This window comes from Pogona vitticeps, chromosome 4, assembly GCF_051106095.1.
Source record: "Pogona vitticeps strain Pit_001003342236 chromosome 4, PviZW2.1, whole genome shotgun sequence".
In the NCBI taxonomy this organism is placed as follows: Eukaryota; Metazoa; Chordata; class Lepidosauria; order Squamata; family Agamidae; genus Pogona; species Pogona vitticeps.
The window spans coordinates 170,446,677-170,942,500 of NC_135786.1; the positions used below are offsets into that span (position 1 = coordinate 170,446,677).

General features: G+C 40.4%; 3 protein-coding genes and 1 long non-coding RNA gene across 10 annotated transcripts; 1 reads left to right on the forward strand and 3 right to left on the reverse strand.

Annotated features, from left to right (window-relative positions):
- Positions 1-42,977: 42,977 nt before the first annotated feature.
- LOC140706384 (uncharacterized) lies at positions 42,978-47,400 on the reverse strand. The gene is made up of 3 exons (XR_012086023.2): positions 47,230-47,400; positions 46,806-46,877; positions 42,978-44,592 (listed from the first exon to the last, which is right to left on the reverse strand). It is a non-coding gene; the product is annotated as an uncharacterized LOC140706384 (long non-coding RNA).
- A 55,322-nt stretch (positions 47,401-102,722) lies between these two features.
- GALR1 (galanin receptor 1) lies at positions 102,723-143,191 on the reverse strand. Its single transcript, XM_020781651.3, has 3 exons — positions 142,183-143,191; positions 112,171-112,236; positions 102,723-104,837 (listed from the first exon to the last, which is right to left on the reverse strand). Exons 1-3 carry the CDS (start codon positions 142,894-142,896, stop codon positions 104,520-104,522), a joined length of 1,098 nt encoding a protein of 365 aa, XP_020637310.2. The 5' UTR covers positions 142,897-143,191; the 3' UTR covers positions 102,723-104,519.
- Positions 143,192-238,573: 95,382 nt separating this feature from the next.
- On the forward strand, positions 238,574-387,431 carry MBP (myelin basic protein). Of its 7 annotated transcripts, XM_072998733.2 has the most exons (11): positions 238,574-238,976; positions 281,753-281,825; positions 304,263-304,356; positions 357,613-358,040; positions 371,542-371,580; positions 372,479-372,616; positions 375,049-375,159; positions 378,158-378,193; positions 379,130-379,162; positions 382,053-382,175; positions 385,689-387,431. In XM_072998733.2, exons 2-11 carry the CDS (start codon positions 281,778-281,780, stop codon positions 385,743-385,745), a joined length of 1,107 nt encoding a protein of 368 aa, XP_072854834.2. In that variant the 5' UTR covers positions 238,574-238,976; positions 281,753-281,777; the 3' UTR covers positions 385,746-387,431. The 7 variants fall into 7 exon arrangements, with proteins under 7 accessions (XP_072854834.2, XP_072854836.2, XP_072854837.1 ...); XM_072998735.2 differs by lacking the exon at positions 382,053-382,175; XM_072998736.2 differs by lacking the exon at positions 372,479-372,616.
- Positions 387,432-398,997: 11,566 nt separating this feature from the next.
- On the reverse strand, positions 398,998-482,300 carry ZNF236 (zinc finger protein 236). The gene is made up of 33 exons (XM_072998728.2): positions 482,190-482,300; positions 477,793-477,933; positions 476,867-477,031; positions 470,575-470,753; positions 467,770-467,894; positions 463,988-464,160; positions 462,644-462,787; positions 460,259-460,330; positions 459,557-459,721; positions 457,817-458,042; positions 454,705-454,977; positions 452,975-453,178; positions 449,215-449,359; positions 446,888-447,148; positions 445,942-446,192; positions 445,199-445,300; positions 439,747-439,898; positions 438,143-438,243; positions 437,322-437,473; positions 435,237-435,449; positions 434,663-434,933; positions 427,704-427,807; positions 425,532-425,897; positions 425,107-425,252; positions 420,127-420,370; positions 419,136-419,315; positions 417,548-417,706; positions 416,765-416,943; positions 414,157-414,288; positions 407,843-408,040; positions 405,217-405,346; positions 402,329-402,505; positions 398,998-400,810 (listed from the first exon to the last, which is right to left on the reverse strand). The coding sequence occupies exons 2-33, from the start codon at positions 477,817-477,819 to the stop codon at positions 400,686-400,688; spliced, it is 5,541 nt and encodes a 1,846-aa protein (XP_072854829.2). The 5' UTR covers positions 477,820-477,933; positions 482,190-482,300; the 3' UTR covers positions 398,998-400,685.
- Between the last annotated feature and the right edge of the window lie 13,524 nt (positions 482,301-495,824).

The following is a 495,824-nucleotide window of genomic DNA, read 5'->3' on the forward strand; positions in this document are numbered from 1 at the left end:
AAGCGTTTGGTCTCAAGCAGCTAAGCTTTACCTTATCCCCACCTTTCTTCCATAACATGACTTGGCATTTTCAATAAAGCAGCATCTGCTCAGACGTATGTTGATCCTGGGAGGTTCACATTGCAATGTTTTTCACATCTGGAGTAACTGAGAGAAAATAATGATCCTGAAAAGCCAAAATGAGCAATGCTTTTGGGATGGAAATGGTATGCAAACCATCAGCTAAAGACAAAAACCACTGGTTCAGAACCCCAGTAGCTTGTATGCTTCCATCTCTCTTAATATGAAGATTGAATCAGAATGGAAAAGTCTTTCTTTTAAAAAATAAATATATATGAATGTATAAGAAGAAGAACTTATATGGAATGCAAATGGGATCAGAAGTTATGCTATGAATATCTCTTTGGGAAATGGTTTCTGGAGTCCTTTGTAGCTCTAAACCAAAGCTTGGCTAAGTTACAGTTTGGACCCAAACTCCCAGAATACCCCAGTTGTTTTACAGGTGTTAAAAGGCATTGGGGACTCAATCAAATTGATCAATTTCCATGATATAATTGGTGTCATCATCATCATCTTAGAACTGCAGAGCTGGAAGGAGCCCTATGGATCATCACGTCCAGCCCCTGTCAAGGAGGCACAGTTTTGAATCGAAACACCAACCTGTAACTCTGCAATCAGATACCTAAACCACTGAGGGAGGGGTCATGCACTGCTGTCTTCTGATTCTAGTTGGACCAGATTGACACCTTGGACTAGACACCCACACACAATCACAACTGTTATTTGTGAGTATGGTGTCAGACTTCCCAAAAGAAATTGGATAGCCATCAGTGTATCAAAGCCTGCTGAGAAGCAGGCCTGCCACCAGAACTGTTCCAATGAGATGGCTTGAGTTTAATTAGGAAGATGACATTACATAAAATGGTTAAATAAAGAGTAGATGAGGCATGATACTTTTGAATAGGTTACATCCAGTCAACACAGGCGCTCCATCTTCCACTAAGAAATCAGTATGAATGCACTCAAGCAAGCACAGCACAAGAAATCAGGGGCCAGTCTATCCTTATTCTGGGAACGTGTCTAATCAATGAGATTTCTATCTATGTCCAGCATGTAACTGCTGGAATGGGGTGCTGAGGGATTCAAACTATTTGCCCATACGTACCTGTTATCATCAGAGCAATGCAGGCCATATCCATTCACAAGTCCAGGATGAACTCTCATTTGCATGGCTCAGTAACATGTTCTTCTGCACATAGGAGTGTACCAAGCTCTGAGATCCTGCTGCCATCAGAATTTAATTCTAAATTTGCCTTACCATGAATAGATATGAGTGGTGTTTAGCTTTCATGAGCTTCCATTCAGTTGAGGTGTGCTTTGCTGAGATCTTAAAACTCTACAGCTGAGAAGAGAGACAAAGGGCATCCTAAGGGCCCAAACTTTGCCAGTAATGGGTAACATTTAATCCAGGCCTGAAAAGTCATGGTGGCACGTACAACCATCTACATTTATTCAAATATAGTCCTGTCATCTTCTTCTGGTTGCTGCACAATAGTGGAGGGCGGGGTTTCACTTAACTGGGGCTTATTTTTGGGGTAGGGCTTATATTGCAAGCATCTTGAAAAATCATACTAGGGCTTATTTTCAGGTTAGGTCTTATTTTCAGGGAAACAGAGTACCAAACCAGCAGTTCATGCCCATCCCCAGTGGCAAAGCAAGTGTCTGGTAAATATTGATAGGGAAAGAGACGTGTTCTACTGTAACAGAGGCAGGCAACTTCCAAGCTTGCAGGCCACCTCAACCTGCAAGTCCAGGCTGAACTCTGATCCATATGGGTCAAGTTCAGTAACATGTTTCTCTGCACACGAATGTTCATCAGCTTCTCTTCAGCCCATCCCCAGGACTCGGAACAGCCATCTATACCGTGCATCTGGCATTTTTTCCTGGATTCATGTGATTTGCATCTTAGATTTCAAAAGCACCTTTCAAAATCCCAGGAGATTTTGACTATTTAATTTACTGATTGATTGTTTATCCTTCGAATATAGCTCAGTCTAAAATAGAGAGACTTGGGCCTAAATGAACAGCAGAGGGTGATGCTAAGTTGATGAATATTTCAAATGCACGTGGCTGCGGGGCATATCTATAAATCTTTCTTTGTGTGCAAAATTGATATAGCAATAATTCATTGCTATGAAAAAAATTACTAAATTGTTCCAGTGCTCACCTTGCATCCAATCTTTATTTATAGTGTTATTGTTCAGTTCTTTAGCTGAAATCTTAGAAGAATGGGATGGCGAAGAAAACTAAGGAAGAAGTGGGTAGCAATTAGTTGAAGGATACCAGAGAGAGGTATGTGAATGGTAACAGAGAGTGAAAAATCAAAAATGATCTAATTCCTGGCACATTCACAAAATGTGTGTAGGCGTTTTGTCTGCAAATGTGAAGTCTGTGGAAAAAAATAATCTAGCCTCCTGCAGAGAAAATGACTTAGTAAAAGCTAAGCAACATTCAGTGACAAAATACTGCTTTCTAGAAAGAGAGGTGGCAGTCTGAAATGTTGAAAACACATCAGTTATTGTTTTATGTTTTAAAGGGGTGTGTAGTATTGCTTGTGTAGCACTGAAAGTTAACAGCACTGAAGGCTACATATTTGTTTGCTCGCTTTCTTGCTTGCATGCTTGCTTCAGTTTATATACTACCCAATAGTGCCATGCACTTTCTTGGTGGTGTACAATAAAACATACAATCAGAAAAAGAATATGAAGAATATACAAATACAAACTAACTGATAAATTAGTCAATATACTACTTCACTTTCAGTGTGCTTGAATACTAGAATGGGGTTTAGTATATGAATTAACCTCCTAGATTTAAAAAAAAAGGCTGGAAGACTTCTTAGTGGCTCTGCTCCCTGAAAACCTAAGGTGATGATATAACAAGGAGAATGGCGGAAATGCCAATGGAATGACAGTGAAGAAAGACAAAATAAACTAAAGCTCAAGCTCATTGTAGGACCTACTTCTTGGAAGAATAGGGAGCACTTATATTTCCATTATCATGTCCTTAACAGAATTGGCCAGAAGACCAATGATAATCAGTGGTGCTAGATATTTGCATCACATCCCAGACAGAGTGTGGAAGTCTTCAAGAAATGAAGAAACAAGATGAGACAGCCAGGAGACCTTCTCTTTTTCAATGAGGTATAGGATGGTAGTCTGTTATGAAACAGCCATGATAGAAATAGTTGCGGCTGCTTGGCAAAGCGTGACCAGTTATGTGGTCAGACATTCAACTGGTATGTCTCAGGCACAGCACCAAAGACCTGCAGTCCCTTTCACAACTTCCATTACACACATGGTAATCCCAAAAGGATAATGGGCCTTGGGGTCTGCCCTAAGTAAGAGTAGAATATTTCTGACTTTCAGTATGGGATAGTAATGAATTTTTAGAAGATACAGTACCTCCAGTAATGAATTTCAGGAGGATGAAAACCTCACCTCAAAGGCAAAGCTCCAGTGCTATCACAGCTTGAACCAGAATTTGAGAGGTCCTACCTCACTTCCCATCTATCTCTCCCCACTGCCCCCACTTGTTCCTACAAAGCCTTCCTGTAACCTCTCAACCTTGAAACACACTGCCCCCTTCCCCATACTTTGATTAGTGTGAATTTCCCCATCTAAACGCCTTGTAAGGCTGGAGATGCCACTGTATAGAGTGATGGCATCTGCCCAAATCAATCTTCAGAAGACCATCCTGCATGGTTGCAGATTTTATGCAACTACCACATGGTACAGTAATCTTGTGGGGGGGGGGGACACCTCCAACTTTATCCTTACATACAACTAACCTGCGTAGTGTCTTTAATCCTTCCCTTCTTTCCCAATACCTTACACATGCTAATCATTATTAATGTTTTTCCCCCAAAAAGTGATTGACTCCTTCATTAAACTCTTTAAAAAGTGGGTGCAGCTAAGTGCCCTCTATGAAAAAGGTTTTCTGTTCTGGTGCTCTTCATTTCGCAGTTTAACTACTGAAAGTCTCTCTTTCTTTTAAAGCTTTTGTCCCGTCAGTGTCATTATAAATGCCTAGCTATTGATACAAGTGACCCACATGAAGACAATACATTCATCAACAAAGAGAGCATCTCTTGGCCGTTTTTGTACTTTGTTCACCTAGCACAGATTTTGCAAACAGGAAGATGGCTTGCTTTCTGCCTGCTTGTTACCTGCTTTTCAGCAAGCGCTCGCTGTACTTTTTATTACCATTATTGGCTATTATCTGAAAAAGACCAGCACCAACTGAGTGCAGCTGTGCCTCTCATTCCTCTCCCCAAGGACAAAGCACGACATGCTGTTTTAGGAGCACATTTCCCTTAGCATTGGCACACAGTTTTTTGGTGTAAGGATAAATTGGACAATTAGGGCTGCATGTGACCTTTTCTCAATTTTCACCTTACACTTCCAACCAACTAATTGGTGGTCTCTCCATCCTTTCTGCTTTCCTTGAATTTCAGCCAGGGATTAGGATGGTCTGATGTGTATTTTTTTTCCCCCATTGAACACATGATGTAAAAGCAAATGTGAACCAGCCTGGACTTCCTTTATCTGTAGCTTTTTTCGTCCACCACCATGGCTTTTAATTTTTTTCACAATAGATCCATTCATACCAGGCAGGCTGCTTATTTGAACTAATGTAGAAAAGCTTTACTGCTTCAAGCACCTTCCCCTTTGCCTCTTGCCTCATAAGAGAGGGCAAGCTATAGCCAATTCCACCCCTTCACTCAGTCTCCACTGCTCAGCCTGGATACAATCCCCATTCTTTTATGCTTATTTTTCAAAGAGAAAGAGAAAGAGAGGGGAGGAGGAAATTGCTATTTGGTCCTTATTTACAGTTTATTAAGGTAGTTCTCCTGTAGCTGTGCCTCCTGTAAATCAGGAAGGCTACAGGAGGTCTATGTTAACAAGCTGCAAACAAGGCTGTTTGTCAATTTCCTCCTCTTTCACTACTTAGCCAATTAACACCAATCTATCCAGGGGAATTCAAATTCCCAGGTGTGAATTCACAGCAAACAAATTTATTTATTTATTTTAAAAAATATTTTTACCCTGCCTTTCCCCTTGAAAAGGAACCAAGGCAGCTTACAAACAATGAAAGGCAATATTTAAAGTTAAAAAGAATTAGTTTCAATTTATTCTCCCTCATCCAGTTCATTACTGATGCCAAACACTGATCTAGAGCCGAAGTAGCTTCCTCAGATTTAGGCAGCAAGGAGAGGTAGAGTTGGGTGTCATCCGCATACTAGTGAATCTCTCCTCCAGGAAGGACTGGAGCCACTGTAAAACACTGCCCTCAAGTCCCATTCCAGAGAGATGGGTCAGGAGGATACTGTGGTCAATAGTATCAAAAGCCACTGAGAAGTCCAGGAAAAAGAAGGACACAGTTCCCTTATCCAGTTCCCATCATAAATCATCTACGAAGGTGACCAAAGCCATCTCTGTCCCAGAACCAGGTCTGAAGCCAGACTGAAATGGATCTAAATACTCTGTCTCATCCTGGAACCTCTGGAGCTGAGAGGCCACAACGCACTCCAATTCCTCAGGAATGAGATATTAGATACTAGTTGGTAATTATTCAGTAATATAGGGTCCAAAGAGGGTTTTATAATAATGGTCTTACTATTGCCTGATGGAATCCTACCCTGTTGCAAGGAGGTGTTCACCACTCCTCCCACCCAATCAACTAGTCCCTTTCTCGTGGCTTATGAGCCAAGAATGGCAAGGATCCAATAGGCATGTGGTAGCCCTCAACTCCCAAATGATCTTGACCACATCATCAGGCTGCAGCAAGTGAAACTCAGGGGAATAGCAGACATAGTTTAATTCACAGGACCTTAAAAAGCTGCAATATCCAAGTCAGAGTGGATCTGAGCAATTTTGCCTGCAAAGTGTTGTGCAAATTTTTTCACAGCAAGCTACAGTATGGTCTGCATTGTCTGGGAGCTAGCATGTAGCAGGCCCCTGACTATTCAAGAAAGCTCTGCTGGGCAATTCTGTGGAGATGCAATAGTGACAGAGAAGAATGACTTCTTTGCTGCTATCACTGCCATGGAATAAGCCTTTCAAAGGGCCCTAGGTTTTTAAAAAAATCAGATTCATTCCAAGTTTTCCACCATTGTTGCTCAAATCTATGGCCCACTCGTTTCATCTCCATCAGCTCCCCAGTGAACCAGGAGGCCAGTTTGTCTCAACTTTGAGGGAGCAGACATTGAGGAGAAATCACGTCAATGGCTTTTGTCATTTCTGTATTCCAGAGATCAATCAGGGATTCAACAGAGTCACCTGTCAAGGTGACAGGAAACTCCCTCAGGGAGCCACAAAACCATCTGGGTCCATTAACCTTCTGGGGTGGACTTTCTCAGTCTGATTCCCTCCCCGGCAAATACTTTGAGTTCTCCATCCTCTGAGTCCAAATTGCACCAGATAGTGGTCTGTCCATGACAACAGGATTACAGAAAGCTCATCTATAACCAGGTCACCGACATCTACACTGGTACAGAAGACCAGGTCTAAAGTGTGCTCTGCAACATGGGTGGGGGCAGATACCATTTGTGACAGACCCATGGTGGTCATGGAGGTCATGAAGTGTTGGCACACTCCTGACAGAGTTGCCTCAGTATGGATGTTAAAGTCCCCCCGCCTTACAAGCAAAGGGGACTCCAACACCACCCCTGATACCAGCTCAGATAGTTCTGAAAGAGAGGTTGTTGTGCCACAGAGTGAGTGGTACACCATGAGAATGCCTAATTTGTACCAGGCTCCTACTTTCAGACACATACATTCAAATCCAGAAAACTGGGGAATGTGATATCTGGTGAGGGGGGTGCAATTATGATAAATGACTGCTACTCCACCTCCGTTCCCCCCCCCCCGGTCTTGCCTGCTATTGCACAGAGAACCCTGGTGGACAAAGCTGAGTGAGATTAACACCCCCAGCCTCATCCAACCAACTCTCTGTAATGCAAGTGAGGTCAACATATTAATGCAGGATCAGGTCCTGGATGGCTGTTGCTTTTCCATTCACTGACCTAGCGTTTAATAGCAGTACAATCATGCCCCGCTTAACAATTACCCTACATTACGACAAATCTGCTTCACGGTGATGTTTTTGCAATCGCAATTGCAATCACAAAACAATGTTTTAAATGGGTTTTTTTCGCCTTGCGAAGATCGGTTCCCTGCTTCGGGAACCGATTCTTCACATTACAACAAACAAAACAGCTGATCAACGGGTTTTCAAAATGGCCGCCGGGTGCTCAAAATGGCTCCCCGCTGTGCTTAGGGATTGATTCCTCGCTATACAGGCACCGAAAATGGCCACCGTATGGAGGATCTTCGCTGGACGGTGAGTTTTTAGCCCATTGGAATGCATTAACCAGGTTTTAATGCGTTTCAATGAGTTTTTTATTTTCGCTTTACGACGTTTTCGCTCTACAGCGATTTCGCTGGAACGAATTAACATCGTTAAGTGAGGCACCATTGTATTTTCAACCCAGGGGTCTTGTCATCAAGGCTACCCAAACAAACTAGGTTTGGGGACAGCTTAGGGACAACCAATACCCTGTTGTCCTTCCCTCTTATATACTGCTGAGGCTGCTTATGCCTGCCAAATCTTCCCCTGCCATGAACAATTCCAATTGATACTCGTTCATTGTCTCAATTACTCTCCCTCCCATAAAAGCACATCCTTCCACAAGTGGCCCAAGACCCAGTTACAAGTTTGTATACTTTTACCTGCTGCTCCTCCTGCAGAAAAAAAATCACATTTTTCTTGCTATGTTCTTGCACCTTAAGATTTGTGTTTGTAACAACTGATTGTGCTTTGTAGTAAAGATAAAATAATAAAGAGTGAAGTGGCATCTTAAAGACTGACAGAGTTATTATGCCAGGAGCATTCACAGACTACAACTCACTTCCTCAAGTCAAAGCTCACTTCCTCAAGAAGCAAGTTTTAGAACACTAGAAGTTCAGAAGGTAACAAATATGATAGTCTTAAAAGTGTTGTGTTGTTTTATTGTGGCAGCCTAAAACTATAATGATTTTAAGAATTGTGATGGCAAAGACAATAGATATTGCAACAAACACAAGTTCAGAGGAGGGCAACAAGGATGATTGGGGGCTGGAAACCAAGTGCTATGAGGAAAGAGTGAAAGAACTGGGCATGTTTAGCCTTGAGAAGAGAAAGAGGGAAGATGTGATAACACTTCTCAAATACTTGAAAGACTCATACAGAGGAGGGGCATGATCTGTTCTCAATCATTCCAAAATGCAGGACAGGCAACAATGGGCTGATGTTACAGGAAGCCAGATTTCGATTGAATATCAGGAAAAACTTCCTGACTGTTAGAGCAGTACGACAGTGGAACCTTGAGAGGTGGTGAGTGCTCCAACACTGGAGGCATTCAAGAGAAACGTAGACAATCACCTGGTAGATATCCTTTGATCTGTATCCCTGCATCAAGCAGGGGGTTGGATCTGATGGCTTTGTAGGCCCTCCCAACTTCATTATTCTAGGATTCTATGATATAATATAACTACTGATTCTTGTGGTACATTTGAAGTTGAAGAAGATTTATTTGGCATATATTTTTGAAGACTATAGTTCATTTCTTCAGATGCAGTCCACAAGGGCCTATGACAATAAAAATTAGTAGTCTTACAGGATTCATTATACTCTCTGTTGTTTTTGATGCTAAGACTAGCATAACTAGTCTGACAAAAGGAAACGGGTATGCCTCAAGCTTTGCACCAGACATCATGACAGCTTACGGAAGCTACTCTAAGATCTCCCTATAGACAAGCTTCCTTTAGAAGAGAAACAAATCTCTGAGAATGAGCACCTATTTATTTATTTATTTTATTAGACTTATATACTGCCCATCTAGAACATGTCTACTCTGGGTGGTTTACACACACAAAAAAACTATAAAAATACAAATGTACTAAAAATACGACCCAAATTAACAACAGAATCCAAGATAGAAAAGAGAAAAGGAAAAGAAAAATAGGGTAGGTGATGGCTGTATGGAAGGCCTGCCTATATAGCCATGTCTTCAAATTGGTCTTAAAGGACCTCAGCGAGGGGCCCTCACTTATGTACACAGAAAGGCCTATAGATGGAAGTCATCTTTCAGACCCTCTTCATCCCATGCAAAAGGCCAAGTGTGGGGCCAGTGGGGTTAGAAGCCGAGGTCCACAGATTTTACCTGGACATGGAAAGATTTTGTGAATGGAACGTCACCCAGCAATTTGTCAAATTAGATCACTTTGCTCTTTATTTCCCCAAAGCCTGATTCTCTTTTATTCCATTTGTAGATGAAACTCATTCTTCTACTTTGAAACATGCACACAAGTTTCATTGTACCTATTAAATGAAACAATTACAGAGTTCACTTTGGAACACGATCATAATTTGTCATCTTCATGAAGTTCTTTCTCTGTCCTCAGTGTTACAGTAAGTTCCCTTTTCACTGTAGTATATTTATCTCGTTAGATTCCTCCATATTTTTTTTGTAAAAATCCTTACAATATTCCCCAGATTCCTTTAACTGAATTAAATGAAACATATTTCTTTCTTCCTAGGACAGGTCAAAACATTTTGCTCTCTGAGGTAAAGCACAAAAGGGCACACCCTCACATTCCATATCCAAAAGCTGACTGGACAGCTGTTAGCCACTTCATCCTCCACTGGACTTCAAATCAGGGCAGTCCACGTGATGACCCAAAGCCCTATTCTTCTACACCTCGATGCTACCTCCAGCATCAGCCATATGACACAGCCTCTCCCTTTTCCAGTCCTGGCATGACTGACTGCTTCCTGACATTGTTTTAGCCATGTTTCATGATTCCATTAAAGTCCTTTAAAAATAAACTAACTTTTTTTAAAAAAGCAAAGATTAATCTCATTGGCCACAACTGCATCCTCTCTAGCCACATCTCCTCAGCAGGAGGCCCTTTGGTGGCTGGCAAATAAGAAAAATGGGCGGGTAGTGAGGATTCAAAGGCATTGGATATTGGTTTCCTGGGTAATGGCACCAAATTCCAGCACATCTGAACTGGCAGCACGCCCAGGCAGGCAATCGTGGTGCTGGGAAATAAAGATGTGCTGAGGACACTCCCAGACCCCCAGAAGGCACAGGGAGAAGGAAGGGGTCCGGGGAAATTGGGAAGCCGTTGGTTATCCCAGGGTAATAACGAAGGGAATAACCGAGGCCTGAGCCCAGCCTCGCATCGGGGCAAGGGCCAACCTAATACCCAACAAGGAATTTGAATCCGCATTACAGCAGGACCCCCCTTTTCCAAAAGATTGGCATATTCATGAAATGGAATAGATTTTAATAAAGTGTGGCCCATGTTTAATCCATTTACCTGGTCTCATGTGGTTATTCCGGGATAAGTGGGCAATGATCTTTGGCCTCTTTGAGCCCTCCCGTCTCTCTCTTAAAGTCACCTCACACACAAATGCCAAGTGTTCTCCTCCTCCAGGGTGGCTCACCCTTAGATTTGTTCTGTAGAAGCTTTGCATTCCCTGAGGCATCTCAAGACCTGGCAATCTTGCTAAAGAGACACATTTTGTCTTTCGCTTTGGGAGACCACTGCACTTTGATCCCCAGGCTCTACCGAGGACCAAGAGGCACATTACACACACCCACGTGCTTCATTTAAAACCCCTACAAGCAAAAGCCAGAGAAAATCCCCACAAGTCAGTGATGTTTATACAACAATGGCATCTCAGAAACTCATTTCCAATCCAGTGTCATATTGTTCCTAGCACCCACCTGTTAAGAGCAATCCAATGAGACCTGGCCTCTTTTTTTCTCCCCTTACATAACTGTTCTACCAAGCCTCTGCCCTTTTTGCCTTGTTTATTGGAAACTGCTGTAGCCACCTGTTAAATATGCAATGTGTTCATCAGTGATGGTAATAGGATTAAGGGACAGGAATTTAGAATAGTACAGTTTTGTACTGCATAAATTAAAGAAGGAAAACAAATTCTTTTCATGTTGCAGTAAATGGTAAAACCTTTGAGCTTACTACAAAAAAAAAAGATAAATTAGAAGAGATGAGGAAACTTCGGAGAGACTCTTGTGCACATTTTACCAAAATCAGTGGGAGCATCTTTCCAATTCTAGTCTTCCTTTTTTTGCTATTTCTGTCTTATCAGAGATTTGGCATCATCATGGCTATCAAGGCATCAAATGCAAGAACTTTCAACTGTAATATTATGTTGCATCCGAATAATTCATCCATATTCTTCAGCCAATAAACTCTTCATACTGCACTTTCACTCTCCTTTACTTCACCTTGAATGATCTAATGTAGTGATTTATAATTTCATTTCTCATTATGTGACCAAAATATTCTAGCTGTCTGCATTTTATCTGTTTTATGATTTCTCAGTCTTTCTTCATTTGCTTTAGTACCTCTTCATTGATCAGCCTCTTCATTCATGACATCCCTAGCGTGCTGTTACACATCCAAATATCAGATGCTTTTTTATTTTTTAGGAACAGCCTCTGTTAAAGATCACAATTCCATGCTATGCAGTAGAATGGAGAATACAAAGCACCATGCTGTGCTGATTTTCAAAGCCATTTAAAGTTTCCTTGCCTATATTCTCACCTTATGTTCCTTCAAGCCATTTCTATTTTGATTTTTTAATATTACATGGTTGAGATACGTCTGTTCATTCCAAAATATTCATATTTGTGAATTCACTCAAATTTTCATTTGGTATGATTAACTGCATTTCTTGGGCTAGTTGCTGTTTATTGTTACTCTGAATTGTTTGCTTAACATTCATTTCCAGATTATGTTCAATAATTACTTCAATCACTTTACTGAGTAACCTTAGCAGACCATCTATATTGTCACATAGTAATAATGTATCATTTGCATATCAAACACTGATAACCTTGCCACTGACAATAATACCATCATTTAAATCAGCAGGTGCTTCTGTAAAGACGTTTTAGGAACCAACTGAAAAGCTAAAAGTGTACTGTGGGTTTGCTTATCTCCTCCCCTAGTGGCAGAAGGATTCAAAACACTGAGAATGGCCATAATAACAGGACTCTAGCAAGCGACATTTGGGGGCCCTGAGGAGGAGAAAGAGGCAGGACCTAATGACTGCACAGGAAAGGAAGGGGAAGGGGAGCAAAAGGCAGAGAAGTTGTGAGGTATAAAGGAGAAGGGGGAATACAAGGAGAAGGAGAAAGAGGAGAAGAGAAGTAAGAGAAGTGAAACAGAAGAGGAAGGGAAAAGATAGAGGAAGGAAAAGAGTAGGGGGGGAAATAACTACAGTTATCCCAAAATGTGGAAGAAGACAGGAGAGAGGTACTGCCAGAGGATTGGAGGTGGATTATCAAGACTGATCCCCCAACCAGACATGAGCTTAGGTTGATAGCTTAGGGAAAAGCAGCCCCTAATGGACTCATCATCCTTCTAGAAAGGCATATTTCTGGGGAGAATGAGGAACAAATTAAAAAAAAAAAGTAGGAGGGAGAGAGCAGCCAGGCACTTAGTTGAAGAGGCTTCCGGTGTAACCAGATGGAAGCTTGGAGATATGCCACCAACAAAGAAAGCACCTTGTCTACCTTCCAGGATCCCCCCAAGAAAACTCATCGGGAGTGGGCTCAACAGCACCCATGTTGTGAGAGTCAATGTCAAGGACACCAGGAAACACCCAGCCACTGAAGGGTAAGACCAGCCTGTGGGACAGTTCTACTTTGTTGAGCCCTCTCCTCTGGGGATGGGGGAGAAGACCTTGATGGGGATGTTGGAAGAAACTGGAAAGTGAGAGCATTTGAAGGTATAGTTGAGTTGAATAAAGGCATTCTGTTGAAGCAAGAAGCCTGTCCTCAGACTAGAATTAGGCCTTGAGCTACCAGTAAAGGATGAACCCATTCACATATACACTCATTTCTCTTTGATTACGTACTGTATGTCCCCTGTAATCTGATGTTTGACTTTCATAGGTTTCCCAATATGTGAGTCATCTCTATCAACATGACATATTAAATGTTGTGAAATATTTTCTTAGAGTCAATAAAGTGAACATATATCCATGTTCATGCTCCTAGCACTTTCTGGTTCCAATCCCAGTTCTGAATTCAAGCTTCATGACTCCTGTCCTTACTGCATACCTCTTGTAAATTCTATCATCTATTAGTTTAAAAGAACACTTAAGCAAATTTCTCATTAAGCTTAACAGGCTTTTTGTTCTGTATTTTATTTTAATGGGTCCTACATAAAAGTAGCTTGTGGGTTGTTTCCAATGTCCCACTTCAGTTATAAACCTTACAAATTCAGAATTAATGCCAGTGGCAGAGTTTAGATCTGATTCTGAGCAACTGGAGAGTTTGGGATATAGTTTGATTAAGCTTTTACTAATTAAAGTGGGAATAAGCTTTGCCTGCACTCATGCATCATCCGAAGCCCTTCAGTCACAATAGGAGCATGATTACAATGGCTGTTTACTAATAGGCATCAGAATGGGAGGCAAGAGTAATAGCTGTTGCCATTTGGCATGAATTTCAGCATTTTCAGATTGATGAGGCTACCGAAATCCCAGGCTGTAAAGAGAAAGTATTTACCATTAGGTTCTGCAAAACTTAATGTAAGGAGTTGGGGATAGAATTTGTTGGCATTGAGTGATCAATAGCCTTTTATTTATTTTTAGGCATTTTTGTAGCATGCCTTGTTTTTTAGAGTAAAAAGAGAAAAAAAAGCATGCTTCCATTACTAATCAAATTGAATACAATACAATGGGAGAATTTTATTTGGTAAGAATGTGCCAAATACCATAACCAGCATGCAGAGTTGTTTTTGTCTTTTTTGGGGGGGGGGTGTCATTTGTATTTTGTTATTTGCAGTTCTCCAATTTTGGGGGGGAAAGTGCAGTTATTAGAGAAAAGTGAAAGTGAAAACTGAATTCATTAATGAAAGAAATATGCCAAATGTATTATAGAAAAAGAGACTGCTACTAAAACAAACCCACAAACTGATGCAGAGAGAATGAAACTAAACTAAAACTTGGAAAATGAGAAACCAAGAGAAATTGAAATGACAGATTCAGCCGTTGGCTCATGGCACTTTAGGGTGAAGGAACCACATCTTAGTGCTGGAATGGGAACCTCACAGCTGTTGCTTTCAGAGGAAAACCAAGGGGGGGGGAAATCCTCTTCTCACAGTGAGATTTTTCTACACAATATTTTTTTTCCCCTGAGAAATTTTACAGGAAATATCATGGGCTTTTTCTGACAGTTAATGCTCTTTTTTAGAAGAAGAAGAAGAAGAAGAAGAAGAAGAAGAAGAAGAAGAAGAAGAAGAAGAAGAAGAAGAAGAAGAAGAAGAAGAAGAAGAAGAAGAAGAAGAAGAAGAACTACCATACTGCAGAATTATTACACTTCCTAGACAAAGTGGCATCTTTTGTGTGCAGAATTCACCACAAAGGGTATGAAGCTGAGCAGAATCTGGCAGTTTCCTGAGTAACAGAACAATGAAAGATGAACCAAATAAAGAAGAATAGCAAGACTGGGGCCTTGTTGGGAAATCTTACTGCTACCAGGCAGAGGAGATCTTGACAGAATGAAACTGAGAAAATCACAAAGAACAAGAATTGTTTCGCGTAATCATTGCATGCTTACTTAGTGCTAGAGCCAAACCTTGCTTTCAGATGGTCCCCAGTTCTTTCTCATCATGACCAGTGTAAAAGATTACGTACCAGGTGAAGTGGAAGACGTCTGCCTATAAATTTAGAATTTGTGGATTGTGAAATGACCTAACTGCAAAAGCTAGAATTCTGAAATGGTCTAATTGTGTGAGTGGACTGAGAGCACACACATAAGCACCTTTAGGCTCCGGTTCAAAGCACCATGCTAAACAAATGATTTATGAGTGGGTTAGGGACATAGGACCAGGACTTAGGGATATCTTTTATTTTCCCCATCCCATTTAGTCCTTGATGCTTCCAGGCAATGCTTAATAGGGCTAATAAGGATTGAGTTAGAAAGACAGAGCATAAAACAGCACATCTTATGTTCCTTTTCAAAGAGAGAGGCTCAAATACTATGCTACCTGCCTTTCTGTAGTTGCAGTAGTCACAAAGGGACACATTTGAAGGGCTTGTTCTAGTGACCACGCCAGGTTAACCATAATTTCAGCAGAAAGCAGGTCTGTCATGCAGTATGCAACCTGAGATGATATGTATGGCAGGCAGAGATGCCGCTTTCTAAAAGATAGAGGAATCAACACTGAAGGAATCCAGAGGAGGACTAGAATGCTGCTGATAGACACACAGCAATCAGACATACTGCTAGATGTTTCACCGAATGAATGATGAAAGGCTTATTCCAGCACATAATATCCATGAGATTCTGTAAGGACATGCTGGTTTTCTAGCTTGCAGCAGCAGCAGCAACAGCAACAACAACAACAACAACAACAACAGATGAGACCATAATTTAAAAAGGAATTGAGGTTTTGTGACCAAAATAATGAAGGGGGTGTCCCTTCATTCCATTATGACTGAATTTCTCATTAAGCCTTTGCATTTCTGGTGTCCACCCCACCTCAAAGGGTTGAAAGGGGAATTAAAATATGAGAAGGTACAACACTGAATAGACTATAGTATGATAAAGAATATTGCCTGCATTCCACCATTGAAAGAACAATGGAATTCATGGGGTCTAAGACTGGTAAGGCTGCTGAACTTTGTATCAGCAGGACAATCATTACATAGTATTTCCCAAGTAAGCACTAGACTGATATTTATCTCTGAAATAGATGTCATGTAGGGACTGTGATGAAAAAACAGGCAGCATGACCTTTCAATTGACATTTCTTCTTTTCACTTAGCTTGAACTGACCTCTCAACCATTTATTTCATACTACAGAAATCTTTACAGAAATCTAAGAGCCACCACAGACATGATAATAAACTTATCTTTCCATTTAAAGTTCAGGGTTTTCTTTGGCTGTTTTGAAAACAAGCTAGAGTGTCTGATAATTACTGAGCCGCTCCAAGGTTGCTAACCCATCTACTGTATCACACTGGGTACAGTATTATCTTTCCTGCTTCTCCTGCCATTGTTTTACGACCTTTCAGCTGCCTTGTTTAGTTTTCTGAGATCCTTCTGAATTCTCAAGGGTCTCAAAGTCTCCTACCTTTCCTCTAGAAGTGGAATACAACATGCAGCTAGGAAGGCAGTGACAGATGCTGTAAAAATGTAGGTACGTTTACCTTGGCAGGAACCATCTCTTTTGGAATGCCTGGAGGGAGAGAGAATTAAACACAACTCAACACAGCAATAGGGATTTCATAATATATGGGGTTTATTGAAGAAAGATAGGATCTGCAGAAACGGAGAGGGCAGAAGCCGTAGTTAGTTCAGATCATGTCATCTCAATAGTAGGAAAAGAGTACTGTACATTACTTTTATAGGTCATAAACCATAACAAGATCTTAAAGCAGGACCAAGCGGTTCTTTTGATCTTGCATATTAACCTGTGATGGTCAGAGGCACATACTGTATGTGTATGAAGCATTTGGTTACTTGAGGTGCCTTCTCATAGCCTTGTAAAAACCATTGTATACAAAGAATCAAGATTGTTCTCAGGAAAGCATTAAGAGGGACCATTTTGTTGTTATCAGCCTAGCACTCTAAGTTTTGAAGTTTACTTCCTTCTTCAATCTCTTATCTGCCTTCTTCCCAGGCACAGCAGAGACAGATTTATATTCTGTACTTCCCCTTTTGTAAGAAACCAGTTATTGTACTGCTGTAGCAGGTGGACAGAATTTGTTTGGTCATCTCTTTTCTCTTGAGCAAGGCTTTTGTTATATTTGACCTTTGAATACAGAAGCTTTAGCAGTTAGAGTATAAAGTATATGTGTTTAATAGGTATATGTATTTAATAGAAAAAGGAGAATTTGATTTTTTTTTTCCTTCAATGGTGCCAAGGAGGCCAATGTAGATTAATGCCAAAATCCACAACAGGTGGTGCCAAATGGTGTTGGTTTTGTTCCTTTCCTCCTCCCCTGTAGTAATACTGCAGTGCAGCACCTTCACATTTAATACCTAACTGAACTGAAGAGTAGTCCCTCATGCCAATTCCGAAGGCCTCCCCACTTAATTCTGCAATGCAGTCCACTGTTCCCCTTTTTAGACATTCATCCTTATTCTCCAATTCAGGCTCTGCTGGAGGATGAGAAATGGCAGCCTGGAGAAAAAGGCAGGCAGGAATAAGATGGCTGGCAGTCGTCTTGGCTGGAGCGGGGGCAGAACTGCATTTACTCAAAAGGACCAGCATCTTCTAATGGCAAGTCCTTTTCTCTTTTCCCTCCTGCTTTTGAGCAGTCGGGCCTTTCCCTCCTTTTAATTCCATGTTCCTAATCATATATACATGTTCACATATACATGTACAGATAATGACATGTTCCTACATATATATTTCAGGCTGTAAAATTATTGCAAAGCAGCATAAAATATTGATAATTGTTTCTGGTTAAAGTAAATGACCTAATTAATGTACTACAGAAATTATAGCTCAGTAGTGTTGGTATCTGGCTGCAGAACCAGAGGTTCAATACTCCACTGTGCCTCCTAGGAAAACAGCCTGCCTATGTGGCCTTGGGAAAGTTGTACCGTTCCAAGAAGAAGGGAATGATAAATCACGTATGAGTATTCTCTACCTCGAAGACTCTGAAAAGTGTTGCTATAAGTCAGAACTGACTTGATGACACACAATTATTGTATGGGTGTGTGTGACACAAATATTTAGTTCTAGAAATCCATGTCTTGCATTCTTCATTTGTCTCTTTGAGAGTGAGACTACCTCAAGCAATTCTAAAGATTTCATCACCTGGGAAGGCTTCCGTGGGAAAAAGTCCAATGATGTGCCAAAAGGTTCATCATGTCTGACTCATCACCGTCCTCTTCATCATCTCCCGGAATTATGTTGTTTGCCTTTCATCTATGAAGATTTTTAGATGTCATAAGAAAACATTTCCACAAATAGAAATGTCTTTGATCTATAGCTAGTGTTTGATGACAAATCCATTGTACCCATTTTGTCTAGTACTAAAATCTCAAACAAACAGAAAATCACAGACGGATCATAAACAAAAGCTAGGTGTTGGTGAACTTTTATGGGGGGGCGGATAACAAAACTTTCAATGTTAAGTCTCTCAAGGAGGATGAATAAAGAGGATAGTGGCAAACCTCTTTAATTCCTTGTTCCCTAAGATGCAAAACCCATGGTGCACAATCCAGCACTTGCCCTCCAGAAAAAGGAGGAGTGAAATCATGTAATGCCCAATTCTGGTTGTTGCAGTAGCAATAGGAAATTCCCTATTGTGAATACAGGAGAGAAATGTTATTTCTTGAAAATATAATTGCTGATCATTTTCTGTGATGAATAAAACATACCATTATTCTTCCTTCTGTGTGTAACAGTGGAGCCATCAGGGACAGAATGGAAATGTATAATACAGTACGTGGTTGTTATTTGGCAGATTATGCAAAATGAATTCCTCAGAGTCTATAGATCACATCTGAATGATATTTCAGATAGTTTAATCCAGGGTTGAAATCGAACCCCCCTGAAATTGTATTCCAGCCTAAAGATGCCATTTTTAAAATGATCTCCTAGTTTTATTTGTGTGCACTTTTCGCTTCCAGACGGAAAGGTTCAAATCCTCGCATAAAGTTTCATTGCTGGAGCTTGAATCTTCAATATGCTGTTATTTTTGGTCCTACACTTTTGTCTTTGGTCATGTTCACCACTAGGATGCAGCCCTGGGTAACTTTTCTGAAACTGAATTTGCCCCATGGACTGAAATAGAATTCCACCATTTAGTTAATTATTGCCATAGATACAATATCCCTCATCTGTCTGGCTTAGAGATGTACACAAACTAGTTCATGCCAGTTCATCCTTGGGCTGAACAGGCGTTTGGCATTTCCCAATCATGGCTCCTCCATCAGGTGCACAGCCCAGAGGAGATGGGGCAGGGAAGCTTGGGTGCTGACTGTGAGTGGGCACCCACTGGAGGAGAGAAAGCACTGAACACCTGTTCGGCTGAAGGACAAACTGGTGCAAACCTCTGGTTTGGGCCATTTCTTCCAGTCCCTAATCTGACAACGACTAAGACCACTTAGTCTAAATCAACTCGGAACATAAAAAAATACTTGTTTAATTCTTTTCATTGATTTAGGCTGTCTCAGCTCATGAAGGCACCTTGAAAAGGAAGTCCTTTGCCGTTCTTTGAGATTTCTCACCTCTGGATGAAAGCAGGAAAATGCTATTTTTTTCCCTCAGCAAGGTTTCTGTAATTTGTACAAAGCATTTCTGCACAAAAGTACCATCCTTTTCCTTTGAGAACCAAAGCATACATATGCATCAGAAGCACACAATAACTGGTGGGTTGTGTACCACCATCTTGGAAAACTTTTGTTTAGAACTAATTAGTATAAATGCATTTTATATGTTTTTTAACTTGTTTTAACTGATGTAAGCCGCCCCGAGTAGACGTTGTCTAGAGGGGTGGGGTGAAAATTGAATAAATAAATAAATAATAAATAAATAAATAAATAAAACAAACAAAAAAGACAAACAAGACAAAGAGTCCTTCCAATGCTTCTAATGTGAGGTGGGTCATGATCAGGGCAAAAGGCCTTCCCATGAAATTTTGGGATGTGGCTTCATCTTTGAGCATCCCTGTTCTAATCCTTAGAAGTCCATGTAGCAAAGTAGCAGTCAGTCTCATTGTACTCCGTTTGCTTTAAAGCTTTGTTTGCATAGATTTGTGACTTTTGAGCAAAGGACCGGTATCTTCTCTTGTTGATTTTACCGCAAAATACTTTCCTCTCTCGCAGAGCACACAGAACAATCCTGAAGTTCCTCATACTTGCACATGAGGAGAAGAAAAGCAAGGATATACATCCTTAAAATCAACAAGCAGAAGTAAATGGTAAGTTTTTACCACAAATATGCTGTCTTACAGCATTGATTCTGTAGTAAATAAGTAGCACCGAGCTCAAGGTCTGATGGTATTATTGTAATTAGATAAAGCTGTCTCTTCTGAGATGTGTGGGCCAAATTAATTAAAAGCTCAAGAGCTTATCATTTCAGCTTTGACAAGTTGAGGATGGGCGGCATTTAGCAAATCACAGCTGGAAGAAGAATAGGCACTGGTAGGAAATTCTTCATAGGCAACCTGAAGCCCATAGCAGATACCAGTGGGGAAAAGGCAAAGCAATTCAACATGAAAGTTACATGCTGTATTCTGACATGTGGAGTGGGAAAACGTGACATTTCTAATGAGTTATCCTGGTGTGAATACTTGCAATTAAGGAATTAGGACACTCTGTCTATTAATATTTCTCAATAATGCTGCTTAGGATTTAACCTTGCCATGAACATTGCCGAGACCACATTACTTTGTATTCATGCAAAGCTAAATAATCATTTACTTTTGTACCTTTGATAATCACATTAATATGCTTTAGGCCTGTGTGTTAGCATGTGTGTGTGTGCACGTGCGCACACATGTATGCGCCAATGTGCAAAAATTTAATTAGCTCTGATTAATTAAGCAAGGCTCATGGGCTTATTGACAGTCAAAGTGCATCAGCATAAAAGCACTACTGGGTTTTGTGCTGTTGATACGGTCTTTTTCTGTAGCTGAACTAATGATCCAACTTGAAAGAACAGGTTTTTTTTGCAGGCAGGCAAAATGAAAAGGTGTATGACTTATGAAAGCAATCTCTCTTTATCCTTGGACTTTCCACTGAGAGTGCTTTCATTCTTTTCAAACTCAGCAAATCATCCAAAAGTTATGTCCGCTATCCCAGGTGTAGTTATGGTTCACTTGTACTTGCTCTCATGGATGCCATTATAACTGAGACATGTATTAACATGGGCATCCACCACATTATGATCATAACTGTTATGGAAGGAATTACCAAAAGCACCATCCTGAAGGGGGAAAAGAAATCTTCCAGTCCATCTCCAGCCAAAGAAAAAGAGAAGTGACCACACAGTGTTTCCCAGAGAAACTAGTTTATTCTATCTACAGAAGATATCAGATACAATACAATCACATTATGACCTGATATGATTTTTCCTCACCTTTCATTTGGCTCTTATACCATTCTGGTGACTGGAAAAGAAACGTTGCTTCTTCTAGCTCACTGGTTACACTTGTCCCTCTGACCAAATATAGTGACTTCCTCTATTATATAGGAGGCATTTCAATGTTATACAATAGACAATTTCATTCTTAGTTTTGTCAACATGATTGCCTAGAAGGAGGGTATTGATAGGGAAATTTCATTTTGAGGTTTTATGGTTCAACTTTTGAGAGGTCTTACATACAATAGGTCATGTCTTTGGGCTATTCAAAGCAATTCAAAGCATTGCCTATGTTTAAGAGACCATAAGCATGGTCAAACCTTTCTGACAAGTCTTGGTCTCCCCAGAAACAGGGTCTGGTCAAGTTATTTTTCTGACAAAATCAAAGGTCTCAAAGAGATCAGCCAGCAAAAGAGGGTTATGCCAACAAAAGGAGATTTCTGGGGACAGAAGAGACTTGTGCCTAATCCTAACCCCTACATCTGATGCATCACTAAATTAGAACCTGCCTCTCCTTATATGGGGGGCAGGTTGTATGAAACTGCTTGGAAAATATGAATGATCATCAAGTGCTATGATGAAACCTCTGCTTTGTGGGTGTGGCAATTGACAGGAGCTTGTACACTCAGATGATCAATCACATTTACAGGTGAACTGGTCTTTAAACTAGTTGTAGGCATGTATGTAGTAAGTAAAGTAAAAGAGGTGGCTTTGACTTCACATTTCAAATCTTGGATTTTGCTGATTTCTTTTTCTTCTCATCTGCATTAGGAACCTTCCTTTTCTTTGCTGAAGCTGAAACTGAACTTGATCTTTGCTGCTGTGATGATTTGTGTTTTTATGTGTAGTAGAATGGGATATGTAGTCCTAAAATTGTCCCAATAGCATCCATCTTAATTTAAAGTCTGCTCTGTAGTAGGAAAGTTTTTCATGCTGTTTCAGAGAAGCCTCGCTCTCTGGTTATCTCGTTGCTAGGATGAGTAGAGAGCAGAGACTTTCGTAGTCAAAATAATTCTGCCACAAAACTTGATAACAGCTCTCAAGCTCTCATGAGAAAGTTAGGCGGGACAACAAGACCCAGGAGGGGGTGTTCCTTATGAAGAATTCTGGGAAGAAGAAGGAAGTTGAGAAGGAGTTGAAAAAAGATGGAGTTGGACTGAGAAAGGTCAGACACGTGCTTTTTCCCATAATGGATTATAATTTTGCTAAGGACTATTTTTCCTACCATGGACTGATGGAAGTCAACTGGATTTTATCTAGCGTCAGCCTATGAAGACACAAGACACGTGAGATGGACTGTGTTATGCTTTTTATTAGTTAGCATAATTCTATTTCTTTATTTTTATAGCTGGAGTGGGGAGGGGAGTATTCCGTTTGTCTTGATATGAAAATGTACCTACTGAACTATTTTACCATCAACTAAAACCTTTTCTAAAGCAATTCTTTTCAATAAAGCAGTAATGATTTGATCTGCATGCATTGGTTCTTGTACAGACTAGCTGAATGTCTAATTGGCCATGTGTGTTTGCTACCAAAGATTTAGAGCCAGATTATTCTGAGTATAACTCATGGATTTGTCTGTGTGTGTTGCTTTCTTAATAAAGGAGATTGGCTTTTGAGGAAGAAGTTTAGACAGGACCTTGCTGAGACCTAAGGGCTCTGCTCAGCAGTCAGAGGTTTGTCTGGATTTCGGACTCATCCCAGTCTCCGGCACCCCCGTAAATCTCTTTGGAGATAAGGTTTTTGAATACGGATGTTGCCAATATTTCAAACACAAAGTGATGATTCAAAATTCTGGTATTAAGTAGGAGGCTGAAATAGCAATTGATAATATTTACTGCTCCATTCATCTTTATGAAGAATAGCAAATCAGCAAATACAGAACGTTGAAGGTTGTTGAACTTGATTTAACATAAAATTTTCAATCCCAAATTGAATAGGAGGGAAGGATGCTTGGTGTGTCAACTTTGGATTGGAGGCAAAACCTCTCAAATGGTTTGGAGAATCTTCCACAAGTTGTCTCACGTCAAGATGGCCTGCTTCCACTACAATCAAACAAATTACAAGATTTTTGTACTGATATAGCACCCATTTTTCATTTACTCAATTTACGTGGAAAATGGTTTTGGTGGGTCTAATGATTTGTGCCACAATACAGTACTGATAAATCATATTTTACTCTTCTGGTTCTGTTTGTAAAGGACTGGCCCTTGGAGAGTCATGACGATGTTTGAAGGAAATGTCTTTGAAATCCCTACAACTCTTATTTTATTTCCCCTGCATAAGCGAGCTCAGTAAGATCAATCCCTTTAGCAATATTGTGTCTCCTTCCAGGATCAGCATGGTAATAAGGCTGAAATACAGCCTTGGCTTGGATAATAAAATATTCTTAGTGAGATTACAGCACAACATCAGTAATTCTGGCTGCCTGTCATTTTTCAGGAAAATGCCTGATTTTTTTCCCCAGTGCATTTCATCCAAAAGAAGGATTTCATTTTCATCAATTGGCAAAATGTTTTTTTTTCTTTTAAAGGCAGCAGGGAGAGTTAAGTTATATGTTCTGTAGAACTCTTCCTGCTGTTATTATAGTATTGACTATCCCAGTATTTGCAATAAAATAGGAAAACATAACTTGTTGCCTTCCTTAGTCCCAAATGCCCTTACAGAATGTGGAGGAAAGTAAATACAGAAATAAAAAAGCACCCACGTCATGTGCATTTACAGAATTGACAATATGCATAAGGATAGATAGTAGACAGACAGACAGACACATGGGTAGGCTGTGCACCAAATTCCATATAAACGCCAAAACACTGACCAAATCAGGGCTATCCATGCCAACCTATGCCCTGCCACAGATTGGAGCCAAGAGCCCTGGTCTAGTCATGATGCAGGACAGCAATGTTACAAGCCAATCTGGTAGAATCTAGGATTTAGAAGTTTAAAATATGTTTATTAAAAGTATATGAAGTGATGAGAAGCAGGGAAAAGAAAAGAGAAAGATTAAATTGCCTTAAAAAGAAGATGTGGAAAAGAGGACAATAGAGAAGGTGATCAAGTGCTTCACCCTCCACTGAGGGTGTTTGTGTTCTGATTTGCTTTTATGACTTACTCTTATGCATTGTTTGTGTTCAATGTTGTCTTATACATTCTTTATATGTTCTTTTGTAAGCCTCCCATAGTAGTGGTTCACTGCATTCCCAACATTCATGGCCCAGGATATATAGTTATTCTTGTTTTTCCTTTCAAACAAATGGGAATTCCATGATATTAAAAAATGAACAAGTATCAGAACACGCAGGGACATAAAATGGACCAGATGATCTCATAGAAGTCCTGGGAGATCATCTGGGAATTAGCTCCAGTTAGTGTGGCATCATTTGGACATGGTTCAGATCAAGGGTTACTGCTGCCCTTAATAAATAGATAACAGCTTGGAATATTAAATTTCAGCATTCATTTCAGATAAAGCATAATCCTGTAACAAAACACTGTGGGGCACCTTTAAATTTAACAGATCCATTATTGCATCAACCTCCTGGGACGCACTTCACAGACCACCTTCTCAGATGCCTGGAGCATAGTTCTGGAGTTTCAGCTCCGTGTACAGTACCTGTGTTTGTGTGTGGAAAGTAGACTGTGGGGTAAGAATGAATGTAGGTAAAGCATTAATAGCACATAATTACATTTTGTTCCACAGTATGATACAATTTATTAAGGTCAACAGAGCAAAATTAAAACATTTTTCTGCATTGCAAGGCGGCAGAGGTCAGGTACACAACATTTAATATTAACACAGCCTCTGGAGGGACCCTCCTACAATACCAACATTTTGTCTTCTCACTCCTCTGCAACTGACAAAAAAAATTAGCACTACATTATGGGTTGGTACTACCGACTAACATAGATATCTGTTTGAGAATAGCATAATCCTACATGTCTCTCCCACTGTGCTCCATTTAGTTTACTCTCAGGGTCACACATTCAGAACATTTATTTTTCAGAGAAACATAATACTTTATTTTTTCCTCCCAGTGCTAATGCAGGCTGTACAATCCCCCATTATGACCAGTAGAAGCATTCTCATTGAGTTTATAGATTCCCCGGTTCAAAATGGCAAACATAAGTGGGCCATAATTGGACTCATTTACACTTTTTCCAGGAGCATTCTTTGTTTATTCCTCTGTGCTGCAGACATTTTGGCTGAGATATTTCTCAACACATGTATTGTAACAGGATTGTGACATGGGAAGGACTTCATTGTTACCTGAAAGCACACCCAGAATCCACTAAAATGTACCAAGGCTTCAGTCAAAAGTGTAAATTGAATGCAGCATCTAATTCTCACCTAAATTCAGTTGTTATATTTACTGTCTGTGTTCTATTTGCACCTTGGAATAAAATATTCCATGGTTCTTTTAAAAAAATCTTCATGATTGCACAGCTGGATTTAAAAACACTCCAGGGAAACGAGACTGCATTTCCCCAATTTTTATGCTGTGATGTGGCTTCACTTTGCAGTAGTTTAGCCTTACTCAGATGAAGTATTACAGTTGCTTGCAAAGACCTAAGGTTCAAGTTCCCTGTTATGGTATAGTTACAGACCCATTCAAAAAATCTATCATAACATCAAGACATACATTGTAATGCATAAGATTAAGTTAAAATATAATTGTCTGTATAAAACATGAAACAAAACTGATAAATACAATTAAGGTAAAAGAAAAGGGGGGGAAAAGCATAAAAAATAAGCTCAAGATTCATTTGACAGCACTTCCTGAAAGATTCCAAGTGAATCCATGTGTCCCAGCACCTACTTTTACCAGTTCGAGAGCCAGGTAAAAATGGCTTTTGTATGAAGACTTGTGCAGGAATTTCAGTTCAGTGAATGATGTGACATTGATGTCTTCAGAGCAGAAATTTTTACTTGGAATGTTTTATTTGCTGCTCTGACATTTTTGGTCTAGCTTTCTATTGTGTCTTGCTTGTTATTTACTAGATTGCATGATTTTCTGTTTATTTGTACATGTAAGCCAGATCAAAGATTTTCTTAAAGAAACAAGACATGATATTGTTGGATAAATATGATACAATAATGCTACCATTCACTCCTGTCAATAAACAGCCCTGACAATTGCTTTGTGCTTGGGCGAGAAGTGGAGAATTGGTGGAAAAAAGAAGAAGAATCAGCTTTGTTCAGAGTTGTGAGAATTTGCCTAAATCTCAAATAAAATGTGCAACAGAACCCCTGCTATTGAAGGGGTTAATTAGCTATTAATTAGCTAAAGACGTTTCCTTCTACACTTCCACTGAAATTGCACCCCTCTTCCTAAGCCAGCACGCTATAGAAATAACAATCAGGAGGCTATCATTAGGTATGAAAAGGGGGGAAATGTGTGGATACAACAGGCATATAGAAGTTCCAAAGTTATGAGAAGAAAAATTGGAGATTAAAAGTATCAAAGAGGTGGCATGAAAAGGTTTGCAGGCTGCAGAGTGGCAGCCTATCCTAGAAGATAATGGAGCAAACATGTAGAACAGTGGTCAGGGAACAGGGGTAAATTACCCCAAATGGGGTAAAAATGAAAATCCTGGGGGTAATGAGGATGAGCAGAGCCCCAATACTGATGCTCTCATATCCAAGATAAAGCAACATTATTTCTCCAAAACCTGAGGTTTTCAAGCAAGTTGAAGCTTTCAAAGTAATTTTGAATAGATTCAATAAGATTTCGAATTCAAATAATGTATGATTTCCTTCCTTTCAAATCAAGGGGGTACTGTCGGCGTATATAAAATTTTTTTTTGGGGGGGGGTAAAAGGTAAAAAAGTTCCCTGACTCCTGATACAGAACATGAAAGGACAAACTTGTTTTGTTTCCTTTCTCGCTGTCAATGTTTAAATTTGAACTGTAATGTTTAAGTTGGAGTATATGTGCATGGCCCGCTTTACCAGCTTGAATTAACACTCACTTGGTTTTGGAAGATAAACAAGGTCAGGGCCAGTTAGCACATAGATGGTAGACTATAGGTTAAGAGCAGGCCAATCTTCAGTTAGGGATAGAAAAATATCCCACCTGAAATCCTGAACATCCCTTACTACCAGACAGAGTTGGGGATCCTGGGGAAGATAGACAAACCATCTAACTCAGGAGGAGAGAGGACATTCTTCAAAAGCCAGCTGTGCAACTACATGTGCCACTCGAGATTATGCTGACAGTAATGGCAGCAATGCTCAGTCAGAAGTGCTATCCACAAAGCACTTCTGTGAGCACACTGCACGGTAGGTCCCACCAGGGATTTGAAGCTAATTATGCAGTTGAATTCCTTGTTGCCAGGCATCATGCCCAGCAAATTTAGGCTGGCATAACTTTGCACGATGCCAGAATGAACTGGATTTTGCCCAGTGTGATGCAAGTCAAGAAGTGAAATAACACACATAGATGTTCCTTTGATTATATAAAATGTGTCCAGCAATTCTGTTTCATTCACTGTGTTCACCTTATTAAAAACTGTGTTTTGGGGGGGAAAATAGGGAGCATTAGAGCATTTTCCAACAGAGGTCATAGAAATATTGCCAGTGATGTCACCGGCCGTGGTAATTATCCAATTAAAAAAATCTAGTTTAGTTCTTTCCTAACATACACTGGGTTCCTGCCCCCAACTTTTCTTCACGTGGGTTAGTAAGGGATACAGAGGCTGGGTGATCTGAGGGCATGGAGGCAAAAGGATGGCAATGGACATCCTTTACTTGACCACGGTAGGCAAGGAAGCCTATATATGTAGCAGGGACAGCCATTTAGTCATATGACAAGGAGAAGACTGGAAGCTGGAAGTTATCAGAGAACCACTGAAATCCTGCTTTACTTAAATATTCATGATCGAGCACAGCATGAAGTTGTACAACAGTACCCTCCCCCACTACACACATACTGTACTTCCTTGAGCTGATTTTCTTTAAAGATTTGTGCAGCAAAATCTGATGGATATATTTCAGTGTGAGCTTTCATAGATTACATTCCACTTCCTCAGATGCATGAGCTGGTCATTCACAAACACAATCGATAACTGGCATGTATGGAGACACAATGTCCTTCCCCACCCGCCACTGTTATACCTCTTACATAGAAGTCATGCACAGTAGGGGGAGGGGTTATAGTGGATTGGAGTGGTGGGACATTCCAAGCAAAATAACAGTCCCTTTGTTTTCACCCAGCAGTCATTCATCCTAACGTTTCACAAAAACATACCAAGAGTTTTGTGGAACCAGGTCAAAGACCAGGCCAATCCAATCTCCTAATTCCCACAGTAGCCAACCAGATTCCTTTGGGAAAATTATAAACAAGATTTCCCCTTAAACTATCCAAACTTACTGAAACCAAGTTGTGGGGGAGGGGAACTAACTGATAGATACTGTACTTGGTTTTACTGTGATATTTTTAACGGTGCTTTCTAAATTACTGTTAATTTATACTTTGGTTTTAATTGTGGTTTAATTTTTAAAAATATAAACAATGTATGTTTTTTCTCAAAATGTTGTTTTTGTTTTTAACCTTGCTTACTGTTGCAAGCTGCCTCAGGTTCTTTTCTTTCTTCTTTTTTGCAGAAATGTTGGAAATAAATTGCATAAGTAGGGCAATAGTAAACAAATGTGTGGTGCAATATCACCATTAGATGCATCCTGAAAATTGCCTTCTCTTTGGAAAGAACAAACAGAGTATTCTAACACTTTCTCCTGGCCCTAATACAGAGAACACTTTTCTCACACAAAACATCCGTAATTGCTTTACTCTCTGACTCTCCGGCACCATGGTAAAGCTGAGAAAGACCTCTACAGGCGACCATAGAAAGCTGTTGACTGTGGTTTGGCTGGAACTGGCAACATGCAATGTCCCTTGTGACAGGAAAATTCACAGTGGCTTTTATTTTGCATGCATAAAATGGAAAGCCGCTTCAGATGTTTGAAGGCTGTCCATTGTTCTGAGACTGTGATAAACCCCCAGTATCAAGGTAGCCAGTCCAGCCAGCCCTCCACTCTAAACCTGGTACTGTTGAATGCCAGGTCTGTATCCAACAAACCCCAGGTGATCTACGACCTCATCTTGGAGGAGGATACAGACCTGGCATGCATAACCGAGACCTGGATTAATGGGGAGGGGGGTCCTCCCCGGCTCTCATCTGACCGCCCGGTTATGCTATCCAGCACCAGGGTAGACTGGAGGGGCGGGGGGGAGTAGCCATTGTCTACAAATCCAACTTAGAAGTTACTAGGCGTTCCTCGGTGGTAAAGCCAGGTCTAGAGGCACTCCACGTGTAGATAGGGGCTTAGGGATGGTACTGGGATTTTGCTGGGTTACCGCGCTTCCCGCAACCCAGCCACTTCCCTACTAGAGCTGGCCGACTTTGTCTCAGCGGCATTGTTGGGATCCCCGAGGCTTTTGTTCCTGGGTGATTTCAATGTGCAAGCAGGGGTAGAGACCACAGGGCCAGCTCTTGAGTTCTTGGAAACCATGGCTTCCTTGAACATGTCCCAGCATGCCATCGGCCCCACCCACGTGGGTGGCCATACGTTAGACCTGTTTTTTTCCACTAATTGGAGTGAGTGTGGTCTGATGGTGACTGACCTTGTGTCGGTCCCCTTGTCATGGTCAGATCACCACCTAATAAAATGTAACCTCTCAGTGGCACTCCCCCCTCGCAGGGAGCAAGGACCTATTTCTATGGTCCAACCTCGAAGGCTACTGGATCCTGTTGGATTCCAGGAGGCCATGAGAGGTGTTTCGGCTGACCTGGCTGGTGCTCCTATCGAGGCTCTGGTTGACAGCTGGTCTACCGCTGCCACTAGGGCTATAGACACGATCGCGCCTAAATGCCCTCTCCAGCTCAGAGCTTGGCCTGCACCCTGGTTTAACCAGGAGCTCCGAGTGATGAAGCGACATAGGAGAAGGCTAGAGCGTAGGTGGAGGAAGAACCCAACGGATTATAACTGGATTGCTGTCATGGTCGCAACTAACCTTTACCTGATTAAGGTAAAGGCTGCATGTAGATCTTTCTTCGCTAACTGGATAAGCGAAGCATCCAATCAGCAGGCGGAGTTATTCCATATAGTACGCGACCTATCCGGAACTAGTTCAGGTGATAGGCCTCCCCCTAGTTTTTCCCCTGACCAGTTTGCAGCCTTTTTAAAATCTAAAATGGAGGCCATCCGCTGGGAGCTCTCTCCGTTTTTAAAAACAGTGAGTTGAGCAGAGATGTCCAGCGCTCCGTCTTGCCCGGTGACTTTCAATTCTTTTCAGCCTGTAACGCCTGACTCTGTCACCAGGGTGCTTGATCGCTGTCGAGCCACCACCTCCTCCTTGGACCCTTGCCCGGCCTGGCTAATCAAAGCAGCCAAGCCGATAACAACAGAATGGGCCACAGTAATAATAAATGAGTCTTTCCTTGAGGGTAGACTTCCATCTGCCCTCAAGGAGACACTCATTAGGCCCATAAGAAAGAAGCCTAGTTTGGCGGCGGACAAAATTGGCAATTATAGGCCCATTGCCAGTGTTTCTTTCATCAGCAAAGTGGTTGAGAAGGTGGTGGCCAATCAGCTACAGGCTCACCTGGATGAAACAGATGCCCTGGATCCATTTCAGTCGGGCTTCAGGCCGTGCCACAGTACTGAGACGGCATTGGTCGCCCTGTACGATGACCTGTTGAGGGAGGCCGACAGGGGCAAAATCTCTCTGCTGGTCCTCCTCGACATCTTGGTGGCCTTCGATACTGTTGACCACAGTGTCCTCCTGGGGAGGCTCTCTGAGTTGGGAATTGGTGGGTCGGCACTCGCCTGGCTCCGTTCCTTCTTGGGGGACCATCCCCAGAGAGTACAGCTTGGGGAGAGTGTCTCGGCCCCGTGGAGTCTCAATTGTGGGGTTCCACAGGGGTCAATTATCTCCCCAATGCTGTTTAACATCTATATGAGGCCGCTGAGCGGGGTCATTAGGGGATGTGGGGCTTCGTGTCATCAATATGCCAACGACACCCAGCTCTACATCTCCTTTCACCAACTGCAGGTGATGCTGTCCTTTCCCTTCAGCACTGCCTGCGGGCCGTACTGCAATGGATGCAGGAGGACAGGCTAAGGCTGAACCCGGACAAGATGGAAGTTCTGAGGGTGGGTGCCCCCATGGTAGGTGGCTTGGGTGACTCTCTCATGTTTGGGGGGGGCACCTTGGCCGCAAAGAGTGGGGTCCGCAGCCTGGGCATATATTTGGACCCGATGCTCACCATGGAAACCCAGGTGGCGTCGGTAGTCTGCACCGCATTTTTCCATCTCTGGCGGATTGACACGGGGGTCCTCACTACCTTGGTGCATGCGCTCGTAATCTCCAGATTAGATCACTGTAACACGCTCTACGTGGGGCTGCGTTTGAGGTTGACACGGAAACTTCAGGTGGTGCAGAATGCGGCAGCCAGGCTCCTTACAGGAGTGAGGAAATACCAACACATCTCTCCAATGCTGGCTGCATTGCATTGGCTGCCCATCTGTTTCCATGTCAGCTTCAAAGTTTTAATGCTTACTTATAAGGCCCTAACCGGTTTAGGACCTCGATATTTGGCGGAACGCGTCCTCTCACCAAGGTTTATCCGGATCACCCACACGAGTCGGGAGGTGAGGCTGAGGAGCCTGACATCGAGAGAGGCCCGGAAAGAGAAAACACGAAACCGGGCCTTCTCGGTGGTGGCTCCTCGCCTCTGGAACAATCTCCCTTCGGAGATTCACGCGGCCCCCACACTGGGCATCTTTAAAACCCAACTAAAAACATGGCTGTTTATCCAGGCCTTCCCTCCAGCCAATTCTTGATTTCTCTCTTACTTTTCCTTCTTTATGTTACTGCTGTTGTTGTATGATTATTATGTATTTGCCTATGTTTTTATTATCTGATTTTATATTGGAAGCCGCCTAGAGTGGCCCGCTGGGCCAGATAGGTGGGGTATAAGTCAAATAAATAAATAAATAAATAAATAAATAAATATGTGTGTAATGCTTAGTATCATCTAATGTTATCTCTTACTTTCTCGCTCTTATATATATATAAAAGTAGATATGCATCCTTTGATGGCAATATTAGACTCCAGACCAAAATATAGTATACAACTAACTCGTCATTCTCCTTAATGGTTTTCTACAGCAAGCCTTAAAAGATATGGGAAAAACAGGGGGACTGAAAGATAAATGTGACTGCCTGTCCCAAAAATTAGTGAATGAGGCAGGGCAGTTGCACAACTGAAACTTCATGTGGAAGCTCCAGATTTTATTTCATTGGGGTTTTTGCAATCTCTTTGACGAAATCAACCACTTAATTCCAGTGAAGGAAGCCTGAGATGGATAGGGGCAATGCATTCAGCTTCTCTCATTCAGAGCTAATGATAGCAAAAATATTTGCATCTCCAAATGACTGGATTTAAAAAAAAAAAAACATCCTTTCCATATTGCATTCATCTAGAAAATAATTAGGAGAAAATAATTTAGAAAATAAATGGGAAGAAAGATTATAAAAATTCAAGAGGTCTCAAACCTTTCTCCTTGAATTTCCCTTCAAAGGGGATATTTTAATTATACTGCAGGTACTATGTTGTTCCACTATAATTAACTGTGAAGCTAATGAAGTGAGAAGATTACTGGCCAATGAATATATTCTTCTTGTTTTAATTGGCTGTAAATCTTACACAAAATCAAAATGCCTTTAGACAAATGGAAGACTAACAAAATTAAATTGAGTGCATATTACTGTGGTGGTGCTGGAGAAGGCAGCCCACTATTTAACTGCACAAAAACTGCCATAGAAAGGCCTTTATCTTCTATCGCTCAATTAGCAGACACTTCCACAATAATGTTTGTCATCTAAACACCTTGATGAGATTAATAATAATATGACATTCTTCAACAGGCATATATTCTCTACATTAAAACTAACCTTTCCATAATTTACTGCACCAACTGCCCCTCCCCAAATATCCCACAGAACATCTCAACAGGCTGTGTTTCTAACAAAGGTGTGATGGTGTTTAAAAATCTGGAACATTCATAATCTTAGAATAGTTAAATTTAATTCCTTCCTATATTTAGTGACCTTCTGGAATGAAGAACAAAATAAGATGAGTGCAGGATATGCTATTATGTCCCCTTTCCTTTTTTTATAAGTTTCCATGAGTTATTTCAAAAAATGTGTCAGATGGTAACTCCCAGAATCCTCCAGGCAGCTGAGCTGTTAGCACTGTACAAAAACGGAAGCCTAAATATGTAACTTTTCCAAATTCTGGTTCTCATTGGTCATTTATGATAGCAAAATGCCTCCCCAGACATTCCATTCACTTAAGAAGATATACACTAGTGGGGGAGCAAGGAACCATGATGATGGCATAACAGTCATGTAGAACGCACATTAACTGCTACTTTTTAAAGAGGGGGAGTTATTAGAAAACATCCTGAAAGCAAATCCATTTCTCCTCTCTCTCTCTCTCTCTCTCACACACACACACACACACACTCACACACACACATGCACACACACACGCACACACACTCATTCACTCACTCACTCACCTGTGGAAGAAACAGGCAGGAGGGAGTCAACTGTCAACTACTCACTCAAGCCCAGTTAACTTAATAAGCCAAACTGAAGGTAGCAACTTACTTCTCTCTTACATTTTTAGGTGTCAGCTAAAGTCCTACTAATATCTGTGGAGGTGAGGGTCCTAAATACCTTTGTTTTTGTTTTTTGGGGGGTAGGATTAGGGGTGAAGGGATTTAGGGCTGAAGAAATAGATATGGGAAGGGAAAAGGTGAAGTTCCAGACAGCGAGAGAGTACTTTTACATCCACTTATACCAGGGGTGTCCAACCTTTCACCTTCCCTGGGCCACATTAGAAGATGAAAATTTGGTTTGGGCCGCATGGGGGGGGCAGCCCTAGCCGTCCTCTGCAGCCCCGCTCCAAGCGCGTTTACCAGCAGCTGCGATCTCAGACAGCAGAGGCTGCCAGCTTTGACTCCGGCGGCTTTATGGAGCCAGGAGGGGGTCCACCTATTGACGGGGACAGCGCAATGCAGTCACGCAACCCCCCTCTCCCCTCCCCTCCTACTCCTTCCTTCCTTCCCTCTCCCCCCCTACCATTGTGACATGCCCCAGCCGCATTCCAGCCGCAAGCGCCGGCAGTGTAACTTGAAACTTTGGAATTTCTTTAAAAATAAAAAATTGCACTGGGCCGCATTATGAGCCAACCTGGGCCGCATGCGGCCCTTGGGCCGCAGGTTGGACAAGCCTGACTTATACTATTATACTAAAAGCAGAAGATTACAAAAAAGAACAGTTTAACGGGTTTTACCAGAATTGCTGTAGTTACTAATCTCTCATTGCATAATTGGACCTTCACATTCTTCTTTTATCTATGCTTAACAATCCATATTTTGAGTCCAGCTGTAAAATCATTCCCAGTTTTTGAGTCCTTTTTGAGATTTTTGCTTCTGTTAGTACATCCATCTCTGTGACTTCCAGTATCTTTTCTGTCAGTTCTTCTAGGGACGGTATTTCTGCTTTCTTCCAATAGTTACCATATAGTATCCTAGCTGCAGTGTACATTTATTATCAACAATCTCATTTCTTTATATACAATCTCAGGCATAATATTCAATAAAAACAATTCCAGCATCACACAAAATACATTTTTTTTCAAAGTTTCTTGTACTAATCTTCAGGTACTAAGTTCTTGCTTCCCTACATGTCCACCAAACATGATAGAAAGCACTGTACCCTCCTATATTCTACATTCCCAACACATGTTAGAAACTTTTTCATACATTTTAAAAGTTTTGTTGGAGTCATATGCCATCTATAAATTATATATATTTTATTTGAAATTTACTGATTTTGTAAGCTTCCCAACATCCTGAATCCCCCAGCTAGAAAAGCAACAGTACTGGGTTTTCCTTTGCAACTGTCCTACATACACAAGCTCCCCATTGAAGTTCTAATGACTTGTACAATTGTGAGCAGGAATGTCACTGCATTTTAAGGTCCTGACCTTGAAATGCAGAAAAGAAAAATACTATTTTCAGAGTAATTTCTTTAATCTCTACAAGATATAACATGAACATATAAGGACATATATTTATTTCAAAATGGCAACATGTCTTCATGAAATAAAATATATGAAATAAAAGTATAGGATTTTGGCTGGGGAGGGGGACAAATAACCCTTATTGCATTCTTGTCCAGCACTATTAGGAGGCTACAGAGACAGATGATGTAAATTTGTCAGGAAAATAGTATTGAAATTAAAGGGGGAGTCTTCTGGGAAACAGTAATTATATACAACCCAAGTACCTTGGATTTCTAGCTAGCCAGCAATTCAGGCTATACCCTAGAAGCCACTACATCAAACTGCTTAGTATGATGAAGACAGCTTAATTTTTCAGGTTGCAAATTGTACATGTACCTGGGGAGAAAGATCTGTGGAATGCTGAAGGACAGCCAATCGTCATAGACTGTGATGTGGAACTGAGCATTCCAAACACCAAGAGGAGTACATTGTTTTTATCCATGCAGCTATGTGAGACTTTGCTTATTTTCTAAATCAGAGGGTTTCAGGTGTTTTAGCTACATATGCCATTGCATTCAGTTGGGTGTGCCACATCATGCAGATCAGAGGTGGGCAAACTGTGATCTGTGGTGGCGTGCAAAAATACCCCTGTGTAGCTTTTAAACATTCTTTAGGTAGCTTATAATTTAATTCTGCAGGTTACACACTGCCTCACCCCCAATGAGTTCAGAAAAATGGAAGGCTGGGTCAGTCTTGAGCCAGTTAGCTGAGCCTGTTGGGATTAAACTCAGGTTGTGAACAGAGTCTTGAATGGAGTACTGCAGTTTAACCACTGCAGCATGGGGCTCACGCAGTACCCTGGCACCCACACATGCCTCTTCAGATTAAGAATAAAGATGGCTCAGAGGTTTTTCCTTGTGCCTTCTAGAGGGCATGGGTGGAGGCAACAGAGCCATGTTTTGGGGTTTCCTCGGCTGTTTTTGACTTTTCTTCACAATCAAATGCCATCGATAGCAACACAGAAGCAGCCCGAAAATAAGGCAAAATTGCAGCCACGCGAGGGTGTGCTTTTTATATGGCATGTAGTTTCTTATGCCAGCCCTAATAGGATGTTCAAGCTAAGTAAGATATTTACGGAATGCTTTTACCACTGTCACCACCCCCAGTGGATTTCCATTATCAATCGGCAATTTGAAGCCAAGTATCCTGAGTCCTAGTCCATCAGTGTCCACTACACCAGTGGTTCCCCAACCTTGGGCCTCCAGATGTTCTTGGACTACAACTCCCAGAAGCCTTCACCACCACCTCTGCTGGCCAGGATTTCTGGGAGTTGAAGTCCAAGAACATCTGGAGGCCCAAAGTTGGGGGGCCACTGCACTACACCACAGTGGGCCCTCTCCCAGAGGATTTGGGCACTCTTTTCCAATGTCGAAAAAGTCAAGAAAAATATTTCGATCTAGGGCACAGGAGTGGGTGCAATATCTCATGCTCCAGAGGTAGGCAACCTAAGCTGCTCATCCATTAATTAGATATTAGAATGGCAACATAAATTAATATCTAACCAACTACGGAGACTGTCTGTATGAGCGATTGCATATACACAAAAGGCCACAGCAATATGTCCGTGATATTATCTGTTTATTAATGGATTTGTTTTATTTGGAGGATTTATAAGATATCATTCATTATAAAACTTCCAGGGTGGAACTATTATTAAAATAGCAATGCAAATAAAACTGAGCATGACAGGACTGAAGACTGTGCTAAAGCAATTTAATCAAACAGGACAGTGGATTAGAGATGGGCACAAACCACCGTTTCAGCAGTTCATGCCAGTTTATCCTTTGGATGAACAAGTGTTTGCCAGCTCCCATCCCCATCTCCTCTGACAGGCATTCAGGTCAGAGGCAGAGCCCTGGCTTCCCTGCCCCACTTCCTCAGGGCGCTCCCTTGGAGTGGGCACTCACCAGATGAGGCAGGGGTGGAAAGTGTCAAACAACTGATGCAAACTGCCAAACAGGCAGTTCATGCCCATCTCTAAAACAGACTCCAATCCAAATACAGTACAGAACTGAAAGGCTAATAACAACAACTAATAACTAATAACAAAGCATTTGGCTGGAGCCATAAAGACAGATATTAGAGCTGATTCATGCAAAGTTGGTGGCATCCTAAAGAGAGGGTGCCAGTGAGAGACCCCCACTGCCCAACTGGAAACAGACACATCTGTCAAAGACATTTTCTCCCACTTTTGATTTTTTTAAAAAAATCCTGTACTAATTGCTGAAGGAATTCACTAATTCTGTTAAGTTCTTGCCATGAATGAAATGAACAAAATGAAATTGGCCAAATTTGATAGGTACCACTCTTCTTAGCATGGGAAGGATAAAATTGTGCCTGTCCTGCTGTAGATAAAGGTAGCAAGTCTGTCCCCCAAAAATTGGACAGAAAATCCTGATTCAGTGCCACAAATATGGTTGAAAAGTTAGGAATTCAAACCCATATTTTTAAGAGCTATGCACTCAAGGTCCTATGCCTTGATGATATGAATGTCTCTTCTGTGGGGCAGCACCATTGTTTACTGAAAAACAGCATGGAACATTCCCCTCACAATACTGGATGCGACAAATAAAATGTGCTAGTAGCGAAATGCCATACGACTTTCATCCTATCGTGTTTGCTACTGTAAAAAAAAAATGACATTGCCAGTGGCTGAATCTTGGAGAAACTGTTGATAACTTCTTCAGGTGACAATATCATAGAATGCATACCTTGAGGGTCCGGATCTATGTTGATTCTATGTTGACAAAATGCCATCCGACTCTGTGAGGGATTGAAATGTCCCATCCTGTTGTATAAGGTTTAAGTGATAACGACCCAAGCTATATAAGTGGATTTCTCAGCTTCCAGTCTGAGCACAGGATGACAAGCTTTATATTTGTATAGGAGAAAGTATTATTTTTCCCACCTAGCTGGGCAGAGCATGTTGAGCTGAGCGTGTCTTTGAAGTAACAAAATGACACAGTGCAATACATAGTAACTGTTTGTTTGTTTGTTTTTTAAGATCTGTAAACACTTAATTTTTAATGTCAGAAAATAAAACCAGAGGGTAGAAATGCATTATTCATCATTTGTATCTGGGGAAGAAAACGGGCCAGAATGAGATTTAATGCAGTGCACGGAACCAAAAAATAGAAAGGTTTTCTGTGCTTTAGTTGATTAGTGGTGCAATGAAAAGAACAAATCACTAGAGGAACAACCAAGACAGAACAGGCTTCCAGTGAGATGCCTCTGAATGGCCTGTTCTGCTTTTTTTCCAAGAGAGGCAAATAAAGCAAAGAAGACAGCACAAGCCTGGCTGAATTGTGAAACCCTGTACTACATTCAGAAGTTTGCTGTGTCCTCCTCTGTCTCCCCCTAGCTTTTGTCCTTTGTGGTTTAAAGCAGAAGGTCAGATAGGCTACTTTTTAACATGGACCTCCTCTTTAGTTCTTCTGCACCAAAGTTTTACCACAGCAGGTTAAGGGAGGATTTCAACTGATCTTTTTGGAAAATTGGAGTCCACTTCAACAGAATGGCATTCCAGAACTACAGTTCCTGCATTATATTCTTCATGTAAGAAGTGGTTAGGCAACAGCAACCAGATGAGAATGGTGGCTCCAGGATCTATTCTCTTATGTAAGTACGCACACCTCATGTGCTTGTTAAAGCCACTTACCAGGTAGGCCATTGTGATCACCAGCAATGGTGGAGTGTTGGTGGTGGGCTGCAAAAGAGTAATCCAGGATATGTTTTTTTCAGAATAGAAGCAACAATAGCTTCTGAGAGGGAATTCAGAAGATAAGCATCAAGGTATCTGAGGTGATAATGAGGCTTTCAGGTTTAACGTTGTTTGTGATAAGACATTCGGTTGGATTAACATGAATATATGGAGCACATTCTAGACACTGGCTTTGGATATGAACATTGTACAAATGCTATGTATTCTTTATTCTAGTGAACAAATTAGAATCTTGAACTTTAACACAAGTTGCTGAAAAAAGCAAAGCATATGAAACAGGTATTTGTCACAGGATGCTAAGAAGTTCTTCGATAAAAAGCATGACTAGTGGAAAATTATTAAGGACAATGAATGAAGAGCAAATTACAAAACATTTAAAATGCAGAAAGCTAAAGTACTTTGGTCATGTAAAGAGAAATCGTAAGTATGTTACAGATGATCATTCAAGGTTATATAAATGGAGTTGGGTGGGGAATGAAAGAAGGAGAATGTATTGGTTCAAATGTGGGAAATTAGCTTGAACGCAACACAACATCATTGTGAAGAGCTGCCACATCCAAAGTCAGAATAGGCTTGATGATGTCCATGCTCTGTAGTAGAAGGAGAAGAAGGAGGAAGACTGAAAACTATATATTAGAGGTTGGATATTTTTATTTTTCTCTGATGGAGTTCCTTCTTCAGTATAGTTTAAATATGTACACTATTTTGCAAGATTGCATGCACTTCTGATTAAAAGTTAAAGGCTCCATTTGAACCAGTCAAATACATTCTGTCGATACAGTCAAAAATAAACACCATTGAGTCCAATGCAGGTTATTCTCATATAGATATACATAAGATTACATTTTTGACCCACCAAAATAAAGTGATATTTTATTAATATCTATTAAGTATGCTTCAGACACCTGTGCTTTCTGATGTCACTTTTAATGTTAATTGCATAAAATATAAATAACCAGAACAGCAAGAGAGAACTGTGGATTCTCAATGGAGATGTGGCCATGGTATGGAGGATATCGCTGATGAACTCCTATACAGTGATGCCTCGCTAGACAGTTACCCCGCATGACAGTTTTTTCGCTAGACATTTTTTTGGAATCGCTATAGCGATTCGCAAAACAGTGATTCCTATGGGGGAATTTCGCTGGACAATGTTTGGTCCCTGCTTCGCAAACCAATTTTCGCTAGACAATGATTTTGACAGCTCCCTCCGCACTCGCAAAACAGGTGTTTTCGGGACCTAAGCTTCAAAAGACAGCTATTTAAACAGCTGATTGGCGGTTTGCAAAGCGGCTTTCCTATGGCTGATCTTTGCTAGACGACGACGATTCTTCCCCATTGGAACGCATTAAACAGGTTTCAATGCATTCCAATAGGGAAATGCTTTTCGCTAGACAATGATTCCGCTGAACAGCGATTTCAGTGGAACAGATTATCATCATCTAGTGAGGCACCACTGTATTGCCAGATTTTACCACCATACCATGACATACTCAGAGTCACAGTGCAAATGTGAGCAGCTAACAGGAATGTAGCAGTGTGTGGAGGATGTACAGGCAGCCCAGAAAACAAAATAAAGAACATAAATATTGCTACACTCAGAAGAAAAAGCTCCTGTAGAAATTTCCGACTTCATTTAGCTGTCATCTGGCTTACCCCTGCAAGGATAATCAATGGAACATTCATACCTAATTATATACCATAACAAATGTAACAGCTACTGATTCACAACATTTTTGGATGTAAATCCTCAAAGCAGTGTAGTGCATTGTAAACTCCTCTTTAAAAATGCAATTACTTTGACATTACCTTCCTTTGCACACCACTGAATTGAGGAAAAGAAATTTATTCCTTCCATTCTTTGGAGGAAGACTGCATATTTCCAAATAAGTATAGATTTTGCACTACTACAGCACACTGATGCTCAGTCTCATCATCTCTCTGTCTATTTTAACAAATTCATAAAAACAACACTTGTAGATTTCAGTAGATGTTGGATATATGATCCAGAGTGAATCACTTTTGTATTCTAGACTTGCACAGTCTCTTCTCATAGTGTCTCCAATGTTTGCTATGACCTTATTCAAAATGTTAATTTCTCTCATTTGCTTACATGCATTATGAATCAAGAAACTATTTCATCAGAAGTCTACAGAAAGACAGAGACATGGTGCCCCTAGTGGAGACTTTTATGGTACAATCACTACACCTCATACACATAATCTGTCTGTGGTCTACATCGTGGTGGAGATGGCCATGAGATCAAGCATGAGGATGATAGAGATGGGGCCAGGGAAATGGCAATTGCATATTAACTCTTGGTAATGAGCTTCTAAAATGACAATGGCATTAATAACAGAGGTGGGGAACATTCAGGATGTTCATCTTGCACTCCATGTGTCTGAAGAAGGAGACGTCAATCCATAAATGCTGGTACCTACACAAATTTGTTAGTCTGAAAGTTCACAATATAATTATGTGGGTTAATCAGACTAGATCCTTTGGAAGAAGAGATTAGCGCAATTGCCTGTGTCATAGCAAGCTAGGTCTGGCGAGCTGAGTGGAGCGGGGAGGCATGAGGGCAGCAAATTTGCCATTTACCCCCAAGGCTTAACCACCTGAGTGCATTATTGCCCTTATGGTTAATCATAGAGGCAGCACTACTTAAAGCAGTTGGGGGTAGGGCTTGTTATGATCTTCCATTTTCTAGCTCATTTTAGAATATAATTTCACATACGGGGGGGGGCTGAATTTGGCCCACAAGCATGCCTTTTAAATTGTTTTTAATTAGGTTAAGTGATTCTTGTTCCATACAAAATAAGTTTGTTTCAGTAAGCATGATGCCATGCACAGCAACACACTTTCAAAAATTACTCAAGGTAACAATATATGTAATCTTGAATTTAATTCAGGCAATGCCTTGTTACCTATCAGGCACAGTTCCTCCAGCTTTTGTCAGTAGATGAACTTTAACTGGATAACATCACTTAAATCATTCATGAACACACCTAACAACACTCCCCATTTCCTTTTAAGTGGCTGTCGGCTATGTTACCTGGACAAAATCAATAAGAGATAGGACAATTGCATAATCTCATTTCCCCATAATTCAGTTCTCTACTTCCATTAATATACCTAAACACAATATAGGTCCCTAAAATAACAAGAGGAAAGGCTTCTGATAGGAATAAGAGTCATTAACTCTTTCCTTCTCCCTGATATTTAAGAGAGGTCTGCATTGCCTGGATAATAAGTTACTGGGGACTGTTACCACCACTCTCCTTTAGGTCAGGAGTGAACAAACGTAACCCATGGTTTTCATTTGCCTCTCAGCATCTCAGGCCTGATTGCTCCAAAAGTCCCCTTATACATTGTTGGCGGTGTGGAGGAGACCTATTTTACTATGTTCTCTTTCTGTGGTTTTGACATTAAAAGCGAAGGGGGCTACACCTCATTTCAAAGGCACATTCTCCTCTTACTCTTTTTCCACCTCAGAAAGACTTACAGAACAGGGGATGATGTGGGAAGACTTGGCATGCTTTGTGTTTAGCATATATTTCTTTGGGGATAAATATCCCCCTGAATGTCTAGTTGGGCCCTATAAAATATAAATGAAAAGATGCCTTGGCAAACTCATGTTCAGAGTCTGCCACTGAGGTTGTTTATCAATGCTCTCATCACCTGCAGTAATTATCTTGAAGAACATTGTGCTGCAAGGCCGAGGCCTCAGGGTGTGAGAACCCCCTTAAGTGCTGTTGGCCAGGCCCTTGCAATTCTCATCCTTTGAAGTATGAACATGCAGAATACCAGCATTTTCTGGAGCACTGTCACTTCTGTGCTGTGCGGAAGGCCTGTTCTGGAAAACCACTTTAATTTGATCTTGGCTTGCCTCAGTTATTAACAGTAGAAAATGACTCAAAACTGTTTTGTTTTTGTTTTAAATCTAGTCAAGTTTAGTAAATGCCTAGGAAGATACTGACGAGGCATTGATGAAGGTCAATTGAGGGGTGGGGAGAGGAATGTTCATGTTTCATTCTTGTAGACTTAATGTGAATTGGGATGAAGGGATTCCTAACTTTTCCCCAGCAAAACATAAAATCCCAGTTGTGTAATACAGAAAGCTTTTAGGTAATGAACTGTAATGACTATGGACATTAAATGTTTAAAATGTTGGAACTCATGATGGAATTGACGGTTGCATAATTATCAGTATGGGTAAATGATTTCTCAGGAAATAGAATATGCAGTTGTTGTTTTCTACCACCTTTCCAAAAGCCTATAATTAAAGAACATTAGTAAATGAAATTATGGATTTTGCTGCACAGTTACAAGCTCTTCTTGTTTTCATGTTGGCAGTATATCTCTTGTGGTGATGGGGGATACCATTGGTTTTAAAAATGTACAAACTCCTGAGAATAGAGTAACACAAACAGAGATTAGTTTGTTTCCAAGATTAACTTGGGTATGGCCTAATGTAAAACAGACCAGTTATCACACTACATGGTCTAGTGATTTGTGCATCACACAAGGTAGCATGGTGCTTAGTTCACAGAGATGCTGTCTAAAACTTAAGTTGGGCTGGGATATGTCAATGAATAGGAAGTTGACATTGAAAGGCAGCCTCCTGTCAAGCTGTACCAGTACCCTTCCTTGCTGTAGTTATTGGGACATAATTATTCTCTGCCCTTTCCCACTCTGACATTATTCTCACTCACCTTATTTGCTACATCTGAAGTAGGAAACTACATGATGTACTAATGTCTTCTTACACATTTCAGTGACTAACTTTACGGGTGACAGGAAGAAAACACTGGATCTGATCTGCATTTAATTAAAAGAATAGGAAAGCCCTCTAATGAGTCATATAGCTAAACCATTTTCAATTTACCAGAAAGTAAACACAGGAAGCTAATTTCGTTAAGGCAGGTAAATGGGCCAGTATCATCCCTGCTACGTTTTAGCATACTTTTTCATTTCTTTCCTCTCTACATGGGGAAGCTATGTCATCCAGGTGTTGTTCGACTGCAGCCCCTAGTGTCACTTTCCATTGGCTATGGTAGTTAGGGCCATTGGGAGTTGCAGTCCATCTGGAGAACCACATTTTGTCCAGCACTGAAACAGTGTTGCAGGTCAACAACATCTGTAGCGCTTCAAAAATGTACCCATCCACGATATATACCACAGCAACATTCCTTTTGCAGGAATAGAGCATTTCACACTTTTACCAAAGTTTTGATTACTCATTTCCCCCCTTGGCACCTGTGCATTTCAAATGTACATGTACACCATCCCCTACATACTTATACATTCACAGAGCCCCCCCCTTTTTTAAAGGAAAGTGACATTAAACCACAACAGATAGGAAAACACCAAAGAGAAATGACAGAAAAAGAGGCCTCGAAGGTATACATGGAGTTTATGTAAATGCTGTTGAAAAATACTTCATTTTCTGGCAGTAGTCAAATTTTGCTTGCTCTGAAAAATGTCACCACTGCACCAGTTCTCATTGGCTTCACCTGGCATGATGCTGTAACTCTAGCTACGTTAGGAAAAAAAACATAATTAGAGAAAGGTTATGTGTGCTTAGAAATTGAGTAGAAATCTGGGATGGAAAATTTGTGAAGAGGCAAGAAATCACATTAATGCAGGAGAGACAAAAGAGATGATGAATTCGGATGGGGGAGGTGAGTGAATATTTGGAGTCATTTGAAAGTCTTCTTGCCCTGGATCCCATTGCAAATAAAGTATTGATTTTAAAAACCACAATAAAAAAGCCTCTTGGATTTTCTATGGGAAGGGGAGAACTCATGATTTAGTCTTGAAACATTGGCTAAAGTTCTGTTGTTTAACACAGTAAATCACTCTAGAGTAGGCCCATTGAATCAATGGGGCTTACAGAGGAATTGATTCACTAAAACCCCATTGCTTCAATAGACTTCAAATTGCACTACTGTAGTGCAATTTACTACACTAAACAAAGAGTTTTTCGCCACTGTATAAAACTAAATTGCACAGCAAATTGGCATTTCCATATATATAAATATATTATCAGGCAGCCAGGTTGCACGTCTTAAGGGCTTGGTTTAAGAAAGCCAACATGACTAACTGATCAAGCTCAAAATTAAATTATAGGTAAAGCAAATCCCAAAACGTTATTTTATTTTAAAAGATCAGTGTTTAAATTTCATCAAGATTAAACATTCGGCATGCCTAGGAGAGTTAAGGAAATGTCAGTCCCAGCAACTGTCTCACCAAAATAGCTTGCAAGAGAATATTATTCTATTTTGAGCATGGCAAGAGGGAATCTCCTGCATTAAGTAGATTTATATACGTATCATATGGCTATACATCTTCTCAGAACAGCTAGTAATACAAAAATTGGTAAAATAAAAACACAATAAAGAAACTAGGAAAAACTCTTGTAAAGAGGAAGCTTCATTAGAGTCTTGCCACCATTCTGAAACCTCACACTTACACTACTCCTTTTAGCCAAAGAGTCTAGACAAGATTTTGTTTGATGGTCATGCCCAGCAAAACCAGGAGCAAGAGGTTTGATGACCATGCCCATGTCATGTTCCCATCTGTCCCCGGTTGTTTCACCAATCAAAGAGCACAAGTCATGTGTCGTGTCGCTGCCACCAGTTGATTACATCAACAGTGTTTATTATTAATGACAGAGGTCAAGACAACGTGTCATTTTAAAAAGAACCAAATAGAAATTGTTTATCATTACAGGTGATGAAGGTGTAATCAATGTTGTTAACTCTTAACAAAACATCCTTTTTCATACACCATCAACCGCCAACCCTCTCTCTCCGCTCCAGACTCCAAAACCACAAATCCTCTTAATCTTCAGTCTCCCATCTCCCTCTCTCCTCCTCCTGCAGAGACTCCTATATCTCATGATTCCGCCTCTCCAGCACTCTCACTGGTCCATGCAGATTAACACATTAATATTCATGACCTGGGCAGACGCCACAGCCCGTTTTATTCCCATTTTACAATCAGACAGAAGTTAAGGCTTCTCATTTTTATTTTTCTGCACTGAGACCAGCACTTTCTGTCTGGAAACAAATTCAATCAGCCAGCAACAATCTTAGTGGAGAATTGCTTCAAAATAATAAGTCAGTGTAGGCAATCAGAACTGTGGGTGGGGCCATACAATTTGGTGCACAGCAACAATTGCCTATGCATCAGGAACACACCCAGCATTTGCAGTTGAGATCAACACTGGGTGTGTTAAGCTACTGTAAAAACACAATAGGGTTTTGGCACTTGATCATTCTTTGTACAATCTTTGCATATTTCCATTTATAGAAAGACTGAAACCGCAAAACTGAAAATCTTTGCGTTGCTTTGTGGATTGTTGAAAAGCAGTGATTTGGGATCAACCGATTGCCCCTTTTTCATCCAACAAGCTATCTTTTTGTGCTTGCCATGTTTGTGTTTACCTGCACAGACAGAAGACCTGCTAGTTCTGCTAGTTCAGTTTTTTGGTGCCGTTTCAAAAAATGTGACCAAAACTAGTACCCTGTGTGTCGGTCATGCACTAGTGTTTCACAGTCAAAAGCTTTCCAATTGCAAGCCCTCCCCACATCTCTTACTCCTCACATATTGGTTCTGAATAGTAGTTACATGAAACCAAAGCATCTTAGCATCAAGTTTGAAATGGCTTTGGGACAGATCTGTCAGTAATAAGCTGTGCTAAAAATAACAAATATTTATACAGCTTATGTTTAATTTTCTACTTACCTTTTGTTCTGATCTTTCTTTCTTTCCCCGTTATCCCTGTTAAGAAGACTCTTGTGGCAGTTTTCTGTTTTTCTAAGATCAAGACACAACAAAAATATAAAAAGCATATGTGTTGATTGTTTTAGGTTTCAGCAGGAAGTCAGGCTGCTACAAAGATTCTGCTGGGTATTCATTAACATCATTATTAGTGATAGACGCCAACTCCACAATGTTATCAATGCAATTCATAGGTCAAGCAATTGTTGAAAGTTAATTGCTAAGAATGGGTTTCTGCTAAATTATATCAGCTCATAGCTTCTGAATTACACCCCATGTAAAGAAAGTGCAAGATTTAATAATCTTAGTGAGTAGGGGTTTCTGCAGCTTTATCATTTATGTTTTTCCACTTAATTAAATGAGATAATGGCACAAATGTTTGACTTACCTGAAAAAAATAATGGAAGTCAGTTCCCACAGCAACCAGGACCTCTTTGGCATACACTTAGCCATTAAGACTCTCAGTGACATTTACCAGAAGGAGGTGAACTTCCAGATTAGTCACTGGAAAAGATGAAAACAATTTTTCAAGAGCAGCGATGGGGGGGGGGGGGGCATAGTTTCCTTTTCTTTAAAATTTTTTTTTAAAAAATAAATTCCCTGAGAAGCACTTTTCAGGCTTAAGGGGGCAAGAAGAACATCATCATTTTCTCTTTAATTGCAAGTCTGAGGAAAATTTGATTGAAGCATGCTACTGTAGAAGTAGATCAAATGCACCAGTTAAAACACATCAACCAAACAGAAATAAAGTAGCCAAGCAGTTAAAAATCCCTTCAGTAGCAACCTAGCGTGACTAGCAGAATTAAAATATCTGAGGGACAGTCAGCCTAACTTCCCTTGGCAAGGCAGTTCCAAAGCCTAGAAGTGGAGATAGGGAAAATGTTTTTCTTTTTTAAAACTGGTTCAAGTTAAGATAGTAACAGTGATCAAAGCTGTATTTGACAATTATGGATTCTGGGTCTATATTGAATAAGAGAAAGGTGAAATTGGTAATGCTGGGAAAGGATCTTGTGGTTTATTTTTAAGAGTCTACGAGGGAGAGTTAACACTGTTCAGGATAACTAAATGTAATGACAATTACATCACTCAAATTATGCTTGGCATGCTGTCTAAATGGAGTCTGGTAACAATTAACAAAGATTCTTAAAAGGGCTAGGCAAACACATGTTGCTATTGTGTCTGAGGTTGTGTTTCACCAGCAGAGGACTGCAGAATAGCAAATACAAATGACAACACTAAGAAATTCAAAATTGGGAATGCAAATGCAGTAAGGCTGCCCAGAAGCCACTGGCAATGGTGCGGCTAAAAAATATTGTAAATAAATAAATAAATAAATAAAATACAGTGACTGTCTCACAGTTACCTAGGTGGCTTTTACATCTCAGTGGAGACTGGAACTTGGGGTTTTCAACACACAATCCAGTATACGTCCCACTCCACCACACTGGCATTTGGTTTAATGACTCCTTCTGGTTTAATATTTGTAGTTTAAGATAAGCCATTATTTATTTTTCTCCAGGTCATTAATTATTTTAGTCTTGTTTTATATTTGGCTGCATCAGTTGTTGCACATCCTCCTTTGCCAGTTCTTCACCAATGAGATAAATACAGTGGTGTCTCACAAGACAAATGCCTCGCAGGACAAAAAACTCACAAGACAAATGGTTTTGGCAATGGGGTTGATGATTCGCAAGACAAATGTTTCTATGGCCGTGCTTCGCAAGAAGAACGTTTTCCGTTTTTTTCCCCTGCCTCATGTTTGCTGATTTTTAAATGTTTTTCTATGATGTTTAAAAAGTTAGTTTTTTTATTGAAATTTTTTTAAATCATATGCACAATATGTATGGCTTTAAAGAGCAGTTAATAAACCCTTTGTAAACCAAATTTGACTTTGTTCTGACTTTTTTTTGCCCATAGGAACACATTAATTAGATTTCAATGCATTCCTATGGGAAAACGAGTTTTGCAAGAAGAATTTTTCGCAAGACAACATTAACCGCGGAACATATTAAATGGCGTCTTGTGAGGCACCACTGTAGTTTGTGTTGCTATGGTGGTCATCTGCTGAGGAGGCTGTGGCAGAATTAAACTAAGAAAAGTGTACTGATCCCCTCTAGCTCTTGCTGAGGGCTTATTAGATATGACTATGAAACATCTAGGATGTCTTCCTCAGTGAGGAGGAAATATTCTCCAAATGCAGAGAAATTATTCCTGATGGATAGCTGCTGAAATAGTCTGTGTTCCATCAACTGCAGATCTTGTGCCACACTTTTTCCCTGTCACTTCATTTCCAGTAATTGCAACATACTGATCTCCTGTCTCACAGCCATGTCCTCCTTCTTCCTTTGGGCCTGGTTATATAGGCTGGCAACCATCTTTATCAACCACAGGTACCTCTATAGATGTTCAATGGTCCACTGGGATAGATGTTGAAGTGAAATGTGGTTAGCCAGAATGGACGGGGGGGGGCAGCTCATAGGAAGAGGCTTAGACTGCTGAACTTCTCCCAGCTGCTGAATTATAATTTCTAAAAGCTTCAGTGGCTGGGTCATCACTGTTCTTTGACTACCCAAACGTGATGAATCTCTTCATAATGAAATACAGTTCTCAGCACTGATTGAAGCTGAGGGAGCAAACCTGGAGGCAGTGGTGCAGTGGTAAATTTGGAAGTGCAGGGACTCATAAGGTCAATCCCGATAGCCACCCACACCCACACCCACAACAAAGAGTGGCCCAAAATGCTGCCTTGGTCCATATTAAGAAATGAAGAGCAGGTCTTTGTAAACTAACAACACTTACCCATCCAAGATCAATCCACCATTAAATACTTTTCATTATTTATTTTATTATTTTACTACTATTCAATATACAACATCCAAGATCTATTCAGTATTTTACTACTATAAAGTTGCTCTTCTACCCAGAACCTATTGACATGATGGCCCCTTCTTATCCCTGCTTCTTCCTAATCTTTTACCTACCCTTCCAATCTATCTAGGTCTAGCTACCAAATTAGCTAAATATATCAAAATAATAAAGCTTTTAGGGTAACTCTCCAGCTATAATCTTAGCTTAATTATCTTCCTTATATCAACTAATCCTCTATTATTCAATCTTTTCTCGACTTATTACTACTATTTAACTATACCTCACTAGCTAGCTTTAGGAGATACTTCCAACCTTACATTAATATTCCTCTAAAATAACATATTTCCTCTACCTTCCTTACTTAAAATGACTTCTTTTTATAGATAGTAGACTAAAGCTTGTGAAGAACTTTAGTTTGCCAGCTCTTGCCTCCTGCCCTCTGGTCAGTAAACAAGAATGCCCCATTGCCAATACTGTACTGGAATAAAACACGGTTGCCAGTCCAGTTAGCAAGTGCCTGTTGAATGGGAAGGGAAACTCTTTTGTCTTTGCCTCAGGCTGCAAAATGTGTTGCGCCAATCCTTGTCCTTAGAAGACAACTGATTTGAAAAATAAAATCTATCAAAACTGTGGTTACACTTTTTCTTGCCTCAGCAATGGTATGTTATTTTTATTTTGAATATTACATTTATGTCTCTGATTCTTATTTTCAGCTTTCTCACTGGATGGAGAGGAAGCTGCCTATGCAGCTGTGGCTTCCTGGTTAAGACACCAACATGATATACTTTATATCCACTTCATATACATTTATATATGCATACATAAGCACCAGACATGCAAGAATGATTCATTTGTATGCACACATATACAAATGTGATGTATATACATAAATAAACTCACAAACTGATTTGTTCCCTCATCTCCAATGATGTACCCCAGTCCTTGATCTGAAAATAAGCTTGGGAGTTGGATCCTGGGAAGCAAAGCGACAAATTAACCTAAGCATTCAACTACTCGTGCCATATGAAAAGTTTTTGCATTGTATACTGCACTTCATAGTACACAGAAGTAATTGGATTACTGATGGGATGAATATGTGAATTCATTCGTGTGTGTATGAATGAATGAATCAATATTTAATATTTTAATTAATCCTAGCAGATCAAGCAAATGAAATGATCATCTTGGTAGCAAAGGTCTGTACAAATATCAGCACCAGTTTACACAGAAGTGAGCAAAGCCCTCAAAGCAGCAGGACTTATTAATATTAATGTTTTAAGAATTGTTTTAATATAGGATATTTTATACTGTCTTTTTAATGTTTTAATGTTTTTAAGTTTTAATGTTGTATACTGTCCAGAAGCCACTGGTAATGGTGCGACTAAAAATATTGTAAATAAATAAAGTAATAAAGTAATAAAGTAATAAAGTAATTAATGAAATCAGAGCCAACACAGAGACATAAACAAACTGACCTAATATCCCATCAGAGGTAATGAACTCCTGTGGTGTCTGTCCAGGTCATGAATATTAATGAGCTATCTGCATGTACCAATGAGAGTGCTGGAGAGGCGGAGTCACCAGATATAAGTCTCTGCAGGAGGAGTTGAAGAGGAAGGACTGGGGAATTTGGAGTTGTGGAGTAGAGAGAGAGGGTTGGCGGCTGAGGGTGGATGAAGTAGGATGCTTTGTTAAGAGTTCACAACATTGACTATACCTTCATCGTCTGTAATAATAAACAACTTCTACTTGGTTGTTTTAAAAATGTCACATTGCCTGGACCTCTATCATTGATAATAAATAGACATGGGGAAGAATAAAAAATGAATAATGATATTCGTGAAAAATCGCTGATCACTTAAATATTTGTCCCTTCATATTCATCCAGAGACCCCCCCACAAATACAAATGGATGAATATTTCCCCATTTTATTTGTCCCTTCATAATTAAAAAAAACTAAACCATTCTGCCTATGAGCTACTGATCACCTGATTGGCAGCCGATAGGCAGCCATCCACCCCCACAGCCTACCGCCCAAACCTTCCTCTTCCTACCTTAGCCCCATCCCCGCTGACACCCCCTTACCATAATCGTTGCAGCCGCTGCTGAGGTCTTAGGCAGGCTAAGGGAATCCAGGCTGCCTTTTGCAAAGATGACAGCTGTAGCTTCCATACCCTAAATGAAGCTGCAGCTGCTATCTTTGCAAAGGGCAGCCAGTTTCCCTTTTTATGCACTGTGGCTGTGGAGGAGTCAATAGAAGATCTGATGGAGACGTTGAAAAACTTTGGAGAAATGGCAAGAATGAGAATAAATCAAAAGAAAACAAAAATACTTGTTCAAAACATGAAAGAACAAGATCGACAGGAGTTAGCTGAGAAGACAAATTTTCAAGAGGAAAAGAGAATTAGATATCTAGGGATTCAAATTACAAGGAAGACGAGCACGCTATTTAAAGATAACTATTTGAAACTAATAAAGGAGATACAGAGCAATTTGGAGAGATGGTAAATTACAACTATCATTCCTGGGAAGAATTGCGACAATTAAAATGAATATCTTGCCAAAAATCCTATTTTTATTTCAGACAATCCCTATAATACTAAAACAGTCCTTTTTTCAAGAATTTAATAAGATAATCATGAGATTCATATGGCAAGGAAAAAAACCAAGAATTAAAATAAAAGCAATGCAAGATGCAAAACAGAGGGCCGGTCTTAGGCTTCCAGATTGGGCATTGTATTATCAGTCTTATGTATTAGTTTGGATAAGGGAGTGGCTAATTTTGGAAAATGATAGATTACTCAATCTGGAGGGGCATGATCTGCAATCTGGCTATCATGCTTTTTTATGGTATAAAAAGGATAAAGAGCAAAAATATTTTAACTCACATATGATAAGAAGAGCTTTATTGGGAACTTGGAAAAAGATCGCACAACAAATCTACCCAAAAACACCAGTATGCGTATCACCTATAGAGGCTTATACACACTCTAATCTTATGATGAAAGAAAAACTCTTAAGATATCAAGAGTTGCTAAAAAAGGATCATGTGTTAAGATAAAAAAAAGTTAGACACATAGAACATTCACATAGACAGGTGGTCTAGAGCACAGCTAGAATCTAGATATAGGAAGGATAAAATAGAAGGTATATATTTAGAACAAACAATATTTGATAAACTCTTATTAGGTTCAAAAGATAAAATAATCAAGAAAATGTATAATTACCTACTAGAAATTAAAATGCAAGATGAAATGGTTAAAGAGTGTATGATCAAGTGGGCACAAAACATAGGTCATAGTATTGATATTGATCAATGGTTACAAATATGGCAAAAGAATATAAAGCTTACAAAATCAGTTAACTTTAAAGAGAATATTTGCAAGATGTTTTATAGATGGCACATGACCCCCAGGATGATAGAGGGCCTGTCCACACTGTAAAATTTGGTGTAAGCCAGCAGGTGCTTTAAAGGCCCTTACCTAATATACAACCATTTTAACATTTGATACCTATCTACAAAGACAGAACAAAGAGCCATTTTGGATCTCAATGAATCATCCCAAAAAGATTGCATGCCCCAGCCTTGTGCCAGAAAGATATAGGCCAGCTCTTAAAGGATGGATCATTTTAAATAGAAACAAAAGCAGAAAATGTCTTTTTCCATGTGAAAATGTCTTTTTCCATGTGAAACAAGAAATTGAATTGACTTGAGGTAACATAATGGCTAGGGATGGACATTGTCTCATATCAAATCAATTCAAGAAATATTCTAAACTGTGGATACAATTCCTTGTGGTGCATCCCAGCAGAGTATATTTGGTTTAAATCCATTATTTTCTTGAAACCATGGATGATGGGTAAAGTACCAGATGATTGGAGGAGAGCTAACATTGTCCCTATCTTCAAAAAGGGCAAAAGGAGCAACCAGGGAACTATAGACCAGTCAGCCTGACGTCAATCTGAGGGGAAATTCTGCAGCAGATCGTAAAGCAGTCACTCTGTAAACACCTTGAAAACAGTGCAGTAATAACTAAAAGCCTATGAACTTGTAAAGAACAAATCCTGCTAGACTTATCTTATCTTATTTTTTGATTCGGTAGACTAATGAAAAAAAGCATTCCCCCTGGTAGACAGTGGGAATGCTGTAGATGCAATATATTTTTACTTCAGCAAAGCCTTTGACAAAGTGCCTCATGATATTCTGATTAGCAAGCTAACTAGGTGTGAGCTGGATAGAAAGTGTCAGGTGGATACACAGTTGGGTACAGAATTGTACTCAGAAAGTGCTTATCAATGTCTCCTTCTCAAATTGGGAGGAGGGAACAAGTGGGTGCCACAAGGCTCAGTCCTGGGCCCAGTGCTCTTCAACATATTTATTAAAGATTTGGATGAGGGAGAGTAGGGAATACTTATCAGATTTGTGGATGACACAAAATTAAGTGGAATAGTTTATACCTTGGATGACAGGAACAAACTTCAAAAAGATCTACAGGGCTTAAGCACTGGGCTGAGGAAACAGAATAAAGTTTAACAGGACTAAGTGCAAAGTTCTACCCCTATGGGGAAAAACACACATGCAGATTTAAAAGAAAGGGGATACTTGGCTCAGTAATACTACAAGTGATAATCTTGGAATTGTTTTAGATCAAAAGCTGAATATGAGTCAACAGTGCAACATGACTGCAAAACAGGCAAATACGATCTTAGAATAGTCCCCTCTATTCAGCACTGGTGAGGCCTCATCTAGAGTACTATGTCCAATTCTGGACACCACATTTTAAGGAGGATGGCAACAAACTGGAGCAAGTACAGAGGAGGGCAAAAAAGATAATCAGGAGACTGGAAACCAAGCTCTATAAGGAAATACTGAAAGAACTGGGAATGATTAGCCTTGAGAAAAGAAGACTATGGGGAGATATAACACTTTCCAAATGCCGTTTTTTCCGTCTATAAAACGCCCCCGTGTATAAGATGCCCCCGCCTTTTCTACCCCAATATTAAGAAAACTTAGCTTTGAGTATTCAGCCTCTGGGCTCTGAACACTCGGACATTACGAGTCCCTGTTGAATCTGAGCACTGCCTACAGGCCCCACCTCCAATGAGGTGTGTTCCAATTGGTTTATTCAACATCTGGTGACATCAGTTACATGAGACTCATGATTGGAGGCAGCTAAGACTCGTGACTGGAGGCAGCCTGCTTGCAGAGGCAAGGTATGTGCCATTTTGTTCTCTCCTCAGCTTATTTCCATGTATAAGACAACCCTGAATTTTTAGTCTAAAGATTTTAGACAAAAGTATCATTTTATGCACGAAAAAATATGGTACTTGAAAGGTAGTCATGCAGATTAAAGGCAAGATCTGTTCTTGATCATCCCAGAGTGCAGGACAGGTAATAATGGGATCAAGCTACAGGGAGCCAGATTTAGGCTGAATATCAAGAAAAACATGTTAACTGTTAGAACAGTATGGCAATGGAACCAATTACCTCAGAAGGTGGCGAGTGTTTCAGTGCTAGAAGCATTCAAGATAACATTTAACAGCCATCTGTCAGATCTGTTTTGATTTGAATTCCTGCATCGAGCAGGGGGTTGGATTCAAAGGGCTCCTTCCAACTCAATTATTCTATGAGTCTATTCTTTAAAATTTTTAAACTGGATTTTTTCATTATTTGAATTTTTAAAAATTGAAATTGAAATAAGCAAAACGTAACCAGTATGGATGGAGCCTACCAGGAACTTATAATTTCCTTGCTATAAAGAACATGAGCTAGCACAACAATCTTAATTCTGGCCTTAAATTGGTTATGTACGAAAATGTGAAATGGCCTTCAAACATGAAGCACAGTCACCTCTTGTACAGCTTTACTTATGAACATTATTCAGTTTAAAGCTTCACATTTTTTGTTTGTCTCTGGAATATATTCAGATTTTAAAAACTGTAACTGTGGCTATAAAATCACTATATACTGTAAGAGTAGCTTCATTCCCACCTGATACTTTATAGATCCAGTCATGCAAGGAAGCGAATGTTAATAAGAGATTAAGAGGGACATTTTTTTTCTTTTTAGGCTAGTAAAAGTTCTGGACTTTCTTTATATAGTGTCTCTTCAAATCCCAGCTCTTCCTTCCTCATTTCCACCCAGCTCCTGACACAGCAATTATAACAGGTGTGCGGATTTTACAGTAAATTTCATCCTCCCACCCCAGTCAAATTGCCATGTGGAAGTGGAATTTTGGAAGTTGGCAATGGAAGGCTTACCCTTCTGCTTATTTGTCTGTGTTTTTTTAAATCTAATTCATATGCCAATCTATGTCAGAAAATGCTGTTAAATTTTGTATGAAAAGATTATAAGAACCCTCTCTGAACTAAGCTATGCAATTTTGAAAAGAAGAAACCTCATACTTACAAAAAAAACTTACAAGAGAAATTACCATTTGTAATGTGGATTTCTTCCCAGCATATTTTTACTGTATTGCACAAGATGAAGCTTTGGAGAGGAACATTATAGTTCGGTACTACAGATAATTTCACTTCATTGGATTAAAAGATAAATCAAAATGATATTTTTCTTCTCATTTAAAAGCATTGCACTTGCAAAAAAAAAGGCGGAAGCAAAAAATCGCAGAAATGAAAAAAGTGAAGACTCTTTTTCACTGTTACATTCCTTTACATAATCAGGTACATGAATATACAACCACACAGAGCAAAACGAATGTGAACCATGCTAGACTGGGAAAAGTGACTATTATTTGCATGGTTGTGATAGTGGGAGGGATGTGCAGCTGTGACCAAATTGTTGCTGAAGGTGAGAGACCAAGCCAGAACTTTGGCCTGTTGGCAGCTTCACCCACTCCCTTTCCTTTCCAACAAGGAAACCAGAACGGGTTTCTGTACCTTTAGTGGCAGTATGGAAAAGAGAACTTCCATAGATATCACTCATATAAGGCCTGTAACTTGCAAGACATTGAACAGGTCTGTTTATGATAGGATTGGAAGTCATTAATTCATAGGATCACCATAAATCAGAAGCGACTTGGCAAAACTCGACAACAAAGATGTCATACAAACTGTGCCTGGTGAAATCTTGAGGGACAAAACAGATGCTATAGTTAGGGCATCATCATAATCAATAATTTCTTATTGTTTCAGCAACTCAGTTTCCTTCAGGATTAATATCTGAGCAATCAAAATTCAAACAAATCCTTTGCTCATGTCTTGCTGATCAATCTCAAAGAGAATAATGTGCAAGCCACAGGTTTTCATACATTTATGCAATTCCGGGAGGCAGTGGAAGATAGGAGGGCCTGGCGTGCTCTGGTCCATGGGGTCACGAAGAGTCAGACACGACTAAATGACTAAACGATGCTATGACTGAAAAGTTTTAGCATTTGAGGATTTCATGTCCCCAGCCATAAACTGTCTGCAGTGTCTAGCTTGACCCTTACAGAATTATTAACAGTGTGGGGGCCCTGTCCTCTTTTCCATTTGGTAACTTTAGTCCTCATGACACAATTGTCATTATGCATGTGAATTCTGCTTTCATGCTTCCTTTTTCTCTCTCCCTTGGCTGGCAGCAGGTCACATTTTTCAATCTGAAATTACTGATGGTGGTCTAGATATCCCAGTGGTGAGAAACCTGGTGTGACTTAGGATCACTACAGGGGAACACGAGCATGAAGAGAATAATCCCCCATTTTCTTTCCTGTGATCTCTTGCCTCTTTAGTCAATTCTGATTGCCTCTCCTAACTCATTTTTCTCTCCAGTTGTCATGCATTATCCCTTGCCTTGATTTCTTTGTGCTGGTTCCCTGTTGCTTACCACATCAACTTCAATTTTGCTGTTCGCTTAAAAACAACTGAGTTATAACCTACCTCTGCTAGATTTGAGAGTGCATCCCCATATTTCTGATACCTGTGGGAGGTCTGGCAACGAAAATGAAAAGCTTTAAACACGGTATAGATTAAGCTTGTCAGAACTGGTTCCTTACACAACAGAATAAGAAAACAGATATTCATTCATAAGAAAAATGACAATGGCAATTAGATCCACATTAAGGGAATGGGGTAAGAAAGGAAGAGTTATAATTTGATTATGTGACTAGAAGTGAAATAGAAAAAGGATTTCCTGGTACCTGGTGTATTTTATTTGATCTTAAGAGAGAATGGGAGGTCAGGGTGAGGGGATCTTGAGAATGCCATAGGAATGAATCTGTCTTTGAACCTGCAAATAATTAATTTTATTTATAAGCTTATTCTTCATTTCTTTCAAGGACAGCTGGTGGTGTATCAAATTCTCTCTATCCTCCCCATAAACACATAGGAAAAGTGATTCTAATGTGGCAAGGATCATGCCATACCTTCCTAACAGATAGGTGTTAAAGATGAGGGAGCCTATCAGGAAAAAGATGAGGTGGTAAGCCAGATTCCACTCCACAAACAAGGCTGAATGCACAAAGATTCAAAGTAAAGGTTCTGAGTGCTAACCATTCAAATCCCTCTACCTAAACAGATCAATTTGATTAATTTCACTTTCCCCTGTGTTTGCATCTTTAAAGTCTCATGTCTTATCTGTGAGGGACAGGTCAGTTGTCCATCCACCTGAAAGCCTTTTAGCCAATCACAACAGAAAAAAAAGCCACAACAAATCAGAAGGGAGTAGAAGGTTTAAAAGGAAAAAGCTGAGCTGGCATTTTAGCTGTCAGCTTGGGAAACAACAAAAATGAGGCTGTGTTCACATATGCATGTAAAACCAGAAGGAGCTTAGCTAGAGAAACAAATGGTTAGCTTCAGCTGAGAGATGTTTGGTCAGGAAGGGCTAGCCTTCTGCAGGCTGAGGAAATGTACTAGAAAGAGCTAAGAGCTTTTAAAGTTTTAATAACATTTTCTGTTTCTAAAGGCTTCCTTAATGCCTTAGGAATGGGACTAAACAGATGGGAAACCTTGACATCTGAGCATTCAGCCTTGAGGCAGGTGGTGCATCATGGCCTCCTCCAATTTGAAGATACCCTTGTCCAGCAGGCCGAGGCAAAGAGGCAGTCCCAAAAGCAGCAACTTCAGGGAGCTGGACAGGGGACAGATTGTATTTGTCTTCAGTGTGGAAGGGATTGTCACTCTTGAATTGGCCTTCTCAGCTACACTAGACGCTGTTCCAAGTCTTCCATACAGAGCACGTTACCGTAGCCACTCGAGACTGAAGGATGTCTAATCTAATCTAAAGGCTTCCTAGCCCAAAAGATGAAATGACATCTTCCTAGTTTGATCTTGAATATTATATTCCTACTACCCTTCTGCTCTTTTCCCAGTTGCACCCTGTGATGGAGTGATACAAGGAATCAATGATGGATGTGATTCAAAGAATCAGAGCACCAGGACTTTCTGATTAGTAGGGACTATGATATCACCTGCTCCACCCAGGGTTCCTTGTTCTCTTTGAACTTAGCCTCACAGAGCAGGGAGTGAAATAGTTCTACAGTATATTGCAGCAAGTTAGACCTGCTGTAATCCAAGAATTTCAAATTGGCTTGCTCTTGAATGGGCAGTTAAGAGTCATTAACTTTACAATGTGCTTTCTCCTAATTTGGAGATACAGACTTACCTGCATTTATGGATTCCTCTTGGAGTACAGGGGTAGCTATGGAGATTGTTATGATGATGAGCAATGCACTTTCAAATTTATCACTGGTTGTAGTGGTAAACCATGATCTAGGGCAAATATTTGCTCACTAAACCACAGCTTTAGCATGGTGAAGGTCTGAAGGTCAGTCCTCTGAATCTGCAGGCAAGTTTGGTGTAGACTCTCCTCTGAAACCCTGGACAGCTGCTGCCACTCAGTGCATACAGAACTGAGCTACATGAGCCAATGCTCTGTTTTAGTATAAGGTCGTTTCTGATGTATACTATCCTGTTGATAAAAGAAAGAAAGAGGTCAAGGGAAAGTGCAGAAGGTTAAAAGGAGGGATGCTCTCATTCCTGGAAGCTTTTTAAAATCCTTCTACTGCTTAACTGTCTGGAATTGCTGGGAAAGTCAAAATTTTCATCATTCTTCCAAAAGCAACACTTTCATCTCATTATATGTCCAACAATTATGTCTCCCAGCTGGTATTTGTTCGTTTGTATTTTTTGTCCAACAGAAAATTGGATGAAATTTTAAAGCAGTTTTTTTAGTCTAATTTATATTGCACATTGATGTTAACATTGTTTGTTTGTTTCTATAGACATCCATTGTGGCTAGCAATGGTCAGCTGGCTGTTAGCCTTGGAGAGCGGGATTCCTTTCCTCTCCTTTAAGAACCAGGAGTGGGGAGTGCAGGAGTGGCACAGCCAGAACTAAATAGCCCTCAATCCAGGTGCAGCAGGCTGCCAGCATCAGCTCCACTGACTCTTCACACCAAAAACATGTTTCTGCATAACGCTGGCTGTAGCATTCTCCACCTCCAACAGCACCTCCCAGTGCCTAAGGACTGGAATCCTCTCATTCCAGGGCCATCCAAAAATATTGTCCTGCCTGAGTCCAAGGATACAATAACTTGACATTGCTGTATATTTATTCACTAGTGGTGACTAGGTGGCATCCTCTACCATACTTGGAGGAAGCAGGCTGCCTTATGACCCACCTCAAGTTAGCCCAGTCTTGCCTGCTTCCTTACTAGAAGTGGGTTTGGATCCTACTTGTGTTCTCTTCTGAACTCCCAGCCCCACATTTGTGCAAATGGGGGAAGTGAAGAGAGAAAGAAAATAAGAGAAACAATGTGAGTTGGATGAGCTAGCTTTCCAGCTTTGAAACCATACAGAGATAGGAGGCAGGCACCGAGAGGGATTGGGAGAAGGATGTATTGCTATGTTCTTCAGCTGAATTGTGGAGAATTGAGGGAGGGAAACTGACTGTGCATGCATGCATGTGTGTACATGTACATATACCCACTTTTGTATGTATATACCCTCTCCAAAATCAATGGGCATCTGATTCCACTGGGCCCATGGCAAGTTATGTGACACTCACAGTAACTCTCACCCCTACGCATGATGCCACCAGTGCAATTCCCTTCTATCAACATACGGTAGCAGTGGTTCTGTCTAGCGAGCCACCCCAGCAGCTGCCCATGCCAGAGATGCTTGTAACCAGTTCCAAACAGAATTGCAGCATGTAAATTCACCCTTCACTGTATAGGATGCAACACACTCCATTCCCTTGCTGGCCACATAGCCCTGAAAGAGATTCACCCTGGGCAACCTTCTTTCTTGAATTCTCCCTGAAGAGTCTCTCACTAGCAGAAAACAAAACAATAACCTTATTTTAGAAATTTAAAGCCTACAGCTTCTTGGCTATGCTACAAATGAAACATCATTTGCCATCTGCTCCAGCCCTGTTGAGTTCTACATTATGAATGAAGATGTTTGGTAGCTAAATTGATAGAAATGAAATCAACTGCTATAAGTGATGTTGTAGCTCACACTGTATTCTGTTCGTGTAATTCTGGTTGTAATAGCTTTTCAATAATATTTCATAAATTGTCACAGAAAATGGTCAACATTTGTTTTATTTTTTTATTTTTTATTTTTTGAAGGAAGCATACAAATGTAGCAGCTTGGATCTTAACTTTTCTCTCTCTCTCAGTAAATGGGATCTCCATCCAAGAGAGAAAAAAAGTTAGAATATCACCCCATTTGTTGTTCATTTACAACAGGGCTCGGAACTTTTTTAAGTTTTACCCCCTAAAAAATTTATATACGCTGACATTACCCCTTTGATTTGAAAGGAAGGATCTTGGTCAAACATGGCCAGTCGAGTGCTGCCGCCGAAGCCTTGCCACCCGGGCTGCCGCCTCCTCCTCCTCCTCCGCTGCCACCTGGCAGGGCCACGCTCAGTCCTTGGCCCTGCAGGGCCAATCCCTTTCTCCACCAGCGGGTGGCTCCTGGGCGGCCGTCAAAGAGCAGCAAGTTGCTTGCCCCCCGGGGCCACCAGATGCTGCCTTCTGCTCCGGCACCATGTGCCTCACCATCAAAGCACCACAACAGCTGCCGCACAGAGGGCAAAAGCCTCCTCCAGGCCCAGCCAGCCAGCATGGAGTTGCGTGGCAGGGCGAGCGCTGCTGCTACCCAACGGGCTCCTCCGGGGAAGGGGCATGGGATGGTGGCCCAGCACCAGGAGGCTGAGCCTGGCCCAGGCCGCCGTCATGGCCACGCCCTTCCCCCTCTGCCATGATCCACCTCTCCAGACACTGGAAGGAGAGGCTCCTCCTGGCTGGGTCGCTCCAGCCACTCGTTCCAGCCTTGCCCTCTGCCATGGCTGGCCCCACCGCCGCCTCAGCTGCCGTACACCACTGGCCAGGCACTAGCCGCCATCTGCAGTGGTTCGGTTGCAGCCGTGCCAGAGAAGGGGGTGGGAAGGGGAGCGATTGGGCTACCGGGGACTCCCCTCCAGGCAGAAGAGGAGGAGGAGGGAAGGGGGTTAGGGTCGTGTCCTCATTACCCCCAGGATTTTCATTTTTACTCCATTTGGGGTAATTTACCCCTGTTCCCTGACCACTGATTTACAATCTATACTAAAGGAAACTGTCAGTAAAGCAAAATCTCAAAAACTGCAAAATATCCCAACAGTTGACTGTAACTGGACAGTTTGAGGGTACTGATTGAATTTATATATATATATATAAAGAGAGAATTCCTTTGGGTTCAGGACACAGTGTGGGCTTGGATCCTGAAAAGGAGTGGGCACTCCATGGGCTTTTTTGAGATCACCCTGCATAAAAATGGGATCTAAATTTCTGTGTCATCTCAAGTTCAGTATTCGAAAGGTGCACTCCATGCCACAAACATCTGTTTTTGCCCTTATGGCAACAAGGTGACAAATCTATTTTGCAGTGCTATTTATCTAATTATATTTAACTAGGATGGCAATTTGATCATTTCCACTGTTTACATTTTGCAAAAGAGCCACTTCCTTCCCTCTTCTTCCTAGCTGAAAGCATAATATTTGTTTTAGGTTCTAATTTGCACACATGACCTGGCTAATGTTACTGAGCATTTGATACATGAGATACTTTCCTTGCTTTCAGATGTAAACAAATATAGAGAAAAGTGATTCTTTATAGCTTCAGTAGGCAGCAGAAATAGTGAGTGCCTGGTCTGCAGCATCTTTAATTTGTTTACATTGGTGGAAATACATTTGGCTTCTCCTATTCCTAAATCAGAGTTTAGCAATCTTATTTTTAGACTATAGATCCCAGAATCCTCCCTCAGTAAGCCATCTTGGCTGAGGGATAATGGGAACAATCATCCAAAAAGGTAAGGATTCCAAAGTTTGCAGTGCAGTAATCCGAACAGTAGAAGGGCTCAGCCTGATTTGTGTGTTTCAGATTTGATCCTCAATAAAATATGTTGTTAGAAACTGATCTACAGTATATAAGTCTGGGTGACAGACAGAGTATTTTATGTCTGGTGTTAAATGAGGTGATCAGTCATGAAGTAAAAAAGACTCTGCATCCTCTGTGATGAAACCTGATGTCAACACATCTACGGCTGATTTGACAAGTTTATAACTCTTTTACACTTTCCTCTGTCCTCAGTTATCTATTCACCAAGCTCTGTAATGTCCAGCAAGATCAACAGAACTGCAGAATTCAAAAAATTTTGATAGCAGGGAACCGGTCGTCAGGAAGCGAATTTTGCCCATTACAACATTGTTTTGCGATCACAAAAGCAATCACAAAAACCTCGTCAAGCGGATTTGTCGTTTAACAAGGTAATCATTAAGCACTACTGTATTTTGTCTCCCAGGATACCAACCCTGGGGAACAAAAGATATAACCGATGACACTCCCTGACCAACTAGGATATTATGTGCCATCTGATGTGTGGTGACTTTATGAATTAATAGCCCCCCAAAATGTTCTACCAGAGCTCTACCCAGATCGTACAAACCAAACTCATGTTAGGTTGTTCTCTCTTTCTACTGCCTCCCTTTCCTAGTGATATTGTCTTTTCCAATAAGTTCTTGCAAACTAACAGCTGTGGGTTTCTTTGTTGAGTCAACGCACCACATGCTAGGTTTTCCTCTTTCCCTACTCCCCCTACCACACCACTTTTCCCAGCAATACGGTTTTTGCTGGTCAGTTCTATATTCTCATTATGTGTACAAGGCAAGATAGCCTCGATTTACTTCTTTTTGCTCTCATGAGGGTTCAGACTTGTGCTCCCACATTTCTCCTTCTGGTGGACTGTGGTATCTATAAGGCTTCCCTGTAACACCACAATTCAGATGAGTTCAGTGTCCATCTTTTACATAGCACTGATTATTATTATTTGGTTTCAAGTGACAATTTTTGTTGACACCCAGCCCCCACTTTTTTAAATTTCAAAAGGCCAGAGGACATCTTGTGAAAAACATGCAGGCACCATTTTGTAGAGCAAGAGTTTGGAAATTGGCAAATAGCATTCTAGTCTGCACTCTGCAGGGCAGGCATGGCAACATTCATTTACCTTAGAGGTTAAAGGGTATATATGTTTCTCTGTGGTATGTGTGACATTCACTCACACTTTTCCTTCACCATTTTATTAAGTTCAAAGGAACCTATCATATATTTGGCACAGATGGACAGCAGCCATACGTATATAAGTTGTTCTTGGTTCTGTCCTCTCTCAGCAACCCTAGTACAGATCATGTGCTTGTCTTCTAGGATCCTTTGGCACTGGGGAATTCTAAATGAGGAAAGCTGGTTTTGGAATTTAAGCATCCATGCAAAAAAAAAAAAAAAAGCCAGAAAATTCAATTCTTTAAAAAAAAAAAAAAGAAAGAAAGAAAGAACAACATCCTCTGGTTTATGAATGTGAAATATTGTGATTTTCTATCCATGATGCAAAATGCCAGTGCTACACAATATTGTGCTACATTGCCAGCAGGAAAAAAAGGATTCCACATTTACATAGCAAAGGGCAGACTCAATGTTGATGACAGCAAAGTCAGCAATCAATATGGTCTGCAGGATACCCGCTCGTGTCATTTACAAAGAGATACCAAGCAGGGGAAAGTCCCAGAACGTGGCTCCATTTTTATCAGTTAACCATTTCTCACTCAAACACAAAGCAATTGTGGGGGTGTTTTTCCAACAAGTTCTCTAGGCATCTAATGTTTGGAGAAGACAACCCTCTGTCTCAGAGGCAGAATCTTTTATTTGATCAACCTAGTTCAATTCTGATTTAAATGTAAGGAAGGATATTACTCATCCACATTTAATGTGTGGACAGCTGATTGGGTGGGTATTTAGGTCACTAGTTCACCATCTCCTAGTATGATAAGTTACTTTGTAGGTAAAGGTAAAGATTCCCCTTGACATTTAGTCCAGTCGTGTCTGACTCTAGGGCACGGTGCTCATCCCTGTCTCCAAGCCATAGAGCCAGCATTTTTCTGTAGACAGTTTCCGTGGTCACGTGGCCAGGGCAACTAGACATGGAATGTCATTACCTTCCCACCATGGTAGTACTTATTTATCTAGTCACATTTACATGCTTTCGAACTGCTAGGTTGGCAGGAGCTGGGAGAAGCGACGGGAGCTCACTCCATCGCGTGGATTCGATCTTACAACTGCTGGTCTTCTGACCTTGTAGAACAGATGCTTCTGCAGTTTAATTAATAAATAATAATAATAATAATAATAATAATAATAATAATAATAATAATAATAATAATAATAATAATAATAATTTATTGTCATTGTAAGTATATACACAGTATACCATACAACGAAATAACCCGCAGCACCACCATGTCTCAGTTAAGTTACTTTGTAGTTCTAGTTAAATCATTAGAATTGGTTCAGTTGTTCTATAAATATAAAATAGCTGGCTGGATAGTTCAGTGACTTGGAGCATCAGCCTGTGGAGTCAAGGATTAGAAATTTGATTCCCCACACTGCCATCTGGGAGAAAACCCAACCTGTCTAGCCTTGGGTAAGCTGTGCAGTTCCAGAATGCCATCAGAAGAAGGGAATAGTAAACCACTTCTGAGTACTATCTAACTAGAAAACTCTGGAAAGGGTCGGCATAAGTTGAAACTAACTTGAGAGTGTGTAAATGTTTATATTTTTAAATATAAAATAACATTGAAATCTATGTGCTCCTTTTTCCCCCAAGATTTCATGTTCTGTCTAGAGATAGTGAAATGGACAGAACACTGAAAGAAAACAAAGAAGTTTAGGGGAATGAAATTGCCTATTTGCTTCATTTGCCATTAATGAGATCTGCTTCCACTAAGCAAGCATATTTGGAAGGGACCCACATGGAGTGGTGAGTGAGTGAGAGGACACCCACTTAGCCAGCCGGACCAATCCTGGCAATCAATGAGATAACAGGTGTCACAGCCAGTGTAGTCTCTGGGACTCACAATTTTTTTTAGTCCTTTAGTTTTCACCCAGCTGTTTCTAACAAGAAAGAAGATAAATATCTAGCATCATAGCCCTATATTTTGACTAAAAACTAGACTTGTTACCATCTACCCACATTGCTGCCTGTGACAAACATGGCAGTGTGAAGTTGTGTTTTATCATTCTCAGTTTTCAGTAAGTCCAAGTGTTTGTGGAGGAAGAGGTTTTGTTTTCCTCCCCCACCCCTCTTCACTCCACAGGGACAAGTTTTGTGAACATTTGTTTTAGAGGAAGGGACATACTTATAATTCAAGGCTCCTTCCAGTTAAGTGTGGATATATCACCCTTTTCAAGCTGACTTGAGGCATTTAACATTTGGGGAAAACATCTCCCTACAATGTAATTTCTCTGATTCAGACTCTCTGTTGCTGGCTTATGTATTAGACAGGAGAACACACTGTACTGTTTGCTCAACTTTGTGAGGATGTTTTATAGGGAAAATGAACATGGACCTATACTTTCACAGCTTTTGTCCATTCTGAAAAGTAATAGCCCTATGTGTTGTCAATTTAACCTGAAGGTTTATTTCCATGCAGGGATACTAGTGTTTCCTTAGGTGCAGTGAGGAAAACATTCCTATATTATCTAATGCTGGTAGAGGGCTAGACTGTACATTGACCAAAATGAAGCAGCCACTGGGGTGGCAGAATGCTAGGAAGGGGCTACAATTCCAGTTTTCAATTAGAAAGAGCAGGAGTGCTGGAAGGGAGGAGCAGCTGTTCCCATGAAGGATGATGAGGCTCTTGCCACCTTGATTTAGGCAGTAGAATTTAACACATTTATGCAGGAGGGGCACTGGAAGGGTGAAACCATATAATAATCTTAAGTATTTGCATTTTATTTAGGGCCCTAGAGCATCCATTCTCGTATTGCCCCCTGGGGAACCCTGGTACATTTGAACTGTGCTACAGACTGGAAACATATTTTCACACATGACCATATAAGGTTTGTTATGCGATTTATACAACCCTGATTCGGCTTATATTTTTTCACTTTGTGTTTATGGCTGTAGCAAAAAAAAAATGGTTGACAATCGTTGCTCTGTAGATTATATTTGAAGCTGATTCCTTTGTGTTTATTTATTTCATAAATTTCTATATCACTGATTTGGTGCTGAGCAGTACGCTAAGCAACTAACAGAGTTTAAAAAAAAAAAGAAACAGTATGTAACAAATCATAAACCCATTCAACCCACACCAGCATTGAACATCAGTGAGTAAAACAAAAATAATAAATTAGCAATGTTGTGGATGTCTCAATCAATAAATATATCTGGGAGTCTATTTTTATTTGACTTCAAAGAGACATTTGCATCCTTCCTTGAATACAATGCTTTGACTACTTTCAGAAGGACATTTTGATGTATTCTGCCATCTACCAAGATGGCATGGCTTCTTTTCCACCTCAGTGAGTAAGAGAAATTGGGCTACCACTGTGCTACAAGATACATGATTAACATTAAATATTAAAACACTAATTTCACATTATTTCCCCCTCTGTTCTAGATGTGTCAAACATATCTCACTTTCATCTCACTTACTAGTAGCCATCTTCTTATTTTCCATCCCATTACTACACCCCAAGTCAATTCTCTGCCTCTAATCCACCACAGGACTTTTAAATGAAAAATAAGGAAGGCCACCAGAGATATACGGTAGCCTTCACAAGTTTCTTCACAAAGCAATAACCAGCCCATAAAATTTAAGTTGGTCAATACTATGTAGTGGCTATAGTGCTTGTCCCAATTTTATCTGGTTATGCATGTTACCTCAACTTTGAAAGTGTCCCCATCTATTCCTCCCAGATTATGTGCTTGCATTGAGGTCTTCTCAGCTGTCATCTAAATGAAGCTTTATACACATTCTCCCTTCCCTTTGCATGTCTTTCATTGACCAATGTTGCCAATATTAAAGAGTGAACACATTGTCTCACATAAGCTATGTTGACCTGTGCTGGCTGAAGTTCATCTGAACTTTTCCAGCAGGGCTCATGTGCATATGTCTGTTAAACCTCTTTCCCTCATGTTTTGTATATGATATCTGACTGGAAAGCATTGACTCACAACCCCTTCCTGCCATATTCTCTGCATTCTGTCTTCTGGAACACATGGTATGCTTGCATTGTTTGATCACTCTAATTAAGTTTTAGATTCCATAACCATTCAATTACACATTTCCCTCACATGCTATTTCTTCTTCCGTGTATATATGTGTGGTGAGAGAATTTTCCAAACTGTGGAATTTTGTGAGGAGCTGACTTTTATGCAGAGAAGGTGAATCAGTCCATAAGCTGCTTATAAGAGGCAAGTAACTGCATAATACAGTTCTATCCTAAAAATTGCAGGCCTGTATTTTTTTCCTCTGTTCAAACTTATCCCATTGTCTAGTTAAGGGCCCCAAGGAAAGAGTTGATTTTAACTCATGCAGAAATTAAACTACATAATTTTCAACCAGTTTTGACTACAGCTGCTTGAAAATTAAAATAAGAACAGAAAAAGACTGAGCTGAAGCATTCCAGCATAAAATTGATTTGGTTAAGAATGTGTCTTTATCAAGCATGTGATATCTAACTGATACATTAAAAGCTTACACAAAACAGATTCAAATCAGCATACCAGTAAGAATGGTTTAAAGTATAAAATTATAATACTACGAAACGACAGAAACAAAAGCAACACTGAAAACACATTCAAAGCAGTAAGGGGCAACCACCCATTTAAAAAAAAACAGTCAGGAAGGAAAGCTTGCTTGAAGAGAAAGGTCTCTGCTTGGTTGTGGAAGGACAGCAAAGACGGGGCAGCCTGGCCTCCTGTGGGAAGGAGTTCCAAAGGCTCTCACTCATTCCCCACCAAACACACCTGTGAGGATGGTGGGACCGAGAGAAAGTCCTCTCCTGATGATCTTTATAGTAGGGCAGGCTCATAAAGGGATGTGTAGTCCTTAAGATAAGTTGGACCCAAGCTGTTTAGAGTTCTATAAATTAAAAACAGAACTTGAATTGTGCCCAGAAACAGATTAGTAGCCAGTGGAGCTGCTGTAACAGGTGTTATGTGATCCCTCTGACCAGTCCCAGTTAGCAATCTGGCTACCACATTTTGGACCCACTGAAGTCTCTGAACATTTTCCAAAGGCAGTCCCACATAGGGCACACCACAGTAATCCCGCTGTGATGTAGTTAAGGCATGTGTCACAGTGGCCAGATCAGACCTCTCTCTCCACAAATAGGGCCACCACTGAAACCTGGGAATCCAGGCTCAAAGACAAATCCAGGACACTTCCAAATTGTGTTTCTAGAGGAAGTGCAGAGGCTGCATCTATATTCCTTGAGTTGCCTTTCAACTGACCAGGACCACCTCTGTCTTATATAGACTAAGTTTCAGTTTATTCAGAAATAAACTCAACGAACATTTTATATTTTATGCATTCTGTTCAGTCTGTTTCTTTAAAATATGTATTTTATTTTATTAGAATACAGCACTGCTGTCTTTTGTCCAATGGATTCCTGGGCTATCAACAGCAAATATATCAGCAACCGTAACATTTAAGATAAAAATCAGGCAGCAACTAAAAATACACTGTGAATGAAGGTTTTTCCCATATTTAGCAGCAAAATGTCTCATAGTGCTTTAAAGACTAACAAGTTTATTTGGCCTAAACTTTCATGAACTGTAGGCTCACTTCAACAGCTGTTTCTGAAGAAGTAAAAGAGCAATTAGAGATGGGCACGAATCATAAAAATTGTGATTCATTTTGATTAATGATTCATCCAGGCTGATGAAACACAATTTACAAATTTAAGATTTTTTTCTAAAAATCAACCAGTTGATTTATTAATTCCTTTTTGGACTTTAAAAACCCTATAAAATGACACACACAAACAGAAGCACCTAAAGACACCAAGTTCATGTAGATGCTTTCCCTGGCTCTCCTCTACAAGCCCATACAAATCTGGTGAAGTTTGGGTTTTGGACATCTGAGTTATATGCTCACAAAAAGGACCCCCCAGGGAAATTTCCCCCTGTCACCTAGAGACACCAAAATCACAGGGAAGCTCCTCATGCCTGTCTTCTACAATCCCTCCACATTTGGTGAAGATTGGGTTTCAAACATCCAAGTTATATATACATTAAGTGGGTCCCCCTCCCCAGAAAAGTGGCCTTTAGTAGCTGGCTTGGGAAAACCCAATTTTCACCAAACTGGGAGATATTGTACAGGAAAGTCATGAGAAGCTTCTCTGTGATTTTGCCAACTCTAGGTGTTGTGGGGGGGTTATAGCCCAACAAACTGATGAATCAAAAATCATTAAAATTTCATTGATTTATACTCATTGGGGGCATTGATTTGTACAAATATGAATTGACAAATTAGTGATTTTTGAACAAAATTGGTGATTCATTTTTGCTTTATGCCCATCTCTACTAGCAGTCCACAAAAGCTTAGTGTCCAGTAAAACATGTTAGTTTTAAAAGTGTCACAAGACTCCTTGTTCTTTTCACTCCTACACACACCTCACTTCCCTGGAAACTGCTGAAATCAAAATATGTAAGCAAATAAAAATATGTTAATGTGGTGCTAGAAAGATTGTGTTACAGGTATCAGACTTCATTGTTTAAGAAGAGTGTTCTACAATTAGGATGGCATCATTAGAACACCTGTCTCCTTTGCTACTGCCTAACACATTTCTAAAGAGAAATTATGAATGCTTCTTCTTCTGCCGCCTCTGCACTGATGTTTACTTTTGTTCTCATCCCGGTTGAAAATCCGTATTAGATTTAAAATCTACTATTGCGGCATATGTTTTCCACTAAAGGAAACAATTAGATTCCTGATTAAAAAACAACTACAGTTTCCACCTATCAGGATGGTATGAATTTCTGTAGTGTGCATTATACTTCATTTGATACGGCAATGCGCATGGTGCACAACTGTGGGGTGGGGGCAGAGTTGGCAAAGTGTGACATTAAACTGGCATTCTGCCTTCTCCGTGTACACTCTGCAGACTTTAGCTTGCTAGGCTTTGCTTTCAAGGGTCAATTTTATGTGGACAGAGCATTGCCAATGGATTCTCGATTTCCTGCACTGCATTTGAGTGATTCAGCTCCTTCATGGAGTGAGCGCTTAGGTGACGATTGGACTTGCAGCAGGCTGGCATTATTTAGATGATTATTTTTTCCTGTGTGAAGAGGGGAACAGGGCACTGTAAGCAGCTCATGGAGGATTTTAAGGTGTTGGCAATGGAGTTAGGTGTTCCATTGGCTGAGGAAAAGGTGGAGGGGCCATCTTGTGTGCTTACCTACTTAGATATCAAGGTTGACACTTTGCAGCAGTGCAGCAGGCTGCTAGAGAATAAACTGGAGGAGCTCAAACATAGATTAAGGGAGCTACTGCCCAAGAAAAAGGTTTCATTAAAGAAGTTACAAGAGGTCGTGGGCCACCTTAACTTTGTGTGCAAGGTGGCTGCACCTGGCCATACATTCCTCCATAGGCTGTGCGATGCTATGAATGGCCCCCCCAGACCGCACCATTGGAGATGCCATTCTGCGGGAATGAGGGAGGATTTGAGTCTATGGTTGCGTTTTTTGGACAGTTTAATGGGATATCATTTTGGAGGGACAATGTATGCCTGGGAGCAGACTTCCAGGTCCAAAGAGATGCAGCAGGATCCCTGGTATATAGTTTCAGGGTAGATGGTGTGCACGGGCCTAGCTGTGGGATTGGACCCAGCTAAGAATTACTAGGGATATGGCATTTTTGGATTTTTTTCAATTGTAGGGGCATTGTGGTTATGGGCTGAACTTTGGTGGAATTCTACAGTCACATTCTGGTATGATAACCAGGCAGTGGTATATGTAGACAATTCACTTACCTCAAGGTCTCAGAGGGTCATGTGTTTGGTCAGGGCCTTTACATTGCACTGCTTGCAATATAATATGTTTTTTTAAGACTCATCACGTTCCAGAATGTCTTAGCTGACACTCTGTCCCATCAACAGATCAAACGATTCAGGGCGTTGGCCCCATGGGCACAGGTGTACCCAGATGTGTTACCAGTGGAGATCTGGAGCCTTGGAGGGTGGAGGTCAACTGGGCCATAGCCCTGCCCATGGCCCCCAGTACGAGGCACAGTTACACAATAGCATGTGAGGAATTCTTTTCATTCTGAAAGAGGGAAGGTTTAGGCCAAAACTGGCTTGCACCTGTTGATGACTTTTTACAATTTGAAATTTATTTGCATAACAAAGGGCTGGTCCCACATTCATTAGAGGTAAGATATCAGTCCTGGCATTTTATGCCAAGGCTCAGGGCTATCCTGATTTTTTGTTGGACCTCCGTATTCGGAAAATGATGGAAGGGTGGTCTAAAGAGCAGATTGCAGTAGCAGACCAGCGAAGCCCAGTTTCTCCAGCTATGCTGCAGAGGCTGGTGACTTGTTGGCCTGTAGTTTGCAAGAATGCATATGAGGCTAGCCTGTTTAAGGCAGCTAACTTGAACCTTTTTTAAAAAAACATTCAGAGTTACTGAACTAGCGGCTGCTTCAAGGGAGGATGCTTTGAGGTCTGCTTTACAGCTGTCTGAGGCCATGGTCTTTGAAGATTAGGTGGGCCTACATTTGCAGAAGTCTAAGACAGATCAGCTCCTGCCAACCTAGCAGTTCGAAAGCATGCAAATGCAAGTAGATAAATAGGGACCACCTCAGTGGGAAGGTAACAGCGTTCCATGTCTAAGTCGCACTGGCCATGTGACCACAGAAGATTGTCTTTGGAAAAATGCTGGCTCTATGGCTTGGAAACGGGGATCAGCACCGCTCCCTAGAGTTGAACACGACTGGACAAAAATTGTCAAGGGGAACCTTTACCTTAACCTTCACCTTTACCTAAGACAGATCAATGAGGTAAGGGGCAAGTGCTTTCTCTAGGGAAGTGTGGACTAGTAGAGTTATGCCCAGTGGGCACAATGAAAGAATACCTCTCATTGCAAGGGGAGAGTTGTTCAGGCATGAGGATGGGTCACCTTTAACAAAATTTCAGTTTTGGAAGTTGATGGCTGGGGCAAAAGGCTGGATCACAGGGGTGGAAGTTTGGAACACATTCGTTCCACATAGGTGCAGCCTCTACAGCAGCAGTTCGGGGATATGGAGTTGAAGGGATTAAGAGGGTAGGCAGATGGTCATCTCATCCATATCGATCTTATGTACACCCTTTGCTACAGTCCTAGGTTGCTGATATTTGCTTTTTTCTTATTTTTCAGTTCTGACACCCCTGTTAACCCAGATGAGGGTCCTGTTGGTCGGCCACAGTTTCATGTTTTGGGCCACTAAGTTTGCCTCAAGTTCCAGTTGGGGGGGGGGGAGAGACCTGTGCCTGGTACTTGGGCCATGCTGGAATGGAAGGGAAGACCTGATTTGCTGTGGGATGGGTTTATACAATTGGTTATCTATGGCGGGGTGGAGTTACCTTTTCATATACTACTGGTTCACCCTGGCAGAAATGACTTAGCTCATAAGATGGGCAAGCTCCTTACATTACAGGTGATAGCAGATCTGCTGTCCTAGGTGGCTAATTTTCCTTGTGAGTGGTTTGGTCAGCAATGCTGCCATGGCAAGTTTGGAGGGCCAATTGTGACCCCAGGCTTGTTGATAAAGTCTGAAGGGGGGTGAACCATTAAGTTAGCAGGGCGGTGTTAGTCGACCTGGGGTCTGTAGTGACACACCCGGATATCAGGGTGGAGCACACAGAGTTGTACAGGAGTGAAAGAGTGCACTTACCAGATGCCGGTTTGCATAGCTTCTTAAGAGATCTGCATGGGGGCCTGAAGAGTGAAAATTTCAGTCTGTTGGGGGGACATGGGTCATATGGGGTAACCCTTACGCCATGGCGGGTAATGCAGAAGGCATGAGTTTTTATGTGAGTTACAAGGGGCACCCGAACGGGGTGTAAGCTGTTCCACCTCCCAGCTTTGAAGATCAGAAGGTTTTGGGCTGGGATGGGAAGGAGCAAAGGAAGCCACAGGGCCCAGACCATTTAGATTCAGGAGCCTTGGATGGCCTGGGCTCTGGGAATACCCTGACATTATGGGAACTCAGCATAATGTGATCTGGGTCTGGGGTACGGCCAGCCCCAGATTCAGATCATGATTCCTCACTACCGTAGGCCACTTTTATAAGGGCATGTTGGCTTCCAGTTAATTAATAAAGTGTGGCCCAGTTTTCAACCCACTTCTTGTGTTTTGCCTTATTATTCCAGGCTGGCTGGGCAACTGTCATCTGAAAAAAAATTTTTTGTAAGGTTATGATCCTGAGCATAATTCTAACCAGCCTAAAACATTCTCCTGCACTGATTTCCCCCCAAGTGTAAACCAAAGTCATTGCCAACAACTACTATAGGTGACAAATTTTAGTTTTTAATTAAAATCTGATAACTTACAACATTCAAAATAAAGTGTAATAAAATTGCCTTGATTTATTTTGTCCCACCTAAAGTGGGGCAACCTCTGCCAACCTTTTCCACAGAGATGCAATTTAAGATATACATATTAAAAATAGATGTATGTGATTAATTTCCATACACACTTTCTTTACCTCAGGCAATCTCACATTTAAAAAAAACAGCGTGTGAACAAATGTGGGATGAAAGCTAAAAAGCATTGAAATGAATAAATGAAGATAATGGCATTGTTCTCGTTAAATTTAGATTTGCAAAACTGCCTAGATGTGAGGCATGAGCTGATGATTATATCTATTTACTTCTAATTCCTCTGATATTTAAACGTTATATGGTTGCTCCTCTTTTGATGGAGTTCACTCTCAACAACATACTTGATAAGAATAGGTCTCCTAATAGCAGCATTTTGAGTTATCAGCCCTGACAACCATCTCTTATATTGCTGCGGCAAATGACTTTAAAGAGGCCAATCAAGAGTTTATAAAGTACTCACAAGTTGGGTTGGTCACATTAGTTTTCTGGGGGCATTTTGATCAGATTCAGACTTGGTTTTTGGACCAGGAACAACCTTGGTCACCCTGAACAATAACCTATATATCCTATATATTCTCTAGCTTGATATTCCACCCCATATTATATTATTTTTCATCTGCATGGAAACACTGAATGGAGTCATTTTTGAACTTCACTGTCATCAATGCACCAATGACACACAATTCGACTTTTCTTCCTTTTCAGCAGAGGAGGTGTTGTGATATCCTGGACGAGAGCTAATAAACTGAAGTTCAGCTGAGAAAAAAGTGAAGTGCTGTTAGTGGCTATGAGTGACCTACATTTGGCAGAATCTTGTTTGCTTATACAGTTGCCTAAGGCCAAATCGACAAGCGTATTGCTCCCTGGCAGAATCTCCTTCATGCGACTAGTTGAACACTGGCTTCAAAACTGGGCATGCAACCAGTCATGTGACAGCTCAGTGAAGGAGAACACTATTGTGAAATTGCACTTATGTGCATAGTTTTTCTCTATTAAGCCACTGATCTAAAAATATTCCCGACATGTTTCAGTGGGATGTATTTCTGAGTAGAGATCGGTACCATCAGTTGCTTTTTTTGCTAATAACTCCAAGCACAGTTTAGTTCTTCTGTGTTCCTTGAAACATGACATCCCATTCTTTTCTAAGACTGTTCTTATGAGAAAGATGATATTTTCAGTTCACAATATTATTTTATCATTTGTCCCCTGCTCAATGAATTGTAAAGGTGTGCATAATGTTATATTTTGAGCCATAACTAGGAAATGCCTTCTTGCCAAATTAAACTTCTAATGGCCAAAATCCTTTTTCAGACAGAGATGTCTACCTATGCAGAAATCTTTCTACTCTCTTGAAGTCTGAAAAAAAAAGACATTCTGATCTTGCATGTGCAGCCGTAAGCACACAAATCTGATGTCAGCAGAGGTCATCTTGGAAGTTGTGATCACCTGCCACCTTTCTCCCCTACCCCTGCTTCCCAGAAGGAGGGAAAGCATGTAACAGCTGGAAGTTACACAACCTTGGAAAGTTTCTTTTAAAACTTTTTTTCCTTTTACTATAACTTGTAAAGGAGCCCTATCATAGTACCTTGTGGTCATTATTGTTACACATTGCTTATAATAATAATATAATTTATTGTCATTGTAAGTATATACACAGTATACCCATACAACGAAATTCACAAAGGGGAGGAGAGTAAGGCAATGTGTCATTATTCCCTACTTTTAGTTGCTCTTTGAGGTGGGTGGAGAGATCTAAAACAGTTTTTTTTTTTTAAAAAAAATGTTTTTTAAAAAGTCCTTTCCTTTCCTGAAAGTAAGCAGCAAACAAAATGCATTAACATTACTGGTTATGTAAAATACTAATCATGTCACCAAACATAAGGTCACTTTTTAAAGGATAGCCTTATCCACCCACTGTCCCCTGAATATTTTATATGGGCTCTTAGGCTCAGGTTACTAATATTGGAAACATATAACATATAATGGCTTAACATCAGTTGTCAGTCCCTAGCATGGGCGATCCATTGAATGAATGGGAAATAGGCAAGGATTTCTGATTATTCTGACATTTGCTCTATATCCTCTCCTACCGTTCAATGGATAGTGAACCCATTGGCTTTACATACATTCATTGTACTCTCAGAACATACCGTATTTTTCGCTCCATAAGACGCAACTTTCCATAAGACGCACCAATTTTTTAGGAGAAGAAAACAGGAAAATATAATCTGTTTTCTTCGCTCCATAAGACGCACAGACTTTCCACCCCCCTGTTTTGTGGGAAAAAAGTGTGTCTTATGGTGCGAAAAATACGGTACTTACCACTGTCATCCATATACAAATTTAATACACAGAGACGAACAAAAGCCTAATTCTTCTTGTAGCTGATGTACATCTCATGTAGCTAAAGAACAATCCTGACAACTCCTTTTCTCACACACTGTACTTAAGAATAGCAAATAAACCTATTGGTACCAGTTGTGTTTTTTTGCATCAGAGGGTGATTTCCATCAGGAATGCAAACAGAGAGGTGAAGGAGCGTATACACATGCCTATAGATTTTATAGTATGCAGCATGAAAGTCAAATTGATATCATAAGCAATGGGTGGATTCTAAGCAGCCCACTTTTTACGGCAGTGGCTGAAGATGTCTGAAAATAACATCTACATCTATGTTTGGAAAAATTTTGGTGATTTGGAACCATTGCCTGGGAGTTCTCAACAAAGTCTGCGTGTTTTCCTATGGATTTTCAGTCTCTATGAATGGCACTCAAAAAAGAGGTGGGATATTTTTCCCCTCCTCAAAACTACACTTACAAATCAAAATAATATTCCCAAAAACACACACATTGGTTTTGCCTTTTAAAGCAATCCACTGGTGTTACAAAAAAAATTCAAACACTGTGTAGTGCAATTTGTTGCATTTTTATTTGTTTTTGCGAATATATTCATGTGCTCTTGATGAGCACTGGTCTATTTTGTTTTTCCACTAGAATTTGCTGGAGGCACAGATGCTTCCTGAGTAGGTGTTTTCTGCAACATAATAGTAGAAAATACCATCCTAATTGAATTTGTAAATAGCTTTGATTGTCGCTCACCTGGGCCCATGCTCATTTTTTCAAATTATAACTAATGAAATGGAATTATGGGAAAGGGCTTGGGTGTTGATTTCATGTATCATAACATATTTTAGTCTAATAGAAAGCCAAGTCTTGAAGTATTTTCTCTAAATTAGCAAAGTGAGCTTTCCCCTTATAAAACTGTAGCTATCCAGTGGCACACTTGCAATCCATTGCTCCCTGGTGAGAAACTGAATGTAAACAGAACAAATTGAATTTCACTTTGTCATTTTCATATCAGAGGGTGCTACAGGAGAAGAAATGGTTGTTTCTCAGAGCTGCTCAGCAATAAGAATTATTAAAACTTGAACTCCCTCTGTGCAAAGCATTTGCCTGCTGCTGACTTACTCCGCTTGAAGCCACTACCCAAAGAGATATTCACAATTTGATGGGAGCCCTGCTTATTAAATCATATTTCATTCACATCAACACACACTAGCCAAACAGCCCATTTCTCAGAGAGATCAAATTAGCAGTTTTTGGCTGGGAATAGAAGAACCTTTCCTACTACATTTTACCTCTCCTTGGCGTCAGTGTGCTTCTACTCTAGAACTGCAGCAAGAATGGGAAATATATTACTGGAACCAAAAAGTAAAACCATCTTCCACATACCATGTAACTGAACAGCAGAATACTCCACCAATAAGAAGTGATGGCTGTAGAGCCTAGCAGTAGATTTACAAAGGAAATGGATAAACCGATGGAGCATATGCCAATATGATTAAATGGAATTCATTGCGGTAATTCTAATGTAAGTGGTTCTGTAATCTGAAGTCCCCGTGATATAGAGCAGGCTCAAATGTTTTAAACAAGCAAACAAGCAAGCATATGTTTAACAGTATACTTCTAAATCCCAATTGCTGGGGATAAACAGCTGGAAAGAACTGCTACTGTATGTTCCTATCCTGCCTCTGGGTTGCCAGGTTGGCTACTGCTAGGAACACCATTTCCTTCTTGGCTTATCCATCTCCAGATGCTCTGGGAGAATGAGGTGGGGAAAGCAGATACAAGGAAAGGGCTCTTTTGGTAGTAGGACCATGATAATAGAATGTTCTCACGGGAAAGGCTCATCTGTTATGCATAGTCTGGTCTATTCAGGACCAAGTAGAGATCTTTTCATTTCTCCACTGGTTTTAAGATATTTCTTTGTTTTATGGGTGTAATTTTTTTCATGAACTGCCCAGAGAATTTTCTGAAGTGATAGTATATAAATGATCAAGCTAACAAACAATGTCAAATTATATAGAACTCATTTTGGCCTGGAGAGAGAGACAGAGAGAGAGAGAGACCACAGTAGGATCACAGGCTTCTGATATATTGAAAATCCCACATCTGCTAGACAGCAGAATGGAAACGGTTGAAAGACATGCTCAATTAAAGTTGACTCCTTCCCTAGGAAACCAGAGGTCCCAATATTTCAGCCTGCCAGCTACAATCTCTGGCTTCATTGTACAATGATTAAAACAAGAGCTGGGGAACAGAAATGAAGATGCAAAATTAAGCAATAGTTCAAGTGAGAGGATCAGACTTGGGGCTTTATTTATTTTACTGAGAATGAGTTTATTTGAATTCATTATGACAGAAGCCAGAGAAGATTGATTCTGTGGTGGAGAGGAGGGAGAATGACGGGGAATGTGATGTTTAATTTCACCAATGGCTACCACAAAAAAGAGCTAAGTGTAATAATACAGTAGGCACAAACATGGTGTAATGGGATAATGGTGGCGATGTTCTTTTATTGCATTTGTCCATCTAAGCTAGTTCCATTGTACTGCAAGAGAAAAATTTTGAAATGGCTTCCGACACATCATTTAGAAATTACAGAATTTCTGTGGCCAATCAAAATTACCAGATCACCACACTGAGTTGGACATGGCTTAATGACTAAGCAACAAAAACAACAGTAGGTGATTTCTGATATTACACATTGTTCATGTATTTGTACCGCCGGGGATGAGGATGGATGGCACCTTCTGGCTTCACTGACAAGATGGCTTTACTGGTTTTGAAGTTGTTGCATCTTGAAATGTGAGGGTTGCCTTTTGCTCTTCCACTGGCACAACAAAATACTGTATACCGATGGTTACTGGAGGACGGAGGCTTTTTAAAAACACACATACACAACTTGCTATTCAACCTTCAAAATCCCAAACTTCAGAAAACATAAATGTTCACAGAGGAAACCTTTCTATAGGTACAGTGTTCTCTGTTTATTTCTGTTTATTCTCCCCAGATGCACTAGCTTGTTAATTGGCCTCCCACGCAGAAGCAAAGTCTAGTGCCCCAGAGGATCATGTCACAGAAGAGAATAGATAATTGCAGGACTGTCAAACACTCAGATATAAACCAGGTCATTCACTTCACTGGAATCATACAGTATAAAGGTCAGAAATAACAAGCCATTTTAATGTATTCTGCTTTCATGACAGGTGAAACTTAAAGAAGTCATTCAGTCATGGGCACTCAGACTTCAGTAGCTTTGTGTGTGTTATGTGCCATCAAGTAATAGCTAACTTATAGTGACCCTTGTAGGGCTTTCAATGTAACTGAGATATTTAAGGAGTAGTTTTACCAGTTTCGCCTCTCCATCACCCCCACCCCCCACTGAGTTTCCATTTCTGATTCGAGATTTGAACCCAAATCTCATTAACCCTAGTCTGTCACGTCTAAAGCCACTCTGAGTGACTTCAGATGTTACGAAAACACTTTCGTTTTAAGGTATGCAGAAGAACACCCAAAAAGAACTTACCGAGGTTGCATGCACCTGAAATGTTACAATTAGATGCCTCTTTCAGGGCTTCTTGTCATAAGACTATGACATCCTGTGAATCACAGGATCAATCTCAACATGTACCATCTTAGGTAGAGCTAGAAAAGAATCCAGGCTGCATCTCTACTGTCCAGTTTCTTGCAGGTTCATTGTGATTATGAATGGAAGTAGTTTCTTGCCACATATTGATTGGAATCCTGTTGGTGTAATTTTGTTGTTGTTGCTTAGTCATTAAGTTGTGTCCGACTCTTCGTGACCCCCTTGGTGTAATTACACAGGAACAAATAGCTATAATGTCATCAACCTGCAATCTTTAATTTAATTTAATTTAATTTAAATCTTCATGTCCCCCCCATCATGTTCTGAGGCCCCCTCAGGCTCTTTAATGAACTCTTCCACTTGAGGAAGTCTTTTAATATCCAAAAATCACCACAGGATCACCACCAGTGATCATGATGATTCTGGCAGCAGCAATCTGGCAGCATTTTTCATATATTAAAGGCTCTCACCCCGCTGCCCCTTCCTGAGACTCCCAAAGGTTTCCCCAAGTCAAAAGACATCCCTACTGAGTTTCAGAACCTAGGGGGGATGCTTTTAATTCAGTATAATTCAATTCAGTGTCTGAGATTGATTACATCATCACCATGTGCTCCCATGTAATTACAGCAAAAGGGTTTCAATCATTGTAACATGAATCATTCAAACCCATATCAGGGTAAAACAAAAGAAATGTGGGTCTTGTATGGGCTAGCTTAGGGCCTCTCTATAGGCAGTGGTGGTACTTTTACTACACTCAGCATTCATTTTATAAAGCCAAGAAAGGACAAAAAAAATGGAAATACAAAAATATATTTTCTGGCCTTGGTTAGGGCTATGGAATTGCTTCATTCCTGGAAGGCTAAGAAGGAAGGGGCTCAAAGAGTGGTGTCCTTCATCCTCAGAACATACACAGAGTCAAACAGGACATTAAGGAGAATGTGTGCTCCCAACAATCAACCTCTTTCCCTAGCCACAATAGTAATAGTGTGCCTCAGGGTGGAAATCAACCCTGTGTTTACTTCCCAGTGTTCGATCCCATAACAAAGCACACTAAATACAAGGTACATAGGTAGGCAAATTACTTATTTCACCGCTTGAAGAAGCATTTGTTCTAAAAACATGCTCAGCACACCTTCAAGTTTGACTCTCACATTCCTATGGCTTGTCACTCCAACCTGAGCTACTGTTCTCTTTCTCTTGTAAGTCTGTCCTTTGCAAACCTTCCTCTCTTTGTGTGAGGAGGATAGAGAAGATTCAAGTCTGCCAAATTCATCCAACTTCCTCAGGAATCCCTGCCTTAGACCTCATGTTTTACCTACTTTTGAGCAGTCCACACATATCTGCCAAGGCTGATATGTGTTAGAGCAGTGGTTCTTAACCTTTGTTACTCGGATGCTTTTGAACTGCAACTCCCAGAAACCCCAGTCAGGACAGCTGGTGGTGAAGGCTTCTGGGAGTTGCAGTCCAAAACTCTTGAGTAAGCTAAGGTTAAGAACCAGTGTGTTAGAGTATCCAAGAGATGTGGAGCAGCAGCCATGAAGGTAAAATAAAGCAATAAGAAGGTGATGGTTGAATGGTCGTAATGTACTCCACTTGGACATCTGACAAAAATAAAAAGCTTTTTTTCACCAGAAGGCACCCGTCGGAAGACATATATACAGTCCGTGTAACCTTGGAAAAAGTTATACTTCAGTGCTTTAAAATACGATGGAGAAAACTTAATATTCAAGGCTTTCCTTTATCAGTAGTGATGTTAAAGAGGAAGATAACAGCATGTGAGTTAAAATGCACAATGCGGAGGTTATTTACTGACTCACTGAAGAGACGAAATTTAAACATTTATACCACGTACTGTATATATCACACACAGATGAGTTATTTGCTGATCTGTCTTCTTCTGGATTTCAAGTCAGTCCTTTCTATGTACTTAATCACAATCTCTGTCTTTTTTTAAAAAATTGTACACTTTGCTTATACACTGAAAAAGGAGGAGGCTTAATATCTTAAAATTGTAATTGGAAAAGCCCTCCCATGTTATATGTGGGCACCTTGAAATTGTAAAGCAAAATAATAAATTTAAAAAGGATGTCGTAGGTGGTCCTAGAATAGTAGGGTGCCTTCAAAACATGGCAAGATTGTTTCCCATATTCTCTAGAAGGCAGAAGTGAAGTTTAATTAATTAACACATTGGACACTAGAGTCTGAAAAAAATATTCCTGATGGCCTCACGCTGCTCTTAGGCCACATTTTCCCTACCCTGATATACAGAGTACAGAATGAATAAAAGAAAAAAAGGAGAAGAAAGAATGAACATGAATGAAATTTTTTACTTATGCTTCCTTTTTATTTGACAACAACTGAAGACTAAACTCCACTGAGCTTCTTCCTTTCAAAAAGCATTGTTTTAATAAGGGGTTGCAAGAAGACAAAATTGTTTTCCCCTGGTTTTTCTTTAACTTGTCCCCAAATAATGCTCATGGAGGACAGAATCCTTTGAGATGCCAATAGCAGTGCTAGGATTTTCAAACCTGCTACAGCACCCAATTCATGCTGCAGAGCAGGGAAAGACAAAATGGAGAACTTATACGGTACCAGTCTCTTTTTCTATTCTTGCTACCACTAGCTCTCTCCTGACCATCTCTCTCTCTCTCTCTCTCTCTCTCCAGTATATATATATAGCAGCTTCTAGATGTATCCATAAGTGATGATTCATATTTTAAATAGAGGACAGGAAATATCCTCTGCACATTAAAACATACTTTAAAATAGAAAAAAAATGTCCCAAACTCCCAGCAAATGACTCCCTTCAATATTTTATAACTATTGCATGAATGTTCTCAAAAAACATGCCATTTTCCATGTGCATTCATGGAAATCATTTGCGGTCAATAATGAGAATTCAGAGTTTAACAAAAGATATGTCTGGAATATTGATTGCTTTGAACACTCAGGGCTCTGGCTAACGTTTCAAAATGGTCATGTTACTGTATAAGTTATGCAGATCCTTCAAAGTCAACACCTATACGTATCCTTCTCTTATATCAACCATACTGATTTCAGCAGAGCCACAGCAGAAAACTTCACCTTCTCTCACAGGAATAACTTAGACCAGTCTTTTGAGAAATAAGTTCCACAGAGTTCAACAGAGCATTCTTCTAGGTATGTGAGTGCAGAACTACACCTTTAACAAGCACATTCGTATAACAGCCATTTTGTGATTGGAAGAACCAGTAATCCACCCAACTAGTTCTGTCATATAATGAACATAACTTGCTTACTGGCTAATATATGAAAAATATGATACATGAAAATAGTTTGTGAAAGTATGCATCTGTGTGAGGGCCTCAAAATAATTTTTGAGATTAAAAAAATTCACAAGACACAATACTGTATACCCACTAGCACACACATCAATGGGATTTATATGGAGAAGCTAGCGTGTTCTTCTGATGACAGACAAAGGCCTTTTTATTTATCCATACTTTTGGCCACTGACTGACTGCAGAGAAAGCGTCTTTTCATGGATGGGAAGTGTGTTTTTAAGGTTTGTTCAATAAAGTCAGTGAAGTAAGCAATGAACAGTGTCTATAAATGTATGCTAAGGCAAACAACATCATGGTAACTAGAAAAAGCATGCAACTCAAAAAACATGCAGATTAGGATCTGAAATGAAAATCTTGACTGTATTGACTAATATAAGTAGATGAGAAGCACACCCATGCAACGAAAGTCAGAATAAAGATTGTCTGGAGCAATGTCCTTAAGATGATGAATGTAATTGATTCATTACTTTAAAAAAATCTGAATCTGATTAAATGAGATTGACCATAAATAGCAAAATGAATGCTGAACATCATGATATATAGACAGGCAGACAGGAAAGTAGATAGGTAGGTTATTATTCTGCTTCACTCATTCCCTCTCCCACATTTGGAAATTCCCCAGTATCAGATTTAGATCTATTTTATTAGTTCAATAAAATGACAGAAGAGGTGAAAAAGGATAGATTGCTATTCACTTTTTCCCATCTTCCAAGAATAGCTCTGAGCATTATATTCTTGTTAATAAGATGCATCTATATTTCCCTTTTGCACCACTGATACATACTGAAGGGAGTCACAAATCATTGCACTATAGCAACCTTCTGTGCTTCATAATAAGAAGCTGAAATTTTAGGAATAATCATTGCTTCAGTCTCTAGAATAAAATTTCATAAATCATTCTTGAACATTTGCCACTCTTTACTCATGTTTATAAGCTTATTTTCCCAAATGGCTAATATTTTTATTAATACTTGAAGGGGGGGGGAGTAAAACAACTACAGCACAAAGCTACTGGAAAGCAGCACACACTTATTCCAGTCTAGAGGAAGGCACAAATTTATTGAAATCAATTAATTTACCCCTTAAGCTGGACAATGACTTGCATAAATTGGCAATTTAATTAACTGAATTTCTAAACTGAAAGTGATTGAGATAAACTGAAATATTGCATTGGTATTAGGTTTAGTCACAGAAACAAAACTGTGTGATTCCTGAGGCAAATCCAAAAACAGAGATCGGGTTTAATGCTCCCTCTATTGGAGCATTAAAAATACTTCTAAAAATGTGGCTTTCCACTCTTCCAGAAATGTGGCTGGTCTTTACAAATCAAGATGAAACAATAAGAAAATGATTGTGCCCAAATGCTGAAGCTAGAAAATCTGAAAAACAGGATGGATTTAATCTCCATCTTTTCCTATATAGGGATTGCCACATTTCTGTACTAATAAAGTACAGAGACTTGGCAATCAAAACAACTTACCTCTGGAAGAAACACACTTCAGTGGTCCCCATAGTCATTGGGGCTTTGGGAACAATATCAAGAAGTTTTACACAGTACTATAAGCAGTTGCAGATCTCAGAAAGCAAACCATCAGAGCTACAAAAAAGGGCAATATTAGGAACAGCATACACCCCGTGCCGATATTTAACAGATACTTAGGTTTTTGGTTAAAACCTTTATCTGCTATATAATACCAGCCAATGTTTTTATAATTTTGACTGTGTCTGGTGTTTTTCAACAACAACAACAACAAGAAACCTGGCTTCCTGACTTGGATGGGGAACCATGCACACGAAGTGCCAGTAAATGTGCAAATGTGGCAGCTGGGTGGGTCAGAGATAGAGGGCGTATAGTCTTTTTCTACAATTCTGAATCCTTCTTATAAACTACTATGGAGGCAAGCCTGGATTTACTCATGCTCTCAAGCTAGGAAAGATAGCAAACCAATTCCTATTTCTAATTCATGCATATATTAAAGAAGCAAGAAGAAATAATCATTTCTTTTTGAAATAAAATGGAAAAATAAAGCACAAGTGAGCTCATCTTATCCAGATTTGGGGAATAACTCTGTGAAGATGCCTTTGGAGAAAAGAGAATCCTGGATTTACTAGCATAGCTTTTTGAATGATTCTGTAAAGAGGAAGGATACATAATATATATATATAAATGAATGAACAGTGGGAGCTTTTCAATGCATGACATTTCAAATTCAAATTCATAAATAATTTTTCTTCTGAAAGATAAGATGCAGCATTCATTAATGTTGTGAAGCAGGAGTGGGCAACTTGCAATCTTATATGCGGCCATTAGCCTGATCTTACTACGCAGCTCACTCCATAATTTCAAAAGGTCATTCACTCCAGTACAAGAGTCAATCCATGTTATTAGTATTTTCCTATAACATAAACAAAATAATACAAAACCATCATAGCTACCCTCCAACATCAGTCTGTGCAATAAATCGTGAAGTGAGCTTTAGATACAGCTGACATCCTGTCCATTCACAAGTAGCATCAGTTTTAGACAGCCATTGTTCTCATTGTTTTGCTATTTTCCTGCATAGATGTTACCCTCTAATTGAGGGGACTAGTGTTTGCTTTCTGTTAAAATCATTTCAGAGGGAAGTTAGCCTCTGGGTAATAATCTGTGTTGGAGTTGAATTTTATGAACAGCATCATGTACTGTAAATTGCAGGAAGATAGGTTAGAAAAGACAGGATAAATCTAGGTTTATCCAGTAGAGGTTGCAGGCAAGGGATGGCCAAAGAGTTATTGCTCCTGCTGACCCTTAAGAATGTCATTTGGATGAGTAAAGAGTAGCTATGATCTTACCTGCTTCACAGTTCTGTAGCAGAACTTGAAGAAGTTATTTTTTGGCCAATGACTTTCACAATCCCATGTTGTGACCATGCTGGCTGGGGAACTCTAAGAGCTGTAATCCAAAACAAGTAACTATCCCTCATTCTGATCCTGAACATATGCTACCATCAACAAATCCCACACTTGAAAAAGATTCAAAAGAAAGGCAAAGCCAGTTTTTCAGATTCAAGCCATGATTTTTTTTGACCAGAAGAACCTGAAGAATTTTATTGTGAAATTGTGGTCAAAATTCTGATACATAGAGTAGTAAATTGTACTAAAGAAGGCTCATTGAATCATGGGGATTTCTCTGCAAGTTTCTTTGATTGAAATGGCCCTAACTTTAACTGCAACTTACTTTAGCATAGAATGTTGTGGTTAGAGTATGCCTGTTTAAATCAATGTAACCTATGGCAGAGTTGACTTTCTAAATCCCCATTGATTCAATGGGCCTACTCTAGTACAATTTACTCAGCTAAGAAGCAGAATTTCACCCATCATGTTTTAATGTGTGTGTTTTTCTTTGCTGTTTACAAGCTCATGCATGTAAAACATTGGTGGTATTGCTTTGCTTTGCTTGAAATTTAACTGCAACAGGGAATATCTAGATTCTTTAAACCATGTAAGGATTGGTTCATTGTCTTTTCTCCATCATTGCTGAAAGCTACATAACAGCAGCAAACTCTTTTAAACTGTAAAGGAAAACAGTGCTATATGTGTTGTTAAGTTACTAGAAACTGAAATAAAATAATGATCATCACTAAAAGGAAGAAAGGGTAAATGGTGGCCTTGCTGGAGGAAGATGATGAAATGGTAGACATTGCATCAGATATCATCATACCTATATGAGGATACCTATACAAGAAGAATAATATTTTGGAATTCTGAAGATTGTAGATGCCATCATCATATAATTATCTTCTAGACAGAAGTCAAACATGTGCTTGATATATTTACCGGTTTAATTCGTTAAAAACCCTCTGGTTTATGAATGTGGGACCCTTGCCCGGCCTGGCTAATCAAAGCAGTCAGGCCTGTAACAACAGCAATAATTAATGGGTCTTTCTGTGAGGGCAGGGTTCCCCCTGCCCTCAAGGAGACACTCATTAGGCCCATAAGAAAGAAACTGAATTTGGCGGCGGATGATATTGGCAACTATAGGCCCGTCGCCAATGTTTCTTTCATTAGTAAAGTGGTCGAGAGGGTGGTGGCCGATCAGCTTCAGGCACATTTGGATGAAACAAACGCCCTGGATCCATTCCAGTCGGGCTTCAGGCCGCGTCATGGTACAGAAACGGCATTGGTCGTCCTGTTACATGACCTATTGAGGGAGGCCAACAGAGGGAAAATGTCTCTGTTGGTCCTCCTCAATATCTCAGCTGCCTTTGATACCGGCAACTACGATATCCTCCTGGGGAGGCTCTCCAAGCTGGGAATCAGTGGACTGACATTGGCCTGGCTCCGATCCTTCTTGGAGAATCGTCTTCAGAGAGTCCAGCTTGGGGAGGGGGACACGGCCCTGTGGAGCCTCAATTGTTGAGTTCCACAGGGCTCGACCCTCTCCCCAATGCTGTTTAACATCTATATGAGGCCGCTGGCTGGGGTTATCAGGGGGTGTGGAGCATCATGCCATCAGTATGCTGATGACACTCAGCTCTACATCTCCTTCTTTCCAACTGCAGAGGATGCTGTACTGTCCCTGCAGCGCTGTCTGGGGTCTGTACTGCAATAGATGCAGGAAAATGGGCTGAGGGTGAACCTGGATGAGACAGAGGTCCTGAGGGTGGGTGGACCCACTGTCAGTGGTTTGGGAAACTCCCTCTCTTTTGGGGGTGACTCTCACTGCTAAGAATGAGGTTTGCAGCTTGGGGTACATCTGGACCCGACGCTCACCATGGAAACTCAGGTGGCGTCAGTGGTCCGCACCACCTATTCCCATCTTTGGTGGATTGCTCGACTGCGTCCCTTTCTTGACGTTGGTGCACTCACCACTTTGGTCCATGCGCTCGTAATCTCGAGATTAGACCACTGTAATGCACTCTACGTGGGGCTACCTTTGAGATTAATGCGGAAACTACAAATGGTGCAGAATGCAGCGGCCAGACTCCTTAGTGGGGTGAAGAAACATCAACATATTACTCCCACTCTGGCCGCATTGCATTGGCTGCCCATTCGATTCCGCGTTGATTTCAAAGTCTTAATGATCAAATACAAAACCCTAAATGGTTTAGGACCTCAATACTTGGCGGAACACCTCCGCCCACCTAGATCTACTCGTATCACCCGATCTAGCCAGGAGGGGCAACTGAGGAGCCTAACGCTGAGGGAGGCCTGGAAAGAAAAAAACAAGACACTGGGCCTTCTCGGCAGTGGCTCCCAGGCTTTGGGACACGCTCCCCCTCCGAGATTCGTCTGGCCCCCTTGCTGGGCATTTTCAAAAAACAACTCAAGACCTGGTTATATAGACAGGCCTTCCCTCCAGACTCTATGTAATTCTCTCTCTTTCTTTATCTATTCTGTTTTGTGTTAATGTAAGAAACTGTTACTTTATATTAATTGTTTTTATTATGTGTTTGTGAGCCACCCAGAGTAGACTATGTCTAAATGGGCGGCATATAAGCTCAATAAATAAATAAATAAATAAACAAACAAACAAACAAACAAACAAACAAACAGTGCTTCTGTACCCACTATTCAAAAAGCCTGGAAATGGTCCAGTATTGCTGCACAATATTGTGCCTGTGTTGCCAGCAGGAAAAGGGATGCCAAGCTTTACATAGCAAAGGGCACCCTGAGTGTTGACAACACCAATGACAGCATTCAAGATGGTTTACAATGGTTTACAGGATACACCCTTTTTCTCACCACCATTCATAAAATGATATCTCACAAAGGAAAATCACAGAAGCTGACTCCTGAGCAAAAGATGATATCCTGTGTAGATCATCTTGACTCAAAAACCATTTGCCCAAGCATCTCCAAATTTGTCACAGGGCAAGACCTGATGGTCTGCTACATCCATTCCAAATGTGCTGCTGACTTGAGGTCCGGTTTCAAAGTTATAATTTTTTGGTTGTTGTGGGTTTTTCGAACTCTTTGGCCGTGTTCTGAAGGTTGTTCTTCCTAACGTTTCGCCAGTCTCTGTGGCCAGCATCTTCAGAGGAGCCCAAAAAACCCACAACAACCATTAGATCCCAGCCGTGAAAGCCTTCACGAATACATTATAATTTTTTTGTTTGGGGTGCCTCTTTTAAGTTGCCTTATGGAATGTTGACTTCCACTGTTGCACAATATCTATTGGTGCACTCTCATGCAGCAAAATAATTTTGTCATCTGCTAAGAGCAAATGGAATGCTTGGTAATCATTATTTCATTGCAGTGGAAAAGCTTCACTCAGCACTGTTTCACATATAATAAAGACTATTTTGATTGAACATGATTTCACTACCTTTTGTGCAGGCTGATAAGAAACCCAGCAGTCCAACAGCTAATTTGCACTCTTGATATTTCCTACAAGGAGTTTTTTCTGGTGATATTTTCTTAGCCAGATACTACAGTTTTATTGATGTGGCCATCATATTGCAGAATGTTCAAAGCTATTCTATAATTTTAGCTGGTTCTGAGATTTTTCAAATTATTTGCTCCCTCTGCCCCAAGGAAAGTTTCTTCCTTCCTCTCCACAAATAGCTTTGTATCAAACTTTTCTAAAGCTCAAAATTAAAATCTAGACTCTGGTTCACTTGGCAACCATCTCAGAGGCCCTGGACTTAGCTGCTTTAGTACTTCTATTGAGGGATGTGTGCTCATGAATGAAGCGGTATAAATTAGTGGTATTAATTCCACTGGAAGGACAGGAAAGAGAACACTCATTTATGATGAAACTCAAGCCTTGAATACCCCATAGCTGCCCCAGGAACTTGGCATCATCTGCTCTGTTTAATTACATGTGCACTTTAGGTATCACGAGAAATTCACATAAGTGCAATCTCTGGTTCTAACAGATCCTTCAGTATAATTTGGTTTATTCTACCCACCTCTTGAGGGCTGGGAAAAACAAGATAGCCATGTGGTAATTGGACTTGGCAGTTTTGTGTTTGCTTGCGCTCATGTTCGTATCATGTTATCACCACCTCTCCGCAAATCAGTTCTCATGCCGTCACCAGTTCCTTCTAGTGCTAAAGTCTCCAGGGTTGTGTTAAGAGAAAAGAGTGCCCAAGAATAGCATACTATACATAAGAATGGTTCTAAATGGACACCAATGGAGCTTTCATTTGATACTATTGACTACCTATGTGAATATGTGTATCTTATGTGACTATATTTGTTGGCATGTTGGAAACACACAGTAGATAAGTCAGGACATGTTATTCTGACTTTTAAATGTATTCATGAGCACTTCAAGTGGGCTGAAATGGACAGAGTAAAAAGAATTCCCCCATGAATCAAACTAAGAGCCCATCTAGTTCAACTTTTGGTTTCTCACAATGGCCAACGAGGTGCCTTCAGGAATGAAAAGGCTATCAGAGCAACAGTTATACCTGAAACATGTCTCCAGCATCTGCTCTTGACAGAGGCTGAATAATACACAGCTGTATCATCCTGGGAAAGTGTTGAGAATGTAGAAGTCCCTTTTGGGGACAATGACCCGCAGTGGCTAATCTGGCTGGAAAATTCTGGGAGTTATAATCCAAACAATTGTTTTAAGGTCTACCAATTACTGACATATGCAGTGCTAAGAATATGCAAGGATTAAGGATGGAGATGGATTCTGGGATACTCCAATAGATGTAAGCAGCAATCTCCTAACACAGATGCAGATATATCAGCAGACTTGTCACAATGATGTTATAATCCAGACAACAGACACAAGATCCTTCCATTGTTTGATTTCTGTATTGTATCAGTCAAGACATACACTGCAAAAACCAATCACTGTACCACTGCAAATTGCTCTTATTTATCCAATAGCAGAGTTAGTAAATGTGGGGCCCTTCGATTTATTTTTTTTAACAGCTAAACCTTATCAAATTGCTTTCTTTTAAAGAAGGAAGAAAGAGGTGGGTTTAGTCCCTCTCCCACACATTCCCCTCTGGTTCTCTTGGGGTAAACTATACTTAAACTTTTACTGAGCAGAGCTAAGAGAGGCTTGATAATCTGAAACAACAGACTAATCTGCAAAATGATGACTTTTGTGGATTAATTAATAATTGTGTGCTGTCAAATTAATTCAGATTTATGGCCACCATTTTCAGGGTTTTCAGGTACAGAGTACTCAAGGCCTTCTTTTGGGGGCGGGGTGCCCTGGGATTGTGCAACTTGTCCAGGGCCATACAGGCTGGCTCTTCTGAGATGCACAGTGGGAAACTGAACTTCCATTCTCTGGTTCCAAAAATAAGATGCCTGACTCACTGGATTACAGCTCCCAAAATTCCATGATAATACAAGCTATGGAAATCCTAGGGTTTTAGCCCATAAAGAAACTTCTGCACGCTTTGCAAATACTAGTTTAAATCTAGCAGGCAAAGCAGAAACTGTGGCATGAAGTGGGATCTCAAATATGAGTTCATGCCCAATGAGACTTAGAGTTTGACTACACAGGGAAAAAAAGTGGGAAATACTTTTTTCCCTTTCCTGTTTGGGGCAGCCTGATCTGCATTTTTTTCTTCCCTAAATACTTGATGCAATGGGAAATGTTAATACTCCACCCCAATCTGTAGTTTTTTATCCCCACTAGAAGTTTGTTTGTTGCAGTTTAAGGAATCTCAGCTGTCAGCAAAATAAAATGAGGAAACAGAGTCACTGAAGCAGGAAAGCCTTTTTAAGGCAGTTCCATTAACTTGCATAATAAAAATAAAATAAAACAACAAGGTTTTTCCTCCTCTGCCTGTGTGGCAATTTAAATCGAAGAGAACTGAATCCTTCAGTGCAGCTTCACAGTGAAAGAAGGCATGTGAATTCACATGTCCCTCACTGTGCATTCACATCCTTAGTATGATAACTGAACTGAATTGCTTCTGGATCGTCTTCTCTTATAGATCTTGCTTTTAATTGATTGTCTATATAGGATAAATCGTTGCTTGTTTACTTAATTGATATATGGCTACTTCACATTGCAGTCTATGAGAATGTATTTGACCATGTGGATAAGATTGTTTAATTAATTAATTACATGTTTTATTCATTGTTGAAAATTGTAAGTTCTTTGATTACATATTTTTCTGTTTTTATCTATGTAAATTGTTTATGTTTTAATTGTTTTCTATTTGTTTGTTGTGAGCCGCCCAGAGTAGACCATGTCTAGATGGGCGGCAAATAAATAAATAAATAAATAAATAAATAAATAAATATTGTCCCTGGAATAAGCTGTAGGAAGCTTATGTTATATTGAGGCAGAACAGCAAATATTCGTCGGTTATATATTCTTCCCTCAAACTGATAAAAGATCTATTCTGAATCTTTCTTAATTCACTCTCATTATTTTCTGTTTCTCCATCAGAGGCAAAACCAAAACATAATTTATGGCTAAATTAGGCAAAATACTTTCCTTAGTAACATGTCTGCAGGCTGATGATCTAATGGACAATAGCTATCTAACCTGATACACTGGCAAAAAAACAGAGCCTTTTTCAAAGTCCTTGGCATTTACTGAGAACACACAGGAAACATTGGGTATCTTCTTTCCATAATATATCACAGTATGTAACTCTCCCTTTTCAAATTACTGACCTAAAAGGTTGCCTCTTATATAATAATTGCTTGCCAATATGGATGGGCTTTCTTGTCCTGTTCTTACAAGAAGGTGTTTTGATTTTAGCACTAATAAAAATAAAGCAAACAGACAATCTAGGCAAGATAATTAATAAAAATTGTCTCCACCATCCTTTCATTGTGGCACTTCTCCAGCTGTTTCAGCCAAATTTGATCCATCACCTGAGTTCTCAGCCACCCCTTGTGAGCGTAAGCTAATTGCAAGACATGATTCATTATTTTGCCCTTCTCCTAATGTTTTAATTTGCTCATCCAAATAGGAAAAAACATGCTCTGCATATCTGTTTCAGATGAAGTCTTGCCTCACTCTTGGTTTAGCATGTCTGGGCTGAATCAGATGTGTGGATAGGAAACAGATGCCTGGGGGAAGAAAGTGATTGTTGTTATTGTTGTTTGTGACTTGGCTTCCTTTCTGCAAACAGCACACACTGCATCCACAGTTCTTTACGGCAGCAGAGGCAGCTTGCGAGAGAGGAGGCAGTGAGATAACTTGGCAGAGATACGAGGAACACGCTAGAGAAAATTACCAAACATCATCCCTTGGGCCAGCCCTGCTTCCTCTACCAGACAAGGCATCTCTGCAAGTCACTGCATATGCGCTTTTAGCCTCTATGTAAAAGAAGCCTGTGAAAAAAACTTCAAATTCAGTAAAGAGACTTCAGGAAGAAGGCAAATCTGGATTCCATGAATGTGACTGTTTCATTTCTTCCTACATCTGAACTTCTTTCACTTCCATGTTTGTTCTATCCCAAAGGGTAACAATGGGAAGAAGTCTAAAAATAATTATAAATTTTTTTGAATAATTTGAAAAAAAAAAGAATTAAAATGAATTTTCCCTCCATTCACAACAGCCACATTCAACAGATGTGGCTATTGTCAGCACAGGGAAGGCCATGTTGTACCTGTTACGTAGGTACTTCAAATGAGACCCTTAGACAAAAAAATAAAAATAAGAGAGGTGGAATGGGCCACCCTAATTCTCCACTACCATGACTGTAGCAACCTAGACTTTAAAGAGACTTTGTCAAGAGTCTTGGGCCTGGGTGGACAAACCTGCCAGTCCCAGTTTCTCCCATGTACTTTAAAGGACATACCCTTTGAAAATGACTTTGAAAGTCATTTCCATCCTGTAAATGAGGGTATGGGAGGGTACATTTGGAGGAAGTTGGTATAACAAGTGAATTGAAATGACAGCCACTTCTCTCCCTGTTTTGATCCATTGTTGGGTCTCTGGGCAATTTGCAATAGATCATCCACAATTTCTGACCCATCATTTTATGAAACTCCACAGAAGGAACAGATGCTGCATCTGGTGTCAGATTAATTATCTGTGGTCAACCCGAGCATTTGGATCAGACTACTCTCCTTACTTTTCTAACCTTCATGCAGAAAGGTTGATTTTATATTTTCAATAATGATCAAAAGATGACTCTTTTTCTTCCTTCCTTCCTCTTCTTCTCTCTTTCTCTCTCTCGCTGTGAACTCACATGTGCATTCATGCTAGGTAAAGGTAAAGGTTCCCCTTGACACTTTTTGTCCAGTCGTGTTCGACTCTAGGGGGCGGTGCTCATCCCCGGTTCCAAGCCATAGAGCCAGCATTTGTCCGAAGACAATCTTCCGTGGTCACATGGCCAGTGCGACTTAGACACGGAACGCTGTTACTTTCCCACCGAGGTGGTCCCTATTTATCTACTCGCATTTGCATGCCTTTGAACCACTAGGTTGGCAGGAGCTGGGACAAGCGACAGGCGCTCACTCCGTCATGTGGATTCAATCTTACAGCTGAAGATCTGCAGACCTTACAGCACAGAGGCTTCTGCAGTTTAACCCGCAGCGCCACCACGTCCCTCAGCAGCGCCAGCATTCATGCTAGTGGTGCCAAAATATTCCCAGGAAGATGATTTTAACAGAATACTTTCTGAGACATGAGTCTCAATGTCTTATTAGTAATCCTTTTATGGCGAGAGCAAATGAAATATATGAGAGAACAAAACAAAACACCAGACATTCTAATTGTGGAAAGGAGTGTACCCAATACAGGCATTTTCAAAAAGAAAGCACAAATGTACCAAATGACAGATAATCATATATTATGTATTGTGCTGTCACAGACTGTTTTTATTAACATTTCTATTAAATTACACAGTGTTATTCAGCATAGAAACACTCTAGTTTACATTGGTTTTGCTCCCATGAACTTTAAAACTACTTCTATTTTTGTAAATCAAAAGTATGCTGTGAAAAGAATGAAGTGTTGTCTATACATCTGTGTTCTTTGCATAATTTAGCAATTAAGCTTCAATCTTGAAGTATGGGGTAATCTGCAGAGCACAGGAAGGTGTATGTTACACATGCCTTTATTTTGTCCAATGCAGATGAAAAACAGCCAGATATTTATGGTAAATATCAAACAGTCCAATTAATGGAAGACACTAAGAGAGTACTTGTTCTTTCTTGGTGGCACCTTTGTTCAGGGACTGGATCACACCCTGACCCCAAAACCTATTCTGGTTATACAACTGCTTCTTTCCAATACATCCAAACCAAATGTGACAGTGCACCCATATATCCTATTCATGTGTCTGTGTTATTCCTAAAAATCGGATTAATTGTTGCGAGAAATGAAAAATTCAAGACAACTGAGGAAGACTGAAGCTCCCTTTCCTCCAAGACCAACCTTACCTTTAGAGATAGTGAGGTGAATCTGTCAGCTGGCAGATGCTGAAAGGTTGCAGCAAGCTTCAATGATGAAGTTGTTGCATAATGTGTGTCCCCCTAAGTTAGTGAGAGATTAGAGAAGTTGAATTTTGGACTACAACACCCATCATGACCACTGGGAGCTGTTGGTCAAAAAAGTTACTTTCCCATCCTTTAGGCTCCTTTCGCTGCAGGAGCTTTTAGCCCGCTCAGGCGAGGTGTGCGCAGGATGGCGCACAAAGTGGTGTGATGGGGTGGGGATTAAAGCAAGCCCTTAAAAGGCTGCTTGCCCCTGCCATCTTATCTTTTCAATGGAACATTGGTCAGCAGCAATCTGACAAGGAGGCCTTTGGGGATTGCGCAGTAGCCACACTCCAACAGTTTAGTATTCAGGGTGGGGGTGGTGGGCTGAGTAATGTAAGAAGATGATACAGAAGACAAAGAAGGACTTTGAGGAATGTATGGCCAGCAATATAAAGGGGAATAATAAAAGTTTCTTTAAATATGTTAGAAGCAGGAAACCTGCCAAAGAAGCAGCTGGCCCTCTGGATGGTGAGGGAGGGAAAAGGGAGGGAAAGGAGGAATTGGAGATTGCAGAGAAATTCAATGAGTTCTTTGCATCTGTCTTCATGACAGTCTTTGGGCAGATTCTGCTGCCTGAATGGCCCCTCCTGACTAATGAATTAAATCAGATACAGCTTAAAAGAGAGGATGCTTTAGACCAAATTGATAACTTGAAGATCTGTAAGTCATCGGGCCCAAGTGGCATCCACCCAAGGGTTATTAAGGAACTGAGAAATAAAGTTGCTGATCTCTTAACTAAAATATACAGCTGGTCCCTTAAAACAGCCACAGTGCCAGAGGCCTGGAGGATAGCACATGTCATGCCAATCTTTAAAAAGGGAAAGAGAGGGGACCCAGGAAACTACAGGCCAGTTAGACTAACGTCTGTTCCAGGGAAGATGGTGGAAAGCCTCATCCAAGATAAAATCTTAAAACACATAGGAGAACAAGCCTTGCTGAGGGGAAACAGCATAGCTTCTATAGGGGTAAGTCTTGCCTCATAAGGATCAACAATCATATGGATGCAAGCAAGCCAGTGAATATTGTCTATCTGGATTTTCAGAAGGCATTTGATACGGTCCCTCACCAAAGGCTGCTGAAAAAACAATGTATACAATGTATAATCTCCAGGCTTAGAAGGAAGGTACCTCAAAATGCCAGGTGCAGGGGAAGGGTATCAGGAGACAGATACCTAGTTGTCTCGTATGTTCCCAGAGGCATCTGGTGAAGCCACTGTGAGATACAGGAAGCTGGACTAGATGGGCCCTTGGCCTGATCCAGCTGGGCTCTTCTTATGTACTTGTGTTCTTAAGCATCCCTATGTTTGGCTTTAAGAAGAGAGAGAGAGAGAGAGAGAGAGAGGAGGAGGAGGGGAAAGAGCAGGGAAGCTGAGCGGGCTTTGAGACTCAATGAGCCTCGGGGGGGGGGAAGGACCGGCTTCCCCATAGGAAAGTGGGGAGACAGAAAAGAAGGGGCTGCGGCCCAGTTGGGGGGGGCAGTGGTCTGCATCTCTAACTACCTTTTCTCCATGCCACAGTTCTAGATGCTGGCTTGTTGATTTCCATTCATGTTTTCCAGGTCTGGAAGTCTCATTCGGCTGAATCTGGCTTTTATTGGTTGGCCACAGTTTCATAGTTTTTGGCAGCCAAGTTTGGACATCATTCCAGTTGGAGGCAGAACTTGGGCCTTGGTCACCCAAGGGTGCATGGAGCTGCCTTTTGATATAGTTGTTGTGCACCAAAGTGGGAACGATTAGGCTAAGTGGAAAGTCAAGTTTCTTATATTACAGGTCACCACTGATCTGCAGGCCTTGTTGGCCAGGTTCTCTGCATTGTATATTGTATGGTCAGCGATGCTGCCACAGAGAGTTTAGAAGGTCGATTATGACCCAAGATGCATTGACAGAGCACAGCATGATGTCAACCATGAGGTTGCTAGAGTGTTCACAGGTGGACTTGAGTCTGTGGTGGTACACCCGGACATTGGTATGCAGCACCCTGAGCTATATTGTAGCAACGGTACCCATTTATCAGATCTGGGCCTAGAGTTATTTTTGTGTGGCATTCAAGGGGGCCTTGAGTCCAAAATTTTGGCAGTGGGGGGGATGGGGCATACTGAGTAGCCTCTGTGCTGTTGTGGGTAGTGGCAGAAGTCATGAGTTTAAAGGGGAGTTGAAGCGGGCACCCAATAGGGGTTTGAGCCATCAACTAAACCAACCCAGTTCAGTGTACATGATACTCTTTCCTTTTCTTGGTTACGGAAGCAGGACAACTGAAATATAAATAATAAAGAAATACTGCTTTTGACTGTTGTTGAATTTAAGCAAGAAGTCTAAAAAATTGGGATTTCAGCCTGTATACTAAGACGGCCCACCATTTTCATCCAGTAATCTCCTGGCAGCTGTAGAGACTGTCCATACAGGATTGTGTCTTCCATTGATATGAGCAGAAAGTCCACTTGAAGATCCAAGGTTATCCAGAGCCTTGTCTCCCTTGGAATCACAGATTTATATGTTTAATAAAGGAAATCTGACTAACATTGGCCTTCTCTATAAATAAGGTCCCTCAGTTGATGGTTACTTGATATTTCCTATGTACTAGTTTAGCATTGTGGAGGACCATGGGTTTCAGCCAATTACAAGTTTTTTTTTCATCTGTTTTGATGTAAACATACACACACATCCAGACATTTTAAAGTACTATAATGAATTGGTGTGATTTAATTAGGCTCTAAATCAATGGAAAGCTGCCCGACAGCTGAGAGTTGAGCATTCCTAGGTTTAATGAAACTAAAAACTCGGGGAGGGGGGGGAGTGTTTCTAGAATTCTAAATATAATATTGAGACAGAAACACAGTATCAAGGAGCCTTTATATTTTGTCTTACACAGTTATGTTGGAAATACACACTATAGAAGTGTTACATTCAGATTTCAAAATATGAGCAACATACAAGGCAATGAAATGCATATTAATTTCAAGCAATCAAATATCATTACATATTTCACATCCCAGTCTCGCTCTTACCAAGTAGGTGTTTTCAGCTTCATTTGTCCATTTACTTTTAAACACGGATAAAAAGAAAAGAGTCTCGAGCAACTGCCTCTCTTGGGGGGAAAATAAAGAATAGAAGAATTGATTCGGTAGAACAGTGAAAACCACAGACGATGCCATGCTCAGGGAACAATATGCACACACAGCCCTAGCAAGGAATGGAGGGTCTACTTGTATATACAGGAAAAGAATACTCAACTCTTAGTAAAGATGGTGCCCAAGAACAACGCTCGGCATTCAGCTACAGGGAGGCAGGAAGAGAAGGGAGGCAGCTCCACGCATTATTGTTTGGTTTTGCATCTGTAAACGCATTGGTAGTAATGGGAAATATTCTGATGCATGCCACATGAAATTTTGCACATCAAGAACACAACAGGACATTTCTTTTTCTTACAAAGAGTTTAGCACAATCTGTGGAACATTTTAAGACATGGCCCTGAAAAGAATTCCCCTTTCACAGCATTCCTTCCCCTTTGGCTTATTTTTTCTGTACTTGATTATAGTGTCTTCCTTTGCAAAATGTATGAGATTCAGAAATATGAATATAGCTTTCTAAAATAGCAAGATGTTCATAGAGCAGTTTCACTTATTTGAATTGCTTGACTTGCCGATCAGTTACTGGGCACAATTTAAAGTGCAAGTTTTAAGCTATAAAGTCCTAAATGGCCTGGTCCAAGCTATCTCAAAGACTGTATTTCCCATTATGAGCTGGCTCGGGTATTAAGATAACCAGGAGAGACCTTTCTCTCAATCCCATCACCTTCACAGATGTGTATGATGGGGACACAGGAGTTGTCTGTCCTCATCATACACATCTCTGTTGCTGCTCCTAGACTTTGGAACTTCTTCCCACTGGAAGCCAGGCTGGCCCTGTCTGCTTTCTCTTCAGTCAAGCCTTCCCTCAGTAAACCAGTGACTTGTGTGTCATTTTTAGATAAATTGTTTGACTTGATTTTTAGTTCTACTTGTGTTTTCCATTTTTGTGTTTTCCATTTCTCAGAGTGACCTTTTTGTATACTGATTGATCTTTGCTTTAATATTGCCTGTTAATGTTGCAAGATGCCTCCTTATTTGTTGTTCATAGTTTTAAATATTGTCTTTTAATGATGTTGACCACTGTTCAATTACTCATTGTTTTCAACTTTAAATATTGTCTTTCATTGTTTGTAAGCTGCCTTGGGTCCTTTATCAAGGTGAAAGGCAGGGTAAAAATATTTTAAATAAATATATATATAATTCAGGAGGGCAAATAATGATGTGGTCATGAGGATATTAGTCACATAAAATCTGTATGGAATGTTGGCAATGATAATTCTCATAATGACATAAATAGTCACTAAGGACTTAATATGGTACATATTCTTTTTAATGACTAAGACAGGGTACTTGGGGTTCCCTTTCAAAACAAGCTCTGCTTTGTGCCTGCCATTTTCTCATGTGAGCAATCTATTCCACACGTGTTCCTGCAGAGAATTCAATTTATTCTTGTATGCAGCTTGCAGACAGACAGACAGACAGTGCAGGGATTCGAGGGGCTTTTAGCAGAGTTATATACTCCCCCCCACCCCACATGTTCCCAAATCTCCCAAAGCCCTAGCTTTCATCTTCTATTAGTACTGATTTACTGGTTTGGTGACAGCTTGATTTCATTCACCAAAAGACCCAGTTAGAACTGAACTATCAACACATATTCGAAATAGCACAGACGTTTCTGAAATGGCTATAGAGCAGGCGAATGAGTTTTCTGAAGAATGCCATGTACATATATTAAGGGATAAAATCTGCTCTTTGGGCAGATCAAAATGTCAACCACTTGCAAAAATTGAAGCCGGCCTTCTGCAGCCGCTCTGCTTGTTTTGGCTTCCAAAAGCAGAAAATCTGCAGAAAATCCATATGTCTCTCCAAATGCCAACCAGATCTGTTTGTACCTCCATTATTGTCAATTGTTCAGTTAAAGCTTTCACAGGTTTTTGACCATTTTTTGATTTGTGGTTGCACTGAGCTTAATTTATCAAACTGTGAAAATAATAGAAAATAACTTATGTGATGTGCCATCTATAGCCCAGAACCTTGTAAAATCTACTGTGGATTACAAACCTTCATTTGGAATCAATTTACTACATGGGCTAACAACACTATCCTACTTTAGCTAAATGCATCAGTGAACTGGTAGCAATGAATATGTTTTATCGCACAGAGAGAGAGAGAGAGAGAGAGCAAATTGCTGCCCCCAAACAGACCTTGTTGTCTGTGGAGTATATATAGCCTTTAGGACAGAAATAAGTGTGCATGGAATTAATGTGCAAATATTAGAGCTAAACTTAGAATTTGGAATATGCCTCTCTCTAGTATTGCCCTCATCACACACTCTCTCTGCCCTAATGTATTTTTGCTCTCTCTCTTCCCTAATGTATTTTTCCCTACCTTTGAATATTCATTCTGTAACCACTATACCACATCTGTTGAAACACATTCTGCATTACACTCAGAACAGGTGGGGCAGGATAGTGGATATGAATAGGGAAGCAGGACCAATTGATGAGGACCAATCCCACCTACTCAACTCCATAAAAAGTATTTGAATCCTTTCTGTAGGACTTGATAGGACTTCCATAAGAAGTTCCACATGGCAACAGTTGTTCTCAAATCCCCAACCCATCCTGGAATGCTTAACGTGTACCTGTGCTTCATCAACTATTTTGGCAATGGGGAATGCCTGGTGAATGCCAAAAGAATTCCATTGTCCATTACATCAGCTCAGTCCTGGTTGAATCCAATCATCTGCAGAAGCTAGCATAGTGAGTAGGATTGCTCCATTTATTTAGATTTTCTGATATCAAAAACCTACATATTGGAGATTTCTGTTTGCTTTATGCACTTTTGCCCATAAAGAGAGAGGTAAATCATCTTAATATTTTACAGGTATAGGAAGGCCGGGACCCAACGCATATATTTAGTTCCATGAGCTCACTCCTATTTGTTATTTGCAGATTTATCCTCCCACCTCCTTCCAGTATTATACAGCAAACTGTTCAGAAGAGTTAGAACTGTCCCCTATCATATTTGGGCCAACCCTCTACATGATATTGGGAAGAAAGATCGCACTGATGCCGTTGGGAGCCTTCTGCCCATTCCAAAGCCTGTCTGGAGGAAGAATGTATGGTAGTACATGATGTTGGTTCTCCTATAAACCATAGTCCCAATCTGGCTGAGCAAGATTTAAAATGAAAACAAACAGCTAGTTTAAAAAACAGTAAGGGTGTGAATCTCATTCTTGGGCAGAAATGGCAAGGGGGATTCTTTTTTTTTTTTTTTAACCAACTGCACAAAGATTCCCTTCTCCTGAAAATCTTGTGGGAAATCTCACAGGATTTCTTGGAAGTCTTGTCATTTTTTTTAAAATGGAAGGAATGGCTCTTGTGCAGGATGTCTACAATTCCTGCAAAGAATGGCATCTTTTCCACCTAGAATTTGCCCAGAAAGGACTGAAGAAACACCAAATGGCACAGGGTTGCTGCAATTCCTGCACAGAATGGCATTTTTCCAGCACAGGAGTAACTAGAAATGGCATCAAACTGTGCAGAACAATACATGGCTTTTTTTTTAAAGGGGGAGATGAGATTGGCTTTTCATTTTTGTGTGGAAAGCTGGGACAGGGGAAGTTTAGCTAGTGATTCTTGACATGGCAAGACTCCAAGATCACTAAGAGCAAGATATTTTCCCATCACATCCCTAGTCCTCAGTCACCAAGGGGAGGGGGGTGGTGGATAACCTTGGCTTTTTGATATCTTTTTCACTTGGATCACAATTACAGCTAATCATCTGAGAACACTTGCTCAATTTGTATTTCCATCATCATACAGTTTATGCAAAAAGGCACATGAAGAAGAAATCAATTTTTGTATAAATTCGGCTCATCAAAAATACAGATAAGCTTGAGCGTAAACCAAAAGACAGAGTATACTTTTAGTAAATAAACAACTTCTCTTTTGCTCATGAAACTGTATAAAATCCCCAGTGGTGAAATGTTACGTGGAAGTCCTCCTCATAACGGCACCCTTAAGAAGAATCCGCCACCGCTCACAAGGACTGTAGAAGTGCTCAGAGGGAAAAGTAAAGCCTGTGGGGCAGTGGCAGATGATATCATTATCCTTAATAATCAAAATGTCTTGACAATGTGACTCTGTGATCCCTGGAAAATCTTTTACCGTGGAGGATCCCATTTTCTGCTAGATAGAAGAATGAAAAGATGCATTTAATTTGAAATCAACTCTTTAAAATCTAAAATTTAGGAGGTACACCTGTGTTTAAAATAAGTATTCTACTGTGCATTGTACTTTAATGTGGCCAAGAAAAATACAGAATCAAAATGTGGAAAGACATTTAATGCTGCCTTGCTTGACATTGCTTAACAGCCAGACTAGCAAAGCATTGGATATTTGCACTGGGTCACCACTGTGAATTTCCCACAGATCCTCCCTGCACATCTGGAATAAGGTAGACCGTCCAAATTGCCTGACATTCTTTTATTCGCAAACAAGAAAACCCACACAAATGTTCTTGCACAGAATTGTACAGTGATAAAACTTTATCAAATTTAATAGCCACAGCATGACATGGCAAGTGGTCCCATATATCTTTACACTAGATGATCTCTGCATTGGGACAATTATGTAACTGTGGGATTAATTACATTGTGTCATTACATGGTCTGGAGTCTCTGGACAGTACTCCAAATCTATTCTTTGTATGACTGTGATTTAATTTGTATGCCATTTCTCTGAAAATTGAAGTAGGAAGCAGTATGAGAAATAATGGCTTACTGATTTTGTTTCAGCTAATTTATTTGTATTTATTTATTTGTATAGGAGAAAAAGTATTATTCTGGCTGGGAACTGAAAACCTTTCCTTCTACAAAAGAGTCCAACCTAAGTTTTGTTTACTTTTCTGTCCTAGTTTTCAAAGAACTGAGATCTACTTTTTTTCAAAAATTCTTTCAGAGAAGTGCCTTCGATTTGAAACCAGATGTTCATATATGCACATTTCTTATTTGCATCAGCTGTCATAACAAACAGAGCTTCAATAAAATAAAACACCAGTTGCCAATGTGAACCTCAAAACGCTTGCTCTATTTGGGAGCCACTTGTGCTTATATTTTTTTCCCTCAGAACAAGTCCATTCACATGAAAAAAAACAGCATTGCAGTTAAAGACATCTATTGTTTTCCTTCACACGTGTGTAGAGTTAGTAAATGGTGGTGTGTCAATATTAGTCTTATTCTCTTTAACTTCATTTAGAGGGGAGCTGTTACCAATCTGGCATCGGAACACTTGCTTGTAGGCTTTCCTAAAATTTTCAGATAGGAATGCGTATATAATAGGATTCACAGAGGAATTGCTATAAGCCAAACAATGAGCTGTCACTCGGAAGAGAAATGATGCTTGAGTGAGGGGGAAATCTCCAAATTCAGCCCAGAGGTGTACGATATGATGCGGCAGCCAGGATATCCCAAAAACCACTACAACAACCAGGACTGTTTGCGCTGTCTGGAAGGAAAAAGAGAGTTTATTTATTTATTTATTCCATTTCCATTTTTATTTGGTTTATAGAGTTTATTTGTTACTGATATATTGCTGGTTAAGAAGTCAACAAACTACTCCATGATATAGGTCTGAAAATCATTCCTGATACTTGTAAAAGGCAATGAAAAGAAAAAGAGCTAAGTGTTATTTATTTTCTTATATGCTGTTCAAGTACACTAAGCAGTCGTAGGAAACAAAACTAAGCCAAGGCATTACTTTTAAGTTAGAATGCACCTTTCAGTCCCATCAGTGACTAAACCCATAATCTTAAATGGACTCACTATGACTTCTGGGTAAACATGTTAGGCATGTGCTGCAGATTATTCTGAGTTGTGCTCATTTGTCAGTGTTTCAAGGCTGGATACCTCAACAGACTATCATACCTCAGCATATTAGAGAAGCCTTCAGACTAGAGGTGACAACCACAAAGAAAGAAATAGGCTCTCCACCTGGGCAGGACATATGACTGTGTTCCCTATCTGTAGCTCCCCAGTGGACTGGGGTGGCAACAAGGAGGAGGTGTGGCCATGGTGAGGCTCCTACTTAAGGAGAAGTGAGAAATGGCAGATGAGCATCTCTCCAATGCTGTTTAACATCTACATGAGGCCGCTGGGTGGGGTCATCAGGGGGTGTGGGGCATCGTGTCAGTATGCTGACGACACACAGTATGCTGATGACACACAGCTCTACATCTCCTTTTCACCTACTTCAGTGGATGCTGTTCCATCACTCCAGCGCTGCCTGGAGACTGTACTGGAATGGATGCAGTCAAATGGGTGGAGGCTGAACCTGGACAAGACGGAGGTCTTGAGGGGGTGGGTGGTCCTTCCATCAGGGGTTTGAGTGACTCCCTTTCTTTTGAGGGGTTGACCCTCACCACAAAGAGCGAGGTTCGCAGCTTGGGGATACATCTGGACCTGGCATTTACCATGGAAACCCAGATAGCGTCCATGGTCCATTCCACCTATTTTCACCTAAGGTGGATTGCCCAGCTGCAACCATATCTTGATGGGGGGGGGGCTCACTACTCTTGTCCATGCGCTCGTAATCTCGAGATTAGACCATCGTAAAGCATTCTACATGGGGCTGCCTTTGGGATTGATGCGGAAACTTCAAATGGTGCAAAATGCAGCAGCCAGGGTCCTTAGTGGGGTGAGGAAATATCAGCATATCTCCCCCACCTGGGCTGCTTTGCACTGGCTGCCCATTCGTTTCCGCACTGATTTCTAAGTTTTAATGATGACGTATAAAGCCCTAAATGGTTTGGGACCTTGATACCTGGCAGATTGCCTTCTCCCACCCAGGTCTACCCGAATCACTCGACAAAGCCAGCAGGGACGGCTGAGGGGCCTTACGCCGAGAGAGGCCCGGAAGGAAAGAACAAGAAACTGGGCCTTATTGGCAGTGGGCCCTCAGTTGTGGAACACTCTCCTAACGGAAATCCACCTGGCTCCCTCACTGGGCATTTTTAAAAGCCATTTAAAAACTTGGCTCTTTAGGCAGGCCTTCCCTCCAGTCAATTAATTGATCTTTGTTTCTCATTTATCTCATCTTGATAATCTATATATGCATCTGTTAGTAGGTTTTATTATTATGTATGTTATTGTATTTTATTGTATTTTATCACTCATGTAAGCTGCCCCGAGTAGACTTTGTCTAGAGGAGTGGGGTATAAGTCCAAATAAAGTAAAGTACAGTAAAAGGACTGCTGGGCTGATGCTGTGGACTGGGAGGTGTGTGAGGGTCAGGAGGTGCTGCCAGTGAGAAGTGGTCTATTGCTGCAACCCAGACCCAGGTGACTGGGTAAACTTGCTGTTGCTACCTGAGGAAGCTGCCTGAGTACACTGCGATGAGGCATGCCATCAAGAGGCTTGCAGGGTGGAGAACCAGTGCTCCACCCAATGCTGCCAGAAGAAGCACCAGGGGCAGCTGCCCCAGTCAGAGGATCATAACACTGCCTCCAGCTCAGCCCCAGAAAAGGTCCTCACCCCACGCCATCTCACCCAGCACCACGCTATCTTGAAGCAGTCAGTTGGGTCTGCTTGGACTTTGGAAGAGTGTCCACTGAAAGCTACCAGACTTGCAGCTCAATTGAGGCTCTCAGAGGACAAGGGGGCTTGGCTGGAAGGGGTGCATAGCCCATTCATCTACAGGGCAACTGAACAGCCTGCATACAGCATCCCTGCTGTGTCACCCTTTGTCTGGTCCACCTGAGAAGAGTTCCAGGTTTAACGGAGGTGAAGGGATTCTGCTCCTACACATAGAGGCTAATATTCAAAGTTTCGCAAAGGACTGAGAGTGGAGTTAACTCTCTGGTGCCCATTGATATTTGTTCTTGTTTGGCCCTGTTAGCTCTTTAAGTTTCTGTTTGCCGCAATAAAGAGCCTACTTCTGCAGCAACTTATGGACGCAGTGGCTACTCACACATAGAAATCTTGAAATTGGCAACAGATTGTCAACAAAATACTGGATAAAAAAATAAACTAATCCTAATCTAAAAGACTGTGGTTGTCATATACCTATATATTTTCAGGAGAGGGAAGAGATCAGGCTTTCATTATATACCTTTAGCAGCTTTTATTGCCGATAAATCTAATTCTTTCATATGTATTAAAAGTTAATTCCTATCCTTGCTTCGTCTGGTTTTCTCTGTTAAGAACTATGCAATATGCTCATGGAACCTTGAACAAAGCTAATGGCACGATTTGACCCTCTGTCTCCTAAAATCTATCATACTCAAGACAGATAGTTCTTTGGCAAGGGTAATTGTACATAATAGCCTGAAAAATCTATTGCAACACTTTCTTCCATTATAATTCCAAACTCTTTATAGTAGCATTGGAATAATTTGCAACCAAGGAGACACCACTTTTAAGCTGAACCCTGAGGGGAAGGTGATAGGAACTGGTTTGGGTTGAATCATCCATAAAAGATAGATGTGAAGATGTTTCTGATTGCCCAAAGGGGGTGGGATACAATTATTCACAAATAGACGTCTGAGGCCCTAAGTGGAAAATGTGTGCACTAGCAATGTCTACTCTAGGTATAAATGTTTCTGGGCTAATTCTATAAGCCCCCAAGGTAAAATGGGGAATATATATATAGTGGGTTTAACAGGAATCTGGTGGAACAGAGAGAATCAGTCAGATGGTCATCTCTGGATAACTTTTTAGAAATGTGATGGGAGGGCATACTGGACATACTATATATGTTAGGGAAGGCACTGTGTCAAGCAACCTAGAAATGTTATAAGGGGCTGAGTCCTCCATAGAATTGTTTTAAGTGACCCCAGACATACTGCAGTACTAGGAACATGTCATCATGCCCCAACCAAAGTGCTCAGGATGATTTTGAGATGAAGACTGAAATCCAGGGGAGATAATGGTGAAATAAGATGTAATCTTAAATACCCTGATACTTGATTGGATAAATCTGAAAATGACTGAATAAATGTATGCTCTAGCCAAAGCATGTAGGTAACATTTCTAGAATTCCCAAATGAATGTGTCTTAGAACAAACTGCTTATGGAGTCAAATGCCTTAGTGGTACTGCTATTGCAATTGAAAAGGTAACAAAAATAAAACTTCCAATATATATTATTATCATACAAATTCATAGTGTAAATAAAGCTAAAATACTATGTGCCGCTCTGATCACTACAGCTGAAAAGGGGAAAAAAGTCAAGCAAAATTATCAAACGCCTGAAGCTTTTTAATGAACAGTTTACAATGTTGGTTGTTCAGCTTGGAATAATTCGGTTCTTCAAAAAAAAAAAACCCTCTGGTTTATGAATGCGGCATAATGTGCTTCTGTATTCATGATTCAAAAAAGGGGGGGAAAGAAAAGAAAACAAAAGAAAGAAATTACAATATCACGCCCATGTTGCCAGCAGGAAAAAGGATGACTGAGAGAAGGGCCTCCTGGAATATCTTAAAAAGCATGTGGAGCTGGGTGTTATCAGCACACTGGTGGCACATGACCACAAAGTTCTGGACAGTCTCTTTCAAGTTTTTCAGGTATATGTGAAACAGCCTGAGGAATCATGGAGCCCTGAGGCACTCCACAGGCAAATGGTCAAGGTGTTGAACGGGAGTCCTCCAGCACCACCACTATCATCCACAAAGTGACACCACACAAAGGGAAATCCCTTCTGACTCCCTAACCTTCACCTTAATGTTCTCCCCTCACACTGCAGCTGTCCTTGACTGCTGTTGCTGCTGTCTCCTTACTTGCAAGTAAACCAGGTAAAAAATGCTTTGAGATCATCACCAGTCACAAAGCAAAAATAAAAAAACAAAAAAACAAAAACCCAGTAGTTCATTTATTTAAAATATTTTAACTCAGGGTGGCTTACAACAATTAAAAGAGAATGAGTGTATAATTCTAAAAGGATCAATTAATACAATACCAAAAAAAACATAAACAGCCCGCTTGACAAAGGACAGTAAAAGCCTAAGGCTAACTATGGTGGAAGGGGAATTCTGGGAGTTTTAGGTCAAAGAAGCAATTTTCCCCAATAACATCCCATAACATCCCATAATGGGAGACTCACCACATCTTTCTTTCACATTGAAGGCCATAGCAGGGTTAAAAGTGAGGGACACATGACTGAAGACACATTCTAATTAGCCAGAATGTGGTGCTATGTAAATATCAGAATTCTCAGAAGTTATTTTTCTTCACAGGGCTAAAACAGTGTTATTGTTGTTTTTAAAAAAATCACAACAAAATCCTTTGCCCAACACCCCGAAATTTAGCACAGAGCAAGAGTAGAGTTTCTGATACATCTATACCTCGGGGTAGAGTGGGTGGCATATAAATAAAATAAAATAAAATAAAATAAAATAAAATAAAATAAATAAATAAATAAATAAATAAATAAATAAATAAATAAATAAATAAATAAATAAATAAATAAATAAATAAATAAATTTGGTACTGATCTGAGGTGCAGTTTCATAGTTATAATTTTTTTGGGAGACATTAACACAAGGGCAGGACATAGTTGATGATGATAGAGCAAAAGCTGAGTCTGGTTTGAGCGTAAGAGAGAAAAGTTCCATATTGTTCAATGATGTTTCTGTTCCTTAGTTGACTCCAAGTTTAATAAACCCTGTTGTTATAAAGAAAGCTGTGACCCACGTCATGGACCAAAATGTGGAAGAGTGTAAGCTAGGAGGTCCTTGCGCAGCTGTGGGGAGTTACAACTTAAAACAGTGGGCATCAATAATAGGATTTGGGCTCATGTTTTTACATATTAGGGCTATTCTTGTATATTTTTTGTAGTCAATCTTAAGGATTCTGCTTAAAAATAAAACTACATGTAATATAATTCCACAAAACATTAACTGCATGAACATCACTAATAAGACATTAGAAATGCATCCTGAATGAATTCTCCCAAATCGGCTTTTTTCCAGGCTTTGCCATGAGTAAATAACAAAATCTTATGAGTAAGCATGTCAGTCTGCTACTTGAAGTGGAATCATAAGAGGCTTTAAGAGTAGTTTTGCTCATTAGTAACTACCTCAGCCTGCTATTTCAAGGAGAAAATTAATGATCCAGTGCCACAAAAGTACCTGAAAACAGACTCTGAACTGGCAGTACAAGTGATTAGGCACAGAACTTATGCAGAAGCCAATCTACTCCTAAAATAAGGGGGCTACTGGGATGTTTAAACAGGGAAAGATCATCAGTTTCTTTAAATTCTTTGACTGCAGTATCATTGCTCTGCATTACTTTGTTAGAATAAATAAAACACCCGATATTTGTGCTTTAAGGCACTGGCAATGGTGCGGCTAAAAATATTGTAAATAAATAAATAAATAATAAAATAAATAAATAATCATAATAATTTATAGGAAAGAGGTCTAAAACATTTAATATTTTAATAATCCTTAATCCTTCCCTTGGTATTTTGCAAAATATTAATGTTTAATTATTTAATATTAAAATTTCTGCTGGTTCTTGACGGATGTTAGTATATGTCATAAATGACTATCTCATTAATTTCACGTTTGAATTTTTACCTAATACCCCACTGAGAATTATCATCATCTTTGTTAATTAAAAAGATGTGTAGTTTGTCTCTGGTTCTGCCTTCCAGAGATATATACATAGTGGTGCCCCAACGTATGAACATCCCGATATATGACCATTTCGAGTTACGACCAGCTCCAGCCGCAAAATTTTGCTTCTACTTGCGACCGGAACTTTGAGTTACAATCTGAAAAAGGCAGGGAAAAAAGGCAGGGAATTCAAATTGCTAAGCATTGGTGGCAAAGAGGCTGCTTCTTTGTAGCTCTTTCATCTCAACAGTTAGAGACTGTGTGATCAGAGGAGGCTTTGGACTGCCTGGTAAGGTAAGGTGCTGCTTTCTACTTTTTAAAAACTGTTCTGGGTGAGTTTTGCAGCATGGTTTTTGGCTGGGATGTGGGATTATGTTTCCATGCTGTGATGGGTCTTGCGGAGTTTGGTTTTTTTTTGGGGGGGGGTCCCATTTCCAATTGGTCTTGCAGGGTTTGTTTGCTTTCTGCTTTGCTTTTTTTGCATTTCTGAAGGGTCTTGCACGGTTTGTTTGCTTTTCTTTTTTTCCCCCCTTCGGCCGGAATGGATTAATCATGTTTCTGATGGGTCTTGCATGATTTGTTTGTTTTCTGCTTTGCTTTTTTTGCATTTCCAAAGGGTCTTGCATGGTTTGTTTGCTTTTTTTCCCCTTCGGCCCGAATGGATTAATCACGTTTCTAATCGGTCTTGCAGTGGGTTGTGGGTTTTTTTAGTGATTTTTTTCTTCAGCCAGAACAGATTAATTCCATTTCAATGCATTCCTATGAGAAATGGTGCTTCGACTTACAACCATTTAGAGTTACAACCGGAGATCTGGAACCAATTACATTTGTAAATCGAGGCACCACTGTAATCTACTGGAGATTAAGCTTGGCTTTGTTTCTTCTTCTATACAGTCCTAGATGCAACCTGAGGCCATCAGAGCACTTTCTACAGTACTTTCCAATTTGAATGTCTGCTACCTCTGACTTGTCAACCCTGCTGTTGTCTGTTGCTTCCTCCCACCTTCCATTTTTGTAAGAGGATGACGCAGTTTCCATCATTTCAATGTCAGACATTTCTTTCCTGCCCCTCAATTTTTGTAAGCCATCTTGCCAGATGAAGTGTTGCATGCTACTACAACTCTATTCATAGACTAGCTTTCACCTGCATATTATTTTGGGGACATTTTGGTTGGCCTTATAAATCTATTATCTCAGTATAGACACTGGTTGAAGAAATGCTGTTTACCTTTTTCTTGGATGCTTCTGACTTCTTTGATATATTTCTCAACTTTTTATGGAGATGATTGAGGACCTGCAAAGATAAATTTATGCTTTCATTTGATTATGTTCAGAGCAGTATAGCTGATTTTCACGAACAAGAAATCTCTAACACATTTCATTAGTTTAAATTCTAAACTGGTAAGCATATTATTTTTCTATATATGTGCAGGGGGAAAAACTCTTGACTAGAATCCTGTTGCTTAGTGTAGTAAGTACCCTGTTTCCCTGAAAATAAGACCGAACCTGAAAATAAGGCCTAGTATGATTTTTCTTTGAAGGAAATCGACCCTGAGTGCTCACTGGAAGGAGAGATTCTGAAGCTGAGGCTGCAATACTTTGGCCATCTCATGAGAAGAGAAGACTCCCTGGAAAAGACCCTGATTTTGGGAAAGTGTGAAGGCAAGAGGAGAAGGTGACGACACAGGACAAGGTGGATGGACAGTATCATCGAAGCTACCATCATGAATTTGACCCGACTCCGGGAGGCAGTTGAAGACAGGAGGGCCTGGCATGCTCTGGTCCACAGAGTCACGAAGAGTTGGACATGACTAAATGATTAAACAACAACAAAATGATTTTTCAGGATGCTTGTAATATTAGCCCTAACCCAAAAATAAGCCCTAGTTAAGTGAAAGCCCGCCCTACACCAATGTGCACCAACCAGAAGAAGATGACATGACTGTATTTGAGTAAACATAGATTGTACATGAAAAAAATAAAACATCCCCTGAAAATAAGCCCTAATGCATTTTTGGAGCAAAAATTAATATAAGACCCTATCTTATTTTCCAGGAAACAGGATAGCTCTAGAATAGGCCCATTGAATTAGTGAAGATTTGGTGAGTCAAATCCTCCATAAATTCCATTGATTCAAATGGACCTACTCTAGTTCCAACTTATTACATTACAGTGAGTCACAATTAGAGTAGGCTCATTTGAATCAAAGGAACTTATGAAGCGGTTGACTCACCAAATTCACACTGATTTAATAGCCCCACTGTAGTGCAGTTTAGTACACTAAACAGCAGGCTTTCAGCCATTATCAAGGACAGAAACTTCAATACTCAGCTCACTCCTTTGGAGACACTGAATTTCTACTGAAATTTATGCATATTTTCTTTTGCCGTATTAAAGAGCAGGCCGGGTAGGTGGGGCTCGTCAGCCATGGAAGGCAGCCCATCTAGGAGAAGGAAAACTCCGATTTCAAACCTCCACTGCCTTGTGGCTATATCCACCAATGGAAAAGGCTTCAGGAGTTAACCTCGAGGCAAAATCCGGAGCTGGAGTCCCGAAGGCAGCTCGTGTCGTTCTGCCAACTCCTGCGACGTTGCTGGAACCAGTCGTATTGGCTCTTGCCTTTCCATTGGACCATTTCAGCAATGTGGAGAGGGGGGATCTGCTGCTTGGGTAACAGCCTATCCTCCATATTACCTTACCCGGGCTTCATGCTCTGGAGAGGACACTCCTCGATTCAGAGCATGTTACCATAGTCTCTCGAGACTGAAGGATGCCTATGATTAATGCTCAAAGCAAATAAGCCACATTATAAGTACCGGTACTTACTATTGCAGGTGCCAAGCACTCTTTATTGCAATGGCAGCATATAGTACTGTAGCTGGAATACATCCTAATTTTTCACTGGATAGCTTGCCTTGATCAGAAAAACTCTTACAAAGGATTTCTACACACTACTGCTGGCAGTCAGTTATGATGTAATCTTAATAGCACAATCCTAATCCGTCTATTTAGCCATAAACCCCAAGGGTTTGATGGGATTTCCTCTCAAGTATCATGTTTCCCCAAAAATAAGACAGGGTGTTATATTAATTTTTGCTCCAAAAATGAATTAGGGCTTATTTTCCGGGGATGGTTTTTTCCCCATGTACAACAATCTACATTTATTCAAATACAGTCATGTCATCTTCTTCTGGTTGCTGCACAAGGGTGGAGGGTGGGGTTTCACTTAACCAGGGCTTATTTTTGGGGTGGGGCTTATGTTACGAGCATCCTGAAAAATCCTACTAGGGCTTATTTTTGGAGAAACAAGGTAGGTGCATTAGCATTGCAGCCTTATTTTTGCAATCACAAAAGGCCATGGCAGTGAGCCAATACCATACACAAGCCTTTTTACACTTACCTCTAAATTATGCTTCTAAATGAAGTACATGCCTAGGAAAGCAGACTGCAGTTTAGGTGCATTTGTATAGTATCATCATCATCAAAGTTAATTGTGAAATGCAGAGTGATTGCAATCATGTGCAGGGAAGTACAAATAAAGTAGCTTAAAAGCTTCTCAAACATGCAACAAAGCTAACATAAGAAGTAAAAAAAGCCTACAGGTCTTCAAGGAGATGAAAATTATAGAAAGGGGTGCTGCATCGGCTGCATTGCTGTAATTTTGCCAGACATCCAGGAGGAACTCAAGCAGCGAGTTCCAGACCATTTCCATGGTTCACTCTGCTTCAAATGACATATTTTCCCATAACGTTAACATGGCAGACTCTCTGTCTCCAAGTATTATACAAATGTACCAACCAACGGGGTTTTGTGAGTCATTTTACCAGCCTTGAAATGAGAGCTGGTATCTCAGTGAAAGCGGTTCTCCACATTCTGTCTAGCAATAGGCACACAGATAATCTGTTAGATGACTTCTGACAACGCACTATTTCACTCTTGGCAGCTCCCCACAGATACTTAACTCCCTATGAAGTAAATTCTCATTATCTTTTGAAAAAAAAATAGCATAATAACAAGCACTTCATATTTTTATATACTACTGTGTAGAAATGATTTTAACTGGGAGGGGTGTACTCATATCCATTTATACGACCATAAGAATAGCCCTGCTGGGTCAACCCATCCAGTCCAGATTCCTGTATCTCACAGTAGCCCCACCAGATTCCTCTGGGATAGGGTTGCCAGATGTCTGGCAAAAGGAGGACATGTCCTCCTTTTCAAGCTAAAGTCCTCTGTCTGGCAGGCAAAGCTAAAAAGCTTTAAAATGTCGGGCTTTTCTATCTTCACCCTCATCCCCTGCAGCCAAACCTTAAAATGTAAACCACCTCTCCCTCCTTCCTTGGTTGCGGCACTTGTAAGGCACTTGTAAATCCTCCGCAGTTGTAAATCCTCCGTTCTTTTAGAGACCGGATATAAGCCTGCTTGATTGGTTACAGCTGTACAACAAAGTCAATGACTTCTTCCGCCAGAGGTGACTGAGAGCAGGAGGGAAAACTTCAGTTAAGGAGGGAAGAAAGGTGTGAGGGAGTGACTGGTGGCTTCATAGAGCTTGTTTAAAGGTAAGATTGTAGAAAATTTAGGGAGGAAGGGAAACCTTGGAAGTTTTGAAAGGCAGACTAAAGGAGACATTTATTTCACTAAAAGTCAGGGAGATGTTGAGAAGACTTAAGGAAAGTGGTCAAGAAGAAAAGTATAATAGTTTTATGGCAGATGTTGGATTGGTGTATGAAGCATGCATTAGTTACTTAGAAAAGTGGATGAAACCTTTTGATGAATTTCAGTGCTTTGGTTAGATGTACTTAAATAAAATCAAAGACTGAACATTTGATGACCTTTGGGCATGCATATCATGCCTGAAAGAGAAGGATATTATTATGGATGATGTGCAGTTGTTTGACCAATACTGCAATCTTAAATCATTTGTGCAAGACAAAAATGAACTGTTTTTGAAAGACTCTTGCATAAACAGTGGAGTTTATTTTTCCAAAGTTGCCCAAATGCAAGTTGCCTTTCAGAGTTACTTAAATTTTGTGAATTATTCTTCTGTATTCCTGGAAACAATGGCAATGTGTAAAGATTGTACTCCTTGATTAATGCTCAGTGGACAAAGGAAAGGAACAGACTCTTAGTTGACTCTGTAAAAGGCATCATTCTCACAAAGTACAATTTGAAGAATATTACTTGTGGACAGTTTTATGCATATGTGATTGCTAATGAAGATCTTCTGCAAAAAGTTGGCTCCTCTGAGAAATAGGTTGTGTAATTAATAAAGATTAAAAGATAATAATTGTATAATTAGCTGTTTAATGTTCTTTGGTATTTTGAAAAAAGCCTCCATTGAATTTATTTTAATTTTTTAACATGACTGTTTCTTGGTCAGTTCACTAAGATTCGTTTATTGGCAGCAATTGTAATAAAACTGTATTGATTGCGAGTTTAATCTGGAATGATTCAAATGAAACATTCAATATGTCCTCCTTTGTCCTCCTTTTTGTCTTTCTATGTCCTCCTTTTGGTACCAATGTATCTGGCAACCCTACTCTGGGAGCACACGAGGCAACAAGATACCTGTCTCCTGATACCCTTCCCCTGCATCTGGTATTTTGAAGTACCTTCCTTTTAAACCTGGATCATGGCTTGGATCATAAGCCTGGATTATGCAATACTCCAAGTTGCTTGTTTCTGTGTACGAAAGAAACCCAACATAACTTTACTCCAACCTACAAGTTATCAAGAAGCATATAGGTAAGCATTATTTACATACATTGCAAACACGGCCTTAGTGGAAACAGTTTTTCTTCTTTAACTGTATCAGAGCATTGCACAATTTAATAATGATGCATATGAAATATAGATAAAGCCGAAAGAAATTTAAAATGATAAAATGATTTATTTAGACTATTTTTGACCAGAAGTGAACAGGTGGAAAAAGTAGGAGTAACACATACATTTTCATAAACAGTTAAGGAACAGAGTGATTTCTCATTTTTGTGAGAACAAAAATTAATCTATCTGATCAGTATATCAATAACTAAACTAAACTCTATGCTAGGCCTGATATAAATGTATTTCTTACTAAGTTATTTTAATATGACCTCTGAGCCTGTAAAAGTGTGTGGTTTTCCAGTAAAGGTTAAAGAAGCATGACAGTGAACCTGGCAAGAATCAAAAAGAGGAATAGATGTTTGATGACTGTGATTGGGACCAGAAACTGCAAGGTGTAGTTTAGAAAGAAGGAGTATTAGTCATGTATCAGAGAGCGATCATGTATATGATTGGCTGGCTTGTGTACGCCTGTTGCCTTTGAGCTGGGGACTTTCCTGTGCCCCCAAATGCATTGCACCATTCCATGATATGGTCTTAAATAAACCTGTTGAAGAACAACTTTGTACCTGATACTTTAACAGTTTTCTAGCAGTTTTGGTGCCCTGTGACCATGTCTTCTGCTGCATTTGTTGGGATGCCAGCTTGTTTAGATTCAGGATTCCTTTTCCAAATGGGCCTTGGACCCCCTTGGGCAATCTTGCCCTACTGCAGGCCCCTTCATGGAGAAATCTTTGTCTGCTGCTTGCTAATACAACTACTGCCAGAACATCAAGGGTCTGTGGTCTTCTCCACAGGTTGGGGTGATTTTTGTCATGCTTGCTTTTCCTCTCTTGCTTTCCTTGGGAGAATTGGTCATTTTAAATTGTTTTGTTTATATAGGAGTTTCTATCTTTTCTTGCTTTGCACCTGTAGGGAATAATATTTTTTTTGCTTATGTGAAACTTGGTGTTCTAATTTGACTGAGTTTGAAAAAAATGGCCCCCATTTGCTTTTGAATTTGTGAAAAGATGTATTGCACTGTTGCGATGATGCTGATCCCTCCTACACTGGAGTGAAGCATCCCTGCTGAATTAAGAGGACGATCAGCGGTTATAGCCACATATTTGAATTTTAAGTCATTGCGTCTACATTGATGTCCCTGCCTTTGCTGTGTTCTGTTGTTGTTGTTGTTGTTGTTGTTGTTGTTGTTGTTGTTGTTGTTGTTGTTGTTGTTGTTGTTGGGAGGGAATGTTTGTGCTGTGAAATCTTTCTGTGGCAAACCTTGCTGTTTAGCAAGGGTGTGGACTGAGCTGCCAACTTATACAGCAAGAGAAGCGCTGTATGAAATATTTTTGTGTTTGTGTGGTTCTCTTTCTGGACAATCTTTGCCCCTTTTACTTGGTTCTTTTGACACTAACTGTTGCTCTAAATTATCTTCTTTAAAATACCTTAAAATAATTCATGTAACAGCTTGTTTTCTCTACTGTTTGCCTGTCTGTATGAATATTGTGTGTTTGCTGTGACTAATTCAATCTGGATGCTGTGTCCCCTTTATGATCAACTCTTGTCTAGCTGACAGTGTGAGTTCAAATTTTGAGATTGCAAAGGTGTCTGTCAGCTATTTTTCCATGATAAATTCTGAATTAAGAGAAAAAGCAGGGGAAAGATATTGGCAGAAATCTTGGACAAATTTGGTGCATGTGGATGATTATTGCTGACTGTAAATTTGTGAGGTTCAAACCAAGACAAAATCTGACTGCTGAATGTAACCAGATTCCTTGACTAATTGACTGAATATTGTGAGTGTGGTGTGAATAAGTTTACCTGGGAAATAGACTCATTCTATGATCATACTCCCAAAATAATGGAGTGATTGTGAGTTTGCAAAAAGACCTTGAGCAGATTCTGTGCAGAGCGAGTGATTGTTGGGTGCATGTGCTTTTCTTTCTTTCTTTCTTTCTTTCTTTCTTTCTTTCTTTCTTTCTTTCTTTCTTTCTTTCTTTCTTTCTTTCTTTCTTGGCTCATCTTTATTTGTGTTGCACAGACACACAGACATATCCTTAGCTATGAGTCCTTAGTAAACTTTCAGCCAGAAAGCTTTCAAGCTACAGTGGGGTCTTGACTTGAGAACTTAATCCGTATTGGAAGGCGGTTCTCAAGTCAAAAAGTCTGTAAGTCAAGTCTCCATTGACCTACAGTGCACTGAAAACCGATTAATCCCGTAACAGGCCGTTTTTGTTCCATTTTGGTTTTTTTCTGGTCTGTAAGTCAAATCTCAGTCTGCAAGTCAAACCTAAATTTTGCGGCCAGAGAAGTCTGTAACTCAAAAAGTCTGTAAGTCAAGCCGTCTGTAAGTCAAGGGTCCACTGTATTAAATCCCTGCTTGGTTCTTGATCCTTCAGAACTGAGCTCACCTCTGCCATTTTGTTGTGTGATGAGAACATGATACCGCACTGCTGGTCACAGCTACTGGACAGGACTTCCCTTGGTGTTAGATTTATGAGACAAGAGCTGTAGCTCCTTAATAAATTGTTAAAACAAACAGCACATAATTAGGTTACAAATGTTTACTTCTTCTTTCTTTAGTCTGCATTTTCAGTAAAGATTATCACATAAGATAGTTCCTCATTTTTTATCCTAACTTTGTCAATAGTAATTTCCTCATTTCTATCTGGTTTGAGATTTATGAGATGGAAGCATATGTACTGGACAGATTTTCACATTGATTATTACAAATACTTCTCTTCCTTTTTATTTGTAATCCTCTAATATTGCTGTTGTTTTGTTTCTGTTTTCTTTATAATATATGTGAATTGAACTGGTTAAATTGATTAAGTTAAACCAAGTCTACTAATTAAATTGATGAAATTAAATGCAGTTGAGATAAGGAAGAATCACCCAACAGTTATAAAGGAACCTGACAGAAAAGTACTGAAAGTCTGCATAACAATAAGACCATGCAACTAGCAACGTAATGGACATGTGCATGATACATTAAAGTTGAGTGCTTGTACAGTACATTTAAATTCTGACCCACTTTCAGTTATTACAGATACACCAGGTGATAAGAGTTGAGGAGAACGTGGTGACAGGCAAGGTCCATATTTTAACTGTGGACAAATGAGGCATGTGTGAGCCATGAGTCCCTCTCAATCTGGCCAGTCAAATGGATCATCAGCCTACACAGAATATTCTGTTTCAGTCACATCTACCTGTCAGCGTCCAACTCAATCCCAGTCACCAGTACATCTCCCACACATTCTCCAGTACCATCTGTGAGGTCTTAAGGATCAGTCACCAGACTGCACTAAACGTGATTTGGTTCCGAATAAAATTTTTGACAATAAGGTCATCATCCCTAGGCAAAATTCATCTGAAAGTTCAGAAGCTGAAGGAGAACAACTGAAAGAAAAGAGAGTGACTCAGATGTAAATCTTATGTTAAAAAATGACAACATTATGGATATTATCATTTTCATGATTGGGAAATGTTTTAATTGTGAATTTCATGGAGGGTTCCAGGTCTGTAGTTGGGAGCATTATTTGATTTTGAAGTGAATATTGGATGGCCTGGAAGCCCGGGAGTCCACACAAGGACTGAGGAGATTGGGAATGGATGGATCGGATTTGCATCTAATCGATTGGTGTGTTTCTCCACTTGGTTTGGAGGCATATGTTGGTCTGAGGAAAGAGAGATAAGGTAGATGTATGTAAAGATATCAAGGAAAGGATTTATTTTGAAGGTTGTTTTGTAAGGATATCTACCAGTACATAGCAGATTGAAAGAAGGCTTAAGTATGTTGAATGAAGGTTTGAGGAGGTAGTTATAGGAAAATGCTTCATAATTGTTCCAGCATGAGTTTTCTCATGTTGGAGTGAAAGGGAAAATATTTTAGTTAATGCATTATTTAGAGATCCATTCAAGTCAAACTGTTTTCCTACAACTGACATTCATTTAAATTTTATTTCAATCAAAGAAGTTATAGATACCTAGTTAGGGACGTGGTGGTGCTGTAGGCTAAACCACAGAAGCCTGTGCTGCAGGGTCAGAAGACCAGCAGTGGTAAGATTGAATCCACACGATGGAGTGGGCTCCCGTCGCTTGTCCCAGCTCCCGCCAACCTAGCGGTTCAAAAGCATGCAAATGCAAGTAGATCAATAGGGACCACCTTGGTGGGAAGGTAACAGCGTTCCGTGTCTAAGTCGCACTGGCCATGTGACCACGGAAGATTGTCTTTCGACAAAACACTGGCTCTATGGCTTGGAAACGGGGATGAGCACCGCCCCATAGAGTCAAACACAACTGGACAAAAATTGTCAAGGGGAACCTTTACCTTTACCTATAAACTATAGTTACCTGGTTAGATCTGTATTTGCTCTGGTTACTGATTTTTAATTTAATACAGTTCAGAGAAAGCTGCTGTGGCAATGAATAAGGAGTTACGGTGATTTTATTAGCATACAACGAGAAGAAGACTGAAACTACTGAAATTAACCTAAGCTAAAATGAACTGTACCTAAGACTGAACTATTTCTATATGAAATTCTTATAACACCAATATGAACTCTTGATTTTTGCCGTACCAAAGACATGAATAGTTCAACTTTCCGAAGCACTTATGAACTGTGTGATAGTTTTTCATCTTTCAGATGTCAAGATCTTTCCAGTCGGATTGTGCTGTAGAGGTCCATTCCAACAACCTGGCATATAGTCACCAAGAGAGCACTTTTCATGTGCAAAATTAGTTTTGCCAGTCCTACACTGCTTATGCTTGAAATATTTATTCTCTGCAGGATTTTTATAGCTTTTCATGGCTTTTATCAATTTCAGGGTCTTACACTGATAAATTTCAAGTGGCTGTGTTAGTCAATCATGTAGTATAGGAGGATATACAACCTTTTGAAACTGATTAGGGTAAGAGCCTGAAATGGTAAGTATAAGTAGTAGACACAAGGATTTCAAGAAAGTGCGGGCAATGCAGAATTGCCAACCTTAGGAAACCAGGGAGAAGGGCAGAAATGCTTCTGTTCTGAAGCTGAGAGGACAGGTTAGACAGATAACATAATCATACAGGTACTTTGAAAACTCTATGTGATTGATATAACAATATAACAACAAACTGAATCTCAGAATCTTACAATACAGGAAAACCCATGACTCCCAATTGTTACCTGGGTCGGCTTGCCTCTACAGTATGAGAGTCATCAAACCCTTCATTGCTTTATATTCTGTATTTTATGATCAAGTAATAGTCTATAATGACCAATATGCAGAGACAATCTGATTGGCATTCATTGTTTACTTGTATAGCAGTAGGTAGATGGTGGTAGGGCACCCTGGGGAGCATGGCCTCAGTTCCTTCACTGTATCTAAGAAACTGCATGCAGGATTTTGTGGGAAGAAACCGAGAACATTTTGATATCTAGTCCTGCCACACCAACAATCTACTAGACATCCAAAGACCATCAAATAAAACAGAGCAGTAAGTGACTCACAAAAGAGAAAATATAATTGTAGTACAAAAGATAGGTGAAAGAAGTTGGTTTGGCTAACTATCAATCTTTTCATGTATATGCGGGGGAGGGAGGGAAGAACTCATGCTTTGATATTCCCTTCCTTCCCTTCCTTTCATTACTGTATGTTGGGTCCTATTGGCAGTCCATAATTTAAGCTTAACCACTTTCTTCTTAAAGGACTGGACTGCCACTTAAAAAAATACCCAAATTCAGTATGATTCTGAGCATCTAACATGCCAGTGGAAAAAAACCAAATTCCTCCACTTACTTTTAGCCTCTAGGGACTGTGTTATATATCTCTGTCCATCTATAATATGGATTACACTGCAACATCACATACTCCAAGGCCACTGTTGTTGACGATCTACTGTCCCCAGCATTCCGCCAAAATAATCCTTGTAAGCTGACCTAGTGTTACTGCAAAGGAAAAACTATTTATGCAAGGGCAAACACTGGCTCACATGAGCACAGACATAAATTTTGTTATAAAAGAGGGGAGAGAATTTCTAATGTCCAGTCATGGATAAAAGGGAAACAATCTTTGTATATTTATCTTTTCCAACAGCTCATTGATATCTGCACCCAGAATATGTTGTCTCATTAGATTTATTTATTTATTTATTTATTTATTTATTTATTTATTTATTTATTTATTTATTTATTTATTTATTTATTTATTTATTTATTTATTTGTTACATTTATAGCCCGACTACTCGTACCGACTACTCTGGGCGGGTAACAACAGATCAGATCTAATACAATTTAAAATCATAACAACATTTCACTAAAAAAAAGAAAACCACAATAATCAGATGGGAAAAAGGCACAGAGAACAATAATCAGATGGGGAAAAGGGCCACTTTCTTAAAACTCACTGCCTTACCACTCCGTTCCCTGTCTGAATATTCCCACACTCCCCCACCCCAATGGTCTTCTCTTCCTTTCCATCCCAGTAGATCTTTCTTCAGCCCATCAAGAAGTTGCAGCATGATACGACACAGAAGGGATGAGGCTTAATGGCTTTCTCCTCCCCTCGCAATGTTAGAACTTTGGGTAAGACTTCAGTTTTAGCTACCAGGGAATTGACTTGATCTGTGTATTATCCAGGTACCAGTCAATGCTAATTTGGAAAGGTTGTGTTCCCTTCCATAAAGTAACTTAATCCAATATGCTATCATCCTACTGTTTATCAGTTAACTTAATTTTGGCCTATTGGTTCCAGCTCAGAGTAAGGAAAATCATATACGATTCAATAGATGAAACATTATTTTCTTAGCTCATCGTTTTGTATAGATTCTCTTTTTTACAGATCTTTATTGCATGACCAGTCAATACAGCATTCTGCAAGGTATTACTAATAAATTACACTGCAATACAGTGCAGTCCAAACAAAAAGTTACAACTTTTGAACTTTAATTCAGTCTTTAAGTGGCACAGTAGTAGTACATAGTCTCAGCTTGCTCTGTGTCAACCTTCAAAGAGATTTTGATAAATGCAACAGCCCACTGCTCACCTTAAGTGATGTACCTGGAAGATCTCTGCCATGAGTATTTTGGGACTTTCATAATTTTTCTACCCTCTGCCTGAGGAAGTGAATTTTATTCACAAAAGCATTCAGTAAATGTTTGATTTTTAGTGATCTAAATTAAGATTTAGACCACTAAATGTTGCCATCTGGTAGAAGATATAGAACAATTAAGACTCAGACCACACGTTTTCTGAATAGTTTTTATCACAGAGCTATAATTGCGCTTAATAATGAGCTTAAAGACCATCAGTAGTGAATAGTTGGACAGTGTTACTTAGTCTGTGGTGTAGATGTTTATATTCTTAGTGGGGGATTTTTAGTGGGTGGGGGGTGTCTGGGGATTTTGTGTGTGTGTGTCCATGAGGGTCTGGTCTCTGGGTGTCTGTGTGAATTTCGTTGTATGGGTATACTATGCATATACTTACAATGACAATAAATTTATTGGATTTGATTTGATTTGAAGATATCACCTGTCTACTTTTGGATTGATAAACACAAGCACCTATGACATTCAGTCTATCGATAGATAAAGGAACATTGAATAGACTCCTTGGCATGCTGGTCAGCATAGTCTCTTAAACTGTGCCTGACATCTCCATACTCTTAGTATGACCTTTTGTTGGGGTCTTCATGGGTAGACCTGGCAGGAAATTATGTTGATTCATGGTAGGTTCATGTCCTTTGGACATGAATCAGAGTGTTGCTTTGGAGAGTGCTGAGTTCAGCCTGGGAAGGGTCACAAATTGCAGGGAGTCTGGCAGAGTAGGCATAGACCAGTGGACTCTCACCCCTTTCCTCAGCTTCACTCTCTACTTCTGCTTCTGTTGAACTCTCAATCTCAGTCCTCAGTCCTTCCCACTCTCTCCCTCTGTTTTAGTTTTCTCTCCATCTGCCTTGTAGTCTTCCCTTGCTCTTCAGTAGTTTCCTTTTCTATAGTCCCAGCTGGGCAGGAGGTTTCTTGTGAAGGAACTTTCCCACTCTTTTTCTCTTCCCATCTTCAGATACCCTTTGCCATAATGGCAGAGGCCAATGACACCATCCCAGATAATGATGTGAAGAAGTAAGCCATTCATAAGCTTCCATCAACCTTCAGATGGGACCTCAGAGAGGGAGGGCAGGTGCCAAGATCAACCCCAGTTGATGTTTATCTGCTCTCAGAGCACAATACCTAGAGAATCTATTGAAAAACAGCTATGACAATTGCTTTATGTTTCAGTGTGAAGTAGTTAGCTAAGTCAGATTCTAGGATTTCCCTTGCTTGGTGTCTCTTTTTAAATGGCAACGCATACAAGGGATATCCTATAGGCCAGTGGTTCGAAAGCTTGGGTCCCCAGGTGTTTAGTTTTTTTTATTTATTAAAAATATTTTTAACCTGCCTTTCTCCTTAAAAGGATCCAAGGCAGCTTACCTCATTAAAAGACAATATAGGCCAGAATTCCTCACCATTAGCTCTGCTGACTAGGGTTTCTGGGAGTTGTAGTCTAAGGGACTACAGTAGTCCTGGGGACCCAAAGTTGGGAATGAATGCTATATGTTATCCAGAGTGCCAACACTGATGCCGTCAACACTCAACCTAGCATTTGCTCTTTTCCTGCTGGCAATATGATATGATATTGCAATGCAAGGTCAAGTCATTTTTTTTGGCATTTTCAACTCAGATGCATGCAATATCCCATATTCATAAACATTAAACTTTTTGAAGAACAGGTGCCCTTCTTGGGAATTTATCTACGGGGGTTAACATTGGATTATTTTTCACAACTTGCGTTGAATGTTTTCCCAAGTTCCACTTAGAATGTTATTCCCCAACTTAACTTTACACTGATTACTCCTGTTTGCTATTAATTTCCAGATGGTCTGGGTATCCACTTTCTGTGATGCCAGCATAAGGTCTGCTCATGGCTGCCTAATGACTGCCTTCTTTTGTTGTATTTTCTCAAGTCTTCTTTATAAATCTAAGATCTATAGATCTTTTTTTTTTTCAGGATTCTCTCATTCTAGTGAAAGCCCTCCTTAACTGATGCTTTATAATCCAATTCGCTTTACAGCTATGGTTTTTGACATTGTAGCCATGTAAGTCTGTGCAAGCATATCAGCAAGAAAGATGAAACAGACAAAAGCATAAAAGAAAAAGATATTAATCTAACCAATACAGTATTTTAATGTAAGCTTTTGTGGAACAAGCCCACTTCTTCAGACATAAGAGTGAAAATATAGAGACTGCAGGTCAAAACATTCATGCAAGCCTTGAAGATAAAGAGACAATAGTGTTTAGTTGCATTTCACATCTGGTCATTATTTAAGACTGCTATTTGGTATTATAACCCAACATTGCCTACCAAATCATGTTTCACTCTGCTTTCATGAGTACCTTGCCTTGTTCACCCTCTTAGGCCATGTCTACACTGGCCGTTTTGGTGCAGGGTAGTATGGTCTAAACGTTGCTTGAGGGGGGAGGAGCAATATGCTATTTGGCACAATCCTGACATCCAAGTGGCATATCAACCTCAAGTGACTCTCTGGCTTGTTCTGCTGTAAATTGAACACTTCTCCTGCTCCTCTGTCAAGGGTCAGGGGAAGTGAAATTATTATTTTTGCTTGTGCTGGACCATCCTTAATATGCTGAATCATTTTGATTAAATGTTTTCCCCCTTGCTTTATGTGTAGTGCCAATTCAGAAAACTGCCCTCAGCCATGGTTACAATTGGTACTTCACATAAAGGCAAAATAAAAATATTTGAATGTAATTTAATTTAAGCAATTCAGGGCATCAGTGATGGCTTAGGAGATGGAAAATAATAATAACAATTTCACTTCCCCTGCCCCTCCACAGAGGAGCAGGGAAAGTGTTCAATTTGCCAATATCCTGATATGCTTATTTTATTTAGCTGCTCCACAATGCTAGAAATCACACTGAATGCAGCCTTGACAGCTTTAACAGCTGCAAGGCTCAATTGTAGTCCATTCACAGCAATCACACACTTTGGGAACAGACTGCAACACACCGAATACCAGGACTATCTGAACAAGCCCTTATGCCTTAATTTTTTTCTCAAAATATGACAAAAACACCGATATAACTGACCACATTTGCCCCCTTATTATTGAAAAATGTGAATTCCCGACTCATCCACTATTTTACATTTGTTTAATAAATAAAGTATTCTCCAGCCTTTTTAGTTGTGGGCTCTTTTAAACTTCTGGCTAACCCAATCTTCACAGCAAGTCTCAATTCCTCTTCATGTAGGCTTATGTTTTTTTCTTTTGCAGTTCTTGCATTGAAATTATCTGTTAATAAAACTGAGGTGTTGGAATAATTATCCCCTGGTGATACTTTGTACCATCTGTCTTGAAATGTACAAGGTGGAATGGGTGGATGAATATTCACATGAATTACAATTATGCATTAATTCATTCTCTTTACCAGCTAGATAGCCACAGAGTTATCTACTTTATCAACTTGACCTTATTGATATTGAAGGCTAATCCACTGCTACAGCAGCCTCTGGTTTCATCAGACTTTGCTGGAAGTGATAAAATCTCTTAATAAGGGAAATCAGTATTCTTTTAAACCCAGGTTTCTTGCAGTAAAACTGTATGTTGCCTAACAATGTACAATCCTTGTTTCTCCTGGGAAAATGAATTTCAAAAACAACCCTCAGAAAATTCCCCAATGATAGTTCTACCTCCCTTGTTCCCCACCCTCCTATATTCCATGATAGATTTATTGATCGATAATTGATTTCTCTATCCTATTCCATTTCATTTCTAGGTTTCCCTACTCCTGGTAAGGGGACTCAGAGAGGCTCACAATGATTTAAAAAACCAGGCTAAAATAGAATAAAAACATAATAAGTTAGAAAGTTTAAAAAATAATTAAACTAATAACAATAGCAACAATAATAAACCGAAGGCTTAATTTTTGCTGCACAAGAACAAACACCCCAAAAGCTAAGATTTAAGGAATTAGTGTTAACAGCAAATGTCGACTCTTCCGAGAAATAGATGAAACTGTGTCACACCTCATATGTGAATGTCCAAAGACTACACAGACAGATCACAGAGTGCCAAAATTAATGCGCTGGCCATTATGCAAAAAATATAACTTGCCAGCCTCCAAAAACCTTTGTGAACATCAGGTAGAGAAGGTGTCAGAAAATGAGGAAGTCAAGATCTTGTGGGACTTCTGGATCCAAGCTGATAGACATAGTAGTAATAGAATGAAGAAATGTCTGAATAATCAACATTGCAATTCCAGGGGATGCCAGAGATGAACATAAAGAATTGGAAAAACTAACAAAATGCAGAGACCAGGCAATTGAAATATCTCGCATGTGGATGAAACATACCTCTGCGGTCCCCATCGTCTTTAACTGAATTGAAAGCATAAAGGAAGGGAGTAAACTTAGCTTCCAGAAGGGGAGCATTCCACAAGATGGGAGGATCCACAGAAGTGGAGCATTCCACAAGATGGGAGGATCCATAGAGATACAATCCACCCAGTCATGGGAGAGGCCTAACTTCCTCCACAGTCAACCAGTAGAGCCAATCTCAAGCAGCAGTACTGCCTCAAATGTAGAAAAGGTATTAATTAGAAACACACTAAAAGGAAATGTGTACCTGTCAATAGAATTGCCTCTGGAATGTAAACAATATGCATGTTAAACTGTATTTTCATAAATATGCATTAAAAAGAGATTGATTTGCCAGCAAGAAAATATGATATGAAGCCATAAGTATCTGGATTGCTCCTGTTGATACAGTTCTTGTCCCATAATGTTTATTCACAATTCATGCTAACTGAAAAAGTGCCAATGTTTATTAGCATTTGAATTAAAAGGAGGAACAGTAGTTGGACCTGTTAGGAAAAGGATTGGCTGGGGCTGAGGCAGCAGCCTAGGTATGGCCAATAAAGTAAAACCACACAGTTGTGTTCCTTTTTCCTCTGGAAAGACATTCACCAAGCAGGGAGTGACCCTTCTGAAATGTTGGGGTGAGGTGCTCCTCCTGCTCATCCCACAAGCCACTAGGAATTCTTACTAATATGTACTGTATTCATAAGTTTAACAGTGCAGATCTAACTCAAAGAGTACATCAGCTTTAGCAGGTTAGGAAAGACAATAGCCTCTTCATCTGAGAGCAGTTCTCATCTACTGACAGATGTGTTCATGTGCCAGCAGAAGGACATGAACTAAGAACCTACTAAGGCCTACTGGCAAACAGCCCAAGATGACGTGGAAAAGTGGTGGAGTAAAGGAAGAGCTGAGTTCTGCTGGAGCTAAACTTCCTCCAGTCCAAAGGATACAGTTGCTGTGCTTGTAAAAACTTAAGCAAAGGTGACAGTAGGTGGTAAGTGTTGTTGTTGTTTAGTCGTTTAGTCATGTCCGACTCTTCGTGACCCCATGGACCAGAACACGCCAGGCCCTCCTGTCTTCCACTGCCTCACGGAGCTGGGCTAAGTTTATGTTGGTCGCTTCGATGACACTGTCCAACTATCTCATCCTCTGTCGTCCCCTTCTCCTCTTGCCCTCACACTTTCCTAACATCAGGGGCTTTTCCAGGGAGTCTTCTCTTCTCATGAGATGGCCAAAGTACTGGAGCCTCAGCTTCAGGATCTGTCCTTCCAGGGAGCATTCAGGCTTGATTTGCTTTAGAATGGATAGGTTTGTTCTCCTTGCAGTCCAGGGGACTCTCAAGAGCCTCCTCCAGCACCACAATTCAAAAGCATCAATTCTTCGGCGGTCAGCTTTCTTTATGGTCCAGCTCTCACTTCCGTACATCACTACAGGGAAAACCATAGCTTTGACTATTCGGACTTTTGTCGGCAAGGTGATGTCTCTGCTTTTTAAGATGCTGTCGAGGTTTGTCATTGCTTTCCTCCCAAGAAGCAGGCGTCTTTTAATTTCGGGGCTGCTGTCCCCATCTGCAGTGATCATGGAGCCCAAGAAAGTAAAATCTGTCACTACCTCCATATCCTCCCCTTCTATTTGCCAGGACGTGATGGGACCAGTGGCCATGATCTTAGTTTTTTGGTAAGTAATTCCCAACAACCCTAGGGTGGGAGGAATCTGGATTCAGCAAAGCTTCAAGTGGCTTTGGATTCAGCAAAGCTTCACCTGGTGTACTGCCAACTCATCTGGCTCTTAACTATCTTGTCTAATTAGGATTTTATCCTAAAGCTGCCACTTGTAGCACACACACTTATCTGAGGGTAAATCCCACTGAATTCCAAATGACATGCATCCATGTAGACTTGCATGGGATTGTGCTGGTAGAGAAGCAGAGAAACTGAACACTTATATATATGAAGGATCCATTTATCAAACTGTCTTACTATTATAAAAATGCACTGAATGATAGGCAATCAAGACTATTAAGGAAGCATGCATTAAAACAGTCTCAAGAAGATTAATAGAATTATTGAATTAAATTTCCACATCTCATGTCTCACCAGTATCCATTTATTTTTTTGTTCAGAAGCTGTATTTCAATATGTTAAAAGCATTACTTTCTAGTCTGAGGAAAAAGAAGATCCTACGTCAAAGTACAGTAATCAGGGAAGCCAAACTGCATACATTTTTGTTTAGAGATACAGTACATTTCTTTTCTACCTGAGATCAAAAATAATAGATGAACTTCACTGACCACAGATTAACATGAGCATCTGAAATGCTCAAGGATAGAAGAAATGTACCAAAATTATTGCTAGAGTACCACAACAATAGAAGGCTGTAGTTTGCATCTTGAAGAACTATACGAAAGAGAAGCAAGAGTAACAGAATCCTTTGAAGAATAATCATGTGATAAATAACCTGCAAATTGAGAAGGTGAAGCAAAAGCTGCTCTTGAAGCAAGTAGAAGAAGTAAATCATCAGAAGTTGACAAGAGACCAATAGAACTAGTTCAAGCTAAAACACTGAGTCTATCAAAACTGCAATAATAATGTGGCAACAAATAGGGAAAACAAAACAATGATCCAGACTGGTAATGTTCAATTTACATTCCAAGCCCAAAGAAATGAGACATGAGAGAATGCAGTAATTGTAAGAACAGTGCATTAATTTCCCACACGAGTGATAAATTACTAGAAAAACAAATTAATAAATCCTAGGTCAAAACAAGCCTGAATGCTCTTCTAAAAGCAAAAAAAAAAATGACTAAAGTGAGACCATCATAATTGCAGCATATCATAAGGGAAGACTCGCTGGAAAAGACAACGAAAATGAAAAGTGGAGGGCAGCAAAAAAAAGAGAGGAAGGGATAAATATGAGCTAAATTAACTGAAAGGAAAAGAAAATCCATGGCCTTTGGTTTCTAAGACATGAGCAGGTCTACTAATGATAGAACCTTTTGGAAGTTACTAATTCATAAGAGTCCCATAAAGTCAGAAACAACCTGGTGGCACAATATAATATTTCTCATTATAAGAAGGCAATTATTATGCTTACAGAACTTTCCCGAATTTGTTCTTGTAACTAAAACCTGCTAAATCTCCATCAAAATTAATCAAGCAAAAGACAAAAGAAAAATACAAAAATGTGACACCTTAAAGACTATCTGTTATATTTTAATGTGAGCTTTCATCGATCGAATTCATCTCCTCAAGACATAAGAGTGAGATTACACTGCAGATTTGTATACATTTATACATGAAACCAAAATAAAGATACAGTGTTTGGTTGGTTAGTGAATTTCAAATTGTGTGAGTCACTGTGGTATTTTAAACTTAGTTTCAACATCCATTTGATATTCAGTTCTTTTCCACTCAGGCTTTGTACTGTAAAAGGCGACAGTGGTTAGTGAGTGAAGGAACCCCCAGAATTTCAATTTTCAATGGAATTTTGTCTGAGGAAGTGGATTTGATCCATGAAAGCTTACATTAAAATTAAGTTGACACAACATTTTTGTTTTTCTTTTGTTTTTGCCTGATAAGATTGCAGACTAACATGGCTAACTCTTCTAAATCTAAATTAATATATCAACAAAGTTCATTGAAGGGAGTGATAGATTAACTCAGTTTGAATATATCCATTGAGACAAGCATATAAACCATAATACTCAGAAACTTGGCCTTTTACATGCATTTGTTTACTCATATCTGAATCTTATGAAAGCAGTACAGTACATAGATATGGTAGTGTCAGGGTGTACAATAATGGCAAGAAATTTTAAATGACATGGTACATAAGATTATGCATACGTGTGAGAAAAAGACAGAGTATGAATGACAACTCTACGTTAAATTACTTCCAACCTATGGTGACCCTTACAAATTAATAATGTTCAAAAAGTAATAATTCTGCTTATGTATTGTAATACTACAAATACAAATCTCCTTCCTTCCTTCCTTCCTTCCTTCCTTCCTTCCTTCCTTCCTTCCTTCCTTCCTTCCTTCCTTCCTTCCTTCCTTCCTTCCTTCCTTCCTTCCTTCTTGCATTTTTACAAATGCAAAAAGAAATAAAGTATTTGTACTTCCTTCACATCCTTGTTTGTACTGATTTTCAAGACTGGGTTTTTTCATCCCAGACTGCAATTCGTACACATTTTTCTACATTTTCCCTAATGTGTGTGTTTATCTAATTCATGCCATTTCTGCATAGACTAAAGTATTTTGTGTGTTACCTTTCAGTCTTCACGTTCTAGTTACTGAGATTTTAAAATTGTTTTGTTCACACTTTATTTCTCTGAAACACCCTATAACTTTCACAAATGTGTTCATTCTACAGGGGATAACTGTATATTTTTTCTTATCTCAGTGAACCTTAGCAAGTTTCAAAAGCACTACTTTTGTCAATAGTATCCATTCCAACAAATCTCTTTTCATTGCTATATAAGACTACTTGAAATCCTGTTATGCAGCTCCGCCTGCACAATGAGAATGATGTCATTAGCAGCATCAAATTGTCATTGGATAGAAAACAAGTAAGTTCTGTGCAACCTGAGACTGCCAAAAGAAGCCTTCAATCAACAGTGATTTGTCACTGCATCTGCTGTCATTCCCACTGCATATACGGAGCTATGCCAATGACAGCTGGGAACTCTCCAAGAGTTCTCCATCAGTCTCCTAGGGTGGACCATTTTAATTAGCCCCAACCCCTGCAGAGGTTGGGGGCCAGATATCTTTAAGTAGGGCCAGATATCTTTTGAGACAGCCCTGTGGCCATCATGGCGGACATGAAGTCCTGTCCCTTGCCATGGATGTTGAAGTTCCTCAGTACAACACCACACCTGAGACCAACTCAGGCAGGGAGACTGCCGTGCAGGGAGGTGGGTGTTACACCAAGAGAATCCCTTTTCTTCCTCTTTTGTTTATTGATGGTTTGGGTTAGCAAGTAAAAAGGGCAGCTAGTTTGCTCTGTCACAGCTTTGTTAGAGGCAGTTTGAAGCATGATAATAGATCACGTCAGATGGGATGGTAGGATCAGGAAGTTGCTTGTCGCTTCTTTCCCATTAAGAGTTAATCAGGCAAGTTTATTTCACTTAAGCCATGCTTGATTGCAAAGTTACTTAGGGTGCTCTTACATTGACATAAAATGTGGAAAATCCCACAAGATTTGGATGGTCCATTTCATTTTTCCTCCTTTGACCACACAGCATAAAAACAAATGTGAATCAGCCAAGAGTCCCTCTCCCCATCCACAGTTTTTTTCCTCAACTGCTGGGGCTCCTACTTCTTTCCACAGTGTATCCATTCACATCAGTTTAGATGGTGTGGATGCCTGAACAGATGCAGAAAAGTGTGATCCTTCATAGGCTTCATTTCCTGCTGATCCTCTTCAGGCAGAATAATGTCACTTCTTTTAAAAAAGTTTAGTGCCACTGATGTTATGCTAGGGCACCTGTACAGTAATAAAAATAATAATAAAAGAATGAGAGGAAGAGATGAGAGGAGGAAATTGCCATTTGGCTCTTGTTTGGAGCTTATTAAGGCATTACTCCTGTAGTCGTGCCTCCTGGAAATCAGGATAGCTATGTTAACAAACTGCAAACAAGGCTATTTAGCCCATTTCCTTCTCTGTCCCTCTGTAGTCACTTAACTCAAAGTTAGTTGTGGAACCCCAAATTCCCAGGTGCAACTTCACAGTGAGTGAATATGCACTTTTCTCACTGTCCAATCATATGCTTAATCATAATATGATTTAGCTGGATGAGAGCCATATCATGCGAACTCAATCTTACTGAAATGTATAGCATTAGAAACTTGACAGGAATATGTTCAGTTTGTGGATAGCAATAAAAATAGTAGATCAAATGTATTGCGTTTCACTATACTGTATAGGATTGTTTTTTCTAAAAAGCAAAACTCCAGTGTCAACAAAAACAAAACAGAAACAAAGGCACTGTGGCATCTTTAAATCCAACAAATTTATTTCAGTGTCTCTTTCATGGATATAATCCCCTTGTTCATACACATAACATACCTAAAAAGGTAGACTGCAGCCATAAAAGCTCACAATGAAATAAGTAAGTTGTAATAAGTGAAATAAGTGTTGTCTCTGAAACAGACTAACACAGCAACTTCTCTGAAATATCACAGTATGTTTCTTCAGATTGCTTTATAATACTGCTATAAAGTAATATAGAAAGCTAAAGCTGAGGAAACACATACATATTCTGTTTCCTAAACAGTTAAGCTTGGCCACTTAACACATATACTGTCTTGATTTATGTTTCTTAAAGGGATATATGTCAGCAAACTAGCCTATATATATTACATCCTCTTTTTTTCTCATCTCTTCTTCAATTCTGTGGTTAAAATGCCCAGAGAGAATACCGCAGAAATACTGGATTGCAGGAGACAATAAAAAAGTGTTGAGATGGGGCCAGGTGCTACTCTCCCCCAGCTCAGAAAAACTGATGTTGGTGAGACTAGGCCAGCTTCTTCCAAATTGAAGCCTGACTCCTTTTGACACCTCTGCTAGTGTCAAAAAGTAGTCTTGCCATCTATTTCTACTCCCCCAAATTATTTATTAATTTTTATTTATATTATTACTTTATTTGGGGTACTTACATGTATCATCCCAACTTAGTGATTAGCACACACAATAACCTCTCATCATCAACATTGATAAAAATTAAGCCAAAGACAAAAAACCCAAATGATGGCGGAACAGGCAACCCAAATCCGTAGCTAGCATGGGGAGAGAATGTCTTTAAATGTTTCTTTAAACAGTTCTGTCTTTAACATCTCCTTGAAGACTGGGGATGAGAAAAATTGTACCAAACAATGAAGGTAACACCGTATATAACATCAGGAAAAGACCTCTCTGGAAGGTCAGGTAATAGCAGAGTCAAAACACAAAGAGTGAAAACATACTAAGAATTTGAAATGCCCTGCAGATCCCACATTCTCTTTCACCTAGGATGCTGCCATCCAGCATGCTGGTGTCAGAAGGAAGACTTTGCATAGAAGACTCCAGATAAACCTTGACACTTCCACCTTCCTGTTGCACTGCCTCCCAGGCAGGCACGTCTGGACAAAAAGGAGTGGAGTAACATGCTTTTCTAAAACAAAAAGGAAAAAAAGATACTGTGCAGTCAGACAAATAAACTGAAAGATTCACTATAAAATTTTAATTTTGCTTCTCCTGTAGAGTAATTCAGTGTTTGTAAACAGGAATTGTTCTTCCTAAGAGAGAGGATCATGAAGTTGGAAGGGGACCTATAAGGTCATCAAGTCCAACCCCCTTGCTCAAGGCAGGAATCCAAATCAAAGCAGATCTTACAGATGCTTGCCAAATTTTCTGTTGAATGCCTCCAGCGTTGGAGCACTTACTACCTTCCAAGGTAATTGGCTTCTCTGTCATACATGATGAAAACATGGTACTTCAATGACATACAGAATGCAAACATCTGTTTTACAGTAGATATTCACAAAGATTATCTGTGAGGGTGCCAAAGACATTTTCCTGCCTTGGATAAATTTAAAAAGAAAACCCACAAAATGGCCCTCCTTTCATTCCAAGGGCTGACAGTTTAAACTTCCTGGCCTGCCTCATGCTCTCGGCCCCAGAAACTCCTGGGGCTGCCCTTTTGAAAGGAGGGGCTTCCTCTTGCTTCCCTCCTGCCTCCCCTGGAACTGCTCTCCCAGACAGCGCAGATGAAGCACCTTCCCTGGACAGGAGCTTTGGGTGGTGCCTCTCCAGATGTTGGCAGAGGGTGGTGGAGGACAGATGCCTGGGGTCTGACCCCCTCTGGACCACCCCAAGGCAGGTATTGCAGCGTGCCAGCTGTGGGTCCTCACTGAGCGCCGTGAAATGATCCCACAGGGCCCCTCTGCCATGTTTGCCCAAACAAGGACCCACTGCCTGCCCCTGACTGCTGGCCTGGGAAGAACTCTGTGTCCCAGGGGTGCTGCTGGTCTGGGAGGAGGGAGCAGATGACTCTGGGGACAGGGTGGTGGTGGGGTCTGTGAAGCCTGCCCTGTCATTACTGGTTCTAATTCAGACTGGGGGTCTTCGGAAACCAGTAACTCCTCAGATTCCTCTAGGAAGAGGAGCAACAGTTCTTTTGGCACCTCTGGAAGCTTTGGTTCCCTGCCTGCCTGCAAGGCCACCGGAGGAGGGACAGTGGCACTGGTCATCATAGACATGGTTGTGCATATGGTGGCTGTGATGACGGTGCTGCTACCTAGCCTGCATAGCTTCATAGCCTTCTTCCCCTTGGACTGTCCCTGAAGAAATCCCTTCATTTTCTACTGCCTGCCTAACAAACCAACTAAACAAATAAATCAATGGCTAACAAATAGAGGGTCAGAGAGTATGTGTGAACTTTATTTTTAGAATGATGGTGGTGTAATTATTTTACTAGAATGTGACCTGCCTGCCTAAACAAAGCCCCCCTTCAGTATAATATAATTAGGAAAATCCCCCCCCGACCCACTGTGGCAGAGAAGCCAAAAAAGTCCAAAAAGAAAAGCCCTGCCAGCTAAGTCCCAGTCAGAGAGAGACACACACACACACACACACACAGAGAAATAAGCTTTAGAAGGGAACGATGGATCCAGCCACCCACCAAATTCTCTGAGAGACACAAGCCTCCCTAAAGTGAACACACACACACACACACACACACACACACACACACACACACACACACACACACACACACACACACACACACACACACACACACACACACACACATACATACACACACACACAAGCCTCCAGGGGGAAAAAGGTTTGAATAATTTGAATTTGAAATTAAATTAAGCCCTTCCAAAGAAGTAGCCAAAGCTACCTGAAATCCCTTCCCAAGTTCACAGTAAAGTTGATGATGATTGATGAATGATGATGAAAAAAAATATAAGTCTGTGCTTTGGTGCGCAAAAGTGAAACTGCAAGAGCACCAGCAAGCCAGCAAGTAGCAACTGTTCTCACTCCATGAACATGAACAGAAGTGGGGAACAGCCAGACGGGAAAAGCTTATATGAAGCGTCTGTAAAAGTAGATACACCTTTCAGCAGTGCTATTGGTTGCCGGACATGCCAATCCAGGATCTCTATCCTGATTGTCCAGAGGTTCTAATTAGCACCAGCAAACTCAGAGAGGCCACCAAAAGGGGTAACAAATATAGACAAATATGAACAAGTCGATGAATAAAACCAAGGAAATATTCATCAAGCCATATTCATCCTGATTTACAATTTTACAAATACAGATTGATGAATATATGACAAATTGGCTATATTCATCAGAAAAATTGATCCATTTTTATATTTGTTCCCCATCTCTAGTAAAAACTATGAGTACCTGAATAATATTTTATATCCTCTCTACCACTACCACTTCCGTAACCTAGGTTTGGTTGAGAGACACCAGTGGTCAAGGGACACTGAGTAATCTTTGTGACTAAGCGGGAAATTGAATCAAGGTTAAATTGCTGAGTCCAGCATTCTTTCCCATTAACACTGTTCTCTGTTATCTTATAGCCGTAGTCCAGGTTCACTGGGTGCTACCTAAAATGATATAAAGGCTGAAATATGTTGATAGAGAACAAAAACAATGCAATAAATAATTTGCTTTATTTGGATATTGTGCAGATATCCAAATTAAGCTGCAAAATTTACACAGCATACAAATTAAACAACTTGGATTTGGAGAACTAGAATACTGCAAGCCTAACTGATTAGGAAGACCCCATGGTTCAAGTGTTGTTAATTTAACTTACTATTGAGAAACAGGAAAGTGAACAATCACTTTTGAACTGTTGGGTTAATTTAACATTTAATATAACCAGAGGCATCGTCTTTACTTCAGGATTATAGCTGAAGACAACCCCCATTTCTTGTGGATCCACTCCATATATAAGGCAATGAGATGGAAGTGCCTGAAGCATTTTCTTATGGGAACTTTGCAGTGTGTGGGTCCAGAGATTTTTTTAAAAAATGCTGCTTGCCAACATAAAGAAAATGTAGTGATGTGACCAGGTGGGTGGTGTTCTACACATGTCTGTCATTTTAATATACCTTGAATTGTTCTAATGATAAATGACTGTTTTAATGATGTTTTCAGTAACCATTGGGTTTATTGCTATAAATGAATTACTAGTACAGTAAATACATAATTTATCTGGCTGTCTATGGCAAGTAATAATTAATCCCAAGTATGCAGGCTTTCCATGAGTTGGGGTTTGAAGGAGGGATGATTAAGCCACAAATGACTAAGAGAGATGCATCAGGGGAGGCAGGCTAGGGAGAAAATCTTTGTGGCCATGTAACACTCAATGGGCTTAATTGCACAGCTGTGTTATAGGTAATTATACTTATGGCCCAATTCTAGGATACCGTATGCTAGCAATTAAATGTAGAATAGACATAACCACTGCACTGGAGCATTACAGCCCATTATCCTTTAATAATGTTGTAGGCAGTGCCAAGGTTATGTAAAACGAATACAGCAGCTGTAATAGCGATCTTCTGTAAGATTTTTTCCCCTACTTAGATAAGCATTTTGTGGATGAGATGAGAGCAGGGGGTTGCTTTTAAGGGTTTCTGAATAAGAACCAAGGCAACACGATTCTACTATGTATCTTTGGTTCTCGTTTATAGTGGTATTTGTTATTTATTGTGAGTGGAGCCAACCCATTTCAATGGGAATGGAGACTATATGGCCCTTCAGGTATTCCTGGACTGCAACTTCCATCAACCCCAACTGGCCCAGTTAGGGATTAGGATTTGGTTGGAGCAACAATGCAGCCATGCTTGGAGGACTACCCATTCCCCATCTCTGCATTCAACAAAGTACAACAAAGCAGCAGTCCCCCCTCACCCCCAGTTGACCCGGGCTCCCCAGGTATTTCCACCTGTTGGAGAAGAGAGCATCATGAACCATATGGCATGTCCTAAAACTAGCCACCTGCCTAAGCTATGGAGAGGATACTCTCTTATTCATTGCTAGCCCAATTGGTTTCCGATGAGGAATGGAAGGAGGCTGCCATTTTGTTCAAAATGTCTTGTTTCAGCTCCAATGGTGTGCTTTGGAGATAATAATGAGCTGGAAATTTAAACAACCAGCAGTGGCCAATGGTCAGTGAAGCAGTTTGCATAGCAAAATTGTCAGCAGCCACTAGGTGGTAGCTAAATTGCAAACACATTTAAGTACCAATATTTTAAACATTAGATTGAGTGATATGTTGGGTACTTCCTGCCAGAATTGCAACTTACTGTGGGTTTGCAGTAGGTTAAGCAGTGTAATTAGCATTAGGGTTTGGTTTTCATGTACATGTCATCCATTTTTCGAACCCACTAAGAATACTAACATTGCCGTTCTAAAGAGTCCAACCTATAGACAATCTGAGTATATCACTTCTGCTTCTTAGCATCCTGGTTCTCTAACCACCTGAAAAAAATGGGGGGGGGGAGAAGAAAAGAAGGACATTTTCTGTCCCAACGCATTATATTGGTTGGAACAAATAAAGGTGGGGGCACACACAAAAGAAATAAGTTTACAAAATAAATTTTCTTCCATCAGTTTTTCCTGTCTTTTTAAAAACAAAAACTATATATGGCAATTTGCTGAAACTGGAGGAAATAGTTTTCAAATCTTCAAATGACAATGTCACAGAATAGATCTAGTCCTGTGTGAATTTTGAAACAAGGTGCCCCTTTCTGGTACAGGAAGATTTAACTATTGTTAGACTGTACCAGAGGCGAAGCATGGGCTCCGTCCCTCCCACATCAGCAGCATTTAACAGTGCTAACTGTCCACTGCAGGCAGCCATTCCATCACCAACCATATGTTTGCTAATGCTAATTAAGACACCCATTCCTTATAGTACTTAAAGTTACGAGTGAGACCTCCTGTCTCCCATCAGTTACTGCACAATAGACACTGGTAGCCTTGAGTGAACTGCTTCGTGTGTGTGTGTTTTTTTTTAAAGTGTTCAAAATATACAGTAGTATGGAGTATTACAAGGGCTAGTGTGATATAGTGGATAGAGTGCCAGACCTGGGAAATCTGCAGTCATGTCCTTGCTCAGCCATGGAAATTAACTATGATGTAGCAAAAAAATGTATTAGGATCACCATACACTTGACAGCACATTACTGTACAAGGAAACAGAGCATTCCAGCATAGAAAAATGTGAACAGGATCAGAAATAGCACACATCCTTAATCCAATTCAGGCATTCTCTAAGTGCAAAACCTTTCCATAGAAAATTGAGCAATGCGATCATGCCATGAGTAAGACACTCTATGCTCTGAGCAATATTGGCCATTTGCCCCCTTGATGTCTACATATTGGTACTGAACTTGGAGAAACTACCTCTTTGTACTACATTCCCAGAATCTCCCAACCAGTTCAAAATTCATTGTCCTTAACGCTACAGGCTCTGATGACATTTTGGCTGCTGATAATGACCAAATGTAGATCTTAGGAGGAAGGAACTATTCCAATATGTATCGTGTTAACTTATGTGCAGGCAAGCAACGAAACAGCTGTGTGCATTATTCTGAGCTGGAGGGTGCAATCAAAGACAGTACAAAAACTGGCAAACTAGTAAAGAATGTGTGGTGATTCAGTGCTTTCAACTCCTAGGATCTTTATAAATTTTCTCTGCTTCAATCAGATAATCAAAAGAAGTTCCTCGGTAGTCACCACTACTACCCTGAGCATCTACTGAGCAAAGTGATGCAGCCTTGACAACACAGTGCTACTCAAGGTTTTTATGCTGCTTTTTGTTGTTTGTTTGTTTGTTTCTACAATTCATATTCTGCTAAAGCAGTGGCAAAGCTTCCTTTGATAGTAGTCATGCCGGACTGAACTCATTTCCCATCTATCAAAAGGCATAAGCTAGTTTGTTTTCTCAGAGGGGGTCCTTTGAGATGTAACTGTTCCCTGTGAAATATTCATGTCACAGAAAGAAATTTCAGGAAATCTACTTTCTCCCAGTAGCCATTCCTACACTGTCAGACACCCAAGTTGTTGGGAGAGTTAATAATGCAAAGCAGCATTCACAAAGACAAGGCCCACTGCTGCTTGCCCAGCTATTTTAACCAAAGCCTATATTATATGACCATGTAGTAAGGGGCTGAGCTAGAACATGAAAACATGTCTCTTCATCAAAACAGCTATATTAGGAACATTCATAACTAAGCTTTGAGTAATTTGATAACCACATGGTTGGGTACTGTTTGACTAGAATGGGAATATTGTAACATCTGAATTAGACTTCTAATATGCAACCCATAAAGTGTGTTATATGAAAGGAACTCTGCATCAATGTTTATAGTTAAATACATTGAGCCTTTTTCTTCATGTCTCTCATACAATCACATCTACACCCCATCTACTATATTTTAGCTTCTTCAGTACTTCCACATATTTTTCCATCTAAGCCAGTGGTCCCAATTTTGGGTCTCCAGATGTTCTTGTACTGCAACTCTCAGAAATCCTGGCCAGCACAGGTACTGGTGAAGGGATTCTGGAAGTTTTAGTCTAAGAACATCTGGGGAACCAACATTGGGAACCACTGAATTCTAAGCCATGATCCAAACTACCCAATATAAAAACTCACTTACACCCAAACTGCTGTATATTCCACACAATCCTTGCCAGTATGACCATAAAATTTCATTGCATGGTTAACAATGTGCAGTTATATCTGTACCAAATACAGATTATTGCAGCAGAATCTGTCACACCGAACACTCATCACACACTCTGTCACAGCCAATTCATACCTGTCATGCTGCGTACAAAAATGAGAGAGAAAATGAGAGAGAGAAGTAGTGCCCATACAGTGTAACTTGCATGTGTCCATGCTGATCTGTCACTTTACATTTATTGCGTAAATAGCTTTCCTATGGAGCTGTAGCCCTTTTCTGTACACATGTCATACACACTGATATGATAAATCCTCAGCAACTAATTAATCTGTACTCACCTTAGCGTAACAGAACGAGATAAGCAGCAGAGGTAACAGGTACCCAAAGACAAAAGTGCAGATCACGTAGATTTTTTTCTGCTGGAGATTGGGCCACACTTCCCAGCAGAAGGTCTGATTAATAGTTGCCTGGTGGACAATGCGCTGGTGGTGAGCCACAGGTGAGGCCATGGCAATAGAGAGCAGCCAGATGACCCCTACACCCAACAGTGCGTTACGGGACACCCGGAGGGATGAGGAGCGTCGAGAATGCACAATGGCCACATAGCGGTCCACAGACATTGCCGAAAGGGTGAAGATGCTGACCAACATGGAGACAGTGAAGAAGTAGTGGATAAACTTGCAGATGAATGTGCCCAGCGCCCAACTGGGCAACATATACACGGTCGACTGGAAAGGGATACAGAAGACCAGATAGGCCAAGTCGGCGATGCTCAGGTTGAGAACAAAAATGTTGGTGGTGCTGCGGGGCTTTCCGGGCTTGTTGCGGGCAAGCACGGTGATGACCAAGGAGTTACCCAGGACGCCCAGGGTGAAAATGAGAACAAAAACCACCAAGGTGATGAAGTTCTCAATGCCAATTTCAGAGAGGAAGGTGCCGTTCTCTTCCATCGGGTGATGCTCAAGGGATGACCTGGAGGCGTTGGAGCCTAGCCAGGGTAAGCCCCAGGTCTGGTTCATGTAGCTGGAGGTGGCAGACGCCTCGGTGTCCATAATGCTGCCACAGCTGGGGGGGGGGGGAGAAAACTTGACCGAATCGCTCTGGAACAGCCCAACTCGCTTCCTTGTTCTTTCACAGAAACCTGTGAAATGGGGGCTCCGCCGCCCCCCCCGCAACTGCCCAAACCTTCAGAGAGAAGGAACACCCTGGAGGAATGAGCTAGTAGTCCTTGCATTCAAAGGGTCCCACGAAACCCCTGGAGAGCGGCGCGCAGGGGGGGCTCATGGTCTGTCATGAGTTTTTCAGGGTCGCCCTTTCCGGCTCCTTACTAAAGAAGGGAACACTTCCCCACCGCCTGAGCCCGGCCAAGGGAGGAGGGCAGGAGGCTGAGTTTCCAGCGGCTCTTGCCCTCTCTGGGTCTCGCTGCCAGCGTGCAGAAGCCGCCCATGGGCAGAGTCGGACGGGCAGGAGAAGAGACGGCCGCCCGCTCTGGCTGGCGGCGGCGGTCGCGGCGGCTCCTCTTCGCGGCTCCCCTTTCCCTCCTCGGTCGCCTCCCGGGAGCCGAGCGCGGGCGAAGAGGCGAGCGCTCCCGACCCGCGCGGGCGCCGCCAACCGCTGCTCGCCTGTGCGCCGCCCGCCGCTCGCCCGCTGCCTTTTCAGTCCTCATTCCTCCCGCCTCCGCGCTCCTCCCTCAGCCTGCCCTGTGCCTGACGCGCCACGCTCGCTCGGGCAGCAACATCTGGCGGCGAGCTGGGTCGGATCCTAGCCTTGCCCGCCACCGGCAGCACCGCCTGCTTTGCCTGCCTACACAATCTACTCCGGGCGGCATCCTCGCTGCCTCCCCCGAGCCTGTGGCTTCTCTCTCCCTGGACCTGGAAGTGGAAATGAGACCTCAAGACACCGAAGGTGGAACGCCCTGTGATGATTATTTATTTATTTATTTATTTATTTATTTATTTATTTATTTATTTATTTATTTATTTTATTTTATTTTATTTTATTTTATTTTATTTTATTTTATTTTATTTTATTTTATTTCTATACCGCCCACTCTACTCAGAGGTCTCTGGGCGGCTTACAACAATTATAATGTGCTGTAATCCTGTTCTTCCCCCTTACGGAGGTGGCAAGGAGGGCACCCCAATGTAGTTAAATCGGCCAGGACACAATCCACCCACAGTGTGTAATTTCATTTTTTCTTCCTCCTCCCCACAGACATCAGAGCGCCAAAGAGGTTGCCATTCCTAACGTCAGATTTGTATCCATGAAAATACACATTGTAAAATACCAGTTAGTCTTTAAGATGCTGCTATGTTTTTGGCTTGGTTTGGTTTTTGCTTGGATCACCCACCCAGTTATTGTTATGTATTTCTGATATATCTCGCTTTTCTTCAATGTGGCACATATAGTCCTGTTTCTCATTTTTGTCTTCACAACATTAGGACATTTGGTATGGTTTAGAGGGAGAGAGTGGCTGGCCCAAGGTCATGCCAGTGAACATGACAGCTGAGTGGGGATTGGAACCTGGATCTTTTAAGCCCTAGACTCAAAGTCACCCATAGTCTGAAGTGGGCAAGGGACAAAAATTATAGATCACAGATGCTTAGTCCAACTTCGCTCTGATTGCTATACAATGCTATTATTTGCACAGAAATCCCTGAGAAGGTATATTAGGGAGAGAGAGGATGCTAGCAGAAAATACCTTCCCTTCCTCCATGGTTCAGTATCTTAGCCTGTGTAGCCATCTTTATTTATCTCTGCCCAGATCTCTACTGGTCTCTTTCTGACATCCCCTGCTCCATAGAGCTACTTCCTTCCAGAAAGAGTAACTCCATTTTTCCTAATCACTCTGCCTCCCTATTATACAAAAGACCAGCATTGCCAGGGGTCCTGTTTGCAACCTGACACATCCCGGGGCACTGCAAGTTAGGGCCACCATCTGTGGAGCCCCATCTCCTTTCCAGGGGACTTTGAGCGAGCATCATAGCCTCCCTCCATGCTCTCTGGTGGTTGGCCAATGGGCACATTACAGCTGGAGGGAGTAGGAGTGGCCCCTTGCTTGTTAGACCAGAGAGGAGAGATTTTTCAGTCTGCTCCACCATGCAAGCATATAAAAGGCAGACCAGGTCTTTCTCCAGCAGTATGTTTCCGGACATCACCCAGCACCCTTTCCTTGTAGTTCTAATGTGTACGCCGTTTTATAATGTATTCTTTGTCCTTCTAAATATTTGGTGTTATGGTCACGTGGCAAGACCAAGCAGATGACCCTGTCATAGGGATATCAGATTGGAGGACTGACAGGGACATGCTCTGCTCAGGAAGGCAGCCACAGTCCCCTGTAAAACCTGCCAAAACTGGTTCCCCCTGTGGCCTTGTGGCCTCCTTGAAGATATGGAGGAAGTGACAGATTTTACTTTCTTGGGCTCCATGATCACTGCAGATGGAGACAGCAGCCATGAAATTAAAAGACACCTGCTTCTTGGGATGAAAGCAATGACAAACCTTGACAGCATCCTAAAAAGCAGAGACATCACCTTGCCAACAAAGGTCCGCATAGTCAAAGCTATGGTTTTTCCTGTAGTGATGTATGGACGTGAGAGCTGGACCATAAAGAAAGCTGACCGCCGAAGAATTGATGGTTTTGAATTGTGGTGCTGGCGGAGTCTCTTGAGAGTCCCCTGGACTGCAAGGAGAACAAACCTATCAATTCTAAAGGAAATCAAACCTGAGTGCTCACTGGAAGGACAGATCCTGAAGCTGAGGCTCCAATACTTTGGCCATCTCATGAGAAGACTCCTTGGAAAAGACCTTGATGTTAGGAAAGTGTGAAGGCAAGAGGAGAAGGGGATGACAGAGGACGAGCTGGTTGGAGAGTGTCATCGAAGCGACCATAATGAATTTGACCCAACTCCAGGAGGCAGTGGAAGATAGGAGGGCCTGGCGTGCTCTGGTCCATGGGGGTCACGAAGAGTCGGACACAACAAAACGACTAAACGACGACATGGCCTTGTACCTGAGAGTGGTACCTGTAGGCACATGCCAATTCATGGCTGTCCAGAAGGGGGCTGGGGTGGTGGGCACTAGTTGACAGGCAGGTCATCTGATGCTTGGATTCTGTCCCTCTGTTACCAAAACAGCTTGGCCTTTTTCCATGCCTATCCTTTGACATAGATAGATTGGCACTGTCAGACGGTGTGTTTTCTTCTGCAGGGACAGCAGAGTGGGAAATCTTGTCAGGATATGCAGTGGAGATTCAACTGAAGTCTAGAACCCAACTCTTAATATTTCAAATGTTACAAGGTGGAAAGGGAAGTTTAGCAGATGCTGCGCTCCTGAGTTGCATACATGTCTTGTTTTCTTGGAAATTTCACTGTGCAACTATACAAACAGTGTTGGCATTTATTTTTTTCCCCTCTGAATTCCCTCCTCCTTTGGCAGCATTTATATGGTAAGGCAAAGACCAAGTAAGATGGGCCAAGTGTGTCCTAATGTTGTACACAAGAACACCTTGGTAAATATTACAAGGAGTGGAAGACAAGCGTGTCTAACAAAACCAGTCACTCGCTGTGCAGGCTGATTAATTGGAGTCTGTTTTCCTCCTCACAGTTAATCGTTATTTGGACTAACCTTTTTAACTGAAAGGATCTTCCTGAGCCTTCAGTAGCAACCTTGCATACAGAAACAAAGCAGAGGGGAAAAAATCTCGTAATCATAGCTGTAGTCTTGGAAAAGACTCACTTTTTGTTTATTGTTTAAAAGGTGAGGAATCCACTCCTGTCGATAACACAAGGGCAGATCTAAGGAAAGGGGAGAGAAAGAGAGAGGAATAGTCCAACTCTATTAGTTTCACCCATTTAAAAGAAAAGCATTACTGTGAGATTTTTCTAAATCAATCCATTTTCTACTGATAGGGTGCTAATCTGCAAAGACACAAATGCTCTCCATACTCTTCAAAAGGCTACTAGGACTTGTTACCTAAAACCTTTTTCTGTGTCTTGCAATAAAATAAAATATATACAAAGCATCTGTCCTGCTCACTGTGATCTTTTAAAACATAAGCCTTTCTAAGGGTTGGCTGTCTACAAGGGAACAAAGTGGGGGAGGGTGTGGGCTGGTCTGAACATAATGGAATCCCTCCCAAACCCAAAGTTATATTTTTCCCTTTATTTTAAATAACAAGCCCCAATAGTTACATGCTTTTTCTAATTCTGAACAAAACATAAGGTGTTTAAAACAGATAAGCTCTTACCTATTTGCTCATAACTTGAAGACCTATGGATCTGGGGTTTAGTGACCATTTTCTGTAAAAGAGGGGAGATAGTAAGAGCCATCATGCCTATAACAGATAGCCCATGCATAAAAAAGTAAGGTTGGTACTTTTCAAAAGTATTATTTTTAAACAAATTTTACAGGCTTGACAGAGAAAAGTTTTATAATGATAGCCTTTAAGCCTGGTTAACACAGTCTCTAGGAAACTCTGATCTGATTTTCTCAGTAACTTTTTTTTTTTTAAAAAAAAGGTATTATTAGAATTTGTTACATTTTTAAAAAGCTCAGACATATAATCCACAGTTCTCCTAGTGATGTAGACAACATGATGCAGGTAAGCAACCAATGTAAGAACATAAAAAGCAGTCTTAAAGCAGATTTTTCCACATAACATTCGCAGCATTCTTGAAAGGCTGTGTGCATCCCAGGACATTGTTGACCAGACATTTCTAGGTGGCATCCCTCGCATGTATCTTTCATATAGCCAGTCAGACAGTGCTTCCATAAAGGCTTGCCTTTACAATGGGTCTCATGCCTTTTTTCAGGGGCGTTCCACTTACTTGTAAATGGGATGGTTCCTGAAAAATCAAAGAGGGGTTTTAACAAACACATACACAGAGTAATCATATATAGCAACCCTCTGGCGCCACCCTTCCACAAATGATTACATACCGGTGTTTCAGAAGATTTCTCTCTACAAAAGGAAGCTTCCATATTATGCCATCTTTCAGGTTCTTCCAGGCATTGTAGTGATGCAGGTGGCATATTCTCATTGTCAGAATCTGTACTCATGTACCGCTTTCTGGGGTTGGCTGGGGTTTTGGCATCCAGGTCCTTTTGGCTTTCCACCTTTGGGGGCCCCTGGGTACCAGGGAGCTGGTTTTCCTTGTCCTCCATCTTTTCCAAGCTGCACCGGTCTCTACAAAGAGCGGCAAGCATGCGCAGAAGACCCCAAAAATCACAGCTGTGGCGTTTCAGCAACTGCTGTGGAGTTTCAGCGCCAGGCAGCCCTATGGCCACCCCTTTTCTAGCCAAACCCCTCCAACCTCTCCCAATTGGCCCACAGGGCCATGTGGGCAACACGTCACTTTGGGGCCAATCCTGAGGCCACACTCTGGTCATGGGGGACCCCAGCATCTATGAACCCCTCCTATAGGCCCACAGTGGGTTCAACAATCCCCTACGTCACCCTAAAGCCCCACCCACCCAGGAGGAGGGCCCTGGGTTGATTCTTTGTCCCACCTCACAGGGGCGGCACATCTGTCAAAAGTTATTTTGATGAATGCTAGGTATTCTAACTACTTACATGTCAGAATCAACTTGACGGCACATGATGATGATGATGATGATGATGATGATGATGATGATGATGATGATTAGGCATTTCAGATCCCATGTCATTGTACTATGTTCTTTCTTTAAATGCCCCCAACAACCAATACAGGGCAATCATCATCCATTAGCTCTCCTCTGCACATTATTCTTGTGCTGGAGTTTACCTTTTTGCATAAAATAATTTCACCCATATCCCAATATGCCGAGTAGGTGGGGCTCGTCAGCCATGGAAGGCAGCCCATCTAGGAGAAGGAAAACTCCGATTTCAAACCTCCACTGCCTTGTGGCTATATCCACTCATGGAAAAGGCTTCAGGAGTTAACCTCGAGGCAAAATCCGGAACTGGAGTCCCGAAGGCAGCATGTGTCGTTCTGCCAACTCCTGCGACAGCGCTGGAACCAGTTGTATTGGCTCTTGCCTTTCCATTGGATCATTTCAGCAATGTGGAGAGGGGGGATCTGCTGCTTGGGTAACAGCCTATCCTCCACATTACCTTACCCGGGCTTCATGTTCTGGAGAGGACACTCCTCGATTCAGAGCATGTTACCATAGTCTCTTGAGACTGAAGGATGCCTATGATCCCAATATAGTGTGGTCATGTTATCCTTTGAGCAATTGTTTGAATTGCTGAAAGTAATGAACATTGCACATGCCCTGGAACATTTTATTCAAGTAGGTAATGTGTCACTACCTAATTTAGATGGTTTTTATTTGGAATTCTGTGTGCACAATTCCTATCTTCTCTTGTTATCCCCTTCCTCGTCCAAATATATATATTTGGATGTTTGGCTGACCTGCTTTAACAGATAGAGTTCTCACTAAATTCTTCTCCACATGTGGGATGGAATAGTTGCTAACTTACCCCTTGTTTTCTTAGTATATTTCACAAGTGCTTGTTACCTTCTTGGTATCATGGGATTTGAGCAAGTGAATCCAAACCACCTTCGTTTTTATCAGTTTTTTAGCAGTGGGCCTGTGGCAGAAGCCTTTGTACTAGTCTTAGAACTCCATGTAGCTCAACAGCCTGTGCTAGGATGGCAAGCTGTCAGTATTCGGTTGCGAAAACCTTAAATGTTTTTTTAGAAGAGGTAGCCATATTAGTCTGTTGAAGTATATCAGGCAAAAAAAGAGAAAAATATATTGTAACAGCTTAAAGACTAACTGTTATTCAGTGGTGCCTCGCTTAACGACGATAATCCATTCCAGGACACTTGCCGTTAAGCGAAAACATCGTAAAGTGAAATTAAAAACCGCATTGAAACGCATTGAAACCTGTTCAGTGCATTCCAGTGGGGTAAAAACTCACCGTCCAGCGAAGATCCTCCATACGGTGGCCATTTTCACTGCCTGTATAGCGAGGAATCCATCCCTAAGCACAGCAGGGAGCCATTTTAAGCAGCCGGTAGCCATTTTGAAAACCCGACGATCAGCTGTTTTTGATCATCATAAAGCAAAATCGGTACCCGAAGCAGGGAACCGATCGGCGCTAAGCGAAATTCCCCCAGTTAGACCATTGTTTTGCAATCACAATTGTGATTGCAAAAAGATCATCGTAAAGCAGATTTGTCGTAATGCTGGGCAATCGTTAAGCAAGGCACCACTGTATTTTAAAGCTCACATTACAATATAACATCTGTGAAGATTCTAAGTATTCCAGGTGATGTTATCTGGAAGCTGAGTCATGGCTACTGGACTTCTTCCTTATTAGGTTGAAACATTTCACTAGTCATCCAAGTAGCTTCTCCAGTCTGAGGAGAGTTGGTAGGAGACCCCTGGTATAACCTCCACATTGGTTTCACTTCCCCTTGGTCTGAATAGACTCTTAGAAGGACAAAGGACTGGGGTGAGTGAAAATCTCACTTCTGCAGTCCTTCTCCACCGATTATCATGGGTTGTTGACGGTCATTAACAGTGATATTTCTGGTGTATGTGGTCCTGATCTTCTTGGGGACCAATGAAAGGGCAGCATGATAAATAGGAGACAGATTGTATCTAACGCCCCCATCCCTGCTGAGTGAGGTATTTTCTATATGTACATGTATAGCCTCTCTGACCCCTCTCTCAAACCACCTATCTTCTTGGTCCAAAATGAGTACATCTTCAGACAAAGCTCAAAAGGATTTCTGGTAAACACCACACACCCATGTGCTTCAAACCCACAAACACACTAAGGCAGAGACTCATCCACCCAAAAGACGACACCAAAACAAAACAGGAGCAATATAGTATATGCGGTCAAATGCAAAGAGGAGTGAGAAACAAAACAGCTACTAAACAGGAGAATGGCCCAGCACAGGAGGGGCAACGGCTCAGGACCCCAATCAGCTGTGTTCCTTCATTTGAAGAACAAAGGGTACTCTTTTGATGACCAGGATGTACTCATTTTTGGACCAAGAAGAGAGGTGGCTTGAGAGAGGGATCAGATTTTAAAGCAGTTTTTGGTTCAGCTGATTTATACAAAAGCCTGGATGTTCATTTGGATTACAAATACATTTTTCTCTCCCTCCCCATATCTCAAGATTCTCAAAAGTGACTAATGTAAAGGCATAAAGGCAAAAATGTTTTATTTCATCCTTATTGTCGGGGTTGCTGCTCACTAGCAACCCCTGCTGACCAAACTTTGAAATAAGCTGAGTTTTCAACATCAAAAGCAACAGGGTGTGGTTTTTTTACTTCTGATTCCTCGGCCTTACCAACATTCATAAACAGACTTATTATTACCCTACTAGAAGAAAGCCAAGAGGTCCTGAGTTGAAGCTGTGAACACATAAAATAATTATGCAATTCAATTTCCCTCTTATGGGAGGTAGAGCCATATATGGTGCCTCCAGCAAACTGGAGGGAGGGCTGAATATAAATACATACCTCTTTAAGCCACAACCCTTGCACATTTGAGTGGGAATTAAATGCCACTGAGCGTAACATCCAGCTTAATGTAAGCTTGCACACTATTTTATGACACTCTCAATAATCATCATCATTCACCATCAAATCAGTTCTGACTTAAGGAGACCCTTTACAGGGCTTTCTAGGTAGAGAATATACAGAAGTGGTTTACTATTCACTCCTTTGGGGGATGGGCATCCTGGAACTGTGGAGCTTGGCCATAGGCAAACAGGCTGGCTTTATCCATCAGAGGTACACTCAGGAATTGAACTCCCAAACCTCTGGCTACACAACCTGATACCTAAGCCACTGTATAGTGGCTTATAGAGACTAAGCCTAATATCCAGCCAGCTGTGACACTCTTAGTGGCCCTAAAAAAAGAGACATCATGCTGCAGATTGACCACCAGACACCAGGTCTGAGTTAACCCAAGGAATTGTAGCATGCATTACTGACACACACTAAAAAAACTTTTTAAGGTAGAAGAATTATTATGATGGACATTCCACCAATCAGTATTCATGCAAATAGTGAAGTCTTATAGCTGGAAGTCTTATACTTGGTTCTGTATAATAGATTTTGAAAAGAATGGAGTCTCATTTTGAAAATTATGACAGGATGGATTATGAAGAACATTACACACTGCTGTGAGGCTTTTATGTCCAGAGACACACAAGATGAGAAAGGAATTCATTCAAACAGTAAAAATGAATAATATGTTAATCAAATAGGAGATAGCATATGTAAAATCTTTCAGGAGGAGAACCCATCATTCTGGAATAGGATGTTCAAAGCCACTGTAGGTTTTAGATGCAGGACAGAATACTGAGAAGACATTGGTAGGCCTGGCCATTCTCAGGGAGAACAATTCCTTGAATTTAACCACATTATATGAGAGAGAGAGAGAGAGAGAGAGAGAATGAGTGTTTGTGTGTGTGTGTTTCTGCATGTGATTATACCAGTCAGTCTATGTTTGGGAAAAAAAACAGTACAAATATCCTGTGTTATTTTATCAATGGGTGAAAAATAGAGCAAAAAGCAACATTTTGTCTTTATAAAATGAAAATTTAGGTAAATGGACCATATTGTACTAAAGGCAATACTGCCGAAGATATGTGTGCATAGTGGTTCAAATAAATAACAGGAAACACATCATAACGTTTTTGGTGAGGGTTGCTGACGTCCGGTGGAGAACATAGTATAAGAAAAAAAACAAAATATGCATATATTTCACCCATCCCTCTTCAGATAAGGCAGGCAAGGGAGTGAAGGAGTGCCTATACCACTTTAGACAACCATATTTTATACTCCAGCTGCAATAGTCAGCATTAGACAAGGGAAAAGAAAGACATTTCTCCAGATGTAAGAAGAGTGAATACTGGGGAAATGGCTAATACTCACAACAGGAATACAACCTTGAGGAAAATGTCCGAAGACTGTGTTTGCCTAATAGCTAACAGTCGTTCATTTAAATGTGCAGTGGACTGCCAGGAAAGCTCCTAAGAATTTCTGCACAAAATTCACATAATTATAGAGAATAACAAGTGAAGTGCTTTAGAAACTATCACAGTGTATGCACTGCATGAAGGTGTGATTTCTCGAGAGCAATTGCCATACATATGAAGTGGCATTCAGAATCTAATTTATGCACAAATTTCATTCCTCTGTCATCTTTGTATTGTATTACATTGTCTACATTTTGGGATAAGAATCTTTCTCTTTTATGCTTGATTTTACTGTCATTCCATATGTGCTTTATTCTATTTTTCTTGCCTGCTCACGGATAATCCAGAAAATGATTTCAAATATGCTCATATTTCATCCAGTTCTTTTCTCATTTCTATAGTTTTTTTCCTGTCATATCTCCTGAAACCCCTGTATCATCTTCTTCTTAGAGCAGGTGTGACACATATGTCCTCTCCAAAGGTACATTAGCTACAATATTTTACTGGGTTAAGCTTTGTCAGATGAAAAACACAAAGCTTTTTGAGACTGCCCACTGGAAAAGCTAAAGCAGTACGTCTACAAGGAATGGATTGTCAAGCTATAGCTTGGAGCCATTCATTTTGAAAAGTATGGTTTTCAAAAGCATACACCTGACTGAGACATTTTTTAAAAAGCACACTCTCTTAGCATCCACTTGTAAGATTCTCCATATCTTAACATGAAACAGATGCATAAATTAAAAGTCACATTCATGGTTTTGTATTCGAAGCAAAATTCTAAGTATGTTTACCTAAAAATGTTCAATGGAGTTTATTCATTAAAACACAGGAGGCTGCCTTATATTGAGTCTATCCATCCTCACATTACTGACATCCTCATTGGCAGCAGCTCTTCATTATTTCACCACACCTTGGAAACATTAGTTTTCTGAATACAATCCCCAGAAGCACAGCAACCATGCTGTCTAGAGATTATAGACCCAACTAAACTAAACTAAACCAAAAATAGAAAATCCCAAATTCTTGATTACAGGCATGAGTTTTTCCAGTTCTGCTAAAAGATAGCAGGCATGAAAACTGGGACCTTTTGCAAGCACTCTGTTGCTTTACTATCACCATTAGGATGTTTACAGGGTTTTGTCCTTAATCCTTTTTTTTCCCTTTAGGTTTCAAATCATGGGTTAACTGCTCTAGTTTAGAAAGCATTTGTTGATTAAGAGTGAAAACTACTGAGGTCTGAGAGAGTGATTTGTCATTACTTCTCATTATCCAGCGTATATTTCCCTAGAGGTTTCTTTAAAGGGATTAGCAGCAGAGATCCCCTTCTAAATGACCTCCTGATTAAGGAGGACAAACTGAACAAGGGCTCATCAGCAAGTGACCATCTACAGCGCAGCTTCTGGGCACCACTACACAACAAAACTAGGCTACATGAAGAATGATGGATTCCCATGTAATATAACCTATATTTTCAGTTCAAACTCAGGAAAGTAATAACAATAAGCTGCAAATTCTTTCTGGCCAATGTTAATTTTTCACTGTGCGCTCTTCCATCTACTGTTGTCTGGAAAATATAACTTTCTAGTGCAGTGGTCTCAAACTCAATTTACCTGGGGGCCATTGGAGGCAGAGTCTGGGTGAGGCTGGGCCGCATCAGATTTTCCACCAGAAAAGCTTTGTTTAAAAAAATTCCAGTCTTCTCAAATCTCATTATTTTTTAACACAAAATAAGATGAAAAAATAAACAATTAATAATTAATAAGAAAATAAACAAAACAATCTGATTATTATTATTATTATTATTATTATTATTATTATTATTATTATTATTATTATTATTATTATTATTATTATTATTATTATTATTATTATTATTATTATTATTATTATTATTATTATTATTATTATTCTCGAGTGAGCAACTATATGTGGTTTCTTCAGTCTTCTATATCTGCTGTATTCAGATTCAAATGTCTGCATTAGCAGTTCTTTAACCTTTAATCTTCTAAACATGAATTGTCCTGAACATGAATGGAACATTGAAGGACATGAACTGTTCTTCTGAACATGACTTCTCTTGCCTACTCCTTGCTACTAGAGACCTGGCAGTGCTTCCTCTTGCATAGCCACATTTGGCTTGAGAGAGGAAGCAGTTGAGACCCTCAGTATGGCTTGAAGATGGTCACTAGTCAGTCTGGACCTGTGTAGCATTCCCCTTTATTAGGTCAATGGTTCATGTTTTGTTATGTAATTGTTCATGCATATTCATGTTGCTGAGAGGCAGAGCCAAGAAAGAGGATAAGAGGCAGAGCATGAGAGAGATGGTCAGAGAGAGAGAGATGAGTAGAGTGAGAGGGTGGATAAGGGAACAGAGTGTGGAGTTTGGGGAAATCTGAGAGGTGATTAGAGTTAGGAGTGTATTATCAAATAAAAGATTGTTGTTAATAATAAATTTACCTAAAGAAGATATTAATGAATCACTATCAATTTCTGTAATCAATAAACAAAAGTTATATTTCAAAGATTTTTAAGTGTGGACCTGAATCTTCATCTTCCTGAAGTAATGGTGATTTAGAGATCACCTGGTAGCAGCAGTGTAAAAGAGGGGATTGTTTGCCTTTGAGTACTCTGAGGCTTGACGGTCAAACAAGAGGCACGAGGGTGAACGCCACAACCTGTACTTGGACTTATTGAAGTTCAAGGTGGAGAAGAACTTTTCGCACAGGCATGTGCTCCCAAAAAGGCACATGGTCCGCTTGAACATTCAGGAAAACTCAGGGAAGCTGGGGGTCAATTCTCTCAAAAATTGTCCAAGCTTATCTGCTTTTCCACTCACCTCCCTGAACTTCACTTTGAGTTCAAAGTTGCACTGCAGGTCAATGAGCTCCATTTGAAGCACAGGAGTGGCATCTTGCACATCAAAGGAGAAGGGATCCGCAAAAAATTGAAATGTGGCTCTGTGCGTCCAGAAGGTGGGCCTTCCCTTTGCCCGGCAGTCTTCTCCCTCAGGGGTTTGGCGCCACTGAGGCTTCTGCTTTTAGGTCTCTCTCTCCCCCCTGGCTCTTCGTGGGTCACCTGGTGAGGCAGCTGCTGCTGTCGCCTCCTCCTCTCTGCGCTTCTCCTTCCCTCCGCCTGGTGCTCCTCCACTCCCTGTGCACACACACACCCCTAGCAGCTGCACGCACCCCTTCTGCGAGGCTGGCCCCATCAGCAGAGTAATCTGTCCCCCCTACCCAAGGGCTAATGGGGCTTCCTGGGGCTTCTTGACTTCCACTCTGGCAAGATGCTGTGGTCTTGCCCAGTGTGGCTCAGGGAGATGGTGGGGAGCGGAGAGAAGGCTGTTCTCTCAGCAGCAGCCCCTCCCGCGAAACTGATGTTATTGAAATTGTTATTTTGTATGATGTACGCCACCCAGAGTAGTCGAATGACTAGATGGGTGGGATATAAATATAATAAGTAAATAAATAAATAAATCTGGGCAGGCAGCGGAGGAGCGCCAGGTGGGGGGAAGGAGAAGTGCAGAGAGGATGAGGCAGCAGCAGCCTTCGCAGGTGACCTGCAAAGAGTGGGGGGGAGGGGAGAGAGAGACCTAAAAGCAGAAGCCCCAGTGGCGCCAAACCCCTGAGGGAGAACAGCAAGCCCCACAGTCACGCCGTCACTGTTCCCGCTCCTTAAACTTTCCTATTAAGGCAGGGGCTACAAACTATTGTCCCGCGGGCTGCAGTTGTCCCCCGGGCTGCATGTTTGAGACCCCTGTTCTAGTGCTTCTAATATTTGTCTGTGGATCAGCTGGAATTAAGGCACAGCCAACACTGAAGACCTAGACATTTATTTTAATTATTTATTGCACCCTGAGTTGTGTTTCCCACATCAGTTCATTCCTTGAGAATAGCAAACTTAAAATGTAAATAATAAAACTGGCAAATTAGTAGTGGATGGCTTTGTCTTCCTTAGAGTTGCCACCATTTAACTGGACTTTACTTGGATTTTAGTGGTGTCATCCAGTGCCCATTTGGACCATCATCTGGCCTAGATTCCATTTTTCCTTTTTTTCTTTTCTTTTCTTAAAAGTTATAAGTTTCTAGCACTTGTGGAACCTGAGATATAAGGCAAAATAGGCAGCTGCTGTTTGCAAGAAGAAATTCTTGGGGCAGAGTACGTGAGGAAACTGAGTATGACTTTAAAAATAAAATAAACGTCATCTAATTATGCAGCAGATAAAATGGTTCAGGCAGGAATCTACAGAGTAAATTGGCTTCAAGTCTCCTTTAGCAGACTAGCCCTTATTTGTTACTTTATTTCAAGTGGCACATACTGTCTCAACACATTTACTCAGAGACTCTGATAATGAGAAAGAATAAATGTTTCTGTTTACTTACAATTCTTTATAGATTAAAAAAACCAAACATCATATAGTGTAAAAATTATTAATTTGTTACATTAGTTACTGAACTTATCTAGTTTCCTAGCTTCATTACTGACTAACTTGTCTGACAGAACATTTCACTCTAATTGTCCACTTTTGACAGATAGATCACTAACACTGAAAGACCCCTGACTGGAAAATAGCAGGGGAAAAGAAGGCAGAGAGGGAACAAGTGGCTGCTACTATGATTGACATTCAACCCTAGTCCAGAAAAGTCCCTCCCAGCTAAAATGTCCTAAAGGCAACATATATACTATAGCAGTGGTCCCCAACCTTGGGCCTCCAGATGTTCTTGGACTACAACTCCCAGAAGCCTTCACCACTGCCTCTACTGGTCAGGATTTCTGGGAGTTAAAGTCCATGAACAGCTGTAGGCCCAAGGTTGGAGACCACTGATATATAGGTTGTAATATATCCAACGGAAACAAGCCTTTCTTTAGAAGAGGTAGCCATGTTAGTCTATGCTATCATAAAATGATTGTGGCATGTTAAAGACTAGCTGCTACATTTTAATTTGAGCTTTTATGAACAAATTCACTTCCTCAGCCACAACATTTTCTTCTTCTTTAGTTTTTAATTTATTTTGTTTTTTGCCTGTTAAACCTTTCTTTGTGATTAGCCAATGAGTGAAGCCGACCAGTGAGTGTTACAGGAACTCAAAACTATGTGAATCAAACATGTAAGGGTAAAGGTTGCTGCATCCAGATAAAGCAGATAACCCAGAGAAAGGAATGCAGACTAGGTTATTACAGGAGCTGTAGTCCATTAAAAAACATCTCCAAGTGCTGATATTATGTCTCTTTTTGCATGTTCTCCATTAGCAAGAAGTGGACAATTCTACAGGTTTATGGGTTCCCAGAATCATGACGTTCCAGTTTAATTCCCCTAATGCTTCTTCAGGCTTTGGTGGATACTATCCTGAGAGAAGGCAGTACTTTGGCACTTTGTCAGTGAATACATGAATGAATAAATAAACTTTTAAAAAGGAGGGGGGTTATAAAAAATTAGAAGATGGTGCTTGTTATTTTTGTTGTTGCAGATAATATATCCCGTTTCTCGCCATCTTTGGGGAAAAAAATTTTTTTTTATTCTATCTTAATTAATGTAAATTATTATTTGTGATGTGGTTTGTTATATATTTCTTTTTTTAAATGCATGTTGTAAGCCGCCTAGAGTGGTCACAATTGACTAGATAGGCGGGGTATAAATGAAATAAATAAATAAATAAATAAATAAATATAGTTGCTGTGAAAGAGGTTCAGAGACTGAGTCAGAGCTAATTCTACATGTATATGTCTTGCCATGGCTCTGATACTGAGACATATCTCCTTCTAAATTAAATGAGTCTTACACCTCCCTAAATGTGTCCAGGAAATTGATACATCTGGACTGCTAAGGAAACAAAGAATGGCAGAATTACTTTGTTAGACTACAACTCCAAGGAGGCTGGACTCAATGAGCTACATAAGGTCACTTCCAGCTCTATAGTTCTAAGATGATGATGATGATGATGATGATGATGATGATGATGATGATGATGATGATGATGATGATGATGATGATGTTGTTGTTGTTGTTGTTGTTGTTGTTGTTGTTATTTAGGCAACATGGTCAGTAACTGTTCCCACTGAAAGATTCTGGGTGATGTAATTTATTTATTGGCAATAGCTCTGCTATGAATCTTTTCCAGTATAGCATAGCAATGAAACAAAACCATCATTAATGGGAGTGGAGTCTAGAAAGCGGGAGGCATGTTGGATTGGTCTGTGTGTGAGAGAGAGCGAGTGAATGTGTGTGTGTGTGTGTGTGTGTGTGTGTGTGTGTGTGTGTGTGAGAGAGAGAGAGAGAGAGAGAGAGAGAGAGAGAGAGGCCAAACTATAGCCAAAAAAAGGTAAGATATTTTCTAGTTATAATGATGTGTTGTCAAGTCAGTCCTGATTTATGAGAACCCTTTCCGGGGGTTTTGAGGTGCAGAATACCACTCCCTTCTTCTGGGTGCATCCTGGGACTGTGTGGCTTTCCCAAGGCCACACAGGCCAGCTTTTCTCCTGTAAGACACAGTGGAGAATCAAATTTGCAGCCTCTGGCTCTGCAGCCAGACACCTATTTTATCTTGCCAGTTATAATAAAATTTTCAAACTGAATTTATGCAGAAAATGATACCTTGTCCCCCTCCCCTGATTTCTGCAGCTTGCTTCACTTTTCCCTGCACACACACCCTCCAAATCAGATGACAGTGTGCCACTTCTGGCAGATGTATGACAATTATCTTATGAGAATTGTAATTCATGTAATAAAATGCCTTCATTCATTCATTCATTCATTCATTCATTCATTCATTCATTCATTTATTTGGACGGGTGGGCGGATGGATGGATGGACTAGCAATGAAGAGGGTTGTTTATGTGGTTCCTCTCTCCCTGTTTTATTCTAGAAAGGATCCTGCAATGTAGGAATGGCAGAAAAGTACTAACTGGCCCAAGGATAAGAAGCAGTCTATCTAACCAATTTCTGTATTCTAACCATATTACTATGCTCTAGCTCCCTCAGATCAGTTTATAAAAGATCATTGTTTCTCTATTGATAGAGAAACAATGCAGCAATTAATGTGTTTACTGTGCATAATATGGGGTGGAAAATGCCATATTAATTAAAATATTATGGAAATGTGTGTATTATGGAAATTGGATTATCTAATTCAAGAGATATGCAAATTAGGCTGCCTGGATTTGGAGAATCTATATTGCCTTGAACAGAGGTGGCATCTCTAGAAGCAAATTCACTATTCTCATTGTATCCATTTTATTTAAGAGTACTATAAAGTCTTCCTAAAATATTCTCTCAAAGAAGACTGCTGCCTTCAAACAATAAAGTTCCAATATAATTTTAATAAAATTATGCACCAATTTTGACCATCTAGGAACCTTTCAGTTCTGTATCTAATCCCATAACTTTTATGTTACAAAATAGAGCAAACAGTATGCACATTTTTTCTCAATACTAGCTTTAATCCTACTTTTTACATTTAAAATTAATCTGTCCCACATTTCACTTTCTTTCTCTACATTCTCTCATTTTCCATTTCAGCACCCTTTTCTCAAACACCTTATTTATATTTATTTGAAATATTGTTTCATGACACTTCAAGATACTGCCTTTTGAGGTGAGGACTCATCAGACCAATTTGACAAGATAACACTTTAAAGCAATGTAACATCAACATAAACAGCAACATAAACAGCAGCAGTAACAACTCAATTTTATAAAATAAAAGATGAGCAACTATCCATATAACAAGAGACAGGAATATCTAGACTCTAAAGGCTAGGGCCATCTAAAAACAGAAGAGGACCCACAAGTACATTGTATGAGAAGGTATTCCATAGTGACAGGCCACCAAAAACTGTGTGTCTCTTGTGTCCATTGACCTATCAGATCTCAACAGCAAGCATGATGTGTGCAGACTTTTTTCTGTGCCCTTCTCTTTCAGCCCAGAGACTTTTAAATTGAGTTGAAATGACCCATTCCCCTTCCTGATCTCTTTAAACACCTTCTTCTCCTAACCACACTCTATGCATGTTTATTCAGAAGTCAATTGCCCTAGACTCTGTGGAATTTATTGCCAAGAAAGTATGTATAAAATGGTAACTTAACCTTTCTTTGTTCTGCAATTTTAAGTGAAAGTGTTTTGTTCAGACCAGGGCACTGGCTGTTGCAGCTGTGTATCTGTGTCTGTTGGTGGAGAACAAGTATATGGGAAGCTGCCATAAACTGATTCAGACCACTGGTTCACTTAGCCACATGCTGTGAACACTGACTGGCCAGTTATCTCTGGGTTACCAAGCAGGGTTCCTTTCTAGCTCCGCCTTGAGATCCTCCATCCAAGTAGCCCTGCTAAGCACCCAAAATTAGACAAGACTAGTGAGTCCAGGGTGGTATAGTGTGATGGAAGCTTATGGGGAATGTGAACTATTTCATAACCTCCAAAGTTTCACTTTCACACACACACACACACACACACACACACACACACACACACACACACACACACACACACACACACACACACACACACACACACAGATAGAGAGAGAGAGAGAGAGAGAGAGTCCTCTACTTGCTACGCATATACCGTTACCCTGAAACTGTATGCTCTTCACTGCCATGCCTTTTAGTAAAATAACCATTTATTTTAATTTTGTTTATACTTAATCATTATAGGGAATATGTGAGGAAAGTACTACAGGTACGTGTTGAACTTTTAGCAGCGTGTGTACAGCTTGGTGATGGGATTATGAGAACTGTAGTCCCCCTGAGCTTGAGTCCCGAAGGCAGTTCGTGTCGTTCTGCCAACTCCTGAGACATTGCTGGAACCAGTTGTACTGGCTCTTGCCTTTCCATTGGGCCATTTCAGCAACGTGGAGAAGGGGGATCTGCTGCTTGAGCAACAGCCTATCCTCCATATTACTTTAACCAGGCTTCATGCTCTGGAGAGGACACTCCTCGATTCAGAGCATGTCACCATAGTCTCTCAAGACTGAAGGATGCCTATGCTAGTCCCCCTGAAGTAACTTTCCAAGTTCTTCATGGGGGTTATACCTGTACTACAGATGTGTCAAATTGCCCCAAAGGTCAAAGCTTAGTCCACACTGGGGCCAATATTGTAGGAATTCAAGAGGTTTGAAACCAAACTCTCTTTTCTCTCTTTCACAGTTTTTGAGCTTGGGGGGGGCATGTTTCGGAGTTTGTGAGGAAGAGTGCAATTTAGCAAGCTTCATCAGCATTGCATAGAATCGGCACTAAAGAAAAGGATTTTGGTCACAATTCTTAAAAACATGTACACTTAAATGAGTTTTGCTGTTCATGCTACTTCTGTCCTCTCACTATTCCTCTAGTATTGGTGTCTCCTTCACAGAGACCCAATCCTTTAGTTTACCGTTTGAAAAAGTGCACCAAATAAAAGCACTGTAAGTTAAAGAACTAAGAGTTAAGAGGATGGGCTAAAGTGCTGGGCTGAAAGACAATACAGTAGGCATTGGTCAGGTGGGTGGGCAGGACAGGCAGCACCTTTACAAAGGGAGGTGGGCAGAGACAGACTAAGTCAAAGATAATTTTTCCAACTGGCCAGATGCACCATGCTAGAACCCTATAGAACATCTTTACCATTCAGACTTCCAAGTTAATGCATCTCAGCCCTAAACAATGTAATAAAAACCAACTGTGATGGTCAGCGTATTTCACTAAAAGGCAGAAAAAGAAAGACAAATCTTCTGCAGAAGTAGACACCAAATCACTAGGTCCAATGGGGTACATAAGACGATGGAGAATGGCCAGAGTCTTAATTGGTTACACTGTTATACTGTAAATAAAGGTAAAGGTAAATGTTCCCCTTGACAATTTTTGTCCAGTCATGTTCGACTCTAGGGGGCGGTGCTCATCCCCGTTTCCAAGCCATAGAGCCAGTGTTTTTGTCCGAAGACAATCTTCTGTGGTCACATGGCCAGTGCGACTTAGACACGGAACGCTGTTACCTTCCCACAAATGGCCACTAGTTAACAACTTGCATATCTTGTCACTCATCAGTCATGTGAGCTGGGGTGTGACGAAGAATTAAAGTGGCAGATTGTTTATTATTGGCAGTTTGCTCAATTTACACCGTTGCACTTATGCTGTCTTATAGCTACCTAACAGAATTCTGGCCAATAAAACACAGAGAGACCCACACAAAATAACCAGCATTTACCTCTTAAATAAATAGATTAGAAAAGCACAGAGAGGATTCGAAAAAAGAAAGTGATGTCACGAGTAAGACAAGAGGCAGGGATACTCAGATTAAGATAGGACTACAGTCAATACAACTTGGTGTTCACAGGTCTTTCACTCCCGCCACCCACACTGCTGAACCTGAGGAAAAATGAAGGATATACGAGATAGTTCAAAACCTGTTTTGGCGGCCTCATAGAGTCACTCTTCAGAAGCGCTATTACTATTGATTGGCCATGAGCTTTTAGCTTCAGATTGCTTGTTACAACTGGTAAGGAGCAATGCTCTCTCCTTACAATCGTGCCACCTTGTTGGAGAATTGTTTTCTGGCTTTTTAAGATTCACTTTAGATGACTGAATTTCCATGTCCGTTCAAAGCAGACCTTTTTGCCTTGCCTCGGAATTGAATTAGGTCATTCCATTTAAAATTGGACATCCTATAAATCAGGCCAAATCAAGGCAAGTTAATTCATAGTTTGGGAAAGTTGTATTTTGTACTACAAAAGTGGTCACAATGACCAGATAAGCGGGGTAGAAATGGAAATAAATAAATAGATAAATAAATAAATAAATAAATAAATAAATAAATAAATAAATAAATAAATAAATAAATAAATAAATAAATAAATAAATACAACTCCTAAAATCCCCCATGTTTGCTGGATGATTCTGGGAGATCCCAGCAATTTTTCTAAGTTCTGGTTACATATAGGCAGTTTCACAGACCTCAGCTAACAGCAAGGCTACAGTAGCCTTAGGCTACAATTTACAGAAGCAAAGCATGTGCAGACCCAGTTATTGAAGCAATTAAATACTAGCTTTAGAGGTCCTGTTCCAGACTAGGACTGTAGTTCACAGGAGAGAGCCCTAATAAGAATCTCTCCCTGTTCCCAACGTTATTAACCCATTGCTTCCATTGATCACATGCCTGCTTTGGTGCATCCCTGCTGCTACTTAAAAATAAACAACCCCCCCAGTTAATTACCTGCATTCATGCAATTAACATAACATGTAACTTATATCTTAAATATTATTAATTTTGTGTTGGGTTATTATAATGCAAAGTTTTAGTATTCCCAATGCACGTGAGGCACTAGCCAGCAGGGACTTGCAGACATTTTTTATGGCATGCAATATACAACTAAGAAACAACTGTCTTTTGTTTCTAACTCATAGAACACTTTTATCACTCAGAAACTTACAGACACTTCTGCATGAACAGATGTTGGACCATAAAGATTCCACTAAACATATCTTGTTTCTGACATATTCATTTAGTGTAACTGAGGCTTAGAAGACTTTGATAGGATGCAGATCCATAAACACAAGCAAACCATATATAAACATGTTGCCTAGACAACTGGATGAAATGTTGACTTACTGAGAAACGGGAGATAACTGGAGAAAACGCCTACCTGCATACAAATCCCCAAATTTTCAATTTTCACAAACATTCTCGAGAATGTTAGAGATTTTAATTTGTTGTATCTGACACTACCTCTGTTTAAATTGATTCTGCTGATTTTGCTCAGCAAATGAGAAGGAAGAATGTCGGACAAGTTGAAGTGAGTTCTTGTGGTGGGATTCAGTATGGTCACCCTAGATGTTTTTATGTTTCGTCCACATGTGCATGTTCTTGTCTTTGAGTTAACATCTCCAAGTTATAAGAGCTAGAGCAGTGGTCCCCAACCTTGGGCCTCTAGATGTTCTTGGACTGCAACTCCCAGAAATCCTGGCCAGCAGAGGTGGTGGTGAAGGCTTCTGGGAGTTGAAGTCCAAGAACATCTGGAGGCCCAAGGCTGGAGACCACTGAGCTAGAGGACACGGGACAACATGTTGTGACTTAGAAATGAAAAACAATCCTGTGTTTTCCTCAAAAGTACGACTCAGGCTTTATCGATATTTCCATTTAATGCTTGTAGATAACAAACAAATCTGGAAGGCTTAAATTTATCATTTTCAAAAGAATTTGAAAGTCTACTTCCATTGGATGGTAGATCCAAGAATTTTTTTCTTTAAAATGATGATGCTGTATTAATACATTCATGAAATAGGATGCCTAGTAAAAGCATCCTCCTTGATTTAATTGAATTTATTCAGGGTTTACTCACAAAATTCTCAGTGGTTCACTGTGCATACTCCTACTCTGATGCAATTTTCTATACTAAGCAATAATATTTTAGCCAATAAAATCCATGAACGTAGATCCCAGTACAAAAAGAGGGGTAGAGAGGTTATTTTAGTTAGATTTTTTAAAATTGCCAGATAAAAGTTTTATTTCATGTCCTCAGCTGCTCTCAATAAAAAGTCTGGTGTTTCTGTTTTATGTTAGACAAGGAAAAAAAAGGCATGGCATTTTGATGATTGTCCTCAAGGTACCCAGTGGATTAATAAATGTATGGTGGAAATCTAGACACAAATTAAGGCAGAGAAAAATATAACTCAGAAGACCTCTTCATTCACTAGGAGTCCAGATGGGTGATCTCATGAGCCCTGTTCTCATCTACAATAATGTGTTGGCTGCTTTTCAGATGCAAAGGGAAGCCTTCTGAAGAGGACCAGTTTCCTTCCCCATGAACACTCTCCGTGTGACCAGAAATGCCAATCTTCACTTGATTGATAACAAAACTTTTACAATTACTTCAACAATAGATGATTAACTTAGGAGACGAAATGCTTAACCAAAGAAGAAGGATGAACAGGCATTAAAGCAAATAGGGAGAAAGAAATGATATAGATGAGATGAAATGGGAATATGATGCCACACTTTATAAAAAGAATATTAGGCTACAATGTAGGCTGGCAGTAGACAGCCAGGCTAGGGTGAGGGTTATTTTCCTACTAATACAAATCCAGTCCAAACACAGGTATGAAAACATCCCAGATACAAACAATCAAGTATGATAACACAGTCAGACCTGATTGATTGCTACAAGATCTATTGTGAATAGTTCTTATTGCAAAGCCAAAGAGGAAACTACAATTAAGAAGGTCCAATTGAAAGAGATCAATAACTAAAATATGTTAAAATTGCAATATCTCTTATTTAAGGAGTTAAAAAAATGAAACTTAGCAGTGCAATCCTATTGAATGCCTACTGAGAACTAAGCCCCGATGAATTCAGTGGGTCAGCTAACTGTGAAATATATGTAAGGTTAAAGCTTGAAGCACTGTATATCATGTTAAATGGGTCTTACTTCTGAGTAAACAGGTAGGATTGCACCTTTAATCTGGAATCCTGTAAATAATAATGGTGCAATTCTATGTATGCTTAATCAGAAAGACAGGAGTACATACCAGAAATAACAGGATTTTTACTTTTTGATAGCACCAATTGCTTGTGGTGTTGATGCATTGCTATCCCTAAATATAGGCTGATATTTTTCTCTCTTGTGAGTACAGGGAAGTATTTTCTATGCTAATATTACCTTAATATGCTTGTTGAAAAGAGATTTACATTTTATAAATTTTTGACCAGGCTTTGCAATGAAATTTATTTCCACATTTCATAGAGAAAATATAAACAAATAAAAATGGAATTTGTTAAGAAAATAAGATGGCTATACTTGAAACCATAACTAAATTGTACTGTTCCTGAACTCCATCTCATTTCACTTCATTTGATTTGTTACTGCAAGCCGCTTGCTGACACTGTGAAAACATACCAAGGAAAGATGGCCAGCTCTATTCTACACCAAGAAGATATAGTATTCCCCCAACAAACCATATAATTTGCATTCTATTTTTGCATTAACAGCACAGAAGGTCTGGGGTGATCAGTTTTAATGGGACTGGGGGCCTGTTACAAACCCAAAGATCTTCTCACAAGCAGCATCCTTCACAGTGACATTTATACTTTACTGGATTCCAGTGGGAATCAGAAGTGGGAAAGACTTCCAAATTGCAGAAAACTGGGTTAAAATACTACTTTTTTAAAAAAGCACCAAGGGAGCAACAACATAGTTTAGAGTGCAATCACATTTTCTGAAGACTTTGGGAACACAAATATACTGTAAAACAAGGAATACTCTCTCTAAGTAGGTACCCTATTATAATTAAGTAGTAGTATACTTTATTACGATCAAAGATCAGTAAAACCAAATCAATATAAAATAGATACATATAATTATTGTTAAGTAAAGATGGGCAAGGTAATAAAATTCCATTAAAACAACCCCTTCTTTCCAATTAACAACATAATATATCCTTAATATAGGTAAAACCTCAGGCAATGTTATATTAAAAACATTATATTGTCTATCTAAAATCACCTACCCAAACATCTGTTTACAAATAACCATTGCTGCAGCACAGAATTTGACCACTTGTCTTGTAATATAAAGGGTATTGTCAGAGAGTAGCCACCCTATTATAATTAAATTTGAATTGGTAACACAAGGATTTCCAGATCAGCATTCCATTCCTGATATATCAGGTTCAAAACCTGAGACCAAGGGGGTAAGGTCATATGCTGTCAAAGGAATGCAGCTGACAGCAGTTGGGAGGGCAACCAGAAATTGAGGAACCCAGGATGATCCTGGCAAATGGGGACAACAACCATTACCTGGTGATAAAGTAACTCAGGGCCATGAAAAAAGAAATAGAGCAGGTATTCAAGCAAGTGGCAAAATGGCAGCTACAGTGGGTTGTTTTTATATATTGAGGCAATTCTACCACTACTCTTAACAGCATATATACTGTAGGTTGAATGACTGTACTTTCCTATTTTCCTGTATAGTATGTATGTCATTAACAAGGCTTTTAGCCATTCTGATTACATGTATCTCAATGATGTATAAACTAACTCCTCAAATCCTGGTTCTGATATTGTTCAATATATGCAACCCAATCTAGCATCCTTTGTATATTTGTCAGACAGACCTTATTAAAGGAGTGAATGAGACAAACAAGCAAAAAACAGGAAATGAGTCACAGCAGAAATTCACACACACAGTGCACCAATTGGAATATAACAGCATGAATAAACTGGAAATACAAAGTAAAAATATGATCCTATGTCCTCCTTTACATCTATTTACATGAAACAAAATAGCACACAAATACACACAATGAAACAGGACACAAACTGTACATGTATGTAGTCAAATTGAAAACACCAGTTGTACATTCCTGGTGCATTATGACCCTTGTTTTACTCAGTGATATTTCCAAAAGAAAAAATGGAGCTATTTAAAAATTAACTAAAAATTAGGTTAGATAATAAGCTTAATAACAGTTAAATGGGACACTTTTAGATAGTGGTTGTTGTGGGTTTTTCAGGCTTCTTGGCCGTGTTCTAAAGGTGTTTTTTCCTAACGTTTTGCCAGTCTCTGTGGCCAGCATCTTCAGAGGACAGCAAACTGTGCTGTCCTCTGAAGATGCCGGCCACAGAGACTGGCGAAACGTTAGGAAAAACCACCTTCAGAACATGACCAAGAAGCCCGAAAAACCCACAACAACCATTAAATCCCTGCCGTGAAAGCCTTCGTGAATACACTTTTAGATAGTCTGACTACTGGGAAAACTACTGAATGGGCTCATAGTAGAGAGCAGAGCCACAGAATCGAATATACAGTATTAGCATTAGTTTTCTGGCTTGTAATATAACAATTGCCAAAGAAGTTGCTATCTATCATGTTACCATCATGTTAGTTGGTTTCAACATATTGGCAAAAATAAAATGGTAGTTGTGGGAGGGGGGTGGGGAAGGACAATGACAGTGGATTTCATTACCCATGAAGGTTCATGCCGAAATATATGTATTTGTCTTCAAAGTGGTGCAGTATTTTACCTTTCTCTCCATCCTTCAATCCAGACCTTTGGGAGATTTTATCTTCTTTTCACTGCATGACTTGCATTAGAGCATCTGGTATGCAATTGATTGTTTGGAGGTTGATGATTTATCTGTGTCACACCTTTTTAAAAAAAATGCTGCTGAGGAAAACAAAGGTCAAAATGTGTCTGGCATTTTCAATTGTTATTTTCAATGTGACTGAATATATTTACAATATACATTCTGTTTTATGGTGTATAGTTAATGTGTTATTTTATTTTGTATAAATAAATTTGGGGGAGGTGTATTGGATTAAATTCCTACTTTGTGTTTATTTGGGTTATTATATCCCATGTTGCTCATTGTTTGAATAAATGAGATGCTTTTAATTTTTTTCCCAAAGGCAGATATTTCCTCTTTTAAAGTAAGTGGGGAAATCTTTATAGCCAAAGCCCCATGAGGTATAGAAAAAAAATGCATATCTCACATCTTAAAGGATATGTTTGTTACAAATGTTGTACAGAAAACCAAGAGGAGAAAATTGCTAATGCTGTTAAAAATAGATTATTGATTTAGAATTCATTCAATAAATCAGTCTTCTGGCCTGAATTGAAGGAGTGATTCCTGTCAGACATGTTTGATTGCATGAAAATGCCCCCCCAAAAATCTCTATAATTTCCAAACAATGCTAATGTTGATGGACATTTTTCATGTAAGAGTTTTTTAAAAAAAATCTGTAAGGTCAAAGGAAACTGACTTTATATGATCACCAAAATGCAAAACTCCATTTCTTCCCAAAGTTTATTATAGAATTAAGGCCAGAGCCCACATCCATTGTTAGCTAAGTGCAGGCTGTCACAAAAATCAGTGTTCTAGAACATCTTAAGGTACAGACAACTGAATACAGGGAACCAAGGATACCAGTCACAGTAAAGGAGGGAAAATATTTATTTAAAATATGTTTACCCTGCCTTTCTCCATAAAAGGACTCAAGGAAATAAATCTGCACAGAAAGAAAACTGTGGTATTTCTTTAAGAAGGAAAAGAGAATAAGCCAAGAAACTTGATAAATCCTGGCTGCCAAATTATAAGCATCTAGGCCTCCAAATTATTCCTGCCATAACTAGGTGACAGACTTAATCCTGGACAGTAAATCAAATTATGTTTTCTGTTCTGTCTTCAAGTGGAATAAGAGCTAAGGCCGCCTGGATACTTAATAATTATATGTTCCCAAGTCAATTCTGACTTCTGGCAAGTCTTCCCAGGATTTCCTAGATAAAAAGTACTCCCACCTGGGCACTTTACCAATCTCTCCTTCTGGTAGCACTTTGGGATCATGCTGCTTGCCCAAAGCCATACACGTTGGCTGTTACCACAGAAGGCCTGGTGAACAATGAAGCTCACAAAACTCCAACCCAATGACCTATCCAGCCAGCAGGCTAAATAGGGTTGCCATATTCCAGTCCCCCAAAGCCAGGTGGCCCAATCTGCAGGCTATGCAAATTAAATATGTTATTGACATTTTACATATTCTACACCTTACATGCCTTAAATGTTGCATTGTTTTTCTACCACTGTTTCAGTTTTGACACTATTTATGTACTAAGCACTAATCTGAAAGGGCCAGGGTAGCAGGTGTTAGGGTACTGAACTTAGAACAGGGAGAACCACGTTCAAATCACTAGTCTACTATGAAGCTCACTGGTTGATCTCAAGCCAGCAACCACTACTACACAGCTGAATGACCATAGGCTTTACAAGATAGTTGTGGATGTCATATGGGGAGATATTCATTTATTAGAGAATGCATTATATTGTTCTCCGTGCCTATTGGGATTAGTAGTAGCACGGGTATTTTCATGGGTATTACTACCCTGTTTTCCCAAAAATAAGACCTAACTTGAAAATAAGTCCTAGTATGATTTTTCAGGATGCTCATAATACAAGCCATACCCCCAAATAAGCCCCAGTTAAGTGAAACCCCACCTTCCACCAATGTGCAGCAACCAGAAAAAGATGACATGACTATATTTGAATCAATGTAGATTGTTGTACAGTGGTGCCCCGCAAGATGATGTTAATTCGGTCTGCGAAAATCGCTGTTTTGCGAAAACATAGTCTTGCGAAATGCAGTTCCCCATTGGAATGCACTGAAATCCAATTAATGCATTCTAATGGGGAAAAATCATCGTTGTTTTGCAAAAATCGCCCATAGGAAAATCGTTCTGCGAAGCACGGATCAGCTGTCAAAATTGCTGTCTTGCGAAAAACGGTCCTGAAAACACCCGTTTGCGAGTCGCGGACTAGCTATCAAAACTGTCGTCTTGCAAAAGCGCCCCCCCCAAAAAACCCATCTTGCGAAGTATGGACCGAAACATCGTCCAGCGAAAATCGCCCATAGGAAACTCCGTCTTGCGAAGCACTATAGTGATCGCAAAAACTCATCGTCAAATTAACCGTTTTGCAAGGTAATCATCTAGCGGGGCACCACTGTACATGGAAAAAATAAAACTTACCCTGAAAATAAGCCTTAGTGTGTTTTTGGAGCAAAAATTAATATAAGACCCTGTCTTATTTTCAGGGAAACATGGTAGTAGCATGCTATTATGGTAGTGGTATTTCATTGCATCACTGTAGTGTTGGCAAAGCTGATAACAAAACATGACAGATTTGGGAAGGTTCTGCACAGATTACTGATGGCAAAACATTATAGATTTTTTAAAATATCACAGACAAACTCCACAAGTAACATATCATCTCACCTTCATGAAAAATGTGGAGAAAATGAGGGTGAATGGCAAGAACTGTGGGGGTACAAAGTCTGTGTCCTGCCAGATGTTTTGGACTATAATTCCCATAAGTCCATGTCATTGGCCACTCTGGATGGGAATAATGGATGATGTAGGACAAGTTATCTAGTACAGTGGTTCTTAACCTTTTTGAAAGAAACACCCCCTTGAGCCATTGAGGAAGTTATCATCGCCCCCCTCCCTGCGGTGATGTTATCTTATTTATTTATTTATTTATTTATTTATTTATTTATTTATTTATTTATTTATTTATTTAAGACACTTAAATCCAATGACCCCTGAAAACAAAATTTAATTCCAAGAAAATGAAATGCCCCCCAAAAAGTAACATTTAATGATTTAGTTGCAAGGGAATTTTAAGACACAAAAAGAAATATAAAAAGGGCATAAAAACAAATTCAGGAACTAAAAATTTCAAGACAAAAAGTCTGAAACTAAATTAAAATTGGAGGAAAATATATATTCATGCACAATGTAAAAAGGCTGCAGCCATCTTCACAGGTTTGGCTTGCTCCAGCGCCCCCCTACTGCCCCCTTCTGCTCCAGCGCCCCCACGCCGCCCCTTTTCGTTCTACCGCCCCCCTGAAAAATGAAATCGCCCCCTGGGGGGCATTATCGCCCACGTTAAGAACCTAGGATCTAGTAGACCAAAGGTTTCTCTTTTTTTTCTGGCCTTATATAAAGACTGTTTTATACTCTATTTTATCTATATTGAGATATTGGTAATTTATTTGAATGTAATTGATTTCAAAACACATTCACAGTTACAAGACAGGTGATTAATCAACTAATTTTTAAGCACCTGACAACCCAAATTATAATAACTATTTACATTTCTGCAAAGGAGCCAGAATAGAAATCTTCCGTGGAGGAGATTTTGTGACTATAATCCTGAATGTCCTTACATGAAATAAAACAGATTGAACATGGTGGAACATGTGTGAGCACACTACACATCAATTCAGAAACAGCTAGCTATTGTCATTGTGACCACCTGTGGGGGATTTTACTTATTACCATATGTTAGGCCAACAGTTCTCAGGTAGGAAAATTGGTCCCATATGGAAATGTATCTATAATAGCAGACCAGCAGAACATACCAAGGACATTGCAGATCAAGAGGCTGTTACGATATTTCTTTGACTCCATACATCAATAATAGATACAAAAATCCACTAATGGTTCCCAGTGGAAAGACACTGGAGCATTTTATTTGCAGAGAAGAAAATGTGTTCTTCAGCATCAAAAGGTCATGTTAAAGAATGTAACTAAAAATGGTGGGAAATATTTTGCTTTCTCTGTATTTGTTTGTTGTACTCTCTGGAGAATCATAACCCACTTGCTCAATATGGTGATTTTACAGCCTGTAAATAAGTCTACACACTCCAGCATGAATAAGAATCATGCCTTCGGGCCCCTTACTCATTCTCTTAAAAATACGAGTTGAGAAAAATATCACTGGAACCAGACATCTGGATAGCAAGATAGCCCATTGGCCATTTTGTTATTTAATTTAAGACGATGGGATGATTAGTCTTAAAAACTGTCACAGATTATTATATTAGAAGCCATTATAGGGTAAAATATGAAATATCTCAGAGGGTTTGTAGGAATGGGCAACAATCCACAAATGCTTATGCCACATTAAACACAAGACTCTTCATTGCTTCTGCTGAGCCGTAACAGGAAAGTGAATGTGTAACAATTCCCAAGAGTCTCATCCCTACTCTTTTCAAGCTAACCCCCATAGCATATCTAGGTCATTGAATACAAAACTGTGTGTGGAACTAATAATGATAAGAGCAGAACATCAACCGTCTTTTGCTTCCCAGCCTGCTCTCGTCAACAAAGCTGTGTAGGTCACTTCTTACACAGTATGTAGCTACCTCCTGTGGTACACATTCACTCAGTAATCTTAGAATTTGATTGCAGAGCTCGAAAGGACCCTACGAGTTATCAAATCCAGCCCCTGTCAGGGAAGCAGAGAGGAGAATCCGGCTCCCAACCTCTGGCTCCACAATCAGATACCTAAAACTCTGGGCTGTCCAGCAGTTATCACAGTGGCAGCCAGACACACTGCTATTATTACCCATGAGTTGAGCTACCATTGCACCATCCCCATTTCAAGATGTTCCTACAGACCTGCTCTCTGGTGGAATTCAGTATGCTCATTAAATATGCATGTAGCTAGCATTACATTGAGCAATATTTACAATGTTTTTTCTTCTACATTCATGCATATGAGATATTTCTACATTCGTTCATATGAGCGTGATCCATGAACACACAGAGAGACACCTGCCAGATGGGGATAGTGCCACACACGCAGTGAAACATACCATAGTCCACAAAACTCTCAGTGTAGATGAGCAGCAGTTTAAGGAGGATTTGCCACTTGACTTTTAACACACTCTTTATTACTTATTTCTTTTATTTATTTAAAATATTTTTATATTTTTACCCCATTTGAAGGTACACCAGGATTTCTCCAAGATCAATAAGGGGGAGGGGAGAGAATATGCTTGTGATCGTGCAAAGGCAAAAGCTGCTTTTCTGCAAATTTAGTGAAGAAATCCCAAGGAAAAGAACAAGCAGATTCCATTGCTTTTTATAAAGCGTGTGTGTGTGTGTGTGTTTGCACCAACAAAACAAACCAACAAACCACCCCTAGAAACCATTGCTCTAGGATATAAACTATTAGCACAAAGAACATCTCTCCCCTGGCAGCAAACAGAATAATTCTGGAGAGATATTTCATGTCATAAAGACCCACTGTGTCATACGCAATGAAGAATTTTTGGCTGAGGGTGAAAGAAATGCTGGCTTTGAGGAATATCCGAATAGGCCTTTCCTGGCATTTGTCACGTCCAGCCTCATCAAGGAAATGCTTCCTTCTTCAAATCAGACAAATTGGAACCAGAAGTTCTCTTTTTTTTTTTTCTAAGTTTATGCTCGTTACTGTTCAGGCTTTCAGCCTTGGGATGGAGAAATTCCTGATTATCATTTTCAGTCCTTTTGGTGCCTGATCAGAATCCATCGAAAGGAATTGTGCCCTGCATGATTTAGAGCCCTACCACTTAGGGGAACAAAGGTAATCAGTTTAGTTAATCTGGAGCTAAAGGCAGGGGTATGCTTACCCCTGAAATTTGGAAGGGAGGCATCCGCCACCCCAGTTCATGTTGGACTTGAAATTTCACATGCTACCTCTAGTAGGTGTGGCTATGAGGGACCTTTCTTGGATGGGGCAACTATCAATCTACCCAGCATTAACCAATCATTCCTTCCCTGCTTCCAAATTCAAAGAGACCCCCCCTCTCATTTTGAACTTTTTCTCTGTGTGTTGTCTGTAGTCTGTCTATAATCTGTTGAGACCTGTAGTTCAAAGCAGTCATGTTTTTAGTTTGCTGTTCTATGTTTACTGTAAGTAAAAGAAACATTTCTATTATTTCTACTTCAAATAGTTCAGTTATTGAGACTGTGTCAGTTGATGAGAAAAAGTGGTGGTCTAATCCTGGGAAATTGAAGCTATTTTGCTCTTTGAATCCTGCACTTCTGCTGTGCAGCTAAAGGAATTTAACCAAAATTCAGAACTCTGCAAGCATTCACAAGCTGTCCATCTTTGGAGCCAAACCACAAATTACTTAAAACAATGTGTATTTGCATTTAATGTGCATGTGCTTTTAAATACAAACAACAGCTGCTGCTGGAGAATGATACTAAGTTATCTCAGGATCACAGTAGATGGAAAAGAATATTTTAATGTTTTATTTGTTTGTTTATTAGATTTCTGTCCTGTCTAGGCGGTTTACAAATTTAAAAACAATAAAACCAATAAGCATATATTATAAACCCAAGATGACAAAAGTATAAGAAATTAAGATATGGCAGGAGGGAAAGCCTGCCCAAATAGTCAGGTTTTTTTCCTTCCGGATCTCCCTCTGTTTTCTTTCCCTTCTTTGGTCCTGATGAAAACTGCTCCTTTTAAGTTGTTAATTGCATGGGAAGATATTCCCTATTTGCATTTTGTTTTAAAGCTGTATATTTTAAGTGCACAGATTCATCTAGTCTGGCCCTCAGGCATAATCAAAGGGGAGATATCAAGAAAAACATCGGAGTTGAATTCTCCAGGGTTGGTAAAAATGGCAGAAGCACTCAATGGCATGGCTTGGGATGTTATTGTTGGGCAGGGCTGTCCCATTCATTATGCTTGTGTGTGTGTGTGCATGTGTGTGTGTGTTGGTTTGCGGTTGTTTTTATTTTGTCTGTTTGTTTGTTTTGGTCTCTTAACTAACAGGATTCTTCTAGAATTCTCTGGGCAGAATTCTGATAGTACCAGTCCACAAAGCTGCACCTGTAGATACCTTTATTTCACCCACCCAGAAAAAGCCAAGGCTGGAAAGCACTCTAGACATTATTTCCAGTTGCAGTGTTTTTTGGGCACTCTCTATATAGCCTAAAGGTACTGCAAGACTTCAGTAAGTCACACTAGATATAATTTATCCGATACTGGCTGTACTGATAAACAGGGTTTAGTTTAAAAACAGTAGCTAAATCTTCCTGTCTTCCTCTTGCAGCAGTACCATAAGGAAGGCCATGGATTCAAGTCTGGCTTGGCCAATTCATCTGACAGTAAACCGGACTTTATGGCTCTAATGTCCAAATGAAACCAATGTCTCCAAGCCAACAGGGAAGGCCCCATATTGTGCTTCAAAGCTGCTCAGGCACAGGTTATTTCCTTGAAGCTGATGGAGGTAACATATGGAGCTCTGTAGTCAGAGATAGTCAAATTCCTGGCACCAAGATAATATACAAAGGTTACTTCAGTATTTCTTAAATTCTGCACTCACAGTCTGGGATTGATTTATATTGAAGTTAATGCCTTTCTAAAGCACAGTTTTGAAGAGACAATGGTGATGATTATCATGATGAATATGATGAAACAACAAACCCCAAATTGGATGTTGTGGGTTTTTCGAGTTCTTAGGCCGTGTTCTGAAAGTTGTTCTTCCGAACGTTTTGCCAGTCTCTGTGGCCGGCATCGTCAGAGGACAGCTCTCTGTACTCTGGTGCAGAGCACAGAGTGCTGTCCTCTGGAAATGCCGGCCACAGAGACTGGCGAAACGTTAGGAAGAACAACTTTCAGAACACAGCCTAAGAGCCCAAAAAACCCACAACCATTAGATCCCAGCCGTGAAAGCCTTCGCATATACATTAAACCCCAAATTACCTGCATCTCTTTTACATTAATGCTTGCCCAGATAATTTCTTGCCTAGTTAAGGTCACCTATACAAGTCACGAGGAGCAGCTTCTAGACGTATAAATGAGAAGGTAGTCAGCCAGCCTATTATTAAAAGTAAAAATTTGCTTAGCTTAGTCCTAAACATCAGAGGTGGGCAACATTCAGATGTTCTTGTACTACAGCTCTGATCATCCCTAATCAATGCAGCCAAGGGTGAGGGACTGTAGCAGTTAAACTGCAAGAGCTTCTGTGGGCCAAGTCTACCCTGTCCTTCTGTAGTGACTTTTATGGAGGAATGGCTAAAGTTACTGGTAGCTGGAAAAGAGGGCAAATCTGGAGTGAGACAGAAACCCCATTCAGTAATTCTGAAAGCCTATATTCTCTGCACATAATGGAGTATATGAACAGAGTCCGCTCCACTGCACCTTTGATCACACAAAAGTTAATCTTACACAGAGACTGCTGTACCTTTGTAGACTGTCCATATGAGTCAGAACACTGATTTTTGAAGTGTTCTAGTTTGTATGGGTAGCCCACATAGATAGAACTGCCTTCCCATCTTCAGACTGTTGTTTTCACATGATTACGTGGTGATCAAGACCAGCACACTCCCCTTATGGTGTATGGTCACCTGCTTTTAGAGCAAGACTAGAGAGAACTCTGATAATGATTTACAGGCTTCCTTTTAGTGAAAACATCATCCTACATATTGGGCAAGCAGAAGGCTTTAAAAGTGGCACAATAACTTTTTAGACACTGGATGTTGCTACTCCCTGTTCTGGGCATGTTGGCGCCTTCATGGATGTCTAGCCTCTTTAAGACTGTTACTGCTCATGAGGAAATTAATTTTTAATTGGAACTTAATGGATTCCAGTCTGTTTAAAAATTGGCTGCTTATCTGGATATAATAGCTCTCTTTGCTACATGTCCCACTTAGGCCCATTAAAAGTATTATTTGCTGCACAGCGAGCTCAGTCATAAAAATGTTAGAGAAGTCAATGTTTTGAAACAACCATTTATTTCCACCTCATTTATCAATCAGACTTTAGGAAGCAATCCTATTACTAGTAACAGTATTATTAGTCACTGTGCCTATTAATTTCAAAGCACACACACATAAAGAAATATAGTCAGAACATGAAGTTGAGCTTGATCCTGTTATTGCAAATCTCTGTCTGCTGCGAAGTTTTTCCATTAATTTTAGTTAGAAGAGCTAGCATTAGAAAAACTGTTACTATTGTTTTTTACAGTCAAAGATGCTGAAATCAAGAGCCATGAGCAGTGCCACAAGCTGGCATCTGTTGCTGACATACCCATGACAGTATTAATCAGCAACAAAAAAATAAAAATAAAGGGTAAATCTTAATCTGAGAAAATTTTAAATATTTAGCAATGTAAAAGGGTGACCATAAGTCAGAATTGACTTGACAGCACATGATCATTATTACAGTGGTACCTCCACTTATGAACACCCCTACTTATGACCAATTTGACTTATGACCAGCTCTGGCAGCAAAATTTTGCATCTACTTGAGACTGGAGCTTCCACTTATGAACAGAAAAAGACAGGGAAAAAGGTGAGAAATTCAAATTGCCAACTGTAGGTGGTGAAAGAGGCTGCTTCTTTGTAGCTCTTTCGCCCCCACAGTTAGAGAGTGTGCAATGCGAGGAGGCTGCCTGCTAAGGTCTGGTGCTGCTTTATGCTTTTTAAAAACTGTTCTTGGTATTTTTGCAGCATGGTTTTCGGCTGGGGGGTTATGTTTCTGTGCTGTGATGGGTCTTGGGGGTTGTTTGTTTTTTGGTTTCCCACCCATTTTTGATGGGTGTGGGTTGGCTGCTTTTTGGAGTGTTTTTCCCATTTCTGATGGGTCTTACGGGGTTTGGCTGCTTTTTAGGGGGGGTTTCCTCATTTTTGATGTGTCTTGCATGCTTCCGTTGCTTTTGCCTTTGTTCTCTTTGCATTTCTGATCTGCTCCCTTTGATTTCTGTGCATTTGGCATGTCATTATTTGTGTTTGTTTTGGATGATGAATCACATCTAACACAGAAGGTTTAATTGTTTTCAAGACAAGCTTTTACTGATTAGGATGAACTGTGTGGCCAGGCCTGCTATGGATTTTCCTCAACTCTAGTTGTTTGTGCAATGAGAGAAAAGTTCTAAAAAATTGGAAAAATTTTCAGGAGTAAATAAACAGATGAGGAAGGAGGAGGAGGGGGACAGAATATAAATGTGCTGAATAACTGCTATAAATGCTATGAAATATTGGTAATGGAAATAATGTCTGAAAACCTGTTGATAGAATTCTTCCTACAGCATTGGTATCGGACTTTGCTTCAGATAAGTTCCTGTCTCATTTGTCCACCAGTCTAACCTCTTGCTTGTGGAACATATAACAGGGCCACTACTAAAGATCTCAAATTCTACACAGACTTACACCAGAGACCAGCTTTTAGATATTCTGAAAATAATATATGCCAAAAACGACTCCAGAAAAATGGCTGCCTATAGACTTATTCCTCCCCTAGGGCTTTTAAAGACTTGAAATAGCATTTTAAAACAATTTAGAGTGATCAAGCTGTTAACTTTCAAACATCTCACATCAAAATAGGTTTGGAAACCATTTGGAATTCATTCCTGTCAGTTGGAGATCAGTGACACAATGGTATCGCATGCTGGATCATGCATTTTGCAGTAAATGAACACTTTTTAAGTGAAGTCCCCCATAGAGCTTGTTCTGGTAGTCTAAACAGAGGTAGGCATCAGGTGGTTTTGATTTTATATCTGTATCCCTTCCATGCCTATATGGCTGAGAATTTGACTAATTTGAAATCTTATTTGTTGGCTAAAGTGACTGTTAATCAATCAGTAATTATTTTGTATTGACAATAGCAGAAGCTCATTAATGCTAGATATAAAACTCACAGTTTACAAAAAAAGGATGAATGGAATTAGATGCCTAATCTTCATGCTAGTACAGTTGGGAACTTGATCCTCAGACCTCTTGTGGGAATTGCAGAGTTTTGGCTCTACCAAATCCCACTCTTAACACACCAAATTGGGGGCTTTCCGTTGGCAAAAATGCCATTGGCAATAATTTCCCACATATGGAGTTCTCGAGAGAAGTAGAAACAAGATCCACTTCTGGGGCAGTGGATCTTGCTCCTCTTGCTGTAGAGTTCACACTGAAATAATAATCTTAGAACTGCACAGCTGGAAGGGACTCTATAGATCATTGAGTCCAGCCCCTGTCAACGAGGCACAGTGGGGAATTGAACTCTCAACCTCTGTCTCGACAGCCACATACTTAAATCACTGAGCTATGCAGAACTTTATAGGCCAGAATACAACGTGTTCATTCCAGCCAACTTGTTATCTAAAACCAGCTATTTCCTGGAGAATTAGATGCTGAAAACCTATCTCAGCAGCACAGTTGAAGAGGAGTAGTTGACAGATGGAGCTGCAGAAGAAGACAGTTCAGTAATGAAAAGAAATGAAGAATACCCAAAGGAATTCAGATATAATTAGAAAGCTGGGGGAACTTCACAGAGCTAGGACATAATTGCTACATAGAAGTGAGAGTTGTAAGACAATTTACAAAAAGTTAGTTGGAAGAAGAATTGTTGACTGTACACAGATTCCAAAAGAGTTAGTGGCTCTGGTGATGACAGTTTTGCCTATGAAATGAGCTGAATGAATTCATGGTACTGAATTATTTCTCACTGAGAATAATCATCTGTTTTGGCTGGATAGCTCAATGGTGGTTTAGGTATCTGGCTGCGGAGCCAGAGGTTGGACATTTGATTCTCCATTGTGCCTCCTACAAGCAGAGCCAGCCTGTGTGGCCTTGGGCAAACTGCACAGTCCCAGGTGCCCCCAGAAGAAGGGAATGGTAAATCACTCTGAGTAGTCACCACCCGGAAAACCTTGAAACGGGTTACCATAAGTCAAAATTGACTCGACAACACATGATAATTATATTGTCAGATTTTGTGTTCTTCCGCTACTTCTTTGTATCTACACTTCATTTACAGGCATGTTAAAATCATTATAGTAAATATTTCTAAATACCCTTCATAAAATGCAAATTTTGCAAACTTTAAACGGTAAGAGTACTCCTTTTAAACCATTTGTCTTAAAAGTTATACACTCCTAAACAATAGATACACTAAGCCTGAATCTACTGATAAACTCTTACATGCATGAGAATCATTTTTATCAGCAAAACACCTAGCATATGAAAGACATATTGCAGACAGGACACTGAAAGAGTAAAGCACTCCTTAGTAAGCTGATGATGAGATGCTCTCATACAGAGCACTCTTCTTAAACACTCAAAGTGCTTCACACTCATTATCTGTTTTTTAAAAGATAGCTAATGTTATAATCATAGTTTTTTTTTAAGGGGACTTGTCCAAGCGGGTGACTACATTGGCTCTTTACCTTGCCACCTGCATTGGATTAGGAACAGATGAAATCAGATTAAAAACCAAATAATTACATGATGCAAAGCCCAGTGGGGAATTACATATTTTCAGTGGGGAATTGTCTTTCTTTGTTCAACCGGCAGGTGTGATTTAAATTTGCTCCAATTAACTGGCTTTGCTTTTCTCCACTTTCTGCTCTATGTGATTACCTGATCAGAAGCCAAAGGGATCATTTTGTTGTCTCAAAACATTGTCTTTCTTTCTTTCTTTCTTTCTTTCTTTCTTTCTTTCTTTCTTTCTTTCTTTCTTTCTTTCTTTCTTTCTTTCTTTTCCTTCCTTCCTTCCTTCCTTCCTTCCTTCCTGTCAAACCAATGCTGCAACAGCTTCTGCTAGGTCACTTTAACAAAGTATTTGTTAAAGTAAATTGTAAAAGAGAAATAGAATTTGCCAGTTAGCATCTTATCAGATCAAAGGCAGTTTCTGCTTTGGCCTTTGGAGCTCTATGCAAACACAGCTTTGTGTCTGTGATTTCATGTGCAGAAACCAGCAGGGACCCAATTTTAAAAACTGTATATCATAGTTGATCAAAGTATATTTCCCCCACTGAGTAGTCTCAGCCCGAGACACTGTGATTTTATTATATTTACTAGGATTTCCAGACTGAACCAGGACTTTCAGCTACGAAAATTGTTCATAAATATTGTGCACTGCTCCAGGTCTGTGCAAATTACTGAAGTAAGCATTCCATTAGAGAGTTGTGATATCTTATTCTGCCATTATACGTCACCAGAAGACTGCGAAATCAAGATACATATTATACAAAAGCATGCCCTCCACAATTAGCCTGCAAGAATACTGGGAGCTGCAGGTAATTATCCATGACATAAGATAATTTGATATTAAATGTATTATTTTGAAGTCATTTTTTTCGCCACTTCATTCAGTTCATTCAAAGAAGAGTTCGACCTTAAAATCTATCTTTTGAGCTACACAGTGTGTCTACATTTTCTAGCCTAGAAGCCATTCAGAATATAAAATATTTCTCTCTTGTTAGCAAAATAGTAGTAGTAACAGCAGCAGCAGCAGCAGTAGTAATAGTAGTAAACTCAACCCCACATCTTAGGTCTTTAACAAAGACTCTTGCTAGCCTTTTCCCAGAAAAGGGAATCCGTGCTCAAACTCTTATCTACAGCAGTCACAGAATTTTCACTGGGCCCCAGCATTACCTTAGAGATCCTCTGAAGAGATATCTTTGAGTTCTAATCTATCTTCCGAGAGTTGTTGCCACTTACATGGTGAATAACCTCCACCACTTTTACCCAGTTTTCTGTTTTGTACTTGGTTGAAGAGGGTTATGAACCTGGGGCTGTTTTTTTTTTAAGCCTGATTATGGTTAGGGATTCAGATACTTCAGTGGTGCCTTTTCCATGAGACACATGTGAAAAGGGTCATGGACAGGCCGCTCCCCTGAGTCCTGCCTTTAGCCCCATTCCGTCATATCCACCTCTTCTAGAAGAAATCTGTTAAACAGAGTGGAATCAGTTTTGTGGAGGGAGCCAAGGGATGGAAGAAAACAAACACATACAAGCACTAGAAATGTGACCATGTTGACTCTTGCAACCCAAAGCATCCTGCTCTTTCTTTTTGCCATGCAATCCTTAGCCTTTGTGCCATGTTTATCAGAGGGTACTTAAAAAGAACTAGATATAATAGCCAAATCCCTGTTGCTTAGCATATTAAATTGCACTAGAACAGGCCCGCTGAATGAGTGGAGATTTAGTAAGTCAACTCCTCTGTAAGTTCCATTAATTCAAGTGGGCCTAAGAGCAACTTGTTGTGCTAAAGTGAGATGCACAGTAATGCTGGATCACAAGGGCCAAGGTCTTCTTACATTGCTATGCCAGCATAATGCTAACACTTGGAGGCGAACTGCAACATCAGTGTAGACATTAACTGTTGCCTACTGATTTGTGCAGCTCAACAACCACAGGTAAATCTGTGTTGATTTCTTTGAGCCAGTTCATTCCCCAGAATTGTGCCGTTGGTATTTCACCAGCATAAGTATGCAAGTAGAGCTCCATTAAGGATTTCATTTAGATACTGTATACTCACAGAAAACACAACTTCATTGAAGCAGAAGAATGACTTGTGCAAATGTGTTAAGGATACTGCTTTTTCATAGTGGCTGGAAAAAGTGCCACCACTTGCAGCCTTAAGGAAGTAACTGAATTTGGGGTATGTTGCCTAAAATGAATCTATTTCAGAAGTATGTTATTTTGGAGCCTGAGCTAAGCTTATAGACTTCTGAGATGTATCACACTCCTTGGCTAAAATTACATTTGCCTTTCAACCTGCCCTCAATCTGTAGTCACCCTCACACAATGACATTTTCCACTGTAGAGTAAAATTGGCTATTGCTTCTTCCCAGCAATATTAGGCTCTGTTATTACTGGATATTACTATATATTAACTCCAGAGCAAAGGGGAAAATGTGTGCTGAATAGTGTCAATTTTGTTGCTTTTAATTCACTTTGACGAGGCTTCTTCTGACATTTAGATCCAGTCCTTGATATCAAAGCTCAATAAGAAGTGTGAAATCTTTATGTCTTTTGGCTGTTTCCAGCCAAGTGGCCACTGTCAAGACCGTGATAAGATCTTTTTGAAGCAAACGTTTATATCGCCTGTCAAATAATAATACTGGGGTCTGGACAAAAATTATGTTTGTAATATTGATACTTCAACACAATTCGTCCTCCAAAAGTAATTCGGATTAACTGATTAATACTACAACTTGTGACCTGCTTGTTCTTTTAGCAGCTGATCCCTCCTGGTTCCTAGGTTTTGTGCTTATTCAGCTTTTCAGAAAGGAGTCAAAAAATATGGTACAACATAAGAATCCAGAACACTTGTTTCAGTTTTTCAGAATTGTGTTATCTTTCCGTTCACTGTGCTTAGTACGTACGAATAAAAAACACACAGAATGTGCCTTTAATACAAAGTATTGAGATCTGTCTTTCTGAAGACTGCAGAAGATGAACATCCCACCCTTTGGTGTTTACCTCATACAATGTGAAAAGACCTCCAATGAATCTGTCTAGAATTGTTCTAGAGCTGAAATAGACAAACAAAATAGGGGGAGGAGGAGAGCTTAACATATAAAGCAGCCTCTGGTTTAGTAATAATGAAAATTAGAACAACTTTTTTAAAAATAGGTTCATTGAAGATTTCTGAGGATTTATGGCCCTGTTATAATCTCACGTTTCTATAGCTTATGGCTTCATTCCCATTAAATGAATGTAAATTGTATCAGTTGTATAAGCCACTACAGTAATTTAATAGTTCTACTTTAGCAGACACTAATGGTTGGTCAGGAAGCAGGAAGAGGAAGATCAAGGCAAAAGGAGAGAAGATGGAAATAAGAGATGATCCATGTGTTGGTATGGAAGTCTACGTATATCTTAGCAGCTCTTGCTTGTCTAGCTATTTCCACATGGCATTCCACACAACTGGATTTCCAGTCATGTAAGTGTTCTGGTGGCATGAGTCAGCACAGAAGCAGCTGTTGTCACATAGTTTTTGTCAGTGCAAAACATGGACGTTTGGAAAAGATTCAGCAATGTGAACAATGCTGGGGGCCAGAGCATGCAGCATGAAATCACAGGAAGCACCCTGAGTATGAATAAGGATTAAGTTCTCACCATTTGTTTGTTTGCCTGTTCATTTGTTTGTTTTCAATTTATACTGCTCCTGTTAATGTTACAGCTCTGCTCTGGGTAGTTCACAATAAAATACACAGTCAAGTAATTAATATAATAAAACTATAAGCAATAAACAATCTAACCACATAAAAACAGAGGGCACCAAAGCATTAGTAAAGCTACATGAAACAGAAAATGAGGGGGGAAAATACAAATAATGAATGGCTGGATGGAGATGTGAGGTTACCTCAACTCAACTAGGATCAGAGTAGAAGGCTTCCCTAAATATTCATATCTTCAATTGCCTCTTAAAATTTGCCAGGGAGGGGATCAGGTGCAGCTCCTCCAGGAGCTGATTCCACATAGATGGAGCCACTGCAAAAAAAAGGTTCTACCCCCATGGAAGATTTATGGGCTTCCCTCAAGGTGGCTACCTGGAAGAGCCTCATCTGAGCTGGTCAGGCAGTTGACATTGGAGAAAGGTGCTCCAACAAGTAACATGATTCCAAACCATGGAGTGTTTTATGTATGAGAGTCAAAACCTTGAACCTGATCCAGGACTCCACAGGTAACTAGTGAAGCCAGAACTGATGTGATGTGATCATATTTGCCTGCACCAAACACCAGTGTGACCACTGCATCTGGACTTGCTGAAGTCTCTGGACTGGCCTCAAGGGAAGCCCCAGATAGAGACCATTGCAGTAGTCAATTGGGGAAAATGACCAATGCCTGCAACAGGGTTTTGAGATAGCTGTTGTCCAGTTAGGGGCAGAGTTGGGGGATTAGCCTAAAATGGTCAAAGGCTGATCTGGACATGGCTGCAATCTGGGCATCCCAAGAAAGAGCTGGGTCCAGAAGCATGCCCAAATTCTGAACTTGGTCCCTAAATGGGAGGGCAACACTATTTAGTCTAGGGACCACCAACCTTTCAATGGACCCTCCCAGGAGCACAACCTCCGTCTTGTCTGGATTCAGTTTGGGCCTGTTTGCCCTGATACATTTAAGTACCCAAGCCAGGCAATGTCCAAGCATCCAGATGGCATCCACAGCAGGAGTGGTAAAGGAGAGATAGAGCTGGGTATCATCAGCATACTGGTGACACTTCACTCCAAATCTCCTGATGACCTCCACCAGTGACTTCATATAGATGTTTAACAGCCTTGGTGACATCAACAACCCCTGAGGAACCCACAAGTGAGGGTTGAAGGGACATCATCACCAAGCTGCACTTTCTGGACCTGGTCCTCGAGGAAAGATTGGAACTAGCATGATGCTAGGCCCTCAATTTCAATCTCTGACAGCCTGTCCAGGAGGAAACCATGGTCAACAGTATCAAAAGCCACTGAGAGATCAAGGAGAACCAATAGGGCACATCCACCTCTGTTTATTTAAAAGGACACCCTACAGCACCACCAGTGCTGTCTCAGTACCCTGCCACAGCCTGAATCAGGACTGAAACAGATCAAGGCAATCATACTCCTCCAGGTATGCCCGTACCTGATTTGCCATAAGCTGACATAGGATACCATAAGATACCAGTTGTAGGCTAGACTCTTGTTCAGTCATTCCACTCATGTCACGGACCATCCTGTAAACTGATTCTTTTCTCACTCACACAAGTAAGCACAAACCTGCTATATTAAATAGACAATCTCCATTTTAGCAGGGAGATTGGAATTAGAATGCCAGTGGAGCTGTCCTCTCTTCCGGTGCTGAAAAGGATCCCAGTTCTACCTGTTTCATTAACTGTACGAGATGGGGAATGGAATTTCCAGGCTTGCAGACTCAGCCATGCAGTAGCTGAGACAGAATGTTAAATGTAAGAACCAAACATTTTTGTCAGAGCTCCTTCAGTCAGATGTTTTCCAAGGAACAGGTGAATGACTAGAAAGTGACACAGTAGCCAAAATCCTGTTGTGTAAATTGCTAAAACCTAAGGGAGGCAATATTATCAGCATGGGTAGATTGCCAGGAGTTAAAGAGTTTCTGCTTGATCCAGATTTCCAGCAGGTAGATATTTCAGAGAAACGTAGGAGAGTGTGTGCAGTATATTTGCAATAAAAATTTCATCACTGTAGCTAGATCTGAGGTGTTGAGGAGATAAACTGATCCTGTTCACACTGCAGTGGCCATATGATTTGGTAATCCAAGATAGGTGCATGGGACTTAAATCAGTTGACACACACACCCCTGAAGTGAAGTACAGTGGTGCCTCGCTTAGCGACGTTAATCCGTTCCAGGAAAAATGTCATTAAGGGATTTCTTCACTAAGCAATTTTTAAAAGCCCATAGAAACGCATTAAAACATGTTTAATGCGTTCCCATGGGCTTAAAAACTGACCTTATGCGAAGATCCTCCATGGGGCGGCCATTTTCAGTGCCTCTAAAGTGAGGCAAAACAGCGGTCGCCATTTTATTTTTCCGGTGGCCATTTTGGAACCGCCGATCAGCTGTGCGAAAATGGGCCGTTTGCGATGATCGCGTGGAAGCGATCATTGCAAGTGGCCCATTTTCACACAGCTGATCGGTGGGGCTTCAGGATGATCGGGGGGAAGCGTTTTCCCCCCATCATCCCGAAGCCTGCATTTTCAACCAGCTGACCGGCGGGGCTTCAGGATGATCGGAGGGGAAGCACTTTCCCCCAATCATCCCGAAGCCCGCATTTTTACCCAGCTGATCAGCGGGGCTTCGGGATGATCAGGGGGAAGCACTTCCCCCCCGATTATCCCAAAGCCCGCATTTGCGCCCAGCTGATCGGCGGGGCTTCGGGATGATGGGGAAAACGCTTCCCCCCCATCATCCCGAAGCCCGCATTTTCGCCCAGCTGATTGGCGGGGCTTCGGGATGATGGGGGGGAAACGCTTCCCCCCATCATCCTGAAGCCCACATTTTCGCCCCGCCGATCAGCTGTGCAAAAATGGGGCATCTGCGATGATCGCTTCCCCGCGATCATCACAAAGCGATTTTTCCCCATAGGGAACATCGCAATGCGATCGCAAAAGCGATCGCAAAATCTTCACTGCTATGCGGATTCATCGTTAAACGGGATGCCCGTTAAGCGAGGCACCACTGTATAGTCAATTCATTTGTGTAAAGAGCTTTAATTATATTGTTATTGTTTTTTGTATTTATTGTGTACTGCAGTGTTTTAGTCTATTTTATTGTTTATTGTGAACCATCCAGAGAGTAGCAACACTAATGAGGCAGTATATAAATGAAAACAAATTCTACGGATGGATAAGATTTTCATTTCATTGGTCACAATCCTGTGGCACACAATCTGCCTACACAACAGGAATAACGTCAGCAACAGCAGCATGTCGTCATTGATTAAAGACTTCTTTTGCAGTTATTGGGGGCACATGACTTACACACAATGCAACAACTATGGGCACCTCACACTGTTCCACAACAAGATTTTGGTCATTAGATTTTTTTTAATCAGCATTTACCAAAATTCAGAAGCATCTATATTGAAAATGACAAACATTTGATATTCAGGTGATTGGCATGTGAGAGAAACAGACACAGAAATATATGAGAAAGAGACTTTTTCATTCATGTCTAAGACACTGAGTGCTCAATTCAATATCTGGATTTAGGATTCTTTGGATTGAGCCATGTTAACAGCTAATTAGGTTTGCCATCTGACCTTTCTAAGAGGTTCCTCTGCTTTAACACTTACATGGCAGGCAGATGCAATCACTCTGGGAGTACGTGCACAGACTGAATGTGGCACGCATAAAAAGATGAATTGTGTTGCCATTTGTTTTTCAAGGTTTCATGAGAATTCACACATTTCTTCATGTTCAAAATGGAAAGAACTCTCAATATTAAACAGTTCAATATGAGAGAAAATGGAAGTGAATTTTTCCCATCACAGGCTTGCCCAGATCCCAGAATCCTGGATTATCAAGGTTCCAGTACTTTGAATTACACTTGCTTGTATAGGTCAAAATGAGACACCTTTTCCACCTCCAACATCAACACTAACTCATGGATGGCAGTCTCATGTGGAGCCACCTATTTTCAGGGTCAGGATCTGAGGCGTGGCCCACAGCCCCTAGAGACATGGTTTGTTTTAGTGTATGCAGAATGGCCAAAGATGAATTCATCATCCATTTAGTTCTTCTGCTATAATGATGAAAATGCCATGTCACTTCCTTTCCATAAAACTCTGAAAATTAACCTGGGGCCACACCATTGTGTTGAGAACAGGACACCCTTCAGCCACAGACCTTTAGGGCCTGCCTTTTCACAGATTCCATTTGCTGGAAGCTGCCTCTAAAGATGTGCAAGACATACATTTCGTCTTTCTCTTACACTATTTCAAACATTTCTTCAGCTACAGATCTCATGACTTTCCACACCATTGCATTCTGACCCTAAATAGCTTTTTCTCTTTTTTTCTTGTTTACTGCAAAGGCAAATGCCATTAATCCACCATGATGTGGGTTTATTTTTAGTATGGCATAATAATACCAGCTTCCTGCTTTAAAAACAATTCTCCTACAAGTAACAGGGAGAATAATTGCTTTTTTGCTTGAGCATTTCAGTTCAGTAAAATTTGTCAAACTTTATCCGGCAGGTAAGGTAAGCTATATACTATATGACTATTGGATTGCATCACATATTCTCTGTCTTTATTCTTCATAGTTCATAGCATATAGGGTCAATAATAAAATACTCTGCTTTGAATGCCATCTGCTGAGCTGAGTTGATATCTCAGAGGAACTGAGGCAATATATGTGGGGAGGGGACCCTAACAGCCAGAGGCTGGTAGAACTGTTTTAGGGTTTGAGAGGGCACGTAGCCGAGGGCAAAGGATGAAACAAAAGGATGACATAAACTCTAAAGTTATATATATGACTTTGGAGTAGGTTTAAAACTGAATGTGTGAGGAGAAGCAGGATAGTTACTTCCTCTTCAGTCTGAAAAAGCTCCACTATGTGCCAACATTCTCCACATGATCTGAAACCCTGAAAAATGTATGATAACATGGAGATGCTGCATACCTAGAAAACATTGTCCTCTTCAGACTGTCACTGTCCACATGAAGATCATTGCTCATCTGTTCAGGTTAAGCTCATTTTGAAATAGGAGCCTGAGTCATAAAGGCTGGTTGGGTAGGAAATGGGAAGTAAGTGGTTCTCTGAATGTGGAGGGAATGTCTAAAGAGAAGATGAGGGACAAAAGAAATCAGGCATCAAAATAAATTTTCAGATATTAATGACTGCGTATTCCCTACAATAATCCACTGTAAATTCCACAAGAGGGAGTGTTATTTCAGGCTGCATTAACAGAGGTATAGTCTCCAAATCCCACGAAATACTAGTTCCCCTCCATTCAGCACTGATTAGGCCTCATCTACAGTCATCTGCAGTTCTGGATACTGCACTTTAAGAAGAATGCAGACAAGCTGGAATAATTTCAGAGAAGAGCAACAAGGATGCTCAGTGGGCTGGAAACCAAGCCCTATGATGGAACACTAAAAGAACTAGAAGAAGTGGACATAATTATCCTTGAGAAAAGAAGAATGATATGATAATACTCTTCAAATACTTGAAATATTGTCATACAGAGGAGGTACAAGATCTGTTCTCAATCACTGCAGAGTGCAGGACATGTATTAATGAGCTCAAATTATAGGAAGCCAACTTTCAGTTCAACATCAGAAAAAAAAATTCTGTTAGATCAGTACTGTCCAACAATGGAAACAATTACCTTGAGAGGTGGCAAGTGCTCCAATGCTGGAGGCATTCAAGACAAAATTACACAACTAGCTGTCACATATCTTTTGATCTGCATTCCTGCATTAAGAAGGGACTTGCACTTGATCTTATAGGCACCTTCCAACTTCAATATTCTATGGTCCTCAGAAATACACATTGCAGGGGTTACTCAGCTTATGTTTACCTTGCAGCAAACAATGACAAAACAAAGCACACTAACTGCAAGATATGTAGATGAAGACAATTGTGCTATGATAAGGAAATGTCTTTCCCCCTTTAGAGAGTTCCCCTCAAAATGTGTGGCAAACAATTCATTCAGTTTGATTCTGGGAGATTCTATCTGCCAGGCTTCAGGTGTCTTCCGGACACCGAGGACGAACCTGGCATTATCTATTTTATTTTATTCGCCTACTTTAGAAACACATATTCTTTCATTATCCACTTAGTTTGGGAGGCAGGCTGTTCTGCAATTTGCTTAAATTGTTTTCTTGGTATCCAAATCTATTTAACATTTGTCACTTTAGCAATATATCTATAACAAATACACATTTCTGCAACTCCCAGAATACAAATTTGTTACATGTCTTTCTGACCCTTTCCTCAGTGCAGTTCTAGAAGATTAGGAAGTAATATCTCAATACCACATCAAATAACTCTTGTCTCTCTCCCTCCCTCCTTCACACACAAACAGCCATTTGACCAATCCATCTATGGGCAATGAAATTTGGCAAGGACTTTTGGTCAGCTTTTCAGACAACTGAAATTAGATGTGGTGCCTGGTGTTGTTCTCACTAGGGCTTCTGGAGAGAAAAAAAGGCAGACCCACCTCTGCCCAGCCATCCTATAGAATTGTTCTGAGGGGATTTGGAAAGAATAAGGGCTGCAAGAAGAAGTTTTGGAAGCAAAGAAATGTCAGTAGATACATTTTTCTTGCAAACACATCAAGGAAGTGTACGGAATTCTTTTACCCCCAAAATAGATGAACATCATGCGAGAATTCTTATTAAATACAGGACTTAGTTCTGTGCAAATTAGTACAGCAATGGGCTGGAACTGTATATTCTTATGCCAAAAACTAACAATTTAATAATTGCACCATTGTAAGTCACAAAACAATGCCTCCACTCTCCTGTTTCTTGACAGCCAGTGTGGCGTAGCAGATAGAGTGTTGGATCAGGATTCAAGACACTTGAGTTCAGTACCCTGCTTTACTATGGAAACTCACTGGGGTAGGGTGGGGGTGACAGTTGTAAGGCCATTCCTTAAATATATTGAAAACCCTGTGTTGCCCTCTGAATGTAGGACTGCAACCCTCAGTTCTGGTAGTTGTAGCCCAACACATCTAGAAGTTGCCAGTTGGAGAAGGCTGCTCTGTTAATTTGTCTAATCCCCTTTGAAAACCATAACATAAAGGACAAGAAGATGCAGAGAAAATTATAATCTTTCTCCCACCCTATGATTTGCAGACAAAGGACCATATTTCAGGATAGATCTTATTGCAAGTAGGCACCTTCTTGACTATTTAAAATAGTGGTTATTCCATATTAATGTTAAGCAACTCAGTTGTGTGTCCTACAGTCTTTCAAGGAACATCTGGAAATCTTCAATTTCTTCTAATTTCAAGATTATGAAGACAGGATAAGAAATTATCTGTTCCAAAACATGGTGCATTATCGTAGCAAAAAGATTTCATTTCACCAATTACTTTATTTTTTTAAAAAAAACCCTCTCTGTACACACATTGGCACTGATACAAACACACACACACACACCATTACACAGAAAACCTGAGAGCAAGGTAACATGCCCCTAATAAGGATCAGCTCAATAAATCAGGATTTGCTGTTTAATAGCATTCCTGAAAGGAAGAAGTTCTTGGTCAAGCTTAGATCATCTTTATCTTAAAGACAAGCCATGGTTGAACAACACCAGGAACAACATAATCACAGCATTATTGCATGAAACAGGATGCATAAAGACCAAATTATGAGCAAATAAATAGACTTGAATGGAGTGGTTCAAAAGAAACACAACCCTTGAAATTATTTGGTGCATTGAGGTGAAGACTGGGCTTATTTTGATATTTCAGTGATATTTGTAGGTAGCATTATGAAATTGCAGCTGACCTCACACAGACCCTCTCCAGTGCAAATTCCCCCCTCTCTCTCCCTCTCTCTGCTATCTTTTTCCACCCTCCATCTATCCTCCTTCCAGCACATACCAGCCAGCACCTTGCTTCTTGGGAAAATCAGCAGAGATGCTGGAAAACTCGACTGGGCATCATCAGTCACATATATCTTTTCCTAGCACTGACCCAAGTACTGTATAGCTGGCTACAACACTTCTGAACACTGCTGTAGAGTCTTCTTAGTTGCAATGCATTGCTTCAGTTTACTCTGCAAGGGAGGAAGTTAGCTGTAGAGTTTGGAAGGTATATTTTGAAAGGAACTCATTTTGTACTCCACAAGTAACTCATTGCATTCTGCTGTTGTTATTAACATGTTGCATTGTCCTGACTAAACAGCCAGAAAAATAGTCCCTGGTTCCCTCTAGTGTCCAGTTCTGATATTGGATACAAAAACATATCTAAGAAATGTGTAAATACAAACAGAATTAAGGCTACTTGTGCCTTTCTGGGGTAACCACAGGGCACAGCAAAGAGCTACTTGTCAGATTCAAGGCAGAGTAATACCCTACGGATCTTTAGAGTTAAATCTGGCATTTATACATTGTGTTTAGAAGTGGGGGGAAAGAAAGCAAACCTAATAAATACAAATAAAAGTTTACTTTTCACTTTAGAAATGAACTCTCATTGTCTTTCCCTGCTGCAAAGTCATTGATTAAATCACTAAGCCTTATGTTGTAGTATGTTATAGTCACCACTTTAACTGCAGACATATCCACAGTAAGCTCTGATGGACATGAGAAGTCTGACGGTCCTTCACACAGAGTGGCAGGGAAAGCTGGAGGAAGCCATTGACAAACAACATCTGGATGTTGTTTATCATCCTTCTCATTTAAAACTATATGGCCCTTCCTTGTGCAGAGTAAGATAAGGAGATACCAGAGCTTGGGCTTTTTGGATGATAACTCCCAGAATCTCCATATATATATATAACGGATGGCCAGGCTGACACAACCACCCAGAGTAGTCAGTTGACTAGATGGGTGGGGTATAAATGCAATAAATAAATAAATAAACCAGGGCTATGTCTGCTGACAATTCCTGCCAGTTTTCTAAGCTCCAACACAAGCCACAGCCTGATTTTCAGATCCATTGGATCCATCTAGGATGAGTATTCTGGAACAACTGTTACTATGTACACTTTGAGGGCATCATCTCTCTCTCACTGTTCCATCTCCTGAGGTAGCTAGGTAGCAATAGCAGCAAGAGGCAGTCAATATCATTCACTCTCCTTTCCCTCCTTGTTCTTATTTTTCTGTCTCTTGCCTCTTCTTCACCCCTCGTCTTCTCTACTGGATGCAAGCCTTGTCCAGAGAGGAGTCAGCAGGTAAATATGCTTCCAAGTAAAGCTTTTACTGTGCAGCAGCCCTGATGGGAGGTTGCAGGGAGGTTCCAACATGATCTCAGTTTGTAAGCCAAACCTGTTTTCCCTTTCCTTGTAGCTTGTTCTGTTCTCCCAAACTGGACTCAGAGTGGTTAAGAACAAGAGGGGGGAAACAGATTCAACTAAGAACACAACATTTAAAAAAAAAGAAGATTGAACAAGTTGAAATATAAATGTACAAACCAGAGATATTTACAAGCACACTAAGGAACAAAGTACAGCACCCACCCACCAAAAGCCCTTACTTAGCTTCTTCTTATAGCTAAAGACCAGCCTGAATGGAAAGGTCTTTTCCTGCTAGCAACAAGGAAGAGACAGGCCTCATCTCCCTTGAGAGTTCCACAGCCTGGGAGAAGAGCCAAAGAAGGCCTTCTTTCTCTCCCCCTGCCTTCCCTTACCAGAAAAAGCACACACATAATGCTTTTGGGACTGTAAGAACTTGGAGCTATCTGGGAGCCCCCTGAGTGAGGAACCAGTGGAAGTCACAGCTGCTTATTTGCTCCTTTCTGCTGCCGTGTCCCTACAGTACACCGTCACACTTAAAAGTGTGTGGAAGCCACACAAGGTGAAGGGGGTGCCTCCGTTATCTCTTTAATCGTGGAAATGTGACCGTCTGGAAAGAGGAGGCTGTTGTATCTGGGTAGCCTCTCTATGTGAGAAATTGTTGACCCATCAGGGTTTTAGCTCAGGTGGAATGGCTACCCAGGTAAAGAAATCTGCCTTTCATCAGACAGCCATGTTCTTTGATTAAAGAGAGAACACAGGGGGCAGACCTAGTGAGCTCCCTTCAGGGCATATGGGTCCAACAAACTTTACAGCAAGATTGAATAGAACTATAATCTTGCCACATCATGAGGAAAAAGTGGAGGTGGTGGTGGCAGCATTGAGGTGCTGGTCATTTCTGCCTCTCTTTCCATCTGGCACTGTTACAAAACTTATTCAGTACTCCCATTTTTGAGCATACAATTAAAAAATAATAATAATTGCATTAATATTCAATTTTAAAATATCATTTCAACAAAATAGCTTTGGAGTGACCTTCCCACTTTCCAAGTAAAAAATTGTCTTTTTCAGAAAAGCTTAAATGTTCCATCTGTATTCCTCCAAGAAATTATATTTCAGGAAAGTACTTAGGCATAGGCTTAAACATGTTTCTGTTCAGAGAGTTATTTCAGAAATAAACATATGCCTAGCTGTGGGGCTTTAAATCCATAGCTATTCAGAAAATATATCTACACATCCACACACGTACATGCACATCATTAAAATGCACCACTAGAAGTAAGCATATTTCAGATACGTGAAATCTAGAAGTAATTTTTTTTGTGTTTACAGATATTTATTGTATTATTATTCGTGAATTATGAACAGCATTTCCACAATGTAGAGCCCAAATCTAAAAACAGTAATTTTTTTTGGTCCAGGGTTACGTAACAAACATAGGGATGAGAATACAAATTCTAAGTTTAAGAAACTATGAAGCTGTAAATTTTAAATATGTCAGCTTTCAGGTATACTTTAACGCTTGAACAAAATTATTTTATGAAGAGGTGCTTATGTTGTGGAACAAAGATTAGCAGCTTTGCTTTTAGTAGTGTTCTTTTTTAACAGATGACCAGTAGGCAGAAATTCAACTTGTGAACGAAAGATTTTGTACCATGTTATCCCTGTCTTAGGAAAGGGCCTCTTTCCCTCTGGGGTTTTTTTTTTTTGTTTTTTTGTTTGTTTTTGGTCTGTCATCAGCAACCTCAGAAAAATCCTCAATAAAGGAACCAGTGCAGGTGCAGAAATAGAACATGGTGGGGAAATCTTCTCTCCCTGACTTCTGTGTTTCAGATTGCAATCAAGGTGCAGGAGCAGCACAGGAAAGAATCTGGAAGCCTTATCAGTAAAATGTACCACTCTTCACTTCCTAGGAACCTTGTAGTGGAGCCCAATGGACTTTTCCAATTGGCACTTAATTGAATAGGGTAGCCTTTCAAACCCAATCCCTTCAGGTTTAAGACTAAGTGGTTCTTCCAGCACTATGCCTGCAGGTGTGAAGAGTTTAACAAAACCCAGGGAGTGCTCTGAGTGGAAGGTGTGCTCCCTTGCTACATCTTTCCAAATTCACTTAAAAGTGCACCACTTCTTTTAAATTGACATAACTTTATCATCCGCAATTTGAAACCAAATTTACTTCTGCCCCATCACCTGGCTCTTCAGCTCTCAAGTGCTGCATTTGGGGCTGCATTTTATTTCCCCTATATAATCCCATGTAATAAACGAATGAACGAAAAAGCACCGCCATGCTCTTGGCACTGTAGAAGTAGCAATGGTTAAGAAATAATTGAAATGAAATTGTGTAGGTGGGGATCACAGCCCAATATAGATGGGTAGACAGGATGGTAGATCACAGTCTACCTGCTGATCACTGAATGATTCTCAGTTGATCAGGACAAGAACTTCTCTACACCTCATGAAGCAACAGTGGAGATAAACTGAATTGCGGTCCCCACAAATAAGTCTATACCCATTCATTTCAATTATTTCTTAATCATTACTACTTCGGTAGTGCCAGTTGCATATAAAAAAAGTTTTCTTTTTTTCATGGGGATTACGTGGGAGAAATGAAATGCAGGTTCTATCAGTAGTGACTGTATGAAAGGACTGATGGCTCAATTTGCCATCTTGCACAAGAAGTAAAAAAGCAAAGAGTGCTGTTTATATACCACCCCATAGCGCTTAAAGCACTCTCTGGATTGTTTACAAGTTAATTATGCAGGCTACACACTGCAACACCAGTGAGCTGGGTTTTTGTTTTACCAACCTTGGAAAGATAGAAGGCTGAGCCAACCTTGAGCAGGCTACCTGGGATTGAACCCCAGGTTGTGAGCACAGTTTCGGCTGCAGTACAGCAGTTTAACCACTGTGCCATGAGGTACCATGTTATTTCTTAATGCCAAGTGCCACTTGTTTGTATCTGGCTCCAGCTAGCAAGAGCATTCTACCACCACTGAAAGAACTCTTTCCCCAGTAGCTACCTATTTCAGATGAATAGGTGGTGGCCTGAAAGTGGAAAGTCCCTTTTATGAACAATACATATAATGACAAGCTGAAGCCTTCCACAACTGAACAGTGACAAGATGGTTACGTACCACAGAACAATTATGGATGCCTTCAGCAAGTTCTTCCAGTGCTACTGATTTTTCTTAAAAGTAACTTTCTGAATTCTGATTGGAACACCTAGAACTTTTGAGGATGATATGAAAGACTAAGAGTCAAAGTAACCCCCTAGCAATTATTTTGTGGGAATGAATAAATCCCACATAAGTTCTGTGGTGGAAAAAGGAGGCATCCAAAGGTCAGTGGTATAGCAGCCAGCTCAGTGTGCCTGCAAAACTCTGAGCGTTTGTGGTTTCCCCATGGGCCAATTAGTGGCTGGTTAAGCTTACAATGGGGCCAAGCAAGGTTCAGAAACTAGACCAGCTGCTTGGTTTCCATTCTTTCAAGGGTGAAAGAAGAGAAATACATGTGCTAGGAAAAGCGGATAGCTTCTCACACACGTTTTAAAATGTACTGCTTGGAAAAGCCTACTCCCACTATCGGCTCTAGGCCACTGGCTTGGAATAAAATCCAAGTTCGTACAAGAGAGAAATCTATCATCCTACTGTTCCTGATGCCCTTGTTTGGCCTTTAGAAGGGCTCTGCCTATGCCTGAGTTATATAATTGACAGCTATTAAATATTTAGCTTTGCTTCTAAATCCACCTATGTCTTAGACTCCATTGTATCTACTTCCATGTGTATTGTAGCCTGCCTAGTTTTCATGGCTTTCAAAGAGTGTTCATGGTCTTCAAAAACAAAATAAAACTGTCTCCACCGCTCATTATCTTTCAATTAGAAGTGACCTACTTTCTGTAATGGTGATGGATTCAATTCATTTGTGCAGCTTTACGAAGCCTTCTCCCCAAACAGCTTTCAAGCAATAAAATGTTATTTGTGGTGTACTTCATAAATGAGAAGAAAATGAAACAAATAGTAGTACTTGTTCTAGTGAACCACGCACAGGTACAGCTTCATTACAATGGTTGAGGTCTAATCCAAATCTGCTCCAAATGTTGGAAAAGGGCTGGACTCCTGTTGCTCGGGGTAAGCACTGTGTCAAGATGTGTGCACTCCCCAAGAATTATGGCAAAGGCAGTTTTTTAATAGGGAGGAATGGACTGGAAGTGATGTTTTGGCTTATGCTAAGCAATAGCATTCAGGCTAATGATGTCACGCAAATTAGCATGTTACATAACAGGCCCCTCACTAGGGATGTGTGAGAAATTGATTCCATCAAGATCTCTTCCTTTGGAGTTATTCAATCTGCTCCAACTTAAACCAACATGAAAACCTTGCTCTTACCAGTGGGGCCTCTATGCAAGAGTAGCTGGTGAGCCCCCCAACAAGATGGAAATTGGTCCCAGCTGGCTGGGTCCAAGCAGCCATTCTTTGAACCACTACAATTGCCAACTAAACTTTTGTGATTCTGTGGAAAAACATACAGTATTTTGAAAAATTATGGTTCAGTTTGAAATCAAAAGCCCAAATCCTCTTGCACAACTCTGACAGCACAATAGGAATGATGTCATTGTGAGCAGCAGATTGCTGCTCATTAAAGACTTTGGTTTGGTTTGGTTTGGTTTTTACAGGGTGTGTATAATGAGACAAGAATTATGTGCAGTCCAAAACTGAAAAAGGAAGTCCTTAATCAGTGGCAATTTGCCACCACCATTGCCATCATACTTGATGCACAGGTATCTGCCTGACAGGATTTTAGCCAATAATAAGATCATGGTGTTTTTTTAATCACTCATAGTCCTATATCATTTACATTTGCTTCAATACTTCTATATAAAAGTGAAGTCAGAATAAGTTGCAGTTGATGCATTGGCCAGTAGGATAGCTATTTCAGATGCTTTGAACTACAAATCCCACAATTCTCCTTTCTGGGGAACCCACCTGCAGGGCCCAGACCTTATAGAAACCTAAATTGTGCTCGCCTGGAGAGAAGGCCCAGTAGGCAGGCTTCATGCTTGGATAGGACTAACATCCTGTTTGAAAAGGAAGACACCCCAATGGTTGCTGAGCAGCTTTGTTTTCAAATAGGAAGTAATAACAGCTGAGCCTACTTTTCAGGTGAGTACAGCTTAGATGGGTCCTGTAGGTAGGACTCCCAAAAAGAAGAGTTATGGGACTTGTAATCTAAAAAAAAATCCAACATGCACATCCCTGTTGACTGAAATTCTTTTGATGCTAGTGCAATGTAAAGTTACACTTGTGGAATTGCACAAGCTATTATATTCAGGCAGTCCACATCATGCAATTTGACTTCACATTCAGTTATGTGATTCACAACATGACTATTGTGCAGCATACCTACAGAAGTCCTTCATAAATACCACTTCCGCCTCATCACTATGTTCTTTGCCACTTCTGTAACTTTGAGTCATGCAGATGTAGCTGCAGAACAGAATTTCAGACTTTTGGCAGCTACTGCAAAAGGTGTCTTCCAGTGTAGACACTGGAAGAAGGAGCTACCTGTGAATTTTTGAAAAGCACTGTTTTTGAAAATTGCTAATAATGATTTCTTCCAAATTTTGCTGCATATACTCCAGTTTAGGTAAGATTCTGAAAGGCCATCCTTCTTATTTTCAAAAATTAGTTCTTCATAGCTTGTTCTCCTTCAAACTAACTTTTAGCTTCGAACAATTTCATTAGCAGAGAGCAATTTAACCTTGACCTTTTGATCAGAATATACAAAATGAAAAACAAAACACTCTAGTATATTACAGCTCATCAAGTCTTTACATTTGTAATGCCGAGGGAAACCATTTTCAACATAAATAGTTTTCAATAACAGTGGAAAACAAAAATGAATGTAATTTTCAGTTGTTGACAGGTTCAAGAATCCTAATGTATTCTGGAATAATAACATTTAAATCTTCTATCTTTTAACACACAGTTACTTAAATCACCTCACATAGGGAAATCCAGCAGTATAACAAGAACGGAAAAATCATCATGCAGAGGTGATTTTCAGAAATTAAAGGCTCACCCCCCCCCACCCTGCAACCCCCAGCAACTTACCCACAAGTGAAAGGATCCCAAGGGAGCCTTATTTGTGGAGTGAGACTGGGATTTCAGCCACTCTCTTACAGAAAAATGCCCAGAAGAGACTTGCTATAAGAAAGTAAAGCTCTACAAATCCAGCACCATAATCTGCACAACATTCAGTACATGTTAATATATATTTGTGTCTCTCTCTGTGTTTAATTTTCTCAAGAGACAAAAGCCTATTCCAAAATATATTTACTAAGGCTTATTTACTAAGCTTATCCACATCTACCTGGAAATGACTCCCGTTGAACTCATGAGACATACCTTTCAGCAGAGATGCACCTATCATAGTACTAGTCCCAGTTTCATCTACCGCTATCATATGATTATTGTGATCAATATTAGCAATACATTATTATAATCTCTGTTCCTTAATTACATTGTTGAGTTTGCTGAGCAGTCACAGTGAAGGATTCATATTAGTTCATGTCGTTGTGGTCTACTGAAAGATCAACTAGATTAATTAATGAGAGTTTTGTCCAATTTAGCAACAGTTCAGAAAAAATTGCAGCATTTTAAAAATTATTATTCAACAGATAGTAACAAAGATAGCCACTGAATTTTGACTGATCTGTAGAACCAACTAAATTATCAATGAACAGAAAGGGTGGTTTAGCAATCCCTCTGCATAAATGAAGCTTCTAATCAATAACATATAGACAGATTTAAAGGGGGGAAAATTTAGAGAGAAAGATAAATTTGGTGGCACTTTAAAGACCAACACATTAATTTCAGTGTGAGAGTCCATGTATCAAAATCCCCTTCTTCAGACAAATGGAATGCAAGTACATGTCCTTTATTTTGATCCATTAAAACTCACATGGAAATAAAATGCCACAATATTTGACTTCTTTCCTTCCTCTCTCTTTTTTCTTTTCTCCCCCCCCCCCTTTAATTTTGGCAACATTTTGAGACAAACTAGCATGGTTATTTCTTTTGAAATTGCAACTGGTAATACGAATTTGAATAATCAAATTCCATCTTTCCCATCTAATCTGGACAGCGATTTAGATTCAGCACAAGAAGCCCTTCCATAAATAGGAAGGCTGAAATCCTGTCACTTAGCACAGCAAGTAGACCCATTTGAATCAATGGAACTTGTAGAAGAGTTGATTCACCAAATCCATGGGCTATTCTAATGCAACTTATGATGCTAAGTAACAAGGTTACTTAACAAGGTCAAGTCCCAAATATTTGCAGTGGAAATCAGCACACAGGTGGCAGTTGATGAGAGGGCATTCTCAGTTTGTAGATCTCTTGTCAAAGAGAGATGTGCCTACTTCTTACAGTGATGCCTTTTAGGCTCCCAGGAAAATCATTTTCCAGTCTTTTAACATCTGATATGTTTTTCATTTGTTACTGTATTTGTTTCTAACACTGCGTTGATAAGCTCCTGGTTTTAGTATAATCATTTATATGTTTTATGTGTATGCTGTTACTGCCTCAAGCAATAAGATAGTTCTTAAATTGTCTTTAAATTTGTAAACTGCCCAGAGTAGACCTTTGGTCTTGATGGGCAAGATAGAAATCCAATAAATAAATAAAATTAAAATAAATAAGGTTTCAGCCAATGAGTCTTTCCATTTAGATTATGCTGGGGGCTCCCGGTTATAATCATTATCGCCATTATTTTAGAACTGCAAAGCTGGAAGGGATCCAGGAGGCACAGAGGCTCAAGGTAGAGGCTATTGTATCTGGGAAAAGCCATAGCATTTGGACTTGTCTGTCTCTGTGTGTGTCTGCTTCCTATACCACTGTTCTATCTGTGCTGCACAGATGTTCCTCCCAGATATTTCTCCTACAATATCTGACTGGGAGGAAAGACCCCTTCAGAACCAGGCATGGATGGCCTGGTTTCTCCCACCACAGGTAGTGAGGCAGGTTGGTTGCAGGATCCTCTGAGACACCACTGGAAGCTGTAGGGAGACAGTCAGAGGCACTTCCAGTTAAGGTTCCCCTTGACATTTAGTCCAGTCATGTCCAACTCTAGGGGGCGGTACTCATCCCTGTTTCTGAGCCATAGAGCCAGCATTTGTCCGTAGACAGTTTCCATGGTCACGTGGCCAGCGCGACTAGACACAGAATGCCGTTATCTTCCCACCGTGGTGGTACCTATTTATCTACTTGAATTTTTACATGCTTTTGAACTGTTAGGTTGGCAGGAGCTGGGACAAGCGACGGGAGCTCACTCCGTTGCGTGGATTTGATCTTACGACTGCTGGTCTTCTGACCCTGCAGCACAGAGTCTTCTGTGGTTTAACCCGCAGTGCCACCACATCCCTTCCAGTTATCATGGAGCTGTGCAATTCAATTCCCCAACAAACCATTCTGTCATCCAGGTTGCAGAATTCATACTGTTTGATGGGAGTATGAGGTCTGCACCAGGACAGATTTTTAAGGAGTGCAAGAGCCCATAGAAGTAAAAGCGAAAAAGCAATGGCTTAAACCTGCCCTCTCCATGAATGGGAGTGTCTCTATTCCAAGAATGCCAATAGTGAAAAAATGGTGGATGAAGCTATTACTTACTCTTTGAAATATTTCTTGATGCTACTTTATATTCCTCTTTTTACCTCTTTTGAATTAATCTCAATTCATGGGTGAAATGTAATCTGTCCTTGAGAAATTGCATGGACAAATAAGCAGAGTTACTGGTGCTAAAACATTTTTTTCCTTTTTTAAACTGTCCACTGACTGGCCAGATAAATCATGTTTTCTTGCATAAGCTGCCTTCTTGCTTTGGGCAGCCATATCAGAAATCTTTCATTTATTCCAGAGAGCTATTTTCTACCTTGGCTAAAAATCAAAATCTAAAAATATCGACAAATCTACCTTGCTGAAATTTTCCACATAAACTAACCCTTTGATAAATCAGGAAATATGTCATGACTTGTCAAAAATAATTTATGTTTATATCATTAACTCTATTAAAATAACAAAACACTTTGGATTTAGCTGGCTATCCATAATTTAACCTCTTATTTATAGCAATGTCTTGCTACAAATTCAGCTTCTGTCCCTTTAAGAGCTATTTTTGTCCGGTGCTTCACAGGATGAAATTTGTTTGTATTTAAATACTTTTCTTATTCAAGGATGCTTGCATATTCTCCCTGTGTGGTAGATTAGTCAGGGCTAGAAATTTACCAAAGTTCATCTTGTGAGTTTCATGGTTGCTTAATGAATTGAAACTGCCTAGTTGCATCTCACTTTACATTGTTTTTTTTTTTCAGATATGCACAATTCCTATGATTAAAAAACAACTACGGTAGATGGCAGCATCTTAAAATGATCACCTTGCCGACAATAGTCAAAGCTATAGTTTTTCCTGCAGTGATGTATGGAAGCGAGAGCTGGACCATAAAGAAAGCTGACCACTGAAGAATTGATGCTTTTGAACTGTGGTGCTGGATGAGGATCTTGAGAGTCCCCTGGACTGCAAGGAGAACAAACCTATCAATTCTAAAGGAAATCAAACCTGAGTGCTTACTGGAAGGACAGATCTTGAAGCTGAGACTCCAATACTTTGGCCATCTCATGAGAAGACTCTCTGGAAAAGCCCCTGATGTTGGGAAAGTGTGAAGGCAAGAGGAGAAGGGGATGACAGAGGATGAGATGGCTGGACAGTGTCATTGAAGCAACCAACATGAATTTGACCAAACTCTGGGAGGCAATGGAAGACAGGAGGTCCTGGCATGTTCTGGTCCATGGGGTCACGAAGAGTCGGACACGACTAAATGACTAAACAACAACAACGGTAGATGGGAATGTGGCAGGCATTTTCTCAAAGTCCTATGCACTGTTGTTTTCAGTATTTTTAAGAAGCACAGAAGAGGACCTGTACATTATGTCTGGTTTGGTCTTCTGTCCACACCTATAGCCAAGTCCAAGGCAAATCTTTCCATTTCTATATGCATCCAGGGGTCCCTAACTCTAGATACCTAAGCAACTGTCTACCAAGGAATGTTTATGTGGGAATCTACACAACTAGTGACAACTTCATCAAGTAGAGAAGTTCTTAACAGATTCCTTTAGTAACCCATATGGAATATTGGGCATCCATAGTTTGTTTATTTATTTATTTATTTATTTATTTATTTATTTATTTATTTATTTATATGCTGCCCACACTACCCAGAGGTAGTGTTCAGAGATTTCTCTATGAGCACATGACTCATAGGAGAGACCCTGCCATGCTGTTATATTTGCATCAATTGCTTCAAGGCTAAAGGAGTGACTAAAATGCCTTTACAAAATGACTAAACTGAGCCTATTGTATATTAGACACATTATGGGAAGACAAGGGTCAGTGGAAAATACAATAATGCTGGGAAAACATGAAGGCAGCAGGAAAAGAAGAAGATTGAATAGGGATTGACTCAATAAAGGAGGTCACAGCCTACTATCTCAGCCTCCTTAGTTTCCAAAATCAGGCAAGACTGTCTCAGGCAGTTATGTGGAGGAGGAAGTGGAAGAGTTTTTTTGGTTATATTTTTGCCATGTGGTCAGAGCAGCTGAGCAGCACCAATATGCTTCTGCTTTCCTATCTTATCCTGCAGACAGAGGAGATCTGTGAAGGCTTCTTTGGGTTATGATCACCTGTTAAGTGCAGAACCAAACCAAGATGCAGGCAGCCTCCTGCCTCACAGTTGAGAAGTGGTGAAGATCTTTCCCATCCATAAATGTAGAGCTACAAGGAAGCCTGGTGATGGTGCCTGTGTATGTTATCTACTCATGCTGAGTGACAGTGTAGGCCCTGCCCATAGCCTCCTCCTTTTTAAACTAGATTTTGCCACCTCTTTTATACTGAAACTCACTGAAGAGCTCCATGCCACCCAACATGTGTTCTCATGAAACAATTCGATGACAAATACCTAGTGAAAGGGGTCATTAGCAAAAATTAAATTCATGCTAGGCTATGAACTACAGTATGCAAGATTTGCAAGACCAGTGCAAATCAAGGTAGCAGAAGGCACTGCAGAAAAGACAGATTTGATATCTTTGTGTGCTCCAGGCTTTTCTTCTACCAGTTTATTATTTTCTTCCTTAAGAGAGTCATCAGTACAACAGCAAGAAAACCTGTGCTTTCCGTAAGCCATAGTAATCATTTCTTTATGTAGATGGAAGAGGTCTGAGGTCTCAGGGATGCAAGCTTGTTAATTAATAACTCTTAATTAGGCAAATAAATTCTGGTTTCAGGTGGCCTTCCTATCAGAGTATAAAGTTGCATATACATATTATACCTGTCTAGGGATCTAAATGTTGCTGTTAACATTCAGAAAGTATTTGAGCTGTTCATTTGCCATAGAAAGCAAACTTCAGGAGGATTATACCAGGTAACTGAATTTTTCCAAAGGTCCTTAGTTTTCTGGCAGGCTGCTGTGCTGGGCCTAAATTAATGGAACAAAAAGAAATAGTGTAAGGATAGATATTGGGTTCACTGAAATACTGTCATTTCTTTTGTATGTGTTTGCTAGGTGCCACTGAGTTGCTTCCAATTTATGACAACCTTAACAGGGCTTTTTGTGGAATATGAGATGTTCAAGGAGTAGTTTACCATTTCAGCCCCCCAGTGAGTTCTCATAACTAAGCAGGGATTGGAACTCAGGTCTTCTGAGTCCATGTCCAACAGTCTATTCACTAAACTAGCCTCATTCTTTCTGTGTCTATACCACAGACTACAAACTAGTTATTGCTTGAGTATATATATATGAGAATATTGTTAGTCATCCCTGGCTTGTGGCTTTGGAAGGAGGGAATGCCCCCCTTCCAAACCAGGTGTACAAACCATCCAATGATCAGTGATGGGTGGCAGAACATTCCACCAGAAATGTTACTGGTGAAATGCTCTTTTTCTTTTCCTCCTAGAAGACAGGGATTTGTTAGAAAGCAGAGAGCACAGCATCCTGTGAAATTTTCAACCATCCACAGCAGATTGCTGAGGGAAGGTCTAGAGCAGTGGTGTCCAACCTTGGCCTTCCAGATGTTCTTAGACTACAGCTCCCAGAAGCCTTCCCCACCACCTCTGCTGGCCAGGATTTCTGGGAGTTGAAGTCCAAGAACATATGGAAGGCCAAGGTTGGGGACCACTGGAGAGGAAAAAAGAGGAACAAGAAAGCAAGGGAGGGAAAGCAAGGGAGGAAAGACTTGACCTCTCGGGAGATGCACATGAACCAGGAAATATGGTATTAGGTGCACTTGGCTCAAAACAATGGCATGTACTTCTCTCTCTCTCTCTCTCTCTCTCTCTCTCTCTCTCTTCCTTCCGTGCTCTTGTGCACATCATATTTCAGGCACCTCATAGCCCTAAAGATAGCACCTACAGTTTCTGGTATGCTGTACTTTACCAGTAGCCTTCCCTCTTTTTAGGGATGTAAGTCTTGGCCCGGTTCATTCTTTCATGGTGATTGGGAAAGCGGTGTGGGTGGGTGTCTCTTTACAGGATTTGGGCAGTAACTTTCAGAGAGAATTTGCATGTTTCTGAGATAGATTTTTTTTGCACATTTTAACAAATGCTACAAATTTGAACTGTTTCTTTGTTACCCGGTCTATACAGTGGACCCTTGACTTACAGACGGCTTGACTTACAGACTTTTTGAGTTACAGACTTCTCTGGCCGCAAAATTTAGGTTTGACTTGCAGCCTGAGAATTGACTTACAGACCAGAAAAAAAACAAAATGGAACAAAAACGGCCTGTTACGGGATTAATCGGTTTTCAATGCACTGTAGGTCAATGGAGACTTGACCTACAGACTTTTTGACTTGAGAACCGCCTTCCAATACAGATTAAGTTCTCAAGTCAAGACCCCACTGTAAAAGGAAGAAGCACACAATGGCTTGTTTGCATCTTTCTGAGCCATCAGCCTGTTTTAGTCAGATGGGTTTGCAATGTGGTTGTTCCTTTTTTTGGTACAAAAAAGTATGGGGACATCTTCCCAGCTTTATGCCTTCCGTTTGAAAAGAAAATGATCAGTTTGGATGCATTTTAGTTAAAGGAGACAGTACTTAGAGTCCACATTTTGCTCTTTTCATTTATGTGGTGTGGAGCCACATCTCCAAACATTTATCTTTTTTTGGGAGGGAGAAAATAGAAGACAGAAGAAAGATGGCTAACAAATCATCATCACCATCATCATAGAGCTGCAGAGCTGGAAGGGACCCTATGGATCGTGTCCAGCTCCTGAAGGAGCCAGAATGGGGAATCAAATCCTTACCCTCTGGCTCTGCAGCCAGATACATAAACCACTGAGCCATCCAGGAATCCAACACTTCAAGGACTCTGATGCACAGAAAAACATTATAAATTAGTAACAGGCGCAGGGCATGTTCCTGTCAATTATGTACCATTAGGTCAGAATTGACTTACAGTTACAGGGCTTTTGAGGCAAGTGAAATATTTAAGGTTTTACCAGTTCCATAATCCAGGTGAGTTTTCCATCATCAAGTGGGGATTTGAATCCTGGTCTCCAGAGTCCTAGTCCATGGCTCTGTCCACTACACCACGGTGGGTAATGCACAATTCTGATACCTGATGTGAAAAAAGAAGCATACAAGGCTACATTTTTTTCCAAACAATTCTATTGTGTTTGCTGTTTATGCTGCAGCCGCTGACAAGTCCACAGACTTTGGACAGAGAGGTTGGCTCTTTGCCCTCCACCCCGGATAACACGAGACTGTTTAGTCTCACAAGACTTGCAAGTAGGAGGGGGAAAGCCAGGTTACTTAAGGGGCTTTTCCCCCTCACACCTCCCTCTTCTTTTTTGGGCACCCACCCACCAACCCTATTTCTAGTATGAATTTTCTGGTCGCCTCTAAGGGGCCGGATAGGAATTTTTGACCTTCATCAGTATTGGCCTTTGGATGGGGGGATTTTTCGCCTATCCCACACTGGAAAAGGGACGTTGGCATTTTGGTGGAAAATTTTGGTTACACTGGTGGGTAATGCAGAAAAAACAGGTATTTTCAGTGTGTCCCACTGTAATTTCAGGTAAGCCAACAGCACATCTGACCTCCCGGCACTGCGAATTGTGCAGTTACAGTGCCTGTGGCGGGAAGATGTGCTGGGCCACTTCTGAACCAACAGTCATGAACTAAAGATGGCTTGGGGTCTGGGGTTGTTTATTAGCGGCCGGCCGGGTTCCTGCTGTCTTTAAGACTGCTGGAACAGGGGGCCAGGGACTTGCCCATTTGTTGATCAAGGGGTATTTGGATACCTTTGCCATTTATCCATTTCTGCACTTCAGCAAGCCCTCCTCTTTTGCCAAAGGATGGCAAAATTTGAATCTGAATTTAAATCAATAAAGTATGGCCCATATTTAACCCATATCATTGTCTTGCATCTTTATTCTGGGGTTGGGAGGGAAATGTTTGTGCGTGTGCATGCACATGTGTGCTTGCATCTGCACAAGCGCTTGACTTCAGAAAAGGAAAATACATTAGAGACATTCACATAAATTGTACAGATCACAATCAAGGATGAACACTTGATGTCTCTCTAGGTCTCATGCTAGAGGCAACAATTCCTTTTCAGAGGGAGGTTGAGAATCCTTAACAGGTTGTTGCACCATGTCATGACAGCTGATTTGGACTATCAGTGAAACTAGCAAAATGTTTCTTCACATGCCTAACATTTTGGCAAGCATCAGAGCAATGCATTCCCAGGGTAGATGCCTACAGGTCCATGTCTGACATCTTTTAAATACCAAATAATAATCTCAGTATGTGTATTCCTCCATCACTCTAGTTCTAGTCTGCTTTTACACGTAGTCATAACCATAGAAAATGAACTCCCATGATAATGCTTTCTGTGGCACGCATTTAAAACTGGAACAGTGTCAGCAGGACTGATGGCATGGGTCTTCCTTCCCAAACAGTCACCACTTTTCCTCTCAGAAGTGAGATTATTGTCTGTCAAAGAGCCATGTAAACAACTCTCCAATTCATGGTCCCGTATAGGAAATGGCTACCTAATAATGTGGCTGTATGAGGAGACAAAATGCTTGGGAATGGCACAATGACCTTTCCTTTGGTAGCTTGCTAAATTTGTCTCAGATGATTGGTTGAAGTTTCCTCATTATTAGCTAACAGGATTATGGTTTCTTGATTTCATGATAATTCGTTTGAAGGTTAGCTGTCACAAGCTAGAGGAGATGACTGCATGTCAATGCAAGACGTGCCATTGTACATGTGGGTATACATGTGTGCGATGAAAATAGCATATTGACCATTATACTGGAAGGATAACTCAAAGACATGGCTAAAGCCACTTGTGATGCAAGATCCCTCTTCCTGGAAATCTGATATGTGGTCACAGATCACATATAGAAATGTACTACTATGCTCTCTTATTACATAAACACAGTAAGTCTTCTCAATGTATTCCTCTCCAGAGGAAGCCCAAAGCAGGGAAATTTCCAGGGAAAGGGGAGGAGAGAACTACATAACATGATGGTAGTGGACATTTACTACAGAAATTATAAAGTTGCCTTATATGCCTCTAACGGAGTAATGCTTTCTGTCGCTTACTCGCTCTCCACCCACCCCTGCTTGTGCGTATATCTAAATATCTTCTAAACAATATTGTGGTGTTTACTTCCTTTAAGCTCTTCCAAAAATGCCTTCCATTGTTCTTTTTCTGTTATGTTATACTGTATAAATATTTGTTGTGGTGGTAATCTGAAGTGAAGGCCCAAATATTATGTTTTTAGTTGAAATACAGGAAGCAAAATTCTAAAATGCACAAAGTGATGTGGAACAGGAGTGTGTACACATATGTTTCATTTCACTGAAAACATATTTATAGGCTAGTTACTTCTTACAAGGCTATGAGGACAAAACATTTTTTAGCATTTTAGGGGAGGATATTACTGATTACAGTCTGATTAAAGGATACATGGTTCAGCAATTGTGAGTTTTGATTTAATGACAACAAAGGTAGTTCTTTGTGAGGGGGGCAGCTGGCATTTTCAGAATCTTTGACAGTAAAAAGCTTTTTAGCACAGCTTTCTTTTCATGTTGCATTTGTCAAATTTGTGGTTTGCTGTCTGGCTGTCTCTTTTAAGCAGAGTGAGAGAATGAAAAGATGCACCACTGCCTGAAGCCCTTTGAGCTCAGTGTGAATTTCCCCCTGAAGTGCCTTTTACTTTTAATCCATTTTATTATTAATAAAATGGAAATATAAGAGGAAGAGAATATAAACCTCCATGGCTATGGGTGACTGTTCTTACCACTTTAAGCAATCTGTGTAAAGATGTAAAGACAGGGATCAGAAACTTGTGGCCCTAAAAAGGTTGCAGATCTACACACCCCATCATGTCTAATTATGGGCTAGTCTGCCTGAAAATAATGAGAGCTGGAGTCTGACATTTGGGCTGCCACAGATTCCCCAGTTCTCTTCAGAGATTTAAACTGAATCCCCTCTCTCTTCCCTGTTACTTGATGTGCTCTCAAGCCACTTCCAATTTAAGTGACCTTAACTGGGCTTTGAAGGTATGTGAGATATTCAAGGAATAGTTTGCCATTGCCACCCCCTAATGAATATTGATGGCAGAGTAGGAACTCGAAAACTTCTCTCCTGAGTCCTCCTCCAAAACTCTGCCCTCTCGTTCTTCACTTTGTTACTATTGACTGAATTTTATATGGGTTTGTGTTTGCCTGCATGGTCAATGTAAATACTCACAATAGTGGTACAATGTGTACCTTGACTAGAATCCCGTAAATGTGGTGCTGAGCCAGTTTGGCCCATACCATCTATGATTGTATCAAATCCCACCTTGAGACCTGTCTTAAGGAGAATACCAAGTGATATTCCCAGTTACAAAATCAATGTAGAAAAGACTCTAGGCCAATCATGTCATTGTTGCCACCTGAGACAGAAACTGCGAGAGTACCTTTAGCTCTTCCTGGTAATAAACACACCAGTATACTATGTGAGGCATCTGCTACCTCTTTCTGACACACTCAAGGCTTGAGGCAAAAACAGCAGTACTGTATTAAAAAAAATTCAATGCAAAAGAAGAGCAAACCTTCATCTGTCTAACGGTAGGGTTGGCCCTGCCTACCACGTCTCAGCAGATCTAAAATGATAATGATTATCTGAGAATGGTAGAGCTGGAAGAGACCCTATGGATCATTGAGTCCAGCTCTTGTCAAGGAGGCACAGTGGGGAATCAAACTCCCAACCTCAGGCTCCACAACAAGAGACCTAGCCCACTGAGCCGCTCTGCAGTTCTTAAAAATAATCTTGGGATTGCAGAGCTCAAAGGGACCCTATTGTGAGCATGATTACTGCATCCACATTTCTGAAAGCCAGCACTGAGCAGGGCTCCTCTATCCCAGAAAACATCATCTTTATATTCCCAGGTGTGCAACTAGTGCTCATAAAATCTAGACACCTTTGTCAGAATTAAAGACAACATATTGGCCACATTGTTCAATAAACAACACATTCTGCCTTTTATGTAACAAACCTGTGATAATGTCAGCAAATATCCAGTTGATTCAACTGGAAAAACACCACAGTATTTTTTTAAAAGAAAAAATATTTTATACAGCTGTATTCATAAACACTGGATTTACTCAGCAGTCTAACATAAACAAATATGGACACATATGCTTCCAAAATAAATCTACCTTCAATGTGGCTATCCCATTTAATTTCTATTCATTTGGAAGCATTATGGAGCAACACAATATGAAACTGAGCACTTACGAAGTCTATTCACAAGTCAGTAAGCAGAGACAGCAAAAACAGCAGTACTGTATTAAAAAAAATTCAATGCAAAAGAAGAGCAAACCTTTCTTTTCTTTCATCCCAGCTGCCCACTCATCTGCTTAGAGGAAATGGAGAATTCCTGTCTATGTGTATGTCTTACGGAATAAAAAATACCCTTAGGTCAATGAGAGTAAGTTCTAATGCCTTGTATTATTGATCTGGAGACAGGAGGTGATGGACACAGCTGGCACTGGGGGATGGGAAACTTTTCTATGTGTTCAGCAGAGAAGTATCTTGGATGGTGTCTCAGGCATTGTGTGCTGCTTAAGACTGGGAGGTATCTAGAGGCAAAAAGCAATAGCTTTTAAATGCAAAAAAGAACTATACTTTAATGTAGCTCTGGAATGCAATCTATACCTAAAGAGTGGGTTGGATGAAAACAGTATGAAATAGAGGAAGAACAACTGAGGTACCAGAAGTACACAACTGTATCGTATAAGAATGCAAAATAAGTGATTGTAAAGTAGACATATAAAAAACTCACAGAAGACTATTCACTGAGTGTGTATTCCTATTTTACTGTTAGGAATTTCATATTCTGTTAAGGAATTTATACCAAGGTGTCACAATTTGATATAATTGTATTCTCCCATTTTTATAATATAATACAGTTGTGCATTTCTCATACTTCATTTATGCCTTATTGCCTTCCTTTGTTTTGAAATTCAGGAGGGGTGTGAGCCTCTGCTGGCTATAACCCAATGATAACAAGTTAGGAAAGGCTGGATTAAAGATTTGTGTTAAAAAAAAACAAGTGACAAAAAACACAACAGACTAGACTTTTTGTTTCAAATAGAGTTGAATCAGTAGGACTCATATAAGTGTTGAGTTAACAAGTCCCAGGTCTGTGCGTTTAGCAGAGAAAGAAACCAAGAATTTGACTTAGCCTGTGATTCTACATCACTGGTCTCCAACTGGTGAATTGCAACCAGCTGCCTTGGGTTCTTTTTAAGGAAAAAGGTGGGATAATAATATTTTAAATAAATAAATAAATAATAATAAACAACCAGAAATTAATTGAATGACTCACTGACTCACTGACTCACTGACTCACTGACTCACTTACTTACTTACTTACTTACTTACTTACTTACTTACTTACTTACTTACTTACTTACTTACTTACTTACTTACTTACTTACTTACTTACTTACTTACACATTTTAAGAGAGAAGATGAAACAGGGAGAAAACAGCAGAATAAAGATCCAGGAAAGAAATACCGAACAACGCCAGCAATCATTACATCAGACTGCACAGGGGAGCCATTGAAATCCACAAGCACCAGCAGAACTTCAACAAAAAAGAGGAAAGTGTGAGGCTCAACAAAACTTGGCTCCCAGCTCTCAAAAATATAGCGTGCAAAAGGTCAACTAACTCCACCCAGCCACAAGGACAGGGGATCACTACACACAAAAGACCAGCTAATGACACCCATCAACCACAGTGACAGATAATCTCTTCTCCTTAGCACAACAATACACCCACAACAAGACACACTAATCACCCATCTACAGAAAAAGACAAAAGCCTATCTCACAGCCATAAATACTACACTCTCAAGCCAACTACACCAGAGCACAGAGTGCTGTCCTCTGAAGATGCCGGCCACAGAGACTGTTGAAACGTTAGGAAGAACAACCTTCAGAACATGGCCAAAGAACCCGAAAAAACCACAACAACCATCCAGGAAAGAGTTTGCAAGACTACTGCTAGGTGAAAGAGAGACACAGAAAGGAGATACTTAAACAAAAATGAAAAGTGGATCTTGAAGTGGGATGAAAGAGGAGGCATTATTGCTTTTGATCAAAGCTGGGCCACTTCTCTGGGTCATTCATTGCGTCACCTCTCCTGTAATCCACCGCTGATACCACAGTTGCTGCCAGAATTTGGCACCACATGAAGAAGCTGTTCATGTTGCAGGAGAATACCAGAGACGCTGGGCCAAAGTGTGTGTTTTCCCTTACATTGTTAAAAGGAGCAAAAGAACAACAGCAGCAAATTCTGTGGCAACAGAACATCATGGAGGGCAGTAGAAAATGGATAGAACGAAGGCATGAGGCCCATGTCGACTGTCTTTCTTTTAAATGATTAACTCCATAAACCTTACGGAGGTATTCTATTCTCTCTTTTCACACTTGTTTCCACTTTTGCCCCCCTGATTTGTGGCTCATTTCTGGGGCTGTGTGTTTGCACTTTTGATTAGCCTTCTGAAAATAGAACAACCTCATGTTAAAACCTCATATAATCTCCTTGTTTTCCCTCAAGCAGATCTTTCCACTAGTTACTTGTGAAGGTCATAGCACACTGCACTCTGAACAGTAATAAGCCTGATTCCAAGAGGCCCTGTTCATTTCATCCTCCTGTGTGATGATTACATGAGAGGGTTGAAATGAACTGTATGTTCCTGAATTAGTAGAACAACATTTTAGTAACCTGAATCTTGTCCAGGGATGGTTCATCTGCATTCGTGTCTCCAATTCTGAGCTGCAGATAGTGCCATTTTAAATGCAAAGCCTTAGTTCCAGGAACAGACAGCAACAATCTCTTAATGTTACGCAGTGACAAAGTTTTACTTTTACCAAGGTTTATCTCATTGGTTCTGAGATCTGAAAAGTGAAGCATCCCTGCAGCTTTCTCATTTCTGTCTCAATATATTGTCTATACCTATACATCTATAGCCTAAGGAAATCTTCTGTAGCAATTCAAGGACATTGCAATGCCTACAGATTCATATAAGAGTGATCTTGAAGTTTCCTTCCAGCCTAGAGTCACACATTTACCTGACCTGAGTTACAAGTAGACACATCCAGTGGTGGGATTCAGCAGGTTCGCACCAGTTCTACAGAACCGGTAGCTAATGTATTATTGGTTCTGCAGAACCGTTTGTTGGTCTGCTGAATCCCACCACTGATCCCACACATCCCTTGTGTTTCCCTGTGTTGACAAAGGCAAGGGGAAGCATTTCATTGGGTAGATGAGTGAACTGTGGGCAAAAGAAGTTTCAAAGAAGTGCAGGATGCTTTGAGATAGCTTTTACAGAGATTCAGAATTTGCAAAAAGGAAAACAGATACGCTCACTGTGTCAGCAGGAAACGGCAGCATCCATCAGACCCAATACCCATGGGTGTCTACCCTGCATAATAGAGCTCTTTTTATATACTGACAGAAAAGGGAGACAGAGGCAACATCAGGGTTCAGATCTATCATTTATTAACTACTTACATTAAACAAAGTTAAAAAGTTGCAAATACTGAGGTACTTGTCATTTCTCCCCCAATAATGACTGTAACACAATGGGGAAAGCCCTGTTGGCATAATTTTGTGCCGTTGTTAACAAGGATCAATCACTGGAAACATTGAATTAAATTAAAGCTTCCTATCCCCCTCTTTTTCCCCCCTCAGGTTCCAAGGCTCCCTAGGGCTCAAAAAAAAAAATCACTGCTGGCTTACCACTGTCGGGATTGGGATTGCTGATGGTGATCCAGCATTGATTTGTTTTACTATTAAAACCTTATCACCCTATCCTGAGCTCTCAAAAGCTTCCCCAGAGCAAAAGGGAGCCCTAGGGAGCCACAGAACCTGAAAGATGAGAGATAGGAAGCTTTCCATTGATTTAAATCAAATGTTCCCAGTGCCTTTGTGATGCAGGCACCAACTTTACACCAAAATTCTTTTCCTTGGGCAGTGCTAACTTTTAGTTACTTTTCTAGTATTTTACAGTTATAGAATGTCCTCCCTAAGAGGTGAAAAAGGAACATGCTAAAGTGTTGGTTTGTGCGGTATCTCAGGCAGCTGACTACTAGTGTCGACCTACAAATGTTTGGACAACAGCATGGTGAATGGGAGGACATTGTACCTAGTTCTATCAAGCAGTGACTTGTAGTAGTTTCATGATCTTTCAAAGAAACTAAAAGTTTTCTTTACATTTGAGAAACAAAGGAATAAGAGGGGTTTTCCCCCCAAATATTTTAACTGCAATGGTAATTTACTATTCGTGATCCTTAGAATTATAGCTGTAACTAATTGTTTTCCAAGTAACTTTCTGCTATTAGCATACGATTGGTATAGAACTAAGGGAGGGTTACCAAACCCCATAATTAATTTGGATGAGGCAAAGTAGAGTATTGTCTCTGGGACCAGCAGCAATGATTTTTCCAACTTTTAATCATTCCCTATCTCATTCCGTGGCTCTCAAGGCCTTCCTAGGATGAAAAGTATCCCTAGAGATCCTCAGAAGGTACAGTATAGCAGGGAAGGAAGCTTTTGATTCCTTTGAAACAGTTGCAGCATGGCCATAACTGATGACATCATCAGAGTTGCACAGTATAACTTGTGGAACAGGATTTCAGCCACTGTACATGTGTGTATACTAAGGTTTATAGTGCAAAATTGCCCTACCACAAAATACCCCTCATACGTTTTGCCTGTCTGCCTGACTACCTATCCATGGCAGTTGATTCCCTTTGTAAAACAAAATATTAATTCTGTAGCCTGATGAGTATTTTTACATAGCTAGAATAAGGAGTGAAGTGAGGAATGCAGCTGGGCCAACACCTTCTAATGTCTATAATATATCTCAAAGTGCATCTAACTTTCTCATACTTGGCTGAATATTACACAACAGTTCATACCTTCATTGATATTCGATATAGTGCAGTTGCAACAACTGCAGTGATTCACCTCTGAAATAAATGCCAAGCAGCTACAGTATGCTCATAGAGATAAGATTTAAGGTTAAATTCCATGTAGTGCATAGCACATTTGGATTATAACAAATATTACAAAATCAAGATAAATTGTGGAATAGAAAACAAGCTCTCTCTTTTTTCTTATGAGGTCTTTTTTGTCTGTGCTCATAGTATTTTACCCAAAGGGCTGGTGTGATGACATGTTCTTCTGGGTCATAAAAATAAATGAAACTAGGAACAATGTGAACAATTTAAAGTGACATGCCTTCTTAATAAGAACTGACATTGGTAAGGAGAGGACAGTTTATTTTGTCTTGTGATTGTCTTGAAAATGTGCCAGATGAGGCCAAAATCCTTGCATTGAAATGTGAACAGTGAACCAAATGCTTTTTTCATACTGATAGAAATGTCAGTGTAATTTTTTTCTTGTCCCTTCCCTTCTTAAGCCTGTACTCTTCGTACTTCTGCATGTGCTGCTCACAAATTGTAAAGGAAAGGAATATATTGTATGAATATGGACTGTATTTGGACAAATGCATAAAAATGGACTGAGTCACGGTTATTTGTGGATTTCTGGGGTGGCCACAAGGCAGAACACTCATAGACGAGAACAGCAAATCCCTCATGTGCTGCTCTGCCACCAAAACTCTTGTTTAATCTAGTATTTGTGGGGTTAAAATAAAAAAAGATGGGATGGGCTTATAAGTGGGGAAAGGCATTCTTAGAAAGACACTAAGTTAGTGCCAAAGAGAAAGGAGAATATGGCCTTTGCCTTAGAAATCGACCTTCCTTTCCTTGCCAATTGCAAAGTATACTGTTCAGAACCTTGCTTCTTCCTCCTATGGTTCGGCATACACATTTGCAATCATAGTTGCAGCAAAAGTGTCTCATAAACACTAATTTTAGATCCAGAAGTGGAAGAAAAAGGAAGGGGGAAAAAAAAGAAAGGCTGGAAAGTATAGTGATAGATCTGGAAGGTTTTTTCCACCTTTCTTTTAAAACAGAAAAAAATTGGAAGGGTTCCTTAGGTTTTGTCTCCAATAACCTTACTTGCTGTTCTGACAGAAAGAAAATTGGTCTCTGTGCATTATCCTTGTATGGAGGAGTAAGGGGGGAAATGGATATCACCATTTTAAAGTTCCTTGATCACTCTGTGGCTCTCTTAGGAAGGCACTCTGCTCAGTGATGGGATCAAGGCTTCCTTGACCAAAAAGGGGAAAAACTGTTGGGGAAGACAACAGAGTGCTGCTACACTATGGAGACTGCTGCTACCCTAACCAGATGTCCTTCAGTCTTCTCTGGACCTCAGGGCTCCCATAACTGTGGGGCCTTGTGCATTTCCACCATTTACTATGACCTGGTCTCTGACCTAGATAAACCCTAAGATCTCTCAAGTGTTTCTAGCATCTCTTTGGTAATTTTTCAGCCTCTGAGAGGTGTTGTGCAATTATTGCTCTTCCTATAGAATCATCATCTTCCCATTTAGGGTTTACCTGTCCTTCTCTTGGTCTTGGTTTTTCTAAACAACCATGCATCTTTAAAGCTCTGAGACTAAACTGCAGCCTCTCTTTGCATTGAAAGAAATTCAGAAATGTTAGCTCTGGAAGTTTTCCCCAAAAAGTGCTTTGCTGTGATCAAGAGCCATTTTTCAAAGTGCCAGGAAATGACAATGTTGTGTCCATGTTGCCAACAAGAAAAAGGATGCAAAGCTTTACATAGCAAAGGGCAGCCTGAATTTTGGCAACCCTCTTGTGGCAGCAGTCAAGATGGTCTACAACAGTGGTCCCCAACCTTGGGCCTTCAGATGTTCTTGGACTTCAACTCCCAGAAATCCTGGCCAGCAGAGGTGGTGGTGAAGGCTTCTGGGAGTTGTAGTCCAAGAACATCTGGAGGCCCAAGGTTGGGGACCACTGGTCTACAAGATCCCCTCTTGTGCTCACTACCATTCACACTTCTCAAAAAACAGCCTTGATAATTACTTTGTGTTTGGGTGAGAAGTGGTGAACTGATGGAAAAAAGGGTTCTGGGATTTTTCCCTTGCTTGGTATCAGTTTGTGAATGGTAGACCATCTTCACTGGTGCCATTGGTATTGTCAATGTTCAGGCTGCCCTTGGCATCCATTTTCCTGCTGGCAAAATGGGCACAATATTGTGCAGCATTATCAGACCATTTCCTGGCAATTTTAATTGTGGATATAGAAGTACAATGTTCATAAACATGAGGGTTATTTTTAAGAATTGAACTTCAGCCATTGTGTTTAATAAGCCACTTTTAGTGACACAAATGATTTTCGAAGTAGGTGAAATTTTAAGTGCTTTTACCAATTCCACACACAACTTTGGTGAGTTGCCAAGCAGGGGTTTAAACCCAAGTCTCTTGTGACCCCAGCCATCACTCTATCCACTATCCCACATATGTTACAGTTAAAGAAACATTCCAGTCCCCAATATCAGTGAAATGAATCAGAGAAGCATTTAGATTTAGCAGGAAGACATATGAGTCAACTCTCAGAATACTCCACTCTACAAAATGCACTCTGCTTTGAAACAGCATTACTGATACACAATGTGGAGTCCTGCAAAAAAGCCCATGCAGTAATTATGAACCACTGAGATTTGTTTATGAAGAAACAGTATTGCCACCTGCTATGCCATCACAAATTAGTGTTCCTAATACATTCTAATTTCTATATTTATTGCATGAACCAAGTTCAGAACAGCTTGTCTTTACAGCTGCTAAACTACTGAGCCATCCTATGGCATAAAGCTGGAAAATGTTTGTTCTTCTCAGTATTTCAGAAATGTTCCACGTGTGAGTTCTTTAGTAACTGAGAACAGCTGGTGGAGAAATAGTTGGGAGAATCATGACCTTTCACTTTCCTTTTATTCACTGTACTCCTTTAGCACGTTCGTGTGTAATATTGTAAAAAGTAGAAAACAAGAAAATAAAATAATAATATCCATATCTTTATACTAAAAAGTAACGATGTCTGTTATAGCCAAGGGAGGAAATCGTCAAACGGGAACAGGGTACTGTGTGGCCCTTTCCAGATGTTCCTGGAAAGGGCTATCATTCTTTACCATTGATTATTTTGGTGGTGGGTGATGGGAGCTAAAGTGCAGTAGCATATGGAGTGGGCCACATGCTCCCCTTCTTATATACAAGAGAAACTTGTATTCAGAAGAGCCAGTATAGAGCATAGAAATCAGTTTCTAACAGAATATGCAAAAAGAAATATGCCATATCAGGATCTTTTAGGTCCCAAATGCCTATCACCAAAGCAAGTGTGGGTGCCATCAAATGTAAAAACTCCTTGTACAATTTCCTTTATGTATGGCAGTAAAAAGCAAACAGGATTCTGGTGTTAAACTTTGATGTATTAAGATGTGTGTCCATTTGGGAGTCCTTGGTAAAGCAGATGCATTGACTCAGTAGCTGAAATCCTGTTCTTTAATATAGTACATGAAACTACAGTAGGCCCACTGAATCAATGGGGATTTGGTGAGTAAACTCCTCTATAAATTCTGTTGAATCAAATGGGTCTACTCTACCAGCAACTCACTTTAGTAACTAGCAGTTAAACCCATTTGAAACTTACAGAGGAGTTGACTCAACAAATCCCCATTGATTCAGTGGGCCAAGTGTAGTGTGATTTACTACACAATTTACCGGTAACAACATTCTGGTCAATGTATTATTTTAAAAAAAGATGATGTGATATAATATTGTTATGAATCTGAGCGTGGGGAGTTAATGGCTGTTCTTATACTGGATCCTATCTTTACAAGAAATAATTACTCAGACTACCCCTAGCTGGGCTGAACTTCCTGACACTCTATTGTGTCCAGCTGTCAAGATCCACCCACTTCAGGTAACTCTAAGAGGTGGCAGGGAGGAGTCCTGGGTTTTCTTCCCCTGAACCTCAACACACAGAACTTAACAGAATACAAATCCTGCAAACATGCTGAAAACATGATAAACCTGCAGTATTTTGCTAGGAAGAGCTTTGTTAAATGCCCAGGTATTTTTAAAAGAGTTTGAGAGTGGAGCAGGGGAGGGGGTCTAATCATATAAAAAGAATTCTGAAACCAGTAAAACCAGCCTAAATTAAGTGTAGTTCAACTTGATTACATGTTTATCACTTGAATAAATTTTGAGGTGTGCAAAAACATATGTAGAGTTTATAGTAGTTTATTGTTTTTTTACATATAATTTATTATGGGTTAATTCTATTCTTTTTAATATTGTGAGTAATCTTGAGTCCCCTTATCAGGAAAACAATGGCCTATAAATAAGACAAATGAATAAATAAAATAAAATGTTCTTGCTCCTTAGCAGAAAAAGTTGTATTGTGAAATAGTGTGATATTCTCTATTTCTGATGTTGGATACCAGCTAGGAAATTATTTACCTTTATAATAACCCCAAGCTTAAACTTGCACCTCAAAAGAGCAAGTGAGTTGAAAGCAGGGACACCATTGTGCATACATCTGAGGTGTATACTCAGCAAAAAGTGTGATGGTGAAGCCATTCAGGTTGAAAAGCAGGCTGATAATTTCCCAGGATGTACTGCTCAGCTAAATTAAAATATTATGAAAATATAATATGGAAAGTTTAACTTTCCATGAAGCATTGTTTTTTTAAAGCAATTTTTAAGTGAGTTGTGGCAACTTCCAGAGAGGATTTTAAAATAGGCAATGAAAAAAATGGCATAAGCTTTTCCTTTCATTACCACTGCACAAAACCCAAGGACCCATCTCAAACCATTCCATAACAAGGGGAAGGTTAAAGGCACAGGCAATCTGAGACAACCTCGATTTGTGCTTCAGCCATTTTTTGTACATCTATATACTTTTGAAGAAGAAAGTATATTGTAGACTGGCACAAAATGCTGTCCATGGGCTGAAGATGTTACTGGCCAGTAGTCTTGCTAAATGATTGCGGTTGGAAGGGCTTCTGGCCATTTAGCAGCCACGTGCCTGCTGAGTGTTGGTCTCAATACTTCTGCAGCCAAAACATCCACAAACAGAACAGGTACTAGGAAGGCCATTGGGTCACCTGCCTCTTGGTCGGCACTCAGCTGCTGCTTCTTTGTGTTACCTCTAGATTTATTTTCTGATTGGTCCCAACTGCTGACTTTGAAAAAACTGAGGAACTGGGACATGGAATTCATCAGCTAGATGCTTCGATGCTTTTTTTCTGAGTGGCTTGGAAGCTTAAAGATTTTGTTTTGAACTTGCTGCAGACCCAGCCAGCCCTGAGTAAATAGGAGTAATAATATGGTCTATCTCAAGTTCCATAGTCTCCTCTCCAGCTAATTCTTCCCTGGGCTCATGTACCTCAGGACAAGAAGGGTAGTCTGGCTGAGTGGCTATAGAAATAGACCTTGACTGAGTACTTTCACACTGATTTTCTCTACTACAGACATTTACTTCTGTTCCCCTTAGAGATGGTAATTGTACAGCTGCACAAGTGTTGGCCCAGAATGGGTTACACTTTGCAACAAGAAAGCAAGTATAAGAGGATATACAAAGAGATCTTTTAACAATGGCTATCCTGGCTGGGGATCCTGAGAGAAACAGAGGGAAATGGTATTTGCCCCAAACTACAAATGCCAACTCTTTTCCCGTACGTCGCAGTGGGGAATCGATCTCCCAACCTCTGTCTCCACAGCCAGATACCCAATTCACTCACTATCCATCCAGGTAGCTATTTGTAAAAGACAGCTGAACGTAGTTCTCATTAAAATTAATAGTACTTAAATTGCAACTAATCATACTTTTGCTTGACTTATGTCACCAGCCTGGCATAAAATTCAGACATGTAGTGAAGGAAATAAGTCTGAAGGAAATTTTAAAAAATAGTATGTGTTGGGTAGAGAGATAGCCAATCAGGCATACCCCTACTCATGTTTCAAAACATGCATGATGCTCACACAGAGAGAATCAGAGTGTCTATTAATGTGAGAAGCTGAACTGTCTCTCTGCAAACTGATTTTCCTCCATATGCAAAAAGTACCCCCCCACACACATAAAAGTGATAGAGAAGTCACTTTTCATCACTAGAACACTATCCTTCAAATGTGGGTCTTCTCCTTTATTTCTGAACACCTGAAGAAGTCTTAAGTTGTCTCATCAGCTCTGTATCCCACCCATAGGGTTTGCTGTTCATTTGTTTGTTTTTCCTTTACTGCTTGGATTTTACTCCAAGAAAGTAACGCAAACCAGCTATAAGAACAAACCGGTTTGTCCATATTTGCTTTTGAATTATTAACGTACTATTAAAGTACTATTAACTGGTTTTGCCTTGATTCACGGAATGGTGAGCCTTGGTTTGAATCCAAGGATCTCCAAAGCCCTGAAGGAGATGAACCTTTCACGGTAAGGCTATAGACTTGAAATATAAGGAAGGGGAAAACTGATTCATTCCCATTGTTAGCTTGCTGTATAAGAATGATGTCCTAGCTTTATTAAAACTTTTCCGACTTCTCTGTTGCTTGTTTCATAGGTCTATGTGGGAAATGCAAGTAGATCTACCTGTCCTACAGAATGGTTCCATAGTCAAAACAGGGACGTGGACATGCTAACCCTCCAGATACTGCTGTGCTGCAGCCTTGTAGTGGTTTGTCTTAGTCTGTTGTCAAAAATGGAGCAGAAGCCCATTTGTGAGCATGTTCCAACATAGCATCAAAAGCATAGCGAAAGTCATGCACTGTAGAAGGACAAAGAACAGGATATTATAGCTGTTCTCTTCTGTCCAGTTCTAAATCTCTGTCTATTCCCAAATATGTCATGTGTGCATGGGTGCAGAACTGAATTTTCTGCACTCATCTGTTGGCAGTATACTGTTGACTGGATAGCTCAGTGAGTTGGATACAGAACTCAGGGGCAGACGTTCAGTTCCCTACTGTGTGTACAAGGACAACAGCCAGCCTGTGTAGTCTTTGGCAAACTACACAGTCCCAAAGCACTCACAGAATGAGGGAATTGTAAACCACTTTTGAATATTCTGTAGCTAGAGAGCCCTAGCAAGGGCTGCCTTAAGTCCGAACTGACTTGGCAGCCCACAGTTATTAATTAATGATAATGCCCAAGACAATTGAATAAAGCAAGTACATGCATTTCTAGTCATGCTCATAAAACAACCATTATAAACAAGAACAGAATTATCAGAATGCAAGAAAGATTCACAGCTTATGTAATCATTTCTGAGCCAAGGTTGATCAAATCTGCTCATCAATGCAATTTAGAACTTATTTCCTTTTAGAAGTCTTGTGGCAGAGAAAATGTAGAAGTGGAATGAAAGAAATCAGTATTTCCACACACAGGGAGAAAAGATGAAATACTCAAAGCTGACACCGTTTTGTGGACTTAATCAACCCTGGCTGTGATTTTCCTTTTTGGCAAAACTATAATCTTGCTGTGTACATATTTGGTTGCTCTTGTTTAAAAATATTGTATCACTTTGAAAGAAAAAAACTTGGGGAAAATGATGGGAAAGATATAAGGAAGAAGGTGGTTTAAAAACATACAGAACAGTAGGTATTCTGTGCTATAAAGGTAGATTATGGTGCATTATTTTAAGACCTTTCTGTTTGACTCTCAATGGGCAAAAAGTTAGAGCCTCTCTGCTACCTTCTTTCAGTTTTTGGAAAGGATGAAATAGTGGCTATTCTCAGTCCAATAAAAAGAAAAAGGCTTCTCAAAGCATGAAAAATTCCACATAATTGAGTGTGTGGAAACCTCTCTGTGAAACACAACAAACAGCAATTGCCCCAATTTTTTAAAAAAAATGTTATATCATATTTATGAGGTGTTTAATGATGGAGGAAATTTCCTGGAACTCTGAATCATAAGAGCATATTGTCATTGTCATCATTGTTTTAACTCAAAACATCAGGTTGCATATTAAGGCAAATGTGTGTTTGTGTGTGTTTTCTTTTGCAGTGTTATTGCTTTGTTCCTACATATCTCTGATCTAGTGAATGAGAAATAAGACAAAAATACAGTAAAGCTGTGCATATCTCCAGATAACCAACGACAAAATAAAAGCAGAATAATTTGTCTATTATGGACTTAAGCAAATGAACAGTTCAATAAAAAGATAATCTTTTCCTCTTCAGGGAGACACATTAAATGTATTCTTTTATTCCATCCAAAGACATACTCATTGCAGAAAAACTGAAAGGTCAAGCTGAGCATTGAAAACTGAATTTTGAAGTTTGGGACTTTGATGTTATATAATTTCTAAAACAAAATAAATAATTATTTTCAAGAGGTTAGCTGCATTGTAGAATGCATAATTCACAATCTGCCTCTTTAAATACACACCATTTTTTCTTCTGAGTCTCTCTATCCTTGCTATATAATTTAGAATAAAATTAAGAGATCTGTGAATTTATGTATGTAAGAGGAGTGTACCTTAGATTTCTTTAATCAAATACATGTAATTCCTGTTTTGCTGATGTTTAAAATGGGGTGCCAAGATTTTACTTGGCTTTTCGCCACTTTCCCAGGATAGTAGGAGGATAATAAAACATAAGTTGAAACTTTAGATGTAAAGAAAGAAATGTTCCCCCAGAAATTTGTGTTATTTGAAGAAGGAAATTTACAGTTTGTATTAAACTATGCTTCTCTATATTACATAAGAAATACTTGCTTCTTTGTCTGTATTGAAGAAGAGATTATAAAATAAAAAGACGCAAACCTTGGGAAAAGCAATTACAGAAATAAAAGAAATTGAAGAAAGAGATGGATGTGTTTTTTTAAAAAAAGACAAATGCATTCATTCACTAGCAAAAAAAATCTAATTTGAACCTACCTAAAGTAAATTACAAGCCCAAATAGTGAAGAAAAACAAAATAACAGCAATTTATAGTTATCTGAGAATCAAACCTAAGAGTGAAGAGTTTGACATTCATTTGGGGTAAAAAATTAGGGTACTTTAAAGAAATTAGGAAATCAGCAGGAAAGCATAATGAAACATTGATGACATTTTCAAAGTAGTAGAGTAAGGAAGTCTATTACAATTTTTAGAAAATTATCTTGTTTTGGAAAAAGTACTTTCAGGAGAGCTCATAGACTAGAGTAACCTTGGGATATATTTCATGGTGGCAAGTGACAATGAGGATAATTTGATAACATTTCCATACCATCCTTGCTACCAATGTGGTACACAACAGAATTGTTTTAAAATATAGGAAAACAAAATAAACAAACAAATAAAATAATCTAAACATTAAGACAACAGCACCCTTTTAAGGAGCTCAAGAGAGGCTAGATTAAAGAGAAAGCCAAGATAATGAAAATTGGTTGTAATTCTGGAGGGAAAGCTCTTTTCCACGTGCCTGCAAGAAACATGGACTCTTCCACAAATATTCGTAACTGGACCAGTTCATAATATGGCAGGTGGCTTTTCAGATATCTAACCCCTAACCTTATGGTTTTAAAACCTAATACCAGTGATGGGCATATTCAATGACTTCAAGGGGGCAACGGCCACCCACTGGAGTCCATGATGGGGTACACACCATGGGCCAAAAGGTGCCATAAATTGCCACCTATGGGGGATTTTTTTTAAAATAGCTGTTAGGGCTTTCTTTTGCCAAAACAAAGCCTGGAGCTCATGATACACTTTGTCTTATAGAGGAGTATAGGAGAAGATCCATTTTTTGTGTTCTCTTTACTTAAGTGTAATTTTGGCTTCTTGGTAATAAGGGAGGCTTTGAGAGCCTCTGCAGCCTGCAGAAAAAATAGTGGAGGCCTCATGAAGCTTGCAGGCTGTCTGTTGCCTGTTCCTCATTAAAACCAATATATTATATGGAGCATGGAAAAACAACAAGCAGTGCAAATCTTTCAGTCTTTGTGTAATTTGGGCTATGCACTGAGGAGCACTGAGCAACCTGTCAGATATCATTGCCACTTAGTCAACTGCAGCACTGTTCTGAAATATTTTTGCAGACAAAGTGACTCCTCCCCAGAAGCCAGTGGGACAGTCCGCAGAACTGTATAATTCTGATGATGGAATTGTCCTCCGCTACACAAAAGGGCTGGATGTGGGGAGAAACAAGTTGTGTGGCATGTACAACTTTTGTCTTCTAACAGGTGAAAACAGTCAGAAGACTTCCTCCACTGCTTATATGTTACTCCACTCTGCCTAACTGTAGGGCCAGTTGTTGCTAAAACAATAGGTTAGAATCACAACTGAACATAGCTACAGACAAGTAGAAGAAAACATGAAAGGCAGCACAGAGATTTGCCAAGGAAAAGCCCTCTGTTCTGAACAAATGAAGTGTCAGAAGTCTAATGTATAGGTTCTGCACTACAGTATATCAATTCACAGGGCAACCTGCTTTGATATCCCCTTGAGACAATTAATTGCTTAATGTTTTATTGCCTGGTTTTAAGATATTCTGATCAACCTAGCTAGCTATCATCTACTTGCAGTTCAGTCAGGGTTTTTGGTATGTTTGCTGTTGTAAAGTATCAGAAAACAATGGCCCCCAAGAACAGGAGAGACAAATAGTTGCAGATAATTCGTACTGCCAAATGAAAGTATTTGGTACTGAAATACTCTGGCTCTCAGGCATCTTCTGCCTGTCCTATTCATTGTTTCTTCCATACTTCCCTACCTAAGGGTGATCAATAAAAGATAAGTGATATGCTCTACCTTTCCTATTTTCCTAGAAAAATGGGCAAGTAGTTAGTAGTACACTTGATGTGAAAGACCCGAGTTCAAAGTGTTGATATCTGTCAATCTGTAACATGTCTTCTCACTAAGGGGTAACACCCAAAGGAACTCATCTGTTTCCTTTAACTAATTAGGCTTATAAAGCCTCATCTCCTTTATCCTCTCTCACACCCTTCCTTGATGGTGTGAAGTTATGGAGCGAGGCAGAAGCTGTGTGTGTTTGCTTGTTTATCAGCATTACCTGAACTGCCATCACTTACTCTGTTTAGTGCTTTTGGTATGTTATGTGATACAGTTTTAGCACTTTGTTTGTTTTCTTAGGAAATCCCATTTACCCTTCCCTAAGAGAACTAGATAAAATAGATATACTATTTATCTCAGTGTCTCGAAGCCTCCTTTTTTTTAACACAAATTACCTGCACAGTCATGAGGCCCACCTAGATGACCTAATGCCAGTTTCTATTTATCACTCTATCCCCTTGAATTGTTTTGAAGCTCTTATTTAGGGTCATTGGGCTCCCCAGTACCTACTAGTCACTGTACTCTGACCACTGCCATCAGTAGCCACCACGAATCTGGGAGCCACTACCACTATCAGTCCGATTCAGAAGCAACAGCAATGTGTCCACATAGACCTGCCAGTGATCAGGACGCACAGTTTAAAAGTATCTCATTATTGTAATGGTCACAAGGAATTACTGGGGGATGAGGGTGGAGATGAGAAGCAATGATTTTTTAGAAAAAAAATCCAGTGAAATTGGATTTGGAGAGCAGCAAGGAATCTTTTATCCTTATTACTAGATATGAGGACAAATACAAAATGTCTTTGTTTGCATAAACTATATGACTTTTCAACCAATGTGTTTATATAGTATCAAAAATTAACATTATCACACCAAAAATCAGGACAAAATTACACCAAGACACAGATACAAAACAGACCTAGGTAAGGTTAAGTCACTAAAATGTATAAAGAAAGGGGGGGGGGAGGAGAGAGAATTCAGATTTAGGGCACCATATCACACCTAATTCTGACCACAGCTACTGAAAAAATTGTGAACTGTGGTATCATCTGTTTGTGGTCTGGGGTAGACACCATTAACAGGGTGCTTAACACCATTAACAGTGGTTTCTACTAAGGAGCAGAAATTAAATGCCATCACCACATGGGCACATGCAATTTTTCAGCTCAGATCTTCTGAAACTATCCACTTAGTGACACTGAGAACAAACCATTCAATCACTTATTTGGAAAAGCCATCCTACATTTAATAGTAGTTGGCTCTTATAAATAATGTCCCAACATATTTGGAGAGCAAGATGGGAAGCAGATGGACCAAGGGCATGGTTTTCAAAAAGCAAAGAAGTTATCCTCTTGTTCATTATTGTACAGACACTGTTACACTGAAACCCCCCAATATACATATATGTGGAGGCCAGAGAGCTTTTTGTCTACTTTTAAATGCCTCCAACGCTACAGAGTACTGTGGGACCCTATGACACATTTCCAGTCCAAAACAATCAGAAGAACAATGTAAGCGCTATTCAGGTGTTACACTGCAGCAAATGCACAAGCAGGGAACACCTGGTCTGTTGTCACTTTCAATATTTATTTATTTATTTGATTTATACATGACACATCTACAGAGGAGAGGTTCCTGTTCACATAGAGGTCTGTGAGCTAATCCTTTATTCTTACATTGCTTGCCATGTAAGAAGAACAAGCACATTTGAAACTGTTATATCTCAAGTAGTATGGATGTCATAATATTGAACCTGAAGGTCAAATGAAAGACTTCAGCAGCCATAGTCACAACTACTGTTTGCTTGTTTTAGGCTGCAGACAGAATCTCCACATGGACAAGAATGTCTTCTCTGCAGTTGATATCATAAATAGAGATGGGCATGAACTGAACTAATATAATAATAATAAATTATCAAAAAGGGGATCGATTTTGGCAAAACAAAATCAACCCCCTTTGGTGCTTCATTTTGCTTCAGCAAACTGGATGCCTCCCCTTCCACTGCCCCTGTCATCTCACTACCTGGTCCTGTCGCTGCTGCCACCACCACTGCCGCCACCATCTTCAGAAGCAGTAGGCCCAGCAGGACTAGGCAGGGATGCAATGGTGGCAGTGGGAAGGGGTGACAGGTGGCAGAGGAGAAGAGAGAAGAGGGGCAAGTTTCCCCCACCCCAGCACGAACTGGAAAAATGAATGATAAACCCATTCGTTTTTCCGGAGGTTCGTGGTAGTTCATTATTAGCCACAAACTACAAACCACCATGAACCATCAGTTTTCCAATTTGTGCTCATCTATAATCACAAGCTAAACTAGCTTTTAGAAATACACCAAAATTGGTGGACCAATACAGGCAAGGCCTAAATCACATTGTTAAAACAGCATTCCTGAGACCCTCACTTATTCCTTGAAGGACTCTCTGAAAAATGGAAGCTTTGCCTCATGGTTGAGTTGCATTAACAGTTAAAAGTTCCATCTTGCTGTGTTTTTAATTTGAAATGGCCCACTATTTTCACAATGAGAGCTAACAGGGGAACTCCTGCATCAGAAAGACAGATATGAAAAGATACAAAGTTCTACATCTAGGTCAGGTAAAAGTGATGGAAATATGCAGTGTAGACAAATAATTGTAGATGATTTGTGCTGCTGAATAGAAGTATTTAGTATTACAATAATCTAGCTATGAGACAGCTTCTGACATCTGTTTTCTCTCTCTTTTATCTTTCTCTGCTTTGGAATTATCAACAGCTGTGCTATACCTTTCAAATTTGCTGATGCAGGTAGGCATAGTGTAGCATTTCAAGGAAACCAAAATGATAAGAATGTGAAAAATAGTGTGACTAGTTAAGATTTTTCTTTAAATTTGGACCTGATCCTCTGTACCCTTCTGTCCTCTCTTTGCCAAAGAGACTCTGTACAAAACCCACTGCTATTCTTCATAGTGTTCACCAATATTTCAAGATTTTAAAAATAATAATTAGAATGGGTATCCTGTCAATGAACAATCATGTGAAATTTTCTGTGTTACAAGAGCTGTAATGTCAGAATAACAATCTTAACAGAGATTCCTGCACACAACATAGTCTTATTAGACATCATGAGGTCTCTTGTGAACCATGAATATAGCAGTCATCCAGATGGATGCTGTCAAATTCTCAATGCTGAGAAATGTCTTCCATCCTGTGGCTTTTAAAAGTATGGAATATAACTTTAGACGACAAATAATTTGTACACACAGAGAGAGAATCATAAAACATAGAATGATGATGTTTGAAGGGACTATCAGGTCCAACCCCCTGCTCATGCAGGAATCCTAATCAGAGTATCTCTGACAAATGGCTTTCTAACTTTCTTTAGAATGCATCCAGTGTTGGTGTGGTCACCATTCCAAAAGTAAGTGGTTATGTTGTCATACTGCTCTAATAATTAGTAAGTCCATAGGATATTCATAGGATATTCAACTGAAGTCTCACATCCTGTAGCCTGAGCCCATTATTACAAGTCCTGCACTCTGGGGTGATTAAGAACAGATCTTGCCCCTCCTCTGTATGACAACCTTTCCAGTATTTGAAGACAGCTATCCTATCTCCCAATATTTCTTTTCTTTTAGTCTTTGCTCATAGGGCTTGGTTTCCAGCTCTATGATAATCCTTGTTGCTGTCCCTCGAAGTTGCTCCAGTTTGTCGGCATCCTTCTTAAAGTGTGGTGTCCAGAACTGGGTCCACTACTCTAGATAATGCTTAACCAACATCCAATGGAGAAAGACTAGTACTTCCCGGGATTTGGAGACTATATTTCTGTTAATGCAGCCTAAAATAGCATTTGGCTTTTTTGGCAGCCACATCACTCTGTTCACTCATATTCAGCTTTTGATCTGCAATTCCAAAATCCTTCTCACTTGTGGTATTATTGAGCCGAGTATCCTCCATCATGTAATTGTGCATTTGGTTTTTCCATCCTAGGTGTAGAACAGTGAAATGTGCAATCACATCTATGTGGCAATTAATGAGTTGCTAGTAGGATTCTCAGGGGATTGCACTCCTGCTGGGTTGGCACATGCTCAGGAATCCCACTGGAGACTTCTTAATTGCTACCTGGAAGTCACTGAATGTTATACAGAAGGCCTTCTTCATATGTAACAGAGCAACAGAATTTTAGCTATAAACATCTCAAGCCTGGTGGTTCCCATGGTATCTTATGATCTTATTCCAGTATATGTGTTTCTCTGCTTGTTTTATATATATATTTGTAGATCACCAAATTCCTGAAATTCTCTGAGTGATCTACAAGTAATTATTAAAAAAATCTAACAAATTGCAATAAAACGTTAATAAAATAGCACAAAACAAAACCTAACTTTGTCCCTTATAAGAGGCAACATGGCAGTGGTTAGCTAGAAAAACTGCAAGACTGATAGCAGAGAATACAAGTATGAACAGAACCCAAATATGCACATTTGATAGTATCAAAGTAAAGAACGGCTAGGTAACTGGAAGGCCTAAAATATTTCTTTTAAAGATCAAATCTTCCCCACATATCTTTCATCTCTTCTTCACTGTTTCTCCTTTAGCCTGTTTTGCTTACTGAGACACACAAAACAATGCCGTAGGCAACTAAAGCTGTTTAAAGACCGGAGCTTACAATATCAAAGCCCAGCCTTTATCTATACTTCTCAGGATTAGCTGTCAAAAGATCTGTGTTGCAGCATACTTGCGAAACCCATGTTATTTTGTTTGATGGGCCTCTCCTCTTGGACCCCGACGGAACTGAGTTTTTACATCCGTTTGGAATGCTCAGTTCACCTATTATCATATATCCAGGCTGCCAAACAGATTAGATCTGAGGTTTTGCATACCAGTCCTACAGGGGAATGGCTATTTTGGAATGTTCAAACGGATTAGAAAATATATGATTTTAATATCCTTCCTTTTGGCACAATGGAGGTGTGAGTGGGTAAGCTTAGGCACACAGGGAGGGTTTCCCTCGATGACCCATTGACCACCCCAAGGATGTATGGTGGGCACAGGGTACGTCCCTTCTCCTGGATATTATCTGTGTGAACTCTCCCTTGGAACAAAGACGCTAGATGGACCAACAGAAGCAGGAAAATGAGAAAGGCGAGAGTCTGACCCCACAGTATAGGCAGGCTCTGCAGCACCAGGGGGCAGTTGTCCTCTGGGCCCTTTGTTTCTCTATTCTTTGCTGAAAGGACTGATGATAAAAGAACATGGAAAGGCTGAGGCCAGACTAAGGATGAGATGAGAGAGATCAAGAGGAAGGACCCTGCTGCAGTGGTAGAACCAGCTGCAACTCAACTCTGCCATTTGCATCAGGAGAGAAAAATTGCCTGCGACAGATGGGTACAGACATCCCAGAGGGGAAGTCAGCTTGACTGTTGGACTGCAGGGGTGCAGATTGTGGTGGAAGTAACCCTAACCCACTCCTCTACAAGGGTCTCAGTATACTAGAGCTAATTTCCCTACGGAGCTCACAGTGCCATGAACTGTGTGGTGGAGGGGAGCTGTAAATAGTTCTGAATACATGTTTGCTAGTTAAGCCAACTGTTGTCTTTGAGTCTCTTTGAGGAAGATGGATGACAGTGGGATGATGTTTCTGCTCCCAGACCTTTCAAATGATGTCTGCCCCCTTGATAAGGTAAAAGTAAAGGTTCCCCTTGACATTTTTTTAATCCAGTCATGTCCTACTCTAGGGGGCGGCGCTCATCCCGCTTTTCAAGCCGAAGAGCCAGCGCCTGTCTGAAGACAGTTTCCATTGTCACGTGGCCAGCGTGACTAGGGAACACCGTTTTACCTTCCCACCGAGATGGTACCTATTTATCTACTCGTATTTACGTGCTTTTGAACTGCTAGGTTGGAAGGAGCTGGGACAAAGCGACGGGAGCTCACTCCGTCGCGTGGACTCGATCTTACGACTGCTTGGTCTTCTGACCCTGCAGCACAGGCTTCTGCGGTTTAGCCCACAGTGCCACCACGTCCCCTGCCCCCTTGATAGTATCAAAGTAAAGAAACGCTAGGCAACTAGAAGACCTATAATACTTTTTTACGTCTTTGCCACAGATCTTTCATCTCTTCTACGCTGTTCTTCTTCTAGCCTGTTTATTAGGATTATATATATATGAACAGTTACCAGCCAGCAGCTTAGAAATGAGTGGCAATTTATGGCTAACACTTATGCAATTTCTATTATGCAAGTGGAAAACAAACATTTTCTTTGTTTTAACAGGAACATATATGTGCTATTTTGTGTGGGTGTGGGTGAATCACATAATCATAAACTCAAGATTTAGATTTCCAGTTTAGGGGTACAGTATACATCTCCATATTAGCCTTTCAGGACTTGGTAGGCAGGTACCCATAGGAACCATGATGGTCTTTCTGAACTTGGGAACTGGTTTCCTCTCAAAGCCCTCTTTCAAGAATGGAGGATTTGTGATTAATACAATTTTCTAGAAATAATCAAAGGGAGCTTTAAGTGATGGTCGTGGCCTTAACAAACCACTTTCCAACAATTTCACCTGATCTTGACCGCCAGTTGGCACACCTCCATGAGCACAAGCCTAATGATGTCACCGGCCATGGCTTTTGTTGCTATTTCAAACTTTCCAGTCCACTCCATTATAAAGCTCCCATTACAGCAGCTCCCCTGGCGGCCAATCTGTTTCTAGGCACAATCCAAGCTGCTGGGTTTAATCTATAAAGCCCAAGCTATCTCAAAAAACTGAGATATGAGTCTGCCTGTACATTAGGATCATTAGGGGAGGCTTTTGTCTCAGTCCCATCACCCTCACAGGTGGGCTTGGTGGGGACTCGGGAGACGGCCTCCTCTGTCGCCGCTCCCAGCCTCTGGAATTCCCTTCCATGGGAGGCCAGGCTGGCCTCATCTTTGCCATCTCTCCACAAGCAAAGACCTTTTTTCTTCAGACTGTCTTTCCCTTAATAACCAGCTGTCTGAGAGGGGTTTCTTAAATGGATTATTGTGCCTTGTTGCTTTTAACTGTGTTTTACTATTGATTTTATTTGATGTATTTAATATATTTAATAATTTTTGTAGAAATTGTATACTTATAAGCTTTTAGCTTTTTAATATTGTGTGTTTCATGTAAGCCACTTGGATCCTTTTTAAGGAGAAAGATGGGGTAAAAATATTTTAAATAAATAATAATAAGACTCCCTTTCATCCTGGGAAAGCTTTTGGAGGGGCTCAGCACGGGGGTGAATCTTTCATGTCCAAAGATCACTACCACCAGTGCCAGTGGTAGGACTGGTAAGTGGTGATTCTTGGACATGAAAGACTCCCTCTGCCACATCAAGGCCCCCAAAGACTTCCATATGATGAAAGGGATCCCTAAGGAGTCTTGTAATGAACTTATAATTAACAACAAAAAGCTAAGGCTGATGATGCCATCAACCTTGCATGTGTGAGATGCAACAGTATTTCGGCCCTTGGTGTTGCTGTTTTATGCCATCAAGTCAGAACCACCTGATAGATACCCTCACAGGGCGTTCAAGATAAGTGAGATATGTAAGGAGTGCCTTTACCAGTTCCCCTGCCCCGAGTGAGTTTCCATGGCCGAGTGGGAATTTGAGCCCAGGCCTCCCGAGTCTAAGTCTGCCACGCTATTCACTACACCGCACTGGGTATCAAGTCTGTTATTACAATCAATTTATTTTATCTGGAGCAAGCTTCCATTTATTTACCCACTTGTCACAACACTAGTTTCATTCATAGAAATGACCATCATTTCTGGTGGAATGAGAAACCGAGCTGCTGGCTGTCCTTCAGACACCAAATGCATCCAGTCAAGAAATTAAGCAATTTGCAAACAAAAATGGTTGGTCTTTAAAACTGTTTTAATCTATTTACTGTATAGTTTTTGAAAAGGCAAAAGTGGAAAACAAAGATTTCTTTTGAAAGCTTTCAGTCCTTTCGGAGTAAAGCAATTTTTTTGCCAAAGAAAGGAGAGGGTACAGATGTTTCTTTTCTCTCCCCCCCCCATAGTTAAAATAGCAACATGTGGTTTTGCAAGGAACAGGAAGCATGAAGAGGAGGAAATGACTCTCATATGCCAAGTGCACTGAATAGTGATCGCTGTTGCAGCACATGAGTCTTCACACAGCTGAGGGAGTTTTGAGGAATCATGTAATAATATGAGTTGAAGGGACATCTTGCCATATAGGAATTCTAGGCATTCCCAAGAATGTCTGTGTTTATGAGGATAGAAGCGGGGAGAAACATCCCAAGACATTTGGCCAGCTGAAAGAGAAGAAAAGATCCCTCCCCCATTTTAGATGCAGAAGCCATCTGGCCTAGCAATTCTCACTTCAGTATGTTGTGTTTTATGAGCTGGTCACCTGGCCGTAATAAATAAATTCAATTCAATTCACTTCAATATGTTTTTCTTTTGGTGTGTTGTAGACTACCTGCCTGCACAGTGTGTGCCACTGTGTCTATTTTTAAGATGGAAGATAGAGAGAGGGAAATTGAGAAAAACATGGGTAATTTATAGGACCCAGGACAAGTTCAGTGGAGGTACAGCTCCATCTTCCAGAGGGTCAACTCTAAGAAGTGCAGGAAGAAACACCAGGAGTTTGTCACCAGTCTTTCCCAGCACGTACCTCCTGAAACGATTCCATCACCTCACTGTTTTATATGCAACAGAGAACTTAAGAGATGTATAGTCTCTCTTTTTTTCAGATCACAAGTGGTACAAAGTTGTAACTCAGATCAGGTAGGTTCAAATGATTTAATGTACATACATACTTTATTGTTACGGCATCAAGCCATACAAAATTGAATACAAAACTTCAAAGACTGGTATGCACTAGAAAGAGCCATACCAGACATACAAAAGGTAAAATATCTAAAACAGCAAATGTAGCAATGTAAGGCCAAGGTCTAAGGGTTTAGCTGTCTAGTCTGTCTGCTATAGCATGCCGCCCAAAATTTCACTACCAGTTCTGTAGTAGTCCGATTTTGGCCGGTTAACAATTGATTACAGTAGTCCGAATCCGATTGGCCTGCCATATGTTTTAGGAGAGGTGTAATATATTTTCCTCGGATCTTATTATGCCTGTTACACCTGAGCATCATGTGCTCGATAGATTCTATCTCACCAGAGCCACAAGGGCAGAATCTCTGTTCCCTCGGGATTTTCTCAAATCTGCCTTCCAACATCGCAGAAGGGAAAGCCTCGCATCTAGCCAGAGTAAAGGCTTTCCTAAACTTATACGTTTCAAGCTGTGATAGGTAGGCCATAGGGAGCGGGCGATATTTATTCATGTCTATTGCTCTAAAATTGTGGCATCTACTGAGATCTACCTGTCTCTCCATATCCATTAATCTCTGTTTAAGGGCTGATTTTGCTTCATCCCATTGCATGCTTAATATTGTGTGAGGAGAGAAGCCCATTACTTGCAATTTATTTAGGACCGCTTTTAACCAGCTCGATGGGAAGTTGTCCTCTAGGAGTAGGTGTGTTAATGTATATAGATAAACTCAAACCTGGAAAACAAAAAAGAACAAACAAAAAATAATGTAATTGTCAATGTTATTTCTACTCCTACAAGTAAGATGGCCATTGGGGTGGTGCCTGCTTGTAAACTAGTCCTATTGCGCAGTTCTCTCTTTTGCCAAAATATTTCCTTACTACCATGTTTTCCCGAAAGCAAGGCAGGGTTTTATATTAATTTTTGCTCCCAAAAAAAAACGCATTAGGGCTTATTTTCAGAGGATTTTTGTTTTACAGTCATGTCATCTTCTGGTTGCTGCACAATGCTGCACAAGGGTGGAGGGTGGAATTTCACTTCCCTGGAGCTTATTTTTGGGGTAGGGCTTATATTACGAGCATCCCAAAAAAATCCATACTAGGGCTTATTTTCAGGTTAGGTCTTATTTTCGGGGAAACAGGGTACAATCAGTTTCTGAGTGTTCACGTTTGTTCCTCTGCCACCTTTTAGATCTTTTATGGAGATACACTGGATCCTGGTGATTCAGGGTCACACCAGACCTCAAGTTTATATATGAAAGCCATTCAAGACCAAGGCTGGAGGTCTTTCTCGCAGCAGGAGGGACTGGGCCCACTGGGCGGATACAGAGAAATTATTAACTGCAAGGGTTGGACAAGCCACCTCCTTTCGGTGCTCAGATACTTCTGCCGTGCCCCCCCCCCAGAAGTCTTCCTCAGTGGGGGCAAGTGCTACATGACCTTTTTTAGTGGATGATGGGCTGTTCCCTGTTTCCTTCAGCATCTGATGCTGTGAACTAGTTTTACACTCTCTGGACTGAATGGTTTCAACTGGAGCCCCAGCCAGTGTCAACGGGTGTATCGCTGCCTTGGTTTCAAACACTGGCTGCTGGTCCCTTCTGTGCCAAGAGGGACCCGTCCTGATCGCCCTGCTGGAGCGCGCCCAGGTTTCCTTTCAAAACAGACACGTCAGCGCGAAGTCCTCCCGCTTGAGATACAAATGTGACTTAATAAACCTCTAGCTTGACCCTGACGCGCGGGGGTGGGAGGGTGACGGGCGGGGAAAATCTGAACAAAAACCAGAGGGAAAGGTGATCTTCCCGTCCGGTAGCCCCCCTACCCCCCCAAGAGCTTGCCAAATCGCCAGCGGGGGGTCGCGATCCCCACCCTCACCCCACCCCCGCCCTCCCGCTGGCTGGCTTCCCCGTTCCGCGGCTCCCACACGGGCGCGCTTCGCCCCGCCGTCCTTCCTGGTTCGGAGGCGAGCAGGCAGCGGGAGCCCCACCCCTCGCCTGGGCCAAGGTGCTCCGGCGGGCGAGGCGGGAGCGGAACACCAGCAACAGCCACAGCAGCTGGCGGCGGCGGCGGCGGCCAGGTCCCAGCGGGCGGACGAAGGCGGGGGACCCCCGGACCTGGAGTGCAGCGAAGGCTGGGAAGCAAATCGAGAGGCAAGCTCGGCGCGGGGGCTCGGGGAGGGGGTGTCGCGCCTCCTTCCGCCACGCGCACCTGGGAGCTACAGCAGCAATCGTCGCCTACCTTTGGCGGGGCGGGAGTCTTCGTCCCACCGCCGCCGCCAGGTCCCTCGCACTGGTTGGATTACGAAGAGCCCAGCCAAGGCCACGATCTGAGAGCCGTCAAGGGAGAAGACCAGAAAGCCGCGGGCAAATAACACCGATCAAGCTTTGGACAAGAGCCGAGGGGGGGGGTGGAATCTCCTCTCCTCCCCGCCCTCCTTTCCGTGGGCCGTGAGTTTCCAGACGCCTCCTTCTCTCTCCCTCTCCCCACTTGAGATTTCTTGCCTTGCGTGGGTGGCTGGAGGGGGTCTCCCCTCTGTCTCCACCCCACGCTCTTCCGATCGCCTTCCGGCGTTATTGAACTCGGCAGGGATCTCCCCCTCGGAGCCTGCGAGGCCAAGAGAGCCAGCCAGCGAGCGAGCGAGCCCGGCAAGGACAGGAGGGAACACCTTGGGTGCGTTACCAGGAGCCTTCTTTTTTTTTCCCCTCCGAGGCTTTTGTGTCTCTCTGATCAGCGCTCTCTCTGGTGGGAGCTGCCCAAATGGAAGGGGAAGGGGGGCGGAAGGGCGGAAAGAGAGAGAGGGTGGTGCGGGTGGTGCTTGACGGCGATGACGGTTTGCTCAGGGTCTGTGCCCGGCGGCAACGCGAAGGAAGACGATCGTGTGTGCGCACTGCGTGCCAATGTGCCTGTTGTGTACCTGACTAGTCAGATCGGAGGCAGAGAGAGGCAAATCGGGTGAATAGGGGGACGTGCTAGATGGATCGGAGGCAGAAAAGGCAGACTTTGCTTTTGGCCTGAGGTTAAAACAAGCCATTGCCAGGTGGCCACCCTGAGAAAAGATCGTCAGTGCCACAGGCGTTAACATTTGCCTGCGCCGATCGCCTTGCAGCTGTCAGTTCAATTTCTCACAGCAGCCCTGGTGGCGAGAGGTAAAGCAGTGTGTCGGCCTTTTATCCCCGTGCATTTGGCTGTGGATGATGATGACTTCCTTATGGGGCTCCCCGGGTTGCCACTGGTGGGAAAAAAGGGACAGTTGAAGTCTTCTTGCTCTGAGACTAGTGACAGGCGAGACAAAGGACAGCAGAGGGACACCACTGGACAGGGTAGTGTTAGGAGGACCCGGCTCTGTTTTTGTTGTGTTTTGCTCCCAACACCTTACACATCCAGTGAGGGTTTTGTGGAACAGCTGGAATGAATGAGATTAAATTCTTTTGTCTGTTGTGATGGCTTCTCAGTAAACTGCCCTAATTGCAAGGTGTTGCCTTCTTCCCAAAGGATTAGAAACCAAAATATGGCCCTTGAAGAAATTTCATAGGACAGTTTCTGTTCTCATCCGCCAGGCAATTGAACCAATAGTAGGCATCCTTCAGTCTCGAGAGACTATGGTATCGTGCTCTGTATGGAGGACTTGGAACAGCGTCTAGCGTGGCTGAGAAGGCCAATTCGAGAGTGACAGTCCCTTCCACACTGAAGACAAATTCAGTCTGTCCCCTGTCCAGCTCCCTGCTTTTGCTGCTTTTGTGACTTCCTCTTTGCCTCGGCCTGCTGGACAAGGGTCTCTTCAAATTGGGAGAGGCCGTGATGCAACGCCTGCCTCCAGGCTGAACGCTCAGATGTCAGAGTTTCCCATCTGTTGAGGTCTATTGCTAAGGCCTTCAGATCCCGCTTGCAGATGTCCTTGTATCACAGCTGTGGTCTCCCTCTGGGGTGATTTCTCTGCACTAATTCTCCATACAGGAGATCCTTTGGAATCCAACCATCAGGGCCTTGCCGGAGGTGAGGGAATCCAAGGCCGCTTTTATTTCTGCTAAGGTTGGTTCGCTGTCCAGCTCTTCCAAGACAGGCAGGCACTCAATGTTATTTAATGCTTCTTCTGTTACTACATTCTCTCTGGAATATAGCTCAGAGTAGTGCTGCACCCAGCGTTCCATCTGCTGTGCTCAGTCCTGGATGATCACACCTGTAGCAGACTTCAAGGGAGCAGATTTCTTCTGTATTGGACCTAAGGCCTGCTTGATACCATCATACATTCCTTTGATGTTACCTGTGTCCGCTGCTATCTGTATTTGAGAGCACAGCTGAAGCCAATAATCATTGGAGCATCTCCTGGCAGCCTGTTAGACTTGGTTACAAGCAGCTTGAAGAGCTTGCAAGTTGTACTCACTAGGACAGGCTTTGTATGCTGCTAGAGCTCTTCTCTTATCCTCGATGGTTGGCATCAAATCCTCCGAATGGTCTTCGAACCATTCATCCATCTTTTTGGTCTTCTTGCCAAAGGTGGACAGGGCGGTGTTATACACAGCGTTCTTGAAATGTTCCCATCGTTCAGGTGCATTTGCATTAGCTGGACCTGGAAGGGTTTCCTCAAGGGCTTGGGCAAATTCCTTCACTTTTCTTTGATTGCAAGTCTTGCTGATGTCAATACGTGGTCTTCCTTCCTTTTTCGTGTGATACAATCTCTTTGTTCGCAGTTTTACTCTACTACACACCAGGGAGTGATCAGTATCATAATCAGCACTCTGGTAACTACGTGTGATCATAATACTAGGAAGGCTAGAACGTCTAGTAAGGATCAGATCAAGCTAATGCCAATGCTTGGATCATGGATGTCTCCAGGAAACTCTGTGTTGAAGCTTCATATTAAAGAATGTGTTGCTGACACAAAGACCATAATAACAGCAGAACTCCAGCAAGTGTTGGCCATTTTCGTTCATCTTCCCAATACCAAAACGGCCTAGACAAGTGGGCCAAGAATTGTGATCAACACCAACTCTAGCATTAAAGTCTCCAAGAATGAACAGTGCCTCTCTTTCAGGGACTTTTTTGATAGTAGCTGCCAGATCGTCATAGAATTTGTCTTTCACTTCTGTAGTGGATGACAGTGTTGGTGCATATGCACTAATGAGGGTGACTGGTCCTGCTGATGAGTGATGGGTATTTTGCGGGGGGGGTTGGGCCCTCTCTTTGTTCTTCCTCATCACATGACTCAAGAGGCCTAGTGGTTTGAATTGGGATGTGCCTGGAGTCTGTTCTCATTTCCCTAGGAGGTTTTTCGCTGGGGATGAAGGCCAGGTATGCTTTCCCATGGGTATTTTGCGGGGGTGTGTGTTGTTTTTTGGGCCCTCTCTTTGTTCTTCCTCATCACATGACCCAAGAGGAGGGCCTAGTGGTTTGAATTGGGATGTGCCTTATCAAATACTCTAATTCTATCTCCAATCCTAATATGGTAAAGAGGAATTGCCTGAGGGAGGGTAGAGTGTCAGCTTTAAAGGAGGATGAGCAGGAGAGCGTGTCTAATGGCGCGTGAAATTCTCTAATTCTATTTTTACCCTATTTTGGTAAATAGGAAAGCCAGTTAACATTCCATACACTGGGGAGGAGTATACTTTTAAAGGTCAGATCATATTTCCACATATTAGAGAGCAGGCCGGGTAGGTTGGGCTCGTTAGCCCTGGAAGGCAGCCCATCTAGGAGAAGGAAAACTCTGATTTTAAACCTCCACTGCCTTGTGGCTATATCCACTTATGGAAGAGGCTTCAGGAGATAACCTTGAGGCAAAATCCGGAGCCGGAGTCCCGTAGACAGTTCATGTCATTCTGGCAACTCCTGTGACGTCGCTGGAACCAGTTGTATTGGCTCTTGCCTTTCCATTGGACCATTTCAGTGACGTGGAGAGGGGGGAATTTGCTGCTTGGGTAACAGCCTATCCTCCACATTATTTTACCCAGGCTTCATGCCCTGGAGAGGACACTCCAGCTTCGCATACAGCGTTGAAACAACACGGGAAGTGGCAGTTACCGGTTATAAGTCTTTGCTCAATTGGTGTAGAGCATGATGCCAGGGGCTACTTCTGATGGTGGGAGAGGTCATTGCACCTCACTAGGTAGATACCGCCCACCTTAAGCTGGGCAGCCCCCAGCCAGTAAGGTGCTACCTCGCCACGGTCTGTTAACTTCACGGGGTGCGTGGGGTTTAGGGTCAAACCCGACAAGCAGATCGATAACCGTGCACCATGCAACAATCGTAAGAAAACTTCTGCCCTAAAGCTGGGCACCTGGAATGTACGGACAATGACCCCTGGCTTTTCTGACTACGGCTTTCCTGACGACCTGCAAGAAACAGACAATGTGCGCAAGACAGCTATCATTAACATGGAACTGAGTAGACTGCAGATGGACATTGTTGCCCTGCAAGAGACAAGATTGCCAGACTCGGGATCTGTCAAAGAAAAAAACTTCTCATTCTTCTGGCAGGGAAAACCATCGAATGAGACCAGGGAATATGGTGTTGGCTTTGCAGTCAGAAATACTCTGCTGAGATGCATTGTTCCACCTACTGTGGGGAGTGAAAGAATCCTGTCTCTGCAGCTCCACTCATCAGCAGGACCAGTCACCCTCATTAGTGAACCAATGGGGAGCATCAATTTATCAATATAAAGCATTGGCCAGTGTCCTGCTGGTGTATGTATAACTTGCTTTGCACCTACTCAACAAGGCCATAGGGATGTGATTGGCCATGCCCTGAATCGTACAGCAGTGATACACCCTGGTGCCTTTCCAGTTAACTGGGCCAAAACGCAACTGTCAAATTGCTAACTGGCAATTTGATTGCATAACCCACCCACCCATTATGGCAGCTCCATTGGCCGCCAATCTGTTTCTGGGTACCATTCAAGATTTTAATCTATAAAGCTCTGAATAGTTCGGGTCCAAGCTATCTCAAAGACTGCATCTCCCTTTATGAACCTGCGTAACTGCTAAGAGGCCGTTCTCCCAGTCCCCCACCTTCACAGGTGCATCTCATGGGGACCCAGGAGAGACTCTTCTCTGTTGGTGCCCCCAGACTTTGGAACTCCCTCCCACAGGAGGTGAGTCTGGCACCATCTTTGCTGTCCAGGTGCAAGCAGGTGAAGACCTTTCCCCTCTGGCAGCCTTTTCCTTAGTGACCGGCTGTCTAAGAGAGGTTTTTAATTTGTGTATGTTGTTGCTTCTTAATCTGTTTTTCATAATGATTTTACTTAATAATTTTAATATAATGTTATTCTTTGACTACTCTACTGTTTTTAGCATTTAATACTGTATTTTTAATAACGTACTGTGAGCCACCTGGGGTCCTTTGTTAGAAGGAAGGTGGGGTAAAAAATTATTTTAAATAAATAAATAAATAAGCTACTATAAGCCACAGCAAACGAATAAGATTATAGCCATTGTTGTGATGGAAGTCCATTCCCCTTTCCTCCTACCCTCTCCATTTATTGATGCATCTTTCATTGCTTCTGGCTAAGTTCTAAATTTAAGGTTAGAATTTACAGAAGAACTATCTGGGTAGTTCTGTGGTTTATGTATCTGACTTTGAAGCCAGAGGTTGGGAGTTTGGCTCCCCATTGTTCTTCCTCCTTGACAGGGCCTGTACTTAATTATCAATTTGCAGTTCTCAGATGATTATGATTCTCTGGCTTTAAAGCTGATTCCCTACAAGCAGAGTGTGACCATTGAGATATTGTGGGATTCTTGTCAACCCACACTGGCTACTTATGTGGCAAATGTGCATAAAACAAACAACATATGGTCTAGGGGCGCCTTAAAGATGAAGAAGTTCTATTCGTCATAACCCTTGATGGATTGTAGCCCACTTCTTCAGGTGCAGTTGTTTCTTCTTTGTGACTTATTTCAACCATTCCAAGATGTTTGTTTCACAACGTGACTCAGTTTGAGTGCGGCAAATGCTGTGATTGTTGATTGTTGCCTGTCCTGATTCTTCATAGTTGCTGGAGGGCAAATCAAGTCGTGCAAGCTCATATTTGAAATTGTTCTTATACAGAGATTAACTTGTGCCTACGCAGATCATTTGGTTGTTTTGCTCACCTTCCTGAAAACTGCATTGTGTTAGGGTGTTCTTTCATAGGCCTCCATATTGATGTTTTATACAAGAACAATATTCTGTAGGCTCTGCTTTTGTTTATAAAGTATCAGTATACTTCAAACAGGAGAGAATGAGGGAAATTAAATAAATAGTTATACAGTACTTCAAAAGACTTATACATAAATTGTTTTGTTTTCAAAATACACACAGGTAGACTTAGCTACCTGAAATAGGTGAGAGGTGTGACTTTATTTTTCCAAAAATGTCCACTTTTAAGTGACGGTTGCTCTTTTATTAGCATTGTTGTTCAAACAGTTATTTATTTTAGAATGTTGTATCCTTTTTTGTTACCTGAATCTATCTGAAGCACAGGGAGTGACAAGATACAGGTGGTTTAACAAAAGATGTATTCATGGTAAGAGTGTCTCATTTGGTCTGCTGTTGCCATGCTGTTTTAGGGGGAAGGATTCAAAAATTAAAAGGCAGCGTGAAATGCATGAAAGCCCTCCAGCCATTTTGATATATGCGAAAGTTCTCTGTTACGTTTATGTAACAGAGCATGCAATAACTTATGCAATAGGTAAATATATATTTATTTACTTATTGCACAAGTGGCAGAGCTTTCTAGGAGCTTGTACAATGAGGTATTCATTCATGTGTGGCTTTTTAAAATGACAATCTGGAAATGTACAGCAGCTATCATGGACCTGGAGTCAAACCATGTTAGAATATGCATAAATGGGACCGGCCAAGGTGGCCTTGATCTGTATGTTCATTATTCAGGTTCAGAGAGTGTTGGGGGCTTCCACACAACTTTTCTTGTCAAACCCAAAATAATGCTCTTTAAAGCTGCATTACCTCTGAATGACAGATTAGAGAAGTAACATTATAGTCACTTATCTATGAGTTATCTCCCAAAGAACTCTTATGGGGCTTACTTCTGAGTAAATTATTATTATTATTATTATTATTATTATTATTATTATTATTTATTGGATTTATATACCGCCCCATAGCGCTACAAGCACTCTCCGGGCGGTTTACAATTTTAATTATAAAGGCTACACATTGCCCCCCCAGCAAGCTGGGTACTCATTTTACCGACCTCGGAAGGATGGAAGGCTGAGTCAACCTTGAGCCGGCTACCTGGGATTTGAACCCCAGGTCGTGAGCACAGTTTTAGCTGCAGTACAGCGTTTTAACCACTGCGCCACGAGGCTCTTCTGAATTGCAGGGCAGGCCCAAGCATATTTTAAACTCCCTTACTACTGTGTTAATAATTCCAAGCTGTAGATACTTGGTTTCAATCCAGCACATTGCTCAAATTCAGAAAATGTAATTGCTTTTCGGGACCACAGTGTAAGAAGAGCAGAGATCATTGAATAGACACAAATAATGATGCCAAAGTACGAATAATTGGAACAACTATCTATTCTTGCCCTGACTACACAAACCTCCCTCCCCTGCATCTTTCTTTTGTACTGATATTCAGTTGTAAAGCCCTGTGGGGTATGGGTCTCTTGTACCTGCTCTTTGTAAAGCACTGTTACACAAGGATAGTGGTATGTAAATCAGTGACTGTCATAATAATGGATGAATAAAGTAATATGTGAATCAATAGATGCCATAATCTTTGAAGATTCCACTTTAGAAAGTTATGATTAATGCTTGATAATTTTAACTTGGCAGCCATTAAGCTAGATATCTCTCAGAACTAAACGGAATGGTCTTAGGCTTCTAAGCAAGCCTACAAGAGTGAGAGTTCCCATCCTCAGTTCCAGATGAGGCTTTTAAAGTGGGGAGTAGTAAAGCTGACTTCTTATATAATGTGAAGCTGGATGCATGGCACAGTTGTGTGAAACCGATCAAATGCAATGACTGTTTAAGGAGTTAATATTTATCTGCCGTTTGGAGGTGGGTCACAGCAGAAGATGCATGTGCGGCATTGCAGAAGGTTCAAAGTTCAGCTCCCAGCCTCTCCCAACAGAACTGAGAAGGATTTGTGCCTGAATCCCTGGAGGACTGCTGCCAATCGGTGCAGTTTGGGCAGGCAGATCTGCAACTGGAGCAAAGGATTCTTCTTTGTAGTTTGTGGCAGTGGGCCTCCTGTAGCACACATCTGGCTTGTTGCAGGAAGCAGGTGCTGCGGGAGTTCAGTTTGAAGGCTGTTCAGTTTTTATCTGAAGCAAGCCACGGATGTAACATCTGTAAAAGTACTTCAAATTAACGTCTGCTTGCACCCATCTGGCCACTGCCTTGCTTGCCCATAGAAAGAGCACAAAAGGCTTGCATTTAAATTACAGCAGTGACAGAAAAACGGTAATTTTTAAAACTTCAGAAGGTCTGTCTTAGAAACTGGCAACTGTTTTGTCTGTTGACGGCTGCATTCTCCCCATAGATTGTATTTTTGGGGGGAAGGGGTTCATATGTTGGCCAAGGCTGGATCGAAGCTGGCGATTAGCAGAGCCAGAGCCAAAAGTTTGGGTGTAAGAAGATAGGCCATGGTTCCTCTCTATGTATGTCTCTCTGTCTCTCTCTTTCTGTCCTCCTGTCCCCTATCTTGTGTGTTGCCAGGGTAGAAAGAGATCATGTCAGAAGTCTCAATGGATTGCTTTCAAAAGGCTTCTGAAATTAAAAATTGCACCAAAGGATACATGAGATCGCTTTTTTGCCCAAAGGATACACAGGATTGCTTTTTGCCCACTCCTGGCCTAAGTGATAATGGAAGAGGCATCCATAAGTACTCATCTCGAGTAAGCTGAAAAAGTATTGTACTGCATTCTTCATACAACTTTAAAGAATTAACAAGTGTGTTATTATTGTCCGCTTTGATCTTATGTATATCTGGGCTATGAAAGCACACTCTAACTTGAATGTATTGAGTGACATTACTATATGAATTAAAAACAACAACAACAAGTGACCACCCGAAACTGAATTTGAAAATAGCTTCATGGTGGTGAATGATGATGACTAGTAAGAGTGAATGATCTGTCGCATCTTCCAGGGGTCTTCGATGATATAAGTGTTAAAGAGCTGTTCCAGTTGTAACTTTTAAAAGTTCTTGAAGAGCCCTTGGTGGAGTGATGGTGATGTCACAGAGAGAATAAATGAGCAATGTGGCAAGTGTGGTGTTTTGGTAAGATAACTTAAGAATTGGGCTGTGTTTAAGTGTGCTGTGGGAATAATCTCCATAAGCCATATTCCCATGGCAAGCTTTCCTGTGTTCCTGTATAACATTGAACTCATAACCCAGTTTGACTGGACAGTAAACATTCCTCTGTATTAATGGTAACTGCTGGCAGTTCTGAAACGAAGTCACACAATAAGGGCCTGCAAAAATTACAGTAGGGCAGATGAGAACTCATCTAGGAGACCTTATTTTTGCAAGTATTACTATGATGACTACAATCCTGGACTGTAATCATTTCTCCAAGATAGTGTAAAATATAGGGGCTTAAGTAAGTACATGCCATCTCCCTTATCTCACTTTCTCACTTCTCTCTCTCTCTCTCTCTCTCTCTCTCTCTCTCTCTCTCTTTCTTTCTTTCTTTCTTTCTTTCTTTCTTTCTTTCTTTCTTTCTTTCTTTTTTCAATTGACACCTTTGTGATTCGTGAAAAGCATTGACACTGTATAGCAGTGGTCCCCAACCTTGGGCCTCCAGATATTCTTGGACTTCAACTCCCAGAAATCTTGACTGGCAGAGGTGGTGGTGAAGGCTTCTGCAGTTGTAGTCCAAAAACATCTGGAGGCCCAAGGTTGGGGACCACAGCTGTATAGCAAGGTTGGGCAACCTGTGGTCCCTGGGATGCTGTAGGGAAGTGGTCCCCAACCTTGGGCCTCCAGATGTTCTTAGACTACAACTCCCAGAAGCCTTCACCATCTCCTCTGCTGGCCAGGATTTCTGGGAGTTGAAGTCCAAGAACATCTGGAGGCCCAAGGTTGGGGACCACTGCTGTAGGGCACCAACTCCCATAATCAGTGACCACTGGCTATGGTGGCTGTGGGATGGAATTTGGAGCCCAGCAACGTTCACTAGGCAACAGGTTCTTTGTGTGTTTCCAGCACCTGGAGAGCTACAGGTTTTAGAGGTCTTCTAAGGCCATTTGGGACCTTTCAGAATTAGTTCATTTTAGTGTGGCTATACTTCTGTGTACCCAGGGAGCCCCGCCACCATTTGAACCTATCCTCAATGTTTGAATGGTTTCTTTTTCTTCTAAACCTGTAAAAACCAGGTGTCCCAAGTTCTTTATCAAAAGGAATAGTTATTATTAAGCCAGGAATGCATAATGTGATTTACTGTGCCAAAAGGCCAAAGCTTGCTTGCTTGTCTCAGTTTAGGCATTTGTTTTCTGGAGATGGTAGTGGTGGTATGATTACAAAAGTGGAGAAGTAGAAGAGAAAGGAATTGTGAAATAGTAATAAAACAGCAGAAGGATAGAAGGGGTAGAAGAGCCAAAACTAAGGAATCACTGTAAGCAAAAGCTGTTACCATCTGGTGCGCGATAACACCATCACAGCATTGTCTTGCCACTGATGTATTCATTGGGGAAGTAGGAGTGGTTACTTAAGTCAAGGACTTTGGGGAAATGAATTTTTGAGGAAGCTTTGAGGGAAGGAAGAAAAACCACTGCCATCTTGTCAATCTTTGGCAAGTAGGAAGGAACTTGCTTGTTGTAGTACATATTTTTGAACTTCAGAACTTTTCATTTTCCATTGAACTGCTTAACCAAGCTCACCATATACATGGTATATGATTTCCACATTTCCATTCCTATCATGGCTCTCTTCGCCTGGAGTTCATACCCAAATCAAAATCTGAGTAATGATTATCTATAGAAATTGCACCACTGTGCACATTTACTGCCGAAAATGTCTTTCAGGGAAGCTGCCTTAGCCACAGCGACATATATTAATTTTATAATAGAAGAACAGAAAAAGTAATGACAAACACATGTCCTTGAAAGGATCCAAATGTCATGTTTAATCGAAACCCATGGAGCTTGGGAGAGGGTTTCCTGGAAGTCATAGCACATTGGTTCCATGCTGTCACTTGGCACATTTTTCAATTAGTCATCATGGCTTTCTTCTTTTAAATTTACAGGTAGCACTTTTGTATCCTCACCCAATGTTGTCACAGCTGCCAAGAGTGACTGACAGTCTGATTGCTATTTTCACTGCTGCTACTCTGGATTGGCAGTTTAATGAATGCCATGCTTCCCTCCTAGTCTGCATTCATGTAATAACTGCCGTTAAGATGAAGAGTGAATGGAGGGCACTATATATTTAAACAACACAAAAGAAGACAAAAGATGTAGAACATGCTTATGTTTGTGTACATTGTCTTCCCATTGAGTCTTTTTAAATGAAGTCTGCACCCACTCCCTAGAGTTTTCTGCAGAGATTTGATCATATCATTATTCTTGCAAACAGGATTGCTGAATAGAGATATACGGTATGCATCTGTAACAGTCTGCAGAAGCGTCCCCCTGAGGGAATGTTCTAGCAAGCTTTATTTATGTGCTCACTTGTTAGCTTGCATAGGGTGTGCTTTTGTTCAGCATACGAAGAAAGAGATCATAGCAGCCAGTGTGAGAGAAACACACTCTTATAAAGCCTTACCCCCCCCAAAAAAAGTTATTTGCTATCCTAAAATAATCTCTTGAGGTAGAATTATTATGATTAGTCATTTCAACATTCCATTATCCTACTGTCTTTAAAAGGTTTCAGTCAAGAAATACCTTGAGGAAAAATCAATTGAACAACTCATAAGAATGCAGTCATAGTGATGAAGCTCCCATTTTTTTAACCTTGGAAGATCTATACAGTGGGGTCTTGACTTGAGAACTTAATTCGTATTGGAAGGTGGTTCTCAAGTCAATAAGTTCTCAGGTCAAATCTGCATTTCCCATAGGAATGCATTGAAAACCATTTGATCCGTATCTGCTCTTTTCCGTCCATAGAAACTAATGGGAAACTGCTATTCCGCCTTCGACCACTAGAGGGGGATATTTTTTCTTTTTTTCTTAGGTCAAGAAAGGTTCAGGGAAGGCAGGGAAAATACAGTCCAGGCAGTACCAGGCAGTCTGAAGACTCCCAATCCACTCTCTAAACGCTGGGAGGAGTGAGGAAGCAGACAGGCACCCTTTTCACTGGCCAACAGTTAACTGAAAGTTCAAATTTTGCACTTTCCCTGCCTCCCACGTGGTTTTTTTCAGTTCTTAACTCAAATCTAAGTATGTAAGTCAAGTCAATATTTTCCTATGAGAGTGGTTCTTAAGTCAAAATGTTCTTAACTCGAGCCGTTCTTAAGTCAAGACCCCACTGTATGTTTTTGCTAATTTTGATTATAGCAGGAGCAAGGATACAAAGAATACCAAAGCCACTGAGCTATCCAATCAGCACATTAATACTACCATGTATCTATATGCTTTCAGAGAGGTCTAGATGAATTGGACTATATGGACTTCAGAAACTTCCCTCTATTTATACATCTATGCATACACCCAACTGCTTCTCCACTAGCACTGCTCGCAAATCAAAGCCAACATGTTCAGCATACATTTGAAAAGGGAGCTTATGTTTATATAGTTATATATGCATAATTTCTTTGGCTGCTAGAAAACAATCTGCAGACTGAGGCTTCTAATTATGTTGAAAACCTTAACACGGCTTCACGTGGCTTTCTTTGCCAATGCTGCTCTGAAGATGAAGCTGTCAGAAGGCAACCAAGATAGTGTTGAAAAAGGAGGAAGCAGGCAAAATAGAGTCAGTTATAGTTACGTAGAGTCTGGTATGCAGTTTGGTGTGATACTTGCTTCCACATGGCATATCTACCTCATGCTATCTTATATAGTCTGCCTCTCTTATGAAATGAAAGAAAAGAAAAAAATCTCTCTCCTTACCATGTCCTGTCTCCTCCTCCTTCTTAGAGGAAGCTTTGTAATTTTTAAATTTTTTATTTATTTTGTAAAAGGTACAGAGCATCAGCACTGCCCCAATAGGCTATTAAAAAACCCTCAGAGGAGCAGATAAAGTTTTAATTTCTTTATACTATTAAATGGCTTAACAATATTGGGAGACTGAAACCAGATAAAGCAGCAAGCTCCACTCTGGTTTGATTCCAGTAATCACACATGCTAGAAATGAACCAAAATGGAGTGATCCTAACTGAACCTAAAAAAAAGTGTAGCCCCTAAGAGGAAGCTGAAAAAGTTGATGTAGGATTACTCAGGGATTTGTCTCAAGCAAAAGGAGTGAACCAGCCTGTCCCTACAGCAGACCAGACAGAGCAACAAATGCATGTGTGATCACCACATGGCTGGCTAGATATTGTGACAGAATGAAATTATATTCATCACTTTTAACTGTAAATATTTTGAGGCATCATATCCTTTGTAAACACTGCACAGCTTCAGGTCCCATACAGTGGTGCCTCGCTTAACGACAATAATCCGTTCCAGGAAAATCGCCGTTAAGTGAAAACATTGTAAAACAAAATTAAAAACCCCATTGAAACACATTGAAACCCATTCAATGCGTTCCAGTGGGGTAAAAACTCACCGTCCAGAGAAGATCCTCCATACGGCTGCCATTTTCACTGCCTGTATAGTGAGGAATCCATCCCTAAGCACAGCGGGGAGCCATTTTAAGCACCCGGCGGCCATTTTGAAAACCCGACGATCAGTTGTTGTTGATCATTGTGAAGTGAAAATTGGTTCCCAAACCAGGGAACCGATCATTGCTAAGCGAAATTCCCCCATTTAGACCATCGTTTTGTGATCGCAATTGTGATTGCGAAAAGATCGTCTTAAAGTGGGTTCGTAGTAATGTGGGGCAATCGTTAAGCGAGGCACCACTGTATCTCTATTTATATGCTTTGTTTGTAATCTGTGTCTTCAGGAACTGGAATTAAGGTTTAAAGTATACCTTCAAAAGGCTAATTTGTCCCTCAAGAGAAGAAAGACAAAACCTTCCAAGAGTAAATGACAATTGCATTGTTGAGTTTTTCCTAATATACCTTTGAATGGAAATTCGTGACTGAGTTATGTGGATTAAAGCTATTGTTGCTATTTTGATTCATTTGATGTAAGAAGAAGGATTACTTTTAGAACTGGCAATGTGAAATTCTTATCTAAATGAGCTTGAACAGATTGTATTGTTGCTCTTGAGAGAAAGTAGGCCATCTTTGCATTGCTCAGCAGGCAGGTGGTTAAAGAAAAATGAGGAATGTTTCATTGTGAGGGCTGAAAATTTCACATTGATGGCAGTCAAATGAGGCTTAGCAAGAGAAGGAGCAGAACAGTATGAAGGGGCAAGAATTAAAGCCGTAGAAGAAACAACATTTGGAGCTCTTATTGCAGTGTTTTTAGGGTTTGGGGCCAAATGTGTCTACTCCTGCAATATATTCAGCAAGACATTATTACAAGCAAGGCACTTGATTTTTATTATTTAACTGCTTCCCAGGTTACAAAGTTGACAATGCAATTATTAGAAGTCATAATCACCATTTTAGAACTGCAGAGCTGGAAGGGACCATATAGATAATTGAATCCCACCCCTGTTGAGGAGGCTCAGTAGGAAGTCAGTGACCTAAACTACTGAACGCTCCAGTTACATTAAATCATATTGAGTTCAATGAGACATCTTCCTTTGTAAGTGTTGTATAGGAGGAATGGACAAAGTGGAGCCCACAGGAAGCATCGTGGCTCCCATGTTTCTGTCAGTCCCCAATTTTGTTATATTTTGAAAGACTCCTTAGATCTTCTGGGGTTAAAGAGGGCTGTTTTACTTTGTTTCTGCTCTGCCCTGGCTTCTTTTAGGTCAGGGAGAGCTTTTTTCAACACCCGTAAATCTAGTAACATGACTTAACGTGATTAATCACTGTGCCGCTGTTGAGTGTGGGCTGAACAGAAGTCAATCCTTTCTTCAAATACAGGGATTTGACAGGAGAAGGATCCACTAAAAAGTCTCAGCAACTGAATAAGTGTATATATTAAATTAATGGCAACATCTGGCTATTTAATTATGCGTTTTAGCCTGTGTGTTCTGTTCATATAAATTCAAACATCACATAGCTTTGAAAATCATATTGCCCCTGGTGTAACATAGCAGATTGCACAGCTTTGTAAACAATCTGTAGCTCACAGCTAGAAGGGAAAGCATTCAGAGTCATAAGACTGGAACAGCCAGATGTATGCATCAGTCTTAAAATACATTTGAAGAATTATTCTGGAGGGAAAAGATGGCTGAAAAATAATTGCTTAGCTGTTTATGTGGAGTCTTGGTGTGCAATTTTCAACAAAGGCATGTTGAATACGTTCAGAATAATTAAAATTTGCAATACTGGGAGTGAAACTGATGTGACTACCTCGGATGCAGGAACTGCTTTTGTTGATTAATTAATACAGTAATTATATGCCATCAAATCAGTTCCAGCTTAAGTGACCCTTTCCAGATTTTACTTCAGATGTATCTGAAGACTTGTTCTGGAGGGTAAAGTTGGTTCAGAAGTAGTTTATTATCCCCTTCTTCCCTGGGTTCGCTCTGGGGCTGTACAGCTTGCCCAAGATCACACAATCTGTCTCTTCTCCTGGGAAGCACTGTGGGGAGTTGAATTCCTAACCATAAGCTCCACAGCCAGGTATTTAGTGCACTGAGCTCTACATCTCTAAGGACTATTCAGAAATTGCAGGTGCTACAGAAACAGAAGCTCACTTCCGCAGCTTTACAGGTGAGGAGGTGAACTTCTGTTTCTGTAGCACCTGTAATTTTCCTCCATCTAGTCAGCTTCCAGGGGGAAGGCTGGTTGTATATAAGATGTTTAAGTGACACATACCTGCAAAAGTGGTGAAGGAAGAAATACAAACCCCATGTGCTTCTTTGTTTTCCTGTTTGATGCTTCTTGTAGAATCTCTTGAGGATAATTCATTCAGGAAGAAAAGCCTGTGCCTGCTCAACTGTTCCAAAGATTTTTATGTCCTGTTGTGGGAAAGGCCTTCGGCAGTTTATAGTAGATTCAACTGACAGTATCCTTGGCTATCCCTTACAATATGTTTGCACAATAAATCAGCCAATTCCCTCAAGAGACGGGAGAGAAAAAACAGCAAAGAAAAGGAAATGGCCTACCTTGTAAGCCAGAACCAATGATTCCGGAAGATGTATCAGTTGTCAACTCCTGGACAACTTTTTCTTTCAGGAGACTGTGTTAAAAATTTATAAGAGACTAATACCTGGAAAAACATAACTAGGGAAGTATTTCCCCCACCCCCAGTATATATTAAAAAACTAGGGTCACCACTTAAAACTGATTGTCAGTTTAATGTATTCGCAAAGACTTTCACGGCCAGGATCTGTTCTTCCTAATGTTTCGCCAGTCTCTGTGGCCGGCATCTTCAGAGGACAGCACTGAAGATGCCGGCCACAGAGACTGGCGAAACGTTAGGAAGAACAACCTTCAGAACACGGCCAAAGAGCCCAAAAAACCCAGAACACCCATGGGTGTCAGTTCTTTGGAATAAAAGAAGTGCTTTTTTGCACAGCCATAATTAACATAGAACTTATTACCAGATGTCATGCTGGTCACTAGCTCAGATGCTGAATTTTTTTCAAAAAACAGATTAGATCAGTTTAATTGAGGATAAGCCTGTCAGTGCTTATTAATCCATGATGGTTAAATGGGCTCTTTTATGTTCAAAAGCTGTGTGCTTCTGTGTACCAGATGCTGAGGCTATCAACAAGCTATAGGGATAGTCTTGTATTTTATTTGAATTCTTTCAGAAGAATCTAGTTGGATAGTTTAAAAATGTAATGTTGAATTAGTTTGGCTTTGTTCTGATTGAGAAATACACCATCACCACCGTTATCATCACTTCGTCCTTCTCTTCCTCTTCTTCTATTTCTATTTTTTCCTTTATTTTCTAAAAATGACACAGGGAAGCTTACAACAGGTAAAATATATAGGCCAAAATCCTCTTGGGAATTTCCAGTCAGTTGTGCAGCCACTCCCACCCTTTCATGGGATGCCTTTCGCACCATTGGCTATGCAGTCAATTTCAAAACGTACTTTTCCAGTCCTGTGGAAGACAACTCACTGGAGTAGAGAATTTACTTGTGTAACTGTCCTTCTGCTCTGTCTTCCTTCAGGAAGGATTCTATCTACAGAAATTAAAAATAAGAGAGAAAGAGAATATATTGGGGGGGGGGTTGTAATTTTCATTTATGTTAAACCTGCCCAGAGCTGGGAAGAGGTCTTGCAAAAAAGAAGACAACAGTTTTGTGGCTGACAGGTTCTGGGAGTTTGTGTTTGTGTGTGTGTGTGTTTTAAAGTAACCCAGTGCTTCTTTGGGGCTTGGAAGAAACAGGTGTTCTTTTTTTAGTTTGTTTGAATGGCTGTCAGGCAGACAAAGTATTTCCTTGTACTGAGAAACAGAATAATCAGCAGTCTCAGATATAGCAGCTTCTACTAGCATGTTTATTGGAAGAAAAATATATTTCTGACCATATTGGAAAACAGGAAAAATGCAGGGGTGCTTTGTTTTGCATTTTGAAAGTGAGACGTAAGTTTGTTTTTTTCAAAATAGAGTAAATAATTCCAATTATCTTCCATTTGGATGGTCCTTACCTCCCTGGTTTCTTTTTCTGAGGGGTTCAGCTCTTTCCTTGTAAAAAAGCAATACTTATGTACAGTGTAGATTTAAAATCTGGTATCTAGTGAGAGAGCACACGCTTTTTAATGTTCTGGGATTGACATGTAACCTAAGTTATCGTCAGGGAGAGAAGCACAAGGGCCTTTCTTTGCATCATAGTGTCTACAACAGCAATCCCCTGCAGTTTCTCCTGCAACATTGAGTCTTTAGGAAGGGGAACTTTCCCACCTCACATGATAGGAAAAGCTCCATTGCAAAGAACAGTTAAGTTTGGAATTAGCAGGATACAATTTATAGATTAAATATTGCCCACTACTTAGCAGAGGAAGCAGCTTGTTAAAACAGGAAGAAACCAAGCTTATTACAAGTGGTGCCTCGCTAGACAGTTACCCCGCATGAAAGTTTTTTCACTAGACATTGACTTTTTGCAATCGCTATAGCGATTCGCAAAACAGTGATTCCTATGGGGGAATTTTGCTGGACAATGTTTGGTCCCTGCTTCGCAAATCAATTTTCGCTAGACAACGATTTTGACAGCTCTCTCCGCGCTCGCAAAACGGGTGTTTTCGGGACCTAACCTTCTCAAGACAGCTATTTAAACAGCTGATTGGCGGTTCGCAAAGCGGCTTTCCTATGGCTGATTTTCGCTAGACAATGACGATTCTTCCCCATTAAACAGGTTTCAATGCATTCCAATAGGGAAATACTTTTCGCTAGACAATGATTTCGCTAAACAGCTATTTCAGTGGAACGGATTATGATCGTCTAGTGAGGCACCACTGTACTTCAATGAGAGTTTCTGTTATCAAGCTTTAATGTCTAAAGGCCACCAGTCATGGTCCAACAATATTATATGAATGTTTCAACAGTGAAGATTCTGCTTGAAGTTATGCAGTACTTTATAACAGTTTTGAAAGAACAACTAGAACATGGCTTCATTCCGTAGCTTTAGATACTTTTTTCTTCCCAAAAAATAACTTTTTAAAGCCCTAGACATTTCTTTCAATGGCCTTGATGGCTTTCCCCTCCATTTTGCCAACTTCATCCTCATACACAACACTGGGAAGTAGATGAGGATAAGAGAGAGGTGGTTGCCCAAGGTCAACCAGGGAGTTTTATCTGCATTTCCCCAAGAATTTTTTTTTAAAAAATGAGATGATCAATTAGTATAATGTATGTATTTAAAAATAGGGCAGTTGCTTCTTGTCAAATGCCTTGGTGCAGAGATGCATCTTAAACTGGCATCAAAAAGGTAATCACATTAGGGCCAGATAGGCCTTTCTGGAGATGGCATTCAAATACTAAAACATCAACCTTCATGGCAAAGACAAATACTGTATAGTCTCTGCGTTACGAGTATTCAGTAACAATCCAAGGAGAAGTTAATTATTCACTCAGTTGACATTCACATGGCAAATTAGCTTAAGCACCAGAACTTTGTTCAAAGAACTGCAGGCCTATTTTGAAAATAGGGGCAAAGAAGTGACTGTCCGATACATAAATTAGGCCCCTGAACAGATGTGAAGCAACTGCCTTCCATCAAATTCTAGTTCATCTCCTTTTTCTTAACAGGAGAGTACCCAGAGGAATTTGCAGTGTAGAGAAATGATAGAGGAGTGATAGACGAGACTGGCAAAAGATAGACATCAGAATGGGAAAGGATGTGTTGGTCGTATTAGTTGCAAAAAAGGCCACAGCATATTTTTCCCCTCTATTGCCTCCCATTCAGGACTTTGCTGGTACTTTCAGAGAAACATGGGTGGGAGGAGGGAGAGAATGCACACTATGAAAATGCAAGGTGATGTGGTTAGAACATAACCACCACTCTAAAGATGCTCAATTGCATCTAATTTCTGAAACTAAGCAGGGGTCAGACCTGGTTTAATACTTAGATGGGAGACCGCTGCAGATTACCAGGGGGCTCGGGTGAGGTAGGGAAGAATCCTGCCTGAATCTTTATAGAGCCATGGCTAGTCAATGTAAACAATACTAGACTACATGAGACAATGGCTTGACTCAGTACAGTATAAGGCAGCTTCCTGTGTTCCATAATGACAGTCTGGCTTTGAGTATTGTAACCTATAGTGCTCCATAGACCTGTTTCAAATTCTTCTAGAGCTGTTGTCACAAGGTATGTTATTTAAATCTGTCTCTGAAACATTTTAAAGAGACTTCAGAAGCTCTTTGTGCTAGTTTGGTATGGCTTCAAAAACTCCCAAATTATCCGTAATATACTTAATGCAAAATGGAGTGGGATGAGATGCCGCAGTTTCTCCCAAAGGAGCTTGTTCTGCCTTTTGACTAAGGCTTGAAAGAGCAGCGGAAATGTGGTTCTCTTCTGATAATCATTACGATTATTATTTAGGTCAGGATTTTCCCCCTTTCATCTATGTGTTCTGCAGAAGACACACAGAACTTCAGTGACAAATGCAAGCTGTATTTAATAAAGATGATGTGAAACAGCAACAGGACTAGCAGAGATGTGAGACTGTTGGCAAAGAGTAAGGCAGATTCTCAGTAGACTTCCTGTGATGTGTTTTGGTGGATAGGAAAGAGACTACAGGTGGTATCTGCTAGTGCTTTTCCTCCCATAACACCCTGTTCTCATTCTGTGTTGATTCGAAATAAAATACATATAAAAAATGAATCAACACAGAATGAGAACAACAGGGTGTTATGGGGGGAAAAGCACTAGCAGATACCACCTGTAGTCTCTCTCCTATCCACCAAAACACATCACAGGAAGTCTCACAGGAGTACAGACATACTCCTGCATTCAGTATAAATTATTCTTTTATTGCCAGGTTGTATGAATTTTTCAGGTCCACAGCTCTGTTTGCAATATTTGCAATTTGAGGGATATTCAGTAGCTTGATGAGGGACGTGGTGGCGCTAAACCGCAGAAGCCTCTGAGCTTCAGGGTCAGAAGACCAGCAGTCGTAAGATCGAATCCACGCGACGGAGTGAGTTTCCATCGCGTTGTCCCAGCTCCTCGCCAACCTAGCAGTTCAAAAGCATGCAAATGCGAGTAGATAAATAGGTACCACCTCGGTGGGGAGGTAAAACAGCGTTCCCTAGTCATGCTGGCCACGTGACAATGGAAACTGTCTTTGGACAAGAGCTGGCTCTATGGCTTGAAAATGGGATGAGCACTGCCCCGTAGAGTCAGACACGACTGGACTAAGAATGTCAAGGAGAACCTCTGCCTTTACCAGTAGCTTGAGCAGGTAGCAAAAAGAGGAGGAAATGTAAATGTTTAGGGTGCTGGGCAATGAATGAGAAGGATCATTATACCCAGGTTGTGTGTGAACCATGTAGGTGGCTGCTTGTGATAGATATGGTGACATGAGTTTCAGTTCTGTGGGATAAGCTACCACTTGTTATGCCATTTGGAAAAGTGCATTACTCAAGAAGTGCAGCATATGTAGTCTTCCAAATGTTGCTGGATTTTAACTTCCATTTAGCCATTAGCCAGTGGTAAGGGATGATGGGAACTAAAGTTCTCCAACCTCTGGGAAGACCACATATTTCCTGTCTCTGAACTATATTATTACAAATTACAAGTGGCAGTTTTGCTGAAATTGTTAAGTTCTACACATCCCCAAGGGAATTCAAACCACCTTTTGAGCACATCACTTTTGTGTTTTGAAACTGAGTCCCATTTGGATTGTTTTATTGGGATTGTATTGCTTGTTGTAGTTGTGTAAGAGACATTCATCATGGATATATCTGCCTCTTTGCTCCCAGGAGAGACTTGTCACTTGCATGACTTTAGGTTCTTTGTTTGCGTGTATAGCATAGTCTCAGTAAGTGCAGTAAACATACATATGCTAAGGTCAGAGCAGGATATCAGTATATGGATCCAACACCACTTGGGTGCCTCATAAATAAAATGAATTTATGGTAGTGCTTTTTGCTTGAAATGCTGCTGTACTCAAGCTCTCTTAGTGCAGTGCTTATTGTTGCTATGTACTGTCAAGTCAGAATTGAGTTATAGCAACCCTTATAGAGTTTTCAAGGTAAGTGCGTGTGAGAGTTCTCTAAGTCCAAGTCCTCCCTGGTTTCACCCTTTGGCATAGAAACATCAGGCACAACTTCATCTTTAACTACAGCAGGTTTATGCAACAACTGAAACAGACTAAACTCAGTCTTTAATACAATTGTTTCAGGGATCTCTTCTCTCTGGATTTTATCTTTCACTTTCACCTCTCCATCATCCCCCTTTCTCAGTAGGGAGTAATGTAAAGGATGGTATTGGAGTAGACGTGCCAGCTTGGTATATGTTGGGCTCTAACAATAACAAACCCACCCCCCATATACTTCCCATACCTTCAGGCCCAGGGATTTTTTGCTGTCTTTGAGGGAAAACGGTCTGTCCAGGGTCGGTCACAAGGTAGCTGCAACATCCTTGATTCTCTCAATTTCTGAGATCCCTTTTTCTGTGTTCCCTCTCTTTTGTTCTCACTTCACATTCTTCTGTCTCTCTCCAGTAGGGAAGCTTGTGGGCAGGCTTGTTGAGCCACATACTCTCAGATTATACATGAAATACAGAACAGCAAATGAGCATAGCATCTCTCCTGAGATATAACTAAGCTAACCAAAGTAACTTCTGGTCCCTTCCAGAGGATCTTCCAGTCAGGTGTCAAATTCCCTCAGAGATTTCCAAATGCAAGAGCAGTTTCTGCCCTCTTCCCTCAACCCAGCTGAAAATCATCTTCCCAATTAGCTCAGTACCAAAGAATGAGCCAGCCTGGTCTTGAAGGCTGCTCTCAAACCGATAAGCTGCTGGTGTTACTCTCTTCCAATTACTGGTGGGCATTTACACCCCTTCTCTCTGCGAGCCTGCACCAGAGTCCATGGTCCCTCAATTTTCCAGTTTCTTGAATTGGCTGTGTTTCGACCTGACAATTATATTCTGCCTACTAAGACACTTCCTAGAGTATCAGGAAGTGTAGTCATTTGCTGTCCTAGGCAATAAGCCCCCACAGCCCCAAATTAGCTTTACCATACTCGTTGCTTAAAGAAATAAATGTTGCTCTCTACATCTTAAATTTTTAAACTGTGACACACAATTTCTGAGTAGTGAAAATCCTCATACCGTCATAGTTCAAAGAAGTGACACAAGCAGGTCTCACTCCTCTGTATCATCACCTGAGTGTGAATCTCACCAGCATTGTTTTCTGTATAAATAAATTTCAAGTTAAGGTGACTGAGAGTCATCAGCTCAGAAGCAGGAAAAGTCACGTCTCTGATCTTCTACATTACACCCTCTTAACTTTTGAGGGTATTGAATTAGAAGATCGATGTGTACCCAGAGGAGTTGGAAGCCAATCCAGTGATGTGCTGAATATGGATTCTTTCATGAAAGATTCTTGTCAAGCATAGAGCCAAGAATTGGCAATACAAGTCTTTGAAAATCTGTTGTGCCAATAATATTTATTATTTAATCATAATTATAAATATTTAAATTGATCCCAACTTATGATGACCCTCACCAAAGTACACCCATCAAGTGACTTCCTCAGTTAGTGACTGGTCTTTCATAAGGTAAATTGGCCTCCTTAAGGGACTATAGAAAGATGAAGATGTTTAGGTCAAGGTTATATCCCTTAAGAAATCTTAAAGAAGCAAGGTTGTTAGCAGTCTCAAGAGTTCTTGTACTGCTGTGTCAGTTTCAGCTGTGCCTTCACTGTTGCTTCTTGGGAGCTGTCCCCAGTTCTGCAGACTCTCATTCAGTGTCTCATTCATGTAGGGGTTTTGCAACAGCCTTTCTCTTGCGTGCTGCTGTTAGCTGTTACAAGAAAACTCTTTAGAGTATGTTGCGTTATCCAGAAATAAGGATGTGAAAAAAATACAAATACTTTTGCTTTGCAAGTAATTTTCTCCGACGTCAAATGGTCTAGAAAGAAAGGGATTTGTTTATTATTGTTATGTTGCTTGGCCCAAACTTATGTGGCTAAGCTCACTTTCAGCTAGGCAGAGCTATTTGCTGTACAAATCTGGTGGGTCATCATTGTCAGCCTCAGTGGGCTGTTTGAGTTAGTGTGATTTAATTGTCTCCTGCTTGCATGATTTTAGGAACTGGTTTATTGTAGAAAGAATATCAAATTGTTGTGGAGAAAATGTCAGAGGAAGAAAGACACATTTCTTTGAATGTGTGCCTTAGCCCTTAGTAGTATATAGGCTTCTGGTGCTAGAGTGCAAGTTATTAGAACCACATATTTATCTATTTTTTTAAAGATTCTCCTCTTTAGACTTGCAGTAGTAATTTGTAGCCAGAAGTGAAAAAACAAACCAATAAAGAAAGAGCATTTGTAAAGTTTCTCTACATGACCAATCTCAGTCACCTCACATTATCCAGTAAATGTTTGTGTATACCTCTGCCTTAAATTATCAAGTAATAAGACAAGTACAGATATTTGTTTTATTAGTAGATTTCAAAGTCTTGGTGGGTCATTGGCTGAAATCCAGTAGTAAGTCACAGCTAGATTAGGCCCATTGAGTCAGGGGGGAGGGGGTTGGAGAGTCGTTTGTGTAAGTTCCATTGTTTTAATGGCCCTACTCTAGTTGTGACTAACAACTGGATTTCAGTCTCTGACATACATCCCTGCAGAACAGCTGTCAGGAAACAATTTACTGTACATATATACTCGAGTATAAGCCTAGTTTTTCAGCACAATTTTTTTTTGCTGAAAAAGCACCTCCTCATCTTATACTCAAGTCAGTGTCAAAATTACATGTTCTCTCCTGCAGTGTGAGTGTTCTGCAGACTCCCCCGCTCATCTGTGGCTGCCTGCAGCCTCTGTGGGTGATCCGATGACCCGGGTTAAGTACACTGCATTTCCGCTTCCAGGACACTCCCATCCTCCTCCTTCTGCATATTCTATGTGCCCACCTTCCTCCTCCCACCTTCCTCCTCCATCTCCCTTCATCTTGTTATGCAGCAGTAGAGCAGTAGATAAGTGCAGCATTCGGTATGAGTCCTCCCTCCGCAGGCAGTGAAGTGTGTCTCGCAGCTCAGAAGGGCAGTATCTTCAAAAACATTCAACCTACTCAATTAATGTAATTTTATTGGTATCTGTTTTTATTTTTGAAATTTACCAGTAGCTGCTGCATTTTCCACCCTCAGCTTATACTCAAGTCAATACGTTTTCCCAGTTTTTTGTGGTAAAATTGGGCACCTCGGCTTATATTCGGGTCGGCTTATCAGGGGCACTTGACTGACTAGTGTTCAGAATGGGATACATGGTAACTTTCACCTTGACAATAGATCTTGGAGTAAAGATGAGTGAAAAGACATATAGTGTTTGAAAGAGTTACCTTTTATGGACCACAGGTCTCCAAATCTTGCAATCAACATGATTTTACTTAAAATAGAGAAAATGACATCCAGGAAGTAATTTGAAGTTATCTTTCTGAAATACAGCTCGGAGAATCCCCCAACTAGCAACAACTGGCAACATTAGCAGTTACTGGAAGTTGCCATCCAAAAAAGTAACTTTTGCAAGCTGTGTCAGAAAGTGACTGAAGAAAGTAAGAAAAGGAAAATATTGATGTCACTTCCTGGTGGTGGTCCTTCTGGTTTTAATTTAAATATTATTTCAGGCACTGCGACAGGCTCATCTCAGAGAGATAAACAAATCTGTTTGTGACCAGACAGCAATAAATCCTGCTCATAGTCTCAGAAATAATCTAGTGGATAGTCTGGTAAGCCTCCTGATGAATAACTGTACCAGCCTATGTAAATTACAGAAGGTACAAAATGGTCAGAAGGAGAGGCTGAGACAGGAAATTGCTGGATCCAGATGGAGAACAATGCACACTAGCTGTGCCAGCTGGCATATGCGGCGTGATCCTCAAGAGCTCTGGCTTAATGTCAGACATGACATGGTGTGCTTAAAAAAGAAAGAAGGAAGAGAATAATCTTTCCATAGCTGCTTTTCACATTCTAATTACACATTACATAAGAGCACACACACATGTATTTCATACATGTATTTGTGCACATGGGCATAGCAATTGTTCTGGTAGTAGCAGACATTAGCCATGGTACATATGTGCTTCTGCTATATTGGCGATGATGATGACATCTTCCCCCTCAGTTGATTACGGCTTAATTTATTTTGCTCCTCAACAGATAAATTGCTTGCTGCTTAGAATAAAATATCTATTATCTGGTTTCCAGGAGCTATTTGGGCAAAATAAACTTGGAGCTGTGTTGATTTTCCTGTCTCTTTAAAATGTCATTCTAATTGTATTTTTAATGTCTCAGAATTTATGTTTTAATATCTCTTATCATTTTTTTTCTGTCTACTTCTGCCTCTTCAAAGAAATATCCTAGTCCTTAACGCTTGTATTGCTCAGTCTGCCTGCATGGTTCAAGTATAGTCATTCATAGTTGGCATCACATTTTGAAGATAGATCTTGAAGACAGCATATAAGCTGAAAAATGGCTTCTCACTTTGAATCCCAGGTTCTAATCCCAGGTACACTTACTTGGAAGTGAGGGTAAAGCAGCATATAGATTTGAAAATTGCTTCCCCTGCAGAGGGAACCCTATTTCTCTGATGCTAGGGCACATGTGTTGACTGTACCCTCTAGTAGGCATTAGCAGGAACCATTAACATTATAGTGTACTAATGAGAATATCCCCGAATGCATACAAGGTACCACTTTCTTGTCTCCACTACCACTGGAGGAGAATCTATTGCTGGTTAACTTTTGTAGCTCATCTTTTCTCCCAATAAACTTAATGTAACGTATGTGAAAAGCTAATTGTGCTACACCTTATGAAAGAATAGCTAAACATATAGTAATGTTATGTTGCCCATTCTTAATCTTTGTCATGCTGTATGGCAAATCTGAAGTTCAATAGATGTTATGGGCAAGACGGTAGAATTCCATGGCTTGGCAACAACTCAAAAAGAGGGTCAGCATTCTTGTGTTTGAAGACTATGTAGACAGCAGGAATGCAGTTGGTCACCTGGTCCTCACGCTGGCTCTCTTATTAGGAGAGGGATGAACACCTCAGGCAGCAGATGTGGATGGTCAAGGAAGGGCAGCAAATTATTATGTAGTTTATCATTATTTTCTTCTGATTGCCAGTGAAGTGGGCCTTTGGAGTTTCCATCTCAGGTACCAAGACAATTTGAGTGTCCTTGGGTGCTACAAGGTGCCTGGTCACCACTTGCTTCTCTTTTTTGGGTAGTGAAACATCTTGAGCCATCATTGCAGCTCCGCCATTGACTCGTTTGGCACTGACCCTGATGTGGACACTTTGATTGCAATAGTCTAGAAAAGAGGATCATGTACATGTACAGCTAAATGCCAGCAGTCTTTTGCATGATTACGACCCTTTACAAACAGCCATGTGCAGCATCTGGATGTTAGTACTGAGGACTAGTGCAGTGAGTTTGTGTTAACCATAGGTACTTTGTACGTGAGGTTTAGTAAAAGAATTAAACCACATATGGGAACAAAAAAGCAAACTAACCCTGCTGCTCTCTATCTCTTCTCTTCCATGTGAGGAAAGCTTCATGGAGCACAATAACTTGTACACGAAGTCTCTGCATATGATCTTGAACCCCAGTTTTCAACATGAAGAAGGCTAGCATAATCCCCCTTCACATGTTTGATCAGGGTTTAGATAATGCCTAAGACAACTTCAGTGGTTTCTATCATGCTGCATATTTCTGTCTACGTCCCACAGAATCTACTGGAGAAACAAGAAATCTTTTTTTCTGCAACTGTGCATACTTCTTTTAAAAGCTCCAAAGTAGTTGTTAAAGATCCATAGGGGGTACCCGAGGGATGGGACTGCCCCTCCCAATTCAATTCCTGTTCACTCCTGGTCAATAGCTACCTCCTATACTAGCATCCAAGTCAAAATTTGAAATAATGGCGAGAATCTTGTTGGGATTTATGCCAGAGTAAATGTAATTGCATAAACTGCAGCAGTGAATTGTCACAAATTAATGAGTTGCACTCACATTCTTGGCTTTGTGCTAAGTCACATGACAAGAGCATGACCACAAGTGTTAGCATTAGCTAGTGATGCTTTGCATTGCAGCTTATGCAATTTGACTTAATGCCAGAAATATTTAAAAGGAGCACAAAAATCAGAATCATGAGAACTTCAACTTCAGGCCAATGTCCTATTAAGCTTTCACTGAACAGAAAATCTTCCCAACATTGTAACATAGGATTGTGCTGCTTGCTCAAATACTGCTAATCCCTCACTGGCAATCTCTGTGGAGAAAAAATGCCTTCCACTTGTGCTATGTTGTGCTTGCATAAGAGGTATGCATCTGCATGATTAAGCTGATGGGAGTTTCCTCATAGAAAATGTCAATATTAGGAGATTGCCAGCTGGAAAAAAAAATCACTGAAAGCTGTATAGGTTTTAGATTACCTACAGAGATGCATACTGGGGTATGGCTGGTCAGTCTTTCCAAAAAATACAAATACTGGCTGCAATCCAGACATTCTGGGCAAGAACACTTGTTCATGAGTTGACACTAGGTATAAATACAGTGAAACATTATAGTCCATAAACAATTGGTGTTAGAAGTTAAAGTTTAGGTGATGCACTAAATTAAAACAAACAAACAAATTGTAGTACTTACTAACTGGAAGTGGTGGAGCCTTCCATGAAACCTTTCTGGAGACAATAAAAATGTTATTTCTTTGGTAGTAGACTCTGTTCAGAATGGCTAAAGCTAGGCAAACAGATATAGCTGTGCTAATTCCTGAGGGGGACACGTATATATAAAATCTACAGTTGAACGATACCTTTATTAGAACAGTTTTAGGTGAGAAGTGGCTACAGTACCTGCTAGAGTAAGTTTCAAAGTGCATGAGGCTCCTTCCCCTCCTAAGAGAACAGTTTTTACGTTTATTTCATGTTAGACCTATACACTCAGATGAAAAGAAATATTAAAGAATCTTCATCTATACTATGTATATCATAAGCTTCAGCATGCCTGCATGCCATACATATATAATATCCACTAGAGCACATGGGATTCCCAATGTGGTGTAGTGCAGTGGTTCTCAAATTTTGGTCCTCTGATGTTCTTAGACTGCATTTCCCAGAAGCCTTCAGCACTTGCTGTGCTGGCCAGGATTTCTGGGAGTTGCAGTCCAAGAGTTTCTGGGGACCCAGTTTGAGAACCATTGGTGTAGTGAAAAGAGTGATGGACTAGGATGCTAGAGAACAAGGTTCAGATCCCCACTTCATCTTGGAAACTCATTTGTGGGAGTGGAACTGGCAAAACCTCTTATTAAATATTTCAGTTACTTTGAAATCCCTTTTAGGATAGCTATAAGACGGTTCCGACATGATGGCACAAAACACACACCAAGCACTTGAGCTAGGTGACAACCTAGGAAGGACCACAACAGTCATCTAATCAAATCTCCTGCTGGAAACTGTCCAATGTGGACTACAACATCTCTGACATATGACCGTCCAGTGTCTGCTGAAATACTTCCAGCAAAGGAGAGTGTACCACTTCCCTAGATGGTCTGTTTCACTAACAACACCCTCATATAACAGAAAGCCTCCTTGTATTTTTACTAGAAACGTGTTTCCCTGCAATTTCCATGCAGTGTTTCTTGTCCTGTCCTTTGGGGCAACCTATAATAGTCAATTAATACCCTAAAAGCTGTATCCTCCAGTATATGTGCCACATGAAGTATAGAGCTATGTACCAAATTGCTTTCACCCTATTTAGACTCTTCTCCCATGCCATGAGTTTGTCCACTACATTTAAGAAGGCTTATTTGGAATAGCTTTTGAGAGCTGAAGTAAAACCATTGGTGTTGGTCACCTTTGTATAAACATATTAAAAAAATAACAGATAATTACTGTGTTATAGTTCGATACCTTCTTTATTATTAATAGGAACCTGCAATCTTTTTGACAGAAGCTAAAATGTCACAAATGCAAAATAAAAAAAAAATATTTTCAGCTTCATGTATTGCTAACTAATTACATAATTCTGAAAATATAGGTTTGTGGAGCTAAGTGAAAATTTCACAGAAATCTGTGTTTTGGATTTTCAAGGCCCTAGTGAAAAAATATTTTAAAGGCTTTGGTCAAAACAAACTACATTCCAAATGCGTTTCGCATAAGACAAGATGGAACTGAAAGGTTTGTCTGAATCATACTGTGAAAAAAGGAAGTGCATCAAGGAGTTGTGACTGCTAGATACCAAGCAATTAAATGTCTCCATTCAACACAGCAAACAGGAACTCATGTGGTTTAGTTCTACACTGGCATTTTTGTAAAAGTCAATTAAAAAAAATGAGTGTAATTATTATTCCATAACATTTTGTGACAATGTGAAAAACCTGTTAATTGCCTACCAATGCATATATGAATAAATATCCAAAATCAAATTTGTTTACTGGTAAATGAAGTGAACAATAGTGATTAACTGCAATGCAAGTATTTCCTCAGAAGGCAGAAGCAAAGTATTTGGTCACCTGACAGAATGAAGCATTTGTAGTCCAAAAAATTCCTGCCTCTATCGTTCACCCCCAATTTCCCACACGTACAGGCTACTCTAAAGGAACTGCCAGTTGTTTGTTGAGGAGAGATTACATATAAGCATTCTGAAAGGTGGCTTCAGGCATACATTTGTGTATAGATGTCTTGTTGGTACAGTGATGCCTCTACTTACGAACGCCCCTACATATGAACATTTCGAAGTTCAAAAGTTTGCTTCTTCTTGCGAACGGAGCTTCCACTTACAAAGACAAATAGGCAGGGGAAGAGGCTGGGAAATTCATAGCTAACTATAGGTGGTGACGAGGCTGCTTCTTTGTAGCTCTTTTGCCCTGGCAGTTAGGGAGTGTGCGATCCAAGAAGGCTGCCTGCTAAGGTAAGGTGATGCTTTATACTTTTTAAAAACTCTTCTGGGTATTTTTGCAGTGCAGTTTTTGGCTGGGGGGTTATGTTGCTGTGATGGGTCTGCGGGGTTGTTTGTTTTTTGGGGTGGTTGCATTTCCGATGGGGGGTTCGTTGCTTTTTGGAGTGTTTTCCCCCATTTCTGATGGGTCTTGGGGGAGTTTGATTTTTGGTTTTTCCCCTCATTTCTGATGGGTCTTGGGGGGGTCTTGGGGGTTAGTTGCTTTTGGGGGGGTTTCCCCATTTTCGATGTGTCTTGCATGCTTTTTGCTTTATTTTCTTTGCATTTCTGATCTGCTCCATTTGTTTTTGCAATGGTTCCTGCATGCTTCACTTGCTTTTTCCTTTGATTTCTGTGCATTTCTGATCTGCTCTGTTTGTTTTCTTTGCAGAAAGACATGGTCTAGAGGGGCGGGGTAAAAATCAAATAAATAAATAAATAAATAAATTTGCAATGGTTCCTGCATGCTTCCCTTGCAGCTTGGGTTTGGGCTAGGTGTGTGGGGGGTTAGGTTTCAGTGCTGTGATGGGTCTTGCAGACCCTTTCTGCAGGGTCTGTGCTGGCTGGTTTGCTCTAAAATGGACTCAAGTCTCTCTCCCCCCCCCATTCTTCTCTCTCTCTCTCTCTCTCTCTCTCTCTCTCTCTCTCTCTCTGCTCCCCAGGTGCTTGGTTTGGTTTAAAATGTGTTTTATTTAAAAGGTGTTTGATTTGGTTTAAAAGATTTAAAAGGTGCTTGGTTTGGTTTAAAAGGTGTTTGGTTTAAAAGGTGTTGGTGTAAACTTGTTCCCCATTGTTCCCTCCCTTCTTCCTTTCCTGCTCTTTTTTTAACCTAAGCCATTTTAGGTTAAAAAAAATCTCCCCCTAGTGGTAGAGAACGGATTAACTGGTTTTGCATTAGTTTCTATGGGAACTAATGTTTCAACTTACAAACAGTGCCTCTACATACAAACAAAACAGCTGGAATGGATAATCGATTTTCAATGCATCCCTATGGGAAATGCTGTTTCGACTTATGAACATTTTGACTTAAGAACATTTTCTAGGATGGATTAAGTTCGTAAGTAGAGGCGCCACTGTAAGTACCTCAGTCCAATTGTTAGGCTTAGCTAGAGTAGAGGCATTGAATTAATTAGAACTTGGTAAGTTCACACTTTCCTAAGTTCCATTGTTTCACCCTATCTACTCTAGTTGGGGCCAAAAATGGATTTCAGCCAAATACTGTTCCAATATCTTCCCCAGGGAAACCAGGATGACATAGTTTTCAAGTGCTACTCAAGGGTGATGATTTAGCTTCATAATAGTCATGTGTTACCAAGCGACTTTCCAGTTAATACATGGGAAAGAAAAAATAATAATTCTGCAATAGGAAATGTATCTTAGTTTTGAAAGGAAATGCTGAATTGTAGTGTTGAGTGTTATTTTTAAAAACATCTGGGAAGTGTGAGCAATGCATCTCTAAAACTGTGAAATACTATGTTATGCAACCATATGAAATATTTGTGGTTTGGAAAGTGTTACTGGGGGACACTGTTTGAAGCAGTGAAGAAAACATCTGCTAAATCATAATAGATTTAAATATTATTCTGGTCATATTGCTTTGATTAACAATTGGTTTGGTTGAAAACTAATTATGTATATTTAATTTATTGCAACATCCCCATGCTGAACTAAAGAAATTAACGCATTTCTTCATTTGCTTTTAATTTATTACAGAGCAGGCATGCTGCAATTAAAATACAGAAATAGAATAGTATGCAAAACTTTCAATAATTCTTTCATATATATATATGCCTCTAATGGCCGCCTAGAGTAGTCCACCACGACTAGATAGGCGGGATATAAATTAAATAAATAATAATAATAATAATAATAATACTAAGTACTGGCTTGTATGACTGGGTCGTCACAGATGAATCACTGGAGGCAGGGCTTTCATATCTCCTCATACCACCTCAAATGCAATATGCATTCTGCAGCAAGATGTCAGATGTGATGGGATCATGAGGTTTGGATGTGGAGTTATATTACCGTATTTTACCATGTATATGTCCCCCAATGTATAAAACAACCCCCTAATTTTGACCCTTGGTGGAGGCAGAGGAGAAATTAATGGGCAACTGCTCCTCCACTTCCATCTCCTGCTGCTGCTGCTGTTTCTGCTGCCTGCCCAGTCACCTTCTCCAGTGCGACTGCCGACTGCTGGGGCTCACCTGCAGCTCACGTCGCTGCCTTGTCCCCTGCCCTAAGGAGACAATCACTGGAGGAGGTGATCTGGCAGTGGCAGCAGGAAGAGACGCCCAAGGACGCGCGAATGCTTGTTTTCCTTCGCCTCTGCCTCCTGCTGCCACCGCCACCTGAGGAGACAAGGTGGCGAGGTGAGCTGAGCCCGTCAGTCCCACTGGACGTGGTGATCAGGCGGGTGGGGAAGGCAGCAGCAAGTGCCACCTGAGCCCGTGTGAATGCTCCTTCGCCTCTGCCTCTGGCTGCTGCTGTTTCGGGGCCACCAGAGGAGACAAGCCGTGAGCTCTGGAAGAGGCAATTGGGCAGCAGCAGTGGCAGGAAGAGGCGCCCGAGTGTGCACATGACTGCTTCCTTCCATGTATAAAATGACACTCAATTTTTCCTCTAATTATTTTAGGGAAAAGTGTCATTTTATACACGGTAAAATACGGTATTTCTAGGCATAGGATTTTTCATGGTTTTTGGAAATCTCATAATTCTCCATTCTGGGAGTTCAATCTAACCTACAGGCAGTATCAATTCTGAACAGGAAGTTAGGCCTTGCTAGGCCACAGAGCCTTCCAACTTAGACCTTTCCTCCTGAATGAGCCACACTTACATGTCTGTAGGTCACGTGGAACTCCCAGCATGTAGAATTATGGGATTTAAAATCCAAAGATACCCCAAAAAATCCCATTTATTTTATAATGTGTCTTCATGGCTGATTATACCATTGCTTCTGATTTGCACAATGGTTGATTTAAATGTAAAATGTTAACAATTCGGCCATTTTGTATCTATACAAAACCAGTTTTCAGAAATCCAGGTGGTAACCTTGATTCAGAAATATTTTTCTTTTCTTTCTCATTTATGCTTGTTCACTTCATGCAGTTAAAAGTCATGTAAGAGGAAGAGTGCAGTTGTGACCCCTGATACCTACATCACATTCCCCATTCAATGGCCATACACTGTAGAACATGACTTTTCATACTGTAGTGGCAAACTGAGAATGTTAACTAAGTTTCTCTTTGCAGTCTACGAAGATACAGTATATCACAGAAGTGAGTACACCCCCTCACACTTCATAAATATTTTAGTATATCTTTTCACATGTTAACACTGAAGAAATGATACAGCTTGTATAACAGTGTAAATGTGCTGTCCCCTCAAAATAATGCAACACACAGCCATTAATGTCTAAACTGCTGGCAACAAGAGTACACTCCTAAGTGACAATGTCCAAATTGGGCACAAAGTGTCAATATTTTGTGTGGCCACCATTATTTTCCAGCACTGCCTTAACTCTCTTGGGCATAGAGTTCACCAGAGCTTCACAGGTTGCCACTGGAGTCCTCTTCCCCTCCTCCATGATGACATCGCAGAGCTGGTGGATGTCAGAGACCTTGCGCACCTCCACCTTCTGTTTCAGGATGCTCCACAGATGCTCAATAGAATTTAGGTCTGGAGACATGCTTGGCCAGTCCATCACCTTTACCCTCGGTTTCTTTAGCAAGTCAGTGGTCGTTTTGGAGGTGTGTTTCACATCATTATCATATTGGAATAGTGCCCTGCGGCCCAGTCTCTGAAGGGAGGGGATCATGCTCTGCTTCAGTATGTCACAGTACATATTGGCATTCGTGGTTCCCTTAATGAACTGTAATTCCCCAGTGCTGGCAGCACTCATGCAGCCCCAGACCACAACACTCCCACCACCATACTTGACTGTAGGCATAACACACTTGTCTTTGTAGTCCTCACCTGGTTGCCGCCACACATGCTTGACATGATCTGAACCAAATAAGTTTATCTTGGTCTCACTGGACCACAGGACATGGTTCAAGAAATCCATGTCCTTAGTCTGCTTGTCTTCAGTAAACTGTATGCGGGCTTTTTTGTGCATCATCTTTAGAAGAGGCTTCCTTCTGGGACGACAGCCCTGGAGACCAATTTGATGCAGTGTGTGGTGTATGGTCTGACCACTGACAGTCTGGCCCTCTGATCCCCTTCAACCTCTGCAGCAATGCTGGCAGCACTCATACATCTATTTTCCAAAGCCAACCTCTGGATACGACAGTGAGGTTCTTTGGTTGACCATGATGAGGCCTGTTCTGAGTGGAACCTGTCCTGTTAAACTGCTGTATGGTCTTGGCCACCGTGCTGCAACTCAGTTTCAGGTTTTGGCAATCTTCTTATAGCCTAGGCCATCTTTATATAAAGCAACAATTCGTTTTTTCAGATCCTCCGCTAGTTCATTAATATGAGGTGTCATGTGGAACTTCCAGTGACTAGTCTGAGAGAGTGAGAGCGATAACACCTGCTTCCCCTTCACACCTGAAACTTGTGACACTAACAGGGAGGGAAAACGTCTACTTAGGCCCAATTTGGACATTGTCACTTAGGGATGTACTTACTTTTGGTGCCAGTGGTTTAGACATTAATGTGTTGCGTTATTTTGTGGGGACAGCTCATTTACACTGTTATACAAGCTGTATACTCACTGCTTTACATTGTAGTCAAGTGTCATTTCTTCAGTGTTGTCACATGAAAAATTATATAAAATATTTATGAAATGTAAGGCGGTGTACTCACTTCTGTGATAGACTGTAAATCCTGGCTTATCTTGTCTTTGGGTGTGAGTCTGAGGAATGAAACCATTATGTTCCTCACCCATGAAAAAGTGAAGTATTTTGTGGCCCTCCCAACAGAAGAGACTGAAAAGGAGAACAGTTTTTCACACAAATTAATTAGAATTGCCTAGCAGCAGAATAAAACCAATGCTGTTGTAATGCAAATTATACAAAATGACAGGGGCTGCAACATTGTTGCATAGACTTTGAAGGATTAGATGCATTGGAAAGATCGTTCAAGTTTTTTAAAAACAATCAACTACCCCTTTTGTACATGGTTCTTATGTCTGCACAGGTTCTTTAACTTTTGCACAGAGACAGTTTGTGTAAATTGCAGACATTCTGGTGAGGAAATAAAATAGCATTTATTGTCATGTTCTTGCCTGTAGATGAGAAGTCTTGTGAGGTTTGAAAATTCCATGTCAACGTGTATTGTCGAGTTAAGACAGACAAAATCAACAGGAATAACAAATTTAATTACTATTCTTTGCTTCTTAATTCAGATGTGTCTTTCCAATGTAGGAACATGGCCAGCAATATTAAGACCTTTAGAAGTTCTGCAGTCTCCTTCAAACGATTGTTAATATCATAAAGGCCAGGCATTTCAGGAGTTACAACACTGGGCAAGAACTTGGGAAGCGCAGGTTCAAATCCCCTCTTGACTGTAACCTCACTGTGTGGCCAGTTACACACTCTGAGGGTTAATGTGAGGATAAAATAGAGAAGAGGAGATTTATGTACAGTCCTCGTCGTCTAGTCATGTCCAACTCTTCATGACCCCATGGACCAGAGCATGCCAGGCCCTCCTGTCTTCCACTCCCTCCTGGAGTGGTGTCAAATTCATGTTGGTTGCTTCAATGACACTGTCCAACCATCTCATCCTCTGTCATCCCCTTCTCCTCTTGCCTTGACACTTTCCCAACATCAGGGTCTTTTCCAAGGAGTCTTCTCTTCTCATCAGATGGCCAAAGTATTGGAGCCTCAGCTTCAAGATCTGTCCTTCCAGTGAGCACTCAGGTTTGATTTCCTTTAGAATGGATAGGTTTGTTCTCCTTGCAGTCCAGGGGACTCTCAAGAGCCTCCTCCAGCACCACAATTCAAAAGCATCAATTCTTTGGCGGTCAGCTTTCTTTATGGTCCAGCTCTCACTTCCATACATTGCTACAGGAAAAACCATAGCTTTGACTATTTGGACTTTTGTTGGCAAGGTGATGTCTCTGCTTTTTAAGATGCTGTCAAGGTTTGTCATCGCTTTCCTCCCAAGAAGCAGGCGTCTTTTAATTTCATGGCTGCTGTCTCCATCTGCAGTGATCATGGAGCCCAAGAAAGTAAAATCTGTCACTGCTTCCATATCTTCCCCTTCTATTTGCCAGGAGGTGATGGGACCAGTGGCCATGATCTTAGTTTTTTTGATGTTGAGTTTCAGACCATTTTTTGACTCTCCTCTTTCACCCTCATTACAAGGTTCCTTAATTCCTCCTCACTTTCTGCCATCAGAGTGGTATCATCTGCATATCGGAGGTTGTTGATATTTCTTCCAGCAATCTTAATTCCGGCTTGGGATTCCTCCAATCCAGCCTTTCACATGATGTATTCTGCATATAAATTAAATAAGCTGGGGGATAATATACAGCCTGCCTTCAATTCACTGGAGTTAGGGTCAAGCACTGACATGAGGCTATTGCAACAGTTGAAGAAGTTCTAGTATAGAGATCAGCAGTGTTACTAAAAAGGGGGAACAACATGCTTCCTCTGGACTGTGGAATAGCACAGCTGTAGCAAGGGCAAGAAGAATATTTGCATCAAATGCACAACGCTGAGGGGCACAGAAAATATATATGTGTATGCATCTACTATCCCAGATACACCATGCCCTTAGGAAATGAAAGGATTTCATAAACACTGCTCTGTCATGCCGCCAGATAAGTTCACCAGATAAGTTCACCCATGCTTAGAGAGGAAGGGCTATTTCCTCTTTGCTGTTGCTTTCTACAAGTGGAACACAGCCGCTGTACAGGGCAGATATTCTTGTTTACTTGAAGGCTCTAGACACAAGCAAGAACATTTGCCCTATAGACCTATTCCTTTCCAAATGTAGGAAGCAATGATGTAGAATACTGTCGCTGCTGCCCTAAAAGTGTGGTAAGCTTATCCAAGAAGAGAATGGCAGGAGAGAATTGGTGAAATGCTTCTTTTTCTAAAGTTATTGTGCGCTTGGAGTAGTAGGTGAATGGACTACAATTCCTAACATGGGAGGGAATTTTATTTTTATTTTTATTTTTACTTTAGTGACGTTTTCACTAAACTCAGATTGCATTATTTTATTTTTAGATACAGAAACTGTTTCCAAGTGTAATATTGCATGCCAAATACAGTGGTGCCCCACATGACAATGATAATTCGTTCTGTGAAAATCGCTGTTTAGCGAAATCATCGTCTAACGAAAAGCTTTTTCCCATTGGAATGCATTGAAACCCATTTAATGCGTTCCAATGGGGGAAAATTGTCATCGTCAAGCGAAGATCGCCCATAGGGAAGCTGCTTTGCAAAGTGCCGATCAGCTGTATTAAATCACTGTCTTGCGAAAAACAGGCCCCAAAACACCCATCCAGTGAAGATCGCCCCCTAGGGAAGCCATTTTGTGAAGCTGACAATCAGCTGTAAAGATTTTCGTCTTGCGAAAAAACGGTCCGCGAAGCATGGACCAAATCGTCGTCCACCGAAATTCCCCCATAGGAATCACTGTTTTGCGAAACAAAATGGTGGTCGCAAAACCTCCTTGTCATGCGGATTCGTCATTTTGAGGGGTAATTGTCTTACGAGGTACCACTATATGTGAAAAGTTAAAGATATTTTTCTTGTTTTCTAATAGAAGCCATTTATAGCCAACCAAAATTTAAAAGATTATTTGGATCTGGTTATTTGACAATTATGTCAATTATTATAAACTAATTTTTCCAAGTTAAGAATTAGAGTATAAAAGTAACTTACTAAGATATGTTTTGTGCTGGTACTTTTGCAGATATGTAGTTCCTACTGATTAATCTCCTACTCTCCCTTACCTCACAGCAGATGTAAAAGAAATGCTTAGAGAGTGAAGGAAGACTTAACAAGTCTTGCTGTGTCTCTATATTGCCTGGTCACCTCTGAAGAATGAAAAAGCCAGCCTGTTAGCAAGGAGGGAAAAAAGCATGGAAGATTAAAGTTTTGCTGCTAAAAAAGGAATCTGAAAACAATCTGACATGAGAGCTGTGCTAGTTTCTAGACATATCAAATAACAAATTGTAATTTGTCTTTTTTTAATTTTGGCTGGCTGCACACAGTCCATTGGCTTCCACTTGGAAATCTAATTTTAATTATTCATATAATTGTCATGCCATATTACATCTGGGAATGGTTTCCCCATTTAAAAATAAAATAATGGGACTTGAACTGAGCCTCACTATAACCTCATTGAAAATTAAAATTGTCTTCCATAGTTTTAGACAAGGTATTTTGACGTAGGCATCTGGCTGGACTTTATTAAGGTGGGGGAATGAGGTACAAGAATTGGTGGTCTCCCAGTGCACTCCATCCCACAAGTCTGCATGGAGGATGAATTAACTCTACTAGCCTATATAGTCTTGGGCAAGCTGCACAGTCCCAAGGAACCCTCAGAAGAAAGGAACAGTAAACTATTTCTGAATACTCTATACCTAGAAAACCCTGGAAATAAATGCCATATGTTGAAATCAGCCTGATAACACATAATACCTGTATTTTGTCTGCATGAAAGAGAATTTAGCAGTTGTTTTTAAAAGCACAAGGGAAAACACCTGTCTTGGAAATAGATAGATAGATAGATAGATAGATAGATAGATAGATAGATAGATAGATAGATAGATAGATAGATAGATAGATAGATAGATAGATAGATAGATAGATAGATAGATAGATAGATAGATAGATAGATAGATAGATAGATAGATAGATATGTATGTAGGTGATGTTCATGTTGCCATTGAAAGAACTTGATAAATGACACTTATACATTTCATAATTATTTGGGAATGATTCTGGGTTTTGAGCATGTGTTTGGTAATGATCTGTTGTTTCTTGGATGAAAAGATTAATGTATTCTCGATATTGCTGTCCATTAGCTTTGTAGCAGAGAATCTGGAAGTATAACCAAATAAAGAGAAGACCGGATTGTTTTAATTCAGCCCTTCAGAATACATCTGGTTTCATGAGTGTAGCATTTTGTTTTTATATCCACAAGTCAAAATGTCAAAAAGGGACCCGGCATTGCTTTGCAATATTTCTACATTCCAGTAGGAAAGAGGATTTTAGGCTTTACGTAGCAAACTCCAACCTAAATGTTGATGACACCAATGTCAGTAGTCAAAATGATCTACAAGATCATCGTTTGTGCTCACTACCATTCATAATGAGCCATCAAGCAAGAGGAAATCCCAGAATGTGACTCTTTTTTTTCATTGGCTATTTATCATCCAAAGCAATTATCATGGCTGTTTTCCAAAAATTTACCTAGGTATTTTAAAAGTACTTGTCTCCAAATGTGGAAAAGAGCAAGCCTATACTGTGTGCAATCACTTAGCCAAATATGTGTAATCACTTAACCAAATATGATCCTAATTCAAGAACCCATTCAAAAGTTACAATGTGTTGTTTGGACTGCCCCCTCCTGTCCAAAATGGCTTATGAAATGTTGTTGTGACTGGCCATGCAATATTAGAAGTGTGTTCCCGTGCATCACTATTTTATATGTGATACTAATACCAGTTTTTTTCAGACATGGTCATTCTTAGCAACTGTATATTGCATTTCAAGTGTGGAAGTGATTCATAACTGTAATCTCAGTACAAGCATTGTTAATGAGGGCCTGTATAATTAGTCTTCTCAAATTGTAGATTTTGTGCTGAGGCAGATAAAGGAATTGCTTGTTGAAAGCTGACTGTATGAACCCAAGTTTGAACCAGGATTTTCCTTGCTCCCAAAGTTTATCTGAAAGGTACAGTATTCCACTGCCTCTGAGCTATAGAAATATTTAGAGTTTAGAAAAAATACTCTTTTTCTCTTACTCATCCAGGAGTACTCCAGTTGTCATAATCAGTAGTTATCCAAAAACTAATGTTTCCAACCTCCAGGATTGTGAAATGGGATTCCCTGATTAAATGAATGTTGAAGGTGAATGTATTATGATACTGAAAAGGAAAAACTGCGTTTATATTCTGCTGTGCCCCATGTGCTTTTCTCTGACATTCCAAACAGTGTCCTGATCTGTCTATTCTTTCTTCTCACCTGCTTTCAAAAACATCCTGGCTGCATTTGTGATTTGCTTCTCTTTGGGGTTCCATTATACTGCAGAGTCAGCATTTTTTTATTCACTCAGGAGAACATAAAAGGGAAGTACTTAAATGTCAGTAAAATGGCATTATTTTTCTTGTTCTGCCAACAGTTTTACTAGAACTGCTGTATACTATAAAGAGTGGGAGTTAAATGCTCTTGATTGATATTTATTTATTCTTGTCTGCTAGCTTCCAGAAGTAGCTTGTCACTTAATAGTGGGTATATTATGCTAATCAACCACAGCACTATTTAGAAGTCAGATTTTGAACATGATTGGAATTTAGAGAACTTACAAATGCCTTTAGCTAATTTGCAGTGTGATGGCTGGACAGTTGATAATGAATTAGAAAATATATCTGTGTGTGATCAATGCAGAAGTAACTGGAAACCTTCAGAGGCATTGTGCTTTACATGGCAGCAGACATCAGATGAATATGGCTTTGAAGTCTGTTTATTGCTTTCAAGTACTAAATCCATTTCCAAATGCATTTGTCTCATTCATGGAGGTTATTTTGGGGTGTACCCTTTAAAAAACAGTGGAGAGAAAAAGATATGAAATGACACTCCTATATATATTAAACGAATTTGGGGAAACGAATTTGCATTTCAATATGGGGAAGGTTTAATTCTTCTTATCTAATCCTTCTTGCTAAAGTATTCAGAACTCCGCTACCTTTTATTTGATTTACCTGATTGGTAAATCAAATAATAACCAATGTAGTCAAATCAATAGAAGCTTGCCTGCAAATTAACTGTTTGTCCTAATGTTTGTTGTTCTCCTTGTCCCCTGAAAAATTAATATGGTGTGGCAGATTTTAACAGAGCAACAAGAAGGATGAAATGTAATCAGCTACCTAAATAACATTCTTGAGGCTTCCTGTGGCCTGAAGACTGTAATCTTTGTAATATTTGCCTGGAGGTCACTCCCATTAAAGTCAGAGTGACTTAATCCTGAGGAAACATGGTAAGGTTTGGGCTGCTTGTAACTGATGTTCAGTATATGCACTGGGAAGGGTCCAAATGTTGGCATTACATTTATTGGGGACCAAGACTGACAACATACCCACTGCCCCAACAACAACAATATTCTCATTTTGACAGTAGGATTGGGGTAGGGGATGATTCAGAAGAACTGTTTTTTGATGTGTTCACGAAGGCTTTCACGGCTGAGATCTAATGGTTGTTGTGGGTTTTTCGGGCTCTTTGGCCGTGTTCTGAAGGTTGTTCTTCCTAACGTTTCACCAGTCTCTGTGGCCGGCATCTTCAGAGGACTGGAGTAGGAACTCACAGAGACTGGCGAAACGTTAGGAAGAACAACCTTCAGAACACGGCCAAAGAGCCCGAAAAACCCAGATCAACCAACTGTTTTTTGTCCTGCCTCTTGTAGTCCATTGAGAAGGTTCTGTGTAAGAGCCTCCAAAATTTCCTGGTCAGCACTGGATGTGTATATAACTATCATTTAACTCTTGGTTTATGCAGCTTCTCATATTATTATGGTGGTTCATAGCATATTGGGATGAGGTCAGAGCTAGACAGGTAGTGATAAGTGCCGTGTGTATGAGAACTGTAGCAGAGTATCTAGAACATAAATACAGGAAGCCATATGTTTCTGGTTCTTTGATTAGATGATTTCTAGGTGAGTAATAGGGTAGAATACTGCCTGCATACTTTTCATATCTCAACAAAGTGTTTTAAAAAATAAAAAATAAAAGAGAGGCCTGGAATATATCTGGTTGGGCCAGACCCAATACCTCGCCACTACCACCACATGTCAAGGCTGAAAACTGCTGGAATATTGTACACATTAAAACAGGTTTATTTGTCACAAGGGAGTTGCTATATTCAACCCTTTATTGTTTCCCAGTTTTTTTTCCCTTTGGCAAAGGGGAGTGGGATTATCCCTGTCAGTAGAAGATGAGTGTTGAAAGTCTCAGACATTTCAAGCTACAAGCCATACCATCTTGCTGAAGTTTTTCTGTGTTGCCGTGACAACCAAATAAAATTATCTTTCTAAAATATAAGAGTGTTAATTGCTCAGCATATGTTTCTCTTCTCATAATAAATCCATGTGACTTCAAGTTGTCATCAAGAAGGCAGGATGCTGCTCTTTTGTTTTATCACAGTTTATACAAATGTGCAATTAAAATTGTTGGTGTTTTTCCCTCAGCAGAGTGATGATGAAACATACCAACCCTAAAGACAAGCTATTTAAGGGACAAGGTAGCAAGCATCTGACTTAGGTGTCACAAGAACAGGCTGGTTTGTGGCATGAAGAGGGACTCAGCCCCAAAAGTGGGAGGATGTGCCCCTGCTATCCTATGAATAAAGGGGAAGGGCAGTACCTGAGTCCAAATCCCTGCTTGGCCATGGAGACCCATTGAAGGTCTGACAACAGTAAACCATTCACTGGACATCTAAGAAAGTTATACCTGTGAACTAAGTGTTGTGTATTGAATAGAGTGTTGGAATCTGAGACCTTTTTTGCAGAGTTTATTTTCTGCTAAAGAGTTACAGGTTCTTCCCAAGGAAATTGAGATACATACAGTAATTAAGGGTGATTTTGGAATCATTTCTGACTCTGGTCTTTTTTTTTCTTTTACTGTTGTAGTTCCAGAAGAAACTTGAGGATCACTATGGGAAACAATGCTGGAAAACGAGATCAGAGTACTGAGAAGGTGAAGGTAAGGAAAAATGTTTTCCCTGAAATTAGACAAACCCCAAAATGTTGCAGACAATGCATGACATAATGGTGACATTACTACTGGAGTCCACTGACATTTGGTAGGTACTATCATTTCAGGAGCCTTGTGGATCTCCTCGCATCCTCCAGTCAAAGAGGTCAAGATTGCAGTCTAATACATATGTATTTTATTATTATTTTTATTACTGCTGTTGAAGTAGCTCTCCTAAGTAAGATGCATCTCTTGAGGATTCAAAAGTTCTCTCACACAAATTTTGTGGTTCTTCTCTTTCCAAGAAAAGCAATTTGTTGTTTGTTTGTTTGTTTGTTTGTTTATTTGTTTGATTGATTGATTGATTGATTGATTGATTGATTGATTGATTGATTGATTGATTGATTGATTTGTATCCGGCCCATCTGGTCTATACGACCACTCTAGGCGGCTTCCAAATACACGTAGACAACTAATAAAAACAACACAAAAATATTACATACATTGATTAAGAAATATTTTGTATGGGGATTTCAGAAAACCTTCATATTTATCCCAATACAGCAAAACATGGCAATGAGAGGAAGAAAGGAGTGGCCATTAGTTTCTAAGCCACAGAGCTTTACAAAGGTTCAGGGAAAAGATAAGCTATTTTGAGGTGATTTGCTGAAACGATCATAGCACTGATAAGCAAAAGGATTCAGATGGTGTAGTTTCATGTTGAACTGTTCTACTTTTTCCCCACTTCTTTGAAGATAAGCTGTCTGTCTGGTTTTGCCAGATATTTCCACACATTGTAACGACCATTTAGAGTGTTTTTGAGAGGGCACTGTTGAAATGAAAAGAATGCAACATTGCTTGAATCTGTTGTGACTGAGACAGTGTAGCTGATGCATATCCTGTTGGTGTAACTTTGGGCTCTGTTTGTCCTTTAAGAATGGATGTATTTCAGTTTGTGTTGTCTGAGAATGTGGACAGGATCCTTGGACAGGTGTGAAACTACAACATGTGTACTTTATCCTTGCCCCTTCTGGCATATATGAACAGCTTGGGGAGGATTGGCTGGGTGGGCCTGATTATGCAACAGAAAGAATTTTGGTCACCTTGGTAGATCACTTGTGCCAGTAACTAAACAGGGAGACCGTGTCTGTTGGTTCTGCTGAACCTCTCAACAACGTTCAATACCATCAATACCATCAAAAGCAAAGCAAAGCGTGCTGTTTATATAGTTCTTCAAGCACTCTCTGGGCGGTTTACAAATTAATTTTGCAGGCTACACATTCCCCCCACCCAGAAATCCTGGCCAGCATAGCAAGTGGTGAAGGCTTCTGGGAGTTTAAGTCCAAGAACATCTGGGGACCCAAAGCTGGGAACCACTGGATTACCAATAGATGAGGCTTGTAGCAATCATTTGGGACAGATAAACATTTCTGAGGAAAGTTTGAACTCAACAAAACTTGGCTCCCAGATCTCAAAAATACAGCGTGCAAAAGGTCAACAAACTCTACCCAGCCACAAGGACCGGGGATCACTACACACAAAAGACCAGCTAATGACACCCATCAATCACAGTGACAGACAATCTTTTCTCCTTAGCACAACAATACACCCACAACAAGACACACTAATCACCCGTCCCCTGAATAGGACAAAAGTCTATCCCACAGCCATAAAATACTCCATTCCCAAGCAAACTACACCAGAGCACAGAGTGCTGTCCTCTGAAGATGCCAGCCACAGAGACTGGCGAAACATTAGGAAGACCAACCTTCAGAACATGGCCAGAGCAAAAAACCCACAACAACCATTAGATCCCAGTCGTGAAAGCCTTTGCAAATACATTTCTGATCTCCTTCATTCAAGGCACTTTGCCTTGCTGGGAAACTTCTTCTAGCTTTGCTTTTGGTGTACATGTATGCAAGGTACTGTACATCCAAAAGTCCTTTTCTCATTTGGGGGCATGAAACAAGGTGGATAACTTGGCTGGATAACTACGTGCATGAGGTGGCCTGTGAAAAGGAGATTTTAAATACAACAGTGCCTCTCCTAATGTCATCCTGAAAAGAAACCTATTATAGCTTTCTTAGAAATAAGACAGGTGCATTTATTCTCTTCATGTATGTTTAGTCTGTTTCACAGGCTGATAACTATCTGAAATGATAGCCCTGGAGTCTTGTTAAAATGTTGTAAAACAGTTTTGTAAAGGGTGAGAAGAATTGGCATTCCCCCCTCCCCATTTTTCTTTGCAAAATGGTCTTCAGTTGTTAACGTTTCTGAAGGAAAGCAGAATCTTCATATAAAGTGTTTTCAGTGTGGCTGTAGTGCTGATAATTGATTGAGAATTGTAGAGGACATAATTAAGGTGAGAGCTGACAAATAGGCAGGAAGTGGCAGCGTTCTCATGGCTTTAGGCTTTAGGGGAGGCCTTTTTCTCAGTCCCATCACCTTCACAGGTGTGTTTGGTGGGGACACAGAAGAGGGCCTTCTCTGTCACTGTACCCAGACACTGGCACTCCTTCCCTATCTTTGTTGTCCTTCTGCAAGCAAACAAAGATCTTTCCCTTCAAGCAGGCTTTCCATTAATGACTGGCTGTCTATGAGAGATTTTTTAAAAATGGGATGGTTTGTATTTTGTCTAGAGATTATCTTAATCTAAACTCCATCAGCTAATCATCTATGTCAACAAAACTACAGAGAGTTCCTCTGCACCCAAATCACCATTATCCCACCCACTGCAAATAAGCTGGTCCAGAATGCATGAGTGGAGCCAGATACAACAATTTAAGGTTCTTGAAGGAAGCAGAATTCATGAAAGAGATTTTACTAACTTTTCATGCAGTATATTCAGCTATTCCTCATGGAAGTGTTTATATGCTATCTTCTGCATACAGAATGTTCGGGGATGCTGTGCTGTTGTGCCACCCTATAAACTGGGGAGAGTAAGACATATTGGAGTGCATGCATAGGTAGTATATTTGAATGTATCTCTAAAATTAAAATTTCCCAACACATGCAAAACTACTGCAGTTAGAGAATAGACTTACATTTTAATGAATCTGATAGCATTTCCTCTTCGTTTGTGTTGTATCCATGATACAGATGCTACAGTTGATAGGATCTCCCTCCTAGTGTAATACAAACTAACTTCTTTGTTATTAATTACTTCATTTTTAATTACTTTGATGTCAGCCATTTGTATTTAACAAGAAATCGCCCATTCAGGTGGAAACAAGTAAAATATTCCAGATTCTCATCTTAAGACAGTGTAAAGTTTGCTTAAATCTAATGTACTACATTTTTTCAAAGTTTGAATTACACAGTAGATGACGTGATAAGTATTAAGAAGATTTCACACAGTTATCATTTTTCCTACTCCATTATCTAGAAATCTAATGTGCTTGCCCTGATTGATGATTTTGGTGGAGAATAAAAGAAGTATGTTAGCAAGCTGTAAGTCAGGCTATCTAGATCAGGGGTCTCCAATCCCCAGTCCGTGGCCCGGTGCTGGTCTATGGGCTTCCCAGGACTGGGCCGCGGAGACAGATCTCTGCCCCCCATGCACACACAGTGGGTGTGTTGCGCTCGTGGGGGGTTGCACTTGTGGGGGGCATGGTATGCCCCCCAGCACAACATACCCACCACGAGCTTGGGGTGCCTCTGCTCCCCCGCGACGGAGCCCGCCCCCCCAACTGGTCTGCGGTTCAAAAAGGTTGAGAACCACTGATCTAGATAATAAAATGTAACATGGCCATGTTTTCTATTGGTTTTAAAATAATAGCAATGTAGCAATATCTGCAATATACACCCTGCAACAGCAGCCTTATCCAGCACAGCCAGTAGTGAGAGATTATGGGGATTATACTCCAGCATCACCCGGAGGGCCACACTTCCCTCCTCCTCCTGTGTTTTTTGCTTTAGTAGCAGTTGTGTTAACTAGACAGCCTTCTTTGCTGTACTGAAGGAGTACTTTTAGCCGTTCCTGTTGCAAATGGGGTGTGTCTGTCATCCTCCCAGCACTTGCAGCCAGCAAAAACTGAAGACAAAGTGCTAAAACGGACAGGCCTCTTATCTGCCTGACAGGGGAAATCCTTTGCTCCGGATATAGAACCGAAAAGCATGGGGTGGTGTGAAGTAGCTCAGGTCAGTGGCTGTTCTGATAACACATTCCCCTTTTCTATGAAGTCTTTCTCATAGATGGCTTGGCTATGAGAGGGATAGTCAATGGAGCAGGGAAAGATCTCAAAGGATAGAAGTACACTAGGGAAATAAAAAGCCAGGTTATTTGTAACTTGAGGAACAGTTTAGCATTTGTAGAATCAGTAATTCATTTTTATGTTTGTTCTTTTGCATCTGTTTTGTTTTCTTATTCCAGAATAAATTCTGTAGGATATCCTTCTTTAAAATGATTCAGATTTATCAAGAAGCCAGTGGTAATAGTCCTTCATTTAAGAACCAGTGGTAGTGGGAATTGAAATATCCTCTTTTTCCATTCTCTTAATCAAAACACAAATCCCTTTTATTCATTGCATTATTATGTATTATTTTTTCTCAAAACACACAAACACAAATGATCCAGCCCTAAGGGTTATGTCTTATCATCATAAATTTCCACCATGTGTTTTCACATTATCTCTTTGGCCCAGATAAAAACAGCATGGCACCCATATTTTTGCAATTGTCCACTGTTATGATTTCATCTCCTCTTTGCCTGCCTTATTAGAAGAACTTAACTGATCAAGCAGTTTTTTTTTTCTGCTATTTGTTATTTTGCTGCAGGACATTTTGCAAGGTGAAATCTCTTCCATGTATATTGTCATGTGCTAATGTTCATCTGGGAGTTAAATGTTTTTTCTGTGGAGTATTTTCTGGCAGTTAACAGACCACTTTCTGATATTATTGTTCTCGTGTCACTACAGTACATCCCTGTGTTTATTATTGTCACCAGGTTTTTTTTAAGTATATGGCACAAATTGGAAATGTCTTAATAGTAGTAGCAGCAGCAGTAGTAATCATCATCATCATAATCTTATTAATTAATAAGAAGGAACTGGCATTTTACTGTTGGGGTTGAAACAGTTCTATGAGATTTCATATTCTCTCATATTGTGTGTCCAAGGATAAATAAAAGTACAAAGAAAAAACTAATCTGCTTGGTATATCTAGCCAGAGTATATAATGCCATGTTTTAACCACAAGATGTCATTAGACCTTCTCTTAATTTCTAAGATCATGTGTGGATTGCTCTTCAAACAGTTAAGATGGCCAGTGATGGCCATTGGTTTCTATGTTCAATCTAGAACAGCCATACAAAAGAATTTGGTGCAGCAATGGTGTGTTTTTGTCCTGTAAGAACCTGTGGGTTGTTTCTAGCAGAACAGGAATGTTTGTTCACAGACTGAATCAGCTGCCACCTGGGAGTGGAAAGGCACTCCTTGATACAGTACTTGGATGAGTCATTTCCTTGTCATTTCAAAGTCTTGACTTGAATTCATGGACATTTATCAAAAACTACCACTTGAAAGTTATGTGACACAAATTATTTTTCCTGCATTGAAAGCAGTGCAGACTTAGCAATCATTGTTCGTGTGCTATACATACTTGCTATGGATTTTTTCTCTTTTTACTGAACTCAATACTTATTAATGTTATTGGAATTTGTCTAGATAATTAACATTTGACTCCTATCTAAATGTCTATAGATTGTATGTCATATACTTGATTAGTATTTGTCCTTCTGCCAACCTGCCTGTCAGTTTCAGAATAAAGTGGTGGATCTGTGGAGAAATTTAATTCGATTATGTTGTAAATAGAAAAGAACATTCTACTCTTTTCTATTTCTGGTTATGCTGACGTACACAGAAAAATATGGTAAGCCCTACCCCAAAAATAAGCCCCAGTTAAGTTAAACCCTGTCCTCCACCATAGTGCAGCACTCAGAAGACATGACTGTATTTGAATAAATCTAGATTGTTGTACATGAAAAAAATAAAACATCTCCTAAAATAAGTAAGCCCTAGTGTGTATTTTGGAGCAAAAATTAATATAAGTCCCTGTCTTATTTTCGGGAAAACACGGTATGTCCTGACCATCATCTTGACATCTGCCAACAACACCCAGTCCAAAAATCCTACACTTCCTTATCAGATCTAAAGTTGGCCCTCTGCCTGTGCAACACCAGATCTCACCTGCAGCTGGTGAAGTTGAACAAGTGAATACTCAGAAGTAGACTGTCAAATATTACAGTATGTTATTGGGACATTCCTAGCTCCAAATATTGTTGAGCCATGTAGGTATTAGTGTTTATATACCCTACTGCTAGTTAATGAGATTGAAAGTTTTGAAACATTGTTACTATTCCTGCCTCACAGAACACTTTATTTCCAAGTGTTCCCAACAGGGCCTCTAGTACATGTGTTATTTGTTAGCATCTTACTTTCACTTAAGACATGTTGCGGTTAACAACATGTCTTAAGTGAAAGTAAGCTTTTCAACAACCTGGCAGACCATGTTTTTATACAGCCCTGTCTATTCTAGTTGGCTGAACCCTTTTACCAGAGGGAGGAAAAAAACAAAAAAAGTGTTGTTTACCACTAAGGAATTGTTAAAACCTTATTATCATAATGATGATAATGTTTTTAGTGAGAATGGGCCTTTGTATTTATAGTCATTAGCCATCCTTTTATGTTTCCTGATTATTAATGACAGCCTTTTGTGTTGATTTTAATGATAGAGAAATCTCTTAACTGTTCCATTTCATTAATTACTGTGTGCTTGCAACCAACACCTCTTGAAATCTTTATGAATCTAGCCATCTCCTTTTCTCCCTGGATGTTTTTTAATTCATTGGTTTTCCAGAATGAAATGCATAATGCCAATTACTCATTATTCTCAAGTCATTTTTTTCATTGCTTACAGTGTTCCTCTGTGTGTGCTAGAAGGACATGGTGACTGCAGATTTCACATTCACAATCTAGGATATGTTAGTCTTAACATTTTGAGAGCATAGCAGAAACACACACAAAGAGAGAGAAAATAATATTTTCTTTGGTTTGTCTGAAGGGCTGGTCAAGAAACTGCCCACAGCCAAATTTTTCTTTGTTTGCCTTGAGTGATGTACAGTCTCCACAATAGTCTACCAGAGTCTTAAAAACATTTCATTTCCCTTGTCTCTCTGCCAAGAAGCAGAAGTGTTCAGTTTATTATTAAGTCACTATCAGAAATTCCAATTGGGAGGAACTTTGACAGCTAGAAAGGCCTGCTTTTGGTACATTCCCAGTGATTACACAAAATAGAATGCTCCTGCCAGCATAAAAAAAAAAGTAGAAGCCCCCGACAGTGGCTCAGAAAAGTGCAAGTAAGACCTTGGGATTGTTTGGTTTGCTCCAGCAATTATGTCATGTGGTCACTGGAAAAAAAGAGCAAATCAATCCATCCCTGCAGCAGACAAACAACAGGACAAATGCCCATCTGATTGAGCCCATGTTGAAATAGTCCAAATAATGATATCAGAGCATAATGAACTGGATATATTTGTCCAAGAGAGAATTAAATTAAATTAATGGTATTTCTGTTGTTGTTCATGTTGCTTTCGTTATTTGTGAGTGTGTGTTGTAATTTTGATTTTGATTTTTGTGTAACCACTATGTTATAATTTTTAGTGTTTTTGTTTTATTATGTTGAAACTGCCCAGAGTGGCCTTGCTGTCAGATGGGTGGTATAAGGGAGGGAGGGAGGGAGGGAGGGAGGGAGGGAGAGAGAGAGAGAGAGAGAGAGAGAGAGGGAGGGAGGGAGGGAGGGAGGGAAAGAAAGAAAGAAAGAAAGAAAGAAAGAAAGAAAGAAAGAAAGAAAGAAAGAAAGAAAGAAAGAAAGAAAGAAAGAAAGAAAGAAAGAAAGAAAGAAAGAAAGAAAGAAAGAAAGAAAGAAAGAAAGAAAGAAAGAGAGGCCATAGCTGCTTCATAGCCTATAGCAAGTTATCCAGGGGTGAACCCAAGGATTAATATGCATTCCTCTAAAATTTTACTGCTCTTTCTTTTGCTTTGCCAAACATTGTTCATTAACCTGATTCGAAATAGCGTTTGAAGGCACACTTTGGTACCAGTGTACTTTTAAACACAGTAATGTGGTGTTGCAATCTCATCCAAATGGGGGCTAAAATTTAAAACAACTCGAGAGGGCAGAAAGCTAAAGTGCTGCATGTGTGATTTCTTTAAAAGTAATCTTAAACTTACCCTTTAGATGATGAATACACACATTCCAGTTCAAAACTTTCCTTCAACACTGCCCTGTCATCATGACAGATTATGTTTCTTTCATTTTTTTTCCTGCTGTCATCTTCTTTATAGGATGTAAGGTTTTGTATTTATTGCTTTGCCCTGAAACACGTCAATCTGCAAAATGCTAAGGACAGATGTTCACAGCATTTCAAACATTCTCATCTCTAGAATGAGTAGGCCTATGGCTTTAGGGCTACAGTAACTTTGGCTACAAAAAACAGCACCAAAATAACAGTTTTGCATCCAGAAAAACAGACTTCATTTAGGAAATGTATTTATTGTGTTTGTTTACATATCCTCCCCAGAGCACAAAGCCTGGGTAAAATAATATGGAGGATAGGCTGTTTTCCAAGCAGCAAATCCCCCCTCTCCACATCACTGAAATAGTCCAATGGAAAGGCAAGAGCCAATACAACTGGTTCCAGCGATGTCGCAGGAGTTGCCAGAACAACACGAACTGCCTCCGGGACTCAGGCTCTGGATTTTGCCTCAAGGTTAACTCCTGAAGCCTTTTCCATCCGTGGATATAGCCACAAGGCAGTGAAGGTTTGGAATCGTAGTTTTCCTTCTCCTAAATGGGCTGCCTTCCTAGGCTAACAAGTCCCACCTACCCGGGTCTAATTGTGTGATGGTGTAATAAAATTTATGTTTTATACAGGATGCAGTAACAGTATAAAATATATGAAAACATGACCAAAACCTTGTAATTAGAATGAAATTGATCATATTAAATTGCAACACATTAAACAATAAACATATCAAGGATAGAGGGAAACAATTGATTGCAGAAGAACAGATACAACTTGTATTCAGACAATTGCCCAGTTTCCTTATACATTCTTCGACTATAAATTTGTAACTTTTAAAGTTTATGATAAGGGAGTGTGCGTCTGTGTCTTTATCTTGTCTCTTGCAGAGTAAAGCGCAGATAAACGAACACAACAGCTTCTTCTTTCCAGCAGTGTATTTACAAAATATATACAGGATATACATACATACAGCACTTCAGTGGCTCAGTATTCAAACCAGCAGCATGACATGCAGACATCAGTATACAGGAGAAGAGAGAGACTGTACAGTGTTCATTTCTTATATACAATTCTGGTATCAGTCTGGTCCAATCCCGTCTGAGGTGACCTCATGCACACAGGTGTGGCAATCTTCATATTGCAGTGGATTGCATCAGCCAGGGATGAAGGAATGATGTCATCTTATTCTTGTTCTGCACACACACATATTATGTTCAGGCTATATAAAAATTAATTAAAATTAATTAAAAATTAAAAAATAATTTTTAAATTGCCTGAACCCATTACACATTCCCAATACATCTATACACATTTCATGCTTTTGAGCACACAACGGTTTAGTCAATATGTCTGCAATATTTTCTTCAGTCTTGCAATATTCTAATTCAATTAGTTTTCCTTTTACAGCTTCCCTTATGTTATGATATTTAATATCAACATGTTTGCTCCTGTTTTTTACTCTATCTGTTTTGGCCATTTGTATACAAGTGGTATTATCTTCCATTACTTTTATTGCATTATCTGTTTTACACTTTAAGTCTTTTGTTAATTGTTTGTACCAAATTAATTCAGAGCATAAATCTGACAATGCAGCAAACTCTGCTTCAGAAGTTGAGATTGCTACAGAATTTTGCTTTCGTGATTTCCAACCAACTATATTACTTCCAAATTTTATGACAAATCCAGTCATAGATTTTCTGTCTTTTTCATCGTTGGCCCAGTCACTATCCACATAAGCTGACAGTTTTAAATTTTTTGATGGTTGCAAAGTTAGATGATAATTATATGTTCCCTTTAGGTATCTAAAAATCCTTTTTAATCCTTGCCAGTGTTTTTCACTAGGTTTTTCTATATATCTACTGAGTATGTTTACTGATGCCGCTATATCCGGGCGCGTCCAGTTCGCTAGGTACATTAGACTCCCTATTGCTGAGTGATATAATTCTTTGTTTTCAAAATCTTTACTTATTTCATCTTTCTTTTGAAAATCCACTGTCATGGGAGTACTCACATTCTTGCACTCTCCCATACAATATTTTTCTAACATTTGTTTTATTTTGTGTTCTTGACTTAATTCAAGTCCATGTTCTGTTTTCTTTATTTGTACACCCAGATAATTTTGTATTGGTCCTAGATTTTTAAATTTGAATTCCTTTTTTAATTGTTTTTCAAACAACTCTACTTGGCTCTGATCTTTTGCTATAAAACATAGGTCATCAACATACGCCAGAAGTATATTTAAATCATTCCCAACTTTCTTGGTATATAAACAAGGGTCTGCTAGACCGTTCTTGTATCCTAGTTTCATCAAAACTTGGTGTAAACAATCATTCCAATTTTTAGCAGATTGTTTCAAACCATAAATTGCCTTGTTTAGCCTGTACACTAGTTCTGGTTTAGTACCCTCAAAACCCGGCGCTTTTGCCATATATAACTCTTCCTTTAAGTCTGCGTTTAAGTATGCAGTTGTTATATCGTAGTGGTAAATTACATAATTTTTACTGACAGCAAAGGCAAGCGTTGTTCTCAATGTCTCGGACCTGACTGTCGGAGAAAATACCTCATCATAATGTATAAACTTTTTCTGTGTAAAACCTTGTGCAACCAAACTCGCTTTATATCTGTAGTTTCCATCATTTTGCAATTTTCTTTTGAACACCCACTTACTACTTATTACCTTATGCTCTGCTGGTAGTTTGGTTTCAGTGAACACTTGATGTTCCTCCATGGACTTCATCTCCTCCTCCATGGCCTCTAACCACGTATTCTTCTCATAATCAGGAAGCTTCAAAACATCTTTATAGTTTCTGGGCTCAATATAAACATTACACACTGTAATACCACCCACTCCATATCTTTTGGGTGGCACACCTTTATTTGCCCTCTGGGACCTTCTGGGACCATGTGTATTTGTGTGTGTTTCTATCTGACTACTTGTGTGTGCTTCCTCCTCTTCATGTCCTTCCTCATCACTATCTTCTTTTTCTTCTTCATCATCTGTAGTAGCTCCTCCTTCTTCATCACCAGCACAGGACTCCACGCCTTGCTTATGTGTTCCTGTCTGTCTTAATTGACTTTTTCTTTCGTGTAGAGGGATGTATAACTGTGAGTTTGCGTGTACTTGGTCCCAGTTTTCCCCTTCATTAAAACTGGCTGACCTAGAGATTATCACACTTCTATCCCCATCAAAAAACCGGTATGCCTTTGAATTGGGTTCATACCCCACAAATGTCATTTTTCTTGTTTTATTTTTACCTTTTCTTCTGAGTTGTTTCGGGATATGCACCCATGCCGTGCGTCCAAACACCCTCAAATATTTTAAACATGGTTTCTTACCGTATAACATGAAATATGGTGTGTCATCTATCGAGGAAGAATAAATTCTGTCAATCAAAAAGTTAGAAGTTAGTATCGCTTCACTCCACAGACCGTGACGCAACCCAGAGTCTGCCAACAATGCATTTTTCATCTCTTGTAACACTCTGTTTCGTCTCTCAGCAACACCATTCTGAAATGGGCTATATGGGCTCGTTTTTCTATGTCTAATTCCCAGACTTTCTAACCACCTTTGGAACCTAGTGTTTGTAAATTCCGTACCTCGATCCGTTTGCAACTGCGCCACCTTGTGGCCAAATCTCCTCTCTACTGAAAACAACCATTTTCTAAATGTTTCAAACACTTCTGTTTTAGATTTTAGTGTATAACAATAAGAAAACCTTGTAAAATCATCCACTAGAACCATTGCATATTTCGCTCCTCCTAATGATGGAGGAAATGGTCCCATTAAATCTGCATGAATTAATTCAAATGGCCTGGTTGTGACTCTGTCACTTTTTCTCCCTTTTGGGGCCACATTCGTTTTGCTTCTTTTACAGACATTACAGTCCAAGTAATTTTTGCATTCCTTTATGTTTATATCCCTGGCAAAATGTTCCATTTTCTGTAATGATCTAAAATTTACATGACCCAGCCTCCCATGCAATAAATGTATACAGTTATCATGTTGTGGTTTGTTTGTATGTATCATATGTGCACTTTCATGTGTCTGGCTCTTTAACATGTACAGATTGTTTTCTTGCTTCACTTTTGCAACTATTTTACCATTTTTCTTAATTATACACTCCTGTTTCTCAAAAGTGACAGTGAACCCTTGCTCAGCCAACGCTGATACACTTATTATATTAAACGACAATTCAGGAGCGTAAAATACCCCACTTATCTCAGTATTCAACGAAGGAATGTAAACAGTTCCTTGTCCTTCGACGGCCGTCTCTTGTGAATTCGCCATCATCACACTTCTGAGGCTGGTTTCATCTAAAAGACAAAACAAATCTTTGTTATTAGTCAAGTGCCCTACGGCATCAGAATCGATCAGCCACTCCACTGCTTTTGTCTTGCTGTGAACCTTGTCCCTCGTTCCTCTGGTAACCAAGGAGACCGGCCTCATGTCGTCTCTTTGTTGAAACCGTTTGGAGACTTTCTTTCTACAGTCTCTGTTGCTTGGAAGACTTCCGCTTTTGTCACAGTTCCGTTGCAGGTGATTGGTGGATCCGCAGAGGAAACAGGCTTTCGTCATCATCACTCTTCCTCTTTGTTCTCCGTCCGTCCGCCTCCTGGGCACGCTGCCATCAGAGTATCTCTGTCTCTCGTGGTCAGCACGCACGTGGCTTGCTTTTTTGTTCAGCATTCTTTGTTTTAAATGCTGTTCCTCCTGCAGAATTCGGTTCGTCACATACTCTTCTGAAAGCTCCGTTTCTGGCATGCTTTCCAAACTTGTTACCAGCATGGAGTAATCATCATTCAGAGAACTTAGCAAAATATACACGCGCTGTTCCTGAGGGAAGACAACATTCATTAATTGCAGTTGATTAAACATGTCCTTCATATTCTTTAAGTGTTCCGAAGCACACTCATCCAGTTTCATCCTGCATTGGAACAACCTCCTGGTAAGAGAAATCTTTGTGCCTGTCGTCTCCCTCTGATAAATGCCTTTTAGTTTATCCCAAACTGCTTTTGCTGTTGTCAGACCTTGAATGTGGGTCAGAAGCGAATCTTCAATGGCCAAAATGATCGTGGCTAAAGCTCTCTCATGCTCTGCCTCTTCCTCCTCACTGGGCTGCGCTGGGGAGGCTCTAACATAACGCCACAGTGATTCCTTCCGTAACAACATCTCGGCTTTGACTGCCCACGTTCTATAATTATTTTCATTCAGTCTATTTATGGCCAGGCCACCTATATTTCCTCCCGTGCTGTATGCCATCCTTGCAGCTCTCTGTATCCTTCCCTTCCCCGGGTTTACAGACGAACTGGTTTCTGACTCACTATCACTGCTGCTTAGGCTCTCCTCCTCTTTTATTTACTCACCACCTCCCATTTGCAGCGCAGCAGAACGTTGCTGGGCGCATAACCTCTGATAAGGGAGTGTGCGTCTGTGTCTTTATCTTGTCTCTTGCAGAGTAAAGCGCAGATAAACGAACACAACAGCTTCTTCTTTCCAGCATTGTATTTACAAAATATATACAGGATATACATACATACAGCACTTCAGTGGCTCAGTATTCAAACCAGCAGCATGACATGCAGACATCAGTATACAGGAGAAGAGAGAGACTGTACAGTGTTCATTTCTTATATACAATTCTGGTATCAGTCTGGTCCAATCCCGTCTGAGGTGACCTCATGCACACAGGTGTGGCAGTCTTCATATTGCAGTGGATTGCATCAGCCAGGGATGAAGGAATGATGTCATCTTATTCTTGTTCTGCACACACACATATTATGTTCAGGCTATATAAAAATTATATACCTTAACAGTTTATTCTTCTGGCTTTGGAATAATGGCAAATTTTCTCTATGCGCAAAGAAAATGATCTTTCTTTAGATCATTTCTAAAAGTAATTGCAGATAAATAGGGAATCCATGAGGCAGATAGTTTGTATTTGATCAGCTATACTCCTGGCTTGGCTAAGTGCAATAATGTAGGGGGAAACACATATAAATTGTGTAATTGTTGCCATCCTGCACAAACATCCTTCATGTAAAAAAAAAAAATCAGCAACACATGGTAGCAGTTTCTCATCTAGGCAGCACTCCAGGCCTGCTAAGCTCCAGGCATCAAGAATATTCAAGATCTGACTATAGTGGTTGATGATGAAAACCTTATAGCCTGAAAGACAGTGAGAAGGCCCTGGTCAATCAAAGGCAGAAAGCCAGGCTCTTATTATTCATACCAGTCCTGGCTAACTCATAAGCTGCATAACTGGTCACCAGTTAAGGATCCATTTTGTATGGCTGCTTAAGAAGAGCCTGAGATTTGAATACACCAGCCTGGTTCAGACACCATATAGCCTGAATCATGGTTTTGGTGAGCCTCATCTAGAAGTTTCAGGCTTGAATGTACCATCTCCATGTGCAAGAGGATTCTCCGTAGAACGGGGGGGGGGGGAGACCCGTTGGCATAAAGCAAGACATTATATTGAAGCTGTACCCAAAATAAACAGCAGTAAGACAACTTGAACTCACCAATTCTAAAGAAGTCACATAGTCTCACAAAGAGATAGTTACAATATAAGAGATAGATCCAGCATTTTACAATTGGTATCCTGTTCAAAGTGTCCCCCTGGGAAACATGTTCCAGGATCAGCTGTGCCCCTCAGTGTTAAAAAACAGGGGGGAAAATCAAAAATATGATTGCCACTCTGAACTTTGGGCAAAAGCACTAGTAGGAATTGAAGCTGTCAGAAGATATGGCTGAACTGAGAAATGGTAGAGTGGTTAATGCCAGACATAATAAAAAATGTAAAAAGTTGAGGTGGGAATAATTGGTGTCTATGAGGAGATAACATGGAAACCTCTCATCAACCATGACTATACCATGCCTAGAGACACAATATATTAAAGGTGAAAGCTTTCACTATCACTCTAGAATAGTGTTTCTGTGTTACATGTTACACACTGCTAATCTCAACCAAATTACTGTAATAGATTGAATGTGAGTCTTTGAGAATGACCTATCATCTTTGATTAGTTCAGAATGCAGCTGCCTGGATGTTTGCTGGAATAGCGTGATGCCTCATATTGAACAGATTCTGAAAGAACTATATTGGTTTCCAGTTACGTTTTCAACTTATGTCCAGGTGCTGATGCTTTGCCTTCAAATCATTACATTGGTTGGGATCTGTATTCCTGTAGTACACTGCCCATATCCTAAGATCTTCCAGGGAAAATCTTTTCCATGTGACCTTGTTATGAAAAGTTTGGTATTTGGTCTTGCACCCACTCAGTGTCCCTTGTTTGTTCTCCCCAAACACTTAGGTCCACCCTCTAGATGTGTTTACTCTTTTTACGCTGCCACCAGTGGATCTAGTCCACCCTATACCAAATGTATGTAACTCAGACGCATACTGCCAATACAACAGGTTTATTGATCTTTGAGTTGGCAAATCACAGATGTAAATCACAAGTGTTCTTTTATTTCTGTTTAAGATCTCTCATTAAAGTACTTGGGTTTGATTACATGTTTGTATACTTATTCACAATAACCACTTCAACAACGCTCTTCGACACTCCAACTTTCCAAGCTCTGTCTTAACTCTCACAGTTCAATAACCTCTCTCCATTCCTCTCGCTGTCCAACTGCCATTCTAACTCCGCCCCTCCTGTCCTTTCATAGGCTCCTGCCCATGAGCACCATACGATGGACAGGAGTGACGTGGGCGTTCCGCCACATTTGGTTATAAGGCAGAGATAGAATCTTTACAAACCTGTCACCTTGACATCAAAACACACTCTCCATAGAAGTGTAGCACTTATAAGTGCACTACTGACTATACGTTCTTAACAGAGCTGGATTAAAATTTCTATATTGAACATTGTTTCTCTTATTTTAGGTATTGTATAAAGGTAGTTTTGTTTTTACTTTTTTCTTGAAAAAAAATTATTTGCTCTTTATAGCCCTGATAACCTAGGGGGAATGAAGGGTGGCCTGAAACTATTCTTAATGGTGGTTAAAGCAAGATAGCAAACCATGCTTTGTTCTCCTGATTGACATGTACAACACAAATCATATTACTCATTGGGCTTTGTTTGCCACAATTGTGTGCCACTGGTGAGGATAGTTTCAATACTGAAAGATGAGATATTACTCTATACCATCATATTATAGGACTTCGACAAAGGCTTGAGATATACTATTTCATTATTAAAAATGAAGGAAAGACTGTTTATGTTATGATTTGTCTTTTGCATTCAGAATGAATTTTTCTCTTTCACTTCAGTCACCTCAAAGTATCACATTTCACAGATATCTTGGTACCGAAAAATCGCAGGTGTTGTAGTAGGCACAGGAGAACACCAGAACCTCTGAGAAGTGCTGAAAACGATGGCTGGTTCTTGTCAGAGACTTTCCAAAGCTCAGGAGAGCAAAAACCTTCCTGAAACAGAAATAACTTGAGAAAGCATTGATTTATTCAGTGAACAATGCTTTTTATTAAGGGGTTTATGGGGAAGAAACTTGGCATGCCATTTATAAGTAAGGCTGCTACTGCAACCACCACATTCAGGGAATTTCTAACCAAGTTTGTCATTTGTCTTTCAAAACAAATGACTGAGAGAGACAACACACTCCCCCGTGTCTCCTGAATGCCTGTTTAGCTTAACGAACACACATGACAGATTAACGTTTCTCTTTTTCAGAAATGATTGAAATATGGCTATAGCAATGCAGTTGCTGTGAGGGGGGGGGAACTTGTGTCTGTGCAATTATCGTTAGTTCTTTCTCAGCCAAACAGAGCAGCAAGTAAACATCCTGACCTGGGTCAGAAAGAAAATGGGCACTTACCACATTATTGATCTAGTCTTTCTTCATGTAGCTAACTCTAATAGTTATCAAATAATGTGCATTCCTAGTCACAGGGCAGTTATTTCACAGAAAAAAACTACATTACTATAGTAACTACATTCCGCTTTCACAGAGGACTTAAAGTAGGTTGCACCAGGAGCATGGGTTCATTTGAAGAAGGACAGACAGACAGATATACTGTAGATATATCTACTACTGAAATGTTTGAGCACTTACTGAGCAAGGCTTACCGGACATTCAGAATCCATTTGCAGTTGATATTTGGAAAGAGCCCATGGCTTTCAGAGGGTTGCTTGTGGTTTTACATTAAATAAAGCTACCAAGTTGGGGAGGAGTGTTCAAGGGTTGGGGAATAAATGAATTATATCCAGTTTCTGGAACATTTTTCTCTTGATAGCTCAGTGGTAAAGCACCCTGGAATCTGCTGCCATTCAGTGTAGACCATGATAGAATTGGCAAGGCCACACATGGCCTTCACCAAGCTTGCGTGCCCAAACACATATACTAGAGGTAGCTAAAGCAAGACAACCAAGGCTTTAGCCCAGTGTCTTGAAATTCAGAGGATGCAACAATTTGCTGCTGGAAGGACACAAACCTGCCCGCCCTAAGGACATATACTACACCTGCCACTCCTCTGTGAAACACTAAACAAATGAGTCTAATGTGGAACTCATATGACTGTTCCACTCTTATTAAAGCTCAGGCATTTCTCCATTCTTTCCCCATGTATGCCAATCCCACGCAAATCAAAGGTTAACCAATGTCAATCCCTAGATGTCAAAATTACTAGTTATGCTCTTGTAATATATGAACATACACACAACATTCATATACCTCTGTGTAGATACATGTCTGTTATGCACAAGTTCTATTCAGTAATTTAAAAATGTTGTGAATATTTAGGCAAACAAAAGGGTGTTCTACCTCAACCCCTCCATCATTGTATCTGTAACTCTCCTACACTTGGAAGGCAGTGAGTCTGAAGAGAGAAAGCTACCCATGCACAGGGGCTTTCCACATGAGTCAGAGAAATGTAGAAAATTTGGTTCCTGGCTCACACGGAGAGCTGCAACAGAGAACGTCTTCAAACATCACTTCCCAGATATAGAAGGGCAACAAATGGGAGGTGGAAAGGGCAAGGGTAGAGTGTTCCATTTGACATGTGAGAATTGTACCTCGTCTTAAAGAATCAAATAGGACTATACTCTCTTTTAGCTGCTGCTGTAGTAGGAAATAAGGAGTTGCTCCTTCAGAAACTGCCCTTTCATGGTGTTTCAGATTCTTTGAAGCTGTGGTTCGAGAGGGAGCCATCTCTTTTAAGATCCCCTCCCTTTCCATTAGAAAAACCTCTTCTTGAAGAGGAGCTTTGAGGAGAAAGAGGAGTGGTGATGGGCCATCACATGACAGCTTTGGTGGCCTTGTCAGTTTAATCTGTAGGCCTGGATGTAGAAAATAGTGAGTCAGATGGGTAATCTGTCTCCTACTTTATGCACCTTGCTTGGTGGATTTTGACATCTGCCTATTACAAACCAACATTTTCCACATGTTTTAGGAGACAGATCAGGTGAGGTTCGTATGACATCCTGTGGGAAGTTCAAGGTGGGAAGTACCACCTTGACATGGGGAGCGGTCTTCTCTATAGAACAGCAGTAATAATAATAATAAAAAGTTCACAGAAATTCAGTTTTGTATCACTAAATGTTATATCATCTAATAAACATTGTTTTTCTTTCCCCTTCTGTTTATGTCTTACTGTTCTTACATATAGAAGATATACAAGTACATTAGACGTATACACATTACTCATTTGTGTAACTGTTTAAGTCTTTAGTCTCTTCACAAAGTACTGACAGGAAGTGAGCTCCATATATCAAAGAAGTTGTAAGTCTGTGTTACTGGCACCAGTTCCTATATCTTGCTTATCAACTAGCCTCACCATTAATGTCCACATTGAACGTGGACATCAGCATGGAGGGCTCTGAAACTCAGGGCATAGACTTCAACACAATCTGAACCCTGACTGTGTAGGGTCCGAGAATGGAAGCTTGGGCACTTAGATTCCCTCCTAAGTCCATAAACATGGAGGTGTGGAGCATTCACAATATTGGTAATAGGGCCAGCTGTTCAACCCTGCCATGTGTGAATAATGCGAATAATGCACAAAGGGCTAATGTGTACAAACAAATATGCTGCTTAGTTTGTAAAGCGAGCAGTATCTCTACTTAGAGACTGATATACAGGCATTTAGCCCACTGGTTGGTCTGCTGCAGGGATGAGATGGTTAATTCCTAAAGACAGCAGACATCTTTGTTGAAGTGAACCAGCCCACTCTCCAAAGCAGTCCTACCCACACCTTTCTGGACCCTGTCAGGGGTTTATGCACTTTTGGTGCAGGTAGGATCACACTGTTTTGGTTCATTTCCAGAGCATATATTTCCAGAAACAAACCAAAAATGAGTCTTCCTTTCAGTTGTCAATATCTTGAAGTGATTTTTAAAAAGAGCCACCTCAGGATATTGGCAAATTAAAAACTTCATCAGCTTCATGGAGGGGCTAAAGATGTGGGTTTTTTAAAGTGCATTAGGGCAGTGTATATGCACTGCATCACTTTTAGAAAAATAAAAGCAAAATGGGAAACTTCCTCCAGGAAGTGGGAGTAGACAGGAGGGAGCAAGGAGGGGGATTTTTGGTTGTTTTTCTTGACTGGCTCTTGATCAGAAGAGGAGAGGGAGGGAAACTCTTCTTGTTATGTCCTTTGCCCTCCTGCTTGCTGTCTCTTCCCACTTCCAGGAGGAAGTTTCTAATTTAGCTTTTTTAAAAAAAAAATAAGTGATACAGCATATATGTACTGCCTAATACAGTTTTTAAAAAATGCATTTCCTTGGTTTCTTCGTTGAGCTGACGAAGTGTTTAATTTACCCGCATCCTGAACTGGCTCTTCTTAAGCTTCTTCAGAATCTTGGTAAATTGACGGCAGACCAAATGGATCTCTTGACATCCGTATGCCACTTAGTGGGAACCTCACATCCAAATGGCATATTGGACCTCCTAGTGATCTTGTTTAGCCTGCACCAAAAGTCCTGAGTTCATGTAACAGTGCTATAGACCAGTGGTTCTTAACATGGGCGATAATGCCCCCCAGGGGCCAATTTCATTTTTCAGGGGGGCAGTAGAACGAAAAGGGGCGGCGTGGGGGCGCTGGAGCAGAAGGGGGGCGGTAGGGGGGCGCTGGAGCAAGCCAAACCTGCTAGGATGGCTGCAGCCTTTTTACAGTGTGCATGAATATATATTTTCCTCCAATTTTAATTTAGTTTCAGACTTTTTGTCTTGAAATTTTTAGTTCCTGCATTTGTTTTTATGCCGTTTTTATATTTCTTTTTGCGTCTTAAAATTCACTTGCAACTAAATCATTAAATCTTACTTTTTTGGGGGCATTTCATTTTCTTGGAATTTAATTTTGTTTTCAGGGGTCATTGGATTTAAGTGTCTAAATAAATAAATAAATAAATAAATAAATAAATAAATAAATAAATAAATAAATAAATAAATAAATAAATAAATGAGATATCATCACCGCGGGGAGGGGAGCGATGATAACTTCCTCAATGGCTCAAGGGGGCGTTTCTTTCAAAAAGGTTAAGAACCACTGCTATAGACTCACTTAACCTGGTAATGAGTCCTGTTTATCCCAGCAGAATTTACATCTGAAAAGAGAGCACATATGATTATATCACTTTAGTGACAGAGAAAAGCCCATAATTACAAAATTCACAGAGTGTGATTAAAATATACCATAAGCATGCAATACATCTCTCCAACCTGCTGAGAGATTGCAAAGGGGGATATGCTTTCTCTGATCTCTTCATTCAGTCATAAGCAGTGGATTTCAAAGCATCTTAGGATACTAGCAAAGAATATTGTTTACAGTTTGCTTTCCAGTTCCTCTCTATAGTAGAAATTACTCACTGCATCTGTTTTCCTTTAGACAGATAAATGAAACCATGCAAGAGAACAACATGCCACTACTATACAGGCAGTAAAACTCACACTACCCCAGTTCTTCCCCTACCTACTGACTAATGGTCAGATACACACTCAAACCCAAATTAGATAATACACAATAGAAGTGACATTCTAAAATGATAATTTCTTTTTGCTAGCCCCATTCCACATTTTGCATATTATTGCTTTTAGCCATCTGGTAGTAAATATGAGTTTTATGTGCAAGTGTGAGGGTGCTCTGAAGGAGCTGGGTGCCTAGAGGGAAAACATCATAATATTAGGAAGTTCATGTTTCTCTTAATGTGTAATTTGACTCTCAGTGTATGGCTTATCTCAAAATATTTCCGTTGTGTTGCTCTGTGTGCTAAGAATATTCTCAGATTTTCTTATTCTCAACAAGAAAAAGGTATCTCAACACATCCCAACATCCCATCAAACACCTACCAACTATTATGAGATTTTTTTCACTCTTACATAAGAAAAAGACTGTTGCTTAATTCATCAGTGGTAGCTTTAGCGAAAAGGATTAGCTTTTGTACAAGAAGGTATTTTGCATAAATACCTTATTTGTATTTTTTTAGCAAAGAAAGAGATCGGCACAGGATGCTGTTTCTCCAAAAACATTTTTGCAGTTTTTTTCTTAAATGTGACACATGCACAAATACATAATCTTGATCAATGGGGGAAAATTTTAAAGAACTTTTCATTCTCATCTCTGAAGACAAAATACGAGGAGATTTACATCTCTGCTGTGCACTGAATTAGAGCAGCCAATGGCTGGATGGAAAAGCTCTGCGTTCCAGATGTTTTGAACCTAAGGATTCCTTTACTCTTCAAGGCATCTGACTTGCTTGTATCACCATTTTCTCTTCTAGCCTCTGTGCAGAAAACAGTTAAAACTTCTTAACTGTTAGAGCAGTGTGACAATGGAACCAGTTAACCTCAGGAGGTGGTGTGCACTCCAACACTAGAGGCATTCAAGAGAAAATTGGATAACCATTTGTCAGATTTGCTTTGATTTGGATTCCTGCATTGAGCAAGGGGGTTGGACTCAATGGCTTTATAGGCCACTTCCAACTCCATTATTCTATGATTCTAGAAGTAATGCATGGTTGTGGCTATGAGTTTTTGAATTTATATCAGCCCCCTCACTAGAGACTGCAGGTCAGAACTTCTAAAGCAGCTTGAGTCATTCATTGCATCTTTTGTGAATTAAGAACTAAGGCAACATACTTGCTCATGAGATGCATTATTTAATTACTTGTGTAACATGTCTTTTCAGAATCCTGAAGCAAAAGTGGAGGGAAGTGAAAATAAAACAAGTTCCAAAGCAGTCCAACTTACTCAGGAGCCCTCAGAAGACAATGAAGTTTTTGGTATGTACATTAAGGACTAGAGTTTTCATGATCCACACCTTAAAACTATTGTGTGTAACCTGAAGAAAGTATCTGTTACAGTTCTAAATTCATATAATGCAAAGAGAAGTTTATTTAAATGATGAAGAGATTAGGTGTGATGATGACTGTAGTTTTGTAGTTGAAACCTGCACTCTCCAATTGACTAGAAGGTGAGAGGAGGTCCAATTTCAAAAGCAAAAGGTGCAAAGTGGAAAGAAGGCAGAACCGTTCCCCCTGTCTGTAGTTCATATACAGTACCTGAAGTGGGCAATGGTGGTCTTCCGGATACTGCTGGATTGTAACCCCCATGACCTCTCAGCTACACGAATCTGCTACACGAATTGCTGTGTGCTGGCCAAGATCAACCAGCAAACAGACAGACAGACAGAGAGAGAGAGAGAGAGAGAGATTTAGCACACCTTCAGTTGGCCCTCAGGAAACGTAGTAGCTAGGATTGTGCCTTAAATTAGCTGTTTCTACCACAAATGGACATTTTTCTGTCACTTCCTATTTCTTGCTCTGAAAAAAAAATGTTGTTCAGCCTGCTTCATTTCCGAATGAAAAATGCATGCTCCATTTTCAGTTTGGAAATGTGAGTATACTAAAATCAGATGTTTTGCAAACTGTAATTCTTATATCCCGCTTCATGGATTGCTGCCTTGTTGTGGCGAAGGGGCTTGAGTAATTCAGAGAAGCTATGGGTGATGCTGTGCAGAGACACCCAAGATGGACAGGTCATAGTGGAGAGTTCTGACTAAACGTGATCCACCTGGAGCAGGAACTGGCAAGCCACTCCAGTATCTTTGCCAAGAAAACTCCATGGACAGAAACAAAAGGCTAAAATATGTGACGCTGGAAGATGAGCCCCTCAGCTCGAAAGGCATCCAACATGCTACTGAGGAAGAGCAGAGGACAGGACAAGTAGCTCCAGAGCTAATGAAGTGGTTGGGCCAAAGCTGAAAGAACGCTCAGTTGTGGACGCGCCTGGAAATGAAAGGAAAGTCCAATGCTGCAAAGAAAAATACTGCATAGGAACCTGGAGTGTAAGATCTATGAACCTTGGTAAGTTGGATGTGGTCACACAGGAGATGGCATGAATAAACATCAACATCCTGGTCGTCAGTGAATTAAAATGGACGGGAATGGGCAAATTCAATTCAGACAATTATATCTACTATTGTGGGCAAGAATTTATTTATTTATTTATTTATTTATTTATTTAATTTATACCCCGCCTATCTGGCCCACCGGACCACTCTAGGCGGCTTCCAAATACAAAATCAAATAATAAAACATAGACAAATACATAATAATCAAGCAAGAACAGCAGTAAATATAAAAAGGAAAAGTAAGAAAAAAATCAAGAGTTGGCTGGAGGGAAGGCCTGAATAAACAGCCATGTTTTTAATTGGGTTTTAAAGGTGCCCAGCGTGGGGGCCGCGCGAATCGCCGGAGGGAGATTGTTCCAGAGGCGAGGAGCCACCGCCGAGAAGGCCCGGTTTCGTGTCTTCTCCTTCCGGGCCTCTCTCGGCGTCAGGCTCCTCAGCCTCACCTCCTGACTTGCGCGGGTGATCCAGGTAGACCTTGGTGGGAGGAGGCGTTCCGCCAAATATTGAGGTCCTAAACCGTTTAGGGCCTTATAAGTAAGCATTAAAACTTTGAAGTTGACGCGGAAACAGATGGGCAGCCAATGCAATGCGGCCAGCATCGGAGAGATGTGTTAATATTTTCTCACTCCTGTAAGGAGCCTGGCCGCTGCATTCTGCACCGCCTGAAGTTTCCGTGTCAGCCTCAAAGGCAGCCCCACGTAGAGCGCGTTACAGTGATCTAATCTTGAGATTACGAGCGCATGCACCAAGGTAGTGAGCGCCCCCATGTCAAGATAGGGTCACAGCCCTATGAATCCCATAGAAGAAATGGAGTAGCCCTCATAGTCAATAAAAGAGTGGGAAAAGTTGAACTGGGATACAATCTCAAATATGATAAAATGATTTCAGTATGAATCCAAAGCAGACCTTTCAACATCACAGTAATCCAAGTTTATGTAGCAACCACATATGCTGAAGAGGCTGAAATTGACCAATTCTATGAAGACTTACAACACCTTCTAGAACTGACACCAAAGAAAGATGTTCTTCTCATTCTAGGGGACTGGAATGCTAAAGTAGGGAGCCAAGAGATCAAAGAAACAACAGTTAAGTTTAACTTATATGCAGAATACATCATGCAAAAGGCTGGACTGGAGGAATCCCAAACTGGAATTAAGATTGCCAGAAGAAATATCAACAACCTCAGACATGCAGATGATACTACTCTGATGGCAGAAAATGAGGAGGAATTATAGAACCTCTTAATGAGGGTGAAAGAGGAGAGTGCAAAAAATGGTCTGAAGCTCAACATCCCAAAAAACACACAAAAAAACCCCTAAGATAATGGCCACTGACCCCATCACCTCCTGGCAAATAGATGGGGAAGATATGGAGGCAGTGACAGATTTTACCTTCTTGAGTTCCATGATCACTGCAGATGGAGACAGCAGCCCCGAAATTAAAAGACGCCTGCTTCTTGGGAGGAAAGCGATGACAAACCATGACAGCATCTTAATAAGCAGAGACATCACCTTGCCGACAAAGGTTCACATAGTCAAAGCTATGGTTTTTTTCAGTAGTGATGTATGGAAGTGACAGCTGGACCATAAAGAAAGCTGGCCGCTGAAGAATTAATGCTTTTGAACTGTGGTGGTGGAGGAGACTCTTGAGAGTCCCTTGGACTGCAAGGAGAACAGACCAATCAATTCTGAAAGAAATCAACCCTGAGTGCTCACTGGAAGGACAGATCCTGAAACTTTGGCCATCTGATGAAAAGAGAAGATTCCCTGGAAAAGACCCTGATGTTGGGAAAATATGAAGGCAAGAGGACAAGGGGATGATAGAGGACAAAATGCATGGACAGTGCCATTGAAGCTACCAGCATGAATTTGACCCAATTCTGAGAGGCAGTGGAAGACGGGAGGGCCTGGCGTGCTCTGGTCCATGGGGTCATAAAGAGCCAGACACGACTTAATGAGTAAACAACAAAAATTTTCTTATCTCCCAAACTGTGTCAAACTGTGGACAAGCCAAGTAAGGACAAAAGTATATACATCACAACAGGCCTCCAGGTATATTTAATATTTAATAATATATAATAATCTTAAAACTGCAGAGGTGGAAGGAACCCTATGGAACATCAAGTCCAGCCTGTGTCAAAGAGGCACAACGGGGAATCAAACTCCCAACTCTGGCTCCACAGCCAGAGACCTAAATTACTGAGCTCTCCAACAATGTTTTGGACTGCAGGTCCCACCAATTCTTACCACTGGTCATGTCGGGTGAGGCTAATGGGGGTTACATACTAAAACATCTGAAGGCTGGAGATTTCCCGTGGTGAATACCCCAATTAGCAGCACTGTTCTATAGGCACTTTTCTTCATCCCTTACTCTGCTACATGATATCATTGGTACATGACCCCACCATTGCAAGTGAGAATCCGTGACATTGAATTTGGACTGGGGAATGGGCAAAATTGCAGCATGTCACGACACACATGTTATATCATATTACATGAGGGCGGAGGAGAAGGAGATGCCTGGCTGCTTCTTTTTGTCAAAAAAAAAAAAAAAAAAAAAACCAACTCTGGTCTCTGTAACTTTTCATTCCAGTCTGAATTTATTCAAAATCTATTTCAATGGTTAAAATTTACTGTTTCAGCTTCCAGCCATTCCCTAATCCATAAATTTGTCCCCTTTATTTACCTATCAATTTTCTTATCTGATAAATACATCAAACATGTTATGAATCCCAACATCTCGAAGACAACATTTAGAATTTTCCAACATACAGATTTTGTTGCATGGGAATTAAAAGAGGAGCATGAAATCATTTGTGATTCTTAAGTGGCAGCTTGATGGCCATCTGTGAGTTGAGGCAAATGAAGGCTCAAAAAGTAAGAAACAAATCAGACAGAAGGGGGAGATATTGATCTACATTTTCTACATCATCATTACTTTGTGTATGGCTTCAGAAATGAAGTCCCACACCACCAAGGCTTTTAAGCAAGCATATAAAACTTCATTCAGGATACAGTTTCTTTTAGAACCTCTACATGTACCTCTACGATCTAAGCATCTGGTTGCATCCCTTAGTGAACAAGGACAGACAGCAGCTTCTTAGAATGTGAAAATCTTGTGTGTATTTGGTAAAGTACATACGTAACACAGACTTACAATAGTCAGATTTCCTCTTCCTGCTTCTTGAGATACTTACATACAAGAACCCTCCAGGCAGCAATTTCCTGTTATATGAAATGCCTTCTCATTACATGGAACCATGTAACAGAATGTTCAAGACAGAGAATCGACAGCACATAAAAATGCAGATAATTTACATGTCATTGATGAAAATGTTGCTTTTCTTATTGATTTATATGTTCTGAGTTATCATTTATTACACTTTCCCCCACTCTCCCTAGGGAGCTCTTACCCAGCAACCCACTGACATGGTTTAGACTGAGAGATACTGTATTGCTCACTGAGCACGTTCACTGCCTCTTTGTAATCTGGATGAAGGTTTTTTCTAATCTGAAGCTGCGATTACATCGACAAAATATGCAGGAAATGCTTCAGGACTGGGATGGTCTGATTTGCATTTTTTTCATTGATTACATGATGTAAAATCACATGTGAATCAGCTTGGAGTCCCCCCTCCCTCCTACCCATAGATTTTCCCTCCACCGCTTTGACTTATTCCTTTTTCCACAGTAAAGCCATTCACAGCAAATAAAGCAGTGTTTTCATTTAAGCCAAATGCAGGAAACTGTGTGCTTTGGTTGGTGCAATGGTGCAGTGGATGGGTGAGCCAAATAGTGGCATTTCTTTCTTTTTAAAAAATGGCTTGGTGCCAGCATTTTTGTGCTAAGGAAGGAAGGAAGGAAGGAAGGAAGGAAGGAAGGAAGGAAGGAAGGAAGGAAGGAAGGAGACCCTTGTTTACAACTTATTCAGGCAGTTCTCCTATAACCCCATCTCCTGCAGGGCTACAAGAGCTATCTTAACAAACTGCAAAGGCTGTTGAGCCAGTTTCCTCCTCTCTCCTTGTGTGGCCAGTTAGTGCAAATAGACCCAGTAAACATGAATTGCTCAGTGCGACTTCACCGTGCATCCACCTTTTTCTCACTATACAGTTACACCCTCAATCAGTTGCTCTGCTATCATACAAGGGCCAGGGAGTCAGTGATCCATCAGATGTAGTTGGACTTCAGTCCCCATCATTATTTGCCAGTCTGGCCAATGATGAGATATTATTATAGTTAATTGTTCATGAACATCTAAATGGACACAAGTTCCTAGCTTTGCACTACACCATACTCCAAGTTATGAAGTGATCCACAGTTTGGTCAGAATGAAAGAGCACAGGAATGCTCTTAAAAGAAGACATTCAAAATCCATATTAGGGTAATGTCTTTCACTAGCCCAACATAAACTGGACTACAGAGAAACTAGACAGTTTTTATATTTACAAGGCTAGTGATAATTTTAGATGGTATACTACAAAGAAAAGACAATAGAGTCAATGGGATGGCTTCACCTAATAGTTGAGGAATGATATCCCAGCTTCAAATGGCATGAAATCATCTGCCTCCAATGAAAACTCTTGCTGCTGAATGGCTATATTTGGTATTCTCCAGCCATTTTGCTTTAACTTACTATTTCTACCCATAGTTTATATCCCAGCAGGAGAGAGTGCAATGTAGGCTATTGTTCCCCTTGTTTTTCTTTCCCATTTTCCCCTCAAACCTACTTGTTTAGCAAAATCTTTTGTTTAACCCTTGATTCAACAACACCACTCATGCAGATTTTAAATTTATATAAATAGCATTTTTTGTGTGTGTATTTACCCTTGTTCGCCATGCTTCTTCATTTCCACTACCTTCTTCCTGTTGGAATTTAGACTAAGTTTCTTGAGACTTCTCCTTTGTTTTTATTACTTCATAAATTATAAACTTATATTTATACAGTATGCATTAAATCTGGTTGGGTATATTGACAGCATTAGCTAAAATCCGATTGTGGCATAGTAAGTCATGACTAGAGTCGGCCCATTAAATTAATGGAATTGACAGAGGAGTTGGCTAATCAAATCCCCGCTGATTCAGTGGGCCCACTCTAGTTGTAACTTGCTACTAAGCAGCCAAATGTAGAACAGCAGCAAAACCTGTGGTACTTTTTGATGTGAGATCCCCTATTTAAAAAATATTGGTTTTTTTTTAAATTTTGCTCTTCAAAAGCACTAAAGGACCAATGACTGGGTATTTAAATAGTAATGACCAAAATCCTATTGGTGTTTTACATGTGTGAAAGAGGAATTGTGTAAATTGCCATGATTAACAGATGAAGTGCCAGACATTTGACAAGGAGAGAGAAAGAGAAAGAGAAACTGTGGACCTGAACAGTAGAAGGTGATCTTTTTAGGGGAACAGGCCACTGTGTCTTGACTTTGTGTAAACTAAGTTGAACAGATAGATCATAAAATCACCTAGTTATGGAGGAGGACTCTCTTTTTGTTGGTGAGTCTGCAGTAATATATGGAGGCACATTCAGACTGCTATCCTATAACACTTACTTGGAATTAAACCTCATTGAACTACATGAATATTACTTCTGAGTAGCTATGCTGGGATTATACTGTAAAAAGGATCTTAATCGATCCATATATATTAGACATGTTAGATATGTGTTTTTGGTATGTGCAAATGCCTTTTGAATAGTTCAGGTGTGTGATTCTATCTCTTTGGTAACAACATGTCTTTCCCATGTTTTCCACCTGGACTATAGTCATATATTTTACCCAGCTATCTCCTTGCTTCTGGAGGCAACCATTAATAATCTGTACAAATCTTAAACTATATCATCAAAAAGATACAGAAGACTGTTATGTCAGCATGCCACGTTAAAGCAACTGCCAGCTACAAGAAAGATGTTGCTGTCTGCACTGTACATTAAATAAAATAAATGGCAGAGGGTGTTGTGCTATAAGCATTCATATCTGAAACAGGTTGGTGCAATAGAAAAGCAAATTACATTCAGAAAGGAAGAATAAATTATATTATATTATTTATTTATTTATTTATTTTATTTATATCCCGCCTATCTGGTCAAGCGAGGACCACTCCTTCTGTAGAAGTAGTTTTCATTCTGTGTTCTACAATATCTTTGTTGGGTTGCATGTAACATATAGAGTGGTCGTTTTGACCAGATAGGCGGGGTACAAATGAATGAATGAATGAATGAATGAATGAATGAATGAATGAATGAATGGATGGATGGATGGATGGATGGATGGATGGATGGATGGATGAATGCATGCATGAATGAATGAATGAATGAATGAATGAATGAATGAATGAATGAATAAATAAATAAATAAATAAATAAATAAATAAATAAATAAATAAATAAAATTTTTCTTTAGTTTTCATCTACAACAACATTTTTAGCAATGAACTTCTCAGAGCCCTGCTTTAGGTGTGATATTTGCCTACTGGCAAACCTCTTGCAACTGGGGAATTCCCTAAACTTAACATATAACTGATGGAGAAACACTGTGGAAAGAGGGGGATTAAATGGCTGCTACAATTTAAATATCCAGTGTGATGTGGCAGATAGAGTGACAGACTAGGACTCGGGAGGCCTGAGTTCAGATTCCTGCCCAGCCATGGAAACTCACTGGGGGTGTGACAGTGGTAATACCACTCCTTGAATATGACACCTTGAAAGCCATTTCTCTGTAAACCAGTTTTGACTTGATGGTGCATAGTAGCAGCACCATTCAAAGACTTAACTACAGGCTAGTAGATAGCCACTGAGCAACTAATTCATGGCAATTGAGAAATGCTTCCTGGAAATCAGGAAAGGAAGATCTGATTTGTTTCATTTTGTTCCCCCCACCTCTTTTTAGTAATGCAGTGTACCCCAAGAGGGTATTTTTAAAAGCAGTGGCCAAAATCCTGTTGGGATTTTATATGATCCTAAGAGGAGTTGTGCAAATTGCTGTGGTTAGCTGACAAAGTGCTGAACAAACTGGCTAGTGCAAATTTAGGTATGACTTTTTTTAAAAAAAATGCTAGGTCCTGGCTCTCTTCTTTTAGCACTAGCACGATCTGCAGTAGGAGGTGACAAACTTTCTGCTGATATTTGCCAATCAAGTTCATGTTAAAGGCACATCAGGAAACAAAGCATTTTCCCCCTGGTCATTTCTAATGTGGACTAGCAACTTTTTTGGACCTAATATTTAAAAACACCAAATTAGGAGGACCTCAGTATATAGAGAACAGAAAGTCCCTACTTCTTCTATAATTAGGAATATTTTTGATTAGGAATAAATACTGGTCACCACCACTGATCAGTCACCAATATGAAGTGTTGAATGTACTGAACTTTAAATTCCCAAGAAAACGTCTAGAATGCTTCATCACCTGCAACACTTCATATCAGAAATGGGGGAAATTACTTTTTTCCATTGCAGCCCTTGGAACAGCCAAGTGGTTATGTTGTGAATAACACCAAAAGATGAGCTTTTCCCATCTCAACTTCATATTAAAATGAAAACATCCTCCCCAAGACCTATCCTTATTGTCACATGATAGTGCCTTATGCAGCCTGATCACTCCCATTTTGCTCCCCTTGTGCGCCACACGTGAAGCTTCAGTAAAGCTGAGTTTCCCATCTATGTAAAAGTCTTCTGCCATGACACAGATATTAATGAGTTTCCAGACAAGTCACAACTGAAAACAAGCTGGATCTTTGATTTTCAACATTTGGGAACAGTAGAACATACTAGTCACGTTTTGTGCGCATGATCCTTGTTTATATGAAGGCTTATCAAGCCAGAATACATGGTTTACTGTGATATGGGAACATTAAAAAAGGAAGGACGAAGCTAACTTATGCTGAGTAAAACTATTGGTCCAGCTGATCTTGTGTTGTCACTTCTGACAATCTCTCGCATGATTCTTTCCTCACCTCTCCTGGACATCACTAGTACTCCCCAGTGATCTCACATCCAAATATTAACCAGGTCCTTCTGAAATCAGCCCAGATAAACTATGTTTAGGTAGTATGGTGACTGTCACAGGAACATTGTCTCCGCATATCGCATATAAGGAAAAACAGGCTTTTAAATAAAGCCTTGATACAAAATTTATATCATAGATGCTTGGTTTTTTAAATTACTAAGTATCTCTGTTGTAGCAGAAGTAGTTTACATAGACGGGAATAAGCAACTATGTGTGTGTGAAAAAACATATTAGGCTAGGCATCTATTTATTTATTTCATTTTATTTATGTACTACTCTTGCCCAGATCTGGGACTTCAAGATAGGGTATGTGTAGCTGTTGTGGCCAGAAGAGCCTCCTTATATTGGAGACAACATCAGGGAATAAGACATCAAAATAAACTCAATGATATTGAATCTACCAGAAAATAAAGTATATCATATTTACATAAATACCGACAAAATTTGCAGGGAAACAATTGGACCGAAAAGGAATTGAGTCTAGTAGTTAAGAAATGTAAGGAACAGGAAGTTCAGATGCAGTTTGACAGTAGATCCCGCTACTTCAACAATAGTTGCTTCAGGACTTGGACATATTCCATAATGGTCAAAATTGCCTTTCAGTGAAAGACCTCTTTCAAGCAGTTCTCAGATTTTTTAAAATTTTTTGGTGATGTGGACTTGGTTCTTGAACCACATATAAGAATATTCTAATCATTGCAAGAGAGATGGGGGAAGAGTTTTAAAATATTGTATATAAGAGGAGATACTTTTTAAAAATCAGTAAGGAGGTTAGAACAGTTTGATAATTTACAGAAGTGCTCCTAATGTTTCTTTTCTATTGCTTATCGACTAGTAGTTTTAAAAAAAATCAAGCCTTTTTCATTGTAAAAATATAAAACTTGCAAAATAATAAAGCAGGACAGCCATCGAAATATCTGAGAAGAAAACTCCAGTTGGTAGATATGATTAAGCAATAACAATATCTGAGAATGCTGAGTTTAGAAGAACCTCATGCACATGAAAATATTCATTGACAGTTCTCTGGTAATGAGAAATAAGATGGAAAAGCAAGCATAAATGAAAGTAAGCCTGTACCCATTAACTTACCTGATTAATCCTTTTATTGGCAGACATTATGGAGTTGTCATCCTGTGGATGAAGACTGTGAGGTTATTGCAGTTCACAGTGATCTCCTAGTTGGGCAGCTTCTCCCCCGGTTGTAAACATAATTGTCCCTTGAAAACAAGCCACAGCATTAATGCCAACTGGTGACAAACTGGCACAAAGCTCATTCTGATAAGAGAGCAGCGAGAGACTATAGCAGGATGGTGCCATAATCACAGCACAATCTTTCTCTGTTTTTATTCTCTGAAGGTGTGCGTTTTGGTAATGCTGTTATTACTGGCATTGCCCAAACCTACAGTTAGAAATGAAACCTTTCCAAATAAAGTTGACGATTGTTGAAAGTTTCTTATGCGCTCTTACTTGGTAGCAAGTCCATCCAGTGCTATTTATAGCTTTTGACTAGGTTACATAGAGGCCAGAATCCTATAGCTGATTTACTCTTGTGTAAGGGAAATCATACTAAGTCTCGGTGGCAAATCGCCTCTTATTAATAAGGTGCTGGTTGTGTTCACGGATGTATGTTCACTTGTGTGATCACGTATGTGCATCCAGGAGGACAACCATCCTACAAGCCAGCTGTTAGGAAATGCCCACCCTTAGCCCTCATGCCTATTGGTCAACTCTTAGCAAGACTGAAATGAACTTTCTGTCTACTACACTTCAACCTGATGGTTTATTGATCTGTTTTTAAAATTTGTAATGCTGCCAAGAGTAGATCTTTGGCCTAGATAGGTAGGGTAGAAGTCTAAATAAATAAATAAATAAAGTCAATCAGTCAGTCAGTAAGTAAGTAAGGGCAGCTCGTGGTCTGAACACAGGGAGGACCTGACCCTCAAATTTTGGAGCATGGCATTACTCTGATTTCAGTCATGAATCAGCAGTGCTTGATAGGAATGTGTCTTCACTTTTTTTTCTGCAGAGCAACAATCCCAAGGTTGGGGACCACTTGGATTTGCAGACCCACAGGGCTCCTCAGTGCAGCAGAACTAGTGTACCATATTCTGGAATACAACTTTAAAAAGATGTGTATTTTGTGATCCTGGACTGCACATCCCATCGTTTCTTGCCATTGGCTATGTTGGCTCACATTAGTGGGAGCTTTGAGCGAGCAATGTCTAGAGGACTGCAAGTTTATGGTCTAAAGCAGTGATCCCTAATCTTGGGTTCCCAGATGTTCTTGGACTACAGTTCCCAGGATTTCTGGGAATTGTAGTCCAAGAACATCTGGGAACTCAAGGTTGGGAGCCACTAGTCTAAAGAAAACAGAGATGGATCAGAAATACTTTAATAAACATTGCCATTTGAACTGTGTTCCCCAATTATGTAATTGCACCACCGGCATAGTTGTCTGTGGTCATTTTATCAGCTTGACAGTTTGTTTTCTAAAGGACTTAACTCTGATAATAAAATATGGATCCCTAGATTTCTTCATTGAGTAGCTGAAGCACTTACTTTCTTAAAGCAATGCAGTGGACCCTCTACTTACGGAATTAATCCGTATTGGAATGGTGGCTGCAGGTCGAAATGTCTGTAGGTCGAGTCTCCATTGACCTACAATTGTTCCATTTTGGCTTTTTTCTGGTCTGTAAGTCAATTCTCTGGCTGCAAGTCGAACCTAAATTTTGCAGCCAGAGAAGTCTGTAACTCGAAAAGTCTGTAAGTCAAGCTGTCTGTAAGTCGAGGGTCCACTTTAGTTAAAGCAAGGCAATTTTACAGAGATGTCATTTCTGCCAAGAGCACTATCTTATTTTTAAAGGAACCCCTGTAGGGCATATATGGTGGGATTTCAGTTCTCTCTTTCCTCTCCGAAAATATACATTGGGAAGCAACCTGAAAATGGGTGGCAATACAGAGATTTGTAACATGAGTACAGCCTGGTCTGGGCAGTGATGTATACAGCTAGCTGGGTATTGCTGCTCTTGCACCTCTAGTAACATGCTGTCTGGCTAAATAGCAGCTTACTTTTGTAGGGCCTGGTGATTTAATCATAGAATATCCCAAGCTTACCTACTCCGTTTCCAACAAAGACAACAGGATGTTCGATGAACAGGGCAGAAATTATTGTTTGATTTAAAAATGCTTGAAAGAATGAGAGAAGGAGCATGCATCTGCTCTTCAAGTTCCAAAGTTTTAATAAAACATATCTAGATGCTCATGTGTTTGTAGAATATATTTAAAAGTTTTTATAAAATAGATTTATGTGAAAATACAATTGATCAGACATTTTTGGCATCAAATGCCAGCTTCACTCAAAAACACAGGCTCCACTTGTTTCTGTATCCATGTGCATGATTAAAACTGTTGTTTCACAGCGAAATGTCTCTTTTTATTAGTATATAAATTATTTTTACAAAATTCTTTAAGTAATAATGTTTGTGTGCCGTCAAGTCACTTCTGACTTACAGTGACCCTTTCCAGGGTTTTCTATGAAGAACGTATTCAGAAGTGGTTTACTATTCCCTTCTTCTGGGGGTGCTTTGGGACTCTGCAGCTTGCCCAAGGCCACACAGCCTGGCTCTTCTCTCTGAAGGCACAGTAGAGAACTGAACTCCCAACCTCTGACTTTGCGATATATAAACTTTAAAATATTGTTTAAAAGTATTTGGGTGTATGTATTTTTTAAAGAAAACTTCAAATAGACTTTTTGTTTTCTTTTAGACATATAGTAGCTTCAAAAGAATTTTTTAAAGAGAGCTACAGCTCATATCTCTCTAGTCCTAAAATTGGAGGTATTTTCACACACGCTGCTTCCCTGACTGCCTCAAATCCTTTCTCACGCTCTTTGTGTCACACGTGAGAGTTGTTAATGCAAAAGGAAATGAGGATGATCAGATTGTTCAAGAAGCTTCAGTTACAAAGACAGAGGTGTGTGTAGAGACCATTACCGGCTTGCTGGGCAATACAATAAGAAATGAAAAACCTTGAGTGAGATTCAATGCATCATGTTTGATCAGGGTGAAAGAGGTGTGTATGCAAAGACTACTATGGGATACACTGTAGAATTCATTGTTGAAAGTATGAGCATGGTCACCATAAAGAGAAGATAAACGGAGAGATTTATATTCATTCCACCATAATCGTTGCACTGTTTAGTCTCTCCAATTACTGCATTTCCAACCTACTTGAAAGCAAGAAAAAATATTTGAACATGTCAAAGTCATGTTCAAAAAACATTTGAACATGTCAAACTCCTCACCTTGGGGTTGTTTCCACTAAATTTGGTTGTTGCTGAATCAGATCATAGCTCCATTTAGCTGAATCGTGTTAGCTGAGACTGGCAGCAGCTCAAAAGAGTTTCATCATCTCATCTTAGACCTCCAGAGCTGGATAGGACTCTATGAATCATTGAGTCCAGCCCATCAGGGAGGCACAGTGGGGAATCAATCTCTCAACCTCTGGTTCCACAGACAGATAGCTAAGCATTGAGCTATCCGGCACTAAAGATTCTGTCCTTGCCCTATCTGTAGATCCAGGTAGAAACCAGACTCAACTGTATTTGACTTCTGAAATCAGAAACATGTTCAGTATGGCATAGTAGCAACACTGGAGTGCTCCAATTTCAGTGGTGATATCTTTTGTTTAAAGTGCTGTTGTCTCCTAAAAGCTGTACCTGGATGTAACCCCCCAGTGGAATGCAATTCTCAGTAAACACCCATAGCAGTGTGCGGTACATTCCTCTGAAAGCAGTGGGATAGAGTTGCAACCAGTTTTACTTGGGTCAGGGCCACAACATGGAAACAGTACAGAACAAGAAGGGTGTAAACATGAAGCTCTTGCATGAATATAGTATTTTTAATTGACATCAAGATTTTAAATATGCTAGTAAACACAGAAGTCAAAGGGAGAAAGTATAGGTCTGCTAAACCTGTGTCATTATAAGGGGTGTCTCTTTGGGGTTAGGTGGTGTGATTGATCAGTTTTCCGTAAAGGATATGTGGTACTGCATTCAAAGGCTGGCACTCTAGTCCAATGTTAATTGTTCATTTCAAGTCCTTAACTAGACCTCTCAAAGTACATTTTAAAGTCTTCCCTGCTTGAAAAACTAAAGTCGCTTTTTTTTTTTTTAAAGGACTTTTGGATGATTATATGAGAAAAAATTGTATTTTTCTCCCTTTCACTGGCCTGAGGAGAGTTCTTTTAAGGACTGAACAACATAGAATGGAAATGAGTGCCTGGGAATGGAGGTGCTAACTTGAGATGGGGAAAAAAAGAAGTGAAAATAATTCGTATTTGCAGCCTCTGCACACTGGCACTTGGGGAGAAATATCCTGGTGGTGACAAGACGGCAATTCCTTGCAAGTATGGCAGCCGATCCTTGATAATGCTCGCCTTTATTTCAGTCACATTCACTGGATTCTCTCTCTCTAGTGCCTTCCCTATGCTCCTCTCGTCTCTTTTATAGCTCTCATGAAATGCTTGCTTTATTAGGATTTTTCTAAATGCACAGCTCACCAGGGACTCTATAAAGGCCCTCTATTGTAACAGGGCTGGTCCCAAACCAGCTCAGCTCTTAGGTGATAGCACATGAGCAGTTTTTAATAGCCTGGGCAAAAAAGCAAAAGAAAACAAAAAGATTTGTTATTCAGATTATAAATCAAAGCCAGGCACCTCATTAACCAAAAGAAAACAATTTAAGAAATGTAGCTGTTTTGGCAGAAAGTGAGGAGGAATTAAAGAACCTTGTAATGAGAGTGAAAGAGGAGAGTGCAAAAAACGGTCTGAAACTCAACATCAAAAAAACTAAGATCATGGCCACTGGTCCCATCACCTCCTGGGAAATAGAAGGGGAAGATATGGAGGCAGTGTCAAATTTTATCTTCCTGGGCTCCATGATCACTGCAGATGGAGACAGCAGCCCTGAAATTAAAAGGCGCCTTCTTCTTGGGAGGAAAGCGATGACAAATCTGGACAGCATCTTGAAAAGCAGAGACATCACCTTGCCAACAAAAGTCCGAATAGTCAAAGCTATGGTTTTTCCTGTCGTGATGTATGGAAGTGAGAGCTGGACCATAAAGAAAGCAGACCACCGAAGAATTGATGCCTTTGAATTGTGGTGCTGGAGGAGGCTCTTGAGAATCCCCTGGACTGCAAGGAGAACAAACCTATCAGTTCTAAAGGAAATCAACCCTGAGTGCTCACTGGAAGGACAGATCCTGAAGCTGAGGCTCCAGTACTTTGGCCATCTAATGAGAAGAAAAGACTCCCTGGAAAAGACCCTGATGTTGGGAAAGTGTGATGGCAAGAGGAGAAGGGGACGACCGAGGATGAGATGGCTGGACAGTGTCTGCGAAGCAACCAACATGAACCTGACACAACTCCGGGAGGCAGTAGAAGACAGGAGGGCCTGGCGTACTCTGGTCCATGGGGTCACGAAGAGTCGGACACGACTAAACGACTAAACACACACAGCTGTTTTTGGCAAGATAGTCATGTTAATTTGTTTCAGCATGTGTAGCAGAAATTTTTTTTGAAATGTAAGGATTGTGGCACATTGAAGGTTAACAGAATTATTTCACTGTGAGCATCTGCTAATTTCAAGCTTCTTCCTCAGGTGCTAAAACAGATTTAAAAGCAAAAAATACAAACCTGCAAAATACAAACCATCCCCTTTTTTAAAAAAACCCTCTTCGACTGCCAGCCATTAAGGGAAAACCTGCCTGAGGAGAAAGGTCTCTGCCTGCTTGTGGAAAGACAGCAAAGATGAAGCCAACCTAGCTTCCTGATGGAGGGAGTCCCAGAATCTGTGAGCAGCAACAGAGAAGGCCCTCTCCCATATCCCCACCAAGCACTCCTGTGAGGGTGGTAGGACCAAGAGAAAGGCCTCCCCTGAACAGATCGAATGCAAGCGACGGAGTGAGCTCCCGTCGCTTTGTCCCAACTCCTCGCCAACCTAGCAGTTTGAAAGCATGTAAATACGAGTAGATAAATAGGTACCACCTCTGTGGGAAGGTAACCAGCATTCCATGTATAGCCACGCTGGCCACGTGACAACGGAAAGTGTCTTTGGACAAACGCTGGCTCTACAGCTTGGAAACGGGGATGAGCACCGCCCTCTAGAGTCGAACACGACTGACTAAAATGTCAAGGAGAACCTTTACCTTTACCTAGGTTAAGACCAACACTTTGAACTGTGCCCGAAAATGGATCAGCAACTAGTAGAGCTGCTGTAACAGAGAGGTTATGTGACCCCTCTGACAAGACCCAGTTAATGATCAAGCTGCAGCATTTTAGACCTGCTGAAGTTTCTGAACACTTATTATGGGCCACTCCATGTAAAGCATGTTACAATAATCCATTTGGGATGCAACTAAGGCACTGTGCCCAGATCAGACATCTCCAGGAATGGGTGCAGCTGGCAGACTAGTTTTAACTGTGCATGTGCATTCCTGGCCACTGCCTAAACCTGGACATCCAGGCTCAGAGGTGAATCCAGGAGCACACCCAAGCTGCACACCAGGGGGGATTTTAACTCCATCCAGCTCAGTCTGGATCCCTGTTTATTGATCTGACTTTTGATTTACTGTACCAGCACCTCTTATCTTGTCTGGATTAAGTTTTAATTTATGCATCTTCATGCAGTCCATTACTGACACCAGGCGCCAATCTAAGTCATTGGATTTAGATGAAAAGGAGAGATCAATTTGGGTGTCATGCACATACTGGTGACACTGAACCACAGCACTCCAGACAGCCTCGCCCAGTGTTGTTGTTGTTTTTGTAGATGGTAAATAGCATGGGGGACAAAACAGAATGTTGAAAGACACCACAAGCCAATAGCCAAGGTATCAAACAAGAGCATCACCTTCTGATTTCTCCCTCCCCCAAACAACTGGAGCCACCATAAAACACTGCCTCTAAGTGCCATCCCAGAGAGATGGTCCAGAAGGCTAACATGATCATTAATATTGAAAGGTGCTGAGATATGCATCAGAACCAACAGGGACACACTTCTTCTGTCCAATTCCTGGCATAGTTCAACCACCAAGGTAACCAAAGCAGTATCCATCCCATAACAAGGTCTGAAAACAGATGGAAATAGAGCTAGATAATCTGTCTCATCTAAGAACCTCTGAAGCTGAGAAGCCACAACCTACTCTAGCACCTTGCCCCAATGGAACATTAGAGGCTGACCAATAATTACCCAGTACTATGGTATCCAAGGAGGGCTTTTTCAGCCATTTTTTTACTGCTGCTTCTTTTAAGCATACTAGGATCCTGCTCTATTGCAAGGAGGCATTCACCACTCCTTCCACCCACTCAACCTCTCCTTCGGTGGCAGTGTTTGGTAGCCTTCACCTCTCCAAGAGTCCTGTCCACATTAACAGACTGCAAACACTGAAATGTATCCATTAATACAGGACAAGCAGGAACCATAGTTACATCCACAGGGCCTGTACTAGCTATAGCATTCAAGTCAGAGCAGATCCAAGTGATTTTGCCTGCAAAGTGACATATTCTTCACAGAGGACTACAGTGCTGCCTGTGTAACTTTCCTGTAGGTCAGCATATACTAAGCCCTTGACCACTTGAAAGAGCTCCACCACATGCAGGCACAGTGGTGGTAGAGAAGAAAGGCTTCTTCACTCCCACGGAGTAGACCTCTCAATGGGTCCTAGCCTGCGTTCAGTCAGATTAACTCTGAATTTTCTGTCATTGTTGCTCTATTTTCCATTGTACTCATTTCATTGCCGCCAGCTCTCCAGTAACCCAGGGGGACCGTTTGACTCCACTTCGTTGGAGAGGATGCTTAGGACTGATTGTGTCCAAGAGGAGTCACATAGTGCTCTATTTGGTGCCATGCTTGGAATCACAGGAGTAGCCACATGTCAAGAGATGTGGGTGCCTCCAGCAGAATACAGCAACTGTTTAAAGTGTTTCTTCCTTCCCTACACTTAATACATCATCACTTTCCCTAAATCATCCCCTCCCCATCTTATTTTTATTCTGAAATTGCACACACGGAGGCACTGCCTCTGGCAAGGTACCTGGTCTAATATATCTGCAGGTGGAGGAGCCTCAAACACAGCCAAGGAGCCCAAGAGTTTTGTCTCCCAGCAATTCTGCTTCTACCTCCAGTCAAGCTGTCAGTCAAAGTGCGGATCACAGTCACATCCTGTCATCGACCGTTAAATTTTTGTGCTCACTTGGAGTTGCATAGCGCAGAATAACCCCTTAGCATGCCAAAAATTGTGGCTAAATCTGGTGTGTTAATATATATAGTGTTAAAAACCCCTCGTCCTTATTTCATCTGTTCAATGTGCATCGGAATCTGAATAGAACCCACTTCAGCTGTCTCTTTGTCAAATCTCCCTTTGTAAGTTGTTTTCTCCATATTGGTTAGTTTGAGATCTGTAACAGAATGTCCTGGAAGGTTAAGGTGTTCTGAAATGAGCTGTTTTGTATATGTTGGCGGTTGTGATGTTTTATATGTGGGACTTGCTTGGAAATTTCAGATAGTACAGAATGTAGCTGCTTTTTAGTTCCTAAATAACTACACTGGCCTGCTTCAGTGTATAGCTGGTAAAACTATAAAACTGTTGATGCTTACCAATAAATCAGACTTATTCAACTTGGTCCTCTCCATATGTATTAGGCTACAACTCCCAGTGGCTGTGCTGGATGGTGGGGATGGGAAATGGATTCCAGCATATCTGGAGGCAATCACCAGGTTGGGAAAGGCATACAAGCTTAAATCTTTAGAATCACTCTACAACAACTTCTGAAGCAGTGGTTCCCAATAGCATCTTGGGGCCCACGCATTCTTACACCATCTATTTCCTCGAATATTTATTTATTCCCTGGGGCTTTGCACTGACTCCCTTTTCTTGGAATGGATGCAGTAGCGATGCTCAATCCCAACAGTGAGAACTGGCCAACAAGTGTCTTTTTTCATGGTGTGGAAACTCAGACTAGTTTGAAAGTGAAGCAGTCAAAGGTGAAAAACCCTGCCTGAGTTGTGGGTCTCCCCACCATGTACAAACTTCTTTTTCCCCTGTAAGTTGCTATCAGGAGATTTTATAGCCATTAGCCTGAGCCCGCTTGGTGCCGAGGCAAGCTTTCTTGTTGTGGCTTCATTTTCATCTGTCTCCAGGAAAGTGTCCTCATAGTAAGCAGCCCCATATCCTGTCATGTGCAATCCTGTGACTTCAGACATGTGAAACACGACATACTGTCCTTCTCTGTTACATAACAATTTTACCTGCCTAACAGTTTGTTTTCTTGCACTAAAGTAAATAGTGCTTTCCTTCTATATGTAAATAAATGAATTAAATGGTTGCATAACAGAGACTAAGTAAATGCTGGCAGTTTTTCCACAGTGTCTGATTAGGAAGCCTAAGCATAGCGTGTTCTCAAAGTACCCTGCTCTGATAAATAGCGTTAAGAAAAGTGTTGCTTTTGGTTGTCTCCCTGAGAAACCAGAGATGGGTTTAGGATCTTCCACAGCAGTAGCAGCAAAAGCACACGTTACATCTCACATGAGTTGGTGGCACCTAGGGCATGTTACAAAACAATGGCCATCCCGTAAAGAGAGTCCAAAACACATGCATCTGGATTGGTCTGTATCAACAAATGAGGTCTTTTATAACATGAATGGCTCTTAATTGCCTATTCACAACCAAGCTATCCACAAATTTTTTGACATAACAACAGGAGTAGTTTTACAATACTATATTAGTCCTGGAAAAATCCATTTTTGTCCCAGCTAATGTGTGACTGCAGCTAGCTCAGAAGAAACAGGGGAGCCTGAGGAGGTGGTATATAATGTTATATCTCCTGTTATTTGGAAAGGCTTCACGATACCACAGCCCATTTGGCATAACCATGCAGACTTATGCTAAATAGTCCATATACACAGGTTCTTCTCTGTTTGCCTTCTTAGTGCTCTACTTTTTTGTACACCTATGTTTGCAAAGCAACTTCTGTTTACTGTTTCAGCAGACACGGGGACACACACACACACACACACACACACACACACACACACTTTTCATCTCACCCCACTTGTGGAATGCAATGGGATGAATGGGGAGATGGTAAGGGTATCAATCTACCCTAATGATTCTCATTAAGGTTATTAGTGAGAATCATTTCAATCATATTATTTAACACTATTGGATCTCTAGAACTCAGCACGCAGCTGGGAAACCTGGAGATCCACTCCCCCCCCCCCCCGAACTTTCCTAAGGCACACAGTTCCCCAATCCCCACTGACCTGCACGGAGTTCTCACTCTGTGTGTTGTTTTTAGCTCTGTGGAAATACTGAATCCCCCAGCAGGAGGAGGATCACTTGGGGCGGGGAAGGCATAAGCGTTTGCCAACTAGTCTGCTACTTTCCTGCTATTATTAGTGCCAGGGAAATTGATTTCCCTGCAGCATTTGATCAGCCCCTGTTGACACCCTCCTAGATTAGTAGGTCTCTGCTATGATTAGCAACAGTTGAATTGCAGAGGAAACTGGACTACAAAGGAAGGGCAGCATACATGCCATGGCTTATGTGTCCCTGAAGTAGTTCAACTGCCTGCTAAACACTATGCCTTTTTATTGCTTTATAACTCTTTGTTCCACTCTGTCACCTATTAAGGACAGTGAGTATCATCTAGTTGTCCCTCCCCTCCTTGGAAAAGGGCAACTAAAGCCTGATTCACACCTACGTGAAGCCCACTTGATTGGTTTCTCATCATTTGATGACTAGCGGCTGAAAAGATGTGTTGAGTTCACAGAGAAGTAGGCTTGAATTGATGAGCAAGCATGGCCTTGATGTTTGATCTCTAATGACTCAGTCACACGTATAAGTCACTAAGCTGTGAAAATATCTACATGAAAAATATCTTTCATTTCCTATTTCTATAAATTCTGAGGAGCAGATGGTTTCTATATTTTCTTTGCTAACTTATGCAAGACGTCATTTTGGGAAGATCGGATGATGAGTGAAAACATACACTCAGTAACTAGCAATTATCTGCCACACTGGAACAGCAGGATAGTTTTCCAAAGGTGGAAATCAAAATGTGTGACCCGAATATATAATTTATTATTGATGTTTTCAGCAGGCAGAAATGATAGAGGGAAGATTTATGGGATGTAACATATGTATGTGGAGAAATGCACATATGTTCCACTTCCCATTGGATTCCCTGCTGCATGTGCAGAGTTGCCAGTTGGAGTGGTTTCCATTGCAGGAGAGGCAGAAGACATTGCTACAGTAAAATATAGACTAAATAGAGTGATAAGAAAATGGAAATTAATCTTACACAGGCAGTTTGTAGGTAAATATTATTGAAGCCTCAGCATGGATCTGTAATAAGGCAAACCACAAATACAGCTGAGCATTAACTCCATCTCAAGGCTGCTGTGCATTTACCTAATCATACTGTTGGCTGCCACTGGATATAACTCACCGTAGTGCTGAAAGGAGACCTGGCATCATCATTCCTGCTGTACTGCAGTAGGCTCTATATGGACGTTGGTATTTGTTAGGACAATGTTTTGAGACTATGCATGGTTCTGGGAGGTTGTTGGAAGTGGTGAAATTAGTAATAAACTGGGTAAATTTCTGGTTGCACTAATGTATTGATTTAGAAGGGGGGTGAGAGAAGAAGAATCAAGATATAGCCTACAATCCACAATAGATACATTCCCAGATACAGCAATTCTGGACTGTCCAAGAACAGGTGTATTATAACAATATGGTACAGCCCTATCTGAATCTATTTAGAAGTAGACTGTAGTACATCAACATGGACCATGCTGATCGACTCTGGCAACTGTACTCCAAGAGAGGTAACTAAGCTCAGTGATGCTTACTTTCAAGTAAATGTATATAGGATTGCATTTTTAATTAACTGCATCCAGAAGGCTGACCTTGTTAGTCTGTTGCAGCAAAAAGGAATGTACAATCTCTTAAGGCCTTAACAACAAATTTGTTATAATTTTTTCCTGGTCCATTTAATCAAATATAGAACCAGTTATCATCAATTAACAATCTTATAGCCTCATTCAAGTTAACAAATACATCATGGCAGAACTTCCATGGGCTAGAATACACTTCATCAGATTAATCACTTGTAACAGAGGATATATGTGGAGAAACTGGGGAGCATGAATCATAGAATTCATCTACTGGAAACTTTTAAGCTTTCCTGGGAGTTATTGGGAAAGCTGGTGTGACCCATTAGATACCCAGAACAAGAGCACAATTAACACCTTCAGTTGACCTCCCGTTAAAGAGGATTCAAAGAAGGACTGAGAGGGAATAGACACCTCTAAGTTTAAGGCTCACCACAAACCCCCAGAAAAATGAACTGATCCATGTTTCATTTTTCCAGTTCATGCCTGGGGGAGAACCTACCTGCTCCTGCCACCACCCTCAAAAGTAGCGAGCCTAGCTTCCCTTCCCAGAGCCAAGCCTGCTGCCTCTGCACATGTGCCCACCACCTGGCTGATAGGCGGGTGCATGCACAGAGGCTTTGGGCCCAGCTTCGAGGAGCCAGTCTGCTACCTCTGCGCATGCACCCACCTATTGCAGAAGCTTTCACTTCACTTTCTAGAATTGCCGATTCTTTATCACAGCATTCCTCATTAGTCTTTCAGCATTCCTAGTCTAGGTTAACATTTTCCTTTGACTTGCTGAATCTTCTGGAAGGGATCTCTTGTTTTTCCTTTTCTGTTGCTTTCCCCTATTTCTTTACATTGGCCATTTTAATAGTACTCTTGTTTGGTCTATAGAAGTGGAGAAAAACAAACAAGTCCACATCCCACAAGGTGAGCTCATGCTGATTCTTCAAGAGTCTTGTTGTCCTGCTTCCCATGGATGTCACAGAAGCTAAGAACTGTGTAGCTCCCAGTCTGAGCTGGCAGCCAGACAAGTCTAACTGGTGATATCAGTTGGAATAAGAAGTATCCAAGCCGGGTTCAACAGTTTGAGACTGTTAGGTGACAGAGGTAGGGAGAGTCTAGTGAGAGAGAAACACTGAGCACAATGAAAAACAGAGTAAGTCATTTTCTGCAAGGAAGCAAAAAAATTCAGGGACAAGGTTTATGCAGCAAGGTACAGCACAGTGCAAGTTGTAATGAACAATTTGCTCCCAGCACTGAACCTTTGGGGACCAGAAGCTTGCTACTGAAGCTGCTGTTGCTGGGAGAAGGTTCAAGGCTATTCTAACCCTTGGCCGGACTGTGAGCAGAGTCTGAGCCTGTGCTCTTGAGACAGTCCCTATTGCAGGGAAATATAGGCACTCTTTCTAAGTCTCTGAAGCCAGGCCTTGCCTTTGGTTATTGTCACTCTTGCAGAGTGAAAAGGAGAGCCAGCTTGCTCATCCAAGTTGGGGACCAATCCTCCCCCATCTCAGGATGCCACTTCTTGCAACCTGAGGGCTATGGGTCTATGGAGTCAGCTGGGTTTTTGGTATGCCACAAACATATTCTTGCCTGAACATTCTTCTGATAGGGTCATACACCAGTCTCCATCTTGAGCCTTTTAATCTAACTAGATCCTATGTTTTCAACATTTGGCTGAGACATTTTGGTTTCTTCAGACAAACACACCATCCAAAGTTCTCTGCTGAGTTCAAGAGAACGCAGAAGCTTATCTTTTTGGTGATGTTTTTGTGGTCCAAAAAAGGTTGTACTGACCCTTATTTCTGGTCATTAGAAGTAGTAATGTAAAACCCTGGGGGTGCTTCTGTGTACTAATCTTAAATGTAAATATAAGTCTTGACTGTATTAATCTTTCTACCTCCACCCAGATAACTCTTGGCCCCATTCACATGCAAAGTAGAGAAAGGGGTGAAGTAATCCCCTCCTCAACCTACATCAGTGCTCACTTTCCCTCTAATTTTCAGCTCCGTTGGACAGGGCTCTGCCCCTCATGTGTACATCTCTCTCTCTCTCTCTCTCTCTCTCTCTCTCTCTCTCTCTCTCACACACACACACACACACACACACACACACACACACACACACACACACACACACACCACCTCCCCCCCAGGTTCTGTTGTGACCAGTACCAAAGGGGCTGGAAAGAATCACTGTGGTTGCGCAGAGGACGAGGAACTGTGCATGGATGGGGAGTAAAGTTGTCCATGCTCATGCAGCCAAGCATGAGAGAAAGTGAGCACTGATGTAGTTAGAGAGAACCTTGGTGCTCATTTATGGAAAATTCTCACTGTCAGAGTCACTTCTAATAGAGCTGGGCTGGTGCACCAAGGTAAGGCACATGCATTTGTTCTATGTCCTCCTGCATTTCTCTTTCACTAAACTTTGCACTAAGAATTGCGAACTTCCAGTCCTTCTTTGCATGTGAATGGGCTACATTTTTAATATAAACGCATACATATGTTGATTGACCTTTTAATATAACGTTGAGCTCTTTCTGTTTTCCATAAACATTGTATTTCCACATCCAAGCTATTCAGTCAATAGCAATCCAATATTAATTTTGTATTCCAGGCTGGTTTTGTTTTATCAGTTAGCTCTGGAATTAGCAGTAGTTTTGCTAAACTGACTTCAGCTGGACAGGATGAATTATAGGCTTTTTCTCTCCTGGATCCCAAATTGTTCCAAGTTTTTAGTGCACAGCCATTGTACTTTCATCCATCATACAAATGAAGGAAAGCAGTGACATGAAATTTGTGTTCATTGCATTGGTTTCATTACTTTACCTCCTGTGAGTAAGAACAATGAAAACCCTTTTGACGGTTTTATTTTATTTATAATAGAACTCAACACATCTCATAAGAGGCAGGCAGGCCTCATTGATTTCAATGCTTATTCAAACAGAGGTTCTAATGAAAGTCTCAGGAGCGTGTAGTACTTGAATAGAAATAAGAATTGCAGCTGGAGATTGATAAACAAATAGTGAAGGAATACCTTACCATCTTGAACAAGTTCAGATCTCCAGGGCTGGATGAACTGCACCCAAGAATATTGAAGGAATTGGCTGAAGAACTCTCAGAACCACTGTCCATTATTTTCTTGAAATCAGGAAAAGTGGGTGAGGTGCTAGATTGGAGAAAGGCTAATGTTGTCCCTGTCTTCAAAAAAAGGCAAAAGAGACAAATCTGGGAACTACAGAACAGTCAGCCTGACATCAATCCGAGGGAAAATTCTAGAACAGATTATAAAGCGGTCACTATGCAAGCACCTAGAAAACAATGCAGTAATAATTAGAAGAAAAATCCTGCCAGACTAACCTAATCTCAGTTTTTGATCGGGTAACCTCCCTGATAGACAGAGGGAATGCTGTAGATATAGAGGCACTTCTTACTGAACAACTGGGTTCCATTGCTACCACTAGATTGTTAAGCAAATTAGTTGATAAGCAAGGAGCAATACAGGAGCAATAAATCACGTGCAGTTGAGAAGGGGTGCGGCGAAGAGGCAAACACGTGTTTATCAGGGTCATAAGGGTCATAAGTCTGAACGGTCGTTAAACAGGTAAGTCATTAAGTGAGGAGTGCCTGTAGTATAGCTGGACTTCAGCAAAGCTTTTGGCAATGTGCCCCATGATAACTAGGTGTAGGCTGGGTAGAACAGCTGCCAAGTGGATATGCAGTTGGCTACAGAATTGTCCTCAGAGGGTGATGATGAATGGCTCCTCTACAAAATGGGTGGAAGTAACAAGTGGGGTACCCTAGGGTTCAGTCCTGGGACCAGTGCTCTTTAACATTTTTATTAATGACCTGAATCAGGGGATACAGGGAATGCTAATCAAATTTGAGAATGACACAAAATTAGGTGGAAAAGCTAATACCCTCGAAAAAAGGTAAAGGTAAAGGTTCCCCTTGACAATTTTTGTCCAGTCGTGTTCAACTCTAGGGGGTGGTGCTCATCCCCATTTCCAAGCCATAGAGCCAGCGTTTTGTCCGAAGATAATCTTCCGTGGTCACATGGCCAGTGCGACTTAGACACGGAACGCTGTTACCTTCCCACCGAGGTGGTCCCCATTTATCTACTTGCATTTGCATGCTTTCGAACCGCTAGGTTGGCAGGAGCTGGGACAAGCGACGGGCACTCACTCCATTGCGTGGATTCGATCTTATGACTGCTGGTCTTCTGACCCTGCAGCACAGGCTTCTGCGGTTTAGCCTGCAGCACCACCATGTCCCTAATACCCTCGAAGACAGAAACAAAATTCAAAATGATCTTGATAGGCTGGAGCACTGGGCTGAAAACAACAAAATGAAATTTAACAGAGATAAGTGCAAAGTATTGCACCTAGGAAAGAGAAACCAAACACACAGTTACAAGATGGGGGATACCTGCCTCAGCAATACTACAAGGAAGAAGGATCTTGGAATTGTTGTAAATCACAAGCGGAGCCAACAGTATGATGTCACGAAAAAAAGGCAAAAGCTGTTTTAGGATGCATTAGCAGAAGTATAGTCTCCAAATCGCATTAGGTACCCATTCCCCTCTATTCAGCACTGGTTAGGCCTCCCCTAGAGTTACCTATAGAGGTGCTCCAACACTGGAGGCATTCAAGAGAAATTTGGACAATCACCTGGCAGATATCCTTAGATTTGTATTCTTGCATTGAGCAGGGTGTTAGACTCGATGGCCTTGTAGGCCCCTTCCAACTTCAGTATTCTGACTCTGTGATTATTATTTTTTTTGAAGTCCTGTTTTCTTTTTCTCACTGAGAAGGTTATAAACCATGGGAATTAATACATTGCACATATTCTACATTTTTAAATGAAAAGCTCCCAATACAGAGCATGTGCTTGGCGTGGCTAATATGCCAGATCCAATCTCAGGCATCTCTGCAGGATGTTCAGCAGCCGGATTAAGGAAGATCTCTGCCTGCCATCTTGGAGAGCCACTGCCAATTGGAACAAATCAGATGAGCCATGTTAATTAACTAAGGTGATTGTGATTAAAAGTGGTACAAGAGCAATGGTAGTGAAAATTTCTGTGCTCTGCAGCACGCCATCAGTATGCATGTTTCTAAATCAAGTGGATGGGTTGTGGCCCTGTTGGTATTTGGAGTACCCATGGAATCTGAAGTAATATCATCCTAGATGGAAATTTTTGACTTGTAGTCCTCAAAAGTAAGCATTTTGAGCTCTGTGTAACTGTCTCTTGACTCCCAAATGCTTAGGCTTATAAGTAATATGGCTCTTTTGGTTTTGTGCTAAAAGTAAAGAATGGGCCAATTTCATTTCCATTGTTTCTCAGGGTTTTTTTTTCCAAGTTCAGTTTATTCAGTTCCTGCATCAGTGTTTTTTTCAACTTTGGTTCATTTGGTTCTTACAGAATTTTGCACATGTATTTTGTCTAAAATATGCATTTTTATAATCAATTCCCCCTATATAAATCATTGTTTAAATTATTTTAACCAATTTGTCCATTTCTATGTGCAACTTTCTCTAATATGTGTATTTGTATTCTCGTTTTTCCATTTGTCCATTTTTTTTTAAACTTACAGCGAAACCTTATTTTGTAAATTTACACTGGCATAAACTGGATTTTTGGCATCAGAAATAATTTAAACAAATTGAAAGCTTCCTTTTCCCCCTTCCAGGTTCTGAGGCTTCCTGGGGCTGCATTTTGCTCTTGGGAAACCTTTGGGAGCCTTAGGGAAGGGAGCGTTTTATAGTCAAAAGTCACCTCTGAATCACTGTTGTTTAGGATTGGGGAGACGTTATGCAGCTTGTGGGCCACAGGTGCCCCCACAAGCCAGTTTTAAAAGCACCCCAAATATAAGCCAATTAAAGTAATGAAACATGAATTTAAAAAAAGAATAAATACTGCAAACCAAATTTGACTGATAAATAAGTTCAAACAAATAGGAATTGCAATATATTATATTAAATATATCTGTTATATTTATTTAATATATTGTATTAATATATTATAATAATTATTATAATTATTATTTTAAATTATTTTTTTATATATTATATCAAATTTATTTATTTATTTAATATACAGTGGGGTCTTGACTTGCGAATGGCCCGAGGTGCGTACTTTTTGAGTTACGTACTTCTCCGTCCGCAAAAATCCATTTTGACTTGCGAATGGAGAATTGACGTACGAACCTCGGGCCACAGGGGAGGAGCCGGGAGTGAGGTGGGAGGTCGCGCTCGGCCCACACGAGGAAGGGCGGCGATCCTGCCTAGCGAAAATGTGCCCGAAGGAGCTGGCCCTTGCCCTCCCAGGAATGGCGATCACAATGGCCATCCTGCAGAGCCCCCAGCCACCGCCGCCACCGCCCCCGGCTGCCGGCAGACTCCTGCTCTTTCTGCCGCCACCTCCGTGCGCCTCAGCGGCTTGCCGGTTCTCGCCCATCCAGTCGCATGGAGTAAGAAGCAAGCGGCCAAGCCCAGAAGCAAACAAAAGCAAAGCCGGGAGGGGGTCGGGGTCGGGAAGGGCAAGAGTGCCTCGGGAGAGCCCGATCGCAGCAGCCCCCCCTCGCTCCTTCCCCAGACTCTCTCTCCCTTTCCTTCTCCCTCTGCCTGCCCGCTCTTTCGCGCGCCTCCACTATCTACCGTCCTCCTTGTCCAGCACCATTGTGGCGGGGATCGGCTGCTTCCGCCGCTCCATCTCCGTGGCCAGCTTGCCCTCCAAGCCGCCAGTTGCCGAGTTTTCACTCTGTTGGGAGTGCACCCAGTTCGTCTTCACATTTTCCTTCCCTCCCCGCTTGAGAGCTTCCTGCGGGACCCGCCCGTGCTGCTGCTCCGCGCCCTGATCCCGCCGGCCGGGGAGGCAGCCCTCCTGCCCGGCCCGCCACGCCTCTTCCGGGTCCCTGGGAGGACCCTGCTGGCTCTTGAGGGCAGCCTCCGCACGGCGGTAGTGACGCTGCTGGCAGCTCGGCCCGAGCTGATCCCCGTCGCGGGAGGGGCTCCGGTGGACTTTTGAGCCCCACGCCGTGGCCCGGCTCCTCTGAAGTCTGGCCCCGCGACCAGCTCTGCCCGTGCAGCCCCTTCTGGGGTATGAATGCCCCGACTGACGGCACCCCTTCCCTTCCCTTCCTCAGGGTCCCGCGCCACTTCCCATTAGTTTCTATGGAGGGAAAAGAGCAGATACGGATCAAATGGTTTTCAATGCATTCCAATGGGAAATGCAGAATTGACCTGCGAACTTTTTGACTTGCGAACCGCCTTCCAATACGGATTAAGTTCGCAAGTCAAGACCCCACTGTATTGGCTAAAATCCTGTTGTGTTGTTATAATATAATGACCGAAATCCTTTTGTCTGTTATTCAAAAGGCATACTTCTTGGAAGTGAATCAGCTCAAGTTAAGAAATCTTTGTAAATATCTGTTGCATCTCGTGTTGTATGATGTGCAGATTATCTGGTAAGGTCTGTGGCAATCTCTTAACTTGAGGCAGTTTGCCTCTAAAAGTTGCTTCTTTTGCATACCAGCACCACAGAATTTTAGTCGTTATAGGATAATAAATATAAAATACCTGAGTTCAAATTTTTGGCATTGGAATTTGACCTTCGGTTAGTCAAGATAGCCTATTTTGGCTTAGAAGTGAAAGAACGTGGTATTGCAGCTACGAGTGCCCTACAGTTCTCCTTCAGCGGTGACTTCTTTGTAGAATTGAAGTAACATTCATACTTTCGGGGAAATAGCATATGCCTCATGCATCAAAGATATAACTACAGAAACATGGGATTGCCAAATGATGACCAGCAAGAGCACACTAAGTGAAATGCCAGGACGTGTAGTCCAGAAAAGTAATTTAAAAAAAAAAAAAACTAAGTGGATAGCTCAGTGGTTTAGGTATCTGACTGCAGAGCCATAGGTTGGGAATTCAGTTCCGCACTGTGCTTCCTGTGAAGTAGAGCAAGCCTGTGTGGCCTTGGGGAAGCTACACAGTCCCAGGGCAGCAGCCCCAGAAGAAGGGGACAGTAAACTCCATCTGAATATTCTGTACCTGGAAAACCCTGAAAAGGGTCACCATAAGTCAGGATTGACTTGATGGCATATTATTATCATTATCTCAGTGGAACTATCAGCTATTTAACATTCTTAGAATAGGCAGTTTTCTGTTTCTCAACCATTTGGAATAGAAAACTGTTTTTAGAATTCATTAGGCTTCAAAAGGTACTTTGCAAACACACCGAGAAACTGCCTCTTTACTACCATTTCTACAGTTTTGTTCTGGGAAAACCTACATCGTTCTTTCTTTGTGCCTTTTTGTGTAATGTTATGTTGAAGAATACGATACATATTTGGAAAGCTAACTACATTTTTGTTGTTCTTTCGACGAAGGAAAAAAGGGTTTTAAATAACTCCCACTAACTGGTACAAAGCTTGGTACTGTGCATGCAGTTTTTCACTCCAGAGCACTCAGACTGAAAAGCTGATATTGTGCTATGCTCCATCGATCACTGTTGCTGTGCTATACCATTCACCACCATTGTTTCCCGCCTAGCATTGAGTCACAGAGAGGGCTCTAAGGCAACAAATGAGTTTGCTGTGAGAGGGAGAAGGAAATAAGTGAAACAAAATGTTTAAAACACAACTCTTTAGGCTGTGAATGTAACTCAGCATTATGTCAGAAAATGCCACACTTGAAGAAAAAAAAGGTTGAAAAACAATATTTATGATTAATATAGAAAACTTCTGAAGGTGGTACTTCAACTTGCATGCGTGGTTGTAATACAGTGGTGCATCCGTTCCACTGAAATCGCTGTTTAGCGAAATCATTGTCTAGCGAAAATCATTTCCCTATTGGAATGCATTGAAACCTGTTTAATACATTCCAATGGGGAAGAATCGTCATTGTCTAGTGAAGATCAGCCATAGGAAAGCCGCTTTGTGAATGCCGATCAGGTGTTTAAATAGCTGTCTTGCGAAGCTTAGGTCCTGAAAACACCTGTTTTGCGAGCGCGGAGGGAGCTGTCAAAATCGTTATCTAGCGAAAATCGGTTTGCGAAGCAGGGACCAAACATTGTCCAGTGAAATTCCCCCATAGGAATCACTGTTTTGCGAATTGCTATAGTGATCACAAAAAGTCAATGTCTAGCGAAAAAACTGTCATGCGGGGTAACTGTCTAGCGAGGTACCACTGTACTTCTTGTCCCTACATCTATTCCATTTCCATTTCTAATGGGTGCTTGTTTTTCGTTGATAGGTTTATGCATTGTATCTTGCTTTCCCTAGATCTTGCATGTTCTTCTTCATGGCCTCTGTGAATGCACACAAATGGGTTAGACTGTGCCTGTGCAAGACTCTTCAGAATATTCTAGAGCAAAACATGTGATTAGTAGGACGTTTCCCCTTGGTGCGCATGCTCCACCAACCCGTAATACCTCAGTTTCTTTTTGCCGCCGCTGCGATCTGACTCTTTCGTGTCTAGAGCTGTTTTTTCCTATTATTATGGTTTTTTATTCTGGTCAGGTTTATCGAATATATTTTCTAATCTCTGGAGAATTTCGACTTTGGACTGACTACGGTATATGGTTATCGGATCTTGAATTGGCTACTGTTTGTTGTTTCTTAGCTGTTTTGACCTTCGGACTGCTTACCGGTTGTGGTTTTTGGATTATGGACTTTATTGTGAACAATTTGGCTTCTGTTCTTTCGGCTTGTGATCTTGGACAGATGATAGTTGATGTTTTCCCATGAGTCTTCCTTTTCCCTTGTTTACCCCCTCCCTTTCTTCTCCTATTTCTGCCAATTTTTATGTCCTCGTCATGTCCCTTTATAAGTGGTGTACACTGTGTACCAACAAGATCCTGTTCACGGATGGCCACGACCGCTGTTTATTTTGTTTAGGAGAGAGGCACCAGACTCACTCCTGTCAGGAGTGTAAAAAGTTGACCAAACCTGCCATTAAGCTCCGTTTGCAGAGGCTTCATTCGCAGCTGTGGGAGAAATCACTCACACCTTCGAGCCCAGCAACCATGGAGCCTACCTTGACTCCTGCTCCTTCCACTCCTCATCCCGAGCCTGTTGCTTCATCGGTTCCTGCTACCCCATCTCCGAGGTCATCTTCAAAGGCATCTAAACCAAAGAAGTCTTCAGCAATGACGTCAGGCTCGATATCAATATCACAATCCATGGAAGATCCTTTAAAAAAGAAAGCTGTTGGTAAACAGAAGAAGGCTAAACAATCTTCTAAATCTGCTCCACTTAGAGAATTTCCTCCAATGTGAGTCTCCTTTCCATCTCCCATACTTGACGAGTCGTCTCAGGAGTTGCCAGACCCGGACTCCCTTTCTGAAGAGGTCAACTCAGCACCACCACCACAGATCCAGGCTTCAGTATCGATACCGAGCCTGTCTCCTAATCATGGCCATTCTGAGGCTGATGTCACCTGCAGCCTGGCCTCGGCCCATTCTAGCCCTATGTCAATCCGACAGGCAAAAGTGACACAATTATCGAATTCGGAGGTGTCCCCGTGACAATCCCCTCTGCAGAAACAACTGGCAAAACGTCAGCATGTTTCTCCAACCCCAGAGCACCCTCGACATTGAGATATTGGAGGCAGTATCTGTCATCCCGATCTGGAGTTGCTTCACTTGACAGTGTGGAGGATTCTCCTAATGTAAAAGAAATATTGGACAGAGCTAGAAAACCTTCTACAAAATTGCTATACAGTTGTGTCACGCTTAACTATTGTCCCTCATTACGACGAATCCGCTTTACGACGATGTTTTTTGCTATCGCAATTGTGATCCGCAAATGATGGTCTAAATGGGGGAATTTTGCTTAGCGATGATCGGTTCCCTGTTTCAGGAACCGATTTTCGCTTTACTATGATCAAAAACAGCTGATCGTTGGGTTTTCAAAATGGCCACGGGGTGCTTAAAATGGCTCCCCGCTGTGCTTAGGGATGGATTCCTCGCTATACAGGCACTGAAAATGGCCGCTGTATGGAGGCTCTTCGCTGGTCGGTGAGTTTTTAGCCCATTGGAACGCATTGAATTGTTTTCAACGTGTTTCAATGTATTTTTTAAAATTTCGCTTTATGACGTTTTTGCTTAACAGTGATTTTCCTGGAATGGATTATTGTCGTGAAGCGAGGCACCACTGTACTCTTATAAATGGTCTGTTTTCACCAAATTTACTGCTTGCAGAGGTCTTCTGGCTGTTCCAGTTTCATTGGATACTCTCCTCGCTTTCATCCGTTATCTGTTTGATCGAGGTCTGGCCCATTCAACATTAAAAGTTTATATTTCCGCTATTATTTCTTATCAGTCTTTGGGTTCAGAAGCTTCCTGCTTATTTTCACACCCGACTTTAAAGAGGTTCCTTAGGGGTTTGCGTAATATGCGTCCACCTTCCACTCCCTCAATGATCTCTCCAGGTCATTTTATGGGCTCTTGTTCGCCCACCATTTGAGCCCATGGCTTCTGCTCATCTTAAACTTGTCTCGATTAAAACTTTCTTTGTCTTGGCTATTAATTCTGCACGGAGAGCCAGTGAGTTGGCTGCCCTTCGGGCTGATATACAGTTCTGCCCTTATATACAGTTTCACCCGGACAAAGTTGTCTTATATCCTGATGTGTCTTTTCTCCCTAAAGTGATTTCGAGTTTCCGCATTAATCAATGTCTGATTCTCCTGACGTTGTTTCCTAATCCTTCTTCTGATGTTGAGTGCATGCTCCATTCCTTGGATGTTCAACGTGCCTTGGCTTTTTACATTTCCAGATCTAAGGACTTCCATACTTCTAAACTATTTGTCTGCTTCTTTGGCCCACAAAAAGGCACTCCGGCCTCTCCTCAGATGGTTTCCAGGTGGATCGCTTCTGCTGTCACTTTGGCCTATGAACTGGCTGGCAAGGTGCCACCAGAGACATTGAAGGCACACTCCATGCGAGCTATGGCTACTTCGACCGCCTTGTCACGTGGCATTGAAGTCCCTGACATTTGTCAAGCAGCCACATGGTCTACACCAGTGGTGTCGAACTGTGGCCCTCCAGATGTTCTTGGCCTTCAACTCCCAGAAATCCTGGCCAGCAGAGGTGGTGGTGAAGGCTTCTGGGAGTTGAAGTCCAAGAACATCTGGAGGGCCACAGTTCGACACCACTGGTCTACACCATCAACCTTTGTGACGCATTACCATCTGGACATCAGGGCCGAAAAGGAAGCAAGTTTTGGAAGGGTTGTGCTGACTTCAGTGTTGGCGTGACAGTCTTCCTTCCAGTAAGGGAGCTTGCTAGTCACCCATTTGTGTGCATTCACAGAGGCCACAAAGAAGAAAAAGAGGTTACTTACCTGTAACCATAGTTCTTTGAGTGGTCCTCTGTGAATCCACACATCCTGCCCATCCTCCCCACTGTCTGTCTCTTTGGTTCTTGGGCTTGGTTACAATTAGAGCCTTGACAGATATTATGGGTGGGCAGAGCATCCGTGCCATGGGGAAACGTGCTACTAATCACATGTTTTTAAGTTCTAGAATATTCCGAGGAGTCTTGCGCAGATGCAGTCTAACCCATTTGTGTGGATTCACAGAAGACCACTCGAAGAACATCTCTTTCAGTATGCTTGGATTTCCATAGGGTAGCCATGTGATGGTCCTAACTATACAAGATGACTGACAGCCAGCTGAACTGCTTAAGGGGGTTTGAGTTATTGGGAGAAAAGTGGCCAATAAATAAGAAAAATAAATTAAATAAATTCTGGAAATGATTTAGAATTACTCTTATCTTGGTCTAACTTGTATGGGTGTAATGATTGAGTCTTTGGGCTGGAGGCATTTTGAATCTGGCATTAACTCAGCTCCTCCCTCACTGCATCCTTTCACCATTTCTTTTTGGGTTCTTCTGCCAGCTGATCATAGCTAGCACAGCAGTTGTGCCAGAAAATCCTCTTGCTGAGAGATCTCTGAAATCATTCAGCACAAGGTCTGCTCTGCTGGCACCAGAGGCTTCTGTCTATGCCAAACCCACTACAACCAGCATATCTGTAAGTTAGGATTGAAATACCTGACTGTTGCAGCAAATCGAAGAATTGTGTAATGCCTTAGAGACCCAAATATATTTTGCGATATAAACGTTTGTGGGCTGTGGTACACTTCATCCGATACATGGAGTGTTGTCTCTGTTGGGAAAAAAATGCAAGTGTTTGTATATTTGTCTTCTCAGAGGGGATTTTTAAGAGCAGAACAAATGGGGAAGTGCACATCTAAAGAGATGTGCTTCACGGTTCCAGGCACCCCAAGAAGGAAAAAATGGTAAACTAGTTTATAACTAGAAAGCCTTGGAAAGGATCATCATAAATCAGAATCACAATTGATGTTTATTTAAAATATTTTTACCCTGCCTTTCTCCTTAAAAGGGCCCAAGGTGAGTTAATATGATATGATGACATGCCATTATTAAGTATAAATAACAAAATGTGTGTGTGTGTGTGTGTGTGTGTGTGTGTGTGTGTGTGTGAGAGAGAGAGAGAGAGAGAGAGAGAGAGAGAGAGAGAGAGAATGCAATGAGAAAGGGGTCATAGAAATGGGTTCAGTCCCTGACATCTTCAGGCAGGGCTGTAAAAAATTCCTGCCTGAAACTCCAGGGAGCAGCGGGTGGTCAGCGTTGATCAGATATATAAATACATAATTTGTTTGCACACACAGAGAGACACTGTGTGTGTGTGTGTGTGCGCACGCGTGTGTGTAATATTTTAAGAGAAGGAACTAACCAGCGGTGTCCCCAGGCGATATGGGATTGCTTTCCTTATGTAATTGACAAACAAAGGCGTTTTGAAAAGCCAGCAAAGGCACAGTGCAAATCGTCTTGCCCTTTCCCATACACAATAGTCAATAGGACCCAGAAGAGCCTGTACATTATGGTGCTGTGCTCCCTGTAGTTCTGCCAAGGGGGTATTTGGGGACAGGCTAGAGGGCATAATAGGCATTCTCCTGGGGCCTGCCAGTGGGGGTTTAATCTGAGGCTGTGTTATCCCTTACCACAAACTAATTTACTCAAGCCTCAAGTCACAAATAAAGAAATTTCCATAATGTGTGTTCAAGCTTGCTCCTACAGACAAAACCGCCTTTCTTCCAGCTTTGTTTAATACAGTAAATATATCTGCTTGTCCTTTTTTGAGCAGACACTCCCCCCCCCCCCCCCCAGTTTCCAAAAACTGCTTTCCAGGGACATTTATCAAGGAAAGGGTTCTCTGTAGAAAGAAAATCAGCCATGGCAGACAAACCCTATCAACAATCTGCTTGCCTGCTGTTCACAATCTTCCTTGTTCTCTGAGTTCACAAATTGCATGGATTAGACTATCAAGCCTGACTATTAGCCTGTATGAAGTGAAAAATTGGGCTGGATAGTCCAGGAGGTTGTTTTTCCATATCCGTGATAGATATGCAGGAGATTGGTGTGAGAGGGCTTCCCTGAACCAAGTAACTGAAAATATCTGATATAGAAAAGGAATGTGATTTCTTTATTGTAAACCAGAATTAATTTACTTGTTCCTCTTTTTTTTCCCCAAAATCAAAGTGTCCACTGCTCAGGGCAATACATTTATTTATTCTATTTATTTAACTTATATGCCATCCACAGTGCTACCCAGAGGTCTCTATACATAGCTGGTATATCTCAACAACCTGATTTAAATAAGATTAAAATTCTGTGAAATATATCCATTTTGATTATTAAGAAGTGTCAAGTGGGATTCATATGAGGAGGTGTAGAAAATTAAAATATTTGCGTTTTTAAAAACATTGAATGGTCTATTCTTTTGTGAATGGCCTACATTTATAATTAGATATGCTTGTTATTAATGATCAATAATACTTATAGTTAATCATCAATGGTACCCATAGTGGTTCCAAGGCTTTGGATTAGTAGATAGAGTGACAGACTAGGACTGTGGAGAACAGGGTTTGAATCCCCACTCAGCCAGAGAAACTCATTGGGAGAGTGGAACTGGTAAAACCACTCCTTAAATACCTTACTTAACTCAAAAACCCTATTAGGGTCACTATAAGTCAATTTGACTTAACAGCACAGAACACGCAATATTCATAGTTGTGGCGTTCGCCCTTATTATGTTGAATAAGTCATGTATTATTCATATTTTATGCTGATGTGGTGGAAAGGCGGAGCCACCAGAGAGATTAAAAAGGCGGAGTCTGAGAGAAGTATAGTTCAGTCAGAGTTAGGGAGAGAGAGAGTTGGGAGATCTGAAGTGTGATTAGTCTGAGGAGTGAATAGTAACCTGAGAGATTTAAATAGAAGATTGATGCTTGATGAACCTGAAGTAAATATGAATTATTAAAGCAACATCTGTAATTAATAAACCTGTTTTAAGAAAAAGTGAAAACTGAATGGACCTTCATCTTTCTTAAGTAAAGTACGTTAATTTAGTGATCAACTGGTGGCAGCGTGTGAAAAGGTGTTTGATTTGCCTTCGTGTACTCTGTGTTTGGAAGACAAACAGGGGCCACGAGGGGCAAATGTCATAATAGTAATAAATAATAGTTAATGCTTTGAATTGTAAATAACTATTTTTACTTAACATGTCATAATAATACTTAGCATTATTAAGGAGACATATTACTTTGTATAATTCAGTTTTGAATTGAACCTTTCTCAGGAATTTAGAACGTGTAACAACAAGTTAACAATAAAAACCTGGTCATGCAATAAAAACCAAATATCCAATTAAATTATAATTGCCATGCCTCTGTATAATCCATGTTGGATGAGAGACCAAATAGACAAGGTTGGATCCAGTTTTAAGCTCATATAACTTGGCTGGCTGAAGCAAAGTTCCATAGTAATCCCTTTATCCCACTTCTAAATCTGGAAGGAGTTAGTGAGTGTGCTAATTGGAGTAGGCTGCAGTAGAGGAGTAACAGATGTTTTAAAAATAATAAGTTTTCTCACTGACTTCCTGAATTTTTACATATATTTTAAAATAATTTTGCACATTCTGTTGCCTTATTGTATTGCTATCTTTTTCAGTAGTTTCCAGAAAATTACATTAAACTGAATGGTTGGTGATGGTGTGTGTTTGATTACATGTAAATTTCTCACTTGAAGATCATATTGATGTATTTCACAATCTTGGACTAATGGAAGAATAAAGCATCTAGCTTTATAATTCTCCTTCGCTCCTCTTCAGTCTTACCACACACACTGGTTTCTGCATATCTGTGAAGGGTTGTATTGTGGCTTTGTCTCCTGATTTATAAGCAGCAATCAAAAAATACTTTCCAAGACGAGGTGTCACAGTGAATGGGGGTTTAATATATCAGAATAGTGGTGCCAAAGCTGGAAAACACTTCTAAATCAGCCCCAGTGTTTAAAATGTTACCTCTTTTTGTCTTCATTCTTAACATATTTTCAGATCAGATAAAGGTATTGCTAGTTCTTCATACATATCAAATGTAGAGAGAGAATGGGAAAATGAATCCAATGTTGTAATGACTAGAACTTTAACTGGTGATTTGATCTAGAACTGAGACCACTTCGATGGCAGAAAATTAACTTTCTACAGATCATCCACAATTCTTTTTAAAGAGACAGAATTTGTGTTTCAGGGGAGGACTTAGACCTTAGATAAAATCCTGTTTGTATAGTTATACCAGTGTAAGCAGGATCTAGACTCTGGAAATAATTAACTTCAGGTTTCAAGGCTCCCTGGGACTCAATTTTGCCCTGGGAAAGCCTTTGGGGGAAGACAGGGTGGGGGATGAGGTGGAGAGAAGCCATTGTTGGGGTCAAGATCACCAGCAATCCAGGAGCAGTTTTTTTACTATTAAAGGCTCTCCACCCCCAGTTCCTGAGGCTCCCAAATTCTTCCCTAGGGCAAAAGGAAGCCCTAGGGAGCCTCAGAACTCGAAACAAAATTGTTTAAATTAATTATTTTGAGTGCCCATATCCAGTTTATGCAAGTGTATCTATACCAACAGGATTTTGCCCATTGCAGTGTGACACCTTATAACTTTATAACTTTTTTGTTGTTTTTAAAAGGGCAACCCATTCCCTTTTCATCAGAGAAAAGTGAAGGCAGCATGACTCGTTGTAAGCATTAAAATTAGATTGTTAGATTTACTCTGAAAAGAAATAAGGTATTCACTGTAACTGTGTCTCTCCAAACTTGCATGGTAGTTAATCCTTACCTGTCAATATTAAAAAAAAAACAAAAAAAATCATTGCATTCAATAAGTTTTGGAGTATCTCCTGGACTTTTGAACTCTAGCTATAAAATTAGGTTGTGGTTAGAATTAGGGATGGATTACTGCATTTCCTCATCCCAGTGAGATTTCATGTCTCTCTTGAATGGTACAAATCATTTGACAACCAGAGTGTATCACTTCTTGGCATCATGGTTCACTGGAAAATGGCATGGGACTTTTTTACTTCCATTGACTGGGACAAAACAATATTCCAATGACAAAAAGCAATAAATTTGTTGGGACAATTTTTATCCTAGCTGCTTTTATCTTTTTTTTTTAACTATATGGAAAATGACTAAAACTCAGAAACAGATTCTCAGGTGATAACCTTTACATGTGGTTCTATGAGAATTCAAGAAAATATGATTCTGGCAGGCTAAAATGATTGTAACAGTTAGTTTACTTTTAAGAAGGGAACAGTTTTTGTTAATTATGGGTGAAGGTCCTCATAAATAACTTCAGTGACTCTGTTTTGTCTTGTGAATCACAGTTTAATGAAACATCGACCCTCTTGCATGTACATTGTGACACAAGCATGCTACAAAAGGTACTTACATTTAGTGTATTATATGACTGTAAAACAGAAAAACAAAAATGGTAGGGACCTCACAGAAGCAGAAAACATCAAGAAGAGGTGGCAAGAATACACAGAGGAAATATACCAGAAAGATCTGGATGTCCCAGACAACCCAGATAGTGTGGTTGTTGATCTTGAGCCAGACATCCTGGAGAGTGAAGTCAAGTGGGCCTTAGAAAGCATGGCTAACAACAAGGCCACTGGAGGTGATGACATTCCATTGTAAATATTTAAAATGTTAAAAGATGACGATGTTAAGGTGCTACACTCAATATGCTAGCAAGTTTGGAAAACTCAGCAGTGTCCAGAGGATTGGAAAAGATCAGTCTACATCCCAATCCCAAAGAAGGGCAGTGCCAAAGAATGCTCCAACTACCATACAATTGCACTCATTTCACATGCTAGCAAGATTATGCTCAAAATCCTACAAGGTAGGCTTCAGCAGTATGTGGACCGAGAACTCCCAGAAGCGCCAGCTGGATTTTGAAGGGGCAGAGGAACTAGAGACCAAATTGCTAGCATGCACTGGATTATGGAGAAAGCCAAAGAGTTCCAGAAAAACACCTACTTCTGCAGCATTGACTACGGAAAAGCCTTTGACTATGTCGACCACAACTATGGCAAGTTCTTAAAGAAATGGGAGTGCCTGACCACCTTATCTATCTCCTGAGAAATCTATATGTGGGACAGGAAGCAACATTTAGAACTGAGTATGGAAACACTGATTGGTTCAAAATTGGGAAAGGAGTACAACAAGGCTGTATCTTGTTCCCATGCTTATTTAACTTATATGCAGAATATATCATGCGAAAAGCCGGACTGGAGGAATCCCAAGCCGGAATTAAGATATGCAGATGAAACCATTCTGATGGCAAAAAGTGTGGAGGAATTAAAGAACCTCCTAATGAGGGTGAAAGAGGAGAGCACAAAAAATGGTCTGAAGCTCAACATCAAAAAAACTAAGGTCATGGCCACTGGTCCCATCACCTCCTGCCAAATAGAAGGTGAAGATATGGAGGCAGTGACAGATTTTACTTTCTTGGGCTCTGTCATCACTGCAGATGGTAAGAGCAGCCCCGAAATTAAAAGACACCTGCTCCTTGGGAGGAAAGCGATGACAAACCTTGACAGCATCTTAAAAAGCAGAGACATCACCTTGCCGACAAAGGTCCACATAGTCAAAGCTATGGTTTTTCCAGTAGTGATGTATGGAAGTGAGAGCTGGACCATAAGCAAGGCTGACCACCAAAGAATCGATGCTTTTGAATTGTGTTGCTTGGGGAGACTCTTGAGAGTCCCCTGGATTGCAAAGAGAACAAGCCTATCCAGTTTGAAGGAAATCAACTGTGAGTGCTCACTGGAAGGACAGATCTTGAAACTGAGGCTCCAATACTTTGGCCATCTGATGAGAAGAGAAGACTCCCTGGAAAAGACCCTAATGTTGGGAAGGTGTGAGGGCAAGAGGAGAAGGTGACGACAGAGGACGAGATGGTCGGACGAGATGATCGAAGCTACCAACATTAATTTGACCCAACTCCGGGAGACAGTGGAAGACAGGAGGGTCTGGCGTGCTCTTGTCCATTGGGTCAAGAAGAGTCGGACATGACTTAATGACTAAATAACAATAACAAAACAGAAAGAGAAGATTAAAAAAGAAGGGCCATCATTAATCCCATCTTACAGACTGTTCAGGGCTGTGGAAGTGAAAGACATAATCACAATTTGTGTTCCAAGATTAGAATGATTTTAGTAGTGTATTGGATATGAAGCACTATCACTTATTCTTCAGCTTCCATTTGAAAAAAAAATTCCTGCAACTAACTGGTGGTGATGTCTGGACCTTCTCTCTGATAGGATTGAAATGAGAAGAAAAAGACTTCTTGAAAAAACAAGCAAATTTGTTTGCGTTTTTTTCAACCACTGCTAGACAGCATTGCTTTTTGTGGGAGATAAGTAGGACAGCTACATGTCACGGGTTCTTAATTAAAAGATAAGTCTAAATTAAAAGTGTGAGCATTGAGTTCATGATTTTTCTGCTTGTGACACTTCAAAGATGCTGCTTTGTGTCTGTTGTTGCTCCATGTCAAGTTGCCAACCCAAGCATTCCCATAGGTGTCCTTCAGTGACTTTATGAGAAGGAGGTGAGCATTTTTTGTAGGGAAGAAAACATTGGTTTGGTCTTTTTAATGATTCAGTCTTAACTTTCTAAAAATTACAAGGGAAAGATATGTCTCCAGGAAAAGACAACCCGCTGCCTTTCATCATGCCACTGTTGGTGCCCTCTGTTGTGCAGAATGCCGTATGTGTGAGATTGCTTCAGTTGAAGGAAAACAGTATGTTCTAAACACACAAAGGATTGTTTCTGCGTGAAATAGGTGGGTGTCTTGAGAGAATTTACTTGTTGAAAAGGCTTGGTTTCCAGGTTTCTGTGGGGTTGTATGGAAGGCAGCCACATGCTTTTCATGCATTCCAAATTTCTGCCATAGCAAATCCCACTAGCGAGAATCACAGGCTTTTGTGTTCTGCTCCTTCTTCTCCATGACCCAAAGCAATCTTCAACCTTGCCGAATAGAGTTAGAAAACAAGGCGGATGTGCTGAAAACCAGGCCTACGCTACATTCCAATTTAGGGCCTTTGTTCTTCCTCATCTCTACAGATTAGGAAGCGACATATGTTCCTCCACTGTGTAAAAATCTGAAAGGGCTTTGTAGCCCAAACATGACACATGGTGCTTAACGTTCCCAAAAGCTTATTCCCACTAGAGGTTTGGTTCTAACATCACCTAATTCTGTAGTGGCATTATAATTTGGAAGCTTATGAATGAAGACACGAGGAACAAATAAACCATTCTATCTGATGTATATTCCGTAGAAATACTTCAGTGCAGTAGAAGTTGCTTTTCGATCTAAGTAGCACGAGGGGTAACTAAAGGCATAAAGATTCACTACACTGAATCCTTCTGTATGACGATTCTGGTACAGGGCTCATACTTCCATCTGAGAGGGAAATGAACCTTTATTTGTATTGCTCTTGTGATCTAAGTTATCTTCTAACACTTGTCTACAAAGATTAGTTAGTTCTTTGGTTTCAAATTACCATAAAACATATGTGTAGGTTTCTAATTTGTTGAATAGATGGGTTTCACTCCTAAACATCTCCTTACATTGTATGCTTACAGAGCTGGGAATGTTTTGATGGGAAGCTCTCCTGCTCATCACAACACTTAGATCTCATATATTTGTTAATGGAGTTGTTTGATTATAGACACATCCATGTGAAATCTTCACACATAATTAAATGTAATAGGAATGGAATGTGAAACCGGTTAACCCATCCTCTTCCACTAGGGCTAGAATTTATTTTTTTTAACCTAAGATGACTTAGGTTTTTAAAAGGGCAGGAAAGGAGGGAGGAAACGAACACTTTTTAAACAAAATACCTTTAAAATCCATTTTGAGGAAAAAATCGCTCAGATTCGCAGTGGGTTGGACTCCACAGTTACTGCAGAATCAGAGGATGTGTCCAGCGCACCGTGCTTTGGTCAGGTATTAATGGATGAGTTTCAATTGTTGAGACCTGAGGATGTGGACAGGGTGCTTGGATCTGTCCGTTCTACCACAACTCCGCTCGACCCTTGCCCATCCTGGCTAATTAGAAGATCAGCCAGGGGGGTTCGCACCTGGGTCCAGGAGGCCGTGAACGCCTCTTTGAGAGAGGGAGTGGTCCCTACCACCTTGAAAGAGGCGGTAATTCGACCACTCCTTAAAAAGCCAAACCTGGACCCAAGGCTGGTGGCTAACTACCGACCAGTAGCGAACCTCCCTTATTTGGGCAAAGTGTTGGAGCGGGTTGTGGCTGGGCAACTCCAGGCGCTGCTGGATGAAACGGATTTTCTGGATCCATTTCAATCGGGTTTCAGGCCGGGTTTTGGTACAGAGACTGCCTTGGTCGCCCTGTATGATGACCTTTGCCGGGAGAGAGACAGGGGGAGTGTGACCCTGTTGATACTCCTGGACCTCTCAGCGGATTTCGACACCATCGACCATGGTGTCCTTCTGGATAGGCTGGCTGGGTTGGGAGTTGGGGGCACTGTTTTACGGTGGTTCCGCTCCTTCCTGGCTGACCGTGTCCAGAGGGTGGTGCTGGGGGACAGTTGCTCTGCCCCATGGCATTCATGTCATGGGGTTCCTCAGGGCTCGATACTGTCCCCCATGCTGTTTAACATCTACATGAAACCGCTGGGAGAGGTCATCAGGAGGTTTGGGCTGAGGAGTCAGCAATATGCTGACGACACTCAGCTCTACCTCTCGTTTTCCACCAATCCAGGTGAGGCGGTTTCTGTGCTGAACTCGAGTCTGGACCTGATAATGGACTGGATGAGGGTCAATAAATTGAAACTCAATCCAGACAAGACGGAAGTGCTGTTAGTGGGTGCTTTGCCAGACAGGCTGGAGGGCCATCTCCCTGCCCTGAATGGGGTTACACTCCCCCTAAGGGACAGGGTCCGCAGCTTGGGGGTGCTCCTGGACCCCAGTCTAACACTGGAAGCCCAGGTGGACTCGGTGGCCAGGGGCGCCTTCCTCCAGCTGCGGAAACTATACCAGCTACGGCCCTACCTGGACGAGCGGAGTCTCATGACAGTTACACATGCACTGGTAACATCCCGTATAGATTACTGCAATGCGCTTTACGTGGGGCTGCCTTTGAAGACGGTCCGGCGACTGCAACTGGTTCAGAATCGAGCGGCGCGGCTGGTGAGTGGTGTGGCCGCCAGGGACCATATCAAGCCGATTCTGTACAAGTTACATTGGCTACCAGTTGCTGCCCGGGCCCAATTCAAAGTGCTTGTTTTGACATATAAAGCCCTAAACGGCTTGGGCCCTGGATACCTGAAGGACCGCCTCCTTCCATATGAGCCTACCCGGCAGTTAAGATCTAGCCAGGGGGCCCTTTTGAAAGAGCCATCCCTCAAGGAGGTAAGAGGGATGGCTTGTAGACAAAGGGCCTTCTCGGCAGCTGCCCCCAGACTATGGAACGCCCTCCCGACTGAGATTCGTCTGGCGCCGACACTGATGACATTTCGGCGCCAGGTCAAAACCTTCCTGTTCCAGAAGGCTTTTAACTGAAATAATATTAACTGTGGGTCTGATGGCAATTTTATATATATTTTAATTGTATTTTAATTGTACATATTTTTATTGTATTTAATGCTGTAAGCCGCCCAGAGACCTTTGGGTAGTGTGGGCGGCATGTAAATTAAATAAATAAATAAATAAATAAATAAAACCAAGCAGCTTTAAACCAAACCAAGCACCTTTAAAACCAATTTTTACATTTTAAAATTACAATACCAGGCAGTCCAAAGTCCATTTCCCACTTTCCTTGTTGCTGTTTTTTTTTGTTCATAAGTTGAAGCTCCATTTGCAAGTCAAAGCAAAATTTTGCGAATGGAGCTGTTCGTAAGTTGAAGTGTTCGTATGTAGGGGCGTTTGTAAGTCGAGGCACCACTGTAGATTGCCCTAAAGAACCTTTTAAGTGCAAACCAAACCATTCCAGCTTTCCCTTTCTAGATGTGCCATGAAAGAGTTATAAAATGGAGAATGGCTAGGAAATGCAGGACTTTGGAGAACTTAGTAGTCACCAGAGCATAAATTACAAACCAATGCAAAATAATTTCTGCAACAAAGTACATACAAAAGAAAAAACCAAGTTAAGGACACTGCATAACCTAGATCAGCCAGGACCCTTTTTATATGGGGGTGCGAAAATGTAACCCACCAAAAGCACCCCGTTAAGAAAGAGTACACAAAACAATACATTCCTCAAAAACACATCAATTATGTAGCATAGAAAATGTATAACTTTGAAAAAAGTGTGCAAGATATTAAAAAAACAATCTTGCAGAATAAATCAGGATCATATACATGTTCCCAAAATAAGTTAGCATTTTTCATAAAAGGCATGAAGACTTGCAAAGGATATGCAGCATTGTGAACACATTTGAGAAATGTACGTCAAGGTCAAGCATATTTCAGTAGTGACGCGTGGCCATTTGCCTGCCATGTTTTGACACTGTGTTTGGTGATTTGGGTGGGTGACATTTTTGTGCCATCTTAATAAGGTGTAAAAGGTGAACTACTAACTGAGCATAACTGTTTGTATATAGTCTGTAACCTTGTTGTTTGTCAGTTGCTGGAGCGTTCGTTATTATTAGACTATTTCAACATTCTTCAAGTTTTACGGCCACTTTGGTGCTTCGTCTTGCACTGATTTGGTTTCCTGCTGATGTTTTTCTGCCATTTTCCTTTTTATGGTTGAAGATTTATTTCTTTGTTTTAATTTAAATATATATATATATCAGAAATAAATGCATTAGATAAATCTCACCCAAAGTAGAGAGGTAAAGTTTGAAGAACTGGTACCAGAGAGCAAAGACTGTAGTTAATAAATAAGAGCATGTCAGCAGAAGCTTTGAAAAGTGCTGTACAGAAGAGTAGCATTTTTTCCGAGATTCAGACACTAAGTAGTGAACCAGGTACATCAGTTCCTACTGTTCACTAAATTATTACGGACTTTCAGCACATGCTGGAAGGATATACCGCACAGAAAAGTACATCGTTAAGTTCTGTGAAGGAAATAGCTCTTCTGCATAAGCAAAAGCATTTAATATTATATATGCAGTCTCTTGAGTCTCAAGACTTTCTGTGAGCATTATGAATGCCTGTGAAGTGGTTTTGGTAAAGAGTCATTCATCATCTGCAGAGAACAAAGCTTCCCCAATTTAAAACTGCAGCTTTACAAATCTTGAAAGTTTTACAGATAAAATTGGATTACCCACCTTCTGTCACAGAAAAAAAGCATGATGAAAGTATGCTGAACTTCTTTACTGAAGTGTGTTTAGCTGTGGAGGTTCTAAGGTCCAAATGAAGAATAGTAAAAGATAAAGGTTAGGAGCTAGTATTATTGGTTTGTGTACTTAGGAGTCATGCTTTGTACTATTAATTTCACAAACATCTTTAAATATATGAACAGAATGGTATTCTTTATGGCCTTGTTTGGAATTAGCAAAGTCAGAGGAGGCTCATGCAGATGTAATGATTACCAATACTTTAAAACAAAGACTTCATTTAAAAAGTGGCTTTGTGTATTTTAACAGTTGATTTAATTTCAGTAGATGGGGCTTCAGTTTTGAAGTTATTCCTGTGCTTGAGGCAATTTTGGATGGAGTATGGAAACGACTAATTGCATTTATAAGATGGTGAATCAGTCCCTAATTAAATTTTAAAGTTAATTATCAAGGTGAGCATCAGCCTGTCCCAAAGTAATTTCAATACCCTTTCCCTCCAGGATATTAGCCCTAGAAATCAGTTTCCAGTGTTGATGTTTGAAAGCAGAGCTGAAAATAATGTGTACTGCAAGCATCACTACTTTTATTGTCATATAAAACTGTAATTATATATAAAAATTACACAAGGAGGTAAATATACTGTGCATTGTGGTTTGTCTTTTCTTTCTGGCCAGTAAATAAGCAAACCTGGCTATTTTTCATTTAGGAAAAATAAAAGCATGTTTAAATTCAAAGCATCAAGCTGTTTGCTTATAATAGCAGTAAACAATGTAATGCCTATATACATATTGTATATAGTGTAAGGTCTGTTCGGCAACATCCAATTTAAATACAAAACTGGCTCCCTTATCCCAATGATGTGACTTGTGACTAAGTAGCCATTAAAATCAAGAGAACAAGTTATTCCGTCCCATTTCGTGTAATAGTACATGCAAAACAGTCCTGTGCAAAGTTATTGAGAATAAAGTCCCAGTGATGCTCAGGTGCACCCGCCTGTATCACTAAGTAGGGCTGAAGCTGAACCATACACAAAACACACACTTGCCAGCCTTGTGACCAGTGCCCTGTTCTTGCCTTAATCCATATACTGGCCCCTGTTGTTTATATTTCAGCAACCTGTGGTTTGAATAGAAGTGTGTCATGTATGTGGGCTACATGCCACCAGTCCATATGGAGTTCTGAGCGTGTAAAAGCTGGGGGGGGGGGTTTGGGGGAGGGGATACCATGTTGATTATATGGGACACCAATCTTCCTCTGCAACCCCATGTTTCCAAATTGTGATGGTTTGTCAGTATGGTTGTCTTGCTGAGAATAACTGTGGGCAAGCCAGATAATGATTGTGGAGCTTTACATTGGCTACCCTTCCTTGTTTGAGGTGGACAGAAATCTACTAAAGTTTCCACATAGTGTTCTGGTTTCATATTCTCATCTGAAGAAAACTATACAAAGGTAGGTAAGTACACGTATGATTCTCCTAGTCATCTGTAAACCTCGGCACTCCAGCTAGAGGGGTATAGACTTTCAATGTATTTTCCCATTACTAAAGAAAGGCATAAGATGTTCTCGCTAGTGTTGGGAGAAACTACTTTTGTGGCACAAATGCCTTCCTTTGTTGCCTACAAATAAATGCATTCACTGACACAAAGCACAACTGTTGTAAAAATATTAGTATGCAGATGCTCTGGTGTTTTGTTAATGCATTTAATTAAATACAATATCTTCATTGTTCTTTTTCTTGACACCCCCCAGCCCCCCACAATGAATGTGTATTATGGCATAGAATCTAGCCAGTGTTCATGAATAAAATTCCTTATATTGTGTTTGCTGTCCACAGAATCTTTAGGCAGGCATTAATATGTTACCTCCAATCTCAAAATCTTTGCATGGCAGGTTTTTCAACAAATTTATTATTTGCTGTCAAGTAATTTCTACCCTATGGTAAATCTAACTACGGTTACAAAGTACATGAAATTTTATACCATTGTCACTTCTCAGCGAGTTTCCATAGCTGAGGAAGGATTTGAACCCAGGCCTTCTAAGTCCTAGTCTGCCATTCTTTTCACTACCTCACTTGGCTTGCAAGGTGTTAGCACTCCTGCTTCAATTTAAATCTCCATAGTCAGCAAAAGCAGGCAGCAAAACTGCTAAAGTCAAGAAAAAGTAACAGAAATATTGTCAATAAAACACTGTTTTTTGTTTCCAAGGCCTTAATTGGTATTTGTTAGCAAAAAAATTTAAAAAAAAAAACCAGCAGAGTTGTCCTCTATTTCCTGATAAATCTTCCTGTTTTAAACAAATAGATGAATGGCAGGCAGAAATTCAAAAGGTCGAAGGCTTTCACATTTTGAAATGTGGGATAGAATACCACAGCTGTTGACTGTCTGATTGTTAAATGATGCATGTGTCAGAACATTACCAGTACAGTACTTTATTAGACTATCAGCAAACCATCCTCATCATGTCTTAAGTTTATGTTGTTGGGTGTTTTTTTTCCAGATATGGGGGAATCTCACAAATAAATAAGGTCTGTTAAAAAGTAATGGTTCTTTGAAAGAAAGAACAATGGCCAGCCTATGTACAAGCTGAAAGGCAAATGACGTCTGTGAGCCAATAACAGAAAAAGAGAAGGCAGAAAGAGCACTCCCTACTCAAGGAATATTAAAAGGGAGCAGTGAGGATGCAGTATTTTTTCATTCTTATCTCAGAAGCTTCCATAATGGGCTGGATCCTAAGTTCCATTCAGCTTGCTCTGTTCCTCTTCAACCTCCAGTGCAAGAGAAGTATCATCGTGAACTAAAGAAGGTGCTTGCCCTCAAATTGAGCATGCATTTCCCCCTTCCTCTGGCAACAAGGCATCTATGTACCAGTGGGTCCATCTTTCAGGTCAAAAATTGTGTAATTTTATGTGACAAGACAAAAGGTAGATTGCAAAATACTGGCCAAAAATTTTGGAACTCTATCAGAATTTCGCAAGCTGCTTTTAAAAATGACTGTACTGATGTGCTGAGACCATTTGTAAGTGAGCATCCCCATTTTTCCCCTTACAATCTTAAGTCTCCAACCTATGAACTCTGTGCAAACAGAGGCTTAGAAAATGGATTCCTCTCTTTATCATTGTCTGCCTCTGTGTACCATCAGTACAATCTTCCTTTCTTTCATCCCTTAATAAATCAGCAGAATAGAAAATTTATAATATATATAAATTATTACTACTTGTTTAAAAGCTAACATATAGCATTACTGTACTTAAAAAATAACTTTACTTATATAACTATTACATTTATATTACTATCCTTATGTTGGCAAATTCTTCTTTCAGGAAGATGGGTTTATCAGTGACTTATAGTTATGAGCGTTGAATGGAACCTGCATCCGTAGATGAAGCATATTGTTGAATACCAGACTCTGGGCACAACCAAGGGGAAGGTCTTCATATTCTAAACAGACCCTGCCCATCCTCTGTATGATTATCTTTCAAGTATTTGAAAAGTGCTCAAATCTTACCTTAAACTTCTTTTTTCAACTGAAAATGCCCAATTATTTCAGTCTTTCCTTATAGTCCTTGATTTCCAATCCCCTGAACATCCTTGTTGCCTACCTCTAAACTTATTCCAGTTTCTCAGGAATGATCTTAAAGTGTGGTATCCAGAACTGGTCATGGTATTCAAGATGAGGCCTAACCAGTGCGAAATGGAGGGGAACTACTACTTTATGGAGACTATACATCTGTTAATGCATCTTAAAACAGCACTTGCTTTTTTTTTTTACACATCACACTGTTTGCTCATATTCAACTTGTAGTCTACAAGCATTCCAAGATCCTTCTTGCTAACAGTATTATTGAGCCAAATATACACCTATTATCTATCTATCTATCTATCTGTCTGTCTGTCTGTCTGTCTGTCTGTCTGTCTGTCTGTCTATCTATCTATCTATCTATCTATCTATCTATCTATCTATCTATCTATCTATCTATCTATCTATCTATCTATCTATCTATCTATCTATCTATCTATCTATCTATCTATCTATCTATCTATTTTAACTTTTATAAAAACTATGTTTGTTTTTCTGTAGTTGTAGAACTTTGCACTTGTTAAATTTCATTCCGTTGTTTTCATTCCAGTGCTTGAGCTTATCAAGATCTTTTTGAATTTTATTAATGTCTTTAGGGAATTGGCTATTCCACCCAATTATATGTCATCTGCAAATTTGATAAGCATTCCCTTCTCCCTCTCATCCAAACCAACAAGTGAGCACCTTGTGGTACCTCACTTACTTCCTTTTCCATGTTTGAGAAGGACCCATTGATAAGCACTCTGAATATAATTCTGTAACCAAGTGTATCTACCTTATTGTTGTTCTATTTGGCCAACCCCTTGTTATCTTGCTAATCAATATATCATATAAATGCTTTGCTGAAGTCAAGATACATTATATCTACAGCATTCCCACCATCTACCAGGGAAGTTACTGATTTCCAGGTTTTCTGTGAGTTTATTGTGAATCCAATCCACATTGGTATTTTTGGTCTTCCAGCTTTTTTTTCTAGTTGGAATTGCTTGTACTTGTGCCTTTAGAATTTAGAAACTTCCACTCACTTTTGACTCCTTTTTGTTAGGATCTCCTGCCGTGGGATTGTACTTTACATTATTCTGAGTTTACTAAAATTGGATTTCAAAAAATCCAGCATACGTATGTAACTACAATCTGCTTTTGCTTCCTTTGAAATCAGGGCCTCAAGTGGAACATAACCATTTCTCCTCAGTGTTCCCCTTATTGCCAGTTCTTCCACCAAGTTATATCTATTGATTAGAACAGAGGCTTCCAATGTTGGGTAACGTAGGTGATCTTGGACTGCAATTCCCAGAAACCTCCACCACCAGTTGTGCTGGCCAGGGTTTCTGGGAGTTGCTTTCAACTTTCAGCTTTCCTAAGAGGGGAATGGCTTCAGCCTCCTAATTATTTTGGTTTTCCTTTTCTTCACATGTATAGTAACATGGAGGTGTGCCCCAGACAGATGTTGGTTTAAGCAGAAAACAGAATTGATGTTCTGCTATTTTGTTTTTTAAATTGATCAAGCATAGTGTGTGTTTTGCAAATAAGAAATGTTTAAGTTCTGTGTGGGGTGTGAGGACTAGTGGAATAATATTGTATGAGGGGAAAACCAAACAACTGACGCGTCAAAGAATAGTTGTGGACACATATTCTGAGATTCTGTTTATTAAGAGAAACAGGGATATGTTGCCACTGATTCAATTCCATATTCAGCCTCCAACTGTATGCATTGGATGTAGGTTGGACTGGTTTTGACTGTATTACCACCCAATTGTTGCATGTTTTATGTTGGACAATTTTCTCTACATGCAGCTTTTGCGCTCTGATTCATTCCAACCCTCCTGATTTCAAGCCTGCAGCAATTGTGTATTTATAAACCAAACACATCTGTAATGCTTGGCTTAGACAAATATTTTTCTCCACGATACGTTTGTTAATCTGCCATCCTGTTAAATGCCCACTGTTAAGACCATGACCATGCTGGCACACTGTACATTTCCATTTCCTTCCATACCATCTTCTCCAGCACCACCAAACTATGTTTATAGATTTCTGTCTACGGAGGCTACACTGAACTCCACAGAAACTTGTGCCAAATGAAAGTATATAAGGTGCTCTCAACCCCTTTTTTTTTCACTTGATTATGCTTTTTGTGTTCCGAATTAAGAAGATACTACAAAGCTGAAAAAATATGCACCTTTATTAGAATAATTACCGTATAATATCTGAGTCAGAAGATGAAATATCCCGTGAATAACATGACATAATGATTAATTATGTTTGCTATCCCGGATAGAAATTCAGATATACTGAAAAATAATTATCCCGCTTATAAATTGCTCAACTAGGGAAGTCATATGGAAATTCTGGAGGGTGCTGCATTGTTTCAAACACAAAATAGACAAAGCATAAATGTTTTTTGTTTAATCGCTAGAGCAAATTAGAATCACATGCAAATGCAACCCAGTCATGAATTCTCTCTCATAATTACATCTTCTGCCAAAAGAGAGAGTGTGTTAGAAAAGGGTGGTGGGGGCAGACTTCATAATATTTTGTAGATCCGTCATCTTCAGGAACTTAGAATAATTAAGAAGGCTAATTCACACTTAAGACAATGTATTTTCAATTATGAATCAATAGCAATTTGTGATAATAGATTAAAGAATGTTCTAGCCTGTTGATAGCTGAAGAATTTCATTTATATTTGCAGTGTAGGTTTCACCAGACACACACACATGCCAGCCTGCCTGCACCTCTTTTGAAACATATTAATTCTGCTGAAATTAAGATCCCTGCATTGGGTTGGTAGCAGGCCGTGTAGCTGCTACAGCTATAATCTATGGACTTTGTGTAAAGCAGCTAACTCAAGGCAATGGAAAGAAAGCAGCATTGTTCCAGCACTCTGTTTTTCACAGGCCTGCATTCATATCTCATCCTTGTTGTTTGCAGGAGAGGCAGATGTGAACCAGAACAATGGGACCTCCACTAAGAGCACAGCGGTGACAGACTCCAAGGGCACAGTAGATCCAAAGAATGCCTGGAAGGAGGCCAACCCAGCTGACACAACTGGTCGCCCCCATTTGGTCCGCCTCTTTTCCCGAGATGCCCCAGGGAGAGAAGACAACACCTTCAAAGATCGGCCCTCTGAATCAGATGAGCTACAGACGATTCAGGAAGACAGTGCAGCAGCGTCTGAGAATTCGGATTTGATGGCTTCACAGAAACGCTCCTCTTTCCGGCACGGATCCAAACTTGCAACTGCAAGTACCATAGACCATGCTAGACATGGATCCCCAAGAAGATACAGGGAACCAGGTCTACTTGACTCACTGGGGAGATTCTTTGGAGGTGACAGACATGTCCCCAGGCGGGGCAAGGTGAGCTCAGAGGAAAGGAGGTCAGAATAGGTGCTATAAAGTCAAGAACTGTAAATTGAAGGGGTGGGAGAAAAGTCAATAGAACTGAATCAGCATCAAGGAGCGAGAGTTGACTTAGCCAACAGGATGGTGTTTTTCAGTTTCTAACATGATAGTTGGCAATTTTTTAAAAATGTGTGCTAGAATATGTTACGGCAACCCTGTCACCCAATTGAAAAGAACTTTCAAATTGTCCCATATCTTCTGCCAACTGAAGGCTGGGATTATAATTAGTTGGGATGTGGCTGTAATAAGGCTTCCATCTGGAGTTCTGTTGCTCATTATTTGTGGGACGCAAGGTGTATATGGTGAAGGAAGGGTTGATCTTCTTTTAAACTTTTCTCCACAACATGAGTGATGTTGTTTTGTTTTGTTTTGTTTTTTGTTTCTGAAAAATCTGACTAGAGGGGAGTCCTAAAAAGGCAATCATTTGTAGCAGTTCTGCAACAGCTTTGTTTAATGTCTGTTGGTTTAATACCTATTTTGACCCTTGGTGGCATCTTGTAACATCAGTTGTGCTGTTAGGCCAAGGTGAAGCATTGTGAAACCTGCAGGTGTCTTAATCGATCCTATTTTTTTTTCTCAGTAAGAGAAACAAAACCAGAGGGAAGTGGGATATGAATGCATCCACATTCAGTGTATTAAATTGTACTATTTGATTAAGAATTATTTTTGAGCTTTAGTGTAAGAAACTAATTTTTAGAAACTTTGTGGAATGTCGTGCTGATGTCGTGCCAATATTTGTATATCTAGATATTTAAAAAGTAGCAAACGTCACACCAATATTTGTATATCTAGATGTAAAACAAGAATGTGTACTCTTTTCCATACAATAATCAAGATTAATCAGGAGATGGAGAAAAAGATCAGTTCTTTCATTTCTTTCAATGTTCTGTATATCACTGCAGTGTCTTATAAACCATCCGGCTACTTTTTGCACCTGACAAAAAAAAAAGACTTTTGGAATTCAGAAACTTTGCTGGGAGCTCTTAGAAAGGAACATGGCTCTCTGGTAGAGCACATGCTTCCCATGGAGAAAGGCTTCAGGTTACTCCCAAGCATCTCTGAATAAGGTTAGGAAAGAATCCTGCCTGAAACCCCTTGACAGCCACTACTTGTGTAGACAGTAGTAACTTTGATGGACCAACAGTCCACTTCCTGTATTGCCACAGGAAGGGAATAATGTGCTTTATTTATTTCCTGCTCTGGCAGGTGAAGGTCCCGCAGCAAGGGGTGGTACTTCAGCACTTAATTTTGCTCTGCCTGGAGGGAGTATTTTGGCATTCCCAGGCACTCCATACTATGGATTTCTCTTTCTAACCCGTGGGTAAAACTCAATTTTTTCTGCTGCTGTTTAAGAATTTTCAAAATTAAAAAGCTTTAAGACATTCCAGTGCAACTGCATTTTAAATGCTTAAACATTTCCCTTTGATCAGAGAACATGGTGGTTGTTGCACAAATACCCTGGTAGGAGTCATGTTTTTGTACGAATAACTGGGGCTGGTAGTTGGGTATCAACAATTACAGGCTATCTTTTTGAAAGGGGGGGGGGGTTAATCGTCATCATTTGCCAGTCCTTATTGCTGGAGAGCCTGAAACTACATGTTTCATTATAATATTGCCCATACTGGCTGACTGGATCAACTCTGACTTAAATGACATAAAAAAAATTAGACTGAAATGTTGTAAAATTGCAAAAAAGGGATAGGTACAGCACACCTGTAGGACAATGGTATAGGGAGAATATGATACTGAGCTATATCTGCACCTACAGTAAGCAGTCAGGTACTATTTTGAACACAGTTACTGAAAAGCATTCATTTGAAACATGTTGGTGATAGTGAATTTAACCTGGATTGTGTATGTCTTTATAGCTAGCAATCATTGTGAAATCTGTTTACTTATTGGGGAAGAGATGTATATAGACAAACTGTCTCTCTCTGTCATATGAACTATAATCGTTTTGTATGGTTGACTCATAGCACACTGCTATCACTTTTCACTGCCTTTATTGGTCCATTTAGATCTTGGCAACCTATAACCCAGTGCCTAAAGAACAAAAATAACAGGTTGTAAATAATTCCAAATACCATTGTAGCTAAAGCAGAAACTCTGTTTTTTTGAAATGCTGACTTGCAAATACCTTGGACAAAGTCAGCAGCAACCAACTGTGTCATTGCACAACAATATTACTCATAGAAATAATAATGCTGGTAATAAAAAAATGTATCCGAGGAAAGCATTCTTGGAGACATTCAATGCTGGAAGCTAATTCAATAAGTGCCATGGACATGTGTTTATATTAGATGTGCATGTGTATTTTTTAGGAAAGCTTAGTTGTTTGCCTACGGTTATCTGTGTCCTTCAGTAGTCTTGATCAGTGTGATTATCAGAGAGTTGTTGTTGTGCATGATGATGTCAAAATTGTTCCAGAGATAGATCATGTTTCTTCACACTATACGAGAAGCAAAACAGTAGCTAGGCATTGTGTTTAGTAGTACAACAAACACCGCTGCACTTTGAAAAATTACTAGAAAACACCCAAAAAATAACAAGGGGAAAAAAAGGGAAACCAAATGCTGCAAATAAATATTATGTCATGCCATCAAAGAGTATCTTTGCTGGAAACAAGAATCATAAGCAAGCGAGCCATGCTGCTGGCAGGCTAGATTTGGGATTGCATTAGAACAGCCTCTTAGAAGACTGAAGAACCTCAGTATTCATTACATGGATTGTACCATAAAGCTGTGGGTTGCATAATGAAACAGGGTGTGCCAAGAACCTCTTCTAAGGCAGTTGGTCCGAGGATGATGTTCAGGGCACAGATCCAGTCTTCTGTCCCAAGGATTGCAGTCTTAGTTCGTATATCTGATGGTGTGCCCACACCAACGAGTGCTGGAATGCAGCAAGCACAAATGTCCTTTTGTCTAGAGAATGTGCTATTCAGTCAGAAAACGTTATGAATTCCTTGTGGAGGCCTATTCTTTTCTTATTAACATCCATAGATTGAAAATACATGCACGAATAATGTTCTTCTTTGTTTGAAAAGAGTAGGAGGAAGGAAAGCTACAATGAAGCTCATTTTATTTCTGCCCTTCTCCTCACCCTTATAGGGGGGCAGATTCTGAGTTAACCTACTATTTATAACACATGATAATATATATGCTTGGAGAATATAAAACATACCAATATCTATGTGTGGACGTATTGTTTATACTTTGAGCCAATAAAATCTCACCTGTGTTCCTGTATTTGTTCCCAAATCAACATTTCTGTTATTTATCAGAAAGTAAGACAAAGGGAGACTTAGCTGTCATCAGAAAAGGTCTGAATGATTACCAGGCCTTTATAGCTTTAGAAATACCCAAGACCTAATACTTAGCTTGAGTGAATCTGCTCATGGCAGCAATTAAAAAAAAAACCTGTATAGTAGCATTTTCCAAACTTACTGATTTACATGAATCATTTTTTTATCACTAAATTTTTTTGCAGCCTATTATGTAAGCAGTGTTTTAAATGTTTTAAGGCAGCCTATGTCTCGATGCTAAAAATGCAGCCATTTCTAGTGAATTTGTTACGTCTATTCATAAATATTTTGCATTCATCGTAGTACAGGATGGAAAGCAAAATGCAGGGTTCCACTACATATGACATTTTCCTCCATCTCTCTCTGCAGTAGGTTCATCTTTTCACTCTCTGGCAAACTGACTAAGCAGTACCTTCCCCACTGGAAACCTATGGTACTTATCCAGAGATGTGTGCCCCACAGGTTGGGAGCCGGTGCTCTAAATGACAGCCCTGTGATGTAGTGAAGTATTTTTTTATGGTTTACCAATTATTTTTAGACAAAACATGCATTTTTAGCAAGATGCTATTAGGATGGGTACAGTGAGACAGAGAATTGGCTACTGATGAGTAGTGAACAAAGAGTTTCTTTTGCCTGTTACCAAATTAATCAGTTTGGCTGGCCACACCCTGTTAATTTTAGAAGCTACAGCTTCAGAATGAACATCTACTAATAGGGGAACTCTGACAAGGAATCAAAACAGGACACCTTGTCTGGCTATCCCTGGAAGTGAGAAATCTCACAGAGGTTGAAAACTTCTCTTGAAGATGTTTTGTTCAGTCAAGACAGTCTGAACTGACAAGAACAAATAATGTATTCTTTATATCCCTAGCAGATACTGGGGGGGGGGGGGACAGAGGTAATGCCAGAAATAGTATTTAAATGGCCATTTAGGTAGGTATTCTCCAAAATTATGCCCATGTAACATTGTGAAACTACCTGGATTGTCCTTGTTAAGTCCCTATTGAACAGAGGTTATGCCTAGATGGGACTTAGATGCTTTCTTGTATTCACGTCAGTCAGCTGAGATTGTTCTATCAGGGGAGGCTAAGTTAAAAATACAGTTACTTCCTTTCATAAAGATTATTACTTTCTGATGTTTCTTTATCAAAAATAATTATTTTTTCAGTTCTAATCACTGTTCTAAATTCCATGATGTCCTAAACATTTCCATTGGTTGTATCTATGTATGGTGGCGGTATTGTATTTTGGCAACGCTGGCATTGTTGGTTGTAGCAAATTGCAGCTAATTGACAAGGTGCTGCTCACATGCCTAGTTGTGTGTCACTCATGGATGCACAACAGGCACCTTACTCATTAGCTTATACAATTTATCTTACACCTGAGTAAAACCCTATTAGAATTCCAGCTAATGTGGGATAAATAGATAAACACTCACGCCAATCTCTGCATTTATCATCTGGATAAACCTTGTAATGTAACAAAACTAACTGATGCATTTTTACGATTGGTAGATATAAAGTATCATACACAAATGAAATGTGCTTTTCCTGTACAACAAGCTCTGCAGAATCAGATGTCAATGCAAGGCCAGTTTTCAAGCAGGCAAAACTATTTCACCTTTTAAAACATTGCTACTCAGGAGCCACACATTGTTGCAAAGTTACTGATTTTTTTTAAAAGATATTCCGCAACTCAGCAGAAACATTTTCTGCCTTTAAAGGCTCCATCCTATTTTATACATACACCCATATATCCCAAGTGATGTGGAGCTGGTAATGTAAAATGATTTGCATAAGGAATTTGGAGGAAAACTAGCTATGTCAGTCTTAATTAAGGAGTCCAATACGTACATAGTAGTCTGAAGGACCTTATGTACCGTGAGTTTTTCTTCTTCCAGGTCTTTACTGTGTCCAGGAAAATCTTGTTACCTACTGGTTTTGTACAACTATGTATAAATTATAGCGCTGTTTGGTATATAATTGATGGTACTAGCTTTCTGGTGTGTATAACCTAAATGATTTTGTTTCAATGTTTGACTTTTGTCTGTTTGAACATTGCTAATGCATTTATTAAATAACTTTCTCATATCAAAGCTGTGTACTAATTATTTTAAGTTGGATGCATTAACATCATAACCTAAGTATAATATTGTTTTATTTTGCATTTTGATAAAAAAGTATGCACTGGAATTATTGATCAAAGGACATAAATGGTGGACTATGAAGCGATGGCAGATGTGACACAGTAAAATGCAGGTATGGAAAAATTGTTGCTGGATTTTGTTGGTTCTTTGAGTACCACTGAAGAGAGTACTCCTTCCCAGAGAACCATTATTGGAACAAAGAGTGAAGTATCTAAAATGGTTCAGAATGACCATACTGATCCCTACATACCTGACAGACTGCAATTGTCTGCTATTGACTGTCCCTGATCAGCCAGTCACAGGAGGAAGCATCTTGCAGATACTGCAAGCTTTGCTGTCTGCTTGAAGAGCCAGGTCCAGCTATGCTCCAGTTCCAGATCCCCAGAATACCTCATCACACTTGGCCCTTGCGCCTCGCCATTCAGAGTGGAAATGGGGATTTGAAGTAATCCAGAGACCCATGCTTACCAGTGAGTAGGCATGCTAGCTATGGGGTTCGCAGAGCTGTATTTCAAAAATGTAACTTTAAATTCCCATTACTTAGATTCATTCATAGTTACATCAGTGCAAGCTACTTTTGCTCCTATTCCATTCAGTGGGTTCTTCTCCTAACTAAATGTAGTGCATGTCAGCACAATCAAAATATCTGGACTGAAGTGCTTTCCTTACTAGATATTATTGGTCTTAGTGTTGACGGCTGAAGAGAAAAGGTGAATTAAAAAGCACTGAGCACTGATGAGAAATGTGCAGTCTTCTACATGTTGCTGGAAAGCAACTTCAGTCACCCCTTACCATTCATGGAGGCAAACCAGAGCTGCAGCCCAACAGCACTTGGAAGATCATATCTTCTCCAGAGTGAGTGCAGTATTTGCAAAAACATACTTTACATTGGTGGTGGGAAGCCAACACCCTATGACTGGATGCCACCCTCTGCTTAATTTCAAAAGCTTTCAGTTCAGACTGGGGATGGTGATCTTCAGCTCTGGCTGCTCACTCACAGGAAATTAGGCAGGTAAAGGAGGTACAAAAGAGGATGTTAGAAAGAGAGAAAAGGAATTGTGTCTTCTTTTAGGTGGACCTGTTCACTGTAGGCATGGAACCATATCAAATTAACCTGGAAAGAATGTGGTCTTCAACAGGAAAAAAGAAATATTCTTCATGCATGCTTTATTCTAAGAAAGAAACTGCCAAATTTTTGATATTAATGGAAGAATTAAAAGTATATGTGATATCTCCACAAAATTAGTCTCTGAGACTTCGTAGGCATAGTGTAATAGAAAATTCATTGTCTCTGAACTGATTAATTTTTAAATTGCCATTTGGACATCCAAATTCACTGTAAAATGAAGAGCGAGAAATTCACCATTGATCATTATGTTGGCATTTTAAATAAATTTAACCTCAAGTTATTGTCCCCCCCCAAAAAAAAACAACGAACAAGAATTATTATTAATTATACACCACCCAATAGTGCAATGTGCAGTCCTGGGGTGGTTAACAGCTACACATAAATACAAATAATCCAGTAAATTAAAAACAATGCACAAGTAAATCAATATGAAACAAAGCAATACAATACAATAAAATCCAACATGGCTCACTAAATCCAGTATAAACCAGATGTAAAACACAGGTCATCAAAAGGAGAATACTAATAAAAGGCAGCTTTAAAAAGCACCATTTGATTTTATATATTTAGAAATGAACTATCGAATTTACTAAATGGCTTGGTAACTAATGCTCAGTAGCAAAGCTGCTCCTTATCTCACGTCTCACTTCATATGAAATCTGTGTTACTTTTAGAAAAACACCAAGGGAAGACCTTAGTTCTGGGGGCCTGGTGATAGAAGCTGTGCTAATATATTCCTTTGGATTCAAGTAAAACCTCAGTCCAAAAAGTGCCACTTAATGTTATAACTGCTATTATCTTGTTAAACTACATAACATGAAATCTACCCAGCTTGAATGTTATTTCTTGATGTTCAAGGTGAAGCTTGTGTTTTAAAATGTTCGAAGATCAACTTTTATGTAATACATCTGGAAATCAAATGGAATAAATCTCTGCTGTTTAAACGACAGCACACCCCGCTCAGAGGTAATGGAAAAGATAACCATAATTTAAAGTGCATAACCTAATGAAGGCCCAAAAGCTAGCTTCTGTTGGGTTTTTTTGTTTATTTGTTTGTTTTAAGATATCACCCACTTCAGATTGTGTACAAGGAGCACACAATGTTTTTTACATTTTTGCTAAACAAAAAAGTAATTTAAAAAAGATGGAGGGGGTACTGTCTACTTGCAGGATTTCAGTAAGCTGCTAGGAAAGCCTGGACACTGTTTTAGATGAAGCCTTGCATTATTATTGAGCTGGAAGAGGTTTTAACCAGTTCAAACCAAATCAGGCTGTTTTCTTTATCAACAAATCAGGATCCAGACTAAATGCTGTTATGCACATTCAGTATATTTCTAATAGAACAATGAATTGCTTTTCTTTGTTGTTTCAAAAATCAGAACTTAATTATGTTCTCTGCAATTTTTGAAACACAAACAATTAGATTTTAATGGTGATGTGTTATTTTTCTTTCTCCCCCACCTCCATTTTTGAGGGCTTCATGATACTTGCTCTTCTGAATCATGCATGTTATGTTATATCCCAACATGAAGATCATAGGCTGAGAGACTTTGATCTGGTATGTTGCCCTGAGGCTCCCAGTGACTTACGTTAGTTTTGAAGTATGACATTTAGCTACAGTGCTCTACCAGCTGGCCTTATTCATCAACCGCTAGATGTTATTTCTTGATATAGTAACCACAGATTATGTGGTAACCACATTGGTGCTACTCATCCATTGAGTGATGAACTAATGTGATTGCTTTCTGCCTTATCAGGCCATTCCGCAAGCATAATGTTCCTTATTGAACAAGATGCCTGAATCAACAATAGTATGATATTTGTTTGGTTTCTATTAAAGTCTTTCACTTTAATATGCTTAGTATAGTACCATGCACCAAGTTCCATGCATACCAGTCAGTGAGCATTTTAAAACTCTTAAAAGCCTACATATTAAGCTAGAGTAGAAATGCCACATGTTTTCAATCCAAGACACTGGTAATTTATAGAATCACCTAATACTATGCACAAATACACTATACCATGCTTATACTGACTTAACAACAAAAAGGTACTAATTCAGAACTTCTATAACAGGGAGGATGGATACTGTTATGACACTTTGCTTCTTGGTATTTTGGCTAAAACATTCTCTAATGTGATTTAATCTGTTCTTATCGGTTTAGTAACACAGCAATTAAACTACACACTTTATTTGTCTGTTTCTGACAGTAGTAATAACTGAAAACTGTTTACAATTGTTGTTTATCCTATCAAGGTATTTTTCCTTTCTATTATTGGTTCCCTCACATGTTATTGACTCTCAGAAATGTGCATTGGGTTTTTTGTTTTGTTTTTGGTTACACGTAATTCCTTCCAAACTATGGAAATAACAGGAAGACAGCAGATAAGGATCGGGAAATGACGAATTACAGTAAAGCCTTTCTAAAAATGAAGGGGAAAGAAAGTAATTATCTGTTGAGAAAGCACATATAGCAGGTTAGTACACTGAGCTTAATGTCAGTAGAAGGCATTCCCAGACTGGAAAGTAGCCTCCTCCAGATGTTGTTGGCCAGAAACCCCCATGATCTCTCACCATGTAGCTATGCTGCTTTGAGGCTGGTGTGAATTGCAATTTTAACACACCAGTGTAGTGACTAGAGTGGCAAACTATGGGTCCAAAAGAGATGCTACAAACAGCTTGTTGTTGGGAAAGTGGATTCTTTAAGTGCTTGAGCGATTCTTGTTTGTCATAGCACAAGCATTCCCATCTTCCTACCTTGCAAATTAAGTTCTATTTGTGTGTGTGTGATAGGTGACTGGGAACTGTGCAGAAGTGTCAGAAATGCTTGAATCGTAATTAGCCTCTGAAGTCAAGCATCCTCATCTTCTGTCTTGCAAGCTATCTGCAGCTTCTGCTTTGGCCCTAGGACTTGACTGTAAATCCTTCCATGGAGATGCAGCTGGGTGGTTCTGTCAGTGTAATTTAATGCCTAAGGTTGTGGTGAAAATAAAAAAGAGGAACAATCTTGAACTTCTTGGGGAGCAGGCAGGATATAAATACAATGAATAGAGTCCTGTGTGGGAAGGACATGATCTTGCCGCAGAAAACATTAATCATTTCAACAGCATTACTTCTGACCCTTTCTCCTTAGTTTCCTCTTTGGCTACCCCCTGGCAAAAAAAGGAAAGGAAACGGAACGAAAAAAGCCATAACCTAATACTAGACTTAAACATGTTTAACCTCAGTAGAATAAATTGACGCAAATTGCATTGTTAGTGAGAACCAGCATGGCATAGCAGCTGGAGTGTCATACTAGCAGCATTCAGGAGAACCAAATTCATACCTTCACTCAGCCATGGAAACTCAAAGGAGGGTGGCAATGTTAAATAGCCCCTTGAACACCTCACATCTTATGGTGACTGTAAAGCCCCATTACAGTCACCATAAGTCAGAGCTTATCACACGTGAGAATGCGTGCCTTGAATGAGTTTCAATCCTACACATATGTATTTCCATGTGAATATATCACATTGAAACCTGTGGGTTTACTTTTGAGACATGTGGATACTATATTAGGGTACCCATTTCCGAGATTCAGTAATGAATCTTATATTCATTACTGAAGTCAACATGCAGATTTGAAGACTTGGAGTCATCGGTGGTATTTCAGAGATCAGAGATTCTCCTGCTTCTTGTCTGGGAGGAAATTAATAACTGAAAAATACTTTTTCAGAGTTGAGCAAAGAAATTTCTACAGGGGCATGCTAAAAATTAGTTTATGTCATATTTTTATGTTTTCTTCCTTATCAAATCCTACATAAATATTACACTCCCAGGAGGAGGTATAGGAGTCCTGTCCCCTTATGTATATAAATGATCACCACAGAATAAACTGTTTTAAAAGCAATACAATGTGCTTACCCACTTGCCCTTATATTAGTAGTCAGTTTCATTGTTATAGGACCCACGAGGAGAATGTCAGAAAATGCTTATCTATTCTAGCACTCCAAAACCACATGTTACTTTAAGAAAGTTCTGATGCCTTTCTCTGCTCACCAGTGGCGTATAGTTCAGCTGGTAAGTCATGCTGCTGTTTCAGTCTTGCACATGTACAGAACACCACAGAACATAATTGTTTAAATACTTCACTGTGTACTGACTGCTGACACAAATAAGTGTTTCTGGCAGCTTCAACATGTAGATAGAACAAATTAAGTTTTGGGTTTTTTTTTTGAGTGGGAGAAGCAGAGAGAAACAGCAGTAGTTTAATCCCTTATTGAAGAACAAATGTCAGAAGTAGAGAAGTGTTTAGAGCTGAAGTTAGTAAGAGTAGCTTGCTGGTTTAAAAAGCAACCTTGAATTATACTCTGTGGACTGTACAGTCCCATAGTTGGACAGATGGATTTTCACAAAATGATGCAATTTTTTCTCCCAAATGTCTACAATGAAATGTAAACATGAACATCATGCAGGTTTTCTTGTTAGCTGGCCTCCAGAAGTTAATACTTAGTTAATACTCAAGAAGTTCTTCCCAACTCCAGACACTGCTGCTAATGGATGGGGTGATGAAGGTTTTAGTAGAGTTTTTATGGGGAAGTCAATGCTGGCTAGATCTTTAGTTTCAATTAGCTATTGTTTTTAGAAGAGGTTGCTCTTAGGAGGAGTTAGGGCAAATGCGTTCCTTCCTTTTTAAACTTAGGCTGTGTAGAAGGTAGGACTTTGCTAGGTGGGTAAGGAAACTCTGCACCATCTCAGTTCCTTCTTCTATACAACCACGTAGGTTTCTTAATGATTTTCATCTAAATTAATCTTATATGCACAACTGAAGTCAACATGCATAAAAACCAGTTTCAGGGCTTCTGTCCAATGAATGACCATAATTCCTTCTGACCTCGTGGACCAGAGGTAAGTTACAGGGCATTTTATAAACACGCTGCAGACCACTGAATGAGGGGTAAGTTCTGTTTTGAAAGGGAGAAGAACTTCACTTCTTTCAGGCCTGCTTTACACATGAATCCTACTTCACATATAAGCACTCACTGGAAAAAGCTACAAGATTTTGAGATCTGGTTCCATTCAGTGGGATAATAATAACAGCCTCTTTGTGCACCTTGAGCTTAATCAGCAGTTTTCAGAGGACATTTACCAGTAGGCCTCTCGTTCTACAACTTTAGGAGGAAAGTACAAAGAAAAACAACAAAGCTCTGTGGCAACTATCCTCTTTCCCAGGCTGCTCATTCCTTCATTTAGCTTGATAAATGACATTTCATAATAGTTCTTGAGTTCTGAAGTCACTGCGCCACTCGCTTCCTCTTATCTACTAGTGTTTATCTACCTGAACTAGCCTGGTTGCCTAGGTAATTCTTGTTGCTTAGTTACAAGAGCTAACGCTGGGAAATGACCCAATTTCTTATACAGAAGTTCTTTTCCAAGGGATTTTGGGGAGAGCAAGAGCTTTCCTGATGTGGGTACAAGAGACACAAATATATCACTTTTGCTGGTTTTTTTCTTCTTCCAAACACTATCACAATTTAATGAGGGGCAGGCAGAACTGTCCAGTTGTGCCAGTTTTCACCATGATTTCATGGACTATGCCTGGCCTATGAATATGATAACTACTATTGGTTGAGATGTTCTAGAATCTGCATAGCAACATCCACAGTTCATGTGCCATCTGTCAGTGAAGGCAGTGTTTCTCAACTTTTTGTATCCTATGTCCCATCCACCAGCCATTCCCTCCATAGTGGAAACAAAAAAACAACAACTGTTTACTAATTGGACCTTTGCACATTTTCAAGAATTCTGTATTGATCACTTCTTACAATAGGTCTGGAAGACATAAAAGTCACAGCAGTACAGTTGCATGTAAACAAGGACAAAGAATGGCTACTATCCTGTTCACTGCAAGCATACTGCAGAACACTCTGTTCTGCATGTGGTTCCTCCTTCTTTGCCATGAAAGGGGGAATCCAGCACCCCCTTGCATGAGGAGAAGGGCCATTTTAAAACAAGGGGGCAGGCTGTGGTTTGTTTGAGTGCTCTGCCAGTGAACGTGTTACACTCCATGAAGAGGAGGAGAATACCATTGGAAAAGCATAGGCTCAATAGTCATTGAAAATAGCAGGCATACTGTTATCAATTATTTGCAATTCTTATGAAAGTCCTCTATCCCACCTAGACTACTTCTGTGTCCTACCAATGATACATACTCTACTGGTTCAGTACAACTGAACTGATCTGGATTAGTTCCCTTAGTCCAAATGTCAGAAGCATTCTGTCAGCCTTGTAAATTCAGGCAGGATATGCATCATTTTCACAGGTGTCCAGGGTAAGGCTTTTAGAAAGGCATTCCTGCGTGTTGATAAAAAGGGACAGTGGGTCCCTAACTGGACCTTGAATTGGAGAAAGAGTCCCAGAAGTTTAAAACAGAAGGTTCTTACTGAGGGTCCTAATTCTGGAATATATGGACTTTGCAACTCATTTGCCAAAACAGATGGCTGTCAAAAAGCCGTTCTCCCCAAGCCTCTTTCCCTCAAAGCAATAGGGAAGGAGTAGGACAGTTTTGAATACCACAGTTATTTACTGTTTTCCAGACAATGTTTCTTTCACAGCTAGTGCCTTTCAATAAATGTGTAAGCATAAATCTGTTCCCCTTGTTTTTTATCTATTTCTGCCAATAAGAGTGTGCGTAACATGCTTCAGAGAGTACTTTTCAGTAGCTTGCAGCTCTGCACGTCCCTTCAGTCAGTGAGGTTTTTCTTAGATGCTTAACTGCATACCAAGCTACAGACTTGGCTTCCTTTTATGTATGATATGATTGTAAACACTTTCGATTGAAAACTTTTAAGCTCTCTTAAAAGCCGTGACGATAATAAGAACTATTCTAACTCCTTACAGTGCTGGTTGAGGAAGAATGTCTTCAGTCACAGAAGTAAAGTAAGTCCATTAATCTCTCTGTTGATGAGGCAAGTGTCACTGGGAACAAGGCAGAAGCAACAGGATACGTCTATATTGGGAGTAGTTCCTGAAGGATGGGGTTGCTTAAGAGGGACTGGGTTATGTCTTCAGCTAACTAAAATATAGGCCTGGAATGAGAGAGGTAGCTTCAGATAACAGAGCTACGAATGTGTATAGACAATACACAATCAAAAGCATTGGTGTAAAAAATGATCCATGTGAAATATCCCTAGTGATGTTTTGGGTTTGTGCCATCCTAAAGCTTCACATGGGGCCAAAAGTGCTACTTTGTAGCAGGCCACACTTTTTCAGAGCACTGGGGTTCTGTGAGTCAGACACCTCTCTCCTTGACAGCTTGCAAAGAATGTGGCAAATTATGGACAATTTTTTAAAAAATGCACACCTTCATGCAGATGGAAGGATCAGCCTAAATAAACGGATGAGGGGGAAAAATACAACAGCTGTGTGATAGCTCGCATAACTTTGCAAACAGTCATTTATTGCATTTTTGTGAACACAGAGCTTGGGGAAATTACTTCTGATATGACTACAAGTCCCAGAACTCCCCAGATAGCATGGGAATTGTACTCCAAAAGTAACTTTCCAAAAGCTTTGTGTGAAACATGTATTACCCTCCTGAATTGTAACTGAGATGTATAAGGATAAGCAACCTGCTTAAAAAGGCTTAGCAACAGAAGCAGGAATGAAACATTCAGAAATTATACTTAATATTTGATTTAGAGTACTTTAAACAGGAGGTAAGTCTATGCCTGTTTCCCTGCTAACAGCATCAAAAGAGAGCATAAAATTTATATCCCAAAATGCATATGCCTCCATATATTAAATATAATGCTCATCAAACCCTTATTTTACCTAGTACCTCAGGAGCGCACCTCACATTACCTATGAAGGGCATGAGAGTACTCTCAGGACTTCCACTGGTGTAGGAAGATGGGAGTTTTCAAGTTACACAGAATTCTCCATCAGGCGGAATGGAAAAGTAGCTAAGTCTCAGGTATTTAGAGGGCAAAAATAGTTACAAATGCAGACATTAAAGGATGCAAGCCAACAAATGTTCAGCTCAGTGACACATTTACCTGCCTCTTGATTATGCTCTCAGTCACTTTTGGATGTGGAATAGTGTTTCGAGAAAGCACAATAACATAGTCTTCATCCAACATGTAATAAATCAGATAGGATTTGAAACAATTTAACATCATCATACATACTAACAGAGATCTTAGTTCTCCAAGTGCTAGCCCTTCTGTAGACCAAATGGTGCCATCCATACCCAAGAGAGGGGACCATCAAGCCTGGGTGGAACTTAAGGTCTGCAGAAGTACCAAAAAAGCAAAACTAAACAAAACTTGAAGGCAGATATTGCAGGTGAGAGCACAAAGAGATACTGAGCATGCCCAATATCTATTGAATAATCGGGACTGATTGCTAATTGAAAAGCTGGGGAGATGCAGTACTCTGAAGGAGGGCTTGGACAGACCAGAGAACTGCATTCCACACTGCAATATCATTTTTTGTTAGGTCCCACCCCACCTATTACCTCTATTTTTTGACATTCAGGCATTGAGTTCTGTTCCTTATCTAGTCCAAACAGTACCCACACCCCACACAAAGTGATGAGTAACTTCAGGGCAATGAAAAATTTCTAGAATTATAAAATTAAAGCCCAAAGAGAGTGGGGGAGATTTCAAGGGAGAACGAAACCAATAAAGGGATGCTCAACAAAATGACATTTGAGAAATAGAAAGCAAGTATAAGAAATGGAATTATCCCAAACGGCAATATTTTGTTCTGGGTTCCACCTGGCTTTGTTTTTGTTTTTTGTTTTTAAATCTCACTGCCTTCTAAATTTATATCTTAATAATATAATGGCCAAACTCTTTTATATTTTGTCCTTTCATTACAAGGACTCCAGTGGCTGTTAATGCACATGGAAATGTGCCTCTGTTTGCCAGCTGAACATTTTTCATTTATTGTGTTGACTTTTTTTGCTACATCTTTTGTGGGGAACTAGTTAAGCTTGTCTGCCAGCATTTGTAACTCTGATAACACCATTTTCATTGAGATATCTCTGTGATTAGGAATATTCAGGCTTAACCTGATTAACATCAACTCTGCCATGTAACTTCATATTTCATTTCCATTTTTGAAGATTATGCATTTAAATGCTAATACCTAAAGAAGATTTATCTGCAACTTTCAAGGACCCAGATCTGAAATACTACCTGGGCAAAAAACAAAACAAAAAAAAAAACACTGCCTTTTTGGATTTTAATTCTTCTCTTATGTTGCTGCAATACTGCCACTAAGACTCTTGGTGGATACAGAAGATCATTGCCCACAAGCTGGCAACTTATTAATGAAATTTATCAAGACACCCTCTTGATCAGGACTAGTCACATTTTAAAAGTTAAATTATTCCCCCACCCCGAGCTGAACATTGGTGGTGATCTGTTGTTCACAAAGTTGCATCTACCCTGCAGTGACCTTTCCAATAAATGCTAAATGGCCAATAAATGCTTAATGGCCTTCTGTATCCATCCACAGTTCAGAAAGACAGAGCTGTGATACCTTGCACAAACAATTCCACTTCAAAAGTATATTGAATAACAATACTTGTTACATTGGGAACTATAATAACCAATGACCTCTGTTCAACTTCTCTTCTTTATTCAACAAGAGAGAAGCACACACTGAGAGCCTGGTACCATTCCTAGCATTTTAATTTAAAAAATATATTCTCTCATATCAAGTTCTGGAAATTTGTTTGTCTAAATCTTAAAAGGCCATGAGACATCTGAATATAGAGTACAAATAATATGAATCAAGTTTTTATTGATAGCAGAACTGCACCCACATTTTTGAAGGTGCTGCATAAAATGAGGACTGGGAGTTCAAAAGGTGAGTGATGAGTGTCGCTGCTCATTTCTAAGGAATCCACTGATCTTTTTAAGGTAATGCTTCACTTCAAAGATATTGATCGTGATGTCTTGAACTGCCATGGAGTTACAGTAGTAACAAAAAAAGCACAGAGAATTGAATATTTTTAATCTTTAAAATGGAAAACTAATTACAAACGGATCTTCAGTGGCTTTCATCTATGACCCTTATATGGAACCTTCATAATTAAGATCATTATATCTTTAAATACCAGTCTCTGGGAGAAAATTAAGATCTCTTGTCCTAGTGCTTTGCTACTGAGCTTCGTAGAAGTGTTTGGTGGGTCAATGTTGGTAGATAGTGCTGGGCCTTTTGGACTCATCTCCTGGGATTCTTCTTATGCTCTTCTGTATCCAATATCTCTCTCCATCCCCTTCATCTTCATCTAAGAACCATATGATTGATACAGATCTCATCTTTCAAAAGTGGAGCACTGGTTCCTTCCAAGTGGCCTAATGATCTATAAATACAAACTATCTTGTGTTTCAGGACTATCATCATGCGGCCAGAGCTAGCCATGTAAGTTCCCTGCCTCACCCAAGGTCTCAGCATGGACGATACGTGGACGATAACCCAGTAGTCCACTTCTTCAAGAGCATTGTAAGTTTACCTTCCCTCTTAGATTTTTTTTTTGGGGGAGGGAAGGGGGACAAAAGTAAAATCTCTAGCTTTTCAAAGAAGCACAAATAAATAGCTAGCACCCCAAGGTCAATTCCCTTGCAAGGCAAGTGTCATTTATTTTTGATAGTTAACACTGTTCTAAAGCTCCATATAAATCCCAACCAATTCACAAATCCACCACACAGAGATCCTCTTCAACAGGGGGATTCAGGTCTACAAACACAATGGAATACATGGAAGCCTCTCCTCTGTCTCTTCCTCTCCCTCTGTTAAAGAGAGAGCAAGAGAACCATATATGCCTACTGGAGTTCCTACAGCACATTGATATATTGAAGCCCATATTGTTATTAAGGCTGCAATCCTATGAAATTTATTTGTGAGTAATCGAAGGACTGCCCTATATAGATCATCCTGTGTTACTTGCAGGACTTGTTCTGTTCAGAATTTCCTCTTTCTCCTGTACAGTATCTGCTTTCCTCAATGAAACCTACCTTGAAAAATGATTTTTTTTTTGTGGGTTTGAGGGAAGAGTGAAATGTTTTGATACTATTAAGGAAATGTGGAGCAAACCGAGAATCCAGTCATTTTAGAAATGTGCCTATGTCCCCTTCCTTGATGTGAAATAGCATACAGATCAATGCACGGCCTTTAAAACAGGGTTCTTGTGAAGTATTTCAGGAAGAGGTAGGCTTACCTATAAAGGTGCTTGTGATGTTTTACCATCTTCCTCTTGTTCTTTTGGCTGGAGGGGAAAGCTTTACTACCATTTCAAGAGGTGATTTGGCTGCCCTCAGTAATTTTTGATAGAATGCTTTATGGGTATTATATATCACAACAAAATACGGGGGGGGGAAGCTCTGGGCATTTTGGTTCCTAAGGTAACATAGCAAATGGTGCACACACCCCATTCAAGATGGATGGTATCCCAAAATACCAACTATCAGTGTTATTTTGTTCCATCAAAAACAGAAAATCCTACAAGTTCCTCCCCTCATTCCTAAAAGTAACAATACAATAAAAGCAAATTATAAAACCAACAGTTTACTGCTCTTTCATGACACCCCAAATGTACTGCCTGAAGTAGCTGTCACGGGCACCTCAGCCTGCCTAACAGTAAGGCCAGCCCTGAAAAGGCCCTGATTCTTGTGAGAGACAGAGGGTTGTCTTGCCTTGGCAATTTAAACAGTTAAAAATAAATAAATAAAAAGAAAACAAACCTAAGCATAGAGGGGAAGCGTTTTGGTTACATATCTGCTCGTATCAACTAAACCACTGGTTCTTAACCTTGGGTTACTCAGGAGTTTTGGACTGCAACTCCCAGAAGCCTTCATCACCAACTGTGCTGGCTGGGGTTTCTGGGAGTTGCAGTTCAAAAACATCCGAGTAACAAAGGTTAAGAACCACTGAACTAAACAACCAATGTGATTGGTATTATTTATATTTACCTCTATGCTATTATCAACCTAAAGTTGCTATAGGATAGAGGTAAATTATGCTGGTGGAATATGGGCCACTAAGAGCTTACTGGATCTTGTTCTCAGAGATAACATAGCAAATTATACAATCTCTGTGTAAACTACAGGGCTTTTTAAATAATGTAAATTGCCAGAAACTTGTAAGTGCTGAGGGACTCCCTTCCTTGTTAAGCTGCAGTTAATTTGTAACAGTTCTATTATAAAGAGATTTCCTCCCTTAAAAAAAACCCTCACACACTTAGAGTATGTTTGTATCTGATGAATCTTCTCCAGTTTGTTATGCTTCCCTAGAGAGGTATCAATCCCTCAGGCTCACCCACGCTAACTAAGCAAGGCAATACATGACTAGTGGGTTTATCTGGAAATTTCCTTTTAAGAACGGTATGATTCTAAACATGAATCTCTGAAAATGGGAAGGGCTGATATTCAAGGCGGCAGAAGCTAGCCTGAGAACAGTAGTCACTTCTAGTTATTGCATCAAAAGAGTCATGTGGTCAATTGGCTGCATCACACTCATGCTGGATTTTAACAGGGCTTACAGGTTATGCTCTTGTTCAAACTAAAGTTATTTCCTATACAAATATGTAGCAGTGTCTTTCAAATATCTGTTAATGACAAACAGGTAAGATGCATTCTAAATAAAAGTTCAGGTCATCAACGTTCAGCAAAAAAAAGACCTTTAATATTAGAAATGAGTCCATGAGCCATCACAGTTCAGTTTCTGATATTGCGGTTGTAAGCCCTGTTGCATCCACACAGGAGGGAGTTAACCTACAGTCATGGGGAAACAAAATATTTTCAGAAATAACTCCCTTCATTCCCCACCACCACCACCAATTTAAACAAACAACACAAATTTAAGAGTCAGGAAACCATGATGAAGATGGAGCATGCTCAATAGCCAAAATGCTGAGTCGTAAGAAATAAAAAGAAAATGTGAAAGAAAGAGGAGACAAAAATAGAATGCTGGGAATTCTGAATAGCAACCTGCCATAGTACAGCATACTGTTGTAGATATAAGCAACCTAAGACAGTTGTCATCAACAGTAGCTATGAATCTGCAGCCACAGGGCAAACCACACTGGCTTACATAGCTCTGTGCTCTAAGACATTGTGGCATTCTCTGACCCCTAACAATAGCTGCCTGATGCAGCCACCTCACTCTGCCTGATGGTAGAGCTGGCCTTAGTCACAGGTCCCACTCATACTTTCTCACAGTGATCTCAATTCCTTGCTTAACAGTCCTTAAATATCTAAAATAGTTGCAACCCTGGACATATGACAGTACCAGCCTCAGACAGCCTCGCAGATCAACAGAAGTACAAAAATATGCGTATTTTGGAGGGAGAGGGAAGCAAAAGGGCAAACAGAGTAGCTCCAATGAGGACTGAGCATGCTGTGTAAGAACAAGATACAGGTTGACTGTTGGGAGGGGAAGAATTGAAATATTTTGTGCAGGTTCTGCTTGCTGTTCCTATTTTTTAATTGTGACTGCTTTTCAGGTGTCACCCAGGACAACTCCTCCTCTGCAAGCAAAGGTAAATGTTTTCACATGACAACTAGACATTGGTTCATGTCGTAGGTCCCTTGGTGTTCCTTCTAGTGCTACAACAAAGAAAAGCACAGCCTTTAGTTTGCAGGATATGAGCAGGGCTTTTAATAATAGAATCTTTTGGAAGTTATTAATACATAGGGTCACAATAAGTCAGAAACAACTAGACAGTATATAGCAACAGCAACAATAAAAAACAAGACGGGACACCAATTCCCATAAACAAAGACTGATGGTCATAGCTTTCTTAAAGTAGTATTGCTCTGAACATTCTTCCAGAATTATGCAATATATGCAGAGTTTTAATCATGGTCTGGTATATGATAGGCAGCCATCCTATTGGTTGCACATACATATAGGTGTGTCCTCCACTGCTATATGTACAAAGGCAGCCCCACAGAATAACCTTATGTCCTACCATGAGGTTACTGCTGCATGACTAATAGTGGCAAGCCCATATTTATCACGGAACAGATTGTGAGTGCACTTGGAGAAACTACCAATGGGTGCTCCGGGTCTCTGAGATCATCTGGTTCCTCTGCTGAGATAAATCCAAGACCACATCCAAACTATGTACCTGTTCTTTCATGAGCACAACTCTGCTCAAAACAGGCTTTTAAAAATACTGCATCTGGAGATTTGGACAAAACATTGGGAAGAACTTCTTGACAGTAGGATTTGTTAAACAACAGAATAGATTGTCTTGGGAAATGGTGAATTCTCCTTTACAAATGGTGGGTAAACAGAGATTGGCAAGGATGAAAGACTATGACAGACAGCCAAAAAGCTCACAAGCTTTTTGAAACTTTGATCCTAGTTAACAAAGAAACCTTCCACTGAGAAGTCTTCTCCTGTACATCTTCAGTGCCTTTTTGTTCCATGGTGGTCACCATGTCACTGTTTCTGTTTCTTCCATGTGCAGGGGAGAGGATCCTCCTTCAGCAGATTTAGCTGGGTAGGTGGTGAAAATGCTTCTCTATTTCCAGTCATTTTGCTTGGCCTACATATAGTATCTTTTCTGTTTTCCCTGTCTAGTTGCTGTATAATCCTGATGCCCATGTTTTTATGTTTGGCTTGTTTCCTGTGTTCCTTCTTATCCATCACCAGTTCCAAAACAAATTTCTTTATTTCCATCATTTGATTGATTGATTGCTTTTATCCTGTCAAACCTCCTGTGTAATTAAAAGCTTTCTGCATAGAGTGATTTTACTGCATGGCAAATCTTTTTCCTTTATGGCTACTTAAAGATTCTACTCAATGGCGTGTACCTGTGTCATGGTAAGAGTAAAAACACATCAGCAAAAAGGTGTTTTGAAATAGGAAATTAAAGGCTGCTACATTTCTGTACAGAACCAGTGGCAAATCACTGGATATAGTATACACGTTTTGTATTCTATTATACTGTATAAAATAACCATTTATTTATATCTCATGTTCATCAGCAGCTGCAGTTTTAGAAAGAAACAGATGGAGAAGGAGGATGTGTAATCACTTTTGTTCCTTTAAAGTAGGCTGAATAACATGCATGGGCTCTGAGCCCAACATTACTTGACTGGGTTAGCTATTAGAACATTGTGATGAAACCAAGAATTGAGGAGTTTATTTGCTGAGAAATTTTATTGTCATCTTTAACACTCATATTTTCCCCAACAGGGAGAAAATGAGAAGAACCTCTTTTATGGTGTCACACATTTTCTCTTGAGCTCCTTGTGTACATCTTGTTCTTTAGACAGATTTTAGGTTAGGGACAAAAGGCTCTGCAGATTAATACTAACAATTTTACTTGCTGATCTTGTCATGCAGAGAGGAAAATCAAAGTTGAGGAATTCTCTTCTACTGAATCATGTTGTTGGAGAGAACCAGAATCAAAACCCATGAGTGTTGATATGGTCTTGCCCCAGGCCTGGGGGGCAAAGCGCTGAGTATCAGCAAAAATGAATTCCAAGTTCTGCTTTTTTGAGGGGAGGAAGGAAACAGTTACCACACTTGGTGTGGTCAGTCTGCCCAGCTCAACTCTGAAGGAATGGAAGGCAAGACATGGTTAGCAAAGGGGGGGGGGGAAGTATCTAGAACTAACTGCAACAGACTTAAGAGTCTGAGCTAATTGTGTTGGGCCAATATTAGTGATAATATTTTTAAATGTTTTGTCTTGTACACACTCACACTGAGCCAATGTTGCCAACATCAGAATCCAACTACAGTTTAATAACACATTTTCAACAGCCCTGTCTGTGATAGTTAATTGACTTTGTGACTATTTCCAAGTGCAAGGGTGTCATGGATTTATCACTAATTCACAAAAGCAGCAAAAGGAATGGAAGCCCATAGACTAACAACGTACAGCTAGGTCGTATTTGCAAGAAAGCAACAATGACGTCCAACTTCTGCTAGATACTTTGCTAGGCTATAACAGGCCATTGCCAACTGCTTTATGGGTCCAGTTTAAACAACCCTGAATGGCCTCCATTGTATTCCTAGCTATTTCCACACCTTATATTAGGTGGCAGCAGTGGTCTGGTAACCGCAGCAAATTGTCTTTTTATCTTTCAAAATGGTGGTTGTGTACAGAACTAAATGGAATGACTTACTATTTTGATTTAAAATTGAATTTTGAAAAACACACAATCCACTTGAATTATAATACAGTATGTTTCTTGAGGCAGTTTTCCCAAGTTTGGAACGAACATTCTACATTTACTAATTCGGAAACTAAGCTTTTAAATTAAAGTACCACTTCACATTTATTGAGTAAAATGCTGTTTGAAAAGTCCTACTTAATCTACGAATTCTCTTCATATAGTTATGCAATAACCTCCTACAACCTTTCTTCCTTGTTAACAATGCTTTTCAAAAAGTGGATAAAGTTGATGTGTAAGTATTTGTTCCAGAATATATAATTTTGTCTGTTACCCAAGTATTATGTAAAACCAGACATTTTCTAGAAGTACCCCATTTTGCCAGCACTTCTTTCCCTCTTATATTATTTTTTATCACAGGTAAAATCCTGTTATCATAACTATGCCTGTGAAGGGTAATGATGTCATTGACAGAGGGCAATCTTCAGTAGTTAAAAACGTTCTTCTTTTTCCCTGTGTCTTTTCTGACTGGTGTGTAATCCTTTCCATCATATGGAAGCAGTAGAAGCTGCAGGAAGGGAGGAGGAATTCTTTAATTACAGAAAGTCATTCTCACCAGTAATGCTATTTGGTGGCATGAATACTGTATTCAGTTGTTAAAGATTTCCTCCTCCTCTCCTGCAGCTCCCAGAGTTTCCACACAAGGGATTATACAGTAGTTAGCAAATCCCTGGGACAAAAGTAGGAAATATTTAATTATTGAAAATTCCCTCCATCTAATGGCACCACCCTGCCACAGGCAAAAGTTATATGACAGGATTTCAGCCACAATTAGCCATTATTGGAAATTATTGCCATAAGCAATTCCCAGATATTTGAAAGAAAATTATGCCGTAAGGTAAAATGTATTTTGAGTGGGAAGGCTGAGTTCGTCTCATGAAAAATAACAAAAAATTGTACAGCTCCTTAAAAACATATTGACTGTGATTGAATTGAATTGACCCTCTTCCTACGGATTCAATTGTCCCTTAAATACACGTTTTACTGCTACAAATTCTGATCATTTTCTTCTTATCTTTGATTATTTGGGAGAAAAACTCATCTTCCCTCAGACAGGTCCACTGAGTTCAAAGGGATAAGTGGATATAGTACAGTGGTCCTGTAATTTTATGCACCTGGCTAATTTGATCACAATTTAAACCAATTTCCCTAACCTGAAGGACTGCGTTCCAATGACATATGGAGATATTTGCAATCTTTCTTTTGCAGGGTGGCGAGACTCACAAGCCTGCATATGGAAGTGGCAAATACTATGAGCATAAATATGCCCACAAGGGACACAAAGGATACTACCATGATGGCCAGGGCACATTGTCCAAAATCTTTAGACTGGTAAAGTGAAAAATAAAAATAATGCAATCATGTGTATTGGGGGAAAGAGGGAGAAAACTCGTCCATAGATGTTAAAAAGAAAGGACAAATGAAGTTTTTATCTTCTGCATGGTGCTTTGAAATGTAATGGTGAAAACAGGCTAGGCAGATGATCAATTGAGACTTATTATGTCAGCAATCATCTTAGAATCAACCTTCCCCTTTCCTCCTCCTCATTTACCTTCCCCCCCCCCCTTGATAAGGAGAGAGAAATGATTTTGTCAGCTTACACACCTTTTGGTAGCATTTTGGTTAGACTAAGAAAAGCATTGCCCCAGTAAGAATTCTGGAACTTATGTTATGGTCACGTAGGGTTGTCTCTGCTTTCTTCTGTAAAGATATATGCTAATTTCATTCCCAGGGAACTGTAGGCCTGATTTTAGTTTCCTTCACAATTGTAATATACCTATACACACATACTAAAATAATAGCTGTTACCAGTGGTGCAGAGGAAAGAAAAATAGTTGATCCATAATTGGAAATGATAAAGATAAGGTTCATCTTTCACAGATCAGGGTTTAAGCCTTCTCATCCTTGTGCAAACAGCTTTGGGGCAGCAGGAAAGACACTAGTCTTTTCCAGTTAAATGATGGCCCTATTGTGCCAACTGCATTTGTTTTGCTAGGTTGTTTTGGAAATAATTGTTAAAGACAAGGTTATACTATCCCTAGGAATGGCCGGGTGGGGGGGGGAGGGGGAGAATTATTTAATACTTGAGCAATTTATATTTCAAATTGTAAAATGACACATAGAAGTAGGTATGGCTAAAACAAACTGGGGGGCACTTAGTAGTGTGCATAAATCAAACTGTCCCATCCCATCCCTAGTTATTTTAAGCCAGAACTTTCATATGTTCTCACAAGTGTCCAGTCAAGCATCATTTCTAAAAGCTTTGCTTCATGCAACATCACTGCTTCTGGGAGTACAGTGGTGCCTTGCTTAACGGGTGCCCCGTTTAACGACGAATCCGCATAGCGATGTGGATTTTGTGATCGCAAAAGCAATCGCATTGTGATGTTCCCTATAGGCTTCCCCCCCATCATCGCAAATGCCCCATTTTTGCATAGCTGATCAGCGAGGGCAGGGATCTTTCAGCTGTGCGAAAATGAGGCGTTTGCGATGAGGGGGGGAAGCGATCATCCCAGAAAAGAGCCGGGAGCCATCTTCTCCGCTCCAGCCCCTCCCCCTCCCTGCTTTACAGCTGATCCGTGCTGCTCTTAGAAGCTTGCCCAGCAGGTAAATAGGCAGTGGAAATGCACTGGGGAAGGCGGCGCTTTGCCGGGGTGGGTGTGGGTGGGGGTGTGGCAGGGACAGCCCCCCCGCACCGCCCAAGGCAAAGTGGGGCTTTCAGGAGGGGCTTTTTACCTGCAGGGCAAGCCTGGGCAAGTTTCTAAGAGCGGCGCGGATCAGCTGTAAGGCGGGGAGGGGGAGGGGTTGGAGCAGAGAAGATGGCAAAATGGCCACCTGCTGTGTTTTTGCCCAGATTCCTCTCTTACTGGGCAGCGAAAATGGTGGCCGGATGGGGGAATCTTCGCTTACCAGTGAGTTTTTCCCCAATAGGAACGCATTAAACAGAGTTTAATGTGTTCCTATGGGGTTCCCCCCCCCCCCCCGCATAGCGATGTTTCCGGATAGCAATGTTAATCCTGGAATGGATTAACGTCGCTATGTAGGGCATCACTGTATATGAATTTAAATTACCCTGAATTTTTAATTTGTAAGTCATTACATGTGACCATCTAATTTGTGACCTGTTCAGGTTGAAGATTAGATGAAATAATTATTTTCTCTAACGGAGGGATTTCACCCAGGAGTGCTCCTATGAGAAGGATGTTTCCCAAAAAACCCTTAATAAACATTGCAAAAACTGAAGTTTAATGTGCAACAGCTGAGTGAAATAGTGCCCATTATGTGTATATTACCCAGCATTTCTTTTCAGACTCCTCAAAATAAGCTGACTAAAGGAAGTTTTCTAAAACACAGTAATGCATCTAAAAGATCCACATCAATGAATAAATCAATAGTTCATTAGACATAATTAATAGTCCATTAAGCATCTTTACAATGGTCTGCCTATTTTGATATTGATGAAACTAAGCAACAGTGTTGCTCAATAGCAGCTGAGCTTACAAATGCAGAAGTATTTAAAAGAAGTAATGCACTGTTTGATGGCTGTGTCATCAAAAGGAAGCTACAGAACTAAAATGAGACGATGCCAAAAACCTTGAAGTGTTAGCCTACCCCACACAGAATAACACATTGGCTTAAATCCTGTTGTGTAGCTAAGTTGAAGTTGTGTAAGCCACTGTGAAATTTGCAAAAAGGCAAAAGTCTTATCCAGGAAGAAGTTCTGCAGAAGACGTTGTGTGGTCAATTGCAGTTTATTGTGCAATTTGTTACACAATCAAATGTCTGGACTGCCTGGTTGTAACTTCCTGTGAATTTCCACAAGCATAACTTTACACTATGCCAAACGCTGTATGAGTTTAGTCATTGAACTGCTGCAAATTCTTAGGACCACCTCCAAAAAGCAGAGATAGGGATGCACTGCATATTTAGAGCAGTTTGCCACCCTTTTAACTGCCATGGCTCCTTCCTAGGGAATGCTGGGATTTGTCATTTGATGACATTCTTAGAAATCTTTTCTATAGAGCTTTAATCCAATTCCTTAAATTAAAGCTGAAACATCTATGTACAACACTCATGGTTCCACAGTGTAGTGCCAAAAGTGGTTTCAAACTGCTTTGAAAGTGCAGTGTGATTATTCATGAAGCTCTTTAAATTTGTTAGCCTGATGCTGGGAGATCCTATTATAATCTGTAACATTTTGTTCCAAAAGGGAAGCACAGAATATGCATTTGTTTTCTTCATTAAGGATATTCTATGAGTATTCAACCCAGAGTTGTGAATGTTAAACATGCTGAGAATTAGGCAAACAGTGGTGTTAATTGCATATGGATAAACTAGCACAGAATATTACTGTAAATGGCAGGCTTTGTTTTGTGTTTGTTTTAATGATCTCAACATCAGTGAAGAGAATCCATTAGAAATAATTAATGCTCTAGTCTATTGACCAGGGGATTATAGAACATACTAGCAATTCCTACTCATTGGGCATTTTCTTATAATAAACTCAAAGTACCTGAAAACAAAGTAATAATGAGTACATTATTGTCTTTTAAAAGTTTGTATTTTAAAATGTAATGTATTTAGATATCAAAATATTTCAGAAATCAAGGGCACAATCCACTATGCACTACTAATGTGCATCCTCTGTTCTTTTCAAAGGGGGTTCACTTCTGATTCCTATAAAGGGCCCATCTGAATAATGGAGACTGGGCTGCATTTGTTGTTTGGAATCAAAGGAAACAACCCATATTGATTTGTTCCACACTTTGACTAAAGTTGATTATGTAGCGTACAGATACTAAGGCAATGTTCATTTTAACCCCATTTATTTTTTTCTTTCCAAAGGGAAGCTCCGGTTCCCGACCTGGTTCCCGGTCTGGCTCTCCCATTGCTAGGCGCTGAAGCTCTATGATGTCACTGAAGGGCTACGTTCTCTGCTTCATAACATAGCTGCCTTAAAGATCTAATAACAAATTGCAGATTCCGTAGATAGAAACACAATCTATTTGTTAAAGTCAGTTGAGTTATGCATGCAGTAGTACACAAAATTGTATTGGCATATGCTGACCAACAGTGGAACAAAAGCAAGCAAACAACAACAACAAAAGACCCCAAACTTATAGTGTAGCTTTTACTTGCTGTCAGCATTATTTTGGGGAAATTAACAGAATTCCCAATATTATCCATTCTTCTTCAAGGTGTTCCCAGACAATATAGGCCCTTAATTTATCAAGCTCATACAACATTAAGCCCCTTTCAGAGTTCTTTTTCACTAAACCTTAAGTAACAACCTAAAACTCATTAAGAGATCTAAATTAACATTACCATTAACCTTTGAGATTTCTGCTGTAAACAAACAATAACAATAATAAAGACATGTGCAGAAGTTGTAAGGACTGTTTATCCAATTTTTTTATTATTTGGTTTTGGTTTTGTCACCATTAGTTCTTTTCTGTACCATTTTTGCTCACAATTTTCATTTTTAATTTTCTTAACTGGATTAGGCAGTCATGGAAAGGTCTATTAAATTGTGAGTTCAAAGTATGTTGATACATGGGAGATGGCAGCTGGTACAGTTCAATGAGACTGAGCAAAGATAAGAAGGAACTTATTCACATCCTAAGGGAACTACTTGTACAAGGCCACTGCTCAGCACACCCCATTGATTAAGAATTAAGAGTAGCTGGGAGAGAGAACATAGGATATCAAACTTGAATTAGACTAATTTTATGACAGAAAATGAGGGATAATCCTAAAGAAAGTGTCATCTTGGGCATGCAAACAGTGGATTGCCCCTGCAGCTCTATATAGGTACTTGCTGCACAGTTAAGTTCTTCTGCAGCTTAAATAAACAAGTCAAGTCTAATTTCTAAATGACAGAAAGCCCTTTGGTAAGGAAGTTTTAGATAGTAACTGCACACATGATTTTAGCACCTCTAGCTGTTAATGCAGCAGAGTTAAACACACAGTGCAGCAGAGCAAACTACCCTGTTGCATTGTAGGTAACAAATATTAAAACTAACGAACTAGAGGTAGGTATTAAGAGTTCACACACTAAGATATGCACATGTGGATATGGGTCTACCAATCTACATGAAGAAAAATGCTCTTCTGAATTGCACTGGTTTAGCATATTCAACCTATCCTGTCTCTAAATGACATTTGATTATGCAATGTTTTATTTCAGCTCATATGTTACAGACTAAGTTGGCACCTGCTTTTAGCTAGTTAAAGAATATCCAGCATTATCGATGTTAATGCCAACTGATATATAGACATTGTTGTTGTTGTTCTTAATGATAGATTGCTTATTCTGCCATAGGTTTTGACATTCTTAATATGCACCAATGAAAGATGAGAGGATGGAAAAATAAACTAAACAGAGTACCAAAACTGTCAAGCACACACACCTGTTACATCTTCTTTCAAAATGTTGTTGGCTATGTGTACTTTTCTATGTGTAGCCTCATCCAGTTGTGTAAATCACAACATAATAGTGAGTTTCATTTAAGTGTATTGTTCTTTAAAGTGTATCAATACAACTCCTAAAAATCAATATTGAAATAAAATACTCAACTTTTAATGAAATGTGGATTTTTTAAAAAAGGTTTTGTATAAAGGTTTAAGTCAGATTGTACAAACCATAGACTAAGTAACTCCAGTGGATTAAAATATATCTGAATTTAATGATCAACCTTCAGAACATTTTATATATCTTATGTAAGGAACTGAGAGCTACAAATTTGGGTAACATTACTTGCTATAGAACATTTTATACATCTTTGGAATAGTAAATCTGCTAACATTTAAAGTGTAAAATGTTTACCATGTAAGGGGTGTGCTGCCAAGGAAGTATGCTTAGGGCTGGAATGTGAGAAGTAATCAATTTTCCCCCATTAAATTACAGCTGTCAAAAAAATATTATTGCCAATATGTATCAGTGCAAATTACTCATACCCATTTTTTCAGGATGAGAGCATTTGAACAGCTTTCTTTCCGCTACTTTAGAAGTTGCAAAGTTGATGCCATATAAAAAATCCAATACTATCTACTTTCTACTATCTACTTTCTACTACTTTCTACTATCTACTTTCAAGCCCTAAATCCTTCAGATGAACATTCTAGCTAATTAATGCTCAATTCTAGCTCTGTTCACTAAGGATCTTCTGTCCTGGAGAGAAGGTTTTCCTTGTTGCCTTCTCCTTGATGTGCCAGTGAGTGTGAAGAAGAAGAAAGATATAATAATAATCTTAGAACTGCAGGGCTGGAAGGGACCCTACGGATCATCAAGTCAATAATTTCAGTTTCTCAAAGCATTATTTAATTATATAAGCCCCTATCTGCATATATGAGAACTATGCACAGGATACCAAACTTTTTATGGTTTTACATTACTTACTAGATTTCCAATGCATTTAATCTGATCTCTCACTTCATAAATTGTTTTTGGCTAAGCAATCTCATTATTTCAACACTCATCCTGACCAGATATTCTGTCATGCATTTAAATGCTAAAGCCCAGCAAAGTGATACTCTGAGAACATAGGCCACCAAGCTGTATTGGTTCTTCTTCTGAAAAATATATTCAGCTGACAAAATATGAGATACACACCGTCTTTCATACTGATGACTGTACGTGTGATTGAAAGCTATGAAATATACCAAGCACTTGAGATAAGTGATTAGTACAATGGCTCACACATTATTGTTCAGTGATGACTGCAAACAGCATCTAATATGTCTAATCGACTTTGTTTGGTGACTGTAATAAACAGCTGCAAGAGATGCAGTGAAATATCTACATCCTTATGAAAACAAACTAACTCGACCATATCATTATATGTGAAATAGCACTGAAACAATGTCAATTCATTTTAAAATAGTCCATTTTCAACTACACCTTTGTTGGGGAAAAAATTCCTGTCTTTTAAAAGTCACAGCTACCTCTTCTTTATGCATGAAGATATAATACAAAGAACTAAAATCATATTCTTCTCATACATTCTTTACTTTCCTTTACATTATACTATTTAAATACTATAATAAGCATTTAATTCTAAAACCAAATCTCTGTCCTATTAAGTGGAAAGACCAGCCTTCCCATGATGTGAAAGCATTTAAAAGGCATTCAGGCTTAGAACTGTGACAATATTGCACTATGTATCCAGGTAGCATACCTGAAATCAGTACAGTACAAGACATCAATCAGATAAAACACTGTTGCCCTGCTACTATGTTATAGTATAGAAACTCCACAGATGAATACAAAGCAAAATACAGTGGGTAGAAGTATCTACTGTGGGACTCTGTAACATGGACAGATTATTGAGGAAGAAGCAATTTATAAGCTGAAGCATTCTAGAAAGAAAGGCCTATTGACCTTTCCATCCATTCAATCATTAAGTATATCAACAACTTTGTTGAAAGTCTCAAAGGCCAATGAAGTTATTAAAACTTTCACTGAGGAAGTCTTGGGAGCCAAAATCTTGATCCAACCATGCACCCACTTTTCTCAAGCAAGCAAGCAAATATCAGAATACATATGTATCCTATGTCCCCTGCACCAGAAATGAAGAGAAGTTGGCTCTCTATATTCTCAGAATTCATTACCATTGGGACATCTAGGAGTTGTGGGTCAAAACTCTGCAGGGACAGCATTTCACCACCGTTTCTCTGCAGTACATCCCAACACTCTTCATCACACTTGAAGTGTTCCATGAGAAAAACTGTCTCAGATTCTAAAAACTGAATAAAAGTAACTACAGTGGTGCCTCGCAAGACGGGTGCTCCATTTAACAACGAATCCGCATTAAGATGAGGTTTTTGCAATTGCAAAAGCGATCACAAAACAACATTTTGAATGGGGGAATTTCGCTGCGCAAAGATCGGTTCCCTGTTTCGGGAACCAATTTTTGCTTCCCGGCGATCAAAACAACTGATCGTTGGGTTTTCAAAATGGCCGCCAGGTGCTCAAAATGGCTCCCCGCTGTGTTTAGGAGCCATTTTTCGCTGCACAGGCACCCGAAAATGGCCACCCCTATGGAGGATCTTCGCTGGACGGTGAGTTCTTAGCCGATTGGAACGCATTAACCAGGTTTAATGTGTTTCAATGGCTTTTTTTATTTTCGCTTTACGACGTCTTCGTTCTACAGCGATATCGCTGGAACAAATTAATGTCGTAATGCGAGGCACCACTGTACTGTGTAGCTTAATATTTATAGGACAAATTCTAAAATACCAAACAACAAATAGTCAAGTATGGAAATTGTGAAATGTAAATGGATAAGGGGGAAATTAGCCCAATCCAAGGTATAGTCATAAGAATCTGTCACTGGACTTGGAAAAGGAGATCACCTTCCACAGATCATCACAAGAAACTAGTACTGAGACAGCAGGAAAGCCAAGTCACCAATTCCTCTCTTTTCCTTGTAGAAGCACTCCTTTTAGACCTCTGGGGCAAGCCAGGAATTACTGGAATTCTACCCTCTGGAATTACTAACCCTCTCATTTATCTGCTCTTCTGGGTTGATGTTGGTACCCCACAATCCTGATTTTCATTCCTTCATGTGAAAGTTGAAAAGGCTGAAAAAGAAAAACTGAGGGCAACTGGTTCAGCAAGTTCATATCCTGCCTTTCCTCTGAAGGAGGCACAGTGAGACATAACATTTAACTGCCCATTCCCCTCTCCCACACACACTAGGCCAAGATTGCCCATTGCTTCCCAGCAGGCCATGAAGGAATATCCTTCCATCCTCCTCAATTTCAAATCTGTTGCCTCTTTAGGAAGAAATACAACTTTTATATGTACACACGTATATTCTAAGACTTACCTATGCATGCTTTACGGCAGTGCTGTTTTTCTAGCATAAGGTAACTTGTAGCACTGCCAACCTCCTAACCTATTCCTGAACCCAATTTCTGCACCAAATCAGTTCTTAATTTCTGCCTTGCAACTGTTTCAATCTAAATTTCTGCTAAATGAGAAAGAGCTAGCAAGCATGTTTTAAAAATAAAATCTACTAATTATAATTTTTATCCCCCAAAACATGGGATGTTGAAAATGTGTGGGGTGCTAGTTCTCAAACTGGAGGGTGTACCCCTCCACTAGGGCTTAAGCACATTCCAATGGAATATGCAGTGGTCTTCAGAAAAGCATCCTGAAGACATGTGGGTGTCTCCTTCTGCCTCTTGTCCCTTTTGCTGTGCCCTTCACCAAGCCAAGAAAACTCTAGGTGGATCGCCAGACAAGCAACTTAAAGTAAAGTGGTAACAGCTGTTGGACAGCAAAAGCTTGTGGCAGCCCTGGCTGCATGTCGCTTTCTCTCTCCTGCACACATGGTACCCACGACTACTGCAAGTGAGTGAAATGCAAATAGGAAAAAAAATGAGAGAACCACATTTTATTAACTTTTCATAGCAACACAACCCATTTCTGATTCTTTTGCATCTAAACTATTCTTAGTACATTTTTGTTTACTTTTATTTTTCAATTATATATTTAAAATTTAGGGGTTGGCAATCAATGGTAAAGAAAATATGACTGTTGTGGGGTTTATAAATAACCAAAAAGGGGGGCCGGGGGATGATGCCAAGCATGCGGATCAGTTGAACCGATAGCTTCTTTATCACCTGCAGCAAAATGGACAGCTTTGTTTCTTCCTTTTTGTCCGATTTTGAAGGTTTTATAGAGATGAGGAAATTCTCCCAACTTCTACTTCAAATTTTGTCTGGCTTCTACCTTTTACATAAAATAAATAAATTACCTGATCAAAGGTGCCCTAAAACCATGCTGGTACTTAACATGAATGTTCCTTGTTCAACTGTGTAGAAAATATACTGTCGGGAAGGGCACAAAGCAGTCTGCAAGATCTGTCGTTCTGGCACCCTTAAGTCCCACTTTTCTTAATGAAAAAAGTGGGGAAGGAATCATGCTTTGAAAGGTGTGATTCACTTTCAGGATGAAGCATACAACCTCCATGTTCACTCTTCTAGTCATTCAGGAGAGAACTAGGAGCAGAAAATATAGCCCTTCAGATGTTTCTGGACCAAAGCTCCCATCAGATCTAGCTAGCAGAGGAAATCTTGGAGCTGCAGTGCAGCAGCATGTGAAAGGTTGCATGCCCCCCCCCCCCCCGTATTGGAGCTGAAGAAGCAATACAACAGTCTGGACTCAATTCAGGGATGTTTTCTTGCATTTTGTACCATTTGCTTTCCAAAATAAACTTCTGTGGAGAAATTAGTATCTATTCTGCAATGTTCAATATGCCTGGGCAGATCATTTTATTTCTTGTTTTAACATATTTCACTTTCTTCAACACAGTATTTATCCCCGATATATATGCTTAGCAGCAAAACAGGAGAAACAAATTCCTGCAGACATGTTATGCTAATTCTGATGTATAGTGCCCCTTTTCAAATGTACTAGGTATAGAGTACTCAGGAATTGTTTGCCGTTCCCTTCTTCTGGGGATAGCCTGGGACCATGTAGTTTACCCAAGGCTACACAGGCTAGCATTTCTCCTGGGACTCACACTTTGTTGTTTAGTCATTAAGTCGTGTCTGGCTCTTCGTGACCCCACGGACCAGAGCACGCCAGGCCCTCCTGTCTTCCACTGCCTCCCAGAGTTGGGTCAAATTCATGTTGGTAGCTTCAATTACACTGTCCAACCATCTCATCCTCTGTCGTCCCCTTCTCCTCTTGCCTTCACTTTCCCAACATCAGGGGCTTTTCCAGAGAGTCTTCTCATTAGATGGCCAAAGTATTGGAGCCTCAGCTTCAGGATCTGTCCTCCCAGTGAGCACTCAGGGTTGATTTCCTTCAAAAGGGATAGGTTTGTTCTTTTTGCAGTCTAGGGGACTCTCAAGAGTTGCCTCCAGCACCACAATTCAAAAGCATCAATTCTTCGGTGGTCAGCCTTCTTTATGGTCCAGCTCTCACTTCCATACATTGCTACTGGAAAAACCTTAGCTTTGACTATGTGGACCTTTGTCGGCAAGGTGATGTCTCTGCTTTTTAAGATGCTGTCTAGGTTTGTCATCGCTTTCCTCCCAAGAAGCAGGCGTCTTTTATTTTCATGGTTGCTCTCACCATCTGCAGTGATCATGGAGCCCAAGAAAGTAAAATCTGTCACTGCTTCCATATCTTCTCCTTCTATCAGGAGGTGATGGGACCAGTGGCTGTGATCTTAGGTTTTTTGTTTGTTTGTTTGTTTGATGTTGAGCTTCAGACCATTTTTGGCACTCTCCTCTTTCACCCTCATTAAGAGGTTCTTTAATTCCTCCTCACTTTCTGCCATCAGAGTGGCATCATCTGCATATCTGAGGTTGTTGATATTTCTTCCGGCAATCTTAATTCCCATTTAGGATTCATCCAGCCCCGCCTTTCACATGATGTATTCTGCATATGTTAAATACGCAGGGAGACAATATACAGCCTTGTCGTACTCCTTTCCCAATTTTGAACCAATCAGTTGTCCCATATTCAGTTTTAACTGTTGCTTCCTGTCCCACATATAGATTTTTCAGGAGACAGATATAGTGGTCAGGCACTCCCATTTCTTTTAAGAACTTGCCATAGTTTGTTGTGGTCCACACAGTCAAAGGCTTTTGCATAGCCAATGAAGCAGAAGTAGATATTTTTCTGGAACTCTCTGGCTTTCTCCATAATCCAGCTCATGTTAGCAATTTGGTCTCAAGTTCCTCTGCCCCTTCAAAATCCAACTTGTACTTCTTGGAGTTCTCGGTCCACATACCGCTGAAGCCTACCTTGGAGGATTTTGAGCATAACCTTGCTAGCGTGTGAAATGAGTGCAATTCTATGGTAGTTGGAGCATTCCTTGGCACTGCCCTTCTTTGGGATTGAGATGTAAATTGATCTTTTCCAATCCTCTGGCCACTGCTGAGTTTTCCAAACTTGCTGGCATATTGAGTGTCGCACCTTAACAGCTTCATCTTTTAAGATTTTAAATAGTTCAACTGGAATGCCATCCCCTCCACTGGCCTTGTTGTTAGCCATGCTTTTTTAGGGCCAATTGACTTCACTCTCCAGGATGTCTGGCTCAAGGTCAGCAACCACACTATCTGGGTTGTCTGGGACATCCAGATCTTTCTGATATAATGCCTCTTTGTATTCTTGCCAACTCTTCTTGATGTCTTCTCCTTCTGTGAGGCCCCTACCATTTTTGTCCTTCATCATGTCCATCTTTGCACAAAAGGTTCCTTTAATATCTCCAATTTTCTTGTACAGATCTCTGGTTTTTCTCTTTCAATTATTTTCCTCTATATCTTTGCATTGTTCATTTAAGAAGGCCCTCTTGTCTCTCCTTGCTATTCTTTGGAAGTCTGCATTCAATTTTCTGTAGCTTTCCCTATCTCTGTTGCATTTTGTTTCCCTTCTCTTCTCTGCTATTTGTAAGGCCTCGTTGGACAGCTACTTTGCTTTCTTGCATTTCCTTTTCTTCGGGATGGTTTTTGTTGCTGCCTCCTGTACAACGTTACGAGCCTCCATCCATAGTTCTTCAAGCACTGTCCACCAAATCGAGTTCCTTAAATCTGTTCTTCACTTCCACTATGTATTCATAAAGGACTTGGTTTAGATTATACCTGACTGGCCCAATGGTTTTTCCTACTTTCTTCAGTTTAAGCTTGAATTTTGCTGTAAGAAGCAGATGATCAGAGCCACAATCAGCTCCAGGTCTTGACTGTATAGAGCTTCTCCATCTTTGGCTGCAGAGAACATAATCAATCTGATTTCAGTAGTGCTCATCTGGTGATGTCCATGTGTAGAGTCGCCTCTTGTGTTGTTGTAAAAGAGTGTTTGTGATGACCAGCTTGTTCTCTTGACAAAACTCTATTAGTCTTTGCCCAGCTTCGTTTTGAACTCCAAGGCCAAACTTACCTGTTGTTCCTTTTATCTCTTGACTCCTTACTTTAGCATTCCAATCCCCTAGAATGAGAAGAACATCTTTCTTTGGTGTCAGTTCTAGAAGGTGTTGTAAGTCTTCATAGAATTAGTCAATTTCAGCCTCTTCAGCATTGGTGGTTGGTGCGTAAACTTGGATTACTGTGATGTTGAAAGGTCAGCTTTTGATTCATATTGAAATCATTCTATCATTTTTGAGATTGTATTCCAGTACAGCATTTCCCACTCTTTTGTTGACCATGAGGCTACTCCATTTCTTCTACGGGATTCTTGCCCACAAAATTAGATATGGCAATCGTCTGAATTGAATTCGCCCATTCCCATCCATTTTAGTTCACTGAGGCTCAGGATGTCAATGTTTATTCTTGCCATCTCCTGTTTGACCACATCCAGCTTACCAAGGTTCATAGATCTTACATTCCAGGTTCCTCTGCAGTTGGTTTTTTTTTTTTTTTTGCATTATCGGACTTTCCTTTCACTTCCACGCACGTCCGCAGCTGAGCATCCTTTCGGCTTTGGCCCAACCACTTCATTAGCTCTGGAGCTACTTGTACTTGTCCTCTGCTCTTCCTCAGTAGCATGTTGGACACCTTCGAATCTGACGGGCTCATCTTCCGGTGTCATATCTTTTAGCCTTTTGTTTCTATTTATAGAAATTTCTTGGCAAAGATACTGGAGTAGCTTGCCAGTTCATGCTCCAGGTTGATCGCGTTTAGTCAGAACTCTCCACTATGACCAGTCCGTCCTGGGTGTCCCTGCACAGCATAGCCCATCGCTTCTCTGAATTACTCAAGACCCTTCACCACGACAAGGCAACAATCTGTGAAGGGCAATCAAATTTCCAACTTTTGGCTCCACAATCTGTAACTTAACTCAGCCAAGCTCATGTGAATTTAAAATGGGAAACTGCACATATAAAATATTTATTTGCTTTTAATCACAGTTTTGCAAATAACTACTTGTAGATATAAACTGTACATTTGTACTGACTGAATTTACTGTTGCAAACTGCCCAGAGAATACCATGTACTGTGGGGCAGTATATGAGAGAGAGACTTGTTTTGCTTTAACACATTAAGAACACAAAAACAGTTGTAAGGTATAAAACAACTGTGGGTTGGGATTAGAAGAGAACCCTTAGTTGAGTGTTTCAGAACAATCATGATGCACAAAGCTCTCTAAAACATCTCTCTGCCCACCCCAATTTGAACTATTAAATCTAGGAATTAAAATTACCTACCTGTATCACTGAGAACATCAATCACAGAGGCCTTAACCAACCATGCTGTGGTAGAAATGTATACTCTTCCTCCCATGGCATTAGATGAGGCAGCCTAATAATCCAAAGGTAGATTTGCACGTGATGTTTATTAGAGTCCTTGGCATTTGTGCCACAATTCTTCAGTATGATGGGAAAGTTTACAACAGAAGGAACAAAAAACCGCACTCTGGAATAAAGTGTTAACCTTTTGAATGAGGCCAGAGTTCTGTTTAAGAATTAATTTGTTTTAAAAAACACAGTGCTGGTCCTTGACTGACAATGCTTTATTCTTCTGATACCCTGCATGTAGATGAATTGTCTCTTTGAAGGACACACTGAATGAAAGCCTTAGCACTATCTTGAGTGGTTGGAAGAGATTTTAGAATTAACTATTGAACAATATGGTTGCCAGGATGGCAATTTCTGCAATGTTGGGGGGTGTCAAAATTGCTGGATGATTGTAAAGGATGATTGTAAAGATTTGCCGTAGTCCTCCCCTATCTAAAGCGGAGATGTCTGATCTACTCAAATATCTATACAACAATAAGGCTCTGAAAACATCAGAGCTAATTTCAGAAACTAACTAGCAGCAGGCTCGGTTAGTTTTTAGAAGGGAAACCACCAAGGAATACCTTCCTGAAAGAAATCCTATGTTTCTTAAAGGAAGGGTAGGGTTTCTAAGAGGGACTCTGTACCTGAGCCAGGTCTATTTGATCTAAAATTTCCCATATGAAAGGAAGACCTCTGAGAATGAAAGTGAAAGCAGCTTATGATTTTGGCACTATTACAGTTGTCTGCAAGACATTCCTATGCCTATTCTTCCAATAAAGATGGAACATTGTGGAAAAGATTGAATTTAGACAAGCCTGGATAATGTGTCCATGTTGCACCAATTGTGAGTTTGGCTATGTTGTTAATTGCTATTGCATCTGTGATGCTGAAGGAAAGCCTTGAGACTATTAGAATGGCTGGGCTTAGGTCATTGTAGTTCTCCTACTCAGATTACAGAGGTTAAAAAATGAAGCATTCTGTGGAAGTTCTGATTGCCAGAGCTGAATCTTCGCAGTGGTTCTATAAGGCGATACCAATCTTCAGTCAATTTCCTACAGTGCGTTTGAGCATGATTCTCCTCAGTTCAAAGGATAACTTACTTAAGACAGTAACAGAGATGTCTACCAGTTGATCTTTAAGGCCATCCACAGATGACAAAAGTGTGTTATCTTCCCCACTGTTGAGAGTCTGGTCATTCTGGGGTGCTCTGGACTCAGGAAAAACTGCCATACCCTTTGAAGGAAATGAAAATGGCTCTTAACTAGGCCACTGCAGACTTACTGTAATGTAGTGATAGACTGGGAAGTAACTAGTGAGAGGTCATTTTCATTTAAAATATATATGATCTGAGGACCCCTCTCTTTGATCTTTGTCTGAACTGAAATGACATCAAGTTGCAGACGGACTGTACCACAAAGCACTGGGTAACCTGATTCAATGTCTATAGGGTGGCAATTGTGGCACTGCTCAAGTGTATTGAAGGGCCTGATGTCAGGCTGACTTGAAATCAAAAGCCTAAGGCTCAGATAATTCTGCATCACGTCTTTCAGAGGAATGGTGTGGGCATTAAGAATGCTTGGATTTCTCAGATTCTTTTTCTCTTTTCAGAAACAGAATGGGGGAGAGCAGGGCACAGATAGAAATGGGGTTGAGGAGAAGGAAATCTAGTCTCTTTCAGGAGCACTTTTCCTCTTTTTGCAGTGGAACTGCATTACATTTTGGGTTTCCTTCCTCCTAAAAGCTAAACTAATCTAGGAGCTGGTGTAGCTTGGGGCGGGCAGTACCCCATACTAGGTTGGGAAAAGTGCACAGAAGTTTTAAAAACTGCATCAGAGGTGCTGCATAAGTTTATGTCTGTTGCTGAATGGGAGATTTTTAGAGGATTTTTATTGCCCTCTACTGCTATCTTGTGGTGAAAGAAAGCAATACTTTTAGTTTGCAAAGGTGCTCCTATAATTCCCCTATTCTGCTGTGTTTGAACTCTTTATGAGCTTGATACTCATCAGTTTACTCTGTCATATACAGAAGGCAGAAAAAGACTCAGAGATATCAGTATCAGCTCCAGTTGTACTAGGTGTGCCACAGAGCAAGGAGTTAGTTTTCTAGAGCCCTTCTAAGTTGCACAGACTGCTCTGTGCAGGCACAGAACTCATTCTGGTAAAGAAGAAAATGAGAATTAACTAATTCCAAATCATTATATAAAACATGGTATTTTTAAGAAAAAATAAATACTTAAATTTAGCTTCTTGCTCCTTTACATACAGAACACACTTTAGATTCTTAAAACTAATGTCTTCAAGTGAGAAATTGAAACATGTTGTAAATCTAAATCTGTACGCATTTCACATCATTTCACTTCACAAAACAAGCTTGCATTTTTCTGTTGACAAAAATCTAGATACTGTACTGTTTGGTATCAAGTGACTTGAAAACACTTTGAACTGTATAAATAACAGTAGCACTAGTAGCTTATTGAGCTTCTGCTAAGTTAATAGCAGAGTAATATGGGATCATATTGCTTGTATTAACATTGCCATTATGCAACTAGTGACCTTCACAAATAACTCTTCTTCTGTTTCTTCAGTTAACAACATGTGTGCAGTGACATGATCTTGCATTACTGTGCTGGTAGGACATTATGTTCAGAAGAAACTGAATTAAGATACTGGAATAGGGATTAAGAACATTAATGAAACAAGCAACACGATCTTATCAAATCTTGTACTAGAGACTGCTGTGCAGTACAAACAACAGGGTGTAACTTAGGGTGACAGGATACCACGGATGGCAAAGTCGACAGAGTCAAGACAAGTGCTCTATTCTATCAGGTCAACCAAATCAGTTAATCTACTCGCCCATTCCTGCCCCCTCATCAATCAACTTCATTTAAAACAATATATCAGACACAAAACCGAGTTTGGAAAAAAATTAATATTATTTAACTCATGTCTGACTTAAATATTTCCACATAACAAAAGTGTTATTTTCAAGTCACCAGCTATATTACGTATATACATATGTACAGAGTTAACAAAACAATCATGAGATGTCATATCAAAAGCAGTGATTTCCCCCCCTTTAGGAAATAGAAAGTACTAGTCTTATAATACACAAAATATAAATTATATGTACAGATAGCATCTTTCTGGAACTGAGAGCAAATAAAAATGAATTATTTCCAGAAAGATATAATATGTCTACATTACAATAAAATGAATCAATACTGATTTCAAAATATTCATCTAAAGTTGAAAACTTTAGGAACATTTCTGGTAACTCATGTTATTATTTACAAAATATACTCATCAGCCACATAGGGGCTTAAATATCTGTATATATACATAGACACATATATATAACATATAAAGAAATTTTAAGATTCGAAGTAAAATTAAGCAAGTTTCTTCTGTCTTTGGAATGTCTAAAACAGAACCTATGCTTTATTCCAGTGTGGGGGGTTGTTTTTTGATATGATTATAGCTTTTTTGAGTAAATGGGACCTTTCAGAACATACTGAAAAGCCTAGGTAGTTGTTAAAAATTTAAAAGCTCTCAGAATGAATGGGAAAAACCCATGAAGTTTTTATTAATATGGGGCTATCTATAAGAAAGACTAGCTTGCATTAGCTAATGCAACCTATGCTGCAGTTCACTTCATTTGGTGAAGCCAATGTACAGTTTTATGGATCTTTCCTTCCACCTTTTACATATGGCTTATGTTTTTCACAGTTATCTAGCTAAAGTTTTATAGCTGAAAGACCTGGAAAAAAATTAAGCATTTTCTTGTTCAATTCAAGGATTCTCCACGGTTATTTTTTTCTTAGCAGTATTGCTGAATTTGAAGCAGAACATGTACAATTGAGAAATAATAACAAACAATAGTCATTAAATAGAGCGAGCATGTTCTACTAGTTAGAAGCACATGGGACTAAACCCAGCATGACATTCATGCTAGTCATGGAACTTCCTACTCTTCTCTGCCTTTCTGCAGCCCTGGAAGCCCCCCAAAAAACAAATTCTAGAGAATTTTACAGCTTCCTAGAGCCGTTTTTTATTTTGCTTTCTAGGATGCAGTGGAAAAGGGAGACTGCTTCCCCTCCCCTTCTCCTTGGTTCCACTGTCTTGCATGCAGACGTCCAGCGCTTGATACAATCCAGGGAGAAAAATGTCAGATATAGCCTGTATTGTGACATCCTACTTCATCCATGAAATTTGCAAATAATTCATTTCCCAATTAATTTGCAAGCAGTATACCCTCATGATTGGCAGAACTTCTATATGGCATACATTCTAATTACCCTTTAATGCTAAGGTCTGGTGTTTGTTTTTAAAGTGAATACACTTAAGGTGAATTCAAAAGACAAACAAGTTCAATGTACCTGAGATAACTGATTGTGGACACTATAGCAAAGTTTATCTGATGGCTCTGCAGTATTCTTACAAGTTTACAAAAGACCATTTAGATATTTCTGTGACATTTAAAAGGTATATTATCTTACTGTTTTGTATAGTATGTTATGTTTCAACAGTAAAAATCCACAGATGACTATTTTTGTAAAGGAAGAAAAAGTTAGTCCTGAAAGCACTTAAAGCTTTCACCTTAGCAGTCATCAAAAAATACTGGCTATACTTGGCCATTCATTTGAAGATTCCTGAACAACCTCCTCCAGGTTCAGTGTGCGATTTATGTCTTCACCTTCCTGTCCTTGATGACTGGTTGATTCTTGTACTGTGCCTAGAGAAATATGCAGGAGAAATAATGCTAAGAAAGGTAGCACAAAATCTGTTGCAAATACTGAAGAATTATCGACCAGACAGGTATAAATAAATAAATTATGAAATACAAAGCACAGTAAGAAAGGCATTAGACTTCTGGGCTTGAAAAGGAATCTACTTCATGTAATCTTTAACGCTAAATGAATATTCCCACTTTGCAATCACTCTGATGCAAATTTGTTTATGTGGTCCACAGCTCTAGCTTGAGAAGTACTCCCTTCTTTCCACAAACAAAGCAAACATATTTACACCAAGGAACAAGAGTGAGTGTTTAATCTATCTTGTCTAATTAAATTGATGGGGAAGCCCTTGAAGGCAAGGGAATTCCATATGTCCATTAGTCTATAAAACATTATTGAAGAACGGAAATAATTTGCACAGCAATCTTAAACTGTAGCTAGAAAACATACCCATTTTTCAACCCAGCTGGTTAACAGAGATTGCTGTATAGCCTTCAGAACTCCTAGGGCCAATAAAGACCAAGAAAAATATTGTGAATGCACTTGGGAGTAGGGAACATGCTGAACATACAGTATTTCTTTATGATATGGCTCCTATGTTCAGCCAGGAAAAACAGTTTTTTCTGCTAGCAAGACACACCAAAGAATGATATTGTGTGGTGTGGTGTGTATGTGTGTGTATATGTATGTGTGTTCTGTGGGGGGGGTTGCACTGTTCTACATGCATACAAATGCAGAGTCTTGACAATTAAATGCCAGTGTAGATCTTAGAACAGAAAATGATCATTTTCTTCATTGGCAAAATGTATAGCATTATGATATTCAAAATACAGTATTCTTGAGCTTATACATCAGAAAAGCCAGTCTTGGAACTATGAAATAAGATTTATCAACAAATGGAATTAACAACATTACATTTTTCAGCCTCAGTATTGCTGTTTTGGTAATACTCTCACATTGCCTGTCTTCAATTAAGAAACGGCTGCAATGGTTACTCAAATGCTTTCTTTGGCATTAAAAAAAACCAGAACAAAGGCATTACTATTCAGCACAAACAGTAATGCACCCAAAATGCACGTGCCCTGACATGCATTATCCACTTTGAACTATCAAAAGTAGGGCAGAGAAACCAGTGGCCCTCCAGGTGCTGACAGAGAACAAACTGATCTTATTTACCCCTTATGAAATCTCTCTCTGATGGAAACTGGAGTCCAATAATATCTGGAAGGCTACAGGTTCCTGAGCTCTAGTCTAGATGCTGACAATTAATTAATACAAAAGTATTTCCAGTTTTCAGTACAATATAAGAAAACGAGAAACCATGAGTTGTGTGAGAACTCTGATCTTACCTATAGGGGTGGATTAAACTTTCCAGGGCTATATACACAACTTTTAAACTGTTTCCACTATTTATTAAGAGCAAGGTGTGAGTGCGTGCGCGCGCACACTTTTTTATAAGGTGAGGTAACTTGTTATGAATAAATAAAACAAGTTTTGGTATAACAAATATTACATACCAGAATAGCTGTGGGCTCGCTTCATATGAAGCTTCATATTGCTTTTCTGGGTAAAGCCCATTGCACAGTAGTCACATTTATATGGTCTTTCTCCTGTGTGTTTTTTCATATGAACTTGTAGTGCACTCTTCTGGTTAAAAGCTTTCTCGCACAGTGTGCATTGAAATGGCCGTTCTCCTATAATGAAAAGGGAACATTATAAGATTACTTCCAAGATACTATACACTGGAAAGAGAAAAATCCTGTCACATATTCACTACTTTGACATGAAACAGGCCATGAGTACGCAAGAAAGATCTTTCACACTATACACAGTTACTTAAATGCTAACCTCTGAATTATTCCTTTCACGTTACTTCCTGTGCCAGTTCAAAACACATAGTAAAACAAAGTGTGCTATTTGTATACCACCTCATAGCACTTAAAGCACTCTGTGGGTGGTTTACAATTTAATTATGCAAGCTAAAGTTCCTCCCATCCCCTGGTGAGCTGGGTACTCATTTTACTGACCTCGGAAGGATGGAAGGCTGAGTCAGGTTCAAACTCAGGTCATGAGCAGTTTTTGACTGGAGTACTACAGTTTAACTACCATGCCACAATTCTATACAGTGGTGCCTCGCTTGACGAGGATAATCCGTTCCAACAGTTCTCTGTTCAAATTGGAACAAAATCTCTGTAGAACAAAATCCTCGTCAAGCGAAAATAAAAAAACCCATTGAAATGCATTGAAAACCGGTTCAATGCGTTCCAATGGGCTAAATACCTAATCGTCCAGCGAAGATCCTCCATAGGGCGGCCATTTTCCGGTGCCTGTAAAGCGAAAAATGCCTCCTAAAAAAATGCCTCCTAAAAATAGCAGGGAGCCATTTTGAAACCCGACAATCAGCTGTTTTCAGATCTCCGTAATGCGAAGAATCGGTTCCCGAAGCAGGGAACCAATTGTCATAAAGCGGTTTTTGGCCATTAAAACATCGTTTTGCAATTGCAAAAACCTCACCGTCAAGCGGATTCGTCGTTTAACAAGGTAATCATTAAGCAAGGCACCACTGTATAGTATATATACTCTATCTATCTGAAGAAGGGAGGGAGATGTTTGAAAGCTCTATTGTTAAGCAAACAGGTTAGGTGAAACTGATTGGAAAGCACTAAATGGCAATTAAGGGTGGCTGCTGTTCATAGTCAGTTCATGGCTGCTGACTGAACATTCCTATCTCCTGATGCCTGTTACTAGAACAATTTTGCAGAAAGGAACTATGTGCTTACATGGTTCTGGTTGTTGCTTCAATAACTGCTTTCTTCTGGTAAAAATTCTGGTTGTGAATTCCCATCCACCACAGAATAAAAAGGAACAGGAAACAGTGGTAGAAGAGCTTAAAAAACTGAACAGTGACTGAGGCCTAAATTTTACATATCTGCATCTTCTAGTAGCTGCACATAAACTGTATCATAAAGAATCTTTGGAATCTCTATTGCACTATGGGACTGAAACAATGATCTTCTGGATGCCAACCTGAAGTTTCAGGTGCGAAATCTTGGGTGTGCTTTTGGACCTGGCTCTCTCAATGGAAAACCAGATTTCAGCTGTGGCCAGGTCTGCCTTTTACCATCTGAGGCAGATCACACACCTTTACCCCTATCTTGATGGTAAGTCCCTAATAGCACTGGTCCATGCACTTGTAATCTCGAGAATAGACTACTGTGACAGTCTCTACATTAGGCTGCCTTTGAAGGTGGTTTGGAAGCTGCAGCAAGTGCAGAATGCAGCGGCCAGGTCGGTTTCTCGAACATCCCAATTTGCTCATATTTCATCTGTCCTGGTGTGTCTAATTGGCTGCCTATATTCTTCTGGGCCAAGTTCAATGTGCTTTTGTTAACATTTAAAGCTCTCAATGGTTTAGGGCCTTACTACCTGTCTCTCCCTCAAAACGTCTACCCGTCCCTCCCATACCTCATATACTGGGAGGTCGCAGGTGGTGACCAATCCCAAGGGAGGCTTGAAAATCTGCCTCCTGAAACTGGGCCTTCTTGGTGGTCACTCCATTACTTTGGAACTTGCTCCCACCTGATGTACAATTAGCCACTTCCCTCTTTGGTTTCAGGAGACAAGTTATAAAACCTAGCTTTTCTCACAAACCTTCCCTGCCCTGTTTTCACCTGTATTTAATATACCGTATTTTTTGCACCATAAGACACACTTTTTTCCCACAAAACGGGGGGGTGGAAAGTCTGTGCGTCTTATGGAGCGAAGAAAACAGATTATATTTTCCTGTTTTCTTCTCCTAAAAAAATGGTGCATCTTATGGAAAGGTGCGTCTTATGGAGCGAAAAATACGGTACTTAATATTTTAATCTATTTTAACTAGGTATTTTATTCTTTTATTACAATGTTTCCCCAAAAATAAGACAAGGTTTTATACAAGTATGCATTTTTGCTCCAAAAAAAAACGCATTACGGCTTATTTTCAGGGATGTCTTATTTTTTTGATGTACAACAATCTACATTTATTCAAATACAGTCATGTCATCTTCTTCTGGTTGCTGCACAATGGTGGAGGGCAGGGTTTCACTTAACTGGGACTTATTTTGGGGGTAGGACTTATATTACGAGCATCCTGAAAAATCATACTAGGGCTTATTTTCAGGGAAACAGAGTATTACATCACATGTTTATTGATTATGTGGGTGTTACTGGGGTTGCTTTTGTTATTCTGATTTGCCTGCCACCCTAAGTAGTGGCTCTGCCACTAATTAGGCAGGATAAAAACAAAATAAATCATAGAGCTTTGCAATGCACTTCCAATCAACAATGTAAGATCTATATAATTTGTTTCAAAAACTGTACTAGAGCTGCAGTTTAATGTTAGTCCCTTACACTACTAACTTATTACCTGTGTGAATGCGGCTATGTCTTTCCAGTTGACTTGGCTTCGCAAAAGCTTTTTCACAAGTATCACATTTAAATACTCTTGGTTTCTGAGAACTTAGTGATGGTCCAGCTTGATGTGTCTGTGTATGCTCCTAAAGAAAACATAAAATGCATATTTTACACACTTGGTATTATGCATAGAACACACAGACATACAAAAGATATGAGGGTAGCAGCAGCCACATTCAGTTTAGGTTGGGAGGATTTTGATATACACACTCTTTAAGAAAATATATTTTTCAAGACATTGAACAGTAAAAAAATAAAAAGTATAACCCATTTATAGCTCCTCTTCTTTAGCAAAAAAAAAAAAAAAAAAAAAAAAAAAAAAAAGCTGAAAAGCAAAGCAGCTGACCAGATTTTAGACTTCAAAAGGGAAGAAACCAACACTCAGATAATTTGGGGAAAGTCAGTTGGCCAGTTCAGATGTAACTTGTTTCCATTACACCTAAACCAACCATGGACTACAATGAAAGTGTATTTCTTCCTCTGCACTCACAAAATGAAATAATGCAAATATAAGCAATATATAGAATTCAACTACTGAAATACAGTTTGCATTCTCTGTGTTGCTTATATTTTAAAAAGAGAACTAGTTTAAAGCAAGACTATTATATACAAATTACTGTATCTGATCTTGTTTCCATAGTAACCCCCAAAATCATTTTTTTTAATTTAGGCATCTGGTTCGAACTGCTGACATCTGGCTAATGGATAAGGTTTTTCTTCCATTCTGCAGTCCTAGGAGTGGCATTTGAAGCAAAGTATCCTTTAGAGCAGGGGTCGTCAACCCCCGGTCCGCAGCCCTCCTCTTTCTCCTCCTTTTCGTTGCCAAAACAAAGACATACAACCCTGCCCCGCTTGGTTTCCTGGAGAAAAAAGCCCGCCTGCCGGTCCAACGGAGAAGCCAGAAAGGGGGGAGAGAGATGGAGCAACTTTGCAACCCTTGCCTCCCGGAGGCAGCGCTTCCTCCGAACACCCAACCAACCTGTCTCTGCGTCTTCTCCGTTGGACCGGTGGGCAGGGACTCCTTTCCCTTTCCCTCAGGAGCTTCCATCACGCCTGACCTCGCCTACCCCGGGCTCCTTCTGTGCAACTCTTTAAGTCTAGGTGAAAGAAAAAAGGGGGGACGGTTGATCCGTCCATCCTCTTCGTCCACCCCCTCCCTGACTCAACCAGCCCTCCCTTTTTGAGCGGGGCAGGGAGAGGATCTTTTAAGGCGGCTTTTTCCATGAGAAGGGAGAAAGGTGACAGAAGACGCTCCAATGTGGATAATCTCTGGGCTGGCGTTGCCTCTTTCTCCCCTTCCACCGCGCCTTCCTGGGAGGCCCCGGAAGGCAAGCCGAACTCGGGGGCAGCAGCAGCAAGGAGGCCACCCTCCCGGAACCTCAGAAGTTCTGTGGACAAGCCCGGCCTGGCCCACCTTTCCCACCCGAGAAGAGCCGGCCGGGCAGGAAGCAGCAGGATCGTATGCGCTCCCACCCAGCCGCTCGCCCTGGGTGGGGTGACGCCGAGCCTGGTGGCCAGCCATTGGTGCTTCCCGGGCAAGCAGCCCCGCGGCAGCTTCCCCGCAGGGAAGGGGTACTGCTCTCCTGCAAGGGGTGCTGGGGGAAGGGTTAGCACCATCGCGGCACACCCCTTTGCAAGTGCGACACACCCACCCGTGAGCGCAGGGGTGTCCCACACCCAACTGGTCTGCACACGGAGCCCGCACCCCCCCAAACGGTCCGCGAACTGAAAAAGGTTGAGGACCGCTGCTTTACAGCTAGCAAGCTAACCTACCCTAGGAGTGCATATTTAGCAGAATAATGGGCCACACAGTTTTTCCTCTTAGTACAGTTCTTTTCCTGGGATGCAAGAGATGCAAGCTTTCAGTTGCCCTTAGTCTTCTTACTTAAAGAACACTGATTAGCTACAATGTTGAAAACACTCAGGAGCGTCTTCCTTTCCATTTGCTATTTAACCATTTTAGTGCAGCTGATTGTGCTTGTTAGGCACAGAAGTTCTGGACTATTATTTTTTGGACTCCACCTCCCAAAATTCACCCAGAATGCCCCAGACAAAGTTTTGGGAGAGGAAGTCCAAAACCAGAAATCTACAGACCAGCTCTCCTTAACTTCCCAGGTGACTGCATCCACATGGTGCTAGTTTTAAAAATAAGGTGACTATCTTGCTGCTCCCTGGGAGTTGCAAGGCTATCTGGGAGTTGGAAGGCTTCACAGAAAGGCCAGTCATTCTGACCATTAGGCTCTATAGAAGGTGCCTCCCAAAGAACTAGCCCTCCACTCATAATTTTACTCTTCTTCCCAGTCAAGAGGCACCTTCAAACATACTGAGACAAGTACAATTTCAAAGCCTCCCCTATTTATTATGAAATACAATTATTTTATCATTCAACTTCTAAAATGTATTTTGAAGTTCATAATAGGAACAGCATTTGATTCTAAAAAATAATATCCACTCCGATTAAGCAGATCATCAAAATAAAAAAGGCCTTTTCAAAAGGAGGTAAAGAAGAGGATTGTTTCACTTAGCTAGAACTGTTTCCTTCATTTTCATAATTGTAGTATGTTACTTTTGTCTCATACCTTAAGATGTGTGGCTCTTTTGAATGCTTTACTGCAAATATGACAAACATGGATTCTTTCTTTTCCATGAACTTCTTTACTGTGCTGCATTAGCATGGCAGCTGAAGAAAATGTTTGACTGCATTCAAAACATTGATGCATGCGTGTCTCTTTTTCAGACTGAATGCCTTTAGAAAGACTTGGAGAAACTTCACTCACCTGTAAATTACATAAAAATATACATACAAAGAATTATGGGTAGTAAACTTACCTAAAACCCATGAGATTATTTAATCAGTGTTGTTCTTAGTATGGTGTGATAATGCTTTGAGGGATATATGATGACTGAATGGGTACTAAAATATGCCATGCAACATTTAGTTCAATTCTTCTCTCCATGAGAATATGGGAACATTATAAAGCACTTCAATATTTTGAATAAAGGTAATTATACGAACTCTTTTTTATTTCACATGTGTGTCCCCCAAGGTCTTTAATTTGCAAGCCATATTCATAATATTGGTAAAATGACACAAAATTAAGGACATAATATATTTGCATTGGAGTTTAGAGTTTTTTAAAAATTACCTATATGCTTCTATTCCAGTAGGTAGCAGGGCATTATTCTGCTTTTCAGATGCCCCACAATGGACCAGTAAGGCAGGGCCAATTTGTGCATCATAATAATAGGCTCTCTCCCTAAATAGAACTACCGATTTAAATACTATTAAAGATACAAAAACTGGAGGAACTAATACAGTGGTGCCCCACATAGTGACGATAACCCGTTCTGGAAAAATCGTTGCTATCCGGATTCGTCGCTATGCGAAATAAAAAAGCCCATAGGAATGCATTAAAATGCGTTTAATGTGTTCCTATAGGCTTAAAAACTCACCTTATGCGAAAATCCTCCATTGGGGCGGCCATTTTCGGTGCCTCTAAAGTGAGGCAACACAGCGGGCGGTCATTTTGGAACCGCCGATCAGCTGTGCGAAAATGGGGCCTTTGGGAGGACCGCGGGGGAGCGCTCCCCCACGGTCCTCCCAAAGCCCCAGCTGGCATTTTCGCCCAGCTGATCGGTGGGGCTTCGGGATAATGGGGGAAGTGCTTCCCAGTGATCATTCCGAAGCCCCGCCGATCAGCTGTGCGGAAATGGGGCGTTTGCGATGATCGCTCCCCATAGGGAACATCGCAAAAGCGATCGCAAAATCTTCATCGCTATGTGGATTCGTTGTTAAACAGGGCGCCCGTTAAGCTAGGCACCACTGTACATGATTTAAGAGAAAAAGAAACAAATGGGTTTCCCCTGGGAGTCCCTATCCGAAACCCATATAAATATACTGTAATAAAAGGCCAGAATACCCTCCTGCCACTAATTGAAAGAGTCATATACAGGCAAGACAGTCCTTTTTCTTCTGACAACACGCCAGGATTGCATTCAATTCTTCAGGATTTACTGCATGTATTTTGAGAGCTCTCATTGGGACAATGCCACTGCCATCCTCCTTCCAAAAGCAGGTTTGCTGACAGGTATTTCTGGGGAACATACGTACAAATGAATGAACTGCAACTCTGCAAATTTCATCCCAGGAAAGTGTTCATATAAACAATCCTTAAGTAGTGATCCATTTACAGGTGTTAAAACTCATATGAAAGGCCTCTGACCTGCTTGCTTGTGGTATGCATAATTGTAAACATCTGGAAGAAGTTAATTTCCCAAAATTCCTGCCAATGTGGATGGTACAGCCACCACCACCTCCTTCCCAGTCTCCTAATGCTTACTTAAACAAAATTACAGCTTTCCATAGGCACAATCACAGACTCCATCCAACAGCATGGGAAACATATGTAAAGCAGGGCAACACTGGCTTTTGGTTCCATGGGAAAGCATTTTCTCTTTAGTATTAATGGTCCGTTCTGACAAACATCGTACCTTATTAATAAACACAGATAAGTGCCTAATAAAAAAAACTGCATGCGGCTGCCATCAAGTTGTGCAACTACCTGACTGAAGTGATGGCCACAAAGAATGTTATTAAATTTCCACAGAAGGGAAAAAAGCAGACTCAATATTCAGAGCCATTGAAATCTTGTGAATCACACTGAGATTTCAAGTGGAAATCTCACCACTACAAGGGGACAGAATTTCTCCACTGTAATGGAGAAGAGGTACACTTGTTGTACCCCTAAGATCATAGGCTGTAGACCAGACAAATGCATGCAATAACAAATCTCCCATTCTGTGAGTAATACTTTCTCCCTTCACATACCACTGAAAGTCACACATGGGAAGGGTAGGAAGGAGGATCAGAGAAAGGAAGAAGTGAGACCGTGTATGATTTGCCAAGGTCAGGTTTAAGTAGTGATCCAATCTCAGTCTGTTTACCTTTCAAAATACTGCCCATCTGAAAGTCGGTCGATTTCAACTCCCAGTACAACTGATAATTGGGCCTGCCTTTCTGGTCCCCTTGGAAAACAGAATAAATTCCTGCCACTGTCCAATGGCCAACTTGTCATACTCTGCCCAAATAACAAACTGTGAAACTAGATCAGAAATGAAGGCTAAAAAGCAAATGCTTTCTAGATGTAAGCAAACCTTTGAATACAAAATATTCTTACCTGATAATTTTCCTAAGACTTATGTCTCCATCAATCCATCTTTCTGAGTACTCCCAGTCTGTGAGCAAAGACCAGAGGCAATTCAAGCACTGTAGCTGAAAGCTCCAGGCTTAAACCCTTAAATTTTGTAACAGTTCTTTTGCTAGAGAAGTATTTCCTAAGTCTTCAAAATACTTAACCATAATGGATTTAGACTGGTGTGTGTGTTTGTGTTACAGATATAATCCACGAGAATATGTAATTTACATATAGTATGTATGTGTGAGGAGTGAATTTCGTTGTATGATATACTGTGTATATACTTACAATGACAATAAATTATATTATTATTATTATTATTATTATTATATCTGTATATATTTATGATCACACTATTCTTGTAAGATCAAAGAAAAATGCTGCTTATCATCAATTAATTGAAGGAAATTGAGACTGAAAGAGACATTGACCACAAAAAAAATCATCAGGTAAGATTTTCTAATCTATGTGTAATAATTGTTAATTTTCCTCTGCAGATGCAGAAAAAACCAATAACAAGCAAGGAGAGTAGAGAGTTGCATTGAACAAATTTTAAGGAAAAAAAGAGATAAAATGAAATTGGGAAACAAGCTTAACTGACAATGGAGGTAATTTTCCACTGTTGCAGAAGAATATGAAATTAAGGAATATATTGCAATTAATGAGATCTGATGGAATTGATAATGTATCACACAGGGCAAGCTACAAATGAAGAATGAGGAGAATTAGAAACTGTGGTGATTGATACATTAATTTGTTATATAAATAATATTAGTAGTAAACAAAATGTCTTTAAGCCAATCATAACCAACGAGCCAGCTACAGAGGTGCAACAGGACAATCAAACGGCAGAAAGTTATAACAGGAGAAGGAAACAGAGATAAGCACACCTGATCCACTATTTCAAGCAATGCATCTGGAAAACTATGTTGAACAGAAATAATAAATGACAAAATAAAGTGCAACAAAATGAGATAAATAAAATCAAGATTCAGAGAGTTACCAATAAAGGAGGCAGCCTTTTTTATGTTTAGGAATTTTAAAAAACACTAAAAAAGACAATTGTGGAACTATGAACGGAAAGCGAGGGGGAGAGAGTTCAAACACACAATGTATCAGTTGAACTTAAAGATCATCCAAAGAAGTTGACTGTCATTACATTAGTAAGTTCTGTGCACAAAGGAAGTACTCTTTCAGAACACATACTCTTATGCCTGCTCCCACCAAGATCTACTTGGATCACCCGTGCGAGTCAGGAGGTGAGGCTGAGGAGCCTGACGCCGAGGGAGGGCTGGAGGGAAAAGACACGAAACCGGGCCTTCTCGGTGGTGGCTCCTCGCCTTTGGAACAACCTCCCTCCGGAGATTCGCGAGGCCCCTACGCTGGGTGCTTTCAAATCCCAACTGAAAACATGGATATACATCCAGGCCTATCCTCCTGTCAACATCTGATTTCTTTTTGCTTTGCTATTTATTATTTATTATATTCTGCACAGTATTTGTTATTTTTGAATGGCAATGTGTTGAGATTGTCAATGTTTTCCCACAATTTTTTCTCTCAAATCCACAGACAACTCTTTACACTTCATTCTTTTCTCCATGCTCAGTGTCACACACAACACAAAGGTTGAGTCAACTTTTCTCCATCTTAACTGGTTGCAAGTGTCATTACTATACTGCCGATACCTCTTATTTGCAACAGGTGTGTCTAAATACAAATTAAAGGAGCATGACATGCTTGAAAAGCAATTATTTCTTACAATTTAGATAGGGCGCCAATAATTTTAGTCAATGCATTTTTGGGTTTCTGTGTAGGATTGTATCAGATCTGACTTCTCTTCTCCAACACAAACCAAAGAAATGAACATGTGAGTACCAAATCATTTGCAACTGCAACAATGTTCTAAGAGAATGGTTGCATTTTCTGACAGAATTGCAAGGGTGCTAATTTTTTGGCCATGACTGTAGAATAACTACCATAAGTCCTACTAATGGGAAGGCAGAATAACTTACTCATGACCTACAGATCCCTGGCATGTTAACATGGTGCACATGCAGGCATTGTAGACCAGTTAAATCAGGCACTGCCTCGAACAGCATTAAAATGTTCTTCGTACTTATCAGACATCACATTTAAATCAGATTTAGGTGGCTTTTAAATGTGATTGCACTTATCTGGGCAAAAGTCATTAACAGCTACTAATGAAACACAAATAAGTGGCTGCTGTATTCAGATATTCAGTATCACCATCATTGCTCATCTGGTGACTCTCACAGAGTAATTTAGTCAAACTCTGTTGAAAACAAAATGGCTTGACAATCTAACACAGCAAGCAGATTTATATCTTCATATAACAATGACCTGAACACATTAATTTTTTAACTCGGGTCTGAATGATGTGACTACAAAAGAAAAGAAAGCAAAAATGGTCCAGGAAAATGAATAGTAAATTTCAGGCTGGTAGGGCTGTAGAGGAATAAAGCAATCAACCAAAAGAAATGGACCAGGTGGGGGTTGGAATGAGATGTGGAATGCAAAGTTATAGAGGGTATAAAAGGAACAAGAAAATTCTTCACATACCACCTTATAAGGTTTGTTAATATGCGACTTATACAATCCTGATTCAGCCTATATTTCTTTCATATTGTGTTTATGGCCATGGCCGCAAAAAGTTTGAGAATGGCTGTTCTAGAGTTTAAAGGGAGTTGCTCTCAGATAAGTGTGTTTACGTCTACTGCCACAGTCACAAACATATTTACCTGGGAACTGAGTTCCACAGAACCCAATGGCGAATACTTCTAAAAAGTTAAATTTGCACTATTAATCTCAAATCAATGTACACTTCCATTTTTTTGCAGTTCAACTTCCAGAATTCTCCAAGAATTCCCCAGGCAAAATACTAGGAGTTTCAACCCACAAACACACATTTGTATTTTGCCTGCCTAGGGAAGAGCCTGTCTGTGAAGCTGTATTGGCTGTTCTATCTGATACACTTTGCTTCACCTCCTGTCATTAATTTTTTAAAACGTAAGCTGCCTTGATACTTGGGAGTTGTAGTTTTTTTGGAAGGCTCTCTCTAGTGTGTCTAATGGTCACTGAGGCTGCATCTTTCAGGAAAGACTATAGCAGCTTTCCTTAAAAAATAATAATAATAGCACGAAGCACAGATGCAGTGAATTAAACTTCTTAGGAAGACCCTTCTTTAGGTGGATAAAATATAGGCTTCTAGAGGTGTGTTTTGAAAACTCCCAGAATTCTGCTTGGGGAACCAAAAAAACCCAAGTGCACATGCCTATCATTCAATACATTGCTGCCTTGAATTCTGCTAGGAATGGAAAAAGAGCAAAGCATGCTGCTTATATACCGCCCCACAGTGCTTCAAGCACTCTCTGGGCAGCTTACAAGTTAATTATGCAGGCTACCCATTGCCCCCCCCCCAGCAAGCTGGGTACTCATTTTACCAACCTCGGAAGGATAGAAGGCTGAGTTAACCTACAGCTGGCTACCTGGGATTGAACCCCAGGTTGTGAGCACAGTTTTGGCTGCAGTACAGCAGTTTAACCAAAGTGCCATGAGGCTCTTGATTGGTACATTCCATATTAAAGTAAACTAATTAGGATTAGACAAGTGACAGCACTTTTTCCCAAACTACAGGAAAGAAAGCAAACAAACGTATATGGGTTCAAAAAAATATTTACCTGATATGCCAAGTCATCATGGTTTGCAGGTAATGAATGTGGTGCATGACTCACTAGTATAACTTGCTGTGAGCTGGAACTGCTCTGTCCAGACAGACTAGAATCTGTGAGTAAAGCAGGGAACTGCTGCCCCTGGCAAAAGAAATGTATGAATAAATTATACTTAGAGGAAAGATAACTGCCATATTCATCAATATACTTATCACTGTTCAACACAATAGTGGCTAACATGACTAATAATATAAAACAAGGAATCTTGTGGCACCTGAAAGACTAGTGAGTTTCATTTGGCATAAGCTTCTATGGAGTGCAACCTCCTTCTTTGGACAACTGAATAAGTAGACTAAAGTCTATGGAAGACTGCATGAAACAAAAGGTGTTAGTCTTTATATTGTCACAAGATTCATTTGTTGTTTTTGTTGCAACGGTCTAGGCACAACTATGCCCCAGGATGGTTAAAAGCAAAATAAATAAATAATTTTTAAAAAAAATAAAAAAGATTTGTGCACATTTTAGAACCTTTTAAGTCCATGCTTACAAGCACCTGTCTATCAGTTAATCCAAAAGTACTAATTCTCAGGAATTCTGCGAAGACTGTATCCCAAAGAATACCTCAGCACATGATAGCTCACTTTAAATCTCCTAAAGACTATATAACTAATTATACTGAATGTACCTTAACACAGCACGGACAATGTGCTTGGTGCTCTATAAAGTACAAGGAGACATATTCCTGCCCTGAGAGTTTAATACCCTTAAAACTCAACACTAGAGATGGGCATGAACAGCTGGTTCCCTGCCCCACCTCCTCCAGGTGCTGCCTCTGAATGGGTGCCCACTTTGAAACACTGAACACCTGCTCGGACGGTAAATGAACCAGCACAAACCACCAAACCAGCAGTTCATGCCCATCTCTGCTTAACAGAAATCAGAAAACAGAGGAAGGGGAAAGAAAGAGAGGAGAGGAAGAGTATATGTTTTAGCTGCACCTATGTAGGTTTGGTTATACAACGGGACTATGTCAACTGCTTCACTGGAAAGGTTGTGTTTTAAAAAGATTTGAGGGTCATAGATGGAACATCACACAGGTGTTTGGGGGGAGGCGGGTCCAAATACATCAAATTTATCAACCAACGCCCCCTATATCCACCATTCTTATAGGTTCTCCTAAAGAAACAGACAGTTACTAGGGGAAGCATGCAGCCTTTTCATGGAGATCTACGACAGTTTTTGGTTTGCCTGGATTAAGTTAGGAAATACCAAGAGGGAGGATCTGTATGACATGTCATATTTTTTCTGCAACCTATGTTTGAGCTTACGGGTGTGTTTGAACATGTTTATGAGTAATCTAGTGAGGAAGAGCAGATTATTCATAAACATGTTTGAACTTGGTCCATGAAATGTCATAGAAAGTATCCCACTACACATTTTGCTGGAATCAACATCCCTTGTATATACTGTCTGATCTTTTGCTGCCTACAGGCTTTTCCCGGAGTTCTCCTGGCACTGACTTAGCATAATACTGAGGCCTATGTTTATTCTGTTCCAGAATCACAAGGCTGGAAGTGGCACCTACTACTATTATTACATATTTCAGTATTTTGTGTTAATATAGAATACCCCAGGCTTAAACCTAAAGCTTCTCCTACAGTTGCGTCCTGTAGACTAATAACATCTATAAGTTGCTTTTTGAAGCTTTCCAATAGCAACAAAAGATTTAATCTATACATACAATGCAAATTTATATATGTAAAACATGCAAAATGACCATTAAATTAAGAGAAAACAAGCATTTTGGGTGCTTTATATGAAATCCTTTTACAGCAGAGACAGATAATGGTCAGATTCAGACTGTTTTATAAACAGAAAGGCTCCTTCTCTTTTAGAAACAAGCTGGACATGAAAGAAGCTGCTCCTCCACTAACTGTACAATCCCGCTGGCATGAGGGGGAGAAATTATTTTTTACTAATTCCCCCTTCCTCCTGTATCCCACAGTGTCATCTCCCACATATTCTAGAGGTTCTTCCAACACTCCAGATCAGATTTTTATGGGTCATGGCAGCATATGGAAACAGAATCACCTTCTGCCCTCAAAAGCATGCAGTCCCCTGCACTCTGCTATGCCTATAATGACTGATTGGCTGAAATCTTGTTGTTTAATGTAAAAAGTCACAGCTAGATTAGGACTCTGTCAATGGAACTGACAGAGGAATTGGCTAAATAAATTCCCACTGATTTAGTGGCCCTTCTCTAGTTGTGACTTATTACGCTAAGCAATAGGAATTCAGGAATTCAGCTATTGTCTCTAATAGTATTATCTGTAACAGTCAGGATTTCTCAGAAACAGTAGAAATTGACAGTGTGATACTCGAATCACTACAGTAACAGAGACACCAAAAAGGGGGTGACCGTTATAAAGAGAGCAGGTTTAAAGCAATCCTTTATAGTGCCTCTTGAAATAACTACAGAATCATAATCTAAACTATTTCCCATTACAAAAATAATTACTATCCTCAGCCATCTTCAAGCTAGCTTTCTCTGGTTTTATAATACAACTAACAAAGTTTAGTAATTGAACAGAACAATTTCCTAGCAAATGACACAAACCTGTGATGTGATATTAAGTGTCACTGCATCAAGACCAGCAGATAGCATGCTCTGAGTATCAGCCAGGGTCAACGTGACACTACCATCTCCTCCTATTCCTGGTGATGACATTACTAAATTCTGAGCTGGCTGTGACATGGGTGGTGTCGAAGGAAGATTCCCACTTGATGCACTAAGTTCTGTAAAAATTATGACATTATAAAAACTTAAATTTAGTACCATTACTAACTAGCTTAAAGTTGTGCAAAATTGCTAAATACCCAATTCTATTAAATTATTTTAAAAGATTAGGTATTATGTAATCTATGCATAAATTTAATTATAACTTCCGAGTTTATATTCTTTTCCTAAACTGGGGAGTTTAAAACAAGGTCTTCATTTTTCTGGAGCGGAAATAACACTAGTAGAATTTTTAAGACACAGAGATTTATTGGTTATGGGTTTTTTTTGCAAAAGACGGCTCACAGCTACTCCAAAGAAATATTCCAGACCATGTGGACATGCATTTTTTAGCTCTAGTAGTTTGAGTATTATGAAATACTATTGGCTTTTTACCCACAAAAATTCCTGTGGATATGGGCTATTTTTATAACCTGCAGTATGCCAGAGCTCTGATGGAGTCAGAAAGTACGTCAGAACTGAGTAAATGCAAGGCATTTTTAATCCACCTAGAGGACAGCTCATGGGAAAAATCTAATAAAAAAAAATATGTGCACTGAAATTGTTGACCCAGAGTAGTAACAGACAAAAAACATATTATCAATGAAATTACTGAACCCCTACCTGAAGTACTGTTCAGTGCAGGGCTCTGAGAGAGCAGTTGATCATTACTTATTGCCAGTGTAGTACCTGAAGACTGATTATTGATAGTTGGTGTTGCAAGTCGTAGGTTACCATTAAGTTCATTACCTCCAGAAGAACTATGTTGAATGAGATCTTGGCCTAATAGAAAATGGAATCTATAAGCTGCTTAAAATTGCATATATATTTTTTGGTATTTATTTTAATAACAAGCTTTATATTTTACAAGCATATAATAAATAGTTCTATTGTTCTAGAAACATAAAATTTTGAGAACTGAGAAACCACAAACATTTAAAATATCAGAAAAAGTATATAGTATGATTAAAACAGACATGAAAAAGAAAAACTTAATATGTGAAGGAACACAGACACTGAATCATGTAAAGAAACCTGGGCAAGGAAATCTTTTTCAGACACTTTTACAAAAAAATTGAAGATTAAATAATTTCAAAGCGAATGTCATACACTGAAATGCCATTTTCAGAGCCTTCTTCTAGATGTGCTGAAGTAAAACCTATACTAGCTGGAAATGATAACGGCTGTGGTCCAACACACCCAAGGAAAGGTGTCTTGGGTCAGGGATGGCTGTCCAAGAGAAAAGATACCCCGAATCAGCTTGATCTAAAGCACAGACAGCACTTTAAATTAGGATGATGTACTGAAAAGAGCAGGGTAATTTTAGATGTCCATACTAGTTATGTGTGAAGAATTTGGGGGCAGGGAACCCACCTCAAATTTTCCCCAAATCTGTTTGTTCTTACACCTAGATTTTTGTCTGATAGAGCAGAGGTCCCCAACCCCCGGTCTGCGGCCCGCTGACAGTCCGTGGGCTTCCTTGAACTGGGCCATGGGCACGGATCTCCAGCACCCTGCACGCACACACGGTGGGTGTGTTGCACTTGCGGATGGGCATGTTGCACTCACGGGTGGCTGTGTCGTGCTTGTGCGCTTGCGTGCGAGCATGACATGCCCACCCATGAGTGTGGGGGTGCCCCCACCCCCTGCACACAGAGCCCGCATCCCCCCAAACAGTCCGCAGTCCGAAAAAGGTTGGGGACTGCTATATAGAGGACTTCCCCCTACTTATTCATGGGTATAAAAATGGACTGTAGCTATAATTTTTACCTGACTATCTTTCCATTGTGTATAATATGACATTTAGTATTACTTAGTGACTGTACCTATTGCTAGCCTCTATATACAATCAAAATTTCAAAAGTTTCAAAAGATGAAGCTAATTGTATATACTGTAATAAACCTCTGATTGCAACAACACATAAAGTAGGAAAAAAACCAATAAAATATTTTTGAAAAACAAACTTCAAAAGTTAATTATCAGACTTAATAACAAAATTATCACCTGTACCCTACTTAATTCTGATCCATCCCTGACAACCACTCACATTATGCACATAAATCTGTAGCTTAGATATTGTACTCCGTGTCCGTGTCTGAGGAAGTATAAACAGAACTTCATCCCAAAGGAAAAGTTTAACCATCTGTTAATATGAAGAGCTGACAAATAGGAACTTGAGTGACTTTATGAAGTAGAAAACAGTGCACTTGCCAGATATGGTAAGGGTAATTTCTTGAGGAGATCCTGATGAATTTGTGGATGTTGAACTAGAAGCATGAGCTAAAACATGACTCAGGCTTGAATTATTTATTGTCAGGGTAATCTCATGTTGGCCATTTGAGGTTGAGACAATACCCTGTGAAGTCATGACCTGAGAGAGATCCTGTGAACCTAAGAAACAAGTAGTGGGAAAATAAATACATACATAACTACATACATATTATTTCAGGACCCAAGACTCAATCTGTTAATATTTTATACTCTTCTGATGTCTGTTACATGTACAACAGGAAACAGAGGAACAGATCTTATATATCCCTTAGAAACAATGCGCACCATACAAGATTGCTTTTACCGTAAAGCAGAAGTCACAATGAAGGGATGGTATTACAACTCCGTAACAAGCCCCCAAGGGCATGTAAAAATGTGCATTGTTTCTAGAGTTCCCTAACAAAACTAGAATACGTTTTGACAAAATGAGAATCTTGGCACATTAAAGTCCTTGAAAGTAACCGGTAGGATGCCATTCATTCCCCTTTGCACTTTGCTGCCCCACCAGCTTCAGGTTTGACAAAGTTTTGTTCAGGTTTTGTTGTTGTTGAAATTACTGTGAAGTTTACCTCCATATGGCTAGTGTAATTACCCACTCCCAAGGCTAACTGCATGTGGGCCACTCTTTACAGAGCAGCCCGACCCTCCTGTTTATTTTTCAGTATAATGCTGCATTCATGTTTAAAATCAGGCATTTGGACAAATAAAAGCCATAACTATGAACATGTTTAAGTGTATGATTTATAGACATACATTTGCCTTTATACAGGGTATGCCAAGGATAGAATTATAATTGTTATTAAAATTTAACTTACTATTTAAGCGTTACAAAGATGAAAAAGTAATTAATTGTTTGTTCCCTCTTCCCACATTCTTTTGGAAAGCAGGAAACTTTAGCCAATTAGAAGAAGTGTTCCTGTACTTTACTTACCAGTAGTGCTAGTAGGCAATACAGATTCCTGCTCAGACATAGATCCTATTGTCATATTAGCTGAAGAAGTAACAGTCGGCTGTAAAGACAAACTTGACAAAGGCTGTATTACCACATTTGCTGGTACCGAATTGTCAGCTGTCTGGAGTGAAGTGTTCTGAGAGGTCAGACTGGGATCTCCAGGGAGCTGTTGAGTAAGTACATTACTCTGTTGCAGTGTCTGCTGTAAAAGACTGGGATCAATCTGAAAAGAAAACACAGTTTTCCATGTAATATAACAACTTAACACACAAAACCTTTTCCCCCAATAGACTAGTTTTAAGAAATTGCAAACATTCATACGTATAGTAGGACTCCCCCCCCCATATCTGCTAGGGATTGGATCCAAGTCTCCCCATGGATACCGAAAACCACAGATAATACCAAACGATCAAATCGATGGATATTTATTTATTTATTTATTTATTTATTTATTTATTTATTTATTTATTGCATTTATACCCTGCCCATCTAGTCAATCGATTACTCTGGGTGGCTTCCAACATATATAATAACAATTTAAAATATAACAAGATTTTAAACAGCAATAAACAATTTGTTCAAGATGGAAAAATAAGGAAGAAAAGAGGAAGAAAAAAAATCAAGTGTTAACTTCAGGGAAAGGCCTGCCTAAACATCCAAGTTTTCAGTTGGTTTTTAAAGATGCCCAGCGAAGGGGCTGGACAAATGACCGGAGGAAGGTTATTCCAGAGGCGAGGAGCTACCGCCGAGAAGGCCTGGTTTCTTCCTTCTGGGCCTTCCTCGGCGTCAGGCTCCTCAACCTCACCTCCTGACTCAATTGGGTGATACGGGTAGATTTTGGTGGGAGTAGGTGTTCTGCCAAGTATCGAGGCCCTAAACCATTTAGGGCTTTATACGTAAGCATTAAAACTTTGAAGTTGACGGGGAACCGAGTGGACAGCCAGTGCAAAGCGGCCAGAGTGGGAGAGATATGATGATATTTTCTCACTCCAGTGAGGAGTCTGGCCGCCGCATTCTGCACCATTTGGAGTTTCCGCATCAGCCTCAAAGGTAGCTCCATATACAGCGCATTACAGTGGTCTAATCTCGAGATTACAAGCACATGTACTGAGGTGGTGAGTGCCCCATCATCAAGATAGGGACACAGCTGGGCTATCCGCCAAAGATGAAAAAAGGCTGTACAGACCACCAATGCCACCTGAGTTTCCATGGTGATCGCCGGGTCCAGATGGATCCCCAAGCTGCGAACCTCACTCTGTGTGGTAAAATTTACGATATTATTCCTCCAGAATAATATCATAAATAACCTGGAATTTATTGGATACAGTCAACTGCCCCAAATGAGAGAGAGTTTCCCAGACTGCTGATGATGGGGCCACCCACCCTCAGGACCTCCGTCTTGTCTGGGTTCAGCCTCAGCCCATTTTCCTGCATCCATTGCAGCACAGACTCAAAGCAGCGCTGAAGGGACAGAACGGCATCCACTGAAGTTGGAGAAAAGGAGATGTAGAGCTGAGTGTCATCAGTGTACTGATGGCACAACGCCCCACACCCCCAATGACCCCACCCAGCGGCCTCATGTAGATATTAAACAGCATTGGGGAGATGATCAAACCCTGCAGAACCCCGCAATTGAGGCTCCATGGGGCCAATATCCTCTCCCCAAGCTGTACTCTCTGAGGACAGTCCCCGAGGAAGGATCACAGCCAGGCAAATGCCTGGCCAACAATTCCCAACTCAGAGAGCCTCCTCAGGAGGATACTGTGGTCGACGGTATCAAAGGCTGCCGAGATATCAAGGAGGACCAACAGAGATGTTTTACCCCTGTCAGCCTCCCTCAGTAGGTCATCATACAGGGCAACCATTGCCGTTTCTGTGCCATGGCGCAGCCTGAAACCCGACTGGAATGGATCCAGGACATCTGTTTCATCCAAATGAGCCTGAAGCTAATCTCCAACACTTTGCTGATGAAAGAAACATTGGCAATGGGCCTATAATTGCCAATTTCATCCACCACCAAACTAGGTTTCTTCCTTATGCGCCTAATGAGTGTCTCCTTGAGGGCAGGAAGTACCCTGCCCTCAATGAAAGACCCATTAATTATTGCTGTGACCCATTCTGTTGTAATAGGCCTGGCTGCTTTGATTAGCTTGGCCGGGCAAGGGATGAGGTGGTGGCCCGACAGCGATCAAGTGCTTTGTCCACAATATCTAGCAACACAGGTTGAAAGAAATCAAGAGTTACCGGACAAGATGGAGCGTTGGACATCTCTGCTCGAGTCACTGTATCTGAAAAAGGAAATCGCTCCCGGCAGATGGCCTCCACTTTAAATTTTTAAAATGCTGCAAATTGGTTCAGTGAAATACTAGGGGGAGGCCTATCACTCAGACCAATTCCGGATAGGTCGCGCACTATACGGAATAGCTCTGCCTGCTGATTTGAAGCTTTGCTTATCTGGTTAGCGAGATGTACTCGGCTAGCAGCCTTTACCTTGGCCAGGTACAGGTTAGTCGCGATCCTGACAGCTATCCAATTATAATCCATCAGGTTCTTTCTCCACTTGAGCTCTAGCCTTCTCCTAAATTGCTTCATCACTCGTAGGTTCTGGTTAAACCAAGGTGCAGGCCGAGCTCTGTGTTGGAGAGGGTGTTTAGGAGCAATTGTGTCTACAGCCCTGGTGGCGGCAGTAAACCAGCGATCAACCAGAGCTTCGACAGGAGTGCCAGTCAGGTCAGCTGAGACACCTCTCATGGCATCCTGGAATCTTACAGGATCCAGTAGCCTTTGAGGGCGGACCATAGAAATAGGTCCTTGCTCCCAGCAAGGGGGGAGAGCCACTGTGAGGTTACATTTTATTAGGTGGTGATCTGACCATGACAAGGGGACTGACATAACGTCAGTCACCATCAGACCACACTCACTCCAATTGGTGGAAAAAAACAGGTCTAACATATAACCACCCACGTGGGTAGGGCCGTTGACATGTTGGGACATGTTCAAGGAAGCCATGGTTTCCAGGAACTCAAGAGCCGGCCCAGAAGTCTGCCTCCGCCTGAATGTTGAAATCACCAAAAACCAATAGCTTCAGGGACCTCAACAGTGCCACAGAGACAAAGTCTGCCAGCTCCAGTAAGGAAATGGCTGGGTCGTGGGGAGTGCGGTAACCCAGTAAGATCCCAATACCATCCCTGGCCCCTATTGACACATGGAGGGCCTCCAGACCCGGCTTTACCATCAAGGAGCGCCTAGTAACCTCCACGGTGTTTTATATATAATGGCTACTCTCCCACCCCTCCAGTCTACCCTTGTGCTGGACAGCATAGCCAGGCAGACAAGCGAGTGTTAGGGGAGAACCCCCCTCTCTGCCTATCCACATTTCAGTTATGCACGCCAGGTCTGCATCCTCCTCCAGAATAATATACTGTAATAAATAACCTGGAATTTATTGGATACAGACCTGGCATTCAACAGCACCAGTTTTAGATAGCATGGTAAAAGGAAAAAATATTTTCAAATTATTACCATGCTATGCATTCTTCACTAACAAGCATTCAGAGCACAGTCGCTGGCTCCCTCTAACAGCTGGTTCTGTTTAAAATGTGAAAATAAAGTTTGCAAATCGTATAATATTTACAGAACACCCCTTCGAGGAATGAGTGAAGCCATCAAATACTGGAAGGAGAAAAAACTGTACAGTGGTGCCTCGCTTAATGAGTGCCTCACTGAGCGATGAAATCGCTTAACGAGGCACTCTGGGCCATCGCTGGAGCATTCGCTCAGCGATGGCCCCTATGGGGTTTTTTCGCTTTGCGAAGATCGCTAAGCGATTCGCTTAGCGATCTTCGCATAACAAAGCCGGGGAGAATAGCTGATCGGCGGTTCCAAAATGGCCGCCGGAAGGTCCGCGCCGCATTTTCGCGCCCTGCCCTCGCTTAACGAGGGCGAGAAAATGGCGGCGCTATGAAGAAACATCGCTGAACGGTGAGTTTTCAAGCCACAGGAACGCATTGAACAAAGTTCAATGCGTTTCTATGGCTTTTTTTATTCCGTTTAGCGATGTTTCGCTATAGCGAAGGTTAATCCGGAACGGATTAACCTCGCTATGCGAGGCACCACTGTATATGTAAATAGCCACACTTGTTGCAACTTGTGGCCCTGAAATTAAACTTCATGTCTTGCACCATAACGTTTACTGACACCAGGAAATATCCCCTCTGTGTTTAGTTTGAGGAAGGAGTAGACACAACACTACAAAGATACTGAGAATCATCAGCATTTACTCTACCACCAATGAAATTATAATGGTATTAATAATGAAATTGCTATTTACGGTATGTTTTACAAGGGGTGAAACTATTTGTTCCTTTTCTTTTCTTTTCTTTAGAAGAATTAAGGAAATTTTGGCCAACTGAAAGAGCGATTCCCTATTACACTCATAGAGTCTATTTGCTTAAAGATAAACTGAGATAGCAGAAGGATGAGTTGCACTCCCCAACCCATTCATGGTTTAAATATCCTCAGAATGAATTGAGTTTGATTAGAGCTCCAAGATGCTTACTCTTCCATCCAAAAGAGATAATAAATGGGGAGGAGAATGGTTGTATAAAAAATTGAGAGCAAATGGAAGCAAATTACTCAGGTCATCTTCTCATATCTAGCAGCAGAACAAATACACAGCAAAAGTTGGTTCAACCAATTATGAACAAACATAACAGGTGTACACTTGCAAGATCTAACATACAAGAGTGTCTGAATACCTAACAGGTTGATATAATATAAAATCTTGTGGTTTACAAGCAAGGATGGAAAACTACATGGAAGACATATTTAGTGGTTAAATAAGAAGAATGAGAGAACTAAAGCAATCATCAGTATTTATCACTACAGACATATTTTCTGAATCTTCTACAGGAAGAAAGGCAGGGTATAAATTAAATAAATAATAAGGGCTAAACACACCTGTAATGTAATGTTGTTAATGCTGGCAGGATCTATTCCAGAAATCTGAACATTTGGTCCAACCAAGTTGGCAGCAAGCTGTAACTGTATTCCTTCAAGGGTTGCCAAACTGCCATCTGTCAAGGAGACAGTTAAATCCCCTCCAGCTACCAAAGAAAACAGGCATAATTTAGATTTTTTTAAAAACTATGTTTTTCGTTCTCAATATAATTTATAAAAATTGTCTTTTAGGAGTAAAAATCTATAATCCTTTCCACTACTAAAATTAAGAATGTTCTATCAAATCAGTAAAGAATGAGGTAATAACTATTGCTCAAACAGATGATTACTTCCAAGTTAAAATTCAACAGAAATACACTGTACAGAGACAGATAACTTCAACTCTGTAAACTATATTCAAAATTTAAAAAAAGCAAGCATCTTACCTGACATAGAAGCAGGAAGTATAGCCTGGCCAACAAGACCTTGCTGAAGCAAATTCTGGTCAAACTGACCAGTTAGAACAGAGTTATTCATGATGAAAACATTGGGATCAGTTGAGGATGAATTAAGAAGATTTACTGGCTGCAGTTCCTCAGCTGGAGTACGAGACACAGGCTTCCTGGCCTTCTTGGCCTCTGGTTTAAAGTGACACTGTATGTGAGTCTTCCTGCGTCCAGATGTTCGAAACCTTAAGTCACAGTGAGGACATTTAAAGGGCTTTGCTCCAGTATGCAGGCGCATATGAACTTTCAGACTGCCTTTTGTAGAAAATGAATTGCTACATACATGGCAACTGAAGAGTTTCTGACCTAGAAAACAAGAAAACAGCAAGATCCTGGGTGAAAACAAATAATATTTTCATATACAGTGGACCCTCGACTTACAGAATTAATCCGTATTGGAACGGTGGCCGCAGGTCGAGAGTCCATTTCCCATAGGAATGCACTGAAAACCATTTAATACGTTCCAGCAAAAGGAAAAAAAAATTTCGAGCTTCCAGAGCTGCACCCAGTGCCCTCTGCCTTCTGTCCCCGCTGCCCTCTGCTTCCCGTCCCCGCAGGGACAGGAGGCAGAGGGCACCGGGGATAGGAGACAGAGGGCAACAGGTGCAGCTTTGGAGCCGAAAGCTGCACCCACTGCCCTCTGTCTCCTGTCCTGGTGCCCTCTGCCTCCTGTCCACAGGGGACAGGAGACAAGAGAGCAGCAGAGGCTGCTTTGAAATTCCCGCCCTTTCCCCCTGCGTTTCGTAGGTCGAAGCTCTAGCCGCAAGTTGAACTAAAATTTTGCGGCTGGAGCTTTTCGTACCTTGAAATTTCCGTAAGTAGGGGCCTTCGTAAGTCGAGGGTCCACTGTATTTTTAGTTATTAGCAGATTTAAGATTTCTGTTGATCACATATGATGTCAATATTATACTAAGCATACCTAGAGCACCTGGCAAAGGGTTTAGCTGGAGGAGATGTCTCCTCAAACTGGTTGTTTGGGAAAAATCAAGAGCAGGAACCAGTTTCGCCCTCCTGTATTTCTCAAACTTTTTATCATGTGGAAACTGACTGAATATTTCTGCTTTCACTTTCTCATGCAAGCACAATAGTCATAGATAGGTTTTTAACATTGATAGAGTAATCCAGATCCAAGCATATCTGGCTGCACTTCTCAAAGACCCTTCCATTAACCACCCAAATGAGGTGGGGAAAGTACCAAAAAAAGGTCAAATAAAGTCAAATGCTGAAAAGCAAACTGTTAGAATGGCTAAAATCCTGTTGAGTAAAGTAGGCCAACATAAAAGAGATGACATTATCTAGCACGTACACTTGGGCACTTAAGAAAGTGTCTACCTCCATGTCCCACTGGCCCTCCACAAATATCTGCCAGGAACAGGATGGATCCCTTCTCCTAGGTATTCCTTTGGAGTGAACTCTCAACCCATCTGATGGACTAATGCTCATTCCCCTATGGCTAACAAAGTCAAGAGAACTATGTGGTGAAAATCTGATGTAAACAGTTCATAATAAATGTCTGTTAGTCAGTTGTCTAATAATTCCAGGTCCCTGGCACATCTGTGGTCCCCATTCCTTTGGAAGAGGTGTACCCCTTCACAATGGTATATTTTAGGTAAATGTAAAGGTTCCCCTTGACATTTAGTCCAGTCGTGTCCAACTCTAGGGCGCGATGCTCATCCCTGTTTCCAAGCCATAGAGCCAGCGTTAGTCTGAAGAGAGTTTCCATGGTCACGTGGCCAGTGTGACTAGACACGGAACACCATTACCTTCCCACCGAGGTAGTACTTATTTATCTACTTGCATTTGTATGCTTTCAAACTGTTAGGTTGGCAGGAGCTGGGACAGGCGATGGGAGCTCACTCCGCCGTGTGGATTCAATCTTAAAACTGCTGGATTCGATCTTATGACTGACCCTGCAGCACAGAGGCTTCTGTGGTTTAACCTGTAGCACCACCACATCCCACATGGTATACTTTACTGAACAGCATTTTGACAAATTCTTCATTAAAAACAAAAGCATCAATTGCAGATAGTCAGCCAAGGACTATGGGTTACTTACTTGTTTTCCTTTGCTTATCTATTATGTAACAAATTGAACTTAAAAGATCTTATTACCTGTGTGTGTTTTTACATGACAATCCAGAGTAGACTTTACAGTAAAACTCTTCCCACATTCATCACATTTGTAAGGTTTTTCTCCTGTGTGAATACGCACATGCCTGGCCAAAAACAATCATCGTTCAGTTACCATTGCTTAAGGAACTTAAATGAATGGAACATACCAATTACACCCTCTAATAAGATTTTAAAATATCCAGTTCTCAAAACTTGAAAAGAAACTGAAATAGTTTGCTGGGTAAGCTGGAAAACATAAACATTTCTGATGTTCTGATTTTCAACTTTACCATATGCTTCATATGAAAACTTGCTTCCTTCACTGTAGCATTATGAAATATTTATGGTAATACACTGAACACTGTGTAAACCCTGCTTGCACAACTAGACTTCCCCTTCCTCTTCTTGCTTCCAAACAGAGGAGAAATGTGTTCTCCAGCAACACCCATTCCACCGATGGGCAGAACTAAAGCACAGAATTATTTTAAGATTGTAGAGAGCTGCAACTATTTTAACATTGTAGATAGCTATAAGCTGTAAGACAGTGATAACCCAAAACAAGCTTGATTTTATTTTAGGGTATTCTAAGTCTCTAGACTTATGTTTTAAACTCCCTCACCCTGATGCTAAGAAGATGACAGGAAGACAAACTGCAAAAAGAGAGGTTACTTACCTGTAACCATGGTTCTTCAAGTGGTCATCTGTGAATTCACACAAAAGGGTTAACCCAGCACCAGCGTTGGTCCTCTCTGAACATTCTCGAGCTTTAAGGGAAAAGTAACAAAGTTTAAAGCTGCCTATACCATGCGTGCTCTGCCCGCCCAAGCCTCAGTTCCATTTATCCGCCACAGGTACCTGAGCGTGAGCTAGATACAGCCAGTGACAGAATAGAGGGGAGGCAGGGCGGGATTGTGTGAATTCACAGATGACCACTTGAAGAACCATGGTTACAGGTAAGTGACCTCTCTTTCTTCATCGTGGTCTTCTGTGAATGCACACAAAAGGGTGATTAGCACGCTTACTCACCGGATGGTGGGCTGTCACTGGAGGACAGACGTCAACACCGCTCTCCTGAAACTTGTCTCCTTCTTGGCCCTCAGGTCTAGTCTGTAATGAGTGATGAAGGTGAAGACATTCGACCAAGTGGCTGTCCTGCAGATGTCAGGCACATCAACGCCACGTAGTAGGGCAGTAGAATATATGGCTCTGGTAGAATGAGCCCAAAGTCCTTCAGGTGGAGTCTTACGCTGAAGCTCATAAGCAAGCGAAATTGTGGAGACAAGCCATCTGGAGAGCGTTGAGGGCGATGCTGGGAGACCTTTTTTCTTCCCAAAGTAGCAGACAAAAAGTCTATTGGAGGATCTAAAGTCCTTAGTTCGAGAAACATAGAAGGCCAGAGCCCTCCTGACATCAAGAGTGTGGAGCATGCGTTCGGTGTCATTTGTAGGCTCAGAGAACGGAGTGGGAAGCAGTAAAGGTTGGTTGAGGTGAAAGTCCAACTTTTGGAAGAAAGGAGACATCTGGGTGCAACAGTACCTTATGCTTGAAAAACTGTAGGAAAGGTTGGTCAGAACGAAGGGCGGCAACTTCGCTCGCTTGCCTGGCAGAAGTGATGGCCACAAGAAACAACGACTTAAGAGATAACATCTTGAGGTCACACATAGCCATTGGCTCAAAGGGAGGATGAGTAAGTGCACGCAATACCAACAGAAGAGACCACTGTGGAACTGGTGGTCGAACTGGGGGTCTCATATTAGTGAGTCCTTTAAGAAAAGCTTTAACTGTAGGATGGGGAAAAAGGCGTGATGAAGACGAGTTCTTAGGCTGGAAAGAGATGATTGCAGCCAGGTAAACTTTAATAGTGGAAAGAGACAACTTGAAATCAAACAGGTAACGTAGGTATTGTAGTAACGTAGAGAAAGACACAGGGAATGCTACAAGACCCCTGGCTTCAGTGCACTTCAAAAAAACTTCTCCACTTATAACTGTAGAGTAGGGCAGTGGAGGGTTTCTTTGCCCAATCTAACACCTCCTTAATTTCGGGGAGATCCTCCACGCCGTTAGATGCAGAGTCTCCACATCTGGGTGGAACACTCTGCCTGCATCTTGAGTCAATAGATTGGGTAAAGCTGGTAGTTTGATGAAGTCGGACGACATCATCATCAATGTTGGAAACCATACTTGCCAAGGCCAGTATGGTGCTATGAAGATTGCCTCCACAGGTGTGTGACGGAGCTTTACCAGTGACCTCTGAATCAGCGGAAGAGGAGGAAACATGTACAGGAGTCCTTGATTCCACTGAACCATAAATGCAATCCCTATGGAGTCTTTGCCAAGACTGGCTCTGGATGCATAACTGGTGCACTTCGCGTTCCATTGAGAGGCAAAAAGATCCATGTCTGGAGTCCCCCAGAGACGACATATACTGTGAAACACCTCTGTGCTCAACTCCCATTCATGGGTCTGGGCTGTGAGGCGACTCAGCTGATCTGCCAGGGCATTGTCCGTCGTGGATACATGGATTGCCACAGGAAACACATGGTGGAGATAACACCATTCTCATAGGTGGATGGCGAGGTAAAGCAGTGATCCTGAATGTGTCCCTCCTTGTTTGTTGATATAGTACATGGTCATGGTGTTGTCTGTTACTACTTGTACACCACAACCCTGCACCATGGGAAGGAAAGCTCTGAAGGCCTTGATGACCGCTATGGTCTCCAGATGATTTATGTGGAGGTTTCATTCTTGTGCAGACCAAAGAGCATGAACCTTGTGCTGTCCGCAGTGCGCTCCCCATCCTGTTGGACTGGCCTCTGTTGACACTTGGACGGTGAGGTGAAGCGGTCGAAATGGTCTGCCTATCTGCAAGTGTGGGGAATAATTCCACCACTGGAGTTGTGTTGCAAGTTCTGGAGTTACAGTACATGAAGGCGTTTCCTCTGGCTGTCTCTCATGGGATTGAAGAGTGCCAGGAACCATGACTGTAGGGACCACAGTTTGGGACGCGCATGGGCCAAGGCCAGAGTGGTTGAGGCCTAACAGGTGTTGGACATGTTTTGCTCTCACGCAGGCCCTTGGTTGAAACCTCTTGAGAGCCTTGCGAAGTTTTTGAATCCGGTTTTTGGGCAGAAAAATTCGACCTCTGATAGCATCTAGTCGTGCCCCAATGTAATGCTCTACCTTGGAAGGTTTGAGATGTGACTTTCCCAAGTTGATGGTGAGGCCTAGTCTTGGAAACAACCGTAGAATGAATTTTGTGTCTTTCAGAGCCTGAGTCCTGGATGGGGAGACTACCAACCAATCGTCGATGTAAGGGTAGATGTGGATGCCATTGAGGCGCAGGTAAGCTGCCACTGGTGCCATGACCTTTGTGAATGTCCTGGGGGCTGTTGAAAGTCCGAAGGGCAAGGCCAGAAATTGATAAATGGTTCCCTGGAAGATGAACCAAAGGTACTTGCGATGATCCGGATGGATGGTCACATGGAAGTATGCATCCTTCAGATCCACCACCACAAACCAATTGTTCTTCTTCAACAGGGGCAAGATGGACTCCAACGTCACCATCCAGAAGCACTTTGGATGAAGGTAGGTGTTTAGGATTCTTAAGTCGAGGATAGGTCTTATACCTCCACCTTTCTTTGGCATGGCAAAGTACCGGGAGTAGAACCCATTTTTTAGATCCATGATTGGGGCAGGTTGAATGGCATCCTTTTCCAGAAGTGATAGAACCTCAGCTTCTAGAGAGGGATCGAAAGGTGTATGTCTTACAAACCCTAAGGGAGGAAATTCTATAAATTCCAGTCAGTAACCGAATTGGATGATTTTTAATGCCCATGAGTCGTTTGTGATGGTAGTCCAATTTCCCAGAAATGCTTGTAGTCGTGTGGTGATGTAATTTCCGGTTATGTCCATGGCAGAGTCAAAGATACTGTTTGGATTTTTTGGCAGGCGGCTTGTAAGAATGCCGACGCTGTGACTGCTGAGGACAATAGCTGGGAGCGGAGGAAGAAGCTTGTGAAGGTCTTTGTTGAGGTAAGCTTTTTTGGTCTGTACTGTTGCGAGGATTGCTGGTACTGAGAATAAGACTTTCTCCACTGATATTTGTTGTATTTAGGTTGAGGTTGGATAGAGTAGGATTTTGCCGTCTTTTTAGCCTTATCTAATTCCTCTAAATGACTGTCAGTCTTTTCATTAAATAGTCCTGTAGCATCAAAGGGTAGGTTCTCCACCTTAGTCTTGACATCATCTAGGATGATGTTGGCAGATCTTAGCCATGCGTGCCTGCATATAGTGACAGCAGACATAAGAACTCTGGCAGTGGCCTCTGCTGCATGCCTAGTTGAGAGTCTTTGATGCTTGGATACCATCTGGGCTTCCTCATAAGAGTTCATAAACCCCTGGCGAACGTCTTCAGGGGTCATCTTAAGCGCAGGAAGAATTTTTAACCAAAGTTGCTTCTGGTATGCCCCTAAAGCAGTCCGGTAGTTAATGAGTCTAAGAAGAAACGAAATCAGAGAGTAAATTCTCCTTCCTATGATCTCTAGTTTCTTTCCCTCCTTATTGGTAGGAGTGACATGAGATTTACCAGTAGGCTTAGTACAGCTGGTCTCTACTATAAGAGAATTAGGAATGGGATGCTTCAGAAGAAATTTCGTGTCAGTGCCATGCACGCGATAAAGGTTCTCGGTGCGGCGAGACAAGGAGGAAGAAGACGGTTGATCCCAAAACTCCTTAATTATGTCCATAACAACTGGTACAAATGTAAGGCTTGAAGGGGGGATCTCTCCTGGTTTATATCCCCGAAGATAAGATCTTCAGCGGGTGTGCCGGCTGGTCAATGTCAAGTTTAAGAGCTCTCGCTAACCTAGAGAGCATCTGGGAATAAGAAGAAAAATCCTCTGAAGGCGAAGAAGCGTGGGGGTCCCCGGTGTCCGAACCCACAACTTCACCCTCTAGTAATTCGCCTTGGCAAGGTTGGGCAGGAGTTTCCTGTTCAGAATCTGAGGAAGCTACAGATGAGACTTCGTTGGGATCTGAAGAAAAAACATCCCTTTTCCTCTTGCGACCCTGGCTTTTGAGCCGAGTGAGGAAGACTGAGTTTGCTGAAAAGACATAGGCACGGTCAATGTCGAAGGAACGAGTACTGCAGGTGGTGGTATTTGGGTCTTGGAGCCTTCGACATCAATGCGTTTACGGTGTCGATGTCGACAAGGCCTAGAAGAGTCTGAAGAAGAAGATACACATCTTCTTACGCCATCAACCTCGATCAGTCGAGGTTGAGGAGGAATCCGAAGAACTATAATCCCGTTGACGCCGATGGCGGTGGCGTGCCCAAGCTTCTCTAGAGTTCTCAGAATCAGAAGAATGTGCTCGATGTCAATGCTTAGATCGGTGTCGAGTGGAAGAACGATGCTTCTTCTTCTTTGAAGAGCGCTTCCGTCGAGGGGATTTCAACCTCGAGGGCGCTGTCGAGACTGAAGGAGCCAAAGCTCCCCGCCCAACTGAGATTGGGCTATGCGGGGCAGAAGTCAATGCTGTGGTAGCTCCCACAAGCTGACTCGGCATCAGAGAGGAGACGCCCGCTGGAATAACTGGCTCAGATTGTCGAGGAGGCAGAGATGGAGCTGTCTCCGACAAAGATTCATGGTCTCTGGAAGACTCCTCCAAAATTGAAGATGGAAGGGACTCCGAAATTAGTGGAAGCAGTATTTCAGGCTCTTTCGCCTTAACGGGAGCCTTCTCCTTTGTTTTCTTTGCAGATTTAGGCAAGAGGGCAGAAGCTGATGCAGCCTTCTTCGAAGAGGTTGATTTATTCGCAGCTTTAGTGGAAACCTTGGAAGTAGTCGCCTGAGGAGAAACGTTCCAGTCTGACCGAGGAGTAGCTGAAGAGGAAGCTAAGTCCATTTCCGATGGTTTAGTGGAAGACAATGTAAGTTCCCACAGATGGTATTTCAAGCACTGTTGCCTGGCTTTCAAAGCCACTTTGGTGAAGGCTTTGCAATGATTACAGGATCGTGTAGAATGGGAGTCACCCAAACAAAAAAGGCAACAATCGTGGTCGTCGTGGTAAGGAAGTTTCCTAGAACAGACCCTGCAACGACTAAATGGGCCTGAGGGGGACATAAGATGATCCTAACAGGTCTTACTAAAGCCGCTGGCGATCCGGAGAAAAGGGCGGGAAAGTCCAAGGCAGCCAAGTTAGAGGAAAATCCTAAAGCGAAATCCGTAAAAAGCAAGTCCACGTCAAGGGGAAGGACAGTTCACGTAGTCAGTTCAAAATCCGGGTCGGAATCACGAAAAATTCAGTTAGAAAAAGATAATTTTAAGGAGCTCGAAGCGAGAGGTTCCAAGTCGCTAGCCGGAAAAATGGAACTGGGGCTTGAGCGGGCGGAGCATGCGCGGTATAGGCAGCCTTAAACTTTGTTACTTTTCTCTTAAAGCTCGAGAATGTTCCGAGAGGACCAACGCTGGTGCTGGGTTAACCCTTTTGTGTGCATTCACAGACCACAATGAACCTGACTTTTTCTTTGCCACTATGTTGTGGATGCCACAAGTTTCAAAATTCTTAGGGGTGTATATGTACACTGCATACTTTGTATACTGAAACTGTGTGCATATGAACATTTTCTGTAGAAATAACCTACTGATTTCTATCCGACAAACTTCCCTGAAATGACAAATATCCAAAAATCCAAAATAAACACTGTAGTAGCTTAGTGGGGCTTTGGGCCTTTTTTAGCTTGATCACTTACTCTCAACTGCTTTGGAAACTTCTCTAAATTTCAAGTAGCTCCAGCATGATACAACTAATTCCAATATGATCTAAAGTGTCAATAAACTACCTCACATGCAATTAGTTACATGATGCTTCAGAATGTGGCCTGTGTGGCTAAAACAGAACTGCAAAAATAGCATGCTTTGTTTAGATTTGTTAGTTTGGGTCTGGAACATTTTCTTACCTTACTAAGTCACTAGGTTTTTTAAAGCTCTTGGGGCAGTAAGTACAACAGTTGGCATATTTTGGCTCAGCCTCCATTTCTGCATGCTTGTCTTTGATTTCGCTAATTCTGTCCTTTTCTGCAGCAGATTGGACAAGAACCTTTTCAGAGACAGTTGCACTTTCTTGGGGTCTGATTTTTGCAAGTTCAGCTGTTTCTTCTTCTGTAAAAGTTATGACACCTGGCCGAGATTTTCTAGAAGTATTCCTCTCAGAGGTCTCTTCTTCTTCTTCTGCATATTTACATAGAGATCAGTAAGATGTCAGATAATACTTTTAGAAGCCTATTAAGATAATCATCTAATGTCTTCAATAGTAATGAAATACGAAACAGGCAATATGCAGGTCCTCTGAATCGCCATGTATGTTCCACTCATCTATAAACACAAACAGTGAGGTTGATTTCCAGTTTCCCTATCTTCATGTTATATACTATGGCTAGTATCAAGGGTAAAATAATATTCTACTTCTTAGAAAGAAGAAAAGGTAGTGCTGGTTCATAGTAGTTGTTAACATCTGGAAAAACAGTAGCTCACCTCCTCCTGCTGATTCTCCAGCTGTTGCTGCTGTTGAAGACACTGTTTGATGTTTTTTCATGTGCTTCTTGCAGTGAACTGTGGTTCTAAAGCTTTCATCGCAAAATGGGCACTTATATGGTTTCATGCTCATGTGGGTTGCCATATGTCTAGTAAGGCTTCCATTAGTAGTAAAGGATGTATTGCAAATACTGCAGCTGAAAGCTTTAACTCCTAAAGCAATGAAAGCAAATCAGAAGTATGGGTTTTTCTGGTTGTCTTAATAAAATCTATTCCTCTAGGTACTAGAGGCATATGCACCATGTATGCAGAAATTGAAGAAAAACAAAGTGCATTTTAAGCTGTAGTGCTAACTATATGGAAACAAAGTTCTAATTTATTTTACAAATATGGTGATGGCCTAGAGATTTGGTTTTTTTTTTTAAAAATTATTTATAACATTTGAAACTCACCCTCTCTTGAAGGAGGTATACAATTTGTCCCAGCATTTCTACCTATGAAGTAGTCTAAACAGAAATATATCAATACTGACCACTGAAAAATAAGAGTAAGCTTCATGGCTGAGATCTGAAGGTGACTCCCCCGATTTCTAGTTCAGAGTCAGTACAGTTTACAAACTAAACTATATAAGTTCTGGTTTAGACAAGTATCAAAAAGATAGGGCAACCAGCATGTTTAATCTATGTTAAATTAAAATTATTAGAAAAGTACAAATTTAAATAAAAGACATCTGTGATAATCATCATTTATATCAGGGGAGCTACAAAGCCTTCTCATTGGTTGGGTGATACCAAGAGCATTGCCTCACCACCTGACATCACCAGGTCACCATGTGCAACGTCAAATGGAGCTTCTTTACCTAGTGCTTTGCCCAGCAGCCTTGCTTCACACAGCGAAGGTACTCCAAAATACTCTAAGCCAACACTTGCAGAAACTAACCCATCCCTAGCATCACAACTCAGCAGGCATCTGCAAACATCAACTGACAGAAGGTGGCTTCATTGCGCTTTTCTCTTCCCTTTTAAGAAAAAGAACAAAGTATACTGGGCCAGTATTTGCAGATGCCAGATGAGTCCTAGAATCCTCGGCATGCTGGCTGAAAATATCTGGCTTGGTGCACCACTTTCCTTCCATGACAGAGAAACACAGGGGAATCCCTGCTCCTACAGCAGGGATGGACATAGTACAATCCATGCTACATAAGTAAAGAATAGCAAAGTGTGCTGCTTATATACCACCCCATAGTGCTTAAAGCACTGTCTGGGTGGTTTACAATTTAATTATGCAGGCTACATATTTTCACCCAAAGAGATGGATACTCAGTTTACCAACCTCAGAAAATGGAAAGTTGAGTCAATCTCAAGCCAGCTACCTGAGCCTTGGATCGAACTCAAGTCATGAGCGGAATCTTGACTGCGGTACTGCAGTTTATCCAGTGTGCCACAAGACTCCTGTAGCTGCTAATTGCCCACATGAGCTCTCTGCACCTCCTCAAACATTTTTTAAATGTTTAAATGTCTATATGTTTTTGGGTTTATTGTTTTTAAATTTGTAAACCGCCCAGAGTAGACCTTTGGTCTAGATGGACAGGATATAAATCCAATAAATAAATAAATAAATTAAAGATACAAAATAATTTGATTCAAAACTTTCCTTTGTACCGTACAGGGGCTATGGGAGACAACTTTGCCATGTTCTACCCTCACATCCATCACACCATACACTCAAATTTTGGAGGGATAAATTTAAAAAAATATTGGGTGGGGCACAAGATGCTTTCTCCAGTTTTTTAAAAAATAGAATATAAAACCATTTGCAAGTGGGCAGATTGCACAAGTTGTGCTCCAAGGTCCAGGTGGTGGGCATATGTGGTCTCTGGACCTCTGGAAACACACAGTTGCCCTCAGGGACTGTTTCCACATACCTCTGTAACTACCAACCCACACACCCCAAATATATAGGTTTTACTTCAGAATCTGGCCTAGATGTCCTCTTCTGATTCCAGTAAACACATAAAGGAGTCTGGAATATGACAAGATTAAAATGGTTTTGCAGAGAAACCAAATATTACCAGTGATTTATCACCTGTATGTGTCTTCTCGTGAGATTTAAGAACTCCAGAAGAAACAAATCCTCTGCCACACAACTGACATTTATAAGGCTTCTCCCCAGTATGTGAACGGACGTGCTGCTTCAAGTGGCTGGATTTCTTAAAACCCTTATTGCAGTACTCACACCTGTTAAAATGAGAATTTACTTTGAGTAAAAGGAAGGGATTGCTTTGATGATTACCTGTAAGAAAGTGCAAAGTGTTGTCACTGTTCCTGGGTTAATGTTAAGATGCAATGTGTATAGCAACGTATTATACAGAATCATGCTCTCCATTTTTACTGCATTAAAGATTCCTCAGTGACATATATCCAGACTGTGCATCCTGTGTTTGATCACCCCATCTTCCAGCACCTTTATGTGTGATATATACAAATTTTAAAAGCCTCCCACCTTCTAGGCCATTTATTACTTATTACCTTTCAGTTCACTGCTGTATCAGGTGCAAATCTGCTAAAACAAGCGGTAGAAAGCTAGTTCGCAGTATCATATGGGCAGCCTTATTAGAAATAAAGCTCAGTAAAAAGCAATACAGGCGTCCCCAACAAACACATCTTGCTCAGCAGTAAAGCAAAGCTCAGCTTTTACAAAAAGGGGCAAGAGCCGTCAAAGCATTGCTACTGTTTGTGCATTCTTGCTTCAGAACTAAAAATCCTAACAAAGATACTGACCAGCTGTCTTTCCTTCACTCTAACTCTGCCACAAGCCATCAATACCCAGCAGCTGAACTGCTGGAAGTCTTAATCTTTTCCTGCCAACAGCGACATTAAAAGGGCAAATTACAAAGTTCAACAGACCTGTAAGAACGCTTGCTCTGATCTTCATTTTCTTCCAAAAACTGGGAGCGTTGAGTATGCAGCTCAAGTTCTTGAGACTGATCTTGAATCAGGCGGGTAGTCTGGAAATCAAACAACAATCTTATGCTTGTCAACACGAGGCAGAAATTAAGCTGAGTAAATGTGATGAAAGAACACTGAACTCTACATTCAACAAGCAAGGCTACAAGCCCTGAGCACAAATGTTTGTTAAACTTCTGTATATTGGGAAAGGGGATGTTTCCGATTTAGGGGACTCATTGGCATCATGCAGGTGGCTTATCTTTATAGATCTTGGTCAGCCCTCATTTTCTTTCTCTCCAACTGTTGTGGTAATGTACTGTTCCAGGTTCTTGTGGAAATGCTAATGGTGTTGCCTTGTTCTTGCAGAAGCCACCCCCAAATGTTACACAGCACTATAGCTGCTAGAACATTTCAAAGAAAAGAATGTGATAGTTGAGCCACCAAAATCAAGCATGTACTATTGTCATCGTGGATACCTACAGTGGCAGCAAGACCACATTTTGAAGAGCCATGAGGAAGCTGTCATGAGCATTAAAGATAAGCTACCCTATACTGGTGACATATCATTTCCTCCAAAACTTGAACTAAGATACGCTACTACTTGTCCTCTGTCATTTTCTACTATCATTTGATGAAGACAAACTGTGTTAAAAAAGAAAGTTTCTACATTTGACTATTTGACCCATGAAGAAATTCTTGAGGTCAACAGGCCTGTGCCTACCCACGCTCTACAGTAAATAAAAGTACTGGTATTATCATTATAATTCTTGTTTTTAAATTGCTATGGGACCCTTTGCAGTGGTAGAGTAGGCTGAAATGCTTTACATGAGTACCTTCACTCTTGAGCATCCACAATTTTATTAACTGAAAAACTTCAGGAAGTGAACAGTGCAATAGTAATACATGTTTGAAAGGAACAAGCTGCAGCATTTTTACCTCTTTACTTCGTATTTTTTTCATCTATGGCAGAGATATCATTGGAAGAATACCAAACAATTCTCCCTGTGGCAACTACCACTGGTCTCATTTAAAATAAAGCTATATAGCAGAAGGGTTGCTATCATCACATGCTACATTACCCCAGTAGACTTCCTGAAAGGTGCTGCTATGGACATGGAGACTCTCAACATAGTGGCAACTATTCACAATTGGCTTTGTTATATGAAGGCCGTCTTTTGCTATCTTGTTAGGGGGACAGGCATGCAGCCCACAACCTGTTGTGGGCTGGGTAGAAGTTCACCCAAAAATCTTAATTATGGTCTGGAGGTATTGCTAGATACTGCCTTGTTACTGTGGGCCCAGGAGGACACCAGCAGTCTTTAATTAGCTTAGGCTGCCCCACAGCAGAGGTACCTCTTACAGAGTTACCTTGACCACATTATTAGAGCTCTGGTACATTCTAGGATTTAATATTATAATGTACTGTAACTAGTTAGCCGTGACTACTAGCTCATATAATTTGACAGGAACCCATATTTGACTTTAAAACCATGAACTTTTTAAAATAAATTATAAAACGGGGGGGGGGGGAGACAACTTAAAACTTTTCAGCAAATACTTACTACATTAATAGCATCTGGTGCAGGCACTTGAAGGAGATTTGGTTGATGGTAACTTGTTGAAAGAGCCTGAGATTCAAGGGTGCTTGAATCTTGAAGTTGTTGTACTGCTGAAAACTGATTTGTCTGATTATACCCATCATTGACAGAAAAACCTGTCAGAAACAAATATGAAATCCCCCCTTTTTATGCTGTGTGCCATTCAGATATAAAAACTACAGTGTGATTAACTTACTGGCCAGAATCCAAATGATTATTTGCACCAACGTAAGTTCAATGGAGTGGCAAATTAGTTCCCACTTGAATTCTGCATCATGGGATAAGTCACACAACCAGTGCATGACTGGAAATTCAGCAGGAAATTCCAAGTAATGTTACTGCACTTAAGCTGGTATAAATATTCATTTGGTTTCCTTACAATTTTTGCAAAATAAAACAGCCCATTATCTTCCTCCTTTTGTGTACTGCTATGGCACTAAGGTAGTGTACAGTCACATCTAACAAGGAATTTATAACACAGAAAAGTAAGAATCATTTCCTTTTCATCTGGAGGAAAGCAACAAAAACAGAAGTATTCTGAACACATATGAAGTATTCACAAGTAAAATTACTTACCCTCAATTTCCCTTCTTGTGTACAATGTTCTTTACAGAGCACAATTTGAAGTTTGCATTAAAAGCTTTAATTCAGTCAGAGCCATTCAGTTTTGAATGTATTACATTCAAGCATGTGAACCAGCTCCCTTTATATACATTGGCACAATTATTTCTACAACTTTATTACAAAAGTACAATACTCAGTAGAAAAATGGTAGATATTATAAGGTGTGCATCTGTGTCTGACCTAATACAAGGAAAATAATCACATCAAAATCAATCCCAACTCATTCATATTTCTGCTATCCACCTTCATGTTCAATATAAATTATTTCCTCTATTACATAATGTAATTTAAATAATGAAAACAAGTATAGAAAGTACAGAAAATCAAAGTCTTCTTTTGATTTTGAGTTCCAGACTTTACGTTTTGATGGGTTTTGCTTGCTGTACTCCCTTTTCCCCGAAAATGAGGCCTAACCTGAAAATAAGCCCTATACTAGTAGGCTTTTCAGGATGCTCGTAATATAAGCCCTAGCCCAAAAATAAGCCCCAGTTAAGTGAAACCCTGACCTCCACCATTGTGCAGCAACCAGAAGATGACATGACTGTATTTGAATAAATGCAGATGGTTGTACATAAAAAAAATTCCCTGAAAATAAGCCTTAATGTGTTGTTGTTGTTTTGGAGCAAAAATTAATATGAGACCTCGTTTTATTTTCGGGGAAACAAGGTACAACCTAATTGAAACTTGTTTGGTTGCAGTGTGGAAGAAAGCCAGTTCTATTTTGGAGATAATTCACTATAAGAATGATCTCCCCATGGAAATTGCAAGGGCTCCCAGTGCTAGCATTAATTAGAGATTTATTTGTTTATCTTGGCATTTTCCTAATAGTATACATACAGAAAGACAGACAAACATATATATTATTTTAAATATTTTTACCCTGCCTTTCCCCTTAAAGAGGACCCAAGGCTGCTTACATCCTTGAAAGACAATATTTAAAGCTGAAAACAATGGTGGTTTACATCATAAAAAGACAATATTTAAAGCTATGAATAATGAGTATAAAGAGGCAGCTTACATCATTAAAAGACAATGTTAAAACTAAAACAATAAAGCATGAAACTACTAAAAAGGAACAAAAATATCACTATGAGAGATGATAAACACAAGTAGTACTAAAGACCCAGTCGAAGCACTGATACATAACAATCTATCTGAAAGTCATTCATGTAACCAGCCATGTAGCCAGTCACCCATGTAGGCAGTCACTGAGAGAAAGCTTATCTGAAGAAAAAGGTCTTTGCCTACTTTCAGAAGGATAGCAAAGATGGGGCCAGTCTGGCCTCCGGTAAGAGGGAGTTCCAAAGTCTGGGAGCAACAACAGAGAAGAGTCTCTCCTGGGTCCACATCAGATGCATCTGTGAAGGTGGTGGGACTGCAAGAAAGGCCTCACCTGATGATCTTAACACTCGAGCCAGCTTGGGCCCTGGATACCTGAAGGACCGTCTCCTTCCATATGAAGCTACCCGGCAGTTAAGATCTAGCCAGGGGGCCCTTTTGAAAGAGCCGTCCCTTAAGGATGACATTTCGGCGCCAGGTCAAAACCTTCCTGTTCCAGAAGGTTTTTAATTGAAACAATATTAGCTGTGGGTCTGATGGCAATTTATATATATATAAAAATTGTATTTTAATTGTTCAGAATTTTTATTGTATTTTAAATGTTGTAAGCCGCCCAGAAACCTTTGGGTAGTGTGGGCGGCATATAAATAAATAAATAAATAAATAAATAAATAAATAAATAAATAAATAAATAAATAAATAAATAAATAAAGTGGAAGACACAGTCTTTGAGACAACTTGGACCCAGATGAATTTAGGGAGATACAGGTTAAAACCAGCATTTTGAATTGTGCCTGGAAGCTAACTGGCAGCCAGTGGAGTTGCTGTAACGGGGAGCTGTGTGATCCCTGTAACCAGTCCCTGTTAATTATCTGGCTGCTGCATTTTGGGCCCACTGAAGTTTCCTGACACTTTCCATCAGCAACCCCACATAGAGTGAGTTACAGTAATCCAGGCAGGAAGTAACTAGGCCATGTATAACAGTGGCCAGATCAGATATCTCCAGAAACAGATGTAGCTGGCATACTAGTTTTAATTGTGCAAAATGCACTCCTGTGTTTTCAAGCAAAGTGTAATACCATTCACTACAGGCTGCATCCCTATTGCTTGGTCTGTCTTTAGAATTACCAAAAGCACCCTGTCTGGTCTGGATTAAGTTTCAGTTTATTCACTCTCATTCATCCAGTCCCAACACTGATTCAGACCTGAAGCAGCTTCCTCGGATTTAGGTGGCAAGGAGCGGTACAGTTGGGTGTCACTGGCATACTGGTAACACCAAACCCTAAACTCCAGACAATCCCTCCCAGCAGCTTCATGTAGATGTTAAATAACATAGGCAAAACAGAACCTTGAGGGACCCTACAGCTATACAAATTCCATGCATCTTCATGTAGTATAGTCCTTTTGAGAAAAGGCCATGGTGCCCCAAACTGGAAAGCTATGGTTAAGGATATCCAAACAAACTAGGATATAAAGTCACAGTTTAAATTGCTTTGGAAACCATTACCCATGGTACAAAGTTCAGACTTAAAAAGCAGACGTTTTGGTTTGCAGGAAAAGATGAAGATCAAATACAGGATGGACGGATTCCCTAAAGGAAGCCACAGAGTTGGGTTTACAAGAGCTGAGCAGGGCAGCTGAGAAGATATTTTGGAGATCATTCATTCATAGTGTTGCCATAAATTGAAGGCAGCGCATAACAACAATACTCATACAAATAAACATAAATAATGATAAATATTGAGTACTGGCTTCTTAGCCTGTCTACTCATCCACTTATAGTAAAAGAGGAAGCAAGTGAAAGCAAAGGTGTAAATACATGAAGCTTGTATGTATCCTAAATTTTAAGTCATGATTTAATCATCCATATATGGCCAATATGTGGTACCACATGAAGACACATTAAAAGTGATGCCACTGTTCAATTTTTATTATGTTTTTCCCCATACTGACAGACGAAGAAGTTAGGTATCAGGAACAGCAGTAAGACACTACTGTCTCTCACTCTGCAAACTTGGAAACAAGGAACTGAGAAATCAATTCAAACAACAAGAAACTTCATTTGTTGTTTTTATGTGCTGTCAAGTTGCTTCAGATTTATGGCAACCTGGTGAATTGGTATTCCTGAAATAGGAATTAATACAAAATATTTTCCCAGATCCAGATTGTTTCTGTCTCTCCTGAATATAAAACAGAAAATGCAGCAACCTTTGAAACAAACTTTTAGCATCCAAAGTGTTAATAAAAGAGACAGAAAATGTAGGGAAATTTAAAAATAACTATATTAGAGAAAATGCCAACAATAATGTTTGTGCACATGGGCATACACAATACACCTACAGATGTATGTCTCTACATTCAGATGATAAAGAAAAGGACCAGACTATTAAGCCACGACAATGTCTATGATTCTATCTGATCTCAATGGTGCTGGATAAATATTTAATATAAAATGGTGTTCTGTAGCTATGAGTTCTTGTTTGTTGGGGTAAATCATTCTGTTGCCTGACTTTGCAAATTACTATAATAAGCTTTTAAAAACAGAAAATGAAAAATCAGAAAATGAAAATTTGTGCATTTCTACACTTGAGATACTTCAAATATATGTTGTAGCTAACAATAAATAATGGGAGTGACCTACACTGCCAGCAGGAAGAAACAGTCTAATACAAAAGATCCAAAGTGACTGTATTTAGAGGGGGAGGCACATCCTCAATTTTCCCCCACTTCTTCCTCCAGAGGCAGCACCTCATTATCACATTCCATGTCATTCCTGTGAGAAGACATTAAGGGACAGCAAGCAGGAAAACCAGAGCTGAATCCATAATTAAACAAGATATAATATGAAATTTGCATATGAAATCAACAAGGAGCGCCATTAAAATAAAAAATATTTTAAAATGTTTTATTGTATATTAAAAATAATACTGTCTGTAAGTACAAAGAACTAAAAAAACAGTGTGTGTACCTTTAATTTTCCTACCTTGCTAGTAGACAAAAAAAGGAGAAGGAAGCATGAAGTAAGTATGTATGACATATACAGTATCTATATATGTCTATATATATATTTACCGGAAATTCAAAATTTCTCAAGGGCTCCATCAACTTCAAAGTATGGGAAATCTGCAGAGGGTTTTCCAAGTAGAATAGGAATTTTGTGCAATACAGATTTTAAACCATGCTTTGTGCCTAGCATTTACTGAGTAAATTACTGTCCCATGAGATGAACAGACAAAAGAGAAAAGTTTCTTTTCTATGACAAAAAAAAGTTGTCTAGAAAATTATAATGAACTTAGATTTAATTATTAAAGAGGAGATGAACTGTACTAATGATCTGTGATGCAGAAATCTACAAGTCCTGATTTCAAACACAAAGCACCAGAGTCAGTTTTGCACTCAGTGTAGTTGCTGGCATTCTTCTCTGATACCTGTTCTCTTATCGCCTCCAGCACATCCTTCTAGACTTTTCCAAAGAAACTCTGGTTTCTTTCACAAAGAAACCAGAGGTAGGGAGGTAGGTGTGTGAAAGCTTGATCCAGCCCACTGAAGAAAAATCCTAAACCTTTAGCTTCTACACAAATAAGAAGAGTTTTATCCACTTTGATGGTGAAGTTATTTCACACACACTGACCTCCTTCGGTACCTGTCATGAGATTATGGGACAGCAACAACTATTACAGTTGCATATAGCATTACAATAGCAACAGAAACTCATATTTATATTTTTACTAACCTTGTGATAAACCTTGCTGATCAAATGATTGCTGTGCTATTGTCTGCTGCTCAAATTGATTTATATTCTCTTGCAGTGCATGTTGTGATGTTACAAATCTATCTGAAATTAGATGTACAGGTATAAACCATAGGGAAGAATTAAGCACTTTAATAATTACTACAATGCTTGAAATAATTACAATTACAATTGTTTCTCCAAAATGAAACAACTAAATGTTTAACAAACTGGGGAAGGAGATCTTTAACAAATATGTTTAAAATTCTAAATAGTAGATATTTTATTGTTTTAGAGACTGTAGTGACTGTAGTGTTTTCTTTGTCCTGAATTTTTTAAAAAACCCTGTTTATAGCTTCTGCTGGAATACAGAATTTTGCATTTCCACTATGGTAAAATTACCCAGGGCATGTGATGATAACACTTACTAAGGACATTCTAATTTGACAATAGTCTACCAATTTCCCCCTGACTTTCATGTATGTTAGCAAAATTAAAACCCAATGCATTCCAAACGAAAGCTTTAGGGTAACCCTTACCTAACCAATCTTCTATTAAACTGATAACACTGCTATGGGTTTGATCCAAACTGAGCTAGTCAGATTAACTCACACTTTAGTACCACTGAATTCAATGGGGCACTCTGGTCATGACAAATATAAGCCCCATTGTTTTTAGTTGAAGTACAATGGAACTAACTTAGTCTGCATCCAACATTATGCATTTTGGGTGAGTTGAACATTTACCTTCATCTTGACCCAGTGACTGATCAGTCAGTTGTGTCCTCAATCCTGTTTCCTCTGTGTCTACAACTTGTTGTTGGTCTAAATCTAAGATAGCTTCCTGATCTGTTGTGACACCTTCTGTTTGCTGGAGGTCTTCACTTTCAATCTCCACTTGCATCTGAGTAGAAACATGAATGCTTTGTTGATCTACTGTTGTATCATCAATTGACGCAGCTTGCTGATGCTGCTGCAGCTGCTGTGCAAGCTCATATCTGAAACAGGAAGAAAAGATAGCTCTTGCATGGTCAAGACATTAAGAGGACACTAGGCCATGCTCTGAATTGTCCATATTAAAAACCATGGCAATAATGAAAGCAGCTTTGTTCGGGTTTGGTTTCCTTTGTAATTTAATCTAATTCTTAAATTCTATAAATCACACTAGCTATTCCTATAAAAAACATAACATAATATATCCTGCCCGTCAATAAGCTCAATGAGAAACTATATCAATAATATAACAATCCCACACCCATCAGAATACCATTCAGATACATGTACTATTATCCATTCACATATACACATCACTCATACAGTACTGAATAGTAGAATACAGATATAAAAATGTTTTTCCTCTTTTCTGTACAATATCCTACCGATAGCACACAGTTGCTTCTGTACCAAACCCCTTTAAAACAGCAGTTTAAGTTAGAACAATACTTTGGAACTGTGCTTTGTGAACCCCTTATCCTTTACAATAAGAAAATAAACCATATCAGTTTATTCAGTCTTACTTCATAAATCACTGTGGTAAATAAACATCCTAATAATTCATTTGACAATTGATATCAAATTCACTGGTAGATCCTTTAGAATTCCACAGGTAAGAACTCCTAGATAGAACCTGCTATCAATAAAACTTCCAAATGCAAAACTATGAAACAAGTTTAGAAAATTGAAATCCACATACCTATGTGTTTTCATGTGTTTTTTGCAGTTTAATGAGGTTTTGAATGTTTTTTGACAATATGGGCACATATATGGTCGAAGATCATTATGGATACCCATATGCCTCCGCAGACTCCCACCTGTTGTGAAAGCACCATTACATATAAGACACTTGAAAGCTTTTAATCCAGTATGGGTTCGAATATGTGCTTTCAGTACTCCAGCAGACACAAAGCCCCTTCCACACTGGGAACATTTGAAAGGTTTCTCACCAGTATGTGACCTTTTAAAAAAGGAAAGAAACAAAACCAAAATCAAAGACTGACAGGAGGGAAAGCAAATGTATATTAGGTCTGAGTGATCAAGTTTATTAATTTAGTGTTGAGGGCACTATGATGAACCTCAAGTTCTCAAGTTTTGCTGCCAGAAGTGACGGATGAAAATTGACCATACACTCAGAAGTGGAACCTATAACAAAAAAAATACAGTTCAAATCTCTCTTATTCAGCATTCCAGAGATTTCACTCCATATTCTTTCCCTCCCACTACCCTACCTACCTACAATCACTCAGTATTTTGCATCTGCTAAGGATGCTTACTTTCTCAGTAGACTGTTTTTATCTCTCCTCTCCACCTTTAGGTTTCCTATACAGTAAACACCGTTAGGTTTGCTGCTTCCTTCTCTAAACCTTTGGGCTCCCACAAGTCTGCTGGTACTCTGGATGATGCCTTCTGGTACTCTGGATGATGCCTTCTTGCTTTCATAGGGAAGGGGACCCGGAGAATGAGTTGAAAGTAGGTACATGTGGTAGCCTACAACAAAATGCTGTAGCATGTCCCTGCATATTTGTATGTGTGTACCCTGTTTCCCCAAAAATAAGACAGGGTCTTATATTAATTTTTGCTCCAAAAGACGCATTAGGGCTTATTTACAAGGAATGTTTTTTTCCATGTACAACCATCTACATTTATTCAAATATAATGCCATCTTTTGGTTGCTGCACAATAGTGGAGGGCAGGGTTTCATTTAACTGGGGCTTATTTTTAGGGTAGGGCTTATATTACAAGCAACCTGAAAAATCATACCAGGGCTTATTTTCAGGTTAGCTCTTATTTTCAGGGAAACAGGGTATGTATGAACTCAGCCTACGATTGAGAGGTTGAAAAAGCAAGAGTAAGAACAGTGACACTTGTCTTTGATTATAAGGTAGGCCTTACTTGCACTTTGACTGGACATTTATAGAGAGGTTGTCTAAACACAACTCAATGAAGCATGCAATGTCTAGTTTTCATACACAGCTCTCACTTTTGAACACATGGACATTAGCTTTCCAACATCTATCCAGACAATAAGATTGTTCTCTTTTCTTAAGCAAAAATGGTTATGCATTTCTGCCTTCTTCTCCAGCCACATCCTTCCAGCTTGTTGTCAGTTTTTTTCCCACTGATTTATTATGGCACTGCTGGAATGGCCCATCATTCCCTGCCTTATTTTAACACTTTGGCACACCTCAGGGTCACCCCATGTCTCCTCTTGCACATGGATGTTGTCCTTTGGGCATGTAAGCATGAGTCCAGGAAGATTCAAACTAATGTTAAATGGAATAAGTGACACCAAACTGTACTGTGTAAGTCCATATTAAAATTTAAGAACATTAAACCAATCCATCTATTGGCTTAATTCTAAGCAACCTGCACAAGTATTGAAACATAATGTTGCTAGGAACTTAAGGTTAACATTTCATACTTTCCTTTAAATGTAAAATATCTCTGGGTTAATTTAAAATTATTATTGATTTTCATTTGGTGAGTTGTAAGCCCCAAGTCTATTGCCACCTAACTGATGTGGGCTGCTGCACTTTCAAAAGTTACTTTTTCTTCACTGCTGCCAAGGAATAAACAGGATGCAAAGCATGTAGCAAGTATAGGGGAAGTAGGGGGTGCAAGCTTTTCATCACAGTTCAAGAAGATCTGAACCAGAATGGTAACCATTAATTCATAAGAAAATTATAGAAAATAATAGCCCAAATATTATTACACCCATTATTTAAAAAAGTGTCAGCATGGTAACATATACATTTAACATCTGCACATCGTAATATCAGTATTATTTGGAATGGAGAGAAGTTACTTTTTCCTTCTAACTGACTGATCATTTGGGCAAAGAAACAATCCTGTCTTGTACTGTGCTGTCCTAATTGCCCTATATGTTGCATGTCTTTGGAATGAAAGAAAAACAGCAAATCAGTTTGAATAAGGAATTGCAGAACAGAGGTGAAAAGAGAAAGAAGGTATTTACTGTTTTTCAGTTCTTAAAAATATTGTAAAATGCTTTCTTCTATAATTTACCGGATATGTTGTTTAAGATGGCAAGACTTCTTATATGCTCTGTGACAGTAATAACATTTGTATGGCCTGTCTGCTTCATTCACAAAGCTATTATTGAAGTAACTCTGGAAGAATTGACTATTTCTTGGGATTGGCTGGATAAGACCTGTAGGAGGAAAAAGATGTATCATTGGAAATTCAAAATGTTTCAGTGGAAAAAACAAAAAATGTATGCTTTTAAATAAAAACTAAAGAGAAGTATCTTCGCTTAATACTCAAAAAATACTCTTTGTTCACCATGCTATCCAAATCATATGCTTTGAGCAATATCCAATACTGCAGGGGTCGTCAACCCCCGGTCCGCGGCCCAGTGCCAGTCTGTGGAATTGCCAGAACTGGGCCGCAGATGTAGATCTCCACCCCCGCACACGTGCAGGGGGTGTTGTGCCCACGTGGGGGGTGATGTCAAGCTCACACGCATGCCTGCAAGCACAACACCCCCCACCCATGGAGCTCACTCCCCCCCAGTCTGTCCGTGGCCCCAAAAAGGTTGGGGACTGCTGTAATACTGGATTTCTGCTGGCAGACATCTGGAATTCAGCAAATATGAGATGGGAAGAACTATAAATGGAGCTCTTTAAATGGTCATCCATGAAGTCACATAATTAAGTTTTGCACCTGTGTAAAATCTCAGCCAGAATGTTCCAGAACTGCACAGCTGAAGCAAAAAGCTTTGCTCTACCAATCAAACTGTGCACATGCTCCAACCCATCACTGGCTTCCCCTCAAACTCCCATCCGTCCGCTATCCAATAAATGAAAAATAATGTATGGCAGACAGATGGGAAGAAGGGACGGTTGTATGATTTCACAGATGACCACTCAAAGAACCACACCTGTAAATAAGCAACCTCTTCTTCTTCACGGTTCAAATAACCACACTTACAATTAAGCAACCCATTCTTATTCATAGTCTCCATGAATCTCACAATTGGACTTACCAGCTTGAACGTTGGGAGGAGGGCTGACACAATTGGGACGGGGGGAGAATGAAGCACAGCTGACAATATTGCTTGGTCAAATGCAGTATTATTTTTTGCTCGTAGGTTCAGTTGATAATGATTGATGAAAACACATGGCTGGGTCAAGGTAGCTGCTTTACAAATATCTCAGGTCTGAACTCCTTTAAAAAATGAACCAATTTCTATACTATCAATTTTAGCTTATCTATATCTAGATGTCATACTTGGTGATTATGAAGGGTAACTAGATCATTCCACATTGGAAGAAGGAAACTGTTGGTTGTTATCAGGCATAGGGTTGCAAACCAGGGTTGCTGACGCCACCAAGGAGTTAGAAGGATCACACTGGACTTCCCCTGAGTTATCTTTACAATTACCTGATGAACAAAGGGAAGAAATAACCACAAAAGACTCCCATTCCAAATCTTGGTGAATAAATCTCCCATGGAGTGAATTCATTTTCCAGCACTGGAGCAATAGCTATGACATTTCCAATTTGTCCATCAAGTGAACATGTCTGCATGAGGCATTTCCCCCATGAGTTATCATTTTGAAAACTTCTGGACCTAATGCCCATCTGCAAGACTGAGAGGTTTTTTGCTGAGACAATCCAATTCCTTACTATTGGATTCTGCTATGTGAGTTGCTATGGGGTAGACATATCTGCATATGCACCAATCCTACAGGAGACATGTAAGATGGAGAAGAACTGTGGAATGAGTTTCCTCTTCCTTGTGGGTCGCAATCTGCATTAGTCGACTTTTTACCAAAAATCTGAAAACTTTCAAGGCTTTGAAAATGGCTAGAAGTTCCAGATAACTGATGTCATTCTGCACCTCTCTCAAGGAGACTACAGTTCTCCCTCTGATACTGAGTCCAGGCAAAGGATTGTACTTGGAACCGCAGCAGATCGTAAAATTGAAAGCACCTGAAATTGGCTGCCCTGCAAAGCATCAGATATGGTCGTCGATGATTAGCCGACACCGTCGGTTTCGAAACTGAAGATTTATTAGATTTGTGGGAGTTTCTTAGCTTTCGTTTGATCCACTGACCCCAAGTCTCTATATCTCTTCCTCAATTTCAAGAGAGACTCTGGGTTTGTTTTGGGTTTCAGGACTTGGACCAGGTTGTGACCCATTTGGCCTGTCTCTTTGGGACTAGGAATCTAAAGAATCTAAAGGTCAGTTGAATTATTGTTAGATTCATATTAAAGGCTGAAACAGAAGTGATTTGTGAGTCAATAGCCCACTGCCTGAAGGGTCTTCTGCTATATAGTTTTAGACACTACTGTGGATTTTTCAAGGCAACCTTTGCAAATTGAGCATTTCAAAGATAAATGTGTCTCCTTCAAGCAACACAGACAGTCAGAATGGGGAACTTTCACCTTGTACTCAATGCACTTGTTAGTACCAGAGAGGTCATATATTTAGGCAGGAAAAAGGGAGCCAGGATTGGGGGTGGGAGGCACAAAAAACCTGAGGAAACCCAATTCTTTTTTCCAGACTTTTTTAAGTTGTAAGAAAAAACTAAGAGGATAAGAATGAAAAGCAATGTGAAAGTAAGGAAAGTAATAATAGGAGCAGGTTAGAATTTATGGTTTGGAAAACACTCTCTGATTCAGTGGATAGAAAGACTGAAGGGAAGCCGGTAGCGACTTGAAGCACATGTGCAGTGTGATGGAAGTAAAGCAAAACTTTTAGCTTCAGTTGTGTTCTTCTGGAACATTCTGGTCAGGCTTTCACACAGGTGCAAATAGCAGATGACCTAACAGAGTAAGAGATGCTAATATGGAGTATTTCTTTCCATACATATCTTGCTGCAAGGAATTATAAAATCTGTAATAGCCCACTCTCACACAGAATTATGTATACAGTGGTGCCTTGCTTAATGAGCGCACTGTATAACGACGAAATCGCATAGCGATCCTTTTTTTGGATCGCTAATGCGATCGCTTACCGATGGGCCCTATGGCCGAAAATCGCTTTACGAAGATCGGTAAGCGTTTCGCTTACCGATCTTCGCAAAACGAAGCCCCGACGATCAGCTGTTCGGCGGACAAAATGGCCGCCGGAAGCGCCGTAATGGCCGTGCGCAGCGTTTTCGCGCCCTCCCCTCGCTTAACGAGGGCGCGAAAATGGCTGCCGGCCATAGGAAACCTTGCTGAACGGTGAGTAAAGGAGCCTTTTGGAACGCATTAAACAATGTTTAATGCGTTCCAATGGCTTTCCCTGTCCCGTTCAGCGATGTTTCGCTATAGCGAAGGTTAATCCGGAACGGATTAACCTCGCTATGCGAGGCACCACTGTATATGATTCCTATGCATTCTGATGGAATTTACAAACCACATGCTGACTTTGTGCCATCAGTTGCAGGCTATAGGTGAATGGTTCCCAATCTTTAGTCCCTAGACATCCTTGGACTACAACTCCCAGAACTTTTGTCCAGTACAATTAGTGGTGAAGGCTTCTGGGAGCTTTAGTTGAAGAAAATCTAGGGACCAATCTTGGGAAGCCCTGCTATAGATCATGATCCTGTATTGTACAGTAGTCATTGCTAACCACTCAAAATGGTTCTGTGAAGTATGGTGGCAGGATCACTATTATCACTAAGTACCTAGTTAAAATACAAGTTTCACAAGACTGACCAGCAGAGCAGAATTAAGAGCAATATGCTAGAATGAGTTTGCTAGAAATTTGCATTTGCAGACATATACTATATTTTAGTATAAATCTAATCAATAGAACTCTCCGAAGACATTACCTAGATCTGTGATGAGGATTGGTTCTTGCAAAGGGATATCAGGTACTGGAACACTGGTCTTCCCTATTCGGATTTTTGCAGGTTTACGTTGATGTCGCATCTTTCTTAATTCAGTGTGTTTAAAATGGGAGGCAATGTGTGTCTTTCTGTGACCTGACGTTCGGAATTTTTTATCACAGTGCGGACAAGCAAAAGGCCTAATCCCTAAAAAACAAACAAACAAAAAAAAACCCCGCAACAGTTACTTCTTTAGTTGTTCTCATTTCAAGTGCTGCAAAAAGGTAAAGACAATCATATGTTTAGAAACTGCTCTGTCAGCTTCTATGCATAGCTTACCTTATAAAAATGCTACCTGTAAAGTCTTTCACTAACTCAAAATATACTGAGAGCACATTAAATAACTTGCTTCTCCGACATCTTCCTGCTGCCCTTTCAGCATATATATTTGTTAATCTGGTTCTAACTGCACACAATTACAGATAATTACAAACTGAAAGAAGAAAGGACATGAAAGGGGAAAAGAAAAAGGAAAGGGACAGGAACAAAAGGTAGTAGTCTAGACTGGCATTGGCATATAGATAGGTATCTGGCGATATATTTCATTTAAACTTAAGAGCTACCATTCTTTGTGTTGATTTCATTCTATAGATCAGAATGTTAATACAAAGTCATAGTCTAAAAAAAAATACACTCTAGGTTTATGCAAATCGCCTTAACACATTTGCAGCTTAATAACTGCCAAATCATATGACGGCTGCATTGAGGTGAGACGATAATCTATGGTTTTAATGAGATGTGAAAAAAAACTAAGCCATCCAATTTCCTCATCTCTTCACATAGTCTAGAGAAGTTTGGATGCCTCTGCTTCCACATCTGATTGACCACAGTTTATCATACCATTCAAGCCCTGCAGATTGTGATTACTCTTCAACATAATTAATTTCAAAGGTAGGAACTGCAAACCATAGTTACTTGGAGCTGTCTTTCTTGAAACTATTAATACTTAGGATAAACCATAGTTCTGGATCTACAAAAGCTTCTAACTTTTCATTGTTGCATGTGCATGTGTTCTGTGCTGTCAAGTCAGAACCAACTTAAGAGTGACCCTAATGGGGCTTTCAAGGTAAGTGAGATATTTAAAGAGTGGTTTAACGAGTTGCACTTCCCCTGTGAGTTTCCATGGCTAAGTGGAGATTCAAACCCTGTCCTAGCCTGTCACTCTATCCTCTACACTACACTGGGAATCCCTACTGTTGCATAGGAAAGATAAAATAAAGGAGAATGCACATGTCTAGGGAGAAGCTTGAGTTGTTCACATCATACCTAAACCACAGTGATGTACCGACATTTTTCTTCTATCCAACATGACAAACCCCCTTGGTAGTATTTATGACATATAAAGTCTTAATAAGTTTTCTTGTTTATAAATTAGGACTTTACAACTAGAAATTTTTTAAAATTTATTTTTTTTACTGTCTAAAACTGCAATAAAATGCTGACAATACTCTACAGTGCTTGTTTACTTGGAAGGAAACTGCAGTTAAGTTCTTTTGTCCCCAAGAAGTATCTTTAGGACAATATCCTGAAGAATCATTATCTTTACATTCTCAGTAATTTACCAAGAACAAAACAAAAATGTCCCACAATAATAAGTGCCATGGCTGCCAAAATGTTCAGTAAAAGTTCACGTTTTTAAAGAAAGCTTAAGAAGTGCATCATGAAACTCATACCTGTATGCAAACGAATATGCACTTTTAAACTTCCTGAGGTAGAAAAGCACTTCATACAGTACTGACACTTAAAAGCCTTTATGCCGGTGTGTGTTTTTATATGTGCTGTTAGAGTACTCTTCACAGCAAAGGCGCGGAAACACTGTGGACATTTGAATGGCTTCTCATGTGTATGGATACGAATGTGTCGCACTAGATCACTGGGTTTCTTAAATTCTTTAGAGCAGTATGGACAAATATGCCACCGTATTCCATTCTCCTCACGTATGGAACCTAAAATATAATTTTAGAATAGATATTAGAAGCATATATCTTACTTGTTCAAAATTCTACAGATTCAACTAAAGAAATCAGACTATGAAAGGAATCACCAAGATAGCTACTTTTATCAATATAAAAGTATTGTATACTTTTATAAAATACTTTTCTGGCAACCAAAGTTCCCTTAAGAACTGTTCTCAGCAAGTCCCACTGAAACAAATGGCCACTGAGTAGTAACACTGCTGTTTCTTGCTTCTACAATGTTTTTGCAGGACATTTTCACAATAGATTCTACCTGTTATTTTAGACCATGCGATTGTTAACTACCTCAGTCACAATAATCCTAACTGCTCCCTGAGTATTCTCACTTCCCAAATACAGTATATGTATCTGGGCATTAGAAAATGCTAATATAAATAGACAACCAAAACAAATCCGTTTTCTCAGCATGTTCCCTATTAGAGTAGGTACCCCGAGTCCTCTCTAGATGCTTTGGAAAGGACATACTCATGAGTTACTACCATGTTGCCTAAACATGCGAGGTGTAATTCGCAATAAATGGAAGCCATCAGGTTGCCTAACCTTGCCCTGTAGCCTAGGAGTTTACTGCTCTGTGAAGATGGCTCCTGCTAGGATGATAGACAGACATGGACTAGTTAGGGTTTCCAGAGTATAAGTACTTGGTTCCATATGGACTGGACGAATTCATCCATCCTAATGAAATCACATAGACACACACATTTTTATTAAAAAATTTCAACATGCATACATCCTACCTAAGTCTCGATATTTTGTTTATTCCAGCTCGGGTTCTCCTATAAAACAAATATTCTCAAACCAACATAGTAAAAGAAGCATTAAATAGTGCACTGATTCCTAAATTAAATATTTTATACAGACATGTTAATAACTTGCAGTCCCAATCCACGCAAAAATATAGCTATGCATTTCCTACAATAGGAATGAATGCCTCCAAATTAGAATACATTTCTATGTAGAATAGTACTAAAACGTCATTTCATCAGTCCACCTCCACTTATCACAACATGAGGCACTGCAAGAATGAATGGATGGATGGATGGATGGATGGATGGATGGATGGATGGATGGATGGATGGATGGATGAATGAATGAATGAATGAATGAATGAATGAATGAATGAATGAATGAATGAGCAGTGTGAGAAAAGCAGCCATACAAATACGCTGAGGCTTTGCAAATAACTCAGTCTATATGAACTGCAAAAGAAAAGGTGATTCTCCTGTCCATCCGCTATGAAGCTTGTTCTACGAACACAGATTTGCTTGAATGTTTTAAATGGAGACATGTCTCTTTCCTTTTTAGAGTTCTTAACTGCCAAAGTAACAATGCATCTTAGCCTTCCAAAGATATCAGGGGAGTGATAGGAAACTAGTATTTGGCAAACAAGAGAAAAGCGCATTAAAGTATAAGCAAGTGTCATGCTATCATTCAGTTGTCTGGATACTGGAAAGTTAAGAGCAGCATCTCACCTGCTGAAACAGGTAATATGTGTGGTGCGGCTTCAGAGCTGCAATACAGACTGAAGCACCTCTTTAACAACTGTTGCTTCAGTGGATGCAAAAAATAATAATTTTATGTTTAGTGAAATTATGAAGGGATGTCTATTCTGGGTAATTCTTATATATATCTGAGCCAGAATTTCTCAGTACAGTACTCTTCCTGAGACCAAACAGATTTCCATTTTTCCTCTGCCCTTGACACCATAAGCTGCAAATGGGAACAAATTCACTTCAAGGATTATATTTCATATATGTTTTCTTAACATCAACCCAAGTCTGGTTTTTGTTTGTTTGTTTGTTTTTTGCAGGTTTAGAGAGGAAAGTGGGGTTTTCTTGCGCTTAGAAAGAAGAACTGAATTTAGGAAATCAAAACAGATGTCCTATATATATCCTAATAGAAGGGTAGAAGGTTAGAAAAGCCAAAAGGGCCACCAAATCACCCTCCAGCTGAAGTAAGGCCCCTGAGCACCACAGAAGCCCCATACATGTCTGGAAAAGTATAAAAGGCCAGGCCAAAACAAAACTAGGAGTGACTAGAATGTCATTTCTGATTTGTTTTGTTTTTTTCAGGGTTTAGGAAGTTTGGCAGACCCCTCCAAACCAACCTAAAGCAAAAGCCTCTGGGACCAGAAAAAATAAATTTTTGACCAGAATGCATAGCTTTGCTACATGCTGCCCACAGGGGAAACCGTGCACACCTCATCCTTTTTTAATCTCCCACTGAATCTTTTATCAACCTGTTTTCTGGTGGACGCAAGAGAGTATGAACAATCTGAAGAACTGTTACCACCCTGTATGAGCCTTTATATCGCTTAAGATATTGTTGGTAGACGTTTCTCCGGGTGCTACCACCTTCACAGGCACATCTGGTGAGAACACAAAACAGGGCCTTCACTGCAGCTGCTCCCAGGTTGTAGAATGCCCTGCCACCACAGAAAAGGTTGGCCTCCCTCTCCTGCCATTAGGCGCAGACTCTACTTTTTAGGCAGGCTTTTAACAGCTAATTTATGCATTTTAAAATCTGTTTTGAGGTGTTTCAACAATTTTAACCGTTTTTTATTTTTTAATATTAATATATATTTAATTGTTTTTAATGTAATACTTTATCTGTTTTAAAGGGGAGGGTGTTAATAGTTTCTGAGCCACCTTGGGCAGAAAGGCAGTAATGTAATGGGCAGAAAGGAAGCTTAGAAATTAAATAAATAAACAATCTCAATTGTTTGACAGTGACAAGTGGCAATAATAGGTGCAATAAAGGACTGTAAATAGTACCATAGAATCACCATACACAATAAGCACTTCACATTTACCAGGTAAAAACTGAGACTTTTTCTTCAGAATTCGTCTTTCTTTTTTCTCTACTTTATCAGTATTCTCTTGCTCTTTAACTTGTTCTGTATTGCTAGAGTCAACTTGATGACCGGAGATATTCTGAACATCCGCATTTTCATCATGTCCTGAAGGCGCTTTACTTTCACTGCAGTCAGCATTTGCTGACACAGGGATTGAAGAGAGCCCACTGTTTTCCAAGGCTTGCTAAGACAAAGACAATGAATTAAACTGAGAGCAAAATTCATAAGTATTTCTACTTAAACTTAGCTGAAAGGTTGAGGCATGAATGAGCCAATTTTCAAGAAATTATGTTTGAATTGTTACAAACCTCAAAACTCTAAGTGAACTGAAATTCAGAAAACAGTGATAGTCATGCGGGGGGGGGGGGAATCCCACTCCCTTCCATTAATAAGGCAGTATTTTTTTAGGACCAGCCAAAATTCCACAAAAGGTAGCAAAAGTTTAGGAGAGTTGAAAAATGGTTGCATTTTCTATCACTTGGACTGATTGTAATAAAAGCTATTCCCCAACTATGGATCTGGGATGAATTCACAGATATTCAAGGTCATTACACAAGTACCTAAATGTTGCTACCATTATGTAGTATTCAGAATTGAAACAAAACTAAATCAGAGTGTAAGTTCAGTCAACTAACAGCTATGTATCTGCTTACACTCTCCACCCTCACAGAGAAGAATATTATAAATTAACAAAAAGTTGCTGCTCAGACTTACTTGCATTGTTTTTAAAAAATATATTTTGTCACACAATGTCACACATTTCTAAAGAGGTATTTTAATTTTTCCTCTTTCTACTTGTTACCATTAATATTAAAATGAGCAATATCATTGTACACCTAAGAATGGAGCACACAATTGTGTGAATGAAGGACCAAGAAGTTATACTCATCATTCCTTAAAAATGTTTAATTTGTGATGAACAGAGTAGCCTCACATACAAGACAGCAATTCCTTTCGATCAGTTCATCCATTAAGGAGAAATAAGGCACACATTAGGAAAATGGTTAATGAGGAATTCGGCAGTCACCATGAGCAACTTTCCCTTTAAAATAACAGTTGAAATCCAATAACACAAAGTTATGGCATATAAGTTTGATGATCTCAATAGCCACGAACATATTCTGGTAATTAAAATCTCACACACATTGGTTCCTAGGCCCTCTTAGGATATCTTTCTTCCTGGGGAAGACTTTAAGGACAGTGGGACAGGAGAAACCTTAAATATCTGAAAACTGCTGCTGCAGGTCCACCTGTTGCAATTTTCAGACATTTAAAGTCATAAAGTCTTCCCACACCCATCGCACTGTCCTTACAGGCTTCCCCAGGACCAAAGAGATCCTAAGAGGGCCTAGGAATCAGGGGAGGAGGGACAGATTTTAACTGCCAAAAATTGGCCGCAGCTGATGACACCATCCAGCTTATACAATGTAACTTTTCATTACTGAATTTCAGCCAATGTGTCAGTACTTTCCCCTCCTACAAAAAGCTTGTGACAAGCAGATGCTATTTTACTATCAAAATAATCTAGCATCTTACCATATAGGGAATATGTGCGAAAGAGAACTTATCTAGCCCAGTTCACTAATTTTAGGAACCCTAGAGCATTGCTTGATGTTCCTAGCTGGACCTTTACACGCCAAGTACAGAAAATTCCACATAGTGAAAGGGGAGCTGAGAGTCCAAAACATATTACCTTACCTGCAGAATGTCTCTGTTGATTCCCACAGCCATACTGAGTTGCTGACCAGACTGCTGGGGCTGATTATTTTCCACTGGCTCGGACAACTCAAGGAGCTGCTGAATAACATCAGTTACAGATTGCTGGCCTTGATGTCCTGCAGTTGAAGTTACTGGATTGTCTGTCTATGGACAAAGAAATAGAGCCTTGAACGTACAGATATAAGCTGGAATGCAACCCAAGACTTATACACATTATTTAAAATCCAACATTTTGTTTGAGACATGACACTGGAGTATGCTGCTCAGTAATCTGTGTAGCTACTGTACATTGTCCTGTAATCTAGGTAATGACAGAATATGGAGAAGTATTTTAAATTCTCACTAAATAGCCCCCAAAATCTCAAAATAAAGCATTATCAAACAGAAGTAAACATTGTCTCTCCCCATATGAGCTTCCCAATCCTTTATGGTAAGCTGAAAACCCTCTCTTGTGTATCTGCCTGTACTTGAGACTCATTTGGCTGGAACAGTTCGGAGCACCTTCTTGAGCTACTGATGATTTATGGAATTCTTTGCCCCAAAAGATCCATCTAGCAACCTCCCTAACGCTTCCCTACTATCTTATTTTTCTTGCAGCACAATCCCAAATTGGAAAATACAGCATAAATAGCTCATAAAACATAAATTACATATAATTAGGCTAAGAATTCAAATACTCACATTCTTCCATTTATTATCAACAGGCTGCAACAAATTAACAGATGATAATGTTAGTGGCTGAGCCACAGAATCCTGTGGGAAGGGGAGGAAAAACAGAACCCATATGTGTGAACCACAGAGATCACAAAAGTGAAATCCTGCAAATCCATTTCCATTACACTCATGTTAGGGTAAACCAGCCAACATATTCAGTAGTTTTATATGGCCTTTCTCAACCTTGGGTTACTAGCAAATTAAAACAAAGGAACTGTGCTAAAAACACATTAACTATCCATCAAATTTTGGACAACCACATCAAAGAGTAAGCCAGACATCTAGGAAGATTTATCATATTTCAGGACTACATGTGTTAGACAGCAGATGGTTGCATGAAGTATGCTGTTGCTGCAATTACTTAACACTGCATTAGCAACAGCAATAACACCAGCCCCCTTCTCTTGCTGTTCTCCACCAATCCTGAGACTGTTTCTCCTGAAGGCCCTGGCCAATATTTTCCTAGATTCAGACTTAGATCTACTGGGAAGCAAGAACTTTTGGCTATTTGCTAAATTCTAGATTACTTAGCTTTCAAACAATAGAGGCATTTTCACAGGCAATGTTTTGGGCGGTGCAGCATGCCATGCCATCTCTCTCTGAACTTCAACAAATGGGAAAAGACACAATACAGTGGTGCCCCACATAGAGACGATAATCCGTTCCGGATAAATTGTCGCTATCCGGATTCGTCGCTATATGGGGCAAAAAACCCCATAGGAACGCATTAAACCCTGTTTAATGCGTTCCTATGGGGGGGAAACTCACAGTTATGAGAAGATCCTCCATAGGGGCGGCCATTTTCGGTGCCTCTAAAGCGAGGCAACACAGCGGGCAGCCATTTTGGAACCGCCGATCAGCTGTGCAAAAATGGGGCCTTTGGGAGGACCACGGGGGAGCCGTCCCCGCGGTCCTCGAAAAGCCCTAGCCGGCATTTTCGCCCAACTGAGCGGCGGGAGCTTCCGAAGGACCGTGGGGGAACCCTCCCCCGCGGTCCTTCCAAAGCCACCGCCGGCATTTTCGCCCAGCTGAGCAGTCAGCTGGGGGAAAATGGGGCTATGGGGAAAAATCGCAAAGCGATTTTTCCCCATAGGCAACATCGCAATGCGATCACAAAAGCGATCGCAAAAAAGCCATCACTCTGCGGATTCGTCGTTAAACGGGGCGGCAGTTAAGCGAGGCACCACTGTATTCACTTGCATATATTTCTGAGCAAACACAGAACACACACACAACCACATACTCAGAGAAGGTATTACTTCCAACATTTTTGCGACTGGATATTATGAATTGAGAGCAGTGGTAGCCAATCTGAGCTGATATCCACTGTGTCTTTTAAAAAATCAAGATGTGCCCACAAGCCAAAAAAATGTGGTTTGTGACCTCTGATTTTAAGGCATTAGATCAGTTATACTTAAAGGAATTTAACTGGAGGAAAAACATGTTTACAAAACAAAATTTAAAATAAAATGAACCTATGGACTGAAATGAATGGAAATTCTTGACGTATGGAAACTGTGCTTTAATGCAGTGGTTCTTAACGTGGGCAATAATGCCCCCCAGGGGGCGATTTCATTTTTCAGGGGGGCGGTAGAATGAAAAGGGGCGGTGTGGGGGCGAAAGAACACAAGGGGGCGGTAGGGGGGCGCTGGAGTGAGCCAAACCTGTGAAGGTGACTGCAGCCGCAGTGCTGGCAGTAGATCCGGTGCTTCTGCTGCCGCCAGATGATCCAGCTCTTTCTACCTGCCACGTCTCACCTTTCTCCTTTAGGGGAGCACTGAGTGTGGATCGGGTAGAAGGAAAGGGTCTCTTGGGTTCTCGTCCTTGCCCCATGAAGCGCTGCCTCGCACCCGGGTGGGGAGGGAGACTAGGTAGGTAGGTAGGTAGGTAGGTAGGTAGGTAGGTAGGTAGGTAGGTAGGTAGGTAGGTAGGTAGGTAGGTAGGTAGGTAGGTAGGTAGGTAGGTAGGTAGGTAGGTAGGTAAGATATCATCACCTCAGGGAGGGGGGCGATGATAACTTCCTCAATGGCTCAAGGGGGCGTTTCTTTCAAAAAGGTTAAGAACCACTGCTTTAATGTACTGTAAACCACCCAGAAAATGTGTGTACTGTCAGGCAGAATACAAACTGAAACAACAAACAAACAAACAAACAAGTAGTTTCAAAAAAAATCCATTCATATCAGTGAGACGTAAATGGCAGAAATCCTGAATGGCTTTTAACCTAGTTAAAGAAAAAAAAAGGAGTATATATCACATGTGTAGACTCACACTCATACATAAAAAATGTTTATAAGGAGACAAGAAACTAAACCCAACCCTATTCACCCAAAAAGGATTAAACTGCAATGTTACCGTTGTAATGTGTGACGTTTCCGTAGCAGAACTTGTGTTTTGTGTGCTACTCATATGCATCTTGCTGATATGAGTATTTAAGCTGCCTAAACTTTTAAAGATACAACTACACTCTGTACAGTTATATGTCGGGCCATTCTTCACCTTTAGGAACAGAAGAAAGGGGGAGATAATCAAATATTAAATCTGTGCATTCCACAAACAAACAAAATTATAATTAATCACAATTGAAAAATGACTTATTTTATTACCAAATTTATGGAACAGTCAAATTTGCATTACAGGTGATCTTAAAAGTAGAAATATCTCAAAACATTCAAACCATGCTTGTTAGCATGAGATAACATAACACTGATACCAAAGAAACACCATATTTTACTCATAGAACTGAAAAATCCTTGAAGTACAAACAATGGCAAGGGGTTTCCAATTTGATTTTTGAAGGTAAATAAATTAAATTAAATAACTTCCCATAAAAGTATATGGATCCTTAACTTTTATTTATTTTATTTATATATATATATATATCCCGCCTATCTGGTCAATTACGACCACTCTAGGCGGCTATGACTACAAAAGCAAAATATAGATAAAACAAAGAAAAATGTGCTTGGTGAGTGGCAGAGCTCCTGAAAGCTGGGCCCACTTAAGGTACTCCAGCAGTCAACTTTTGTCAGATTAGCTCAAAAAAATAACCTGAGCTACTTCCTGAAAACCAGAAATAGCTCAGTTTATTTGGCAAGCTTACCCAATTTGGAAGCCAGATCTACACATCCCCAAAGGCCAGAGACCAACACACTACTATCATGTTGAAGAAAAAAAAAAGAGGAAATATCACGTATCACATTCTTCTTTTTCCCTCTCTTGTCACCACCATGAATGAGTATGCAACGCCAGAATTATTTTCCAGCTGAGATCTTAATCTGAGCCTGAGAAGAATGAGAAACCCTTTTAATACTCATGGACCCTGTGAGGTGAGTGTTACAAGCTCCAGAAAGATATCTAGAAGAAATTTCACAGATGGCACTGGAGTTGTTTTACAATCAGACTGCTTCTTTCTACTTCCATACCATTCCCTTTTAAACCCATTACACCATTACACTATTCTCATGTTCACGAACACCTCCTTTCCTTCCCTCCTTCTCTCAGAATTTTGTGCCATGATCACAGGAACATCCTTCCTGCAATGCTTCTGGCAGTGGAACAGTTCCCTTAGAATATCTTTATGCATCTAAATTGATATTAATCATCAAGTATCAAACCATATAATTAACGGCTCTCATATCAGTGAAATACTGATTAAAAGGTCTTAATGTAGGGTATATAACCCAGCTCTGTTATTACCTCTGAATGTACTCTTTGAATATGCGACTGAAGATTGCCTTTCTGAGAGAAGGCTGCAGGACAAAAGGCACAGGCATGGGGTTTTTCACCCGTGTGTTTGATCATATGAGTTTGCAATGCCCCTTTCTGATTAAATGCTTTTCCACATTCACTACATTTAAATGGCCGTTCACCTGAGGAAGAAGGAAGATGGGAAGTTCTCATTAGTAAGAAGCAACATTCAAAACAGGCATCATGACTTTCCCCCTACAAAGTCTATGTGAATAAAACAAATACTAAAACTGTTCTGTGTAATCATTTTCCTGTGCTTTGCAAGTGTGAAAATAAAATCTAGCATTGATATGCATCATACTGATTTAAGTGTATTTATTAGAGCATCACTAACATGTAGTCACATGATTCCATGCATTCTTGCAGATGGACAACAGAGGCCTCTCTCTGAAAAACTGTCCTAGTGAGCATCCTTTCCCTCAGATGCAACCATGCCAGTTTCCAAAATACCTGCCAATATGCAGCAGGTCTTGGGACCTGCAAATCCATTGATAGCACCATTTTACTTAGCCAGCTAGTCCAAGCAAACAGGTTGTCTACAGCTGGGCTAGAGCAAAACTGGTACAGTATATGTAATTTTTCATAATCCTGTGGAAAATCTGGTAAACAAAGAAGTCATATCCCAAGAAGTCATATCCCTACCAAAAACAAAAACAAAATAAAAAAAAAACCAAGCACACTAGTATATAGTTGTCCTGCAAAAGTTTTGAGTGGACCTTCTCTATGGCTTCTCTGATACTGTAGAATGTGTTACCTCAGCAAGGTAGGTTGGCCCCTTCCCTTTTATCCTTCTACCAAAACTGACCCACTTCTTCAGGCAGGCTTTTAGCAATTATGACTGAGTCCCTGGATGCTGTTGTGTTTTTGTTTTTGTTTTTGCTTTATGATTGTCTAAGTCTGTTTTTAAAGTTTAAATGCTTTTTAATTAATTAGTGGATTTTTAATACTGTATGTTTAATGGCTTTTAATCTGTAATTTACTGTGTTTTAGTATCTGTTTTAATACTGGGTTCCCTCACTGAAAGAAAGTGGCCTACAAATGATACAAATAAAAAACAAATAAATTCAGTTTTCTATGACTGACAAAATAGTTAAAAGAAACTGCAGATTACAAGCCACCCTCAAACACAATATTTAAAGTATGATACAGACACAAAAAACAGCTATCTTCCCTTCATTCTATGTAATATTAACAAGCATCCTCCACACTCACATATGAAACAAAGTTTCAGAGACTGAAATCTACAGAGGATTTCCTGGCATATACTTCTTTAGATCTAACCTGATCTGCTGAGAGATAAAAAACAAACACACCACAGAGGATGCATTCATTCCACTGGGTGTGTTTATCTGCATCCCAAGAGCAGCTATCCTAAGAAAGAAAAACTATTAAAACAAACTATGAAAACTGACAGAGATTATTGTCTCCATCAACTTCCATTGAGTCAAAGAAATGCGGCAAATTTGTATTCAATCTGAGATTAACCAAGGTTTTCTCCTGGGAGCGAATAGCTTAAGTCAGTGGTGGTGAACCTTTTTGGGCCTGAGTGCCCAAAATGAAAAGAAAGAAAGAAAGAAACCAAAACCCAGTGGGCAGCGGCAATAGCGGCATCAGAACCAGAAGTGGTGGCAGAAGGGGGAATCTCAGGATGGAGGTGCCTCGTGACCCCACTCTGGAACCGCAGCCAGCGCCAGATGCTCTGAGTTCCTGGCCCGCCACCTGTCAAAGTGTCAGCACTGCGGCTGCAGCCACCTCCTGAGGTTTAGCTGTGGGGGGCAGTAACGATCTAGTGACTTATGACTTGCGTGCCCGCAGAAAGGGCTCTTTATGTCAGCTGTGGCATGTGTGCCATAGGTTCACCATCGCTGGCTCAAGTGACTTCTGAATCAAGCTGACATTGTTTTGGGGAGGGGAGGGGAGGGTTGTTGCTCACTTCTATCACAAATTTAAAATGTTTCACTGCTCAAGATCATGAATATCATACACTCTCTCACATACATATTTCACCAGTGGATTGGCTTCTTATGTACTATTTCTGCATTTCACATACTAAACAATTCCTTATTAAACTAGATTCTTTGTTATGTCTGAAAAATTAAAATTCATTTTCCATTTAATTAAAATTATGCAATTCTAATATATTGGAGCTATCAGTTATATACCAATCTTTTCCAATCAAACAGAATAGGCAAATATTTTTCTATTACAGCTCGGAAGGTGCACTTCGAGTTTGCCTGCTAAAGTATATCAAAGACCAGCATATATCAGAAAGCTAAAAATAAAAGTGTTTATTGTAAATCACCAGTCTGTAACCAGAAAGCAGTGCACAACAAAATATAGAAAAACATTATTTTGAAACAGGCCAATTTTATAAAACTATTTTCAAATCAAAGAGCTTTGGTGAACTTGGAAGCTTTTGGTATTTTGTGCATTTCACACACTGCACATTAAAATGATATTATAAACCGGTGTCTTTAAAAGCTATCTCCAATCACACCACTTATACCCACTAGCACTTATACCCACTGTATAGTGGTCTCAGGGTACATGGTGCAGCCATTTTTCCTAAAGCTAAATAGGCTTGTGTCTGGCTATTGCCTACAGGTAAGATGACTGGGAACCCCATGTATTTTGCCTTGACCTTCATGATGGAAGAAAGGGATAGTAAATTTATGTTAAAAATCTGTGATCTTAAGTCCTACTTTGCACTGAACCTTTTACAAATGGTTGGGAAAGATGCAATGCTCGTTCTGTTAACCACACAGAGGACTCCCAATGCATATTACTTAATATGCAGTATATAATATGTTTCCCCGAAAATAAGACAAGTCTTATATTAATATTTGCTCAAAAAAAGCATTAGGGCTTATTTTCAGGGGATGTCTTTTTTTTTTTCATGTACAACAATCTACATTTATTCAAATACAGTTACGTCATCTTCTTCTGGTTGCTGCACAATGGGGGAGGTCGGGGTTTCACTTAACTGGGGCTTATTTTCAGGTTAGGTCTTATTTTCAAGGAAACAGGGAATATTTGTGACAAACGTGTCTGAGAAAACAGGTAACACAACAGCCCATTGCATGAGCACTTTCTGCACTTGCACAAAGAGGTACTTTTGTACCCTAGGGCAACTGCTGCTTGCACTGTGGCATGTTGGAGATTGGGTGGCACTACACAGGCAGAGGGCTCTGCTCTACCAGACAACAGGATTCAATTCCTGATATTTTATTTTACTAAAATGCATCCAAGGTAGAGATCGGTTTGGATTAGCTTCAGTAAGGTTTAGTGGATCAGACCCACAGGAGTTGCACAGGTACCCCGAATTTCCCGCCCCAGGCTTTCTTGCCTAGCCTCCTTATCTGAGTGGGCTCCCGCATCAAGAGGTGGGGTAGGGAATCCAGAGCGCCTGTGCAAAAACTGCGGGCCCGATCCACTGATGCACATCAAAGCATGGTTCGTGCCCATCTCTAATTCAAAGCCATTTTTACCCCTTTCTTTATGAAGGATTGATACAAAGTAACATACTGTTCCATAAATGAAGATCAATGGTTATGAAGCATACCATCATTCTATTAAACCTAAAAATGTTATAAACAGATTACTTATCCTAAAAGATAATAAAGAAATAACATCAAGATGAAACAATGCATGTCAACAAAAATTCAGGATCTCACATGTCTAGACATTTTCAATTTTTATTATTATTTATTTATTTAAATTGAACCTCTTACCTGTGTGTATTCTAACATGTCGTGTCAACTGACTTGGCTTCTGGAAAGTTTTTCCACAGTGTGGGCATGAATATGTAAATCCACTTCTGTCAATGTTTCTGTTGTATGATCTTGTATTTGATACCCTGTGCACATACATTAAGCAGTAAGATTTTATGGTAAATTTGATTCTTCAGTCACCATCTCAACTGGTAGTGAAATTATTTCATGCATTATCTTCAAGTAGTTTTGGCTCTACCAAGAACTACATGTAGAAATGCAGATAAGGTATCCAACACTGCAGGTGATAACTGAATTTTCCAACTTTTTTATGCTGAATTTGTATTAAAAAAACAAAAGGAATCGTGTGGGTATTTGAGTAAGATTTGTGTAACTTGCTTCAGCTAACTGATGAGGTGCTGGGGCATGTCTTGGTCGTGCAATTATGCACATGACCACGCATGCAACCAAGACATATATTGGTATCTTGTCAATTAACTGCATTTAGCTATGCCAAGTTATCCAAACTTTATGGGAACACTAATAGCATTCTGGCCAATTAAAAAAACCAGGCTCCCATTACTTTTGCCACAAAACAGAGCAATTCTGAGTGATGTGAATTTACATCATCACACTCCCTCCTTATTTCCCCCCCCCACAGCAATGCCAGAGAACTGATGAAGATGGATTCAAATTACTGTGATTAAATTTCTGATCAACTAAAAAGGAGGCCCTAATATTATTAAATTAATACACTGAATGCAAGTGCTGATAAAAAAAATTGCAGATGGCAAACACTACAAAGATGTACTTTTACTTCTACAGGGAAAGAATGCAATGTCTGCTACACAGTTGCAAATAAAAAAACATGAAAACTAAAGCAAATTGAATCAAGGGAACAACTAGAATTCTTGTGACAACACAATTAAACAATTCATTGATTAGGTTTCAGGCCTTACTGAAATGCATGTGGGGATCCACTCTAGAAAGAAAGGAATAACAAATGTCAGCTAAGAAATAAGCTACAAGAAATGGGGGGAGGATGATTTCTGAGTCAATTTTCACACATGTCAAGTAAAAATTTGTTGACAAGGCAGAGAGAATACACAAAGGAAACAACAGAGCACATGGGCTTAATCTGGACATTACTAGTACTCACACCATTATTTGATTGTTATAGGTAAGGGGCTACTACTAGTCTTCTGCTAAATGAATTGGTGTGCTGTTCTGATGACTGCGTGAACTGGGCCAAAGAGTGGAAGTAAGGTATCTACTGTAGATCACAAGTTACCTTTAAAAGAAACTCTAAATTTCTCACTGTCACAGTTAAGCCAAATGTATACAAAAATACATTACACAGCCATACTTTATGAGAGTTTATAATGACACTCTGCTTCAGTTACTCATCCTTTCATGTGAAAGCAGTTCCTGCTGCTCAAGGTATTTGTTCTGGGTTTTTCCACAACCAACACAGGTATTGGCCAATGACAAAGCCCTGGAATAATCTTCACTCCTGGATCTACTCTTGTGCAGATTCTTTTCAATGTTTACATTTTCTGCACTCTCTATAAGCTGGTATTCACACCAAGATGTGGCAATATATTATACACAGTAAGTTTTCAGGTATTCAATCATGATTCCCACCAGCTTAGACTGAAACTGATACAGGGTGTCCAGATGTTGATTTGAGATGTGTACTAACATAGTAAGCAATGGGCAGTTACAGATGAAGAACACAGCTCAGCTACAAACTGGTCAAGAGACCCTCCTCCAATTGCATTAACGAGGACGTTGGAACAGCAGGGCAATGACTACGATGGGAACTGTGGCTTAGTGTCCATCTTGACGGGGGTTCCTAGTTCCTTCAAAATAGGTGGCTTTGGAAGTTAAACAGGACAGACTGATTAGGCTTTCTTCGCACCTTAGGATGAAAGGCTAGTGCCAAACCAAAGGAGGGGAAGATATCAATCGTGGCATAATAATACATTCACACTACCTCTAAATATGAGATCTTGCAGTAAAAAACAAAATAAAATGAAACAACCCCCCCACCCCAAAGTAAATCTTTGCAGAAAGTTCAGGCAACAAACTACCACATGAGTATATACATGTATCTACAGTGGTCGTAGTGACCGCCTAGAGTGGTCGTAGTGACTAGATAGGCGGGGTAGAAATGAAATAAATAAATGAAATAAATAAATGAAATAAATAAATGAAATAAATAAACAAACAAACAAATAAATATCTCTTACAAGCATACACTTAGTTTGTTTTATTCTTCCACCCACAAATGGAGATGGACAAATCAACAGAATACCAGGTATGTTTCTACATACAAAGTGTATGCATATATAATGCTTGACCTCTTAAATCTTAAGCAGTCTTCTACTGATATAAGAGTTCTAGCTATTTTTAAAAAATTAGTAAATCTGATCTTTTCCCTATACTATTCTTGGTTTTGGTTAATATTTCCCCGCCGCCGTTTTCCTCTGAGTTGTTCTTACCAGTCAGACCCTCTAAACCAGCCACCTGAAGTACAATATTCTTGATACATTAAATATGGCAAGTCATATGAACTACTTCTTTAAAAAATCAATCAGATCAACTTTAAAGCTCATTTCTGCAGCTTCCAAGGAATTCCACTTAAGTATAAAGATTCCACTGCACAGTAATTGTTAAAAATTCCACTGTGAAAATTAGTTTTAATCATCCATACTAAAAATCATCCAGCATCACTTCTGAGAAGGGCAAGCACTGATGGATGAATAAGGACATACCTGAACCCTAACTGTGCCTGTGAAGATATCTAAATATAGCCATTCTCACCTTATTTTGTAATGGGTCTTCACATGCTCTTTTAACTGGGAAGATGTTTCAACCTCTTTCTTACAGGTTTTACAGATATGGACCCTGCTTCCAGACAATTCCTGACGATGTTCTTCCATATGCAGGGCCAACTGGCTCTGCAAAGTAAATTCATCTCCACATTCTGAGCAGATAAGATTCTGTAAAAATAGTAAGTTGGCTTGATTATTTTTGGAAAGTGCAAAAAATACATTATCTGACTGATTTTTTTTAAGGCTATGGAATGATATTCTGATATAAAGTTCTATCTTGAAGAATTATTCAAAATCATATATATGGGGACAGGCCAGGTTGGACCATCTCCTGAAAGTTACAAAGAGGGTCTGTCCTGGTCTGTATGTCCTTTATTTGGATACAAAGTGGTTTAAGACATAAGACATAAGACATAAGAAATTTATTTGTCATTGCGCTCACAAGTGGGTGCAACGAAATGAGGTGCTCTTCCCCAAGGTAAAACTGGACAACACTACAAAAAAAAAAGTTAAAATATACACAACTTTCACCATCCAAATATAGATACCCCGTTTTCTCTCAGCAATTAAAATTCCATCAAAAACCTATGGCCCCGCATTTAAACTCAATACTGCACTTGGGTAAAAACTGTTCTTGAATCTGCTTGTCCTTGCTTTCAATACCCTGAATCTCCTTCCTGATGGTAATAGTTTAAAGAGCTGATATCCCGGATGAGAGGAGTCTTTCAGTATGTTAAATATCTTCCTCTTACATCTGTTCTTATACAATTCTTCCAAAGAGGGGAGTGAACAGCCAATGATGTTTTGGGCCGTCTTGATCACCCCTTGAATTGCCTTTTTCTCTGCCACTGTGCAGCTCGTGAACCATACACAGAGACAGTAGGATAATATGCTCTCAATCGAACTCCGATAGAAGGTGATCAACAAACTCTCAGTCAATTGTTGCTTTCTAAGAATCCTTAGAAAATACAACCGTTGTTGTGCCTTCCTGATTAACGCAGCGGTGTTTGCACTCCAAGTCAGATCATTTGTTATGATAGTCCCAAGAAACTTACATTCAACCACCTGTTCCACACAAACTCCATCTATATACAGTGGCTGAATGTCTGCTCTTTTTTTCCTATAGTCCACTATGAATTCCTTGGTTTTTTGGATGTTAAATAAAAGATTGTTTTTTTTGCACCAGCGGGATAGCTGTAATACCTCGTCCCGATACGCAGACTCATCATTCCCAGAGATAAGTCCTACTAGTGTAGTATCATCTGCAAATTTGATAATCCTATTACTGGGATGCTTATTGGTGCAATCTGATGAATAAATGGAGAACAGTAGTGGACTAAGGACACAGCCTTGTGGAGTGCCAGTGCTGAGTATCTTGTCAGTAGAGATGTAGTCATTCAGTTTAACCCTTTGTGGACGATTTGTTAAAAAATCCAAAATCCACAGACAGATAGAATCTGGAAAATCAAGATCTTTAAGTTTGTCTATTAATCTGTGGGGTATAATGGTGTTAAAAGCAGAGCTAAAGTCCGCGAACAGCATTCTTACATAATTCCCTTGTGTTTCCAAGTGGGATAAAGCCATATCCTTCATGCTGCAAAGTCATTGATAAAATCATCACAGTTTATACTGTAGCTGCAGAACCACTAATTTCAGATCCAGGGGAAAGGAAGGGGAGAGGAAAGAGAAAAGGCGGCAAAGCATTCTGCACTGCCCTTTTAAGGCGGAATCAAAGAGAACCATGCTCATTGTTCTTTTAAAGTCCTTCATTCAGTCCCTTTCCAGTAGCTGCCTGAGGACGTTGATGGCGGCTTTCTCCTGGCAGCTACAAAATGGGAAAGATAAAAATGAAACAGAACAAGAACACCTAGTCCTGCAGATACCTGCTGCCTACCCAGGTACCTTCTGCCTTGCCTGCACCATGAAATGAATGGTCTTGCCATTTACATTTCTCTCCTGATGAGAATGGGGTTTTCTTGGAGAACCAGAAATACACAAATATTGGTGCAGACCCAGACAAAGTTGGGATCACGTTGTTTCCAAAAGGAAAGTCTGTGTGCCCTTATTAGGCATAGAAAGAGTCAAGGGACCAATGTACATAGCTTATTGTAACTTACAAACTCAGTTTAATAGAGGAATACAGCACTTCAACCTGTAATAAACAGAAAGTACAGTGGTGCCTCGCATAGCGAGGTTAATCCATTCCGGATTAACCTTCGCTATAGCGAAACATCGCTGAACGGGACAGGGAAAGCCATTGGAACGCATTAAACATCGTTTAATGCGTTCCAAAAGGCTCCTCTACTCACCGTTCAGCGAGGTTTCCTATGGCCGGCAGCCATTTTCGCGCCCTCGTTAAGCGAGGGGAGGGCGCGAAAACGCTGCGCGTGGCCATTTTGAGGCTTCCGGCGGCCATTTTTTCCGCCAAACAGCTGATCGTCGGAGCTTCGTTTTGCGAAGATCAGTAAGCGAAACGCTTACCGATCTTCGCAAAGCGAAATTCTCCCTATCTGAAGCTCATTGAGCGATCGCATTAGCGATCCAAAAAAACGGATCGCTATGCGATTTCATCGTTATACGGTGCGCTCGTTAAGCGAGGCACCACTGTAACTAAATGAGTTAAGGCATGGGAAACCAGAGAGAACCACATTAGAACAAATCTCATTCACACTGTTTGCTACTAATTCCCAAGTCACATTTGACTTGTATATACAGAATTAGGTATAAAAATGTGTATGTACTGTATGTGCCTGTCCATATACAGTGGTACCTCGCTAAACAACGACCCCACTAAACGACGAATCCGGATAACGATGACTTTTTGCGATCGCTATAGCGATTCGCGAAACAGTCATTTCAATGGGGGATTTTCGCTGGATGTTGATTAGGTCCGTACTTCGCGAACCATTTGTTCACAAGACGACGATTTTTTCGGCTTCGCAAAATGGCTGCCCTGTATTTTCCGGAACCATGCTTCGCAGGGCAGCCATTTTTACAGCTGATCAGCGGTCACAAAATGGCTTCCCTATGGGCAATCTTCGCTGGACAACGAGGTATTTTCCCCACTGGAACACATTAAACCGGGTTTCAATGCATTCCAATGGGGAAAGGGTTTTTGCATGACGATGATTTCGCTAGACAGCAATTTTCGCGGGATGGATTATCGTCATCATGCGGGGCACCACTGTATATACATTGGTGAACATGTGGGGGGGGGAGAAAGAGGGAAGGAAGGAGACACTTACCTGTGATACTATAATTCTTAAAGTTTTTCAGAATGACATATATACAGAATTAGTTTTTTCCTTACTGCTCCTCACAAAGTTTTCTTTAAACAAGAGAATAACAAGAAGAAAAGAAACCAAAACAAAGCAAAAAACCTTTCCCAAACACAGGGAGGAAAAGAAACTGGGCATGGAGCATAGGGTCCATACACCAATTACTCAATTCTGAACATGTGGCCGTCATCTTTCCCCAGTAGTTCTGTGAGTTAACCCATTCATGGATGGTTCCCTCACAACAGATAGAAACAACTTATACAGTGGTGCCTCGACTTACGAAATTAATCCGTATTGGAACGGTGGCCATAACTCAAAAATTTCGTAAGTCAAAGCACCATTTCCCATAGGAATGCACTGAAAACCATTTAATCCGTTCCAGCCAAAAGAAAAAAAATCACCAAAAAAAATATCAATCAATAAAATTCTCCTGCAGTGACGGAGGCAGCGGGGACGGGAGGCAGAGGGCAGTGGGGACAGGACGCAGAAGGCAGTGGGGATGGGAAGCAGAGGGCAGTGGGGGCAGCTTAGGAAGCCAAAAGCCGCCCCCAACCTCCACACTGAGTGCCGGGTTCCCAGGCTTCCAAAGCCGCCCCCAACCTCTGCACCGGGTGCCAGCTTCCCGGACTTCCAAAGCACTGGCACCCGGCACAGCGGTCAGGGCGGTGTTGGAAGCCCGGAAGGCTGAGCCTCCCTTTTCCTAACCATTGGGGCAAAGAAGCAGCCTCTTCGCCACCAACAGTCTGAATTTCCTGCCCTTCCCCCCTGCCTTTTTTCATCCCTAACTTGAAGTTCCGGCCGCAAGTCGAAGCAAAATTTTAAGGCAGGAGCTTTTCGTAACTCAAAATTTTTGTAAGTAGGGACGTTCATAAGTCAAGACCCCACTGTACTTTGTTCCCTACTGAATTAGAAGATGGTTAATAAAGAGTGTCCTCCCCTTTGCTAAACTTTTATATTCACACAAACAACATTTTCATGCAACTACAGAAGCCCTTTATGGGCAATCAAAAAACAATTTTATATGTATTCGCGAAGGCTTTCACGGCTGGGATCTAATGGTTGTTGTGGGTTTTTCTGGCTCTTTGGCAGTGTTCTGAATGGTTGTTGTGGGTTTTTCCGGCTCTTTGGCAGTGTTCTGAATGGTTGTTGTGGGTTTTTCCGGCTCTTTGGCAGTGTTCCTAACGTTTCGCCAGTCTCTGTGGCCGGCATCTTCAAAGGACAGGAGTAGCACTCTGTGCTCTAGTGCAGTTTGTTTGGGAGTTGAGTATTTATAGATGTTGGATCAGCTTTTGTCCTTTTCAGATGAGTCCCGTCTGCCCTCTGCGTATAAACAGACAGATGGAGTGGCCATGGGGAGTCCCCTCAGCCTGGTTATACATGAAGCATTTCGAAAAAAAGGCCCTGGCTTCGGCACCCTTCGCACCCAAAGTCTGGTTCCAATATGTGGGTGACACCTTCACAATCTGGAATCACGGTGAAGAAAAATTAGAAGAATTTCTAAACCATCTCAACAGCATCCACCCAAATATACAATTCACCATGGAAAAAGAAATAGTGGGCCAACTCCCGTTCTTAGATGTCATGGTCATATGCAAAACTGACCTCCTACTGGGACACAAGGTCTACAGAAAACCCACCTACACAGACCGGTACCTACACAAAAACTTCAACCACCACCCACAGCAAGAAAGAGGCACAATCAAGACACTGGTAGACCATGCAAATCGGAACTGTGAAGCTCATTTTCTTTGCACCAAACTCAACCATCTGAATTGGGCCCTACAGGCAAATGGCTACTCCAAAAATGAAATCACAATAGCCATCAAACCAAGAAAACAACATCAAGCTGAAGAAGAAAAACAGCCACCCACAAATAAAGTATTTCTGCCATACATCAAAGGGGTCATGGACCGCATGAGGAAACTTTTAAAAAAACACAACCTACAAAGAGTATTCAAGCCCACCACAAAAATACAACAAATGTTATGGTCAGCAAAGGACAGAAGGGACCCCCTCACCACCATAGGAGTATACCGGATACCTTGCAGTTGTGGCAGGTATAAACTGGAACCACAAAACAAAGCACCCAAACCAGAATCAAAGAACATGAGAGATACTGCAGACTAAAACAACATAAAAAAATCGGCGGCAGCTGAACATGCTCTAAAACAAGCTGGACATGAAATTCTATTTCAAAATACTGATATACTGGACAACACCAGCAATCATTACGTTAGACTGCACAGGGAAGCCATTGAAATCCACAAATACCAGCAGAGCGTCAACAAAAAAGAAGAAAGTTTAAAACTCAACAAAGCTTGGCTCCCGGCACTGAAAAATGCAAAAGGTCAACCAAGTCTACCCAGCCACAAGGACCAGTGATCACTACACACAAAAGACCAGCTAACAACACCCATCAATCAGTGACAGATAATCTCTCCTCCTTATCACAACAATAAACCCACAACAAAAACACACTGATCACCATAATCACTCATCTCCTGAAAAGGACAAAAGCTGATCCAACAGCTATACTCAACTCCCTAACAAACTGCACCAGAGTACAGAGTGCTACTCCTGTCCTCTGAAGATGCCAGCCACAGAGACTGGCGAAACGTTAGGAAGAACAACCTTCAGAACACGGCCAAAGAACCTGAAAAACCCACAACAACCAATTTCGTTATATAGTTGGTTTGTATCTTCCTGCACAGTCATACCTGTATAACTCAAAATTACACCCATCATATCTACAACAGTGCTGAGGTGGAAGTGCTACGCATGAATGTGCAATACATCAAAATGGGAATCATTATTTTTTATTATTTATTTATTTATTGTCATTGTAAGTATATACACAGTATACCCATACAATGAAATTCACAATCATGCAACCAATTGTGCAACCACCTTGTGCAGTCCTTGTTGTGAGGGGCTTGCTTGGCCTTGATGAAGAGAATTCCTACCTCTGTGTCCTAGAAGTACTTTAAAAATGACTATAATTACCTCTTCCTTTTCATGAAGCATAATATGAGCTTTAAGACTAGCCACTCTGGAGAATTTTTTGTTGCACACAGGACAGGTAGGATCTTCTCCATTGTGCGTACATTTATGTAGTGTGAGGTTGAATTCAACATTAAATGACATCGGACATTGGTCACATCGATGAGGCTATTGTGAAAACAAACAAGACAATACCTAAGGTTAATACTTCCACTGAGAAGACAGTTTAAAAGACAAAAGTCACGATATTATGACTGTAACCCACCCTGCAAACGTCAGCACTGAAAGTGCAACATACAAATTGAAACAAATAAAATCATAACTGGAGTCCAAAGGGGTGTCAATAAAATTTCTTGACTGCATCCTCATGATGACATGTCTTCTTAAACTTTTCCATTAATTAATTTGCTATATTTACATGCTGCCATTGTGATAACTGACTATGTCAGATATTTGAGGAATCTAATGTAGATTTGCATACTAGAGCTTTAAGACAGGAAAACAAACCTGAAACATTTACTTGGAAAATTAATGTTTCCTTACTATAATCCCAGATTTCTCCTCTTCATCCCAGATTTTTAATTAGTAGTGTAGATTTTAAAACAAAGCTCTTCGCAAAGCTGGAATTCACACAGAATTACTCCATATCTCATTTTTCTACATTCAGTAGGTCAAGCAAGCTATAACTCACAATACCAGCAATTAAGCCTGGAACAATGTAGCAGCCATATAAAATGAGATATAATTTTTATTTTTCTGGATACACATGAGCGCAGGAGGAGAGAAAAATTCTGTGCGCTAGAGCCTACTCAAAATTTAATTTACAAAGAATACTGGAATTTAATTCATAAACAAATGAAACAAATTCTTATACTTTTCACCTCAGCCATTTTGTCATAAAATCTTCATAGATTTACCGAGATACCTACCTTGTCATTTTGCTCATGATCCCTCATGTGGCACTGGAACTGTATTTTTTTATGATGGCAAAAAACTGATTCCACACGTATGAAAATTTGATACTTGTTGGATATAATTATGGTTCACTGTATTCACTGTTAGAACACCATCTATAAAATAAACATAGTAAAAAAGTTCATTTTAAATGAAACTTATTTGATCAAAATGATCCATGTTCATTTTCAAGCAGCAGTTTTTATGCTTTTCTTTTGTAAAAGTTCACATAGCTTGAACACAAATACACACACAAGGTAGCCTGTAACTCTTTCCCTTTCATTTGTTCTTTTCTAACAATACTAACCACATTAATTAGCTGCAATGTTATGCAAACCTTATTAAAAACATCAACAGGGTTATGACCACTGAGTTATTATGCATTTTATACTGTAAAAGCAGTAAATTAAACCTAGTTTTAATAAGAACAGAAGTACTGTATATATTTTTATTATTTCAAAAAAAAAAAACTGTTTACCCTGAGAGCCATACATAATTCTGAACTTGAAATCTGTTCTCAAAACTGAAACATAGCAAAATAACATAGTTACCAGGGACTTATGATGTACCACACTTTATATTACAGATAAGCCACATGGACAGGGCATTTTAGTTCCTTTGGTTTTGTCATAAATGTCATACAGAACTTGACTTACAAGGTAGGCATTTTACTGCATGGCTACCTGAAGAGATTTAAACTATGTTGTCAAGTTTCAGTCACCTCCAACTACAGCATGGATGTGGAGCTTCACTAACAGATAAAAACCAACTGAGACAAAAACTGTGCCAACAAATCTGTTTTCTCTTATATCAGCCACTATAATGTATGGGAACAAATATGTTCTCTTGTCATTTCTCAAAAACCCATAATAGCAAGAAACAGACTATACACGCTGTCTGTCTGTGGGCTGTTCCCATTCAAACAGGGAAGCAGCAACTTTCTAGGGGTTCAGAAAACACAGAAGCCCTATTTAGTCTCTCTATAATCCAAAATCACCAACATGATTATAGTGAGCAGCTAGACCTATGTCCCTTTCTCACTTTACTTATGCAAAGCCAAAAGCAAAAGTGTGCTGCTTATATACCACTCCACAACACAAAGCACTCTCTGGGTAGTTTAAAAGTTAATTATGCAGACTACGCATTGCCCCCTCCCAGTGAGCTGGGTACTCATTTTACCAACCTCAGAAGGATAGAAGGCTCAGTCAACCTTGAACCGGCTACCTGGGATTGAACCCTAGGTCGTGAGCACAGTGTGGGCTACAGTACAGCGGTTTAACCACTACGCCACGAGAGTCTTTCAACTACTGACATGTATGAAGAGAAGGATTCTAGTGTGTTCCCCTTGACAATTTGTCCAGTCGTGTCCGACTCTCGACAACGGTGCTCATCTCCGTTTCCAACCCATAGAGCTAGCATTTTGTCTGCAGACACTCCTCCGTGGTCACGTGGCCAGTGTGACTAGACATGGAACGTCGTTTACCTTCCCACCAAGGTGGTACCTATTTATCTACTTGCATTTTTGCATTTTGCATGCTTTCTAACCACTAGTTTGGCGGGAGCTGGGACAAGCGACGGGGGCTCACTCCGTTGCATGGATTCGATCTTACAACTGCAGGTCTTCTGATCTTGCAGCACAAAGGCTTCAGCAGTTTAACCCGCAACGCCACCACGTCCCTACACATAGTCTCTACACATAAGCAAAACATGAGATTTTCCTAGTTTCTTCCTTGTGTGTAGACCAGTGGTTCTTAACGTGGGCGATAATGCCCCCCAGGGGGGGATTTCATTTTTCAGGGGGGCGGTAGAACGAAAAGGGGCGGCGTGGGGGCGCTGGAGCAGAAGGGGGGCGGTAGGGGGGCACTGGAGCAATCCAAACCTGTGAAGATGGCTGCAGCCTTTTTCCAATGTGCATGAATATATATTTTCCTCCAATCTTAATTTAGTTTCAGAGTTTTCATCTTCAAATTTTTAGTTCCTGCATTGCGGTTTGTTTTTATGCCCTTTTTATATTACTTTTTGCGTCTTAAAATTCGCTTGCAACTAAATCATTAAATGTTACTGGTTTTTTTCAGGCATTTCATTTTCTTGCAATTGAATTTTGTTTTCAGGGGTCATTGGATTTAAGTGTCTTAAATAAATAAATAAATAAATAAATAAATAAATAAATAAATAAATAAATACATAAATAAATACATAAATAAATAAATAAGAAAGAAAGATATCATCACCGCGGGGAGGGGGGCAATGATAACTTCCTCAATGGCTCAAGGGGGCGTTTCTTTCAAAAAGGTTAAGAACCACTGGTGTAGACTGTAGAGTCTACAGGCAAGCATAAAGACCTACTTCTCAGATTCACTGTTGCTCAAGTGAATGAAGAGGTGAGATAGGCAGCAAGAATAGCCCCATAACTGTACTGAGGATTCTGGATTTCGGAACCAATGAAGAGGGCTGATGTGTGGAGATTTAAACCATTTCAAATGAGACCCATATCGCTATATGCATAGCAACACAAACATAAACAAGAGATCAGAAATTCTCAACTTATATCCTAGAAATGAGAAAGAAGTACACACACATTTTAAAAATAAAATTGACATATCTTCCCACTAGGTCAATGTGACCTCTAGTTTTAGAGATATATGCCTATTGGTAAAAGCCACTTCACGAGAGCTAGTGTATTGTGGTGAACAGTTTGTTGGAGTAGGACTCAGGAAACCATGGTTCAAATATCCACTCAGCCGTGGAAACTCACTGGCATGTATTAAAGGTAAAAACAGTCCTTAAATATCTCAGTACCTCAAAAACTCTACCAAGGTCACCTGTAAGGTGGAACCAACTTGACAGCACATAGCACACACAGAATAGCTGCTCTTGTAACATGGAGTTACAGGAAGAAAAGAATTGAAGGGATATCAGTGGCTCCACACAATTCTAGGTCTCAAAGTATCAGTATTCTCTACTCAAGTCCTAGATGACCCACACCAGTCATACCTGAATCATGAAATCACAGAAAGTGCAATTTATGAAGACAGAATGCAGATACACTTTTTAAAAGCCAGTGACTAATATACATATCTATGACTAGTACAAATTCTTAGATCTTTATGAGTGAGGAATAATGTTTTCTGTACTCTGGATGGTCCAAACTAGAGCTGCACAAAAACAGAGAGTCTTTCTAGAAGGGATAGGGAGATGTGTGGCCCTTCAGATGCAGAGTGGCCACAGCTCTTCTCACTATTGGCTAAGATGGTTAGGGCTGATGGGAATTACAGTCCAACAAAGGGTGGAAGGTACACATGTCCCCATGTTTGCCCTGAGTTGTCCCGAGAGAGCCCATGGTGGAGGCAGGTGACGACTGGGGAGGTCTCCATTTGGGTCGCTTTTAATTGGATGGCAGCTGTCCATTTCACACTTCCCACTTTTGTGTTTCCCTCGGGAAGTGGAGCCCGAACAGCCTTCCCTGGGGCAAAACGGAGAGATAGGTCACCCTAAAAACTAATACTGAGCCAGGATTTTAAAAAGAAAGGGGGGAAAGCAGAGACAGGGGGGACCTGTGACTTGTGGGGAAAAGCCACAATAGTGTCTTTTGTCTCAAGAAACCAAAGGAAGGAAAAGTCAGAAAGGCAGGGGGGAATCTCAGCTAACTCTGGAAGTTCCCAAGCAGGAATTAAGACACCCCATTGTTTACTCTGAGCTTCTTCAAACACACAAAGCCAGGCCGCATCCAGCCCACGACGGGAACGAAGGACTAACCAGAAAGCCTTGAGCTCCAGAAACTGAACGCGCATCCTGCCTGCCCGCTATCATTTTCCGACGTGAGGGATTCGCCGTTCGCTCATTCGCTGACGAAACAGGTCGTATCCAGCCCGAAGCAGGCCACGAACCGGGAGCCTCTCACACGCGCCCACCCACCCCCCGCCACCACCGTTGGCCCCGCGTCCCGCCCGAGGTGGATTTGGGGCTCAGGGGAAAGGGAGCGGTTACCGCTCGTTGGCTAACTCGGGAGCGGAAGGTTGCTCGCTTGCTTCAAGCAACCTTTATTATTATTATTATTATTATTTTTAAAGCCTTCCCCGACTCGACCGCTTGGCTCAGCGGCGCTAGAGCTGGGCTCCCCAACCGCGGCGTCCCTGCCACCGGCCGCACTTGGCCGGAGGAAGTCAGGTCGGGGAAGAACCTCGGCTCCTCGACAGACATACACAGATGAGATCTCCTTTTAGACAAAACTGAGGGGAATCAAAGCGGCCGACACCGTCCTCGCCTCCTCCCTCTCCTCAGAGGAGGGCGAACGGGAACCCTTCTCGCCTACTTGCCGCCGCCCCCCCGCACCCACCCCTGGAGAATTTCAGTCAGAGAAATGTCTACCTACCGCCGGAAGCGCGGTTGGAGGCGGAGGAACGAAGAGGGGACGGACAAGACCTACCGCCGGAAGCGCGGCTGGGCGGGTGCAAGAGGGGACGGACTCCTGGCGAAGGAAGAGGAAGGAGAAGGGGAGGAGTCTCGGGCAGGAGGGGGGCCCCCGCAGACCGAGAGGGGAGCGGGCGGGAGTGAGAGAGAGAGCACGTGACGGGACGTCGGGCCAAGACTGGCTGAGCTTCTCTTGTCACTCAGCCGCCGCCAGCCACTTGCCAGTTTGGAGGGCAGGGCAAGGGGGCGTCTTCCTGGGGAACGGTAGGAGGGGGAACAGATGCTTTCCACCACCGGGGCTTCTTCAGTGGGAAGCGGAGGTAGGCAGTTCGCCTTTTCTCTTCTTCGAGGGCTGCCAGCTTCACAGCAGTCAAGGGCAAACCAGTCGGGATCGCCCAACTCACTTAAGTCTTAACACTTCTTGGAGAGGAAGGAACACACTTCAGTGGTCCCCATAGTCATCGGGGCTTTTGGGAACATTATCAAGAAATTTCATCGAGTGCTATAAGAAGTTGCAGATCCTCAGAAATCACACCATCAGAGCTCCAAAAAACGGGAACATTAGGAACAGCATGCATGCTGCGCCAGTATTTAACAGATACTTATAGTTTGGGTTAAAACTTGTACCTGTTATATAATATTACTCAATGTTGTTATAACAACAACAACAACAACAACAACAACAACAACAACAACAACAACAACAACAATAATAATAATAATAATAATAATAATAATAATAATAAAGCAAAACCTTAGGTAGAGCTGTAGGAATCTGTGTTTCTTGTAGAGTCGTAAGGTGAAGAGCCTGTAACGCCGGTATTTAAGGGTACACAATACAGTAGTTGCTGCAAAGTTGCCGATGAAAAATTTTGGACATAAATGTAGTTGTTAGTATTGGCATTATTGCTGCTGTTGTTTAATAGTTGTCATCATTGTATGCAATGCTGTGTTGAGATCACTTGAGGAATTTTCGTGCCATGTGTTTGCATCCATTCTGAATAAAGTACAGTACTGTACATTTTGAGGGAAATATGCAGATCAGTTTTGCTTGTTTGTTTATCAGCCTTTAAGTTTATTTGTCCACTAGTGCTATAAGGCTAGTGGGGGTTATATAATAGCCTTATTTATAAGAAAGAAGAGGATGTTTCTGCTGGTGGCATCTTAAAATGAGAGTTTTGTTATGACTCCCATTTGGACAATTACAGTACTACTTTAATAATTACAGGTGGTCTTATTAATACTGTATCATGCTTCTAGTCTGGTGAGGTTAGGACAACTCAGTCAGCATTGCCACAAGTGGAATTTAAAACCAACACGACTTTGCAGCCCTTATTTTGAAATTCACTTGAAGGGGGGGAAGCCTGGCATAGATATCTACTCATAATTTTGTGGAACTCTTGTATTTTTTTTTCTGTATATCTACAGATAAGTGGTGCCCAGCGTGCTGAATGCCCATACAGGCTGAGAGCTAGCATTTGCTTGCGATTTTTTAATATGCTAATAGAGGTATTAACTACTGTTCCCTTGCTATTTCTTCTGTTATTGTTCTCGCTCTATCACTGTATAATTAATATGAAGATGGAAGCAGTTTAATTTTTGTCCTAAAATATATCAAGGCTTGTCATGAAAAAGTCTTTCACATGGGTGCAACCTTGTTGAAATAATAAACAGCAGTGGCCAGATCAGGGAAGTGTAGCCGACTAGCACAGAAGTGCAACATCAGAAGAGAGAACAAGACCCAAGTTTCTTCTGGTGTTGCACATTCAATCAATCAATACTTTATTATGGTCAAAGACCAGTAAAGGTGTTGCACATTTACATGAAAGCATCTCTTTTTCCAGTGTGGTTCTTCATATAAAGTTACACTACTCAGTTGTATTTTTTGTTTAGCTATTTAATTCATTAGATATGGAATCCTCAATATTAGAATAAGACACATACAGAACCTCTTGGCATAGCAGTTAAATAGTAGTATTGCAGCAGTATATTGTTTTAATATTGTGTTTTAGTTTCATTGCTATAGGAATTTGCCAAGCATTAGCCTTTTATCTATCACCACCAATTTTAACCTGTTTAATATTTGTTTGATTTGTTTAATTAATTTAATTTTGTTTTGATTATGTTGTTTCATGCCATGTGATTGTTTGTAAACCACCCAGAGTGACCGTTAGTTAGATGGGTAGTATATAAATAAATAAAATAAATAAATACTATGTTCAATACATGATTCCCAATTTCACCTCAAAATGAAACATTGCTTGAATGCTTTTGCAGATAGCACTTTCTAACATTATGATCTTACGGATGTTTACTTTGAAGTGAATTCAATCCAGAGGTGGGTGGGTGTACATACAGAGTTGTAGTGATATAGAGTCTTGTGGCAGCTTAAAGGTGTACAAGTTTAGGCATAAACTTTTGTGGGCTATAGCTTACATCATCAGATATATTAATCCTATGAAGAGGGCTATACATCACAAAAATACCAGATATTTCACTCTTTAGGGTGCTTCAGTATCATGAGTTTTTTGTTTTGTTAGCTACATCGTAACATGACTGTCCTCTGTAAAAAGCTAAATGTAGCAAACAGATACAGTTTCATTTTAAAATATGTATCTGTTTTCTCAAACATGAAGTATCACACAAGTACTTTTTGTTGAACACACAGCATTCATTTATTGAAAGAGAACTGTGCTTTGGTTTAATATATGCTTTTTAGTATGGGTGCTTATTAGTCTTAGCCCAGGAAGGCTTAGAAAGAGGGAGCATATTCCCTGTTGGGTACATATATGCAGTACCATCGCACGATTTATGAATTAAGAGAACATTTACAGCCACAGCTAACTTTCTATTTTAGTCCACCTGTCTCAGCAAACTGCTTTTAGTTTTGTTATTGAGGAGTGTTGCCATTACTTGACTGTTCCTCTATACTGACAGAATGAGGTCCCTCCATACTGAGGAGAGACGGTGGAGAGGGAGGCACACAACAAAGAAAGAGAAATATTTCAACGACAAGCCAACAACAGAGAGGCAAAAAAAGTCTCAACTCCCCTGGGATCAGTCATGGAGTAGCCAATTCCCATCCAAAGTCCAGAAACATGCCAGGAAGAAGATGTAGGAACCCAACGTGGGCTGAGTGTTTTATCGTTAAATTCCTATGAGCTTGTGCCTAACTTCTCCCACTCCTTTTATTAATGAGATCTTGTTACTGGTTAGTTAGTTGTTTGATTAAACTGCTGTTAAAGAAAAAGAATGTGGAAAAGGACTTGGTAAAGATCAAGTATTGGACTTAAGTTTTGTTGAAGGAGAAAGAGAACCAAATAAACCTGTTAAAATTAAAATGGAGCCCTTACCTCTTGATAAAGGCGAAAAATAAAGAAGTTTGAAGAGCTGGGATGAATTTCACATACTGTATATGTTTATGTCCTTTTATTGGGGGAGGGAAGTTGTGAGGATTTGCATTTTGATTTTGTCGATTGATGTTTTATGGTTTAGTACATGACTACCTAGAGTAGTGGATTTTCACTAAATATATGTGATTTTCACTATATATATATATATGTATCACTATGTATATGTATGTGTGTGTGTGTGTGTGTGTGTGTGTGTGTGTGTATATATATATATAATGTTATAAATAACATATGTTATTTTTTAACTACAGTGATGCCTCGCAAGACAAATGCCTCACGCAATGAAAAACTCAAGACAAAAGCGGTTTGCAATTTTTTTTGGTGACTCACGAGACAAATTTTTCTATGGCCATGCTTCACAATATGGATTTTTTCCTTTTTGTTTGTTTCTTTTAAATTGCACAACCGTTAGTACCATGCTTCACAAGATGAAATTTTCACAATGTGATACGACTCACGGAACAACTTAATTTTGTCTTGCGAGGCATAACTGTATACAGTGGACCCTTGACTTACGGACGGCTTGACTTAAAGACTTTTTGAGTTACAGACTTCTCTGGCCGCAAAATTTAGGTTTGACTTGCAGCCTGAGAATTGACTTACAGACCGAAAAAAAACCAAAATGGAACAAAAACGGCCTGTTACGGGATTAATCGGTTTTCAATGCACTGTAGGTCAATGGAGACTTGACCTACAGACTTTTTGACTTGAGAACCGCCTTCCAATACGGATTAAGTTCTCAAGTCAAGGCCCCACTGTATTGCAAACCAGTCTCTGGAAGTGTAGGTGATCACGGAACCAAGAAAAGCTAATGATGGGGTTGATCACAGACAATTAGGAAAGCAATTAGCTTTAGAGAGAAAATGAAGACGTCCACACGCAGATGTCCACCAGTGGAGCCCCCAGGCGATGCCCTAAGAACTCCTTTTATTAACTAGCAAGCTTACACAGAATTTTGAAAGAATTCAGATAGGATGCTGGTTACATAATCACCACTAGGATTGGCCGGAGAAAGGCTTTGAACCTATGATTGACTCTAAGGGAAAAGGCAGAATGAGGGAGTCACCCTGCCCGCTGGGAGCCGCTGCTCTCCGCCAGGAGTGTGTGCACGTCACTGAAACAGAATGTAGCTAACAACCTTGAACAGGGTTTTCCCACATGTAAGAAAATTGGATATAAATAAAACAAGTTACATCATTTGTCTTCTTTGGTGGGGCTGTTCTATGTTTGTGTGTGTGTGTGCACGCGCACACATGTGCAAGAACTATTTTGTTGGGAGCGCTAGACATAAAGTACATAAAATCACATTTGGGCTTAGCAAGGGATGGAGCAGAGAATTTCTTTCAGCAGTTTGGAGTGTTAGATGAGCAGCAGGAGGAAGAGGATTTGAAGACGTTCCATTTGGAAGCCAAAGAAAAAGAAGAGAGAAAGACAGCTCTGCTGTGTGGCCTCCTTAGATCCTGGTGGTGGCACCCATGTGTGTTTTGACAGTCTCTTTCACAGAAAAAATAAAATCATTTATAGATTTAAGGTGTTTACATTCTAGGACTGATATAGAGAGAAAGGAGACATCATAAAGAAATTTCCTGAAATAGATCTGTGAAAGCTTTGGAATGAGATGCCAGCAGTACGCTAATGACTCAACTCGGAGGCTCCTTGTCACCTAACACTGAAGAAGCCTTGAATGCTGACTGTGTGTGATAATCAGCTGGAATTACATCCAAGACAGAGGCGGTTCTTCTGGGTAAAAAAAATAAGCCCAAGGGATTTGGATTCGACATGCTCTGGAATAGGTTGTGCTCCTCATGGCTGGTCAGGTTCATAGCCCTGTATCTGCACTGTCTCTCGATAACCAGGTGGCAATAATAACAAGGAGTAGCTTAGGCACAACTCCACTTAACTGTTCCTGCGACAGCCTTTCCCAAGTTGACCTGACTTGGCAGAAGTTCCCCATTCTTTAGTTACATCATACCTCGGCTGCCCTTATGGGCTGTACTTGGGGCTCATTTTAAAGATAATCTGGGATCTTCAATCAGTGCAATAGGCAGCAGCTAGTCTGCTAACTGGTATAAAGTATAATCTCAGAACTGAAAGATCAGCAGTGCTTACAAAACAGTTTACCAGGTCCAAGTCAAGTTGCTGGTATTGAACTTTAAAGCCCTGAGCAACTTTAGGGCCTTGCTATGTAAGGAACGGCCCGTGTCTCATTGGGAGCCTATTAAAATGTTAAGATCTTCAGCAGAGTCCCTTTTAAGAGTACCAACAGCTGGCTCCCAGATTATGGAATGCATTTTCCTCACAATTATAATCACTTTCCACTCTTGGTACACTTTGAGAAGATGTGAAGACAATATTCTTAAATTGGAGTATAATATTGTCTAAGTTATTGTAATGATTTTATATACAATTATTTTAATGGGATTTATTGTATGTCATTTCCAATGATTTTAATGCTTCTATTGATAACTTCATTTCTACTTGGTTTTATGGTGAATGTGAGCTGTCTTGAGCACAGTCTAGTAATGCAAAGGAGGGGTATAAATCATAATAATACACACTCCTAAAGACTCCACTGACTTAATTTCTAAAATAATATGCAACTTTAAATTTATGTGATAATGAAATGACATTACAGTTGCACAACTATCCATAGACTCTTCAGGTTGGCCTCTTTCTGTCAATATAATTATGTTGTGTTTCTCACATTTCTCTAGTCCTTCTCCCAATCATTAAGTAAATTATAAAGGAGTCTTGCACTTTTTTTGGAAAAGCAAAACATTTGAGGACCCAAAAGTCAAACCACAGCATAATATATGCAGTAGCTTCACATTGCCTATGAACTGAGTGAACGTATGTAGCAACTAGTCATTTTCTATTTTAGTCTATTTAACTCAGGAAACCTAGGGCACAGGATTAGGGAAGGCTCTGGAGAGAATACAAGGCTGCAATTCACTTAATGGGACTATGCTGATGTCATCAACCACAAGTACAGTGACTGAGTGACTGATGAATAGAAAAAGTACTCGGAGCTCAACAGAGCAAGTGATCTCAACAAAAACACCACTGGGGTTATTTATGGGTTTTAAAGAAAGGAAGCAGACAAGATGAATCCACAGAAACTGCCACTACCACAAGTGTTAAAACAAGTTTCAGAATGTTTAATCTCTGCTACTTGCTTCCAGATTGTTACTAGAAACAGCGCAACGATAATACTGTACTGTGTGCAATCCAGGAAAATACTTGTGTCATAGAAAACAAAAATCTGCTATATTGCATCCGAGGATTAATTTATAGATTCAGGAAGTATTGCAGATATATGCATTTAAACAAATAGATAAATGGAGTAAACATTACACAAGTTCAGAATTTTCAAGGTACTGTACAACTACACTGGAATTAATTTGATGCCTGTATTATGTTTGAATTGCAGTCAGTGTACACAAGGGGTTGCAGATTGATTCAGGAGTTTGCTATTCATACTGGGTGCAATGCAAGTCACATATCAACCCATAGCCCCCTCTTCTTTCCTTCCTTCCTCTGGTCCTGCCTCTACTGATCTTTTTATGGGTCGTAAATGCGGGAAATAATAATGAGAACTCGGTGATAGGGTGATCTAGCACTAATCTCATATATGTCAGAAATTTTTTAAATTAAAAGGTGGATGATCAGGAGAGAGGATAAATGTTTGGGCATGTTCCCCCAGTCCTGAGCATTATGCCCCAAGTGCCTAGATCACCAAAACACCACCTATAGACATGCCTCATCCTTTACACAACTAATCACATGAGGGAAAGCCCATTTGATACTTTCTGGCTTGAAAAAATAGAAGACCTTCACCACCCCATGCCAGAGGGGGGGAAAGCTGATTTGGGAACAAAAGGGGTTGAACTAATTTGACTCAACTTTTGCTTCATGCGGGCAATAAAATAATTCTCTCATTTTATAAATGGAGCTAATCCCGCATTATTTGACCATGTAGTTACAGCTTTAGTGAGGTACAATAATCCATTTAAAAATCCCACTCAGGAAGCCAGTTACTCAGAGAAAGTTTGCCCAAAGAGAAAGGTCTTGTTTGCAGGAGGACAGTCCAAATGGGGGCAGCCTAGCCTCCTGTGTGTGGGAGTTCCAAAGTCTGGGAGCATCAATAGAGAAGGCCCTCTCCTGAGTCCCCACCAAACACACCTATAAAGGTGGCAGGACCAAGAGAAGCGCCTCTCCTGATGACTGTAACACTTGAGCAGGCTCCTAAAGGGTGATGCAGTCCTTGAGATAGCTTGGGCCCAAGCTGTTTAGGGCTTTATAGGTTAAAGCCAATACCTTGAATTCAGCCTGGAAATGGATAAACAGCCAGGGGAGCTGCTGTCACTACACTGGCGAAATAGCCACCAAACGTTGTATAGCTATTTGGCCTAGAAGCAGAAGGAGAAACACGTTGCTATTATGTTGTTCCAGCAGATTGCTTATGATGACCATATAACTCTGAGACTTCCAGATGTTCCTGCTGGTAAAAGTACTTCTCAGCTCTTGCTAATTGTGATTTCCTTTACTGAGTCAATCCACCTCATATTTGGTCTTCCTCTTTTCCTGCTGCTTCATCATTCACCATTATTACTGTCTTTCCTGTGAGTCTTGTTTCCTTATGATGTGTCCAAGGTATGGTCACCATCCATAAAATCCCCAAATTGTATGATATTTATACATCCACTCCAGCATCCCTTATCCACACTCCTTATCCACAGGGACACTTTGGTGTCCCACTAAAGCCTACAGTGTAACTCCACAATAGGATTGCTTTTATGGCATGTATGCAAATACTGACAGACTTTAGAATGTCAGAACTACATTCAGATTTGGGAAGAGGGATTTCCTGTTTTGAAAACATTGTTATGAGTGAGTATTTGGCTCATTACTATAATCTGGGATTAAGATTTCCTCAACCCATGGGATCTTGTGCTGTTGAATCATAAAAAAACCCCTCAAAATCATAGGATACACTTCTCAATTTTATTTAAGCAAATAAGAACAAAGAGAGGGGATCCATATTGTGCCTCTTAATTTGCAGGCATATAATGGCAAGAGTTCAAGGCCTTAACTTTGGGCAGGTGTGTATTGATGATTTTGGAGTACAGTAGTGTGAAAATATTACTCTGTCACAAAGCTGAGCTTTTCTGATGAGATTTTTCTGTGCCACACATTCTTTGCATTGAAAACAACAACAGATTCTTTCTGTGAAAGCTCACAAAAAGATTGTTTTTTTGTATCCAGTAGAGATCTAAAATGAAAATGATTTTAGGAGAAAGTAGCAAATAGGAAAATAAATCAGATTTGATGTCAGTTTGTCTTATTTCAATAATAGTCACCATGGAAACAAATGAACTGACCTATTTCTTTTCATAGCTCTGAATAAACAATAGGACTTCCCATTTTTATAAATACCATTTTTGTTACCAGTGGTTTACCTTTCTCCATATTAATAAAGCACTATGACTTTTATTGTATCCTTTGTTTATCTTCCCAAAGGCTTGTTTTCAAAATTTCCTTTTTTGTGGGTTTTGGTTTTTGTTTTGTATTGCTTTGCTTTGTTGTTTAAAGTCAGTGAAACGTTAGGATGAGAAACACACCTATTTCTGTACGTACAAACAATGTTTGATTCTCAAAATATAGGGATGAAAGCCTTCTTTGGAACGGTGCCCTTTAACGCCCTTCATGTGGCATAGTAGAGACTTGCCTTTCAGAAGTAGGGCACTGCCTCAGTTCAGTACCCCCTAGATAGCCCACTTCTCAGACACAGATTTTAATCTGGGAGCATGTTAAGAGAGCTACCTTAAAGCAAAATGTAATCACTACAGTATTTGTTGTGTTTAAATATAATTGCTCTATTTTACCTGCAAATAGCAGGCTCAGTCATACTGATAAACACATGGGCTTTCCTTTGTAGCATCATACAAAAACTTTTTTTCTGTTAGTGCTGGCTATGGCAATCCCCCCCCCCCCCCCCGCATCCAGATCAAAAATAATGCAAAGTAGCGTATGCTGGTCTTAAAGTGTTTTAGAACTATGCCAAAGAAAAAATTGGCCATTTCTTATATGACTCTTCAGCTTACAGCTTGCCCCTGAGCAAGGGAAACAAGGTGGGGGGGCATGCAAAAGGCATTCTGTCTGAGTACTTTCTTGTTACTATCACTTGCAGTATCTGTTTGCAGAGCAGAGGACTGCAATTGCCATTGAACTTGAATTGATCTAGAGAGGCAGGTGAAGATTATTTTTTAATGAACATCATTCCTGTGCATCTTATTCTGAGCATCCAAGAGCATTCAGAGAAGGATTTTGAATGCAATCTAGGATTCAGACAGAAATATATCAGGGGGAAAAACATCTCCAGAAACTGTTATCTTGAAGCAACTTTGTTTATATAGCCTAAATTGTCAATTAGGAATAAGGTTCCTTTTTTCCATTCTAATCTTTTAAGGAACTTCACCAATCCCTTTTTGCTTCAGAAACAAAATTTTTCCTCTTTTGTGTTGTGCTTAATGACTTCTCCAATCTTCTACTGTTACTACATACCCTTTTTGCATGACATAAAAAACTGATTTACCTGTTTTACATTCTATGAGCTGCAGATTTTTATGAAAGGGAACATTTAGGTTGTACCTTTCAGTAAGTAGTGGTATCATTCTTTCACTGTCTGTGTCAGGTAGCAACTTTTCATAGACAACACACAAAATATAATACAATCTGTAGATCCCTGCAGGCCAGGAGGGGAATAACATTTGTGTTTGGAATAACAACAATAAGACCAGCAACAATGCTACATTTATTATAAACACTCAAATTGTTAATTCTCAGGCTCAGCTGTTTGGGCTTGAAAATAAGTACCCATAAGGTTGAAAGTAGGAATGACTAGTAAGATATTTCATCTAATTCCTAGAATGTGAAGAAGTAGGGAAAGTGTTTCAATATCTTCTGAAATGTAGGATGAAATATGAACATTCACATTCTTTTACAGTAGAATGATCCCTTCCAGCTCTGCAGTTCTAAGATGATGGTGGTGGTGAGACGTCAACTTGACATTTTATAAATAGTATGGATCTTTATACATGCATTATCTCTGACACGTTTTTGGTATCACCTGGCAGGACAAAGTTTCAAATCGAGTAGTCCTAGAACGAGCTGGAATTTTTAGCATGTATACATTCCTGAAATGGCGACGTCTACATTGGCTTGGGCATGTCGTAAGAATGGCTGATGGTCAGATTCCAGAAGATCTCCTGTATGGAGAATTAGTGCAGGGAAATCGCCCCAGAGGGAGACCACAGCTGCGATGTAAAGATATCTGCAAGCGGGATCTGAAGGCCTTAGGAATGGACCTCAACAGATAGGAAACCTTGACGTATGAGCTTTCATCCTGGAGGCAGGTGGTGCATGACGGCCTCTCCCAATTTGAAGAGACACTTGTTCAGCAGGCCGAGGCAAAGAGGCAGTCCTGAAACCAGCAAAATCAGGGAGCTGGGCAGGGGACAGATTGTATTTGTCTTCAATGTGGAAGAGATGGCCACTCTCGAATTGGCCTTCTCAGCCACACTAGACCTCCATAGAGAGCACGTTACCATAATCTCTTGAGAGTGAAGGATGCCTACTACTACTGGATCTTTTTACAGCAGCGGGACAAGACCTTCCATAGGAGGCCAGGCAGGCCCAATTTTTGCTGTCATTCCACAAAAACGCAAAGACCTTTATCTTCAGGCAAGCTTTCTCTTAATGGCTGCCTGCCTGCGGGTTTTTTTTAAAAAAATGGATTGTTGTTTTTTGTTGCTTTGAATGTGTTTTGGTGTTGCTTTTGTTTACCTTTTTTTTTTACTGTGGTATTAGTTTGGTCCTTCAGTATTGTATACTCACTATAGTTAGTTTTACATAATGTACTGTCTTTTAATGGTGTAAGCCACCAGTTTTATTTAAGGAGAAAGACAGAGTATAAATGAATTAATGAACGAACAAATTTACAAGAAATGTAAATTAAAGAGGTATGGTTGTGTCCAAGCTGCTGCCCCCTCCACCAGGTGAATGCACAAGGCCACTATAAATAATTTACCACACTGCGTTCTAGCAGCAAGTTTTTTAAAAGTGGAGCTGAGAGGAAAGCGTTGAGTCCCATATTCAGCCTCTTCCAGCATCCCTCTGCCTGGGAAGCATCGCTTTTCAGGTTCTTGCTTGGCACCAGCAGCCTCTTAAAGGAAAAACATAGCTCCAAAACATTCAGCAGCAGCAGAGACTCACCATATTCAGCACTGCATTTTATGTGGTTTAAAATGGCTACCACATGCTGTCAGCCCAAAAACAGAAGGAAGGGGTGGTAGTGAGGGTGGGAGCTCAAATAAGCAAAGGGGTGTACACTTATTTTATTGCCCCTCCTCGTCTTTCACCTAAAATAAGATGCTCACTGAGCCTTAAGGTCAGTCTGGCACTGGATGACAGGCCTTTTGGGTGGGTGTGGGACTCAGATTAAATACCTTGGAATCTGAGCTTTATAGTTGCATAGGGTGTGTTTTTACAGGATCTAATGTTGATTCTTCAAAACAAGAGTTATTTAAAGTGCCTCTGAAAGAGGGAAATGTTCTCAGACCTTTTCATTCTTGGAAACCTGTCAGCTAAATCAGCCTTCTTGCTTCGTGGCAGTTAGGTGATGCTTCTAACAATCTGATTCCTATGTTAAGGTCACTTACTGCACCAAAACACTGTGGATGGGTGTGGTAGCTTGCTGGCTGTCTTTAAAAATGATTGTTTATACAAGCACTTCTTAACAACAGATTCATTCCTCTCAGGTGTCCAAAGGTAAAAACCCTACTGCAGTTTGGGCAGACTAAAAAGATAACATTCTCCGAATGCAAGTTAAATGCCTCAAAAGTGCCCTTTATCATAAACAAGGCTTTGCCTGGCATATTTTTTTGTAAGAGCTTTGCCCAGAAACTCAATAAGCTCTGAAGCGGCTTGAGGGCAGATTTGCGATTTAGAGAACATGCAGTTTTTTGGTCTCCCAGGAGATGGCGACCAACTGCTAGAAACTTTTCTCACAGAAAAGTTATGCTGAAAATGTTTCCTCATTTAAACAAAGCTCAAGCTGTGAGAGAATGCACAAATTAATCATTGCACCATGTCTTATTTTTGAAAATAGATACCGGATAAATTCCCGTTGCATTAATGAGGCTGCATCAAGCTGATGATGTCATCAACGGAAGTGGTTTTTCTGAAAGAAAACTTTTTTTTTAATTTCACACACACACACCCAAAATCCCATGGGTCCTGTGGAATCCCTTTCATTATCAGGAAGCCATTAGGGGCCAGGGTGGGGGAATCTTTAACTTTGAAAATGGCCACCACCAGCAGTCATCCCACAGCAGCGAATATTCAGCAATTAAAGACTTCCCCCTCCTGTCCCTGCGCCCCCAACATAGGAGTCTCAGGACCTTCCAGAGAAAAAAACAGAAAGGTCTTATTCATTTTTTTAAAAAATCACCATGGCTGATGATGTCAAAAGCCTCAAACAGAGTACCTTATGGCGACTTAAGTATCTATCTTTAACTTTCAAATTATAGCAAGCAAGCTGCTGCATGGAATTCAGCTGTGCAGTTTGCAAGCACTTGGAAAACTGTTGTACAGATGTGAGGTATGTAATGGTTGCAAGGACATTAATCTACCACTTTATTGACTATTCTCACCTATGCTGTTTATGGTCAATGCATTTTCAATGCTTCACTGGGAAAATGCTCAAATTCATATGACTTTCCTTGTCCGTTCCGCACTCAGTCCCTCCCCTTAGGTGTCCATTTATGCTATTATACACACATAGTGCTTCGACCAGTATCTACAGCTAGAGCTGACATACGGGATAGGGAAAGAAGTGACCTGATTTATTTATTTTTTTAAAGATGAAGATGAACAAATTTGAATTTTGGGATACAACATATTTCTCATGGTCACATTTGGATGTCCACCCCTGTCATCACATACCATGTAGTTTATTAAACTATGAGTGAATGATTGACCACCTCTTTTTCTCTCCTCTCCGTGTTGCTCCAGTTTCGGCACAGAAGAACCCACTGGCATAAAGCTAGAGTTCCCTGTTAAGCCTAGCTGTTTTAATCTGTTTTAATTGCCTTGGCTTCTTAACTGATAACATGGAACTGTGG

Bases quoted from the DNA above. Each gene is read 5' to 3' on its own strand.
- ZNF236 (XM_072998728.2), bottom strand. From the start codon at position 477,819: ATGAGGGATCATGAGCAAAATGACAAG. The intron at 477,032-477,792 runs GTAGGTATCTCG...TTTTCACAATAG, and splicing joins ATCATGAGCAAAATGACAAG to CCTCATCGATGTGACCAATG. The intron at 425,253-425,531 runs GTAAGATGCTTG...TTTCTTTGGTAG, and splicing joins ACTTCCTGCTTCTATGTCAG to CTGGAGGGGATTTAACTGTC.
- GALR1 (XM_020781651.3), bottom strand. From the start codon at position 142,896: ATGGACACCGAGGCGTCTGCCACCTCCAGCTACATGAACCAGACCTGG. The intron at 112,237-142,182 runs GTGAGTACAGAT...TTATCTTTGCAG, and splicing joins TCTCGTTCTGTTACGCTAAG to GTCCTCAATCATCTCCATAA. The intron at 104,838-112,170 runs GTAAACAGCATT...TTTTCCTTCCAG, and splicing joins CAGAAGCATCCAAGAAAAAG to ACAGCGCAAACAGTCCTGGT.
- MBP (XM_072998733.2), top strand. From the start codon at position 281,778: ATGGGAAACAATGCTGGAAAACGAGATCAGAGTACTGAGAAGGTGAAG. The intron at 358,041-371,541 runs GTGAGCTCAGAG...AACTCCTTACAG, and splicing joins ATGTCCCCAGGCGGGGCAAG to TGCTGGTTGAGGAAGAATGT. The intron at 372,617-375,048 runs GTATTTAGAGGG...CTTGTGTTTCAG, and splicing joins GAAAAGTAGCTAAGTCTCAG to GACTATCATCATGCGGCCAG.